This window comes from Malaclemys terrapin, chromosome 8 (assembly GCF_027887155.1).
Source record: "Malaclemys terrapin pileata isolate rMalTer1 chromosome 8, rMalTer1.hap1, whole genome shotgun sequence".
NCBI classification, from domain to species: domain Eukaryota; kingdom Metazoa; phylum Chordata; order Testudines; family Emydidae; genus Malaclemys; species Malaclemys terrapin.
Genome location: NC_071512.1, coordinates 36,793,969 through 37,360,696, shown reverse-complemented (window position 1 = coordinate 37,360,696; position 566,728 = coordinate 36,793,969). Strand labels below are relative to the sequence as shown.

The window sequence follows — 566,728 nt, the reverse complement described above, 5'->3', positions numbered from 1 at the left end:
GGGTACTCTACTGAGAAAAGAGTGCCTAGATCAGTTTTATACTGGTATAACTGTGTAAAATTTCAAACTCTAGATCTCAGAAACAAAAAGTTATTCTGTAGACAAGGCCTGTTATGGCTCAGGGCTCCCTGAGGCTCTGTCCCACCTCTGATCTCTGAGGACACCCCTTCTCGAGTCTCAGGGTTTGTGCCCACATCTCTCTTAAGGTGGAATCGTGACTCTCACTCTCAAACTGGGTATGGGGCACTAGCAGTTCTTACACTGCATGTCCAACTGGGTTTGGATACCTGCAGTTCTTCCTGCTGAGAGCTTATTACCAGGAGCTCATTCAGTGACCCAGAACAGCCTTTTTAAAGCCAAAAGTATTGTTTATTTAGCCCTGGGAACAAAGCAGTCAGTGAAAAGGATTAAAGCAACTAAAAAGTCTACACACCCATTTCATGCCTCTTGTCTAACCATCTTTGTGATGAGGACCCTGAGAGGTCTAGTTTTCCACACACACAGCAATCTCCAGGGGTGTCCTCCTGTCCTTGCATTCTGCTCAGTGTTTTGATCTGTGAGAGCAAGGCCTGGTAACCCCAGTGGAGGTGGGGGGTGGAATCAACCCAAATAAAGGCCTTGTCTACACTACACGATTAAATTGACCAATGTTAGGTCGACTTATAGCCACTGCAGTAATTACTGCAGTTTTTCATGTCTCCACTACTCTCCTTCTGCTAGTGGTGTGTGTCCTTAAGTCAGGGGGGCAGCATGGAGTGCTGACAGCACAAACTGGCTACCCAATGCTGAAAACTGAGGCTGTCAGCTCCGGGCAGAGTGAGAGTCCAGCTCCAGGCAGCCAGGCTATCAGCACCAAAGTTATGCACACAAGTATTTGTCTCCTACATATGTAATATCTAAAATGGTCATGGGGGCAACATCCAAAACCCATCACTAGAGACAAGTGGGGGAGGAGTGGAATAAGAATATACCTCTGCTCCATTGAAATTCATTAAATGAGAGGTTTTCCTACAGAAAGTGGCAGAAATATCAGAAAAAGAAGGCAAGGGGCTTTTCTAAGCCAAGTAAAGAAAACCAAGTAATGACAGACAAGGCTTTCCTAATCCATGACTAATGTAAGCTGCTTAGTTGTGTGTTAAGTTTTAGCTTTTATGTAGAAAAGATATATAAAAACTAAGTTTAAAGCACATTTCTACTCTGAAAGCAAAGTGTAAAAATACCATAGTAGGTTTCCTATGGACTCTGATACTACACTGGCAGGGAGAGAGAGGAGCATAGGGCACATATAGATTCATAGATTCATAGATTCTAGGACTGGAAGGGACCTCGAGAGGTCATCGAGTCCAGTCCCCTGCCCGCATGGCAGGACCAAATACTGCCTAGACCATCCCTAATAGACATTTATCTAACCTACTCTTAAATATCTCCAGAGACGGAGATTCCACAACCTCCCTAGGCAATTTGTTCCAGTGTTTAACCACCCTGACAGTTAGGAACTTTTTCCTAATGTCCAATCTAGACCTCCCTTGCTGCAGTTTAAACCCATTGTTTCTGGTTCTATCCTTAGAGGCTAAGGTGAACAAGTTCTCTCCCTCCTCCTTATGACACCCTTTTATATACCTGAAAACTGCTATCATGTCCCCTCTCAGTCTTCTCTTTTCCAAACTAAACAAACCCAATTCTTTCAGCCTTCCTTCATAGGTCATGTTCTCAAGACCTTTAATCATTCTTGTTGCTCTTCTTTGGACCCTTTCCAGTTTCTCCACATCTTTTTTAAAATGCGGCGCCCAGAACTGGACACAATACTCCAGCTGAGGCCTAACCAGAGCAGAGTAGAGCGGAAGAATGACTTCTCGTGTCTTGCTCACAACACACCTGTTAATGCATCCCAGAATCATGTTTGCTTTTTTTGCAACAGCATCACACTGTTGACTCATATTTAGCTTGTGGTCCACTATAACCCCTAGATCCCTTTCTGCCGTACTCCTTCCTAGACAGTCTTTTCCCATTCTGTATGTGTGAAATTGATTTTTCCTTCCTAAGTGGAGCACTTTGCATTTGTCTTTGTTAAACTTCATCCTGTTTAACTCAGACCATTTCTCCAATTTGTCCAGATCATTTTGAATTATGACCCTGTCCTCCAAAGTAGTTGCAATCCCTCCCAGTTTGGTATCATCTGCAAACTTAATAAGCGTACTTTCTATGCCAATATCTAAGTCGTTGATGAAGATATTGAACAGAGCCGGTCCCAAAACAGACCCCTGCGGTACCCCACTCGTTACGCCTTTCCAGCAGGATTGGGAACCATTAATAACAACTCTCTGAGTACGATTATCCAGCCAGTTATGCACCCACCTTATAGTAGCCCCATCTAATTTGTATTTGCCTAGTTTATCGATAAGAATATCATGCGAGACCGTATCAAATGCCTTACTAAAGTCTAGGTATACCACATCCACCGCTTCACCCTTATCCACAAGGCTCGTTATCCTATCAAAGAAAGCTATCAGATTGGTTTGACATGATTTGTTCTTCACAAATCCATGCTGGCTATTCCCTATCACCTTACCACCTTCCAAGTGTTGGCAGACGATTTCCTTAATTACTTGCTCCATTATCTTCCCTGGCACAGAAGTTAAACTAACTGGTCTGTAGTTACCTGGGTTGTTTTTATTTCCCTTTTTATAGATGGGCACTATATTTGCCCTTTTCCAGTCTTCTGGAATCTCTCCCGTCTCCCATGACTTTCCAAAGATAATAGCTAGAGGCTCAGATACCTCCTCTATTAGCTCCTTGAGTATTCTAGGATGCATTTCATCAGGCCCGGGTGACTTGCAGGCATCTAACTTTTCTAAGTGATGTTTAACTTGTTCTTTTTTTATTTTATCCGCTAAACCTACCCCCTTCCCATTAGCATTCACTATGTTAGGCATTCCTTCAGACTTCTCGGTGAAGACCGAAACAAAGAAGTCATTAAGCATCTCTGCCATTTCCAAGTTTCCTGTTACTGTTTCTCCCTCTTCACTAAGCAGTGGGCCTACCCTGTCTTTGGTCTTCCTCTTGCTTCTAATGTATTGATAAAAAGTCTTCTTGTTTCCTTTTATTCCCGTAGCTAGTTTGAGCTCATTTTGTGCCTTTGCCTTTCTAATCTTGCCCCTGCATTCCTGTGTTGTTTGCCTATATTCATCCTTTGTAATCTGTCCTAGTTTCCATTTTTTATATGACTCCTTTTTATTTTTTAGATCGTGCAAGATCTCGTGGTTAAGCCAAGGTGGTCTTTTGCCACATTTTCTATCTTTCCTAACCAGCGGAATAGCTTGCTTTTGGGCCCTTAATAGTGTCCCTTTGAAAAACTGCCAACTCTCCTCAGTTGTTTTTCCCCTCAGTCTTGATTCCCATGGGACCTTACCGATCAGCTCTCTGAGCTTCCCAAAATCTGCCTTCCTGAAATCCATTGTCTCTATTTTGCTGTTCTCCCTTCTACCCTTCCTTAGAATTGCAAAGTCTATGATTTCATGATCACTTTCACCCAGGCTGCCTTCTACTTTCACATTCTCAACGAGTTCCTCCCTATTTGTTAAAATCAAGTCTAGAACAGCTTCCCCCCTAGTAGCTTTTTCAACCTTCTGAAATAAAAAGTTGTCTCCAATGCAGTCCAAGAATTTGTTGGATAGTCTGTTCCCCGCTGTGTTATTTTCCCAACATATATCCGGATAGTTGAAGTCCCCCATCACCACCAAATCTTGGGCTTTGGATGATTTTGTTAGTTGCTTGAAAAAAGCCTCATCCACCTCTTCCACCTGGTTAGGTGGCCTGTAGTAGACGCCTAGCATGACATCTCCCTTGTTTTTTGCCCCTTTAAGCCTAACCCAGAGACTCTCAACACTTCCGTCTCCTATGTCCATCTCTACCTCAGTCCAAGTGTGTACATTTTTAATATATAAGGCAACACCTCCTCCCTTTTTCCCCTGTCTATCCTTCCTGAGCAAGCTGTACCCATCCACACCAACATTCCAATCATGTGTATTATCCCACCAAGTTTCAGTGATGCCAACAATGTCATAGTTGTATTTATTTATTAGCACTTCCAGTTCTTCCTGCTTATTCCCCATACTTCTCGCATTTGTATATAGGCATCTAAGATACTGGTTTGATCTTTCCTCCCAGTTTTTTCCTGACTCTCCTTTCTCTCTGCCAATATAGCCCACACTCCCTCTTGTTTCCGACTCATTTCCCCGGTCTCCATGTTCCCCACTTACCTGTGGGCTTTGCTCACCTGTCCCCGTCGAACCTAGTTTAAAGCCCTCCTCACTAGGTTAGCCAGTCTGTGTCCGAATAGGGTCTTCCCTCTCCTCGAAAGGTGAACGCCATCTCTGCCTAGCAGTCCTTCCTCGAATAGCAAATACTTAGATAAACTTGCTCCACTTACAAATAAGTAAGGCTAAGATTTTGTCATGGATATTTTTAGTAAAAGTCACGGAAAGGTCACAGGCAAAAAAGAAAAATTCACAGGAAGCCATGACCTGTCCCTGACTTTTACTAAAAATATACCTGAGAAAATGGGGATCTGTGGATCCCCCTCACTGCCTGAAGTGGGGCAGCTACACAGGGGCTAGGAGCCACCAGCAGCAGCTGGGGGCTGCGGGGTACTCCTGCCACCTGCAACTGCTCCCGCTGCCCATGGGGGCCAGGAGCTATGGGGTGCCCTTGCCTCCCACGGTGGCTGGGAGCAGTGGGGTTCCCCGCCACTGCTGGCAGCCAGGGGTCCTCTGCTGCCCACAGTGGCCAGAGCTTGGGGATTCCCCCACCACCCATGGGAGCTGGGGTTCCCCACTGCCCGCAACAGCTGCAGGGTACCCTGCCCCCTGCAGTGGCTTGGAGCTCTGGGGGCCACCAGAGGCAACGGTGGGACCCTGCAGCTCCCTGCCCATGCTGGCAGAGGAGGGCCCTGCAGCTCCAGATCTCCTTAGGCTGATGTCACTGGAAGTCACGGATCCTGTGACTTCTGCGACCTTCATGACTAAATTGTAGCCTTACAAATAAGCTACCAGCACCAATAACTCTGTAAGCCAGTTGTGTCCTTTGGAACCCATGCATCATAACTAAGAGGTGGCAGGGCCAAATCTTGCCTTCCTGGATACCCAAGGGCCCTGTTGTCTTCAGTGGGATTGTACAGATGTCAATGAGCAAAATGTGGTGGGTTTTTTTTTTTTTTAACCTAGAACTTAATTAGCAGTATTGTTGACAATGCACAAAGCTGAAAGAGGTTCCAGCTGGCTTTGTAGGGCTCACAAGAAAGAAACATGAATTTACTAAAATATAATGGTTTCCTCTGTGCTTAATTTGTAATGAAAAAGATGTCAGGGCTCAAACAATTGTTTTACATTCATAATTGATGCAGCAAGCCCAGAGGTGCTGGGGCTCTGAACTGCCAAACCTAGAGGTGCTGGGGTTCAGCCCTGACACAAATTAAGTTCTGGTTTCCCTATTGTAGGCCCTTTCCCATCTGTAAAGATGTCCTATGACATGTGTGGTAACTACTGCCTCTATGGGAACTGCAAAAGGCAGTAAAGCAACATGTTTTCATGGATGGGATGTGTTCTCTGTGCAACAAGGCCAAGGGCACTGACTCCAAGCAGGGTCCTTTTCCTACCTGTGTGGTGGGGGCTCCCCTTACTAGTAGGAAATTCCCAACTCTCACCCTTGACTTGGGGTGAGATGGGATCCTTCCTTCAGGCAGGTAGCAATTCACCCAGAATCGCTCGCACATTCAATAGCAAACACTCTGCTCGTCAGAGACACCTTTCGCTGTTGCTTGTTTTACCATCGCACGCAGTTGCCCCAGCTGTGCTAGGTGCTGTACAAACAGGACAGACAGTTCGAGGGCACGGGCTGAAGACGAAATCCCCTCGTGGCTCTTTGGCTCAGACGTAGGCACCCATGCTGGGTTGTCATGGGGACGGGAAGGGCCTTGATAATCAGTGTTGTGGCAGGGGAAGTTCCGGGGTCACGCTCTGTCCCAAAACCCCGCCCCGCGGAGCATCACGGGAGTCAGGACACTGCTCCGATCCCCTCCCCCTGTTACCCTCACGCAGAGGCAGCTGGAAGCGTTCTCCTTCCCGTTCTCCCTCGTTCCGGATGAGCCCCATTCCCGCCCCCTGAGCACAATCGATCTCTATGGGTCAGGCCGCTCCCTCAGCCCCATGAGCCTCTATGGTTCCATTTTGGGAGCCGAACTCCAAACCCTCCAGGGTCCGGCGCTCTCCGGCAGACCTACGCCTCGCTTCCCGGCGCTGACACTTAGTCTCCTCTTCTGATGACGCATCATACCAGGAAGTCCTCCAGGAGACTCCCTTGGCCCGGTAGGCGATGTACTTCCTTCCGGTAGGTTCCGTAGTCCTCCTGCTCCCTCCTTTAGCCTGGGCGCCGGAAGTCCTCCTCCTCTCATTTCCTGTTCGTTCCTCTTTCCGGGAGGAGGAGGAACCTTTCCCCGGAAGTCCTCCCGCTTCCCGGCGGCCGGCCTCTCTGGAGCCTAGCCCCTGGAAGTCCCGCCTCCATTCCCGGTTCTCTGGTGCCACCGACAGTTTTATGCTACAAACTGAGCCAGTCAGACTTTGCCGCTGTGCCGGTCCGGAGCGGCTTGTAGGGACTGAGCATGCTCAGTAACAGCGGCTCAAGTCGCTGCCCGACCCCTGGCTCTGCCCTGCCTTGGGGTGCCAGTCTGTTCCTGCTGGGAGGGGACAGACAGACTGTGCAGAGACCCAACTGAATGCACAGGAGAGGCAAACAGCTGGAGGCAGGAGAAGGGGGCTGAGGGGTTGGAGTTGTGGTGGGGCACTGCGAGACAGCGGCGGGGGGCCAATCATCAGGATCAGGCTGCGCAGAGGGTACCGAAGTTAACACAGATGGGGTGAGCATCTGCAGTGGCTGCACATAAGGGGGGGCAAGGGTTTTTTTGCCCTCCCTCGCAGGACGTAGATCTTAGCCCCGGCTTCCCAGGGCTGTGCTCTTAAAGGCAGAGTGCATCCCACTGCCTGGACAAGGCAGCACTTTCCTGTCCGATATAATGTACTGAGCTGGTAAAGGAGACTTGAGTCCGTTAAATATTTTACATACACCCCCACACACCCTCCAAATATTATAATTGTCAGTGTTTGGAAGAATCCCTTATTAGTTTATATGTCTGTATATAGCCTCATAGAACTGCAGTTAAGAAAATTTGTGAATGGCTAATTTCCTGAACTGCACTGGCTTTTTCTTGTAATCCACTGTAAATTATATACTTTTCAAAATGTTATTACTCTTAGCCCTTCCTCATTTATCTTCATGAACATTGTGCAAATGGATGTCACTGCTATTTAACTAATACTTTTAATAACTAACAATTTAAAATCCGAATAGTTGCTCAGCTTCAGCAGTCACATCTCATTGTATTTCTGGTATAGCACTTCCTGTTTGTATTGCAACATTAGTTTTTAATTCAAAATTTTTGTGGGTTTTTCATTTCTTCTTCTTGTCAATAGATATGGAGAACAACTATTCAGATTTTTTCATACCAGCCCTTCACATAGTCAAAGTTGATAACAAGTCCCCCCTCAGTCTTCTTTTCTCAAAACTAAATATGCCCCAGTTTTTTTAACCTTTCTTTATAGGTCAGGTTTTCTAAACATTTTATGATTTTTGTTGCTCTCCTCTGGACTCTCTCCAGTTTGTCCAAATCTATCCTAAAGTGTGACACCCAGAATTGGACACTCTGCTCCAGTTGAGGCCTCACCAATGCCAAGGAGAGCAGGACAGTTACTTCCCATGTCTTACATATGACACTCCTGTAAATACACCCCCAGAATATTAGGCTTTTTCACAGCTGCATTACATTGGTGACTCTCATTTAATTTGTGAACCACTATAACCCCCACAACCTTTTCAGCAGTATTACCACTGAGCCATTTCCTCCCCGCCCATGTTGTAGTTGTGCGTTTAATTTGTCCTTCCTAAAGAGAAGTGCAAAATACTTTACTTACTGAATTTCATCTTGTTGAATTCAGACCAATTCTCCAGTTTGTCAAGGGTCATTGTCATCAGGGCTGGCTTCTCCCCCACTCCAAAGCATGTGCTGCCATGTCTTTTGCAAGGAGGTTTATTTCCTTAACAGAGGTTAGCAAACAACACAAAAACAGTCTTAACTCATTCCTTAGCCTCAGGGCCCACCCCTCCCAGGAGCCTTTGGCACTCCTGCTCCTGACCATTTCCCAGTCTCAGTCAGCTCTGCTCCTTTCTTGGAGCTACAGCCCTAGGGCTGCTTCCCTGAGCCCCTTACCCCAGAAACCCCCACAGGAGCTAGCTCCACTCCAATGTGGCTTTCTCCCGCCAGGACAGAGCCTGTCTCAGTCCATCTCTTCCAGCTGCCCACTAGCATCCTGTCACACTGGCTGGAGTGACTCATGACCAAGAGTTCCAGCCTCTGGGCAAACTGTCAAAAAGCAGTGCAGATCCAACCAGTTTGGGGTATGTTCTATAAAAGAGTTCACTAACCCAGTAACAAATGTGAACTTCTGGGTCACTGTAACAATCTTACCATGGAGTCACAGACAGTCCCCTTGGATACTCCAATCTATCTTGCCATCCAGGTAAGCATACCTCTGTGATAGATGGGCCCTTACACCAAAGATCACAGCAATATTTTATTCAGGTTACTCCCAGTCCCAAAGGACCAGTCACTTACTCCAGGTCAGTTGTATCTCAGATCTCACACCAAAGACAATGCTTGTGGCCAATCCTATAATAAACTATCTAAAGATTATTAACTAGGAAAAGGAAATGAGTTATTTACAAGGTTAAAGCAGGTAAATGTATATGCACACAAATGAGTTTCTATCTTAAGTTTCAAAAAGTAATAGAAGCTGACACAATAAACAAGCTCTATATGTCCTTCAGGGCTAACCCAGGCCAAGCACTGGGGATCTTATGCTTAGTAATCTTTGCCCCTCAGAGTTCAAGCAGCATAAAATATACAGTTTCTCCTTGTTAGGACCTTTTATTCCTTCCCCCCTTCTGCTTTAAGTTGCAAGTTCAGCTGTTGGGAGGAATTCATTTGGATGTCTCCTCTTCACAAGGGTGAGAGAAGAGCAATCAGCAAAGTCTTTTGTCCTCTGATGTTCCACAGTAGTTTGTCTGGTATCGATGGACTTGTTTCTGTGTAACTTTGGATCTGTGATGTACCTTTATCCATCTCCTGTGCTTGAGTCTGATCAATGCACTGTAGCATTGCTCTGTGTCAAATAAAGATACCTGAATGACAAAGTCTTGAGTCAAACTCAGTTCTTGGAAAGCCGAGTACAAAGAGGTCATGGAGGGAATCCCAACATGTGTGACTCTAAACACACCCCTGTGTCTCTGGCCCAGCCTGCAATACTCCAGTGCCCCTGCTTTGAGTGGTTATGGAAGGAGTTATCTATATACCATACGCATCAGCTGAGCTGGTGGAGGCCACACCATTAGAGACTGAGGAGACTAAGACCTCCCCAGATCTGTGCTCTCTGTCTTCAGATGTGTTTTGTGTGTGTGTGTGTGTAGAGTGCACTACTGACATGGACTCAGAAGAGCCAGGATGGACTGGCAAGAGAAAGGGCCACCCACGCACACAGGGCTTGTCTTCAGTGACAGTTTTAGCCACCACTGTAGCAACAGTGATTTTTCGGCAACAGTGCAAACTCCTAGTGTAGAGTGGTGCAGGTTACTAAAAACCCAGGAGTAAACAGGGTCATAGTACCTGGATGGGGTAGTGTCAGGGGACTTGGGAGTCCCCACAGAGCTTTGTGTTTTAGAGTTAACCACACAGTATAAGTATGGAGCAGTTTGTACTTCTGATTCATAGTTTCAGGCTGTCTGCATATTCAGGCAGCATCAGTTACACTCAGATTGCTTTCTCATAGTGGGGACTTCAGTAGCACTAATCGTGGTTAAAATTAAGCACATGCATTAGTCTTTGTAGAATCCAGGTCATAGTAAAAAGACAAAACAAAACAGAGAGGTGGATTTAAAAAGGGGAGGATGACATGGTAACTAGTACAAATATTTTTTTTAATTTACACAAAATAGCTGTGTTACTAGCTTTTTAGCACAGAGGTTAAGAAAGTCATGATCACTGCTAGACATATCAGTTCCCAGCTATTTAAGTGTTACCAGGTAGCAGTATTCAATAGACATCATGTTAGAAGTGGGCCTGAGGGAGGGGTTTTAAGTCAGATACAATAGTACCTTTAGTGATTATTCAGAGGAGTAAGTTCAACACCCATAGGGTTACATGTGGCACAGTGGCAAAGTACTGAACTGTTTGTGGGAGAAGTGAAATAACTGGTGACAAAGATAATTCACTGTTGGCAAAGTAAAGATAGTGGTCATTGACATGAAGCCAATGCAGCAAAGCATCTAGCATGGGAGTCATAATGTGACCAGAATGAACGTGTGCTGTACAAGGAAGGAAACTGGCAGACAAATAAGGAAAATTAGTATGGAGAATTACACATTCACAATAATAACAGAAGTATTATAACTGCAGTCAGCCTAAGAGGTTTTAACCTAGCTAGGATCTTCAATTTTGAATATCTGTAATTAATATTTAGAAACACCATGTCAGCCAACTGTATAATATTGAAATAAGTACATGATGATTTTGTTAGGAACAACAGCAGCTAATATAAAAACAATTATAAAAATCAAGCCATGTTAAAAGTAAAAGTAACATTAACATGGTAGCTAATGAAAATACCAACTTGTTAATATGAAAGTCTGACTCTATACTGAACTCGACTTTAGAATTCAGTAGTTCCCTTAATATGTTATAATTGTAATAATAACAATAAAGAAATTGTAACAATTATTAACTTACAAAATCATCTGCACAACTAAACAAGCCAGGGAAGGAAGATGTAGTACAAACAAACTCACCATTCCCTCTCCCACAAGAGAGAGAAAAAAAAGTGTGGGTGAGAGAGAGTCACTTAGAGCAGTAAGAAGAAGAACAGGAGTACTTGTGGCACCTTAGAGACTAACAAATTTATTAGAGCATAAGCTTTCGTGGACTGGGCTGTAGTCCACGAAAGCTTATGCTCTAATAAATTTGTTAGTCTCTAAGGTGCCACAAGTACTCCTGTTCTTCTTTTTGCGGATACAGACTAACACGGCTGTTACTCTGAAACTTAGAGCAGTGATTCTCAACCAGGGGTCTTCCAGTGAGTACATCGATTAATCTAGATCAGAGGTTCCCGAAGTGGGCGATACCGCCCCCTGGGGGGCACTGGAACGATCCAGGGGGGCAGTAGTAGCCTCGGGTGCAAGTGGGGGGCGTTGAATAAAAATAAGGGGGCGGTGGAAGCATAAAGTAAGAAGAGAATATAAGAAAATTTTGAAAAACCATTCATACATGTTTCGTCTGTTGTGTAACAGAGTTAAAGTTGTAGTGATTATTTTATTTTCCAAATAAATTCACAAATTATAACCGATCAGGTGTCAAGTCCGCCAACAGCTCTTAACAAGCAAGTGTTGGCAGGCAAGCATGTCGCGCATTGTCGGGAAGTCCAGCAAGGAATATGTGCGTGTAATGACTTGTTTACAATACGATACTATAAATAGGCGACATGTATGAAATCTAATTTAGATTGTTTCTGAATTGTGTAAAAAGCAGTTAACAATAGTGCAATAAGTATTTAAAAATATTTATTCATATTCGATACCTTCAATCTTTACGGATTATGGATCACATACAAAGCAAATTGTATTATTGTTGTTTCAATAAAACAGCAATTTACACGTGAGTATTTTTATACATTTTCTTACATATCTACCGTACGTTTCTGTGTCTCTAGTGCTTACTAATAATAAAATCGTAGCAGGCTTGTGTCGGTACAGTACTATTTGAAGTGTACAGTCAATATATTTGTCATATTTTTTATTACAATATTAACGAAAACAGGGGAATGAAATCGTAAAAAAACTGTTAACTATTAACATTTATTTATATTTATCGAATCATCTGTATTAATTGGTAAATAAGGCATGTGTTAATAAGGAACAATTATTTAAATAAGGGCAAACTAAAGTAAAACTATTAACTGATTTTTAATTGCATATTGATTATTTTTTAAATTAATTATTTCTTGATAAATTTAGTTTGATATTTGACAATTCAATATCAAATACATATATCTAATGCTGAGCAAAGAACAAAACCCAGTTTATTAGTTTCATTAGTATTTTAGTTTGATTGTCTTTTGCCGTCTTATGCAAAAACCACTGTATACCTGATGTCGTGGGCGATATTCTAACAACACAACTATTGCAAAAAATGTTGGTTCCGGCGAGAGAAATTGCACTTTTTCAATTATATAAATTGTTATATATCTTGATAATTTTATACCCCATTATGATAAACACATAAATTTTATTTCTTTTACAGATAATATCATGGCTGAACCCAAGAAAAAATGTAGACAATATAGTATTGAATATTTGAACTATGGCTTTATTCAGTCGCCTACAAACAAAACATTACCAATGTGCCTGATTTGCCAAAAAGTTTTATCAAATGAAGCTATGAACCTTCAAGACTACAAGAACATTTGACAAAAGTTCATGCTGATAAGAAAGATAAGGATTTATCTTATTTTCAAGCATTTAAAGAAAAATTTTTGAGACAGCCGACATTGGCAAAACTCTTTTCAATAGCATCCAAATAAGATGACGATGGGTTGCGTGCTTCTTACAACATTTCGTTACTGATTGCTAAATCGGGAAAACCGCATACTATTGGTGTAGAACTAATTCTACCGGCTATAAGTGAGGTAATACGCACTATACTACACAAGCCAGCGTCTGATATTACCAAGAAAATTTCTTTGAGCAATAATACAGTGCAAAGAAGAATTGATGAAATGGCTCAAGATGTTGAAGACTCATTATGTGAGTATTTAAAAACATCCCAGTTCTCTATACAGCTTGATGAGTCAACTTTGCCAGGAAATGAAGCCTTACTTTTAGCATACATGCGATTCATAAAAGAAGAAAAAAATTGCCAAGAATTATTATTTGTTAAAAATTTGCAAACTGATACTAAAGGAGAATCGATATTTCATGCATTGGAAGAGTTTTTTTTAAAGAAAAAGAAATCCCCCCTGAGTAATATCTTGTCAGTTGCTACTGATGGTGCTCCAGCGATGATAGGGCGCTAGAGGGGTTTTCTTGCATATTTAAAAAAAGCGGTTCCGAATGTATTCGCTGTACACTGTGTCATTCATCGTGAACATTTAGTTGCCAAAAATCTGAGTGAACCCCTACATAGGTCATTGTATTATGTCATTAAAACAATCAACAAAACCAGAAGCAATTCACTGAATGACAGATTGTTTGGACAACTTTGTATTGAAAACGATGAAGAATTCAATCGCTTGCTGCTTCATACAGAAGTTCGTTGGCTATCAAAAGGTGCCTGTTTGGACTGGTTTTATAAACTCTTTGACTCAGTGCTAGAGTTCCTAGAAAACAAAGATGATGCTTTACGAGTCAACTTGATTGATTCCAAAAATGACATAGCTTATTTGACAGACTTATTTAATAAATTTAAACAAACAAATTTACAGCTCCAAGGCGATGAGCTGAATTTAATCAAAACAAAAACTTATTTCCGTGTTTGTGGCAAAACTTCTTCTGTACAAATGAAATTTAGGACAAGGAGAATTCAGCCAGTTTCCAAATTTATCAACAGTAGAAAAACATGATGAAGACTTGCTTACCTACTGTCAGCACTTGGAGGCTCTCCATTCTGACTTCAATCAACCATTTGAAGATATTCTTAAAATGAACATACCCGATTGGGTTTTGGACCCTTTTTCAAGTACAAACACAGAAGAATCTCCAAAATTACAAGAAGAACTGATAGAAGTAACAACAAATGAGGAATTTAAATTTAAATTCAAAGACAGCTACCAACAATTTTGGCTGCAAAAGCAGATACCTACACTTTATCCTGGATTATGGGCTATAGTACAAAAGTTTTTAATTGCATTTCCTTCGTCATATTTAGTGGAACGTGGGTTCAGTGCGGTCACAAATCTGTTAACTAAAAAAAGAAACCGACTGAAAATAGCTAATCGCGGTGATTTAAGAATGCTGCTGACAAAAATAGAGCCGAACATTAATAAATTGATAGCAGCGCACCAGGTTCATCCTTCTCATTAGGATTATTTTTAATGTTATTCGTCATTTTTATTTTAATATTATCCTTCGTTATCTTAATTTTCTGTGTGTAATGTGAATGTTACTATGGTTGATTTTAATAAATAATTTTATAATTTCAAGCTTCAAGGTGTCTTATTTACAACAACATCTTTCTTTACTATATTGTAGGACGTAGGTAGAAATATAGATACATAAAAGAACGCAAATTTGTGATTACATCTTTGTTTGTTCACTTAAAGAAGGTAGATTTCCAGGGGGGCGCTGAGAAATTTTTTTCTGAAAAGGGGGCGGTAGGCCAAATAAGTTTGGGAACCTCTGATCTAGATATTTGCCTAGTTTTGCAACAGGCTACATAAAAAGCACTAGTGAAGTCAGTACAAACTAAAATTTCATACAAACAATGACTTGTTTATACTGCTCTATATACTATACACTGAAACGTAAGCACAATATTTATATTCCAGTTAATTTATTTTAAAAGTATATGGTAAAAATTAGAAAGTAAGCAATTTGTCAGTAAGCGTGAGCTGTGGCACTTTTATGTCTGATTTTGTAAGCAAGTAGTTTTTCAGTGTGGTGAAACTTGGGGTAGGCAAGACAATCAGATTCCTGAAAGGGGTACAATAGTCTGGAAGGATTGAGAGCCACTGACTTAAAGGTGCAAAGACTATTTTTCAGACCTCTTGGACCCATCTCTGCGTAGCATCACGCAGATCACTCTGGAGTCTGGATCAGCAGTCTGGGTGAGGAGGTGTCAGGGATGTCAACCGAGCTTTTAATTGAGGCCTTGATGCAGCAAGGCACAAGACATGCGTAACTTTAACTACTGACTGTCTCGCTGTGCCTATAGCCGGGTCACACGCTGACCGGCGAGCATTCTCTGAGAACAGGGAAGGGCAAAGTGTGGGCAGCGGCCTCGGACGCTGCTACAACGCATGCCCAGCTCATCCGCGCATGCTCAGTGCAGTGAGGTTCCGGGGTGGGTGGGAGACGGGAGTGCGGCAGCCGGGCTGACGGGCGCTGCGGTGACCATGGCTGACAAGGCGGCGGAGCTGGGCGAGGCGCTGCGGCGCCAGGCGGACACGGTGCGGCGGCTGAAGCAAGAGAAGGCCAGTCCGGAAGAGGTGAGCCCGGCCCGTCCCCGCGGCTCCCTGTCCGGGCTGTAGCGCCCGCTCCGGCTCCCGCGCGCCTGTCCCAGGGGGTTTGGCTGGGGGCTCGGGCCTGCCGGGGCTGGGGAAGCAGGATGTCCGGGCCGGGAAAGGGCCAGGAAGCCCAGCTGCCTTCCCTGGGTGGTGCTGTTCATCTGCCGTCCTGTCTCTGTACCCAGGTGGCTGAGCAGGTGGCGAAGCTGCTGGAGCTGAAGGCGCAGTTGGGCACAGATGATGGGAAACACAAGTTTGTCCTCAAGACCCCAAAGGTAAGTCCCCAGCCCTGGACTCTGAGGCTGTGACAGGCAGCCCCTCTTCACTTCCCCTCTCCCTCTGGTGGTGGACAGCCTGCCTTGGTCCCCACAGTGCGTGGCTCAGATGCATCTGCCTGGAGGAATGAGCTGCAGCATAGTCTGGCCCAGGGCCAGTATGTTACCAGGGTGCAGGGCTTGAAGGCTCCAGCCACAGTTGTCTGACAAAGGCTCTGTGTGCGCTTACAAAGGTACCAAGTGGCATGGAAACCTGAGACCCAGGTGTGTAAACAGCCAGGACTGGAGCAGGACGGGAGGCCCAGGAAAGCATGCTTTCACTCTACTTTGTACAGCCACTGCAGGCTCTGCCAATGGAGTACCTGTCCATCTGAGAAACCTGCAGTTAAATAAATTCATCTTGAACCCCCTACCCAACCCCCATCTATTGTACCCTCCTCACTCCACCGAAGATGCCCATAAACACAGCTAGAGGAAGAAGTTAGCTTTGCAAGTTCTTAAAAGTTTCCACAAGTGGTGGCATCACTGGGAGTGTTAGTATAGACAGGCCTCTGACTCACTGCTAGCAGTGTAAGAACCATGTTGTCTAACCACTTTGTGAATGTGACACAATGGTAAAATCACTTACAATCTCTGGCACCTGATGTCTGGTGGAACTGTGCTGAGGGTGATGGCACTGGAACTTTAGGAGAAATCTCAATGTAGACAAGGTCTTGTGTATCTTCCTTCCTTTTACCTTATCTGTGGGTCATCTTCCATAAGAGCCTTGTGTGCATGATCTGTGTGGCCCCCAGGCCTTCACATGCTTCTCTTTAGAATATATGTCTTTCAATAGGACTATACACCTAAACAGTATTATGTAGCTAGATTAAGAACATATAAGAACATGAGAACGGCCGTACTGGGTCAGAGCAAAGGTCAATCTAGCCCAGTATCCTGTCTTCCAACAGTGGCCAATGCCAGGTGCCCCAGAGGGGGTGAACAGAACAGGTAATCATCAAGTGAGCCATTCACTGTCGCACATTCCCAGCTTCTGGCAAAACAGAGGCTAGGGACACCATCCCTGCCCATCCTGAGTAATAGTCATTGATGGACATATCCTCCATTAATTTATCTAGCTCTTTTTTGAACCCTGTTATAGTCTTGGCCTTCAAAATGAATGAAGGGCCAAAAGATCATAGACTTAGTGCATTAAAAAACAATTGTTTTAAAATCAGCCACAAGCTTATCTTCCTTATTCCATCACCCTGCTCTGGTTTTGTCTCCCATTCTCTTTTTCTCTAGTAGGATTCAAAAAAAGTGTGGCCATTCTCATGGGTAATGAGAATATCCACATGTTGCATCCAAAAACAACAACAAAAATACCCCCAAAATAACGTAGATTTAAATCCTCAAGCTTCAAGACATAAGCCAACCACAAACTGACTAGGATTAGGAAGAATGTCCTCTGTGGACAAGTTATTCCATACCATAGTTGTCCATTTTGGGGTTTCTTGCACCTTTTTAAGCACCAATTACTGACCTGATCTGGGAGAGTAATTCCTGTAATCCTTTGTGAGCTGTTTAGGGCAAAGTCCTGCTCTTTTGTTTATGTAGTGCCAAATACACTGGCACAATCCAAATAACTGTTCTCCCAGACAGAAGATCTGCAGGGGACAGTTTCTCTGGTGATCCAGATTGTATGGTGGCATGTTCTCATGGGCTGTCCCAAGTCAAAGCAGCTAGACTTCACTGAACAGCCTGGTAACTGCACTGGGAGGGGCACTTTCAAAGCTGCCGTTAGTGTACTCAGCCAGGTCTGTGAAACACCTGGCCACCAGCAACTCCCATCCGCAAACAGAACACAAAACTAAAAGCTTGTCTGCACACAGAACTTGCATCAGTTTAGAAACCCATCATTAGTTTAAACAGTGCAGCTTTGTGTGTATCCCAGCCCTACCTTCCCAGAAATCCCTCACTGTCTTGTCTGTTATGACCACACTTTACTATGCATTAAAGAGAAAGTGTCTCCACTGCTGATAAATAAATCATTTAACCCTATGCCTTCGAGATAGATGAATGTCCCAGACTTCAGGGCTTCTTCCTGGTAGTTAACAAAGCACAGGGTTTTATCCTGGTTTTCATAAACCCCAGAAGAGCTGGTGTAACTGACAGCAGACTGAGTGAGCACATGTGCACTGCAAGGGACACCCCATATGGCAGGTAATGCTGCCACCTTGCCCTGCATGGAGCCTGTATAGTCTCCCTAAATCAGTGGTTCTCAACCTTTTTGGGCTCAGGGCCCATTTGTAAATGTTTATGGCCTGTCACAACCCAGTAAATAGTCTGGGGGTGGAGGCCCTGGGGTGGTTCTGGTTGGATCCTGGGAGGGTTGGGTCCTGCCCGGCACTCTCCCCACAGTGGCAGTTCCTGCAGCTCCTGTGTTGTGGGGCTAGCTGGGCTTGGCTCTCTGCTCTGGGTGTTGCAAACTCCAAGGCTGCAGCACTGCTCAGGTTTGGCTCTGCTCCCTGACTGGACCAAATTTGGGTGAGTGGAGTTGTGACCTAGCTCATGGGATTGCCGTGCCACTCACTCAAATTTGGCCTACCCGGACTCCAGTTATTATGACAGCTGGGCCAAACCTGAGTGGCGCTGGGACCCCAGAGGCTGCAGTGCCTGGAGCAGGGAGGCAAACCCAGCCAGCCCCATGGGACAGGAGCCACAGGAGCTGCCACGTGACCCTTTGAAACACTCTGGCAACCCAATTTTCCGATCCATGGGTTGAAAAACCCTAGACCATGCTGCCTCTATCTATTGACTTGCTCCTTTTTGACCAGAGATCCATGCTGGCTGCTCAGCAGAGGAGCTGATAACTGAAGGCATCCGTCTCGAAGGGCACTTGTGGCCTTCCAAGCTCCATGAGCAGTTGCCTGGGCAACGGTGCCCATCTAGCTGTGAACTGATCTGGGGTCTTCCGAAAAATGAAGGGAACCCAAAGGCCAGCGCAGGGTGGCTGTGAGATGACCTTGACTAACCTGTGATCTTTAGGGCATAGTGGTAATAAGTAACCCTGGTGACCAGAGCTAGAAAACTTTTCTCTAAAATATTGCTCTTCCAGAGCAATCACAGCTGTGGACTTTAAACCTTGCGCCCCCTGCAAAAGCCAGCTCCACCCTCAAGTATGAGTACAGGCAGGGTGCAAGGATGTTATGTGGCATTTTCCCTGGAGCAGCCAGACCATTTATAGTGGTTGCCACATCTGGTGAAGGGACCAGGAAGCTAACAGCTCAGGTTCCCCAGCCTTGTAGCTGATGTTAGATATCTGCTTGATGAGGGATCTTGCTGGGACAGTAACTGACGGTTCTTAAAGTACAGTCCCTGGAATAGGGACTGTCATTTTCTTTGTCTTGTGGGGCCCTGAGCATCCCGAGGCTGGCCAAATAGGACATAGGTCAGTCAGTTTTAATCTGCTGTAGATGTTTTTCTCTTTAGAATTTTACAGAAGCTCAGGGATTCTGTCTGTTTCAGGTTCCTTTAAATATGTCCCCAATTTCAAAGGTAATAAGGTAGCTTCCATTAGCACTCAATTCAAGTAAATGAGGGAAGTTAGCATTGCTTAGAGCAGGGGTTCTCAAACTTCATTGCACCGCGACCCCCTTCTGACAACAAAAATTATTACACGACCCCAGGAGCGGGGACCAAAGCCTTAGGCCAGCTGCCCCAGGTGGCAGGGCCAAAGCCTGAGCCCTACCATCCTGGGCGGGGGAGCCAAAATCAAAGCCCAGGAGCTTCAGCCCAGGCAGGGAGCCTGTAACCTGAACCCTGCCACCCAGGCCTGAAGTCCTTGGGTTTTGGCTTCGGTCCCAGGCAGTGGGGCTCGGGCTTCAGCCCCAGGCCCCAACAAGTCTGAGCCAGCCCTGGCGACCCCGTTAAAATGGGGTCGCAACCCATTTTGGGATCCCGACCCACAGTTTGAGAACCGCTGGCTTAGAACTATGGTTTGCTCAAATAACAGTGATGAATGTGGTGTAAATGGCTGAATAGATCTGTAGGCTCAAAGGCTGTGCCACTGTACACATGGCACAATCTTCAGGCAGCCTCCTGCTTTTACAGAAGCAATGGCCTTGGCAGCAGCTGGAGCACTAGTGCAGAGTGTCTTTATCATTGTAAAAGCTGGCAGCTAGCCTACACTAGCACTGCTGCACGTCCTAGCCTCAGGGGTGCCACACTGGTGCTTGACCAATGGCAGGATAATTGCAAAAAATTGCTTGTGTGGCCAGGGCTAGAGACATCACAAGCAGTCACTAGAAACTTTTAATTAAAAAAAATTGAAATGTCTTTTTCTAGAGATTTTTGGTGTCAGGTGAGATGCAACGTCTGGGATGGCTAGCAGCACGGCATGCCACCTGCATACGTATCTGCCTTCTTCTAGAAGGGCCCATCCTTGTGGGCATGGGAGTTCAATCTTGGGCCTTGTCATTTTTTTGGCCTCTGCTGAGAACAGCAGCAAGGGGGTAATTAATGCCATTTGTGATAGTAGTGTGTGTGATGTGGACATCTGTCCACTAGGCAGAGACCCCTCAACTCATTCCACAAAGACCACTAAGCAACCTATTGATGGTAATGAATGTGGGCTGCATTTGAATCAATGACTAGTAGGTGAAAGGCTGGATAACCTGATCCCTTGATCCATCTTGCTCCTGTGCTCCAAATTTTAGCTAAAATAAAAAAGTAACTAGTAAGACTGCAAAAGTGGAAGAAAGTCTCTAGTTGTTTAAAATTTGAGACAATTCCCAGCTTCTCAAGATCTGGAAAAATGTTAGCAGTAAACATAACATTAAAAGCCAGTCTTCCTTTTCTGGCCCACAGAATCACACATTATTTAATATTGTGTGCCCCCTTTCTCTCCCTGATACCACATATGACTCTATCAGTAGAAGAGGCAAAGCCGGTAACTGCCATGTGAGAATAAGGTCTGAATTTATTAATAGTCAGTCATGGTGGTTTTTGGCTGTCTGGAGGGGATGATCAGAATGATTCAGTGATTCTAACAAAGAAGAAATGGAATGAGAAATCTCATCCCCTTCACATAGCAAAGGTGCACTCAGGAGACAAGTATCAGACCCTCTGGTCTTGCTGAAATGTCCAATTTCTCTGTCTAAAGGAATTCTTAGATTAAAACACCTATAAGCCTGATGCTTTACTCCTAAATTTCGAAAGCTCCTCTGTCGTCTCAGCCTTATCCTCTAGTTGGGTTATTTTACCAGACACTGACTCAGAAATATCTTCCTTTCTTTGGTGCCTCTCTAAACTGTGAGCTCCTTAAGGCAGGGACCTTGCCTTTATACGCGCCTATAAAGGGCCAAGCATGCTATTGGTCCTGTAGAAGTAATTGGATCCGTGCTGGATTCTCCACCTTCTGGCTCATGAAGTTTCCCTCTGTAATCTATGAACCTCTGGCTCCCATTAGCTGTGTGCTACCCAGCAGCTGTATAAGTAGCCAGGTCACTTCTGGACAGCATCTTATGGCTTTCACCTGCACTTAGAGATGGTCCAAGGATCTCTCATTCTTCTCTGGGCTGGAGCTTTTGCTTTTGGTTAATTCCCTTTCACCAGGTGTATTGATGCTGTTCCCATTGTGTATCCCTGTCTTTCTGGCTTTGTAAGTATTTTAGACACATGACACACCTAGTCCACCACTTCCTTCCTTTGTGCATGGAAGAAGCAGAATGTACCCATCCATGTTAATGTTCATCGAGGCAGAATCATTCTACCAGCTCAGGCCATGGTTCTGTGCTCTTCTCACCCACTTCCCTTTGATTTGGGGTCTCAGGGCACCCGGGACTACAACCCCAAGCAGATGGCCATCCGGGAGAAAGTCTTCGACATCATTATCAGCACCTTCAAGCGCCATGGAGCTGAAGTCATCGACACTCCTGTGTTTGAGCTGAAAGTGAGTGCAGGAGCTATGAGGTGACATCTGGGAGGGGGTGGCTGTGCTGGTTAAGGCACTGACCCGTGAGTTGGACATGATCCCCAGGCCTGTAGCTGTTTTCCCCTTGAAATCTTTGGGTGCATTTTAAAGTATGGTAGCTGCATTAGTCATAACTTGAAGGGCAGGCGCCCTGACTAAGGCCTCAGTGTGAGCAGCTCCCATGAAAAGTGAGAGCCTTCTGTAGTAAAACTGTGGTTTAAAGGTTGCACCCTTGGCTTATCATGTGGACATGTGGCATCTCCTTGCTTCCTCACTGAGCCTCTTGTTGCAGCTTTGTGCTCCTAGGCTTTGTCCCTTCTCACCTGAGATGTCATCTCTCTGTTTCATCTAGGAAACTCTGACGGGGAAGTATGGGGAGGACTCGAAGCTCATCTATGACCTGAAAGACCAGGGGGGAGAGCTGCTGTCTCTTCGCTATGACCTGACTGTATCCTGCCACAGTTCCTGCTCCTGGCATGCCGATTTCATCCTACACAGTACATTCACTGATGGGCAGTATCATGTGGAGGCCTCAAGAAGGAGATGGGGAGGGCAGTCTCTGCCTGGGTCTTTGATTCCAGGTCCTCAGTGGTGTGGCTGTCATGCAACAGGACCTAACGGGAAGAGCACAGGTCTGGGAATAGAGACCTGGGTTCTGTTCCTGGCTATGCCAGACTCGCTGTGACTCACTGTACTCAGCTGTTTTAACTGTTATTCTCCCCTTCATATAACACAAGAACCAGGGATCGCCCAATTAAATTAATAGGCAGCAGGTTTGAAACAAACATAAGGCAGTACGTCCTTACACAACGCACAGTCAATTTGTGGAACTCATTGCCATAGGATGTTATTAAGGCCAAAACTATGCTTGGGTTCAAAAAGGAATTAGATAAGTTCATGGAGGACAGGTCCATCAGTGCCTATTAGCCAAGATGGTCAGGGACACAATCCCATGCTCTGAGTGTCCTTAAACTTCTGACTACCAGAAGCTGGGACTGGATGATGGGGGATGGATCACTTGATAAATTGCCCTGTTCTGTTCATTCCCTCTGACGCATCTGCTGCTGCCCATTGTCGGAAGACAGGAGGCTGGGTTAGATGGACCATTGGTCTGACCCAGTATGGCCGTTCTTATGGGGGTTAATGAAGCTGTGATGCCTTCATGAAGCAGAATGTCTGATAGTAATAATTGCTGCAGGGCTGTCTCCTTTTCTTCCCTTTGGCTTCAGTGATTGAGGCGGTGAGCATGAGTGCCTCTTAGCTGTTACTCCTGGAGAAGGGTGTGTACCCTATTGAGCCAGGATAACAGGGGAGGGGTTAACCAGACTTCTGCCTGCAGAGTGATAACCAGGCTGGTTAGACACAATAGAAATGAGGCATAACACCCTTTGCTACTATATGCAGAGAAGTTGGGTGATCCTGTCCACACCAACCCCCTTTGGAAGGGCTGGGTGGCTCTTGTCCTAGATCTTCCGAGCCACAGGAGAGTCTTCTTACGTTCCACCCTTAACCCTTTGTGCTCAGGTGCCCTTTGCTCGTTATTTGGCAATGAACAAAATCACCAACATTAAGCGCTACCACATTGCCAAAGTTTACAGACGGGATAATCCGGCCATGACAAGGGGCCGCTACAGGGAGTTCTACCAGTGTGTGAGTACCGGCAGTCTGAGTGTTCTCCATGCTGTGGGGAGCTGTGTGTCTGGGCCAGGGTTCCCCAGGAACTCAGTCAAGGTGGACCTATATGTGTGACTACAGTGCTGGCTCAAAGCACAAGGAAGTGGACAGGGAGGAAGAGAACTCTATTTGTGTCTGGGGCCTGGGTGCCACATGGGGAGCTGGATATCTGGGGACCCTGGTTGCTGCTGGGCTCCCCCAGTTGTGTTACACTGCCCAGATTTTCACTGCCTGTGCTTGTGCCCCAGGATTTTGACATCGCCGGCCAGTTTGACCCCATGATTCCCGATGCTGAGTGTCTGAAGATTGTGCATGAGATCCTGAGCGGGCTGCAGATTGGAGACTTCCTCATTAAGGTAAAACCCAAGCCAGGTGCCAGTGCTGGTTTCTCTAGACGATGCTGTGAAGTGAAGAGCATTCTCCTTGCTTTCTGCTTGCTCCTGGTCTCAGTCCGGCAGCACCTGCAGCTTCTGTAATGCACAATGCAGATTGATCCAGAACCCCTAGTGTCTGTGGCATCTCCTCTCTATGCACTGTCTATGCTAGAGAAACTACCTGACACTGGCTGTCACCCAGCTACCACCATCTCAAGCTGCTCTTCAGAAGGGAGTTCTGGGGTGGACAGGGTCACCCAACTTCTTTGCCTGTTGTAGTAAAGGGTGTTATGCCTCATTTCTGTTACATGTCTAACGTGCTTTACTCCAGGAGGTGTAGAACTTGTCATGTTTTGGTGGGTGGAGTCAGACAGCAGCTCTCAAACCCAGCTCAGGCAGCAGGGCGACTGCTATGTTGGGCACCCAGTGCTAAAAAAAAAAAAAAAGGGTCCGGTAGTATTCGTCTCTTTCTTCAGGGCTTCTGATGCTCATGGTGAGGTCCTGCGTGTTGCACCTTGAGTCTGCAAGCTCCACACCTCCACCCTTGTACTGATGACCTTCATCCCTGCTCCCTTTTGAGAATCCATCACCTCCTCCAGGGAATCTGTCCCTGGGCTCAGCCCATGCTGTGCAACAAGAGATGAACTCCCGGCCCACGTGTGGCAGCACGCAGCACATACTGCTGTGCAGACACAGCCTCTCTTATAGTCTACCTTGAACAAATGGGGGCAATAGGACCTGAGAAAATTAGAGGTAGCTAGGTTGTTAGAAAGGGACCGGGTGCCCCGAGACAGCAATGGGAGTAGTGGTGTCGGGAGAACCTTGGAGGCAGCTAAGGCCCCCTGTGAGTTCATAGACCTAGCGAGACACTGCTGGGCTCTGTGGATCAGTTGGAGGGGTGGAAGCCAGCGCTGGCTGCAAACTTGTTGCTGGGATTTCCTAGTGGAATATCTGGTTATGATGGGGGCTATCTGTGTTGTTGGACCACCCCAGGGGGAGCTGCCAGGGACTGCCAGACTGGATCTGACCCAAGGTTCATCTAATCCAGTATCTTCTCTGACAGTGGCAGCAGCTGGTGCTTGTGAGGAAGGGGCAATTATGGAATAACCTGCCCACAGGGAAAGCTGCTTGCCCTGACCTTCATCAGTCAGTGTTTGGTTTATACCCTGACATAGGAGGATTTAGAATCCTCCAAAAATTTGTTACCTCCCTTGTGTAACTGCAGGTGTGCCCATTCTCCATATAACCATCTGATTGCTTAATTAATCCTGCTAAACTGTTGGCCTCCGTTACATCTTGTAGCAGTGAGTTCCACAGGTTAATTATGCATTGTGCAATTTAAAAATTCCTTGAGTTTTAGGTGTAATTGGATGTCCCGCTGTTCTGTATTCTGAGAGAAAGTGACTAGAAGTGCCCAATTTGCCTTCTCTCTATCCTTCATTAAAGATTAGTTCTCTGTCATGTACTCTTATATACAGAGCCGGTGCCTTGATAGTTAAAGTTAAGAACAGCTTTCTGTTTAAATGATGACTCTGTCAGAGGTGGGAAAACTGTGGCCTGCAGGCCACATCCGGCCCGCGGGACCCTCCTGCTCGGCCTTTGAGCTCCCGAGGAGCTCCTAGGGGAGGCTAGCCCCCAGTCCCTCCCCTGCTGTCCCCTCTCCCCTGCAGCCGCAGCTCGCCATGCTGCCAGCGCTCTGGGTGGCAGGGCTGCAAGCTCCTGCCAGGCAGTGCAGATGCAAGAGCCGCTGGCCTGCCCCGGTGCTCTAGACTGCGTGGCGGCGGGGCTGCCAGTCCTGGTGCTCTGAGTGGCATAGTAAGGGGGTGTGGAGCGGGGGGGTGGATAAGGGGTAGGGGATCCCGGGGGACAGGGAGCAGGGGGTGGTTGGATGGGGTGGAGGTTCTGGGGGGGCGGTATGGGGACCGGGAATGGGGGGGTTGAATAGGTGTGGGAGTCCCAGGGGCCTGTTAAGGGGCAGGGGTGTGAATAGGGGTTGGGGCAGTCGGGGGACAGGGAGGAGGAGGGGTCCCCAGGGGGCGGTTACGGGACAAGGAGCAGGGGGAGTTGGATGGGTCGGGAGTTCTGAGGGGGGCAGTCAGGGGGTGGAAAGTGGGAGGGGGTGGATAGGGGGCAGGGGCCAGGCTGTTTGGGGAGGCACAGCCTTCCCTACTCAGCCCTCCATACAGTTGCAGAACCCTGATGTGGCCCTCGGGCCAAAAAGTTTGCCCACCCCTGCTCTATGTGCTCTAAAGTCTACATAGTTATTTGGATATGCCTTGACATTTGGTGTGCCTCATGGGGTAGAGTTATTGGTCCAAATTTGGGATCATTTGATCAAGGAGTTCTGGAGATACAGCCCCTCCCCCCGCAAAAAAAACCCAGCTTTTCTCAAAATTGAGATATTTTAACAGCATTTTTTGTGCACAGATCTATGGATCAAACCTGGGCTCTGATCCTGTCACAGAGGTCCCTAATGCTGGACATCTGACCCAGCATGGAACCCACTGTCCCTTTGGGGGAGTGAAATTGAGAACAACATTTGTGAGCGAGCTTTTCAGTTAGACATATACCTAACTATTTCTAAGCCTCACAAAGTATATGGCAGGGGCACACACGATTGACAGCCACCAGGTGGTCTAGTGGTTAGAATAATGGACTTGGACTCAATAAACCAGGATTCTATTTTTGGTGCTGCCACAGGCTGCTCAGTGACCTTGCCCAAGTCGCAGCATTGCTCTGTTCCTCAGTGTCCCCATAGGGATAATGCTGTTTCCTTTCTTGGTAAAGTGCTTTGAGATCTGATGAAAAGTACTATGGGAGAGCATCTCAACTGCAAATCTATATGATAATTACAACTGCCCCATAATGAACGCTAACTCCTACCAACAACATTTTTCTGTTTAAAAAAAAAAAAATCCAAAACAAAACAGCAAATTCACTGACAGGAAATTTGGTTAAAGCAGAGTTAAGGTTGCTGAGTGACAGTTCGTGCTCAGCAAAATTCAAACTTGTGAAAACCATGAAATAGAGCGTTATGGTACATGCCCACACAACCATATCTCTGCCTTCTTGGAGCAGAGTGCCCATGTGCCATAACACATACTTGCCCTCTGCCTTTGCATTGTACTGAAAAGGAGATGCCTACGCTTGCCCCATACAGCTACACAGAAAGAACACTACAGCTGCTAAATTTTACACCCCCCTTCATTCTTAGGCACACAATGCCATACAGCTTTCTACTGTACTTCCCCTTACCCTTCATTAAACCCACAGACAAGGTTCATCTTACTTCTGCCTAACTGCTAATCCCTGTGGCAAGAAGACTCCCACATTTCAGTGTTACATTGCATGAGTATCCCCCAAGATAGAATTATACAATATCAAGGTTGGAAGGGACCTCAGGAGGCCATCTAGTCCAACCGCCTGCTCAAAGCAGGACCAATCCCCAGACAGATTTTTGCCCCCGCTCCCTAAGTGGCTCCCTCAAGGATTGAGCTCACAATCTTGGGTTTAGTAGGCCAATGCTCAAACCACTGAGCTATCCCTCTCCCCCAAATTAATGGAGATATCCTAGCTCCTTGAACTGGAAGGGACCTTGAAAGGTCATCGCGTCCAGCCCCCTGCCTTCACTAGCAGGACCAAGTACTGATTTTGCCCCAGATCCCCAAGTGGCCCCATCAAGGATTGAACTCCCAACCCTGGCTTTAGCAGGCCAATGCTCAAACCACTGAGCTATCCCCCCATACATGGAGATATACCTATCTCATAGACATGCACCTCTTTCCTTTGCACCCCCCCTCCACCCAAAAAATAGCTTCATATCTCAATCACAGGCTCTTCCAATCTGCTCCAGCTAATCCCTCCACCATTCAATGCAGTGACATCTAAGGCAGTGAAAGCAGCTGGAGTGCATGCAGCTAATTCCAAGGGGCTATTGCCAGCTACAGGGGGGCAGAATGAAGGAGGTCTGGGTATTTACCTTATCTCTGTATTTCCTGATTCTTTTCAGAAGTCTTAAGTTTTGCTGGAGTCAACATTTTGCAAGGCCACAGATACCATCCAGCAATCTTAACTCTGTGTTAATGAAACTTTTTGTCAGTGAATTAATCTCTGTTGTAGATTCATTCCAATTGTTTGAGTCTCTTCCCGTCTGGAAGACTTTACAGGCTTTGAATCTCTGCTCTCCCCTCTTTCTGCACCCCCACTCTTTGTGCTTTTTCTCCATTGAGAGAGGGTGACCAGAAGTGTCATTAGTATTCCAGGTGAGGGCATGCCATTGAGGCATTTAATGGACTGAATATTTCCAGTATTCCCTGTCCCATTCCTTTTGCATCTGTTTTCATTATTGGCCACTGCTGCTCGATTTTCATTGATGCTTAGGTTTTTCCCCCCATGAGTGGTGGTAGTTAGTTTGAAACCCAGCAGTGTCTGAGTAATTCAGATGATTTTCTCTGCTGTGCATTACCTTGCATTGGAATTCATTGAGCTTTGTCTGCTGTTGTGCCACCCACGCACCTACCTTAGCTCCTCAGACTTGGCTAACTGTAATAATTGTCACTTTGCCACCTTGCTGCTTGTTGATGTGTTCAGTAAACGCTGGTCCTCATACAGAAACTTGGGGCACCTGCTGTTAACCTTTGCCATGCTGAAAACTGAACATTTCCTCCTCCTCCTTTGTTTTCTGTCTTGCCCAGTTTCTGTTCCATGATGGGACTTTAATTCTCATCCGTGCCTCTCCTTCCTGAATAGTCTCCTGTGAGGCCCTTTGTCAGAGGCTTTTGAAAGTCCAGCTAAATTGTCATCCAGTTTTCACTTGTCCACTGTTTCGTAGCAGGAGCAGCTAAGCCCCTGGGACTTCTGGGAGCTGATGGTGGTAGGGGTAGCTGGCTAGGTGGGGTCGGGGTGGTAGCCAGCCCCTCTTCTCTACCCCCAAAGTCTCAGAGGAGTGGAGCTGAAGATTCTGTTGTAATTGGGATATTTCCATTGGGTTCCCATTGAGTGACTCTGCTTCCTTCCAGGTCAACGACCGGCGTATCCTCGATGGGATGTTTGCAGTTTGCGGGGTACCAGACAGCAAGTTTCGAATGATTTGCTCCACTGTGGACAAACTAGACAAGGTAAGGGCTGAGGTTTCCTGTTACAGCTGCTTTGTGGGTTTCACAGCCCTCCCAGTCAGCACAGACTGCTCAGACAGACTAAGGGCAGTGGAATCTGGTTAGAGAATGCTAGTAAACGTTGAATGATTTCATTTCTTCCCCCGTGTGTTGGACATTGGGGGTTCAGCACCTAGATAGTGTAACTAGGTCTCCACGAAACACCCTATTTCCTTTAACATCCCCAATGGGTCCTGAGCAAACTGATTTACAGTGCAAGTCACCCTAAATCCATGGGATTCTGCAGGTCTCTTAATTCACCGTCACAAGATTTAAAAGGATGAGCTGCTGGTTATTAACCTGGAGTAGTGAAGCTCCTGTGTGTCTGGAGCGCAGGGATCCCACCACCCCACTCCTGGTTGCCATCTGGAATCCATGCTGCATCGGAACGTTCAAAAGCTTTTTTCTAATTCAGTGTTTGTGGGGCCATCAACATCCACTGTTGTGCTGGGGATCTCATTACAGCCCAGCTGCTCTCCAGCACAGATCTGTAGTATAGATGGAACCTTGCTAAAGCCTTGGTATCTGGCATAGTGGCAGACTGCAGCAGGAGGAGTATAGAGGCCAGGATCCTGCAAGCCAGCCACACTTCAGATGACTGAGGACTGAGTTTTGTCAGGTAAATTTGCAAATGAATAGGATGTAGCGGCATTGTCCTGTCAATGGCTCTGTAAATATCACCCTGTGAGCAAGTGCTCTAGTGCTCAACAATGCTCCAGCCAGCATCAAAGCAGGAGACACACTGTCTGTGGAGGCTGGGCATTGCTAGCTGTAGTGTCTGTGGGAGGCTGGGGTCATATGCGGACTTGTCACTTCAAAGCCTCCCTTGCCCTAGCAACTTGTATGTCCTGTGAGGAAGGAAGGAGCTGCACTGTGGATGCTTAGGGAGATGGAGTAATGGTGAAACCATCTCCATGTTCCAATCAAATGAAAGTACAGAGGAAGGAAAGAGAAACCAGCCTGAAGAAGCTGTGAGCGCTGAGATTGGTACCCACAGTGTGTGGGATATGCACGTTTCTTGTGGTGGACAGGCTTATGCCAACCAGGCTGGCTAGTGTAGATGAGCTGTAATGGTCCAATTCTGTATTGTAGCCAGAGTTAAAGATAACAGCCCAGCACTCTGCACTGGTCAATAGCTTTGTTTCCAGGAGGAACAATAGCAGCAATTCTCACCTCCACTTTGGTTTGTGAAGATGAATGAGGTCAAAAAGTGAGTTGGCCTTCAGCTGCCTCTCTAGACAGTTTTCTTTGCTGCTGAGTCTTGACTGTAATTCCCAGGCAGACTTTACAAAGCTGGAGTTAAGGCTGTAAATGACTTTGCTCCTCTGTGCTAACTGAAGGGGGAAACCTTAAAAGAACGTTATAAGGAGTTGGAGCCAGAAACCAGACCACTGGAAAATCTGTAAACAGAGTTAAAGCCCAGGTAAGGAGCCAGGGTAAGGCAGCCTAGGGACACCGTGACAGAGGAGGGGCCCTGTGACCTCCTTGTGCTGTGGTTCCACACACACTTTGAGCCCTGATGGTGGGGGGCTCTCTCCCCTCCCAGAGAGGCACAGACATTAGCATAGGGTCCCCTTCTTCACTCTCCTCCCATAGAGCAGCAGGAGGGGCCCAGCCCTCTCCTAGAGGGGCAGCAATTACAGCAGGGAGCTTCCACAGTACTTAACCTGGTAGCTGACATGTAGTTGCTTGGGAGGGTGGATTGCACCCACTGTAATCTTCTCCCGCCATACACAGAGTCCTGTGCTGGGGTGGTGTTGACCATCCCTTACGCCATGCATTGGGTCTTGACGTTAATACCCAATTGAGATGCATAGGACAGTTCCCCCTCTAAGAGCTACTGTTTCAGACTCTCTGCAGACTCAGGCAGATATAGCTACACCAGTTACACTTTGTTTGTGTTTTTGAGCTTTCCTTTGCAAATACAGTAGAACCTCAGAGTTATGAACACCTCGGGAATGGAGGTTATTTGTAACTCTAATAAATTTGTTAGTCTCTAAGGTGCCACAAGTACTCCTGTTCTTCTTTTTGCGGATACAGACTAACACGGCTGTTACTCTGAAACCTGAACTGTGTGTAACTCTGAACAAAACATTATGGTTGTTCTTTCAAAGTTTACAGCTGAGCATTGACTTAATACAGGTTTGAAACTTTATTATGAAGAAGAAAAATGCTGCTTTCCCTTTATTTTTTTAGTAGTTTATGTTTAACACAGTACTGTACTGTATTTGCTTCTTTTTTGGGGGATGGAAGGTGTTGTCTCTGCTGCTTCCTGATTGTGTACTTCTGGTTCCAAATGAAGTGTGTGGTTGACTAGTCAGTTCATAACTCTGAGGTTCTACTGCATGAGGGCTAGGAACTTTTTTTACGAAAGCTGAGATTCTGATGTGCTCACCCGACTGTAGGAGCGGGGAACCCTTGTGCTGGGGCCTATAGTGTCTGTGCCTTAATCTGGCTCTGTCTCTACTCACAGCGCTGAGAGCCATCCTTGCAGCTGAGATGTCTGCTGTACTCGGGCGGCTCCAGGCACCAGCGCAGCAAGTGCATGCCTGGGGTGGCAAGCCGCGGGGGGCGGCCTGCCCGTCACTGCAAGGGCGGCAGTCAGGAGGCCTTCGGCGGCGTGCCTGCGGGAGGTGGTCCACTGGTCCCGCGGTTTCAGTGGCGGGTACGCTGAAGCCGCTGAACCGGCAGATCACCCGCAGAAATGCCGCTGAATCCACGTGACCACGGACCGCCCACAGGCATGCCGCCGAAGGCTGCCTGACTGCCATGCTTGGGGCAGCAAAAAACATACAGCCCGCCCCGGCTGTACTTCAGTTATCTTCCTATGTTTGAAAGTATTAACAGTGAGAGATTTATACACAGGGCCCACCCCTGCAAGCGCACTGCAAGCACTACCCTTGGCGTCACTGGGAGTTGCGCATCCCTACGTGGGCTAGCAAAGGGTGTCAGTAGGACACTTGGAAACTTGCTGGAACCTTTACTAATTCAGAGGAATTTGGGGGAGAAAAATTTACACAGCTGCTTTAGTGAAATCTCTCGGGACACACAGGAAAAGGCAGAGTGGTTAGTAAACTAACTATATTGAGTAGTTGTAAATAAAACAAAACCTGCAGCAGCTGGTCTTGTCTTTAGCAGCCCTCTGCTCTAGACCAGTGGTTTTCAAACATTTTAGGCTGCGTACCCCTTTCCAAATAATGTAGCCTACCATGTACCCCCATCTGAGATAGGGTCATAATATACCTATGACTAGATTGCAGAGTCTTCCTAAATAAAATGCGTTGTCTGCCATTACAGGATTTTTCTTACATATCCCCGACGAAAGCTCCTGTACCCCTAGGGGTACATGTACCCCAGTTTGAAAACCACTGCTCTAGAATGTACTTCTAACACTTGCATTCTTCTTCCTGTGGAGGCCTCCTTTAATGATTCTAACAACATTCAAGAAAGGCTACTAGCTGGATGCTTAGGTTTGAATGCTCAGCAGTGAAAGAGTTAATGCTAGCATTTTGCGGTTCATCATTAACTCCAAAATGCCAGATGTAGTTTGTCTCTCTCTGAGCATGTGGCGCTGCACCTGTGCTGCTGTAGTGTAGATGCTTCTTACTTCGATGGAAGGGATTTTTCCATGGCTGTAGTTAATCTCTCTCTCAGAGGTGGTAGCTAGGTTGTCAGAAGAATTCTTCCATCAACTTAGTTACATCTACACCAGGGTTTAGGTCAACCTAACTATATTGCTGAGGTCACACAATTTTTCACAGCCTTGAGCAATGTAGCTAGGACAATCTCATTTTTAAGTGGAAACAAGGCCTGAGCTATTTCAGGCTGCTGGCTGCATACTCAGGCCTCGTCTACACTAGGGGGAAAAGGTGTGGCTTCTACAATGAGATCATAACACACTGTAAACACTAGTGGAGAAAGGGCAAGGTGTAGTTTTACCTTGGTATAGCTAGTCATTTTGCCCTGTCTACACGAGGGTTTTTACAGTGTGTTAGTGATCTCCTTCTAAAAATGACACCTTTTTTCTTAGTGTAGACGTGGCCTGGAAGCCAGTATCTGCACTGGCAAACATGGGACCTGCAATTCGTAACCAGTGCAGCAGCAGAAGCTGTAGAGAGGACAGGTCCTGGGTGGGCTCAGATGTTTTTACTGCTGTGACCCTGGCCTGAGATCAAAACAAAAGCTTTGTTTGCTATGTCATCCCTGAGTTCTGTGATAGTTTGCTCCATGTTCTTGCTTGATGAATTCCATTAGAGCTGCTGTCCCAGGGATGGATTTACAAGATGATTTTAAGACAGGGTAAGGGGTAATGTTATCAGAGTAACAATGCCCTGAGGGGATGCATTGGTAAGTGGGTAGTGTGTGTTGGATATGCTCATTGGATATGCTGTGTAGTGTAGCACTCCCAAGAAATATAGTAGTTAGGAGGGGGGTGAATGGCCTGGTCTAGTGGGCTACTAAAATATGTAATTGGCTATTCATTTGTAAATGCTGGCACCCTGCATCATTATTCCACAGACAACTGAGTCACTAACAAAAGTAGCCAATCTGTCCTCCTCCATCGCTGCCTCTTTCTTTGTAGTGGTGTGATCCCAGGACCAGGAGCCCAGGTGCCCCGGCTAATCCCAGCTCTGAAGCTGACTCTAGCTGTGACTTTGGAAAAGCCACTTAACCACTATGTGCCTCAGTTTCCCCTCTGTTAAAAGAGGGGAGATAAATACTTACCGACCTTGGTGCTGTGGGGTAGGTTTGTCTGCGAAGTGTTCCCTGTTGTCATCTCTGCAGTATTTTTTTTCCCCTCTTATTTTCTCTTAGCCTTTTCTAGCTGTGTTCTCACTTTCTTTTCTTATAACGATTTTTACTGTATCTTCTTTTATACCTTGCCACACATTGTTCTGCTTCACATGAAATAAATTGACTAGATCCTGGAATTCTGAGGCATCAAGGTGCTTTAGAGTCTGATTTCCCAATTCCTCTTTGCTGCTCTATTTATATGAAGCAGAACAGTGGCAGACAGGGAGAGATGGTGATGAGTGCTCCACTGAGAACAACTCCCAGGAACAGTGGGTTCAGCCTGGGGAGCTGTGATTAACATTCTCATCTCCCCCTCCCCAGGCAACATGGGAAGATGTGAAGAGCGAGATGGTTGGAGAGAAGGGGCTCTCGCCAGAGGCTGCGGATCGCATCGGGGAATACGTTCAACTGCATGGTGAGTTCTGTGGAGCTGTGAGACCTGGTTCCCTGTCCAGCCTCACCAGGTCAGATGAGAGTCCATGTGGGTCACTTCACCAGCCACTCCAATTTCCTTGGTCTCTGCATGGGGAGGGTCAGGGTTCCCCAGAGGTTTAGCTGCTGTTGCCCAGGCCGAGCTGACATGCAGCCTGCACGTCACAGGTAGGATGCATGGTCGGTATCCCCTGGGAGGGAGATAGAGATGCATGAAGCTGGAGGAGTGAGCAGGTGGCTGTGAGCCAGGCTGAGTGGAGCGAGTCCATGGGAGCTTGACCACGTCACCCTCCCTGGTATATTTAAGTTGTGTGTCATTTCTGCAGGTGGGCTGGGTCTGATTGAGCAGCTGCTCCAGGACCCTAAGTTGTCCCAGAACAAGCTGGCCCGAGAGGGGCTGGGAGACATGAAGCTGCTGTTTGAGTACCTGACCCTGTTTGGCATCGCAGATAAGGTGAGTGGTGAAGGGACACTGACCAGGCCTGACTGGGTCATTTGTTGTGCCTGGTAATGGGATTCCCCTCCTGTCCCACAGATCGCCTTCGACCTGAGCCTGGCGCGGGGTCTGGATTATTACACTGGGGTGATCTACGAGGCCATCCTACTGCAGCCTCAGAACGCCCACAAGGAGGAGCCGGTCAGCGTGGGCAGTGTGGCTGGAGGCGGCCGCTACGACGGGCTGGTGGGGATGTTCGATCCCAAGGGGCGGAAGGTGCCCTGTGTGGGAGTCAGCATTGGAATCGAGCGGATCTTCTCCATCATGGAGCAGAAAGTGGAGGTGAGTGCCACCTGGCTACTCTTCCTCCTTTGATCCTAGGGAGGACAGACTGGCACCTGCCCTTCCTCCCTGCTGACACAGGGCTGATCAAAAGCTGCGGGGCTGGGGAGCATGCAGGCTCACAACCTGTGTTGGTCAGCCACTTAGTTGTCTAAGTCAGATTGCTGTGGCTCTACATGATTAACCAGTTTTAGGCAGGTAAATATGATCAGCACAGTAGTGACTGGGCAGTCTCTGTAACTCCATCTGGCAACAAAAGACCCAGGTTCAGATGCTGCTTTACCATCTAGGAAGATGGAAAACACAGCCCCCTGCCCCAAAGAGCTTACCGACCGAAAGATAAAGTGGTACAGCACAGGGTTGTCAGAGTGACAGCTACCACATGGAGTGTTCATGGGTTTTAATACACTGAGCAGGGAGGCAGGAGCTCATGTTCTAACTGGGGAAAGCAGTGTCTGTCATTGCAGAATTGTGAAGGTGCCTCATCCCATTGCTTTAGCGCTACCTCTGACCTCTGCTCTTGTTTCTTCCTCAGCTCCCCAGCCCCTTCCTGCTGGGCTGGAGGGACATCTGCTCCTGAGAACTTTTCTGCCAAGTCTTTTGTCAGGAGTTAAGCCACTAGCCTACTATTAGACTATTTTAATTTATCTCCACAGTCCCAGCAGGATTGGCACCAGCCCAGAGGCTGGATTTGACCCTTTTCCTCAGAACTTAATTTATTGTTCAAACACACAACTCACAAACTAACACAAACCAAGGCTTTTCATCCTAAGTGCCATCGCCCTGGGGGAGGTCCCTTGCCACAACAGCCGACCTGCTTCCTGTAGCTTCCCTCCTCCTCCTCTGAGCTCTTTCAGTCTGTATGGGAAGCAGCTGACCCTTCCCAGCTGGAGATGATCTTTCCCTCTCACAAGTCCAAATACCTGTTCTTAAAGGGGCTCTGCCTCATAACAGGGCTGCCTGGCCCTTAAAGGGACAGACCACCCAGTCTAAAGCAACCTGACTGCAAATCCCTTCCCTGCTCAATTGCTTATGTTTCAGTTTCTTGTGATTTCATGACCCCAGCTCTCTCATCAGCCATAGAGTTCCCCTGCAAATACAGACCAGACAAGATCTGATTTTCTCATGTTAAGAAAACAAATCTATTTAGGCCACCACCTCCTCTCCAGCTTGGGGCACAAGCCCAAAGCTTCTCCTTAACAGGTGAGCTTTACAGGGGGCTCTCAGGCAAAGTAGAGCCAGGAAAATGCCACTTTGAGTAACTGGCAGAAAGGGAAGAAGAGCATAAAGATGTCGAAGTTCCTGGCCTCCAATGGGGAAGAAGGGGGAGAGAGTGTGTTCGTTCGAGCTTGGCATTGCTTAACTTAGTGGTACCTGGCTCAGTCTGGGTCCCACCTTTCCTGCTGCTGCTATGGAGCTGGTCATGTTTTTTGTAAGGCTAGGTCAATGAGAGTACATCTGTTACTCTGGGAAGGTCTCTGGGGGGAAGCTTCCATGGAATTGCTCATCTCCAGCAGAAACTCCAACCCCGTGACACTGGAGTGGGGAAAGCTAGAAACTGCATTTTAAACCAAATTGGATCCCCAAGGATATAGAATGTAGAACTGTGGGGATTTGGCTTGTTGGGGTTCCCAGGGGCTCTTCCACTGTGTTGCTGCTGCTGGCTTGACCTTCCACTGTCTAAGCTACTGGCTTCCCAGTCCCCATTGAATCCATGCGTGCGAAGTGCTCTGTGTGAAGTGGTGGTGGGTCCTGATAGAAAGGGTCTGGGTGGGTGAGGAGTGTCTCAGCTCATGAGCGGCTGGGTGTTTCTATACGTCATCAACAACTCTCACAAGACTCTGTCCCTGCATCCAGGCTTCAGAAGAAAAGATCCGGACCACAGAGACGCAAGTGCTTGTAGCAGCTGCACAGAAGAAACTCCTTGAAGAGAGACTGAAGCTCATCTCTGAGCTGTGGGATTCTGGGATCAAGGTATGGCTGGGCAGAGTCTGAGTGAGGGAGAAGAAGGAAACTGGTTGGCTCCAGCCCTTCCATTCCCAGTGCTGGGCATGGACTAGAGCCATCCTCCTGTTCGTGTTACCCTAACCCCATAAGTGGAGAGGAGGGAGATGCTCTGGGGAGACATGCCACGTGAGCAGCAAGCCCTGCCTACTTGAATGTGACCTTGCTGCCTATTCTCTTCTATCCAGCCTCACCATTCCTACAGTTAGGCACTCACTCTGCTGTACATGAGGCAGGGCCAGAGCTGCCAATCGCTGGGAAGGGGGGTTGGCACCCCTTTAAGAAAAGCTGTACACGCTACATCCTGGTGGCAGTAGCAGCACATGGTTTCCAGACTTCCTGCTTTCCCTGTGTTGTGCAGCACTAGAAATCCTTTACACAAGCTCTCACTTGGCTCCAAGTTGGGAATATTGCTAACCTCTTCTACAGGGCAAAGGGCACTCTCTAGCATGGCATGCATCGGTTGCCCTTCTGATGCCAGCAGAGCTAAGAGAGCTATGTGCCTCATGCCACACCCCTGATGCCTTGCCTAGCTGGGGAATATTGCATCTTTTGCTCTCTAGCATCAACTGCCAGACCCACCATTGGAACTGGTAGGAGAGACTCCCTATGCTTCAGCAAAACAGTGCAGAGGAAAAGAGCTCCACCTGTGCCCATGGCACACTTTGCTAATGTTGGGTAAGCTGTTTCAGTTTTGGAAGCATTCTAATTGGGTTGCTCTTCAGAAGGGGGACCCTGCCCCCCTGCCTGGTCATTGAGAGATCTGGTCCTGCTGCCTCAAATGCAAACTAGATGGAGAAATCCAAGAACAGGAATGGCAAGTGGGTGCCTGGAGAAATCAGCAGGTATCAAATGTATTGCTGTACTGTGGGTCCCCTCTAGGCAGAGATGCTGTATAAGAAGAACCCCAAGCTGCTGAACCAGCTGCAGTATTGTGAAGACACAGGAATCCCTCTCGTTGCCATCGTAGGAGAGCAGGAGCTGAAGGATGGAGTTGTCAAGCTGCGAGTCGTAGCTACCAGGGAAGAGGTGAGGATGCCTTTGAATATAAGGGATGGGCTGAAGATAGACATTAACAGGCTTTGACTTGCCAAAGATGAAGTGGACCAAAGCCACCCCAGTACGTGGAAATGGATGTAGGAAGAGAAATTGAGGTGTCAGTAATCTCTCAGCCACATGAATGATTGTTGGGTACCATTGCTGAATTTCTCCTTTATACTCCAATAGTGGATATAATGCAGCTGTATTAGTATGGGGACCTTCCCATATTACTGCATCTCAGGAGGCCTTAGAATTAATATCAGCAGAAGATATCAAAGGAGCTAGGCACATTCATCTGACTTGAAGAGTCAGTGAGCTACACGAAGGCTGTTTGATGTGGCAGGTACTACGGAGGAGAAGGCTCGCCCACCGACAATGGCTAAACTGAGTGCGGGGACAGAGGGGAGGTAGATGCTAGATGAGGACAGGGAGGGGAGTGGAGATAAGGTCTGTGAATTGGTGACAATACTTTGCACATATAGGCTGGAGCAAGGCTACAGAGGGATGGTTCAGAAATAAGGGCAACTTTGAACTGGCTCCTACAGGCATGGAGAGCCTGTGAAGGTGTTGGATATGGTTGTGCTTCTTTGCATGAGAAGGTGGATAGCAGCATTCTCTGTGTGCTGGGCAACCGGGTCTTAAGGACGCCATAGAGAAAGGAGTTATTAAAAACTGTTTAGATTGGACCCTGTGCTAGAGATGAATCAAGCTGGAGAGCCACTTACCTAGGAGTTGTTTTGCAGAGAAGGGGTGTGTGTGTTAGAAACATTACTTCAAAAATGAACAGTTCTGAATACTTTGGCTTGATTTGTGGGAGGACAGCTAGGTGCTCTTTTGTCAGACAGGGCAGTGCGTGCGATTTGGGGTATTCTTGGATGGACTGGAGAAGAATGGTTCCAGGAGGAGGCTGGATTATAGGAGGGGAGTGGTTCTGTTAATTCATTTATTTGTTTTTCAGATTGATGTTCGCAGGGAAAACCTCACTGAGGAAATCAAGAGGCGAACGTGCCAGCCCTAGCCTTCCAGCCAGCCACATCAGCTAGTTTATTGGATTTCAACTGATACGGAGGAAGGGGAAGACTTGTAGAGATTTCCTCTCTAAATGCCAGAGTTCTTGCTCATGACATGTCAGTGGGGGCACAGGGGTCTTTGAAGCCGTATTTATTATTTTATCATGAAATTCCTTTTCCCAGAGGGAGCAGAGATGCTGCTTTGCCTTTTAAAGAACACTGTGCTCCTGGGCGTAGCCAGTGAGAGAGCTGGAGAGGATGTTTCCTGAGACACTTTGGAGAATGCCAGCTGTGTGTCTGTAATCATTACTGTTACTGGGCAGAGCTGTGGCGCCCTGGGCCATTGGCAGATACTGAGAATCTTGGTCACAGCTTCATGTTCCTTTCTGTTTGAATAAAGGTTCTGCACGGTGTCACTTCTCTGCCTGGAGGGGAAATGACCTCGTCTCAAAGTATAAAACATTCTAAGCAAGCTTAATAAATCTTCTGACAGTCCCACACCTGCCTCTTGTGTGACTGTCTTCTGGGATTGCAAGGATTTCAGGGCCTCTGTTACTCTTCCCCCCACACTCCCTCAGGACAAGTGCCGGGTGTTAAATGTCACTGCTGCTGCTGTTCCATTCTTTGAGTTCCAGGGACCTTTTAAAAAGTGCACTGGGGATGGTATTTTGCAGTGTGCAGTGAAAAGCCTTATCTGGAAACTCCCATTGGAAACTGTAACTATGCTGGTTCTGGTGGGACCCAACTGAGAGTGCCAATTCAGGACAAATTGCTTAAAACAGGGCAGTTACAGCCCAAGGCTGGGGTTTTTTCACCTCGAAGGCAAACCAAACCAGCCAGACTAAGAGGACTTTGGTTTCACCCCACTGGCTAACCACAAGTCACACAAGCAATTCCCTTTGACACTCGTTTCCCAGTATCACCACCAGTGCCACTCATTATGGGGACAAATGGTTATGAAAACCAATACCCCAGTAAAAGAAAAAAGGTTCTCCTGCTCCCCAAGGATCAAGCCACAGACCCAGGTCAATATACAAATCAGATCTTACCCACAAATCACGCTGTTGCCAATCCTTTAGAATCTAAAATCTAAAGGTTTATTCATAAAAGGAAAAAGATATACATGGGAGCTAGAATTGGTTAAATGGAATCAATTACATACAGTAATAGCAAAGTTCTTGGTTCAGGCTTGTAGCAGTGATAAAATAAACTGCAGGCTCAAATCAAGTCTCTGGAGCACATCCACAGCTGGGATGGGTCATTCAGTCCTTTGTGTAGAGCTTCCTTGTAGCAAAGTCCCTCCAGAGGTAAAAGGCAGGATTGAAGACCAGATGGAGAGGAGGCATCAGCCTTTTATAGTCTTTTCCTCTTTGTTCTTATTGTGGAAAATTACAGCCAAATGGAGTTTGGAGTCACATGGGCAAGTTCCTGCATACTTTGCTGAGTTACAAGGCATATCTGCCTTTTCTCAATGGGTCAGTTGTATAGCTGATAATCCTTAATGAGCCATCAAGCAGGAGCCGGAGCAGGGACATGCTGCTGCTTCTGGGAGCTGCTTGAAGTAGGTGCTGCTTGGAACCTGCAACCCTGAGCCTCTCCCCACGCTCTGACCCTGCCCTCCAAACCCCTCAATCCCAGCCCGGAGCACCCTCCTGCACCCCAAGCCTCTCATCCCCAGCCCTACCCAAGCCTGCACCCCCAGCTGGAGCCTGCACCCCCATCCCCACACCTCACTCCCTCACCCCAGCCCAGAGCCCCCTCCCACATCCAGAACTTATTTCTGGCCCCACACCCCCAACCAGAGCCCACACCCCCTCCCACCCCAACCCCAATTTTGTGAGCATTCATAGTCTGCCATACAATTTCTATTTTCAGATGTGGCCCTCGGGCCAAAATATTAGACCACCGCTGCTATAGCCTGTCTAAACTTTAGACATTTCCGCCCCGTGCATCCCTTCAGGCTTGTAGAATGTGAAATTGTTTATTTCTGAGACCATTCACCTAATCTCTGTCCAAATCCTCTCTCTCAAGATTATTCTGTAAAACAGCTACAATGTTTAGTCTTAACCACTCCCCTTCTTCTGTTTCAAATCCTAATGCTAATTACATGTTTTTGTCCAAGGCTGGAATTTTCAAATTTGTCCAAATCCCATCAAAATTTAGTGGAAGTTGGATACCTAATGATCTGGGCTTTTTGGAAATACCCCAGACTGATTAGAAAGTTGCATGCATTGAAATGTAACCTAAATCACTTTAAAACAAATGTTGCATCTTCAGTAGACTGTCATGATTGTATACTTAAAAGTAAAACTCAAAAGCCCAGATTTTGCTTAAATTAATGAGAAAGCAGCTCCTATTTTTCTTTAAAGGTAAGAGTGGTTACACTTAGCACATTTTTTAAATGTAGGAACTGGCAACTGCTTTCCAACTACCAAGAAAGAAAATTGCAGAGTTGCTACTTTCTCGTGCATTTAAATGGGTGCTGAATTATTAAAGTTATACTGTCAGGAAAACCTGAATTCTTACTAGAGTATCAGTATATGGGAGCTTTCACTGAGATAACTGGTAGTGTTACAGAGAAGGTGGGCTAAGGAATAAGGTTCCTAAGCAAATAGAACAGGATCCAACCCTGACATTTTTCTTTGTCACAAAACTTGCACTGACTTAAAAGAGCACCTCTGATTTAATACTTAACTTCAAGGTGCTACAACTGATCACTGCAGTTTTCCTTTAAAACTTCTGAACAAACCAAAGCTGTACTGTGTTGGGTTGGGTAGGGCTGGAAGAGGCTATATTAATTCTGGGAGAAAATAAATGAAGAAACTGTCTTCTCCATGAGCCACTTTCCCTGAAAAATCAGAAGTGGGTGGGTTTGACTGGCTCTGGGGCCTGCTTTCTTTTCTGGAGAAGCTGGTTGTGAGTAGGTAGTTGTAAGTTTCTGCAAAAAAAATGGTTGACTCCTACAGCAACTGCATCTGAAAGGACTGGGCTAGAGGGGGGGGGGGATGACACTTTGCTAGCCGTGTTCACACAGGGCAGTGCACAAACCGCCCCAGAACATGTTGCCTTTCTCTGACCCTGCTAGCAAATGCAAGGAGATTTCATTATCGTTAAGATAGCGCTGGCTCTTGAGCAGTCTCCATTCCTATTCAGTTCCCTTATGTTATTCTGCATCGTGCCAGCATCAAATCCTCAAGGTTCGGCAGTAGCTGGGCCTGTGGCTGCCAGGGCATTGGGCTAGTAGTTGGGGGTTTCTGCAGCCATTACTTCTCGTGGTTTTTCTCATTAGTGTGAGTGTCGGCACAATAAGGGAGCTAATGGGGAGGGAGGGTGGTTCTGTACATAACTATCCTTCAGTGCTCTGGAACAGGAAGAAGTGACAGGTGCTATCCGCCTCGCTGCTGCATGTGGGGGGGATCAGCTGGGGCTCCCGTCCCACCCCTTCCGTGGGGAAACTGCCCGCATGGCCCCTGCCCCCTTGCCTTGCCAGCAGCCCTGGCGCGGAAGCTGCGGGGAGCAGCGCCCCTCTCCGCAGGCCCCCAAGGGCTGTAACTTTGTAGCGATGCCCAGAGACGACAACTTCGCCTCAGCCGCTTCACCCTGGGTACCGGAGCGAAGCGCGCCGTCGGGGCCGAGACCGAGGCCAGCCCCACCCTGCAGCCCGGGGGCGGGGTGAGCCCAGCCAGCGCCCAATGAGCGAGCCCCGATCGCGGCCACTGGAAGCTTCCAGGCCTGGGGAGGGTATAAAGGGGCGGCGGGCCCCCCCGCTGCTGTGGGGGGTTTGGCTGTTGTAGCATGGAGGACGTGCTGGAGGCGCAGGTGAGCGCCCCGGGCCTCCCCTGCAGGGGCCCGTCTGGTTGCATGGTGGCGCGAGTGAAGGGGCCTGGGCTCTGGTGCCGAGCACGTTGTCCTGGGAGCTCTGGCCGCCTCTTGCTTCCCACCCGAGGGCAGGAGGAACCTCCAGCGTCCTCGGGCAGCGCAGCCTCTTTGGCTGTTGTGGCGCCTTCCGCCGGCACAGGGCTCCTGGAGCAGGGCTCAGCACTTCCCCGGCCCCAGGGGGCCCGTCCCGTCGGCAGGCAGCGGAGCGAGCTTCGCTGTGAGCATCTCCTCCGGTAGAGGGCAGGGCGGGGCTGCCGGGACCCTCCTGGCGCGGGGGGCGCAGGCTTGGAGGGATGTGCGGGGCTGTTGCCATCGCTGGTTTGGGGTAGTCGCTCGAGTGCTCCCGTGTGCTGCCCCTCTTGGCTCCGCAAACTGGCCCTGAGGATGGCGGGTGCCAGGTTCAGGGGCCCGGCGGAGCCTTGCAGCCAGTTTTGCTGCGGGTCTGGCCAAGGGGCCGAATTCCCTCCCTGGAGACTCCCCTAAACAGGCGCTTTGCGGAGAGGAGTCTGCCCCAGGGTCCGGGAGCGTTAATGAACTTGGATCCCCTCTGGGACCTCTTCTTTCTCTCCCCCCACCCGTGGGTCCCAAGAGGCTGGGGTGGCGCCCTTGTCAGCATGGAGGAGCCCGGAGGTTGTGTGCGCCCCGATGTGGGAATCCAGCGAGGCTGTGTTTGGTGATGCCCGTCCCCTGCGGAGGAGCAGGGGAGTAGGTGGAACTCCAGGAAGAGGTGGGGTGGGGCCTTGGGGGAAGGGTGGGGTTCTGGAAATCGGCGCCCGTGCTACTGATCCCTCAAAGGCTTGGAGCCTCCAAACAATCAGAGATAAATTAATGTAACTCTCCCCAGGATTTGGCTACAAATTTTGGTTTACATTATGTGTAAATGTCAGTCTGTTAAGGCTGCCTCGGCACGATCTGTTGTACGTTGATCGTTCTGGCACACCCACTGCCTGTTCTGGCTGACACCACTTTCCCCAACTGCTCAGCTACCACTCCGTTCAGCTGGCTGTTGTAGCCAGACCATGTTTCTCCTCAAGAGATGCAAGTTGCTTAGCTTTGGTGGCAGGGTGCTGCATTCCCAGATTAATGGGGAAAAACCATCTTCATAAGACACTCTTTTAGAGCCCCATAAAGACAACTCAAACTGGGGAGGAAGCCCATCTTTAAAAGGGGAGGGGGAAGGTGACTTAAAATCTTAACATGTATTATGGCCATCTCTACCTTTTCATGGCTGTGTTAAGCCCGTGAGGTGCCCTGGCAAGTTGGATTCTGTATGCAGGGAGCATTGTTGCTGGTTTAGAAAACTAGGGAGTTTAGGGCCAATCTCTTTCCTGCTGTCTACTCTCTACCTTCTGGAAGGATTGTTCCTGCTTTAGAAAAACAGTACAACTAAATATGTACTAGCTGTAGAAACTAAAGTTGAGGCTTGAGAGCAGTCTCTAAAATGCTTGCTTACATTGGAAAGCTGCCCTGTATTAATGTAAAGGGTGACTGCTAACCCAATCTAGTTAGACTAGTGCAGACCCCTTTGTGGCTGCACTTATTTTAATGCAATTTAAACTGACTTCTGATCACCTTAAGCTAAATCAAAACATGCTTGTTTTGAAACCAGAATAAGAGCCTATACACAGGGGTTTGCACCAGTTTAATTAAAGTGGGTTTAAAAAAAAAAACTTATTGATGCAATGGTCCCATGTAGGAAAGGTTTTAAGAACTCCTTGTTTTATGGTATCTCCATACCCAGGAAAGATGATGATGTCTCTTTGGGTGGGGTATGGGAGCTGCCACTTCACCAATATTTCTCCAGTCTGTTCACTCCAGCGGAGTTGCAATTTAAGTCTTATAAAATGCAGCTTCTAATTGGAGCGAATGAGTCTCACAGCAATATGGTATTCTCTCAGGACATACATCTGGAATAGGATGCCAATCTTAGCATCAGTCTGAGTTGGTGGCTGACTGCTTGCTACACCTTTTTATGTATTACTCTTTAGCTTTTCTCGAATACTGAGGTGTTTCTCTTGAAAACCTTCTGCAACCTGGGAGCTTCATAGGTCCTCATCACCATGGAGTGGGAGGGAGTGAGCTTATGAGCCTCCCTGCAACATGGGATATCTCCATTAATTTTTTGGGGGGGAGGGATAGCTCAGTGGTTTGAGCATTGGCCTGCTAAACCCAGGGTTGTGAGTTCAATCCTTGAGGGGGCCACTTGGGGATCTGGGGCAAAATCAGTACTTGGCCCTGCTAGTGAAGGCAGGGGGCTGGACTCTATGACCTTTCAAGGTCCCTTCCAGTTCTAGGAGATGGGATGGGATGGCTCCATTTAATCAGACTAGGTAGGTGAATCTTGACTGAGTAGAGCCACTGGAGGTCTCTGTGATGTAACGAGTCTTGTCACATGTTCTCTGACCCTAGAGAATAAGAAAGCACAGTCTAAAGTTTTACATACCACTTGATAGTTGTTTTTGGAGGAGGGTTGTAAATGGGTGTCCGTCTACTGGTGGGATGGGTCACTGCTAACTCCCTTCCTTTGAAGGCCTCAGGTGTGAGGTCAGAAATAACCACTGGGACCTTGGACAAAGGGTCTATCTGGTTCCTTGACAGATGTGGAGTGATGCTGTCAATCAGAACAATAAAACAGCCCTGTTGGCCTGGGTGAAGGAGACTGGCATCCAACTGGTGCAGGTCAATGGTCAGAGGAAGTATGGAGGCCCTCCCTCAGGTATGTAGACAGCTTTTTCAGTTGCTTTAGGCATAAAAATATAGTCCCTCTACTGGTTCCAAACTGCTGAGTCCATTCACTGCTCCGTAGCGAGTAGCAATGAATGGAAAACCTAGATAAGTTTCCTGATGAGGAAGTGTGGTGATTTGGGGGCATCTGTACAATGTAAGAATTTTCATTGATATTGTGAAGCTGTTGCTATGAAAACTAGTATCACAAGTGTGTGTGTGTGTGTGTGTGTATTCCACTTCTGCTGGCAAGAAATTGTCATGTCTCTGCCAGACCAGGGACAATGTTGGGCTATTCGAACTCAGTGACGACTTACCCAGAGTGTACTGTGGATGTGTCCCAATGTGCTTCAAACTCTTGCCAGTGCAAGTTACATAGGTAAAAAGCTGGTGAAGTTAGCATATCACTTGTGCACTTGTATACTTGGCTCCTTGCATTGGTGTTCTGCACGCTCACTAGGTGTGCCTAGAACGATATGCAGTGGGTAGGTATCCTGGTGTGTAACTCATTGTGTTCTGGCAGTGCATGGAGGAGCAGAAACAAGTTGCACAGGGGTGAGTGGAACTGTAGGGTCAAGTTCCTATCATGTAATTTTCTGCATCTCATAACCTCTCTACCCCATAATTTTTGCTCCTGTTTTGAAAGTCCTATGAACCCAGGCAGGGCTTGTCATTGTTGGCCATCTCTGATAAGAAGCATGGAGTCTGCGCAGCTCTGCACTATTATCATGAGCGTTGCAGGCACAGGATACACAATATTTTTGGAATTTGTAGAGCCACAAGAAGAGTGAGGGGTGTATTGGGGTGCTATGATGGAGCTCTCCATGGACTGCAAAAGGGGGCGGCAAGCCTGTGTTTGAACATGTAGGTCCATAAGAGTCTATAGGGATTTTTGCTGCTGGAGGAGCTCCATTATATCCTAATAAATCTGTCATCGTTTCCTGCTGGGACTCCTGGATCTTTCTCCTGTCCACTCTATCCTTCTCCATACAGTCTGCGGTATTCAACCTCCAGGCCTTCGTTCACAATCTGATACAGCTCTTGCTTGCAGGATCTTGCTCAGCATGTCATCTCAAGTCCTCCTCTTTCACCACCTTATCTGGCTCAGGTGTTCTGCATGTGTGAAGGGGGAACCCCTCAAGCCCATAACAGCTACAGGCAGAGGTGACGTCGGGGGTATACGGAGTCACATGCCCCATTTCTGCAAGCACCGAGCAGGGCCACTCCTAGACATTGTGGTGCCCTATGCCACCCCTCCACAGGGGTTGGCCCCAGGCCTCCGGGGGGGGGGGGGGGTGAGGGACTGCGCCCAAGGTCTTTGGGGGCAGGGGGGAAACCGCCCCCTAGCACAAACCAGCAGAGTGGGTTGGGGCTGGATCGTTCCACTTCCCGCTGCCCAGTGATTGCAGGACGGGCCTGACCCCGCGCTCACAACGTGGCGGGAAGTGGAGTGACCTGGCCTCAGCCTGCTCCCCAGGCTCCCAGACTTGGGGAGCAGGGAGGAACTACCCCCCCCAGAACTCACCAGTGGCATGGCTCGGAGCGGGCTGCGGCTGGGTTGCTCCACTTCCTGTTGCCAGTGAGTGCAGGGCACACCCAACCCCTGCTGCAGTCCCCCAGCATGTAGCTCAGGGAAAGGGGTGGGGGATTTGGGGAAGGGGTGGAGTGGGAGTGGGGGCAGCTTTCCTGGCCAGGGGATCGGGCTGGCCACTGGAGCAGCATGCAGCTGCATAGGGCAATGTGGTGCCCCAAATGTAGCTTGCGTGTGAGTAAGGATGGCTCTGGCGCCGAGCTGCGCTTGCTCTTCATGTCCTGCCAGTGGGTCAAGAGGGGTCTGTCCTGCTGCTGTGCCTCTCCTTGGCATGTTTCTGACTCACTCAGTCCCTCTCCCTGGCAGCTGGGCCCAGGCAGGGAGCAGAGGGGGCAGGATGGAGCCACTTTGCACGCTGGGTGAAGGTGGCTGCCTCTGTGCAGCGTGGCTGCTGCTTGGAAAAGCCCAGCTGTGGAGGCAGCAGCGGCCCAGGCCTGGCTGCTGGAGACAGGGGGCAAGCGAGTAAGAGGTGCCCCCCTGCAAGCTTATTTCCAGCTCAGCCCCTGTCCCTGGCAGCTGGGCCAAGGTGGAAGTGGAGGAGGTGGGCTGCTACTGCTTCCCCAGCCAGGCGCTTGCTCAGGCAGCCATTGCTCTGCAGCTACCCTGAGCAGCCACCCTCAGCCAGTGGGAGAAGCGGCTCGGTCTCAGCCCCTCTGCTCCCAGCCTGGGTCCAGCTGCTGGGGACAGAGGCTGAGTGAGCAGGAAATATGCCTGGGGAGAGGAGGGGGTGGAGAGGTGGGCAGTGGGAGAAGGACTGTGCCCCCCACCTGCAGGTAACTCTTGTGGGGAGTGTGGTGGCCCTGGACTGAGCTCAGAATTGGGGGCAGGGGGTGCAGGGGTTTGCTGGGGAAGATATTGGGCACTTCCTCTGCTCACCCAGAGTTTGGGGCATTGCCTGCAACCCTCCCTCTGCTGAGGTGTCCACAAGGTACAGGAGCTCTCGGAAGACACTGGTGCTGTGAGTTTCCCAAGGCAATGGGCCCAGCCCTCCAGGAGCTGGTGGGATTGGCTGTCCTGGCCCAGGGACATGGGGCTGCAAGGTTCCTCCCAGAGGTGACACATGGGATGGTTATGTCAATCCCCAACACCCCCCCACCCCCAGTATGAGCAGGTACAAGTCCTGTCTGGCTACAGATAAAACCAGATTGACTGTTTGCCTTCCTGGCTTGTGACATGCCTGACTCAGTTCCTTCGCTTTCACGTGGCACTGCTGCTGATCCCTGTCATTCTCATTGTCCTGTGCTACCTGCTCATAGGTGTCCCATGTTTCTACAGCTGGATTGGAGCTATGCCTGCACAGCCTCTTCTCGCCACAGGCACAGGAGTTCTAATATCTCCTGTCCACTCCAGGCTGGAGCCTACGACCAGCTGGGCAGCTGCACACAGCAATCTGCTAGGTGTGCTTGCCAAGATGGACAGTCAGGAAAAGGCATCTAAAAATTTTGTGAGACTTCAAAGGTGGGGGTGGCTTCTGGTCTCTGAGTCATGGGCAGTGGAGATGACAGTTGAATGTGTCAGGCACTGTGGGACAGCTGCTGGAGGACTGTTAGGGTCTACATAGGTAATGCAGGGTCTACACTCGCACTGTGACCCTCTGTATGTCAACCATGGCTCAGTGCTGCTCGGGGAGCTGATACTACTATGTTGGTGTAATGGAGACCTTGCATTGGTGGGAGACCAGTTTACACATACACGCACAACTAGGTTGATGCAAGGCAGCTTATATTGACTGAACTTTGTAATGTAGACCAGGCCTGGGTGTACTCCAGCTATGAGAAGATACGCCCACCTCTCTCTGAAGGGATGGGGGAATGGCAGGAGTTGAAAGTTGTCAAACACAGAACAAAGAGGAGGTGTTGGTGGGATGTACAAACTAGGAAAGGTCAGGCACAAATGTACAGGCAATATGTTGGGCAGGAGGGGGGGGAGGGTGTGGATCAACCAAGGACCGAGAAGGCAAGCTGGGCTGGAAGTCTCCATGCAGGAGAAGCAGTCCAGTGTGTAGAAGTCTGATGAGGCCAGGGACCCGGCTTAGCTACCTGAACAGAGTTGGTCTGCCAAGGGCAGGGTGAGCTAGTGAGGGGTATTGCAGTCAGGTTGTTTTCTAAATGATCTGTAATCTGAGGCATGGTATCCGCTACTGTTAGGTCAGCAAAGAGTCCTGTGGCACCTTATAGACTAACAGATGTATTGGAGCATGAGCTTTCATGGGTGAATACCCACTTCATCGGATGCATGTAGTTAGGTCGACGTTAGGCAGCTTACATCAACCTAATTATGTCAGTGTCTACACTGCAGCCTTGTCCCACCGATGTGAGTGCCCCACTACACCAATATAATTCCTCCACTGCCATGAGAGGTGTAGGGTTTATGTTGGTGTAGTTAGGGCGACAGTGTCTGTGTAGACACTGCATTCCGTACATAAGCTGTTGGCTCTTGTCAATTGACAAGAAAGCTGGGCAGCTAGAGCCCAACTGCCTCTTACTCCCCGGAGAGATGGGCAGCTGGACCCTACTCCCGGCCGAGAATGTTGGCTGTCTGGCTGTCTTGTCAATTTTATGGCTCTGGAGCCGGGAGCAGGCAGGGACAGGGAGGTGAGAAACCCCGGGTGGTTTGCCCCTGCTCCTGGCAAGGAATGGGGAGGCAATTGGGGCAGGGGGGGACCTCAGGCTCCTTCAGGGAGCTGCCAGCAAAATGGAGAGACTAGGGTCTCAGCTCCCCACACTGCCCCTTTTAGGTCAGTGGAAGCGCTTCTGGTGAGGATGTGCACCACCAACCCAAGGAGAGTAGTATAGACATGCACCACCACAGTAATTACTATGGTGGTTGTAAGCTGACCTAATAGAGGTTGGCTTAGGGTATGTCTACACTATAAACTGGAGTAATTTTCTCTATTAAAGATCAAGGATGTGTTAGACTTCTGTGCAAAGTCTGTATGTGTTAAGCATTCACACCTACCACCTGAGCCCTCAGAGGTACCGAAAAGACTCCTGCTTAGGGCCCTACCAAATTCACAAGCGTGAAATATGCACCACAGACCATGAAATCTGGTCTCCCCTGTAAAATCTGTCCATTGTAGGGGGGCGGGGGGCGTCACAGTATTGCCACCCTTACTTCTGTGCTGCCTTCAGAGCTGGGCGGCCAGAGAGCAGTGGCTTCTGGGCAGGCACCCAGCTCGGAAGGAAGCGCCACAGCCAGCAGTAGCGCAGAAGTGAGGTTGCCGTGGTATGAGGGGGATTGTTGCTTTTTGTGGGGGCAGGGCTGGTCTTACAGGTGGATTATATGGGCAACCGCCCAGGGTGATGTGGTTGGGGGGCACTGTGGTCACCCTGCTCCACACACAGCCAACCAAATGCCCCCTTAATCTCTGAACCCTGGCCCAGAGCTGGGGGGCCTCAGCTGGAGGCTTCTGTGAGGGGAGCAGGGTGGATTGCTTTAAATCGAGGCCTTTGAAGATCACTGATCCTCAAGTCACCAAGTGAGAGCCTCTGTTTAAATACTGATTTTAATTAACTTTTCCATTTGTGCTTGTTCTTTTCTAAAGAAAGGTGCTGTCTTATTGGTTGGTGTACCCATTAAAACATGTTGCTTTATGACTAAGTAGAGCCTTGACACTACATTAGTGCATCTTTTTGCTACATGTATTTAAGCAACTTTAGAGCTTTATATTTTCAGAATCTTAATTGTATGTTTTTTAGTATGTTAGAATGGTAACTGATATATGGCTTACTTACTAGATAATTAACTTTTTGCTCATGATTTGTGAAGCTCCATGAGGATGGTAACTGGAATTTAATTAAACACAACAGCATATACTTTTTTAAATAAAACACATTTAATACAGTACATGACCTATTGTGCCATATTTCTAAAGCAAAATTAGAATCAGGGGAAAACCATCTTTCCTCCTATAGAAAAGCAGCCTTTAATGCCAAGTTTTTGATAGCAGCTCATGGATTTAACTTATTTTATTTAAATGTTTTAAGCAATTATTTACTCAGATTTCATTATAAACAGGTTTACTTATAAAAAGTAAAATTTATAATTTAAACAAAGTAAAAAAAAAATTTTTTTTAACATTTTTATCACCCCTGGATGAGAGGGTTCCCCCTGTCCTCTCCCACTGAGCAGGACAGCCTTGCTTTTTACCCTTTTGGATCTGCTCTATCCTGTCCTGTGTGCAGAGCTGGTGTCCAAGGCACATTGCCTACCCAGGATCCTTCTGCAGATAAGGGATAAGCTGAGGCCTGGGGGCACAGCCTCTTGTCGAACTGAGTTTCAGGGAAGTGCGGTTGTTGGAGACTGGGTGTCTCTCACAATCTTACTGCTTGGCTTTTGTTGTGTATCTGCAGGCTGGATTGGGGAGCCCCCTCCATCCGGCTCAGAGGTATTCATTGGAAAACTCCCTCAGGACATCTATGAAAACAAACTAATTCCTCTCTTCCAAAGCGTGGGCAAGCTGTATGAGTTCCGCCTCATGATGACCTTCAGTGGGCTCAACCGTGGCTTTGCCTATGCCAAGTACAGCAATCGGCGCAGTGCGCAAATAGCTATTGCTGCTCTGAACAACTTTGAGGTGCAGAAGGGCTGCCCCATCATGGTTTGCAGGAGCACTGAGAAGTGTGAGCTGTGTGTGGATGGCCTGTCATCCTCGATGGAGCAGGGCCAGCTGCGGACACTGTTGCAGGAGGTGACCACGGGGGTCCTGAACATCTCCCTGTATCCCAGCCCCTCCCGGAAGGGGAGACAGCTCGCAGTGCTGAAATACAACTCCCACCGAGCCGCAGCCATGGCCAAGAAAACTCTAGTGGAAGGTACTCAACCTCTGTGGGGAGGAGCGGGCCAGGGCAAGAGGAGTCAGAATGGCAGGGGCGTTGCAGATCCCACAAGTGGCAGTGGCTTCTCTGGGCACTAGTCTGGGAGTAGTGGGTGCATGTATCTTTTGGTCTACTGACATCTCTTGTCCTGACAGGCTGGTATCGCCTTAAAATGGCAACATTGGTTGCCGTCTTGTCCCTTTCCATGTCCATTTGGATGTTGCTTTTGTTTGTGACCGTTGATTGCCCCAGCTATCCTGGGGTATAAATCACCAGGGCAGAAAGGAGAACTTGAAAATGACAGCAGAGCTGTCGCTTTTCCCTCAGGCTAGATGAGTTTGGGGGTGGGGTTTTCTCTAGGTTAGGCCTATAATCTGGTAACCTGTAGCCATTGTCAGTGTAAACCCAACCCAGAACTGCAGAGAATTATCAGTAGGGTCTCACTGTCTCGTATCCAATACCTTTGTGTGTGGAGGAATCTGTGTGCATTTTTACTCCCTCTTGCTTTCTTGCCTGTATCTTGCATTTACCATCCCCATTCTCAGCACCAGGAGCACCAATGCTCTGAAACTGAGACCTGCTTCCTCTTGTGCATAGGTAACTTGGGTCTGTATGAAGAGGAAATTGAAGTGGATTGGCTGAAAGTAGACATGAAGCAGAAACTCCGTGCCAACACAGAGAGAACCTTTCCAGAAAGCTTGCAGCCTGGTGGCTGCAAGAGTGGCAGTCCGAGCCAGACACCTCATGGTGCCGTGACATGCCCTTTGCCGCAGGCATTCTGCGTATTAGACTACCTGAACGCACTGTGTAAGAAGCAGCGGCTGGGAATCCCTGTGTTTCTGACTAAATGTGTACAAGCGAACCCTGACGGCTGGCTGCGGTTCTGGTATCAGGTGGTCATTCCAGGTTACCCATCCCCCTTCAGTGGGTTTATGTGGATCAAACCTGATAAGTCTGGCTTGAGTGGACATGACAAGGCCAAGAATGCCATAGCGCTGCAGCTGCTCAAAACTTTGGGTGAGTCCTTGCATGGCTCTGCAGACGTCTTGGGCTTTGTTCCCCTCCGCCTCAACAGCTAGGGTATTAAAAACCCAGTGTCTCAGTTATGGGGATGCTGTTGGACCAAATTCAGCCTGGTATCTTGACCCTTTTATGTAGGTTTAGGAAAGAACCATAGAAACATTTGCACATTCTTTCTAGTGGAATGTCAGGGGTTGATAGATGGTCCTCTTCTGCATGCCCAACCCAGCCATTGCAGCTTTGTCCTTATGCGTGAGACACTTCCGGTAGAGTTGGAGACCAGGCATGAATGGCCCAGAGTCTGGCTGAGGGGGAAATTCCGAACGAAAGTGGAATAAGCCAGTGAGGAGGAAGATAAAATTAAACCTTGAAATAATTTTAATCTTGGGAACATCTCCTTGCTTGAGGGATTTCCTGCCCTCCAGGTTAGGGGATGCTAGTATCTCCTGTTGCCTTTGGGATTGCAAGGGTGGGGAAGGGAGCAGGAATCAAAGGAATGTGAAACACCTCCTGCTGGAGGGTAGGTGAATTGCTACCCAGTGGAGTGACTCGGTTATGGGCTTCCTGTGCTAGCACTCCAGTGGCTGGCGTGTATTGATGAGAGCTGAAGTTGAAGGAGGAGCTGTGAGCTGCAGGAAAGGCTGGGTAAATGGTCTATTTGGGAAGGGGAGGAGTGGGCTGTCTCTCTGACTGTTCATCTCTCTGTTGTGTTGCATATGGCTCTAATTCTCTTTTCCTTCCCCAACAGGGTGCCCGGTGGTGTAGGCTGGATGTTTCCACAGAGCCATGTGCTGCCCCTCTGGGGCTTGGTGCATTGGCTTTGCGTTCCTGTGGGGAGGAGGGGTGGGACTGATGTGCTGACGTATTGTAAGCTGGTTTTACAGGACGTGGGCACTGAGCAGAGGCTGCTTCTGGTCCCTGTTCGTCTGTTTTTGTGTTTTCTCTCAGATGTTAGTTTGACACAGATTTGTTTTAGGTTTTTTTAAATGTTTTTGTTCTCTGCTCTGGTGTGCCCAGGTGGGTTAACCCAGTGAGATGGGGGAAGGTGGATGTCATGGGGATTCCCACATACCATTGTAGAAGGACAGGCTAAATTGGCCAGGCAATGAAGGACCCCATCTGCATAGGTCTTGGGGTCATAGAGGATGCATGCTGGGCAACTAGGTGAGTCTGACCAGGCTCAAAGATTTTTTCTTTTGTTCTATTTGGGTTTTATTTGTATTGAAATACACCTGCCAGTATGGTAGAGAGGGGGATGTACAGTGCTCTTTGGAGAGGGTCTGGGGAACTCCCTGTTATTAGACTGGGCAATTAATGACTGTCCCTGGCATATACAGCACAGTGCTATATTGATAGCAAGCCCTGCAGGTGCACTGAGCAAACTTCTGCTTCCCCCACCCCCATCTGGGGGGAAGGGCTGCTTTGTTTAAATTCCTGGGCCTAAATCTTGTTCTCTTGCCTTTTTGTTTGACTTATTCTGTTAAAGGTTGTTTACTTTGTTTTAAAAGCTTGGTTGAGTTTCTTATTGTGGCCTTGGCCAGTGAGGTCAGACAACTGTCCTGTGAAGCAAGGAAGAGCATGGGACTAGTTCTGGGTGGGAAATACCCCCTGCAGTGCTGCCTGTTCCACTGGCCTAGGCGCTGTTTGGAAGACTCCAATGTTCTTCATTGGAAGCATCCCTCCTGGGCTGAGTTGTGAGCAGAGGCCTTTCCTGAATCCTGCTAGTGCCTAAGTAGGGGAGGGTCATGGCTGCCATGCTGATGGGAGCTGTTTTTAATGAGGAAATGGTGACCACCTCTCTGAGGCACCAAGGTATTTATGAGCAAGGGACTGTAAGGAAATGGCATTTGGGGTTCTCTGGTCCCCAGTGGCATTGAATGTCCATGCCGCTGTGTATGAATGGTCATTCAGACTGACTGAAGGGAGGTTCTATTAAAGTAGCCTGAAAGGCAACTGCTGTGTCCTGTCTTCTCTGGAGTATGGTGCCAACAGCCTTTTGGGCCCCCCATATGTGGAATGGATCCTACCTCTGTCACCAGTGTTGGCTTGGGCTCAGGGAGAGGGGTCCTTCTCCACTGCTGGAATGCTGAGTCACCATCCTGCTGGAGCAGAAGGGCTGGTGGGCTTCCATGTCAGCAGCTACTCTTCCTTCCCCAAAGCCAGGCCAGTGAGGTCCTGTTCTAGAGTATCCTCTGGTCTAGCCTCTGGCTGCCTAGTCCCTGCCCCGAGCAGCATGAGCTCTGCTCTTCCCACTGCTTTATCTCCAGCACTGGCCTGTCCGCTCACATGGCGTTTGGGCCTTGAAAAGCTCAACCTCATCTCTCCATTAGCTAATGCCTGGGGCTGGCAGGGTTAGGGAGGAGCTGCTGGGGTGTAGGGAGAGTTGCTGGCAGGGGGCAGCCACTGCTGAAGGTAAAGTGGAAGCTTAAATGCTTCAGGGAGCAGTGGCAGGTGCTCAGCTTCACGCCCGGTACTGAGTGTCTCCAGAGTCTGTCTGCTGGTGAGCTGCCCTGGCCTTAAAGAACTTGGGGAGGGGTGGCAGAGGCTCTGCTCCTGAGCTGGAGCTTGCAGGATTTTTTAGAGGGTTTTGGGGGTGACTGCAAAGGCTCAGCTAGGAGTGAAGCACCTGCCTCATGGTGGTGGCTCACATCCTCTTGAGAAACCAACTGCCCCTTCCTTGGGAGTTCTGTCAGTTCAGGACAGCTGCACCTGTTTCCTCTCCTATGCTCCACTGTGGGCACCTACTTAAGTTCTCTGGCTTCCTGCTGTCATCTCATGGTGGTGGCAGAGACCAGTTTGTTCTCTCCCTCCTGGGGATGGGGGGTTCCATGCTGCAGTTCCCTGCCTGTACTGTGACATTCCCAGCAAGCCAAACTACATAAACTGGCCACTGTCTGTGCTTTGCTTCCTCTCCACTGCCTATGCCCAGAGTAACTGCCTGCAGTTACACCAAGCTGTTTTTAAGCAAGTACATTTATTCTTAATGTGAAACTTTTTGACAACACTAAAAAAAAACACCTCCATGCAAGGTACAGTGCTTCCTGGAGCTCATGCCCACTCCACCCTAGGCCCCTGTTAGCTGTTACAGATTCAGCATCCACAAATATCCCTTTCCCTCTGTTACTAGTTCATAGCTTTCTGATTCAGAACTAGAGCCCAGACTGGGTTGATTGGCCTTTTTATTGATTCAGCTCAGGCCCTTGATCTCCAGCTTCTGCTACAGGTAAGCAGCAGCCTAGCCTCAGGGCCTATGTCTGGCAGGCTTGGTTTTGTGTAAGGGAATTTGCATTAACCTCTCCAAAGTATTTCCCAGGAAACCCACTTCACATTTACGGATCCAACCTGTTCATTCTCATCTGCCACCTTGTTCAATCTAGTCCTTGAATCCCACAGCCTCACATCACATGTTCTGCTAGAGAGTACACCCTAGTCCCATAGTACAGGAACTCCCTTAATTCAATAAGAACAGGAGTACTTGTGGCACCTTAGAGACTAACAAATTTATTAGAGCATATGCATCTGAAGAAGTGGGCTGTAGTCCACGAAAGCTTATGCTCTAATAAATTTGTTAGTCTCTAAGGTGCCACAAGTACTCCTGTTCTTCTTTTTGCGGATACAGACTAACACGGCTGCTACTCTGAAACCTGTCATAATTCAATAAGGTTTCCCAAGGATCTGCTGGCGATTGCCCTCTGTCACATTTCCCCTCCCCTCTTTTGTCAAGCTCTTCTGCTGTTGAGACTAGGGGGTTCCCCCTCTTAGTGGTAAGGGGGTGGGCAAGGGATGTACACTGGCATCCTTTAGTGATAAAACAGCCCAGTTGGGACACCGTTTGGCTACTCCATACTGATGAATGTGCTGTCTATGGTATGGAAAGCCCTGTTGGAGGGCTTGGTGTAGGAGAGCCAGAGCAGAGTACTCGCCTCTCTGGACTCCCTCCCATCATCTCTGCCCTAGCTCCTTAGTGCCTTCCCATGAGGGTGACCTTTCCCCTATCCTTCCTAGCTGAGTGCTTTCTGGAATGGCTTGTAAACTCTCCATGCAAATAGCTCTTGCAGTTAAGGGACTGTGCTGTCTTTTGTGTGACTCGCTCCTGCAGGAGTGGTATTGCCTTGTCTCTGTCCCAACCTGTCAGGGTGGTCACAGCGGTCCTCTGCATGAACTGGTGCAGGTAAGTGTGTGGTGCCTTGGACCAGTTCTTTCAGAGCAACTCTTCAATATGTCTCCATGTCTAAGTGCTGTTAGGGCTTGAGATGATGGGAATCACTGGCTTGAATGAACCTGCTCTGGTTCTGTTTTCCACCCTACCATGTGCTTAAAATTCAATGTGTTGGCACCCAAAATCACTGGTCACTCCTGGAATTCCAGGCCTAACTTGACACCTTTTTTTAATGGGGCCTGACTTTGGACAGGCTGATACCAGGTAACCACACTGAGCCCTTGTACTGCCACCCACTTGTCTGTCACTGGTTTCTGGAAAGGGAGGGAGTAGAAACCCATCCTAGGCCTAGGGCAGGAGAGGAGAGAAAGGGCTGTGTCCAGGCCAGAGCAGCTTGGGACAGTGCGTAAGGCAAGCTGCAGCAGAGGACACACTGGTGGTTTTTCCCATAATGTACAAAGCCGAAGTTTCTCCCCTCCCCCTTGTCTTCTCTCTTCCCCCCTCCCCCCCACTCCCAGTATCAGGAAAGCTACAGCCAATGCAGGAGCAGTCAGCTATATAGTGGAAGGTTGGGCTATTTTGAGCCCTTATGTGAAGGGCCATGTATGTTGATTTAATGAAGTCAAGGGGTGGTTGTTATTTAAACTAAAGTGCTACCAGAAGGCAGTGTGGCATAGCTCCTGGGGCATGGAACTGGGATTTGGGAGTGGGATTCAAGTCCTCCTTCATCCACTGACTTGCTATGTGAGTGCATTACTTAATCTGTTTCTCCTCCCACCCTTTGTCCAGTTAGAGCGGGGTGGGCAAACTTTTTGACCCAAGGGCCACATCGGGGTTGTGCAACTGTATGGAGGGCCACATAAGGAAGACTGTGCCTTCCCAAACAGCCTAGTCACTGCCCCCATTCACCCCCTCCCACTTCCTGCCCCCTGACTGCACTCATCAGAACCCCTGACCCATCCAATCCCCCCTAGCACCTGTTCCCAGCTTGGGGCTGGGATGAAGTGGGGAATTTTTAATATTTTGTAGGACTATTGTGTGTGCCTCAGTTTCCCCTCTGCAATACATATTTAACTGGGAGGGGGGGAGATAGTTTACTCTTGGCAGAGAGTCAGGCTATGGCTACACTGCAGAGCTTACAACGGTGCAGCTGCACCTAGGCAGTGTTGCTAGCACAGACACTATGCTGCCAGGAGAGAGCTCTCCCATCAACTTAATTACTCCCACACACCTGAGCAGGGGTGGCTATGTTGGCAGGAGAAGCAATGTCCACACTGGTGCTTAGGTTAGTGTAACTAACATCCCTCCAGGGGCTGCTTAGGCCTGGTCTACACTATGGGATTAGGTTGAATTTAACTGTGTTACATCAATTTTAAAATAAATGTGTCCACATAACCAACCCCGTTCCTTCAACTTAAAGGGCTCTTAAAATTGACTTCTGTACTCCTCCCCTGAGGAGGGGATTAGCACTAAAATCAACCTTGCTGGGTCGAATTTGGGGTAGTGCAGATGCAAATCCATGGTAGTGGTCTCCGAGAGCTATCCCTGAGTGCTCCAATGTGGCTGCTGTGACAGCACTTTGAACTCGGATGCACTAGCCAGGTACATAGGAAAAGCTGTGGGAACTTTTGTTTAATTTCCTGTTTGGTCAGTGTGGTGAATTCAGCAGCACAGGTGACCATGCAGTCCCCCAGAATCAGAGGGTAGAATGTTTCTATGCTCCCCCTATCACTTCCATCCCTGAGCTTATCGCAGATTAGAAGGTGGAAAAAAATGCACTTGTGATGACATGTTTTCCAAGTTCATGCAGTCCTCCTGCACTGATAGGACACAGCTTAATGCATGGAAGCATTCAGTGGCAGAGGCCAGGAAAGAATTAAGTCCGCATGAAGAGCGGAGGCAGGACGTGATGCTGAGGAAAGCCAGTAAGAGCACAGACCCACGCTGCATCCACTGTATAACCACCTACCCTCCTCCCCATGTTCAAGAATGTGGGGGGGAGGCTCCGGGCACCCAGCCCCTCCACTCCAGAGGATGGCCCAAGCAACAGAAGGCTGTTATTCAAACAGTTTGATTTTTAGTGTGGCTATAATAAGCAATGTGGCTGTGTCCTTCTCTCCTCCCCCACCTCACCTGGGCTACCTTGTCTATCTCTTTTTTTTTATTTTATTTTATTAATAAAGAATGCATGGCTTCAAAACTATAGTTACTTTATTTCAAAGGGAGGAGGGTGGCTGGCTTACAGGGACTTAAAATCAACAAAAGGGGCGGGTTTGCTTCAAGGAGAAACACATACAACCATCACACCGTAGCCTAACCAGTCATGAAACTGGTTTTCAAAGCCTCTCTGATGCACACCGTGCCTTGCTGTGCTCTTCTAATGGCTCTGATGTCTGGCTGCTCAAAATTGGATGCCAGGTGATTTGCCTCAACCTCCCACCCTGCCATAAACGTCTCCCCCTTACTCTCACAGATATTATGGAGCACACAGCAAGCAGCAATAACAATGGGAATGTTGGTTGTGCTGAGGTCTGACCTAGCGAGCTTTTAAAGTGCGTGACAGTGAGCTGAGTGGGCTCCATGCTTGCCGGGATATGGCATCTGCATGGGTAACACAGGGAAAAAAGGCGCAAAAAGATTGACAGATGTTGCTTTCACAGAGGGAGGGGTGACTGACACCGTACCCAAAACCACCTGCGACAATGTTTTTGCCGCATTGGGTGCTTAACCCAAAATTCCAATGGGTGGCAGAGACTGCGGGAACTGTGGGATAACTACCCACTGTGCACCACTCCATAAGTCGATGCTACCTATGGTAGTAAGGATGCACTCTGCCGACTTAATGTGGACACACACAATTGACTGTATAAAATTGATTTCTAAAAATCAATGTCTATAAAATCAATTTAATTTTGTAGTGTAGACATACCCTTAGTCACACCCCTCAGTGACATAACTTATACCGACATAAACTGTAGTGTTCATAGCTTCAGAGATACAACCGTGATCAAGCCTGAGCTGCCTGGGGCCCTTTGCCCAGGGAGAGGCCCAGAAACAATAGCCACACCAATTGTCCATACACTTGGCACCTAGCAACAAAGGGTTGGGGATGGCCCACCCTCTACAGGAAGCCTGTGTGGTGTGACCAACTGGAGAACAAAGGACTGAGGAGAGCCAGGTGCACTTGTTAAGTGTGGGCTGCTGGAGGCAGGAGAGAAGCTTCTGGACTGGGACTAAAGAAGGGGTCAGAGGGCTCGGCACTAACCCACATGACCTATTCTGTAACTTTCTGTTCTCTGGTATCTAAGGGCATTCTATGCTGTGTTCCAGACATCTAATAAATCCTGCTGGCTAAGAGTCACTCCTGCAGTGGGGTGGGGTGCGTTGCTCCCTTTGGGTGTGCCAGTCTCCCTCAGGTGCTCAATCCAGGGGGACTCAGCAGGGAGCTCATGGCATGAAGCAGGGGAGCTGAAAGCTCTGAGGTTTGATCCTAGGAGACAGAGAAGTCAAGAGACCTCCCCTAGTGGGAGTGTGACCCAGAGGGGGCTGCCATACTGAAGGGGCTCTCTGAATGAACACTGGGCCTGTCGATCCGTCACAGGAGCCTCTGACTTTTACTGTAATAAAAACACGCCAGAGTTTAAAGTCTTGCTACACTCCCATCCCCTCTGAGGTTTAAGAGCACGTAGCAAGCTGTAGTCTCTCTGCAAGTGGTAGCATCTTTGTTGCTAATTTATAAAAAGCAAAGAGCTTTTTCCCAATAACTGGTCTATTGCTGCTGACTATTCCTTCTTTCCTTCCGCTTTGTTACTCTTAAGAGTGGTTCTCAAACTTCTTGTATTGGTGACCCCTTTCACACAGCAAGCCTCTGTGTAACCCCCTTATAAATTAAAAATGGGTTAATTTAACAGGGGCTTGGGGCTGTCAGCCTCACACAGGACCAGGCTTTGGGCTCTTAGCCCCACGGAGCTGATAGCTTGTGACCCCCATGTAACCACCTTCTGACCCCCTGAGGGCTCATGACCCCCAGTTTGAGAACCTCTGCTCTAAGAGCTGTCTTTACATAAAGGGGCAGGTGACTCCCCTGCTCACAACATTTTAATTGATCACTGCTAAAATGTTAAAAGCCCCAGCTGCATGTGCTGCTGTTTCCACACATAGGACCCCAAGTGAGGTATAGCAGGAGGGCAAGTTCCTCGCTCTTGCTGCCTATGTGCTTAGAGTTTAGCTGTCAGTGATTTCTGGGGTGCAGAGTAATCCCAGGTGCTGCACAATGGGTAAAATGTACTGACAAACTAGGTGCTTCTTCTGAAGAGTTCCCAGGCCCAAGGGGCTGCAATAAAGAGAAATGGTGAATGAACAAACTCTCAAACGCTCCAGGTCATAAGAACATAAGAATGGCCACACTGGGTCAGACCAAAGGTCCATCTAGCCCAGTGTCCTGTCTTCCAGCAGTGGCCAGTACCAGTTGCTCCAGAGGGAATGAACAGAACAGGTATCATCAAGGTCTTGTTGCAATGGGTGCTAAAGGGCAGGCTAACAGAAGATCAGTCAGTGAAGCAAGGCCACTGTGGTTGAGTCTGAAGTCACAAGGTGCTGAAAGCTGGATCTTTACAGGTATTTAGGTGCCTCATGGGATTTTTCAAAAGTGCCTAAGCTGCTGTGGTGCCTAAATATCTTTGACAGACTGACCCCAAATCCTCTCTCGTGGTTTCAAACTCTTGGGCCGATTAGCCAGCCACGGGGCTCTTCCCAAATGCCAGTGTGCCTGTCTCCTGCTGGGTGTTGGGGTGAGGCCTGGCTGTCTTTTGTGCTACAAGTGAGGGCAACGGCAGTAGGTTAAACAAACTGGTACAGCTTTGCCTGGAGTCACAGGGCTGCAAGGACACCATAAGCTCGGGGGAGCTGGCAGTCAGTTTGACCGCGATGGCTCAAAATAGCCACAGGGTGGCAGCTTACTACAAAACATTGAAACAAACCTTGGACCCATTGCATGCAGCAGGAGGAAGGAGAGGAAATAGCAGGGCATGCAGCTGGGTAAAAGCAAAACAATACAAGTGCCTGGAAAGAGTAGGCCTGGCAAGTAAGCACAGCTCCCCTCAGGAGGGTTTTTTTCCCCATAACTGTCAGGATGGCCGAGCGGTCTAAGGCGCTGCGTTCAGGTCGCAGTCTCCCCTGGAGGCGTGGGTTCGAATCCCACTTCTGACAAATGCACTTTTTATTAAATCCACTCCTAAAAGCAGCCGAGAAAGTGGTAAATATCTCGCATAAGCTGCTGTGCCTGTGATATTATATAGGGTGCAGCCTTTTTCTGTATTCCAGAGATGGGCAGCATCCCTCGCCTAATGGCAGGCTAGGAAAGCTCAACTGCACAGAGGAGAGTGAGGACGAGCTAGCCTTTGACCCCTCCCCCCAGCACAGCCACTGCTCACACTACCTAAATCAATCAGTGATGTTAAAGAGCAATTCACGCTCCTCAAGCCTCAGGAAAGGCAAATGCTGAGGCCTGAAGCTGTGTGACTATCATCATCATGGCTTGAAGCTAGGAAGCAGAGCCAGGTTCTGCCCCTCTGGCCAGTACAATGCTGCCAGGGTACCTGGAACAAATCCAAGGAAACCCTGGGAGTGCTGGCTCAGATGAGCTATTCTGCTCTGTGTGGCCACTAGGCGGCACTGGGCTGGGGAGAGAGGCTGGGTCTGATTCTAACCTTCTGAGTGAAGGCCATTCTCCCCTCACCCACCCACCCCCGTTAGTTCCATCAGAAGCTCCAGGCAGCAGAAAGCTGGAGCCAACACCATTCTGGGGCACTGGTGGGGTCTTCTTCATTCAGGCTCCTCTCTGAATCTCTGCCCCAGCAGGCCTCCTCTCTCATGCAGTGCAGACGACTGGAACAGGGGAGCTGATGCTCACAAGGCTGGCAAGGTGGGGGTAAGCCAAAGGAATTACAATGGGTGGGGGGTTGTTTTTTATATATCTCAGGCACAATGGTGGGCAAGGGCCTAGTGCTCAGAGATGGGAGCTTCAGCTCAGGTGCAATGGCTTCTGCTCGCTGCCCCTTGTGCTCCTCCAGCTCCTGGCCATGGCTGGGAACCCACCCCTCATTCCCTAGCAAAGTGTTGTTGGCAGTAGGGCTACGGTCCTAGGGAGCTGAAGGGGGGCTCAGCCCTCGTAAAACTGTATGGCTGGAGGGACATGGTTTGGACACTGCCATTTGAAAGCATTGGCCTTAAGCTCTGCCTTGGTTTCCCTCACTACAGCCTGAGGCTCACACTTTGCCTTTCAGAGTGCTTTGAGAGATGCCATGGAGGTGCTGCTGTCACACCCTAATTTATGAGAGGAGAAATCAAAGCCAATTAGAGGGACCAACAGGCAACTGACAGAGTGGGGCCAGTTCTCCAGCAGTTATGTGGAAGGAGACATGAATGCCAGCAGCCAACCAGGAGCCCAGCACATGGAAAGCAATGGCAGAACTGGCCTTGGCGGCACTAGTGTGCCTTTGCTGTTAGCTGCTCTGGGTCAGGCTAGTCATTGAGGTTGCCCAATAGAAAGCCTGGATTGACCTCCCAAAATGCACCATTTTTTTACAAGGTGTTACCAACCGGAGATGGCCCTGCCCCTTGTTCCTGTGAGTGTTTTCCAACCATGGGAGGCCATATGACAGGGGTGGACAAACTTTTTGGCCAGAGGGCCACATCTGGGTGGAGAAATTGCATGCATGGCCATGAATGTAGGGGTGGGGCAGGGGGTTAGGGTGCAGGAGGAATTGCGGGGTGTGTGGGGGGTGCAGTGTGCAGGAAGTGGCTCAGGGCAAGAGGTTGGGGCAGAGAAGGGGTGTGGGGTGTATGAGGGGGCTTAGGGGAGGGGTGCAGGGAGGAGTGCAGCAGGGGGCTCAGGGCAGAGGGTTGGGGCAGAGAAGGGGTGCAGGGTGTATGATGGGGCTTAAGGAAGGGGGTTGGGGTGCAGGAAGAGGTGTGGAGTGCAGGAGGGGGCTCAGGGCAGGGGGTTGGGGTGCGAGGTGAAGGAAGGATTCAGGGTGCGGGCTCCAGCCTGGCACCGCTTACTTGGAGTGGCTCCGGGGTCGCAGCGGCACGCACTGGGGCCAAGGCAGGCTCCCTGCCTGCCCTGGCCCCACGCCACTCCCAGAAGCAGCCAGCACCACATCCCTGCACCCCGTGGGGAAGGGGGTGGCAGAGGGCTCCGTGCGCTGCCCTCGCCCATAGGTACCTCCCCCCGCAGCTCCCATTGGCCGGAGCTGCAGGGGGAGGAACCCACAGGCGAGGGCAGCGCACAGAGCCCTCTGCTCCCCCTCCCCCAGGGGCCTCAGGGACATGGTGCTAGCCGCTTCCAGGAGCGGCGTGGGGCCTGCAGCGCCATGCAGGTGGCAATCTAACAGGCCGGATCCGGCCCGCGGGCCGTAGTTTGCCCACTCCTGCTATAGGACATTGCGAACCATGCCACTTCCCTGCCTGGTGCTGTCCACATGAGGACCACTGGCCTTCACCTTGCACAGCTGCCAAGCCAGCACGCTGCACCAGCACTAACCCTACCAAAGCAGGGGTTCCCAAACAGCATCTACCCCAGGCTGAGGGACCAGGCCCTTGCAGAGCAGTTTGGAAACTGCAGCATGAGAGACGAAGCCATAGAGGCCCTAGAACCCACCTGTCCCTTCCACCTAGAACAGAGCAGAGGCAGGAGTTCACAGCACACAACCCCCACAGTGCCCTAAAGGCAGCCAAATGTGTTTTATTATGAAAGTCTGGAATGAAACACTGTATGAATGTCCTGAGCAGGAACAAATACGGGGGACCAGTCTGCCCGCAGGCTCCATCCCCACCCCTGCCCAGCAGAGACGGTGGGGGATGGTACCATGTACTCACTGCAGAGAGACAAGCACATGGAAGGCAGGAGTTTAAAAGTTAAGTGAAGGACTTTGAGGTTCACAAATTATGTGAATGCAACAGTTAAACAGCTGCCCTAGAACCAGTTTTGCCATCCGCCAAGGCTTGGATGTTAGGCAGGACAGGCCCACCAGAGCTTTGGCTGGGTTGAGCCGGTTGCAGTGGGAGGGCCTGCCAGCAGGGTCAGCCCTGGAGCTACAGGATGGCACGCGGTCAGATGGGTCCCTGTGTGCAGCTATAATCTCAGCCCCAGGATTGGTCCATGTCACACCATGTGATCCCAGGCAGGGAATTTTCTTTAGGGGGAGCCAGCAGGTCCAGCTCGGTGAGGTGGTACAGAGAATCACTCTTAGATGCCTGGCTGGTGAGTCTTGCTCACATGCTCAGGTCTAACTAACTGCTAGGTCTGGAGTCAGGAAGGAATTTCCCCATGTCAGATTGTCTGGGGACTTGCGGGTGTGTGTTTCATCTTCCTTTGTAGCATGGATCCCCGGATCATCTGGCCATATTTTCACCTGATCAATTCCCTGCCGTTACAGGGGTCTCAGGCAGGTGGCATCTCAGTCTGTCCTGTTCTCTGCCTGTGGCACACAACAGTTGAGTCTCTTGAGGGCTAAAATACTTTAGTTTGACTAAAGCAACAGGGACATTTGGGTGAATATCATGGCCTGTAATGTACTGATCAGACTATCTGAGCTAATTGTCCCTTCTAGCCTTAAACTCTATGAATCAATGAGTATGTCCAAGGCATTCGCCCATGTAGGGAAACAAAGCTGAGGTCCTACATACCCTACACACTGGAACCATGTCAGAACTAGGTTCCCAGCTCCACCATATTTGAACGCACGAGGACTTACTGAGTTATAACAGGTTGGCACATGTTTGACTTCATATATGGCTCATGTCCACATCGACATGGCTAACTCACAGCTCCTAACTGCATGGGTGTTGTTGTGTTTATACTCTGTGCACAAGAATGCCTGTGGCATCTGCCTGTGTGTCCATGTAAGCAGGTTAGCCAGTCCTCCTTTCTCCCAGGTTGTGCACTGCACCTGGGAAATGGCTGCCCTGGCACCAGCTGCTCTGTGGAGTTACAGCCACCTTTTCCCAGCATGCACTGATACAAACATTGCCATGCAGCATGGACAAACCAGCAGAGCTGCCATTCCTGCCGGGAACTCGCTGCTGTGCGAGTGCCCCCAACAGGGTTAGCTGTAACCAGGCCAAGCGAATCAGAGCCTGGTTACCCAGAACGTGGTTCTCTCTGCTTCCCAGGCACAGCCAGAGCCTGCTCATGTTCTGAGTCCCGCTAGCAGCGCTCCAGCCTCATCTCCCTCTCTGTTGTAGAAACAAATTGTTTTCTGAGAACTGCGTTAACCAAACTGTGTTAGATTAGAGCTGGGCAATTTTTTTTTTGGACAAATAGTTTATTAGCAGTTTCTGTTGACCCAAAACTATTAAGAACATAAGAACAGCCATACTGGGTCAGACCAAAGGACCATCTAGCCCAGTATCCTGTCTTCCGACAGGGACCATTGCCAGGGACCCCAGAGGGAATGAACAGAACAGGTAATCATCGAGTGATCCATCCCCTGTCGCTCATTCCCAGCTTCTGGCAAACGGAGGCTAGGGACACCATCCCTGCCCATCCTAAGTAATAGCCATTGATGGACCTATCCTCCTCCATGAACTTATCTAGTTTTTTTTTTTTTAACCCTCTTATATTCACAGATTTCACATGAATTTGCCAGATAGTTTTAGCCTGTACATTTTTTGTTGTCCTGATTCACCAGGGGATTTAGGTGCCATTCACACCATAGGAGATGGTGGAGCTTGTACCCTTCCCCACACCATATAATCTCTAGCCCAGTGGCTAGCATGCTCCCCTGTAATGTGGGAGACCAAGGTTCAACTCCCTGCTCTGGACCGAGGCTATTTGTATGTGGATCTCTCCCAATCTCTCCTTTGAAGCTGTTCCACTTTGGGTAAAATGCCTGAATAGTCATTAGACCAGCATACGAATGTGAGAACGACTCTACAGCCCAATGGCCAGAGCACTCACTTGGGAGACTGAGGTTCCAGTCCCAGCCCTCTACTCCAAAGAATAATCACACAAAGCGGAACAGCTTCTGTAAGAGAGACTGAGAGCACTTCATGCCAATAACCTGGGGTTAGGGCAGGCACTTGGAAGGGCAGGCACCTGTGTTTAGAGCCCTAGCCCAAAGTGAGGATTCAGACCTCGGTCTCCCACATCCCAGCTGAGTGTCTATCCACTGGGCTAACATGGTTAAGGGTGGAAGGGACAGCAGCGCCTCCACTGGCCATTTTGTGACTCTAGGCATTTACAAATACTCAAAAAAACCCAACCCATTTTGTTCACCCTGAACCAGACTTTTTCAAATTACCAACAATTCTGCTGGGGCTAGCGAGGGAAGGCAGGCAGGCTGGGAAGTCGGAGGTCTAACGGCAGCTTGGTGTCAGAGGGGGAGGGGGAGGGAGAAGAGGAAGCAGAGGAGGGAAGGCAGGCGGCGGTGGGGCTCCTCCTAACCAGGTTTGGATGAAGGTCTGTGAGCACCGCAGCCTGCCCAGCTCAGAGGGTCCGTCTTCAAGGCCAGTACATCCTTCCTATAATCTCAACTGCATGAACTCCCTCTTGTATCCTAGACAATGGCACCTTCTCTTCCTCGCCTCCCCAGCAACTACACATAGCGAAGAGCTTGGCAAGGCTTCGTCCGTTCCCCAGATCCCCGGTGCTCAGCTCCTGCAGCACAAATGCCACGCAAAGGGATCTACTCCGGCGCCAGCCCAAATCAGTCCCTGTGCCACTTTCTGCCCATTTAAAAAGTGACACAGGTAAAAATAACCTCCCTGAACTCAGGGTCTGGCTCGCTGCTGCCTGAACTGTTCCCTTCCAGGCCGCTTAGAAGGGCAGGGCTATCCCCAGAGGGGCACAGGTCAGCCAGCCCCAGCCCCTCCACAAGAGGCTCTCATTATTCCTGGTGGTGAGAAGCCAGGAGGCCGCATTTCCTGTCTTGAGAGGGAACCTGGTGCCACAAGGCTGCCTTGGACATCTCAAGACTAGCAGAGAGCTGTCTTCACCACAGCAACAGCACTAGCTCACCTACAGCTGCGCTCTTCTTAGGGCAAGAAACCTAACTTCACAGGCTTCCAGCTCTCCCCTTCACACCTCCCCAGCCAAAGGCAGAAACTGCTCTTCTTAGGGGTAAATGGGCCCCATAGTTGCCCTCGTCTTTTGTACAGATGGGGCAGCCCCAGAGCATGAGGCCCCGCTTCTTGAGTTTCCAGATGCACACAGGGGCATAGGCAACCTGACCCGTTCACACAGGTCAGATGCACATGTGGAAAATCTCAGCTCCTGTCTGCAGGGCCACACTAGGTCCCTAGTCTGGGCTCTAGGGTGTCTCCCCGCCCCACTAAGCTGCTCTTTGGTAACACGGACAGCCTGGCACTAGCCAAAAGAGTGCTGGGAAAATCACTATCCTGAATGGAGGCCTGCAGTGGCTCTGCATGCGGGAATGGAAGCTGACACTGAAGGGGGGGTGCAACAGCCAGACACCTGGGCCCACTGCACTCCCCCTCCAATGGGGCTTCTCTCCCCACCACACGTCTCCCCCTCTCCCCACCCCACCTCAGTGACAACCAGCTCCACAGGTTGTCAACCTGAGTAAGGAATGTCAGGCCAGCCCCCATAGTCAGGAGAGCCAAGATGTCTGTTGTTTCTTTTGGGCGTTCCCCCAGCCTGTAGAGGCCAGAGGTGAAAGGCCTTGTGGTAACTTACTGGGTCACATCCCTGTCCCCAAGCCTTCTGACTGCAGTACAAAACTCCTGCCCCCAATCTCTGCCAATCCGCTCCCCCGTTTCCCAGGAGACCCACTAAGGAGACACATGCGGAAAACAGCGCGCACTCTCCTGGTCAGCAGATGCCATAGCAGCAGCAGTGTGGTTGTCAGTCACACACACACACTCACTGTTAGACTAGTATTTAGGGTTACCATATTTCCACAATCAAAAACGAGGACACTGGGGGGGGGGAGCCCCACTCTAGCCCTGCCCCCGTCCTGCCCCCATCCACTCCCTCCCACTTCCCACCCTGACTGCCCCCCTCAGAACCCCCAACCCTCCCCCGCTCCTTGTCCCCTGACTGGGAACCCTGCCACTAACTGCCCCCTAGGACTCCACCCCTATCTAAGCCTCCCTGCTTCTTGTCCCGACTGCCCCCTCCTGAGAACCCCCCACCCTAACTGCCCCCCTAGGACCCTACCTGTCCCGATTGCCCCAACCCTTATCCACACCCCCACCCCCAGACAGATCCCCGGGACTCCCATGCCCTATCCAACCGCTCCCCGCCCCCCTCACAGGACCCCCAGAACTCCCGACCCATCCAACCCTCTGCTCCCTGCCTGCCTCGACCTCTGTCCACACCCCTGCCCCAACAGCCCCCTCCCAGAACCCCTGACCAATCCAATCCCCCCTACTCTCTGTCCCTTGACTGCCCCATCCAGAAACCCCCTGCCCCTTCTCCAGCCCCCTGACCCCCTTACCCTGTCGCTCAGAACAGCATGTCGGGCTCCGCACGGAGCCGGACACGTGGCTGCGCTCCCCAGCGCAACACACAACCTGGTCCCTGCCCCCGCACAGTGCTGCCGGAGCGAGGCACTGGGCAGCAGGGAAGGGGGAGCAGGGGGGGAGGAGGAGCTGCTGAGGTCCGATGCGAACGGCCGGGCTGGCGATCTGAGAATGCAGGGAGGGAGGAGAGGGGAGTAGCTCTACATTGGCCAGGCTGGACTCCGGCAGCTGATCTGAAGTTGTGGGGGAAGGGCTCTGGCTGCCGCCCTGCAGCCCTGCTGCGCTCTGCATGGGGGAGAAATCCCGGACATTTGTAGCTATTTACAAATTCCCCCTGGATGCTATTTTTAACCCAAAAAGCCGGACATGTCCGGGAAAATCCGGACGAACGGTAACCCTACTAGTACTGCCAGAATGTTCTAACAGCAAACTCTGCTGGATTATCACTTACTCCCTGACCAGCTCGGGACAGAGGCTTCCTGATGGTTTATTCACATACAAATTCACAATGGGAATCAGTCACTCTCCTCAGATAGGCAGCACCTGGGCCCTGCACTGTGGGCTTGTCCAAGTTTCTTGTCTACATGAATCTTCTCAGCTTGGAGAGAAGCTGGTGCAACTGGCTGTTGTTTTTCTTGAAGACACCTTTAGAGGGAGGAGAAGTTGTGAGGGTAGCTGGGGAGAGCCTGGCCTGACAGAAATACAGCTGGCAGCAGTGCCCATATCGCCTGGGCCAGCAAAGGGGCTCTGAGCTCAGTACTTTGTAGCAAACTTCAAGAGGCCAGGGAGGAGGTCGGTGTGAAACACAGCTGGCAGCCGGGGGGATTCTTCTTCCCACTCCTCTCCCTGTCCCACATCTCGTTACAACAGGTGCCTAAGCAGCAGTTCTGAGAAAGTGGCTTTCAGCATCTCTGGTGACACAGGAGCAACGGGGAACCCTGTGCTGTGTCATCCCACAGGCAGTACCCAGAGCTCAGGCACCTGCTTTAGACCAGCACAGCCAGATGCTCTAGGGCCCTGGCCCAGTGCTCCATGCAGAGGGGCTGGAATTCACACTGTTCACTGCAGGGATTCTTTGGTGCACAAAGGAGTTTGGAGAGAGCTCCTGGACCACAGACCACCACATTCACCTCCAGGCTCCTGCCAACCAGCAGGAGTGGGGAAGGAATTCAGGGCTCAGCCCTGGTCCCATAAGGCACCCGGTGCTCATAAGAGCTCACAAGGGAGGGGCTGGGGCAGAGCGTGCCAAGGTATGTTGTTTCCTCCTGGAGAGAGAGAACTGGAGAAACTCCTTTCCCATCAGGACCGTTGCTTCTTTCCAAACAAAGCCTGGAGATCCCAGCTGGCAGGAGGCTCCAGCCCCTCTCCCCATACGACCTCCATCGGCCTTTAATGAGGAACACAGAGAGGGACGTTGCGCCTCGTCAGCTCAGCTGCACCAAGGGCCCTGCTAGCACTCTGGCCTGCAGGAACACTCCCAGATGAGCCAGTCCTCTATGGGAAAATGAGCTCGGCCTCCAGCTTCTTCCACAACACAGTGAGGATGCATCCTTCCCACGGCTGCAGAATCTGCTGGCTTCATAGTCCATGTCCCCACGGAGCTTTCTGGCCATGGAATCTCCCAGAGGCCACTGGGCTTCCGTCAGTCACTGTCATCACTGTCGCTCTCCTTCTCCTGCTCCTCCTTCGGTGCCTTTGCCTCCTCTCTCAGGTCAGCAAAGAAGTCCTCTCTGCCACCCAAGGCTTTGCTGCTCAGGGCCTTCAGCTGCCCACTCTTCTTCCTCTTCCGGTAATCATCCACCACCACGGAGCAGAGTGATGAGATGTCCCAGAACTTCACCTTCTGGTCGTGGCCACAGCTGGCCAGCAGCTGACCGGTGTGGGACTTGGCCAGCTGTTCAATGGGCTCCCCCAGGTGCTGTCCAACGCTGCCTATCACCCGATTAGGTAAGATATTCACCGCCCTGAGACAAGAACAGACGCTTGATTAATGGAGGGCCAGCTCCGCCGTAACTATGCGTGGTACTCTAGCCAACCCACCCACCAAGAGGAGGTGTTCTGGGACACTAAGAGATTAGAAGACTATAATACAGGGCCAACTGTCCAGTAACCTTGTATGCTACCCAATCACTACCCACCTACCAGATGCGGGTCCTCTGGGATGCTGAGAGCTTAGAAGAGGGAAAGTGCCAAGTGGTTTAAGCCCCAAATTCAGGGCTTAGTAAGTAAGTTCAATAGATCCATCTCCAAGGAGATAATTCCTGACAGTGAAGTGAGAAGTTAATGTAAACATCCCCTGGGAATCCAAATCCAGCAGCAACAGCCGCACGGTGCAGAACGCCAGAACCCAGGAAGGGAAATGCACTGGGAACAGTAGGAACAGCCCTGAACGCACAGCGAGGCCAGCCTGGGGTTTTGATTCCTTCCAGTTTAACTGCTTTCATGGCGTTAGCAGCACAGCTCCCAAGAGTTCCCACCAACAGCCCTTTCATGGAGGCACCCAGGGGGATCCAACCCAGTAGGCTGTCTGAAGTCCATCCCCCAGCATCAGGGCAGGAGATTCCCTTGCAGTACTTCTGCCAGGGCTTTGCTCTGTCTGCTTGTAATGGTGCCCTACTCATAGGGCTCCCACCTCTTCCCTTGGCATATTATTCCACAACTGCATTTGCCTTTGGCAAATACACCTCTACCCCGATATAACACCACCTGATATAACACAAATTCAGATATAACTCGGTAAAGCAGTGCTCCGGGGGGCGGGGCTGCGCACTCCAGCAGATCAAAGCAAGTTCGATATAACACAGTTTCACCTATAACATGGTAAGATTTTTTGGCTCCCGAGGACAGCGTTATATCGGGGTAGAGGTGTATCTCCTGATAGTCTGCCTACATTTTCCCTTTGCTCAATTCCACCCCAATACTCCTAACCCTTTGGCCCTTCTCCCCACACTCTCCCTGCTATTCACACCCTATAGATCCTCTAAGCAGAAGTTCATCACGTCCTCTCAGCCCTGCTCACAGAAGCAAGGCAGGTAGCCCCCTTTTCCCAGCCTCCCTGCTGGGAGCCAGCACTGGGTTCTCTAACCTGATGACTCCATCGATGGAACCTGTGCACAGGACGTTCTCCGTGACTGGGACCATGCAGTCGATAGACTCAGCCTTCACTGCAAAGCGGTCGCTAGTGGCACCAAAACCGTCCCAGTTGAAGAGATAAATGGTCCCCTCGCTAGAGCCGCACGCCACTTTCTTCCCCCTCTGGACAAGAAGTGAATGAGGCGGAGCTGAAAAAGCAGTAGCTCAGGACAGGACCCTCCCCTCCCCACACGGACTCTCTAGCAGGGAGTGCTTACGTCAGAGGCCGACAGCACAGGGAGTGTGACAGAATGGGCTCCTTTCCTCTTAGTCAAAGGAGTCCACATGTTTAACTCAGCAGGGTCCTTTGAGCTCATGGCTGAATATTAAACAGCACTGGAGCACCCACCACTGCCCACGTCTGGGACAGCTCAGTGCTGAGGCAGGGAAGCCTGGCTCTGTATGGCTGCCCCCACATGAAGGACAGTCACACAGGTGGCCCGTGAGCACCTACCTTCATCAGCACGACGGACGTCAGGTCTCCACTCTGAGGCTCTGAGAGCAGCTCAAAGCGCCGTCTCTTGATGTTGAAGACACCCATGGTTCCATCGCCGCTGTGGGAATCAAAGTGGTACATTGCACTCACTTAGACACGGGATTCCTCACTTCCTGTCCTAAACTGGCAAGTGTTAACTTTATACCCCCCCAGAGGTGGCTGCACACTTCAGAGAGAGGGTATAAGTGATCCCCCCCTTTGGGATTGTCCAGGATGAGAAGTACAACAAACTCCAATGATTACAAACGGTCTGGAGCCATGGTGATAATAGCACTTACCCCTTCCTTCAACGGTGAAGACAACTGTGCCATCTGCATTAGACAAGCAGAACCAACGAGGTACGAACAAACCTGCTCTCCCCCTAGGGGAGCTGCTCTCAGGCCCCCCGGAGCAGGCTTTGCTGCCTGATGTGCCCGCAGGCGCCCAGGCGCACATGGCTGAGGAGCCCAACGTCACCTGGTGGTGAGCAGGAGCTTCTTGTTCTCGTCTATGGCCATGCCGCTGATGTACTCCTCGTGCTGCTGCATCTCCATGATGGCTGTGCCTTTGCGGAGGTCCCACACCTTCAGCATCCCACCATCGTCCCCCGTGGCAAAGAGGTGCTCGTCTATCACCAGCAGGCTGTTGAGGGCTGAGCTGTGAAGACCCGTGCCCCAGTCACCAAGAACGTTGGGGACAGAGAGAACCCTTCTACATGAGGCAGCCCTATGAGATGCTCCATGCTGTGGCAGGGACCGGAGGCACCTCAGAGAGCCATCTGCCATTCAAAGGCCCTGCCAGGGAGGTCTGACTACATGGCAGCTCTAGCCATGGTACTGAGCACAGGTGGGATCTGGGGGAGGGGGGAGTTTGGCACCCCCAACATGCTGGGTGCTCCTAGGGTGAGGGAACATGGAAGGAGCCCATTTTCAGGCAGCAGAGAGCTCCCCAGGAGCTCTTGACCCTCTCAAGGGGGCCATCTGGAGAGGGCAGTACCTCCTATCAGCGTATGTGGGGGAGGAGGAAACCAGCTTCCTCCAGAGCTAGTTCCTGCAGCCCGACTCGGCCAGAGGGGTCGGTAGAGGGTGACCGGTGGCCACCCGCACGCAGCAGGCTGTCACTACAGTCCTGGCCCCATGGCCGGCTCCAGGGGGTTTGGTCATTTGGCCTGCTCTTTGCCCCAGCATCCCATCTGAGTCTTTGACAGCCCCACCAGGCAGGGCAGCCTTAGGGCAGATTTCCCTGCTCCCCATCCCACATATGGCCCAGCCAGCACCGAGCAGCACTCAGCGTCAGGGATGGACATGATGGGCAAGCATGAGTGCACGGGAGACCAGCTCTCTGCCAAGGGGAGCAGCCAGCTCTAGTGGAAGCGCTGAGCCAAAGGACACTCAGGGAGGAACCACTCTCCTGCTCTAGGGAGCTTAGGCAGCCAGTTCCCAGGAGGCCCTCGCTGGGCTGGGCAGGGCAGGGCTGCGTGGAGCCGGGAATCCCCTATAGACACATACCTGTGAGCCTTGGAGAAGCGTGTCACCAGTCGGCCCTCCTCCACGTTCAGAATGTGGATGGATTTATCCTTAGACACGGTGAAGAGCTCTGGGGACAAGACACACAGTATACATTCAACACCCCCAGCCCATCCAGCAACCAGAGCAGCAGGAGTGACACCGAGTTACCCAACTCCAGTACCCATGTCCTGTACTTATCCCTCACCAGCAGGATTCCGGCAGGATCGCTGTTACTCCTGGGCTCTGTGTCCATGAAGCCAGCCAGGATCCTAGCCCTGCCCTGGAGCAGCATAGCGCAGTGTGTTAGGGCACAGAAACATCGTGGCAGAATGGGACTTCTGAGCTACAGGGAGGAAACCCTTGGAAGTCTGGTGAGGGAGTAGAAAGGGCAGCATGGGAGAGTCTCAGCCTGGGAGCCCTGCCCCCGCCACACCTCTCGGATCTCTAGTCTCCACAGTACGGACTGACTGCATGGCTCTGAGCAGTCACTGTGCAACAGTCAAGCAGCCCCGGCCCTGCCTCTCCACACTCCCCCCCATGCATCCCAGTCTCTCTGGACCCCTCACTCCCAGGCACAGCTGATTGCAGGGAGATCTCATCCACAGGCTGGGAGCTCAGCACATTTCCTGAGCCAAGCACAGCTGGGCCTGCTCAGCAATTGGCTGAGAGACTTCTAAGCAAACTCCAGCAAATTCCTCACACTGCCGCATGGCTGAGACCCAGACAGGCTCAGCAGCCCCCCTTCCAGGGTGCAAGGAGAGGAGCTTCTTCCCGGAAGACAGAGAAAGGCATCCTCCTTGCTAGCTTGACCTCCACCCAGTGAGTCTGCACAGGTCGCTACAATGGTGTGAGAAAGTCAAAGGGAAGTGCACTCACTGTGTCCATCGTGGGAAAAGGACACTTCCCGGCAGGATTTCAGGTGATGTCCTGAGGACCAGAGCTCCCGGTTCCCACCCTCCAGGCAAGAGTACGAATACCTGAAACAAAAGCATGTGTGTTAAGGTGATGCCAGTGAGAAGCTGCTCCCTATCTTGCCCTTCCAGCTGAGGAGCACAGCTTTTCCGCGTGGAAGGACCATTCAGATCCAAGTTCAGGGGCTCCTGGTGCCTTGAATGGGGAGGTCTGTGTCCAGAGGGGGCTTTCATGGTGCAGGACTGGAGAAGGGGGAGGATGTGCCATGTCCAAATTGCTGGGGGACCACCAGCCCCCAGAGGTGGAAGGGAAACAGGAGTCAGAGGTCTGAGGAGCTGGATTCACATGGAAGAAAAAAGATCCCGGTGGAGCAGGAGCCCCAGCTGTGTGATGGGAAAGGAACAGGTTGCACCTCAGCATTGAGGGTCAGCTCCCATAAGTCCCCTTGCTTCCCAGTACTCACTATCAGGAACTGGAGACTCCCCATGGCTAGTAGGAGACCAATCTCCAAACCAGTGGGATTGTGAGGGACCGTGAACGTCTGGAACATACCGGGCAGGTTCCCTAGAAATCTAATCTAATGCCTTCCAAGTCAGGTCACTGGAGAGCCACCATTGCAGATGGGACAGATGGCAGCTGCAGTGAGAGGCAGAGACCTTGCGCTACACCTGTGTGAGTGCAAGACAGATTTATGGCACCGTCAAGTGATGAAATGGAGCAGTGCCAGCCAGGAACCTGTTCCCAGGCTAAGCCCTTGGCAGAGGAAGGATGATGTGTCCCCAGCTACAGCATCCCAAATGCCAATGCTCAGATATTGGAAGCAGCTTTGCCCAGCCCCAATCTTCCTCTGCAGAGATAAGTGGTTTTTTCAAGCCAACTTAGCCTTGGAGCATGGAAAAAATCACCTCTAAACACACATCACTCTCCACAGAAAGCCTCTCCCCAAACCCCAGGCTTCTCCCAGCACCGTCACCTCCAGCAGCTGAGCCTGGCTTCTATCGACAGTGGTGGGGTGGGGCTGAATGGGCCATGGGGTCACAGACCCCTACCCATAGTATACACCCCATAGGGGCCTCTCTCTCTCTCTCTGCCTCTTGGGCAGTGCTGACCCCGGGGATTTCCTTGCAGCTCCCTGGTTGCACTGCCTGTTGCTGATTATCTACACGGTGCTCTTCTCTCAGATAGATCCAACTCACACATAGACATCGCCGTCCACATCGCCAGCTGCAAGGATGTCCTGGCTGGGGTGGAAAGCAATGGTGTTGGCAGCAGCTTCAAAGGAGATGTCCTCTGGGGTTTCTCGGAGCCTGGGCTCCGGCTCCTCCTGCTCCGGATCTGCCTTTGTGGGGTAAAGAGACATGAGCTAGATGGTCAGCCAAGGCACCACCAGGACACTCAGTTCCACTCTCCCCCATGCGCACACAGGGGCTGCTAGCAGGGCTTAGGATTCCCCACTACTGAACCCTCCCCACATACATGGGGACACCAGTAGAGCCCCCACTGCCCATCCGACATGCACCCAAAGGGGGGAGCCGACCTGCATGTGCCCTGCATCTTCCTCCTCCTCCACAGCTGCCTCCAGCTCCTGAGACGTTCCCTGGGTGGAAGGAGAAAGAGATCATCAGATTTAAGTGAGGGAAGGTGCATCCTGGGGAGCAGGTCGCAAGCGCTGCCTCCAATCAGCTACAACCAAGGGAACACACTCAAGACAAATGGGCCCACTCCAGCCCCAGCAAGAAATGTCCCCTGGGGCCAGGACCCAGGAGATGCTACTATGACAAATATGACTATTTCCTGCTACAGCCTGGAAAAATCCCATTGAACTAAGTATCTTTTGAGTCCACTGTATCAAACATAAAGGTTATGTGTTATCGAGGATTGTATGTGACCTTGCTAGAGGGGAGATGGAACTTCCAAGGACCATACTGAATAATGAGCCCAGAATGAGCTTTTGGACAGACAGTGTCAAGTGGGGGAATCTCTAAGGGAGGAAAATGCAAATTCTCAACTCTAGTTATGCAAAAGCCCCCTAGAGCTATATCCTGAGGAGAGGATAATTGTCTACTGCTTATCTGTTTCCAAAATCTGAAGATCAAAGGCCCAGGCTGTACAAAGGACAGACTAACCTATTCACAGATATACTTGTTCTGGGCTGAAGCTGTTATGAATAAGGCCCTACCAAATTCACAGCCAAGAAAAAACATGTCACGGACCGGAAATCTGGTCTTTTGTGTGCTTTTACCTTATACTATACTTATTTCACGGGGGAGACCAATGGTTATCAAATTGGGGGTCCTGTCCCAAAAGGGAGTTGCAGGGGAGTTGTAAGGTTATTTTAGGGGGGGGGGGGGGGTTGTGGTATTGCCACCCTTACTTCTGCGCTGCCTTCAGAACTGGGCAGCCGGAGGCTAGCATCTGTTTGTTAGGCACCCAGTTCTGAAGGCAGCACTCCACCAGCAGCAGCGCAGAAGCAAGGGTGGCAATGCCAGACCATGCCACCCTTACTTCTGCGCTGCTGCCTGCAGAGCTGGGCAGCTGGAGAGTGGCTGCTGCTGACTGAGGGCCCAGCTTTGCAGACAGCAGCGCAGAAGTAAGGGTGGCAATATCATACCATGCCAGCAGCTGCCTCTCCAGCTGCCCAGCTCTGAAGGCAGCGCCGCCGCCAGCAGCAGCGCAGAAGTAAAGGTAGCAGTACTGCAACCCCCCCACACAATAACTTTGCGACTCCCCACAACTCCTTTTTGGGTCAGGACCCCTACAATTACAACACCGTGACATTTCAGATTTAAATAGCTGAAATAATGAAATTTACTATTTTTAAAATCCTTTGACCGTGAAATTGACCAAAATGGACCATTAATTTGGTAGGGCCCTAGTTATGAACTTGTAGCCACAGAAAAAACCCTTTGTGGACTTTGAAGGTCTGACTTCACCAGAGCCCTTGTTGGAGTGAGGGGGTGATCTCTGGAAAGCTTATTAGCATTCTTTGTTTTAATGTGTTTTCTCTATAATGCTTTCATCTTCAGAATAAATGTGTTTGCTTAGAAAAGAGTTGTGGGGTAACTTGTAACTGTGCACAATTACACAGTTTAAAGCCTCTGAAGAGGAAGAGCAAAGTACAGCCACTGGCCTGTCTAGGCTGCCTGGCTCACTGGGAATAACACAGGGTAGGTAGGGAACTGTGAAGCCAAGAAAAACCCCAGTCAGGAGGGAGAGAGACACGTGCCTCCACCCAGCAGAGAGGGAAAACAGGTGCAGTTGTCCTGAACTATGACAGCTGCTCCCCTCACAGCAGGTCAAAGAGAAGATAATATGTCCCTGGGTCCTCCATGGGGCACAAAGAGAAGGGCAGGGCTACTGGGCTCCATTGAGGAAGAAGAGTTGCTGCTAAGGACCCGCAGGGGATGGGAAAGGAACACCTACTGTTTATAAAAATGGAATCAGTTAACACAGCCCTTCTACTGCAGTGTGGACAGAGTCTTAGGCCTGGTCTACACAAAGAAATTGGACTAGTTTAACTAAATCTGTGTAAAAACCAGTTTAGTTAAATGAGTGCAAATCAATATAAGCGTGTCCATAAAGGGGTTTGCTGTGGTGTAACTGAATCACTTTAAAAACACCCCTTTGGTTAGACCAGTGCGAGTTCATGTGTAGACACAGTTGAAGAGGTGAATGTACTGAATCAAAAAAGTGCAGATAGACAACGCCAGCGAAAGCCAGATATGATTCAAGCAGGTCAGGGCCCCAGGAATAAGGGGGACAAACTAATTGCTGTAGAATCATGCTCAGGAATCTCAGCACTCCTTTTAGAAACAACACAAACAAGCCATCAAGTCAGTAGCACTGATGCCTGTGAAAAAAACTTTTCAAGTGCAACCCAAACATTAACACATAGGCAGGTCCACCCAGGCCTATAGGCAGCCTGTAACAAGAGTTCTCAGTAGCCCATTCATCTCAATGAGACATTAACTCTGGAGGCTAATGATATTTAAAAAAGCAACTCTAGTAACTACTACATAAGAATGGCCACATTGGGTCAGACCAAAGGGTCCATCTAGCTCAGTATCCTGTCTTCCCACAGTAGCCAATGCCAGGTGCTTCAGAGGGAATGAACTGAACAGGTAATCATCAAGTGATCCATCCCATCACCAGCTTCTGGCAAACATCCTGGCTAATAGCTATTGATGGACCTATGCTCCATGAACTTATCTAATTCTTTTTTTAACCCAGTTATAATCTTGGTCTTCGCAACATCATCTGGCAAGGAGTTCCACAGGTTGAATGTGCATTGTGTGAAGAAATACTTCCTATTGTTTGTTTTAAACTGCTGCTTATTAATTTCATTTGGTGACCCCTAGTTCTTGTGTTATGAGATGGCGTAAATAACACTTACTTATTTACTTTCTCCACATCAGTCGTGATTTTATAGACCTCTATCATATACCCCCTTAGTCATCTCTTTTCCAAACTGACAAATCCCAGTTTTTTAAATCTCTCCTCAGATGGAAGCTGTTCCATACCCCTAACCATTTTAACTCCTCTCCTGAGCGCGTTGGCAGGAACATCGAGCTAATCTGCTTGCCCATGAGTGCAGGGTGCAGTGACAAGCCTATCCTCGTGCTGGGAGGCAGGGAGCCGATGTCCAGGTTTGCTGAATCGGGTAATGAGGGATACAAACCTCCCTTCTCTGCTCCAAAGGGGGGGGGGAGAAAAGTTTCCTCCCGTTACTCTGCGCCAAAAGCCTCGAGCAGCCTCCTGTCCCCTGTCCCCCACCAGCAGCTTCTCTCTCTCTGATGCGGCTGCCGGTTCGGGTCATGAAAAGAAGGGACAGAGTGACCGGCTCTGATAGAATTGGCTCGTGCTTACCTCTCTGGGCGCCGCCATCTTGGCATGGATCGGTCCTGGCTGGGGAGTACTGGATGCGTTTCAGCCAGGCGCTTGCGGTAGGCGCTGGGTTGGCCTTTCCCCTTCCAGGACCCTATAACGTTCAATCTCTCGCTTTAGTTATTTGCATGGCCCCGCCCCCACTGAGAACTCTTAGAGCTCTCGGAGAGGAGGTCTTCTCGGACTAGCTTTAGCTCAGCGCCGCGGTTCCTTCGAGACGTCAATTCATTGAAAACCCAGCCGCTCCGGGGGTTCGAGACCCCCGGGCGCTGTCTGGCCTTTTGCCCCGCGGATCCGATTTTACTCCTGCGCGCGTGGACCGGACAGGGGCTCCGCGCTAATTTCTCTGGCCTTCACCCCTTCGTCCGCGCTCACTGCTCTCAGGCTTCAGCCCCGCAGGGTCTTCAGACTGAGCTTCCAGGGGAGGGGAGGGGAGGGGGATTTCGTGGGGCGCAGTGAAAAGCCTCGGCGGACACATCAGTCGGTAATAAAGACCCAGGGCCCCATAGCGCTATCCCAGCAGGGGGCCTCCTTCGCTCCACGCGCACTGGACAGCCTGGGAATGATCTTTTGAAGTAGAGGTAGAAGAAACAGCCCCCAGGTTTGCAGTAAGAAAGAGGCAAGTCTTAGCCAGGCCGGGCTCTGACTCCATGTGCCAAATCTCTCACACTGCCCAGCTCTGCCATGCCCTGGGAAACACACATGGCTTTGCTCCCTGCGTAGTTGTGCAGGATGGTATTTTCTCATAGTAAATAAGGCAGAGCAGTGGCACCAGAAGGCGGTTGAAACTGCCCTAGTACCCAGCGGGCCTGTGTCCTGGCCCAGGTGTCACAGTCATTTTAATTGCAAACTCAGATTTTTTAAACACAGGACATGGCTTGCTTAGAAAACTGATCCTTCCACTTGGAAAAATAGTTCCTAGACAAAGGCAGACAAACCCTAGGCAAAGGTTCTAAGCCCCATTTCTCCCTTCTTCTTTATGGGTCCCTGAACTTTTGGGACCCCTCCCCCAACCAAGAAGCTCAGCTACTCTTTGTGACCCAATATCCAAGAGTGCTATTGCTCTTCCTCCCATTGAACACGGTGGGTGCAGATAGTGTCTGTGTCCTAGCGATGAGCACCACTGGGGAGCTGGTGCATGAATGATTCCTTTATAAAGGTCCATCTAGTCACTCAGAATGTGGCTTTAGACCATCAATGTCTCCAGCCAGTGCTGTGTTGACTCTTTGGACACCATAGCGAAAGCAGCGTTTGTCTTGTGAGCCCGTCCCCAGGAGAAGATAAACCTCTGGCTCCAAACATGCTCTGTCTCCTTCTGTTTGAAAGGGGGTGATGCACTGTGATCCTCCACAGGAGGGAAAAAGGAAGCAGAAACTTCTCAAGCTTCCAACAGGCAGCCCCCCAGATCCCACCCATTCCAGCTGCAGCCCAACAGGAGTGACACACACAAAGAGCTGTTGCAATTTTATTGCATCAAAAAGGATTACAAATTTCGTGGTAATAGATAAAACAGAAAATGTCATATTGACTCTATATAAATCCATGGTACGCCCACATCTTGAATACTACATAAAGATGTGGTTGCCTCATCTCAAAAAAGATATATTGGAATTGGAAAAGGTTCAGAAAAGGGAACAAAATTTATTAGGGGTATGGAACAGCTTCCATAAAACTGTGATTTTTCATCTTGGAAAAGAGACGACTAATGGGGGATATGATTGTGGGCTATAAAATCATGACTGGTGTGGAGAAAGTAAATAAGGAAGTGTTATTTACTCCTTCTCATAACACAAGAGGGAGGGATGGGTCCAGTTTGGGGGAGGGGGCTCTGTTGTCTGGGGAATGGGGCGGGATGGGTCCAGTTTGGGACAGGGGGCGGGGGGCACCATCATCTGGGGAGGGGGCAGAATGGGCCAAGTTTGGGGGAGGGGGCCTTCGGCGCCGTTGTCTGGGGAGAGAGGGGTCCTGTTTGCGGGAGGAGCAGGTGGGGGGCACCATCGTCTGTGGAGGGAGGCGGGCCGGGTGCAGTTTTGAGGAGGGAATTGGGGTGCAGTAGTCTGGGGGGGTGGCTCCAGTTTGGGGGGAGGCAGGGGCACACTGTCATCTCGGCAACGGACAGGAACAACTTCAGTTTTGGGCGGGGAGCACTATCGTCTCGGGACGGGGGCAGGATGGTTCGGTCCAGTTTGGTGAAGGGGACCGGAGGGGCGCTGTCATTTGGGGAAGGGGACAGGACGGGTCCAGTTTGGGGCAGGGGGGCGCCATCATCGTCTGGGGAGGGGGGCGGTATGGGTCCAGTTTGGGGGAGAGTGAGGGGGACACCATAGTCTGGGGAGAGGGGTGTGATGAGTCCACTTTGGGGGAGGGGTGCCGTCGTTGTCTGGAAAGGAGGGCAGAAAGGGGCCAGTTTCAGGGACGGGGGGGCAGGACCGGTCCACTTTGGGGTGGGGAGGCATCGTTGTCCGGGGAGGGGGACGGGAAGGGTCCAGTTTGGGGCAGGGGGGCGTCGTTGTTGTCTGGGGAGGGGGATGGGACAGGTCTAGTTTGGAGGAGGGAGTGGGTGCACAGTCTTCTGAGGAGGCGGAAAGATGGGTCTAGTTTGGGGGAGGGGTGGGAGAAGGACAGGTCCAGTTTGCAGGAGGGGTAGGCAGGGCCCAATCATCTGGTGAGGGGGGGCGGGACATGTCCAGATTGAGGTTGGGGGCAAGGGGCACTGTCATCTGGGGAGGGGGTGGGATGGGTCCATTTTGTGGGAGGGCACGGGGGCGGCATCATCTGTGGAATGGAGCCAGACGGATCCAGTTTGGTGGAGAGGGCAGGGGCGCTGTCGTCTGGGGAGGAGGGCAGGAAGGTGTCACAGAGTCACCAGGCGATACTCTGGAACTACTCCATATGAGGCCAGTCAAGACTCTGGTGTAGCATGTCGGTAGGGTAAAAAGCTTACACAGCTTTGACCTTCCTGGATCTGACCTCGGAGCATTCAGCAACCCCTTCCACACCATGTGCTTCCCACAGCGAGTCCGCCTAGGCGGTGCTTCTGGGGAAGCCAGAGGGCCCTGCACCCCAATTCTGCAGTCAGACGTGACTCTCAGCCAGCATGAAATGGAAGGTTTATTAGTTGACAGGAACACAGTGTAGAACAGAACTTGTTAGCACAGAAATCAGTGACTTTCAGCCAAGTCCATCTTGGGAAGTCCTGGGTCAGAAGCCCTGGACTCCCCCTCTTCCAATCCCCCCAAGCAAACTTCCAGCTTCCAGCGACCTGACCTCAGACACCCCCATTGCCCTCCTCCTTGTCTTTGTCTTGCTTCCCTGGCAAAGAGTCAGCTGGTTGTCACCTGATTGCATCCCCCTCCTGGGTCTCAGGTTACAAAGGGCACCGGTCATAGCCTACATGCAGACATCTGGAACAGCCTCACAGGTCTCAGCCAAAGTCACACATCCCTATTCCCACCACCAAGGTATTGGTGCAGCACACAGGGAAACTGAGGAACACATTATTCATGCAAAACAATAAAACTCACATAGGCTCAACACTGCAGTAAGACTCACAACATAACAAGGATAAACCCCCACTTCGTCACAGAAGGTTCCATTTTGGGGAGGACGCGGGAGGCGCCATTGTCTGGGGAAGGGGGCAGAATTTGTCCAGTTTGGGGGCAGGGGTGGGACAGATCCAGTTTGGGGGAGGGCACCAGGGGCACTGTCTTCTGGGGAGGGGGGTGGGATGGGTCTAGTTGGGGTGGAGGGCGCCATCGTCTGGGGAGGGGAGCTGGACATATCCAGTTTGGGGCACGGGGCAGGTTGTCTGGGGAGGGGGGGAAGGACAGGTTGAGTTTGGGGCACACTATAGTCTGGGGAGAGGGGTGGGATGAGTCCACTTTGGGGGAGGGGGCGCTGTCGTCTGATGAGGGGGCGAGATGTGTCCAGTATGGTGTGGGGGGCGTGGTTGTCTAGGGAGGTGGGAGGGGCGGGTTCAGTTTGGGGGATTGGCAGGGGACGCCAATGTATGGGGAGGGGAGCGGGACAGGTCCAGTTGGGGGAGCGCCGTCGTCTGGGGAGGGGGGCAGGATTTGTCCATTTTGGAGGCCGGGATGCTGTCATCTGGGGAGGGGGGCAGGAAGGGTCCAGTTTGGGAGAGGGAGCAGGTGGTGCCGTCATTTGGGAAGGGGGCAGGATGGGTCCACTTTGGGGTGGGGGTCGTCATTGTCTGGGGAGGGGGATGAGACGGGTCCAGTTTGGCGAGGTGGGCGCCATCGTCATCTGGGGAGGGTCACTGAACGTGTCCTGATTGGAGTGGGGGAGCACTGTCATCTGGGGAGTGGGACAGGATAGGTCCAGTTTGGGGGTGGGGGAGCTGTCATCTGGGGAGGGAGTGGGCCGGGTCCAGTTTGTGGAGGCGTGGGGGTACCTTCGTCTGGGGCTGGATGAGGTACCAGTCCCATTCCAGTTTGTATTTGTCTTCACGTCACAACACCAAGTCCCTGGTGAAAAGCATCTCCATAGAGCTCCCCATATCTCCTGCATCAAGGGGTCCATTCCGATCACAGATAAGAATGGGTTCAATGATGACCCTTGGTGCAGACCTACCCGTACAGCGAATGACTCAGTGGAGTCACCGTTGCTTCTCCCTACTGTTGTGCTGCCCCATTTCACCATCTTTAGTGCGATCTGAGTCTCCATCATGGTGACAGGTCTTGTGAGGCTGTCGCTTGAGCCTACTTCCCTTACCAGCTTCTTCACAGTCTCTTCACTGAGCATTTTCTCATAAAACTACTGCCACCTCCTAGTGATTTCACCGTCCTCCACAAGCAGTCTTCCCTTTTCATCTCCTAAATGCTCTGTGCTTTTTCCCCTAATCTTGGCTAATCTGTGTATTCCTTTCCCCCTTTCCCTTGTTAACTAGTCCTGCATAAAAACCTTTAAATGCTTGACCTCTAGCTTCCACCCCTGCCCTTTCACCTTCTTCTTTCCCAGGTTGTTACCTCATCACTTTCCATCAGTCTTACTTTTTGCCATGGCTTAAGCCTCCTGTCCTCCTTCTTCTTCTTCTTCTTCCCTGCCTCCTGCCCATTGTTGGATGCTACATCTCCTTGCCATGAAATTTCCCTCCTTTCCTTTGGACAGAGGCAGCTTGTGCACTTCCTGTAATCTGTTTGGATATTTTCTCCCCAAACCTCCTTGGTATCATTGTGGTCATTGTCCAACCTCCGCAGAATCTCATCCTTATATCTTCGACTAACTTCGCTATCCGCAAACCTCCACCACTCTGTCCTTTGTTCCACAGCTTGTGTTTTGTCCTCCCGTAGAAAAATTCGGGGGGGTGTAGGGAATCACTGCATGCAAGACAGGTTTGGGAGCATGGGCAGCAGGTATAATAGGCAAGGGGAGGCATTGCCTCCCCTAGCATAGTCGTCCCTGCCGCCCGACACCTGAGCCGTGGTGCCCCCCCTCCCGCCTCTTCCCCTCCCTGCTCTGACCCTTCCCTGAGGCTCCTATGGCTTGCTGCTGCTGCCTGGGGTGAATCTTCCTCAATCCCAGCCCCTTCCCCTCTCAGAGGTCCCCGCAGCTGCCGGCTGCATCTCTCCTCACCCCCCCTCTCCACAGGGCACAGGGTGTGTGTGTGTGTGTGTGTGTGTGTGCGAGAGCGGGGAGTCAGTGGCTTTTCACACCCCTGAGCGAGTAAGTTGCCGTGCTGTAAAGTGCCAGTGTAGACAAGCCCCAGTGAAAAAGCCTTCTAGAAACCTAGTAGCAGAGATCACTGACACTTTAATGAGCCATTAAAGTGGTAATGAAGCTATTTAACAGGCATTTGCCAACACCCAGGAAGCCTTTGTCCATGTTCAGCTGCCTTTTATATTGTAGGAAAATGTGTTATTGGGGTTAAAAACAGTTTCCAAATGAGGACGCCTCAGTTAAGGGCATGTCTATACTGGCAAAGTTACAGCACAAGCAGTTACTGTGCCGCTCAGAGAGAGCTGAAGGAAAACTGCTGTTGTGTGTTCACACTGACAGCTGCCTGTGCAATAGCGTGTTCACACTTGCAGCACTATTCGGAGCGGTGCACTCTGGGAACCTATCCCACAGAGCACCTCTTTCTCTTTTGCTGCTAAGACTTGTGGGAGGGGGTCACTGGGCATCCTAGGTCCAGTCCCAATGCCCCGTGATGCATTGTTTCGCATCCCAGCAATCCCTGTGCTTCTGTCCGCATTTTGCGCCATCTTTCAATGGTTTGTGTACTGTGTGCTCTGCCTCTTTCAGGCTGCAGGAATGGATCCCAAACTGCTGACCAGTATGCTGCTCATTCTGACCAACACGTCACAAGTGGTAGTGGAGTTATTCCTTAAACTACAAAGGCAAGAGGAGTGTAACGTTGATCTCGCCACACATAGTAGCTACGACACAAGATTGCTTGTGGCATTCACGGAGGTGCTGACCACAGTGGAATGCCGCTTTTGGGCTCAGGAAACAAGCACTGAGTGGTGGAATCACATCGTGATGCACGTCTGGGCTGACAAGCAGTGGCTGCAGAACTTTCGCATGAGGAAAGCCACATTCATGGGACTGTGTGATGAGCTCGCCCCAGCCCTGCGGCACAAGGACACGAGAATGAGAGCTGCCCTGTCGTTGGAGAAGTGCATGGCGATTGCACTGTGAAAGGTGGCTACTCCAGACTGCTACCGATCGGTTGCTAACCAGTTCGGAGTGGGAAAGTCAACCGTTGGACTTGTGTTGATGGAAGCATGCAGGGCCATTAATCACATCCTGCTCTGAAAGACCGTGACTCTGGGTAACGTGCAGGACTTTGTGGATGGCTTTGCACAAATGGGCTTCCCTAACTGTGGAGGGGCGATAGATGGCACACATATTCCAATGCTGGCACCAGACCACCTAGCCACCGAGTACATTAATTGCAAGGGGTATTTCTCAATGGTTCTCCAGGCGCTTGTGGATCACTGTGGGCGTTTTACGGACATTAACACAGGCTGGTCTGGAAAGGTGCGGCTTCCACCTTGGCCCCTATGCAGCTCACCTGTGTGCAGCAATGGTCCCCGCCCTCCGCCGCCCCCCGTGACGGCACAGTGGCATGGGAAAGTGACCATTAATGGGGCAAGAAACAAAGCAGCTCTGTCAAAGAACCTGCAGCAGTGGATTGCCCAGTATCTCCGGGAGAGTTTCCTGGAGATCTCTGAGGGAGATTCCGTGAAGTGAGGGAGTCAATCAACAGCCTGTTCCGCCGCTCAGAATAGGCATGCAGTGGGAGACTAGCCTGCTTTCTGCAACCCTCCTCCCCCCAACAAATCGCTTCAGCAATTCCCAAAATCAGATCCACTTACCTGGGGCCTCCTTTTCTGTTTGCATTTCGCCAAGATCTGACTGCTGTAACTGGCTAGGCTCCTCCGGTGTAGAAAAGAGCTCCTGACTGCATGCATCTCTGTCCTCTGAGCCATCCTCTTCCTCTGGGTCCCCCTTCCCCTCTTCGTCCAAGATTGCCTCCTCCTGGCTTGGTTCACTCTCGACTGACACGCGAGCCAACGAAGTATCCACAAGGTCCTTCACTGTGGAGGTGGGGTCGCCACTGAGTATCACATCCAGCTCTTTGTAGAACCGGCAGCTCATGAGTGCAGCACTGAGTGGCAGTTTGCCTCCTGCGCCTTGTGGTAGGCATTCCATATCTCCTTCACTTTTACCCTACACTGGAGTGTGTCCCGGTAATGGCCCCTTTCTATCATGCACCGTGAAATCTGTCCGTAGGTATCATAATTCCTACGGCTGGAGTGCAGTTGGGACTGGACAGCCTCCTCTCCCCAAATGCTGATGAGGTCCAGCAGCTCGGCATTGCTCCAAGTGGGGGATCGCCTGGTGCATGGAGCAGGCATGGTCACCTGGAAAGCTGCACAGAGACCACTGAACGCATCACTGAGCAGACAGAAAGGAGACTTTAAAATTTGCAAAGGAATGTACAGGGTGGGGATGGTGGTTGGTCACCAGAGGGCAGGGCAGTAGAGTTCAAATCGAGGACCACAGAGGTGAGAACAGGCATTGTGGGACATCTCCCAGAGGCCAATCGCAGCGCTGTAATACCATGGTGTCTACACTGGCACCGCAGCACTGTAGCCCCAGCGCCTCTCCTCGGGGTGATTTTTTTAGAGCGCTACAACTGCGCAGTTTCTTCACACTAAGTGGCTTGGCAATGTGTAAACTTTGGGAGTTACAGCGCAGAAAGCTGCTTTACTGTGGAGCCGGACACGTGGCTGAGCTCCCCAGCGCAACACACAACCCGGTCCCTGCCCCTGCACAGTGCTGCCGGAGCGGGGCGCTGGGCTGCAGGGGAGGAGGAGCTGCCGAGGCCCGATGCAAACGGCCCGGCAGGCCGGCCGGCTCAGAATGCCGGGGGGAGGGAAGGGGGGGGCAGGAGGAGGAGCTCTACAGCTCCTGGGCAAGCTGCGGGGGAAGGGCTCTGGCTGCCAGAGCCCCATGCGAGCGGCTGAGTTTCCTGCAGCCCTCCCAGCCGCGCCTCGCTCTGCATGGGGGGGAAATCCCGGACATTTTTAGCGATTTACAAATTCCCCCCGGACGCTATTTTTAACACAAAAAGGAGGACATGTCCGGGTAAATCCGGACGAATGGTAACCCTAGCACAAGCATCAATTCACCCCTGGTGACAGTTCTCGCCTGCATCCTGGTGTATGTTGTGCAATGTGCAGCACCCCCCAGGAACAAGCAATTGTTTTGTAAGTAGCACTCTCTTGCCTTCAGCCTGCCCCAGGCACACTCCCCCACTATTCGGCAATTGCTCTGGGGGTGACTGAGCTTTCTGCTGCCAGGTGCTCTCTCATCAGGGTTCAGCTTCATAAACCAGGGCAGGGGGTGGGCCTGGCCACCCATACAACAGTGGTCACAGATATCCCATTGATAGCCATAACGTGAGGGGACAAAAGCCCCTTCTTGTCCAAACAGGTAAATGCCAGATCTCTGGAATGCTCTGGCACCATGCGCCTGGCCAGTGCATCCCATGCTGTGTCCATGAAGCCCCCTCTGTGGTTGACCAAAGGCTATGTAACAAGGGTGCAGTATCATTTCCAGATGCCATATTCCTGTGCCCCTTGTGCTAGGCAGACCATGGGAACAGGAGTGCCAGCAAAGGCCTCTACACCAAGGGTAGTCAATAGGTGGACCCGAGGCCAAATCCGGACTACCAGGTGCTTTTGAATGGACCCTGAAAACTTTCTACTTATTATCATTATTGTTATTATTTTTTAAAATTTTCTCTGGAGTGTGGACCTTGACTATACCTTGACCAAGAAATTTGGACCTTGACAAAAAATAATTGACTACCCATGCCCTACATGGCTCGGGAAGGCCATCTGCTCAAAGCCAGTATTTCAGGGCCCTTAGTAATCACCACCACCTAAGTTCCCCCTAAGTTGCGCAGCAGCGTGGCCACATAGCTCCCTTTTAAGCCCTGCACAGGGGCTCAGGGCTGCGACGGGGAGAGATCCCTCCCTGCCGGCCCCAGCGTGGACTTGCCACAGCCAGAGGAGAGGCGCCCGTTCCCATCAGCCCCAAACTTGCTGCGGCCAGGGGAGAGACGCCTCTCCCCGCCGGCCCCAACATGGACCTGCCCCAGACTTGCCGCGGCTGGGGGAGAGGAGCCCCTCCCTCAGCCCGGCCCAGGCCCACCAGAGCTGCTGCAACTGGGGAGAGGTGCCTCTACCCCCACCCCAAGCTTCCGCAGTGAGAGAGGGCTGGGGGAAGTCCTCTCTCCACACTGCAGCTGTGGGGCAGCCTGCACCCCCAAACCCCTCATCCCTGGCCCCACCCCAGAGCCCGGACCCCCAAATCCCTCATCCCCAGCTCCACCCTAGAGCCCACCCCAACCTTCTGCCGCCTCATGCACCTTGAACCCCCCACCCCCACCCCAGAGCATTCACCCCTAGCAGAGCTCACCCCCCGCACCCAACACTCTGCCCCAGCCCTGAGCCCCCTTCTGCACTCCAAACCCCTTATCCCCATCCCCACCCCAGAGACCGCATCCCCAGCCAGAGCCCTCATTTCCCTCCACCCCAACCCTCTGCCCCAACCCTGAGCCCGCTCCCAAACTCCAAACCCCTCGGCCCCACCCCCACCACATGAATTTTGTTGTGTCACACATCACTTCCATATTGGTGCACATAACAAAATTAATTCCATGGAAGTAAAAAATTAGAGGGAACAGTGGCCACCATCTGTGGGCAAACCACAGGAATAATCACCTGCCAAACCTCCATCACCACAACACTAATGCTTGGCTTGTCACCACCAAACTGACCACCCACCAACCTGCAGCAGTCTGGGGAAGTCAGCTTCCATATGGCAACATCAACCCATTTCTGGATTCGTATGGCCTCCCTGCATCCTGGGGCTCAAGGCTCGGGCAAGCTCCTCACATGGCTACTGTTTACTGACTTGGTGGGCTAAAAGCACTTCCACATACAGGCTGAGGACAGACAAGTTCTCCCACAATACATTACAAAACAGTTCAGAGAGTGGCTTGGTTTAAAAATTGCTGGTTATGGGGAATCGGCCACAATTGTTGGCTGTTAAAAATTTGTCCCTTATTTCCAGTCTGAATTTGTCTGGCTCTAAATTCCAAAGATTGGATCTTGTTGGACCTTTGCCTACTAGATTGAAGAGCCCATTATAAAATTGCTACTTTGAAGTAGGTACTTAGAAACTATGATCAAGTCACCCCTTAACCTTCTCTTTGCTAAGCTAAATAGACAAAGCTCCTTAAGTCACACTGTAAGGCAGGTTTTCCAATCCTTTCATCATTCTGGCAGCTCTTCTCTGAATCTCTCCAATGTTTCTACATGCTCTTGAACTGTGGGCACCAGAACTGGACACAGGATTCCAGCAGCAGTCACACCAGTGCCAAACACAGAGGTGAAATAACCTCTCTGCTCCTACTCAAGGTTCCCCTGTTTATACATTGGGGCCTGGTCTACACTAGGACTTTAATTCGGATTTATCAGCTTTAATTCGAATTTACCCTGCAACCGTCCACACAACGACGCTATTTATTTCGATGTAAAGGGCCCTTTAAATCGATTTCTGTACTCCACCCCAACGAGCGGAGTAGCGCCAAAATCGATTTTAACATTTCGAATTAGGGATAGTGTGGCCGCAATTCGATGGTATTGGCCTCCGGGAGCTATCCCACAGTGCATCATTGTGACCGCTCTGGACAGCAATCTAAACTCGGATGCACTGGCCAGGTAGACAGGAAAAGCCCCGCGAACATTTGAATTTCATTTCCTGTTTGCCCAGCGTGGAGAGCACAGGTAACCACAGATAGCTCATCAGCACAGGTAACCATGCAGGCTGATAATCGAAAAAGAGCACCAGCATGGACCGTGAGGGAGGTACTGGATCTGATCGCTGTATGGGGAGAGGATTCAGTGCTTGCAGAACTTCGTTCTAAAAGACGAAATGCAAAAACTTTTGAAAAAATTTCCAAGGGCATGATGGAGAGAGGCCACAATAGGGACTCTGAGCAGTGCCGCGTGAAAGTCAAGGAGCTCAGACAAGCCTATCAAAAAACAAAGGAGGCAAACGGTCGCTCCGGGTCAGAGCCGCGGACATGCCGCTTCTACGCCGAGCTGCATGCAATTCTAGGGGGGGCTGCCACCACTACCCCACCTGTGATCGTGGATTCTGGGTCGGGGATAGTCTCATCAGCGACGCCTGAGGATTCTGCCGTTGGGGGAGAGGAGGAGGATGAGGATGAGGATGAGCTTGCAGAGAGCACACAGCACTCCGTTCTCCCCAACAGCCAGGATCTTTTTCTCACCCTGACTGAAGTACCCTCCCAAGCCTCCCAAGCCAGTACCCAAGACTCTGACCCCATGGAAGGGACCTCAGGTGAGTTTACCTTTTAAAATATAAAACTTGTTTTAAAAGCAAACGGTTTTTAATGATTACTTTGCCCTGAGGACTTGGGATGCATTCACGGTCAGTTCAGCTACTGGAAAAGTCTGTTAACGTGTCTGGGGATGGAGCGGAAATCCTCCAGGGACATCTCCATGAAGCTCTCCTGGAGGTACTCCAAAAGCCTTGCCACAAGGTTTCTGGGCAGTGCATCCTTATTCCCTCCTCCATGGTAGGACACTTGACCACGCCATGCTTGCAGCAAGTAATCTGGTATCATTGCCTGACAAAGCCTGGCAGCGTATGGTCCCGGTGTTTGCTGGCATTCAAGCAACATCCGTTCTTTATCTTGCTGTGTAATCCTCAGGAGAGTGATATCACTCCTGGTAACCTGGTTGAAATACGGGAACTTAATTAAGGGGACAGAGGTGGCCGTTCCTACTGGGCTGTTTGCCTGTGGCGGAAAATAAATCCTTCCCTGCAGTTAGCCAAGCGCAGATGGGAAATTGGCCCTGAGTTTTTCGCGTTTGGCTAGCAGGGATCTTCCCTGTTACCAGCCACGCGGTGGGGGGAGGGGTACCGTGATCATCCCAGAGAATTCATGGCGGGAGGGGGGCGACGGCGGGGGGGTGGTGGTTAGTTTGGTGCCTGCAGGGATCTTCCCTGATACCAGCCACGCGGTGGGGGGAGGGGTACAGCGATCATCCCAGAGAATTCATGGCGAGGGGGGGGGGGTGGTTAGTTTGTTTTCTGCTGCTGCTGAATGTTAACAGAAAAACCGCAGCACTCTACAGGCTATGCCTGGTATGTGGGAAAGGAGGGCGCAGAAGCTGTAAAACAATGGCTTACCATGGCCGCATGCAAGCCGAATTCTGTTGCCCAGACCTGTGATCTCTAGCAGCAAAGCCACAGGCACTCAGCATTAAGAGGCAAAATGCGACCTTGCACAGAAATCACATGTGCTATGTAATGTGAATAGTGTTGGTCACCGTGAAAGAGTATAAGCATTGTTCTGCAAAATGTAGCTTTTTAAACAAGTCTCTCTTTTTTCCCCTCCCTACAGCAGCTGCAAATTCCTCAAGCCTCCCTCCTCCATCCCGAAGGTTATCACAGATAAGGCGTCATAAGAAGAGAATGCGAGACGAGATGTTTTCTGAAATTATGGAATCCAGCCGCAGTGACAGAGCTCATCTGAATGAGTGGAAGGAAACAGTTTCAAAGTATAGGAAAGAAGCCAGTGAACGTGAGGACAGGAGGGACCAACGTGAGGACATGAGGGACCAACGTGAGGAGAGGAGGGACCAACGTGAGGAGAGGAGAGACGCTCGAGATGAGAGGTGGCGGCAGGAAGACCAGAGGAGGCAGGATGCAACGCTGGGGCTGCTGCGTGAGCAAACAGACATGCTCCGGCGTCTGGTGGAGCTTCAGGAACGGCTGCTGGAAAACAGACTGCCGCTTCAGCCCCTGTTCCACCCTCCCCCCTCCCCATGTTCCGTATCCTCCTCACCCAGACGTGTAAGAACGCGGGGGGGGGAGGCTCCGTACAGCTTCCCATTCCACCCCAGTAGACAGCCCAAGCAAAAGGCTGTCATTTTTTTAACCTTTTCTTTGTGGCTTTTTCCTTCCCAGCAATCCTCCTCCCAAATACCACCCGGGTTCCCTCCCTCTTTTTCTAATCTATTAATAAAGAATAATTGATTTTAAATGATAATGACTTTATTTGGTTTGAAAGAAAGCTGGGGGAAGGGGGAGGGTGGGTTCCTTACAGAAAATCAGTCAATAAAGGGGGCGGGTTTTCATGAAGGATAAACAAACAGATATTTCACACTGTAGCCTGGCCAGTCATGAAACTGGTTTTTAAAGCTTCTCTGATGCACAGCGCTTCCTGGTGTGCTCTTCTAATCGCCCTGGTGTCTGGCTGCGCGTAATCAGCAGCCAGGCGATTTGCCTCAGCCTCCCACCCCGCCATAAAGGTCTCCCCCTTACTTTCACAGAGATTGTGGAGCACACAGCAAGCAGAAATAACAATGGGGAGATTTCTTTGGCTGAGGTCAGAGCGAGTCAATAATGATCGCCAGCGACCTTTTAAACGGCCAAATGCACATTCTACACTTGCTTAGCCTGTAGTTAAACAGCTCCTGACTCCTGTCCAGGCTGCCTGTGTACGGATTCATGAGCCATGGCATTAAGGGGTAGGCTGGGTCCCCAAGAATAACTATTGGCATCTCAACATCCCCAACGGTTATTTTCTGGTCCGGAAAGTAAGTCCCTTGCTGCAGCCCTTTAAACAGAGTAGTGTTCCTGAAGACGCGAGCGTCATGAACCCTTCCCGCCCAGCCCGTGTTGATGTTGGTGAAATGTCCCTTGTGATCCACAAGTGCTTGCAGCACCATTGAAAAGTACCCCTTGCGGTTTATGTACTTGGTGGCTTGGTGCTCCGGTGCCAAGATAGGGATATGGGTTCCGTCTATCGCCCCACCACAGTTAGGGAATCCCATTGCAGCAAAACCATCCACTATAGCCTGCACATTTCCCAGAGTCACTAACTTTCGTAGCAGCACCTGAGTGATTGCTTTGGCTACTTGCATCACAGCAGCCCCCACAGTAGATTTGCCCACTCCAAATTGATTCCCGACTGACCGGTAGCTGTCTGGCGTTGCAAGCTTCCACAGGGCTATCGCCACGCGCTTCTCAACTGTGAGGGCTGCTCTCATCTTGGTATTCTGGCGTTTCAGGGCAGGGGACAGCAAGTCACAAAGTTCCATGAAAGTGCCCTTACGCATGCGAAAGTTCCGCAGCCACTGGGAATCGTCCCAGACCTGCAACACTATGCGGTCCCACCAGTCTGTGCTTGTTTCCCTTGCCCAGAATCGGCGTTCCATGGATAGAATCTGCCCCATTAACAACATGATCTCCAAAGCACCGGGGCCCGTGGTTTCACAGAATTCTGTATCCGTGTCCGTGTCCATGTCCATGTCAATGTCCTCATCATGCTTGTCGCTGCGCTGCCGCCGCCGCTGCCTCCTCGCCTCGTTTTTCTGGTCCTGGCTGAGCATAAACTCCACGAGAACGCGCGAGGTGTTTACAATGTTCATGACTGCTGTCTTGAGCTCAGCGGGCTCCATGCTTGCCGTGGTATGGAGTCTGCAGTGTTCACCCACCCAGAAAAAAAGGCACGAAAATGGTTGTCTGCCGTCCGTTGCTTTCATGCAGGGAGGAGGGAGGGAGGAGGTGAGGCTGTACCCAGAACCACCTGCGACGATGTTTTTTGTCCCATCAGGCACTGGGATCTTAACCCACAATCCCAATGGGCGCGGGAGACTGCGGGAACTATGGGATAGCTATGGGATAGCTACCCACAGTGCAACGGTGCAGAAATCGACGCTAGCCCCGGTACTTGGACGCACACCACCGAATTAATGTGCTTAGTGTGGCCGCATACATTTCGACTTTATACAACCTGTTTTTCAAATCCGAATTATATAAATTCGGATTAATCCCGTAGTGTAGACATACCCTCAAAGATCACATAAGCCCCCCTGCTGGGATAGCGCTATGGGGCCCGGGGTCTTTACTACCGACTGATGTATCAGCCAGGGCTTTTCACTGCGCCCTACGAACTCCCCCCCCCGCTGGAAGCTCAGTCTGAAGGCCCTGCGGGGCTGGAGCCTGAGAGCAGTGAGCGCGGACGAAGGGGTGAAGGCCAGAGCAATTAGCGCTGAGCCCCTGTCCTGTCCGAGCGCGCAGGAGTAAAATCGGATCCGCGGGTCTCGAACCCCCGGAAGGGCTGGGTTTTCAATGAATTGAAGCCACGAAGGAACCGCTGAGCTAAAGCCGGCCCGGAAGCATTTTCTCTCCCAGAGCTCTAAGAGTTCTCAGTGGGGCGGGGCCATGCAAATAACTAAAGCGAGAGATTGAACGTTATAGGGTCCTGGAAGGGGAAAGGCCAACCCAGCGCCTACCGCAAGCGCCTGGCTATGACCGATCCGTACCAAGATGGCAGCGCCTAGAGAGGTGAGCACGAGCCAAATTAATGCAGATTGCCCAGACCGCTTCGAATGTGCGGAATCGGATTTTTATATAAGCCGCGGGCTCTTGGGCTTGTTTATTGAAGTCTCGCTTTACTTCGGGCTTTGGGGGTTGGGTGGGGGTGACGTCGGAGGTTTTCCTTATGCATCCGAAGAAGTGGGCTGTAGTCCACGAAAGCTTATGCTCTAATAAATTTGTTAGTCTCTAAGGTGCCACAAGTACTCCTGTTCTTCTTTTTGCGGATACAGACTAACACGGCTGTTACTCTGAAACTTCCTTATTATGCGCCTTGCAGGGCCCGGGCGGCTGAGGAGGCGGGGTCTGGACGCCAGGGCGATGCCGCTGTGCCCGGGAAGCTCAGTAGCAGACAGGCCTCCAGCCTCCTCGGAACCTGCATGGCGCAGAGAAAAGCCCCGCGCGGTGGGGGGAGGCGCGTGGCGTGTCCCGGTGTCTGCGGCTCTGAGCTCCCCGCAGTTACAAACAGCTGTGGGACGGTGAGGGGAGGGCTAGCGGTGCAGTCCCAGCCCAGGGTCCAAAGCCCCGTCCCCAGAGTGAGATGCTGCAGCAGGGAAATAGTGCGTGGAAGCCCTTCCTTGCAGGGTGGGTGGAGACCAGATGTTGCATGCAAGTCCCACTCCCCTACCCTGAGTGCCTTGTGTGGGTCGGGGGCCAGATGCTGCATGCGGGTCCCACTCCCCTACCTTTTTATTTCTAGTTCTACTCTTGCTGCATACAGCATTGTTACACATTACATTACTGCTAAAAAATATGGAATGTTTATAAACACCCCCACTCCCCTCTCTCTGAAATGGGTTGGTCTTGTTTTAAAAGGCAGTGCCATTTTTTTTGGGGGGGGGGGGGAGTGAGACTTGGCAACGCTCCCCTTCCCTTCTCCCGCTCCACTCCCGTCAGGACCCAAGCCCCGGCTGCAGCCCTATGCAACACTGGGCGGGCGGGACACATCCTTTTCCTCCCTGGCCCCTCTGCTCCCCCAGCTGCCTTGCGGTGCCCCCTCAATCCCTTGCTTTGCTCCTCTTCCTCCCCCATTCCTTGCCTCCCCTCACTGGGTCCCTCTGCTCCCTGGCACCATTTGGGGGGCACTTGCCCTCCCCATTTTCCTTCCACATTGTAATTTGGCAAACCGTACACCTATCTAAAATGTGAGGTTTGTGCCATCATGTTTATTTTGCCTCTTTTCCCAGCCTGTTCCTACAAATCCTGCAATCCACAACCACCTCCTTCACTTCAGCAGAAAGTTTCTTAGTTCACGGTGCCAGTTCTTACGTCGAAAGAGTCCTGTGTCTACACTGGAGGGTGGAAAAATTCCCTTTTCTGATGTGGTTTTCCCTTCTTTCTGGTAAGTATTTTTTAAAACTGCGTTTGTCATTATTTGGCCTCTTATTTTACTTCAATTACAAAAATCGTCCATTTAAGTTGCTTACAGCATAAATTCCGCCACTTCAGTATGCGCTAAAGCTCATGGACAGGCTCCAGGTAGAGTCTGCTTCATTTTATAATATAGTACCTTGTTTATTTGAACTACATCAAAGCGTAAAAGCAACTTCTCTGAACTCGTAATAATCTTGTGTTCTAATGTAGCTGAAGTTCTTACAAAGTTAATGCTTGTTGCCCTTACAGCCTGAAAACACACACATAATAATAGATCAGGGATTTTTAAAAAGTATTATTATAGTTTTTAACTAGTTTAGGGGATTATATTGTTGTTTTTATTACTTGGTACTGCCTGTTGAAATGTGTAATGCACATATATTCTCTAACTTTATTCTTTCCAAGTTCATTAAGGATTACAGTGCTATTATTTTAGGTTTTTGACTAGTCTGTGCATTTCATAATTTTTTCTCTCATGTTTACATTTAATTCTTTGATTAGTAAGTTCTAAAATGCCTGATCTGTCCTGGTTGGAGTAATTATTATAAATTATTACCATATTGTGCTTTGTCATTCATTGATTGTACCACTTTAAATAAATAATCGTATCCTTCTAGAATGTAAATTTAGCTTGTACTCACCTTAGCAGTGCCAGTTTCATGGGGGATGATGGTGAGGGTGAAGGAACTATGGAATATGGATGTGTCATTAACATTAGCTAAACATCAACAGAGGGTCCTGTGGCACCTTTAAGACTAACAGAAGTATTGGGAGCATAAGCTTTCGTGGGTAAGAACCTCACTTCTTCAGATGCAAGTCTGAAGAAGTGAGGTTCTTACCCACGAAAGCTTATGCTCCCAATACTTCTGTTAGTCTTAAAGGTGCCACAGGACCCTCTGTTGCTTTTTACAGATTCAGACTAACATAGCTACCCCTCTGATAATTAGCTAAACATACAACTTTCGACACTGTGCAGATGAAGGTCACTTATTTTCAAATTGTATTTTTAGTTATATGATTTTAATTATATATTCGTATGAAAATAAATGCAGTTCCAAATCTGATACTAATAGTAATGGAGTCAGATGTTAGTGAGTTACATACATGATTGTGATCGATAAGCATAATTTCCAAAATAATTAGAAAAATAAATTCCCATTCTTAATACAAGAAAAAAGTAATCATGTATATTAAAATTAAATACGTTTTTAGTGGAGTGAAAAACAATCGCCTAAATAGAGAAATGGCAGTAACACAAAGTGTTAGAGAGAGAGTCAGAGTTATTGCTTCAGTGTGTGATAGACTGATCCCTGAAGCATACCTCCATGCAGAGTTCCTTGTTGAATTCTGCTCATATACACAAATGTCTCTTCTCTTCTCTTTCTGGATTAACTAGTGTGTTGAGCAGACGATTGTCATGCTTTATACAGCTTTTCATTTCACTGACCATTTTTTTCTTTGGTATCTTCAGTTTCATTTTGCAGAATGATTTGTCTTCACCAATAACACTCTCTCTAACATCTGGTTCACTTGCACTACTATAAACCAAATCAGAATGGAAGTAGCAATAATTTCCAAACCTTCCATATAATTGGGGGGGGGGGGAAGAGATGGAGAAAAAAGTAAAACAAAAAACCAACCTGTTTTTATTTTTGCTTCATATTTTTTGCTTCATTAATTGCAAAAGTATTCACTGCCATATTGAAAGGCATTGCCTTTGAAAAATATTTAATATAATACAAATAAAGTAATAAAATAACATTGACACTATTCTTATTATATTTTGTTTTATGCATAAAAGTTGATTTTTTTCCAGAGTACAATGATACTTGTACCAGCACAGCAGCAAAATATTGTATCATTTTTAAAAAGAAAGGCCCCGACAACGAAAATTGTGACAATAAAGAACCATCCTTGAAAATGAACTGTGTAAATGCTTCCTCAAGTAACATTGTCTTGCAGTCAACACAGAAAAACAGACTGGATAATGATCCTTGTGCCAGTACAGTAACTCCTCGCTTGACGTTGTAGTTATGTTCCTGAAAAATGCGACTTTAAGCGAAACGATGTTAAGCGAATCCAATTTTCCCGTAAGAATTAATGTAAATGTGGGGGGTGAGTTAGGTTCCAGGGAAATTTTTTTCACCAGACAAAAAAGCTATATAGTGTATAGATATACAGATAGTATACGTTTTAAACACAATTTAATACTGTTCACAGCTATGATGATTGTGAAGCTTGATTGAAGTGGTGAAGTTAGAGGGTAGAAGAGGGAGGGATATTTCTAGGCAATGCCTTGCTGCGAAATGATGAACTAGCACTTGGCTGAGCCCGCAAGGGTTAACACATTGTTGTTACTGTAGCCTCTCATCAAGGCAGCATGAACAGGAGGGAGGGGAGACAGCATAGCAGACAGAGACAGACACACACCTTGTGTGTGGGGGGGGAGAGAGATGCACACTGCTCCTTTAAGTAAGCTGACCCACTCTTAAGTGCATTGTCTTTTTAAGTGGATCAGGAAGTTGAGACAGCAGCTGCTGCCCCAAGTGCTCTCTGTCTCTCTCCCTCCGTGTCCCCTCCCTGCTCTATATGGAGAAGGGGTAAGCGGGGTGGAGGAGCAGGGGGGAGGGGGACACCCTGACATTAGCCCCCTCCCTTCCTCCAGCAAGCAGGAGTCTCTGGGAGCAGCTCCAAGGCAGAGGGCAGGAGCAGCACATGGCAGTGGGATAAGGGACAGTTGAACTGCCGATTTATAGCCTGCTGGGCGGCTGCAGCACAAGGAACTTAGGGGAGCGGGGAGCTGATGGGGGGCTGCCGGTCCACCCTGGTTACAAGCCTCCACCAGCTAGCTGCAACGGGCTGCTCTTCTTGCAAGCAGTGGACAAAGCAGGCGGCTGCCAAATGACGTTATAAGGGAGCATTGCACAACTTTGAACGAGCATGTTCCCTAATTTATCAGCAATGTAACAATGAAACAACGTTAACCGGGACGACTAAGTGAGGAGTTACTGTATATCAGTGGCCACCAATTACACATTTAAGGATGGCCTATGTGCTCTGACATCACCAGTGGGGGCAGAATGTTTTGTTAAACAGATTTTACCTTAGGGTGACGAGATGTCCCGATTTTTGGGTCTTTTTCTTATATAGGCTCCTATTACTCCCCACCCCCTGTCCCGATTTTTCACATTTGCTGTCTGGTCACTCTAGTTTACCTGTTCATGACAGGAAAAACAACCTTTCTATGGCCATAGATATCCTGCTGCACAAAGAGGAACAACCAGTACAGCCTAAGATGGATACCCTTCTACAAATGGTTGACGTTTCAACTGTGGTTGGTTTTCTTTGTACCCCTCCATTGTAGAGGAGTCTGTTTTTTGCTTTCCATGCTGTCACTTTGCTTCTCAAACCACAGTTGGACCAGGAGAACAATTCAACAACAGAAGATTATTGAGTGTAGCTTTAAGAAACGGAAAGATTTTCATAGTTTGTTAAAACAACATTCACTCAGTTCCAGGCATCAAGCAGCTTTCATTTTGTGGTAAAACTACTTGACAATTAGGATCAGCAGTTTGAAAAGTGTCGCAGATCAATTTGTTTCCAGTCATCAGGCTGTCATAGCTGAAAATTGCCAGCATATTGAAACACTCTTACAGGTCTCCATGCTCTGTGCAAAACAGGGTATTGCTTTTTGGGGGCATGATGAAACACACAATTCTAGCAATAAAGAAAATTTCATTGGAATGCTTGAGCTGGTTGCTTCTGCTCAGCCCCAGCCTTTTGAATCAACTAAGAAGCAGGTATGGACACGATACCTCTCACCAGTACCAGAACGACTTGATACATTCTGCTGCAGCAGTCCTGAGAGAAAGCGCTGCTGAAGAGGTCAGACAAGCCAAGTATTTTTCTGTCCGTGTTGATGAAACTAAAGATGCATCAAGAAAAGAACAGCTGTGTCTCCTTTTACGCTGCCATTGAAAAGGAATCCTTCAGGAAAGATCTGTGGGTTGCTTCCACATGGAAAATCTAAATGCTGAATTTGTTTCAAAAAGGATTATTGAAGAGCTACAGCATTTGAAGCTTGATATTAATTACATCGTTGCCCAGTGCCCTGATGCAGCTTCTCTGCTGAGTGGGCATTTAACAGATGTACAAGCTCGCACTCAGGAAAGGATTACATATGCCATTTATGTGCACTGTCATGCTCACAGGCTTAATCTTGTCATTGCAGGCACATGTTCCAGCATCACCCAATGTCAGGAAGTCTTTGCGTTTGCTCAGGACCTGTACATCTTCTTTAGCAGTAGTTGCAGGCACCATGAACTGTTTGTTAAGGCACAGCAGGAGCTAGGCCAGAAGGTGCTTGAGCTAGGTAGATTATGTGAAACTCGCTCGTGCTGGTTTGACTCCCTCCAAAAACTGCATGCAAGATGGAAACATGGGAGCCATTTCAGTTCAGAGAGCTGATGGCCCAGCGGCTAGCACTGGCGAGGGTTTGATGGCAAGGCTAAAGTGCTATTCCTGTCTGTTGAGGCTCTTGGTTTCGAGAAGAATATTCAAAATCTTGAATAATATTTCAGAATTACAAAATGAAAACCTGAATTTATCTAATCCCATGAATTAGTAGCAATCAATGTTGCTGCTCTTCAAGAAATGAGAACATCTGAAAGCTAATGGAAGGAGCTATGTGATGAAGCTGAAATCATTGCCAAGGAATTTGAAATGGCTATTCCGGGTCAGGCAGTCGCAACTGCTGAGCACAGCAGTACAAAAACGGCAATAAGACCTAAAAAAAATAACTTCCAAGCTGGCCTTGTTTTTTGTTTTTAGTACACTGGGTCAGTCATCTCCACATGATGTTCCCAAGAGCACTCATGAATCTATAAAATCTGATTTTTACTATCCTGTTTTGGACAGTATTCTTGCAGAGCTCGATAGACGATGCACCTTCAACTCCAGTTTGCTTTCTGTACTAACTGTGTGTGACCCAAAGAGTGAAAATTTTCTTGCATATGAGAAACTGAAAATAATTGCAGATCACTATGGATCAACAGGCACCGATTTTTGACAGTCTGGATGCAGAAGTCGAAGTTGCTGAGAAGCACATTGCATAGGGTGACCAGACAGCAAGTGTGAAAAATCGGGACAGAGGGTGGGGGGTAATAGGCACCCATGTAAGAAAAAGCCCCAAATATCGGGACCGTCCCTATAAAATCGGGACATCTGGTCACCTTAACATTGCACCAAAAAATTGACTTCAATTTCTGAATTCTGGATGTTCTCAAGGACTTACCAAGGGCTTTCCAGTCTTTGCTGTCTATTGTAGATATTGTGTTGAGCCTTCTAGTGTCTGCAACATCAAAAGGAGAGGTATTTCTCTGTGCTCAGAGAGTAAAGAACTACTTAGGATCCACAGTGGGAGACAAGCGCTTAGATGACTTGGTAATTTTAGCCTGCGAACGTGAAGCTTCAGAACACCTGGATATCAACAAGGCCATTGACCATTTTGCCAAGATGAGAAGACGGCGTTATCTATTGTGTTAGCTCCTATCTGGAGTGTTTTGTTTTCAATAATTTATTTACCTGTAAAGAAATTAACTGTCTCATTCACCTCTTCACAAATTGGAATATAAGACATTTAAAAAACAACAATTGCAGGGGTAAACAGCTTTTATTTTTATTCATTTATCTCTACTAAAGAGAGTGTACAAAGTATCAAACTTGTTTCTGATATCTGTGTTAAAGCTCCAAAACTGATACCTCAGAGTGTGGGATTGGGAATATCTTGCTGTGTTATGTTCCTATTGCTCTAAATTTACATGTACATTTAAAATATGGTTATAACTGATTTTTGTTAATTCCCCCCCCCCCCCTTCTTTATATAGGAATTAGATACAGTGCTCCTGTCATTTAATTTCTAAGTTATCTGCAGGGAAAAAAAGCAACCCTAGCGTTTTCAGGTGCCTAAGTAGCCTCTGGAATCATGATTAAAGTTGCCCCCCCCACACACACACACACCTCTCACTGGGCCCCTCTGTCCCCAACCAGCAGAGTGGACCTTGTGGCACTGATCTTGACACCGTGGGGTCACTGTGCGTTGCCCGGCCTTCCTGGGGCTATAGAGCGACCCATCACTGACACGTGGCCGCATCAGAGACACTCTCAGGGAAGCTGGGGGTTTGGGTGCTGTGATGGGGTGCCCGGGGTGCAGCCTGGACTGTGGGACTGCTGAGCTCTCCAAAACCCACCAGCTTGGGGTATCCCCAACATTGTGATGCTGATGTCAAGCTACAAACCTGATAGGCATTGCACTTAACCAGACATCCACAGGCAAGGACCCACCCAACTGAGTTACATGAATGATTTCCTAGCCACTCATGAACCATCAATAGAAGGCTCCAGCCAGTTCCCTCCAGCTCCAGCCCTGCACCCCAGAATTGTTCCGTCTTGCACTGGTCAGAAGCCTGAGCAGTGTAAAATTAATTTCTTAGTTTGCTACTTCTTCATAGGAAAGTGGACATGCACCAGCCTTTGTAACCTGAGCAGATTTCTCAAGCACTTTAGACAAATTCACTGGTAAGGATAAAACATTAAAATAAGTTTAACTACAGAAAGATTGATTTATAAGTGATTATACTGGTAGGCATAAAGGTCAGACAGAGTTACCTTAAGAAAGGGGGAAGGGAAAAGATGATGTCATTGTCTCTCTCAAAAGATCTTTGTTCTGATGTGGGTTAGTCTGTCCCCACGGTGTACATACCTTCTCAGAGAAGTGTCTGGGATAATGGAATGGCGTTGGTGAGCCATTAATGCTGTCTGGCTATTGGTGGCCACTCCCTTGTTGTAACTGAAAGGTTGGTTGTGGGTGTGCCCAACCTCACAACATATTTCAGTAACACATCTAGCAATACTTCACATACAATGAGAGCACATACACTCCAGCAGCACATTAATGTTCAACAGATCAAGACTGTTAAAATCAGGGCTGTCAAAGTCCCGGCCTGAGAACCTCCCCACTGCAGCCTGCGGAGGAGAGACGCATGCAGACACACGGCCAGTCCCCACAGCTCCCATTGGCTGGAGGAGAGGGACAGAGATACCATCACTAGTTGCTGGTCAGAGTCAGCTGTGGAGACAGCATCATTAGTTGCCAGGCAGAGTCAGCCATGGAGGCAGCATCACTTTTTTCTATAATGAATATAAACAAGTCTAAATACCGAACACAATAATCTGATGCACACCTTACTGCAATCCTGAATGTTTCAACTGCTCAGTCACTGAGGCCAAACATCAACAAACTGACAGAACTGAAGCGTTGCCAGGTGTCTGGCAAACACTAAAAACTCTGACAGGCGAAGAATTGTATAAAGTTGTTTGACAATTTTATTATTTCTAAGAAATTTGAAATAAAAAATACAATATAAACATTTTCTTTTCTGAACACCATCTTCAGTAACATTATTGGCCTGGGGGGAGGATTTGAGGACTTGCACTGGCCCTAAGGTAAATTGAGTTTGAGACCCCTGATATGATACCTCACATGGCATACTTTGTACAAAACATAATTACAGTGGTGAATATGGGGGTTCCAGCATCGTACTTGGAGGTACAGAGTGTTACAGGTGCCCAGGAGGTGGAGTGAGGCTTGGTCATTTGCATGGCCCTACTCCCCCAGGGGTCTCCTATAGCTCTTTGGTATCTGGGGTCTTGGGTTGGCCCCAGCCCAGCAGTTCTATTGACAGCTCTGCTCTGGAATCCACACTTCTCCAGGGGTTTGAGCCTTGTGGATGCCACCCAGACTCTTACCCTTGCACACACAGCGAATTCCCCCTGCCAGCCCAGGGCTGGGCCCCAGCTGCACACAGGGGATTGCCCTCTAAGGTGGAGGCAGCACAAGGAAGGCTGAGCCTGTGGCAAAGGCAGGGGCATGAGCCCTACATGCTAGTACTTTAGCCCTAGCTCTGCCCCCCTGTTGCCCTCCACAAGTGATCACACATCAGGAGTCAAGCCCTAAAAATCACAATAGTACCTTAAAAATCATGAGCTACTAAAAATCATATTGGATTCTTATTTCCCTTTTCTTTATTGACTCTTTGGGGGTCTAATTTTCATGCTCTTTCCTCATCTTAAGGGCTAAAAGAAAGCTGAGAGTCTCATATAATCACTTGACTCCAGGAGCTGGGGCTCACAAAAACAACAAATACAACCAGACTCAATGAAATCATAAGAAGTCACATCAGTGGGTTCCCCCAGGACATTGGGCAAATCACTGAATGTTGAAATTTGGAAGACAAATTTTTGTGCCTTGATATCTCAGTGCTTCAGTTCTATTCCTTCCAGGTTCCAATCCTTCCCAGACTGGCTCTCATCTACCGCCTCCTTCACTTCAGATTCCAGAACTCTCAGGGATGAGTTCCTGGGCATACTCTGGCCTTGTAACCCTGTAAAAAGCCTTGGCTGTCCAGGCTTCTTAGCATTAACATTTCTTAACACATCAGTACTCTAGTTATGGCAGATGAGACTCTAGCGCTATCCCAGAAGATGGACAAGCTTCACTCTCCCCCTCCTTAGCTTAATGAGCTTTTGAAAGGCTGGGATGTTCTTTTGTAGTAGATTTAGAAACAGAACCCAGGTTTGTGATAAGAAAGAAGCAAGTCTTAGCTATATTGCTACACAGGCCCTCTGAAGGCATGTGCCCAATGTATGTGTGTGGTTGAGCAGTATGTCTGTAAAACAGACCTGATCCCACATACCCATTTTTACAAGGCCCTGGGAGCCACACAAATTAATTTAGTCTCATTAAATGAGGTAAGTGGAGCTAGAATGGTTGGCTCTGCCTTTCAAGCAGTGTTCTGCTACCCTACAGGGCTGTGTTCTGGCCCTGATTCCCAGGTGATGCTAGGCAAGTCACCAAAAGCTGAAGCTTTGGAGACAGATGCTAGTTTTTGCCATGCGTGCTTTGTGCTTCAGTTCCCCTCCTAGTGCTCCTAGACCAGCACTTCTTCACTCACTCAGTTTCGGACATCCCGGCCTGTCTGGGGCTTCAAGTCCATGGACACATCTGGCCATTTGTATGGGAGGGTGGGGACCTGGCAAGGGGTGCAACTTTTCCCCCCCAGAGGAGAGTGAAGACTGATGATTAAATAAGGGGCACCAAGGGCCTTTGCCAAAGATCAAACTCTCAGTGACTGGAGCCCAAACCCTCTTCAGTCCTAGGAAAGGGAGTGGGGTAGAGCAAGCACCCACAATCCAGCTATAGCCCAGGACCCAAACTCCCCCCAGCCCCTCCTCTGCCTCCTGGTGGGAAGATTTAGGGTGGTTTGCACTGACTCAGGACTGGCCTGAGATTAAGGAAAGCACTGGAGAGGGATGGGAGCAGATAAATCAACTGAGCACCAGAGAACTCAGGTGCAGTCTGATCTCTTCCAGGTACAAACTATGGGGTGGAGGCCCTGTGCCCACAGAGCCTCTCTCCTTCAGTGGAAGATTCAGCAATTTTCAAGGGTGCAAAAGTCTGCTAAATCCACAGCTGGAGGAAATGGAGAGCCGGTGAACCTAACAGCACTAACAACCCCCCTGGCTGGGATCTAGGGCATGGCACTAGGAGCACCAAAATTTAGTCTTCATTTGGATCTACACCTTGCTAGTGACAACCAACAGCACAGCAGCCCAGTATGCAGTGACCCCACTGAAAATAGTAGCAGAAGGCTGAGAACCACCCCATGGAAAGGGAAAGAGTTAGAAAACATGAACTACCCCCACCAAAAATGGGGTCTATCCCATTTTTGGTGGGGGTAGTTCATGTTTTCTAACTCTTTCCCAGGGAGTCCCTGAACTTTTAGGACCCTTCTCTTCCCTGGCAAGAAGCTCAGCTGCTTTTCATGACCCAGTAAGGGCAGCATTTCCCTTCCATTGAACACAGAGGGCACTGGGATTTTCTCTGTCCTAGTGATGGGCACCATGAAAAATGTTCAACTGACTGTTCAGAATGTAACTGTAGGCCACGGGTCAGCAACCTTTCAGAAGTGGTGTGCCAAGAATTCATTTATTCACTCTAATTTAAGGTTTCACATGCCAGTAATACATTAACATTTTAGAAGATCTCTTTCTATAAGTCTATAGTATATAACTAAACTATTGTATGTAAAATAAATAAGGTTTTAAAAATGTTTAAGAAGCTTCATTTAAAATTAAATTAAAATGCAGAGCTCCCCAGACCAGTGGCCAGGACCTGGGCAGTGAGTGCCACTGAAAATCAGCTCCAGTGCTGCTTTTGGCACACGTGCCACAGGTTGCCTACCCCTGCTGTAAGTGGCCCAGCCAGGCTAAGATTAAATACTACCACCACCACTGCATTGACTCTTTGGCCACCGTAGTGAAAGCAGCATTTGCCTTGAGAGCCAGCCCCCAGCAGGGGATGAGCCCCTCCAGCCATACTCTGCCTCCTTCTGTTTGAAAGGGGTGATGTACAGTGATTGTCCACAGGAGAGAGAAAAGGGAAGCAGAAGCCTTTCAAACATCCCACAGGCAGCCCCCCCACACACACACACATTCTATCCATTCCAGCTGCAACCCAACAGGCCAAGGCCAAAGTGACACACACAGAGTTAGCGCAATTTTATTGCATCGACAAGGATTACAAATCACATGACACAGCAGCAGAGACTCTGGAAGAAGGGGCACAGTCTAGATGCACAGCCACCTGCAGTCCAGGGGCCCCAGGCTCCTCTAGACAGAGGAGAGCTCTCCCCCAAAGTGCATATGTACCGCCCCATGCCTCAAGTCCTGTTCTTTCGTGAGAGCAGAGAGCAAAGCAGCTTTGTGCCAGAGCCTGCGCCAGGAATCAGAGCTGCAGAATTTGAATAGAAACGAAGTGTCCAGAAATCAAAGCCCCAAGGGCTCCAAGGATGAGAGACAGGAACTTGGCTGGGATGTCAGTACTTCGGTCTCTTCACCTCCACCCTGAAACCAGAGAAACATGAAACCAGCTGTCAGACATCAATCAGCATGTCAGTGCGGCCCTGGGACTCTAATCTGAGGCTTCCCCTCAACCTGTTTCCTTATGGAGAATGAACACTACCCATGTATTCCCATAAGGTGCACCAGTCTCGGAGAGCTCCCCCTACCGCCCAAGCACCTACTTCCAGAAGAATGGCCATACTGGGTCAGACCAAAGGTCCATCCATCCCAGTATCCTGTCTACTGACAGTGGTCAATGCCAGGTGCCCCAGAGGGAGTGAACCTAACAAGTAATCTCTCTCCTGCCATCCATCTCCACCTTCTGACAAACAGAGGCTAGGGACACCATTCCTTACCCACCCTAGCTAATAGCCATTAATGGACTTAACCTCCATGAATTTATCTAGTTCTCTTTTAAACCCTGTTATAGTCCTAGCCTTCACAACCTCCTCAGGAAAGGAGTTCCACAGACTGACCGTGCACTGTGTGAAGAACTACTTCCTTTTATTTGTTTTAAATCTGCTGCCCACTAATTTAATTTGGTGGCCCCTAGTTCTTATATTATGGGAACAAGTAAATAACTTTTTCTTATTCACTTTCTCCACACCACTCATGATTTTGTATACCTCTATCATATCCCGCCTTAGTCTCCTCTTTTCCAAGGTGAAAAGTCCTAGCCTCTTTAATCTCTCCTCACATGGCACCCGTTCCAAACCCCGAATCATTTCAGTTGCCCTTTTCTAAAACTTTTTCTGATGCCAGAATATCTTTTTTGAGATGAGGAGACCACACCTGTACCCAGTATTCAAGATGTGGGCATACCATGGATTTATATAACGGCAATAAGATATTCTCCGTCTTATTCTCGATCTCTTTTTTAATGATTCTTAACATCCTGTTTGCTTTTTTGATTACCACTGCACACTGCGTGGGGACATCTTCAGAGAACTATCCACGATGACTCCAAGATCTCTTTCCTGATTAGTTGTAGCTAAATTAGCTCCCATCATATTGTATGTATAGTTGGAGTTATTTTTTCCAATGTGCATTACTTTACATTTATCCACATTAAATTTCATTTGCCATTTTGTTGCCCAATCACTTAGTTTTGTGAGATCATTTTGAAGTTCTTCACAGTCTGCTTTGGTCTTAACTATCTTGAGCAGTTTAGTATCATCTGCAAACTTTGCCACCTCACTGTTTACCCCTTTCTCCAGATCATTTATGAATTAGTTGAATAGGATTGGTCCTAACACTAACCCTTGGGGAACACCACTAGTTACCCCTCTCCATTATGAAAATTTACCATTTATTCCTACCCTTTGTTCCCTGTGTTTTAACCAGTTCTCAATCCATGAAAAGATCTTCCCTCTTATCCCATGACAACTTAATTTATGTAAGAGCATTTGGTAAGGGATCTTGTCAAAGGCTTTCTGGAAATCTAAGTACACTATGTCCACTGGATCCCCCTTGTCCACATGTTTGTTGACCCCCTTCAAAGAACTCTTAATAGATTAGTAAGACATGATTTCCCTTTACAGAAACCATGTTGACTTTTGCCCAACAAGTTATGTTCTTCTATGCGTCTGACAATTTTATTCTTTTGTTTCAACTAATTTGCATGGTACTGACGTTAGACTTACTGGTCTGTAATTGCCGGGATCATCTTTACAGCCCTTTTTAAATATTGACATTACATTAGCTATCTTTCAGTCACTGGATACAGAAGTTGATTTAAAGGACAGGTTACAAACCATAGTTAATAGTTCCGCAATTTCACATTTGAGTTCTTTCAGAACTCTTGGGTAAATGCAGGGCCGGTGCAACCACTAGGTGGACTAGGCGGCCGCCTAAGGCACCAAGTGGTTGGGGGCGCCAAAAAGTTGTGCCCCAAACATTTTTTTTAAACAGCGGAGCACAAGGCTGCCGCTGCTCTCAGCCTCCTGGCACCAGAAGGGCTGCCTGCGGCATGGCCAGTCCCTCCCCCCGGGGGAGCAGCCGGCGGCTAAGCAGGGAAGGGGAGGGTCTAGAGCTAGCAGCTGCGCCTTCTTCCCCACGCCGTGGGCCGAGCCGGGCTCCCCGCCACCCCCGGGGCTCTCAGTGGCAGCGGCAGCAGGCTCGGGCACGGGGGGGCTGGCTGCCTGTGCCGCCGATGAGAGCTCTGTGGGTGGGGGAGGTCCCGTGGCGTGGGGAAGAAGGCGCAGCTGCGCTCTGTTCTTTGGGCGGAGAAACTGGGTGTCTACTCCGCCTGCAAGGTACCTAGCCTGGCTGCAGGGAGCCGCATGGGCCCGCGGAGTGCTGGGGGGTGGGCAGGTCCAGTCCCTGGCCTGGGGAATGGTGTATGTGGGAGCAACCTGGGCACCCCTCTCCCAGCCAGCGCCACCCCCTCCAACACCCACCGACCAGCTACCTTCTCCCCTGTGCACCCCCCGCCCCAACAACCCACCCTGTCCTGCCACTTTTGCCTCTGGGCAACCTCCACTCAGCAACACCCGCCCCCGTCCCCCCGCTAGCCAGCCATGGTCACCTTCACCCCTGCATCAACCTCAGGACCCCCCGCCCCCCCACCTCCCATCTGCCACTCCTCCCTTGTGCAAACCCCTCCGTGCCACCTTCACCCCCTTCAACCACCCTGGGCACAGACACTCCCACCTGCCAGCCCCTTGCAACAACCCCCTCCTGCCCACTTCTCCCTTGTGCAACTCCTTCCCTGCCACTGCACCCCCTGCAATGAGTCCCTTTTGCCTCTGTGCAATCTCTTCCCTGCCACTGCACCCCCACCACCTCCACCCCCTGCAACAATCCCATGCACCCCCCTCTCTGCCACCTTCACCCCCTGGAAGAGCCCCCATATGACCCCCCCTCTTTGCAGCCCCCTCTCCCCCGTGCCCCCTGCACTTTCTGAACATTTGGGCCCCTGTGGGGAACTTGGCCGTAGGAAGGTGGGGGCTGGACATCGGGGGGGGCGGGGTGCAAGGTGGAAGTTTTGCTTAGGGCGCAAAATATCCTTGCACCGGCCCTGGGTAAATGCCATCTGGTCCTGGTGACTTGTTACTGTTAAATTTATCAATTAATTCCAAAACCTCCCCTAGTGACACTTCAATCTGTGACAATTCCTCAGATTTGTCACCTACAAAGGACAGCTCGGGTTTGGCAATCTCCCTAACATCCTCAGCCGTGAAGACTGAAGCAAAGAATTCATTTAGTTTTTCCGCAATGACTTTATCGTCTTTAAGTGCTCCTTTTGTATCTCGATCGTCCAGGGGCCCCACTGGTTGTTTAGCAGGCTTCCTGCTTCTGATTACTTAAAAAACATTTTGTTATTACCTTTTGAGTTTTTGATTAGCTGTTCTTCAAACTCCTTTTTGGCATTTCTTATTAAATTTTTATACTTAATTTGGCAGTGTTTATGCTCCTTTCTATTTACCTCACTAGGATCCGACTTCCACTGTTTAAAAGATGCCTTTTTATCTCTCACTGCTTTTACATGGTTGTTAAGCCACGGTGGCTCTTTTTTTAGCTCTTTTACTGTGTTTTTTAATTTGGCAGGCATCCTGCCTTCCAAAGCAAGGCAGCACTACTGAAGAGACAGTGTGTGTCTTGCTTGGTTCTCAAAGGCAAATACAAGCCGGAGGACCGGAGCTTGCAATGCAGGGAATAGCAGTGTACTGAAGGGTGCTCTGGCTTTCATAAGCCCACATCAGAACTGTGAGCCCAAGCTGTCCTTCAGTTTAACCCTGGGGCAAACTTGAGCCCAAACACATCTTCTCTTTGGAGCTCCCCAAGGCTATATGAAGAGTGGAGGGACTTAGCAGTACAGCCCCTAAGAGAGCCCTTCACGCCAGGCTGGGTCAGGCATTAGAGATACGATGATGCCATAGAAGGATCTGGGGAGATAACCTCTCCTCCATTTCTGATCCTGCTAGCTCAGAGCCTCTCAGATTCCTAGGCCAGCTCAGCATGCTTGTGCTCAGGGCATTTAAGAAGAACATACCTCTGGGGGTGGAGGAGACAGCCCAGCCCAGGAGAGTAACAATTGAAAGATGGGGTCTTGACCCACGTCCCAGAGGACGTGTCCATGATGGCAGCTTTCTCCTGTGGGCTGTGGGGGGTAAGCCGTCTGGGAAAGTCCTCGTGGAGGGGGAGTGAGCTGCAAGGGAGAATTGGGCTGGGAAGGGTTGGAGAGTTTAATGCTATCAATTGGAATGGGTTTCTTCAGTACAGAGCCTAGCACTGGGGAGAGGCCTGTGGGACACCGTAATAAAATAGCTGGCTCCTTGGTTGTTAGTCTCTCAGAGATGAAGACTGTGGGGATCGCAGAGCCTCAGCCCCTCCTCCATCCAGTCCTGCTGTCCCCTGTGCTGGGGACAAAGGCTGGCAAGGCCCCAGTGCGGGCGCTGCAGCACTCTCCAGCAGCGAAGTCACATTAATGAAGAGGAGATTCCACTCACCCGTCAGCCTCCAACTTCTTCCTTTTCTCAATGATCTGCAGAGAAAGCACAAAGACCCATGTTGCAACATGAGAGCAACACAAGCTGCCCAGAGACCTATGGCAGGGGGCTCTTCCTACCCACAGTAAAAGATGAAGGCTCCATAGGGGAGGGAGCTGGTTTGCAGTTTCTTTGGCCTGGTAAGGGTGGAGCAAGAGCTAGGGCTTCCGAGCTACAAGATCCGCTCAGGGACAATTCTGTTCAACCAAACCAATTTGTACTGGTGGGAAGAGGGAGTGGGTGAGGCTAGAGGAATGAAGTCAGGTCCCCACTCCTGGACAACACCGGAGACAGCTCAACCAACCCCAGAACCCAAGGGATCCTTCCTCTGGGTGCTAACTGTTCAAGTCCTAGACAAACAGCACCCCCAGCAGAGAAACAGCTCTGTCCTGCCCCACACTCTCACCGCACTGATCTTCTTCCACTGCCGGTCCAGCTCGGCCTTGTCATTGGTCTCCTTGAAACGGCGTGTTTTACGGCCCTCTGACATCTTGATTCCATACTGGAAAGCCGCTCTGGGGTGAAGAGGTGAACAGAGGGGGGCTCAGGTGTGGAGGACAACTCAGCAGGTGGCTGCAGACCAGCCAGGCTGCCTGTATTACTGGGCCAGATTAGGGTTTCATCTCCACTGGGCCAGGTAGGAATCTCCTGAGGGGTACTGCCAAGGGACCATCCTCCCCAAGGGACCTAGGCAGCAGCTGTGCCCCATCACCCACTCTGCTCTCTCCACCCTGGTGGGGTCCCTTCCTCCTCACCCAACTTCTGGGGGAGCACCAGACTTACTTGGGCAGAGCCTCTTTGTTGTTCATGTACTCGCTGTACTCCTCCTGCGTGTCAAAGTCCCAACGGCCCAGAGGCCCCTTCTTGTTACCCTGCAGCAGGAGAAAGGGGCTTAGGTGCTCATCAAAGGAAGCTGGCTGATCCTCCCCATGCAGATCGCAGGCCCAGGGGAGACGAACAGGCTTGGGGATCTTATTCCAAACCAAGCCAGGCTCAAGCAGAGAGCAGTCTGATCTCCCCCACTTGGCGGGGACATATAGTTCTGGGAGCTCCTGGATACCATCTCTGAGAAGGTCATAGCTCCACATGGGAGATGCTTCCATGAGCGTGCCCAGAACTAGAGAGAGCTGGTACGAGATGCCAGTCACTGCATCCATGGGGTTTTCCTCTCCCCAGCTCTCAGAGGCAGCAGAAAGGCAAGTCTTTAGATGGATTCTCTAATTTATCTTTGCTTGCTGGCTAGTCCCTGCTCACCCACCTCCTTTGAAACAGGAAGTCCTGAAGGCAGACAGGATGCAAGGGCCTGGCTCCAGTCTTGGCCAGTGAGCAAAGCTAAGAGGAGTGAAAAGCCAGGGAACCAAGCAGCCACAATCCAACTAGAATCCCTCCCCCAGTCATTCATTGAGCACCAGATGGCAGGTAATTTTCACCCTCCTCTCCCCCATAGGAAACAGGCCAGAAAGATCCAGCTGCAGGGCAAAGAGAACAAGCACTTTCATCTATCTGAGAAACACAGTTATTTTGTGGAGCCAGGAGTCCATGTCCAGACCCACCCTGCACAGATTCTGTCCCAAGGCTCCTTTGAGCCTCTCTTTTACACCAGCCTCATGAGCTGGCTTTAAAAGCGTGCTGGGAATACCTGATCCATTTTGCTGTAGTCCACCTCTTCATCACTGTCTACAGCCATGTCGTCCATGCTGAAAGGGGAGGGGGAGAGTCAGCTGGGGCACTGGCTGAGACCCTGCAGCACACACAGTTCAACCAAAGGTACTCAAGTACTCTCTGTTCTGGCAATGCAGGACTCTATGTTCATCTGACTTTAGCTGGGCAGCTCCCTGGGCCAGATGACAGCATCTGCTCCCTCCAGCAAGCTGAGCGCTCACAGCCAGCCTGCAGGGTGCTCTCCAAGCAGGGCCAGGCAAGTGCCTCTCTGGGCTCCTCAGCTCTGACCAAACCCCCCAGCTGCCTGGGAAGCAGCTGCACAGTGACCCCCTGCCCCCAGTGAGCGGAGAGCCCTTACGTGGCGGGGTAGCACTCAGCGTAGCTGTTCGACATCCCAAAGAAATCGCCCAACTGCTTCTTATCTTCAGGCTTCTTTAATGTGTCACGTGTTAAAGAAAATCCAGCAAGGAGACAGTGTCAGACAGAAGCAGGGAAAGGGCATAGGAACTGGCTGCACAGGTGGAGCTAGTGTGGGGACTATGCAGGGCAAGGCACAGACCGGGTGGGCAATGGAGGAGGTTGAGATGGTCAGCGGAGCCCCTTCTCTGGTGGGATGCACCAGGCGATGGCTCAGGATTTGGACCCAACGTACCACAAGGGACACAGTATTCAGGTGGCTTTTCCCACCCAGCTCTCCTCTCCCAACAGCAAAGTGTGTGTGTGAGAGAGACCCCCTGTGGAAGGAGGGACATGCCGGGGGGAGAGGAGCCCTCCTGCAGCACAGATGCCCAGACACACCAGCAGGCTGCCAGCAAGAGAAGTTGATGTCTGAGCATAAAGGATATGATTCTGCTCCCTCCCAGCCAGCTGCTCCAGCGAACTTCTCATTGATGGATTTAATCAGCTCCTTGGCTGAGCCTGGCCCTGGGGGCAAGAGAAAAGCTGTTAGACTCCACTCTAACCAGGACACCAAGCTGGGGTACAGCTCCCCGTCTGCAACATACACAGGGCTGGCAGGAGACCTCTCATATGAGAGCAAGACATAACCCCCACATAGTCACCATGATCAAAGCCGCTTCTCAACAGCATCTGGGAGAGGCACTGCCCCCTTCTGGTAGCTAATGGAATAAAGTGCATGACCCAAAGATCATCCACCAGGGACAGGGCCTGGGGACTAATGGGGATGAGGAGACCCACATAGGAGGAAAGAAACCTGACCCAGAGTAAACAGCCTGTAGGGTAAAGGTCAGTCCAGGAAGGGCCTATCGAGTCCCTGGCCTTCCTGTTGAGACCTGCCAACTAGTGCCAGCGGGATGGGGCCCCTGTTCAACCAGGGGCTAAACCGAGACCCACCTGGCCAGCCATGACCCAGTGGGAATGAATTTCAGACACTGGCAGCCCCAAATGAATGCACACCAGTGCCCTAGGGTGAATGGCGCTTTATCCCATTTCCAATCCCCCGGAGCCAGATGGGCCCCACTATTTTACAGCAACATTAGAGGCTTCAGGAGCTAAAGCAGAACCCTATTGGCCTGGACTGGCAGTGCCAGGAGCTCTGCTTGCCATGCAGCCAGTAGGATTAGGAGGTCTCTGCTGCAGGCTGGATTCAGTCCCATCTGCCTCATGCCACACAAACACAGCAACTCACCTTTGTCAATATCCAGGGGCTGAAAAGGGAAGAAAAGAAGAGAATGTTACTATGGTGGGCCAGAAAACAACTGAAAATGACAGTGCTCCTGAACCCCGGGTCTGAGCGCCCAATCCTGCCTCCAAGCAGCACAAGAAATGCTGGTTTGAGCCTTCAGTGTGTGAGAGTAAAAAGCTCCTTCCGGTCCTGTTTTCCAAGGCAATTGCAGGAGGATAGAGGTGCCCAGCCTTCCCACCAATCAGCTGATCAGCAAGACTCTGCCCACCTCAGAGATCACTCTGGAGACATCGGAGGATGGTCACACACCGAAGGGCAAAAAGCTACAGGTGCAGCAGCAGTAACATCCCTCTCCAATTAGCACTCCGATCCCACTGTGAGCTTGTAGGGCAGTAGATGACCCAGCCACATTCCTGCCCCAAAGAGCAGGCAACCTCCTCCTAGGTGCTGAGGCAATTCAAAACTGCAGGGTCTGATTCTGAACTCAGATCCACCGGGGCTGACCAGAGTGCAGTCAGTATGGATTTCCCTCAGTGCATCACAGGTCAGAATACAACCCACACACTACTATAACTCTGAAAGAGCCTTACTACTGACCTGGAGCTAGCATCCCCCACCCCTCCCTCAGGAAGTCTCCATCACAGAACAGATTCTGGACAAGATGCTGGATCTGTTCGCGCGCGGCATGGGGAGATGGAGAGCAGGATACCCAGGGCTCCCTCTTCTCCTGGGAGGGTGTATTCTCATTGCAGCGTGAGGAGCCAACAGAAGATGCAGGTGTTGCTATGATTCTCCTATGCCATATCCCCATTTTGGAACAGAGAGGCGCAGTATAAAATCCCCTGTGCTTCGTGATAACCCCAGCCCATTTGAGGGGACCTTCTTTAACTCACCTCGTCATCAGCTTTGGGTTTCTCAAAATAGCTGTGTCTCTTCTTCTCCTCTTCCCGTTCCCGCTCTCTCTCTCGCTCCCGTTCCCGCTCTCTCTCTCTCTCTCGCTCCCTCTCCCGGTCTCGCTCTCTCTCCCGGTCTCGCTCCCTCTCCCGGTACCTCTCTCGCTCCTTCTCCCGTGGCACCTTCGCCGCGGATGGCACATAGTCACCAATATCTTCAAAGATACTGCAGGTGAAATGGACATTACAATTACCACTGGTGTTGCGGAAAAGGCCAACAGATCAGCCCCTCAGAGCTGGAGGCTAATCAGTAACAAGCAGCATGAATCCAGAGAAGACTACAGCATCGGAGAAGTCCCAGGCAGCTGCATCCCTATGCTCATCTAGCACACATTTTTCTCCACTGAAAACAAGAGCTTTCTGCTCTGCAGTTCCTGCTATCTGCACTGGCCTCCCTTTGTGCCCCAGGGAGGTGCAGACGCTCCGGCCATTTCAAGTTTCAACCAAAAACATCTCCTCTTCCTTGTCTGGGCCTCTTCATCTCTCTCCCTAAAGGAAATTGGGGGGGGGGGGGGAAGAGAGAGGGGAGGGAATCTCCATTCTAAAGCCCGGTGTAAAGAAGTAATGGGCCAAACAGAGCCCCTAGGCTCCCCCTAATTCCCCAAACGAACCCAACAGCTACCTCCAGAAGCACCAGGCAACTTCCTGATTCCCAAATCCCCTAGTGTGAGCAATCAAGAGAAAGCCCAGAGGACAGTCCCTCATCCCAGAGGAGATTACTTACTTCATATCAGCCTCAGGGGGTTTCTTCTCATCCAGCTTTCCTGCAGGCAGAAGGCAGCAGTCAGTTAAGTCAGCACACTTTTGTCCTGCTTTCTCTGCGTCCCGTGCCCTGCCCAACCAACTGAAATGCACACAAGAGGGGCTTGTGCAATCACCACAGAGCTTCTGAGCAGGGCTCCAAGATGCTCCCAGAGCTTCCCATACTAGCCTCCAGCAGGCCCCTGGCTATATATACTGTCCTTTGCAGGCAGAGCTGCCTCCAGACAGCTTTCCCTCCCCCTCCTGCATGGCTGGGGATGGGAAATAACCAGTTTCTCTTCAGCCTGAAAGGAGATGAAACCAAGAAAGGCACAGTGCAACCCCCATTTAGAGTCTGCACTTTTAGATTAGCCAAGATCTACCAGGATCCATCACTTCATTCCTAAAAACCCTGTCCCCCCAAATCCATCCCATCATGGGCCACAGGAGCCCCACCTCCTGATTCCATCCCATAAGGCGATGGAAATCCAGCCCTGCTCAGATACACACAGCTCCCTTCACTCCTTTGTAATTTCACTAAGATCAAGCCCCAGTTTGTGGCTGACCAAAGCCCAGCCAATAACTTTTCTAGCTACGACATTGCATCCCACCAGAGAAGGGGCTCTGCTGACCATCTCAGCCCCCTCCATTACCCACCCAGTCTGTGCCCTGCATATTCCCCACACTGGCTCTATCTGTGCAGCCAGTTCCTATGGCCCCTTCCTGCTTCTGTCAGACACTGTCTCCTTGATGTTTCCTCCCCTCAGGGCTACCTTTGTCCTTCTTCTTGAGCTTCTTGTTACGGGTCCCCTGCCTCAGGTAGGAGAGGATCTGAGTCAGCTTGCTGATGACAATGTCGTTTGTGGTCAGTGTGGTCTGTGCCTAGAAGAGAAAGCGCCGAGAGAAGGAATGATTCTCCAGAAAAAGAACCCCTGAGAATTGCAGCCCCTCCGTGAGGCAGGACTCTGAGCAGCTATGCTCCTGCTGAGCTAGAACCAGTGCTATCCGACAGTGCAGTAAGAAGACCAGGACGGCCTAGGCAGTTACCTCCATGGTGGGGCAGTCAGCTTTGCTCCGGATCAGGGTGGTTGGGATATCTGTGTCTGCATACTCGTCATCCAGATCGACTACGTAGGCCATCCGCCCCGGCAGGTACAGCTCATTCCGCTCATATGCCTTTGTCTTGAACAGTATGCGGTAGATGTTCCGACCTGGGGAAGAGAGGGAAGCGTAAAACAAAGTGGCTCAGGAGAAGAGGAAACCAAAATACCCAAACGTCTATTGACTGCCAGAGCTAAACTATCCCTGCGCTCAGAGGCTCCAGAATCTGACTCTCAGCCTCTCTCCTGAGAGCCCCAACCGATCTGCCAGCTCCTCACCAATCCACGGAGTCCTCCACAACTCCCCAACCAATTTGCTAGGTTTCCTCTCCACCAAACCCAGGGCATGATCCTCAGCCATGCACAAAGCCCCTTCCTATTCTATGCACAACCAGCGTAACACACCCAAGTGGCCACATGGACACATTCATACCCAAACGAGTCTTGAATTCTATTTTATTTTCAGGATCTTCATCTTTTCTGAAAAGAAAACAAAGTATTAGAAGAATGGCCGTTTCCATTCCTGCTCCAGCCCCTGTGGAGCTGGCTGCACTGTGCTCAAAGGAGGGCTCAGCCTTCTCGCACTCACTTGGTTTCCTTCTGGGGTTTCTCCATCAGCTCCTCCTCTTCCTTCTCTTTGCTGGCAATCTCAGCACGCACCTGATCAGAACGACAAGATAGACGGAAAGGGAAAACGCTGTCAAAATGCTACCCCTGCTACAGCTGCTCATTGTAACCAGAAGAGAGGCATCCAGCCCTTTTCCCTGGGCTCCAACACCTTCAGTGGAACCGCCAGTGCTTTGTCTCAGCCTCGCGCAGGACAACTCCAACCAAGAAACTGGCTCAACGGGTGCAGAGTAGAACTTGACCATGCTATTTCCCTGTGTGCTCCACTAGCTAGAGTGGAGCAAGGGATCGCAAGAGAGAATTCCTGGGTTCTAGTCCTGGTTCAGCCACTGCATCATTATGTAGACTTGAGTAATTTGTGACTTGGTTTCTCCATGTAAACTGGGGATAATATTTGTTTACTGCACTGAGGGGTGGAGGCAGGGCCGTCCCTAGGGAGGGGTGGGGTCCAGGACATTAGAAACTCAGCGCCTATCTCCCGGGGGGGTGCTCACCCCCGGCTCCGACCAGGCCCTGCCCCCACTCCACCCCTTCCCCCAAGGCTCCACCCCCACCCCGCCTCTTCCTGTTCTCACCCCTTCCTGCCCAACTTCTTCCTCGCCCAGTTCTGCCTCCTCCCCCAAGCACGCTGTCCCCTCACTCCTCTCCCACAGCACCTCCTGATGCTGCGAAACAGTTGATCCGCGGCAGGTGGTAGGCCCTGGGAGGGTGAGGGAGGTGCTGATTGGCAGAGCCCACCAGCAGGCAAGAGATGCTGGGGTTCTGATAGGGGGACTCCTCCTCTCCCCCCCCCCCACGCCCTCCTGCCCCTCACCCCCATTCGCCTCCTCATCCCACTTGCCTGCCTCCCCTCCCGTGGGGCCCCCCAAAGCAAGGGGCACAGGGCGTTTGCCCCAACTCGCCGTACCCAAGGGATGGCTCTGGGTGGAAGTCAATGGCTTAGCTCACAGAAAAGTACACTGCTACTCAGAAGGAAAACCCTATTGATGTATTATCTGCACTCACCTTCTGCAGCAGTGCAAAATCCAGACCCTTCACCAAGTGAGTGTGCTCCATGTCACCACCCAAGAACTTGGATTCCTGGATCAGCTGTCGCCTCTTCTCAGCCGCTGACTTATCCCTGTGCAATGAGAAGGGAGCATGTTACACAAGCTCTGCTGTGGGCTGGAGCTCCCTGACAATGCCTGGACACAGGCTAACTTACGCTTCTGCAGTGGGTCCCACTGCCCTGTAGTTGGCAGTCGTGCTAATAAGCTCCGTTTCCTCGTAGTCTTTGTTGACTCCATCTCTTCTCTCCTTGGCTCGATCCCTGTATTTCTCAGCCAGCTCCCTCTCTCGTTCAATCTCCTGCTGCCGCAGCTTTGCATAATAGCTGGGGGCAGAGAAAGGGAGAAACGTTTGAGCTACTGGATTAAAATACTGACCAGGCAACACCACCAGTCTGTTCCCATTCCCACAGCACTGCCCTGCGTAGGCCACTGCCTCCACTCCACCTCCGCTTCAATTCTCAGCCATGCTTTTAGCTGCTCTGCCTCAGCTAGCACAGCTCCCTTCTCCATGGTCCCCTAAAGTCTCAACTCTCCAGACTCCAGCATGTAGAAAATACTGCTGCCTTCCTTCAGCCATTAGCCCCATCCTCAGACACCTCCAGGGGCTCCCCATACATTTGAAGATGTTTGATTTAAAAAACCCTTAATGGACTTGCTGCAGACTCTCTTAGACCTTGTCTCTCTCTACTGCCCTTCTCACTCCTTCTGCTCATCTGGCACTGGCCTCATCTGTCCCTTTCCAGAATCTCTTCACTGTAGGTGCAATAGTTTTCTCCTCAGCAGCAACACTTGTCCAGGACCGTCTTCCTGTAATTCTCACCTCCAACAGTCCTATGTCCTCACATCTCAGTGGAAGACAAAACAACTTTTCTTCCTTACTTACCACTCTTCATATTTTTACCTCTACAGCATTTGGGGACACAGTTTGTATGGAAAATGGTAAACAAAATAACATTATAATATCAAGATATTGCTGAGGAACAGAGTAGCTTTAACAGTGAAGAACCCACTCTGCACAGTCAAACGGTGTAAATGCACCATAATGAGTTCAATACTTGAAAGAAAATGCTGAATGGGGCGAATACCCCCATATTGTCCTAACTCACACCCACAGAGGGCAGCCACGTCAGGTGCTCTCCCCTAACATCCTCCTAGGGGCAAGCTAAGCAATCTGTGGCACCATCCTACTGCTCCCCTGGTGCAATCACTTTGTTGGTTGTGAAAAGTGACAACCTCCCTATCAGAGTGCTTCTAACATCATTTGGTTCCTTTGCCATTAGTCCAGAGCCCACTGATATTCCAGGTCACTTAGGGTCCCTTTCTGCATTCTAAACAAAGGGCAGCAGCTGGCTGACAGGTGAAGATGGCTTCTGCTACAGCACATTCCCCATTTACCTCTTCTTCTTCCTCCTGCGAGCAGCTGGATCTTCATCTTCATTGTACTCCCGGGGCATCCTGGAGAGAACGGAAAAACCACAGTCATCACAAACAGCAGACACCCACAAAACAGGAACTGGAGGGACTAGAGGCGACAGTCACACAGGGACCTGGGCTTGAGAGGTCTAACACTTAGATGTCCAAAGCTAGGTATATGTGCAGCAGGGTAGTTAGATTTCTGCCCGACAGGACACCTAACTCAGTTGTACCAACAGGCAGGGAGAAAGTGAAAGGGCTCAACATGAGAACCAAAGACAAACGTTGGGGTTCCCATGCATGTTTTAACATGTCTATTGCATCCATGCTCTCATTCATGATGTTCTTGATTTTACTAGTTCCCCCCAATGCATATACAACATACAGAGCAAGTTAGTCAGTCAGTACTGGAGTGCAGGGAAGAGAGAGTAAGATGTATAATAACTGATTGAGACAGATGAGTTCACATTCGGTCAAAGAGCAGTGAAAGATTAATGAAATCTACTTACTCATGATGGCGAGATTTGGAGGGGGGCGCGGATGTTGGCGCAGCCCGCGGGGTCATAAGAAGCTTTCGGAAGTCTTCATTGGTCAGCTTGGACCTAGGAGGCGGAAGAATCATGTTTCGTTGTAACAATAATAATGAGACCATCACACACTCCTGCTGAGAGCAGTTTTGTCTTTATTTTTCCCTGCATGTGCTTGGCCACATTGTGACATTGCAGCCTGCACTGGATTGCCCCTATTCACCTGAATTTCACAATGTTCAAACTGGAAATAAGATGCACATTTTTAAACAGTGAGGATAACTTACCCAGTGATATGGTATGTTCTCCATCACTTGGAGTTTTAAATCAAGATTAGATGTCTTTCTAAAAGATATGCCCTAGTTCAGCTACAAGTGATTGGGCTTGGGCAAACTGGAGAAATCTATTATCTGCACTATGCAGCACATCACACTAGATGAGCATAATGGTCCCTTTCTGGCCTTGAGATCTATTAACTGGTGCCAAGAGATTGACTGCAGCACAGAAACAGTATCCAAATCCTTCCTCCCCACAGTACACCATATTGTGTCCACTACCTTTCCATTTGAAGGAAACAGAGAGCAAAAGCTTTTATACTCACTGATTGAAGGAGTGGGAATCATCCACCTCATGGCCATCTGGGGCCAGAGGGTTGGAGAACGGTTCACCTTGGAGAAGGAAAGAGAGAGCTGGTTAGAGCCTATCAATCTGTACACTGTGCTGCCAAGCCCAAACCTATACCAGCCCCTGCATCTTAGACGACAGACGACTCAAAATCAGATTTCAGTGAGCAGCGAACAGAAAATTAGATTTCACACACACACCCCTCCCAATAAAATAAGCTTATGCCACATACCTGTGTGACAGCTGCTCCCTTCACAGAGCACATCAATACACAACTGACATTTTTAGCCTAGTCATCTGATGAAGTGGGTTACAGCCCAGGAAAGCTTATGCCCAAATAAATATGTTAATCTCTAGGGTGCCATAAGGACTCCTTGTTGTTTTTGCTGATACAGACTAACAGCTACCCCTCTGAAACCTTAGCCTAGTCAGTTACTGAACAGTGCTCCGTTATGACCCTTTGATCCTTATAACCTGGCATCAGTTTAAGAGGAGTCGGAATACAAATGCTCTGGAATCACTCTCAGTCACTTTGAGGTGGGAAGGCACTTTTTATACAGGAATGTTATTTGTCGTTAGCGGTCTCACAGATGGTTACATTAGAGAATTCAGAACTACAAAAGGAGCATCCCTCATTGATAAATAGCATCATCTCTCACAAGGCAATGGAGAGAAGTTATGTTAAACAACAAAGTCCCAAAGGCCCACTGAAGGAGTAAAATTCTTGGGTTATGGGAAAAATACCCAGGATATTGACTTTTACCCAGCACCTAAAAAAACACCAAAGGAAAGCCAGCCCTATTTTGGAGTGAAGATTCTGTGATCCTCCAGCTAGCCCCAAAAGGAAATAAACGCAGGAGAAGCATTTGCCATTGTCTATCCTCTCCTTAACTGTGAGAGTATGTCTATAATAAAGCCGCTACAGCAGCACTGTACGACGCTGCAGCTGTGCCGCTGTAGGGTAGACGCTTCCTACATGGATGGAAGGGGTATCTCCATTGACATTGTGGCTACACTAGGGGTTAGATCCACCTAATGGTTGTGCTCAGGATGCAAAATTTTTCACAGCCCTAAGCACTGTAGATAGGTCGATCCCATTTTTAAGAATAATGTTTAATCCTGGGGAATACCTCATCGGTGGGCCCTGCGAGCACTACGGGAAGTGGGGAAGAGCTGTTTCAGTGCCTGCCCAATGCAAACACCCTGTAGCATCCGGACATTGACCCCTCAACACACACACGCTCGCCCCAGGTGGGCGCTCACAGGCGGCTCCACCGCCGGCCCGGCAGCACCACGAGTAGCTAGTTTTGAACAGCCTCTGAGTGACTTCCCTGCCGGGGCGAGAGCTCCGGGGCCGCGCTGGGGCAGGGAGGGGACCCTGCACTCCACAGAGCGGCGGGGGCCGCCCCAAGAGGGGAGGGCGGAGCCTGACAGTACCCCTCCCCCGGCTCTCGGGCCCAACACTCACTGTCTCGCTCCGGCATCTTCCCCGCACAACCGACGCCACCGCAGAACCAACCGAGACCCTCTACTTCCCACAATGCCCTGCGCGCGATCTATCCACAATGCCCCGCGCAGGGTGCAGAGCGGAACGGAACTGAAGCCCCGCCCCCAGTCTGCCCGCACAGCCGCCTACGGATTGGCTGATGAGGTTCGAAGCGTGTTTTGATTGGCTGAGTCCCGTATTATGCTTCGGGCCTCCCCTTCCTGCCGGCTATGGGATTGGCTAGGAAGGGGGCAGTACACTGGGGAGATGGCGGCGGCAGCGGCTGTGCGGAGTATCGGGAGCGGTCTGGGCCGGAGCCTCAAGGAGCTTCGGATCCACCTGTGTCAGCGCTCGCCGGGCAGCCAGGGCACCAGGTGCGGGCACCTCGGGAGGGCTGGGCGGGGGCCGAGATCCTTGGACGGGCAGCAGCGCCTCCCTCCCAATGGGACACTGGGGATCTCCTAGTTACCGTCACCATCGTCCTCGCGTCGGTATAGTGTGAAAAACGGCTCTTTGTCTTAATTTGCTGAGTATGCTTAGTAACGTCTGCTGAAGCCATTGCCCTTCACCCTGCCCTTACTTGGCCTCAGATTCTGCGGAGTGCTTTTTACAGGGGCAAATTGGAGGACGGGTGAGCAGAGGGTGAAAATTGACTGGTCGGGAGGTTCAAGCAGTTGGACGCAGGGGTAAGATAAGGGCTGAAGGGCAAAATGGGGGGGGGGAGCGGGGCAGAGGGGGTAACAGTTACTGGACTGAGACAGCAGTGTTTACAAAAATGGGGAGGGGGCAGAGGGCCTTTTTCATTTCCCCTCCCACAGGACAGTACATCTCAGCATAGGCTTCCCAGGGCTGGGTTCTTAAAGGCACAGGCATCCCAATGTCCAGCCACAGCAGCTCCTAACCTATTGAGGTGCTGCAGGAGATTTGATTTAGCGAAATATTTTACATATATCCCCAGAAAGAAGAATCCCTTATCAGTGTATCTGATTGCATAAAATCTCATAGCAATTCACAAATTTGTCTTATCTGCTGCTGGGATTCCCTGAATTACTCTTAGTGCTTCATCATTTACCTTTGTTATTGTGTAGATGCAGGTCATTGAGCTATTTAATTTATATTTTAATAATACTCATTGAAAATATGTATAAGTAAGTAATTGCTAGTAGTTTTAGCAACGACATCTGTGTTTCAGTCTCCCTGGACACTCAATAACAGACTTAAAAGTGGCTATTCCCCAACCAAAAAAACCCTTCAAAAATAGACTTAAATGAGAAACTGCAGAGTTGGAATTAATTTGCAAACTTGCCACCATCAAATTAGGCCTCAATAAAGACTGGGGTGGCTGGGTTACTACAAAAAGTAATTTTCCCTCTGTTGATACTCACACCTTCTTGTCAACTGTTGGGAATAGGCCACATCCACCCTGATTGAATTGGCCTCGTTAGCACAGACCCCCTACTTGGTAAGGCAACTCCCATCTTTTCATGTGCTGTATATTTATATCTGCCTACTGTATTTTTCAATCCATGCATCTGATGAAGTCGATTATAGCCCATGAAAGCTTATGCTCAAATAAATTTGTTAGTCTCTAAGGAGCCACAAGGACTCCTCTGTCTGTATCAGCAAAAACAACAACACGGCTACTCCTCTGAACCTGTGTTTCTAGTATTGCACTTGCTATGTTTTGCTAGCACAGTAAATGAAGCTGCAAAACAAATGATGTTTAAATGACCTCCTTTAATTAAGAGGTAATTAATACATATGTACACCAGGCAGGGTCGTTTGGAAGCCGAAGACTTTATGCTTCCATCCCACATCACTGTCAAGTTTTAGCAAATTGGGACAAGTCAGAAAGTAAGGACAACCTTACTTATCAGTAACTGCTATTGGTTAGAATTTGCTATCCCTGTTCCAGTAGCAGATTGTCAGATAGCAGTTTAATATCAGTAACTGCTATTGGTAGCAAATTAAGACTGATAGCAATTTTTCACACTACACTGGCAGGGAGCAGGACCCCAGTGTGCCTGGTGCTGCACTGCCCCCTCAAAGAGATGGGTCCCTGCCCCACAGATCTTATAGTCATAAACCAGGAGACACCAGGCGGATCGAGACAGACAGGGGAGCACATGGCAGCAGGGAGACAATGGGCAGCCACACGTCCAGTGAGATGTCTGGAGCCACCCTGAAAACCGGGACCTGGTCGTCCCTGATCAGCTGCAGTTGGGTTCTGCCTACATGACCATATTTCCCAAAGGGAAAACGGGACGCTGCATGGGGCTAGCCCGAGGGCTTCTGCCTTCTTCCATGGGGTTGACCCAAGCCCTGCCCCTCTTCCCCGCATGAGGCTGGCCTGAAATGCTTGCTCGAGCCCTGTCTGCCTCTCACCTGAGCCCTGCCTCCCCCAGTCCGCGGGCCTGGCATCCCTGCTCACCCTCCTCGGCTCTCCACTTTGACAAAATGTGCATTTGTCCCTTCTGCTCTTTCCAACTTGATCAGCTGGCAAGAGCAAATGGGACAAATGTCCACTTTTGCCAGAAAAGTTGGGACGGCCGGAACAGGGCTTAAAAAAGGGACTGTCACGTCCAAAACTGGACATATGGTCACCCCACACCGATACCCTGACAGGGAAGGTAATTGAGATGGTGAGGGTGGCAAAGACTGATTGGGCAGTATTTGTAATCTACAGGTTTCCTCTCGACCTTCAGTCTGCCTCAGTCTCGGCATTGCACAGAAACTCCCCATGGTGGTAAATCACTTCTCCCTGCCAATAATCAAAGACAGGACCCTAAATATGACTATATCAGACCAAGTGAGTGTTCTGGCCACTCCACAATCTCTCTTCTGGAGTGGCTAGTACTGGAGATTGCAGAGTGAGACGCAGGTACCCCAAAGCAGGCAGTTATGGAACAACCTGGCCATGGGGCAGTTTCCTCCTCCGAGGGCATTGCTGGTGAGTTGCAGTATAGTCACTGTGGGGATGACACAAGTTGAGTTTTTACATTTGACTTGTAATAGTACAGTTGTTCAGCTTTCCCAAAGGCTGGCTGAGTGAGCCAGAGTGGATGTCATATCTCAAATAAACTAATAGTGATTACTTGCTACTGCAAAGCATCACTTGATTGGATTTTACTGGAGAGATGGTTCTGGGCTGTGTGCAATTTGGACAGCACCCCTATGAATTGTGGGGGTGATGCATGCATAGATCAGGGGCCGGGGGTTGAGCTCTCACTCCCTAGACTTATTGACTCCTGCGTGTATTGTAAGGCCTATTTTTCTAGGCTTGTCCTTGGGGTAGGGATTATATCTAGGGAGCTGTTTTTTGACTCTCACTAGCTCAGCTAAGTGAGAGTAACTAGATTTTTTTTGTTGTTGTTAATGTGCCTAAAGCCTATAAACCTCCAAGACTCCTAATAACTGCAATAATAATGGCATGCTCACTTAGGACAGGGAGGGTGATGTCATGGAGATGGGTCTTGGTGTGAATGTAGGTGAGAGGCCTGTCTAGGTACCCTGGGTGGACACAGTGTCCTGTAGGTGCTCTGATAGTAATATGGGTCAGTGGTTAAAAGATGCTCCTGGACCGCATGGACTGATGTGTTTGTAAATGTTTAAATCTCAGCGAAAGGCTGTGTTGTTTTGAGTCTCCCCTTTCACAGCTTCCACCCTGCAAGAGGGAGGTAGGTACAAATTGCTTCTCTGAGCAATTTCCACACCTTCCTGCTTGAGTCCCACTGTATATGCCAGAGAGAATTCTCCAGGCACTGTTATGATAGGGGACTGTTCACTCAGGCTGAGCTCAAAGGGCAATACTGTTTGTGGCTTGATTCAAGTATAAAGTAGAATGGGGATCCTGTGTAAGAACACTACTAGTATTACTGTTGTTTTTTGACATGTCCTGTTTCTCTGTAACGCTTGTCCTACGCTTCACATAGCCCTGGTGAGATCCACAGGACTGCTGAGCTGTGCAAGAGGGAGCAGAGCTGGGGTGAAATTGGTGTACAGACAAGATGTTCATTACTGTACCCTTCCGTAGACTGTGGTCCTCTCTACTGCCTGCTTCCAGAGGCTGTGGATGCTTTGGAAGGGCCAGGTGCATATAACACTTCTGAGACCCCAGTAGAGAAAACTACTTATTTCTCTTTAGTTTGACGTAATTGTACTTGGAAATGACACAGAGCTTTAATTAGCTCTGTTTTTGACAGAGACTTCATTGAACAGCACTACGTGACTCTGAAGAAGGCAAACCCGGATTTCCCCATCCTGATTCGGGAGTGCTCTGATGTGCAGCCTAAGCTCTGGGCTCGATACGGTGAGTTGGGAAGGAGCCCTGGTCAATGTCATTAGCTCAGAGTTTGACAAGAACACTGGGGTCTGTATCAAACTAGAAATTCAGCAATAAACTGCTCACAATCCAGGAAAGAGAAGTGCAAATTACACATCAAGGAGGAGTTTCCATATGTGGAGAGATGAGGCTAGAACCTGCTTGGTTTGGGAAAGGGCAAAAAAAAAAAGAGGCACTGTACAAAATAAAGGCTAAAAACTGCCTAATGTCTGAGTCTGAACTCGTTAGGAAATTCAGAAAGCGGGGTACTTGCAGCGGTGCTCTGCCCTACCAGTTCAGCTGCTTAAACAGTGATTCTGAATGGTGTGTGTGTGTATGTGTCTATGCATCTGCACAGTGGGGCTAAGTGAACTTTGTGGTGTGAATCTTTAAAGGGATAGTCAATTTGAAAATTAGAAGTCCGCTTAAAACTTTGTACCTACTGTTGTTACCCCATCTAAAATTCCTGTAACAAAGCTGGATATTTTTTGCTAGGTTTCTATTTTTTTCCCCAGTTTTACTTATTTGTATAATCGGTTTCATTGTTTCCCTAGTCTATAGTAATTATCCCTAGCTAGACAGACCCTTATAAACACCAAGCGAACAGGAAAAACTTTCCACTTCTTAAAGGAATGTTCTAAAAAGCATTCAGGACATACTGTCTAAACAGGGCTCTATCAGAAAGTAAGTTTAAAAAAAAAGAGTAAATAAAATTGTGTGACCCTCTTAACACTAGAATGCTTTGTCTGATGCAGAAGTGTCTCTGTGAAGCCTTAAATGTAATGGTAGCCTGTGAAATGAACAGATTTTTCCTTTTAAAAAAAAGTGTTTAAATGAGTAAAATGTGCTGCACACTCACAATAGACAGACTTCTCCCCGTGTAGCTAAACTGGAAGAGTGGTCTGTCGCTTTAAATGCACAGAGTTGTTACGCAGACACAAACATGCTTGACTGCAGGCTGAATGCTTGCAACAGAAAATTCTTGCTTTGGGCTCACGCTATGGGCAGCAACCTGAACTCCGAAACCCAGCAAAGCGGGGAGAGTCTCCAAGCCCAGTCTCCAGCCTGAGTAAGAACTTCCTTGCTGCTATTTTTAGCCCTGTGGTGCAAACTTGAATCAGATGAGCCGGCTTTGAGACTAGCTGCCACAGGGTTTTGGATTTTGCTGTGTGGCTGTCCCCTTTGTAGCTATATTTGTAAAAAGCTAGTGAGGCTCACAACTACTTTCAAGCTAAAACTGACCCACTGAGGATTAGCCATGAACTCTGGTTGGAATTTTAAAAAAATAATTAGTGGTGGAATCAGAAGCAGACTTATTCTCTTACTAAACCATGAGAATGGGGGGATTCTGAAGACTACCACAGGAAATGTTGCTTTTCTGATTTGCGACATTTAGTTAGTGTGCAGAACTCTTATGATGGAGGCTCCTTGAGAACCGAGAAGAAGAGCTGCAGTGCCAAATGGCAGTCAGTGCAGTAACCAATCTTTTCAAACAGCTTTTCCCCAAGCCTTAGTCAGGACTCTGAGATGAACAGGCTGCAGCTAAAAATGAAAACACAAGTCTGCTCTGCCTTCAATACAAGTGTCCCTCACACCTTGGGGTAGTAGGCTGTCTCTTCCTTGCTTCTGGGGGCTAGCCAGTGAGACAATCTGCATAGCCATTCGTGGGGGTGGGGCTGACTTACAAGGAAACATGCAGAGTTCAGATGAGCAAAAACTAGAAGGGAGGGGAAAAAAATCTGCAAATGTTTGAGTATGAACACCAAGGAGGAAGAGGAGGGTTATAACTAAGAAACAGAAAGGGGAACAGTTAAGCCGAGTCTGGGGAAGGCTCTTTACAGAGAGGTTATGGGATAATCTAAAGGAAAGAGAAGAAGCCCCGTGCTATAGAACACTCGAGTTGGGTATCTGACCGGTCTAAAAATAACTGGTCAAATATTTTAGAGCCCTAATTTGTTAGTCTTACTCTTTTGTTACTGTTCTATGGTCTGCAATAGGCTTTGCCTTAGCCACTTATGCCTAACTACAAAAAACAATGTACTTAACTGAGTTATTTTAACTCAGATAAATGCAAAACACAATGAAATTAAGTTTAAAAAATGAAGGAATGGCTCCATCATGCAGTCACAAAAGTCAGCCGTCACCTACATCAGGTATTCCTGTTAGAATATTTGACCATGGTCAAATAATAAGGGGTCAGTTGATCAGCTTGTCAAAACCTACACTTATGAGACTGGCCAAGGCACTAGGGACTAAATCCAGCACTGCCTCTCCTGGGGGAAGGGAACAAGGTGTCCTCTTCATCTAATTTTTTCTCTCTCTCCCTCTCTCTCTCTCACCCCCCCCCCCCGCCCCCCAGAGTTCGGCAGAGAGAGTTGCGTGCCACTGAATAATCTCAATGTGGATCAAGTGGCCAAGGCCCTGGAGAACGTTGTTCACAGCAAAACATGAAGACAAAGAGAACTGAACCTGCATGTGCTGGAGGCCTTGCCTGAATGGGTTTAATGGAGAAGCTGTAATTGTAACTTATTAATCGCATATAAAAGCATGTCTGACAAAGTGCTTTGAGAGTCTGTTCTAAAAGAGATGCTAAGCTGGGAGGTAGCTCCTCATCCTCCCACATAGGGTGGGGGGCACTGAAGAGGGAGCAAATCCACTGAGGTACATTCACCTCTTGTCCAGGATTTAGCCACTTCCCTTCTACTCAGTTGAGACCTATCTCTGTTCCCTACCTGAGCAGTCATGTGAGCAGCTTGCTGTGCTGGAGGGAGGGTACCTTTATGGAGAAGGGTGAGCTAACCTCTGGCAGTCTATGGGCTTGTTATGGCTGCCATTCTCTAGGGAGCCATCCCATAGACTTTCCAGACATCTGGGGGGGCAGTAAAATCAGCTGGCACTGTCCTATTAGGGCTTGGCTTCACACTATGACAGCAGAGGGCACAATGTAAAAGTTTATTAAATTCCAAAATAACTTCTCAATGTACAAAGTCCATGGGATAGAATTAGTGCAAATGGGAAGGGAAGCAGGAGTGGATGCAGTGTGGTCTAGGAGGAGGGCAGTACAGCAGCTGAGGCACTGGCACAGGAGATCAGAGAGACTGCAGCTGGCTGGAGGTATGTCTCACTGAGTGCCCTCACTCGCTCCTGGAGTTGGGGGTTGTCCTGGTGCTGTTCTAGGGCCTGCAGTCCTGCTTGGCTGAGAAAGTCGTCAGCAGCCTGTTCCAGGACAGACAGCAGATTAGAGCTAGGCCCAGCCTAATGAAGGCAGCTGAGCAGCCCACATGGGATGAGTGGATCTAGTTCTCCATGGTCTCTATCATAGAACCCATCATGCCTGATTCTTGGGAAAGGGGCTGAAGGATTAATTTCTAATGCACCTCCTGCCCCAGGACCTACGTGAAATGCTCAGACTAATAGTTGACTTAACAGTTTCAGCTTATCCCCATTTTAGAACCCTGAGGTGATCAGTCCCTGCAGCTGTGGGTTGAGGCACAGCAAAGTTCCCATGGACTGTGCTCTTGCTGCTCTTTAGATACAGAGAGACCTTGAGGGAGCAGGGTTCCCCCTGGCACCTTTCCACAGCATAGCCTCTTAATTCCCCTGCTCAGGTTAGGTGGTAGCTGTTAGTTTACCACCGTAGTTCCCCAGCCATTGCACAATGCAGGGAAACTGGAGGCCTTAGCTGAGCCCTACCTCTGGCAGGTGCAGGAAGAGGAGATGTAGCAGCTCTAGACTCTGGCCCACCACCTGGGCATCGGAAAGAGCAAGGGTGCTGAGCAGCGAGGGCAGCACAGCCTTCTGGTGCAGCTGGTAGCAGTAGGCAGGGCCTTTCTCGGCAATGTTACACAGCACAGTCAGAGCCTAGAGAGGGAGCTGGCATGAGTATCCCAAGCTGCATGGCTCAGTAACTGACACCCACGGAAATGACGTTACTGAGGTTGGTCACAAGTTTTATATTGACTAGAACCAACCAGCTGTCACAGTCCTGTATGTCTCCCTGCCACAGGATGGTGCAGTCTGGGTAACCACCTCCTGGGAGGACATGGAAAGAAGCAGGAAATGCTGTCACCCCTCGAAGGAGACGGCCCTGCAGTACAGCAAACCTTCAAAGGTGGAGATTGGCATGCTAGAACCCCACTCCCCTGCTGTTGTCTGCATGGCTCTAGGGCAGGGCGAGATGAGCTTTCTGAGCAGGTGACAACCCTGCTGAGGCCATGTGGAGTCTACTTGTGCTTAGCATGGGGCTTGGTACACCTGCAGGCATTCCTGTGCCCACAATCACTCTGTGCTGGAGCTGCCTGCCAGGCTGGATTGCACAAAGGCCTGAGGGTTAGCTCCCTGCAGGCTTGGTGGGGAGCCATGGCAGTCTCCTGCCAGCAGAACACACTAGCGCAGGGCAATAGCTAGCTACTAGTTCAGGTTTTCTCTGTTTAAGCACAGGTTGATCCAGGCCTTTCCCTCACTGAGACTGCTGGAAAGGCAGAGTATGCAGCAGCTCCTGTTGGCGTTCAAGACGCTTTGAAAGTGCTTTCTTAAAAATCCCTTCACATGTACTACTTTTGAACTGACTGCCTCCAAGCCCGAGTACTGGCAGCACTAGATCCTGGCTGCTCCTTTTATCTGCACTGCATTAGGGTGCATTCCTCTTTCACTGCTTGGATTTTGAAGCATCTTTCAGTTGGTTTACACTAGCTTTCCTACTGGAGGAAGTTCAGTGGCTGATCTCAGCTGGACCAGTCCCCTTTAGAGCAAGAAGGCACTAGACTGTCTACTGGGATGGCTTGTTGTCCACTAGCATATTAGGAGACTAGAACCTGGGCAGGCAGCTCCCCTCATATTCTGCCAACTCCTCCCATGATGACACACAAGTTGGGATGGGGATGAGCATTTCAATGGGCTCCAAACCCTCTCAGGGCAGGATGCAGTCAGAGCCTCCATAAGCAGGCATGAATACAGAGTCTAATAAGGAATGGGGGAGGGGACTGTCTTTAAAAAGAAACAAATAGGACCAAGGTAAATTAACCAGGTGAGGCGTGGGTACTTATCTCACCTTCATCGTGGGCTGATAAAACCTCGGATATACATATGTACCTCCCACATACAGGGGCCAACCACAGGAGCACAATCCCTTCCAGTGGCTTTTACCTGTCACCAGAGGCCCAGAAAACTGACTGCTCTAAATAACACAATAACCCATATAGTGAGAGATTCCCTACCAGCAGGGTCACCATCCGGGAACAGGACAAGAGCTGCAGGAGGGCTGGGAGCAGGTCCATCGTGAGCACAGCAGAGCAGAAGATGGGCTCATCAGCTGGGAAGATCAGGAGACAAAGGTATTAAGGAAACCCAAACAGATTACTGAGAAAGGGCCTTCCAGACGAGGCACGCAGGAGCATGCACTGACTGAGGTAGAGAAGTGGAGGGTTTGCTGCTATATATAAGGAGAGACTCTACGTAAGAATGGCCATCTGGGGTCAGACCAATGATCCAGTTAGCCCAGTATCCTGTCTTCCAACAGTGGCCAATACCAGGTGTTTCAGAACAAATGAACAGAACAGGAAATTGAGTGCTCCATCTCCTGTCATCTGGTCCCAGCTTCTGGCAGTCAGAGGTTTAGGGACACCCAGAGCATGGGGTTGCATTCCTGACAATCCTGGCTAATAGCCATTGATGGACCTATCCTTCATGAATCTATCTAATTCCTTTTTGAGCCCCGTTATACTTTTGGCCTTCACAACATCCCCTAGCAATGAGTTCCACAGACTGACTGTGTGTTGTGTGAAGAAGTGCTTCCTTATGTTTGTTTTAAACCTGCTGCCTATTCATTTAATTGGGTGATCCCCAATTCTTGTGTGTTATAAAGGCATAAATAAATTGCCCTATTAACTTTCTCCACATCAGTCATGATTTTATAGACTTCTATCGTAGTCTCCTTACTCATCTCTTTTCTAAGCTCCTCATGTGGAAACTGTTCTATACCCCTAATCATTTCTGTTGCCATTCTCTGTACAGTTTCCAATTCTGGGGCAATCAGAACTGCACACAATATTCAAGGGGTGTGTATACATGAATTTATATAATGGCATGGTATTTTCTGTCTTCTTATCTATCCCCTTCCTAATGATTCCCTATTGTTAGAATTTTTGACTGCTGCTGCACACTGAGCTGATGTTTTCAGAGAACTATCCATGATGACTCCAAGATCTTTCTTGAGTGGTTAACCAGCTAATTTAGACCCCTCATTTTGTATGTGTAGTTGGGATTATTTTTTCCAGTGTGCATTACTTTGCACATATCAATACTGAATTTCATCTGCCATTTTTCCCCCCAGTCACCTCATTTTGTAAGATCCCTTTGTAACTCCTCACAGTCAGCTTTGGACTTAGCTATCTTGAGTAATTTTGTATCATTTTCAAACTTTGCCACCTCACTGTTTACCCCCATTTCTAGATCATTTATGAATATGTTGAATAGAACTGGTCCCAGTACAAATCCTTGGTGGAGCCTGCAGTTTATCTCTTTCCACTGTGAAAACTGACCATTTCTTCCTACCCTTTGTTTCCTATCTTTTAACCAGTTACTGATCCGTGAGAGGATCTTCCCTTTTATCCCATGACTGCTTACTTCGCCTAAGAGTCCATGGTGTGGGACCTTGTCAAAGGCTTTCTCAAAGTCCACCTGGATCACCCTTTTTCACATGCTTGTTGACTTCCTCAAAGAATTCTCATAGAGTGGTGAGGCATGATTTTCCTTTACAAAAACCATGTTATTATCATGTTCATCTATGTGTCTGATATGTGTGTGTGCTCATTGCACTAGGATGGGGGATGTTGTGAAAGTATCAATATCAGCACAGCTGGGCATGGAAGATTAGAGACAGTAAGAAATTTTAGCAGCTGCAATGGAATCCTCACTCTACATTGAAAGGGAGCGCCATGCTGTCTCATATCAAGCATACCACCCAGAACATGTCGGAGATGGATGAACTTCTGAGTGGCCAAGAAGAGGAACTCGAGAACATGGGAGCACTGGGATGATGAAGTGGGTACTAAGATTAACACCTGTGTTTTCTGTTCTGCCTATGGGTGTGTTATCTTGTGTCTCCCCAAATTAAAACTCTGGCATGCCCTTCCTGCATGAGTCTAGTCCTAGCCCAATGATGAGCTGTAGCAGCACCACAGGTTCTGTTTCAAGGTCTCTTTGGAGCTCTGTCCCTTCTCAGAGGTCATCTACTAAAAATGTGAGTCTCCCTGACTTTGATTTGAGGCAAGTCCCAGAAACCCCAGCCATTAGCTATGTTAGTCACTCTATTCCTGTAGCAAGTTCTAGGAGAATTCCCATTAGGTGCTATGCCCAGCCAGGGTGCATGGGAAAATCACCTGTGAGGTTGTTGAGAAGCCAGAGACACTCCTGCACTAGGAACGGGTGCTGCTGGAGGAAGTACTGCATGAAGAGAAACAAAGCCACCAAGAGGCGCTCATCCTGGATCTGCACTTTGCAGCCCTCTGTCTCATCCTCCGCAAGCAGGTTGCTGAGACACCGCAGCACGGGACAGATAAGCTGAAACGGTAAGAACAGCAGCATGGGGCATTCCCCCTCATGCACAGTAATGCTTCAGACAGCAGGGGTTTGGAGCATGGCACTGCTGATTAGCCAAGGCCCTCTACAGCCTCTACTTACCAACTCCAGGCCCTCAGTAGCTGCTTTTGACCTCACGGAAGCCAGTTCTAGCAAGAGCAGCACCAGGGTTGACACGATCCCCTGGGAGATTAACAGCGTGTTGTTCACATGGCTATGAAGGGAAAGGAACATTACAGGAACAGTGAATTTAAGGTGCGAACCCAAAACCAGCCACCACTCAGCCTGCTCATGTCCGTGCACCAGCTGGTTTGGCTGGAGCCTCAGCTAAAAGACTGGGGGTCGCGTTGTTTCACCCTCTCTCAAGTTGAAATTGACAGAAGGGGTTTTGCTCTGATTCTATAGAGCAGGTCCCCTGAGGGCAGCAGCTAACTGTGGAACATTTCAGCCTAAAAGGGGAATGTTTCAGAAAGGGAAAAGCATGTGGAAACAGAGGGTTATAGCTGTCTGGGGGTATCCACGCTTCACACTGCGCTTCCCTTTGCAAGATAGAATTCGCCAAGTGTGGCAAGCTGTCATGTGACAGTGCAACCCAAGATCACGGATTGCAGCGAGGAAAGCCAGGAGGAGGACGGGGCAAGAGCCTCATCTCAGACCAACCCCAGGCAACAGATTACAAAAGCAACAGCTCCAAGATTACATGCACCTGGTGGGCCTGGGCCATGAGGGCAGACAGGTGGAGGATAGGAAGCTCAAAGGAGAGGACCGCTTCATAGAGCTGCAGAATCACTGGGATAGGAACAGTCTCTAGTTCAATGACAATAACATGAGACTGGGTGTGCCATTGAGTACAAGGCCAGCAGGGACCACCAGACCATCTAGTCTAACCCTGAATACCACAGGCCATCCCCACACTGAACCCAGCAGCCGAAATTAGTCCCCAGGAGACTCTACTATTATGTGCCACAGGCAGAGAACAGGAGGGACTAAGGTGCACCAGTGCCCAAGGCCTCCACAATGGCAGGGAAATGATTAAGTGAGATATACCCAGAGAACGCTGGCAGGTGACCCACACCCCACACTGGGTGAAACCCTCCCAGGGTCGCTGCCAACCTGTCCTCAGCAATCCCACAAACTGAGGCCAATAATGGGGTTGAGAACTGATGGGTCCCAACCACAGTGGATAGAGCCATGCACACACAAGGGACAACCCCCCATGACACTCAGCTCTCCCTCCGAGGTCTCCCCAAAGGACTGAGAGAGGGTTACACAGAGTGAGGTAGCCTCTGACCTAAAGCAACTGGCTAAGGATACTAGGAGCAGCTCTTTCTGTTCCCAAACGCCGGGGGTCGGGATCCTGCCTTCTTCCATGGGTCTGGAAAGCCCCAGGCAGCTTTGGGGAGCTATACAGTAAGTACTAAATGCATTTACCTACACACAATGTAATGAAGACACCAAGCAAACTCCACGGCGACTCCCATTCCCAGCTCCAGGTTGGAGCTAACCAATTGAAGCATGTGCTGGGGGAGAACCGAGTCCAGAACCAAGCTGGGGCCAGAAAGGAGAGTTAAGAGAAACATGGATTTTAAAGAGGGATTAAGCAGGAGTACAAGCAACACTGCCATATGTGGGGCAAAAGCCCGGGCTGTCTGAGGGTAACTGTACCGCTCTCCCCAGAGCTGTTCGGGTTTAACACCCTCAGTGTGCTTCCAAAGCCCCAAAGGGGAGAGACTCCACCAACGGAGGACAGACCCAGAAAACATGCCCACCAAGGCAATGCTCAGAGAACTGGGCAGGTTCCATCAGGTGAGGGGAGATGTGAGATCTGTTGGTAAATATGTACCAGGATATTCCTGTTTGTCAACGAGGCCAGAACTCTAATAACATGAAAGGAGTCGGGGGTGTCAGTCCAGTTCCTGTGGGGGGCGGGGGTCAAGCATCTAGAATCCACAACCTCACAGCTGGCACTAATCAACCCCCTCATTAGCAGGCTCTGCAGAGAGGCCTTGGAGCCTCAACTCGCCTCATCCCTAGACACAGTCCTTCCCGGCCAATGCAGAGGAACCTCAGCAGGTTGTTGTGGGGGCGGCTTGCACTGATGCTGCCCATGCTAGAATACATGGGTAGATGGCCTCAGTCTCCAGGGCTGTCAAGCCAATTCCTTTCAGCAGCACTAAGATCAATAGGAAGAAGCATCCAGCGTATTTCTCTGTTGGCCCCCTTGGTTTCATGCAGACCCTTACGGTTACTGAAAGCTGATTAGCTGAGGGGTCAGGGAAAAGTGTCCTAATCTGTACAAAACCTCAGTGTCCTTGCCAGGGTTCTGCTCCACCATATTAACGTCACAGAGATAACGTGCCAGGAGGATGCTAACTGACCCTGGCATGCAAATGCCGTGCTCAGCCACGTGGCCTGTCCAGATGGAAGGTGAGGAAGTGATGCTTACGGTATGATCTTGGTGGGAGCTTCCCTGGCCTGCAGGAGCTGCGACAGGACGTAGCCCAGGCCTTCCAGCACTGCCACATGAGGGGACTGAAATCAAAGAGCACAAGGCTGAGCCACTAGAACAAACCCAAGTATCAGATTTCAGAGTAGCAGCCATGTTCGTCTGTATCCACAAAAAGAAGAACAGGAGTACTTGTGGCACCTTAGAGACTAACAAATTTATTAGAGCATAAGCTTTCGTGGACTACAGCCCACTTCTTCGGATGCATCCGAAGACTACAGCCCACTTCTTCGGTATGCATCCGAAGAAGTGGGCTGTAGTCCACGAAAGCTTATGCTCTAATAAATTTGTTAGTCTCTAAGGTGCCACAAGTACTCCTGTTCTTCTTTTTCCAAGTATCAGAGGGGTAGCCATGTTAGTCTGTATCCACAAAAACAACGAGGAGTCCTCGTTGGTTTTTTAGAACAAACCCATCAGGAGTCAGCAGTGAAAGGGGGAAGGATGGTGCCTACAAAATAACTCAATGTAAAGCAGAGAGGCTGAACTTGGTCTCGCAGCAGTTCCATGCAGAGGGAGCTAGTTTCAAATACGTACATGTGATGGCCAAGCCATTCCTCTGAGTCTCCAGGACCCCCAGAAAGCTCACAAGGCAGACATGCCTGTGATTGCTTGTGATTAAGAGACAGAGCGATCTAGCCAGGAAGAGCACAAAAACCATGTCAGCCACCATCAGAATGTTACCTCAGGAAATTAAAATTGTATATGGCAGTGCACACGGCGTATGCCCAGCTGCTCCCGCAACTGGGCTCAGCTCTCTGCAGAGTGCCCTCTGCACACGGCCTGCCCTGTGACAGGAAGCGATGCTGTGCCATTCATACAAGCTCTTAGTGACTACACTAAGCCACTAGTTCAAGAACGCAGGGAAATACCCCCTCCTGCTTGGCAAGGCTCGTAGGAAGAGCCGGAGATAGGCTAGCTGGGTCACTCACCTGGATACAGGATGCTAGGGCTGGAATAATGCCTTGAGGTAAAAGCTGCTTCCTCACTGCGTCACTCTCCACTGCCAAGTTCCCCAGCGTGTACAAACACAGCTCCTAAAACACAGATGTAGGGGACCACAGTTACGCTCCCTATGTGCCATAAGTGCCCTGCCAGTCCAACCAGATGAGAGTGCCCCCTACTGGCATTAGGGAGCTATTGCCACTAGAGAGCAACAAACAGCACCTTGAGATGCATGGATGCTGCACTAATGGCAAGAGAGATGTGATTTCCAGGACTAGCAGAGCCAGAGAATCTAATGCTAACTGAGTCGCTTTACCTAGCACAGCTTTCCCTGCTTGTGCAGGAGGCTCTTGGCTAGCTAGACATAGGCACACATATTTAGTCCATCTGAGGGTCATACTAGCAACAACAAGAACCCAAAGGACATACTTGCTGGAGCAAGGTGTAGCTAACCTCCTCTGCAATATAGGAACACAGGGATTGCCAGATGGGTCAGACTCAAGGTCCATTTAATCCAACCTCCTATCACTGACAGTACCCAGTGCCAGATGCTTCAGACTTGATGATTCAGAGGAAGGGGCAAATAGGGAGGTAGATGTGGGACAATCTGTCCCATATGAAGGTCTCACTTCAACCCACAATAGTTAGAGACTGAAGAGTTAGTGGGTTTTTTATCCCTTCCAAGACTTTGTTTGCATTAACTTTGGACATTCTTGTTAGCCATATGACTGTCCAAACCCTCTTTGAATCTTATTGGTTTCCTGGTCACAATGACATCCTGTGGCAGTGAGTTGCACAGTCTGATTACACACAGAGTGAAGAAGTATTTCCTTTCTCAGTTTGGAATTTGCCACCTTTAATTCAGTTTCACTAAGTGTCCCCTTGTTCTTGTGTTATGAGACAGGGAGAACAAAGTCCCCAATCTCCCTTCTTTAAACCATTCATTCTTTTATAGATTTTTATCTTGTTCCCTCTTATTTGTCTCCTCTCTAAAGTAACAATCACAGTCATTCCAATCTCTCTTCACAGGAGAGTTTTTCCAGCACATAAGCATTCTCATCGCCCTTCTCTGAGCTCCTCTTATTCTGCTACATACTTTTTGAAATGAGGGGCCAGTTCTGCATACAGTCTCCAGCTAAGGCCGTACCATTCATTTCTATAACGACAGATTATTTTCTGGATTATTCTCTATCCCACTCCTTCTACATTGTAACATCCTGCTTGCTTTTTGCACTGCAGCTACACATTCACTAGCTGTCTTCATTGCACTGTCTGTCCCTTTCCTGAGCTGCTGGTTAATTTAGACCCCTGTGAGATGTGTGAGTAGTATACATTTTCCCCTCCAAAATGCATTACTTTGCCTTTATCCGCACTGCTCTTCACCTGCCTTGTGTTGCCAATCACCTAGCTTGGTTAAGTCCCACACAGTTTTATCGGGACTTGACTAACCTCAATAGCTTTGTGTCACCTGCAAATTTTGCAACATCACTGTTCACCCCCCTTTCCAGTGCATTAATAAATATATTAAACCACATCAGACCTAACATGGAACCATGAGGCACTCGGCTGTCAATCTTTGCCATCATGAAAACTGACCATTTATTCCTACTCTTCATTTCCTGTCATTTAGCCCATTTTTGATCCACAACAATGCTTTGCCTTTTACCCCTGATTATTTAGCTTGTTTAGTAGCCTCTTATGAAGGGCTTTGTCAAAAGCCTTTTGAAAGTCTGAATACATTGTGTCAAGCAGTTCTCTTTTATCCTTTGTAGAGATGCATCCCACAAAGCCTACAGGGTCACTGTTCTACCTTCAGCCAGGAAGCCAGGCCATTGACGGGAGCATTAAGGGGCACCTGTAGTCTCCACAAGATGTAGCTCTGTCTGAAGAGGAGGGCAACTGCAGGGCTCTATTGGAGACCTTTGTGGGCGGCATCTGGCCAATGGGCTATATTTTGGCCACTCAATCTCAGAAGTCCAACCACTAATGAAAGTCCAGCAGATGCAAGAACAATGAAGAAACACAGGCCTGCATCTTACTGTGAATTCTACACTGTGTCCTGAGAGATAGGTCAGGAGATAGGAGGTTGCTGGCAAACACGCCTCAGCCACAGCAGGGTCACAGGAGTGTGAGAGTTCGTGCAGACAGCGAGCTGCCTCCATCTGTACGTTGGCCAAGCTGCTGGTGAAGAGCCCGATTAGGACCCGCATGCTGCCCTCCAACCTGTAAAAGCAAAATGGGACATTGTTTCTTTCTGCTGCCCCCCCTTCCCCAAAACACACACACACTCCTCCCACCCTGACCTCCCAGGGTTGGGAGGGCAAGTTGTCTCTCAGGAACCAGGCACTAAAAACCTGCCCAGTTCATGGGCTGGCCCAGCCATTCCTCAGACCACTTGACTTGAAAGGGCCAGGTTAATTCCTGCTCTCACAGCTCTGACTTCGCTGCAGTTACACAGGGCTGGATTTGGCCCAGTGTTTGGATATTGACTTTGTCCCACTTCTTTTACAATATTTCCTCTTTTTCCTCCCCCCCCCACCTTTCCTGTCTTTGAGCAGCCAAATTTGCTGCCTTCTGAAGTCATTTTGCCACCACTATGTGGCATGGCAGAGAGCCTAACAAAGCTGTCCCTGACCAGCCACAAGGGAACTGCAAAGCCGGACAGCTCTCCCTATAAGAACATGAGCAGAATGAAGTCTCAAGCAAACCACGCAGACAGGAGAGTACAGCACACAGCTCTCTCGAGCACAGTGAAGAGCCTTGTAGGAATCCTTTGCAATATATTTCCCTGATCAAAATCAGGTAGAGTCAAGTCCTGCAAGCTCTCAAGCCTCCTTTTGTCAGTCTAGAGCAGCTACATCCAGCTTTCCCCCAAAACCCTCTCTGTTCCAATGGGACTTTCCAAGCTCAGCCTCATCCGCAACCCAGCAGAGCACAAAGGCATTCAGGCCAGGCTGTCAAGGGCACTGGCCCACATAACATGAGCTCTTCTCTCAGTGGGAAAAGGAAGTGGTCACAGAAAAGAAAGGGATGGAGACATTTTCTAATGCAGATACCTGAGCCACACTCCCAACCATAGCAAAATTACCCACATCACAGAAATAGCCACACCGATCCCTGCTACAGAGGATATGTGGGCCCATCCCCATCTAAGGGTATGTCTACACTGGAAACTTCAAAGCGCTGCCGTGGGAACGCTCCCTGGGCAGCGCTTTGAAGTGCGAGTGTGGTCGCGTGCGAGCGCTGGGAGAGAGCTCTCCCACCACTCCTGGTAATCCACCTCCACAAGGGGATTAGCTCCCAGCACTCGGAGCCTGTCTACACTAGCACTTTAAAGCGCTCAGACTTGCTGCGCTCAGGGGGTGATTTTTCACCCCCCTGAGCCAGCAAGTTAGAGTGCTATAAAATGTAAGTGAAGACAAGCCCTAAGTGGATCCACAGCCATGTCCTTGCAATGGCCACTACCGGAGAGGCCCACTGCTAGCTGGAGCCTTTATGAACACAGACTAGCCATGCCTGGGGCTGGGCATAGCATGGAAGCACAGACTGGCTAACCTGACAAATTTCTGCTGCGTCTCTTTGTGCTGCAGTCCCTGTCGAAGGCGACTCAACAATTTCTTCCTCTCCTCTGTTCCCCTCTGGACATCCCTCAGCAGCTGCAAAATCTGGTGAAAAACAAACAGCTGAGTGGATGTCAAGCACAGCTCCAGGGTAAAAATCACAAGCCTAAAGGCATGATCACTTATGGTCATTCAAGATGCCATGGCACTTTTCCAAAGGGATTGATACTAACCCTGGCACCTAGGTGCTACAACTAAAGCTTATCTAGCAGTTTGTAAAACACTTTGGAATCCAACCAGCTGTATAAACGTAATATCATTATTAGTATTATTAACAAAGGCTAGGGCCAGTGAAAGACATTGCAGTGAATACCTAGAACCAGGGACAAATGGTATAAACCCTTCACCTCCTGCTCAGACAGAGGTTCTACTGCTATCTCCACTCCAGCCTGCCCATCTCCATTCACCAGGCTGTCTTCCCGCAGAAGTCTCTTACTGACCAACTGCTGCTGCCTCCGGGCCTTCCTCAGAGCTGCAAACAAACCAACCTCTGATTACTGACAACAACACAGCTTTCCAGCTCAAGACAAGTTTTCATCCCACCCAAAACACTGCTCTTTTTTGGGGTGAGGAGAAACTGCTGTTTGTCTCTTTCTGTGACTGTAAAATCACCTATGCTGTGTCTAGATGTTTTTCCCATAAATGATGGGAATTTATGGGAAAAACATCTAGACAATGGCATAGGTGATTTTACACAGATTTATTACAAATAAATAAATAAATAATCTGCACACAATGGAGTTTGGAGAGGTAGGTCTTACGTTGGCCATAGATTTGGGAGCTGCAAGTCAAAGCAAGAGGTGACGATGGCCTGGATGACGAGTTGAAGCAGAGGTGGAGCTGAGGCAGTGAAATACATGGAGAGTGTTATGGGGTAGTAAAAGGCCACTAGGCATAAGTGGGGAAAAAAAGTTTGGGGAAGATCTGAACCAAAAAGGAAAACAGAGGAGATGGAGGTGTGTTTGAAGATGCAGCAGAGGCATCTTCTGACTTTGAGACATGCAGGTGAAAGATGCTGAGATGAAGCCACCAGTTTACCTGATCAAGTCATGAGAGAATTCAATAAAGCTCTATGAGGAAATATAGCTGAGTATCATCAGTGTCAAAGTTGAGCTAGAGAAGGTAGACAAGGAAGCAGGAGAGGCACAAGAACTGAATCTTTTGGGACTGCGAAGAGAAGGAGTTGCTGCACCCACCAGAGACAGGGAGAGAGGGAGTAGTGTGATAATGTAGGAAGTGGAGCCATGACAGCTTCCATTCTATGGACAAATCAAAACCTAGCATAAAAGCGGGCTTTGTTGCACTATTCCCCGATAGGGTGACCAGATGTCCCGATTTTATAGGGACAGTCCTGATATTTGGGGCTTTGTCTTATATAGGCGCCTATTACCCCCCAGCCCCTGTCCTGATTTTTCACACTTGCTGTCTGGTCACCCTATTCCCCGAACAAGCCAATGAGAATCAATGACTCCACCAGCTGCAATATCAAGACGGTCTAGAATCCAGTAACAAACCACCTATGATTCCTAAGGGGGCAGGGGGGGAAATAAGGGAGAGGAGTAAGAGGACAAGACCCCACCCCAGACTCAATTATTGAAACAAATAGACTAGATCTTACCCTGAACGGACACCTCTTCCCCAAAGGCCCATCCCATCCCCACTTCCCAGTAGCATGGCTCAGATCACACCAGATTTGGCCCCTTTGCAGGGCTCAAGAGCTTTGTTCCAGACCCAAGCTTGCGGATCAGAGCAGTAGACCCAAGAGTGACAGGTTTCAGAGTGGTAGCTGTGTTAGTCTGTATCAGCAAAAAGAACGAGGAGTACTTGTGGCACCTTAGAGACTTGCTCAAATAAATTTGTTAGTCTCTAAGGTGCCACAAGTACTCCTCGTTCTTAGATCCAAGAGTGTCTCTGTGTCTCAGTCCTTGGCAGTGAGCTCAGTCCAGGGATCTGAACCCCCTTCCCAGAACTGGAGCAACTCCTCTCAGCCCAGATCCCCCTCCCAAGACCCCCCAGACACAAGGATCCAGAGCCAACTGCCCCAAACCGAGCCAGCTGCTCGGACCTCCAGAACCGCTCCCCCCAAGACTGGCTCCTGCAGGGCCCAGCCCGGTTCCCAAGGCCTCGGCCCGGCGGCTCTGTCGGGCCCGGACCTGACTCCTGCTCCCGCCGGCGGGCCCGCAGCTCCTCCAGGCCGCTGGCATCGGGCCGGTACCGGCAGCTCCTCCGGCTCCACATCCCGATCGCGGCCGAGGCGGCGGGTAGGAGCCGCCGCCGGCTCCAGCGGGGAAGATGGCGGCAGGGAACCGCGCACTTCCGGGAGCCGGGCCCGAGCCGCCACGGCGCTGCGTCTACGGGAGGCCCCGGTCTGAGCGTCCGCAGCAGGCCTAGGGTCTCGGGTTCTGTGGAGATTGGGGCGCGGGTGCTGGGGGGGCCCGGAAGAGTCGGGAAGGAGTCAGTGAGGGGGTAACTGGGGGTTCCGAGGAGACTGTGAGGGGGTCCCAGGGGCCTGGGGGAGGCTTGCATGTTTCAGTGAGGGGGTTCCCTAGAGGTCCCAGGTATCAGTGAGGGTAGTCCCCAGAAATTGGGGGACCCCAAATGTCAGTATGGGGGGGTCCCCGGGATGTTTTGGGGTCCTGTGTATCAGTGACGAGTCTCCAGGGAGTTGGGGGTCCCACGTGTGTTAGTGTTGGGGTTGGGTAACAGTAAGGGGGGATCCTGAGGGGTTGGCGGCCTTGGGTTTGTCCCTGGGGTGTATCAGTTGGGAACAACGGTATTTCAAGAGACGTCCTGTACCTGGATCCAAACATCCCCACGTCTCCTGTGCAACAAAGAGCCACTAAGAAGCAACTGGTCAGATACATTCTCTCTAGCAATAATCATGCTAACGATCTGACCTGTGAGCTAGACGGAGGATTTTTACTGTGGATAAACTACCTGGATGAGCAGGAGAGGCCCTTTAAACTATCCTTTGCTCTGTATTTCGATATAATTGTCCTTGTTTCCCTTGAAACACAGAAGGGGTTGTCAGGGGACAGGACCCCTGGACATGGTGGGTCCTGACTGTGTTGGTCAGGGGAGCCCTGGGAATGTAGATCAGGAGGCTTCACCAGAGAACACATTAGGGAATTGTGCTGCACTCCGCTTTCTGCTTTTTTCCCTGGGCTCCTTTGGTGAACTGCACAGTATGTGGCACTGCCTGTTAGCCAGGTGTTATTTGTGCCACTCCTTCCAAGAGTTTCTAGTCCAGATAGTGACTATGGGGCTGTATTACTGAGGGATTTGATTCATGCCTTGAAACTCTTTTCTCAAGTAAATTCACCAACACCGCTGGTGATCATGAGGGAAGGGCTCTAGCTGTTTGCTCTACGTTTATGGTTCTATGGCTATTTCATGTTATTTCTAACATTTGCCAGTAAATGTTCCCATCATGATTGTAGTATACACTTATGAGAGTCATTCAATTACATCAGTCTGGGATTTGTACCTCCACTTATGGCAGAGAGAGGCTACCCCTGCTGAATATGCTGTACTGCTGCTGAGTCCAAGAAGGTATCAATGTGAGATTTCTAAGGATAGATACAGCACTGGACCCAAGGTTTAAGAATCTGAAGTGCCTTCCAAAATCTGAGAGGGATGACGTGTGGAGCATGCTTTCAAAAGTCTTAAAAGAGCAACACTCCGATGTGGAAGCTATAGAACCCAAACCACCAAAAAAGAAAATCAACCTTCTGCTGGTGGCATCTGACTCAGATAATGAAAATAAAAATGCATCATTCCACACTAGTTTGGATTGTTATCGAGCAGAACTTATCATCAGCATGGACGAATGTCCTCTGGAATGGTGGCTGAAGCATCAAGGGACATCTGAATCTTTAGCGCATCTGGCATGTAAATATCTTTTGACGCTGGCTACAACAGTGCCATGAGAACACCTGTTCTCAGTTTCAGGTGACATTGTAAACAAGAAGCGGGCAACATTATCTCCTGCAAATGTAAACAAACTTGTTTGTCTGAGCGATTGGCTGAACAAGAAGTAGGACTGAGTGGACTTGCAGGCTCTAAAATTTTACATGGTTTTATTTTTGAATGCAGGTTTTTTTTTACATAATTCTACATTTGTAAGTTCAACTTTCATGATAAAGAGATTGCATTACAGTACTTGTATTAGGTGAATTGGAAAATACTATTTCCTTTGGTTTTTTTACAGTGCAAATACTTGTAATCAAAAATAAATATAAAGTGAGCACTGTACACTTCATATTCTGTATTGTAATTGAAATCAATATATTTGAAAATGTAGAAAACATCCACAAATATTTAAATGAATGGTATTCTATTATTGTTTAACGGTGCGATTAATGATGATTAATTTTTTTAATTGTGCGATTAATCGCGATAAAAAATTTTAATCGCTTGATAGCCCTAGTTTAAACTCTGCTAACAGTGCGATTAATGGCGATTAATTGCTTAGGTGGCGGGGGGGCTGGAAGCGCTGGGAGGGAAGGGGAGGAGCAGGGACTCAGCGCACTCGGGGGGGGGAGGGAGAAGGAGGCAAGGAGGGGGGAGCTTGGCTGCCGGTGGGTGCGGAGCATCCACTAATTTTTCCCCGTGGGTGCTCCAGCCCTGGTGCACCCATGGAGTCGGCGCCTATGCTCTTGAGTACATCACCAGGAAACCCTTACCCAGTCGAGGTAATTTAGGTCAAGCTGCAGTTTTGGTGGCCCCTATAATTCACCGCGGATGGCTCATGGTTAGTTGTCGATGCATATATGAGCCCCACTTGTCTCCCTGTTCCCCTTGGTAGAGTTTGCAGGGCTAGCACTTAGAAAAACTACCTATTTACATGCAACTGGAGCAGACTGGATCTGGAGTCAGACAAACCTAGAACCCTGCAATGCCATTTGGACAGAGGTACTTTTCAGAGCAGAAGCATGCTATAAGGAAATCAAAGCAAGATTTCCTTAGCTTTCTGGGCAGCGGAGCACAGGAAACCCAGTTCTCCCCCTTTCTGTGGGTTGGGCAGCCCACTGCTGGTCAAGACAGCATTCTGGGTGTGGAGGATTTGGGTAGGATTATGAAATGCCTTACACCCATTAAAAAGAAGAACAGGAGTACTTGTGGCACCTTAGAGACTAACAAATTTATTAGAGCATAAGCTTTCGTGGACTACAGCCCACCACGAAAGCTTATGCTCTAATAAATTTGTTAGTCTCTAAGGTGCCACAAGTACTCCTGTTCTTCTTTTTGCGGATACAGACTAACACGGCTGTTACTCTGAAACTTTACACCCATTAGTATTTCCCAACAGCATTTCTGTTTCGGGAAACAAACAGAATAGATTTGTGCAAAAGGAAGTAGCAACTGGGAAACTCTGTCTGACAGTGAGTACAGTGAGTGAAGAGTTTTGAGTGAAGGAGGATCCCATGCAGGAGAGTAAAGCTGCTGACAAGAGAAAACCACTGACATCTTAATCAAGGACGCCCCAAAAGCTAAAGGAATCGAGCTGCTTCCTTGGCAGGAAAATATTGCAGGTGAGTCTGTAATGCTGATGAAATGTGATCACTCCCCCAGTCATGCAGGGACACCTGAGAAATACACCTCTGCAAAACAAACAAAGCATTTTTTACCAGCTTTTAACTCTTTAACTGCTGGCACTTTTCGGACTGCCCATAGACAGTCCTGATCAGGGTCACTCAGTCACATAGAATAACCAGACCCTACAGTTTACACATTCCCAGTGTTGTATGGATATTACCGAATGATCCCTTACCATTCCCCGTGAGGTTGGTAATTGTTAGAACTCCAGTTTGAGATAGGGAAACTGAGGTATTGAGAGGTGAACTAACCTTCCCAAGGGTGCACAGTGAGCCACTGTCAGAGCTTTGAATAAAAGAAGGGAGTCACTGATCCCCAGTCCTGGGCTCTGACCACTAGACCATACTTTCTCTTGTGTGATTTGCCATTTCTAACATCTCCTCCTGCTGTGCCCATGGGTTTGCCAGGGCACTTATAGGAGGAGTTTCCCCAGCCTAGGATGTCGCAGCCTCCTCTGGTGCACAGGATTCAAATTGGCACTCGAGTGTTGAGAAGTCCTTCATGACTGGGTGGGACGAAGCAGCTCTCTTTGCTGGAGGGGACTGTTGAGGGGTGGGAGATGGGCAGATTCCCATCCAAATGGGGCTGCTGGCAGGGTGAGGAACAGCTCTGCCTGTGAAGAGAAACAGGCTTTGTCTGGGGTGAAATACCGACTCTCCTCCACTGGCTGCTACACGTTCACTGGGGCGAGGAGAATGAGGAATCACTGCTGGCACTTAAACCAGATCTAGGTAAGAATCCTTGTGAAGATACAATGTAACTAGAGACACCATGGAGCTGAGTATCTCCTCTGGCCTTTGGGCAAATCTGAAGCTGAGTTCAGGCCTGAACTTTATGGTTCAGACCCATCTCTGGACTTGGCTGTGACATCTCCTAAAACTTTGGGGGCCAGATCCTCAATTTAGCTCTGTTGGCTTCCAGATGAGACTGATGCTGGAAGCTCCATTGTAGCCAATGGATGTTTTGCCCTGGATTTGAATGGGACCAGGGTTTCACGTGGTGTCACGTCACTGACAGGTTGTGTGACTAGTAATAGAGGCCACCCACCTTCCTCCCAGTGCCTTGGAGATGAGCCTGAGCTAACAGCACTCACTGAACAAGCACTCCATTACTGGTAGAAGGAACTGGCTAAAACATACCCAGCACTGAGGCTTTCCAGTAGTGCCAGCAAGCAGCAGCTCAATCCCTGAGTCCAAGGCAGTAGCTCTCACCGAAGTCTGGACTCGCTCTCATCTAGCTCTCTTCCACCCTCATTCTCCTCAGAGGTTGCTGTGCAGGGGGAATGCCCACGTGCCCTTCTATTGGTGCCCCGTACTGGACTCAGGAACAATGTGCTGTGAATAATCCTAGCCTTGTTCTGGTGCTTGTATTGCATGGAGCAAAGGCTCTGGGGACCACCCCTTGCCTCCCATTGGCTTCACTGAATGTTGCTGCTTGCAGCCCCAGCTCTGTAACAGCAAAGGCCTGGGCTTTACTCTTGCTCTTCTGTTTTCTAGGCTATTCATCATGCACATCACTCAGCTGTTTGTGGTAATCCTGCTCATAGGATTGAAACTCTCTGAGGTAGTAGGTGACTGCTCCTTCAATAAGTCCCAAAGTCACTGCACCTGCTCTCTTTTGGATCTGGAAAATGGGGGAAACCTCTTTCAGTGCTTACCTGCCTTTGTCTTTGAGCTTCGAGGAGGAAACTTGGAGAAATATGTAGGTTTTGCATCAAGAACAGTAAATCAACAGGTGCTCGACATTCTGCAGACGCTGCAGGTGACCAAGATTGTCTTTGGAGATCTCCTAGTGCCGGAAGTTCTCTTGGCAGCCGTCATGAAGTTCACTTACAACATGCATATTACAGATATCGAGTTTGAAAGCTGCACTTTCCTTGGAAATGCCAGCTGGTTCCAGATGGACAGGTTGAATCTACCTGTCTCCTCATTACGCTTTCATAATGTGACCTCTGCCTCCCTGGCTGAGAGAGACAAAGACTTTGCCCACCTGAGTAGGTGGCTGGAGACCTTGCAGAATCTGACTGTGACACAGTCTCAGGTCACCTACATTCCATGCAGCATTGGCAAGGTTTTCAGAACCTTACGCTATCTGGATGTGTCGGAAAACTACCTCCAGGACCAGAGCATGAGGCCTTCGTTTTGCCAGGGGGCTTTCCCACAACTCCAAGTATTAAAACTCCATCGCAACAATCTGAGCTCCTTCTACACCATGTGTGAAATGCTGCACCAGCTGGAGAAGCTCGTCCACTTAGACCTGAGTCAGAATGACCTCCTGGCTATCCCCTCCTCCTCATGTCAGTGGCAGCCATCCCTCCGCATCCTCAACTTGTCCACCACAGGCTTAGATCACATCGCCCTGCCTCTGCCCCCCAATGTTGAAGTATTAGATGTGAGTTCCAATAACCTTCATGCTCTAGACCTTGCACTCCCCTTCCTGAAGAAACTCCACCTGTCCAATAACAGGCTGCATGCTGTCCCCTCAGCCAAAAACTATCCTGCTTTAGAAGTCCTCAGTCTAGATGGAAACCTGATCTCATACCTCCCAAGGGATGAGCTGCAGTCTCTGAGACACCTGCAGAGCCTAAGGGCAGGTCGGAATCTCTACAACTGTTCATGTGCGGGTGCCAGTGAGATCCAGGCCTTGGCGAGCATGGAGTCTTTGATGCCCGACTGGCCTCAGGACTACACATGTGAATCCCCATCTCATTACCAGGGCACCCTGGTGAAGAATGTGCCTGCTTCAGTGCTGCAGTGCAACAAGGCCATTGTGATAATTCCTGTCACTGTACTTCTTGTACTGAGCTGTTTGGCTGGGATCATTTGCTTTGCCAGACGTAAAACACGGTCTGGCTAAGCCAGCAGCTAGGCTTTGACCACAAAGGCTCTGTCCTTCACAAGGCAGGACAGGGGCTGTAGAACATCACTGCCTGCAAATGCATATGATCTTGATGACCAAGTTGCACTAAAGCACCGCTGCCTGAGGGGGCAGCCTATCCTGGGGCTGCCACCCAGCCTAATGGGCTAGGAAGAGCAGACATCTAGCCAGCTCCCCAGGACTAAATTGACAGAGACATCAAGTGCAGGCCGTTCCTTCAGGAGGGAACCCCTGAGCACTGCCCCTGCCCCTGCCCTCCCCCTGCTCTGTGGGGATCGTATGCTGGATGGTTGCAGACATCTGAGGTACCAGACAGGTTTTTGGCATCGCTTTAAAGCACAGGTGTGATCAGAAAAGTAACTGTTCCCCATTGATGTTATGGGGCTCCCCATTCATGCTGTCTCGCATATCCTGGAGCAGAGTGAACAAGCCAGAAAGAGGAGACCGAATTCTTTATTCAAGCAGACTCTCTAGCTTGTAACGTCCACAAGTTAGTTGAATTCCTCTGTCTCCCAGCTGCCTCCAGTGTTCTCAGGAGGAGAATGTACTCCCTTCTGCCCTATTCACTTGGGCCAGCTCTACACATAGACTGTGTCCAGATAGAAGTTACTAGATTACTTGGAGCGGGGGGGGGTTGTTTGTTTTTTTACCAATATAGTCATACTGGTACTGCTTCTAGTGTGGACACAGTTGTAGTAGGTATAAATGTGCTTATACTGATGTAGCTTATTCCCCAACCCAAACTGGACCAGCAAAAGCACCTTTATACCAGTATCACTGCATCCACTGTGGGGGTTGTGACGTTGCACTCTATATGATTTTATGAAAATATGCTAATGTAACTGGAATGTGCTTCATGCAAAAGGTCTCTTGTAAGGTATCATTACAAACAGGGCCGGCTCTAGGCACCAGCAAACCAAGCACGTGCTTGGGGCGGCACATTTTCAAGGGCGGCATTCTGGCCGTCTTTTTTTTTTTTTCCTTTTTTTGCTTCGGGCGGCAAAAGCCTAAAGCTGGCCCTGGCAGCAGCAGCGCGTCGCCCTGGGGCCGCTGCGGTTTGCGCCGCGGGGGAGCAGTGCCCGCACCTTGTGGCTGGGCCGGGCAGGCTCCTAGCTGGGGACACTTAGGCCGGGGGCCGTGTCACTGAGTGTGGGGGAGAACAGGCCCTGCACCCCCGGCTTCCTGAGATTCACCATGACTCTCAGCTAACCAGTTGAACAGAGGGTTTATTTAGACAACAGAAACACAGTCCAAAACAGGTCTTGCCGGTACCGACAACAGCCCCCTCCCCCTTTAGTTAGGTCCATCTCAACACACCCTTCGGCCCCCTCCTTTCTGGCCTTTTCCTGGCTCCTCCCCCAGCCTTTGTGTCCTTTGTCCAGTTTCCCAGGCAGCGGTGTCACCTGGCCTCCAACCCCCCTCCTGGGTTCTCAGGTTACATGCTCAGGTATGCTCCCTTCCCCAATGCAGGCAGCCCAAGCAAAACTCCCCTGCAACCTTCCCAGGTCAACACTCCCCACTTAGCATTCAAATAACACATCAAGAACATTCCCACTTCGTCACATGCCACCCCTCGGGGCACACGGAGCTGCCTGCAGATGCCGCAGGGCGGCCACTCCCCCAGCACCGCAGCTGGGGCTGGGCGAAGTGGCCCGAGCCGCCCAGGGACTGCGGCAGGGCGGCCAGAAGCAGCAGCAGGGCCAAAGAGGGTGGTGCGCTGCTGTGCGGGCTCGCGTCCCACTCTCCGGGGCTCCGCTCTCTCTGGGGCTACCCTGCCCTGGCTCCTCAGCCCCCTGCCAGGGTGGTCCCCCAGCTCTGCACTCCCGGGTCCCGGCCGGTCCTGGAGGCGGGAGCCCTGGCTGGAGGGACCCTGGGCTGAGGCGCGGCCTGGGAGCCCCACTGCTTATCCCGACCCTGCCAGTGCTGAACCGGCTGGAGGCGAGGGGGGAGTGGGCGGAGTCAGCACTGGTGGGGGGGAGCCCAGGGCTAGGGTGGCAGGGGGGTGCGGGTGGGGTGGGGGTGAGAGCCCAGGGGTGGGGTGGCAGCCAAATTTTTTTTTGCTTGGGGCATCAAAAAACCTAGAGCCAGCCCTGATTACAAAGCTTATAATCTACTGAGTGTGATCATCCTATTTGTATAAATGTACCACTCTTGTATCTGAAACAAAAATATGAAATATAACTCTGAGAGCCTATTGTAATTATGCAAAGTGTGGCCCATTAATGGTGGTTTGGAATCTTGATGACTCCCATTAACCAGGACAATTGACTGCATTTGGCTCTGTTTTACCTGTAAGTCTTCCTGTACACATGTGTGCTGGCAAGTGGGTAATGAAATCTTACAGTGACATGTGATCATGTCACCTGAACTGGAATCCATCTTTAGACTGGTGCTTTTCTATTTGGGGGGGGGGGGGCAGAGGGACAAAGGATTCCCACCTTATGCAAAAGATATATAAGTGAGTGGAACAGAGAAAATGGAGCAGCCATCATGAGGAATCCCCTAGCTACAACCTGAGCTGGAACAAGGGCTGTAGCAGGGGAAAGGATTGTGCCCAGACTAGGAAGGCATCCAGTCTGTGAAAGAAACGTATTGAAACATCTTGAGGGTGAGATCTTATCTGTATTCAGTTTTTTTACTGTATTAGACATAGACTTGCGTGTTTTATATTATTTTGCTTGGTAATTCACTTTGTTCCATCTGTTACTACTTGGAACCACTTAAATACTACTTTCTGTATTTAATAAAATCACTTTTTACTTATTAATTAACCCAGAGTATGTATTAATACCTGGGAGGGCTAAACAGCTGTGCATATCTCTCTATCAGTGTTATAGAGGGCGAACAATTTATGAGTTTACCCTGTGTAAGCTTTATACAGGATAAAACGGATTTATTTGGGTTTAGACCCCATTGGGAGTTGGGCATCTGAGTGTTAAAGACAAGAACACTTCTGTAAGCTGCTTTCAGTTAAGTCTGCAGCTTTGGGGCAAGTAATTCAGACCCTGGGTCTGTGTTGGAGCAGACAGGCATGTCTGGCTCAGCAAGACAGGGTGCTGGGGTCCCGAGCTGGCAGGGAAAGCAGGGGCAGAAGTAGTCTTGGCACATCAGTTGGCAGTTCCCAAGGGGATTTCTGTGATCCAACCCGTTGCAGGGGTTATACACATTCACTATGTTAGTATAGTTAAAGTGGTACAACTTGTGTGGGGACAAGGCCTTAGTGTTAGCTATAATAAAGAATGTAGATTCTGCTCTCAGGTACACTGACTTACTCCTCATTTTACACCCAAGTAATGAGAGCAGAATTTGGCCCAATGGACTCGCTTTAAAAGTCAAGCAATTATTTTTCCAACTCTCAGTGCACGGGTTATTTCATTGACTATTATGCCTTTCTTTTCGTGTACTGCCTCCAAGGCCTCTGCTGTCTACAGAGACAGGCAGCCATTAGTGTTTAGGTGCCTAACTCCCATAGAAATTGATGAAGCTAGGCATCTGGTACCGTGCAGGATCTGGGCTGGCACATACAGCTCAGGGCAGTGTGTCCTAGAGGGGGACAGGGACACACCCGGGGGGTGGAGGGCTCTCTCGTGGGACTTTACTTTGTACTTCCTTGTTATTGATTAACCTAAAATAAAAGCAGTCCAGACTGAAAGTGGATGGCTGCTCTCTGCATGTGGAAGAATGGAATCCAGCTGCACTGACTCCAAAAGCCCCCCTGTTCCTCTGCTTCTTACAGTGCCCCTGGGAGGGAAGAGTTTGCAGCTGAAATGGAGCTAGCAGTGTCACTGATAATGCACGAGACGGATAGACTTCTGCTCTCTCTCCCAAAGCTGCTGTGGCTCTTAGAGGGTAAATAACAGTGAGACTTGAGTGGCTGGGCCTGAGATGCCCAGGGAGCAGATCCGTGGAGTGGGAAGGTGCCAGTTTTACATAGTCCCTTTTTCCCATAGCCCCATTGTACATGAAGGTCACATGCCAAACCTAGCATTAATAATAAATGAGTGCTGGATTGAGGTTGTTTGCCTCTTACTGCTGCCATAGAAAACGGATTGTAATAACATCACTAGTGACTGCTTTAACTGGATTGACAGGCTCCAGTGTCTGAGTTGCTGCAGCATTCTCTGCTAAAAGCCTCACAATCATTGGGATACATTTCAGCAACATAAGAATGGCAGTACTGCGTCAGACAGCCCAGTAGCCTGTCTTTCGACCAGGGCCGGCTCTAGGTTTTTTGCTGCCCCAAACAAAAAAAAATTTTGGCTGCCCCCCTCCTCCCCCCGCCCACTGCACCCTCCTGCCGCCCCAGCCCTGGATCACTGGTAACTCGCTCCCAGGGCGGGTCATTCAGCAGGAATTTTGGATGTGCACAGAACACAGACAGGATTGGTTCCCATATGGTTACAGAACTGCAGTAAAGTGGAACAATTTTCAGCTTGTGTGACTGAAGGCTATCTGGATGCATATTATAAGACTGTCCTACATAAATGAGGAAAAGTTGAGGTGCCTTTATTATTCTTTTGTTCCATTCTTTGTTTCTATGGGGAATTTGCCAATGCAATATCACTGTCTTCCTTTTAAACAAATAAAACTAAAACTTAAAAAAAATATTAATAATAATAAAAAAGCAATGGCTGCTGAAAATAGCAATTCCAGTCCTAATAACCACTGGGAAGCATTTCTTGCTCAATTTATTCTACTTTTTCCTATAGCAAGTTACAGTGGATCAGTATATTTGATTTGGGAGAAATGAAGTAACAGCTGCCCAAATTGAGCTTGAGCACTCCTGAATTTTGAGAATGTTCAAATCTGGAAGGCAGGTGCTGGATTCCCTTTCTGAATATTAGCTATATCTGGAAAAAAAAAGTCAATTTCTGCTTCCATGGCTCAGAAGTGTAAATCCTCCTATGTGCCTGGTACTGTATCTAAAGCTGCCCAGTCTAGTAGAGCCTTCCCCTCCCTTACTTTTCATTTTAAATTCTAGTGGGATCCACGTACCTGCCTTGCTAGGCTTCAGATAGAGAGGTGCAATGTCCATTTAGTCCACCCAATTCTTTCTTTGGGGGAGAGCCCAGGGCTGGGGCGGCAGGAGGTGCGGGTGGGGGCCAGAGCTGGGGCGGCAGGGGGTGCGGGTGCAGGGGGGGAGAAGAGCCCAGGGCTGGGGTGGCAGGAGGTGCGGGTGGGGGGAGAGCCCAGGGCTGGGGCAGCAGGGGGTGCGGGTGGGGGCCAGGGCTGGGGTGGCAGGAGATGCGGGTGGGGGGAGAATCCAGGGCTGGGGCAGCAGGGGTGGTGCAGGTGGGGGCCAGAGCTGGGGCAGCAGGGGAGAGTCCAGGGCTGGGGCAACACAGGGGCGCGGGGGGAGCCCAGCGCTGAGGTGGGGGGGCAGCAAAAAAATCAGAGCTGGCTCTGTTCCTACCATTTACAGCAAGCTGCAGCATGAGGTTTCAGTTTTCTACACTGCTTCCCCCTCCCTTTCCTGTTGCTAGTGGCCAAGGGAATGGTGGGAAATGTAGTTCTTTCCCTGCTCCAGGGCTGGCTCTATAGGCAGGGAGCTAACCAAGGAACTACAGCTCCCAGGGCCACCTGTTGGTTCTCAGCTCTCATGCTGGATTCTTGCGCCCCTGCAAATTTGCCGTCCCAAGCACCTGCTTGCTTTGCTGGTGCCTAGAGCTGGCCCTGCTTCCAACAGTGGCCGATGCCACATGCTTCAGGGGGAATCAACAGAACAGGGCAATTTATTGAGTGATCCATCCTATGTCACTGAGTGCCAACCTCTGGCAGTCAGAGGTTTAAGGACACCCAGAACATTGGGGTTGCATCCCTGACCATCCTGGCTAATAGCCATTGATTGGCCTATCCTCCAGGAACTTATCTACTTGTTTTTTTAACTCAGTTATACTTTGATTGTTACGACTTCCCCTGTCAACCAGTTCCACCGGTTAACTGTGCGAAGACGTATTTCCTTATGTTTGTTTTAAACTTGCTGCCTATTAATTTAATTGGGTGACTCCTGGTTCTTGTGTTATGAGAAGGAGTAAATAACATTTCCTCATTCACATTCTCCACCAATCATGATTTTATAGACCTCTACTATATCTTCCTCCCCAGTTATCTCTTTTCTAAGATGAACAGTCCCAGTCTTTTTAATCTCTCCTCATATGGAAGCTGCTCTATACCCCTAAGCATTTTTGTTGCCCTTCTCTGTACTTTTTCCAATTTAATATATCTTTTTTGAGATGGGGTGACTAGAACTGCACACAGTATTCAAAGTGTGGGCATACCATGGATTTATATAGTGACATTATGATATTTTCTGTCTTATTATCTATCACTTTCCTAATGGTTCCTGTTAGCTTTTTTGACTACCACTGCACATTAAGCAGATGTTTTCAAGAACTAGCTACAATGACTCCAAGATTCATAGAATGCCAGGGTTGGAAGGGACCGAAGGAGGTCATCTAGTCTAATCCCCTTCTCAAAGCAGGATCAATCCCCAGACAGATTTTTGCCCCAGATCCCTAAATGGCCCCCTCAAGGTTTGAGCTCACAACCCTGGTTTTAGTAGGCCAGTGCTCAAACCACTGAGCTATCCCTCCTCGTTTCTTGAGTGATGACAGCTAGTTTAGACCCCATTGTTTTGTATGTATAGTTGGGATTATTTTTTCTAGTGTGCATTACTTTGCACTTAGTAACATTGAATTTCATCTGCCATTTTTTTACCCAGTCACTTTGTTTTATGAGATCCCTTTGTAACTCTTCACAGTCAGTTTTGGACTCAGCTGTGTTGAGTAATTTTGTATCATTTTCAAACTTTGCCACCTCACAGTTTACCCCTGTTTCCAGATCATTTATGAATATGTTGAACAGAATTGGTCCCCGTACAAATCCTTGGGGGAACCCCACTATTTATCACTCTCCATTGTGAAAACTGACAATTTATTCCTATCCTTTGTTTCCTGTCTTTTAACCAGTTACTGATCCATGAGACGACCTTCCCTCTTATCCCATGACTCCTTACTTTGGTGTGGGACCTTGACAAGGCTTTCTGAAAATCCAAATACACAATATCAGCTGGATCACCCATGTCTATGTTTGTTGACCCCCTTAAATAATTCTAATAGATTGGTGAGGCATGATTTCCCTTTACAAAAGCTGTATTGACTCTTCCCCAACATATTGTGTTCATCTATGTGTCGTATGATTCTGTTCATTATTAATCAGTAATTAATTGATATAAATCCATATCAATAATTGAATTATTCATTCAATCAGTTTGCCTGGTACTGAAGTTAGGCTTACCGGCCTGTAATTGCCAGGATTGCCTCTGTAGCCTTTTTTAAAAATGGGTGTTATGAGTGTTAGCTATCCTTCAATCATCTGGTACAGAGGCTGATTTAAGCAATAGGCTATATACTACTTGTAATAGTTCTCCAATTATATATTTCAATTCCTTCTTGGGACCATCTACTCCTAGTACTTCTTATTGTTTAATTTATCAATTTATTCCAAAACCTCCTCTATAGATACCTCAATCTGGGACAGTTCCTCAGATTTGTCATCTAAAAAGAATGGCTTAGGTATGGGACTCTCCCTCACATCCTCTGCAGTGAAGACCAATGCAGAGAATTCATTTAGCTTCTCTGCATAGCTATGTCTTCTTTGAGTGATCCTTTAGCACCTTAATCAGCCCCACTGATTGTTGGGCAGACTTTCTGTTTCTAATGTACTTTAAAAATTTGCTGTTAGTTTTTGTGTCTTTTGCTAGTTGCTTGTCACATCCTTTTTGTTTTTGTTTTGTTTTTTGGCCTGCCTAATTATAGTTTCACATGTGACTCGCCAGCGTTTATGTTCCTTTCTATTTTTCTCAGTAGGGTTTGACATCCAGTTTTTAAAGGATGCCTTTTTGTCTAACTGTCTCTTTTACTCTGCTCTTTAGCCATGATGGATCTTTTTGGCCCTCTTACTGTTTATTTAGGTGGCAGGGGATATATTTAGTCTGAGCCTCTATTATGGTGTTTTTAAATAATTTCCATGCAGCTTTTAAGGCATTTCACTCTTGTGACTGTTCCTTTTAATTTCCATTTAATTAGTTTCCTCATTTTTGTGTAGTTCTCCTTTTTGAAGTTAAAAGCTACTGTCATGGGTTTCTTTGATATTTCCCTCCCTACAAGGATGTTAAATTTAATTACATTATAGTCTCTAACACCAAGCAGTTCTTGGACCAGATCCTGTGCTCCATGTAGGATTAAATTAAGAATTGTCTCTCCCTTTGTGGGTTCCAGGACTAGCTGCTCCAAGAAGCAGTCATTAATGGTGTCTAGAAATGTTATCTCTGCATCCCATCCTGAGGTGACATCTACCAGGTCAATATGGGGATAGTTGAAATCCCCCATTATTATTGGGTATTCTGTTTTTGTAGCCTCTCTAATCTCCCTGAGCATTTCATAGTCACTATCACCATCCTGGTCAGGTGATCGGTAGTATATCCCTACTGCTATATTCTTATTATTGAAGCTTGGAATTTCTATCCATAGAGATGCTGTGGTACAGTTTGATTCATTTAAGATTTTTACTTTATTTGACTTTATGCTTTCTTCCACATACAGTGCCATTCCCCCAGCAGCATGACTACTCTATTTTTCCAGTAAGTTTTATGGTGTCCCATTGGTTATCATCATTCCACCAAGTTTCTGTCATGCCTATTATATCAATATCCTCATTTAATACCAGGCACTAAAGTTCACCCAGTTTAGTATTTAGACGCCTTGCATTTGTAAACAAGCACTTATAAAATTTATCAGTATTTAGTTGTCTGCCTTCCTGTGATGTAATTGAATGGGACTCCTTTTCATTTGACTGTTACTCTTCAGTTTCTTCCTGTACTTTATCTACTTCTATCCTCTCCTCATGACTAGGATATAGAGTATCCCCTTTAATAAACCCTCCTGTAAGAGATGTCTCTGTCCGAAATGTGTGCTCCTTCTCACTTGTCAGCTTCCTCCCAGCCCTTAATTTAAAAACATGCCAGCAATCTGGTTCCATTTTGGTTTAGGTGGAGCCCATCCTTCCTGTCTGAGCTCCTCCTTTCACAAAAGATTCCCCAGTTCCTAATAAACCTAAATTCCTCCTCCCAACACCATCATCTCATCCACCTATTGAGTTCCTCTCTGCAGTTCTGCTTGTCTAACTGACTCTAGATGTGGAACTGGAAGCATTTCAGAGAATGCTGCCGTGGAGGTCCTGGACTTTAATCTCTTACCTATCAGTCTGAATTTAGCCTCCAGGACCTCTCTCCTACCTTTCCCTATGTCACTGGTACCTACATGTACCCCAACCACCAGCTTCTCCCCAGCACTGCAAACAAGTTTATTTTGATGTCTCAAGAGGTCCACAACCTTCGCACCTGGCAGGCTTCTCCTGGTCATCTCCTGGGCACTATGCAGTTCTCCTAGTCATCACAAACCCAACTATCTATATTTCTAATAATTGAATCCCCCACTATTATTACCTGTCTCTTCCTAATAACAGGGGTTCCCTCCCAATTGAGTGGTATCCTCAGTGTGAGAGGATACCGTAACATCATCTAGAAGGAGGACACCATCTAGCATGTGGAATAAGGGAAATAAGCAGGAAGCACTCGAAATGCTAGTAAATAAACACAACTATGACATAGTTGGCATCATAGAGACCTGGTGGGATAATACACGACTGGAATATTGGTATAGAAGGGTACAGCTTGCTCAGGAAGGATTGGCAGGGAAAAAAGGGAGGAGGTGTTGCCTTATATATTAAAATGTATACACTTGGACTGAGATTGACATGATAACAGTTTTCAAGTATGTAAAAGGTACAAGGAGGAGGAAGAAAAATTGTTTTTCTTAACCTCTGAGGATAGGACAAGATGCAATGGGCTTAAATTGTAGCAAGGGAGGTTTAGGTTGAACATTAGGAAAAATTTCCTAACTGTCAGCATGGTTAAGCACTGGAATAAATTGCCTAGGGAGATTGTGGAATCTCCATCATTGGAGATTTTTAAGACCCCTAACCCTAACCCTAACCCTAACCCTAACCCTAAGGTTACACAAACACCTGTCAGGAATGGTCTAGATCAGGGCTTGGCAAACTTTTTGGGCCGAGGGCCACATCTGGGTGCGGAAATTGTATGCAGGGCCAGGGCAGGGGTTTGGGGTGCGTGAGGAAGTGTGGAGTGTGGGAGGGGTGCGGTGTGCAGGAAGGGGCTCAGGGCAAGGGATTGGGGCAGAGGACGGGTGCGTGGTGAGGGGGCTCAGGGAAGGGGGTTGGGGTGCATGAGGGGTGTGAGGTGCAGCAGGGAGCTCAGGGCAGGGGGTTGGGATGCAGGAGGGGTGCGGGGTGCAGCAGGGGGCTCAGGGCAGGGGGTTGGGATGCAGGAGGGGTGCGGGGTGTATGAGGGGGCTCAGGGCAACACATGGAGCCCTCTGCCACCCCGCCCGGGGGCTGCAGGGACCTGGTGCCGGCCGCTTCTGAGAGCGGCTTGGGGCCCACAGTGCCACAGGGGGCAATCCCGCAGGCCGGATCCAAAGCCTTGAGGGGCCAGATCCAGCCTGCGGGCCATAATTTGCCCACCCCTGGTCTAGATAATTAGTCCTGTCATGAGTGCAGGGGACTGGACTAGATGACCTCTCGAGGTCCCTTCCAGTCCTATGTCTGGTGATCATCTATTCTTTTAAAATGAAGTATTTCCTGCTCATTGATTTATTAATGCTCATTAGCATCTGTAGCCATGGGCCCTGCTCTGGGCTGTGCTCTGCTGTTACAGAGCCAAGTATTTGTGGTTTATTTTTGGTGTTATACTGAAGGGCACTCAAGTAAGGTCACGTGGTTGCTGTGAGACCCCAGGACACTCAGACAAGGGAGGTATGTGTTTCAGGGGGCTTTCCCAGGAGCAACAAACTAATGGAATGCAACTGATGCTATGATCCTTGGAGGAGCTGCTCAGGGTGTGCAGAGGGGATTTGCTAGAGCATAGTCTGTCTCTTGTTTAGATTGTAAACTCTTCCAGGCAAGACTATCTCTTTGGTACAGTTTGTACAGTGTCTAGCATGGTGGAGTGCTGATCCAGGGCTGGGGACCCAGGACACTCTAGTGAGGCAAATGAATAACAGTAAAAATAAAAAGGAGGGTAGGTCATTAATTAATGAGGTTTGGAGGCGACGAGGTTTCTCCAGAGACTTTCACATTTAAGCCATCAGTTTGAATCCAGCCCAGTTCGGTAGTGACCAGAAGTCATTGCATGGGGCCAGGGGAATGTGAAAGGAGTTGGGGGTGCCAATGGAGAGATGCCTGTTGTTACTGGCCCCCTGTTGGCTGTCATAGCAGGGGCCAAGCTCTGAAATGAGCTGTGAAGTCTGAAGTCCCCTCTCAGCCCTAGAAGTTGCCCCGCAGGGCTGGTTTGAGGCACCTCCGGGGGCCAGTGTGGGAGAAGATTGCTCTGCTGTTGCCCTATTGACGGTGCTGCAGCCATACAAGCAGATGACTTCAGCTGTCCGAGTGCTGCGGGGGAGGCATTGAAGGAACCGCCCTTGTGCCCGCACCCCCAGCTCTGCCCTTGAAGCTGGGGCGCTGCTCTCCCCAGCTCTGTCCACACCTGCTGCTTGTGCTCAACTGGCGCAGACCCCTCCCCCCACCTGCAGCCTACACCTACCTCTGCTCCCCTGAGGAGCATCAGGACAGGCTGGCCAGACAGATTAAAAATGCATGGTAACTTCATCTCCCTGTCCCCCCGCCCTTCTGTGGAAAAGATGCTCACCGGCTGGAAAGTGCAGTAGAGTGTTGGCTATGGACGCTGGGCAGGTGAGTGCTGCTGGGGTTAGCTGAGGGACCCAGAGTGGGGAGGTCTGGGAGAGGCGGCTCCCTCATTGCACATTGTCCTGTCTCTGTCCCTTTTGTCCAGCTTTGACACCTGATCTGTTGCTTCCAGCTCCTCTTGGGCTGGTGGTGAGCGGGAGCCAGGTGCTCTCTGGAACTGGCTGGTGCACTAGGAGCCAGGGAACTAGCTTCCCCCTGTGCTTCTCCTTCAGTTCCCTAGCAGTCTGCTCCTGGACGTGCTGGGCCTGGGGCAAAAGCCCTTACCTCTCTATGGTGTGCTTTCTTCCAGGCCAAGCAGGAGGCATGTGTGCGAGCAGCAGTGGGACTCCGACGCGCAGCAGGTATAGTGCCCTGTGCAGCCAGCAGCAGGGGGAGTCTAGGGCATGAGTGTCTACAATTCATCAGGCCCCTTTGTTTAGTCTTGTCAGGGGATTGGCTCCTGCGTGGGAGTGGGGAGTGGTCTGGGAAGCCGATGACTGGTTCAAATCCAGCCCAGCCTGGTAGGCCCAGTTAAGCACCTAACTGCCCTTGAAATCAACGGGAGAGAAGCAGGTAAATCTCTCTGTGGAGCTGGACCCAAAAGCCAAGCCCATCCGCTGCTGCTGTGAAAGGAGCTGGGGTCTGTGTCCAGCTGGCATGGCCAGGCCCCCATGGTGACAATGGCAATAAGGCAGCTAGGCTAGGCACGAAGAGCAGCCACAGGGAGATGCAGAGTTAGCTGGAGCGGGACATGATGAAGGGGGCACAGGGGGAGGAAGGAGATGGGCCTGGGGAGAAGTGGGCGAGCTGGCTCTGGGGGGCACTGCAGAATGAGGACACAACATCCCTTTGCTCTCTGAGCCACTGGTGCCTAAAGTGGAGCGAGAGTGGAGGCAGCAGGGTACTCGGGAGGCTGCACCCCACCTCTCCTCAGCCTGGGGCTCGGAGTGAAGGGCTGGCCAGGCTCAGGCTCCATGGGGGAGGTGCAGGAAGCTCAGGCCAGAACTTGGAAGCAGTTTTGTCAGTTCACAGCAAAGGGGAACTGCTGACAGGAGCGTCTGGTCCCCCAGCGCAACAGGAACCCGGGGACGGTTACACCCAGCATGCTGCAGCCAGCCGGGATCTCATTTCCTTTAGCAGCCAGTGTTCAGGCCTCTCCTCTGTGCCTGAGCCAGCAGCAAAGCCAGCTCATGTCTACTCTGTGACGTGCAGTCTATATGGTTTTATAAAAACATGATAATAAGTGAATATAATGTAACTGGGATAGTTTTATAAAAATTTGATAAGTGACTATAATGCAAATGGGATATGCTTTGTGCAAAAGGTCTCTTGTAAGGTATCATTACAAAGCTCATAATCTACTGAGTGTGATCATCCTATTTGTAGAAATGTACCACTCTTGTATCTAAAACTAGAAGTATAAAACATAACTCTGAGGGCCTATTGTAATTATGTAAAGTGTGGGCCATTAATGATGGTTTGGAATCTTGATGACTCCCATTAACAGGACCATTGTCTGCAGATGGCTGTATTTACCTGTGAGTCTTCCTGTATATGTGTGTGCTGGCAAGTGAGTAATAAAGTCTTGCAGTGACATTTTAATAATAATGGAGATATCCCATCTCCTAGAACTGGAAGGGACCTTGAAAGGTCATTGAGTCCAGCCCCCTGCCTTCACTAGCAGGACCAAGTACTGATTTTGCCCCAGATTCCCAAGTGGCCCCCTCAAGGATTGAACTCACAAGCCTGGGTTTAGCAGGCCAATGCTCAAACCACTGAGCTATCCCTCCCCCCCCATGTGATTATGTCACCTGAACTGGAATCCATCTTTAACCTGGTGCTTTTCCGGGGGAGGGGAGGGGGTGGAAACCCAGAGGGACAAAGGGTTCCCGCCTTATGCAAAAGATATATAAAGGGGTGGAAGAGAACAGAGAGGAGAAGAGAAGCCATTATGAAGAATCCCCTAGCTATCATAGGGTTACCATACGTCCGGATTTTCCCGGACATGTCCAGCTTTTTGGGCTCCAAATCCCCGTCCGGGGGGAAATCCCAAAAAGCCGGACATGTCCGGGAAAATCGGACATGCGGGGCCGGGCCGGGCCGGGGGCTCGGGGGCTCGGCCGGCGGTGCCGGGCCGGGCTGGAGGCTCGGGGGACGGGCTGGGGACCGGCGGTGCCGGGGGGCGGGGGTGGGCCGCGCCTCCTCCGCCCTCCCTCCCCCCTTACCTGCTTCAGGCTTCCCGCGACTCAAATGTTCGCGGGAAGCAGGGAGGGGGCGGAGACTTTGGGGAGGGGGCGGAATTGGGGACGGGCTGGGGCGGGGCTGGGGCCCCATGGAGTGTCCTCCTTTCGGAGGCACTAAATATGGTAACCCTAAGCTATCACCTGAGCTGGAACAAGAGCTGTACCCGGGGAAAGAATTGTGCCCAGGCCTGGTAGGTGTCCAGTCTGAGAAAAACTTACTGAAGCATCTCTGAGGGTGAGATTATCTGTATTCAGTTTGATTAGGCATAGATTTGCGCATTTTATTTTATTTTGCTTGGTGACTTACTTTGTTCTGTCTGTTACTACTTGGAACCACTTAAATCCTACTGTCTGTATTTAATAAAATCACTTTTTATTTAGTAATTTACTCAGCGTATGTATTAATACCTGAGGGAGCAAACAACTGTGCATATCTTTCTATCAGTGTTATAGAGGGCGAACAATTTATGAGTTTGCCCTGCATAAGCTTTATGCAGGGTAAAACGGATTTATCTGGGTTTAGACCCCATTGGGAGTTGGACATCTGAGTGCTAAAGACAAGCACACTACTGTGAGCTGTTTTCAGGTAAACCTGCAGCTTTGGGACAGGAGATTCAGACCCTGGATCTGTGTCTGGAGCCAGACGGGAGTGTCTGGCTCAGCAAGACAGGGTGCTGGAGTCCTGAGCTGGCAGGGAAAACAGAAGCAGAGGTAGTCTTTGCACATTGGGTGGCAGCTCCCAAGGGGATTTCTGTGATCCAACCCGTCACATACACCATTGCAGGAAACCAGCTGGGCAGGGCCAGCAGCAGCAGGGCTCAGTGACCTTCCTCACCCCAGCCCGAGGAGAGGATGAGCTGAGATTAAACCCAAAGAGCTGCAGCTCCCCAGCGGGGACCAGGAGGAGGCCGATGCTCCCTGCGAAGGGGAATTGGGAAGGGGATGGAGGGCAGCCTGGGCTCAACAGGTGAAAGACCCATGGGCACATGTGCGCCAAAGTCCCGGTGCCTGGGGAATGGCAGGTTGGGTCAGGTCACTCTGCTCTCGCTCCTGTTTCCTGGCTCATTCCCATCTGGTGTGTGGCTTCATGTCCCTGCTGTCTAGGCCTTCCATGTGTGCCACAGGTGATGCTGCCAGGCCCAGGAGATCCAGTCTGCAGGTATTGTGTGGGGTGGCACATCCCAGTCCTCACTGCAGCTGGTTCCAGGGGAGTGGCCCCTGTGGACCAACTGGAGCGGATCAGGCCCCAGGGAGCAGGGTCTCCCATAGTTTATTTCTTGATCACATCCCTGATCCTGTGTTCGTGCCCCTGGCCCCCCGGACTGTGTGTAAATGGCCCTGAGCTGTCCCTTCACTTGGCGTTTCAGGCTCGGGGAAGCAGGAGAGTTTCCGGGTCGTGAATGAAGACTCCAGCCGGCTGATTTTCGTAGATAAGGCAGACAAGGACATTCAGGTAGGATTGGGTGGTGTCCGGGGCAGGGTACTCGCCCCAAGCTGGAGTGAGGAGGGAAGGTGGGGATGCTCTTGTGATGCCTGTGTCAGGAGTATGGCTGTATGCAGGGGCAGTGTTGGGCTGGTCCCTCCAGCCAGGCACAGGATGAAGCAACAGAGGCCTCACCTCAAGCAGCAAGAGTCATCCCACAGGGCACACCTGCTGTCTTACAAATCAGCCTTTGGGACTTGAGGGAATCCTGACCCATTGGGGTGGGGGGTGGGGGCTGAGTCCCAGGACTCTCTCATGGCCTGGCTTGGTGCAGCTCTCAGCCCCTCCCATGTAGCCCTCTCACTTAGCTCCCCTCGGACAGGGTCCGTCTCACCCGCAGCCCCACAGGAACAAAGGGCAGCAGGTTCCTGCCTGCTCAGTCCCTGCCCTGGCAGGTAAGAATTGTGCCATGGTCCCAGCTGTGGAACTGCTTCCCGCGGTGCAGTGCAACGCTGCCAACCCCTGGAGCTTGGCCGCTACAATTCCTCCTGCACCCGGCCCGGGGAGATGAAATACAGCCCAGAGGTCCCTGTGGGATGGGAGAGCTCCGGGCTTGGAGGTGCTGGGGCTGGGTGAGAGGCAGGAAGGGCTAAGCGCTAACCCAGCTGCTGTGTCTTTCCAGGAGGGCTGCTTCACGTTCGACGGCATCTTTAGTCTGGACACGGGACAGGTACGGTGGGTTCTGCATGTCTGTGCTGGGAAGGGGAAAGGCCTGGGGCCTGCACCCCTCTCCTTAGACTCAGGGGCAGGCAGCACCCAGAGGCTGATCCAGGAGCCAGACTGAGCCCTAGACTCCCCAAGCCCTGAGAACTGTTCCATGTCTCTCACCAGAGCTCGGCCGTGTCCCCTGGGATTATCCTGGCCCCCCAAACACGGGCGGCAAGGAATGGCTGCTAAGGTGCTTGTCACGACCCCCCTGATCAGCCTAAGGCCTCTGAGGGAACCTTGAGATCCAGGGATAATGTGGAGCTTGGTCCAGTGCACTTGGAAATAGCCCAAGCAGCAGGGGTTCCCCTCTCCTTGGGACTAATCCCGAGCCCAGTCCCTGTGGGCATTTCACCATTGCTCCTGCCCCCACAGCGATGCTCTGTCCTTGGCATTCCCACTCTTACTCAAGCTGCACAGGGGTCTCCTATCCCTCTCCCCTGCTCCCAGCAGATGCCCCCTTTGGGGTCCCAGGCCTCCTTCAGGGGCTGTGCCATTCCTGGTCTGCTTCTCCAGGGCCCGACTGACCCAGGGCTTGGGGTGCTGAAAGCGTCCCAGCCCAGCTGGTAAATGGCCTGTAGTTTTGCTTGGCTGGGCACATTTCAATGGGGTCTCTACCTCTCCCCACCAGCCCCAGCCCCAAAGCCCTCAGCAGGGGCCAGCACCAGCAGTAGGGGTGGGGAAAGGAGGCTGTGGGGCTGCCTGCACTAGGAAGGCTGGGGGTCGGGGGGCCCCGAGGTCAGTGCTTGGAGCAGAGCACCCTGTCCTGTGTTCGAGATCTGCCGCAGCTCCCCTGGGGTTGCTGTGTTCTGGGTTGCTCCCCTTGGATCTCTCTGCAGGACGAGGTGTTCTCGGAGCTGGTGAGACCCCTGCTGGCCATGGTGCCCCTTGGCTACAGCGTGTCCCTGCTGCTGTGGGAGGCCCATCAGGCCGGGACCAAGCTGCAGCCTCAGGGTACTGGGCAGCACCACAGCATCATCCAACAGGTGAGTGCAGTGGGCTGGACAGCCCAGAGGTTATTGCTGGGTCCTGTCTCCTTCTCACCAGGCTGGTTTAACCCTTTGGATGCTCTGGGCTGGGATGACCCACTCCACCCACTGGCATGAACCTTCCAACCCTTGTAGGCTGCCTGGGGCTTGGCACTGAACTGGGCAAACAGGAATATACATATGTGTGCTGGGTGTGGTGTCCCGGGTCAGAGGGCAGCCAGGGGCACCATTTAGGTAGTTTGGCAGGGCAGATCTGGGCATCAGAGCAAGGCAGGAAGAGACGTTCTCCCCCTCCCCCTCTGGCTGCCCCAGTGGTTCCCTACTCCATGGAGGTGGTAGCAGTTCTGATGCGGAGAGAAAGCCGGTGAGAGGGGCAGAAAGTGTGGGGTATGGGGAGGAGGTTCTATCATGGGGAAGGCACCGTCCCTGCTCCCCGCTTCCCAGGCCTGGAACTGTGCTGGCTCTGCAGTGCTCTGGCCACTGCTGCCTGGAAGCCGCTCAGCACCATTGCCTTCCCATTTCCTATCGCGTGGCAGACAGATGGAGGCAGTGGCATAGCCAGCACCAGCTTCCCCCGGCAGAGCAGAGTGACTGGGTAGCTCAGCCAGCCCGTGGCTCCCACAGAGTCACAGCAGGGGAAGGTGGCAGGGGGTGCTGGAGCCAGACAGGCGCCTGCAGCTCATGCATCATCCAAGAGAGAGGGAGAGAAAATGGGTCAGCGACTGGGAGAGGCAGTGAATGCGTGTCAGTGGGACCCTGGGACATGCCTGGCCTCCCATTGCCAGACCAATGGGGGTTGTTGCTACATGAGGCACTTCTCAATCTACTAACACTCTGTCACCTCCTAGCACAATGTCTGGCCTCCCGCCTAGCTCAGCATGTCTCGGTCCCCCATAGCATCAGCTCCACATGAGGATAAGAACCTATTAAAGCTGTTAACTGGAGGAGCTGCTCCTTTAGCTCGAACTGTAGTGGCTCATGTTTCTAGCTCTGATGGGTCAAACCCTGCTAACAACCCAAGCGAGGGGATTGGTGTGGGTAATTTGGGTGTAATCAAACGGCAGCGAATAACCACAACGAAGGCTCCCGAAATAGACTGACATTTACATTTTACCATTCACAAAAATCCAAGGGCTTCCAGGTCCTAAGGGACTCCTAGCCACCACTAAATTTCCCCCGCACTCCCACTGAAATCTGAACAGCCATTGGATACAGCGTCCCGGGGGTCAATTGGCAGCCAGGGATCCATTGGCTATGGCATCCCAGGGGTGGGGGAGACAGCCCGGGGAGGCTGCTGCTCACGTGGCAGGGGGTGGCCCTGAGCTCTCAGCTCACCCAAAAAGCCCAATCCCGCCATTCCATGAACAGATGCGACAGACCCTGAAATTGAGGGGAGCTCCCCCAGCTATCTGAAAGCAGGACAGATCCCAGCTTCAGAAGAAGCCCCCAGGCCACAAATTCTAGGGAGCTGGTGAGCAAAGCACAGGCCTCTGAGCAGTTCCACCCCCTCTCCAGGTGATAGAAACCTTCTTCCAGGAGCCCAAGCTCCCAGGGGATGGCAGGGACCATCTGCAAACGGTCAGCTTTGTCCAGGTAAGATGGAGTGCGGGAGATCCATCGCTAGTGGGCTGGCGTGTGCCCCAGGCTGGTGTGTGCCTCAGGCTGGCTGCCCATCCTCCAGCCTGGGCCATTGGGGAATGATTTTATAACTCTCATTAGAGCAGTATCTCCCATTGCCCGTGGTGGGGCCCTGGGGCTGCAATCTGTGCTGCCCGCTGGCTGGACTCTCACACCCTCTGGGCACTCTTTGCCATCACCTTCCCAGCTGGGGCACCTGTGAGTCCTGCCAGTCTGCAGGGCAGCCCCCCTCCCCCAATGCCTGAGTGTGAGCCCCAAATTGGGGGATGGGCGGAGCGGGGCAAATGTACTACAGGATCATGGGATTGCTGAGTGTGGGGAAGCTGGGATGTCCCTGGGGGCTCCTGCTCTGAGCAGCAGCTGGGGTGGCTTTTCCTTCCCTCTCTTTTCCCTCTGTTACCCATATGGCTCTGCCTTCCACTGCCCACCCTCACTGCCTGTGGGTAGCTTCCCCAACGGGGTGGATTGCCCCCTGCTCTGCCCCACCCCTGCTGCTGTCAGTGAGACCTGTGCAGAGTGGGTGGGTGGGTGTGAGAGGCTGGAGCAGAATGGAAACAGTGTACACCTCATTTAAACTCACTTGGCATGGGTGTCAATGACCCCAACAAGGCCAGGATCAGGCCCTGTGTCTCTGAACAGCCTAACAAGTAACAAAACACACTGCGTGCAGAGTCTGCTCCTGTCAGTGGGCCCCACTGGTATAAAGAGGCTGGAAATTGGCTGGGAAAACCCCCAACATGAGGGGGATGCTGTGGTGCCATAGGGCTGGCAGATGGGCATCGAGGGGGTGGGGCCGGATTCCCTTTTGCTCCACCCATTCTTGGGTGCTGGGAAGTCCCATGGGCCTGAGCCAGAGTCAGCTGGGGCAGAGCCTGCTCCCAGCAGCTCCAGAGCAAACCTCCACTGCCCAGGCAGCACCAAGCTCACCCTGGCCTCAGCCCACAGGTGGAGTCTGCGGGTTTTGCTGCTGCCCTCAGTAGGTTCTGAACCCCAATCTGTGGGTGCGGGTGGCAGCCTGGTGCATAGGAACCATCCCCTGCCTGGCCCTCCTGGGTCTGAATGCCCCCTGCCGATGCTGCCTCAAGACAGGTTTGTGCCTTGAATTTAAACATCAGAAAGAGGAAACAAAGGAAAAGAAGCAAAGGAATGGAGGGGTGCAACCTGCTGTGCCCTGGAGCCAGCACCTGAGGCTGGGCCATGCCTCCGGATGGGGCTGTGGAGTGGTTAGCTCTTTGGGTTTGCAATAATACTGTTATCCCTGCTACACCCTGGACAACCAGCTGCCTAACAACCTTCCCTTCAGAACAGTTGGCATGGATCCCTGGTACATCAATACCAAAGAACCATGACAAATGTTTCCATTCAGAGAGGCCCCCGGGAATGTTCCTTTATGAAAAGGAGAGTGGGCAGGCTGCTTCTGTATTAACTTCCTCCCCCATCTCCTGGAGGAAGGAACTATGACATTGATCCTGCCATCGGATCCGTGCAGGTGAACCCTGGCCCTGCCTCTGTGCAGAGTCCTAGTTCTGCAATCGGATCTGCGTGGGCAGCACAGTCCAAGGCCGGGAGCTCAGACAGACAGCTGATTAACTGCCCATCATTCCCTGCCATAATGGAAGGGAGGCGGCTTCTGGTGTTTTCCCATGGGAAGCAATCTCATTTCCCACACTCACAGCCAGCAGAAGGGGAGAAATCCAGGACAGGCAGGATGGAACCATATTTTATCAACCAAGGCTCACAGCGAAAACATAGCAGGGTCTCCTTGATGTTAGAGCGGGGGCAGTTTTACCAAGGTTGTTCTAATGAAAGAGAAGTGTAGCCAGGACTTCTGATAACAATACAGACCCCCACCACCCTCCAAGGGCCTGATCCAAAGTCCTGTGAATTACTAAATTCAATGGGGATGTGGGTCAGGCCCCAGATGGGTCCAGCTCTTCCGCTATCCCCCTGGCCACCCCACATTATTGGGATGCCACAGGTTTTCAGTGCACCTGCTGGAGACACATGCAGTCCCCAGCCACAGTCCCACCCAGTTACACACACACACCCCAGCAGTGCTGCCCCCGGACCCTCAGTGACATTGTGACACTGGGCAGGAGCCAAGCTTTCCATTGCTGACCAAACTCTAGTTCCCGTCAATTTCCTTTCACATCACTGCATGTGCCCCATGGAGAGCCAGCCCGCCGGGAATGGGGAGGCTCCCAGTTCAGCTGCTTTATAGCTCACCACGTATAGTCTGACATAGGGTTACCATACGTCCAGATTTTCTCGGACATGTCCGGCTTTTTGGGCCTCAAATTCCCATCCGGGAGGAAATCCCAAAAAGCGGACATGTCCGGGAAAATAGGGAGGGAGGGACCAGCAGTGCTCGGCCGGGGGCCGGAGCTGCTGGGGCCGGCAGTGCTCGGCTGGAGCCGCCGGGGCCGGCGGTCTGGGGCTGGGGCTGGGGTTGCAGGGCCAGAGCCGGCGGTGCGGGACCGGGGCCCGGCAGTGCTCAGCCGGGGGCGGCGGTGCGGGGCCCGGAGCCGGCGGTGTTCGCCCCGGGGGTCGGGCTGGGGTCGGCGGTGCGGGGCCGGGGTGCTCGGCTCGGGCCGGAGCCGGCGGTGCGGGGGCCGGGGTCGGCTGTGTTCGGCTGGGGGCCGGGCTGGGGCCGGCCAGGGGTGCTGGGCCGGGGCCGGGCCAGGGGTGCTTGGCCGGGGGCCGGCGGTGCGGGGCCGGGTGGTGCTCAGCCGGGGGCTGGGCCGGGGCCGGGGTTGGGGTCGGGGGCCGGCGGTGCAGGGCCTGAGCCAAGTCGGGCAGGAGACGCCGGAGCCAGAGCCGCGCCTCCTTGCACCCCCCCCCGCCCCAGCTTGCCTGCTGCTTCGGGCTTCCCGCTAATCAAATGTTTGCGGGAAGCAGGGGAGGGGAAGGGGCAGGGGGCGAAGCGTCCAGGGGCAGGGGCGAGGCCGGGACCCATGGAGTGTCCTCTTTTTGGACACTTAAAATATGGTAACCCTAGTCAGTCAAGGGTGAGATCCCTGGTCATAGAGCCGGTCCAAGGCCTCTGCACCAGCTCACTGAGCCATGTGGCTGGCTCCCTGCATCAGGGGAACGTCACCGATCAGGACACCGGGTTTCCTATATGGAGCTAGACCATCGCAGGCATTCCTCATTGTTAAAACAGCCCCATGGCTCAGGAGCCCTGTGTGAAACCACCCAGCCCACGGTGTGTTCTCCCAGCCCCCCCTTGGGCTCCTGCCCCCTCTCATTGGGCACTCCCTACCCAGACAGCCCAGTGCCAGCGCTGCTCCATGCCCAGGGTGGCCCCTGCTCAGTACTAATGCTGCTTGTTACAGCTTTGTGCAGATGGAAATGCCCGGGACCTGCTCAGCCCCAGAAATCAAGCCCTGCACGTGCTGGATGTCCCCCCGCTGGGTCTGTACGTACCTGAGCCCTCATTCCTGCTCCTCCCAGGGCATTAGCAAGAGGCTTCCAGTCCCCAGCACCAAGCTGGGCAATAGAGGGGCTAAGGCCACAGTGTGGGGATGGTTTCAGTGACATCTCTGAAAGCTACACGCTGCCCTTGGCCAGAGCACGTGGAGCTTGGGCTTGGGGTACCATGGCAGAACTGTGGGTGTGTGGTCAGGACTAGAATAGGGAATAGTGCTCAGGACTGAGCATTGGAGGTGGGAGGGCAGGACCAGGAGAGCAGGGTATGGAGCAGGCCAGGACTGGGCACCTTTGGCAGAGCAGTTAAGAGCCCAAGACTGGACAGGGGTGGGGGGACTGTGGCTCAGAATTGGGATGCACTGCAGAGCTGGGGGTGGGAGCACAGGACAGCAGGGGGTGCACTGCAAAGCTGGAGATGGAAGTGCAGGAAAGTAGGGGTGCACTGCAGAGCTGGAAGGAACCCCACCCAGCACGCAGCCACTGTCCCTTCCTCACCCAGGGACTTTGAATCCTTCTGTTTCTAAAGCACTTTATTTACTCAGGGACAAGCCTGCAGCTGGATAGAAGCCAGTGGAGAGGGGATGGGCTGGGGGCTGGCTGGAAGAGGCCCATTCCCAGCTGCTGGCAGCAGAGGGGACATGCCACGACTGTGCAGCCAGGGGCAGCTGCTTGGTAGGGCCAGCATTGTGCTGCTCTGCACTCACTCCCATTGATGGTGCCACCCAGCAAAGCCCGGCTCTGGGCAGACAGAAAGCAGCTTGGCTGGTGGCCTCTGGAGAGAGGTATGGGGAGGCCTCCCGCTCCAGTACTACTGAGGCACTAAGGCTGCAGTGGGAGGAGGCTGGGCTCCATCCCCCAGTTGCCTGGGGCTGAGGGACAAGGTGCCCCAAAGGCCACTGAGCAGCTGCTCTGCTCTGGGAATGGCGCCCAAGCCTGGGGGCATGTGAGGGGGTTCCCCCTCCTTAGCCAGGGCAAAGGATGGGAGGAAAGGCCTGGGTGATGAGCTGCAAGAGGGAAGAGCATCTCTGATGTTGGAGAATGTGTTGACTCCACAAGCCTGTGGCCCCAAGCTCTGCTCATCACGTGGTCTGGTAGGACCCAGGGTGATTCCAGCCAGGGGAAGACCTGGGAACCCCCCCGACAGCCTCTCAGTCTGCACAGGGACTGCCCCACCCCTGGGCTGGGGTGAGAGCTGATCCTGTGGGCCGGGGTTGGGGGTGATGGAGCTAGTCTCTCCAGAGCATGGGCCAAAGGAGGAGGGGGACGGGAGGAGATCCAGAGGGTTTGGTTGCTCTGCCCCATGCGGGGCTTGTGCTGGTTCCCCCCCTGTGCTCTTTCACCCGGAGCCTCTTACTCCTGGCTCTCTGTTTCTAGGATGGTGGAAGAGGCAAGTGAAATTGTGGTGTCCAACTCTACAGCTGCCTACAGCTTCTATGTGAGGGGGCTGGAGGACAGTCCAGCACTGTCCCAAGGGTGTTCGCAGCAGTCCCAGGTGGAGCGGCAAGGAGCCACGTAAGGGTTAAGGCTAGGGGAGGGCACCCCAGGGTGTGTGTACTGGTCGGGGGAGTGGCTCTGGGACTGCTACTGCAACTGTACATCTTCTGTAAGGGACCCTACATGCTCCTTGGCCATCTCCCATCCACTTCCCAAGCAGGCCTGGCCCTGTTTATCTGGGTGAATTCCCAGAGCACAGGTGGGTTGGCTGGCTGCCATCTTTGAGAGCTCAGAGCCAGATCCCAAGGGCTCCCCAGCCAGAGCTTGAGGGGCTGTGTGTGCAGAAGAAGGGGACTGGAAATGGGACCAAAGGGGCTTTCCCAAAGCCCAGGAAGGGGAGAAGGTAGAGAAGCTGCTGGCAAGATCTGAGCACTAGCCCTCTGGCCCCTGGGAGCTGGATTCGGCCCTGGGGCAGTAGATCCTGCACCCCCCTGGACAGAGAAGCTCCAAGGCATCTCCATCGGAAGCAGCCACAAGCCATGCAGTGTCTTCATGCTGAGCTCCCCAGATGTGTACCTAGAGGGGAAATTGTGGTAACTTGCTCAAGTGCTGTCACAGCAGCAGGACTGACTCAGCTAGGTCCTGCTGCGTCAGCAGCTGAGCCACAACCCGACACCCTGGGAGCATGCCAGGGAAGGGGCTGTTCCGCTTGTCACGGCCCATTGCCCCCTGGTTCCTGGGAAGGTGAGCAGCTGCCTCCCGTGCATGCCCTCACCCTCCTGCCTTCCCCAGGTGTGGCAGCCTGTTCACCCTCACCATGGAGCAGGAGCTGGAGGGCTGCAGGCGCCAACGCTCGGCTGTCAGGATTTTGGAGTTCCCCCGAGGGGCCGGGCCCTGTGTGGAGCCGTACGTACAGGGGGGACATGCAGCTCCAAGCTGCATCTCCAGGGCACCAGCCCATGGCTTGTCCATGGTCAATGGGATCCTGTGGAACTCACTGCTGCAGGATAATGAGACCAATAGTTCCATACGTTTGAAAAGAGGCTCAGGCTGATATATGATCATCAGCAGCAATGGCACCCAAGGCTTGCAGTCCCCCTGCTTCACTTTTATTTATGTGCATGGCCATAGCACTCAAAATCCCTGGCCAGGATCAGGACCTCATTGTGCCATGTGCTGTATAGAGCCTGCCTGGTCACTAGCTGGGGGCAGGAAGGGATTCCGCCATGGGACCATGGTGCCCAAACAGCCAAGCGTTTCACCCACCTTTCCTCAGCAGCACCTAGCACTGGAGACAGGCGCCCAGGCTGGGTGGGACTGGGCCAGGTGCTGGGCCCTTGGCCTTATACTTTGATTCCCACCTTAATTAATAATAATAATGATTATAATGGTGTGCTGTTGTCTCCGTGCCTTCCCACCTGTGGGGCTCTCATTCCCAGTGTCCTGTCTCTCTGCAGTCTCTCACCCCTGCTCCAAGCTCTGGCTCCCAGTGAGCTCCCGGACAATGCAGGATTCCTCCCCTGGATTCTCAAGCGGATGCTAGAAGGAAACAACCTCACGTTCCTGCTGCTGTGTTTGACCCTGCCAGGTACTTGCCCCACTACTGCCCATCATACCCACTCCGCCCCAGGGCAGGGATTGGTGTCTGGGGTCCATGCACCAGTGCTGAGTCTGCCCCCTGCTGGGCAGACCCTGGAACACCCACGTTCAGTTAGCAGAATCGCCCCATCTGCCAGCCAGACTCCCCGAGGACACAGCCAGGACATGCCTGCAGCTGGAGGTACAGCCCAGTCCAGATGCAGCAGATTTACAGCGATCACCTGGCTCTGGGTGGAGCCAGAAGGAGCCATGCTGGCCTGTTCTGTGATCCTACAGCTAGAGGCCAGTCAGGAAGGAGAGAAGGGCATGGGATTAATGCTCCCCATCCCCTTGCACTGCTCTGGACAGAGGGGCCACCGCCTAGTGCTGCACTGCGTGGGGTGGGGCTAACCCCTGGCCGTAGGGCTGCTCTGAGTGGAGGGGATTAGTGCCAGCGGCTCCAAAGGCAAATGTGTTCGTCTGACTCTGCCATGAACTGAAAGATGCCCAGGGGTTTGCCTGGGTTGCTTCCTTTCTACCTCCCTCCACAGGCCTCCCTGTGTCTCTGCACTGCCCTTCCTGCACTCATCTAACTCTGGCTTTGGGGGCCCCATCATGCAGCCCCATCCCTGTGGGTGCGAGAGTCTTCTCCTCTGCAGCAGACTCCCTGCAGCTCTGAGTTCATCTCAGCCCTTGGTAGGACAGAAGCACTGCCCCCAATGACTGTCCCCCTTTCACTGTAATGTAGTAGCTGCAGAGGCCATCCAGGCAGCGAGGGTGAAAGACGCTCTGCAAAGTAAAGGCAGAGAGTTTGCTTCAGGGCTTCCCGTCGATCTGCTCGCCGGGCACCTGTCTGTGCCACGGCAGCTCGTCTCTGCCTTCTCGGGTGCACCTGACATCTTATCATGCCGGGTCCTGAGTGCGGGGAACTTTTGCATTCACATGCAGCAACCACAGAGCCCCCTCCCCCAACATCTGAGAGTCCTGTCCCGTGTTGGTCCCTGGGCCCCATTTCTTGGTGATCCCAGATAGATTCCCCAGTCTTTGGCCTGTGATCTCTCCGATCTTTTTCCTGGAAGTTGGCCATGGTCTGACATTCCCACTGGGAGGGCAGGAAGGTTCCCTGCTGCTCAGAGCATGGTGCCAGCTTGTTAGCTGGGAGCCAGTGTCGGAAAGACTCCACAGAGTTCGCACCTGCTATTGCCTCCAGTCCCTGCATGGCCAACCTGGGCAGAGTGACTTCATGTTGGTCTGCAGGGATTGTTGCTGTAATTCAGCCCTCAGGCATGGCTAACTGGACTGATTATTCCAGCAAATTCCCCTCCCACCCATCCTCCCACTGCCCTCTTTCCTGTCTCCCTGGCCTCTGCTCCCTGTAGTCTCTAAGTGTATGACATTGACTCCTGCTCCAGCAGCCCTCATGGCTGAATACTCTCTGGTCTTGTAGATGCCTCTGGAGAAGAGATCCTGTCAGCCCTTTCGCTGGCTGAGCAGGTGAGGGGACTGGCCAAGAAGGTCTCACCAACCCACTGGGATCCTGCTAAAGCAGCTTGGAGGCAGAGGGCAGAGATCCGAGAGCTGAGGGCCCAGCTCCTCTCCAGCAGCAGCCGCACAGTGCAGGAAAGTGTGATCAGCCAGCTGAGGAGAGTGCTGAGGGAACTGCAGGTGGGAGAAGCAGACACACTGCACATCTAACTGTACACTGCTGGGACACTCGTGCCCGAGCTGGCTAGCCCAGAGCTGTGCGCCATTTTTCACAACACAACCAATGATTTAGATAATGGGATAGAGAGTACACTTATAAAGTTTGTGGACTATACCAAACTGGGAGGGGTTGCAAGTGCTTTGGAGGATAGGATTAAACTTCAAAATAATCTGGACAAACTGGAGAAATGATCTGAAGTAAATAGGATGAAATTCAATAAGGACAAATGCAAAGTACTCCACTTAGGAACAATCAGCTGCACACACAAAATGGGAAATGATTGCCTAGGAAGGAGTACTGTGGAAAGGGATCTGGGGGTCACAGTGGATCACAAGCTAAATATGAGTCAACAGTGTAACGCTGTTGCAAAAAAAGTGAACATCATTCTGGGATGTATTGGCAGGAGTGATGTAAGCAAGACAGGAGAAGTAATTCTTCCGCTCTACTCTGCACTGATTAGACCCCAACTGGAGTATTGTGTCCAGTTCTGGGCACCACATTTCAGGAAAGATGTGGACAAATTGGAGAAAGTCCAAAAGAGAACAACAAAAATGATTAAAGGTCCAGAAAACATGACCTATGTGGGAAGATTGAAAAAATTGGGTTTGTTTAGTCTGGAAAAGAGAAGACTGAGAGGGGCCATAACAGTTTTCCAGTACATAAAAGGTTGTTACAAGGAGGGAGAACAACTGTTCTCCTTAACTTCTGAGGATAGGGCAAGAAGCAATGGTCTTAAAATAAAGAAGCAAGGGAGGTTTAGGTTGGATATTAGGAAAAACATCCTAACTGTCTGGGTGGTTAAGCACTGGAATAAACTGCCTAGGGAGGCTGTGGAATCTCTGTCATTGGAGGTTTTAAAGAGCAGGTTAAACACCAGTGCTTCAGCAGGGGCACCAGCTCGCAATGCATTCTGGGATGGAGGAACATCACCCATCCAGACAGCAACATAATAATGTTCTCATCTACCTTCTGGGAAGACAGCCTTGTGCCAGGCCAGGGGTGTGGGACTCTGGGCTGTCTAGGTTACTAGGTTCTAGGGTTGGATACAGCGTAGGTAGATGCACCATTCTGCTGGTAGCACAGTGTATGCCTAGCTATGTGTGTGTGCCACATGGCTGTATGCATGCACAGTGCTGGATGCAGATGGGTTGGCATGGGTTACGTGGCTGTAACACTCTGGGCCTAAGTCTGAACAGAAATAAAGTTCTTGTCTTGTAAACTTGAGTGTAAGTGTCCCCAGGTGTCCCTTGCATCTCCTCAGGGCAGAAGGAGTTAGCCAGAGACTGGGGAGAGTTTGTCTCCTGGAAGGGGTTAGGATCTCCAATGCTCCAGGGCTGTGCAGTCAGCAGATGCCGGAGGTGCTGTGGATGATGGGCTTACCTAGGACTTGGCTTGCTGCCCCCCATGGACAGCATGGTCCCTGTGGTGGTGACACACAGCACAATGAGGTCTCCCGGGCCTGTTTTCCAGGTGCTGAAGAACCAGAGCTGGGAGAAAAAGAAAGAGATGTCGGAGGCATTTGAAGGAAGTGGGAGCTGTCATCTTGAAGCCAAGGTGAATCCGGGATTCCAGCTGCTCATCACTGCCCTCCAGATGCAGAGCAATGGCACAGGGACGTGACACAGGACAAGGAACATCCTCTCTCCCTAGCAGCAGAGTCGTAGGAGCAGGCATAAGTGATACAGATAAAGTCAGAACCCATCCCCAAGCCAAGCAGAGAGCTAGCTTGTACAGTAACTGTGCAGCTCCCTGCTGGGCCAGCTCCAGGTCTCATCCCAGCACTTTATGCATCATCTTCAGAATCTGGGCCACACAGTCAGGGAAAGCCCACACTCAGCACTGCGTCAGAGGTTGGACAGCTGGGGCCCTGCACAGCTGGCCAGCTGCTGGCTGGGATGAGCTTGAGATGGCTGTGCTTCATCGCTGCGGGGGACTGAGGATGGGGGCTGGGAAGCAGAGTCTGTGTGGGAGAGGCTGCAAGTGAGGGGGAATGCTCTGTCAGAGGTCCCCAGTGTTACAGCGGATCCTGGCCCCATTTAGCTTTAACAGGGCCCTGTCTGATGTGTCCCACACTACAGGGTCGAATCCCATTGTGGCTGGGCAGGGACGATCAGCTTACAAACCAGGTGCTGACAGATATGCTGAGAAGCCAAGAGTTCCTGGACAGAGGCAACTCTAAGCCAGATGGAGACGTCCCAGGTGTGGGAGCAATTTCAGGACTGGGTCTGTCCTTGCCTAACCTGGAGGTGCATTGGCTGCTAACATGATCTGAGGGCTCAGATAACTTGTTAAATACCCAGAGAATGACCCCTCCTTGAGGTCAGCCTCACCCCACACCAGCTGAGAGGGCACCAGCGAGGCTGGGTGCAGTCCAGCTTGCTGTTAAGGGGACCTACAGTGGAGAAACTTCTGGGTCTGGACCTCCTTAGGGGAGGAAGGGGGGCTGGGAGAGGGGCTTGTGTGGCTGTGTTGGGGGTTCTGCTTCTTTTTCCCCAGCATCCCCTCCCCTGCAGATCCCCCTCCCTCTTTTCCTGCAGGGTTTGTTCCCCTCTGTAATGACAAAGGAGGCGAAGCTGCCACAAGTAGCCCCGGGTGGTTTGGCCGAATCCCCCCGAGCATGGGAGCAGTGACAGAGGAGAAGCCTTTGCAAAGTGGAGCCAGCAGAACACAGGAACCAACCTGCACTGCTAGTGCGGTGAGTGCGATGCACTGGGGCTAGAAGAGAGGCCCACGGACACCACAAGGCAGCCTGGAGTAGAAGGTCTCCCTGTCTGCACAGATTTGATTTCCCTAGACGTGACTTACGTCATGGTCACAAGGCTGGCTGCAGCTCCCTCTTGAGCCTTCCCCTCTCCTGGGGTGGGATCCTGTAATTCTCCTACTCTCAGGATAGGCCCTGGGCTACAACAGCCAACAGGTAACAACTGCAGGTCCAACTGGGTTCAGGCACCTGCAGTTCTTCCCTCCAGGAGGCTGTGGCCAGGGGCACACGGGAATCAGACAGCCTGCTTTAAACCAAACATTATTGATTTTAACAGCAGGAACAAAGTGTTAGAGAAAAAGGATTTTAAAACGACAGGCAGCCTACACATGTCTCTCACTGAAAGCCCTCCCATCCCAATGATCACTGAGCAAGCTGAACTCCTGTGTGGGTCCTGGGTGTCAGTCTGGCCCCCTAAACAGCTCCCCTACACCCTCCCCTCTCTTGAGAGCAGGGAGGGAGGGGGCTTTTCAAACATGCCACAGTCCTTTAGATCTTCTGGCTCCAACACCTTTTCCCATCCTGTCATTGTCTCTTCACAGCCCACAAGTGTTTGTGGAGAAATGGTTTATCTGGAGCCATTCTTCTTCCTGACTGATGTCAGCCCCACTACTATTCTCTGTTACAGACTGGATTTCATCCAGCAGGAACTCAAAGTGCTTCACAAACAATACATATACCATTGCTGCAATGCAGCCACCTCTGGGGTGGAATGTGGCAGGTATCTATTTGCACACAGCAACGCTACACAACAATTTAGACACAAGGGGTTCAATTTTCCTCTCACTTACCCCAGTGTTAGACTTTTGATTTCCATGGTGTTACTTTTGACTTACCCCATTCTATATGAGAGGAGACTCAGGCCCTGCAAAGCGAAAAGGACCAACGTAGCCAAAGGAACTATCAGGAGATTTCGGGGAGGTGGCGTTTAATCACCCAAGCAAGATCAGGCCCCAACAGAAGGACTCCCACCACAGAGTTCATGCATCATGCAAAAGCCCCAATACTGTGTAGTTCTAATGAGCTGGAGCCTGTCCAGGCTGCAGGCATAGCCAGCCTGGCTTCCTGCTCAACCCTCAGCCAGACTGCCAGGAGCCCCAGCTGGGCACAGAATTGCGGACTGTTCTCTGTCTGACTTGGAAGGGAACCGACCCCCCCCTGCTGTTCTGCCTGGATTGACCTTTCCAAGAGATCTGCTCTCACTACATTTCACATAGTCCAGCCTCTGCTGCCACGAGGGCTCTCAGTGCACTGCATCTCCTGCCCAGCCGGCACTACCATACTGGGCTGGGACACTGTGATCTTCCAGCTGGGCCCAGCCACTCCAGCTGGGAGAAGCTACACACAGAGCCAGTACTCTTACACCTGCTGGGAGAGGCAGGGATTGCAGTAACTCTGAGAGCCTTTCCCCCCAGGTCCCTACAGCACCTCCTGCTCAGAGAAATTGGGCTGCAGCCCTCCTACAGGCAGTGAGTTCACACCATTTCATGCAGGCAGGGAGCTGAGCTCTCCCCCACAGATGGTGCATTATTGTACTGGGGGGAGCCCCAGAGCAGTGTGGCTCCCCACAGGGCGGCTGAGAGCTGGAGGGGAATGGAGAAGCCTTGGGAAATCTCTGCTCCATGACCGGAGAACAGAGGGGACCGACTGAGCAGTCAAGGAGGGAATGGGGTCGGGGGTGAAACCTGGTGAGTCAGAACTTGTTCCTCAGCCCTGTGCCCAGCTGAGCTTCCTGCCTCAGCCCAGGCTGGTAATGGTGCGAGCTCCTGGAGGCTGTGCCTTGAAGAGGTATAAAGGGCTCAGAGTGTCCTGCCTGTGCTGCATCCATCCCACATCATGTCTGCCCTGTGCTATGCACGGTCCACCCCATGCTGCACATGTGCAGGAGGTGAAGAGGACCATAGCAGTCCCGTACCCTATACTGCAGCCCTCTGCCCTCCCTCAGCCACCCTGCACCCCCCTGTCCTCAATTCAGGAAACCCCCGGGGTGTTTCACTGGGGAGGACATGCAGGCTTGTCCCCACTCCTCTTTCTTCCCTGCTTTGTCTCTCCCTGGTGTTAGGACAAGGCCCCTCTGGCACAACACTCGGTGCAACCCCCCAGTGCTCCCAAGCATGCAAATGCCAATGCAGAGGGATCCCAAGCTGCCTGCCTGGCTCCCTCTCTGCACCCCAGCGCTGCAGCTGGGAATGGCCTGCGTAAGAGAGTCACTTCCTGGGTGCCTTCTCGTGTCTGCTCTCTGCCAGGTGGGGAGCTGGGCCTCTCAGCAGCACCCGGCTCTGGAGCTGCAGTTTGCCATGGCCAAGGCCAGGAGGCAGTGTCTGCGGGAGCAGCACCAGCGGCTCATCCAGCAGGAACTGCTGAAGCTGGAGGAGGAGCTAGCAGGCAACCAGGAGGTGAGTGGGGAATAGGGTTACCATATTTCCACAATCAAAAAAGAGGACACTGGGGGGGGGGGGAGGAGTCCCACTCTAGCCCCGCCCCTGCCCTGCCCCATCCACTCCCTCCCACTTCCCACCCCCTGACTGCCCCCCTCAGAACTCCCAACTCCCCTCCACTCCTTGTCCCCTGACTGCCCCCTCCTGGGACCCCTGCCACTAACTGCCCCCTAGGATCCCACCCCCTATCTAAGCCTCCCTGCTTCTTGTCCCCTGACTGCCCCCACCTGAGAACCCCCCACGCTCACTATCCCCATAGGACCCTACGTGTCCCCTGACTGCCCTGACCCTTATCCACACCCCCACCCCATATTCACACCCCTGCCCCCAGACAGACCCCCTGGACTCCCACGCCCTATCCAACTGCTCCCCGCCCCTTGACAGGACCCCCAGAACTCCCGACCCATCCAACCCCCTCTGCTCCCTGCCTGCCTCGACCCCTCTCCACCCCCTGCCCCCCTGACAGTCCCCCCAGAACCTCCGACCCATCCAACCCCTCCCCCCGTCCCCTGACCAGGGCCGGCTTTAGTAAGAGCCCAGGAATCGGGCTGTGCTCCGGCCGGGGTCGTGGGGCTTGGGCTGGGCCGGAGGTGCTCGGCCGGAGCAGGGCCGCCGCCCTGGGGAGCAAGTCGGGCCGGGGTTGGTGCGCTTGGCCAGACCTGGGGCCGGCGTCCCGGGGCCGGAGCTGAGCCGGGCCGGAGCTGCTGGGGCCAGGGCCGCAGCTGCTTGGCCGGCGCCACTCGGCCGGAACTGGGGCTGCCACCCTGGGGCCCGAGCTGGGCCAGAGCCGCCGGGGCCAGGGGTGCTCGGACGGTGCACCAGGGCCTGAGCTGAGCCGGAGCCGCTCGGCTGGGGCCGGACTGGGCTCCGCCACGCCTCGCCTCCCCGGAGCCCTCCTCCCCGCGTCGCCCTCCCCAGCTTACCTGCTGCTGCCTGCCTGCTTGTTTTCAGACTTCCCGTGAACATCTGATTCGCGGGAAGCAGGGGAGGGGGAGGAGAAGGGGGGCGGAGCGGTCAGGGGAGGTGAAAGACAGCTGCGGGACCGGGCAGCGTGCTAAGGCTGCAGGGGACGGTGGGAGCCGGGAAGGGGCTTTGGCTGCCCAGGGACGCTTGGCCGCCACTTTTCAATCTATAAATAGCCGACCAGGGGGAAATCCCGGACATTTTTAGATTTTTAGAAATCCCCCCCGGATGGTTATTTATAGACCGAAAAGCCGGACATATCCGGGGAAATCCAGACGTATGGTAGCCCTAGTGGGGAATAGACCCTCACCTGGTACCCGGGGCTGAGAGCAGAACACAGGGTGATGAGGCAATAAGGGGGCCCAAAAGCAATGGTCCCGGATGGCAAGCTGGGGGCAGGTGTCCATGGCAAGGCCTAGAGCTGCAGCCAGCCAAGGCCAGGATGCAGGGCCGGAGCAGAGTGAGGAAAATGGGCACTTTGCAGTGACATCGGAAGGCACACTCCAAGGCTGCAGGCACAGGGAGGCTCTGCCCACTGGGGGCTGCTCACCACAGAAAGGTGGAGCAGCTGAGGACAGGGATCCCTAGGGTAGGGTAATGCTGCCCCAGTCTGCAGTATCTTATATGGGTTCTCCCACTGCACATCAAGCCCTATCTGAGAGGCTGTGGTTGCAGTGACCCCAGAGATGGTTCCAGCCCTTGCTCATGCCCCCAGCTCTAGCGGTATCTTTGGGGGCAACCTCCTGCCAGCTCTGAGACAAGGAAACTGCGAGACAAAACCCACAGGCTCCTCGCCCCTGAGGCAGGAAGAAGGCACCTGGGGGACGGCTGGGCCTATGGCACTGGGAGCCAATTGGGGCTTTAGGCATGATGGGATGAGTCACTGGGGAGGGCAGACTGGGCAAAGGGGACCTTGCAGTGCTTCTGGGAAGGATGGAATTCGGGCAAGGGGGAACTGCCCTTGAGGTTTGGACCATCCCGTCTTGTCCCAACAGGCAGCTGAAAGCCATGCTAGTCCGGGTGAGCCACTGAGCTGGTTTACAACTGCCCAGACCCTCCCTGTCCCGCTCCCTCAGGCCCAGTTCAAACTGGATGGCAACGGTGACTCTTGGGGCACAGGGCAGTGCCCTCCATTCCTGAGCGGGCAGGACGGGACTCAGGAAGATACCAGAGCAGGGAAGGCACCTTCCCCATGGCTGCTCTGTGAGGAGAGGTCCAGTCCCAGGTGCTATGCATGCCAAGATGGATGGCCAGGCAGCAGGACAGCCCCTTCTTAGCTCTCCGTGTGAGCCCAGCTAGCAAAGCCAGCTCTGACTGAGCCTGATGGTTTGGGCAGGGCCCCCATCCCTTCTGCTGGGACAAGGGTGACTCCCCACAGCCTGCCTGAAAGCTCTCGCTCCCAGCTCCCTCCTGCCCAGCGGGACGTGTGGTGCTGGCCCAAGGAGAAGGCGGTGCTGGCCCTGCAGCTGGAAGCACTGCAGAAGGAATGGGCCGAGGCAGAGAAGGACCTGGAGGCACTGTACCAGCAGCACAGACTGGAAGCGGAGGCTCAGAAACAACATGTGCTACAGGTCACCAGGGGCTAAGCTGCCGTTCTCCATGCGTCCGGTAATAAGGGGGTTGGGGAGGGATCAAGGCATGGCCCAGAACAGCCCAGTGGAAGCCAGTCACCCCCCTGGCTGTTTGAGGCTCCATGGACAATGAGTTGGTTGACCTGTTTCCCAATGGACAGACGTTCCCATCACAGAATCAGTTGGCACCAGCTGCCCTTTTGTTGGCAGGCTCAGCAGAGCACACCAAGGACTGAGGGGTGATGGAGCTCCACTGCATAGCCCCTCATGGTCAGGGTTGAGGTAAGGGGATGGGAGCAATGGGGGGCTGCTGGCCCCCTTTCTCCTACAGCACTGCGTTCCCTCTCTGCAGGGCGATCTCGCCTGGCTCTGGGATGTACCTTGACAGCCTCTTGCAGCCCGCTGAGGAAGCTGATAAGCTAGATAGGTGCCTGCGGGCCTTCCCCACAGGAGGCTCAGGAGCCAGCGTTTGTGCTCCGAGGAGCTGTCATTGCTAATAAATTCCCCGGCTTACAGTTCTGTGAGAGCGAGATGGGCAGGAAGAGAGAAGCTGCAGTGCCAGAGCAGGATAAGGCGGCTGGCAGTGCTGCCCGGCAGGGGGAACAGGGGGTGCTTCCTGTGACACTTGCTCGTCTGAAGAAGGGCGGCATCTTCCCCCTCTTGGTGCTACTCCCTACAGCACAAAAGCGACAGGGAAGGACACAGGCAAAGCCTCCCCCAGTCACTGAGCCTGCCCTGAGGAGTAGGAGAAACTCTCTGCCCTGCCCAGTTGGGTTAGTCCCCTGCCCTGGCTGAGCCATTGTGACACCCACCCACTGGCCAAGCTGGGCTACTGAATGCTACTCTGAATTGGAACAGGAAGAAGTTTGCAACCCCAGATCCCACCCCCAGCCCCACATAAGCCACAGCTCTGGCCTGGCACAGCTCTCTTGTTGACCTTTACTGGTTTCTGGTTGAGAGGAAGGGCTGAGGCACTGCATGGTAAAAGGACCCACTGGTCTCTGCAGGTGTTTCGGGCCTATCGGGGTCTCTCAGAGGAGCAGACGCATGCGCTGGATCGACGGTACCGGAAGCTGCTGCAGGAGGCCCTCCAGGACGCCATCTCCCTGTCTGCTCAGAACCAGCAGCTCCAGGCACACAGCCAGCTGGGCTGCACTGATCGCGCCACGCAGACAGACCCACACTCCTGAGCAGTGAGCTGGGCCGTGCCAGAGCGCTCTGCCCCCACCCTGGGGGAGTGAACACTGGAGGGTGGGGAGCGGAGGGGGAGGAGGGCAATGCCTGCCAATCATTCCAGGGAAGAGGTGCAATTTGGGTAACCCCTGGGCCAGCCTTTCTTACAGTGCCAGGCAGGTGTTCTGGTGTTTTAGCAGGTCTCTGAGCAGCTGGGGAGCTCTTTACCTACACCTGCTGAATTGGGGAGCTGTCTGTGTGCAATGGCAGACTGGCCCTGGGAGGTTATGGGGGAATGAGCAGGCAATGTGTGAGCACATGGCTAGCTCAATACAGCACCTTCCCCTCCCCCCCACTCCCAACAGGGCTGGGAGAGAGCAGAGCTTCAGCAAACGGAGGTGTATAAAGCTACAACTCCCATCAGCTTCTAGGCCCTCAGTGGGAAGTGCGGTGTGACCCTGGTCCCAGCTCCTTTCCACAGCAATGGGACAAAGTGTAACAGGGGCTTGGAGCCCAGTGTAGAACTTGGCAGCTGCTCTCAACTGCTAGGGATAAGATACAGCTGAGGTCCAGCTTCACATGCCCAAAAATCACTCACAGCAGTGGAAACAGCTGCACAAGTGAGCAAGGAACCTGGCCTTGGCTCCCGTCCAAGGGCTGGCAGGAGCTGTTAACACACACACTGCAGTGTTCAGAGTCCAGCCACAGGCCTGTTCCTCCGGACCTGAGGAATGTCTCCCTGCAGCAGGGGCCAGAGGTTGAGGCCAATATGCCCCCACGGGACCTGGCATTAGGCATCTGAGGGAGGGGCTGACATGCAGGACTATTAAGCCCCCAGTTCCTGCAGCCTTTCATCAGAGCAGGGGCCCCAGCACTGCCACATACCCAGCCACCCCAGGAAGTGTCCCAATCAGGAGTTAAGGGACTAGCTGAAGGCTCCCAAAGTAGACCATTTAGGCCACCACACTCTACCCCCCCCCCCCCCCCGCGCCCCCATGTGTGAGAACTAGCCCCCTTACCCTCGCTGATCCTGATGCATGTGCAGCCCACCTGGCCTAGGCCTTGAGAGCAGCCATCCATCCTGTTCATTTAAGATGCTGCAAAAGGTGCACCCACTCCACTGGAACAGGCCTAGCCTGAGCATTCACCACATTTCCTGCTGGCCTGGGCCAAGCTCCAGGCAGGAGCCCCCGTTACAGCCTGGAGAAAGCTGCTGTCTACATGGCAGCCTGAGTGGGTTGACGCCTCGGCGACCCCAGGGCTCTGCCCCAGTCAGGTCCCAGCCACACTATCGCTTTTAACTGCAGTGTAAATGAATCCCCCAGCTCATCCCAGGGGAATGGGCAACCTGATCACAGCCTTTACAGACAGCAGCTTACGCTCAGCCCCTTTCCTCAGCAGGACTTACTGCACCTTCCTTATGCATCCTGGCAGCCTGCACCTATGGTGCCAACAGCAAGTGGGGCCTTCTCCCCAGAAAGGTTTGGGAGGTGACAGTCTTTTACCCATGGGGCAGGGTGCCTAACAAACATATGGGTGGCTTGTTTTTCTTGCTGGTTTACTCCCCCTTCGGATTCAGCCAACAAGTAGGAAGAGGCACACAGTTCACTGCGTACTGCAGGGGACCCCAGTAAGAGCATGAGCAGGCAGATACAGCATTTGGGAGCAGTTCCATGGGCAGTCACAGTAAATGCACCCAGACAGGGCTCTGCCAAGCTGTCCAGAGCAAGGGTTCTTTCTGCACCCCTGGGGAAAGGCTGAACAAAGCCCCAGGTGCCTCTTTCCAAGGGGCTGGGGCTGTCAGCAATGTGGGGAACTGTGCTCCCATGGGGCTGGCAAGCACTGCTGAAATACTATGGGAAATGAACTGCATGAGACAACTGGACCAGGAACCCAGCACAGGTTTCTCATTCCCTCAGGCTGCTGCCAGCTGAAATAAACCAATGAGACTCTCAATAAACAGTGTATTCAAAGGTTCCAATAGGATGCTGTGCTCCACTGAGGAAGGGCCCTTCGCTCCAATCCAGAGACACATTAAAATGAGGTCAGACTAGGGGCTGGGCATTGGCCTGTTTGGTCCGACCAGTCTCCCTGCCAGCAAGAGGATAGGAATGAGACAGTCACAAGGGCTGGGAAAATGCAGGTTTTAATACTACAGCCAGCGCCAGGGTAGGCGTTGCTGTTTGACGCACTGGAGGTGACAGGAATTGAACCTTGTCAAACTTAAGTTGGGTTTGTATCTGGATTTGTACCAACATTTATACAGGCTAAACAGTCACTATGCTCTCAAAAACGCACACTGCTGCAGGCGTCAGCTGACAAGCAAGGCAACAGCCCCATGCAGCTACACTGCTCCCATGAGGACTCCAGGTCAAGTGGCAATCAGAGGCCTGTAGCAGGAATGGCTGCCCCCTGCCCTGTCCCAGCCTGGCAGTGGCACAGTGGGAAATGGACAACTCAATTCATGAGATGAGGCACAGCTTCCCTGAGGTAGGGAGTTTGGGCTGCCCAGCACAGGATCTGCCCAACAGCATGCTGGGAAGCACAACACTCCAGGGCAGACTGAGCTGGAGCTGGCAGGGGTGTGGAATGTAGTCAGACCCCTTCTCAGGAAGCAGCAGATGCATGTGGTGGCTTCTGCATGTTGAAGGGCAGGTGCACTGGAGAGGAAAGCATGGGCAGCGGAAAGGTGTAGGGGGGAAAGCCCAAAGCTCCAGCCCTGCCTCTCAGAGTGCACTTTTATTGCATTTCTAGGCTAGGGAGGAAGCATTAGCCCCTGTTCAGACACCCTACTCTGGAGACAGCTGAACCCCTTGCCCAGTACACGCAGACCCCTTGCTGAGGTTTGGTACCGGGAATAGCAGAGCAAAAAGCTCTCCCCTGCCAAGCCAACTGCTTGGGCTCTTGCACTGGCTGGCTGGCACAAAGCAGGGAGCTGCCTTCCTCCCACCCTGTCAGTCATTTGTAAACGGTTTAGTCATTTATGGAGAAACCAAGGGCTTGGCAAGGACAATTTTCAAGAGGGCAGATCTCCACCACCAGGCTGACAACTGGCCTGCCTGAGCAAACCCCAAAAACAGACTGGAACCAGGGCCGTCCAGAGGATTCAGGGGGCCTGGGGCAAAGCAATTTTGGGGGCCCCTTACATTAAAAAAAGTTGCAATACTGTAGACTACTATATTCTCCTGGGGGCCCCTGTGGGGCCTGGGGCAAATTGCCCCACTTGCTGCCCCCCCCCTCCCCGGTGGCCCTGACTGGACCATGGAGACTGAACAGAGATGGGGTCCCTCAAGGTGGGCCACTGGCACATGTAGGGGAAGCTGGGACTGCCAGGCCTGGAACTGTTCTGTGGCTAAACAGAGGGATCAGGCTGCAGGGTTGCCAAACCAGACCCTGCCCGAGCACGGCCATTAGCCCAGTCTTCAATTCTGGGCATCTTAATGATTCCAACCATTTTATTTTGGAAGTTTCCTTTTCCTCTTTCCCAATCAACAGGGAACTCTTCTGGCCTTCAAGCCACCACCCCAGCTCCTGCCGTGCATCATAGCTGACAGCTCAGCTAACACTCAACAGTAGCTGCTTTCATGGTGAAGATACAGATCTATGCTTCAATCCAAAGGGCAAGAGAAGTTAGCTGTGGGCATTAGGTACCTGGCAAACAGGCAGATGCTAGCAACAGATTCACCTGATGGGTTCCAGCTGGGGCCTAGGTGACCAGGGCTAAGCTCTGCAAAGGTATTTAGGCACCTAGCTCCCAGTGGAATCAATGGGAGTTAGGTGCCTTTGAGGATCTGGGCCCAGGAGTCTACTACACGTTAAGAGCCAGATTTTGAGAAACGGGTGTGCCAGCGTGTGTGCATAAGGCATGTTAGTGATAACCATGCACACACAGGCCCCCAGCTGAACAGCAGCTCGTCATGTTACGGGAACTTTCCAGGGAGATGGTTACACGTATCGTTTCCACTGACAGAAGAGTCAACAGCTCTTTGATGCTTTGTTACAGAGATGAGAGCAGCAGGTAGGAAGGGGTCTGGGAAATACACTCGCCATACGTTGCTTGAGAACAAGGCTCTGCCTTGGAATCAATGTGCAGCTCACTGCACAGGATGTGCACAAAACTGGGACTATCCCCCTTCCAAAAGGCACTTTGAATTTGTAACAGCTGGATCAGGGCTCAGAGTGTTGTGGAGGCACCAGGCACAGCCAGAGAGAGAAGGAAGCAGCTCACATCACACAAGTGGTCCCTGAATGAGATGGAAATGGTGCTGCTCAGCTGTAACGAGAGTCCCTCAGAGCCCTCCAAGAAAGGGCCTGAGGACAGGAGCTTAGGCAAAAAGGGAAAATGGGGGATGGTCACAGAGGACACCATTAAACTGCTGTTACTGTCACTGGCTTAGTCTTCACAAGGAAGCCCTCTCACCCTTCCCCCAAAAGGGATACATTGTCTGCAGGATCAGGCCCACCAATAGGGGCTGCTGAGTCCCTGTATGCGGAATACAGAGCCCATGCAATATATCCCCTCCCACTTCTTCGTGCTGCACAATAGTGCAATTCCTTACAGTGCACGTGCTAGCTACAGGCAAGGTCTGCTTGTGATAGCCAGTAGCTTTCAGCTGCAGTCCTACTGCCTCACACATGCTTGTCCCCGACCTCAGGTGACGGGTTCTGAAGGGAAACTGCCTTCTAAGAGGGCAGTCAGGCCAGACTAATGCATTTGTTACAGAAAAATGAGAAAAAAAAAAAAAGCAACAAGCAGTTACCACCCCAACATAATAGCCCAGAACATGCCAGCTATAGCCTCAAAACCAGATGTCTCCCACAGAGCTGCAAGGTGGAGTCTATTTGACTCCATAATACAAGTGAACTGCCAAGCCAATCAGCAAGACCGCGAGGAAGAAAAAGGCAGTGAGCTGCAGGCTGAAGAGCAGCATGGATAGAAGGGCATTAACAAGCACGGAGCAGGAGATAACGAAGAGCCTGGTGATGTTACTGCTGTGCTTCATGACCACAGACATTATCAAGCCATTCAGGGCCTGGCCGACCACGATTACCAGCACCCAGAAAGAAAAGCCATCCAGGAATCCAGCCCCATTGCTGCTCAAGAGATGGGCAATCAAGTTCAGCAGGACTCCAAAGAAGTAAAGAAACAGGTTCTGGAGAGTAAGTGGCAGATCTTGGGTTTTCAGGATGACTTCAGTATAGACAGCAGACAGGCCTGATATCAGGCAGTACACGGAGATGAGCAGCAAGCCAATCAGGGTGACGTGTAACTGCATCTCAGAGGAGCTGGAGGAGTGCTGCAGGTCCTGGAGGCCTCCATAGGTGTAGCTCGCCCCAGCAGCTGTTAGCAGGAAGAGGGCCAGCCACTTGTGCAGAGAGAGTCTTTGGTGCAGGAACATGCTGTACAGGAGAGCAGTACTGCCAATCTTCAGGTTACTCAGGACCTGGTAGGTGCTAGGATCCATGAACAGCTGCATGTGAACCACCAGGTTATTGTTGGCAGCATAGAGTAGCGCAGATAGGGCAAAGGGGGCAGCATGGCGCCATGACAGGGAGACTCCCAGCTGCCTCCGGTCCCAGATCAGCAGGGAAATGAAGGAGATCACCAGCTTGGTCAGTTCAGTAAGAACCACAACTGATGAGGCGCTGAATGGGATCTTTCCATCCACTTTACAAAGAGTCAGAAGAGGTGCATGAGAGCCATAGATAGCAACAGACGTGACTAGCATCAGTGCCCACAGCACTCTCTTGAGCCCCCTGGTGGGAGTGCTGAGCAGTGAACCAGCAGCACTACCATTTGCAATAATTATTCCCATGAGGCAGTGGATTCCAGCAAAGGGTAAAGGATAGCACCTAGTCCTTTCACGGTCAGAGCCTCAGTAGAGGCAAGAACATTCCAGGATGTAGATGGGTTTCTAAAAATCAAGTCACTGCCTTGGAAAGAGAGACAACAAATGCCATATATTTAAAGACAGTCTAATTAGGAAGACACTGAACTATTCATTATGTGCTCAATGCAAGAAGAGGAACATGTTTGCTCTTTATCAGGGAAAAAAATTGAGGTCTCCCTAGAAATCAGACAAAGCACATTTCCTGGGCAAGGCAATCGATATGTGAAGGGGTGTAATAATAGCATTTGAGATGATCTGACACAGCCGCCCTTCCAGTCTACTGGGGGGAAATGCAGGGTAAGAAATTACAGTGAGAAAGGCAGTTGTCAACATTCAGATTTTGAAGCTCGCAAGCACTGGACAGCTGAAAGCAGCGGTTGCTACCTTCAGGGTATTCTGATTAATAATATTTTGTAATCAGACCTGCTGATGTTTCACACTGATCTGGTATTACACATGTTTTACAATGGGCCAGAATGACATATGTAGCTACAGTCCTGGGAGCCCCTTAAGATCATGTCAAAGATGTCTAACAAGAGAAGAGCTGTTTCTGGAGTGCATTGTTGTCCAAAAGGATTCTCCTCTAGTCTGGTCCTTTCCTCAGCGAGCTGACATAGTCTCGGATTGTCTTTTCAACATTGGGAACTGCATAGGCCTGAGCTGCATATATTCCAGTGCAGGTCCCAAACACAAATCCTAGGACTGCAGAAGATCGGAGTTTGGCTACAATGTAACCTGCCAGAAACCCTTTGAGAAATGGAGATGCCAGCAAAGAACCATCCTGCAGAGAAAAAGGAGAGAAGGGGATGAAATAGTCTCTTGGACAAAAGTGTACCCTAATGCATAAAACTTAGATGGAACATGTCATCTTCTTCCACTGATTACACAAACCTGGCAACAGTGGTCTAGGGAAATGTTATCACCACAGAAGAAATAAATATAACCTCAGTATTTTGCCAAGAAAGCAAGTGAAACCAAGCATTCAACTTGGTTGGAGATACAACTAGTGTGCACTCCAAGTGGAACAGGATACATTCATTCTACTGGAAGATCACAGAACAGCACAACTTCTTGGGAGATTAATCTAGGGCTAAAGTGTTAAAGAACTTCAGCTTTACCTGGCCCACTCCAGCCTGCACCTCGTCTTCCACTCGCTGCTGTAAGTTTTCCAACTGAGACTTCAAAAAAGCAAGATCCTTCAGCTTTGGTCTTGAGTCCTACACAATTAAAACAAATACTCAATGTTGCATACTGCTTGCAAACATGCAATTCAGTAACTTCATGACAAAGAGTCAAATTCCTTTTGTTCAGGGAACTACTATTCTGGCATAGCATTTAAGCCATGCTGCAGAGGGAACAGGAAGTGACTAGACCAGGGGTCAGCAGCCTTTGGCACGCAGCTTGCCAGGGTAAGCCCGGCGGGCTGGGCCGGTTTGTTTACGGGCCGCATCCGCAGGTTCAGCCGATCATGGCTCCCACTAGCCATGTTTCGCCGCTCCAGGCCAATGGGGGCGGTGGAAAGCGGCTGCCAGCACATCCCTTGGCCCACGTCATTTCCTGCAACCCCCATTGGCCTGAAGCAGCGAACCGCAGCCAGTGGGAGCCACGATCAACCGAACTTGCAGACATGGCAGGTAAACAAAGCGACCCAGCCCGCGAGCCCTGTGCCAAAGGTTGCCGATCCCAGTACTAGACTGATGTAACAGACTGCACTAATGTTGACAAAGTCACATTTTAAGTAGATCTATCTCAGGGGTCGGCAACCTCTGGCACGCGGCTTGCCAGGGTAAGCACCCTGGCGGGCCAGGCCAGTTTGTTTACCTGCCGCGTCGGCAGGTTCAGCCGATCGCGGCTCCCACTGGCTGTAGTTCGCCGCTCCAGGCCAATGGGGGCTGCGGGAAGCTGCGGCCAGCACATCCCTCGGGAGCCGTGTGCCAGAGGTTGCCGACCCCGATCTATCTTTTAAACTAAAGGTAGGAGGCTAAGGCTTCCCAGGCCTGTACAGAAGGGAATTAAGACTGCCTAAAAATATCCCATGGTTACTGAAGTTTAGTTCAGTCATTTCAATTCTGAAGGGGCTTAACCAATGTCAAAAGCCCATTATTTTCAACTTCAGACATTCTACAATCATATGCCTAATGAAATCTACAAAAGTGTTCAATTTCAAGCCTCCAGCTGTGCAATTTTGAGAAAAGATGGTAAGGCTTGATCTGTGTCACCTACCTTCATAGGGTGTATGCACTACAGGTCAGGCCACCGGTAAAACCAGAAATCCCTGCAATCGTGTCACTCTGCGGAAAGCGCATTACAAAATGCAGCGCCAGAAAGGCTCCGTGGTTGGGAGAGCCAGAGAGAGGCCGGTTAACGCCGCACCAAGGCGGTAGTGGGAAGCTAGGAAGTATCTAGCCCAACAGTGGAGTTACCCCACTTACAGGTCGCAGCAGGCTCAGGTAACCGCTTGGGAGACACAGATAAGTAGTTACCGAGCATTACCTTCGCTGTTACGGCCACTGGGGCAGCGGAGCCCAGCCACCGAGCACGCTCAGCACTGGCCGGCTGCCGGAACGGTTCCTCGGCCTGATGCTCCCTCGCCGTTCGCAGCCCAGGCCGAACACGCGGCCGGAGCCGGGGGCAGGGGACGCGGCGGCTCGGGGCTCTCCAAGCCGGAGGCTTTATGGCACCGGCAGCTTTCTCCGCCCCCCGGAGAACTCGGGCCCAGCGGGGGAAGAGCTGCCGGGGCCGGGCAGGCAGCGGGGCCCGGGTCACAACAGCGAGCCCTTGGCTCCCACCGACCCCCAGGTGGCGGGACCAGCACCACTGCCTACGAGTCGGGCCAGGCTGTGAGCCGGGCACGATACAGCCCAGCCTCCCAGCGCCTCTCTCACCTTATCATCCGCCATCTTCAGGGCCGGCCCTCTATTCGCACATGCGCAGTCCACACAGCATCCCCAGCCCGGACGCTATATAGCCTAATCATGCATATTGAAAGGCGTATTGGGCACAATGCGTCACGTGACGCTGCCAGCTCAAGGGAAAGGAACAAAGGCAAAGTAGTCGCCATCTTGAAACAGGGCGGAAACGCTTCCTGTCCCAGCCGGAAACCATAGACCAGAGCCGCTACCCCGCCCCCAAGCCGCAGCGTGACGGGTGGCACGTGGGCACCAGAGGCTGCGTGGGGAGGTTCCGGCCTGCACGTCCCTCGCACCCGCTACGTCACGGGCTCCGCCTTACGTCACCGACCCGCACTCGCCCCGTCACCTGCTGCCAGCATCATTCCCCTCCATGCCTGTCCCCTCCCGGGCCGTGGGCGGAGCCCTGTAGAGTCCTGTGTCTCCTGCCTGCCTAATACTGTAGCTCGTTTCTTTGGGGACGAGGGGAGTCCGTGTTAGTTTGGTTTACTCACGTGTCGGGGGAGGGTCCGATGTGGGGTGAAGAGCACGCAGGCACTGCCATTACGGGTGGGTTTGTCATTGCATACATTATGTTTTGTTTTATTTCTAATTTCATATTTGCAAAAAAACACAGGGTTCTACACATAGGTAATCCATGTTCACATGCCCTACATGCCCCCTTTCCTTATTCGCATGCATTTGGATACCAACCTGCACATGGAACGTGCCCTACTTGCACACGCACAACAATGTGCACGCAAAACATACCTTCTTGTAGTGGATGGGTCACTACAAGAACTAAAATTAATTAATGGAGATATCCCATCTCCTAGAACTGGAAGGGACCTTGAAAGGTCATCGAGTCCAGCCCCCTGCCTTCACTAGCAGGACCAAGTACTGATTTTCTTTCTAAAAGAAACTGTTACTCACACCTTCTTGTTTACTGTTTGAAATGAATCACCCTTATTACCACTACAAAAGTGATTTTTCATCCTGTTGATAATAGCCCACTTTAATTGAATTCTCTCGACCCCCCACTTGGTAAGGCAACTCCCATCTTTTCATGTACTGCTATATATACCTTCCTACTGTATTTTCCACTCCATGCATCTGATGAAATGGGTTTTAGCCCACGAAAGCTTATGCACAAATAAATTTGTTAGTCTATAGAAGGTGCCACAAGTACTCCTCGTTTTTTTTAGGTTCTCACAGATATCCCCCGCACACATGGGCACCTCAAGTTCTCACAAATACTGCACGGGCACACCCACACCCTAACCCATCAGTATCCCACATTCACATAGCCTGTGTCCACATGAATACTTCAAATACACAGCCACTGGGCACGCACACATAGGCCATGTAAAAATTATATCACACATTCCCAGAAATACTACACGTGTATATTGGGCTCACCATGCACACAGATACCAGATTGTTCACATTAACATGGCAACCTGCCCAGTATGCAAGGATAAACCATAGGCACACTGACAGCTGCAGAGTGGACATAGTGATCCCATGTGCTTATGGCTACCAGCATGCTCACAGATATCCCCCAGGTAGATCTTCTAAGCACCTTACTAACACTGACCAGTTAATTCAGTTGATATCCAATCTAATCTGGGGCCATTTTAATGCACCTCTCACTGCAATATGCCTTTGATAATCCCACCCTAAGGGTTTCCAGACCTTCAGATAACATTAGAAAGGCAGTGTAATCCAATGGCTAAAGCAGGACACTGAGGGTCAGTAGTTTTGGGTTCTGTTCAGAGTTTGCTTCTGACTGACTGTGTGACCTTGTTTTGTGCCTCTCAACTTCACTTTGCCCAGCTGTAAAATGGGGATAAAGCTGTTTCCTTCTGGGAAGCCAAATTCATAAAATGTTTGAGAACCACATTGAGACCTTCAACTTTATAACGACAAGGCAACCTCATTTATCCCTGCTGGAATGTGGTTGGAAGTTGAAACGAGACAAATTCTGACTGAAAATAAGGTATAAAATGTTGACAGTGAGGGTAATTAACCATTGGAACAATTTACCAAGAGTCATGGGGGATTCTCCATCAGTGACAAATTTCAAATCATGATTGGATGATTTTCTAAATGATCTGCTCTAGGAATTATTTGGGGACAGTTCTCTGGCCTGTGTTACACAGGAGGTCAGACTAGATGATCACAATGGTTCCTTCTGGCCTTGGAATCTAAGGTCAGTATGAAACACCAGACAGCTCTCTAGCACAGGCATTTCATAAATGCTGAATAAGTCCTCTGCCTGTCTCTAGCACCTTCTAGCTGAGAATCTCCAAGCACTTTACCAGCACTGAGCAATTAAGCCTCCCAACAGATGTGTAAACCAAGGAAACAGAGTAGGAAGTGATTTATTGTCGGTGGCAGCACTGCTTGGAACAGAGCCCTGATCTCCTGACTCCTTGCCCTCTGGTTTACCTACAAGCCCATGTTTCCTCTTAGTGGGGTTGGGAATGGGATGTCTCTTTAGAGTTAGCTAGACAGAGAGGCCCTTCTAAGGTCAGGAGCCCTCTTCAATGTGAGGCAGAGTTGGGGGGAGTGTGTTGAATGAGGAGGGACTGTGTGATGGTCAAAGCCAGCCTTGAACTTTGTCCCCCAGGGCACAGGAAGGAGCTGCCTCTTTAGCTTGTGTCTGAGTGGAACCCTTTATATTTCATTTAAATACCAAGTGTTCCTCTCCCAAGAACCCCAATCCCTGTACCTACCACCGTAGAGCGAGTTCTGCTCCTTGGGGGAGGTGTTTCTAGCATGGAAAGCTAGAGACAACAGCAGTTTGCTCACAATAATCCTTCCGCCTACAGCTTTGTGTGGGAAGCTACTCGGCACCCCCTCTCCCAAATGCCCTACGGCAGAGATGGGTGGCTGAATCTGGTCTCACTGGAGAAAGAAGCTGCTCTCAACATTGTCTCCATAGACCACTCGGGTTTCCTGGCCCTGCTGGGAAAGGGGCGTCGGGTCCCATTACAGATACTAGGGTGGTGGGTGTGGGAGCCAGTGGGAACCTTAGGATCTCCTTGGACCCAGATCTCTGCTGAACAGAGCTGGCCAGCTGCTCCCTTCCCGGAAGGCGGAGCCAGGGCTCCGCGGAGGGCCGGACAGCGCCCCAGCCCCTCCTGCCAGGCCTCTGCCTCCCCACTGCAGTGGCCCTGGATGGAAACTGCGCGGAGTGGCCGCCTTTGGCCAGCTCCCTGGCCACAGCCGCGGCCTGTCCCTGCACTTGAGCCCCTCGGCCCGCACCCCATATTCCCACTCGCCTGGCCTCCGGCACGCCACGGACCCACTGCCCCTCCCCTCTGCCCCTCCCCGTGCACCTCCCCTCCAGCCCCCTCCCCCGGCCCCGCCTCCCCTGCCCAGCCCCTCCCCGCGCTCCAGCCCGCCGCTGGTCCTGCAGCCGCCGCTCGCCGCGTCCTGTCCCGTCCCCTGGCGCCCGGCTCGCCGAGGCCATGCTGGGCAAGGACTACATGCTGGCCATCATCCTGGTCAACTGCGACGGTGAGAGCCGGGGGGCCGTGCCCGGGTAGGGCGGGGGCCGGCCGGGCAAGGGGCCGTGCCCGGGGAAGGGAGGGGGCCGTGGCCGGGCAGAGAGAGAGCCGTGCCCCTGCGCTGTGCCGAGGAGGGGCAGAGCGCCAGCCCGTCACCCTGGGCCGGGCGCTGGGGGCGTGGGTCCCTGGCTCGCTGCAGACCTGTTGCTGGTCTGTTGCTGGTCACCGGGCTGACACCTGGTGGGGTGACGGTCTGCAAAGGGCTCTCTGCACGGAGGAGCGAGCGGCCCATGGGCCCCCGGCTGCTTCTTGCTGTCCTGTGTTCTTCCCCCCATGCATGGGGCGCTTCTGCCTCCTCCCGGGTCCTTCCCGCAGGCTGGCTGGGTCAGTCCGGGCCATGCCTCGGGCAGCTCTCCATGGTGCTGAACGCGGACATGGGCTTGGCTTGGCCTCTCATTTGCCACTACAACAATCTCTTGCTCGTTAGTTGGGAGGGCTGCGCTGAAGACTGGGAAACCTGGGCCCAGCCTCAGATCCGCAGCCCTGCCAGCACCAGGAACAGCAGCCCGGATAATCCCTTCCCCTCATTTTACTCAACTTTCCTGATGCGGAACGTGTGTGGAGTAAAAAGCAAATCTGGGAGGGCTGAGTGGCTCCGGGGAGGGGAAAGCCAATCTGCAGCTGTTCACTGCAAATAGAACAGGTTCCAAATCACCCCCCCGGGGGGGGGAACTGGCTGGAGGAGGATGGGAGTCAGGTGAAAGTCCTTTATCTTAGTCCATCCCCAGGTACCATCCCACCTGCTGGCTGATTGGCTGGCATGAAATAAGCTGAGTGTCTCAGTTCAAGTGCCCACATCACACCTGTTTTCCTTGTTGGAAGTGGAAGCAGAGAGGCCACTGGGCCCCAGACACTGGAGCCTCTTCTTCCTATGTGTGCCACTGCCCGTGCTGTTGACAAGCAGAGGCCAATGGCCCCTGGCATAGCATCCTGGCACCTTTCTCCACCACCAGGTTCCTGGTGAAGTCAGGAATGCCCTGTAGCTTTTATCCTCACTTTGTTTCTTTGGGAAGTGCACAGAGTCTGAGTGAGGCAAGGCATGAGAGCTCATGCTCCTTGCAGAGGAATTTCTCTGATGATTATGGGCACATCCACACCCCAGTTTACCTGCATCCCACCAGGGCTACTGGGCTGCCCTGAGCAAATCCAGGGCCCTTGCATATGCACTTGCTCTTTTGAAAAACAAGACCCACTTGTCCTGAGGCCCCTACTCTGGGATTTCCTGCAGCTGGGCAGCTTTGGCCATTCAGTGATGCTGTTACCACCTATTATTGGTAACAGCCTTGCTGAATCAGGAAAGTGCCTCTTTAAAAGGTTAGCATCGCTAAAGAATTCCAAATGACCCTAAGTTGTTACCCCCTGGTGGCCATCTGGTGGCCTTCGTGAAATGAGTTTGGTGGGTTTCAGCCCATTTCCCAGCTAGCAGGTGTCCAAATCACCAAAACCATTGCCAGTCTCAGCCCTGTAGACCCCGCTCCTTTGCACTTGAGAGTCATGGCTGAGGCACGTTGGGCTGCGAAGGGGTGGGGGCAGTGCTCAGGTTGTGTCAGAATGCTCCAGAACACCATTCTGGGAGATAGAACAGTGTTATAGTACTTCTGCCAGTCCCAGGCCGCCTGCTCCTTTCTCTCACTGGCTGCAGAGTGCCTTCTGAGAGGCAGGTGCTGGGCCCTGGTGGTGGGCTCTTGGAGAGGTGTCAGTGTAGAAAGAGTTGGAGACACTGCAGCCAGGACCAGGCAGGGGAGCGTGGGGGCCCAGAGCTACCAGGAGCCTAGGGCGGAGCTAGAGCTGGGCAATGTGGGGAGCTGGGCAGTGGGATTGCCTGGGCAGCAGAGCCCCCCACAGGGAGCTGGGCACAGGTAGGGGGGAGGTGGGCACAGGATGGGCTCCACAGGAAGTCATCCCCTGCTCCCCTGGGCATCCTCCAGCTCTCTCACTGCCCTTATCTTCCTCCCAGCTCCCTCCACTTCCCCTCTGCTACCTGCTTGGCACTTATTTTCTAGGACTCCAGCACTGGGTGGAGGTGGGGGAAAACTGGCACTGCCACTGCCTGGACTGCACCTGATCTGTGGCTACAGAGACGAATCACCCTCCAGGGAATGTCAGGGCATCTCTTGCCAGCCTGCCAGCCACACCAAATGTGTGATGCTGTATAAGCAAATTTGGTTTGTATTAAAGATAATTTGTTGCTAAAGCAACCACTCCCACATCATTTCCCAAAGCATCCTGCCCAGCTGCTCCCTTTGCCCCACCAGAGATCAGGAAGATTTCAGCTGCTTCTTCCCAATATGCAGCCATTTAACACCTGAAGGAAAGTTATCTTCATCTCTCCCAGCCTCACATGCATCCTGGCCCCTGAGAACTGAGCAGTGGAGAGGAGAAGCTGGAGCTGGGGGAGGCTGTGCGGAACTGTAGTCCGTTCTGACCAGATTAATCTCCATGCTGAAAGCCTGTCGTCCCTTGATTAAATTCCCAGAGTTGGCATGGGTTTGATAGCAGTTTAGTGTCTTTGGGATCAATGTTATTATCCTGCCATGTAATTCTGGGCTGGGATTTCTGTCGCAGAGTCATTGGCTGGAGGGTAGAATCAATGACAAGTATGGTGTATACCCACCAACACAGAAAGACCAGGGTCCCCTAATACAGAAAAGGGGGCAGCATCAGGGCATGGTAAATGTGCTAGTGCCATTGATGGAAAGCGTCTCCCAGGGCCTGATCCTGTGGGATGCTGAGTGCTCCCAACTCACCTTGAAGTTCCAATGAGAGGTGAAAGCATGCCACGTCCCCAGAATTGGGCCCCAACTGCAGAAGGTGAAGGCCTGTGCAGGGATGAAGATCCACAGTGCAGCTCAGCTGGCTAGGCTGCAGGGTGCCTCCTCTCCACTCGGTCTCAGGAGTCGGTGTGTCGGCACTCATTCCCAGTTCTGCCAGAGCCTGGTGCTGTGTGGGAGGCAGGAGGCTTGGGGCAGTTGGGAGGGGCTGTCTGAGATTAGGCTCCGGGCACAGTCTCTCTATGCATTCAATGAAAGACAGGAAAAGGCTTGTATTCAAAATACGTCTCTTGCGGAGCCAGTGTCAAGATTCCTGTCACGGGGGCCTCTACTCAGAGGGGGCACCTCCTCCTGGGTGGTCTAGGCATTAGCTCTTCCAGCCTGAGGCCCTCTTCTTGTGGTTCCTCAGCCTGCCGTCTCACACTCTCACACTGTGGCCCTTCTCTTGTTCCTCGGGAGCTGCTGCGCCTCATCTTCGGGGCCTAGCCGTTTGACCAAGGCTAGGTCTACACTACCCGCCTGAATCGGCGGGTAGAAATCGACCTCTCGGGGATCGATTGGGACGCGACAATCGATCCCCTAATCGATGCTCTTACTCCACTAGCGGAGGTGGGAGTAAGCGCCGTCGATGGGAAGCCGCAGAGGTCGATTTTGCCGCCGTCCCTACAGCAGCGGGGTAAGTCGGCTGCGATACGTCGAATTCAGCTACGCTATTCACGTAGCTGAATTTGCGTATCTTAAATCGACTCCCCCCTGTAGTGTAGATGTAGCCCAAGTAACAGTGCTCCTCCCCTTCCAGAGTACTGTCAACATCTTCCACACTGTCCCAAGCAGTGCTTAACCCCACTGCCCTCTGTGAGTAGAGCAAATGGTTCTGGACAGTCTTCAAGTTCACAGCCTAGATTGTGCCACTCGCTCAGGGGAACTCAGGCCCGCTCCCTACACTGGGACCCTACTAGAGACTCTATCTCCAGCAGCAGAGCTCTGTACTAGCACAAACCTTCCTGCCTCTCCCCTGGAGTGCTTCCTACCTTGCCTATCCCAGCCTCGTGTTCTCCACCCTTCTAACCAAACCCCAATCTCCTGGGTTGCTAGACAACACAAACCCTTCCTCTTGGGTCCAAATTCCTTTCTCCCCCTTGTCTCAGGGAGAGTGACTGCCAGTGACTCCCTGCAGCCTCCTTTCTGCTCCCAGCTCCCTGGCTTTCTAGAAGCCCCGTCTCTTCCTGCACCAGTGAGCTTCCCTCAGTTGGGGCTTTCCCATCAGCCTAAATGGCCCCTACTTTGCAGCCCCTCTGGTCCACGTTATCCGCTTCTGGGAAAGCATGGGGCTCACTCCATCCCCTCCAGGCCAGCTGCCTCTGGGCACTGGGGTGCAGAACACGGACCCCCAGTCTGTCAGAAGTGAGGCTAGCTCCCTGGGGGTGGGCACCAAGCAGTGTACACCCTCTGCAAACAACCCAACCAATGAGATCTCTGGGAGAACGTGGCTGAGAGTCCAGGGTGGGGAGGAACCTTGATGTGATGCTGTGGCCCAGGAAGCTGGTCTGACCACAGCTGCCTGGGGTCAGGACAGCAGCTGGCCCTTTAGAGGGGGCTTCTCTGCTGCATGAAGGGGTGTGGGTTGTGTCATTCCTGCTCATTGGTAGTTGGCAAAGCCGCCCTGCCAGCGGGCTTGTTTCGTAAACTGCTGTTCCCACTTTGGAACCTGCCTTCTTGCTGAGATCCGCAGCAGGATGCTGACGTCGCAGTGTTGGCAGCTTTCCCCAGGTGTGTGTGTGTGGGGGGGCTGGCGAGTACCGCACTGCTGAACCTTTGGGACGGCCCCACCCCTCAGCAAGGAGAGGGAGGCTCCCCGTCGCCTGGTATTTTAGACAAGCTGAGGGGCAAGGACACAAACTCATTCACCCTTCCCTTCTGCAGGGCACCTGGCGGGTCATTGCGCCTGACCTCCTGGGAGTAGGTCATCCAGGGAGCCAATTTGAGTGCTAGGCTAGGAGAGGCATGTGCAGTTGAGGAGGGCAAAGCCCAACGGGGTGTGGCTGTGCGGGAATGAAAAGGAAAATTTAGGCTGAGTCTCAGGGACCAATTTCCTGACAGTGCAGCAGGAGGGGCGGGGGTGGAGGGGCTGGGAGCTCCATTGCTTGAGCAATTAGGATCAGACGGGATGTAACAATGCCTGGGGAATGCACCCTTGGGAGAGCTGCCCTGGCCCTAGTGGGGAACCTGCTTCTGTTCGGAGGATTAGGTTTCAGGTCAACAGGCCTTAATTTCAACTCCACACCAACAGTTTCCTCCCCCAGCTCCTCTTAGCACTTGCTCGGCCAGGTACTGCAGATCTGGGGCCTGGCCTAAAGCCCACTGACATCAGGGGAGCCGTGACTACAAAGGGCCATTAGTGCTTTTGCCTTTCCCTCCAGCCCCCTGATCATTTTGTGGCCCTTCTTGGTTCCCTCCAATTTGCCTCTGTCTTCGTGGCACAGTGGAGCTCGGCCTCAGTGCCATATTCCCAGCACAGTGTTGCAAGTGCCGTGTTGAGAGAGGCATGGTGTCCTCTCTGCTTGGATAAGGCACAAACTTTCTCTGGTTCAGACCCCAATGGCCTTGTGTCTTCCTCATATGTTTCACCCCTTTCAGAGCAATGCCAGGTCCTCAACCCCTCCTGGGGATAGATAGACGCAGTGTAGCCCTTGGGCCCCTGGCAGGTTGTGGGCCATGCTTGGGCACCGTCCGGGCACTGTCCTGACCTCCTGAGCAAAGGGCTTTGGCAGTGACAGAGGCTGTGTGGCTGGCAGTGGATGTGATGGTTCCAGTGGTAGGAAGGAGCTGGGCCGCAGCTGGCTGCTTTGCTGCAGGCTCTATGCTGGGGCATTAATCTTTCTGTGTGGAGGGTGCAGGCGGCTTCTACCAGCAGCTGGCTGAGCCGGCCCGACTGATGACGGGATCTGATTAAGTAAAGTGTGGCTTGCAGCTGCCTGGGCGGGTTGTGTTGCCGGGGAGAGCAGAGGCACGGGGTATGCTAGAGCCTGGTGATGGATTATTCACCTTCTGTTCTGCCCATGTTGGGCATCTCAACAAGATAATAATGCAGCAGGGGCATGCTGACCTTTGGCTATTTTTAGCTGTATTCCCGGGGACGGATACAGTTACAGATACTGCACCTTTGATTCCTGCAAGGAAGAGCCAGGCTGCAGGTTCTGATTCGTGTCCATTCTGAGGAGGGGCAGGGACTGAGCTATTCCCCTGCTTCTGAAGTGGGGAAGGTGGCATTCTGGGCCTCCAAGATCCTCAATGATTTCCCTTTTACTTTCCTTCCTCCTTTTCCCCCACACAAAGCATCAGCTGGTGTGGTGCACATTAGACCCCCTCACTCCTGCCCCTGCGGAGGCTGTGTGTAGCCACACCACCATGACCAGTGAGCTCAACACATCTCAGAAGCAGAACAGCACTGGGCCTGGTCAGTAATTGGTGAGGGATTGAGAGAAAGGCAGAGGCAGGTGTTACGGGACATGGTGTTATTGCTTAGCAGGGGCCAGTCTTCCCTCCGAGTCCGAGTGCCCCAGGGTGGCGCGAGGGGATGCCATGCAGCTGGGGCATGCAGTCCCTGTAGATTGTTTGCACTGTGTTTTGTGATCTGAAATGTAACGGCTGGAGATGAAAGGCTGTCTGTGACCTTCCCCTCTGGTGTTATCTGGACCGGTGGTCTGCTAGGTCACTCCAATCCTTGACTCTGGGAGCCAGCCTGACCCTGCTCTGCTGTGAGAACTCTATTCCTGGGATGTTCATACACAGCTTCTGGCATGTAAGCTGCTCCCAACTATACCTCTACCCTGATATAACACGACCCGATATAACACACATTCGGATATAACGCGGTAAAGCAGCGCTCCAGGGGGGTGGGGCTGTGCGCTCCGGCAGATCAAAGCAAGTTCGATATAACACGGTTTCACCTATAACGCAGTAAGATTTTTTGGCTCCTGAGGACAGCGTTATATCGGGGTAGAGGTGTACTTTCAAGTGAATGACACTAGCCAATATCTCTGGTCCCAGACACAACCCTAGGAACTCGGTCTTGCAGTGTCGGGTTATGCCCACTGGATGCTGCAAGCTTATATGAGTTTGTCAATTTAACAAAGAATTTGATATGTGCCAGGCTTGTTATCCCAAGGGGAGCCTCTGCCATGCTTCAAACCAAACGCACTGCTTCAGGTAGAATAAACAAACACATTTATTAACTATAAAGATAGATTTTAAGTGATCTTAACACTTTCAATGTCCTTACAAACTTAGATGCTTCTCACCACAGGCTGGCTGGTTGCTCTTCAGTCAGGCTCTCCCCTTTGATTAGCACTTCAGTCGTTTGGTGGTGGTGGTGTCTGTAGATGTAGGTGGAAGAGAGAGGAAGAACATGGCAAATGTCTCTCCCTTTTATTATGTTCTTTCCTCCCCCTTGGCTTTGCCCCCCTCTTCAGAGTCAGGTGAGCATTACTCTCTCCAAGCAAGGTTGAGCAATTCCACTGGTGTGGCCTCATGCAGATGAGTCATTGCATTGTAGCTTCCTTGCTGGACAATGGTTGTTGATGGGTTGTTTGACACCCTGCCCGGGCATTTGTTACTTTCCTTGCTGTTTCCTCTGGGGAGCTAATATCTGGCTCATTCCCCCAACTTACAGCACATTTTAGTGACAACCATACTACACAATTCTCATAACTTCATATGCATTAATGATATACATATATGGATAGAGAAATGACTTTCAGCAGATCATAATCTTTCCCCTGATACATATAAAGCATGCCTTGTAAGGTAAGATCATGATTATTTGAAAATGAGGAATATGGGGGTTACAGTACACTCCCCCAAGGTATGGAATGTCACACCATCCCGCCTGAGCCTTGACTGCAGCACATTGTGCTCCTGCCACGCTATGCCAGTCTTGCCTTGGTGGCATTGGGTTTGTAATGCATCTCTCCCTGTGTGTGCCTGAGCTCTCTGTCTGGGCCGTCCTGGGGATTGATGCTCCAGGGCTAGCATTGCTCCTTGCACTGTAAATGGAGGCTTTGGAGAGTGCCTTTGACTCAGATCCTGTGTGCCTGAGTTGGCCATTGGCAGAGGAGATGCTGAACCTCCTGTGCTGGGGAACGTGCCAGCTCCAGGGAATGAATTAGCTTTGGCTCCATCTAATTAGTGGTGCATTTGCTCTGAGTATGTCTCTGGGGACAACCAGCTCCAGCCCTTCGCCTGTGCAGCCCCTGCCTCGGGGCCCCAAGTGCGGGGTGTGCGGCAACGGCATTAACTCTCTGCTATTCACTCTCAGGCTGGGGTTTGGGGCCTACATCTCCCAGCTGCAGGTGGCTTTGGCAGCCTGGGTTCCTTTGCTTTGGGAGGATCTTCAGGGCTGCTGGGCTGAGCCAAATCTCTGGTCCCTCCTTGGAGGAGGAGCTCAGACTGTCTGGGAAGCCCCACCAGAGCTGTGTGATCCAATTCTGTTGAAGAGACTGTTGATATAAATTAGGGTTACCATACGTCCGGATTTTCCCGGACATGTCCGGCTTTTGGGGGCTCAAATCCCCGTCCGGGGGGAAATCCCCAAAAGCCGGGCATGTCCGGGAAAATCGGGAGGGCTGGGTGGTGCTCGGCCGGGGCCGGCCGTGCGGGGCCGGGGGCATGGTGCCGGGCCGGGAACCAGGGGCGCAGTGCAGGGCTGGGCGCGGTGCCGGACGGGGAGCCGGGGGCGCGGTGCCGGGCCGGGGTCCGGGCTGGGAGCCGGGTCGGCCGGGCCGGCGGGGAGCCGGGCCGGCCGGGCCCGCGGGGAGCCGGGCCGGCGGGGAGCCGGGTCGGCCGGGCCCGCGGGGAGCCGGGTCGGCGGGGAGCCGGGCCCGCGGGGAGCCGGGTCGGCCGGGCCGGCGGGGAGCCGGGCCGGCGGGGAGCCGGGTCGGCCGGGCCCGCGGGGGGCCGGGCCGGCGGGGAGCCGGGCCGGCCGGGTCGGCGGGGAGCCGGGCCCGCGGGGAGCCGGGTCGGCCGGGCCCGCGGGGGGCCGGGCCCGCGGGGAGCCGGGTCGGCCGGGCCCGCGGGGAGCCGGGGGCCGGCAGTGCTGGGCGGGCCGGGGGTGGTGGGCCGGGGCCGCCACCCCAGGGCCCGAGCCGACCCAGGCTGGAGCCGCCGGGGGGGCTAGCCTGGGCTGCGCCTCCTCCCCCCCACTCCCCCCTTACCTGCTTCAGGCTTCCCGCGAATCAAATGTTCGCGGGAAGCAGGGGAGGGGGCGGAGACTTTGGGGAGGGGGCGGGGTTGGGGAGGGGGTATGGGCGGGGCTGGGGGCGGGGCCGGGGGCCGTGGAGTGTCCTCCATTTGGAGGTACAGAATATGGTAACCCTATATAAATAATCCGGATTGGCTAATGCAGCATTAGGGGTAGAGATTGCAACCTGCAAAACCTTCCAGGAATCAGTCACTTGGCTACAGAGAGTGAGGTACTAGAGATGGCAACTTAACCCCACCTGTATGTGCCAGAACATCATGCTGAATTTCCTGGCTTTTGAGTGTCTCCAGCCACAGCCTTTCTGCTGTCTTGATGCCACTGAATTCCTTTAGCTGTTTGCTTGACATTAAAACACATGATCAGTCACCCACTGTAATAGCCACACATACTCATTGCAGAAGCGCGTGTGGGCTAGTGGATAGAGCAGGGATGGTTGCAAGTCAGGACTCCTGGGTTTAGGGTGACCAGACAGCAAGTGTGAAAAATCGGGACGGGGGTGGGGGGTAATAGGAGTCTATATAAGAAAAAGCCCCAAATATCGTGACTGTCCCTATAAAATCGGGACATCTGGTCACCCTACCTGGGTTCTATGGTTTATTTGCTCTGTGATCTTGAGCATCTTGCTGTCTCCCCATCTGTAAAATGGGACAGATGCTCACCCCATTCCCAGGAGAGTTGTGAGCCTGGCCCAGAGTTGTAAAAGTACTTTGAGATCCTCGTGGTCAGGGATGTTATTACAGTCCCTAATCCCATCACTGCACTGAACAAAATGACCCCCAGCATTGTACAGAGATTCTGATGGGCCCGTGCTTCTGTATCTGGAGGATCCTGCCTGCCTGTGAATCAATTCAGTGACGGAGCTATGGAATCCTCATTCATTCAGATAACCGCACTAATCCCTGCAGCGACTGCAGCTGGTGTGTGTGTATTTCTGGCAGGCTGCGCTTGCTGTGTCCTTACTTTGCTAAGCTAGCTAGTGTCCTGTGCACATGCAGCACCGCTTGGTAACTGAGGTTCCAGATGAGAAGCAGGAGCCAGTCTATGTGCAAGGATGTTCCCTGATGGTTTTTTCACCTATTTGAATTTCCTTTGTCTTCCCTTCCTGCTTGATGACCCTGTTTACTGCTTACATGCAAATTAAGCAGAGCGCACATTCCTTTGTTTAGGACAGCTGTTTGCCAGCTTCCATTTGCGCAGGGCTGTGTGGTTTGGAACGTGTGTTAATAGCACCATTCAGGGAAATCTTATAACTTCTCATATAATATTGCCACACATATTTTACCAGGACAATACTGACCAGCAAATGATGAGTTTTCAAAGGATACCTTACCAGGCATATTTTGTACAAAGATTATTCCAATAGTGAGTAGGCTGGAAATATGGGGGTGTATTCCCTCACAACTCCCCTGGGCTTGGGCTGGCTCATTGGGGTTGAAGTCAGGAAGTATGTTTTCCTCTCCTGTTTGGACGCCTCTGGAGCGGCAGGGTGGCTTGTCCTCTAGGCCCAGCCTCTGAGACCCTCTTGCTCACTGGGTTTCAGAGCCTGGGCTCCAGACCAAGCCCAAATGTCTACATTGCTATTTTAGCTCTGCAGCGTGAGCACCATAAGCTCAAAGCAGTTTACCTGGGCTCTGAGGCCTGGTCTACACTATGGGGTTAGTTCGAATTTAGCCGCGTTAGGTTGATTTAAAAATGACCGCGTCCACACAACCAACCCTGTTCATTCGACCTAAAGGGCTCTTAAAATCGACTTATGTACTCCTTCCCGGCGAGAGGAGTAGCGCTAAAATTGACCTTACTGGGTCGAATTTGGAGTAGTGTGGACGCAAATCGATGGTATTGGCCTCCAGGAGCTATCCCAGGGTGCTCCATTGTGACCGCTCTGGACAGGATTTTTTATTTAGTTTTAGTTGGGAATTGGTCCTGCTTTGAGCAGGGGGTTGGACTAGAAGACCTCCTGAGGTTCCTTCCAACCCTGATATTCTATGATTCTATGATTCTATGAACTCCGACGCACTAGCCAGGTACACAGGAAAAGCCCCAGGAATTTTTGAATTTCATATCCTGTTTGGTCAGCGTGGCAAGCTCAGGAGTGCTCAGCAGCACAGGTGACCATGCAGTCCCAGAATCGCAAATGAGCTCCATCATGGACCGAAAGAGAGACACTGGATCTGATCGCTGTATGAGGAGGAGAATCTATGCAGGAGAATCCAAAAGAGGAAATGCAAATATATTTGCCAAAATCTCACAGGAAATGTTGGACAGAGGCTACACCAGGGACACACAGCAGTGCTGCATGAAAGTTATGGAGCCCAGGCAAGCCTACCAAAAGACAGAGGAGGCAAAAGATCACTCCGAGTCAGAGCCCCACACATGCCACTTCTATGAACAGCTGCAAGCCATTCTAGGGGGGGACCCTACCACTATCCCAGCACCAGGGCCTCCCAGAGGATTCAGGGGGCCTGGGGCAAAGCAATTTCGGGGACCCCTTCCATAAAAAAAATTGCAATACTATACAATACTATATTCTCGTCGGGGCCCCTGCGGGCCCTAAGGCAAATTGCCCCACTTGCTTCCCCTCCCCCCCCGCCCCACGGGCAGCCCTGGGAAAAATAAACCTTACGCATCTCGGCACAAACCCAGTTTTGAGAAAACTTCTTTACAAGGTATCACTGGTTCTCAGCATCAGCTAGTGCTAAAAGGCACTAAAGCTCATTAAAAGGATTGGACAAATATTTTTCCATCAAAACTTTTTTTGGATCGAAAACTAGGGGTTTTTAAAAAGCAGAAAAAATCATGGACAATGTCTCCTTTCCTTCAAACTTTGTTGTGTTTTTTTTAATTGAAAAGCTGAAATTAGTCTGCCAAAACCTGAATATGGTTTGGGGTTTCAGAAGTGTGTGACCAAATATTTGCTGCTTGTTGTGTTTGATTGTTTAAAGAAACAATAAAAAAAAATTCTGCTTAAAAAAAATCCAAAACTTTTGAACCACCTCAGCTTGTGACCAAACGCCTGAGCCCATCCAGTCAGAGATTTTTCCAGGTTTCTGATACTCTGCTGGCTTCCTTGACTCATATCTGTCTCCATAACTTTGGGTTCATTTAGGTTAGAACGTAAGAACATAAGAATGGCCATACTGGGCCATACAAAGATCCATCCAGCCCAGTATCCTGTCTACCGACAATGGCCAATGCCAAGTACCCCAGAGGGAGTGAGTAATGATCAAGTGATCTCTCTCCTGCCATCCATCTCCACCCTCTGACAAACAGAGGCTAGGGACACCATTTCTTACCCATCCTGGCTAATAGCCATTAATGGACTTAACCTCCATGCATTTATCTGTTTCCTAGAGACTGGCTCCATGGGGTCCCTCACAAACTGGAGACGGTTACTGTGGGTTTGTCTTTAGTATAGCTATGTACATACTCCATGAACTGAGCATTTGAGCTTGTTCCAGAATCTGGGATGAGCCTATGTTGTGAAAACTGAAATGCTCAAAATAGCACATGCATGTGAAAGGACACAGGGTGCTAAAATTAAATTAACCCAGGGGGTCTCAAACTGGGAGTCAGGACCCCTCAGGGGGTCATGAGGTTATTACTGAGGGTCACGAGCTGCCAGCCTCCACTTCAAACCCCGCTTTGCCTCCAGCATTTATAATAGTGTTAAATATATAAAAAAGTATTTTAATTTATAAGGGGGGGGGTCGCACTCAGAGATTTGCTATGTGAAAGGGGTCACCAGTACAAAAGTTTGAGAACCTCTGAATTAACCCCTCTGAAGCCTCGGGGAATGTACGGGGGGGGGGGGGGGAGGGGGTCTCCCTTTGTAGGGTTGGGAAGGAGGTAGGTGGTGTAGGATATTGCTCTTCTCATGTGATCCCTCCCCCAGTGGCTAATTTTAAATTAAGCTACCCTCCCCTGACATGAATCTCCCTATGGCACTGAAATTAAATATAGACTATAATTTGGCATTTGAGAAGTGAAAGGGACGGCAGCCATAATGGAAAAGCTAGCAGCTTGGCTCTTCTGCAAGCCTCAAACTGCTGAATGAGCTTTAGGGTAGGGAAGGCTGTGCCTCCCAAACAGCCTGTCCCTGCCCCCTATCTGACTCCCACACACTTCCTGCCCCCCGACTGCCCGCCCCCCTCAGAATCCCCGACCCATCCTGCTCCTTGTCCCCTCACCGTCTCCCAAAGACCCCCCAACCACCACACTGGGACCCCACCCCTGCTCCCAGTCCCCTGACTGCTCCGACCCCTATCCACCCCCCCGCCGAGTCCTGACAGACCCCCAGAATGCCCACGATCCAACCCCCCCGTTCCCTGTCCCCTGACCGCCCCCCCAACCTCTGCTCTCTCCCTGCCCCTTATCTAATCCCCTGGCCCCTTATCCCTGGCTCCCCTCTCACCTGGAGCCTCAGCGCGCCACATCCAGGAGCATCCCTGGACAGCGCTGCAGCGTGGCTCTGGCGGGGCCTGAGCTCCTCCCGGCTCAGAGCTGCGTGGTAAGGGGGTGGGGCTGCGAGCTCCGGGCCGAGTGGTGGGAGCTCAGGCCCCACTGGAGCTCGCAGCCCCACCCCCTTACCACGCGGTTCTGAGCGGGGAGGAGCTCAGGCCCCACCAGAGTCAGGGATGCTCCTGGATGTGCTGAGGCTCCGGGAGAGGGGCCGGGGTCGGGCCGGGGCCAGGGAGGGAGCCTCAGCCATTCTCGTGCCCAACTTGCCCCCCTCCCGGGCGGCCCTGCCCACCACTGTCCGTGGACACCTGCAAGGGGGGAGTCTCATGGCACACGGAGGAGGATTTTGCGGATGAGGAAGAGGAGGAGGAGGAGAATGCGCAGCAGGCAAGTGGTGAATCCGTTCTCCCCAGCAGCCAGGAACTTTTCATCACCCTGTAGCCAATACCCTCCCAAGATGGGATCCCTGACCCTGAAGCCGGAGAAGGCACCTCTGGTGAGTGCACATTTGTAACTACAGTACAGGGTTTAAAAGCAATAGTGTTCATGGTCACCTGGTTGAAATAGGGGAATTTTTGTAAGGGAACAGTAAAAGGACCCCGTTCATGCTGGGCTGTTTGCGCTTGGCTAAAAGGGATTATCCCGGAGAATAGTCACGCGGTGGGGAGAGGGGAGAAGGGATCATCTCAGAGAATAGCCACGCAGTGGGATGGGGGTAGGTGTGTGCTGCACATCTACCCGAATACTGCAGGCTCTCCTTTTAAATGTGAAACCCAACCCATTGCTTGCTCTGGGACAGGGGGGCACTGCCGTTTGAAAACATTCCCACATGTTATGAAGGCGTAAGAAGTCAACCCAATTTTACTCTCCCTTTTTATCTCCCCCTAGGTGCAAATGTTTCTACGCTCCCCCTATCATCTCCATCTCTGTGGCTATCGCAGATTAGAAGGCGGAAAAAACGCACTCGCGATACATGTTTTCTGAGCTGATGCAGTCCTCCCACACTGATAGGGCACAGCTCAATGCATGGAGGCATTCAGTGGCAGAGGCCAGGAAAGAATTGAGTGAGCATGAAGAGCGGAGGCAGGACGTGATGTTGAGGCTAATGGGGGAGCAAACAGACATGCTGAAATGTCTGTTGGGGGAGAAAACGGACATGATGAAGCATGTGTTGGAGTTGCAGGAAAGCCAACAAGAGCACAGATCCCCGCTGCATCCAATGTATAACCACCTCCCCTCCTCCCCATGTTCCATAGCCCCCTCACCCAGATGCCCAAGAACGTGGGCACCCAGCCACTCCACTCCAGAGGATGGCCCAAGCAACTGAAGGCTGTCATTCAAGCAATTTGATTTGTAGTGAGACTACAATAAATAATGTGGCCTTGTCCTTCCCTCCTCCCCCACCCCACCTGGGCTACCTTGTCCATGATCTAGTTTTTTTTTTAATTATTAAAGAAAGAATGCATGGTTTCAAAACAATAGCTACTTTATTTTGAAGGGGGGAGAGTAGTTGGCTTACAGGGAATTAAAATCAACAAAGGGGGTGGGTTTGCATCAAGGAGAAACACACACAACTGTCACACCGAAGCCTGGCCAGTCATGAAACTGGTTTCTCTGATGCACAGTGCACCTGGCTGTGCTCTTCTAATCGCCCTGGTGTCTGGCTGCTCATAATCGAATGCCAGGTGATTTGCCTCAACATCCCACCCCGCCATAAACGTCTCCCCCTTACTCTCACAGATATTATGGAGCACAAAGCTAGCAGCAATAACAATGGGAATGTTGGTTGCGCTGAGGTCTGACCTACTCAGCAAACAGTGCCAGTGAGCTTTTAAACGTCCAAAGGCACATTCTACCACCATTCTGCACTTGCTCAGCCTATAGTTAAACTGCTCCTTACTGCTGTCCAGGCTGCCTGTGTAAGGCTTCATGAGCCATGGGAGCAAGGGGTAGGCTGGGTCCCCAAGGATAACTATTGGCATTTCAACATCCCCACGGTAATTTTCTGGTCTGGGAAGTAAGTCCTTTCTTGCAGCTGCTCGAACAGCCCAGAGTTCCTAAAGATGCAAGCGTCATGCATCTTTCCCGACCATCCCACATTGATGTCGGTGAAACGTCCCTTGTGATCCACCAGTGCTTGCAACACCATTGAGAAGTACCCCTTGTGGTTTATGTACTGGTTGGCAAGGTGGTCCGGTGCCAAGATGGGAATATGCGTTCCATCTATCGCCCCACCACAGTTAGGGAACCCCATTGCGGTAAATGACCTGCACATTTCCCAGAGTCACTACCCTTGATAACAGAATGTCAGCGATTGCATTGGCTACTTGGATCACAGCAGCCCCCACAGTAGACTTGCCCAAACTGATTCCCGACTCACCAATAGCAGTCAGGCATTGCAAGCTTCCACAGGGCTATCGCCACTCACTTCTCAACTGTCAGGGCAGCTCTCATCTTGGTATTCATGCGCTTCAGGGTGGGGGAAAGCAACTCACAGCGTTCCAGGAAAGTGGCCTTACACATGTGAAAGTTTCGCAGCCACCGTGAATCATCCCATACCTGCAACACTATGCGGTCCCACCAGTCTGTGCTTGTTTGCCTGGCCCAGAATTGGCGTTCCACTGTATCAACCAGCCCAGTGCCGCCATGATGTCCCAATTGCCACAGCCCGTGCTTTCAGGAACGTATGTGTCCATGTCCTCATCAAAATCCTCCTCGTGCAGCCCGGTGCTGCATATACTCAAGGATAAGCGCAGATTTCTGACAACTTGGAGAAATTTGCTATTGAGACTGAGCTCATTTACAAGAGCAGGAGAGCAGAGTTGTAGCGGAAGCTGTGGATGATGATGGTTAGCAGTCCTACTGCACCATCTGCTGATAGCAGCACCCAGGACACAACAGCAGCGGTGACCGTGAGCTTTGCTGAGCGGGCTCCATGCTTGCCGTGGTATGGCGTCTGCACGGGAAAAAGGCGCGAAACAACTGTCTGACATTGCTTTTCCGGAGGGAGGGGCGACTGACGACATGTACCCAAAACCACCCGCGACAATGTTTTTGCCCCATCAGGCATTGAGAGCTTAACCCTGAATTCCAATGGGCGGCAGAGACTGCGGGAACTGTGGGATAGCCACCCACAGTGCACCGCTCCGTAAGTTGATGCTAGCCATGGTAGTGAGGACGCACTCCGCTGACTTAATGCTCTTAGTGTGGACATACACAATCAACTATAAAATTGATTTCTAAAAATCGACTTCTATAAAATTGACCTAATTTCGTTGTGTAGACATACCCTGACACTCACTGCCATGGAGTTTTTTTTGCTGTGCAGACATACCCCCAGGCTCCCTGCCAATTCCAGAGGGGTTAGTCCGGCCCTTTCTCCTTCTGGGGATAAGAAGTCCAGCACTGTGCACTTCCTTTGGACGAGAGCTCAGAACCCAGGGTTCTGTGTGCTGCAGAGATAAAGGTACTTCTCAAAAGAATGAGAATTTGCTGTTGTGTGCCGTTAGGTGCCACCCTCCACCCCAGAGCTGGCTGCATTTCAGTGGGGCTGCGCGGATAGTGTGTGCAAAGTGCTTTGGGATGTAAGTTGCTGGAAGAATGTAAATGAAGATGAGCAGCTGTTACAGCGAGAGTTGGATGGAGCTCCTGAGGGAGGGGCTCCAAGCGCAGTTAGCATTTCAGAATGTGATCCTGCAAGTCCTCTGTGTTCAGAGCCACTAGGGACTTTGGTGCATGGGGGCGCTTCAGCCCTGGGCCTCCCACTCAAGCTCACCCCTTTGCGACGTGAATTTTTCCATCTAAGTATGAACCAATGGACTTCATACAAGGAGGCTCAGGAGTGACCCTCCTGCCTCATGCTCTCCCCACTCTCTGGGAGCATGCCAGCTCCACCACAACCGTGGGGCTTCCCCCATCACAGCTGGATCAGGGCTCAGCCCTGGCTGAAATTCACCAGGACAAGACTGTAGATTCTAGACTGTAGAAAGAAGAAGTGAACTGGATTGGTGCCATGGAGCCAAGAAACAAAATTACCTCGACTCTCCCTGCATACTCAGCCCTGTGTGTGTGTGTGTGTGTTTTGGATACACAGATGATGCACCCACAAGACATGCACATGAAAGCTTGTCTCTCTCACCCAGAAATTGGTCCAATAAAAGCTATTACCTCACCCTCCTTGTCTCTCTAATACCCTGGGACTCACACGGCTACACCAACACAGCATAAGACACGCACATAGCAGTTAATGTGACACCACATCTATATAAAGCAAACAAGGTGCAGCACCACTCAACTACCTCATGCCCTTGTCCCCCATTTCTCTTTCCACTCTGTTTTGTCAGCTTATCCCCCTACATAGACTGTCAGCTTTTCAGAGCAGGGACTGTGTCCTTTTGATTTGTTCACTTGGTGCCTTATTAATAATGCACAGCTGTTTGTCTTCTAGAGACAGCACCCTTCCCTCTGAGTTCCTACTGAACTGGTACCTCAGACTGGCTCTAGGGGTGCTGTGCTGCTGGAGGTGCTGCATTCCAGCGTGGTGTCCTGACTCAACACGGGGGCTAGACTTGATGACCTCTTCAGGTCCTTTCCAGTCCTGCATTTCTGTGACCGAGGACAGGTCCTGATTGCTTGAGTCATAGTGATCCTGCAGCAGGAGCGCCTTACCCGGTCTGGCTCCATGCTAACTGCTGCTGCCTCAGTTCCTGGGTGCAATTGCTTGGCCGCATTCAGCGCCGCAGGAGAGGTGCTGGCCTGGCTCCCCAACAGATATGGGACTCACGGTCTTGTCCAGAGTCTCTTTCCAGGCACAGGTTTCAGAGTACCAGCCGTGTTAGTCTGTATCAGCAAAAAGAACAGGAGTACTTGAATGCAGTTATTCACACTGGAATTTGGCCAGGACACCGAGGCAAACACTCCAGCTCTTTAAGGGCCTGGGGCCAGCCAGCCCTGTTCACTTTATCAGCCCCAGCTTGAAGGGGTCAGGTGTGTTCTATAAGAAAGGGGGGTTAGCTCAGCTGGAGGAGGGAGAGGGGCTCCTGCAGTAGCCCCTGGAGCCGGAGGGAGAGAGAGGCAAAGGGGGAAAAGCCCTGGGTGGGTGGAGGAACTGCTGTTGGGTTTAATGTCTGCCCAAGTTTTACATTTGGAGACTAAAACTGTGTCTGGAAAAAGAACAGGAGTACTTGTGGCACTTTAGAGACTAACAAATTTATTTGAGCATAAGCTTTCGTGGACTAAAACCCACTTCATCGGATGCCTGCAGTGGAAAATACACTGCACGCATCCAATGAAGTGGGTTTTAGCCCACGAAAGCTTATGTTCAAATAAATTTGTTAGTCTCTAAGGTACCACAAGTACTCCTGTTCTTTTTCCAGACACAGTTTTAGTCTCCAAATGTAAAACTTGGGCAGACATTAAACCCAACAGCAGTTCCTCCACCCACCCAGGGCTTTTCCCCCTTTGCCTCTCTCTCCCTCCGGCTCCAGGGGCTACTGCAGGAGCCCCTCTCCCTCCTCCAGCTGAGCTAACCCCCCTTTCTTATAGAACACACCTGACCCCTTCAAGCTGGGGCTGATAAAGTGAACAGGGCTGGCTGGCCCCAGGCCCTTAAAGAGCTGGAGTGTTTGCCTCGGTGTCCTGGCCAAATTCCAGTGTGAATAACTGCATTCTGGCAAGGTTCCCAGCTGAATGCGCTGTAATATCTTTCCGGTCCTAAACCATCTTGTAGGGTTGCTGGTAAACAATTGCTGTGTCCCACCCCAGAGGTGGCTGCATTTCAGCCATGGGTAAAGGGACTGTGCAGTATCTGTAAAGTGCATTGGGATCCTTTAGGATGAAAGTTGCTCCACAAACCCTGACCCCAGCTGTCTGATGCTTTCTGTGTTCCTAGATAACCTGTGGAGTGACCAGAATCTGGAGACAGAGCCTGACCTTCCCCCAGGATGGAGGAAAATTCACGACTCCTCAGGGACCTACTACTGGCATGTGCCCACGGGCACCACGCAGTGGCAACGGCCTTCGTGCACTTCTGGCCTGGGAGGGAGCCTGGCGGCTAGTGGAGAAGCTGCATTGCAGGAAATGGTACAGAATGCCAGGAGAAGGTCGGCTTTAGTCTTAGCACTGCCAGTTCCATGTGGGAGGAATGAGATTAGATCAGTCACCTCTCATCACCCTGGGAGGGGAGATGGCCAGGGCTAAGCAGGGCTGTGTCAACAGGGGGGCTTGCACCCACCAGGAACACTCATCTGCACACAAGCCTCATGTGCTCTCTGTTGGCCTTCTCACGAGTCTCTTCTCCTGTCTCTGCTCAGGATCTACCAGCAGCCGCAGTAAAGCTCGCATCCGAGGTGAGATCCGTCCCCAGTCCAGTGGCATCGTTGCCCAGAAGGTAGGCCTCGCCGCACAGGTTACCTTGCCAAAGCATGCCTGGTTAGGACAAACCCCAGGGGAGAGAAGTCACTGGCACCTTGTCATGTTCGCCTCCCTGGGTTAATCCATATTGCCAGGGCCGGCGCTTCCACTAGGCGACCCTAGGCAGTCGCCTAGGGTGGCAGGATTTCGTGAGCAGCAATTCAGTGGCGGGGGTCCTTCTGCTCCGCATCTTCGGGGCGCTTCGGTGGCGGGTCCTTCACTCACTCCAGAACCCCCGCCGAAGCACCCCAAAGACGTGGAGCAGAAGGATCCCCGCCGCCGAATGCTCTGAGAAGGAGCGCTGCCACCTAGGGCAGCAAAAACCCTGGCACCGCTCCTACCTGTTGCTAGGGTTTGACTTAGCCCAGCTTTCATCCCAAGTGATGGGTCCTGCTCCTTCTCCGGGGAGACAATTCCACAGCCATGGGTGCCTCACGATCAGGAAGCCATTTCCTGACAATCAAACTATATTTTCCTCTTAATTTCATCCCATTCCTCTTAGTTCCATGCTCAATCCTCCTCTAAGGAACCTCCTTCTCCCCGGGCTGCATGGTGTCAGCTATCTGTCCCCACATAGTCACTGCTGAGCACCTGGCATGCAGGGAACCCCTTCCCCTAAGCCACTCCCTCCGGCCTCCTCAGCACTCATGAGTCTCCTCTCTAAACTTCCCAGTTTGTCCCTGGCTGTTTGGCCATGTGATGAATTAAACCATTCTGACCTCCTGCTCCAGCTCTGAAGAGTGGGACTTGCCCTCCCTGCTCTGGGAGGCAATGCCTTTGAGTGGGCAGCCCCCAAATCCACTGACTTAATTTGCAGCCATGTGCCAGTAAATCTACACATGGAGAAACTCTCTTACTGTCAACATCTGGCTAGGCAGCTAACTAAGGGGAATCAAACCCTCATGCTTCAGGGCCATGGCCAGCAGGTCAGGAGGGTACCCCCCTCCTCACCTGAGTAGCATTGCACATTGGGCCAGGTGCCTCGTGGGGTGTATCTTGTTTATCACTTCCTCAGAAGAGTCAGGGACCAGCCACTGCAGGCAGCAGGATGCTGTGCTAGGTGGGTTGGCATGGCTTGATCTGTTAGGGCAAATGCCGCATCCCTACTTGGCACGCTGGAGAATGCTGGGATTATCCTTGCTTTATCATGTGCCCTTCACAATGGTAAATGGGGGCATGTCATACTGTTTGGAACAGGAGCAGCCAACATCTTCCCAAGCCAGACAGTGTCTCAGGAGAGAGAGAACTCGCCCTGATCCCAGGGGTGGGGCTGGGCACAGAGCTTGGGGGAGGGAGAGAGGAGAGGGTTCACCCTGATCCCAGGGGCAATGGGGCCAAAAGCTTGTGTTGTCTCTGCATTGGATCATGAAGTGGGGTCCATGTCACAGCAGAGGAGTGGATTCCGGAGACCAGGGTTGGGGTGCTGCGGGCACATGCTTACACCTCTTCTGGGAGAGCCCTGTTTGTTGGTGCTGCCCATGGGAGAAAAGGGCTGGTTCTCTTTGCTGTGGGATCATACGGACTGATGGGGAAATGGGAAGGAGGGGTCCTGTGACTAGACCGCCCAGGTCCCAACTCGTGGCTGTTTGGTGGCCTGTGTGGAAGCAGCTGATGGGCCTGGGTCCAGTTCCTAGTGGGGCAGGGTTCTATCAAGAAACCCCACCCCAGTGAGCACCCACCAGGCCAGGCCAGGGCGAGTTAGCAATGCCTTCCAGCCCTAGGCAGGGTCAGACATGGTGCCCTTGCTGCTCTGGGTAGAGGCAGAGGCCCCCAGCCTGCTGGGCTCCTGCTGCTGCTCCCTGCCATGCCCTGCTCATTGCCATGGCTAATGCCGTGCCTTCCTTTACAGGACCTTCATGCCCTGGCATGGGGAGGAGTTCCCTCCTGGCGTCACAGAGCCTGGCTCCAAGGTACTGTCACCGAGGGGCCATTTGGTGCAGGCTCTGGAAGGGAGTTAGTGTGTGGGAGGGGGCTCAGGACTGGGACAGGGGGTTGGGCTGATCTAGTGGAGGGGTTTGGGCCCTGGGGGCTGTTGGTGTGTCTGGGCTGCTCCTGTCCAGTGGCCATGGGCAGCCTCCTGAGGCGCATTTCAGTACCCGGCATGCTCTCATGACTCCCTTGCTGGCTGTGAGTGAGCCCTGGGAACAGACAGAGAGTGGGTGGAGCCCTGAATTCTCACCCATATGCTCTGCTGGCTTCATAGAATCATAGGACTGGAGAGGGACTTCGAGAGATCATCTAGTCCATTCCCCTGCACCCAGCGGAACCTCCAGAGGCACAGGATGGTGCTGGTAGCTGGGCTAGCTGGGGCATTGGGCCCAGTTGATTGATGTTCAGAGTCCTGGGAGGCTGGCATGGCGGTGCCCCCATAGGGTTGGCTTGGCAGAAGCTGTTTATACTGTGTCGATTAGCCCTCTGCCCAGACTGGGTTTCTATATTGGCCTTGGCTCTGTCAGGCTCAATGAGGCTGAGGGGAGCTAGTCGGGGGTCTGGGCTGTTGCTGAGTGTGACCCCCATGTGTCTCCCCCTTCAGTGCTTCGTTGTGCGCTCCCTGGGCTGGGTGGAGATCCCGGAGGAGGACCTAGCCCCGGGCAAGAGCAGCATCGCGGTGAATAACTGCATTCAGCAGCTCTCGCAGAGCAAGTGTGAGAGTCGGGACCCCGCGGGTAGCTGGGGTGAGGTGAGTCCCTTTCCTGACATGAGGGTGCCACTGGGTGCCACGGATGCCTGGGAGGAGCGCAGATCTGCTCACAAGAGTCAGGACGCTGGCCCCAGAATCTTGGCTTCCATCAAGCCTGGCTAGTGACTCTCCATGGGGATCTCCTGCCGTCTCCGTAGCAGCCGCAACTCTGCCCGATTCAGGGTCACTGGGCAGAGGGTGAGAGTCACTTCCCATGTGCCCCCAGCCTGCCCCTCCATCCTGATCCCAGACGCAGGCACTGCCCTCCCCAAACAATGCATCCTGGGGGTGCCCTCAAAGCTCCTGGTGGGGGAGAGGGTGTCCCATCCCCAAATGCCTCTGGCCACCCCTCTGGCATGGGTGGGAGGGGGAGCTGGGCAGCCTGGGGAGGGGAAGGGGAGGCCTGTGCCCTGAGTGCCCCTGCTCTCTCCTTGCAGGGCCAGAACATGGTGATGATTCTGAAGAAGGACACAATGAGCTTGCTGGACCCTCTGGATCATAGCCTGATCCACTGCCAGCCCATCATCAACATCCGTGTCTGGGGGGTGGGCTGCAACAATGGCAGGTGAGTGGCCGAGGAGTTGGGGGGCTGCTGGAGCTTGCTCTGGGGGAGCCCTTGCCACCCTGGTACAGCAGGCGCACTCCCTGGCATGTGGGCAGGACTGCCCCAGGTCCTGTAATCCAGCTTCCAGGGACATTTCAAACTGCTCTGTGATCCCTTAGGGTCTGGTGCCAGGACATGGTGTCACCCCGGCAATGGGGCATCGCTGCACATAGCACAACGCCGGGCATTGCAGCCCCGGGCTGGCATGGCACCCTTGCACTGTACCTGCTGGGACACAGAGCATTGCTTGGTACTGCTGCTGGTTCTCTGCAGTGGGCCTTTCCTCCCCTCCCAGCAGGGAAGTGCTGGTGAGGGGTGCATTGAGATGCATGTCCCGGCTCGTTGCTGCCACACAGGAATCAGTGCATTAACTGCTGTCTCCTTTCCTCTCTCCACACGCTGCCACGCTGGCTGCAGGGACAGGTAATGTAGCACGGCTTCCATGGGCGGGGCCGACGCCCCACCCCCATCCTCCTGCTCACCCCACTCTCCTCTCCTTGCAGGGATTTTGCTTTCGTGGCCAGCGACAAGGACACATGCATGCTGAAGTGCCATGTCTTCCACTGCAACGTGCCTGCCAAAGCCATCGCCAAGGCCCTGCACGAGATGTGCTCCAAGGTGTGCTCCCAGGGACATGCTGTCCAGCATGTCTGGGCCTGTCCCAGCCTAGCTCCCTCAGCCCTGCTGAGCTGTTGCCAGGGAGTCCTGAGCCCACATGCCCCTTCACTCCTTTAGATCAGACTTCTCCTGGGCTAGCAGCTAGGTTCCCCTCCAATTGGCAGGTGTCTCAGAACCGGACATGTTCCAGGCCTCTGGCTGTTGGGAGGCCTTCCAGAGCAGCATCCATGCTTGGGAACAGCATGAGGCAGGACCAACAGGAATCGCTCCCTGATCCAACGGGAACCGTCCAGCCTGGCCCTGAGGAGCGGAGACCATGGCAAGGGCACTGATGAGCACTGTGGGTGAAGCGCAGGGCTGGGAGTCAGTAAGGTCTGAGTGCCAATTCCTGCTCTGCCACAGACTTGCTGTGTAGCCTCAGACAGGTCATTGCCCCACTGTGTGCCTCAGTTTCCCCACCTGATCATAGAATCATAGAATATTAGGGTTGGAAGAGACCTCAGGAGGAGATCTAGTACAATCCCCTGCTCAAAGCAGGACCAACACCAACTAAATCATCCCAGCCAGGGCTTAGTCAAGCCGGGCCTTAAAAACCTGTAAGGATGGAGATTCCACCACCTCCCTAGGTAACGCATTCCAGTGCTTCACCACCCTCCTAGTGAAATATTGTTTCCTAATATCCAACCTAGACCTGCCCCACTGCAACTTGTGACCATTGCTTCTTGTTCTGTCATCTGCCACCACTGAGAACATCCTCGTTCCATCCTCTTTGGCACCCCTCCCTTCAGGTAGTTGAAGGCTGCTATCAAATCCTCCCTCACTCTTCTGTTATGCAAACTAAATAACCCCAGTTCCCTCAGCCTCTCCTCGTAAGTCATGTGCCCCAGCCCCATAATCATTTCCATTGCCCTCCTCTGGACTCTCTCCAATTTGTTCATATCCCTTCTGCAGTGGGGGGACCAAAACTGGACACAATACTCCAGGTGTGGCCTCACCAGTGCCGAATAGAGGGGAATAATCACTTCCCTCGATCTGCTGGCAATGCTCCTACTAACACAGCCCAATATGCCTTTGGCCTTCTTGGCAACAAGGGCACACTGCTGACTCATATCCAGCTTCTTGTCCACTGTAATCCCCAGGTCCTTTTCTGCAGAGCTATTGCTTAGCCAGTCAATCCCCAACCTGTAGCAGTGCATGGGATTCTTCCTTCCTAAGTGCAGGACTCTGCACTTGTCCTTGTTGAATCTCATCAGGTTTCTTTTGGCCCAATCCTCTAATTTGTCTAGGTCACTCTGGACCCTATCCCTACCCTCCAGTGTATCTACCTTTCCCCCCAGCTTAGTGTCATCTGCGAACTTGCTGAGGGTGCAATCCATCCCATCATCCAGATCATTAATAAAGATGTTGAACAAAACCGTCCCCAGGACTGAACGCTGGGGCACTCTGCTTGATACCAGCTGCCAACTAGACATTGAGCTGTTGATCACTACCAGTTGAACCCGACAATCTAGCCAGATTTCTATCCACCTTATAGTCCATTCATCCAATCCATACTTTTTTAACTTGCTGGCGAGAATACTGTGGGAGACTGTAGCAAAAGCTTTGCTAAAGTCAAGATATATCACATCCACCGCTTTCCCCATATCCACAGAACCAGTTATCTCATCGTAGAAGGCAATCAGGTTGGTCAGGCATGACTTGCCCTGGGTGAAACCATTTTGACTGTTCCTGATCACCTTCCTCTCCTCCAAGTGCTTCAAAATGGATTCCTTGAGGACCTGCTCCATGATTTTGCTGGGGACTGAAGTGAGGCTGTAGTTCCCAGGTTTTCTTTCTTACCTTTTTTAAATATGGGCACTATATTTGCCTTTTCCCAATCGTCCGGGACCTCCCCCGATCATCATTAATTTTCAAAGATAATGGCTCTTGGCTCTGCAATCACATCAGCCAACTTCCTCAGCACCCTTGGATGCATTAGATCCGGACCCACGGACTTGTGCATGTCCAACTTTTCTAAATAGTCCTTAACCTGTTCTTTCACCACTGAGGGCTGCTCACCTCCTCCCCATACTGTGTTGCCCAGTGCAGCAGTCTAGGAACTGACCTTTTCTGTGAAGACCGAGGCAAAAAAAGCATTGACTTCTTCAGCTTTTTCCACATCATCTGTCACTATGTTGCCTCCCCCATTCAGTAAGAGTCCCAAACTTTCCCTGACCTTCTTGTTGTTGCTAACATACCTGTAGAAACCCTTCTTGTTACGCTTCACATCCCTGCTAGCTGCAACTCCAGTTGTGCCTTGGCCTTCCTGATTACACCCCTGCATGCTCGAGCAATATTTTTATACTCCTCCCTAGTCATCTGTCCAAATTTCCACTTCTTGTAAGCTTCTTTTTTGAGTTTAATCTCACCGAAGATTTCCCTGTTAAGCCAAGCTGATCAACTGTCATGTTTGCTATTCTTTCTGCACATCGGGATGGTTAGTTCCTGTGCCCTCAATAAGGCTTCTTTAAAATACAGCCAGCTCTCCTGGTCTCCTTTCCCCCTCATAAACAACAAGCAGTCCGGTGGCACCTTAAAGACTAACAGATTTATTTGGGCATAAGCTTTCGTGGGTAAAAAACCTCACTTCTTCAGATGCATGGAGTGAAAATTACAGATGCAGGCATTATATAATGACATATGAAGAAACAGGAGTTACCTCACAAGTGGAGAACCAGTGTTGACAGGCCAATTCGATCAGGGTGGATGTAATCCACTCCCAATAATAGATGAGGAGGTATCAATTCCAGGGGAAGCAAAGCTGCTTTTGTAATGAGCCAGCCACTCCCAGTCCCTATTCAAACCTAAATTAATGGTGTTAAATTTGCAAATGAATTTTAGTTCTGCTATTTCCCCCTCATATCACCCTCCCAGGGGATCCTGCCCATCAGTTCCCTAAGGGAGTCAAAGTCTGCTTTTCTGAAGTCCAGGGTCTGTATTTTGCTACTCTCCTTTCTTCCTTTTGTCAGGATTCTGAACTCAACCATCTCATGGTCCCTGCTGCCTAGGTTGCCACCCACTTCTACTTCCCCTACCAATTCTTCCCTGTTTGTAAGCAGCAGGTCAAGAAGAGCACGGCCCCTAGTCGGTTCCTCCAGCACTTGTACCAGGAAGTTGTCTCCAACACTCTCCAAAAACTTCCTGGATTGTCTGTGCATTGCTGTATTGCTCTCCCAGCAGATGTCAGGGTGATTGAAGTCCCCCATTAGAACCAGGGCCTGTGATCTGGAAACTTCAGTTAGTTGTCCGAAGAAAGCCTCGTCTACCTCATCCTTCTGATCCGGTGGTCTATAGCATATGCCCACCACGACATTATCCTTGTTGCTCTCACCTCTAAACTTAACCCAAAGATTCTCAACAGGATTTTCTCCAGTTTCATACTGGAGCTCTGAGCAATCATACCGCTCTCTTACATACAATGCAACTCCTCCACCTTTCCTCCCATACCTGTCCTTCCTGAACAGTTTATACCCATCCATGACAGTGTTCCAGTCATGTGAACTGCCACACCACGTTTCTGTTATTCCAATCACATCATAGTTCCTTGATTGTGTCAGGACTTCCAATCCTTCCTGCTTGTTTCCCAGGCTTCTTGCATTCGTGTACATGCACCTAAGATAACTAGCCGACTGCCCTACTTTCTCAGTATGAATCAGGAGGCTTCCTGTCTTGTTTCCTCCTCCTTGTGTTTCCTCCCGATATCCCACTTCCCCACTTACCTTTGGGTTTAGGTCACCATCCCCTGGCGAACCTAGTTTAAAGCCCTCCTCACTAGGTTAGCAAGCCTGCCTGCGAAGATGCTCTTCCCTCTCTTGGTTAGGTGGGTCCCATCTCTTCCTAGCAATCCTTCTTCCTGGAACAACATTCCATGGTTGAAGAATCCAAAGCCCTCTCTCCGACACCATCTGCGTAACCACGCATTCACCTCCACAATTCAACGGTCCCTACCTGATGATACAGCTCTCCCTCCCTGAGCTGTACAAGTGCTAATGAGAGTAATAGCTAGCTCCTATATAGCGTGTCTCAAAGGGAAGATGGGGAAACTAAGTCACAGAGACTTGCCCAAGGTCACCAGCAGATCTAGGACTAACATCTAGGTCTCCTGAGTCCCAGGCTAGGGCCCTAGCCACCAGGCCATAGACAGCCACACTCATTTTCCCTGGTACTATCCTGCTACCCAGCAGGGGTGTTTTTACCTGACCACCAGGGCCTGAGCCCCACCAGCCGGGATCTGAGAGCAGAGGCCTGTGGGAAGTCTCTGTGCGATGGTGTTTCTCTGTGCTGTGCAGATTATGGCCGAGCGGGCAGTGGTCAGCAACAGCCTCACTCGATCCATCACGCTGCAGCCCATCTTGCCAGACAACTTACCGCTGCAAGGTACTCCAGGGCATTTCTTTCACCCCTCTGCCACCTGCACATGCCTCCCATGCCACCTGGGGGCACGAGTGCCAGGCGAGACCCCATCACCTGCACTCTGCCCACTGATCATCTCCCCCATGCCTACTGCCAGCATCGCCACCCCCTGCGCACTCTGCACAACTCCCATTTTAAAACCTCCGCTAAAGACTTTGCCCACAAATGGTCCTTCCTTTCCCCTAATGCAAGCATCTGCATGAGTGACAGGGTTAAGATCTGATACTTCCTGGTCCACCAACGGGGCGGCAAGTTCTATGGGCCCGTGGTGCCTGGCTCCAGCACTGGTCTCTCCCTCAGCCCCGCCTTCCATCCCTGGGCACCCTCCCCCACCCCCGCATCCTCCCGGGCCATTTAAAACAGCCCGGGCCCCCCCCCCTCACCACCAGCAGCGCAGCGGAGCTGAGCGGCTTCCTGCCTGCTCACTCCAGGTGGCTGCCGGCCCCTCCCTGCGGCCCCTAGGCAGGATGGGTCAGTGTGCCACCCCAAGAGCCCCTGCAGCCAATGGGAAGCTGCAGGGGCAGTGTCTGGGGGTAGCAGTGCGCAGAGATCCCCAGCCTGCCCTGCCTAGGAGCCCCAGGTAAGCGCTGCACACCCCACCTCCTCCCAGAGTCTGCACCCCCACCCCTTTCCCTCACTCCCCTCCTGCCCCCAAACTTCCAGAGCCTGCACCCCCTCTCTCTGCACCCCCCCATCCCCAAACTCTCTCCCAGAGCCTGAACCCCCACCCCAGATCCTGCACCCAAACGCCGTCCCAGAGCCTGCTCCCCTCACCCCCTCCTGCACCCCCAGCCCCTGCCCCAGCTTGCACCCAGCACTCAAACTCTGTCTCAGAGCCTGTACCCCCACCCTCTTTCCACACACACCCTCCTGTCCCCAAACTCCCTCCCAGAGACTACACCCCCACCCCAGAGTCTGCACTCAAACTCTGTCCCAGAGCCTGCACCCCTCACCCCCTCCTGCACACCCACCCCCTGCCCTAGCCTGGAGCCTGCACCCAAACTCCCTCCCAGAGCCTACACCCCACCCTCCTCACTCCCTCCAAGAGCCTGCACCCAAACTCCCTCCCAGAGCCTGCACCTCTCACCCCTCTTGCACCCCCACCCCTTGCCCCAGCCCAGAGCCTACACCCAAACTCCATCCTAAAGCCTGCACCCCTCACCCCCCACCCCCTCCTGCTCTCTGACCCCGTGCCCCAGCCCGGATCCTGCACCCAGCACCCAAACTCCATCCCAGAACCTGCACCCCAGACCCCCTCCCCCACCCAAACTCCCTCCCAGAGCCCAACCTCTCACCCCCTCCTGCACCCCAATACCCTACCTCAGCCCAGAGCCTGCACCCCAGACCTCCTCCCCCAACCCAAACTCCCTCCCAGAGCCTTAGGCAGGTGGGGGGCAGAGTTTGGGGGGGGGGTTCTGGGTGTTCTGGGCACCACCAAAATTTCTACAAACCTGCTGCCCCTGCCACCAAGGATAGAAACCCTTACCTTGTCCCATGGGACAGCTGGGAACTCCCTGCCCATGGGTACAGGGTGCTCCTTTCTAGCCCTGAAAAGGGCTGAGATATCAGCTCTCAAACTGATGTCCCCTCCCCCCCCGATTTATAAATAGGAGCTTTGGGCTGTATGCCAGAGGATGGGGCTCGCTCTTTCTCTCCCACCTAGGCCTGCCCCATTGTACCCATGGCAGCCTGTTTTCATAAGCGGAGTGGGGGGGGGGGGGGAGACCTAGCACAACACAACCTTTCCTTGAAAGAAAGGCCTAAGGTGTGCCCTGGGCTGTGCTCGGAGCCTGTGGGGCTGGGCTCAAAGCAAGGGAGCTCCTAGAACGTCTTCAAGAGAAGGAAACAACCCCACATGCACAGAACCAATCCCAGGGCGGTGGAGGGCTGTACCCCAGCAGAATGGCTCGCCTCCTGCTCTCTCTGTCCTGTAAGCCCCAAAGCCAAGCGACTGGTGCTAGGTGGGGAAATCTACGTCACCTGTGCCTAAGGCTAGGTCTACACTACCCGCCTGAATCGGCGGGTAGAAATCGACCTCTCGGGGATCGATTTATCGCGTCCCGTTGGGACGCGACAATCGATCCCCAAATCAGAGCTCTTACTCCACCAGCGGAGGTGGGAGTAAGCGCCGCCGACAGAAAGCTGCAGAAGTCGATTTTGCCGCCGTCCTCACAGCGGGGTAAGTCGGCTGCGATACGTCGAATTCAGCTACGCTATTCACGTAGCTGAATTTGCGTATCTTAAATCGACTCCCCCCTGTAGTGTAGATGTACCCTAAGACACCAACAAGCATCCTGTAGCAGGGCAGCCCTCAGGTTGGCCTTTGCAAGTAGGTGCTTGGGGCAGCCAACGGAGAGGGGCGGCACATCCGGCTCTTTGGCAGCAATGCGGCGGTGGGTCCCTCACTCCCTCTTGGAGCGAAGGACCAGCCGCCGAATTGCCGCCGAAGACTGAAGCGGCGGCGGTAGAGCTGCCACAGATTGCGATCGCGGCTTTTTTTCTTTTTCCTTTTTGCTGCTTGGGGCGGCAAAAACCCTAGAGCTGGCCCTGCCTGGGGGTAATACAATGAAGCTCCCACCCCTTGGTAAAGAGGTGGGCTTTGTTCAAGGTGGTGAGAAGCTGGAGGAGACCTTGCTCTGGCTTGCTCTTGTCTCTGGCAGTTGATGTTCTGGACGCCGTGAGGCAGTCTATCCAGAAGTACGAAGCCCTGTATATTGGCAGCTTACCGGTGCCCAAAGCCATGGGTGAGTAGCCCTGGGGGGAAGCTCTTGCTACAGTCCCTATGCCTTTACATCATATGGGCCGCTGTGTACTGAAAGAGAACTGGCGGGGGGGAGGGGATGCTGCACCAACTGAACCGTGTCGGTGGCCGAACGGCCACTGGCCTCAATGGGAGCAGAGTTAAGCCAGCACCAAGAGCTCCTGAAAAGCCCAGCCAGGCTGGGTGAGGTGGGGTGCGGGCTCTGGGAGGGAGTTAGGGTGCAGGAGGGGGTTCTGACCTGGGGCAGGAGGTTGGGGTGCAGGAGGGGATGCAGACTCTGGGAGACAGTTAGGGTGTGGGAGGGGGCTCAGGGCTGGGGGTTGGGGTGTGGGCTAAAGGAGGGAGTTAGGGAGCAGAAGGAGGTTCTGACCTGGGGCAGGAGGTTGGGGTGCAGGAGGGGATTTAAGGTGCTGGCTCCAGCTGGGCGGCGCTTACCTCAGGCGGCTCCCAGAAGTGGCCGGCATGTCCCTCCTCTGGCTCTTAGGTGGAGAGGCCAGGGGGCTCTGTGTGCTGCCCCCGTGGCTGCCTCTGTGCTTAGAAGCTGGACATGCCCGCCACTTCTGGGAGCTGTGTGGAGCCAGGGCAGGCAGGGAGCCTGCCTTAGCCCCACTGTGCCGCTAACCAGATTTTTAACAGCCTGATCAGCGGTGCTGACCAGAGCCACCAGGGTCCCTTTTTGACTGGGCGTTCTGGTCAAAAAATGGATGCCTGGCAACCCTGGAGGGTTTTTTCTTGGGGGGGCGGGGAGAGCACTGAGGCCTGGCTATGCTGTTGGCCGCCCTGGTGTTGGGACACTGAGGCCTGGCTGTGCTGTGGGATGGCCTGGGGTGTGGCACCAAAGAATTCATATTGCGAAGCACTGAGAGCTGGTCTGGGGCACTGCTGCTGCCTATATGCCTTGTTGTGTTGCTTCCTGCCCCTGGTCCCCAGGGAGTCTCCCCACTCAGTGTCTCCACTGGCTTCTGCACCAGTGACACTGCCCTGTAACCATGGAACTTGCAATCTCTGCAGGATTCGCTGGCATCCCCTGCCAGTCTCTAGCAGGTGCTGCCCATGCCTCACCCTAGCTGAAGAGGCTGCTTGTGCACCCCTCCCTTCACCCGTCTGGCTGGATAAAGCTGCCTGTAGCCCCCTATCTCTCCCCACCCCACTTGACACTGGCAGCGCAGAGCACTCCTACTCTTGCATTTCCCTCTGGGCAGCACAGACCTGCTGAGTCCTGTAGGCTGATGGCTTCAGAGGAGCCTGATGGGTGAGTGGTACCTGGCCTCATTGTGCCAGGAGCGGAGGGCGTGGTCCATCCCCTCTGCTCATCTCCCCAGGGATGGACATACTGAACGAGGCCATTGAGACCATGATGAGCAGCCAAGGCCGTGAGCAGTGGACCCCCTCCCTTGTCAGTGTGTCAGACTCGGTGATGACGGTGCACCAGGCAGAGGTAACATTCCACATGCTTGGCCTTCTGGGGGCTCTACCACAGGGCACAACTACCCCTCTCCTGCTGCTGAGGGATGCCCACTGAGTGGCTGCCTCTGGAATACAGGGTGTTCACTCATTGAAGCTCCCATGCATCCAGTGGAACGGGCTCTAGGGTGGGTTTGTGGATTTCTTACTGCAGCCCCCACTGCCCTGGAGCCCACCCGGTTACACTCCTCTGGCAAATGCAATCAGAGAACAGGTCCTACTGACCTTGTAGCCAATGCCCTCTCACCTGCCCTCGGCCTGTGGTTCCAAGCCACTCGCTCTTTAATGTCGCTAGGCAATGCCAGCAGTGCTCAGGGCTGGCTGAAAGGAGTTCAGCGCTGCCAGCTCGTGGGCTCTGAGGTTTGTCTGGTACTCCACATAGCTGCCATCAATTGTCCTGAAGGGACAGTGAGCACAGGTCTTGGGCAACGAGAGGAGCTCAATGCTGCTGGGGCCCACTCAGCAGCAGGCACAGTGAAGTGCTGGGAGGAGTGTTGCCAACTTGAGCAGTAAATAGGTCAGCTGGACTGGACTCCTGCTGGAGGTTGCAAGGACACATAGGGTGTAGGCACCAGGAGGAAGAGGAATGATGTAGGAGGCTCTGAGAGAAAATAAGGTGAAATGACGCCAAGGGAACGTTAGCTGATGGTGGGAGAAGGCTCATTATCCATCAGGCCATGGAGTCGCTTCCCTGTGTACAAGCTGGAAGCGCCATTGCTTGGGAGCCCTGGGGACAGTAGGGGACAAAGTCGTAGGCCCAGGGGGTGGCCTAGTTGGGACATGCTAGGTCTTTTCTACTATGGTTCTTTAGATCCCTCTCATGTACACTGAGGTAACCCTGAGGCAGGATCGTTTCCTCTCTGCCTGAGTCTAGTGACTGCTCTCATGTGTGTTCCTTTGAGGCTGGTGAGGAAGACGCCCACATCTTTGAGTGCCAGGTCCGCTACGTGACCTTCATCGGTGTTGGGAAGAACGCTCACACGTTTGCTCTCATCGTAGACATGGGGCAGCAGCATTTCCAGTGCATGGCCTTCTGGTGTGAGCCGGATGCCGGCACCATCTCAGAGGCTGTGCAGGCTGCATGCATGGTGAGTGTGCTCCACCCCGCCCCCAGGGGAACTCTCTGCGGTGAAAGGTGCTGGACTGAGAGCCCTATAGACCGACGCCTTCCATCTAGCCCCAGAGAGGGGCTGCATGGGCAGCTCTCTCTCAGCCCTGCCCTGTAGGGGGGTCCATGATCCAGTCAGTCCTTGCTCTCTACTGAGACCTATAGACTGGGACAGCTCTGAACCCACCTGGTCTTTGGGCTGTTTCACCTCTGAACCATCCCCATGAGGGGCTCTGTCTCACCTTGGCAGGGGGCTGGGCTCTGGGCTAACAAGGCCCCTAGGTCTCTAGAGGTGCGGGTATCACTGACAGACTGTAGCTCTTAACAAGCACGTGGTGCTTTCAAAAAGCTGCACAGCATGTGGGCCCCGCCAGTACATGTCTGCAGCAGGGTCCAGGCAGGGTGGGAGACACGCTGCTTTCTTCCCTCACATGGGGCCATGTCCTCTGGAGACAAACCTGGTTCCCTGTCAGGGAACTCACCTTGGTGTTTGGAGGGGATCAACTCGCTCAGCTGCCCCCTCAGACCCTGAGGCCGGGGAGACACCTGGATGCTTCGGGGCCAAACAACGGGCCCCCTCCCAGCCGGGCTTTGGCCACCCAAGGGAGCACCCACAGTCCCTGTAGAAAACAGTATTTATAGGTCAGGGGTGGGGCATAGTCTGGGGGGTTAGTTTGGGGACAGATGGAGGTGGGGCAGAGTCTGGAGGGGTTAGTGTGGGGGTAGATGGGGGAGGGGTTTTCATTTTTCACATCTGACACAGATGTCTGAAAAAAAAAAAAAGATCTGTTAGCGTTGGAAAAAGTATAGAGAAGGGCAACAAAAATGACGAGGGGTATGGAACAGCTTCCATATGAGGAGAGATTAAAAAGAGTGGGCCTGTTCAACTTGGATAAGAGATGATTAATGGAAGATATGACAGAGGTCTATAGAATCATGAATGGTGTGGAGACAGTAACTAGGAAACTGTTATTTACCCCTTCATATAACACAAGAACTAGGGGTTAGCCAATGAAATTAATAGGCAGCAGGTTTAAAACAAACAAAAGGAAATACTTCTTCACACAATGCACAATCAACCTGTGGAACTCGTTGCCAGATGTTGTGAAGGCCAAAATTATAACTGGCTTCAAAAAACAATTAGATAAGTTCCTGGAGAATAGGTCCATCAATGGCTATTAGCCAAGACAATCAGGGAGGCAACCCCATGCTTGGGGTGACCCTAAACCTCCAACTGCCAGAAACTGGGACTGGATGACAGGGGATGGATCACTGAATAATTGCCGTGGTCTGTTGATCCCCTCTGGAGCACCTGGCATTGGCCTCTGTCAGAAAACAGGATATTGGGCCAGATGGCCCATTGGTCTGACCCAGTATGGCTGTTCTTATGTAAACTCCACCCCCCCCAACGGATTCATTCCATACCTTGACACCTGTCTCAAAGCACCCCTGGAACTCGCTGCCTTTCCTTGGGTTCCCACTGCCTCGGTGTTTCCTGTGTCCACTCTACATCAGTGGCCTGGGGAGTACAAGGAGAGGGGCTGCTCCCAGGGAAAACCCTTTTAAGCTGAGGCGCTCTGGACATCTAGAGAGAAGGTGCCATCAGCATCTCACAAACCACTCTCCACAAGCACCTATAGGAAATGGGCTAAAGACAGGGCAGATTTGGGTGACTTGGAGCTGGGGGGAGCAGGGTGGGAGAGGACTCTGGGGGGTGTGGGGGTTTAGTGGTCAGAGTAGGAGGAACTGAAGATGCCCTTTTGCTGGTATCATCCGGCTGGAGAGTCTGCTGAGAAGTATGATGCACACATGAAATGCAGAGCCAATTTGTACGCATGGGAAGGGGGCGGTTCCAGTAGTTAGAGGAAGGAACAGAGACAGGGTTCTTTGGTTCCATTCCCAGCGCTAGGAGAGAGTGGAGTCTAGCAGTTATATGAAGGGGCAGACTGAGTCAGAACTCCTGGGTTCTATCTTTAGCTCTGCCAGCTGCCTTTGAACAACAACCTAATCGCTCTGTGACTCAGTGTACCCACCGTGCAGGGATGACGACGACCCTTTTCTGCTTGCTGGGTTCTTGTTGAGGCAGAGCGCTCTTTGTGGTCCAGTCTCTGTGACACTCTGACCCGCTGCTCCCGTTCCATCACAGGTTCAGTACCAGAAGTGTCTGGTGGCCTCCACCTCACGGCTGAGGCCGAAGGGCAGTTCACGCTTGGTGCTTAAGATGAAGAGGACAGCATCTGTGGACTCCCCAGGGTGCCCGTTCCCTTCCACGGGCCACTCCCTGCAGAAAAATGGCAGCGGCGCCAGCACTCGGAAGCGGGGGGTTTTCTCGTTCTTGGAAGCGTTCCGGCAGAAGCATTCCATGCTGCACACCCCATAGGGCGCAGCTGGGGGGGAGGGGGGAGGCAAGGCAGCAGGCTCCTTGGCTGGCTTGTGTAAATAGAGTAACCAGATCTGTTGGCTCTCCCTGCAGCTAAGGCCCGACAGACCCAAAGAGCGAGTCCATTCCTCACAGGGAAAGCCCCGGCTGGCCACAGAACCCAATAGTCCTTTGCTTTGTAGATAACCCCCTGGGGAGGGAGGTGGGTGTGGGGGGCTTTGGGGAATAGCAATGACCCAGCACATGTATCGTTCCAAGCAGGAAATGTTTCTTAATATCCGGAGCAGCCAGCAGCGAACATGACACGCAGGCCGAAGGCAACCACATTCTGCCCTTGCTGGGGGTCCGGGTTGGGCAGATGTTCCAGTGAGGGCACAGCTCCTTGGGATTCACTTTGGAATGGGAGCTCAATTTGATTGTAGCTGAAGGCCATGGGTGCTGCTGCCACCACAGCAAGAAGGGTTGGTGTATCGCCAGGACCCATAGAGCCAACAGAGGGATTCTCCTCCTCAGCCCTGGCTCTTCCAATGAACCCCTTTGATTTTCTGACAGCAATATGGAGGGCAGACACAGGCCATGGGCCTGTGTCTACTGGCTGCAGATACGAGGAAAAGCCTTTTGCAGGCAACTGACTAACCATCCCCCCCCGCCACGCTCTGAAAGAATGATCTGCTCCCTTTCCCACTTCATTCAATAGCTGGTAACATGGTGCTGGGAATGGTAGGAGGCCTGTGGGAAGGGAGGGCTCTATTTTGCCCTCCTGCTGTGAATTGTTTTAATTCTAAACAAATTCTTGCCTCCTTTGCTCTTAAAAATATCAGTGGCAGCAGCCCAGGTGCTTAGACACAATCCTACCAAAACAAACCAGTGAGCACTGCTTAGTGATCACATGCAAACCCACAGCAACAAACTGGTGCACACAGCCCCAATAACTAAGTGTATGTAGCACCAGCGCTCACGGAACACCAGCACATGCGGCCCAGCACATGGGAGCAGCCCTTCCGTAACAAGCCCATGCCCAGGTACCGATACCCTGGTGCCCAAGGCCTGGCACTGATACACCAGTGCTCCAGTGAAGGACAACTCTCATTTTAAAGGTAGGAAAAGAAAATCAGTGTTGGGCTTCTAGTGGGTTGTTATGACCTGGTGTGAATTCCTACTTCTCCAGGGGTAGCCCATGTATGAATTCCCACCAAGCCTAGTGGGTACCTGGCTCAGCCATGTCCAGAGCGGGCCAGTTGGGGCTGTAATTGTTAGGTATAGTATGGACCAGCTGTCCTTCCAGCTGCAAGCCAGTCACACATTACCTGCTGGTTCCTTAAAGGGATTGTTCTCTTGCCCAGTTTGGAAATCACCTTAATCTGTCTTCACGCCCATATTTCTTTACACTTGCCTGTCAGTTCCCCGGGGGAGCCCCCATACGATAGACTAAAGTCTACCTCAGTAACACTTTCTATATGATCATTTGTGCAAATAAAACACTAACATGCAGCAAGCACGAGTCAGACCCATCTTTGCTTTATCCCCTTCCTGCTGAGGATTGGATTGGGGTCAGAACAAACTGTAAGGGATGGGGGGAGGGGAAAGGAACTTTTCTGCTACACAGACGTAGGAAGATAGGAACCACCAGACTGGATCAGATCCATGGTCCATCTAGTCCAGTAGCCTGTCTCTGGCAGTGGCTGGGGGCTAGGCCATGGTAGGGCTCAGAGCTCCTCCGGGCAGCCAGGGCTTGAGGCTCCTCCGACTTGTCGTGGTTTGGGGTGGTGGGCCGAGGGTGGCTCAGGTGGGTGGGCTGGGGGTGGCTCAGCCGGGGCTCCGGCTGTGGTGGGGGATTCAGAGCTCCTCTGGTACCAGTGGGCAAGGGAGTGGGAGGGGAGGAGCGGAAGGGGCAGGGTAGGGGTGGGGCCTCAGATGGAAGGGGCAGGACAGGAGGCTTCAGGGCCACCCAGAGGATTCAGGGGGCCTGGGGCAAAGCAATTTCGGGGGCCCCTTCCATAAAAAAGTTGCAATACTATAGAATACTATATTCTCGTGTCAAGTATCAGAGGGGTAGCCGTGTTAGTCTGAATCTGTAAAAAGCAAGAGGGTCCTGTGGCACCTTTGAGACTAACAGAAGTATTGGGAGCATAAGCTTTCGTGGGTAAGAACCTCACTTCTTCAGATGCAAGTCTTGCATCTGAAGAAGTGAGGTTCTTACCCACCAAAGCTTATGCTCCCAATACTTCTGTTAGTCTCAAAGGTGCCACAGGACCCTCTGTTACTTTTTATATATTCTCGTGGGGGCCCCTGTGGGGCCTGGGGCAAATTGCCCACTTGCCCCCCTGGGAGACCCTAGGGGGTTTGCCTCCCCAAATGGGGTTCATGTGCCATCCATGGTAGGCAGATGGAGGATAATCTGCCCCCCACCAGATGGATGGGATTGAAATACAAACCTTCAGTGTCAGAGGCTGTGAATCAGTCCTTCATTGGACACCCTCTGCTGCTGAACTGGTGCCTGAGACTCTCTACATGCCTCATCCCTCAAGCAGACTTCTTGGGAAAAATGACACGGGTGAAATCCTGGCTCCACGGAAGTCAATGGTAAATCTCTGATTGCTGCAGTGGGGCCAGAACTGCCAAGCTAAACCACTTACAAATTCCCTGTCTAATCATGGCTCCAAGCTTGCGACACTGCGCTGGTGCCAAGTATGCAGGGCCAGCACTTGGGAAGGAGACCACCAAGAAACAGCTAGTGCTGTAGGGGGTAGTCTTGGTAACTCAACAGGGGGTGCTCTTCCATAACACCCCAGCATGGTGATAGGGTGTGGGGGGTACTGGACTGCTGTAAAAGTCATCTTTCAAAACAGACTAAATACTAAGGTTCTGACTAGTTGAGTCATCAAAAATCCCATGGCACTTTTGGTAAGATCACTGTCATTTGTATTGTCATCCACAGACAGAGGACCAGGGCCCTTTGTGCTAGACACTGTACATACACACAATAGGAGACAGTCGCTGCCCTGCTAGCTGGATGCACCGACTTGCCATCTGGTATCAGCGTTTAGTGCTGATCACAGGCATTCCTAGGGGCTAACCATTCTCAGCTAACCGTTTATGACAGTCCGGAGGACAGACAAATGGCTGGTGGAGGCTGGCATAATTGGCAAAGACACAACAGCAAACAGGGAAGGTTAAGTAGTGAACAAGGGAGAAGGGAGAGCAGGAGGAGGGGCTTATACAAGGACATGATCAGGTAAGCACAAGGAGCTGGGGACAAGCCCTTGGTAGCAGTGCTGCAAATGGAGCGAGAGGTTGACCCAGATGTCAGAAAGGCCCGAGAGGAGGCAGGTGCAGTTGTCAAGATGGAAGATAAGGGTCTGGGTGCAGAAAGAGAACTGGTTGGCTTTTGTAAGAACTGTGGTGGAAAATAGGGCAAGATCTGGCAGCAGGCTCAGGCTGGCTGGCTGGCTGAGGCAAGGGGGACCCAAGGTTACAGGTTCGAGTGCCAGGGAGGCTGGTGGCACTGTCAAGGTGATGGAGCAGAAGGGGGTTTTTAGCAGGGAGGATAAGTATAGAATCATAGAATATCAGGGTTGGAAGGGACCTCAGGAGGTCATCTAGTCCAACCCCCTGCTCAAAGCAGGACCAATCCCCAACTAAATCATCCCAGCCAGGGCTTTGTCAAGCCTGACCTTAAAAACCTCTAAGGAAGGAGATTCCACCACCTCCCTAGATAACCCATTCCAGTACAGTATAAGTAGTTCAGTTTTGACCTCCTTCATCTGGTTGATGGTGAGACACCCAGGCAGAGAAGTGGGGCGGGAATCGGGAAAAAGGGCGGCAGGATAAATAGGAGACAGAAGGAGGCAGGTTTGCGAGTCATCAACACAGAGATGGCTGCTGAAGCCAGATGAGGCTGGCCAACGACAGGGTGCAGTGGATACCCGTGGGACAGCGAGCGCAGCCTGGGGATAGCAGGGCCCCCGGACAGGGCGGCAGTGAGCCCGTCCCTGGAGCAGTGGGGCCCGGGACAGCCGGGCCGGGGATCACTCTTGCGGGGATCTGGCTGAAGGGCCCGGAGTGGCCGGCTCCGCAGCGGGCCCTGCAGGGGCGGGGTGCGCTACCCACGTGACGCGGGGCAGTGGAGTAAAGCCCCGGCTCTGGAGTGACCCCCGGTGGCCGAGGCAGCACCCGAGCTCCGCGCCGCTCGGGGCCCGGCTGGCGACTTTGGCGGGGCCCGGCCGCGATCGCGGCTTCCCGAGCCCCCGCGCCGATCGCAGGGCCGCTCCGGGCCCGGCAGGAAGCTCCGCCCAGCGCGGCTCAGCCACCGCCTCCACGTCCCGGTCCGGGGGCGGGGGCGGGGGCGGGCACTGAGCACCCCCAGGCCACGCCCCAATTCGGAAGGGGCGGGGTCTCATGCGCGGCCGTGACGTGGCGATGGCGGAACGCTACGTGAAACCGGGTGAGGGGGCCGGGCCGGCCAGCGGGGACGTTCCACGACCGCGCCAGCCCTGGGCACTCGTCCTGAGGCGTGGGGGAGGGGGCAGTCCTGCGCCCACGCTTGTCATGGGACTGCTGGGCGAGGGGAAGCCCTGGGGTTGGCCAGTATGTAGTGCCAGTAATTGGTGCCGTTTGTGTCTCCCCAGGGAACAAGGAGCGCGGCTGGAACGATCCCCCCCAGTTTTCCTATGGGCTGCAGATCCAGTGTGGAGGCCCGAAGCGCCACCACCTCGCACGCAGGGTTCCCGGCCCGGCCGATGGAGCCCCCCAAGGTTAGAATTGCCCCATACATTGCCTTGCAGCCGGTGGGCCCATGCTGGGGGTGGCAGAGCCCACCAGGGAGGCTGAGTTAAGCCCAGTCTCTGGCTCAAAGCCCCCTTCAGAGGGCTGTCTGTGGAGGAGGATTTCCCCCTTCTGTGCCCCCTAAGCACCTGTGAGGGGAATCGGTGCTAGCCTGCCCCTCCTTTGAGGCCTCAGGGCTAAGGCTCTTGGGCTGGTCACTGTCTCATGCTTTGCTGTAGCTCCTGTGGGACCTTCCTATCCAGGGTCATGCAGGTGTTACACTGACAGACCCGGGTCGTCAGCGGGCAGGATGAAACTGGGGACTTCTGGAGCTTAGTGCATGAGCCTCTGCAGCAGGGGTGGGCAAACTTTTTGGCCCGAGGGCCACATCTGGGTATGGAGATTGTATGGCAGGCCATGAATGCTCATGAAGTTGAGGTGCAGGAGGGGGTGAAGACTCTGGCTGGGGGTGTGGGCTCTGGGGTGGGGCCAGAAATGAAGAGTTCAGGATGTGGGAGGGGGCTCCAGGCTGGGGCAGGGGTTGAGGTGTGTGTGTGGGGCTCTGGCTGTGAATGCAGGCACTTGTGTGGGGCTGGGGATGAGGGGTTTGGGGTGCAGGAGGGTGCTCTGGGCTGGGATCAAGGGATTTGGAGGGCAGGAGGGGGGATCAGGGCAGGAGGTTGGGGCCTGGGAGGGGGGCAGAAGTGCAGGCTCTAGGCAGCGCTTACCTTAAGCAGCTCTCAGAAACAGTGGCCTGTCCCCCCTCCAGCTCCTACATGGAGGCATGACCAGGTGGCTCTGCATGCTGCCCCGTCCATAGGCACCACCCCTGTGGCTCCCATTGGCTGCAGTTCCTGGCCAATGGGAGCTGTGAGGGCAGCATGCGGAGTCCCCTGGCTGCCCCTAAACGTAGGAGCTGGAGGTAGGACATGCCGCTGCTTCCGGGAGCCGCGGCATGTGCCCCCGGAGCAGCCCCCAACCCCACTTACTGGCTGGAGTGCAGGAGTGGGGCAAGCCCCAGACCCCGCTCCCTAGCAGGAGTTCAAGAGCCGGATTAAATTGGCTGGAGTGCCAGATGTGGCCCACGGGCTGTAGTTTGCTCACCCCTGCTCTAAAGCATGAGCTAAAAGCCAACTGGTTGTTAGCTAAGGCTGTAGAGCAGACTCATTTTATCTCTCTCTTTAAGTGGTCTTGGTGCCACTAGATGGGACAGAACACCACACCCAGAAGGTGTATGGGTTACACAGAGACCAACCAACACCTGAGGGAGGCTTTGGAGAAAACAAACAATCCTTTGTGCCCTAGATTTTCTTTCAACCCAGCTGCCAGTCATGTTACTCTTCTGAACGAAGCAGCATGAGCCAGTGGTTACGGCTTGAGTCCCAGTCCTGTGCCTTAGGGTCTAGCCTGGTCTTACTTGTGTGTGGTGTGACTACTTCCCCCAGCTTCCCGCCTATCCACTCGGGATAATGAGAGGTGGCTGCAGCATAGTTCATTTGCTTTGAGAGCTGCAGACAGTGCTACTGATGTGGGTGGGTAATTCCTCCTCCTAAGAAGGGCTGCCTCAGTAGATCTCACTGCCCAAATCCAGCGGGAGGCCCGACCCCAGCCTGGGTGCTCATTACCTCCTTTCCCCTCAGGCTAACAGGCAGCCCCCTAGCTTTGCTGGGTGATTTCGCATTTGCAGGTGATTTCCGTCAGGTCAGTTCTGCTCATGTCCTCCCAGTGAGGGACAGATTCACTGTGTACCCAGCACTGCTTTCCTCTTCCACCCCAGGGACAGGGTGGGGGAAGCGGGAGCTTTATGCTGCCCTGCCCTCATCTGCAGAGAAGGGAGGTGCTCACTGGGATGTGACCACCTGTTCCTCAGGAGCTGGGCTGAGACCCCAACCCATGTCATGCAGGTCCCTGCTGACCTGGCCAAATCTCAGCTGGGGCCCTCAAGCTGACAGGTCCATTCCCAGTGCCCTGAGGCACCCAGCCCCTAGGTACAGCCAGTAGTACAGACAGTGGAAGGAGCTCTTCAGAACTGCAGCTCTGGAGATGTCTGCACTGTAGGGAATAACCCATGGCACTGAGTCTGAGCCCGGGTCAACTGACTCAGGCTCATGGCGTGAGAGGCTAACAACAGCAGTGTAGACATTCCTGCTTGGGCTAGAGCCTCTGTGCTGTTATTAGCCCCACACTGACACGGGCTCTGAGACTTGCTGCTGTGAGGTTTTCTTTGTAGTGTAGCTAACTAGGCTAGCTTGGCTTGTGCTGGGCACAGCGAGTCCAGTGCTCTGCTCTGAATGCTTTTCACATCAGGACGCCAGAGCTTGGAGCACAGCCCCTTTGCTGAGCAGGTGGGACTTTGGGTGGGTTGGACTGGACTATTACAGTGGCTGTTGACTGCATAATGTTTGTATTTTCAGCCCCGACTCCAGCGAATTCTGCTCCTCCCGCGGTGCCAGCAGCCTTAGCCTCAAAACCTGTGGGGCCCCCCCCTCTTGCTGTGGTCAGCCCTGCTCTGAGGCCAGATGCCGCAAAGCAGGTTGCGAGCCTGGCTGAGGAGGAGTGCGAGGTGAAGGTAGACGATGTTCTAGCCCCTCTGAATGAGACTCTAAGCATGTGCAGGAACATCGTGCAGGTGAGGATTGCTGCTGCGCCTGGTGGCATTGCTGGTGACCCCTCTTTCCATAAAAACAATGAGGCACCTTAAAAACTAACAGATTTATTTGGGCATAAGCTTTCGTGGGTAAAAACCTCACTTCTTCAGATGCATGGAGTGAAAATTACAGATACAGGCATAAATATATATTGGCACATGAAGAGAATGGCGTTACCTTACAAGTGGAGAACCAATGTTGAAGGCCAGTTCAGGCAGGGTGGATGTGGTTCACTCCCAATAATTGATGAGGAGGTGTCAATACCAAGAGAGGGAAAATTGCTTTTGTAGTGAACCAGCCACTCCCTGTCCCTATTCAAGCCCAATTTGATGGTGTTAAGTTTGCAAATTAATTGTAGCTCTGCAGTTTCCTCTTTCCACAGGCTCGGATGTCGAGCCCTGTACCCTACTCTCCCAGCTGCTGATCATCCCCCTCAGGGTGTGTGCAGCCAAGGAAGGGCCCATTGAACGGGGTGGGGGTGTTCTCTGTGGCATTACAGGGGCCCACCACAGCCGAGCCATTCCCAAGTTGTCCCTCTGCACCCTGCTGCCTGAGAGGAGGATTTGAGGGCTCAGCTTGCTGGATGCAGATGGCTCTGACAGGGTCCTTTTCCCAGAGCTACCCCTCTTCCCTACCATAGCGCTAGTGGGGAGGTCCAGCTCCAGCCCTTATGGTGGCAGCTCTTCACTAAGGTTCCTCTCTGGACTTCCAGAAACAGGTTTGTGATGACATCAGCAGACGCCTCGCTGTGTTTCGGGAGCTGTGGCTCCAGGGAAAGCTGTCTGCCCCTGTGAGGAAGAGGATGAATATCCTGGTGCAGGGTGAGCAGGGGCAAAGGGGCATCAGGAAGCTGTGACCCAATCTAGGGAAGGGGCCAACTTTGCATCTCCCAGGGGTTCTGCACTGCGGCCTGCATGCATTCCCTTCCTGGCTCCCCATCTCCTCTCAGCACTCAGGAGGTGCCGCTCCCATGTCCCTCACCTGTCACCGTGAGGCCCATTTCTGCCCTGTCATGTCCCTGTGTCTGACTGTAGTGCTCCCATGCCTGTGGTATCTAGGCACAACTCTTCTTCCAGCTGGAATCCCAGTGGGTCCAGCTGCTTTGGGGTGTGGATGGAGCTCATGCTCAGCTCAGAGCCTTTTTTACTCCCCACATCTACCAGAGAGGCTTGTGGGCCACTAACAGGGGCTGCTCTCTCCTTGTCTCCCAGAGCTCCAGCGGCAGCACTGGGACGTGGCTGATGAAATCCATCGCTCGCTCATGGTGGACCATGTCAATGAAGTCAGTCAGTGGATGGTGGGAATCAAACGGTTAATTGCTGAAGCAAGGAACTTGCCTCCTGGAGACTTGGTTGCAAATGATGAGCAGGGAGCTGGAGCTCAGCCAGCCGAAGAGGCCCTGTGAGCCATGGCAAAGCTGGGGGACCTGAACTGCCCCCAGGTCCCACTGTGCCCCCCCAGAGGTGGTGAAGTGCCCCCCCAGAGGTGGTGGAGCTCTTGGCCACTGGGAGCATTTCTCATTGCTGTAGTGGGAAAATAGCAAGACTCCTCCATCCCTGAGGAGTTTCTGGGTTCTCCCATGTCTCCCTGTCCTGCCTCTGAGTGTCCGATTCAGGATCAGCTCTGCACCAAGGAGAGGCTTTCTTACCATCAATAGATCTTGGGGCAACTTGCTACATATAATGATACTGAATAAAAATTAGTGATCTTCCAGTGTCCCAAGCCTGTGTGTGAGCCCAGCACTAGCCCTCATCTGGAACCTGCTGTGAGCAGGCTCCAGGGCAGAACAAGACAGGGGGAAGAGAGCTGCAGCTGGTGTGGATATGTGGCAGACAGTGCTATTCTTTCCCAGGCCTGTCAGACATGGGGATGGTGGAGGCCTGGGCTGTAATGACAGATCAGTCAGATGCTGGGCCTGGAGATCAGCGCTCAGCCCTTCCCATGCCCAGAAGAGAAGCTGCAGATAGAGCTGGGTGCTGTTTTTTGGCCCAAGATTGTTTGATCAAAAATGCAGATTTTGTCAACTCAAACAAAACAACTGGAGGTGACAGATTCCCTCCAGCAGCCCAGTAGTTAGGGCAGAGCTGGGATGTGGGAGACTCAGGTTCAAATCCCTGCTCTGGAAAAGACCCAAAATGGCCTTCTTCAATTCACAGCAAATTCTGAAGTGGCAGTATGGGTTCAACCCAAACCCAGTGTTTTTGAACCAGGGGTGCACGGACACTTGCCCAGTCCTGGTTGCGGTACACTTCCCCAGGCGCCTGTCACCATAGTGCCCAGGGGAGGTGCGGAAAGGTTGGGGCAGGCCTGGCCCTATTTCCCCTTTAGAACATAAGAACAGCCATACTGGGTCCACCAATGTCCAGTATCCTGTCTTCTGACAGTGGCCAACACCAGGTGCTCCACAGAGAATGAACAGAACAGGGCACTTATCAAGTGATCCATCCCGTTGTCCACTCCCAGGATCTGGCAGTCAGAGGTCTAGGGACTCTCACACAGGGGTTGCATCCCTGACCATCCTGGCTAATAGCCATTAATGGCCCTATCCTCCAGGAAGTTAGCAAATTCTTTTTTGAACCCAGTTATATGTTTGGCCTTCGTAGCATCCCCTGGCAACAAGTGCCACAGGTTGACTGTGTGTTGTGCAAAGAAATACTTCATTTTAAACCTGCTGCCTAGTAATTTCATTGGATGAGTTCTTGTGTTATGTGATGGGGTAAACAACACTTCCTTAGTCACTTTCTCCACACCTGTCATCATTTGATGGACCTCTATCATACCCCCCTTAGTCATCTCTTTTCTAAGCTGAAATGTCCCAATCTCACTAATCTTGCCTCATACAAAAGCTGTTCCATACCCCTAATCATTTTGTTGCCCTTCTCTGTACCTTTTCCAATTCTAATATATCCTTTTTAAGATGGGGTAACCAGACCTGCGCACACTATTCAAGATGTGGGCATATTATGGATTTATATAGTGGCATTATATGTTCTTATTATCTATCCTTTTTCTAACGGCTCCTAACAATCTTAGCTTTTTTGACTGCCGCTGCACATTGGGTGGATGTTTTCAGAGAACTATTCACAATGACTCCAAGATCTCTTTCTTGAATGGAAACAGCTAATCTAGACCAGTGGTTTTCAAACTGCAGGTAGTGACCCAGTACTGGATCGCGGAATGGAAGACACTGGGTCACAGCAGCTCTGGTCCCGTCAGTGGTGCTGCCCGGCTAAGGCAGGCTAGTTCCTACCTGTTCTGACACCGCGCTGTGCCCCAGAAGCAGTCAGCAGTAGGTCCGGCTCCTAGGTGGGGGGGCCAGGGGGTTCTATGTACTGCCCCCCACCCCAAGCACTGGCTCTGCACTTCCATTGGATGGGAACAGACCAATGGGGGGGGGGGAAGGGGAGTGCCTGCGGGCAAGAGCCACATGGAGCTGATTGTGCATCTCTGCCTAGGAGCTGGACCTGCTGCTGACCGCTTCTGGGGCACAGCGTGGTCCATAGTTCCGGACTAGGCAGGAAACCTGCCTTAGCACCCCCACTATGCTGCTGACTGGGAGCCGCCTGAAGTAACCCTGCACCCCAATCCCCTGCCCCAGCACTGACCCCGCCCAAACCTGGAGCCCCTTTCTGCACCCCAAACCCCTCATCCTTGGCCCCACCCCAGAGCCCTCACCCCCTCCCACACCCCAGCCCTGAGCTCCCCCAAACCCAGAGCTCCCTCCTGCACTCCAAACCCCTCATCCCCAGAGCCTGCACCCCCAGCCCCACCCTGCAGCCCTGACTCCTGCACTCCAACCCTCTGCTCCAGTCCCAAACCCCTCATTCCCAGCTCTGTTGGGTCACAGGCATCAACAATTTTCTTCAACTGGGTCGCCAGAAAAAAAAGTTTGAAAACCACTGATCTAGACCCAATCATTTTATATGTATAGTTGGGATTATGTTTTCCAAAGTACGTTACTTTCCATTTATCAACATTTAAATTTCATCTGCCACTTTGTTGCCCTGTCACCCAGTTTTGTGAGATCCCTTTGTAGCTCTTTGCAGTCTGCCTGGGACTTAATGTTCTTTCGAAGTAAGGTGCGTTTCCATGCGTTGCAATTGCAGCATGTTCTCCAGCGTTTCCCTCTTCCCAGCCCCACACTCCGCAGGACTAGTCCTGTCTCAGCCAGTCAACATGCCTTCCCTAGAAACCCGCCCCTCACTGACCGGCTCATGCTTTTATCCTCTGGGGTTCAAAACCAGCCAGCATTTCCCCAGTCACTATCAAGCACCTGCCACCTTTCCTCACTGTAGCTCTTCTTCCTCCTCTTGTACCTGAATCCGCCGTTGGGCTCAATTGCTGCTGCTCCCAGTCGGCGCAGTGCAGCAAGTGTGTGTGTATAAAAAAATCAAAGCACCAGGCTTGGATCCTGTCACAGCAGCAGGAGAATGTATCCAGCTCTGCAGGGGCCGGGTGGCTGCTTGCCCTATGGGTGCAGTAGAGTGAGCAGCACAATGAGCTGCTGCCTGCAGCATCACCCCAGTGTCTGCCATCAGCTAGCCCTTCCCTCCCAGCCCACAAGGAGTCTAGGCCAGGCCCTGCCTCAGTGCCCAACCAGCTCTGAGTTTGGGAAGGCAGATTTGCTGTTTCAGCTGGCAAAATGCAGCTCCCGCACATTGTCAGTCCCCTCCAGGAGATGACCTAGCACTGCCCTCTTGTGGACATTAAGGGACATGCGTCGGCAAGGCTGCCACATCAACAGCAACCAGTGCTAAGGAATCCAGCTGGTTTCTCTGGGCACGGAGAGAATCTCACTCCAAACACCTGCTCAATCCCTCCCTGTCCTGGCCCAGGCTGTGGGGCAGGAAGAGCCCCCCCAAGCCTCTGTGTAACACAGTCACTGCAGCTCAGCAAGGGCATGAGGGGAGAGAGGATAACAACTCCTTTGCATTCTAAAGGGGGCAGTGAGACAATGGCATGGACTGGCCAGAGGCATCAAAACTCCCAGCCAGGAGCAGCGCTGGCTCAGGCATGAAGCCCAGGTATTCACTCCTCAGCCCCTCACACCTCCTGGAACCCAGGTGGCCAGACAGATCCGCAGCTGGCATCATTGAGGAGTACACTGCGACTCCCAGTACTGGAGTGCAGTGAGTTTTGCAGGAGAGATCTTCCAGCAGCTGAAGGCTTGGCCCTGAGCTCCAGCAGGTACAGAGGGATAATAGGAGATTTGGGGTGAGCTAAGACAGTCAGGCTACAGGTTGTTCCCTCCCACCCAGGACCGAGTGCCACAGGCACAGACAGGGTTTGCTGGCAGCTCCTGGAGCTCATTGAGTCCTGGAGCACTTGCTCCAACAGTGGATTCTGGCACCAGCCTGTGCTCACGGCTAGCAGCTCCCAGCTGGTGGGCCAGTGCAGGTTTGCAATTGCTGCTGCAGCTGTCGAAGGAGACACAGGAGAAAGCCTCTTCTTCCTGTCCTATCCTCAGTGAGCACCAGGGTCTCTGGGCACACAGCTCATGGAGCTCATATTGCACCCTCCCAGGGCAGCTGTCATGACAGCCAGTGTGTCCCGCCCAGCCCCAGTGCTACAACCACTTCTGGAACAGCTGAAAGCCATGGGAGACAATTGGGGCTGCTCAGCCATCACCCCCCACCCCAGGGAGGACACGTCTGACCCTGGCCTGGGGGGTTCTCCAACAGCTGATTACGCTGAAGAGCCTGGTTCTGTGCTAAGCTACAAATAAGCAGGAGCCTGGAGTCAGTCTCCTCCTGATTGACCTAAAGCCAAGGAAAGCCCCCCTGCCCCGAGCACCATCCAGTTCCCTGACTGCTGGGAACCCAGGCACCCTTCCCCTGGGACCCCTCAGCCAGTTCTAACCAAATGCTCAGATCACCAGCATCTCTCACTCCCCTGGAGGCGAGGGAGGGCCAGTGACACCCGAACACTAGCCCCCTTGCTCCAGTTACAAGGGAAAGGGCCACGGGACAGAGGCTTTGCCCATGGACTTGGCAGGCTCTTGCCACGCCCCAGCCATGGGCTGCGGGTTGGGAGCAAAGCACAGAAGACTCGCAGGGCAGAAGGGGGTACAGGTTGTTTATTGCACAGCCTCAGAGTGAGCCCATGGTGTAGCCACTAGACACGCTCAGCGCAGTGAGCCCAGCCAGGCACCACGGGGCTGGGGGGAGAGCAGCCGCTCATGCCAGCCCCCAAACCCTGGTTTCATTTCAGTAAAAAGAACCGAGAACAAATGCAACTGCAGAGAAACAGCGTTAAAACAGCACCAGATCCACAGGCTGCAGCTGCACCAGGGCCTTGCTCACCTCTGGGTCTTCAGCGAGGGAAGGGAGGCAGGAGCCCCAGGAAAGCAGCTCGCCGCCAGCCGGCCGCGTTGCTGGGAGATCAGATATCCATGGCAAACTGATCGTCATCTGGGTAGGGGAAAGAAACGAGGGCTGCGTTAGAAGGACGGCGCGTGGCGAGGGGGCTCTGCAGGGATCACTGTGGGGATAAGATGCTGTTAACCAGAAAAGCACCTACTGCCAGTACCACAGCACGATCAGGCAGATCAGAGCGAAGACCCTTCTCCCCTGGCTGAGTTCCTGGGTCACGGCGCTGCACAGCTGACCTTCGCTGGCCTCTGGATGGGGCCTCCCATTTCCCCTCCCCCCCAGCCTGTTCCAGCTGCGAGCAATGGACGAGTCCCAGGGCCGCCATTGCTGCGGTCTGAATTGACAGTGTGATGGGGCAACTCAAGGGGAGCTGAGCAGAGCCCCAGAGAGAGCAGCAGTGACTCCCTGGGGAAGGAGGGGTGGAGCAGAGACAGCAGCAGGCAAAGGCCCTGCCTGCTAATTTGCAGTTCCCCTCCCATCCACAAGGGGCACTCAATGCAGATGGTCACCCACCCAATTGGAGCAGACTTCCTGAGGGGAGTAAACTACGGGTCCAGCCCTGCCATGCAGCCACAGGAGGCAGCCGTGGCCCTGGAACCAGCACCCACTGAGCTCAGCTGCAGTCCCAAGAGGGAGAGGCTGGTGGCTCCATGTACCCAGGGCCGGTCTCCATCCCCTGGCACGGGGAACAAGCAGAGGACAGCAGGCGAGGGCTTGGCCTCCTCACTGCCCCGCAGACAGGACATGGACCAGCAGCCACCATCCAGCCAGAGGCAGATGGAACCAGACAAGCTCTCCCCATCCCAGTGCTGGAAGTGGGTGCTGCTCTTCCAGGGCGGGAGCTGCATTACCCCCCTGCTCCCTCCACTTCAAGTCCTGCTTCAGGTACCTTGAAACAGGTAGGACAAAGTCACTTGTGATGTACCGGGGGAGCCCCAAAGGGGGCAGCCCTTCTGCTCTGGGCTCTCGGGCCCCAAGGGCTGCAGCAGGAACAAAGGTGACGGGCGGTGTTCTGGGACCAGGGGTTGGGCATGTGCATCTTACCTGGGACCTCTTCCTCAGTCTCATTTTGTTCCTTAAGATCCTCCAGCTTGGACAGCGCCGCGTGCGGGGGAGAGGTGATGCCAGGGATGTGAGGAAGGTAGCAGGGGGGGGTCCTGGCAACGGGCGAGTTCTTACACTCCAGCAGGAATTTACGGTCATAGATTATCCTGGTACCTGTCAAACCCAGCAGGAAAATCAGCCCCCGGCACTCAGGTGCCCTCTTCCAAGAGACCCACCCACCCCTGTCTGCCCCGTAGGGAGCTCAGGAGTCTGACAATCCCTCTCCAAGCCCAGAGCAGGCAAGATCAAGCCCAGGCTTGTGCCAGCATCTCCTGTGTTGCCGAGCCATGTGAAGGGGTAAATAACACTTCCCTGAATGGGGAGGTGCTGCCAGGGATCCCTTCCTCCCAGCTGGCAACACCAGCCTGCAGCTCACCCAGCCATGTGACCCTTCAGCCGCCAACTGCTGACACCCAGCCACTCCCCCCTCCAGTAATCCAGCCTAGCATCAGGTGGCAGGAAGAATGCTCCAGGTAACACAGGCTCTGCAAGGGGGAGGGAACAACAGAGCAGCGACTGGTGGGGCGAGCCCAGAAATCCCTGCACTGCTGAGCACAGGTGGCAGCCTTGGGAGCAGAGCAAACATATCATGTAACCCAGCGCAGGCAGCTCCGAGCAGCTGACCTCGACCTCGGTGCCAGCACCTGCCGCGGCTCCCCACACTCCCTAGATAAGACTTATCGTGAGCCAGCGCCAGCAGGATGGGCTCGCGCAGTTTAACTGAAACGCACCCTGCCTGTGGATAAAGGCATGCAGCCCAGCGGGCCAAGGGCAGCACCAGGCACAAGAAGAAGTGTGGACAGCTTTCTAAAAATAGAGACATGCCGGTGAGGCTAGCCGGGTCGCTTTCACCTCCTGCAAGAGGTCAGAGTCCCGGAGAGCCCCAAGGCAGGCAGTGCAACAGCAGGGCAGAAGTCTGCCTTGCCCCCAGACACCCACACCTGGCAGAGTGCCCCTTGCAATGGGCACAGCCCAGCTCCTACCCACACCCTGCCCAGGCCTTGTCTGAAGATTTTGTACTGCTGCTCATCAAGCTGGTACCTGAGCGTCTCCCATGACAGAGCAGCAACAGCTCTCAGGTACTCAGGAACGTTCCTTAGTAGCTCCACACATAGACAAAGCCTGGGAGAATCAGGAAAGCCTGGAAGCAAGGATGCTCTGGCCTATTTGAGGAGCTGGGCCATGCAGAGCGCAGCAGAGTGCCAAATGCTTTTGATCAGTGATTCTCAACCTATTTACCATTGTGGGCTGCACATGTGGCTCACAATGTGTTATGGGGGATGCATCCAATACTACCTACATGACCCTGAGGAGGTCATATGGGCTGCAGCTGTGTGCTGACTGGGCCACAGGTTACTCTAGATCATCTCTGTCCAAACTCACACTTCCAACTTTGAATTTAAATCCCTCGTGCTGCCTCTACCCCAAGTTTTCCTTAAACTCTCCCCGGGGTCCTAGCTCTATTGGCAGGGCTAATGCAGACAGAACACTAGTGTTTTAACCACTGCATCAGCTAACCCTGCTCAGAGCAGGGCTTGATAACAGCCATCAAGCTGCTGGCAGCCACCCAGGCCCTAAAGCTTCCACTGCTACAACAACAGAGGGAGTAGCAGGAAGAAGTCCCACAGGACATAGCCCTAGCATCTGAGCAGTGCAAGTAACAGACCCTGCTTTGGAAAAGTGTCCACGGTAATACTACAAATGTAACAGCCTAGGAGGCAACAGGGGAACCCTTCTGTTTCTCAGGGCCAGGGGCTCCCGGGGGGCCTGCACAGCTGCAGGGATGTGGCCCAGAGAGTTTTCATAAAGCCTTTGTTTGGTGTTTCTCCTCGCAGGCTCTTGTGCACTCACGTGGCATCGGTGCAGGATTTGCAACTCCCAAGCAGGGAGCAACAGATCAGCCGGCGACCCAGCCCAGCACTTCCACTGCCCTTGTTATTATGACGTGTATTGTGGGAGCTCCACAGCCCCCCTGGGCCTTGGCCGCTCCATGCAGCTGGTCAAGGAATCGGGCAATATTGGATAAAACACCGTGCAGAGCCTGCTGCCTCCTCGGCACCTCTTCCTCCCTAGCATGAACCATGCATGCCGCTCGGGGGAGGGGGGGGGGGGAATCCTTTGGGTACCAGGGGAAAACCGAGATCCCGTCCAGGCGAAGGCGAAACCCGACCAAACCCTCCCGGGGCCTAACCAGCCAAGGGCAGTTCCAGCTCGAAGAGGCTTTTCGGACACGGGGGGCATGTGAATAAGCTTGTGTCGCCCCCATCCGCTCCGGGGGCCCCACTGAGCTCAGCCCCACCTCGGTGCACCCCAGGTGCGGCAGGGCGAATCCCCCCCGTTACAGAACCGGGTCTGAGTCGCTGGACTGCGCGCCCCCCAAACCGGAGGGGCTCGGGGCAGGGGCCGGAGCTCGGGGCCGCCCCACGTGCCCTCCCGCGGGAAGGGGAGGCACCGGACCCTCTGCCCGGGAACCCGGCGGGACACAGGAGGCCGCTCCCCGGGGATCCAGGAAGGCCCAGGCCACCTCCGCGTGGGAGAGCCAGGGTTGCAGCCGCAGCAGGGGGCGCTGGGCAGAGGTTCATACTGGACCGGCTGCAGGCAGAGTCCGGGGGCTGGGGTCGCCCTGAGCCCAGGGGCTGCTCGGGAAGCGGAGCCTGCTGGGGCCCGGCCTTACCCCCTGGGGTGGTGGAGTAGAGGGTCCCGCCAGGGGTGCAGCTGTAGCCGTCCGGGGAGCCCGGGTCTCGACCGCCCGGAATGGGGCAGGAGCTTGTGGTACTCGTAGCAGCCATGGAGCCCGATCGGTATCCGCGGGGTACAGCAACACGTGCAGGCCCGGGGCGGGGCGAGGCGAGACGAGAGGTCCTTCCCTCCCTGAGGCAGGCGGGGCTTGTCCCAGCGTGGGGCGGGGTCGGGTCCGGGCGTGTGTGTCCTTCCCCCTGACAGGCCAGCACAGGGCGGGGCGCTGGGTCTGGCCGGGCTCTGACCCGGGATCCCCGGTGCGTTAGAAAAGAGCCGAACACCGCAAGCTGCACAGGAATCAGCCCAGGAGATGGAACTCAAACCCTAGACTCAAGCGCCAGCCTCTCCTTCTCGTACCTGCTGGGCTCCCCGCAGGGAGTGATAAGGTCCCTCCCTTTCCCGAACCACAGAAACCGGCTTGTGCTTAGTAGACCCTGGAAACAGGGAAACCTATTTGAACACGTTTCTGCAAAGCAGCAGCGGGCATGAGGCTGCCCGCTCCTGGCGGCGTGGGGGCAGGGCACCAAAGAGCCTTGGGGTCAGGACAAGACATATCTGTTACTGCCTACAAACCTCTCTCCAGAGGAATCAAGAAGCTAGGGATCGATGAAACTTAAGGAAATATTTCGACCTAGGCCCTGGATCCCTGTGAGCCCCAGTAAAAAAAAACAAACCTCTCCATGGGGCAGGGCTCCATCCCAGCTCAGCAGGGGAAACGTGTTTGCCACATTCTCCTCCACAAAACCGATTTAAGTTCCTTCCAGGGGCAAATAAAGACGTCCACACACAGCAGAGTCAGTGACAGTTCAACCACCAGGGCCTAGCTGTCTGCTTTGGGAGGAAGACCAAGGATTCAGAAATTGAGAGTTCTCAGGGGAAGTAGGCAGTGGTTCGGGAATAAGACAGCAGTGGCTCCTGGGGACAGCAAAGCTTTGATTGAAGTGGGTCTAGTTTAGGTTTAATCCATCCTGGCCCACCCACAAATATGTCAAATTAATGTGTTGAAATCTTGAAAATCACAAGGGCTTCATTTCTCTTTGCAGTCTAGGGTTTGCAGGGCCCTGTACAAAGTGCCAGCATGCAAACCCTCAGGCAGCCTTGTGCAATCCCCACAGCAGAACGAGGGTGTGCCTAGGAAACTGGCAGCCAAGCAGGCTGGGATGAGCGTTTTTTGAGTTTTGGCAGTTTAGAGTGCTTGTTCCTCCCTACCCGTGTGTTGTGGCAAAAGTTGGGCATCTCAGGCTAGGCACTTCAAGGGCTGCTGTTTTCCCATGGCCAACAGCATTCCAGCACTCCCAGTTCAGAAATAACATTTCAAGCTCCACTGAAGTAAATGGAAGTTTTGTCATTGACATCAATGGAGAGCTGGTATTTCACCCTCAGAATGCAGACATTTCTGACCCATCTTCCTCTTCCTGTGCTCTACAATCAGGGATGGATCTTCCACCTGTAAGAATGGCTGGTCTGTCTCCTGGGTCTGGGGGCAGGCGGTCTTAGGCAAAGAAAAGCAGTAGGCCTCAGTTCTCAATCCCTGTACATTCTACCATGCTGCCCACATGGGTGTTGCTATATTGAACATCAGTATAACTACAGCTAGCCCATAGGCTGCTTTCCTATGGCACTTTTTTGGGGGGGAGCCTCCCCAAGAGCAATCAGATTTCACAACTTGGGTCTTCTTATAGATTCTCCCACTATTAAACATTGTCCCACTGCCTTGAGTTTTTATTTTACAAATAAATAAAAATAGCAAAGTGAGCGTAGCTATTAAATCTGTTCTATATACCACCACATGTTCATAGGACACCAAGTTTTTTGATTTTCTCCATTACTGGTATCTTTTGCATTGTGGGCCTGATGCAGACTTCAAGAGCATTAGAATGACCACAAACTGAGACACCATGAAAGATCTCTACTTCAGGGCAACTCCATGACCATCACATTTTATTGACTTCCACTAGTTGCCAGTCAAAACAACTTGCTTCCCAACGTTTTGTAGGAGATGTTAATAGTCACATTTGCTAAGAATTTGAAAAGTATAGGTAACTCTACAAATCTGAGTTTTGTTTCACACATTCCTCACTGAATAACTCCATAATCCTGTTTTGTAGTTTTTCACACCTTCCCCCGCACGCCCCAGCTTATGCAACATCCAACTTCAAACTGTAAGCTCTTCAGAGCAAAGCTTCTTTACTTGTTTCCGGAAGCATCTAGAGTGCTTTTGGAAGCTCCAATATTCAGGAAGTATTAATGCAACATTAATACAAATTTTTACCCTGTGCAAAAAATTCTGGAACCTGATATAGCATATTTTAGTTGGGTTAATGTGCTCTTGTAAACAGAACATCTGCTCTGCTGTAGAGGGGGTAAATTGTTAGGGTAAGAAATAGCACCTACAATGAAATGTGTTCTTGTGTAGGGACATTTATGTTCCATTCTTAAATATTAGTAGAATACCTCAGTTAAGTTCAAAAGATTACTGAGATCTGATCACTTACTAGTTCTTGGATACTATTTGAGCACTTTATGTTTTCAAAAACATTTAAAAAGTGACTGGGCAGAAATATGCCACCACATAGGAGTGAACTCTTAGGATTCAGTGATGATCTGCCGCCTTCTGGTTGCTGCATCCTCAGGCTTTTCCTGGAAAAACTATTGCTGCATATAGGGAATTGGCAGGATGGGTGGAAAGATGGGGGAAGTCTGTCTATATTGAGACTTTGGCCTTTGAGACTGTAAGAAAGTGGTCCATGACACAGGGTACCCATTTGTGTAGTGTAGTTACTGGCTCGAGAAGTGGATCAGATCTTCACATTATAATTAGTGTCTCATTACTGAGCAAGAGTAAAGTATGATTTTAAGGCTAAAGTGTGACATTTCCAACCAGGGGGAAATGCACCATTTGCATGCAGAGTGAATGTAGGTTTTAATATGGTATTCAAAGGAGCTTGCAAAACCTGTTCTGACTCACAGAAATGTGATGATAAACTCTGATCACATTTAAAGGGACACAAATAATTTAAGATCAAATATTGGCCAATGTTATGATTGGTGGTGAAATATTCTCTAGTTTCCAGATATCTGTTTTTAGAAATCTGCCAGTCACCAAGATATGTAATTAGATCAGTGGCTTTCAACCTGTGGCCGTGGACCCCTGGAGGTCCACAGATTATGTTTAAGGGGTCCGTGAAAGGTGGTTGTTACCACAGAACAGTGGTTTTCAACCTGTGGTCTGCAGATCCCTGGGGGTCCACAGACTATGTCTAAGATGTTTAAAGAGGTCTGCACTTCCATTTTAAGTTGTTTAGGGGTCTGCAAATGACAACCACTGTGTTAGATGAAGAGACCCTTTGGTATGCAGGAGATACTCAAGTGTTCTGTGTTCTCCTACTGTCGTCTTTGGCTATTAGGATGTCACTCTAAAGCATATTCCCAGACCCAGAGCTGTACCAGATTATCAGAGTTGACACACCAGTAAAAAATTCAAACAATTAATACAGGAGAGCCACACTGGCTTGCATGATATTAAAAATGCAAAGATATGAATGTTCACCAACCAGAAAAAGACAAAGCTAAGAGGGAGCAAAAGTATTTTCAAAGTTTTGAGAGGCGGTTTCAAATGACAGTGATCCTCCCCTTACCATCCTGCTTGAGTAGCTGACTGAATCACTAAAGCAGTACACAAAGTAACTGTAGACATCCTGATAGCAAGATGTGGCCCTCCACCAAAATCCACACCACAACCTATAAATACTGTTCGTCTTTTTATTGAATATTCAGGTAAATATTTCACATTAATACAGGCTACATAAAGTGGAGCCACTATACGACATGAAATTTACTCAACTTTTTTCCTTTTAAGTATGTAAACAATTATACATGTATTTACCACCGTAAAAGGTTGAAATCATGTAATCATCTAGTTCTCTGCTGCATACAAGTAGCATTCAGTAGTGTTTAGCCAAAAGCACTAGGTTCATCTGATTTTAAGTTCAAAATGGCTAAACTAACTGGAGAACAGAATCAGTTGAATAGGTAAATCAATTTGTTCTTACACAATGGGCAATCAAATTTTCATTGTACAGCCCAGAGAAAAAAAATTGCTTAGTTAGGCACATTAAAAAAATCCCCAGGGTTCTTCCAAGGTCATAGGTTTCCCAACAAGGCTAAAAAGGATAGACCCTCTTAAATTAGTTGACGTATTTGAGATGCATATTTCCAATGTGAGGTGCCCAGGTGCCAGGCCAAATCTGCAGTGGGGAGAAAAAAATAGTTAAGAAATATAGAATATTAAGAATATGCCCAAGTGCAAAATTCTATAATGGATACAGTTCCAAACTCAGACTTATTGTGGCCCAATTTTTTAAACCTGTGTCTCTAAAGTTAGACTCCAAAATAGGAGTGGTCAGATTTTCAGAGGGGCTATAGCTGTCTTCAGCGATGACCAGGTTTTTTGCATAAGCAGTAACTGGAAACGTAGAACCTGTCAGTGTGTATTTATTCATCTTGTTCATAGCAAGGTGCAGAGCACTGCTGAGAATCAGGCCACTTATTTATGAGGTAGACAAGGCTTTCTTCGGACAACTAACTAAAGTTTACAGATCACAGGCCCTGGTACTAATGGGGGACTTAAATCAGCCTGACATCTGCAGGGAGAGCAATACAGCAATGCACAGACAATCCAGGATGTTTTTGGAGAGTGTTGGGGACTACTTTCTGGTACAAGTGCTGGAGGAACTGACTAGGGGCCGTGCTCTTCTTGATCTACTGCTTACAAACAGGAAAGGATTGGTAGGGGAAGAAGTAGTGGGTGGCAACCTAGGCAGCAGGGACCATGAGATGGTTGAGGTCAGGATCTTCAAAAAAGGAAGAAAGGAGTAGCAGCAAAATACAGACCCTGGACTTCAGAAAAGCAGACTTTGATTCCCTTAGGGAACTGATGGGCAGGATCCCCTGGGAAGCTAATATGAGGGGACAAGGAGCCCAGGAGAGCTGGCTGTATTTTAAAGAAGCCTTATGGAGGGTGCAGGAACAAACCATCCCCAAGTGCAGAAAGAATAGCAAACATGGCAGTTGACTAGCTTGGCTTAACAGTGAAATCTTCGGTGAGCTTAAACTCAAAAAGGAAGCTTACAAGAAGTGGAAATTTGGACAGCTGTCTAAGGAGGAGTATAAAAATATTGCTAGAGCATGCAGGGGTGTAATCAGGAAGGCCAAGGCACAACTGGAGTTGCAGCTAGCAGGGATGTGAAGGATAACAAGAAGGGTTTCTACAGGTATGTTAGCAACAAGAAGGTGGTCAGGGAAAGTGTGGACCCTTACTGAATGGGGGAGGCAACATAGTGACAGAGGACGTGGAAAAAGCTGAAGTACTCAATGCTTTTTTTTGCCTCAGTCTTCACAGAGAAAGTCAGCTCCCAGACTGCTGCACTGGGCAGCACAGTATGGGGAGAAGGTGAGCAACCCTCAGTGGTGAAAGAACAGGTTAAGGACTATTTAGAAAAGCTGGACGTGCACCAGTCCATGGGTCCGGATCTAATGCATCCAAGGGTACTGAGGGAGTTGGCTGATGTGATTGCAGAGCCATTGGCCATTATCTTTGAAAATTCGTGGCAATCGGGGGAGGTCCTGGACGATTGGAAAAAAGGCAAATACAGTGCCCGTATTTTAAAAAGGGAAGAAAGAGAACCCGGGGAACTACAGACTGGTCAGCCTCACTTCAGTCCCCAGCAAAATCATGGAGAAGGTCCTCAAGGAATCCATTTTGAAGCACTTGGCGGAGAGGAAGGTGATCAGGAACAGCCAACATGGATTCACCCAGGGCAAGTCATGCCTGACCAACCTGATTGCCTTTTATGATGAGATAACTGGTTCTGTGGATATGGGGAAAGCGGTGGATGTGATATATCTTGTCTTTAGCAAAGCTTTTGATATGGTTTCCCACAGTATTCTTGCCAGCAAGTTAAAAAAGTATGGATTTGATGGATGGACTATAAGGTGGATAGAAAGCTGGCTAGATTGTCAGGCTCAATGGGTAGTGATCAATAGCTCGCCGTCTAGTTGGCAGCCGGTATCAGGTGGAGTGCCCCAGCGGTTGGTCCTGGGGCTGGTTTTGTTCAACATCTTTATTAATGATCTGGATGATGGATTGCACCCTCAGCAAGTTCGCAGATGACACTAAGCTGGGGGGAGAGGTAGATACACTGGAGGGTAGGGATATGGTCCAGAGTGACCTTGACAAATTGGAGGATTGGGCCAAAAGAAATCTGATGCGGTTCAACAAGGACAAGTGCAGAGTCCTGCACGTAGGAAGGAAGAATCCCATGCACCGCTACAGGCTGGGGACTGACTGGCTGAGCAGTAGTTCTGCAGAAAAAGACCTGGGGATTCAGTGGTCGAGAAGCTGGATAGGAGTCAGCAGTGTGCCCTCGTTGCCAAGAAGGCCAATGGCATATTAGGCTGTATTAGTAGGAGCATTGCCAGCAGATCGAGGGAAGTCATTATTCCTCTATATTCAACACTGGTGAGGCCACACCTGGAATATTGCGTCCAGTTTTGGTCCCCTCAATACTGAAGGAATGTGGACAAACTGGAAAGAGTCCAGCGTAGGGCAACAAAAATGATTAGGGGGCTGGGGCACATGACTTACGAGGAGAGGCTGGGGGAACTGGGGTTATTTAGTCTGCATAAGAGAAGAGTGAGGGAGGATTTGATAGCAGCCTTCAACTACCTGAAGGGGGGTTCCAAAGAGAATGGAACTCAGCTGTTTTCAGTGGTGACAGATGACAGAACAAGAAGCAATGGTCTCAAGCTGCAGTGGGGGAGGTCTAGGTTGGATATTAGGAAACATTATTTCACTAGGAAGGTAGTGAAACACTGGAATGGGTTACCTAAGGAGGTGGTGGAATTTAAGGCCCACATTGACAAAGCCTTGACTGGGATGATTTAGTTGGTGTTGGTCCTGCTTTGAGCAGGCGATTGGACTAGATGATCTTCTGAGGTCTCTTCCAACCCTAATATTCTATGATTCAATGACCCTAACTTCATGTACTCAGGTTTGGAAGTTTTGGCCTGTAAACTGATCTTTAAAGCCCAGTGCCGATATATCGGAAAGACATTCTCAAAAAAAAAAAATTATGTAAACAGGCTCTCAGAATTTAAATACATGACAGCTGATAAAATCTTTTTTTCCTCTACTAAGCACAAAAATATCAATTGAGAAACCTGATAGAACGTATCATTTTAAACTATGAGAAAGATACAAACGAATTTACCTGCTGAGCATCAGTACATTCTGTTGAATTTTGGACAACCTTTATCATAGGATTCCAAGCTGGATCTGGAGTATGAAGTCCATTAAAGAGAGGCCCTCCTGGGCCGTCAGCTAGCTGAGGATGAGAAGGTATTAGAGCGCCTCCATACATGGAAATCGGTAGACCCTAAAATAGCAGAAAGGACAATCACTGACAGTGTAGTGGTTACAGACAACAACCCTAGTACATCACATACGGAGTAGCATCTGTCATCTCAAAGAATCCCAGAGCGTTTTACAGAACTTATCGGCAGAGATCACTTCATCCATCACTGAAATAAGAAAGAGGGGCCACTGTGCATCACCAGTGCTACTAAGCAGTGTTGTGAGGAGAGATGAGAATACCATACCCAATTCCAGGGACAATTCAGAGTAAAGCAGAAGGCAATTGATTTTATTAGCGTTGGAATTTTGCAAGGCTCCCCATTCCAATGTACTGCACAGTATGAATAAAAATGCATTACCCAAAATGTTCAAACTTCATTCAAATACTTATGCAACATTAAAGTTGCTCTTACAATCATCTTGGCATTCTGTGAGAAAAATGGGAACATGTGGTGGTCTAAGCATCAAGTTTGGAATGCTCAGACTCCTTGGAACCAGAGGTTCAAATCCCAGCAGAACTAATTCAGCCCTTCATCTTCCTGAGATACCCATATTAAGTACCATCATAGTCTGAATGTGGTTCTTTTAAGATGAGTCTGCAAAGCCAGACATTGTGTCTGTCTGTTCTACATGGATTTCATGTCACAATGTACTTGGGAAGTGCTCTCCTCTCCCATCAATATACCACTTATCTTAACTGAGCTGCAGTGATGCTGTGTGTATAGTTTGAAAGCATAGTGGTATCCCTGAAGATGGAAGGTACTATACAATATTTTAATGGCCAACTGGAATAATGACCTTTGAGTTCATAAAAGGCGTAGTAGCTTTCTTTATAGAGCCTTACTTCCGTGGCTTCCAACATGTGACACAGACAGTTTTCATAAACATCTCCCTACACAGGACAGAAGGGAATACAGAGCTCTTTTGATACCTCCCTCCCTCAAATTTCTGTCATCTCATTACATACGATATGAAAAATCTTCGTCTTGCATTAAAATGACCATATCTCACGAAAAATAAAGACTGCAACAAAGTACTTTCTCCAGATGTAACTGTAGCAATGTTCTGAGAAGACTCCAGACTATGCACACGATCCTAGATATTCCTCAAATTCTTAAACTGAATTATGTCAGGACTGTATTCTGTTTTTACCTTGTGCTAGTTTCTGATGTTAATGCCTTCTTTATGTACACAATTCAATATTCTCCTAACCTCCTGCCACATGTTCTGAAGAAAATTACATGATATTCACATGCCTAATTTACATCTGTAACTCGTGCCAGAAGCATTAAATATTAACCAGCCTGAAGAAGCGACCTAGTTCCATGTAGGAAGGAAGGAATCTAACACAGCAGGGGAGAATGGAAAAGTGGAGGGTGTCACCAAGCAAGTCCATGTATAAGGCCTGGGATATTAGCAACTAGAAATAATTTTTAGTTTCAGTTATAATGTGCCCTCAGTTTGACTAGTGTGTCTCACATGCCCAAGAGTGTTGGGCATGTGAGACACGAAGGAGGGCTGCATGAATCCTCGTATCTGCTAGAGCAGAGGTCCTCAAACAGTGGTCCACGAGTTCCATTCAGGTGGTCCGTGGATAGTTCCCTCTAAGGTGCGCGCCTGGACAGCTGCCCATGAGAGAATGAAGGGCCACCGGGGACTGCTGCGGCGGGGGAGAGGCCCCTCTCCTTCCCAGCCCCAGCTTGGGGGTTGCTGCGGCGAGGGAGACCCCCCTCTCCTGCCCAGCCCCAGCTTGGGGGCTGCTGCAGCAGGGGAGAGAGGGCACATCTATTGCATTAGAAAGGTAAGACTACCGATATTAAAATATGAGTTGTGTGCTGTTATTTGTAGAACAAAAAAAACATTAATTACACTGCTCTACAGCCAAAATGCTTCTGAAATAAATGTAGTCAAACTTTATTAATTCTGGGTCACTGAGAACGAAAATGATGCTTAAAATTGTTGATTGACTCTAGTTTTCAAGGTATGCTATTGGGTCAGTATATACGACCCTTGACTTGGGAATGGCGGAGGATAAGTGAGTTATAAAGGGAAGGGATCTCAATTTAAACCAGAAATGACTAAAATACATCTTTGACTGGATCTATGAATAAATCTATGACTGGGTTTGGACAGTACTTGCTTTTTAGGCAAAACAATGAATGATGCAATCAGAAGCTGGTATTGCATCATACATGATATGAATTGCATCATGTTATTCCTGGAAGTCATGGATGATGCAATCATAACGAAGCTTACATCACGCTGCTGAACAAATTGCCCTATATCAGCTCTAGAAATCATACAGTGTCGTGCTCTCTTATTTGTCAGTATTTGTTTTTGCAAAGGGACACATTTCTGTTTAGCCAAAGTGAGCAGAGATGCCTCGTACTTGTGTGAACAGTGCAGATAACTTCTGCTATGTTTGTGGTGAAGTGACTTTTGCATCACAAAAGCGCATTATAACCACTATGGTTAAGAAAGCCTATCACCTTTATTTTGGCTGCAAAATTGGAGATCAGGACAAGAGGTGGGCCCCACACATATGCTGCAACACTTGTGCAACAAATCTTCGCCAGTGGTTGAACAGGAAAAGGAAATCTATGCCTTTTGCAGTGCCAATGATTTGGAGAGAGCCAACAGATCATACCAGCAATTGTTACTTCTGCATGGTGCCTCCAGTTGGGAAAGGTGTGTCAAAGAAGAAAAAGTGGACTGTGCATTATCCAAAGATTCCATCTGCTATACGCTCAGTACCCCACGGAGAAGGACTGCCGGTTCCTGATGCACCAGAATCATTCTCACTTGAGTCAGACGAGGAAGAGGAAGAGGATGAAACTTCTGGTCCTGAACCATCAATGTGACAGGACCCACATTTTCTCCCATCCTCCTCCTCTGAACCACACCTCATAACACAAGGTGAACTGAATGACCTTGTCAGGGATTTGGAACTACCCAAGAGTAAGGCAGAGCTGTTGGGCTCCAGACTACAGCAATGGAATCTCCTGGTAGGTGATGTTAGGGTTTCCATGTTCCGTGACCGTCAAAAGGATCTTGTCCCATTCTTCTTCATGGAAGGTGATCTTGTAGCCTGCAACAACATCGATGGTGTGATGGCAGCCCTCAACATCGTTCACGATCCAGATGAGTGGAGACTGTTCATTGATTCATCGAAGACTAGTCTTAAAGCTGTTTTACTGCATAATGGCAATGTTTTGCCATCAATTCCAGTTGGTCATGCAGTCCATATGAAGGAAACCTATGACAACATGAAACAACTTTTGAGGTGCATAAACTATGACCAACATCAGTGGCAGCTTTGTGGCGATTTGAAGGTTGTTGCTCTCTTGCTTGGTCTGCAGACTGGATACACAAAGTACTGCTGTTTTCTCTGCGAATGGGATAGTCGTGCAAGAGATTCCCACTACATCAAGAAAGACTGGCCACTCCGACAGTCATTGGAGCCTGGGAGGAAAAGTGTTCAGCATCCACCACTTGTTGAATCAATGAAGATTTTGTTACCACCCTTACACATCAAGCTGGGTCTGATGAAGAACTTTGTCAAGGCCATTGACAAAACGCAAGCAGCTTTCAAGTACCTCCGTGGAAAATTTCCAAGGTTAAGTGAAGCTAAGATAAAGGAAGGTGTCTTTGTTGGTCCTCAGATTCATGAACTTCTTCGAGATGATGCATTTGACCATGCACTGCGTGGCAAGGAAAAGACGGCATGGAAAGCCTTCCAGTTAGTGGCAATAAATTTTCTCGGAAACAACAAGGCAGACAACTACAGGTTGTTGGTGGAAAACCTCCTCAAGGCATACAAAAGCCTTGGTTGCAACATGTCACTAAAGATACATTTTTTGCACTCTCATCTAGATTTTTTTCCACTGAACTGCAAAGCAGTGAGCGACGAGCACAGCGAGCGATTTCACCAGAACATTGCAACAATGGAGAAATGCTATCAGGGCAAATGAAGCCCATCAATGCTTGCAGACTATTGCTGGACAGTGACAAGAGATGCTCCATTTAATGAATACAAGAGACAAGCCAAGAAGCGCCGAGTAGACACTGAATAGGACTGAACTATGTACATAATAGTTTTTTGCCTTTTGTTTCATAATACATTTTATTTATATAACCCTTTTGCTGATTTTTAAAGTGTTACATAAACAGGACAGGTGAAATATTATCGTGTAAAGCAACCATAAACACATGAAAAGACCTAGGTTTACAATTTATGATTAAAATGCTATCTACACAATATACATAGACATAAAATGTAAAAACTTAAATATCTTAGAAACAGTAGCCAATCAGTTGTTTTAATTGTCATATTTGAATTCAGCACATCAAAATACATAATACATATTTTATCTCTGAAGCAGACGACTTCTCAAAAATTGTAGACCAGTGTTATTATTAAGGTTTTTTAAATATAGTGCTTTTATCCAAAGTGCTTTAGAATAGTTAGCATATGGTACAAACATTTGGAAAGATCATTAAGTGGTCCACCAAGATCCCCAGCAATTTTCAAGTGGTCCATAAACATAAAAGTTTGAGAACCACTGTGCTAGAGCAAGGGTGTCCAACCTATGGCCCGTGGGCCATACACGGCCCACCAGAGCATTTCATAAAGCCTGCAGCCTGCTTTAACACAATATACTAATGGCCAATTTATTAGAATTTTGTCATCATGTTTAGATCACTTTAGTTTACACAAGGGTGTAAACAGACAATGCTGTACATAGAAACAACCTATCTAAATACATACAAAACAAGCTGAACTTAAAATATAAATCAATACAGGTTACTTTACATCTTATTAAAATATGTACAATCTGTTTGGCCCACACAAGGTTGTGCTTATGTGTATGTGGCCCTCCTGTGTAATAAGAATGGGAACTACTGCGCTATAGAACATTCAGAGTTAAACAAATCTGAATGGACCAATGGCCTTGGCAAAGTTGCCCCACCTTGTTCCCGAGAAAGGGCTTTTAATGAAGTCTCTCTGGACAGCTCATTTCTGGAAATGCACTGTCAGACAAGTCATCTGCAGCCAGGCAAAACAACCCAACTGCTTATAACAAATTCAACTTTCAAATATAACTTACTTTAGAAAAATCCACAAAGCTATTTGGCATAGGTTGGTGGAAAATGTTTGAGGGAGCCACGATTCCAGAATCATCTCTCTCCATTGGCTGATGCTGGGAAAATGTGCCTGGGTCTGATAATTGTTGATGCATTGGATGATTCCCCATTATAGGCTGAGACCAACCTGACAAGCCTTCTGGAAAGGAAGAGATTAAAAGTGGATGGTTATAATCAATCGAGAACACTCTGGAATAAATCCATCAGCTGCACAGACCATCTCCACACATGTTAAGGATCTCAGAAATAAGCACAACAATGCTGCAAAAACAAACTGGGGCATTGCTCTGAACAAATCACTTTTCAGACCTCCCCAAAACTCACTTGTATTCTACCTTCAGACCCCAATGACCTGTTATTAACAAAATATGCACACACGTCTCCTATCCTCAGCTTCATGGCTCTGCCTACATGGCCCTCTCACAAAGGCTGTAGAAAGTACTGCCCATGTGAGGCCCCACTGCATGCAGACATTTTCTTCCCTTCCCATCACCCACTGAGTTAGGCACTTTAGCACATTCCATATCCATGGTAATGTAAGGTGAGAGGCTCCACAGAGTCACGCTTAGGGCAGGAGCTGGTAGGAGGTGAAAGGCAGAGAACTTTCTGAAGACTGAAGTGGGAGAAGATGGTGAAATCTGGAGACATGGGACTGGGCCTGATATCAATTTTCTTTCATTCTCCTATATTCCTGTACCAAATACCAAACGAATATTTCAGATGTCCCAAACACTGGGCTAAACTTTAATAGAACTGTGATCTATGAATACTGCCAATTTGTATGACAAGTTTATAACTTTAGTCTGAAAAACAGCCATGAGGAGACCCCAAGGTTAATGGGATAATGTCAGACCAAATTTGGACCAAAATTTAAGCCTCATTTAAAAAAATCCTAGCTTTACAAAATTTAAGACCATTAAAATTGTCATTTTATTTTGCTACATATACAATCCTTAAAATTCCTAATGAAAACAATCTGCAGCTCAAACAGTGTGCTTTGTGATTATCCGTAAGAACTTGAAAATGGAACTACCAAAAACTGAATATAAACCTTCAGCTATTTAGAAGTCTCTCTCTTTTTTTTTTTTTTTTTTTTTTTTTTTTTTTAAAGTAATTGCTGTTTTTGGAACAGAACTTATTTCATATTATTCAAGAGGAGTTATGGAGGAGAAAAGTGTAAAAATTAAGGACCAACAGCACTCAATCTGAATGCCCCAGTTTTTATTTGCTTGTCATAACTATAACCTCATTTTTAAAAATAGTTTGAGTGACAAGCTACTAATTAATGAAATGCAACCACAGCTTTCAGACCGAGTTTTAAATTTGGAGACCAAATTTTGAGGAAAAGGTAAAGTAATTTTAGAATGAGAACAAATAATGCATTTCTGTTCAACAGATTTAACAGTATAGAAGATTTCAATCACTCTTTCAGAGATTATCTATTTACTGTGTACCTTTGCAGGATCTAAATCAGGTGAAAAATTCTATATTATGAGAGAAAATTGCAATGGTTCTAGCAAAACAGATTTGGCCTGAAGAAAATCAGAGTCAGTCATTACCCAATGAGGGACATTTTGGCAAAGCCCACCCTATTTCGATCAAGAAATTCTTTAGAATCTTATGGGTGGATTACAGATTATTTCAGGATCAATCATGAAAAACTTGGTCTGTCAGCTACAACATCAGAGGTATTTATCTATTAAAATCCTGCAGAGTAGCTGAATAAATTAACAGAAAAGCAATCATGAAACAAAACCTAAAGAAATACCTCTGTTCTTCCGAGACTTGATCCCATCCCAGGTGGGATATTGAGGCTGTATTAACAGCCCATCTGTAAAGAAGAGTACGTTTCTGGATTTGTACCCACATAAAGTGTTGCAAAACAATCACTTCTTTTGCCCTACCCTTCCTTTCTAATTGTGGTCCTTATAGGTCAGTTCCTCAGTGAATGAAGAAGAACTTAAAAGACTTCCCCAATACATTCCCTTAAAGGATCAGAATATGCACGTTTCTGAACTCTTCTCTCTCTATCCCTGCCAGCTCTCCGTTTGTGACATCCCCTTGATATTCTTTTAGTTTCTGCCTTTAAAGTAATCTTACGTGCAGTTGATAAAGTATATTTTGCTCTCTGGTTTCGAAGGGAAGATTTTTACATATGACTACCATGTATTACTCTATTATTTCAAATTTGATCCTTGAAAAGCATAAGTTTGGCATTTTGTTTTCCCCCCCGATTAGTTCTCAGAATGTAGTAGTGTTCACCCTAAAATCTGAGGTTTGATTTTTTTAAAACAGAAAGCTTTCATACACAATAAGTGACTGACTTACCTGATACACTGTTAACTCCAAATGACCAGATACCACTATGTCCAACAGGAGCCGTAAAGTTAGTTCCTAAGGGAGTAGGAGTGACAGAACCTCCCTGCCGAATTCTAGCAAGCCTTTCCGTCCCAATAGGAGGTGGTACCTTTCGATCTTGACTTGTGCTACCTGCTTTTGGCTGGCCCAAGCTGGAAGGTGCAGAAGAAGCTGAAAGGGGTGAAGATGATCCCGATGAAACTGATGGAATAGGAGATTCACCTGGTGACAAAATATTTCTCTTGCTTTATTATACATGGAACACTTAAGTGATGTTAAATACCACAATTTTCCCTCTAAACTGCCAATCCGTATTCTGTAATGCAGATTATGAAAGTGTAAAAGTTTACTGATTTATAATATTTTGGGGCTAGTGAGAAAACTGAGTTATTTTGGCAGAATAGTCATTCCACTGATTGCTGTTTGGCCCACTGGAAAGGTTCTTCACCAGTGATTTTGTATCTTAAATTAATTGGATAAATGGTTCCAACCACAGGGTAATCTGACATTTTCTAGATCTTCTTGTAAATATTTTAGATTTACTAGACAAGGACAAGAAAACTGGAAGACTGTATGAAGAGATCTGCAAATCTTGGCCTAAATTTTCCAGGCACTCAACTGGCCTTGTTTTCAGAGGTGCTGAGCATTCCCAACTCCCAGTGAGATATAGGCTCAGGGTGCGATTTTCCAAAAACGCTCAAATGACTTGGAAGTGTAAGTTCCATTGACTTTCAGTGGGACTTCTCACAGGTGTTTCTGAAAACCCCACCCTTTGTTTTGGCACCCAAATTTATTTTGGCTTTTGTACTCGGAGTTGTCATCACTAAGATTCTGAATTGCAAAGATCCAAACTTCTCATGTGGCCACTCTCTCTCTCAGATTTGTTCCATAAAAGTCCTCACTGTCATTTCAGACAATTAAAAAATTTCAGTGAATTTTAAGATATATAAAATATTAATTGTAGAAGTCTCATTTTTAAAACCTTTAAAATAAAGCATAATTCAATCTGAGAAAGTCACACCAATTTCATCTGAAGCAGTTTTACACTATAAGAAAGCTCCCCGCGTTGTGATCATACAAAAAATTAAGCTTCTCTTCACAGAGTTTAAGGGTAAATCTACATTGCAAAATCAAACAAAAACACACACACAAAACCGTGCAGCAGTGAGCCTCAGAGCCTCTGTCAACTGAATTGGGCTCGGGTTACGGGGCTAAAAATCGCAGCGTAGACATTCTTGCTCAGGCTGGAGCCTGGCCTCTTAACCCCACTCTCCCCTTGCTGCTTTTCAGAGACAAGATCCAGCCTGAGCCAGAATGTTTATATTGTTACTTTCAGCCCCATGGTACAAGCTGGAGTCAGTTCACCTGGGCTCTGAAACTTGCTACTGCAGGTCTTTTTTTTTTTTTTTTTTTTTTGCAGTGTAGACATACCCCTAAGCCTCCTGAAGCTGTCACGCGATAGGTAATACTAATGGAACCTCTGGCATTTCACATAAGCTATCCATAAAATTTTTTGTGATGCCATTTCACACATTTCCCACCTTTACTGAGGCTAAAAGCAATTACCAATAATAGTTTCTAAAGCCACTGGTTGCTTTCCCCTCAAAGTTGCAAATCAACTAGTAGCTAAAGACAATAACTAAAACACTGAAAATGTATAGATAGTTAAGACAGACCCATGAAATTCCTACATGAATTTGTAGCGCTCGTCCAAGGATGTGGTGAAAAATGCTGTCTGTTAAAGCTGGGAGTCCCAACAGGTGCTGGCCCTTGAAGATAAACCCGTTGTATGTTTGCTGAAAAACCTGTCAGAGGAGCTGAAGAGGCAGCTGAAGAGCCGTTGGATGGATCTAGAGAGGGTAAGCCTGAAATAAATGTAAAACTTATGAAATATACCTATTTGGAAAAATAATTCACAACACCATGAAGATTCACTGCTCCAAATACATTTTAAACTTAGTGTCCAGTCACCCTTTTCCTGGGTATTTACAGGAATTGTTTTTTCCTGGATTTTTTTTTGCAGGTTACAGGCTAAGGGAGAATTACATACGGGTATATGTTTTTCCATCTTGCTCTTTGTCAGCCTACAGCTGTTATCACACAAAGCTCTACCTCAGGGTACTCTATTTTTTTTGTCAAGGACCAAATTTCTTAGTCAAGGTATAGCCAACGTCCAGACTCCAGAGCGAAAAAAAAGACAAATAAAAAGATTTGGGGTCTGTTCAAAAGTGTCTGGTGGTCCAGATTTGGCCCGGCTATTGACTATCCCTGCTCTACCGTCACCTACCATGAGATATGAAGGCAAACCCAAGACAGGCTTACCACAGAAGTAAACCCCAACTTACTCCTCAGTCTAGAATTCTCCAGAGCTAACCAAGAATTACAATTTAAGTTAAAAACAATAAAAATATTTGATGTGAGACAGACAGAAAATGATCCATTAGTACCAGGGCAGTAATTATTAATATATTTCTTGCCCATCCTACAGCTGGGTCCATAAGTAGAGCACACACAGTATTCCGTGCTCCAAAAAGTGGTGTTAGACTGATATTTGCGTAGTGTGATGGTTGGAAGCAGTTTCTCAGCACAAGGCTGCATTCCAAATAGGAGCAAAACTGAGTCTCCTTTAAAACAACGGGCATGGGGAGTTGAATTTTCTTATCAAGCCAAGGCCTCGCCACCAAAATACCTTAAAGACCTTTATCATAGCTTGGTAATAAACAAATATGATAATAAATACAGGGAATCAGAGAGATTGTTTTTTTGTTGTTGGTTTCTGGAGCCTGTGGGAATCACAGCTGCCATTAGAGAAGGGGGCTGACACAACTGTTGAGGGGCTCAAGGTAATAACCACAACTAGGACGAACTAAGGCCCTTTATGGAAGGACAGGGACAAAAATACCTAGTTATGGTAGTCAGAAAGGGGGTGGTGGTTGTTGTATAGGAGGGGTCATGCACTACATTTTCTTTCTTGTCCCTCTGACTTACCAGCCTCTTGGAAACATTCCTGGTTACCCTATTTCACCCTAGTTGGAACAGAAAAAAAATCCAACCAACCCAGAATTTCTGGTGTGTTGCTTTCAAAATGTTAGGTCCTGCTGCTGAATTTCTGCTTCTAGCATCAAGGCTTGCCTGCCATGCTTCACCTAAGCCTGGAGAACCAAGTAGCCAGGGACTACTGGCTTGGGAGATTCTGCAAATCCAGCTCCTGCTGCTGAAGCACTGCAAACAAACAGATTAAGTCTGCCTGCCATAATATCATACAGTGAGGGAGTCAGTGCATTATTGTGCAGCTGGGCTGTGTGCAGGAACCCCTTTCATCTACACTGGTCTGGAGGTATATATTGTCACCTGCATGGCCCCACAATATGCCAACATTTTTATGGCTGATCTGGAACCACGCTTCCTCAGCTCTCATCCACTCACGCCCCTTCTCTACCTATGCTATATTGATGACATCATCATCATCTGAACCCATGGGAAGGAGACTCTGGAAGAATTCCACCACGATTTCAATAGCTTCCACCCCACCATCAACCGCAGCCTGGACCAATCTACACGGGAGGTCCACTTCCTAGACGCCACGGTAAAAGTAAGTGACGGTCATGTTAACACCACCCTACACCAAAAACCCACCAACTGCTATGCCTGCCTTCATGCCTCCAGCTTCCATCCCGGCCACACCATACAATCCATCGTCTACAGCCAAGCGCTGAGGTATAACCGCATTTGCTCCAACACCTACAAGATCTTCACCAAGCATTCTCAAAACTACAATACCCGCATGAGGAAATAAGAAAACAAATCAACAGAGCCAGACGTGTACCCAAAAGCCTCCTGCTGCAAGACAAGCCCAAGAAAGAAACCAACAGAATGCCACTGGCCATCACCTGCAGTCCTCAGCTAAGACCTCTCCAACACATCATCAGTGATCTACAACCCATCCTGGACAACGATCCCTCACTTTCACAGGCCTTGGGAGGCAGGCCAGACCTCGCCCACAGACAACCCACCAACCTTAAGCATATTCTCACCAGCAACCACACACCGCACCACAGTAACTCTAACTCAGGAACCAATCCATGCAACAAACCTTGATTCCAACTCTGCCCACATATTTACACCAGTGACACCATCACAGGACCTAACCAGATCAGCCACAAAATCACCGGTTCATCCACTTGCACATCCCACTAATTTAATCATAGAATATCAGGGTTGGAAAGGACCTCAGGAGGTCATCTAGTCCAACCCCCTGCTCAAAGCAGAACCAACCCCCAGACAGATTTTTGCCCCAGATCCTTAGATGGCCCCCTCAAGGATTGAACTCACAACCCTGAGTTTAGCAGGTCAATGCTCAAACCACTGAGCTGTCCCGCCCCCCATCATATGCCAGCAATGCCCCTCTGCTATGTACATTGGCCAAACTGGAAAATCCCTACATAAAAGGATAAATGGACACAAGTCAAATATTAGGAATGGCAATATACAAAAACCTGTAGGAGAACACTTCAACCTCCCTGGATACACAATAGCAGATTTAAAGGTAGCCATCTTGCAACAAAAAAACTTCAGAACCAGACTCCAAAGACAAACTGCTGAACTTCAGTTCATTTGCAAATTTGACACCATCAGCTCAGGATTAAACAAAGACTGAATGGCTAGCCAACTACAGAAGCAGTTTCTCCTCCCTTGGTGTTCACACCTCAATGGCTAGAAGAGGGCCTCATCCTCCCTGATTGAACTAACCTTGTTATCTCTAGACTGATTCTTGCCTGCATATTTATACCTGCCTCTGGAAATTTTCACCACATGCATCTGACAAAGTGGGTATTCACCCATGAAAGCTTATGCTCCAATACTTCTCAGTCTATAAGGTGCCACAGGACTCTTTGTCGCATGATAAAAGATGCCACCCTCTATTAATACTTTGCCCCTGCAATAGTAGAGGAAAGAAGAACCATCTAATACCAATAAGGGCTGCTGTGGGCGACACACTAAGCAGCACATGAACTGGTTTTAGTCACCAACTTCCCACTTATGTATTTTGCTTGATTACTGCATCATACTTTGGAGGAATAGTAACATGCTTAAATTAGTGCCAAATTATGCCATTTCAAATGTGTTTCTCTGGCTGATTAGACAAGTTTGCATAATGAGGATCAGCAGCATGAGACTGTGTCCTGATGCTACATGAAAACTATGCTCAAAGTACAGTTTCTCAAGGCTCCAAGATACTTCTGTGTAGACTGTTTGCCAACTGCCAGGGTTAACTTAACCTGGATCATTGCTACTCCAGATCTCATGGAAGACCCTCAAAATCAGATTCACATTGTGAGGGCACCTGTTGTGTGTGGTTTCAAGGAATTGTGATGGTGTTACAGCTCAAGGTAGGCCAGTTTACTGTAATGCATTTTAATCTAGCACAGACAGACTTGGTCCTCTAAAACGTAGAAGCAGCATAACTAGTGACTGAAATGGATTCCTTCTGGTTTTGTCTGGAGTCTTCTAAAAGGAGCATGCAAGTCTGTCTCCAATTCTGCTAACTGCCAGGACTAGCAGACATGAAAAGTGAAGGCAGGACAAAAAAAGACAGTTTTCCTGAATGGACCTAGAGCCATAACCCATGTCAGGGAACCACAAATATCTGGTAGGAAAGTGGGCAAATTGGGAATCTCTGCTTTCAATCTTAATTTTTGGTATCAGTGGACGGGGAGAAAAGTCCTCAAATTCTGCTTACAACATGAAGGTGCTTGTCAAAACTCCTACTTTAAGACTCAAACAAGTGAGGAACTTAGCTGGGCTTTCTGCTGCAAACCAACTTATAAAAATGAACTCCAAGAGACTAAGTTTGTGGAAATCCAAGTATTCCTCACTGTACCCCAAAGGTACAAAAGAACTCAAGTGAAAAAGAAACTTGGAGAACAAACCATTGCTCAATGTTACAGGTGCAATGTCATATTTAGCAGCCATTTTGATAAAGCTCACCTTACTGGTACAATATATGAAGATACTGTATACTGGCCCACCAGCAAGGATTGCCAGACTGTCTAAAGCCCAGGGCTGCTGCACTCCACAGCACAGTATTGTAAGTCAATAACAAATGGGACTTTTTAACTTCACAGAACTATGAGAAACCTGTAATTCAAGTATATGCCACCAGCCAAACAAGCTCCAATTTTGATAGACAGAAGAACACTCTTTCCTGTGTGCTAACCTGTCCTTCAGCCTGAGGTAAGCACCCAAGAAGTACACCCCCACTTCATCGCAGGATAGATAAAACTGGATTTTTAATTAAAAATAAGCCTATTTAAAATTTGAAATTATGACAACCTATGCTAAGGCCTAAATTTACTCTAATCTATTAAAATAATTTAAATTAAATAAAAAAAGTTAAACAGTATCTATTTACTGCCAAAATTTTAAAGAAAGTCAAACCACTGAACTGGTGGACGCCACTGGCTAAACAACTGGAATGAGAGTTTGCTGAAATGCTAAACCAGCTTCTGTCAGTACTCGCCTCTTCTGCAGGTACAGAGAAAATATTGTCTTCATTTCAGTTCAATGATTAGTTCACTCAAAGTTAAAAACCAATAGAAAATTGAAAAAAAGGAGTAGGAAAGCTTGTTTTTCAGTCTATGAATAAAAACTAGATGTAAGGATAAGATCTACTAGTTTTAAAATCCTGAAGGACATAATGCAAGAAACAATCAGTTCAATTAACTAAATGCAGATACTTCCTTTGTTTAATAAATCTTAGTTTTAAATACAAAATGTGTTGATAAAATGAGTTATTTTTGCATTTAGTTGAATTTGAATTCCCATCCAAACAGAACAAACCACAAATAAAAAAAAAATCTAGTAAACAAGAAATGCATTATTCACCATTTTCTAATGTAGTAAAGATCAAGAATCTGAATAAATGCAAATTAAGCTATGTAACTGCTTAAATAAACATGTACAGATGTGTATCCTGGTTTTCAAAATGCATATTTAGTGTAAAGGCTGTATTTAGTTGCAACTGAAAACATCTTGGGGCTTGTCTTCACGTACTTTAGTAAAGACACTACTATGCCAATGGGAAAGCTTCTCCTGTCAGCGTAGTTAATCCACCTCCTCGAGAGGTGCTGTGCGATACAGCATTGTCTACATGGGTGGTTAGGTTGGTATAATTACATCGCTCAGGGGTGTGCATTTTTCACATCCTGGAGCAACACAGTTATACCGATATAGGTCTGTAGCCTAGACCTGGCCTTAATGGTTATCACCAATGAGAATAAACCTTTCTTTAGGAAAATAAAAAAAATACAAATGCGAAACATGTGAAGGAGTTTCATTTTCCTTTACAAGCATAATTGCTTTCAGAGCCATTCTAGGTATATAATCCATGGGATTTGAGTGATTTGACAGACTATTTGCCACATCTTCCTGAACAATGGGTGGATGTCAACTTTGACCATCCATGAGAAAAGGAGGAGCTACTAAAAAGGCAGAGTTTCTGGAGTCCATTGGAGCAGGACTTGACTGTTCTACTATTAGAGGATTGGATGAATGAGGTCAGACTACTCTAGCTATCGCAGTTCTAGCTGCATTTGGTTCTATTTGTTGTACTGGGAGCATAGAGCTCATACGCAGCCTAACTGCTCGTGCTCTTCAGAATGCAGCTAACTAGTTAAAATTTAAATATTTAAAACTCTTTGAGACACCCTGGCAAACATTTTCTGACTTTTGATGTTAGACACCTAAAGAGAAGTCACCTGGTTTCAGAAGTGCTGAGCACCCATAGTCCCATTTGAACTCAATGGGAATGTATCACTTGTGAAAATCTATTCACTTATTTAGGTGCCTAACTTCAGTATCCAAGTTTGGAAATTTTGGCCCAAAGTTTTAAAAGGGTTTGTGGGATGGTGCTGGGTGAAAGACTTGAAGAAAATTAACTTAGGAAAGCTGGGAAGTGAGGCTCTCTAGACACCTGTCTTCAAAATACAGTCTAATCTTCTGACATATAAACAAATCTGAAGAGCAATGAGGTGAAGGTAACATCCTCTATGTGTCTAGTAGGTAAATGTCAGGGAAAAGGAAGGAGGACTGTCAAGCATTCAGTCCCTTACTAAGTCCCATATGATGATAATGTTAAGTGAGCAAGTTCAAAACACCAAGAGGACAGGGTTCCAACAAGATTCCCATCTCCTACTACGCTTGGTCTAGCACCATGACAATTCATCCTTCTTCCGGATGGAATCAATATTAAGACACCTGTGGGTGGAGTTTCAACAAGTGCCACAAGACCCTTACCTTCCTAAAAGAGCCAATGGTGGTTGCTTCTGCAGCATTACCAGTACCTGACAGGTCAGAGTTAGGAAAGAGAACTGGATGTGTATAATTTTAAATAGCTTTTGAAATCAAGTTCAGCTCTCAGGTTGGAATTCTATGCGTATTACCTTGTAAAATATTTCTGGAACAATTTGAGAATAGGGTCAAAGACTAATGGCAGGATTGTCTCTATGCCAGAGTAGAAACTTTGTGGACTTACCTACAGGGCTGGTAGAAACTCTCTGGGAAGGTGGCCTGAATCCAGGAGCCTTGGAGTTATCAGGATGAACATTTTCTATGTGTCCAAGCACAGAGTTACTCAGAAAAGTAGACTGAACAGTGAAAGATGGGTCTGCTGCTGCTCGTGTGGATAGTGGACAGTCTCCCCATCCTTGGTTGGCTGGCACCTGGTTACTATCAAAAAGACTACTAAAGTGATTGAAAAGCGTTGCTGGCCCAAACGTAGGAGGCAATGATTTGTTTGCTGGGTTAATGTGCATCTGAGAACCGTTCATAACATTCATGGCTGATGAAAGCTGCATTGCAGCAGGTGGACCTTGAGATGGCGTTAAAGGAACTGGATTTGTAACAAAAATAGACTGATGATCTTGATGTAGGTTTGCATTTGGTACCACTGAATAGAAAGAACCTCTAGGCTGCATTCTGTGAGAAACTCGAGGTGCTGGTACAGCTAACTGAGGTAAATTACTGTTGTCCTGATTATCTGCAGCAATTGATCTGGGTGAAGCTAAACTTAATGGAGTGGGTTCTGAGCTAGAGGAAAAAGGCATGGACACAGAAGAACTTATATCTGACATGCTGGTTGGCAGTATCTCATCTTGGACGTTATTTAGAGGTGCAGGGCTGCTAGATGGGCGAGTTTCTAGGACTCCTGGATTGCTGCTAGCGGATATATTGCAACTACTTGCAACCGAAGATGGTGCACACGTGTTTCCAGTAGGTTGGTCTGGTGTTGACACCTTCTCTTTGGGTGCTGAGATAGCTGAGAAAGAGTCCGTTTTAAGTGCAGAATGCTGTGTTTGTGGAACATTAGAGGGCAGAAATGCTGTGGGAACTTGCCCATTGTTTGCAGGTGCAGAGGAAGCAGAAGGCAGAGTGCTACAGGTGCTTGTCACAGTTGAGATTGCTGTTGCCACCGCACTTGTTTTCGGAACACAGGCGAACAACTGCTTTCTGACTGATGAGGGAGTCCGACTACTTGTTGCACAGAGCGGTTGGGTGGAAGCAACTACAGAAGAGACAGTAATAGGACAGCTAGCAGTAGCTAATCCAGTAGACTCTGTCTGTAAAATATTCCCATTCTGGTTACCTACACGACTTGAACTATTATGCTTTGGAGAGCTGTTTGTGCTGCTAGGATTAACTGGTCTCACTGGGAATGGTCCCCAAGTGTTCGGCGAAGGTGAAAAAGTTCCTCCAAACTGGGCCATAGGTAAGCGAGGGTGCCGAATCTGTTGCATAGTTTGGGCAGCCAGCAAAGCAAAATGAGGGTGGGAATAAGCTAAGGGCAGAGACACTGGAAAAGAAGACCGCACATTTGCTGGAACATTCTTGTTTAATTTGTTAGTGGGCTGGAAAGTAGAAAGGGTCGATGACTGCGATGTGACAAGAGGTGGTGCTCCGAGCGGAAAGGAGTTTTTGTTGGAAGCAGCTGCGGTACTGACTCCAGATGAAAAGTTTGCATGAATTGATTTGGTGTTTGGAGCAGGTGTTCTTATATGAGTTTTAGGAATTAAGTCTTCCAGTTCCTTGGCGGGATCTTGAATAAGGGCACTGATAAGTTGCACTGCATACCTTGTCGATTCTGTACCGCCCCTGAAATTAAAAACAAGTATTAATCTTCTCTCAGGAATGGAATTCTCACTTTGTTGCAACACTTCTTGAACTAAACAATTTCTTTTGGCTATATTAGTGCAGTACTTGATGGAACAGTCAAGAAGTTTTATTTCTTGATATTTGCTTTTTTTATGGTTTAACTTTGTATAAGTATCAGATTTTCAGCATGTCCCGCTGTCAGAAATGAATGCGCTATACACTAGTGCCAAAGAGCCAATATGTCCTACCTTAAAGATAAGCAGACTGTGTAAGAAAAATCTTGTACCGACTCAATTTACAATTATTTTGTTTCCATGTATCGTACCTTATTGTGATCATTCTCTCTCCATTCTTATCTTTTTGTTTGTCCACATCAATATGAGCACCAGTGACATCTTGAATTGCAGTGATGTTGCACCCACCTCTTCCCATTATTCTAGATACGACAGAAGCTGGGACAGATAATTTCTTAGACCTATATCACAAAGATTGCAAATTTGTGAAGTCAGTTTGGAGACATTTAAAAAGTGCCAAAATCTCTTTTGTTTGGCAACTGAACATCAATATTTTTACATTTCAGGGCAGCAAGTGGTTTTCTGCTTGAATTCACCCTTTGGAGCCTCTCTAAAACTTCCCCACTGAAATTACTTGTTACCCTGAGCACTTCTGAAGTTTCTTCAGAACACTTATTCAACCAAGTATATCACATCATATAGATGCACATTATACAATATACATGCTGTTTTGGACATATAGTTCATCTTTTGTCCTAACCTGTGTATTTTAAAAAAGTAAGCGAGATGAAATCCTAAGTGACTCTCCTACTTTACATTTGAATTAGCATCAAACATCTTTGGATCACAGGGATTAGCCACTGGATACAAGTTGCTTCTACTGGTATATAGCTAGACTGATAAATTTTTCCAACATATTCACACTGATAATCTTTGAAATACCACCTGCTTGAGCAAGACTTAAAAATCCGGGTCTTGATCTAACATCCCGGTAGAATTAATATCTCCTAGACCTCAAGTGAGAAACCACAAACGCTCTGGAAAATTGCCAGTGACCCTACGCAATGGTTTATAGCAAGCAGGCGAACTGTGCAATTCAAGGGTCCAAAGGGATGCTGGAAGCCACTATGAAGGCAGCACAGATTTTCAGAAGCATATTTATTTTTAGGCCATGACACTGCAACCCAAACACTTGATAGACTTATTAAATGAACTGCTAGGATTTTCAAATTCATATGGCATTGGTGGATCAGTGCAGGCATATGGCAATGGGAAGCCTTAGAACACCATGCTTGCATTCCAGACCCCAGCCAAGGTCCCTTTAGGCCACTCTTGCTCCCCGACTTCAAAGGCTGGACCTCTCAAACCCATACATGGCTTTCAAGCTTAACAGTGGCATATTGCAGTTTGTGAACTGTACAGTTAGAGGGAATTCCAAGGGGTTTCAGGAAGCACTGTGATGAAGGTTCAAGAATCTGAACAGAATATAGACTGTACATCTCTATGTTGCTACCAGCTTCACCTACGTTTTAAATTTAGTCATTTAACATTTTAGATTACTAACAAAGAAATTATGCTGGAAATGTATTTCAGTTAATAAACATGTGTAATGTAAAATGGATAGTTTTTACACTTACCATCTGAAAATATTAACATTCTAATTGTCTTATCTTTTTAAGTTACCTGTCCCCTGCCCTCCACAAAATTCACACTATCTCCTCAATCAATGCTCTTAGAATACACACTGTGCCTTCACCCCCGCATTTCTCACGTTCCAATCTTCTCCCCTTTGGATCTGCATTAGTATAATGACTTTTCTCTATTGGAGCTCCCAATCTGCCCCTCTCCATGACCAAGCTCTCTTCCTCATATAGCTTTCAAGAGCCTTCCACATGATTCACAGGGACCCTAGTTGCATTCCAGTCTCCTTTACCCTCCTCAATCCACTCCCCAAAGTGAAACCATAGCCATCCTCCCCCACCACCCACTGAGGAATTGCTTCCTCATATGAACTCTAAATAGCACCCAGAACCCCACTCCTCACCCACCCTCTAATGCCTCCCTCCCCACCCACCCACCAAGCTCATTGTTTTTCAGTTTGAAAAAAATGCCCCAAACATTACCTTTTTGCTCCTGAACAGCAGCGCCCTCCTCTCTGCAGCTGAAATTGCTCAATTGGTGTTGGCTGCAGAGTGTTGCTAGGGGGAGGGTCTTTCAAAACTCTGCCTACTTGCCTGTCAAGGGTAGAAGGGATGTTTTCATTGGTTATTTCTTTGATAGACATCCCTTCTACCCAATAGGGTGCTTTGAGGGAGTGGGAGTTAGGACAGTTCTTGGTCTTGGAACTGGGATAGGCTTTAGGAGCAATAAACATGTGCAACACCTAATTACTTTGAAAAGGACACATGGGTTGTTAAAAGGCTCTTAGACTACACATGCATGCTCTGTTATTCAGGGCAGGGCACAGCAAATTCTGGCCCAGGGTAGACATTTTGTGAGCACTTTCCTTACTAAACAAATCTTGAGTTCTTAGGGTTATCAAAATCCACCATTTTAGGAAGAAATTTCTAGAACCCCAGCAGCTCTGACAGAACAGAAACATGATTCCAAACACAGTAAAAGTAAAGCAAATGACTAAACTAGGAGACTCAAGAGACCTGTCTGGAGAGGTGTAGCAGCTTCAGGATCAATAGCGGGGTCTGTGTGCAGCCCTGGTAAAGGCAGCTATCTGCTTTTTAACAGTTTCATGCCTACACGACTCACCAAGTTTGGGGAAAGGGAGAAATCTATGGCTCTATTTATCATGCACACCCCATAACAGGGAGCAATATTTATGAATATACACAATCACCAAAGTAGGGGGAAATTGCACATTTTAATTGGTATGAACCGATGAGCTAAAAGGTCAGAGTTTAACATCTTAGATTTGAATTGCATAGATTTTTCGTTTGTTAAAAAAAGAGTTTCCCCAAAACTCACACTTCAAGTCCTCTCTAAAACAGTGTTCCATGCACACAAGCTAAAAGATGCTCTAAAAAGGACATTTAGTCAAAATCCTGCATTTCAGAATGTGAGATGCTGAGTCAGGGTTAAATGCAAAAACTTAGGATTTGTGTTTTCAGGCTTATCTCACTTCAACAAAGTGAGGGAAAAAAAGGTAGAAAATTTAAATAATTTCCAGCTACATATAGACAGAATGAATGACTAAAATATGGCCACAAGCCACCCAATGTAACAAAATTATTTATATTTTCAAGGAAGAGGAAGAGGCTGCCATTTCAGAAGCAGAAGCTCTTCAACTATATAACCATGCTCCTAAGTCTATTTTAGGGTCATGAATGAGTTGGAGCAGAAACAGCAGCCAGAATGTGGGTCAGAGCAGAATGAGCACCATGTCTCAGTCAGTCGTCCACCTCCCTGTGTATCTTCATTGACACCCACCAATCTTTGAGGGATCCCATGTGAAACTGAAACGTGACAGAGCTTTTGCTGGTGTATTCCTTCATTACCAATGGAGTCTTGGCCTATTCCTCCCCACTTAAAGAAGAGCCAGAACAAACTCCCCCTCCCCCAAGGTGTTTTCTTCTGATTAGTGTCAGGCCCTGGGAAGGATCCCACGCCTACTGTAAAATACTGATGCCATGTTTGGCTTTTCAAATTGTAATTACCACCCATAATGATTGTAATTTGTTTGCAAAGCACTGCTAGCACAAAGGAAGAAGGGCTTTTATAAATCATGACAGTCAGGCTAACGCTGCTGAATGTTCTGTGTAAGTACGCAGTTTAGAAATCAAAAGATCTATACATAATTTGAAAACACTGAATTAAAACCGATTACCTTCTAACCACTTCTTTCCAGCCTTCTTCTCTTTTCTGACCTCTTTTTGGACTAGTGAGGTTCAGCTTTATGTTTGGAGAGGTCAGAGGCAGGGACACAGATTTATAACTTGCCGATAATGAATTTGGATTAGCGTCACCTTCAAGTCTGGGAACAGAGATGTATTGATTACAGACTAAAAAATAAAAGTAGTTAAAGTACTTGCAGAGCATAAATTTGAGAGGTTAGACAAAACTATTAGTTAAAACAGTTCTCAATTTTTTTTTTCATTCTCAATGCCCCTATTTAGACTACAGCTTCTGCAATATGGGTGCCAGTCAATGCCAATTAGTGTATTTTGTGTGGTTAATATGTTCACAAGAACTGGACTGAGCCTCCAACTTATTTCACACAGGCTTCTGAGCAGCCATTGGATTGTTTTGACTTTCAGTCATGTACAACTAGTCCAGAATCAAAACTAAAAGCAGAATTCTTGGATCCCAGCATCACAAGGTGAGGAGCTTGATCAGATTCTAGAAAATCTAAGCAACAGTAGACAGATTCACAATGGCATAGACCAAGCAGCAGTCATGAGAGGGCAGGATAGAGAAACTGAAGACTCACCTTGTTTGTATTTTTGAAGCTGAGGTGCTGGTCTTTTCTTCCTGAGAAGGGAGCAGTAATGAGGCATATCCCCTATCACCAGGGGAGTTTGTATCCATAGTGAAGTTCAACTCCTGGCTTTTACTTCCACTGCTACTCTCGCTATTGCAATCTGTGCTATCCAGGTTATCAGAATCGCTATTCCCACCTGCACCACCACCTCTTGGCTCTCCGTTTATTTTATTTTTATCTGCTTTTTGCTGTGCTAGAGATATATGCTGGTCTGGCAAAATTATCTGCACATTTTGAGGAGTGTCCTTTGTTTTGTTCTTCTTATTTTTTCTATTCGTGCTAGGGGTTGTTACCACATTGGCTCTCTTCTTCCCGAAAACATTTGTGAAAGTAGCTGATGTTGCAGAGATTCCAATTGTGGTTGTAGTGGTTGCGCTCGGAGGCTCTATAGGAACTTCTTGCTCCACTGGAGGAAAAAAAAAAAAAAAGTCTATACAACATAAAACACATTTAATATAAAAAAAGTCTCACTTGTTAAGGAAATTACAATTAAAGTTACATTTCTGTCAGCTGTCACTAGAGTAATGAATTCAGCCATTCTAGTGATTTAAAAAAATCCTAGATTTGGTGTGTGGTTGAAGGGATGCAATGGTAACAGAACTTGTTTCACTGGGAACAATGACAGTTGCATGGGAAACTAATGCAGAGCAGGAGCTCTGAAACACTGCAGTGACACAAAAGGCCAGACAAGTAAACTCAGCAAGAGTTTTCATTTCTTCAAGGATGAAATATTTCACCCTCCCGGAGGGGAAATTAGACATTTTAAAAAACTAAATCAAGTCAGTTTTAAAAAGATCATTTCTGCTCAAATCTTTCATTGTTAGCACAGAACAAGCACAGTTCATTATCTGCACTAAAATTCCAAAGTAAGTTATTTAGGGTACAAAACAATGCTTAGGAAACCTGAAAGTTTAAAAGCTATAGTTCCATGATTTTTGCTTTGTACACCAACACTACTCCTGCCATAGTGACCACTGTGCACAGAACCAATTGATATAGTCAGCCTGCCTTTAAGACTTTCTCAAAAATACAAAATTTGAGACGTGTGCACGCACTACACATACAAAAGCTCCATTCTATCACTAGTACAGATGTGCATTTTCATAGTGGAAAGCATTTAACAATGGCAGACTATACTTTACTCCTGAGAGAATTCTGTGTCAAAAAATAAAAATTCTGCGCACAGTATTTTAAAATTCTGCAAATTTTATTGGTCAGTAAATACATGTGGAGGCTCCGGCATGGCAGTGGGGAGCACATGCTGCTGCTGCATGGCGGTGGGAGATCACCCTGCAGCCACCCACCTGGGGACACAAACTTGGTGGTGAGGTTGCTCCTGATGCTGACAACACAAGGCCTGGGCCAGCTCCAGAAACACCCTGTGGCCCTGCCCCTCTGTGTCAGGTGCATGAAGTGTGGGCAAGTAGGCTCAGCCCAGCAGGATCCAAGTGTGGAGTGGCTCCAGGTGTGGGGTAAGAGGGTTTTGTGTGGGGAAATGTGGGTGCAGGTGGCTCACGGCAGGAGTCAATGCAGGGGGGGGGGGGGGGGGAGATTTGGATGCATATGGGCTCGTTGGGGGGTTCAGGTGAAGGTGGTTGGGGCTCGGTGGGGGGGGTCTGGGTGAAGGCATTGGGGCTCTGTATGCAGAGGTTGAGGCTCAGAAGGATGGGGCGTCTGGGTGTGTGTGTGGGGGTCTGGGTGCTGGGGAAGTGGGACTCGTTGGGGGAGGACCAGGTATAAAGGGGTGGGGCTTGGGTGCAGCTAGTTGGGTTTCAGTGGGTGTCTCTAGGTGAAGGGGGCTCATCGGGGGGGCCTCTGGATGCAGAAGCTGAAACTCAGTGGGGGGGCCCAAATGCACAGGGGAGCAGCTGCCCACACAGTGACCCCTGCAGCTGAGGAATGATAGGGGCAGGAAGGGGGGGAGGGGCGGAACTTCCTGCAGCTGGGGCAGGTTTCTGGAGGTGGGTCTGACTCGGCCATAAGCCTGGCCCTGGCCACTTCTTGCAGAGGAAGAGCAAGTCCCATCCTCCCCTGCCTCCAGCCCAGCCAGGATTAGCAGCTGAGTCCAGAGCAGTGTAGGAGCCACCAGGGCATTCCCAACCCCCGCCGGCTTCTCCAAGTGACTGAAACATGCCTGCACTGCTGCGGAGGAGTACCTGACTGCTCTTGGGCCTCCCTTTGCTTTCCCATCAGAAAGTCATTTTTCTGCGGGGAAGCAAAGAAATCTGCAGGGGACATGAATTCTGCACATGTGCGGTAGTGCAGAATTTTCCCAAGAGTAATACTTTCTTAAACATTTTAAAAGTTTATTTTTTACACTGAGTTCTTGCAGATATGTAGGAAGAATATTCAGAGTGAATAAACCTACTGTCCAACTGCTCCTCCTTTCCAGTATGAAGAAAACGATGGCAACTAAAATAATCTTTTCACCAAGAAGGATTTAGAAACATTTATACAATCCAACAAGTGCTTTCCCCCCATAGAATAGTAAAAACATTAGATGTTCTTCACCTTCATCATCATTCTCCTCTTCATCATCATCTTCTTGCAGCTCTAAAGTTTCCTTAGGTTTGTTTTCCTCATCTTCCTCTTGTTTTCTTTTTTGCTCCTCTTTCTTCTTCTTTCTCTTTTCCTTTCTCTTTTCTCTCTTAGCTGCAAGAGCCTGTTTTCTGCTCTCTTCTCTTGACTATGGGAAAAGCGTTAATATTTAGTTCTACCTTGCATTAATACCAAAGATTAATATTCTCTTATGCTTACAAATTCAGGGCTTCAAAGGAAAAAAATGTCTGAGGGGTAGATAATCAAGAAAAATTCCGTTATGACCTGAATCATTATGCAGAAAGCCATGATAATGACAGCAGAATGAACAGAAATTAAATAGAAGTAGTAGTGGACTAGATGGAATTGCAGTTTTCATGAGACTTATCAAGGAAAGAAAGAAAGAAATCAGTCAGCAAACTGCATGCAACCAGAATGTAGAGATGTGTGTTAAAACAATTTAGTATATATTTTAATGGGATATCACTGTAATCTTGCATAATCTCAGACTAAATTACAAAAATGTGTTGAAAAACCTGAGCTAGTGAAAGAATTTCTGGAGCAACCTTAACATCTTTCACTCAGAAGGCTCACAGAGTACTTTATGTGCTACATATAGCTATCATGTTATCAGTTGCTGAAATACAGTTACTTCTTGGGTACAATGAGGCAGTCAGTTAGTACCAACAACACTAAACTGTAGGTTAGCAGATGAAGTGAAAAATAACTAACTGAAATTTAATGCGACACAGAAGGAGGCTAATTAGTCAACATGGAATTTGGTAAAACTTCTCTCTTGTGAAAAATATTATGGTGAGTTAATTATTGTAAAGAGTCAAAAGCTCCACTTTAGATCTCCTGCAAAAAAAAAAAAAAAAAAAAAAAAAAAAAAAAAAAAAAAGGTGCCTTCAGCAGTACAGCACCCAATAATGCTATTCTGGGCACTGCAGCATTATCAAACTGAGGACTGTTACTTATTGAGTCAGTCACTGATTGTACTACTTGCAGCACACCTGGGGATGGGAGTAACTCCTTCAAAGTCTCATGTCCAACTGGCCATGCTGAATCTGTTTAACTGATCTGACAGCTCAAAGGTCTGCTTCAAGATAAGTCATAGAACAAGCTGATATTGTTTTGTATATATTAACAGTTTTAACTGAAGACATATTTTCCTCATGCTTTCACATTCTGCATCCAAATAAAGTACAGAGTAATGCAAAATGCTGGCAAACAGCTTAATTAACCAAAAAAGTAACAAGCCTAAAATTTCCTAAAAGGAACTAGGTTGCACATTGCAGCCCCAAGAGACACTACTATTCAAATAGAGGTGAGCTTGTGCACTTAGGGCACATGCATCTTCTACAATGGAGATGCATACAGGCAATGAATGAAGAATAGAGTATTTCATCATCTTACTCCAGCTGCAGCCAGGCAGAGATGCCAAATCCACTGAATTGTGACATCTAAATAAGGCACTTCAATTTTGGTTTTTAATTTTTTTGTTAATTTAATGGGAATTTATCAGTGTATAGTCAACATTTTTTAGAAACGGTGATAATCGTAAAAACCAGAAACAAAGGGCAACAGTGGCATGGGGGATTCCTGGTACTTACAGCATGCAGCAGGTGGAGGTACTCACTGAAATAGGAGCTGAAGAAGCCTTCCAGCTCCCTGCCCTTCTCACTCCCCCACTGTGCAGAGGAAGCGGATGAGCCACATTGAAGAGCTGGGGGTCAAGAGGAGAGTGGAAGACTGCACCCTGTGAATACTGACCCCCCCCCCGCCAGCCAGAGCCCCTCCTGAGTTCAGTCCTGGAGCAGTGCTGAAGAAGGGGGCTCTGTCTGGCAGGGGGGGGGGGTGGCAGCATTCAGGGTGTGCAGCCTTCTGCTCCCTGCAGGCCTGCTGCCATAGCGGTCAAGTGGTCTTGGCTGCCATGCCCCCTGGTCTTTGCCTGAAAAATTCTCGGGTTCCAAAAAAGCCAAAGTTGGGTGAAAAACAAAACAGTACAACCAAAGCAGTTTCTATAAGCCACCTTTTGGGTTAATTATCTATGTACTTACATATCCCCAAATCCACCTTTTATATTTAAAAGCAGCATTAATTTATATTTTGTAACAGTTACAAATTTGAAGTAGGGAAAACCTGTAAGCTTACACACATCTGAAAGAAAGAGTTGCTATATGCAGATGCACTGGCCAAGAACTAACCTAAAATGACAGATTTCGCCACTCACCTTTTCCAGGTCAAGCTCCTTCAGCAGGATACTGGCGTTCTTATTTGCTTCTGCAGCTTGCTGGTCTTTAGCCTTCACAATTGTCTCCACACACTGGTGACACTTCTTCAATAGTTCCTGAAGAATAAGAGTTATTTTATTAAAGCAATCCTGAAAATCTGAAGTTAATTATTGCAGCTTGCTCTTAAAGTGTATGATTGGCTCACTGGTACTACTAAACATACAACTACTCCAATATGCTAAGATACAGAGTGCTAACATTTGTGAAGTAGCTTTTTTAGAGATAGTTTTGCAATAAAGGAAGCACATTATTCCTCCCAGTTTGGATAGTTTCATGAACATTTCAAAAGTTCCTCTAATAGGTATGAAGTCTTTTTAAAATTAGAAATAAATGTGTTAAGTTGGTCCCCATTCTTTCATTACTTTAGTATTTAAAAAAAACTGTCCTAAAAAAACAAGAATAAAATTGAATTCAAGAGGTTTTGCTGTTGGCCTTTCCCCTTAATACTCTACTGTTCTGAAGTAGAAGGAAGAATAACTAAGTTACATATGACTCACTTTGATAGAGTGACAGAATAGTTGGCTGTAACCTAACTTTTGAAACTTTTTCATTTTTCTATAGCTAGATTTGTTAACATTATTTTAATCTGATTTAAGAGAAAAAAAGCGATGAATCCATGAGGGAAAGATTTAAATAAGTTGTTGTATAAGAACTGAAATAATTTTATATTTTATTCTTGTTACATTTATATATGTATTTTAAAATTCCACAAAGAAATTTTTTAGCTCCAGAATTTTAAGGGTCAAACATAGGCATTTCATGTATGCTCAGAAAGAAGTATCTGGTGGTGCTCTGGGCAAGGCAAAGGCCACATAAATAGTGGGAAGAGAAAGTTTCACATAGTAGTAACAAAGTTCAATTATCCATTCAGTCTTTAAATGGCCTTGGATCTACCATTTGGGCACCAAAGTTTTAATAGGAGATAACACGTTATTAACATTCAAAATGTGTGTTTTTAATTGTATATACTTGTTAAGACCTCGGTACGGTTACCTACGTATTTTTTAATATCCTTAATGCACTAAGTCTACTCTCAAAAAGTCAGTTAAACTCACCTTGTCAGTTATAGTTGCTATATATCGCATGCACTCGATGTCTGAAGGAAACTGGTTAACTTCTTTCACTAGGTACTGAACTACTTTCACATGACCCTGTAAAATAAAATAAATAAAATAAAATTCTAGTGTCCTGTAAATACAAAAGTGAGTGGATGACAATTTTAGCTGACATGATAGTTATAAAGCTAACATCTGAAATGGTAATTTAAAATAAAATGTTGCCAAGTACCAAAACATCTATTAGTGTTTGTAAAGTACTGACAATGAGCTTAGTGGTGTACAAAACAGTAGCAAAGATAGTCCCTTCCCCAAATAGCGTCCCATCTAAAAGATAAAGGAGAAGACATGTTGGGAGAGATTTTTTTAAAATTAATTTAATAAGCTCAATTATTGTCAGCATTGGGGATGTGTCTGTCAAACTATGTACTCCGTATTGCGTCAGGGGCTCTACTTTGTGTTGTAGCCTCGTTTGTGGATTAATAAATAATATCACTTAACTCTTATAACACACTTCTCATTAGTAGATCTCAAAGCACTTTACAAAGGAGGCAGGCACGCTTAGCCCCATTTTATGGATGGGGAAACTGCAGCACTCCATTGAACTGACTTGCCCAGGTCAATGCCTGAGTGAAAATAGAATTGCGGTCTCCTGAGTCCCAGTTCAGTGTTCTGCCCACCAAGTCACACTGCCTCCAATTTGTAAAAGGGGCTTAACACCTAAAGGAAAGATTATGCTTGAGAAGCTATGACAGAGCAATCCAGGGCCAGCAACATTGACTGACTCTCCCATACTGGAACAATGGGTTTTTCCACTAACAGGGCCTCTGACTTTGAATCTGTGTCTACAGAGAAGCTGATGGGGAGGGGGCTGGAGCCTGGAACTCCCCTATCTGAAGCAAATGGGGAAAAAGGGGGACATAGGTGGTGACTCCGTGGGTGCTCCGGGAGCTGGAGCACTCATGGGGGAAAAAAAGCCCCGCTATCAGCTCCCCATCACACACCTCCGTCCCCAGCGCCCCTGCCCACCGGCAGGCCCTGTGAATCAGCACCTCCCCAATTCCTCCCCACGCTTCCCGCCCGCCCCAATCATCTGTTTTGTAGCAAGCAGGAGGCTGGGGGGGGGAGAAGGAGCGGGGAGGAGCGAGGATGCTGCACTCAGGGGAGAGGGTGGAACTGGGTAGGAAGAAGTGGGGCAGAGGTGGAGCAGGGGCAGGAAGAGGCGGGGGTGGGGTCTTGGGGAAAGGGGTGGAGTGGGGCCGGGGCCTGGGGCAGAGCGGGGGGTTGAGCATCCCTGGCACTTTGGAAAGTCAGCATATAGAAAAAGAAGTGTGTTTCTCTGAGTCAAAGGGGTGACCACCACCACCACCACATCCAAAACCACCTGGCTAAGGAGGAGGGAAGGTATGCCTAGCCTATGATGCTTACTGAATCCAGGACTCTCAGATAGGGTGAGATCAGCCCTAGGGCAACTGCATTCAGGATTGTGTGTTAGATGTGAAAGACTTGCAACTCTCTACTGTGCTGTATTAGGAGTAAATTATCTGTGCTTAAGAAATTCCTTTGCTAAGCTTGTGTTCCTCCTTGCTTTCCTGCCATGTTGTCCCGGAAGAGTTTAACAAGAAACCCGAGCTCCCATAACCAGGTGGACTCTGGGGTAACATGTCTAAGCTACTAGTCGCTTGGGAGGGCTGTGGCACTGCTACCATGGTCTAAGGCAGTTGGAATGCAGGGTCCCACTGCTCAAGAAGCATGTTGGACACAGAGTCTGCATTGGGAAGTGTGCCTGTGATCCAGAGCTAGCAAGTGACCAGCCACTATCCAGATCCAGAAAATGCACAAGTGGATCCAGCAATTGGGTCAGTTTAAAACAGACTGGTGTTCATCCAGACAGAGGGCGAGGGCAGGTTGTTGACACTAACATCTGTGGTGGACTTGAAAGGAGGAGAGGATGGTTGGCCGGAGACTTGTGATGGTGAAATGGTTTCATGCCAAGATCACTCACCCACTGACAGTAGCAAAATTAAGTATGCTCTGATGAATACACAAAACTGAAGCAGATCACCCTCAAAAGTCAGATGTGTTGAGCCATATTTTAGCCCTTTTTTGAAACAGCAACTTAAACTCTGCAGAATATACTTATCTTAAAAACGTGTTGTATTCCTGACACTTTCAAGACTACCCATTTCAATTTAAAACTGTTTTTGAAAGTATTCAGTGCTGAAACAAGACATAAAAGTTTGCCTTATTAACTTACCTTACGAAATGCTGACATAAGAGGTGTAATTTTCCGGTTATCTGCTGCATCCACATCAGCTCCTGCCTGCACAAGTAACTGCACTACGTCAAAGTGACCACCATTAGCTGCCAACCAGAGTGGCGTGTTTCCTTTCTTGTTACGAACATCAATATGTGCTCCCCTAAAAAAGACAAACGTAAGTCACAGGGCACACATGGCTGACATATAGAAAAGGTTACTAAAAAAATATGGATGTTCAAACTGTACTTAAGTTCGTATTTTCCATCACTGACAAACCTTCAGTGATGAGTTGGAAAACTGTAAAAACACTTATGCTGGGAAATCCTTTGCTATTTAAGTTATATCATAAACTGAAAAGGAGACTTAAATGTCTGGAGTAAAACAGAGCTATGGACATCTCTCTCCCATCTACATTAATCTCTAAATTACAGATAAGAATTATTTAAACACAGAATTTAAGCTCTATTCCTCATCTCTGTGAGTCTGTCCACAGAGGGACTCCATGACAGAACAAGTATGTTACTGATGAAATAAGAAATAACCCACCGATTAATCAGGAGCTCACAGAATTTGTAATGGCCTTTGTCTGCTGCAATTGTTAAAGCTGTATCTCTCGAGGAAGGCACAGGTGGAGCATTGACATCTGCTCCTTTATCAAGGAGAACTCTTCCAACCTCTGCATACCCTCCTGAAGCAGCTTCCATCAAAGGGGTGAGACCAGTCTGTTTGAAAAAACAAACAAGTTATAAAATATGCAATTGATGCAAAATATAGTCTGGGTGTGCCTTTAAGGGTTTCAGCACTTAAAAACCAGGCTTCTTATTTATGGATTTAGGCGTCTAACTCCAGGCAAACTTTTAAAAATCTTGGCCTTAGGCTTTACAGTAGACCAGACAAATGGATGACAAAATCCCATCAGATGTTAATCCCAATAGTTTACAATTAACAAAAGTATCCCTTAAAATTGAGGGAAATATAGGTCCAAATGTAAACCATGAGATTTCAGCACAGAAGGGGGTCAAACAAGTGGCTCCACGCCACCTTTGGATTCCCTTAGGCACTGGGGCTGTCCTGATACCAGTCGAGTCCCCAGCTCAGAATGTTCTAATTTAGACCAGTTGCCAACATCCCCAAGTGGCCATTGTAGAAGCTGGGCACAAGAGAACACTGGCCACACACCCCTTCCTCAGTCACATTTCCAGCACAAGCAGCTGGGAAAGGGGGCACAGAAGATACTAAAGCTGCAGCTCTAGGGTTTACCAAAAATTCCCCTATGCTAGTGAAATACAAGTGTCAGTCTATGCTGACTTTTGGACTGCTTTGTGACAGGAATGAGGCATAAAACTGTTCCAGTGTACCAAAGAATGGGGCCCATAGAATGTCAGAGAAACAGGAACTCTCAGTATTTAAACCATGGGTTCTATATTAACACCACAGTTTTCACCTAAAAGAGATAAAGGCTTAACCTAAACCATTTTTGTTGAGTGCACATAATAGCAAGCAGTATCTGTGCATCATTGTCAAAACTTACGCACTATTAAGTTCCTTTTCTGCTTTATGGACTCTACCCATGTGTTTTGTTAATGAACATTAGTCATGTTAACCTTGAAATTTATGATCTCATGATCTTTAAAGACCAAAAGTAGTCAGGACCTATTTTGCTTCCCATTCAGAAAGTATGAATTAGCTGTTTTGGAAAAAGTAGATGAATGCCACTCGTAAGTAATCACATTTGTTTTTCACATGTAATGCTTATTTCACAGTATATGAAAAAAGTCTGACATTCTGACAGAAGCTGGAACATGGAGTGGTTATTATCTTTAGCACATTAGCTTTTGCTTATAAATGTTTTTAATTTGCTGATTTGCAGGGTAAGAATAATGAGGTTTTGGTAAACTGTTATGCTTTACAGTTCCTTGTGAGTGGTAGAGATTTCTTAAAGAACTTTTTGAGATGCTTTGAACAAGAGTGATCAAATATATGGCCATCAATCCTATGGGGTTGCTTTTAAATCAGTGAAGTCGACATAGGCAAATAGGCTCAAAGATTTATATTAACAGAGAAACTTCAAGGAAGCTGACAAATCAAAGAGATCCTCTTGCCCGAAATAAATCTGAAGAGAAAGCTCGTCTGCTTGCTTACCTTAGCCCTATGTTCAACATTGGCCTTCCTATCCAATAGGAGACTGACCACCTCTGCTCGGCCCTGGAAACAGGCCAGGGTGAGGGCTGTATTTCTATTGGTCTCAATTTGCGCGTTAATATCAGAACCCATATCAAGCAACAGTTTCACTGCAGGTACATGGCCATTCATAGCAGCCAACATCAGAGGAGAAATGCCTAGCTTACTCCCAGTCCTAAAGAGAGAGAAAATAATTAACTACAGATCACAGAACTAGATGAATCTGGATGAATCCTCTGGGAACCCAAGTACATTTCAACATTTTATAGTAAAGTATATACATACTGACCTAAAATATCAGTAATTCAAAACAGATTATTGAAAACCAGCAGGATATAGGATATTTGCAGTTTAAAATCTACTAAGAGAACGTGTTCTCTTTCAGAAGAAATAGGTTTTGCTAAAGTATATATCTGTACTAATTCTAAGCTATTTAAATAATAAAAAGATAACTGGGCCTGCATCTAAATCAGACAGACATACGTCTACACAAGTCTACACTTCAACCTATTTTGAGGATACAAAATGGGTTAACTTTCCTACAATACGCGAACACAGACTGGTTAACAGACAACAAAGCCATGTGTTTTAGTTCTTCCTTTTATGGGCCCCAGAGCAACTGAAACGTAAAGCTTCAAAAGAACATGTGCTCCACTGTGAGCTTTGGCTGGTTCCTCTATTTAGTTCAACTGGAAACAAAGTCCTGGAGTGCTAGATCCCAATATGGAGAAAAGGAGTAGGTACACAGGGTCATATGCCGCACTAATACAGGCACAAGAGCAACCTAAACACTGAGGGAATTTTTTTTTTTTTTTGGTGGCAGGAGATCACCTATAGCAGCTTCTCTAAATGTATCCAGTCAGAAAAAACATAACATTTCAACAGTGCAAACTTAGCAGGGAGATTTGGAAGCACTCCAAGCTCCAATTTACGTATTGATATAAAACCACAGTGGAACATCTGTCCCATACTGCAGTTTGTCTATGACATGGAGAGTATGTTACCTTGAATTAATTTCTGCTCCAGCATTAAGCAGAATCTTAATGATGTTGACGTATCCCCCAGATGCAGCAAGGCTTAGTGGTGTATAGTCAGACACGTTCCTATGCTCTTTATTTGCTCCCCGGGCCAGCAGCAAGTCAACTACCTGAAATGTACAGCATGAAAAAAAGTGCGAAAGGAATACTGGGCCTTAATTTTCTGCTACTTTCTGGATAATGGCTAACACACATTCAAAGCTTTAAGTGTATTACCAGTTTCCATGGGCAGCAGGCAGGCTAGAGTGTGACGAGGTTCCTCTGTAGGATCTTTAATTTTACTTATGCACTGTATAGAGCCAGCAGTTAATCCTATTCATAAGACAGTCTGTGTGGGTTGTGCCAATGCAGCACTTTTCCTCCAAAAGGATTACTTTACCTAACTGAGGTTACAAGCCTTTAAGGGAATCTCTTTCTCTGAATGGAGGTCTGAGATTTAGGACATATCCTGTTCTTAGGAAGTCTGATATAGTTGAAATTTGTGAGGGTTTCCCTTGTTGTGCCTCCCACAACTTGAATGAAAAAGTGAACCCTAAGCCAATTTTGCTTACGTTTGTGTTGCACAATCTTTCCAACAAAAAGTATAAGGATGCCCAAAATCATGATGGAAGTTAAGGGAGGTGAGGGAATGGAGGAGGAAGGGCATTTCTCCCACTCACGCCTCCCCTTTACAAATCTCCTCATTTTCTTGCCAATTACTACATCTATCATCTCCTGCAATCATGGCATTTTTCATGTGCGCATTTGTGCTACTATAGTTTCCCGTGTTTTCTTCCAAGTTTCTCTGCCTTTGACATCATAAGCATGTAAGACTAAACATCTTAGAAGCAAAAGTGAAAAGCTCAATTTAAAAGTAGTTTAAGAAGTAGTTCTACCTTCTGTGAGTCAGGTCTACATTGCATCTACTTACAAGTCAAAATGGAAATATCTGCTAGTCTAGTGTTAGTGTTCTGGAAGGCTGTGTATGTGTAAGACAATTTTAGTTTCTGGTCCTGATCTCTCTGAGTTGGAGTACTGCAAAGAATGCCCCTTCACTTACTATGCAGTGAAGATAGGACCGACTGGGTACCCTGAATTGCTTAATAGCCACCTTCCTCCCCCATCCAATTGAGGATTTTCACAGACGATATTACGAAAATTGGATAGAAGAATGGCTCCAATCTGTAGTGAAGGGCTGCAATGGTGGGGCTGTATAAACAAGGCAAAGTTAATTCCCTTGTCTTCTCCTGGGACAAGAGAGCTACCAATTCCTGAAGTTTAAAGACTTTTTTTTGTAAAATGACAATGTTAATTTAAGGGTAAAGAACAAGAAATGAATGCAGTAATTTACACACCAACTCAAAACCTATAGAAGAAATAGGAAGCAAGGTATTTGTACCTCTTGGCGTCCACCAGAGCATGCCAGTGAAAGTGGAGTGTCCTTTGTGCGCTCTGACTGTGCTTCTATATCTCCACCTTTGTCTAAAAGAATTTCCACTACACCAACATGTCCAGCAGTTGCAGCCAGAATAAGCGGTGTAAAACCTAATCCAAAAAGAATCACAATTAGAAGCAGCTCTGAAAAACTCAAAATTAATAGCAAGCCAGAAAGTATGTACTAATAGATTAATTCAACAAATACCTGAGTCAAATATCAGAATGATCATCCATAGATAGGGCCCTACCAAATTCGTGGCCATGAAAAACATGTCGCAGACCATGAAAACTGGTCTTTTGTGTGCTTTTACCTTATACTATAGAGATTTCATGGGGGGAGACCAGCGTTTCTGAAATTGGGTGTCCTGACCCAAAAGGGAGTTGCATGGGGGTCTCAAGATTATTTTAGGGGGTCACGGTATTGCCACTCTTACTTCTGTGCTGTCACCTTCAGAGCTGGGTGTCTGGAGTGTGGTGGCTGCTGGCTAAGGGCCCAGCTCTACAGGCAGCAACGCAGAAGTATGGGTGGCAATACCATACCGTGCCATCCTTACTTCTGCGCTGCTGCTGGTGGCAGCTCTGCCTTCAGAGCTCTGCTCCCAGCCATCAGCCACCGTTTTTCAGCTGCCCAGCACCGCCGCCAGCAGCAGGGGCACAGACGTAAGTGTAGCAATACTGCAACCCTTCCACAACTCCTTTTTGGGTCAGGAGCCCTACAATTACAACACCGTGAAATTTCAGATTTAAATAGCTGAAATAATGAAATTTACAATTTTAAAAAATCCTACAACCATGACATTGACCAAAATGGACCATGAATTTGGTAGGGCCCTATCCACAGACAAGAAGATTAATTCCAAATGTATCCCAATAGAATCTTAGGGTACCGTATTATAGCACATTGCCAACTCTGCTATTATTGAGGTTGAGAAGAGCTTAGTTTGAAGGCTGACTCTTCTAAGAGCTCTAAAATCCACATTCTTATTCCAATTGTCTTAAAACTTGCTGTGCCTCATGGGGATGGTGGGCACTGCTAGTGGCCCAAATTTGGGATCTTTTAATTAAGGGGTTCCTCAGATACAGCCCCCACGAAAGACATTTCACAGTCAACAGATTCTTATAACTTTAGAGCATGACACCCACTGCCGCTTTTGGGGGAGCAATACTGAAAAATGTTATTAAAGGAAGAGTTTGGCTCCCTATAACAGTATATGTTAAAAACATTCATGAGCCAAAGAAATTGAAATGCACATATGCAGCAAGCCTCAACAAGAGGGTTTGCAGCCAGCACACTGTCACAGAAATTTGGTGGTTCAAGGAGATGTGCTATATCACAATCTTAGCTACCCTCACACACTGTAAATTCAAACCCTTCCCTTGGCTGAAAGCTGAGAATGATCTGTGGCACACTGCTACTAACCATCTCTGTTAAGAGGTTGGTTTTTGTTTTTTACTTTTGGGAAATTTGCACCTTCTAATTTGTACAGCTAATTTAGAAGGAGCTTTAACTATTTGCTGAAAGATAATACATTTACACATGCTCTATGCAGATACCCAATAATGGCTGCTCGGCATGTTGCTGCTTTTCCACACTGGGTATTAGCATAGCTGCACACCAGCACTGATTAATCAATTAGAATTGATTAACCAGAGGGAAGATGAAAGACAGTTAGTATTATGTAATCATGTTTCCTGAACAAAGGACCTGTGTGTGCTTATAATCAAGGCACAAGTTCCTGATAAACAGCTTACTAACATGAGGCACTCATAATATTGTTAGATGCTTGTAACTTTTTTTCAGTGCACAGCTAGGGAAATATGGAACAGTGGGGTCAGAGCAGTGAAGGAAAATGGGTTTGTGGGAGCAATGCTGGTGGTGTGGGGGCTGGGAGAGTGTAGGAAGGGGCATAAATTAGGATGGGTTGTAGGGGAAGGGAGAAGATTTGTGGCAGAGAAAGGGGAGGGGGACTGTTAATCCTATATTCTCCTCTCCTGTGCGTGTGCACAAGGATCTGGGGGCCCCAATCCTTCTCAGAGGGTTTGAATGGCTCTGCAAGAGCCCCAACATGAGAGCTGGGATCTGGAGAGACTGAGCTGCTCTCCCAACTACCCTATGTTCGCGCACCAGGATTTGAGGACGCTCTGCCCTTTGGGGAGGATGGGGTCTGAGCCCCATTCCCACACACACACACCTGTGTGAACTGATATCTAGAGAAGCCCTGCCCCTCTGGGTGGGGAACTGAGAGTAGGCACGCTCGAAGCATGCAGTACTGGGACCAGGGTGAGGAGCTGAGAATGGGCATGCTTGGTGCACAGCACAGGCTCACAAGCACAGATGTGGGGATTGGAGGGGGAGGGAGGGAGGGAATGAGAACACCCACTGAGATGAAGGGAGCACTCAACCCCATTTTAACATAAACTTTGAGCTCAAATTGTAGGGTTTTTTTTTTTGTAGCTTACCCTTCTTGTCTCTGTGTTCAATATTGGCACCTCGTGCTATCAATACAGACACAAGCTCTTCATGACCTCCTGCACATGCAAGGGTCAGTGCAGTGTCGTGATTACTCTCCGTCTTCATGGTGGGGAGAAAAAGAAGTTGACATTTGTAAATGGGAAGTGTTTTAGCACAGAACACAATCAACTTTTTAAAAACACATTACTGCTAGACTGACATTTTATTTTAAATTTTAAAACAAGTCAGTGTAAAGCAGATAAATCTGTAGCCAAATTACTTACATGTGCATCAATATCAACCGAAGGATACATGGGGAGCACAGACTGAGAGCCAACACTGCTTGGTGTCTGTGTACAGGGCTCAGGTGTAGGGGATTCCGTAGTGTGTGAGGAACTAGTGGAGCCAGTGGGCACTCTGCTATTCACAGCTGAAAAACAACATTAACATTGTTATTCCACTCTTGAGAATTGAGCACTTTAAATGGAAAAAAATACTGTACTATAGAATCTTAATACTATAAGAATGCATTTTCTAAAAAACGTTTAGCTTTAAATGTCTCTGAAAAAAAACTATGCTATTTAATGTAGTTTGTAGAATATAATGCAAGTGTCACGTCCAAACTCTGTTTGGGTCAGAAAGCTTATTTTAATCTGCAAATGATTTCTCTGCATACAACCATGAAGATAATAAATTATCTAATATTGTAACCTCAGCAGTGACAGTTCAATGTTCATTCTAGGCAGACAATAGTAAAGGATTTATGATAAAAGCATAATCTAAAAGTTAGGAAACAAGGAATATATCAGAACTCAGAACTATTTCATATAAAGTGTAGTAAGCGCTGTCAATAATTTTCTAGGTAAGACAACTAAAGCAAGAAGAGTAAAAGTGAGTTCCAGAAATAATTCTGGCTACAACAAATTAACAGAGGGAAAAATAGGAAGATGGCAGTCAACAAGACAGGCACATAGATGAGTTAAGAATTTCCTTTCCCTAAAATTGTGTGTTGTGACGCAGCTTTTCACAACAGAGCTGCAAAATTCCATCTCCACTTAAAGACTGTTAGTTTAAACACATACAAATAGTGAGATTTTATTTTCTAAGTTTTCCACAATTTGAATTGAGGTTTGTAACTAAGAATTAGCTATATTTACATACAGTGCGAAAATTAAAAGACTAGGAACAACTAGCAGAAAGGACAGAAACACCATGATGAGTATTTTCTAGGGTCAGAGCTCTGTCTTAGCCTCACAGAACACTGATAGATGCTATTTTTGAAGGAAAGATCCAAAAAAATTAGAAGGGCTCTGACATAAATCAGATGGGGAAAGCTCCCTACTGACCTTGTTTCTAGTTAAAAAATTTCAATACCCTTTATTATAATATAAAAGGTAAGATCTAGAGAATAAAAAAAACTGGTATGAAAACCACATCTGGACATCAAAATTTGCATCTCATGGCACTACCAGATTTCTGTATTGTACGCTAATTACTCTGGCCAGTTAGAGAAACAATTGATTTGTTCTAACCAGCAAGAGTGTAAAATTAACCCAAAACATGTAATGTTTTATAGTATTTCTGGAGCAAGCAATAATAATGAGAGAGGTTCATGATGAGTTCAAGTGGGGAATAAGCAGCAGAAATTTTTTTTTCCCCAGTGCCAATATTCTCTGTAGTAATGGTAGACAGAAGAGAAACAAAAACGTGATAAGAATGGTTTCTAAACAGAAACTTCAGCAGTTTTACCATGAACTGTTATTCACAAATGGAAAGGATTTAAAAATTAAACCACTGAATGAAAATAGAGTATCAATTAATGATGCAGGATAAAAGTTAAATTACTGGAAAGATCTTAGTAAGATCAGAAACAGTAGGAAATGAGAATACATTCTGATGTTTGGTTATAGGTATATGAAATACAAATGATATATTCACAAGTGGAGCAGATTTTAGAAGAACCCAAACTGAGAGTTCTTAAAGCCAGGGTAACTTGTTTAAAAAAATAAAAATCAAGCCTTTGAGATGGAAGTTTTCAGTTACAGTCCCAAAGGCAGTTTAGTGTTAGGACTCACATTTTAGTGCACAAGTCAAAGGTGAGCAATGAAGTTTAGTTACAGTATAAATGCAGCAGTGTATTATACCTGGACTCAAGTGGAGTTCACTTCGCCTCAAAAGCAAAGCACCTTGTGAACACACCAGGTTTGTATTATGAGTTTCCAGATACAAAGGTCTTATGCTTCATCTACGTAATTTGCATTAATACAGTGGTTCTCAAACTTTTGTACTAGTGATCCCTTTCACATAGCAAGCCTCTGAGTGCGACCCCCCTTATAAATTAAAAACACTTTTTTTTAATATTTAACACTATTATAAATGCTGGAGGCAAAGTGGGCTTTGGGGTGGAGACTAACAGCTTGCGACCCCCCCCCATGTAATAACCTCATGACCCCCTCAGGGGTCCCGACCCCCAGTTTGAGAACCCCTGCATTAATACTTACCTACCTCAGCAGGGTGTTAAGCAGTATTTTACATTAATGAATTCTCTACATCGGGGTAGGCAACCTATGCACTCACACTGCCCGGGTCCTGGCCACCGGTCTGGGGGGCTCTGTATTTTAATTTAATTTTAAATGAAACTTCTTAAACATTTTAAAAACCTTATTTACTTTACATACAATAGTTTAGTTATAAATTATAGACTTATACAAAGAGACCTTCTAAAAACTTAAATGTATTACTGGCACACAAAACCTTAAATTAGAGTGAATAAATGAAGACTCGGCACACCACTTATGAAAGGCTGCCGACCCCTGCTCTACATGTTCAAAGCACTATTAAGTGCTAAAGTTAAGTGGATTTAAAAAGATTTTCCAAAATACTAAACAGTAAGACACTAAATCATCCAGCTAAGGACTGATTTTTCCCTAATATAAGCTAATAGCATCCTTCTGAAGAGGTATTTTAGAACTTTTTTTTTTTTTTTTGGGGGGGGGGGGGGGAGAAAAAAGGAAAAAGCACAGAGGAATGTACTTCAGACATTTAATTTGTTTTTAAGACTCCTGAGTAATAGATTACATTTAACCTTAATTTAAATCCACCAAAATCTAAAAATCAAATGACCAGGACTGAATCTCTTCAGAGGACAAAAGCTGTTAAACTCTGTGCATTAATGGAAACTCTGTATACTGGTTCCAAGTCAACTCTAACCACCAAGATTGTAACAGTATCTGATATAATTGATTTCCTCCCCAATAACTGCTAAAAGGCAACTACTATTTGCAAAATTTTAGATTCCTGTAACTTTTTGGATGCCTGTTGTGATGCCCCATTTGTTGGCTGGTTGCCAAACCGGATATTTGACCAATAAGAACTGTTAATATAATATGACTCTTTCAAGAATAACCTCTCTATGAAGATTGTATCCTGAAGATGATGTAGTTCACTGAATAGCAAACATATGTTAATAGCAATTAGTAGGCTTGTTAAGGCCAAATTTTATATTCAATTACAGGTTTTAAAGAAGGACCATCATACCACAAGTATTTCTCAACACATCTTAACAAAATATTTTGTATGGGACCAGATTTAACTAAGCTAGTATGGATATTACACCCAGAGTCAAATATGTTCAGTGTTGTAGACATTACCATAGAAAAGCAGGTCAGCTATTGGTCTCACTTGCAGAGCATGGAAACTCATTCTCAAAGATTGGCCATACCATACCTGGCTTCCAAATCAGGATTTTGCAGGAATGAGAGAGCAGTTCACCATTTTCTTTTTAAAGTCCAAAATCAATTGAACTAAAAGGAACACTTGCTTAAGGAAGAAGTGAGGTTTTTACTCACGAAAGCTTATGCCCAAATAAATCTGTTAGTCTTTAAGGTGCCACCAGACTCTTTGTTGTTTTTGTAGATACAGACTAACACGGCTACCCCCTGATACTTGCTTAAGGAGTCATTTATGTCCCTTATTAGACTTCCCAAGAATTATTTTAGCAATTTGCTACAGAAAGTTCAAGGCAATTTTCAAATGACTAAATCCTAGTGTGGTTCTAACCTATGGTATTAGATAAACTACAGTGTTCCAGAGGAATAGCGATATGAACATGTAGCACTATATCCATTTTGGCTATCACTTGTGGCCCAGCTTTGCAGTTAAGGTATTAAGATAATATGTAAAGGAGCAGCACACTGTACAAAAATTAAAAAGATGATGTGAATCTTAAACTACATTGCTATGGCAAAAGATAATGGGATTAGAGGCAAAAGATCAAGTGGAATTCTGCAAAACAGATGCTCAGATGGGATAAAACAGATTTAGTGGCATCTTTTTAAAAAAATAAATAAATACAACTATAAGCTAAGGGAAATCTTTGCTACACTGAGGAACAAGAGCAGAAGGAAAAATTCTTCCGTTCTTGGTGGCATTTCCTAAGCAGAAAAGAGTCAGTTTTCTGGATAACTTCTAACCCAGTTTATAACCTCACAAAAATGTATATTTTCAACATACTCTTGAAGAATGCAAAAATCACTTCAACTACACAGCACCACTGAAGTACATCAACCTCCAAAATGGGAGGGCAACAAACTCAGTGGAGCACAGAATATTGAACAGCGGGGGGAAGGGAGATTTTGTTCAAGGACACTGGGGCAAACTCCTAGCATTACAAAAAGTAGCCCTGGTATCTTTAGTCCCTGATGAATGGAACAGGAAACTTGAAAGAGCTCTATACTGATGCACTTTAGTAAACTTGTCTGGTACTGAACCATGAGAGTAAGGGTCACCCCCCAAAAAATCTGTTTTAACAGATCTTTAACAGGCCTCTGAGAAAATGTGCATGATTCAGTTGGAGTAGGTATTATGTTCCATTATGAAATGGAAAGTTACAGGGTGCTGGGCAATAGCACAAACACACAAACTCATAGTGACATGGAAGCCAAGTTTGCTGCTTTACTTTCAAAACAGACATATAGGAACACGATTTACTTTAGAGGATTAGATACACTTCTATCATTTCATTAGGAGGTATATAGATTAACTAAATATAGTGATCTATATATAATTAAAAATAATTAAGAGTTTCACCTCATGCAATTTAGGCTTTATATAATACTTATTTTGTGACTGCACTGATTTTAGATCCTTCCCTACAAAACATACTGATAATACTTTTATAGAATATAGGTTGAACCTCTCTGGTTCGGTACTCTCGGGATCTGACTGGTGCCAAACCAGAGAATTTGCCGAAGCACGGGAGGTCAATATTGTAGTGATTGGGTTTCTCTTTATTTTTATCTCGCCAAGGCGAATAAGCGGAACAACGCTTGCAATGCCGTCTAGTCAAGGCTTACTGGCTCTCTTCATAACAAAGTGTTAGTGTTGTTACACAATTTTTCTGTATTGGCACAAGGAAATAAGTAGATAAAGCATAAAACACAAAATAAAATCATGCCGGACCACAGATGTTGCCGGACCAGAGAGTGCCAGATTAGAGAGGTTCAACTTGTACTGTTATTTACAACATATTCAATAAGCTTGCTGCCTGAATAAGTCTGAAGTTTAAATGACATTTCTGATTGTAGGGCTTCATTTAGATATTCGTAAGTTTATGAAGGCCCAAAACTTTTACAAAATGTATTTTCTTTAATCTTCACTAATAAATTGTAGTAAACAATCCTACACAGCATTAAAGATATTACTGGTATTTTTTAATTTGGGAAAAGCAATTACAGGGAATCAGACTAGGAACAACTGGTGTGATGATCTTGAACAAAATGCCAGGTTCATAGCTCCTTTTAATGCTTAAAACGTACTAAGGCACAGAGAGATTGTGGCTGATCTGACAGTTGTAGTATGAAGGTAAAATTAGACTCCAACTGCTATACTTATGAACTACTAAATATACCTCATATTACTGTAATAAAGATAGTTGGCAATAAGATCGGTATCTATAGACAATATGACTAATAATGTAGATCCATTGTATTTGTTTTTTTTCCCCATGAATGTAAATTTGTAGTATTTCAGTATTGTCTAGTCTCTTTTATAAGAACTTTCCCTGGAATTAAAAAACCCCCACATTATTTTAAAATCCTATTATAAGCAATCAACCACCACATTGTGACCTATTAATCTTTTAAAACGAATGACAGTCTGTCTACTAGGTTCAGATTGAACCACATTTAACCAGTGTTATTTTAAACAGGAGTGTGTTTTGTATACAATTGTTACTTTTCACATTATGCTTCAACATTTCCCACTTTGGATTACACCGGTGACCAGCATTATTCCAAATGGTTATGTATTTCATAATGCAGTAGCCTAGAAGTCATCTTTAACAATGATTCAAGAAATAAAAATTAACACGTCAATTTTGTGGAATCATTTCACAAGCATGGATTTCAGAGCCAAAAAAAAAGATTGCAGAGTTACTGCACAAGCATTCAGTAAACTGAAAGTTTACATTTATAAATTCAGATTCAGTCCACCAATCAAATCTCTCTAGGGAAAGAATTCCAGACAGAAGCAAGGTGCAAAAAGTCTGTATTTTGAATGAAAAGGGTGACTGACCAGCACAAACTGACAGAGCAATATTAGTATATTGGATAATACACAGAAACTAGCAACGAATGGATGCATCATTGTCCCAAGGAAGTCAACAAAAAGCTTTGAACTTAATGTGGCTAATTGAGAAACCTACCCATGTATGCATGCAATATGAACTACAAAGAAAACCCAAATTACATAGCATGTAACCTCTTGTATACCAAATTTGTACTGCAGTGGAGTAATGTACAATGAAATCTGAAAATTGTGTCAACCTATGTTCACATATCAAGTCTCAGAAGATGCAATAAGCACTAATTCTTAATATTTTACAGTTCTTCAGTGTGTAGTAGTTTAATTCACCTTTATAAAATCCAATTAAACCCTGCAAGAATCAGTGAAAGGATTCAGAATTAGATGTGTGCTTTCTATAAAGCTATTAAAAAAATTCAGTTTATACTTTATGATTAAGGATAATGCAACTGCATTCATTCTGAGTTTATGAATTAATCTTAACTTTCCAAATTCTGCTTAATTACTACAGCACAGATGGTATGCAAGATCACAGAATTCATTAAGGTGAATACACAGAGTGGGTAGCTTTAACTATTAAATTTGTAATCAGGGAAATTTAGACCTCCAACTCCAAGTTACAACTCAAAACCTCCCCTAACACCAGCTGCCCTATGAATCTCAGTAGTTCCTCCCTTTAGGTGCCACAAGTACTCCTGTTCCATTTAGTTGATGCACTAAACTACCAGGCTGGCCAATAATGATAAGAATTACAATGACATGTAATAACTAAATTACTCAATGAAGACACTCCTTGGAGAGAGGAAGAGATTCAAGGAAGTTCATGCTACAATACTTAGGCCTTGTCTAAACAGGACCTTTGAGAAGTTTGCCACTGTTGCACTGGTGACAGTGGAAGCATTAGTGTAATCAGGGCACCAGTCGCTGCCAGTATTTTTACTAGTGTGTCAACTAGACCTGCTTTGAGTTGGGTTACCATACAGAGTGGTAAAAATGTTGAAGCCCTTTCTACACTAATGCTTTCACAGTTGCTATCATTGGTGCAGTTCTACAAGGGGTAGTGTAATCATGGGAGATTTCCCCAAGACACTTTTTTTTTTTTTAAAGAGGCTTTCAAGAAACACTGAACTTGGTAGCAATTGCCATTACACATAAACATCTGTTAATGTGGTTTATGTATACAAGACTTCTTGATTTCCATATTTTCTACTGCAAAACAACTTCCATATAAAACAGCACCGTAATCTGATCTTCAAACTTGCCAGGGTGCGGTGTTCAAGAGCACCTTGAATATGGATAAAATGTGAAATTAGGGTGAACACATGTTTTAAAATGCTTTGCAGATTTTTAAATAAATGCATGTAACTTCATGTTAAGATGTGAGCCCATGACTTTGAGGGTTTAATCTACTAAAAGATGTGTCACAATATTGATTCTTGATAACTAGAGCAAAGTAACTAAAATCTCTCCTGATCATCTTCAGGAAGTTTAACTTACATTTATGAAAATCAGGAGAAAATACATGTTTGTGGAGCAACAATAATTTCAGTTACTACCAGTAGCAACAACATATGTAGCTGGGATTTCTAAAGTCCACTCATGGTTGTATTATTGGAAATATATTATTAAGATACAGTACATAGTTGTGGCACTTTACTAAATTTAACTAGCACTAACAATATCTAAAGAAATACAAGTAAAAACTTCACTTGTATAGAAAAAATGTTCATTAAGAAAAATTCTTAATTGGTTAGACTGTAGTAAATCAGTTTTATGATAATAAGTAGGATATGCATGGTCACTTTGTTAAATACTGCACATTCTGAACATAATGACAGGGTTTTCAGTTAGACATAAAATATCCATTAGGTCTTTGTCATATAAATAAGTTGAGGTTTTTAAATAGTAAACATTTCGTATGTTTCATATTTCACTTTCAAGCTAACTAAATTTAGGAAATGTAAGTACAAAACTCACTATTAAAAGACTACACTATTTATGGTATAACTTTTTGAAATTTAGTTACATTTTATGTAAGATACACAAAATAACGTTGATATAAAACCAGCTAGATTCCATTCTATTACTGAGTTGATCACTGCAAGTCCTCCTTTTGCTACTGCAGTTACATTATATATAAATAAAGACCATATAGCTAGTGATTTAAAATGTGACTACTAGCAATTTAAATGCACATTGTATGATCCATTTAGAGATTTGTGGTAGACATACATACAGAACATGTTATAGCAATAATATCCAACCCCAAAATTCAGCTCTTGTAAATCACATATATTAAACGCAAGATTTTCCTCACTGTACTCTGAAGTTTCGAAATAGATTTTCAGTACGAACATTTAAGAATAATCCAGGTTTTCTCCTGTTAAAAAGTAAATTAACTCCTCTCTAATGCTCTGCAGAAACATGACTTGGGGTAACAAGGGACGACAAAAATGTCAGAAAGCAGGACCTACATTCCTCTCTCCCTCACATACTAGAGAGTTTCTTTGAATGAAGTTATACATCACCATCTGGAGGAAGTTGATCTTGTAACACTTATCACAACTATCCCACAGTATCCAATAGGGCTTGAGGGAAGACTGCAAAATTGCTGTCCATCCCGATACATGTACTCAGCTTCGGCAAGTTACTAGTTTGGAGGTTCCTGTGAGACTTAGCAAAAAGTCTTATTTGACATTTCTGAAAAGCTTGAGATGAAATTAAGAGGATAGGACAGTGACTAACTGAAGAGGAAAAGAGACAGGAGAATAAAGACTAAGGGACAGACGAAAGTAGTTGAGAAGAGGTGAGAGAGATGCTGGATAAAAAAACCAAACAAACTAAAAGCAGGACAGTCAGGACTGACCTGCCCATGAATACAATTGTGGCTACACATTTAGATCTTTCACACCTCCACCAAAAAACAGAAATCTCAGCTAGATACCTGAAGCGAACTCCACAAAGATGATACCTCTTTCCAGAATGTGGCTAGCAAGTGTAACCTTATGTGGGGGAAACCTTGATTCATCTCTACTTGTATCTTCATACACTTATTGGCAAGGCCAGGAATGTTTTGATTTTTGCTTTTCATCCAGACAGCCAATGTAGCATATTGATCCTGTCGGTCCACCACCATTTGATCCCTTATAGCGTGCCACATTTTAAATTTTGTAAAACAGTAATCATATTACTTTAACAACTGATGTTTAGAATTTATTCTGAAAACATGAGTCAATTTTATAAATAAGCACTAAAGGGACAGATGGTCTTGCATCTATATTTAGAGTCTAGACTGTGTTTAAACTGTATCAATGCTTCCAGCAGAAAGGATAGTGGTACATTTGTCAGTACAAGTGACAAAAAATGTTTTCATACTTCATCGGAGACAACTGCCACACTGAGTAAATCCACGTAGGGTTATATGCAAAATTCTATAGAAGACTTAAACAAAACTAGTCATTTTCAGGTTTCCTAATGGCAACTTCTAATTGCTCACAACAAGATTTCCTTAAAGTATCATAAAAAAGATGAGGCCACAGGGGCTGCTATAATAGGTCTCCAATAAAAGGAAGTCTAGCACTTTCTTCAGCAATTTGGCAAAACAGATAGGGAAAAAAACTCATGTTAGAATTTGGAAGTGTCTAAAGATTAATAGCACTAATAAGAAATTAAATATTCTTAAGAAAGTATTCCCAAATTGGAAAACCGCAAGATGTCTTTTTGGAGGGGAGGAGAGAAAGGGAAATTGAGCACACAAGTTAATGCAAAAATATGTATATTTCTTAACCCACCTGCTATTAGGTCATCAAGAGTGTCGGTAAGCGTCTGTGCTGGAGTGGCAACCATTAATCCGTCTGGTTCTTGAACTAACAGCCCCTGCCCATGTCCAGCAATGTGCTGCTGCTGTCCTACATTTTGCTGATTACCTAATACTTTCTGAAGGTCAAGAGAATCTGTCCCATTATAACCTAAGTTACTGGAAAAATTACATTGCGGTGTTGACAATGCCTGGATAGGGACAAACTCTATTTGTTCAGCAGGTGGTGAAGACTGTTGTTCATCATCTTTAGACAAGATTGTGTCAACCTGAGGTAACTCTGAAAAGTTTTCCTCTGGTAGACCCTCATCTCCTTCCACTTCTGGGAAGACACCTGTGTGTGGGCACTGCTGCTGCAGGGGAAGTGGTGTCTCTGTCTGACCTTTGGTCTCCAAATATTCTTTGGTAAACTGCTGCTGTGTTTTCATCTGCAACTGCCTTTCCACCTTCTGCAGCTCCTTCAATATTTTCTTCTTCTTCTGTACTTGTTCTTCTCTGTTCTTTTTAAGTTCTTCAATCTTATCTTTATTCAAAGGTTCACCTTGAATTAATTCCAATGATTTAAGTTGTGCTTTTTCAATAGCACTAATTCTTTGTCCAAGTTCATTCAGCTTGCCTTCAGTCTCTTCTACTATGCATTCCAAAGGCTGGTATGGGTGAAAAGGTGGCAGTAGGTCCTGATCTGCTACCTGCAGGGAACTTGACTTCTGCTTGGATGTACCTAAGCACATGAAAAATGTTTGAAAAAATGCCATGCTGAAGTTGCCATCCCACACCTCCCCTCTCTCCCAACCCCAAACTTTGCAACTAAAACTGCACATCTGTCAAACCATATTAAGATGAACTAGATTTTTAAAGCCTACACTCCATATTAGGTAGCTGGCACAAGCCAAATATAACTGGAATTTTAAATGCTGACCCTAATTGTCCCTTGTAATACAGCTATTTTAAGCTTAAAATGCCCTCTCATACTCATGACAATGGACATCACGGAAATCAAATCAGAGGATGCAGAACATGGCTGTTTTAGTAATTTACTGACTGAATGGTTTGAGTAAATTTGCTCTAATAAGAAAAAAATTAGCAAAATAAACCCAGCAACAGGACAAACCCTTTTACACAGACCTAACTTTCAAAAGCGAAGTTAAAAAACAAGGCTGCCCATACTGAAGGGAAACAAACTTTACAATGCATGGGTATTTCATTTCTAGACCAGATGCCCCAAAATGGTATAGTATTCCTCCCTTTGGTTCAAATATCAGAATCCTGGCAATGTAAACATAAAAAACCAAAACCAAATCACCTGCACTTATTTTTAATTAAGTATGGACATTTATTTGTAAGAATATGGAAAGAAGAAAAATTAACCTATTTCTTGCTTGATCTTCTCCAGGGAGAGACCACCACAGGTGCAGCTCTGGTCAATGTTAAGAATTTAAAAATCCCTCTTCAAAACCAATCTAGCAAGAAATAAATACCCCTCCCCCTTATCCACACCTCCGTGTGTGCTTACAAGCAATCACAGCCCTCAAGAAGGCAAGCCTCAGTTTGAGAAACAGCAAAAACTGTACACTGATACCTGATAGTTCCAACTGAGCAGGCTCACAAGAATAAATCTACTAAGTGTTTAGATACCAAATGTAATGTTAATATGAAAAAATTAAAAGGGGAGAAAAGCTTTTAGCTTACTTTATCAGACACCAATTTTCATAGTAATAGTAATTTAATATATTGAAAAAATAAAATAGTTGTTTTAATTAAAGAGCTAATACTTGAAAAATTACACACAGGCTAACCCTAATTCTCCATCAAAAGTTGGAGTTTAAAAAATAATAGGAGTACTTGTGGCACCTTAGAGACTAAGATTTATTAGAGCATAAGCTTTCGTGGACTACAGCCCACTTCTTCGGATGCATCCGAAGAAGTGGGCTGTAGTCCACGAAAGCTTATGCTCTAATAAATCTGTTAGTCTCTAAGGTGCCACAAGTACTCCTGTTCTTTTTGCGGATACAGACTAACACGGCTGCTACTCTGAAACCTAAAAAATAATACAAATTATAGTTTTAGCCATGGTTATTGAAGAATCAAATTACCCGGATCAGAATATAGTTGAAGAAAAACTCAGCTTCACTATACAAATCATAGCTGCATAAAGATATCGAATCATTTTAAGAAAACCAGCTGAATTGCTCAGTCATCTAGATTTCATGATGAATACATGTATTTAACATCAATTGTTTTAAGCAAGGCACTTTACCAAATCCAAGGAGAAGTTTTACCTGACATTAAAGCAGAAAGCAAGATATTAAGGTGAAAATCAAAAGCAAGCAAAATTCAGAATTAATAATGCTGATCCACACAGAAATGTATTAAAAGGCTGTACAAAAGAAAAAAACATTCAGCACTCTTTTCTGTATTTCTCTTGCTTCTGGAAGCATCAGGCTGAATCCTCACCTGCCACCTTTTAGCTTCCCCTGATCCTTGGCTGGAACTGCCCCAGATGCAACTTTGAGCAGCCTAAGGATTGCTCCATATTACTCTGGCTGCTAGAGTCCTATTAGGCACCACCATATGGGGCAAATCATATATAATGCCTAATAGGACTCTAGCAGCCAGAGCAATATGGAGCAATCCTTATTGAGTGTAAATCATATATAGTGCAGTCTAGGCTCCTGCTTAGCAGAACTTCAGTACCTACATGCTTTCCCCAGTAGTTCATCTTTGCCTGCCTGTAGTTTCAAACAGTATAGTTTTTTTTTTTTTAAATATAACTAGCTTGCCTGTACAATAAATTTTACAATATCAAAAGGGATTCAAATAATGAATATATATGGCGTATTTACAGGGTTTTTTTCCTTTGTTCTTCTTTGAAGAACTTATTGAGGAAAAAAGATAGACATTTTTCTTTTTCAACGAAGAAGATTCCCAGTCAAAGTAGAATTACAGGTCAAATGAAGGGCAAAAATTAAAAAAAGTGTTCAAACCCTGGGCTTCACAAGGTCAACCCAGCTACATCACTCAGGAGTGTGAAAAATCAACACTCCTGGGCAATGTAGTTAAGCCAACTTAACCCCCCTATGTAGACAGTGATAGGTCAATGGAAGAATTCTTCCATCAATGAAGCTACTGCCTCTTGGGAAGTGGATTACCTATGCCAACTGGAGAACCCCTCCCATTGGCACAGTTAGTGTCTACACTGAAGTGTTAAAGCGGCGCATCTGTAGAGTCTGAAGTGTAAACAAACCCAAACTCTGTGTGCTCAGTGCCTCCACTAGCCTGACTCTTTGGGAATGGAAATAAATTTTACCCAACTTGAAAAATAAAATATTTCCTCATTTGAAATTTTCAATGTTTCCTGACTTCTTGGATATACCCCGGCATGCATCATTCTCAGATAGCACAAATCCCAGTAAGCCTCCTACTATCTGTGATGTTCCACCCATCCTAGGGTTTTGTACTATTACCATCATATTTGAGTGCTTTCCAAATAAAATTGATAGCAATAGCAAATTCCTAGCCCCAACGTTCTACTCTGTTATATTCACTGAATCAGAAGTACCAAGAGAAATTCAATGAAGTGGAAAATCTTATAAAGAGTTAGAAAAAACTTAATTTGGGTTGGTTAGTGGGGACACTTAGCACAGAAATGCGTTTAACTCAGTTTTTGGTTTTGCACTGCAGTATACCTTTAAGATTGTACAGAAGGATCAATTAATTTTAAAATATTCTTAAACTTTGGTACCTTTAAGTTTTCTAGCTATACTAACCCAGAAGTTATATTTATGGTCACTGAAGATATATTTAAAGTTATTTCTTGTATTGTGATTAAAATACATACAGGAATAAGGAAAGAAAATATCAAATTTGTTGTCAGTCATCAACTTTGTCAAATTAAGATGTTACTCTGATGAAGGTTTAATAAATCTAGCCCCACAAGAATCTTTTTCCTTGAAGTCTCTTGCTGAGAAACTAAAGGTATTAGATGCTGAGCTGCCTCCTCATAATTCCCAAGATTATTTTATTGTCCTCTCTGGATTTTTCTAGAAAGGGGGCTCAGACAGCCTCTCCCCGATAGCTAATGCTATCCCCTCAGGAAAGTGAAGTTGCAGTTTAACAAAACCAGATCATAAAATCTGGAAACAGTTAAGGTTAACATCAATATTAACTTTATCCGCCTACTCGTGGAGAAAACAAGCCTCACATGAAAAGATTCTAAAAATACATGGATTCTAACAGCATTAGTATAGTCTTGTACAAAGACCTGACCCTTCTGGTTTATATCAGGTATAGGAGGCTCTTAGGCCCATCCTGCAATGTGTATAGAGTCCTTTAAATCTGCGCAAAGAGAATACGGGAAAAACTGATCTGTGGCCTGAATCCAGAGCATCCAGTCTCTAACCATTATAGGGAAGATGAATCCAGCTCACAGTATGCTGTTGGACAGATCTGGGCATTGTATTGTGGACAATATGTGGAGGGTAATGAGATACATATTTTCCATCAGCAATTATGAGAGCATGGAGGTGTTTAGTCACCAGTCTCTAATTAGTGGGCGGGTTCAGTTTTCAGGATATTACAAAACTTCCTCCAGGACAGTAAAGATCAGTGCCTGTAATCTTGTCAATGATAGGAGGGGGGTAAGAGGGAAGAATGAAAATTAGTGTTTGAACCTTAAGCTTGTTTATCAAGACTGAAAATTTACATTGTAAATCAAAATAGTGTTCGTTAGTAACTATAATCTTCAAATATTTAAAAATTAGTATCTAAAATTTGTTTTTCTGGGATAATCTAAAATTCACTTCACACTTTAAGAGACCTAACTGCAAAGTTCTACAAACTGTATCAGTTGAGCACAGCCATAAGTGTTTGCTCCTAACAGCAGAGCCCAAATGGTCAAAGTTATGATGGATTTCATGGTTCCCAGAATGAAGTTCTACAGGAGGCCACATTCAGTTATACTTGTGACAATGCCATTATTTAAGACTCGGATATCAAATGTAACATTAACACTACAGCATCAAATGAAAGAAAAAGAGATGGACTGAGGGAGGAAGTCTTCATTCAAAGAAATCACATTTGAAATAAGCAGATTTTCAGATCTCCTTGGTATATAACTAAACCCATTGCACCTACCCATATAGTAGATGCCTAAAATCAAGGCAATGTTACACACTTTGACTCCTGAAATACAGATTCAACAGGGCTTAAACCTCAAATACCAGGCAATCTAAAATTAAGACAAGCCTTTAAAATTTTCTTTTCCTTTTTAAGATTAATTTTTAACAGACATCAGTGGACATCTGACACCTTGGTACAAAGAGTAATAAAAATTCAATTGGTTAATGTCAATTTATTTGGGAAGCTTTAACGTGCAGATTCGTATGACGGGTTGCTGAACAAGAGTGGTTACAATTTTGAACACACACTATGTATGCTAATTCATGGCTGTAAAAACAAAACCCAAGTAATAATTGTGCAATAGTTTATTCATATCACAAAGAACCACTTAAGTACTCAAAGTGCCTTATTTAAGTTGCATTAATGTGTTGTATTGTTTAATTATTTGAATAAAATCATTAGAATTTTAAAGGTTAGTTAGCACAGTCACTATAATTGGGGTAATTTGTTTGCATGATCCCTTACTTGTAAATTTTATTCCCATATTATAAAAACTTATGTTTATATTGCTATTTTTTTAGTTTTACAATATCAGTCATTGTAAGTTATTTTAAAAATATGCATACTAAGAACAGCTGTAATCTGATAAGTGTCCACACTTGTGCATCTGAGATCTGACTTTATAGTCAGACTATGATGCAATATAGATAGTAACACAAGACTGACTTTAGTACTACCAATATAATTTGTAAAGTCAGCACTGCAACATCTGCTGCAAAGAGAAAGTTGGGAAAATTTTAAAAAATCTCATCTCCCCAGCAACTGTTTTCGGTTGCTCTTTACAAGACTTGTTTAGCATGGAACTAAGGTTCAGGGCCACTGAAATCTCAATTGTTGCTAGACAAAAATGTCAATGACTATTAGGTAATCTCAAGTGACATGGGAGAAAGTTGCTCAGTCTACATGCTCAAATAGTAAGAAAGTGGAAGTAAGAAAAGCAACAGAAGAATAAATATTTAAAAAAAGGATGCCTAACTATTTGCTAGTTTCTTTTTTGCAACTGGTAACATCATTTGCTCTACACTACTTAGACCTTTCCTCACTATGGTTTTCTCCAGGACCCAGTCCTACCCCACATCCCACTCTTGAACCTATTCTTCGAGAATTCAACTTTGATTACCACTTGTATGCAAAGGATACAAAAGTCATTGCTTCAGCCCTTGCCTTAACTTTTACCTGCTTCAAATCCCAGATCTTATGTTATTTCCCCCAAACTCAATATATCCCAAACTGGAATTCAAACTGATAGAGTACTCCTTACCAACTCTTTATTTCCTTTATTTAAATCTTATTTACTCATAAGTAACCTGTTTGGTTTTACCCCCAGATCTCCCAGGTATATAAATCTACCTTACAACTCCAAAGTATTGAACACAATACCTTGACTGTTCTGAAACTCATTTATATCCCTCTCTCCTCTCATTTAGCTTGCAATTCTTTTACAGATTTCCTACAGCTCAACACTCCAAACATAAATTGGTGCAAAACATGGATGCTGTCTTCACAGACTTGATTTCCATCAAGAAATTCAGGACAATCTTCCATCCCTATTGTTTCATACCTGACTAATGGCAAATTCCTGAAATTCTGACTTTTGATCTGTATGCCATTCCCTACATTGAGCCGTGGTCTACACTACAAACTTCACTTTGAGTGACAAAGTTATACCGACCTAACTTCTGTTATAGACAGCACTATGTGGACAGGAGAGCTTCTCTCATTGATATAGCTACTGCCTCTCACGAGGTGGAGTACCTATGCTGTCAGGAGAAGCTCTCCGGTCAACGTAGGTAGCATCTTCAGTAAGCGCTACAGCAGCGTTGTGTGTTGTAAGTGTAGATAAGCCCAGAGAAATCAATTTGTCTCCTTTTACAATGGATGATAGATCTCTCCCCATGCTGCTGTTTCAAAGTCCAAGCTCTAGAACCATCTCCATTTTTTGAGAGAGATTTTTGGAATATTAATGACATCTCTAAGATTTGTATTTTTTGCTTACCTAAATAGCAGCCTAGTGTTTTACAGAAATAGCAGGGACCCTGGTAACATCTGTAAGTTTGAGCACGGTAATATTTACCCCAAAGAAACATCTGACACAGTAAGATTGAAATTTTAGTTGGTCAAAAAAATGCTTTAGAGTGTAATGCTTTACTCTTCACCATTGTGTCACAAACATCTTTGATCCAGATACCCAGTTTAAAAACCACTGCTCTAGAACAAGAATTTTTGCCTTAGTGCTAAAAGGCTGGGTTTCTATTATCTGTCTAACTTTATAAAGATCAGTCATTTTAGAGGGATAGCCTGGGATTGAAGTGTAATTTCTAGCTAATCTGTTCATATTCCAGATCAGCTCTCAACTTGGCAGCCTTGTGCAACATCACTTTGCCCTTAAGCAAGTCAGAAGTTAGAAGACCAACTGCTGAGTTTCAAAAGATTCTGGGATTTTGTTTCCACCCATCCAATTAACAGCAGTTAAAGACAGATTTCCAAAAACTCTAGCTAGTTTTCTACTGACTTACTGAAATCATTGCATAAATCAGAACTCAACCCAGCATGAATGACAAAATACCCTCTAAGAAATATTTCCTCACTGGATCAAATACCTACTGGACAATGTTTGCATTTATACACTGTCAATCCCTGTACCATCTAGATGCTCAATATTAACTAGAACATAATTACAGAAGGATAAAGAGTCAGATTCAGTCCATTTCTCAGCATGACCAGACTTCAGAGGGCATAAAACCATAGTTTATTATTTTAAAAATTTATTTAATGGCTTCTTCACAGAATAGCCTCTGATATCCGTCCTCTGATTTTGCAAGATTTAAAAATCTAGTCTGATTCAAAGTCTCCAAGGTTTAGGGTTGGATTTTCAAATGCACTCAGCACTTGCCGGACTCTGTGCCCATTGACTTCAGTGATAAAACTCTCACTGACTTAAAAGGAAACAGAGGGAGGCCAAAACGGAGCACTTATGAAAATCCCACATAATGCTGAGGTTCAGTTTATTAAGGAACTCAGCTCAAAGTCATGGTGATAATGGAATTGGACCAATTACACTTGTGTCAAAATATACAGTACAGATTACTTAGCTACATGGACACCTTTGGCAAATTTTCAGAAATATAGTGAAGAGAAAAATGGTTAAGAGCCTACACAATTTTTCCACATAGAGCTCCTAACTAATACACTACTCTCACCTATATCCTTGATCCCTTACCACAGAGGGAGACAAAACTGTCAAACATTTTATCCCAGTTAGTTGTGTATTTTGATGGGCTTATCTTTCACTCTTAATTGTTACGCCAGTGAGACCCCCACAGAATGCATACTAGTAATTTACCAATTACACAAATGTAATAGAATTGACTACAGAATTTAAATTACAATGTAGTTTTGCTTATAAATATATAAAAAAACTTGTCAGTCTCCTTCTTCATTTCTTTACTCTGATTATTTTCCTAAATTAATTCTTTTATTTATAAACCTGGAATCTATAAACTATAGGTTCTACTCTGTACATTAGTAACAAGTATGTGTTTACACTTTTGGCAACGAAAGATTAGCTGGACACAAAAAAATAGATATTTTCTTAACTCACTTTTAAAGTGTTAAAGCTGAATAATTCTGATCAACATGTATTTAAAGCCAAATGGAAGGTAATTTAAGGTGGCAGTCATACAATATTTTGCCTACCAAATATATTACTTCTCCGGATGCCTATGTGAACTAAACAGGCTAGACCCCTGCCAACTTGTTTTAATACGTGAGGACTCTGGATCTATGACTAGTATGCACACAGTGGACGGGACAAGGGTGAATATCTAGCTTATATGTGGTTGGTGGGGTCTCAAACAAAAAGGCAATTGAGCTAAGAATAGTGGTATTTCTAGCATCTATGGAGTGCAAATAAAAGTGTAAGTTGTTGCCTCTGTTGGTATTAAGAATTGGGATGAATGATGATGGAATATATGTAAAATGTAAGTTGTCAAAATGGTGGTCTCAACTACACTGGGATTGTGGATGGATTAGATAGATCTCTGTGCAATGTAAAAGAGGAGATACTAGTGTAACTCCACTGCAATAGGAGAATAAATCAGAGGAGATTCTGGCTGGGAAGGCCTGCATACAGGGTTGGATGGTTAGCACAGTATGAGGATAAGAGGCTTATAAAGAACTCTTGATGATTTTACAGTGCGTGGATGTGAAGCTGTCTCCGGGAAAGAAAAGCAGATAGTGGTCAAAGTATAGATATATATGTAGCTTCAGCTCAATTTCTTGACTTTCAAAAAAGTAGTATCTGCTAGTGGCATGTAGCTTCAGGAAGAGAGAATATACATTGCTATAGCTGTTTGTAGCATTCCTCTAATTTAATACAGAAACGTTGGTGGAAGACTACTTGTCTTATACAGCATTCTGCTGTCCCCCTCCTATTCTCACTGATCAAGAGCATATGAGAATCCAGTGAAAGTTGCTAAACCATTTCCCATCTCAAAAAACAATAGGATAGTGATAAAACACTGATAAGTCTGGATATTCTCAGTTTAATATTAATATTGACAAACTTAATTTGTAACTGCAATAATTCCAAACTACATATTTATAAAGTGGAACTTTTACTTAGCAAAAGCCTACATAGTTGCCAATTCAAATTCAAAAATAGAATTTAATTTCAAATTTATTAATAACTTTAAAAAAATGTTTAGTACTAGAGTGAATTGAAATATTTTCATTTTTTTTAAAGCTAAGAAATTTGCTTTTCCAAGAACTACATGTACATATTCTTGGTGTATCGTTTAAAAAAAAATCATAATTTACATTTTTAAATTAAAATTTGAAAATCTATAAAGGGTGACATTCATGGACTATATTCCATGGAAAATTAACTTAGCATATTTTTGTTCTATGAATAATATTTAAAGTACAAAAGAGAATTTAAAGGTCCCTTTCTCAAACATTAGGTTGCATTTATAAATTAACTAACAGACTAATGATCAAATTGACAGCTTTGTATCTTTTTCTAAATTTTGCTAGGATTTTTTTTGAACTATAGCATCCTCTGACAGCTTTTTATAAAGTGGCAATAATTTAACATTAAATTAACTTTTTTGCAAGTGGGAAGAGGAAATTACCTTTGTTTTAAAAAGTGTGCACGTAAAATAACGAAAGGAGGCTTAGGTGCATATATTGTGAGGTTGAAAATTACATCTGCTGGGGATGGACAGCTGGTGCAGACTATACGACAGTACATGTATAATGAGACTAATAGGTTACATTTGCAGGGGAATGAATGGAAAGTTTTCTGGGCTAAAACAGAATATCTAGTAGACTTAATCCTGACACTGTGTCAGGAAAACAGTTGTTTACTAAAAGGTACTAAATAAACTACTGTTAAAGACTATTAAAAGATCCCCCATTAGGTCAGCCTGGCCAAATTTTATCTGCCTCCTTACTGCAGGACAGTATTTTTTGATGAGGGAAGAAACTAGTTATTTTTTCCATCAAAGTCAGAATTAGAGTCAATAGTTTATCAGCCAGATAAACATTCATGACAATTTTGCAAGACTAGTCCAGAGGGCAGCATAGCAAGTTACTACAATTCTGCATCATCACCACATGCATAGCCTGCCATTCATTGTGTAACAGATCCATGACCACCTAGGATTTCACAGTCATCACTGCACCATACACCATGGCCAGTGATGACTTAAGATGATACATGGTTACAGTGTGGGTCCTTCAACTCCAGATGTACAGTCCCCACCACTGTAGCTAAAGGAAAACCTCCTCTGGTTGTGTCAGTATTGCTTATTACCACTATGCAGTTCTCATTCCATACGGTTGAGGACAGTGGCAGACATCAACCAATGTACTACAGCTCACAGAAACTCTTGTACTTCAACATTTGAAATGGCTCCTTTGCACCAGGAATTAAAAATTGCAGTTCAAGTTTTATGTGGGTAAATTAGATGAGTAATAGACACCCAAAGAGACTAAAAGTAGTAATATGTAATTTTTCCCAAATTCTTTGATTTCTAATGCTTTCTTCAAACTAAGTAAAAATGATTGTCTTTCAGCCCAATACCACCTATAAAAATTCAGTCCCAAATATTTCCTCTTCAAAACTTAAAAGGGATGAAAATAGGGCTTATAACTAATTTTTGACCGTAACCTTAATTAGTTCTCAAAAAATTGATCTAAATATTTCTAATGCACCTATCACCATATCTATTTAAAGCTATAGCAGGTACTCCTCTGAAGATTGTGGACCCTTCCTTTTCACTCCACTAGATTATTCTTTACATTCTTGCTCATCAAGTTTCTACCCTGACATGGAAAATGTTCAGATAAGTATGCTATTTCCTTTTTGCCAGTTCTCACTTTTTTTCACCTGTGTTAATTTTCTCCTAATTATTGCTGTTACAATTTGATATTTGTCAAAATAATTTAATTATACAATGGTTACTACATGCTAAACCTTACTCTTCTCCTACATCTCTAACCTGGTAATCTGCCATTGAGACCTAAATCAAACTGCTTTTTAACTCTTACTCCTAGTAAGAGTCCACTTCAAGCCTAAAAGACAGTGAATAATTTGATTTCACTAGTTCAATATTTAATTTACTAACTCCTCATTATGAAAAGTGTTGCTATTATATTTGCTGCAAAAGTTTAATACATTGATTCTAAAAAATGCGTAGACCTGGAGTTAGTAGATATACAAATGAGAAAAACCACACCCCTCTCATTTTGAAGTAGCTGGTTTAGAGTTTGTGTAAACCTTGTTAGAGACCTAGTCAAAGCTTTTTGGATAAAAATGTATTTTCCTATTGCGAGTGAATGTTGTGACCTAAAAGCTTGACTTGATTTTTCTTCACAGGAATAATGAGTATGCCTCTGATTGTACCCTTTACTACAAATGCACTGCCTGCCCCCCAGCAAAAGAATCCACACACACAAAAAATGTAAATGTAACATTAACGTTACATATCTGTCAAAAGTTAGGAAGTTAAATGTTATAGATTAATACACAACTCTTACTCTACCCTGCTATACAAGAGCTAAATACTGTATATATGCAGGATAGCCTATTTATATGACCACATACCACTTAACACAAAATATTTTTTTCTACAACCTTAAATACACCTAAGAGGTTACACATGCTATGTTCATTTTAAAGTATATTTTCTCCTCAAAGATATTATGTACTTTAGTTTAATCAGAACCTATGAAGTATTTCTCTAAAAATTGCAGGTTTTCTTTTAGGGACCAATACACTTCTGAACAGCAATCCCAGCAACATGCTGCTGCTGCTCAGAGAAATACTTGAGATGCATTGACAATATGCTTCTCCTCCCCCGCCTCCCACCATGTTTTGTATGAGCATAACTAATTTTTATTTTCTCATGTGATCTATACTCAAATTGCATCCAAATTTCGTTTATAAAGGTTGTGCAGAGAAGTGAAGCCTATATAGTACTGCTCTGAATCAGTATATTATCAATGTATTTAATTTCTCAGATAATTAAAATGAAACCAAACTCTCCATCAGATGCAAAAATGTGTTTCCATATGCCAGTTAAGAGGATTGGTGATGTTTTTAGAGAAATATTTATCACTGAAGTACCACTGATCATTAATACTTAATTTAGCTGTAAATTTATCTATGCCAGTATATACTTATAGACTCAGACATCGTAAATAGTAAGGATAATGCCTCCTAGCTATTATACTGTGCTTTTCATCATCAGATCTTAAAGTGCTTTACAAAGGAGGTCCCTATTTTACAGATGGTGAAACTGAGTCACAGAGAGGGGACATGACTTGCCCAAAGTCACCCAACATGCCAGTGGCAAAGCTGGGAAGAAAACCCAGGTCTCCTGAAGCCCAGTCTGGTCTCAATCCACTAGGCCAGATCTGCTATACATATGTCTAAAGTAGTAGGAAAAAAACACTATGATAAGTTGTATTTGAGAAATAATGTTATATAAAGATAATCAATACATATCACATTTGCACAGAATGGAGAATTAGGGTGGCATATTCAATCTTAGTTTTTACATTTTTATTCTAGTCAAGTTTCATGTGTTGTATCTGTCATTGGGGTACTGAGCTCCTTCTTACACTCAAAAATTAAACAAGACTAATGCCTAGTCAATATGATTCCCATCTACTGCAACTTTAGCATTCCTATTTTGATATTTTAAAATCCTTTCCCAAACTCCCCCTACCTCCCCAAAAAAATAACTCTAGAGCTATTAGGCCTGAAGAACCTCCATCTGGAGCTCTCCACAAGAGATGCTTTTCTCTCACTGAACTAGCTTAACAGAAACAAAGATCTCAATGCAGAATCCATTTCCAAAAGGATGACCCATGAAATTTGCCATTTAGCTATTGAAAATACCATTTTCTTGGTGAAAATGAGTTTAGAGTTGCTTATGATGAAAACCCTGACATAACCGTAACTTAAACTGGGCATTATCAGGAATCTCCTACAAGTAGCTTTGCAGTTAATTGTTTTGGCAATACATAACTCATGTCACTAGTTTAAACAGAAAATGGGCTGATGCAATGAGTATATGGAGAAGAATTACAACTAATTTAGAATGATCAGTGTACAGTAGTCTTTGTTAAGTCGCACCCACACTAATAAACTGTTCAAATGGAAATTCAATAATTGATCATTTTCTTCAAGTAATTTTTTCAATAAGCGTGATCAGTAACCAATGTTAATGTTCTATACTACACAATGAAATAATAAATATGAATTACACATTACAGAGAACGTTATGCTCCCGGTAGAACTACACCTGTATTACAAGTGTTTAAGGATTGATGAAGTGAGGACTGACCTATACATTAGTTTTAGAAGTACTATAATAAAGCTTCCCTCAATCCTGCAAGATGCTAAAACAAGATACTTTCAAGTGGCCACATACTGACCTTTCTGTACTCCCAAGAGTGGAGGAGAATTCTCTTGAGGAGCTCTATCAGGTTCCTGGGGAGGTACAACCATGGCAAGTGCATGCATTGGTACACGTGGAACCTAAAAAATCAACTCAGAAAGAACTTGTCTCAGTTTTAGTTTTCAATGGATAAGAGTTTCATAAATTAATCCAGAAGCACATCTGTTTGCACCACATTCCCTTCCACTCAGCCTCTAACTGTGCACTGCATGTTATCCCTTAACATACCAACTTCCAAAAGTAACGTTTCATCTTTAATATACTAACTGCAAAGTTACCATACTCTTTCCCCTCTTCTACCTCCAAAGTGGTTAAGTAACTGCATTTACTTGTTCTTGTCCTATCCAATATTTCATACCCAGAAAGATGGGAAATAAACTGCCTCATGAGTTGGGGAGTCCCAAGGATTTTGAGAAGTATAAAGGCCCCAGTAGCCCCAAAAAAGGTTAGGAAATTAGGCACACAGATAGCTTGTATCCAGTACAAGCCCACAGATCAGAATTTCATTAGTTACCTCCTTTTCAAATCATATGCAGGAAAGGGGGCATGTGAAAAACAGTAAGGAACTGATGCATCCGAAGAAGTGAGGTTTTTACTCACGAAAGCTTATGCCCAAATAAATCTGTTAGTCTTTAAGGTGCCACCAGACTCCTTGTTGTTTTAGTAAGGAACTGCTACACAATATTTCCAATTGGAGTTGTAATTCTTCACTTGTTGGTCCAAAGTAGTACTTTACTGGCCTATTAGATCCTGCCAAACACTGTTGGGAATTTTTTTTTTTTAAATAGAAGCTATCAAATTTTATAAAGTGACCACCTCCACTTAATATGAGAGTCATTACTGAGGGCAGACATTGCTCAGTGAAACTTCATCATACAGTGTACTTGTATATGTAGTAACCAGTGCAGTCACAGCACTTGGGTGGCTTTCTTCAAATAAAAACTCTTGCCTTTTAAACTACTTCATGTTAGCTTGCCAGTTTTTGGAAGTACTGAGAACACAGTATTAGCCTAGACATTATATATGCAGTTTTTTAAACTCTGAATATAACTACATTTTATCTGCATCTTTTATTTTCCTAACTGTATTCTATCAACTAATTCTTGGTTCTCTTTGTAGACTGGGGTTTTCCAAAGATTCTTAGGGAGTTTGGTGGCCAACTCCCACTGAAAATCTAGTTCCCTTGGGCCACTTTGAAAATCCCAGGTACATGAAATAAGCTGCCTTTCACTTCACACAAGATACCAATACTTAAGGAAAACAAGCATCAGTGTTTCCAGTGTATTATCACGTGGCTTTAGGAGTGCTGAGGCAAGAGGGTAAAGGCTGAGTAACTTCAATCAAGTGCAACAGTTGCTTAGAAATGCTGTATCTGGACTGGCTTATTAGGGAACAGAAATTATTAAAAGTAAGATGGACAATATACATGTGTATTTTTCAGGAACTCCTAGGTAAACAAAGCTTCATTCGTGCCCCCCTTCGATAAGCGTTTCTAAATATGTAACGTAGAAAAATCAATGTCACTGATCTTTATTTTACTTCAACTAAACTTTGTTTGCATTTATTAAATGTTAAAAGAAAAAATTACTAGAAAGTTTTATTTTCTGTTGTGGAAATGTATGTTTAATTATACTTTTATATCTTACCTGAGACTGATCCTGAGAAGGTGGTGTGAGCTGAGACATGTCTGCAGTAGGAACTGAGAGAACATTGTTTGGGTAATCCAGTAAGTAAGAAACAACATTTGTATGTCCACCCTTGGCAGCTTCAATGAGCATCGTTGAGCCATCCTGGGGTGAGAGTTTGGAGACAGAAAATGCAACAGTAAGGGGAGTTCTTTTAGCCTCTGTGATATATAAAAAAGAAGAGATTTTTTCTGTGAAATTAAGTTTAAAATTGTCCAGCCTTGCCTTTTAATCAAAGTCAACTCTGCAGTATTTTAGTTTCAAGTAATGTATAAGGATAAGCAATTATGAGAGGTGAGTATATTAGAATCACAATGAGTAATTTAAATTGAATACCTTAAGTCGATGAGTAGGGTCTGCACCATGAGCCAGGAGGAGCTCAACAACCGCAAGGTGGCCCCCCGCACATGCCAATGACACCACTGTGTGGTCATTATTAGCAGTAGCCCTATTAACATTGGCACCTATGAAGAAAACAGCTTATGCAGAATTAGCAGGAATTTCTTCATGTTTAAATTCTAAACAACAAACCTGGTGTATTTTCTGACTTTGAGTGTGTATCTATTATAGAATTTCAGATCTAGGATGCAAGTTAATTACAATAAAAAAATTAGAACGAGGATAACATAATGGCAAAGACATTTCAGAAGTAAAAATAGGATAATTTCTTAGATAAACTGAGTTTGCATCTAGATTCCTAATCCTTTCATAAAAAGATGTACAGTCATACTGCAGTGCAAGTAAGCTAGCGTGACCAGATGTCCTGATTTTATAGGGACAGTCCCAATATTTGGGGCTCTCTTTTATATAGGCTCCTATTACCCCTCACCCACTGTCCCGATTTTTCACATTTGCTGTCTGGTCACCCTAAAGTGAGCAAAGGGAGGATATTCACACACTTCTAACAGTTATTTTAAGATTTATTTTTATATTCCAAGGAAGAATCACAATCCTTTCATAGTAAGGGGCTATTTATTTATTTTTTAAACCAGGAGTACTCCCGGGCAAGAGTTGACTGCAAAACATTTTTAGAATAAAATGCTAGAAATACTATCTAACCATGTACTGACTGACATTTTTGCCTTACTAATCTGCACAATTTGGTGGAAAGTATTTTCGATGAAGTATTTCTGTACTCAAAAGTGAGCAATCACCTGTATAATGTGCGTTAACTGAAATTAAAATCATCTCGCCACAAATGAGCACTTACCACATAACCCGTAAACCTAATACATGACATAAGGAAAATTTCTATTCTAGTAGGAATTAAAGCCATAACACAAAAATTTAATAGAACTGTTAAGTGACATTTCAGACACTGAAGTTGGTACTAATATTTTACCTTTGCTAATAAGAAACTGTACAGTGCATAAATGACCAGCTCTTGCAGCCTTCATTAGCGGTGTCCTTCCACCTTCAGATTCATGCTCCTGTTATAAAAAAGTGCATTAAAAAAATGTTATAAATATTGGCAAAACATATCAACCAAGAGTCTTAGTGGCTGAAATTTTCAGCTTAGGGATTTAGACTGCTCTATTAATTTTAATGAATATTCGGTATAAATCCCCACCAGTGTATTTTCAGCTAATTTTTCGAAAAGGTCCCAATGAATCTACTTGGTTAGTGAATTACATTGGAAAAGGTCACTAAGACCACATCACCACCCTCACAATTTCATAGATTTCAATGGAAAGTTTCCTGACTTCTAGCTTCGTTCAGTTTCATTACCTCCAAACAAATCATTTGCATCAAATTTTCTCCAATACACTCTGTTCAAAAAGCTGCCATTTCTCAGCAAAAGAACATTGAGAACACAATCATATGGTGATACAAGAATGGAGAAATCTGTTAGCTAAGCCACCATATGGAGAATAGCCAACATCTGAATCTTCTGAATTGTAATATGTTGAAATTGGATTCTTACCACCCACAAATCAGACAAAAATCAATTATATGCAACAAAAATGGCATCAAATAGCCTTATGAGCCATAATGAGAGGGTAACTGGTCTCTGAAAAGAAGAATTAGAGAACATGGAGTTGCAAAGACGACAGAGGAACAATCTGAAGGTCAATGGTGAGACATTCTCTTCAGAGCCATCAGACACTGTCTCCGAAAACTGAAGTTTAACATGAGCAGACCAAGTTAAAGCATGAGTGATATGAAAGATTTTGGAAAAGACACTGTAGATACTCAGAAAACTGACAAGAGAAGTGAATGTGGAAGTTAGTAATCAACCCTTTCTACCCTTGAGATAATACAAGCCAGTGGGAAAAGAACCAGCCAGTTACACAGGAATGACTGACACCACAAAGAGTGCTATCAAGTGAAGGGGACCCATCCCACACCGCAAGGGGATTAAGTGTCCTGTCCATGAGTGTGTGTACATGTGCCCTTCAAAATAAAACTCAGTAATGTGTTAGGAATTTTATTTAAATAGATTATAGGGAAATAATCTCTAATTCACTGTTTAACTTCATTATTCTCTGAATATCTGATAGCGGAGATGATTAAAAACAGAAGTACCTCCCCTTTCTTGTTCTATTTACTGAGATTGAGAAGGCTTAATGCTGAATTTATGACAGTTGAATCCAACCCCGCCTATTTCCTTCAATTGACCGAAAATCCTGTACATCCCCATTGCTAGGTTGCAGGTGTCTAGTGAAAGTTAACCATTTGGTTATGCTTTTGAGAAGGGGAATCTTTAGTGATGGCAAATCCAAACCTGTTGAGAAGTTTAGTGGTCCAAATCAGTCAAGTGCTATTATGAAGAGTCTAAAAAACTGAGCTTGTCTCCTCTCACCACTTGAAAAAGGGCAGAAGCAGTCTGGCACAGATTTTTCTTATGAGACAATAGTTTTATTGTACATTGCTTTAAGATGCGTTTGTTCTCTGTGTGCTGCGTCTTGATCCTCTAATTTATTTTGCATGACACTATTGCTACATACATATAATCCATGTGCAATACTATACAGCAAGAGAGGAAGCCGTAGAGATTTGATTCTAAAGTCAGAAAACACCTGAACTCCCTCCGACTACCAGAGTCAATTTATAAACAGATTTACTCAGTCCTTTATTATTTAGACAGAGACACTGAGTTCCACGGAGTTTATTGTGGAAGGCTCTTTTCTATGAGACCTTAACACACAAAGTAATGCATGCTCTGCATGCATATGCAAGGACCAATAGTATATTCTTTAAGATTTGGGGTTTGCCCTGGTGCTTTGGCCTCAATTTTTCCCTCCTCCAACTGTTATGCAATTAGCAGCTGCCCCTCCATTCCACATGCAGAACTCATTTGATTTGTACTGTGTGAAGATATTTTAAAAAACACTTTGGGATGCTGAAGATATTTTAAAAAGCACTTTGGGATGCAATGCACTATTTATTAAAATACACAAAACTTCAATATATGAGCAGAAACCGTGTTGTCCAAACTCAATTCCTGACGCAAGGTTTCAAAATCCCCATACTATGAAAATCAAAGAACTCAGAAATAAATAAGTTGGAGTTGGAAAATTCCAGTTAACCCAAGACAGTGCAAGTTTGCGTCCTGTAGTATATTCAAGTGTCTTGTTTCGTTTAAGATGGTTAGCAACAGACGATTGGTACTTTGCTTGGGAGTCTAAGAGATCTCACTGCTGGGGAAACTTCTTGATGTCCATGCTAAGTTGTCCTTTACTTAAATTTCATGCAATTATTCTATATGTACTGGTTTGATTAATCCCCACTTCCTCAAGCAATCAAATCCTGATCCTCCTTAGTGTTTACAAACTTCAAATACTTGCAGCACCAAACACACACACACCTTCCATCTGGCCAAACTACTCATTTTATCTATTGTATTTCTTCAGTAGTCACTCCTTACTCATTTCGGTTGCTCTTCCCATTTAACTCCACTTTGACAACATCTTTTCTATCAGAAAACCCAACACTGCATGCACCATTTTATTTTTTAACTTAATTTAATGCAGTTATAAGATGCCAGCCATCAGTAGAAACGTCAGCCCTCTATTTAGCCATAGCAAAGGTATAGCAGCAGCAGAAGCATTGCCCACATAGTCCCCAATATATGGGTCAAGCCAGAACAGAGAATGGTCACCTCCAGGGGAGAGAAGGCAGTCTACATTCTATGCCCATTCAGTCCCTAGTCTTCCCTCTGAGACTGCCAAATGTGTGTCTGATTGCTGTGGTTTGTGATAGACACCCATCCAGAAATGGAAGAGCTCTGTGTAGCTCAAAAGTTTGTCTCTCACTAACAGAAGTTGGTCCAATAAAAGATATTACCTCATGCACCATGATTCACTAATATCCTGGCACCAACACGGCTACAACGCTGCATTCTATTTGGAGTAATAGACATGGGCTATCAGGGAGCTTACATAATCTATAACAGTTTCAATAACAATAGCCTGTTTATTTTGATACAAGGCTTTAAATATTGAAGCCCTTAACTACCTAAAGAATGAATCCTAACTTCAAAGGGAGGTGAATTTGAGTAGGTTACAAATACCTATCAGATAGCAGCTCCAATATGTAATTACTCCCCCTGGACAAATCCATACTTTGGTGAGTAAAGAGAAAGAGGGATGCAATCATAAGTGTCTTATTGGAATCTTAAGCAACATACAATGGAGTAAAACAAATGGGTAAAATCAAAAAAATATCCTACTGGAAAAGCAAAACGGGTATTTTTTTTAAATGAGAAAAGTAATAAGAATTCAAACAGAACAAAATAGAGTGACAAGATACAGAGCATGATGAGGCTAGGGTTCTCACATGTGCTAGAAATAACTGACCTACATTAGTTTTATCCCACAAAACTAGCTCAAAGGATGTAAAAAAGCCCTCAGGAAATTGATTACAGCACAAAGCATTTAAAATAGCATTTCCATCTTGATGTGTCCCAGTGATGAATACAAGACAAAGTAATGCCAAAGATGACACTCCTTAAGAGAATCTTCTCAGAAAGGTGTTGCAGAATTGCCAATGCAGCATCTAGACAGTGGGCCAAACCTTAAAAGGCAGCGCACATTGATGCTTGATAAATCTGCAGTGAGACTCCTGTAGCTGGATTTACAGATTTCAAACTGCAACACTGGCTTTCATTACCAATGTCTATTAACACAACAGGCTTTAACATGGCCAGACAAAAATAAAGAGAAATTATGAGTTATTTTTCTGTAGATTCTCAACCTACTTTTGTCAAGAGAAGTTATACAACTGAATTAGTCAGAAAATCCATCTTATATAATTCATTTTAATATTAATGGAGCAAGGAGCCATGGGGATAGAAATGACTGTAGATGAAAATATTAACCCAAGACAGAAGCCAGATAGAATCTCTGGAAGGAATTTTGGGTGCACATTCAAAAATCACCTCATTTCTTTATAATCTGTCGTAGAAAGGATCAGTAATGAGCAGCTGAAACACATAGCTTCTACAAGTAAAGCTACTGCCACAGACAGTCTCTGAAAAATGCAAGGTCCTAAGAAACAATTTAGAACAGGGCAGGAATGTGTTTTTTTTTTTTTAAATCAGCCCATTGCTCCACTATGGGCTGGGACGTGAAGTATTATCAAACCATTTTACTGGTGACTGAGCTGTCATTTTGTACTTTATAAAAGCCAACATAGCATTTTATGTGAACTCTATAGGAAGTGATCTACTGACCAATAAAACCTTGTCTACACCAGATACTACTTAGAGTTATCTAGACATAGGTTGAGAAACTGTGGTGTATTATCAGTAAACTCCAAGGACTTGGCAACAATAGGCCAAATATTTATTATTGTTGCTGATATCACCCTTATCCTTGATACTTCATCCTCAGTTTCTTAGGCTGTTATAAGAGAGGTTTTATATCAAGTGTCTAACAGGGCCAATATAAATTCCAAACCAAGACTTTGTGATTTCAATAATTTGGTAAAATAATTTTGTTGGCCTTCTGAAAAAGATATCCTTGACTAGCCAATCATTAAATTAATGAAACATCCACATTTAGACTGTAGCTATGTTATAAGAGATTACAACACCAGAAGAGTCAATGTGATAAACTAGTCTGATCTCCCATGTAATAAAGCCTGTGACTTCCTTGAATTAATTCCTGTTTGAACTAGAACATTTATTTTAGAAAAACATCCAATCTTAATTCAAAAATTGCCTGGTAAATTACCTTCACTTAAAAATTTGTACACTGATTTAAACTTTCAGCCATTGAATCTTATTATATCTTTGCTAGACTGAAGAGGTCATTAACAAATTTTTGTTCCTCATGTAGGTACTTATAGACTGATCAAGTCACCCTTCTCTTTATTATGCTAAATAGACCATAGTCCATCACTATATGATATTCACTTGGCTCTTACTTGAACTCTCTCCAATTTAATTATTCCTGGATAAATATGAAACAAATATTCTCTCAAGAGCTCTAATGGACTTCTGTGTTCAAACTTCAAAGAGATATCCATCATTAGACATATAACTACATAACATGTTCGTTACAAGATTTGGATTTTATTCTGGATCTGATAAGGAATGGAACCAGATATCTCTTAAATTCTTTTGTAACAAGACCCTTTGATTTATGAGGGTTCTAATTACCCTGAAAATGCTAAAAACTCAAGTCCTCTGAGGGCAAATATTTTACTGCACTGTTCTGAAGAATTTCTAAGTAAAACTATTTTGAACATTTTCTTGTCCTTCCTCCCCTACTGAAAATTTGGAGTGAGTTTTTTTTTATTAATTTTGTTCCCCTTTTTATAATATTCTCAAGACTAAACTCTGATCACAAGACTCAAAGTTATAAAAAAGTTAGTAACATGTCCTCTACAGACAAATTTCATGAGGTGGATACAAAACACAGATTAAAACCCAAATGGATTTCTGGTTAAGAGAACTGAAGACTATGAGACCCTATAGAGATATGGTGATTTATTTGTAAAGAGTTTATTGTAGCCACTATTTGTGAAAAGCTGATTTAATAAAATGACCCTTTCCTATACAGGGAGGGAGTAGGGTAGTAATTAAGAAAGAAAGGGATTAGAAAACAAGCCAAAGGACTGCAGAGAAAGAAACCAAAAAAGTAGAGCAATGATGGAGATTTAATATGCTACATAGCAAGTCTTTGCACCTCTGATGAAATCTAGATGCCGTAAGCCATGCTTGCTGTGAACATCTATTTTTGAGGTTTTAGCTTACAAGCATCAAAGGCCAACCTCACCTGATGCTTGGCCGTCTCTATGCCCTCCAAAATAGTCTTCTTTAAGTCCTCCTGCTTGTCCTGCGGAAGGAAAAAGAAGAACTCACGGATCTTATTCTATAAATAAAATTAATACTTGGCCGTGAAGACCTGGTGATTACAATTTCAGTTGGTCAGCATCACCAGCTGAATTAGCCTGAGGAGGACAAAACTAGTCTTTAAACCAAGTAATGCAATTCTTCACCATCATAGCCTCAACCTAAGCCACCCAAACTCATGTGGCTAGTGGAAGTTACACACGATATCCACTGATGCAAATTACCAGATGCTTTCTTAGTCACACCCAGTCACCACATATTCTGCACCATTGGAATAAGTACAGACTGACCTAGCACAGGCAAAAATATGACTGCAATAATTCAGTTTCAGTGTTTTGGGCGCACTCTTATAGTTCTTTTGTTACAGAGACAACATGAACATTCTTACTAATAACCTTGGATCCTCTATCGTCTTCTCCAGATAGTCTAGAACCAGCACCAAAAAAACCACGATTACTTTTCAGTCCCTCACACTGAAAGCATCACATTAATCTCCCTCACTGTATAATGCAAAGCCCTACTTACAACCTACACAATGTTAGCAAGAACTCAGGTTGACATATATACAAAGGTTTAGTGTGCAGTGTGATGTTTAAGGAAAACATAAGGTTGATATTAAGGATTTACTTTATGGTGTGAGGGAAATTAATGTGTAGTATGTTTTCTTATCAATTGGAAGCAAAAAGAATTTCCCTGTGATGGTGCAGAACCTGTCAGTGAAAACCTGTGTAAGCACTAGGGTATGATTAAGAGGTGTCCCTTAGCCACTCAACCCAGACCCTAAAGGGTAAGGAAATGCCAAGCTATCAGTTAACCAACCCTACTCCCTTTTAAAACATAGTGTTTATAGAATTTCCTAGGTTTTTAAATGCAAGCATACCATGGTTTGGAGGAAGCGTGAGCGTTTGAGATGAAAAGGAAGGATGGATGTTATGCTACTTGCAGGTCTCTCTTTACCCACCCTCCTGAACTCCACCACAGAAGTGCCCACATTCCAGGGGATCCTCCCTAATGCTGCACCTGCCAACCACAGTTCTACAGAACAGTGTAGTCTCTGCTGAAGGCGCAGAACTACACTGGCTACAGAGACCACAGCAATGCAGCTTATATCTTCTCCCCAGAAATCTTGGCTGCTGTTCCCTAACTCTCCTTACTAAATCATAAAGAATATGGGCCAGCATCTTCCCTGAGGGCAACCTATGACTTCAGTCCCATTGGAAATGAGAGTCAAGAGGCTGACTCTCAAATGTACTGCATTTCAGCTAAATCAAGATCTCAGTTTAGGAGGAGAAGAGATCTCCAACAAAATGCACTTTTGGCTTAGTGGAAGGTAAACTGAGTTAGGAGCCAGGAGATAAAAATCTCATTTGCCACTCACTATTGTTTGTATTTCTGTGATTTTCAGTCCTTAATTTTGAACCAGCAGGCCTCATATCCATACTCATACTCTCAGGAAATAAACAATCAAGCTGTGACACTGAGTACCTTTCCCAGACTTGAAGGAACAGCTTTGCGTAAAGTCAGAAGCTTGCCTCTCACACCAACAGAAACTGGTACAATAAAAGATTATCTCACCCACCTTGTCTTGCTAATATCCTGGGACGAACATGGCTACAATACTGCAAGCAACAATGGAGAATATTCAATTCTGCCATTTGAAAGGGAAACTCCACAACATGGAAAAAAAAGGAAGCAAAACAGTTACTTCCTGAGCAAATGCAAGAAACAAAACATCTCCAGAGGACTCACCATCTATAACCCTCTAACCACTACATACAACTCCAAATATGCCGAGCAGCTCTGTAGGAGGACTCAAAAAAATTGAGGAACCATCTCCTGCAACTCTCATACTCCGTAAGAGACCACCTCAAACAAGAAATCATCACATACTCCCACACAGAGATGGGGGGAGGAGGGACGAAATCAGGAAACCTACCTGGAGATCATGCAAGAAACCAAAAACAGCTATTACAAAAATCTGATGACAGCCATCCAACACAAAAGCAAAGTGGAACCAACTGCAACAACTTCACAAACCACAGACCACCACCTCTGGGAGAAACCACGGCACCAGGACCCATCACACGGACATCCCATGACAACCCAACATCAATTTATTAAGACTACCTGTAACCAGAGCCGAAATAACTGTACTCTCCAAGGGACCGAACTTCTTCCCCATCACAGAACCTATCATACTACACCTCTACCCCGATATAACGTGAATTCGGATAGAACGCGGTAAAACAGCGCTCTGGGGGATGAAAGCAAGTTAGATATAACGTGGTTCCCCTATAACACGGCAAGATTTTTTGGCTCCCGAGGACAGCGTTATATCAGGGTAAAGATGCAATATGTGGAGAACTAGAATTCTTTCACTGATTCCACCTCAAAGAATTCTTTCACAACAATATCACCCAGAACTACCACCTCCCCACCAACAGTCATAAGAAAAAAGAATAATCTGACAACACCCCACCACAGACAAAATCACACACTTGATTACACTGATTGATTAAAATCCCTAAACATCACATCCACCATACACTCCCACCACCACTGCCAAGAAAACAGCTATATAATCTCTGAAATCCACCACCAGATAGCAATTAAATCAGCAGACAATGGGGATCCCATCACAGTCCTCAACTGTGATGACTATGTTAACAAAGCCTACAACTCTTTGACACCACCTACTATAAAGAGCTCAGAGACAACCCAGGAATCTAAGGATATCATCAAATCCTTCCTTGCTCAACTCCAAGAGAAACTCTAACAACCTTGTCCCCCACAAACTTTCTATATGTTTCCCAAGATACACAAACATGGGAATCCAGGAGACCCATCATAACTAACCTTGGCGCTCTTAATGAAGCAATATTAGGACTCATAGAAACCATTCTCAAGCTACTGATCACATAAAGGGTCAGCGTCCTCCAGCACACAACCAGTTTCCTCCAGAAACTCTAAACATTAACAACCTCCCTCAGAACACCATCCTTGCCACTATGGATGTCACCTCCCTATATACAAACATCTCTCTCAGTGATGGCACTGCTGCCTGCCTTGAATATCTACAAGACAATCGACAACACTCACATATCCATCTCAAACATTGCCAAACTCATCCATTTCATCCTCACCTATATCAATTTTATATTCAACATCTTATCCAAACAATGAGAACAGCCATGGGTACCACAATGGCTCCCCAGCATGCCAACCTCTCTTCATGGGCTACCTTGAGGAAGAATTCCTGGACAAATGCACCACAAAACCAATGCTATACCTGAAATACATCAATTATGTTTTTATCTTCTGGACAGATGAGCTAAACTTCCTTATAGATTTTCACCACAACTCCAACCACCACTACCCATCCATTCATTCAGCTCTCTCGAGAGCACTCCCATATCAGCATCAAACTTCCTGGACACCACGATCAGCTTCAACAATGGAACTTTAGAGACAGCTATGTACAAAAAAACCACAGATCACCACACTTACTTTCACAGATCCAGTAGCCACACCGAACACACCAAGAAATCAGTTTTATGCAGCCAAACACTCTGATACCATGGAATATGCACCAAGGAGAAAGTCCAGGATACACAGCTTACCACGCTTAAAACACTAGGACATTTCACCAGAGAAGTAGATTGCAGCATGGAACAGGCCACTCAAATACCTCAGATTACCTGCTTCAATATGGAAAAGCCCTCCAACCACAGCCCCCTAGTTGTCACCTATCACCCCACACTGGAACCCAGAGGGTGTATCATTAAGTAATTACAACCCATACTTGACACGGACCACATATTGGAAAATCTTTCTCAAGCCACCTCTTTTGGCCTTCAAATAAGCCCCCCAACTCCTCCAGCTTCATCAGAAGCAGCAGCAAGTTCCCCAAAAACCAAGCCATACCAACTCAAAGCAGCACCAAATCCTGTTGTCACAGATGCAAAATCCGCAGAAGTATCTCTCCTGCTACGATGACCAAAATCCTGCCACAACACAGCTTACAAGGTCCATGAGTCCTACACATACCTATCACAACATGTGGTGTACTTCACCCAATGCACTAAGGGTACATATCTATGCTGGAATGAAAGACCTGTGGCAAGGCCACAGTTGGCCTGGGTGAGCTATCTCAGGCTCGCGGGGCTAAAAACTGCTGTGCAGACATTTGGGCTTGGCCTAGAGCCCAGGCCCTGGAGCCCTCCCTGCTTGTGGGGTCCCAGAGCCTGGTCACCTACACAGCAATTTTACAACTCCGCAAGCCCAAGTCAGCTGACATGGGCCAGCCATAGGTGTTTACTTGCTGTGCAGATGTACTCTTTATTCCCCAATAACAATTATGTGGGTGAAACAGGACAATCACCATGAACTCTCAAAAAAATAATAAAAGACAATTACATCATATTACCTGTGGGAGAATACTTTTCACAAAGCGATCACTCCTTATCTGACCTCTCAATCCTCAGCCTCAAAGGAACCCTGCACACCTTCAAAATACGAGCCTGGAAGCTTGCTATAGACTAAAAATCATGGACTTACAGACACTGGATTTGTGGCTTATTACAACAATCTGTAACCCATTAACCCCTCTTTTTGTCCTATAACTGCAGAGGTTTCAACTGGCCACTTAACCTGTATTGGAAGAGACTATTTGAGGTGAACTACTTATGCTAAATAGTCTGTTCCACCTTGTATTTTGCTGACACTGACTACCTTTCCCAGATGTGAAGAGCTGTGTGTAAGCTTGAAAGCTAGTCTTTCACCAATAGAAATTTGTCCATAAAAGGTAGTACTCCACCCACCTTGTTTCTCAAGTATCACACAGGTAATTTTACGAATAAGATAATATAGGTTGCCAAAGGTCACTTTTAGCAGCATCAGGCACAGAACCCAATCTCATCCATAGAATTTTTCACGGGTCACATTTTGATGGCTTGTGTCACATTTAAAAATTGAGAGAAGTATGATTGTTTTAACAAAATAGTGGCTATGTTCCATGAGGACATGCAGACACACTGCTGCTCAGAATAAAATCTGCCAAATCTAAGTGCTTAGCTAGGCCATCTATAACCACTACTTTAACCATTAGATCCCACTCCTCTCCCAGAGGTGAAAATAAAATCCAGGAGTCCTGATTTCCAGCATTCTATTACTTCTGAGCTAATAACTGTGAAACCCACTGGGAAAGTGGGTATCATTCCCTTTCCAGTGGCTGATATAAACAGAGAATAGCTATTACTGTATCTCAAGTGGTAGAGGTCTCAACTAGTGATCTGAAAGTCCAGAGCTCAAACTCTGCTGAGGATACATGTGGGTTGGTTGCAAGTGACAAAAACAGGAACTAAGTTTTCTTTTTAAAAATATTGACTCAGCAAGAAAATATCTTTACTGATGGCGTAACACTCAGCACATAACAGATATTACACATTTTGGTCATTTGTCACATTGCGTTTGCTTATCACACATTTAACTGGCAAATGTGTGGTCTGATCATTTTAGTGAAACGGTTGTGGCTTTAGTAACGTAAATAGCTAGACCTTTAATCATTTTTGTTGCTCTCCTCTGGACTTTCTCCAATTTGTCCACATCTTTCCTGTAATGTGGCACCCCACTCCCCCCCCCCAAGACCTGGACACACTACTCCAGTTGAGGCCTAATCAGCGCGGAGTATTGTTTACAATACTCCTGCTAATACATCCCAGACTCATGTTTGCTTTCCCCCCCCACAACAGTGTTACACTGTTGATTCATATTTAGCCTGTGGTCCACTATGACCCCCAGATCCTTTTCTGCAGTACTCCTTCCTAATCAGTCATTTCTCATTTTGTACGAGTGCGACTGATTGTTCCTTTCTAAGTGGAGTACTTTGCATTTGTCCTTATTGAATGTCATCCTATTTACTTCAGACCATTTCTTCAAATCATTTTGTATTTTAATCCTATCTGCCAAAGCACTTGCAACCCCTCCAGCTTAGTATCATCCTCAAACTTTATAAGTGTACTCTCTATGCCATTATCTAAATCATTTATGAAGATATTGAACACAACCGGACCCACACTGATCCCTGCAAGACCCTGCTCGTTATGCCCTTCCAGCATGACTGAACCACTGATAACTACTCTCTGGGAACCGTTTTCCAACCAGTTTTGCACCCACCTTATAGTAGCTCAAAACTGCTCTAGATAGTTAAGACCAAAGCAGACTGTGAAGAACTTCAAAAAGATCTCACAAAACTAAGTCATTGGGAAACAAAATGGCAAATGAAATTTAATGTGAATAAATGTAAAGTAATGTACATTGGAAAAAATAACCCCAATTATACATACAATATGATGGGGACTAATTTAACTACAACTAATCAGGAAAGAGACCTTGGAGTCATCGTGGATAGTTCTCTGAAGATGTCCACGCAGTGTGCAGCGGCAGTCAAAAAAGCAAACAGGATGTTAGGAATCATTCAAAAAGGGAAAGAGAATAAGACGGAGACTATCTTATTGCCCTTATATATATATACATGGTACGCCCACATCTTGAATACTGCATACAAATGTGGCCTCCTCATCTCTAAAAAGATATACTGGCATTAGAAAAGGATCAGAGAAGGGAAACTAAAATGATTAGGGGTTTGGAACAGGTCCCATATGAGGAGAGATTAAAGAGGCTAGGACTTTTCAGCTTGAAAAAGAGGACACTAAGGGGGGGATATGAGAGAGGTTTATAAAATCATGAGTGGTGTAGAGAAAGTGAATAAGGAAAAGTTATTTATTTGTTCCCATAATATAAGAACTAAGGGCCACCAAATGAAATTAATGGGCAGCAGGTTTAAAACAAATAAAAGGAAGTTCTTCTTCATACAGCGCACAGTCAACCTCTGGAACTCCTTGCCTGAGGAGGTTGTGAAGGCTAGGACTATAACAGGGTTTAAAAGAGAACTAGATAAATTCATGGAGGTTAAGTCCATTAATGGCTATTAGCCAGGTTGGATAAGGAATGGTGTCCCTAGTCTCTGTTTGTCAGAGGGTGGAGAGGGATGGCAGGAGAGAGATCACTTCTTATGTTGCATTTCCCTAGTTTGTTTAGGAGACTTGTGAGACAGTATCAAAAGCTTTACTAAAGTCAAGATATACCACATCTAACACTATCCTCATATCCACAAGGCTTGTTATCCTGTCAAAGAAAGCTATCAGGGTGGTCTGACACGATTTCTTAACAAATCCACGCTGTTATTTATCACATTATCTTCTCGATGTTTGCAAACTGATTACTTAATTATTTGCTCCATTATCTTTCCTGGTACTGAAGTTAAGCTGACTGGTCTGTAATTTCCCAGGTTGTCCTTGTTTCCCTTTTTATAGATGGGCATTATATTTGCCCTTTTCCAGCCTTCTGGAATCTCTCCCATCTTCCATGATTTTTCAAATATAATCACTAATGGCTCAGCTATCTCCTCAGTCAGCTCGAGTATTCTAGCATGCATTTCATCGGGCCCTGGTGACTTGGAGACTTCTAACTTGTTTAAGTAATTTTTAACTTGTTCTTCCTCTATTTTAGCCTCTGATCCTACCTCATTTTCCCTGGCATTTACTATGTTAGACGTCCAATCACCACCAATCTTCTTGGTGAAAACAAACAAAAGTCATTAAGCACCTCTGCCATTTCCATATTTTCTATTATTGTCCCTGCCCCCTCACCCCGCATTGAGTAACAAGCCTACCCAGTCTTTGGTCTTTTGCTTCTAATGTATTTGTAGAATGTTTTCTTGTTACCCTTTGTCTCTAGCTAGTTAGATCTCGTTTTGTGCCTTGGCCGTTCTAATTTTGTCCCTACAAATTTATTTGTTTATATTCATCCTTTGTAATTTGACCTAGTTTCCACTTTTTGTAGGACTCGCTCTTGATTTTTAGATCACTGAAGATCTCCTGGGTAAGCTAGGGCAGTATCTTGCCAGACTTCCCATCTTTCCTAAGTAATGGGATAATTTGCTCTTGTGCCCTTAATGATGTCTCTCTGAAAAACTGCGTACTGTCTTCAATTGTTTTTCCCCTTAGACTTGCTTCCCATGGGATCTTACCTACCAACTCCCTGAGTTTGCTAAAGTCTGTCTTCTTGAAATCCACTGTCTATTTTGCTGTTCTCCCTCCTACCACTCCTTAAAATCATGAACTCTCATGATCACTTTCACCCAAGCTGCCTTCCACTTTCAAATTCTCAACCAGTTCCTCCCTATTTGTCAAAATCAAATCTAGAACAGCCTCTCCCCTAATAGGTTTCTCCATCTTCAGAAATAAAAAATTGTCTCCAATACTTTCCAAGAACTTGTTGGATAATCTGTGCCCTGCTGTGTTATTTTCCCCAACAGATGTCTGAGTAGTTGAAGTCTACCATCACCACCAAGTCCTGTGCTTTGGATGATTTTGTTAGCTGTTTAAAGAAAGCCTCATCCACCTCTTCTTCCTGGTTAGGTGGTCTGCAGTAGACCCCCTACCATGACACCACCCTTGTTTTTACTCCTTTTAACCTTACCCAGAGACTTTCCACAAGGCGGTCTCCTATTTCCATCTCAAACTCAGTCCAAGTCTATACATTTTTTATATATAAGGCAACACCTCCTCCCTTCCTTCCCCTGCCTGTCCATCCTGAGCAAGCTGTACCCTTCTATACCAGTATTCCAGTCATGTGTATTATTCCTCTAAGTCTGTGATGCCAACTATGTCATAGTTGTGTTTACTTACTAGCATTTTGAGTTCTTCCTGCTTATTCCCCATACTTCTTGCATTAGAATACAGACATCTGAGATACGGATTTGATTCCCCACCCCCAGTTCGGTCTTCTCTCCTTTATCCCTACTATAAGAGCACATGCTCTCCCCATATTCTGACCATATTTGCTGATTGGATGTGGATAGAAATTTTGTATCCGCACAGGGCTCTAGAATGCAGGCCACGTGCCTGAGACCAGAAATTTGTAGCAAGTAGCATACAGTGGTCCATGCATGCGCTGTTGCCCTCCTTGTGCTCCAAAAAGAGGGCATAAAGGGTGGTATGGACCAATACCTCTCCAGTTTTCTTACCATGAATCAAATAGGATCCAAACCAGAGGGGAAGGAGAGTGGGTAGAAGAATACAAATAAGAACCACACATCTCAAAGAACCTCAAGTTGTGGGTAAGGAACCTCCATTTCTTCAGTGCTGGTCCCTAAAAAAAAAGAAAAATCCTGGCCTGCCTATGAAAACTGAGGTGGTCTGAAACTAAATTTTCTTTCTAAAAGAACAGTGCTTTTGTAATTCACTAGTGCAGTATCACAGCAATGACTTTAAGTTTACCTTTTTTAAACAAATGTAATTTTAAAACTGCTGTTTCAAGCGTGGGCTTCAATAAGCAACTAAGTGGTTGTTTAAGCAGCTTAATAAGGACACTGAAGACTGGTAGACTCAAGTTATTGTAATGATACTCTTTACATACCTTTCAATATTGTTTTTCTACAAATAAGTCAATGTAAGTAGCTCCCACAATCAGTGTGGCTGTGTTGTAGTGAGAGAAATTAAGAAATTCAATTTCAAAGTTTCAACAGGTTACTATAAATAAAGTTCAGAAACTGAGTGAAGTTCAGGCTTCCAATCCCCTGAGCTACTTGTAAATTAGTGAAAGAGCTATAGGCAGTGGGAGAGGGAGAAAGCTAACACCTTAAACCTATTGAAGAAATGCAAGGAAAGTAATAAGCAGTGCTGATGGACTCCAAAGACAGCCCCAGCCTAGAAGGTTGGAGACTGAAAAAGGTTCAAGGGTGGAAGATCCACAAGAATGCTTTAGCGCTCCTCAGAAGGACTATTAAAAGCAAACCATAATTAAGTTTTGAACACAACTTAAAAAAATTAATTGTTAGATCCCTGAAGCTGGCAGGTACACTGAAACAGGAATTTTAAGCCTCCAGATGACTGGCAGCAGCAATCATCAATAACCCCAAAACAGCAACCTAACTTACTATTTAATGGACATACTATGCAGAACACAACAAAACACAACCCAGGAGTAACATGGGAAAACCATGGAAGTGGCCTAAAAGGCCAACAGACATTTACTAGGATGTGGAAGCAGGGATGTGGTATAAAATTCCATTATACTCTGCCCTTTGGGAAGGCATTTGTTGCACATTTAGTCTAAATTTGGAAGGCTGTTCTGTAGAAAGAATACCAAAATGATAGACAGTGTCCAAAGATCAATAAGAAGAAAAAAAAAACAATATAAATGGGCAGCAGCAGTTAATGCCCATGAAGTTTAAAACGCAGAGAGAAGTAGTCCCAAAAATTTCTAATCCAGTACTGGAAACTCAGGATTCTGGGACATGAATGAAGAATAAGACTGGTAGAACTAAAAGACTAGACAAAAATTATACCTTGCAGAGTAATGAGCCCCATGGTGCATTTTGCCAAGGGCAAGAGAGTGAACTCTTACAAAATCCAAGAATTAGTTAAGTATTTAACTAATGGATGCATTAATATTCCTCTTAAAGTAACTAGGACAGATGTTGCAGGCTTTCAATCCTCCTTTTGACTAGTACCACCAATGTATACATATCTTAACACTTGTAAAGCATTCTTCTTGCTTTATATTAAGCACATAACTTTTTTTCTGCAAGAAAGGTAAAAGTAAATGCTAAGTTTGCAGTTAAAATATTTTCATGCACAAGATACACATGAAAAGTCTTACTAAATCAGCACCAGCTTGAAGCAATACGTCTGCAACATCAGTATGTCCGTTTTCACAGGCATAGGTCAAAGCTGTGTCTCCTGTTGCTGTTGTAGCATGGACATTCGCTCCTATAAAAGCAACATAAGTTGTACTGGTTACTGTAGACGTCCTCTCACCCAAATATTTTATCTGAGTGAATCCACTAACAATTCAACCTAAATAAAAGCAACAGATCTTCCTTCCATGGCAACTGAAGCCATGTTCTACTTACTGCCAACAGCACCGGGCCTAATAGGGAAAAAGACCTGAGAGACAGAAGTAGAATCAGGAATTTGTGGCAAAGGAAGGTTGTGGCACATCTGACAGCAGTTAAAGTGCTGAACAAAACTGTTCAACTCACTCACTGCAGTGCTGATTGGCAGCAGCATTTCCCCCCCCACAGTGCTGAAGATTTCAGCTCGTAAATCCATGTCTGAATTCAGGCTTTGTTTCTTTTCTGAAGTCTTGTTCAACAACCTAGAGTAGGGGATAGCAAACTATGGCCCAGGAGCTGCATCTGGCCCTTCAGACATTTTAATCCAGCCCTTGAGCTCCCGCCGGGGAGCAGGGTCAGGGGTTTGCCCCGCTCCAGCCGGGGAGCGGGGTTGGGGGCTTGACCCGCTCCGTGCATGCCATGGCTCCACGCGGTTCCCGGAAGCAGTGTCATGTCCCCCCTCTGGCTCCTACGTGTAGGGGCAGCCAGGGAGCTCTGAACACTGCCCCCAACCCAAGTGCCACCCCCGCAGCTTGACTGGGAACTGCGACAAAAGGGAGATGCAGGTGCAGCACCTGCGGACGGGGCAGCGCGCAGAGCCTCCACATAGGAGCCGGAGGGGGAACATGCCGCTGCTTCCGGGAGTTGCTTGAAGTAAGTGCCGCCTGGAGCCTGCACTCCAACCCCCTCTTGTGCCCCAACCCCCTCCCCAAAACCTGATCCCCCTCCCACCCTCCGAACTCATCGGTCCCAGCCTAGACCACCCTCTTGCACCCCACACCCCTCATCTCCAGCCCCACCCCAGAGCCCACACCCCCAGCCGGATCCCCCTCCCACACCCTGAACTCCTTATTTCTGGCCCCACTGCAGAGCCTGCACCCCCCAGTTGGAGCCCTCACCCCCTCCTGCACCCCAACCCCCAATTTTGTGAGCATTCATGGCCCACCATACAATTTCCATACCCAGATGTGGCCCTCAGGCCAAAAAGTTTGCCCACTCCTGACCTAGAGTCTATTAACCTATGCACATTATCCCCAAACCCAGTTACTACGACACTTTCCTGCAGCGTGGGAGACCCATGCTCAAATCTTTTCTCCACATCTGGCAGAGGGAAGAATTGAACCACAGTTTCCCACATCCCAAGAGAGTACCCAAACTACTGGACTAAAGGTTTTAAGAGGTCTTGTTCCACCCCCTAGGATTTTTTTTTTTTTTTAAATTTACTCATTTGTTTTTGTCAAAATGCTCAAAATAAAAACAGGTGTTTGGGTTTTTTTTAGTCTGATCAAACTGAAATGTTTTGTCAGTTTGATCAAAAGCTATTCAGCAAACACAAATTCACAAATAGTTACAGGTTGACTAAAACCGCATTTTTCACAGAATAAATTATTTGCCAAAAAACCACTCAGCTCTAGTCAGTAGTGTACCAAAGCAGTAGTACTGTTAATGTTATTTGTTAGAGTGCAAGCTTAATGACGACTGAGTACATATTTAGTTTTTGGCATCTATTGGATGGAAGCAAAAGCCTCCTGGATGGTTGGTCTGCATAACTGATACTGTTCAATTTAGGCAATATAAAGATGGAAAGGAACGCAGAATGTCTTTTCTCTTAAGTTGTTTCCATTCTTTTAAGGTTTTGGTAAGATGGAGTGTGCCCTGCTGCAACTTTAATTGCCAGTAAGTGGAGTTATTTCCTGATTTACACCTTTTTTTTTTTTTTTTTTTTTTTTTTTTTTAAGGCTAGCATTTTTTTAAGCTAAATCTCCTATAAATCAACCTGTGTCATTTATATCAACATACCTGCTGCCAATAAATATTTCACCAATTCAAGGTGTCCCTCCTGAGCAGCTTCCATTAAAGGTGTAGAGCAACCAAGTTCTATATCAGCTCCTGCCTTAATAAGGAAATCAGCTACTTCAGAAAATCCTCCACAGCATGCCAGAGTAAGAGCTGTTTCTTGCGTTTCTTCTGTCTGTGCATTTATATTTGCTCCTAGGGAACAAATTATCTGTTAATTTGTCTGGCCAGACAAGTAAATCATATAGGCACTCATCTTCCCGCTTTGCCCCTATCCGGTAGCCCTTAGCAAGAGATCACTGTAGGATAGTTCTATGTTCTTCCTATACAGCAACTGTCAAGTCACAACCACATGCTAAATACTGAGCCATTACACACAAACTAGCGAGGTCAGTACTTAACTATTCAGAATAAAAAAAGACTATCAAAGAATATGTAATTTGAATAACTACTAAAAAGATTTAATTTACAGTACAGTAATTTATAAGATGAAGTTGTTTTCTTACCCTGTGCCAGTAACAGTGCTACCATCTCCTCATGCCCTTCACGTGCAGCTTCCATCAGTGGAGTATAACCTTCATCATTAACTTCTTCAAGATTTGCTCCCCTTTCTATCAGTAGTGCGGCTAGTTCCACATGCCCACCACAAGCAGCTAGTGTAAGTGGAGATTCAAATGAATCCGCAGGCATATTGACTTGAGCACCACTATCTAGAAGCAAACGAGCTACTTCCACATGTCCATCCTAAGAGCAAAGTAAAAGTTAAAAAGAAATGAAATCAGAAACATCCTAATTTAACAGGGACACAATTGTTACAAATGCTATCATGCAAGTCCATTTTCAGACCCTGGTAAGATCTACTTTCAAGAAGATTTCTGAAAATTAAAACAGTGTGTTTATCCTACTTAGAAAAAGAAAAGATTTTTTTCAAACTAAAAACCTCATACAACATTAATAATGGCAACACTTTTGCATAATAATCTGAAAACTACTATATTTCACCTCCAATCAACTAGAAATTGTGTAATTTAGAAATAAAAAGTCAGATCCTTTATTTTATATTATAAGAGCTCTGGGGCAAGGACCACACCTTTTGGGCACTATGATAATATGGCTAGTAAATAATAATCCAATACACAATTATCAGACAGAGTTTAGTATGGTGAGTAATCCCACCAAAATCAGTAATGACTACTCCCAATAGTAAGCAATTAATCCAGTAAAAAATTAGCTTTTCCGTGATTGGTTTATCACCAGTATGGACAAATAACTAGCAGCTTCCATACCAAGGAAGAAAAGTAACTATGGAGAAGTTAAAATGTGTTACAACAAAGAGGCAAGAGGGGAGAAACTGGTCTCCTTTCCTTCATTCTCCCAAACAGCTGTTGGGATGAGCAGACCTCTTCACAAAGGCAGAAGACCTAGGGTTGTCATAGAAGAACCTGAGAACTCACCAACTGAAGGCTATGTCAGCCAATATATGTAAATACACTTGGTAACATCTCAAAAATGTAACTGGGCTCAGGTGGTGGCCTGGAAGAACTTGTCCACCAAAGATTTTTTTATGCCCTGACTGGGGTGTGGCTTGGATAGAAAGCTCAAAGCTTCTCTGAGCAGGGGAGGCCAGCAAATGAGTACTAGCATTGGACAAAATCTGACTGAGCAAGACCTGGATGTTTTCTGACTTTGCAAGACCTTTAGAACAGGGACCAGCATTTGAGGAATGGTTTGGAAAAGGTAGGCCTTGAGTATTTGGCAAAGGGTCCACAGAATGCCAATGGACCTGGAGTCTGGCCTTAGGGTTGGGGAGCAAGATATCCTAGTTAAGGTGGAAGACTGAGATTACAATGGGAAGATAGCTGTGGCACACTTAGAGAACTTCTTTTTGGGGAGGGATAACTCAGTGGTTTGAGCATTGGCCTGCTAAACCCAGGGTTGTGAGCTCAATCCTTGAGAGGGCCACTTAGGGATTTGGGGCAAAATCAGTACTTGGTCCTGCTAGTGAAGGCAGGGGGCTGGACTCAATGACCTTTCGGGGTCCCTTCCAGTTCTATGAGATAGGTATATCTCCATTTATTTATGGAAAATGAGGCATGGGGGTTTCAAGATGGGACTGTGAGCTCCTACAGAGTCTCTAACAAAGTTGAAGGCACAGGAAACAGTGGAATAATGAAAGTAGGTTCAAATGCATCTGAGCAGAGGATACTTTTTACTTGACTTGGCTCCAGCAAACAGTGAGACTTACAGGGGCCTACGGTAAGAGACTACTTTAGGGAATCTGATTATGAGAAGGGAACCCCAGTCAGAACTCTCCTATAGAGCAGGACGTTTGTCTCCACTAGCTAAAGTTCCTTTGGCTGACAAATGGTGTCAGCAACGAGTGTATCTGAAATCAGTCCTGAGTGTTGGTTACACTTACTATTAAACAGCAATTGTGTTTGACGCTGTTTCAGGAACTACAGCTTACAACGTTCAACTCAGTTTATCACTGGCTACACTTGCAGTTGAACAGTATTCAAGCACTGGGAAACAGGTGCAGCTATTTCCAATACTTGTTGACAGCAACAAGCCTTTTTGCTCATATCGACAAGGCATCTGGATACTAGCAGAGAACACATTCTCAAATCATTATGGAAGAACTCCAGATGGAGATAATAATGGATCTCCAGGCTACGATCCCATGGAAACTAAGAGAGACTTCACCCCATAGAAAACAAAGATAGTACCCTTCTTTCAGTAACAAAAGAGGACCCAGTTGGTAATCCATATCTTAGAACTGAGGGAGCTTTCATAAGCAAGGGCCTGAGACTGAGGCAAATTTGGTCAGGATAAAGGATAAGTCTTTGGAACAGCTGAAGACCTATGAACTAGACCCATCTCAGATGCTCTACACTTACATGAATCAGCAACGAAGTTCCCTCTACGCTGCATGGCTGCGCAGCAGGCTATTAAGGGCTGTGTATCGGGGAGAGGTGTTTCTCCCCCAGCCAAGCTGACACGCAGCGGGCAGGAGGTGCCTCTCCCCCGGCCCTGGACTGCTGTGGTGAGAGGGATCTGGGGGGAGTCCTCTCCCCGCCGCAGCCCTGGGGCAGCCTTCACCCCAAACCCCTCATCCCTGGCCCCACCCCAGAGCCTGCATCCCTAGCCAGAGCCCTCATCCCCCACACCTTCTCTGCCCTAGTCCTGAACCCCCCCCCACCTCCACACCCCAAATTCCTCATCCCCAGCCCAGCACCCACACCCCTAGCCAGAGCCTCACCCCCCGGCAGCCCAAATCTCTACCCCACCCTGAGCCTCCTCCCACACTCCAAATCCCTCAGCCTCACCCTCGCCACACATCACCTCCAAATTGGTGCACATAAAATTCATTCCGCACATGGATGTAAAAAAATTACAGGGAACACCAATCGGCAGGCATCAATCTTATTTCACTTTCTGCAGACCCTGTTATCAGTAAGAGGCGAGGAAAAGGTGTCAACTCCCTTCCCCACTAATGACAGAGAATGCATGCCGTATTCAGGCCTTGAGGTCCAAGTATATAGGTTACAGTATCTGGGAAAGTTGTAGCTCAAGGGAAAGAGGTCCAATGAGCGAGGCTGAGAACAAGTGACTACTTTTTTGAAGACCAACTAGTGGCGGGACCATTTTCTTGAAAGAAAATACTTTCCGCTCATCCAGACTGACGGATGTCTGCATGCGCAGGGCACTGAGGGAAATTAGTTTTCTCTCCACCTGGTGGACGAGAACATTGGATTTTGTCTGGAAGGAATGCTCTCAGCTTGAGCTTGATGATTCAGCTAAGCCAATACAGTTGTGTGGGTTTCACCTGATCAGGACATAACAGACAGCGGATCTCAAGGGCCTCAAAAGCCAACCTGATGGATTCCTGCTTGTGAAGGAACACTCAGGTTTGTTTGAGTTTGTAGTTCACGAATGATTTCCTCACTGAGGAAGTTAAGCCTGCTTCTCCTTAGGGGAGAAGCAGACCTTTGATAACTCCTTCAAGGTACAGTGTAAACGGCTGGGTGCGCTTAAAAGTAAGGACAAAGAGAAAAAGCTAGTAGGTGATCTCACCTCCCCAAGGATGGCTCTACATTGCTCTCTGGGCCAAGGTGGAGGTGTCCAAGACACTGACCTCAAGAGGGTGTAATCTTGGCCATATATTTGAAGGCATTAACACCAATGATGCGCATAGAGCGGTTCCTGTCTACCACAAATTACAGCATGAAGCGAACGCTTTGTCTGGTTAGATCTCAATGAGCCACTGTATGGCTGTTCTAGAGGGGTAGAAGGCATAGATCTGTGCACCAGCAGTTTGAATTATTGTATAGCACACCCCCTCCCCCCTTCTTCTACCTTCCTTCTGGGAGGCAGAGTCCCAGTGGTTAGAAGGGAAGAGAATGAGTCCCATTTTGTGATAGCCAGAGGTCATGGAAGTCAGGATCCAGGCTGAAGAGCCCAAGGAGGTTCTTTGGTAGATACTCCTGGGGGAATTCTGCACCAAAAAATTAAAAATTCTGAGCACATTTCCAAATTCTGCAAAATTCTGCATATTTTGTCAAAACAACACAATATAATCACACCAGTTTCAATTATTTTTGGTCATTTATTTCAAAATACCTGTCAGCAAGTATGTCTGTAACAATACAGACGACAAAAAAGATTCAGGAAATGTTTTTTGACAAATAGATTCCTTACTAGGCATATTAATAAAGAATTCTGAGTAATAATTCATTTAAACTATAATACTGAACCATATTTCCTGCACCCCTCAGAAGCAGTGCAAAGACTTTGGGGAATCAGAGGTAACAGAAGAGCTGAGGGAGAGGGAAGTAATTGCTGGGAAGGAGCTTGGGTGTGAACTTGGAGAGTTATGTATGGTTGGGAAAGTATGGAACATTGGGGGGGGGGCAGGGAGGGATTGTTAGGGAGCTTCACTCATGCAGACCCTGGCTGACCCCTAGCCTCTCCCATTCAGTCCGGCACATCTGCCCATCCCTATGTGTCCCTGCACCCTGTGTCCATATGTGTCCCTCCACCCCCAGTCCCTCAGACCCCTGAGGCTCTATACCCCCTCCCCCATGTATGTCTGTGCCCCCACTCAGCCATCCCCCACGCCCGGCCCCATGTGGCCATGCACCCTCTCCCCCATCCCCCTGTGGCCCTGCGCCTCCACTTCCATTCAGCCCCTGCCCCAGTCTGCCCTCCCACACTAGCCCTTATGAGCCCGTCTATGACTCCCCAGCAACCCCATGCTGTCTGCCTCCTGTTATCAGTAAGAGGCAAGGAAAAGGTGTCAACTCCCTTCCCCACTAATGACAAAGAATGCCCAAAAGGCACAGTGAAGAAGGAAGGCGCTCTCTCTTCCCTAGCTGGCCAGGAGCTGCTGCTCTGTTCTACTGCCATAGCGCCCTCTGGGTGAGCAAAAGGCGGAACTGCAGCAACTTTCCAGCAGAAGTTTTTCTCTGTGCAAAAAGTTAAAAATATGCGCAGCTCATTAATTATGCACACACAGTGGCACAGAATTCTCCCAGGAGTGGGTAGGGAGGACACTGAATCAGATGAGGACATGATCCACTTCATGCAATATTTGCTATACAGCAGTGGACAGGAAGAATCAATATTGAGGTTCAGCCCTAGAAGAAAATAAGGCGCTTCACCTCATTTGGATTTCTGCTCCTCCAGAGAGATTAAGGTTTTTGTTAGATAGGAGATCAATTAACTTCACTGTTCCAAAATGGCCCTAAGGGTTTTTGGAGGAACAAGAAAGTGAAAGGACACAGTGAGCAAGTCAATCAAATTCTAGCTCACCCTTTTCAGAAGACACCGTACAGGAGGAAGGAAAGGATATAGGATGATGTTCCTCTCCACCTCTAAAAGTAGGAAAGGGTCCAAGTAGTGTGCTTGCTGTGGACATAGAGCTTTGAGTAAGCTTTCTTGGAAGGAAGGTGTAACAAAGTGGGAATTTTTAAAAATATTTTTACAATGCATGTGTGTGCCTCAGTTTCCTCCTACACCTTGCATGGTTACCCAGTGGGGGGGGGAAAGGATTAAGTCTGCTCAAGGCAGAACATGAGACATAGGTGTCTCACCTAGCTGTCCGCACCATTAAACAACAAGCTTAAAGTGATCCAAATCAACAGAGGATTCATGAAGACAGACACCTCAATGACTGAACAATTCACACCTATCAGCAGGAAACCCTGGCCAGTTGAGATTGAGAACAAAGAGGAAAAGGTGTCAGGTGATGCAGAGAAGGACAACTCTTTGGAGGGACTCAGGAGCTCACCTGGGTGGACAAAGGGACAAGAGATGGAGTTGAGCGGGAGTCAATCTCAGCTTGACTGGCTCATCATGGCACTGGTTTGACTGGGATGGAGTATGGCTAAGCTTCTGCCTCTCGCTGATGACATAAGGACTTTCAGATTCTGTATGTCATGTGACTAACAAATTGTTATCTTGTTTTGAAAAGGCTGCCTGTGTCACTGTAAATACTGAGAGCAGTATGCCCTGAAGGGGTACAGTACAAGCTTCCAGCAAGTCTGGCATGGCATGGATTCACTGGAAGTAGTCACGGAGAGAGACAGGGATTGCTGATGCCAAAGGCCCAATCTTGGAGGCCACAGGTCTGTCCATGGAACTGTGAGGGTCCTTGGGGCCTGGCACATTAAAGCGATCACTCCCAGGAGACTGGCAGGGGCATAGGCTAGACCTTGTGACTCCGTGACAGAAGGCAAAAGGTAATTTGTTAGTGAGACCAGGGAGGCTGCAAAGGCCTGATCCATCCAGGCTTTTGGGCTCCTGGATTAATGGAATCCCTTGTGGTGACAGAATAGGGAAAGACTTACCTTCAGCATAATGTCTCATAAGATCATAGTTGAGTCTAGGCCCTCCTAGAAGTTTCTTTAAAGGGGTTTTCAGGAAAAGGGGGAAACTTGGGAAGTTGTGGATATCCAAAGACTACGAAGGGCCGTGGAAGCAGAGCATTCACCAGGTTCAGAATTGCTCCTACTGTTGCTTGGATCTGGTGGCTGCAGCTTCATGTAAGACCACAGTGGAAATAAGGCCAGAACTGGCAGAATGGGCCTACTGCCAAATACAAATGAAGGGCACAGAAGGGGCATTATTAGCACTTCCTAGATATTAGAAAGAAGTTTCCTTTGTCCTCTTCTGTTTTATGTTAGAGCCAGAGCTTCAACGATGCCTGGAAAGAGGTCTCAGCAGAGGCAAGAGAACTGAGGAAGCTTGTCTGCACACCAGAAGAAACTAAATGCAAAACCCCTGTATTTGGATTTGCTAGCACTTGTCTGACAGATGAGGACACATCCATTTATCAAAACTTGTGGCAGTCAGACCGTAAAATAAAAATGTCAAGTTTGGTTTAGCAATATCCTGATATTTAAATATGGACCAATATTTCCATTCTTATATTCCTTTTGTGAATCTTCTCCATCAGCCAGTTGTCAGTCTGGCACCCTATCTTACCAGATGATGACTAAGGCTGAGATTCTGTCATGGATTCCGTGACTTCTGCAGTGGCCGGTGCAGTTGGCAAGCAGCTCAGGAAGTCCCTGGGCCAGTTGCACTGGCTGCTGCTGGAGCAGTCTCGGGCCACCGCACCCAGCAGGAGAAGTTTGGGTGTGGGAGGTGGCTCAGGGCTGGGCGGCGCTTACCTGGGGGGAGAGGGGGGCATCCCTGGAAGCAGCAACATGTCCCTCCCTAAACTCCTAGCTCCACATGCTGCCTCCGCCCGCAGCTCCCATTGGCCGCAGTTCCCGGCAAATGGGAGCTGCAGAGCTGGCAGCGCACAAAGCTAGGAGCTGAGGATGGGACATATCGCCGCTTCTGAGAAGTCAGGTAGGGAGCCTGCCAGCCCCGCTAATCCCCCCACCAGCGCCAGCGGGGGTCCCAGGCAGCCCCCCGATCCCCGAGCACCCGCAGCACTCCCAAGATTTAATCAGGGGCATAGCACAAGTCGTGGACAGGTCACGGGCCGTGAATTTTTGTTTACTGCCTGTGACCTGTCCATGACTTTTACTAAAAATACCTGTGACTAAAACGTACCCTTAATGAGAACACTGCATCCTGAAAACCAACCTGCAGTGATTCTCTCTAAAGAGGTCCCGATTTTGTGCGTGCGTGTTTGTGTTTGGGGGTAGGAGGGCGCGCTGTACCCTCCTTTCTCCGCAGGAGTCACAACAGCCCCTATCCAAAGCAGAAAGTGACTTATCAAGGGTGGTGGGTGGCTCACATATGGGGCAGCTCTATCACTGAAGGAGCCCATGGCAGCTTGGAGTGAACCAGGGCTCCTCATGGAAATGGTCAGAAAAGGAAAGTGGGTAGAGAAGCTGGCTGTTGTGGGGCTGGACTGCACTCCCCACCCCCCACCCTTGATCACTCCGTGGATTAAAAAAAAAATCTTATTAACCAAAAAAGGCTTGCTTTGTTCTACCAACCCCCTTTACTCCTTTCTCATCCCCAAACAAAATTGATTCACTAAATGCTATTTACCATGCAGGCCTCCATTAGGGCTGTGTGCATCTCATCTGTTTTATGTTCTTGATCAGCTCCAGCTTCAAGCAGAAAACGAACCATATCTAAATGGCCTTCAAACACAAAACAAAACAATGTTACAAACATTAAGAAAGGGTTTAGTCAAAATATCATAATTTAGGTTTTTGTAGTTTGCCTTTACAAGCCTATCCAATTATAATTTCTAAGTACACTGCTATTGTGGCAAAACACAAGATGGACATTCAACTTATAACAGTGGTCTTACCTGGAAGATTTTATCTTCTGGCTATGCAAAGTTGATAGATTGATTTTTCTCCTTTCAGCATTTTTTTTTTTTTTTTTTTGGCCAATCTAGAAGGTAAGAAACCTTCCAGAGAAGAACAGTATGAAGTTATAAACTTAGCTTGAAGTTTTTACTACAATAACTTTCACAGGAATATTTTTATGTACTGTCTAAAAAGATCAGATGCTGTATTGTAAAAGCTTCAATCTAAAAAACAGAGTTGCCACAACCGTTCTTAAAAGCTTTGTTCAACCTTACTCAAATTAGTTTTATTTCACTTTCATCTATGGAGCTTTAACATTTTTCTTCAATGCAAAAACAAGTTTATTTAGGTAATTTGCTGATGGATTTTATCCTCTCAGCATGCAGGCAAGGAATGTTTTCCCTATGTTACAGAAGGGGAGTAGAAGACATAGGGTAGGTTAAGTGATTTCCCAAGAAGATCATACAGGAAGTCTGTGGTTGACCTGGGAATGAACACCCAGCCCAGAGTCCTATTATATCATTCTTTCCTACACGAGTTTTACTTAATTACAAGAAGTGCTAAGGATATTATCCTTTTTAGGTATCAAAAGTCTATTCCAGGGCTAAAAGTTCTTTATCATGCAGCATTTCATACTGTTGCAATCTACCATTTAAAAAACCCTGGTATCTGAATTTAAGTTCTTATTCAATCTGTCCAACTACCATCAATATTGTTCGTTACCCCAGACACAAAAATGTAGGGGGATATACTTAAGACACCACAACAGCACCTCCACAGTTAAGAAAAAGAGTTTCTAAGAGATACCAGCACCCACTCCTCCCAACTGTAAGAGGAAAAGCAGCTGAAATTTTTGCCTGAAGTGTATTATGATTTTTCTTAGGTGAGAGGAAAATGTTTTGGAAAGTATGTCCTATCATCCTAATACAGAGTTATGGAACTCGTAACTTTGAAAACTGGCAGATTTACCTTTGATAAATCTAATTTCATAAAAGATTCTCAAATATAGATGGTTAAAATTTTTAGTTTAATTAAATCCTCAATGGTGCACATAAAAACTCTTAAAATTCAGTTTGGGGGGGAAATTTTGGAGTTTAATACAAACATTTCAACTTTCAGGAGTTGCATGAAGGTCTCTGCTAAGATAATGACTGAGACCTTAAGTTTAATTTTTATTAAGTGTCTGTGAAACTTGCAAACTGAATAAAAGAAATTGTTGGAATGGAAAATTAAGTCCAACATTTTAAAAAAGTCAGTACAACTTATTTAGGTGCCTGAACTTCCGAAGTGCTGTACTCATCCCACTTAAGCCAACGGGAGTTGCTGGATATTGGGCAGTATGAAAATCAGGCTGCTTATTTAGGAGCTTAAATATGGACAATCTCAATTTATACACTGTTTCTGAAAGACCTGGCCTGAGAGTTACCCCCGTAATATCACTGTTAGCTCACATAGCCATTTCTCCCAAAAAGCTTTCAACTTTTAATAAAGTCTCTAATTTTACTTTTCCCTTGACAGAATTTTTATATCACCCAATGTATTAAAAAAGTTAAGTAGACTTGGACTTCAGAAAAAGTAAAAACTATTGGATCCCACTTATGGCATGCATGTGCCTCATGTGCACGAGACCCATATCTTTTGACCAGCAACATCCATTCAGGCTGTGCCTGTGCTTGTGCACCTTCCTGCATCCGAGGGCACATTGGGAAGAATGGTCCCGATCAACTCTCAGTTCCTTTGATAATTCAGAATCCCAGCTAAGTTGGACTCCAAATGGGGCTGGGATAGAGGGTAGGTCATGAGATCCACATGCACAAAACATTTAGAAGATCCACAGTTACAACAACATAAGTAATCATGCTCTTTGAGTCTTTGTCCATGTAGATCTCACTTGTGATGATTCACTAGCAACTCCATGAGCACTATAATAGGGTCCATGAAGTCCTATCTATGTTTATCTAAATTAGGATTGAAGAATAGCTCTCTCAAATTTGGCATCTGATCTAGAGGCCAAATCCAGGGTATAACATATTGTAAAAGTATAAACTAAACTCCATGTAGCTGCTCTGCAGATTTCAGTAAGGAATATCATTAAGCAACCTGAAAGGACTGCTTGAGCTCCAGCTGAGTGTGCCCTGATTCCTGAAAGGAGGGGTAGACTTGATAACTGGTAGGATACTTTAATGCACGAGGTAACCAACCTGCATATCTGAGAAGAGATGGGTTGGCCCTTGTGACCCAAGAACCTCTTCGTGCCAACTGGCAGAGGGCATAGAGTTTTACAGGGATCCCCTGGGTCAAGCATATGCATATTAAATTTACCAAAACATGGCTCTTGGTAGAGATCTCACATGCCAGTAGCCCACTAGTCAGCATTATCATTTTGAAATCCATGTATAGGTAACGTTTAACGACTTAAATATTTCTTCTGAAAATTAAGTTCTTAACGTATGAGAGTTAAGGCAGGTCACCTAAAGGTGATAAACCTGCTCCTGTCAGGTCAGAGGGAAGAGATGTGTATCTCTCTCTCTGGCTAGTCATACGTATACTGTCCACTTCCCAGCGGAAGCCTATTTGCATTACTGAAGCTAATGGAGACTGAGAAATCACATGAGAGCAAAACTGCAGGAAAACAAAAAGTGCCAGGGGTATCTTGTTTACAAGCAAAGAGCCTGTCTTATGAAAGGAGGGTCTAAGCCAACCTGGCTGGAAAATGCTGCAAAGACTTGAGTGAGCTAAACTTCATTAGACAGAAAACTATCTTGTTAATCATGTCTAGGTTCCAGAACAGGGGTTCTCAAACTGGGGGTTGGGACCCCTCAGGGGGGGTCACAAGGTTATTACATGGGGGGTTGCGAGCTGTCAGCCTCCACCCCAAACCCCACTTTGCCTCCAGCATTCATAATGGTGTTAAATATGTTAAAATTGTTTTTAATTTATAAAGGGGGGGATCGCACACAGAGGCTTGCTATGTGAAAGGGGTCACCACTACAAAAGTTTGAGAACCACTGTTCTAGAATGTGTGTTCTATTTTACATGTAATCATTTGTTTCTAAAACTGCCACTTGCTGCTTCTCAATTCTCTATACTTTGTTAAATAAGCTTTTACTTGTTTTCACTATAAACATATCTAAGTGCTAGGTCTTAAATGGTGCGGTCATCCAAGGTCTAACTGGTAAGTTGTTGTGACTGTTCCTTTGGGAGCAGTGAATCTGAAATTCTGAGAGTGTCCGGTCAATGAGGTTGATGGATACTTCAGAGATACTCAGGGGGCTTGGAGCATGGCTATCACTAACCTGCAGAGGAAAAGTGGAGCCTGCGTGGATTAAGAGGGGAGTGCTTATGTTGCCTGTGCTACTAGCTGACAATTAGTAGCTGACAATTAGTAGCACAGGCATGGCTTCCTCACACAAAGGGGAAGTGGTAGCAAGATGCCTCAAAACCCTGGGAAGCGTAACAGCCCTAAACTGTTTTTCCAAGTGCCATGAACAAACAGGTGATTTTCTAAATAGCTTTGTTCTATCTAGGTAATCAAGAAGGGCTTGGGAAACATCTAAGGTGTGCAGTTTGGCTTCCCCGAGTTTGAGTGAGGTTTGAGGAAGAAAGCTAGGAAACAGATGGTTCGGTTTAAGTGAAAGTCAGACACCTCACATTTTTCGAATAAATTTTATCCCTGTGGAATACCATACGAGGAGTATATGCCATGGACCTCACAAGCCCACCTGGCTGAGATGATAGCTACCAGAAAGGCTGTTTTAAGGGCGAGATGGTGGAGGGAGCACTTAGATAAGCATGCAAAAGGGGCTTCAAGACCCATCAGAACTACATTAAGGTCCCATGGTGGGGTAGGCTCCCGAATGCAGGGAATAGGCCGAACCAGTCCTTTTAGAAATTTTGAAACAGTGGAATGAGAGAACTGTTATATGTTTGAATGGGAGAGTGACATTCTGAAACAGCAGCTACATGAACCTCGATAGTGCTGATCGTGAGACCTGATAGCTTGAGCTGGAGGACAACCCAATGTTGGGGATAGAAAATTTCAATGGATTGAGACCTTATTAGAAATCACAGATGGACATCTCTTCCACTTTGATGTGTGGACTGATTTTGTAGAGGGTTTCCTGTTCTGTATTAGGATTTCTGTGGAACAATCCTTGTCTGATGCATTCAACTAGCCAACTTCCAAGCAGTCCGATATAGAGATATGGGTACCGGGTGGAAAATTAGTCCCCTACAATGGCTGTTGCGGACAGATGCAGCAGAAATTTGAGTCAATACTGTCTTGCCTAATAAGGGACTGTATCCATCACTATGGCCACATCCTGCCTGATGTTCCTTATGACTCTTGGCATCAGGGGAACAGAAGACAATGCATAAAGACATTGAAACCAAAGAATGAGGAAAGCATCATGGAGGGACACTGGCCTGGTACTTGCTCCGGGCCAGAAGAGAGGGCAATTGTAATTTTTGTTGATGGAAAATCAGAGCACATCATCTTGTCTGTTGAGGAGGTGGTGTCTGTCAGGATCGGTACTGTGATTCCTTTCAGAAGTGGTACAAATTCGCTGCAGATTAGACAAATTGCCTTGAGTTTCAGCACTTTAATATGCAGTGAGGACTCTTAACTAGATCAGAAATGAGTCTGTAGCTTGTTTAGATTCCTCTCCACTAGCCACAGAGGCTTATGTAGTGTGTTGCTGTGGGAGGAGGGGTTCAGAATGATACCACTTTGCACACAATCTCTGGATTTGCCACTAGTCCAGGGAAGATAAAACGGGATTTGGGATCTTGAGATAAGTATCCATATAGTGTTAGGTAAGCTCGTAAACCAATCTGAGGCATCCTTGGAGAGGGCACAAGTGAAGTCTGGCAAGAGGTGTCACACTTAAGTGGACAACATCATGTGGCCTACGTTTCTCGCGGTTATTACAGATCAGGGATGCTATGGGCTGAAACCTGTTCAGAGAGAGTTACGATTTCATCAGCTTGGAATATAAAAGTTCCTTATAAATTCTATGGACTGAGTAGACGTGACAGATGACTACTTTTATTTCACCTCAAGTCCTGGAGAGTGCAACAGGTTGAGGTCTCTGGACAGGCCATTGGATAATTCCTGGAGGATTTCCCTCTCAGAAGCCAGTTACCCAAGTAGAGGTAAACATGCATTCCTTATGTTAGATGTGCTGTCACCACTGCCAGACATTTTATGAATACTTTTAGGGCTAGACAGGCCTTGTACTAACAGAGGTCATATCCTACTGTGATCCGAAGATATTTTCTGAGGACCAGGTGAATAGCTATGTGACAGTAAGCATCCTGAAGGCCAAGAGCCACAAGCCAATCCTGAGCTTCTACAGACAGAATGATGGAAGCTTCCCTCACCATTCTGAATTTAAATGACTAAAATTCAAGTGTATGAATTTCTTGAATCACCTAGGTTGCGTCCCCCTCTTCCGGAAATAAGAAAATAGCAAGAATAGAAACTTTGAATTCCTGGGTTACTACTTCTAATGGCTTCTTCCTTCAGTTGTTTCTCATGAGATGGGTCCCCCAAACAGGGACATAGAAGACAGATCAGCTGGGGTCAAGGACTGAAATTGTAATCTCAAACACCCATTGGTCTGAAGTAATCCCAGTCTATGCCTGAGAAAAATGGGAAAAGTGGCAACCAAAAATGGAGATGAGAAAAAGGAAGCTGTGGTGGAACTGGTACATGACTCTTGACTTGAAAGTCAGACTTGTTGATTGGATGATGATGCAGGGTGGGTGGGTAGGTAGCAGAAGAGGAGGGGGCTGTCTGGTGGGTGAATTGAGACTAAGGGCATGTCTTCACTAGCAATGTTATTAACTAACTAAAACGATTAATATATATATATATATATATATATATGAATGAATGAATGAAAATGATGTACCTTCTCTTGCACTACAATATACAGAGTATTTTCTGTTGTCCCTAGCAACTCCTAAAGGACTTGTAGTCTTCAATAAGTGGTATAGGGTAGGAGGTTTCCAGTGGATATTGTGGCAAGTCACCTTCTTCCATTTCCTCAATGTACTCTCTTCCTTCCTGTTTTTCTTGATCTCTGAGGGTCTGCTTCCCTAACTGGGCTAGTAGGTATTCTGACCAGGAAATAAAATCTGGTGTGCTCAAAAGAGACATGAGGAGAATAAGTCCGTAGATGTCTCGTTGGAGAAGACCATGGAGCCCAGGAGGCCCAAGGTGGTGGACCAAAGGGACAGGTTTTGAGTCTTAAGGTGATGTCTGCCAGAGTAATACTGGATACTTCAGAGAGGTATGTCTGGATATTCTGCAGGGAGAAAATCTCATGGTGGGCCCTAAATTGAATCTCTGTGTCAGAGGGTGGGATGTATATTTATTGGGAATACCATGAATCTGTACATTTTATAAACTCCTTAAATCACAAATCCAGATACAGAAATGGAAATGTTTACAAGGTCTTCAAGCTCCATGACCATCACCAGAGAATCCACACAATCCTTATTTGGCTGTATCTGACTTCATAATGGACTCTGAATGCAAGTGGTCTCTCACTAATTATTACAATCCAAGAATTTAAATGTGTACTGACATTTGGTAGAATTTAGGTTCTGTGAACCATGGAGTTCCTTTTCATTCAAGAAACTTACATACTCTATAGGAGAGTAATAAAATTATTAAATTCAGTCTTCATCTGCCACATCTCCCAGCAAGTAAAAAGGAACTTAACAGCAAATGTTTCCTGAATCTCCTAGAGTTTGAATTAATAGCTCAGCTGCACCCATTTTGTTTTTTAAATACATATACATGTACAAAAAAGAAAGATTTTACTTGACTTTTTGGAAAGTTTAGGAAAATACTTATAAAAGAAAAACAGTGTTAAAACAGAAAAATACTTGAGAAGTTAGAGTTTAAAAACAGACTAAATCATTCCTAAAACCAAACTTCGTAGAATTCTGGTTGGAAACTTTAAAACAAAGCATTTTAAGAAAGCTAAATGTCTGCAAGTCAGGAAATTGAGTTTAAGTTCTACAACCAGCCTTACTTTTGAACATGTAACCTCATCCACTGTCTATCAGTAAAGCCACAAGTCTCCTTAATCCCAATTATTTCCCCCTATACTTAGATTTTCAACGTGAGCCAGGACACTCCATCTACTGACCTGCAAACCAACACGTGTTAGTAGGAGAACCTAATCACCTCCAAATCCATATTCCTGCTATGCTCCAGAGATATCTTACTTCCACGCTTAACATAGTATCAAATAAGCAACACCCTTCCATGATTTGCCATATAATCCAAATCGAAGACATCCACCCACTATACCAACCTCATTAAGACTCCACCATTACAGATAAGCATTATTACATATTTTACCACATATTGGCTCCAGATGCCTAAGTATCACATTCACAACTGGGGTGCTAGTACATTCTCTATAAAGGAGAGACAGACAGCGTGTGTATAGAACACCATCATTTGCAACAAGATTCAGAATTTAGAAAGATGCAGTTTTTGTTGCAATAGAGATGGCCACAACAAAACATACAGTTGTTCTTATGCTGTATCAATGTCATTGGATGGAGGGTAGGTGGGGTATGTTGAATACGAGAAAGTTGCAAAAGGGGGAGGGACTGCTCAGTGGTTTGAACATTGGCCTGCTAAACCCAGGGTTGAGAGTTCAATCCTTGAGGGGGCCATTTAGGGATCTGGGGCAAAAATCTGTCTGGGGATTGGTCCTACTACTAGATGACCTCCTGAGGTTCCTTCCAACCCTGATATTCTAGGATTCTATCTCCAGATTTCCTGACTTTCACATTTAAGCTTACTTTAAACTCCAGAATTCTAATTAGGCTCCTGATGGTATTTTTTGAACCTTGACAAAAATTGTCTGGGAATTTTAGTTAGATTCCAAGCACAAAATCTAACAATGTCATGTGTGTAATACAAGGAACCTTAAAAAAATAGAAAAGGTGAAAGTCACCTAAAGTTTCTTCACAAATGAAGATTTAAATACCATACCTTTATAGCATGCTAATGTAAGTGCACTTTCTTTGAACTCATTGGAATGAGTGTTGATTCCTGCACCATATTCCAGAAGTACTCTTGCAACTTCAACATGACCTGCACTGGCTGCTTCCATTAAGGGGGTATGTCCATTTTCATTATGATCTTCTATATTAGCACCTGCTTTCAATAGCACTTTCACTATGTCAACAAATCCCCCAGCGCAGGCATAAGTGAGTGCTGTGTTCCCTAGGAGAAGATAAAAAGAACATACAGTAAGTAACCTCTTCCTCTTTCCCCTAATCCCAACTGTAAATAAATGAAACCAAAACCTATTTTAAACATATAGAATTTTAATCTACCTAAGTATTTATACCATAAATCAACCTAGCAGACTTTTGCATTTCTCTCACTTATGATTTCAGGTGAGGTAGAAGATTCAGAAACAGATTAACAATAAGACATAACTATTTTACTGAAACATTGCCCTAGTTCTAAGACTCCTTTTATCAGCCTAAACCTTTTACTGGCCTATGTTATTGTCTCTAGAAGACCTAGAGACACTCAACACCCTTTTATCTTTCATCTCATTCAAATACTATCATTCCTGCTTTGTTTGGCCTCTGCCTTCAGTAAACTATATGCTGGTAATCTCTCTCAGCCAATACAGTCAAGTTCTGACAACTGGCTCACACTTCCCTCAGCATTTTTCACCACATGCCTAGTATTTATGTAAATGATCTAACCGTTCATTATTTTTTTCTGTCTTTGCCCCTAACCCATCATATTCTTCCTGTATAGAATGTGTTAATAAGAAAGCTTCCTATATTTCTGGATGCCCTTGGTATTCCTGCATCACTTGGTTTCAAAAACTGGCCACATTTTGTCTATTAGCAGTATCTCTCAGTTACTGCCTAGATGAAGTTTAGCTTATTTTTAATACTACTCTTTCACCTTCCCTAACCTCCCCAAATTCAACGTTTCTGAAATACCTTCAACAGAGGTATGGGTTAAGCCCTAGTTTACTTGCTCAAACTCATTATTTCTACCAGTGACTTATAGTATCCTTGAAAATTTCTGGGTTTCATTTTCAGGAAAGCATCTCAAGCACCTGGAGTCCATTTCAGCAGACTACAGATTCAACTTCTGATCTTCAAAAACAGCTCATTTTCCCTCTTCAGAACTCTTGCACCAGACAAGCAAATCACAGATATAAATGCCTCTCTCTAATTATGGCATAAATTACACAAGGGGCCACCGAATCACCTACTACTACTTCCTTCCTCTAGACCACTAGTTCTCAACCAGTGGTACACAATATGGCTGGGGATATACAGAGGTCTTACAGGGGGGGCACATCATCTCATCTAGACATTTGCCTAGTTTTACAACAGGCTACAGAAAAAACACTAGTGAAGTCAATACTAACTAAAATTTCATACAATGACTTGTTTATACTACTCTGTATACTATACAATGAAATGGAAGTACAATATTTATAAAATAAATCAATTGGAATATAATTATATGGTAAAAATGAGAAAGTAAGCAATTTTTTAGTAAGAAAGTGTGCTGTGACACTTTTGTATTTTTATGTCTGATTTTGCAAGCAAGCACCTTTTAAATGAAGTGAAACTTGGGGTACACAGGACAAATCAGACTCCTGAAAGTGGTACAGTAGTCTGGAAAGGTTGAGAGCCACTGCTCTAGACCAGTGATACTCAGACCTCAGTAGTTCAGGAGCCAAATTAGCTATCAACATTACCCAAAAGAGTCATAGTAGCGTGAATTCATTGTTTCATTTGCTACAATGACCGATGAAGTATTATTATTTTATCTGCTACAATTGGTTAACAACATAGTAAAAGCATCCTGATTGGTTAATAATTAAATCAGAATGTTTTAATATCATGTGCTTCAAAGAGCCACTTGCGACTCAAAGCTTCAGTCTGAGTATCACTGTTCTAGACAGCAGCAACTCCTTCCTTCAGTTCTGCAGGCTTTACACTCCAGATCTGCAATAACTATATGCCTGAAGCTTATTTGAAATTGGCTTTATTCTATTTATCCTGTAATACAATGTTTACCACCCTTGTCAGTCTTCCATCAAATGAATTACATGTTAAGTGAATGGTGTTGTAGCAAATTAAGTCGGTTAATTCTCTATCATGAAAAATAGTGTGTTTTGCATTTCAAAAGTAGTTTAATGGTTTCCTATCATATTAACAAAAAACAAGAAACATTATAAAGCTTCCCAAACTACCCTAAACTGACACAAAAAGCAAGAACTTCTTCCAGAAAAAAGTATTTGGGATCACTACACAGGTTTTTTGCTATGGACAAGAAATGAACAATGCACTACACTACACAAACTTTTAGTTTCCAGAAACAGTATTTGATCAGTTTTCAAAATTGATCATTTTTTCACCCAGCCAAATTAAAGAGCCGTAAGTATCTAAAGGTAAAAATAAAAATCTGAGTCTATATCTCAAAGTCATCTTATGAAACCCTATTTCACTTTAAGCTTGCTAACAGGGATCTAAATAAAACTACATTTAAAAAGGGAAAGTGTTTGAACTACACCAAGTTTGAACAAAGGGTTAAACTGAAATTTGGGTTAAAAAATATCACATAAGAACTAAACAGTTCAATTAAAAAGAACGGTTACTTACCTTCTGTAACTGTTGTTCTTCGAGTGATTGTTCACGTCCATTACACATTAGGTGATTCCCAAGCTTACCATTGGAGGTGGGTAGGAGTCAAGGTACAACTGACTGTAGCACAGCCCGACCGACCATCGCGTCCTCTCTGGTCTGATGATGGATCGCGTAGTGGGCTGTGAACGTATGTACGGACGACCAGGTGGCTGCCTTACAGATCTCCTGGAGAGGGACCTGCGCCAAGAAGGCCGTTGAGGACGCTTGGGCTCTAGTCGAGTGGGCCCGGATCTCCGGGGCCGGAACATTGGCGAGCTCATAACAAGTGCGTATACAATGCACAATCCATGCCGACAAGCGCTGTGTCGAGATAGGCAAGCCTTTCATACGTTCCGCAATAGCAATGAACAGCTGGGGTGTTCTGCGGAACGGCCTGGTCCGTTCCAGGTAAAATGCCAACGCCCTTCGGACATCCAGGGTATGTAGGCTGCGGTGGTGAGGGTCCGTATGGGGTTTAGGAAAAAACACCGGTAGGCAAATGTCCTGCCCCATGTGAAACTGTGATACCACCTTTGGGAGGAATTTGGGGTGCGGCCTCAGTTGCACCTTATCCTTATGGAACACTGTATAGGGTGGTTCCGAAGAGAGGGCTCTCAATTCCGATACCCTTCTGGCCGATGTGATGGCCACGAGAAACGCCACCTTCCACGAGAGGTGCGTGAGGGAGCAAGTGGCTAGGGGCTCAAAGGGGGGACTCATGAGTCTTGTTAGGACTAGGTTCAGACTCCACGCCGGGACAGGCGGGCGCGAGTAGGGAAACACCCTTTCCAGCCCCTTGAGGAATCGGGCCACTGTGGGGTTGGAGAACACTGACACTCCCAACTCTCCCGGATGGAAGGCCGAGATAGCGGCTAAGTGAACTCTAATTGAGGCGGGCGCAAGCCCTTGATTCTTGAGGTGCAGTAGGTAGTCCAGGATCGACGGAACTGAGGCTTGTAAAGACTGTATGCGTTGAGGCTCACACCAGTGGGAGAACCTTCTCCATTTTGCCAGGTAGGTCGCTCTTGTAGAGGGCTTCCTACTATTAAGGAGGATTTGCTGAACTTGGTGAGAGCACCTGTGTTCTGCATCATTCAGCCAGAGAGATACCATGCCGTGAGATGTAGCGAAGACAGGTTCGGGTGGAGTAGGCGACCTTTGTCTTGCGTGACTAGGTCGCGATGGAGGGGGAGGGTGATTGGATCGGCTATGGACAGTTCCAGCAGGGACGTGAACCAATGCTGGCGTGGCCAGGCCGGGGCGATAAGTATGATCGTCGCCCTGTCCCTGCGGGTCTTGAGGAGAACCTTGTGTATGAGTGGGAACGGAGGGAAGGCATATCTCAGGCTCCCTCCCCATGGGATCATGAAAGCATCTGCTAATGATCCCCGGTTGAGGTTCTGGAACGAGCAGAACTGAGGGCATTGGCTGTTGTCCCTGGTGGTGAATAGATCCACCCGGGGAAAGCCCCACCTCCGGAAGATCGAATGCAGGACGTCTCGCCTCAACGTCCATTCGTGCATTCGGAAGGATCGGCTGAGGCGGTCTGCTAAGCCGTTTTGAATCCCCGGAAGATACGTCGCGATGAGGTGTATCGCATGGGCTATACAGAAGTTCCATAATTGGAGTGCCTCGTGACAGAGGGGAGAAGACCGTGACCCGCCCTGCTTGTTTATATAGAACATGGCGGTAGTGTTGTCCGTCAGGACTGCCACGCTGTGACCTTTTAAGGTGGCGCGGAAGGTCTGACAGGCGAGGCGAACCGCTCTTAGCTCCTTCAGATTGATGTGAAGCAGCTTGTCTTCTCTGGACCACAGCCCTTGGGTCCGCAGTTCCCCCAGGTGCGCCCCCCAACCCAGGTCCGATGCATCTGTTACCAACGTCAGAGTGGGCTGTGGGGCAGCGAAGGGGATCCCTTCACATACCTGTTGGCAATCGAGCCACCAGCGTAGCGAGCCGAGCACCTGGTTTGGGATCGTGACTACTTGATCCAATGGGTCTCTGTTGGGGCGATGCGTGTGGGCGAACCACAACTGTAAAGGCCGGAGCCTCAGGCAGGCATGTCTGACCACGTGTGTGCAAGCTGCCATATGCCCCATAAGCTGCATGCAACACCTTGCCGTTGTCGTGGGGAACTTTTGGACCGAGCTTACGGCTCTGTGAATTGACATGAACCGTGCCTCTGGTAGGCTCGCTTGTGCGGTTACCGAGTCCAGGGTTGCACCTATGAAGTCCAGCCTCTGTGTGGGGACTAACGTGGACTTGGGCACATTGACCCGGAGGCCGAGCTTGTCGAACGTCTGCAAGGCCAGCGTCACGTGAGATCGGACCTCGGCCTCCGACCTGCCCGCGAGTAGCCAATCGTCCAGGTACGGAAACACACGCATCCTTCTCTTTCGAAGGAAGGCTGCTACCACACACATGCATTTCGTGAACACTCGTGGTGCTGACGCCAGGCCGAAGGGCAGGACCGTAAATTGGAAATGGCGCTGGTCGACAAAGAAGCGCAGGAATCGCCTGTGAGCCGGATTGATTGTGATGTGAAAATAGGCATCTTTCATATCGAGGGCAGCATACCAATCCCCCGGATCCAGGGATGGGATAATAGTTCCCAGGGAGACCATACGGAAGCGAGCTTTGATCAGAAACTTGTTTAGATCGCGCAGGTCCAAAATAGGACGGAGGCCTCCTTTTGCCTTGGGGATCAGGAAGTATCTGGAGTAGAATCCTTTTCCCCTCAGGTCTGTTGGGACCTCTTCTACTGCTCCAGCAGCGAGAAGGGTCTGAACCTCCTGCGTGAGAAGTTGCTCTTGAGAAGGGTCCCTGAAGAGGGACGGGGAAGGGGGATGGCAGGGAGGGGGCGAGGAAAACTGGAGGGTATAGCCCGCCTTCACTGTGCACAGGACCCATTGGTCCGATGTTATGCGCGACCATGCCCGGTAGAAATGGGACAGGCGGTCTTTGAAAAACAGAGGAGGATCCGGTATGGAGTATGGTACGCTGTCCTCGGGCGTAGCTTCAAAAGCCTGGTTTATTCCCTGGCTGTGGCTTGCCCTGGCCGTGACTCTGGCCCTGGTTAGGCGTATTGTTACGTCTCCGCCTGTTATCCCTGCCTCAACGGCGGTACGGCTTGTGTCGGGGGCGAGGGTGGTATTGCCTTCGCGGCGGCTGGGGTTTAAAGGGCTTACGCTGCGTTACCGGAGTGTGCATACCCAACGACTTAAGGGTCGCTCGTGAGTCCTTAAGGCTATGTAGCCTGGTGTCCGTCTGGTCGGAAAACAAGCCCGAACCTTCAAACGGGAGGTCCTGCAGCGTGGTCTGCACCTCTGGCGGGAGACCTGAAGCCTGCAACCACGCCGAACGCCTCATCACGACTCCCGACGCAATTGTTCTAGCCGCAGCGTCGGCTGAGTCTAGTGCGGCCTGTAATGAGGTCTTGGCCACTGCCATTCCCTCATCCACCAGGGCCGTGAACTCCTGATGCACATCAGGTGGGAGGGAGTCCTTAAACTTGGCAACTGATGCCCAAGAGTTAAAATTGTGTCTGTTTAGAATCGCCTGCTGATTGGCGATCGTCAGTTGAAGGCCCCCAGATTAATAGACTTTCCTCCCGAATAAGTCCAATCTCTTAGCTTCCTTGCCCTTGGGGGCAGGAGCTTGCTGGCCATGCTGCTCCTTTTCGTTGACCACTGAGACCACCAGCGAACAGGGGGACGGATGTAGAAAGAGGAAGTCAAACCCTCTAGATGTGGCGAAGTATTTCCTCTCCACGCCTTTTGCAGTTGGCGTACTGGAGGCCGGTGTTTGCCACACCGTCTTATAGTTGGACTGTACTGTCCGTATAATCGGGAGAGCGACTCTGGAGGGGCCCTCTGGGCTCAGGATATCGACCATGGGGTCGTCCTGCTCTACAGTCTCCTCCGCTTGCAATCCCAGATTGAGGGCTACCCGGCGAAGCAGGTCTTGGTGTGCCCGATGGTCAATCGGGGGAGGGCCGGACACCAGTGTGCCCGCTACCGCCTCGTCCGGCGAGGAGGAAGAGGTCGGGGCCTTCTGCCCATCCTCATTGTCCTGCAATCCAGCATCAGCCAATTGTTCCTCTGCGGCCTGACCCGCAGCGTGGGATTGGGACGGCACCGTACTCTGTGCCGAGTCCACTCCTTCCCGCTCCGGTGGTCTAGAGACCGTTGCCTCCCTATACGATGGCGGATGGTGCCGCGGGGAGCGGGATCGGTACCCGGATGGCCCGGATCTCGAGGCCCTCGATGGGGGCCCTTGCTGGTGGTAGGCCCAGGGTGTCCAGAATGGCCATTGGCTCGGTTGGCCCCATTGGGACTGACCGTAGTCCCTGCTGGCCTGTGACCTATGGGCATACCCGCCGTACCGGTCCGAGTCAGTCCCCGAGACCACAGACGGTGACCTGGAAGGCCACGGTGGAGCCGTAGGATGGTGCCGGTCCGGTTTTGGGGAGTAGCGCCTCCGCGACCAGGACCTGGAATAGCGCCTCGCCGACCTGGAACGGTACCGGTGATCGCGGGACCGGGAACGGCTACAGCTGGTCAGCCTTGGGTAACGAACTGCCGACGCTTCGCGGTGCCGACTCGTGCTCGGTTGCTGAGTCTGTGCCGACCGCTTGCTGAAGCCCGACTGCTGCGGTGCTTCCTGCGCCGAGGGCAACCGGGAGTCCACCGAGGCGGAGCTCGACCGGGACCGGTTCCTGGAGCGGTGCCGAGACGGCGACTGTGATGGGTGCACCATCGCCGGCTTGCCTCTGCGCGGCAGCATCGGCGGGGCGCCCTCAGCGCGTGCCAGGGCCTCAATGGACAAAGCAATGAGGTCCTTAGCTGCCTCAAACGTGTCCGGAGTGGAGGGCTGTTCCACGGGCTTCTCCAGCCCTTCATTCTCGCTCGACGTGCCCATCCCGGGGCTCGACGGGCCTTTCGGCGCCGGAGCCACTACTGGGGTCCGTGTTGGGGCCGTATCGGCCTTAGGGGCACTCGAGGTCTTTACCGGTGCCGCCTTCTTGTGCGGGAGCGTCCTCGGGCCTTAGGTTGGCCCTTCGCTTTCGCTGGCGAAGACGATCGGCGTCGTGTATTTCCCCGCTGGGTCGGTGCCGCGGGCTTCGGGTGACCCGCCGGCGCCGGTTCCCGCACCGATGCCGGGGCGCTCCGCACGGAGGCAGACGGTGCCGTCGAAGTGGAGGGCTGTAACGCCGTCTCCATTGCGGCACGTGGCACAAGCCTTGAAGCCTTGGGCGTGTGGCATACCCCGCCGCCCAGGGCCGGTGCCGGGGCTGAACAAACAACCCCGGCAGGAACTTTAAGTACCCTACTAGATAACACTAATGACTATTGCTAAGGGACACTCTCAGACAAGAGACAGAGTTGTTCCAACGCCGCCACGGACGGTAAGAAGGAACTGGAGGGGTCGGGTCGGCAGGGATATATATACCCTGGAGCGGGGCGCCGCTCTGGCGGGAAGGAGGGGGCCCCGCCGGGAGCCGCTAAGGGAAAAAGTTTCCAACGTCCGTGCACGCGGCGCGCGTACACCTAATGTGTAATGGACATGAACAATCACTCGAAGAAGAATTTCTTTCTTGATATATGGAGGAAATGGTTGGCTGTATTTTTGCAAGGGTTTCCCCTTAACATAAATCTTAAGGAAACTGCAGTTCTGGTAAGTAATAGTTACTGAATTATTATATTAAAATATCTTAGGCTTAATTTGTTCCAATTTGTTTCACTGGTGACCCTATTTCATAGGGGTCTTCAGTGGATAAAATGCTTTTGCATTAGAATTAACATCAAGGACTAAGGAAGAGCCATCTGGTTTCACTCAGGTGTTCAGTTTCAGCTGAACAATTATGGCTCCTGTTTGGTGCCCTATAACAGTTCTGATTGTTTTACCCTTTGAATTGAAGTAATTTGTACTGTATTTTCTATTAAACGAAAGCACCACATACTTAAAAAAAATCAAATAGTTCAAAACATGCAAGTAAGAGGCTGGGACTGATCGGTACGTGCTAATCTTGTTAATTCATCCAGTTGCTGTTCCATACTTACCTGTTGAAGACTGGGCATTGACATCGGCACAATGAACAAGTAGCAGTTTTACAATGTCTACATAGCCTCCACTGGCAGCTGCCATTAGTGGAGTTATGTCTCCTTTATTCCCTCGATCTTCAACATTTGCATGCATCGCTAGTAGCACCTGAACAAACAAACAGAAGTTCACTTAGATGAGTTTTAACAATTATGTTTTGCTCCTTTAATTATGAGGGGACTCAGGGTATGTCTACACTACAAACCTAAGTCGACCTACAGCCACTGCAGTAATTACTGCGCTAGTACATGCCTACACTACCCTCCTTGGGTTGGTGGTGCACGTCCTCAGCAAGAATGTTTCCATTGACCTAAGAGGGGCAGTGTGGGGATCTGACAGCCTGGTCTGGCAGCTCCCTGCCAGAAGTCTGGCTGGCTACCCTGCAGGCTTCTGGGTGCCCAGTGGGCTCTCTCAGCCTCCACTCCCAAAAGGGAGACAGATACCCTTGTCAATTTCACAGCCCACTGCGCCCTGAAATACACAAAAGACTGCCTGGCTCCTGGCAGGTGGCTCTCAGCTGAGACTGAGATCCAAAGTCACTCCAGGCTTCTCACCCTAGCTCCCAGCTGGGATCATGGTCCGAAGCCCCCCCAGCTTCTCCAGGGGAGCAGGGACATTCTTGTCAATGTTATGGCTCCTGGCATGAAATTGACAAGAGAGCAGATAGACACTGCATAGCCCTAACTACACTGACATAAGCCTTACGCCTCTCGTGGAGGTGGAGTTATTATGTCAGTGTAGTAGGGCACTCCTGTCGACTCTGGTACTCCACCAGGGTGAGAGGCGCAGGCGGAGTCGACGGGAGAGCGTCAGCCGTTGACTTACCACAGAAGACACCGCGGTAAGTAGATCTAAGTACGTTGACTTCAGCTACACTATTCACGTAGCTGAAGTTGCATAACTTAGATCGATCCCTCCCCCCATGTAGACCAGGCCTTAGAATGACTATTTGGCAGCACAGCTTAATATTGTCTGGAGTGATGTGCCTGGAAGTTAGAGGCCGATCATTTGAATACATACAAGATGTAATTTTCAAACAAGATCATTTATGTTGTAGCATGTCTTATTTGTTACCACCTCCTCTTTAGACTGAGGTCTTGTAAAAAGCATATTTAGTGGAAAACTGTCTGAAAGGCTGTTGAGCATGCAATAAAGTGAACTGCACTATATTTTACTTCACATTCCTTTTAGAGTACAAAATCCATTCTAATCAAAAGAAATAAAATGTTTGGCTTTCGAAGAGTTTCAGGCATATAGCACTCTTTATTTAAAGTCTCAGTCATAAGTGACTGCATATTTTCTACTTACTTGTGCTAATTCATAATACCCAGCTGAACAGGCCAAGCAAAGAAGACTCTCCCCTTCTTCTGTATGTTCATTTACACTCCTTCCTTCATCCAGCAGCTTCCGGACAGCATTCACATCCCCATCGGAGCATGCTTCTGCCAAACTGCGACTGGAAAATTATTTATCATACAATGAACACACAGGAATAATTCTACAGCAGACAGGTAGTGAGCTTTCTGATAAACAACCGTAAAGTCAAGGTATATAGCAAAAGACTTGCTTAATTGACATGCTAGTTTGCTGTTTAGCACTTTGAAAGTGTCTTCCAGAAAGTGATATAGAAAGGCAAAGTGCTTTTCAAAACAAACAACAGCTCAACACCTCTGTGTAGGAGCTATTATTCCCTTTCACAGATGGACTAATAGGAATTTGCTTCGATTTTGAAATAAGTGGCTAGCCACTGACAGCTGCATTGGTGCAAATCCCAGGTCCAGACAAGGGAAGCTATAATATGCACCAATGTAGCTCATCCCAGTTTCAAGCAGAGAATCTCCACTAGTGCAAGTTGCAGCTTTCCTGTGTACACTTGAGGTTTGTACTGGGGCAGTTTTGACAGCAGCTAGCCATTGATTGCAAGAATGGGGCAAATTCCCAGTATAGACAATGCTTACGTGACCTGCCTAAGGTCACATTGAATACTGTTGCAGAACTAGGAATAAACTAGATCTCCCAACTGCCAGTCCTCTGCTTTATCCATAAGACTTTTTTCTATTCCTACTGCCTGAACTATTTTATTGGAAGGAAATAAAGTAAATAATGTTCAGACAAAAAACATTCATATGACAAATTATCCTTAGTTATTTGATTTTTTTGGACTGCCAAAATTTTAACTATACCTTTAAAAAATACCAAAGAAACTCAAGCCACTGAAGTTTGCAGCCTATCTAGAATAGTAAATTATTAAAATATGCCTATTGGATGGATTCATTATTTTATTTAGTTTTAACATTCCATCATACTGGAATACCTCAACTAAGGGCTTGGCTACACTGGCAATTAACAGCGCTACAACTTTCTTGCTCAGGGGTGTGAAAAAACACCCCTGAGCGCAGCAAGTTGCAGCACTGTGAAGTGCCAGTGTAGACAGTACTCCAGGGCTGGGAGCAATGCCCCTCATGGAGGTGTTTTTTTAGAGCGCCGGGACCACACAAGGCACGTTAAAGCGCTGCCACGGCAGGGCTTTAGCATTGACAGTGTAGACTAGCCCTAACACTGTAAGGAAGGGAGGTGGGTGGATATTCTGTAGCTCCTTCTCATTCAAGAACCCCAAATCCGACAAAAAAGAAGGAAGTCTAGAGAAGTCAATGTACCTCTTACATTCCAAAGTGAAAACGCACCAGTGTAGCAGCATAAAATATATTGGAAACTGACTGACGTGCCAATTCAAGAAGGATAAAAAGGGCAAAGGTCCTTACGCAGTATTGCTATTCTCTAACTATCAAGCCGTCATGACCAATGCCCCCAGCTCTTGTCACCATAAAAGACCTCAAGGCTCAGGAAATACTTAGCCATTACCTTAAGCAACAGTTTTAAGGACCAATGGGAGCTTCAGAGGCAGTGCTCGGGGCTGGGGCAGCGCATGGTGCCCCCTTGGCCGCGCCGCTTCCGGTGAGCCTGATAGGCAGCCTGCCAGCCCCACCAAACCGCCCCACACCCCAGAGCACCCCCCAGGCTGCCCCCAAGCACCCAGAATTTAGTCAGGATACAGTACAAGTCATGGAGAGGTCATGGACTGTGATTTTTTGTTTACTACCCATGACCTGTCCATGACTTTTACTAAAAATACCCATGCCTAAAACGTAGCCTTAGTCATGATTACCAACATATAACTGTAGGATCAACTCCAGCAGAACAATCAGAGTGATGTGTTCCTGACAGTGCATCTTATAAGACATGGAAATTTGCCTTCAAAGCGAGGACTGGTTGGCACAGTCAAAAGAGAAATTGGGCCCATTTATTTTCTCTGACACGTACACAAGCTGACTCAAGAGCCTCTCCTCTATCGCCCTCAGTGTACAGACTTGGATAGGAAGAAAAAGTTAACTTGTTAATTCAGGAATATATATGAGTTTCAATTTCCAACAAAGTACCAAAGAATTCCAATTATTAAACTATTCTTTGAATCCCTATAAATAATTCTCACTTGAGATACACACACTTCTCAGACAATGAAAATGTTAGTAGTTGCCAGATAAGGACCCTTGGAGCCGGGCTGATAAGGAGGTGGAAATCATTTGCCAGACTGAGCTTTTTGTGATTCCCTTCAGTGACTACAGCAGACATTTAAATATAGGATTAACAATGTAATGGGACAGTAATTGACATAATGGATCAGACTCTTGGTCCACCTAGTCGGTATCCTGTCTCCAACAAAAACCGGCATCAGATACTGCAGAAGGTGGTGCAAGAAATCTCAGAGTAGGCAGATTTGGCATAATCTATCCATCCGAAAGGTTTTATCCCAATCCTTAATATTTAGAGTGGCTTCAGCCTTAAGCCTGAAGTTTTATATCCTTTCCAAAATATTTTTTGCATTAATTCAAACAACTCTGGATGTTCTTGTTATCCAAATAAATATCCAATCCCTCTCAAAATTCTGTGAAGTTTTGTCTCTGACTTCCTGTGGCAGTGAGTTCCACAATCTAGTTACATGTCTAACACTGTTGCAAAAAAAGCGAACATCATTCTGTGATGTATAAGCAGGAGTGTTGTAAGCAAGACATGAGAAGTAATTCTTCTGTTCTACTCTATACTGATTAGGCCTCAGCTAGGGAGTAGTGTGTCCAGTTCTGGGCGCCACATTTCAGGAAATATGGGGACAAATTGGAGGAAGTCCAGAGAAGAGCAACAAAAATTATTAAAGGTTTAGAAAACATGACCTATGAGGGAAAATTGAAAAAACTGTGTTTGTTTAGTCTGGAAAAGAGAAGATTCAGAGGGGACATAACAGTTTTCAAGTACATAAAAGGTTGTTACAAGGAGTAGGGAGAAGAATTGTTCTTAACCTCTGAGGGTAGGAAAAGCAGCAATGGGCTTAAATTGCAGCAAGGGAGGTTTAGGCTGGACATTAGAAAAAAGCTTCCCAACTGGAATAAATTACCTAGGCAGGTTGTGGAATATCCATCATTGGAGATTTTTAAGTGCAGAAGACTGAACTAGACCTCTCAAGGTCACTTCTAGTCCTATGAGTCTATGATGAGTGAAAAAGTATTTCCTTTTCTCAATTTTGAATTTATCACCTGCCTCTCAATTTCACTGAATACTCCCCTTGCTCTTGTGTTATGAGACAAGGAGAGTAGAAGTTTCCCATCTATCTTTTCTAGACCATTCATTAGTTTAATCTTTTTACACATCTTCATCTCCCTTCTAAGGAGAAAATCTCCCTCCCCCCAAAAACCAAATCTCTTCCTACAAGCGTTTTTCCATGCCCTTAATCACTCATCATCCTTTTCTGAACCCGCTAGAACTCTGCAATACCCTTTTTGAGATAGGGTGTATTACTGCAGACGGAGGTCATACCATTTGATTTTTTTTTTCATTTAGAGAAATACTCTAAAATACAACACTGTATAGATCCAATCATTTTATTATCCTAATCAAAGTAAATATTTTATACAAAGAATTGGCTGTATATATTGTGTACATGGCTGTGTATTCAAGCCAACCTATTAAGGAATCAAACTGAAGCTGAATCTGCTCATAGCAACGACTATGAAAAACAGAAGTTACAAAGCAATATGAATGATTATGGACATTAAACTTGCTTCTAGTTGACACAAAGAATAGATCTTCTCCAAACTCTTCTTCCTGTTTGTTATCTGCTCAAGTATTGCCCACTCCCTATGCTATTCTCAAGACTAAATGATTATGTATATTATTTTAATTATATAATTTAAAAAATTCACATAATCAACTCAGTGAGCTAAATACACAAATTAGTCTATGGCTTGTGTTATATAAGGTCAAACCAGATGATCATAATTAGCCCTTCTGGCCTTAAACATCTACAAAATATAAAAATGCTCTTGCAATACACTACCCCATTCCTTCCCCCAGATCCCCATGTATGTTATTTGTCTAACAAATGATAAACTGAGGGGAAAGGGCCTTGTCTTATGTTTGAAAAGAGCCAGGCACATCTATGATGCTGTAATTAAAAACGTCATAATTTATAGATGCTAAAGGAATAGCATTTGTGATTTAATTAAGTTTTATGTACATTTCTAAATTCCTTGAAGAACTGTTCTCCATGAACAGTACCTCAAATCTTACACACAGTTCTGCAGTATGTACAACACAGTATTTCAACAATTATTCAAGTTTCCTCCAGGCCCACATACAGTACCACTTTAATGTTAAATATCTGAGGGGAAGCTGACAGACATCTTGCCCCTTAACTTTCAAAAGCTGAAAGTAGAAGATACTGAGGCTTCAGCAGCTTAAAGTGACACTTCTCTTTCCTGCTGAAGGAGTGATGTGAAAGCATGCTTCCTTGGGACTTAAGACAATCACTTGATTCTGGGGCATTAGGGCAGCCATATTCTCCTGATTAATCAAGTTGACAGATGTTTCATGGACAAGTATTAGGAAATTTAGTTTTTCCTCCAAAACCTTAGAGCAACAGCCTCTGGCAGATGACTATCCTATGAGGACTACCCCAGACAATGAGCTATCTAACCTTTAGTTTCATAAAAAGACAACCCTCGAAGTTGCTCCGGCAGTAGTTATGGCAAAAAAACTAGCATCTCTGGGTACGTCTATACTGCAATTAGAAACCAGTGGGAGGCCCATGCCAGCTGACTAGGGCTCACGCCAACGGGCTATTTAATTGTGATGTAGATATTTGAGGTCAGGCTGGAGCCCAGGTTCCAGGAACCTGCAAGGTGGGAGGATCCCAGAGCTTGGGCTGCAGCCCCTTAGCCCAGACCCGGCCACTTGCAGGTGTCTAATTGCAGTGTAGACATACCCTCTGTGGGAATGGTGAGGCTGGCTTTCCATTATAAGCAAGCTTTTGTTTAAGAAGTTTTTTGTACAGGAGAGACTGACATCACACACCAAATGGGAAGAAGGGCAACTTTCTCAAAATGTTAAGAGAAGGAAGCAACCGAGGGTCCTGTGGCACCTTTGAGACTAACAGAAGTACTGGGAGCATAAGCTTTCGTGGGTCAGAACCTCACTTCTTCAGATGCAAGAGTCTTACATCTGAAGAAGTGAGGTTCTGACCCACGAAAGCTTATGCTCCCAGTACTTCTGTTAGTCTCAAAGGTGCCACAGGACCCTCTGTTGCTTTTTACAGATTCAGACTAACACGGCTACCCCTCTGATACTTGAAGAGAAGGAAGGATGCTACAATGCACTATTACACTGTCCTTGCTACAGTCCCTAGCTAACAGCTTGAGGTAAGGTATGCAATGCCCTGAGATTTGAGAACATGGCTGCTGCTACTACTAGCAAGGGATTTATGTGACCGAGAGGTGGGAACTGCAAAAGTAATTAAATCCAAAAAAATCATTTTCAAATCTACAATTTAGATACCATAATTTAAATTATATGAAAATGTAAGCTTTTACATACTTGTCCACTTGTCCTGCATTGTGATTGTTCTCTGCTCTCATCCGTGTCAATGCAGCAGCAGCTTCATCCAACGCACAGCTGACAGACGAAGTCAGTCTTCGGAGCACCTCAGGATCTGCGAAGGCTTTACCATCGGCAGTGGACAATTTACCAATTCCTTCAGTGTTTGTTCGTTCATCAATCAGGTTAGTATGAAAGTCACACAAAAAAATGCAAAGACACTATTTTAAAATTTCAGTCACATGCACTATTAGTAAAAAAAGTCATCTGCAAACATGCTCGAAAATCAAATATAATTAAAAATAACTTTTTTATAATCTGAAATTTTAATTATAGCATAGCAGCAGCAAAGCTATGTTTATTTGCAGTTCTATTATATGCCCCAATTTCAAGCTTATACCTTTTGAAAAAACTCTTGGAGTGGAGAACAAGCAGGGGAAACAAGTCTAAAAGTGAATGTCTGGGAAGCTTTGATGTAATGCCATTTGGCTTCTTTAAGATTATCTGAATTTGAAGAACATTTTTCCACTCCAATTTTTCAGATGCCTCCCCCTCCCCACGTTCCCCACAACTTAGGAAGTAAAAAACATAAGTTTCCTGAGGATTTAGTTATCAACAAGGATAAGTGCTTTTAACAAGCTTGAAAAAAGTTTAAACTATTTGTTTGATCTTCAAGTAGCTTAATGTACTGAAGCTCAGAAAACCAGATAAAACCAAAATAAAGTATCTTACTCCACAATGTAGTAAAACGGTGATATTTTGAATGACCGTGTATAGTAAGATTTTTAACCTCAGTAAATTTTTTAATCGGTTTCTTTAAAAAAATAATGAAGCTTAGTACCAGTTGTGTAGTTGACCTTTATGACACAAACTGATGCACTTCTGAATCTACAGACTAGCATACAAAAGAAAGGGAAACTTACCTCATTAATCTCAATGCCACTCAAATGCCAACAATGAAAACTTTTTCACTGCTGATACCACTGTGTGGTACAACTATAGAAGCTTATCCCGCATAGCTAGTTGTACCAAAGGACATACTCAGAGGTAAGGCCCCATCTATTCGACAAATGTAAACATTCTGGCACAACTGTACTTGCAGCATAGACTTAAATTAAGTACAAACATGCAACTAGTCAAGTGTTTGGTAACATACAAAATACAATAGTTCACAGCAGTGGTTCCCAAACTGTCAGTCATGACCCACAGGATGGCCCTGAAAGAGTACCAGGAAGGTCATGAGACAAGGGAAAAAAAGATGCAAGAAAGCTTCTAAACAAACAGCCACCAGGGCAGTGCCATCTGCTGTTGGAGCATTAGGGTATGTCTACACAGCATTTTGGACCGAACCTCCCAGCCTAGACCCAGAGACTCAGCCTAGTGGAGCTCATGCTAGTCTCCCTTCTTGTATAGCTCTATAGACAGCAGTTTGAAGTTGTGGGTCTCGTGGGGGTTCAGGCTCTGATCCTAGGAAAGAGGGTGGGCTTCAGTGCCTGAATCGGCTGACCCAAGCTAGGAAGCTGGCTCCAAAATGCTGCACAGATCATACCCATAAAGCGCTCTCACACCCACAGCTCCAGCCAGCCAGGAAAGCTAGGAAGTGCCATCTGCTGCCAGAACAATACACTCACAGCAGCAGCAGCATGCCTTCCTATGGCCAGCAGCAGGTCGCAAGCTCCATGTGGAGGATGCAAAAGCAATGCAGGAAGAATGGGAAAGGGAGGGAGACTGGTGGAATCCCTTTCTTCCAGCACATGGGGCAGCAGGCCAACTAAAAGGATCTAGTGGGCTTGATGTGGCCCTCAGTTCCCAACCCTTTTTTTGGTTTAGTGTTCGAGGGCCCCCAGGAGACAGAGGCCCTGTGTAAGTCACATTGGTTAATCCACCCAAAATTTTCAAAGTAAACTGTTAAGATGGAGTGTTCTTTTATGCAAAGCCAACCTGACAACTAAGGTATCAGGAGGGTCATGTGAACAGAGGTGAGTTTAAAGGGGGTCAACAGCATGAGCAATTTGGGAACCACTGGTTTACACATTACTGGAAACTAACACACTGATTCAATGGTAGCAAATGTAGGTCATCTTTAATAAGCTAAGCAACAGTGTGTCTTGACTAGCTATTTAATCACAGATGTAACCAGGGCCACACCAGAAAGATAAAACCCCTGTGAAAGTGATTCTGGACAACACATTTCAGAAATCTTAACGTCTGCCTGATTCTTTTGAAATTCAACTATGTTTTCTATTTTTCCCAGCTCGTAACCCTGAGTCTAGCATTAGTAACCATGCTTTAAAAGTAGTTTCAAGCATCATTCAAAGAATCCCAAATTAGAGACATAAGAAACCTATTACAGCATCCAATTCACCTCCTCACCAGTACAGGGATCTATGGTTATAAACCTTAGAGCCTTACCAAATTTCTTCAAACTGGAAAAAATTTAGGATGGCTTATGCTTGACCAAGGGCCAAATATATAATCTGATCACATTGAACTGACTTGCACAGCTCGATACTTTCTGCAATCTGGTCCTATGCTGCTATTGCAACTTCGAATACTCAAGGCTGTATAGATCCAAGTCCATTGTCTTATTATGAAGCTCCAGAATCCTTGTTAGATTTGAATATTGTCATTATGGATATAGGTAGGGGTGTATAAAGCAACAAGTCTATCCAGTCCAGACACAGGAGTGAGCAACTACAGCCACATTCATCAACAGACAAGCCTAGACTTCGAGGGAAAGAAGAGCTTCCTAATCAGCTATCAGGTCCTTTATCCAATATGGGAAATTTCAATGCCTGCAGGATATAGGGGGACACTCTCTCACCGCTTCCAGATATTAAAATCCATCCCTTTACTAACTGCATTGCTTCTTTGAGAAGGAGCAGCTCTGCGTTACCCAGAAAATCAGCTTGCCCTGTATTTAGTTGGGGGTCATTCCCACCCCCATGATTCACTAGATAATCAGAAAATGGGCTTTCCCACTGCAGATATAACATGGGGCTTCTCAAAACATTCTCTATGAGGACACCCATCTCCTTATTAGAGTTTATTATGGCAGAGCTGTTGTAATTTCCTAGTTAAAGCTGGGTTCGAATACAAATTCAAAATAGGAGTTCAACCTTGGTATTTTGTATGAAAAATAGTACATCACGTTTTCATCATAATTTCAAAGTCATGCTTGAATTTTCAAAGAAATCTGTTGATTAATCTAAATTTATGAGTTTAATAGTTAACAATTGGCCTTAAAGTTCACGTTCTGAGTTTCACAGTGCTTCCGGCTCCTCCAGCTTAAAAATCTAAAAGAAAGTCTAATTTGTACATAGTAAGAGTTTAGGGGTCCATCTGGGGTTATCATCAGAGTGTTTAGGAGTCCCATTAATAGAAGACCTTGGGCCCAGCACTGTGCAAACAGAATAAAAAGACAATCTCTGCCCCAAAGAGCTTACAATCTAGACAGAACACAAGAGGCAACAGATGGATACAGATCGACCAATAGATCACTACAAGCAAACAATGAGAATATTGGTCAGCATGATTGGCAGTGGTCTCAGCCCACCAACAGTCTTACAGTTAAGTTTTTTGTAGGCATCATAGCATAATAGTTTTAAGGAAGGATTTGAATAAGAACAATGAAGTGGCTCTGCAGACTTTTTCCTAAGCATGAGAGGACAGCAGAGGAAAAAGCACAAAGTTGCCTCTCTGATCATTTAACAAGTGAATGATAGAGGATGGCATCATGGGCCAAATCAGAGGCAGGAATCAATCTTTCAATGCTGAATAAGAGAGAGGTAGGGTGGACCATGAAGGGCCTTGAAAGTGAAGGCAAATAGCTTATGTTTGATATAAAGAGGAAGCCAGTGGAATGATGCAAACAGGGATAACATGGTCAAGGTGACAGATTAGAAAATGATTTTTGCTGCAGCATTCTGAATGTACATATATTAATTGTTTATTAACAAAATTAAAAATTGTATTAGCCTTACTTCTCAGAACTGAACCCTATATTCCACTGTTAGTAGACAAAACATTGTATGTATTACTTCTATTCTCCAATGCAGTATGCAGAAAGCTGGCTTCCCCCCCGCCAAGATTACAATACTTCATTTTCTTATATGTCCACAGTAATTCCTACTTCCAAAACTGGCAGCTAACATGGTGCACAGGAAACAGATTTTGCTAGTCCAGAGGCATTCGTGTTGGATAAAAGGCCTGGCTTACATTACAAACTTAGGTCAAATTAAGCCGCATTAAGTTGATCTAATAATGTATGTCTACACTATCGAGTCGCTTCCACCGACTTAAGAGGCCTCTAAAGTCAACTTCTGTACTTCATCTACACGAGAGGCGCAGCCCTTGATTCGACATCCATGGGTCTACTGTAGACACTGCTTTGTGTAACTCGAACACATTGGCCTCCAAGAGGTGTCCCACAGTGCTCCGCTGTGACTGCTCTGGAGAGCACTTCAACTCCACTGCACGTCAGCCAGGTACACAGAAAACAGCCACTCCCCTGTTAAAGCCCCGGGAACTTTTGAATTTTCATTTCCTGTTTGATCAGCATGGAGAGCTCGCCAGCTCAAGGACACAAACGCGCTCCAGCATGGAGTACACAGAAGGTGGTGGATCTTAATTCTGTGTGGGGAGAAGAGTCTGTGCAGGCAGAGCTCCAATCCAGCAGAAGAAATGCTGACATCTATGCCAAGATCATGTAGGGTATGGGGGGGAGGGGGGAAGGAGGAGAGAAAGGCTACATAGGGAAATTCAGCAGTGCTGCATGAAAATGAAGGAGCTTCAGCAAGCATACCAGAAGACAAGGGAGGTGGTCATTCTGGTTCTGCCCCACAGACATGCGTGAGGAGCCGCGTGCGATTCTCAGCAGCGACCCCACCACTACCTCAAAACGCTCCATAGATACCTCCCAGGGCCCCAGGCAACCTCAAGCTGTAATGAGGAGGACACTGTTGATGACGAGGAGGAGAACGAGAACGTGAGACAGGCGAGCAGAGGATCTATTCTCCCAACAGCCAAGAACTGTTTTTAACCCGGGAGCCCATCCTTTTACCAGACCAGTTGGTGGTGGTGCATGATGCCAGGGAAGGCACCTCTGGTGAGTACACATTTCCAATCAAATTGTAGGGGTTATATGCTATTTTTTATATTTAATCTGAACAAAAAAAAATTAGGTGTAATGGGTATCTGTGGCCACTCCAGCTATGCACAGGGTGCTCTCTGAAAAAGAATGTTTATGTGCGCGGGGATGGACCATGAATCCTCCATGGAGATCTCTAGGAAGCTTTCATGGAGGTACTCTGCAATCCTTTGCAGAAGGTTTGCGGGAAGGGCTGCCTTATTTCATCCACCATGATAGAACACTTTCCTGCATCACTCCAGTATTAATTCTGCTGGCATCATTGCAACACACAGCATTGCAGCATAAGGACCAAGTCAGTACCCAGATGCTTGCAGCATCTGCTTCCTTGCCACCTCTGTTACCCTCAGGAGAGTGATATTGCATAGGGTCACTTGGGGAAATGGGGGAAGTTTTCAGTGCTAGCCCTTAAACCTCAAACAATTCACAAAACAATCCACCCTGTTTGGTGAAATCTGGGTTACACAACCATGCTTTCCTAAATGTGCCATGGTTGTGGTTGGAAGGGATCACCATGTATTGCAAGCAGCATAAAAAAGGGCTGCTTCCTGTTTGTCTCCCTTCCCCCCTAACCCTCCCGCTTTTGTAAAAATACCTAACTATTTGGGGGGGCTTTATACTGGTGCCTGTCCTCAAGCACCATCCAGGTTGCTAGGGGAAAGGGGGCTTTTCTCAAGTTCCAACCTGTGATTCCAACGATGTCTTCACAAAAGCAGCAGCACAAGACCTCTCGCCCATGCCTCATGGCCTTAATCACCACGGTTGGAGCAGCAAACTGACTCTTGCAATAGCCAGTGATTGTGATTACTTTGTGGCTTGCAGTGAAGTGTATTGAGGGGTGTTCTTTTTAATAAAAAAATTAACCTTGCACCAGAAAGAATGTATGCACTGTCAATGCTACCCTTGTGCTTTACATTCCTTTCAGCTGAAACCTTGTCTGTCTGTGCATCCTCCACATCGGGACAGAGACTTTCCCAGATTAGAAGACGGAAAGAGACGACTCGGGAGGACATAGTCAATGAGTTAATGTGCGCCTCCGAGAGGGATAAGAGAGAGCTCAGAGCATGGAAGATTACACTGTCGGAGAACCTGGACATGTTCAGGGAGGACAGGTGAGCATGCAGGGAACAAGAGTGTGCCACGCAGGAAGAAATGCTGCGGATTATGAAGGAGCCAGACATGTTGAGGTGTCTGGTTGAGATTCAAGAAAGGAAGCTGGATGCTAGAGTCCCTCTGCAGCCTGTGCTGAATCTACTGCCATCATCAACCAGTTCTACATCCTCCTCCTGCAAACATCCTATGAGGCAGGGGGAGGGTTCAATATCCCTTACACTCAACACCAGGGGAGTGCAAAAGGACCAGAAGGTACCCATTCCCACACCTTTGATTGTTATTGCAGTACATCTATAAGAAAACTTGCCTTGTCTCTCCCCACCCCCCACCCCACCTCCACCCACCCAGTGTTATCAGCCCTTTTGCCCCAGGTTATCTTACTTTTCTTTGCTATCTGTGTATTTATTTGCATAATAAAACAATGGATTTAGGAGAAAAAGCTCTTTATTCATGCCACACACACGGTGGTTGGTGGGGGTGGAGTTTACAGGGGAGAAAATGCAATGAAGGGAACAGTTTGGTAAGGAACAACACAGATAAGTGTCACATTACTCAGGCTCATTGCTGAAACTAGTTTTCAAAGCCTCACAGAGACGCAGAGCCCCTTGATGTGCTCTTCTTATTGCCCTGGTGTCTGGCTGTTCAAAATGGCTGCCAGGCAATCTGCCTCAACCCCCTACACTCCTGGAAACTTTTCTCCTTTTGTTTCACAGATATTATGGAGCAGAAAGCAGGCAGCAATAACAATGGGGATATTGCTTTCACTGAGGTCTAACCTAGTAAGCAAACACCACCAGCGACCCTTTAAATGTCCAAAGGCACATTCTGCACTTGCTCAGACTATGGCTGAACAGGCTGCCAGTATATGGCTTCATGAGCCATGGGAGCAAAGGGTAGGCTGGGTCTCCCAGGATCACAATTGGCATTTCAACATCACTAATGGTTATTTTGTAGTCTGGAAAAAAAAATCCCTGCTTGCAGTTTTCTGAACAGACTTGTGTTCCTAAAGATGCATGTGTCATGCACCTTTCCCGATCATCCTACATTGATGTCGGTGAAACGGCCCCGGCACTTGCAACACCATTGAGAAGTACCCCTTTCAGTTTATGTACTCTTTGGCAAGGTGGTCCGGTGCCAAGATAGGGATATGTGTTCCGCTATCACTCCACTGCAGTTAGGGAACCCCATCGCAGCAAAACCATCCACTATATCCTGCACATTGCCCAGAGTCACTACCCTTCTTGGCAGAAGTCTGTTAATGGCCCTGCAAACTTGGATCACAACAAATCCCATGGTAGATTTACCCACTCTAAAAACTGATGCCCCACTGACCAGTAGTAGTCTGCCATTGCAAGTTTCCACAGAGCTATCACTACTTGCTTCTCCACTGTCAGAACAGCTCTCATTTTAGTACAGTAAACTCCTCACTTAACATTGTCCCGGTTAATGTTGTTTTGTTGCTACGTTGCTGATCAATTAGGGAACATGCTCATTTAAAGTTGTGCAATGCTCCCTTATAACGTCGTTTGGCAGTTGCCTGCTTTGTCGACTGCTTGCAGGAGTCCTTCGAAGAGCAGCCCCTCCTTGTGGGGATTAGAACCGGGGGGGCAGTAGCCCCCCCCCCCAACATCAGCTCCCCTAAATTCCCTGTAAGGTATGTGGCTCGGCAGCTACCCAGCAGCAGTTCAGGTGGCCCTCCCCCCATTGCCATGCTGCTCCTGCCCTGCCCTCTGCCTTCGAGCTGCTTGCTTGCTGGGGGAGAGGAGTGCTGATATCAGGACGTCCCTCTGTTCCTGCCCCGCCCTCCTCACTCCCCTCCCACAAAGCAGAGGAAAGGGACAGGGCTCCAGGACAGAATGGAGGGAGCTTACTGGAAGCTGTTGCTTAGTCTGAACTGGCTGATCTGCTTAAAAGGGCAACGTACTTGAAGTGGGGTCAGCATACTTAAGGGGGCAATGCATGTCTCGCTCTCTCATGCATGCACCCCCCAGCACTTTGGAAAGTCAGCACCTGTGCAGCCATGCATGTGCTGTCAGGAGGAGGGAGTGGTGCGCTCCAGCTGGATAGCATGGGCTCATCATCATGTTCAGTTTTTGCAGGAAAGTGTTTGCAGCTACTGCCCAGCATCTATTGTTTCCCCTCCCTCCTGCCTCAGTCCATGCTGCCTTGTAGACTGTGAAGCTACATTAACAACAGCGTATTAAACCTTGAGGGTTCAGCTGAGTGCTAGTTCATCATTTAGCAGGAAGGGATTCCCCAGGAAATATTCCACCACCTCAACCAAGCTTCACAAACATCACTGTTGTATATAATATGAAACTGTTTGTTTAAAATTCTGTAAAACTTATACTGTATATGTATATAATGTCTTTTGTCTGGCAAAAAAAATTCCCTGGAACCTAACCCCCGCATTCAGGTTAATTCTTATGGGGAAATTGGATTCACTTAACATCGCTTCCCATAAAGTTGCATTTTTCAGGAACATAACTACAACATTAAGTGACGAGTTACTGTATTGCTGAGCTTCAGGGCTAGGGAAAGCTCTTCACACAGTTCTGGGAAAGTGGCCTTATGCATTCGAAAGTTCTGCAGCCACTCCTCATCATCCCATAGCTGCATAATGCAGTCCCACGAATCAGTGCTTGGTTCCCAGACCCAAAAATGGTGCTCAACCATGTCAAGGTGATGCATGACTGTTGCCAGCTACTGCGATTTGCTCTGCTTTATGTCTTCCAGCAGGGCTGCCTGCGTGACATCACATTGTTCTATACAGCGGTTCCTGTATCCTCTGTGTAAATTCTGCAGGATAAGGTATGAGGTGTTTGTAACGAACACAACAGTGTACATGCTGAGCGGGGTCCACACGGGTAACCCAGGCTTATGAAAAAAGGTGCAAAAAAGGCTTGGTTTGTTTGCCATTGATTTAAGGGAGGGCAGAAGGGAGGCTAGTGTATCATGCAAGGCTAACACCATGTTCCCATAACCACCCACACCAATGTTTTGGTCCCACAAGGCATTGCAAGCCCAACCCAAAATTCCACTCAGTTACATGAACTATGGGATAGCTACCCACAGTGTAGTGCTTCGTGCATCGATGCAGGCCCTGCTAGTGAGGATGCACTCCGCCGACACAATGAGCGTAGTGTGGACACTCAAGATCGACTTGCTTAACTCAGAGGCTCGATGTCGACTTACATAAAGTTGACTTAACTTTGTAGTGCAGACATGGTCAAAGAAGGTGATTTTTGACACAGAAATGCCTTTTGAAAACCAGGATTTTCATGAAAATTTTTCAAAGCACTAGCTTCCCAAAGTATTTCATTATCCAGAACTGTGCAGCAAAGGGAAGGGTATAAAAGGAGAAGAGCAATCTTGTCCATTTGTGATGGGATGGGAAATTTGCAGAAGTGCAAGGAGACTAGCATCGCTAATGGGGCAGAGTTAATTGTGGTGTAGTCTCTAGTATGGTGTTTGTCTGGATGGAGGAAAAGATATTAAGACGACCTAAATTTTCATTTCCTCAACACACCATACTATTCGTGTGTATGAATATTTATTCATAACAATGAATTTTAAAACAGTGGGCCAAATTCAGCAAACCTGGCTCAGCTAGTCAAAATGATTACACTAGCCTAAAGGCAGACTACATTCTGACAACTTTTTTCTTCTGTGACTAATTGTCTGCATGCTTCATATGACTGTAAATTTTTAAAAATGAAAATCAAGTACAAAAATTAAGATTTAAAATAATGAAAGACTAAGATGGATGGGCATGTGATTTGATGACAATTTTCTCTTTTTAGTGGTAAACTACAGCACTCAAGCTCAGGAGGTGTCCATGTGATGTTTACATTGACATGCTACCTATTTTGTATGACTAAGCTCACCAAGCAGTGTTCCCCCCACTCCCACAGTATATTAGCTATAACAGAACCATTAATAAGTCAGGTTTACCCACTGTCACCACACAGCCATTTCTCAAAAAGCACAATGAGGAAACAGCTGATAAATCTGACTTTTTAAATGGCAACTCCTTTCTGTCTGTAGACAATTAGATCCTCACCCCCACCCCAATTCTCTGTTACTTTAGGACAGTTTCTATAGCACAAGCTTCCTAATCTATAGTGACAGGTCCTCTTCCACTTCAAGTTTGTATACTTGGGGGGATTACCTTCCAATTTACAACATAAGCTTCCCAACACTAAATATATTTAGTTTTTTTTCAAGCTTCTTTTCTAGTTTCTGCTTCCACTAATTCTCTAACACCTTGCAGACTCCTTATCTTTGATACCCATTTCTGTAGTTTCTTCAGAATTCTTTGATATCCTTCCTGTAATATATACTGAGTTTTGCTCAATACCCTAGACGTGGTCTTATTCTCTATGAACAGGACTATGATCTCCTGACATGCTTTATACCTGTATACACTCCAGGATTGTCTACTTTCCTAACTGTTAAAAATCTGTTAGTCTAAAACTGGGTCACACCTCCCCCAACTCCTTGTCCTGATATTGTAATCTGCAACTATTTTTCAACCTTATCTTTAAAGTTTTACATAGTCTAGAAATTAAATACATACAACATACTTGTCCCCACGTTTCCAACCCCACTCAGTTTTTCCAAGTTCTTTTGAATCCTGCCTCCCTTTTGTTTGGGACAAATTCTCCAAAGCTAGTCATGTGCATGCCTGTACAGTAGCTGCATACGCCATCTGCCTGGTAGTATGAACAAGACGGGAGCCTAACGCAATCCTCGCATTATCTTCTTAATTCACTCTTGTGACATCTAACCAGTAACCATATATTTAACACTGGTAATATATCAAGTTGTATTATAGCTGCTAACTTTAAATTGATATTTCACAAAATGCTATATCAAAAGTTTTCTTGAAGATAAAGTAAATTATTTCTTCTGCTTTCACAATTCTATCATCACTACTTCTTCGAAGAAATTGGGTTTTAGTATAAACTAACCAAAACTGTACTCTGCTAGTAAGCTGCTGATCCCTGATGAGTAATTCCTAGACCTTGCCCCATATGATGATCAGATTTTCACATCTTATTTCCCAGGTCCAACCTTACATCAAGTTTTAAAGTGTCATGTTAGCGTCTCTTTTGTTGCCAAGTAATTAGATTTCCAGAGAATTATCAAAACTGGAAAGAAAACCCCCAATAGCAGTGGTTTATACTCTAAGCCCCGGTTTACACTGGTGGGTGGGTGAGAGAGAGAGAGAGAGAATTTAAGTTACGCAACTTCAGCTACGTGAATAACATAGCGGAGGTTGACGTACTTAGATCTACTCACCGCGGCGTCTTGACTGCTACCGCTCCCACATCGACTCTGCCTGCACCTCTCATGGCAATGAAGTACAGGAGTCAACGGAAGAGCACCTGGGGGTCGATTTATCACGTTTAGACTAAACGTGATAAACCGACCCCCACTGGATCGATCGCTGCCTGCCGATCCGGCGGGTAATATAGACATACCCTTAGAATGCTTCTGCTTCATCGTGAAACCTGGTACGTTTAAAGTTGCATTGGTTTATTTTTTACCTGTTCTGGTGTTACTCTTCATTACATTAATCTTTCATCTTCTGCCCACAGGCAACTCCTGTTTCTAGCATGCGCCTTAATTATTGGTGAGCTAGAAAATAGTTTCCTAGTAATATCTGCCTTATCTCTTACTACATGCCTCACTATCCCTCAGGAGACCTGCACTGTTTTCCCTTCTGTTCCCTATACACCAGATTTGAAAGGTTTAGAATTCTCTCCATTAATTTTTGCTTTTTCAATTATTCTTACAATTGCAGGATTTGTGAGGTAAGATCAGACCATTAGTCTACCTAGTCCTGCGGACAGCCATGACCTATACTTGATGCTTCAAAGTAGCAGCTGTCAAACTGTCCATTGATCACTACAGATATGCAGGTTATTTGCCGGTGGTCTGCAGAGATCTGGCTAGTCACATGATGCTGGTTCTTGTTTCTAGCAGCTAAGTCGTATTGCCAGTGCACTTAGTTGTTTCCCAGTGTTACCTTCCAATATAAGAAATGACAATAATTGCAGAGAACTTTCAAAGTGTAAACCAGTGGAGTTGTTTTCTTCTTAAATCTGCACATAGACATCTTTAATGCTACATTCTTGATAATTTCATACTGCTTCTCTTTGGCAAAACGGTCAAACAAGACTTTCTCTGATATTACTCAAGAACCTTGTGGGTAACAGTGTAACTCAAGAATCATATCTATGCTGGTGCCTAGCAAAGTTATGAACAGCAGAAGAGGCAGGCGTCAGAGATATTTAAGAGGTGGCCACAAAAAATTGGTGACAGGGAGCATAGATTTCTTTCCTCTGTTCCTCACAGTAGCCAGGAGGCATGAAGGAAGAGATAGATAGTGCTCCTCTTCCCTTTCAGCAGCTAAAGGGGTGTGTGCAGAGCATTAAATTTACTTTCAGGCAGAGATAGATAACAAGAGATTGAGTACTGTAAGTTGAAGGACTGCACCGTGGTACAAAATATCCATCCCCATCCCAGACAGTTAGAGGCGGTCATCTCAACAAAATTTTGCAAATTCTACCTGCATCTTTTGTATTTAATTTTGGCTTGTAGAAATCTAAAGATATTTACACCCTCCCACCAAATTTAGGTGAGATGCTGTGCAGAGATGTGTTAACAATGATGATTTTAAATTTTTTTCTCATTACCCACACAGGACTGTCATCTCATATTCTTTTCTAGTAGGTCCATGTGTAGCAAGCTCCAAGTGATAGTCTTGCTGCAGCACAAGACAAAACCAAACACCTGGAATAGCTACTCATAGAACAATCTTCCACTGCACTATAGTGCAGGAAAGAGCGACACTGACACAAATAGGATAAAGCAAATGTGCCAGCCCCAGTTGCAGAGGGCTTTGGAACAACCAAGAAAGAAGTAGGGCTTCAAGCAATTACTACCCTCAGACTCCTCCTCCGTTGCTACACAATTCACAACTTCCACTACGCAGGTGTTATGAGACCAGTATTGAGACTCTTTCTCCAGTACAGGGGTGGCCAACCTGAGCCTGAGAAGGAGCCAGAATTTACCAATGTACATTGCCAAAGAGACACAGTAATAAGTCAGCAGCCTCCCCATCAGCTCCCCCCGTCCCTCCCCCCCGGCTCACAGCACCTCCTGCCCACCGGCAGCCCCGCTGATCAGCGCCTCCCCCTCCCTCTCTGCACCTCCCGATCAATTGTTTCGTGGTGTGCAGGAGGCTCGGGGGGAGAGGGAGGAGTGAGGGCACAGCAGGCTCAGGGGAGGGGGCGGGAAGGGGTGGAGTGGGGCCAGGGCCTGTGGCAGAGCCAGGGGTTGAACAGTGAGCACCCCCCGACACTTTGGAAAGTTGGCACCTGTAGCTCCAGCCCCAGAGTTGGTACCTATATAAGGAGCCGCATATTAACTTCTGAAGAGCCACAGGTTGGCCACCCCTGCTCCAGTATCTCCCATCTTCCATTCTTTGCTCTGCTATGTCAACTATTTCTTATTTCTGGGAAGCCTGGACTCAGATCACTTCAAACCAGGAGGTCCAGAAAATTTCTCAAGGGTTATTCTATCCAGTTCCAGTCCCTTCTTCCCCATCCCTTTTCAGGGACACCTCTCACAAAATACTGTTAAAACAGGAAGTTGACTCCTCTCTCCAACCTGAAGCAGAGTAAAAGGTGCCTTTAGAATTCAGGGGGCATGGGTTTTAGTTCCATTATTTTCTTATCTCAAAGAAGAAAGGGAGTTGGTGTCCCATTCTGACCTTCTACATCTCAACAAATTTATAAATTGTTTCAAAGTCAGGATGGTGACTCAGGCCTCCATAATTCCTTCATTAGAGCCTCAAGATTGATATATAGTTCTTGACCTCCAAAATGTCTATCTTCACATATCCATACATCCAGCTCACAGGATATACCTCAGATTCCTAGTAGGAGCATCACACGACCAGAACAGGGTCCTGGCCTTTGGCCTTTCCACAACACCAAGGATATTTACCAAATGCTTGGCAGTTGTGGCAGCTCAACAAAAGAGACAAGGAATCCAGGTCTACCCCATCTCAATGACTACCCCATCTCAAAAGTTGATCCGAGGAAGGTAACCCCCACAGATGACCAATTCAGTTCAAAACAGCTCTTTGCCACACTGGGCCTGAAAATCAGAGAAGTCCACAGCTGCTCTCTCCGCGCACAGAGTTCATAGAAGCAGAGTTAACTTTGACTGACCTGGAATCTATCTTCCACAAGAAAGATTTTGTATTATAGTGAAATTCAGACAAAACAACTTCAAGCTCATCCAAAGACATCAATGCAAACATGCCTCAGGCTTTTGTGGGACACAATCTCATGCACCTATGTGACAATTTGTCAGACTTCACCTATGCTCCATATCACTGTAGTTGAAGTCAGTGTATCTAACACGCACATACCACAAACATGATGGTAGTGTCCCACAAGAAGTCCTCCTACTCATTAAAGTGCTGGAAAGACCCTATTGAAGTATGCAGTGGAGTACCCTTCTCTGCACTTCTACCTACAGAAAGACTCTGGTAATGGAGGTCTCCACTCAAGGATGGGAGCCCACCTATGTCTTTAAAACTCAGGACCTATGGTCTTGTCAGAAAGCTCAGCCATCCACACACATTCTAGAAATCAAAGCCATCCACCTGGACTCACTGCCCTTTCATTTTAGTCAAGTGTTCTTGTATTATGGGACAAGATAAAAGATGAGCTACTGATCTGTTCCCCAACTTTCATGATGTTAGAAACATCCCAGTCCCTCTTATTTTTTCTCCTTTCCAAGAAAAATTAGTCTTGGCCATCTCTAGATCTATAGAGTCATAGACTTGAAGGTCAGAAGGGACCATTATGATCATCTAGTCTGAACTCCTGCACAAGACAGAATCTCACCCACCCACTCCTGCAACAACCCCCTAACCTGAGCCACTGAAGTCCTCAAATCATGATTTAAAGACTTCAAGGTGCAGAGAATCCTCCAGCAAGTGACCTCTGCCCCATGTTGCAGAGGAAGGCGAAAAACCCCCAGGGCCTCTGCCAATCTGCCCTGGAAGAAAATTCCTTCCCAACCCCAAATATGGCGATCAGCTAAACCCTGAGCACGTGGGCAAGACTCACCAGCCAGACACCCAGGAAAGAATACTCTGCAGTAACTCAGAACCCACCACATCTAACATCCCATCACAGGCCTTTGGACATATTTACCGCTAATAGTCAAAGATCAATTAATGGCCAAAATTAGGCTACCCCATACCATCCCCTCCATAAACTTATCAAGCTTAGTCTTGAAGCTAGATATGTCTTTTGCCCCCACTGCTCCTCTTGGAAGGCTGTTCCAGAACTTCACTCTTCTGATGGTTAGAAACCTTCGTCTAATTTCATGTCTAAACTTCCTGATGGCCATATACCTATGCAAGTCCCATAATACTCCTAACCAAATTCAGTGCCTTGACTCTCTCAGCACTTTCTTCCTGTAGAAGGGATTGAAGCAAAGATGCATTAAAGGGCAGAAAAATTCTACTGGCATCATAGTGTACAACACTCAACCTGCTTCTGGAAAATCGTCCAGTTTTAACTACTGCCATACAACAGAAGGACATTGTCTGAGTAGGTGACATCATCATCTTTGGCTTTCCCCAGAGGGCTCTGCATTTACAGTTCATCAGCATATGACCAGTTTTTATTTTGCTAGTTTACGCTTCCAACAAGTCAGAGAATTATGGAAAAAGTCCTATTTTAATTCATTTGTAAGATTTCTCTAATTCCTTAAAAGGTTATTTCATTTCCACCCATAAAAGCTCCCCTTTGTTGTTTTCTGCACTTATGGCAAGAATTGATCGAACACTTTTTATAGTCCAAGTTAGTGACAACCAATGTCACCTTTATTTTATTTAGGTTTTCCACTCAGAAGGCAGGATTTTCCATTCACAAGCCAGGCTGGTTTGATCATAGCAGGTGAAGCTACAATATACTCAACTATACCATGTCCCTAAAATAGAAGTAAAGCTCTTCAATCTAATTCACAGCATCTCCTTTGGCTCCTTTTCTGTGGACTGGAAATTTGCTGACGGAGTAATGCTGCTTTTAAGGATGTATTACATATGCTAATCACTATCTCCATTATTTCACACTCTATTTCTTCAGAACTTGTGGACAGTACAGCCAATTTACTGCACTTGAGTTTTTCAAGTGGCCCCATGACTTCAATCAGTTAAGGCAACACTGATTGCCCTTGGAAGAAGAATTCCCAATGCCCACCCAAAATCATCTTCCAAGATCAAGACTTTTACAGAAAAACTACGACTCAGAGCCTAGAAGGCTCTAAGTCACATGCAAGTATACCAGCTTCCAATGTAATGAATGTGTTTCTCAATCTCTATTTGCTCAATACAGTGAACTCTGAAACAGAAGCCAAGAGTTATACCTAGTATTCCAACATAGGGAAAGCTGGTTAGACTGATTGTGTGTGGAACAAACAAAACAATCCTATGAAAACTTTCTGAAGTAATTCATACGTTTTTATTGTCTATACCAGCTGGGGATGAAGACTGAGGCAACAAGAATACAATTACCCTTTAAAGGAGACAGAAGTACTTTCCCCAAGTATGCTGCATACTAAAGACAGCAGCAGCCTCTCCTAGTAGTAACAGTGGGCTACAAAAGCCAGTAGTGGATCCAACAGAAATCTAAGGCAATATAGACCTAAATTATCTGAAGTGATAACCTGTCCTGTTTTTAGGAGAAGGTTTGGTTTGTTTTTACACCCCTTCAATGTCTGGCAGATTTTCCTTGTTCCTAAGGGCTCTGGGTTTAAAAATGTGGAACCTAGAACTGAACAGGTTTAGCAAGAAATTATTTTCATTGTTTTACCTCTGTTCCAAAGTAATGATATAAGCCTTTTTTAACTGAAAGTAGAACTAGTTTTGGAAAAAAAAGTGAAATGCTACCTTCTTTCAACCAGCTGTCGTTCCAGCCCTGTGGAACACTATGGTTCCCTATGACTAAGGCTACAATTTTGTCATGGAAGTCACGGAATCCATGACTGCCAAAGACCTCTGTGACTTCAGCCCTGGCGGCTGGGAGCTGCAGGGTCCTGCCTCCTCTTGCAGCAGCACGGAGCTGTAAGGTAGCCCTGCCACCGTGCCGGACTGGGGGGGGGGGGGAGAACCAGACTCCCCAGTGGCCACCATGGGGCGGGGGAACCCTGGCAGCTCCCCAGCTGCTGCCACAGGGCAAGGGGACCCTGGCAGCTCCCCACTGCAGTGGGATTCCCACAGCTCCCCAATGCTGGGGAGGGGGCAGTGGTACCCTGCAGCTCCCCTCTGCCAGTGGAGGCAGGGGGACCCTAGAGCTCTGAGTCCCCATGAGTGGTGGGAGCCCCAGAGCTCCCAGCCACCCCACAGCTGCCCAGTCCCTTCCGATTTTATCATGGATATTTTTAGTAAAAAAGTCAAGGACAGGTCACGGGCGTCCGTGAATTTTTCTTTATTATCCGAGACCTGTCTGTGACTTTTACTAAAAATATCCAAGACAAAATCTTAGCCTTACCTATGACTGAATTTGTTGGGTTTCTTAAAGATTATTTTTTAAAAAAAATTCTAGGAAATTACATTCAGAGAACATTTTAAAATGTTAAAGGTTGCAAAGGAGGAGGGAGAAAACTTGTTCACCTTAGCCTCTAAGGATAGAACAAGAAGCAATGGACTTAACTGCAGCAAGGGAGATTTAGGCTGGACATCAGGAAAAAGTTCCTAACTATCAGGGTGGTTAAACACTGGAATAAATTGCCTAGGGAGGTTGTGGAATCTCCATCTCTGGAGATATTTAAGAGTAAGTTAGATAAATGTCTATCAGGGATGGTCTAGACAGTATTTGGTCCTGCCATGAGGGCAGGGGACTGGACTCGATGACCTCTCGAGGTCCCTTCCGGTCCTAGAATCTATGACTCTATAAAGTCAAAACACGTAAATTAAAAATATCAGAATTTAAGTTGCCTGGGTAATCTTAGTTCACTTTCGTGTATACACATTATGACACACTCTTTAATTACGTGATCACATCCTCCCCCATCCCCAGGGACTCATGTTTCATTCACTGCATAGTAATTACCCATTCAGTGAATAGGTTTATCCCAAGTATTTCCTTTTATCCTTCTGAGCATGTGGCCATTACTTATTTCTTCACATGACCTAAACCCTGCACTGGCTACAGAATCATTAATTTTCTCAGGGGCTTTCTAATGCCGCTCATCACAGCAGTATCTGAATGTTTCACAAACATTAATTAATTCATCTTCATGACACTCTTTTAGGTGGTATTCCTATTTTACAAATGGGAAATTGAGGCAGAGATTACAACCAAGATTTACATGTTTCAACTAATTTTGGGTACCCAACCTGTGAAAAAGAAAATCAGGCCATAGGCATCCTCCCCCCACACTTTTAAAAAATTTTTTAAGAGAGTAATTAGCGTTTTATAGTTCAAAGCATAGCTTCCATTGACTTCATTTGTAGTTGTGAGTACTCAGCACTTCTGCAAATAAGGCCCCAGATGTCTTCAAACAGGCACCCAGAAAATGAGGAACACACTACAGCTATCTGAAATTTTTGGGTTTAGGTGATTTGCTTAGCATTGCAAAGGACCTCTCTTGCAAACTCAGGGATAGAATACAGTTCTCCATGAGGGTTACATTCAACTTCTTTAACCACATGACCATCCATTCTCTCCTTCCAGTCCTCTGCCTTGTTAACTATTCCCCCTTCCAACTTGTGCAACAAATGAAACAGGTCTTTCACTACACAACCCTGATTCATTCTGTGAGTATCTTGCATCTTCTCACTGAATTAGCCAGGGTTCTATAGAGAAATTAGTAAGCAGTCATGTAATTAAAGACTATCGCAACGCATATGCAAAAAAGGGCCAAATTAAGATTGCACAGAACACTTTAATTTTGGCATTTAACTTTGGAGTGCTTGACTTTGCAACATTAACATTCATTTGTGTTTTATATGCAATTTTCATTTTAAATTTCTTAGCAAAAAGCAGAAGCCTCGTCATACTTGTCTCTGCATTCTTGCATGGCATCTTCTACAATATTTTAAGTTTTCTTTTCAGAATCAATAACTAGTGTTAATTAGGAATATTTTCCCTTTGAATGGATGCTTGAATTACCCACTACCGTGTCATTCTTCATGTGCCAACCATCACCTTGTATTAATTTCAACACTGAATCTTATTCTGAATTTTTCCTGTATTAAAGTTTTAAAAATACACTTCTACCCCAATATAACACTGTCCTCGGAAGCCAAAAAACTCTTAACACGTTATCGGTGAAACCGCGTTATATCAAACTTGCTTTGATCTGCAGGAGTGTGCAGTCCCACCCCCCCGGAGCACTGCTTTACCATGTTATATACGAATTCGTGTTATATCGGGTCACGTTATATCAGGGTAGAGGTGTATGTCTGAAGGAATGCACCTATGGTCAAGTGCTTCAATCATTTCTTTAAACTGCTCATTTCCTCCTAATTAAGGAAATGTTAGCATAAAAAAAGTTGTTACTTTACCAAATTCAGTTCTTTGCCTTCCAGTTTTTATGGTCAATCTAACTGAATTTAGCCACTTTTTGGACATCAAAGACAGATTCAGTCAGGATTAAGTCTAACGTTGTAACACCAAGTCCCTATCATTGTGGCCATGTTTTGATGAATCTCTCTCACTTGCAGGATTGTCTGACAGAAAAGCAGGTTGTTTCATACAATGGCACATCTGATCCCCAATCTGAAGTAACCAATGTTCTGGACTTTGAGATGAACATGAATTTTTATTTAGCTACTTAAATAAAATTTAATGCTGACAGGAGTTGAAAGTTCTATTTATTATTTCAGTCCATTCATTCTAGTCTCTTCCCTATTCCTTCACTGCTAGGAATGTTGAGTTAGATAAGTTTAACAAATTCATACACTTATCACTCACCTGCAGTACCGATGAGCAACTTTCACATTTATTACAGTTAGAATGGAAAATCACCCTTTAACAAATTCAGCAAAGCGCTAACTAGAAGCTTCTAGCACCATTGTGCCGCCCTCCACCCCCAGTCATAACTTTAAATCCCACTATAGGCAGATGTTGGGTAATATGCTTCCATTACGATTGAATCCTAATCCCTTGTAGTTAGAGAATGGCTTAAGCCCTGAAATATGTTTTTTCTCTGTCCAAATATTCTTTGCTAGCATTAACTATTATAATACTGGATATCTGTTATCCATAAGTATCAAATCCCTATTTCAATCTTACTAAGCACTTGGCCTCAATAGCATCCTATGGCAATGAGTTCCACAGTCTGTATTAAAAAGAAATACTTTTTTCATCTATCAGCTTTGATCGCTTTATCTGAGAGTTTTTGTGGGCTCCTAATTAGTCTTGAGCCATATCTTTTTTTGAGATGGGGCGAGCAGTGCTTCACACAATATTCACAATTATGCTGCACCACTGATTTATGGCATATTATTTCCTGTACTGTTCTCCATCCGGGGGAAGAAAGATGGCCAAGTGGGATGTGGGAGATCCAGGTTCAATTCCCTGCTGTACCACAGACTTTGTGTGAGCTTGAGCAGGTCACAGCCTTTGTGCCTCAGTTCCCCATCTGTAAAATGGAGATAATGCTTCCCTGCCTCACTGCAGTCCCAGAGAGGAGATAGGCACCACCAGGATAAAAGCACACTGAAACGTGTCAGAATGAGGTACATGCAACCAAGTCAGTCACAGCCACAGCCACACACACAATAGCAGATGTAAAGGTAGCCATCCTACAGCAAAAAAACGTCAGGACCAGACTTCAAAGAGAAACCGCTGAGCTTCAGTTCATTTGCAAGTTTGGCACCATCAGCTCAGGATTAAACAAAGACTGTGAATGGCTAGCCAACTACAAAAGCAGTTTCTCCTCCCTTGGTGTTCACACCTCAACTGCTAGAAGAGGGCCTCATCCTCCCTGACTGAACTAACCTCATTATCTCTAGACCGATTCTTGCCTGCATATTTATACCTGCCTCTGGAAATTTCCATCACATGTGTCCGATGAAGTGGGTATTCACCCACGAAAGCTTATGCTCCAATACATCTGTTAGTTTATAAGGTGCCACAGGACTCTTACTTTTTACAGATCCAGAGTAACACAGCTACCCCTCTGATACTATTCTCCATTCTGTTACTCAAACATCTTAATTTCTTGTTTATGCAATATGTACCTGTGGTCAAAAACAAAAGTACTGAGGTATATCAGCTCAGGAAAGGAACCTAGGCATTACTATAGTTAATTTAGAATCCTGTAAAGGTGTATGGATAGTACAAATTTTTCCCTCCAAAATGCATTGCTTTGTAATTATCCACATTAAACTTCACCAGCCAACGTGCTGTCCAATCACTTAGTTTGGTTATGTCCCCTAACTAACCTAAATAACCTCCAAAGAACCTAGCCTACTGCCAAGAGAAAGGTAGCACAAATTACTGTATCTAGTTGATCACAGTTGATTTCTTGTGGAAAACTAGACTTTAACCTTGTTCAACATAAATTATGCCAATCTTTCCCAAGCACATTCATTTTATGTAAACTTTTATATAAGTTAATATGAATACATCTATATATTATTCCTACAGTACATACAATTCTTTCATTCAGCTGAAATTTGTTTTGGAACAGAATTTTTGTAGACTTTTCCTGCCTTTTTAGTGAACACCTCATGATGGTTTTGTGGATGAATGCTCATATCATACCCTGGCATTGTTGAAGCCATCGCCTCTCCTCCCTCTTCTCTTCTGTATTTTTACTTTCTAATTTTTTTTTTTTTTTTTTTTGCTCTTTGCAGCCGCCTCTCCATTTGCCTCACCAAAAGGCTACATGCTGCTTTGGCTGAGGGAGCCAAGTTGCTTGAGAGATGAATGCTGCTGAAGCAAAGGAAAGAATTTGTATTTATGTATGACCTGCCCATGTTAGTGCATAGAGGCTACTGCAGCAGTAAGGACAGGAGAGACAAGAATTTCAAGAAGCCAGGGGTTCCTTTAACCAACCCAATGTGCATATCTACAGTGGACATGCAGGGAGCACATAGCTGTCTCCACCAATATGGTCTCTTTAGTTAGCTCCTCCTGTAGAGGAAGTTGCAGCTAGGCCAAATGCCATATTATTTAAAAAGCTGAGAGTATGGAAACAAAAACTTGCCATAATCACAATTCAAATTGCAATTTATCAATTGGCCACATTGCTTTTAACTTGAAGAGTAAACACTACAATATACAGTGATGGTCAAATAGGGTTACCATATTTAAAAAATAAAAAAAGAGGACACTCCACAGGGCCCTGGCCCCGCCCCTTTCTCACCCCCGCCCCAACTCAGCCCATTCCTCGCCCATTCCCCAAAGTCCCCACCCTAACTCCCCCTCCTCCCTCCCAGCCACGCGAAAAGGGCTGCCCAAGTGCTACCGGCTTCAAGGTTTGCCGGGCAGCCCCCAGATCCTGCGCCCCCGGTTGGCGCTTCCCCAGCACAGCTGGAGCCCGGGAGGGGAAGTGCCCAGCCAGGGGCGCGGGGTCTGGAGGCTGCCCGGCAAACCCGTGAAGCCGGTAGCGCTCGGGCTTCGGGCAGCCCCTATGCCTCCGGACCCTACGCCCCCGGCTGGGCACTTTCCCTCCCGGGCTCCAGCTGCTCTGCTCCTCCCGACTCTTCGGCTCTGTTTAAGAGCCAAGCTGCCCGAGCCAGCGCTACTGGCTTCAGGCAGCCCCCTTGCCTCCAGATCCTGCTCCGCCGGAACAGAGCAGCTGGAGCCCAGGAAGGGAAGTGCCCGGCCGGCGGCTCAGGGTCCGGAGGCAAGGGGGCTGCCCGAAGCCGGTAGCACGGGCTCAGGCAGCTTGGCTTTTAAATAGAGCCGAAGAGACGGGAGGATCAGAGCAGCTGGAGCCCAGGAGGGGAAGTGCCCGGCCGGGGGCACAGGGTCTGGAAGCTGCCCGGCAAACCATGAAGCCGGTAGCGCTCGGGCTTCAGGCAGCCCCTATGCCTCCGGACCCTGTGCCCATGGCCGGCCACTTCCCCTCCCAGGCTCCAGCTGCTCTGCTCCTCCCCTGACTCTTCGGCTCTGTTTAAGAGCCAAGCTGCCCGAGCCAGCGCTACTGGCTTAGGGCAGCCCCCGTGCCTCTGGACCCCAGCGACCGGAGCAGAGCAGCTGGAGCCTGGGAAGGGAAGTGCCCGGCCAGCGGCTTGGGGGCCGGAGGCAAGGGGGGCTGCCCGAAGCCTGTAGCGCTGGCTCGGGCAGCTTGGCTCTTAAACAGAGCCGAATAGTCAGGGGAGGAGCACAGCAGCTGCGGAAGAGGAAATGCCCGGCCGGTATTTTTCCCGGACATGTTCGGCTTTTTGGCAATTCCCCCCGGGACGGGGGTTTGATTGCCAAAAAGCCGGACATGTCCGGGAAAAACCGGACGTATGGTAACCCTAGCTCAAACCACTGCTCACATACTGTCCTCTGGTATTCTTAACATACAGCCTAAAGAGCGTTCAGCACTACAAGAAAATGTTAATGTCATCACCAGCAAAGCAGATGAGTTTTAGTGCAACAGTCAAGAGAGCAGCCACTAAATGTTGTGCTTGGGCCAAATATATCTAAAGTTCTCATCCAATGAGATTTTTGGGAAGTACACTGAATCAAGTAAACATTGGTTCCAAAATTAGCATTATCTGCCCCCACACTTCTGAAGAACTATCCCAAAGCCAGGCAAAAATAACTCTGAGCCCCAAATTACAAACATACTCCATGTCCCCTGCCCTGAAAGTTTATGTACCACCCAACACCCAAGTTGTTAGCGGTCACCTTTCATCTCACAGCATCCCAGCTGGACAGCACAACAGCTCAACTAAAAATGCCTTTTTTTGGAATGGAATGCTGCAATACAAGAAGCAGCAAGATGAAAAGCTGAGGAAGCAGACAGATGGAATTGCTTCCTCTGTCCTAGAGTTTTATTTTTAAACTACATCCCTCAGGACACTTGGTGTAGGCTTTCAGCTCACCATGCCTTAGTTTTTGGGAGGACATGGGAAAAAAGAAGGTGAAATCCAGTCACCTAGGATCTGTCGTACAAAGGTTCCCATGGAAGAGTTTTTCAAAGGAGAGGACCACACGACAGCAACAAACCCGGGCACAGACTTTAATTTGATTTGAGGTGGGGGAAGGTGTAAAGTGGCTTCTGTTTTGTTAGGAATTAACAGTGAAAGCAAGAGACAAGCCTAGTCCGTGTCCCCCCCCCCCCCCCAAAAAAAAAAAAAAAACTATTACAGTTCTTATCCAGCATTCCCTGTTGATGTGAAACAAAGTGAGGCAACATGATTACTCAGCAAGAAATTGCACTAGCCCTGGGACAATTGCAACCCAGAAACTCATACAAACACAAGAATGGCCATACTGGGTCATACCAATGGACAATCTAGCCCAGTATCCTGTCATCCCACAGTAGTCGGAATGAGATGCTTCAGAAGGAATGAACAGAACAGGGTAATTTCTCAAGGGACCATCCAGTCCCAGTTTCTGGCAGTCAGAGCCTTAGGGACACCCAGACCACGGAGTTGTGTCTCTGATTATCTTGGCTAATAGCCATTGATGGACCTATACTCCATGAACTTATCCAATTCTTTTTTAACCCAGTTATAGTTTTGATCTTCACAACATCCCTTGGCTAAGGAGTTCCAGAGGTCGACTGCCTTGTATGAAGAAATACTTCCTTATGCTTCTTTTAAATCTGCTGCCTATTAATTTCATTGGGTGGCACCCAATTTTTGTGTTATGCAAAGGGGTAAATAACACTTCCTTATTCACTTTCTCCAATCATTCATGATTTTATAAACTTGTAACATATCCCTTGTCATTTCCTTTTCCAAACTGAACAGTCCCAGTGCTTGTAATCTCTCCACATATGGAAGCTGTTCCATACGCCTTATTTTTGTTTCCCTTCTCTGTATTTTTCCCAATGCTAATAGATCTTTTTTGAGATGGGGTGACCAGAACTGCATGCAATACTCAAGGTGTGGGCATACCATGAATTTGTATAGTGGCATTATATTTTTGTCTTATTATCCATCCCTATAATGGTTCCCAACACTGTTAGCTTTTTTGACTGCCATTGCACATTGAGCAGATGTTTTCAGATCCACAATGATTCCAAGATCTCTAAGTGATAACAGCTAATCTAGAACCCATCATTTTGTACATATAGTTGGGATTATGGTTTTCCAGTGTGCATTACTTTGCATTTATTAACACTGAATTTCATTTGCCATTTTGTTGCCCAGTCTCCCAGTTTTGAGAAATCCCTTTATGACTGTTTGCAATCAGCTTTGGACTTCACTATCTTGAGCAATTTTGTAGCATCTGCAAACTTCGCCATCTCACTATTTACCACCTTTTCCAGATAATTTATGAGTATGTTGAACAACACTTGCTCCAATACAGATCCTTAGGAGACCCCACTATTTACTTCTTTCCATTGTGAAAATTGATAATTTATTCCTACCCTTTGTATCCTGTCTTTTAACTAGTTATTGATCCAGGAGAAGACCTTCCCTCTTATCCCACGACTGCTTTATTTGCTTAACAGCCTTTGGTGAGGGACCTTGTCAAAGGCTTTCTGAAAGTCTAAATTCACTGTATTCACTGGATCACCCATGCCCATGCTTGACTCCCTTGAAAAATTCTAAGAGATTGGTGAGGCATGACTTCCCTTTACAAAAGCAGTGTTGACTCTTCCCCAATGTAGAGTGTTAATCTATGCATCTGATAATTCTGTTCTTTACTACAGTTTCAACCAATTTGCCTGGTACTGAAGTTAGCCTTACTGGCTTGTAATTGCCAAGATCGCTTCTGGAGTCTTCTTTAAAAAATTGGCATTACATTACTTATCATCCAGTCATCTGGTAAAGAGGTTGATTTAAATGTTAGATTACATACCACTTTTAGTAGTTCTGCAATTTCATATCTGAATTTTCAGAACTCTTGGGTGAATACCATCTGGTCCTGGTAACTTATTACTGTTTAATTTATCAATTTGTTTCAAAAACCACTGTACTTGACACCTCAATCTGGGACAGTTCCTCAGGTCTGTTACCTACACAGAATGGCTCAGGTCTGGGAATCTCCCTCACATCTTCTGCAGTGAAGAACAATGCAAAGAATTAATTTCAGGTTCTCCGCAATGACCCTGTCTTCCTTGAGTGCTCCTTTAGAAACTCAATCATCCAATGGCCCCACTGGCTTCCTGCTTCTGATGTACTTAAAACAAATTTTGCTGATAGTTTGTCTTACATAAGAACGGTCATACTGGGTAGGACCAAAGGTCCATTTAGCGCAGTATTTTCTCTTCCGACAGCTGCCAATGCCAGGTGCTTCAGAGGAAATGAATAGAACAGGTAATCGTCACGTGATCCATTCCATTGCCCATTCCCAGTTTCTTGCAAACAGAGGCGAGGGACACCATCCTTGCCCATCCTGGCTAATACCCGTTGATGGACCTATCTTCCATGAATTTATCTAGTTCTTTTTTGAGCCCTGTTATAGTCTTGGCCTTCAGAACCTTCTCTGGCAAAGAGTTCCACAAGTTGATTGTGTATTGTGTGAAGAAATACTTTCTTTTGTTTTAAACCTGCTGCCTATTAATTTCATTTTGGTTATCCCTAGTTCTTGCATTATGAGGAGTAAATAACACTTGCTTATTTACTTTTGCCACATCATGATTTAAATAAATCTCTACTATATCCCCCCTTAGTTGTCTCTTCCAAGCTGAAAAGTCCCAGTCTTATTAATCTCTCTTCATAGGTAAGACTCACACATTAAGAATCAAAATCACTCAAACTCAAAGATCAGACTAAAGGATTTTAAGGGCCAGATTAAGAGTGCAGATTGGAACTCAGGCCTCATTCATGGGGGTCTGAGACAACGTGCTGCTTTGACATACATCATGGGATGAGTTCTATTGGGTAACTGTCTTAACAAGCCTCTGAGAAAACCACTCCATACCCCTAATCATTTTTGTTCCCCTTTCTGAACCTTTTCCAATTCCAATACATCTTTTTTGAGATCGGGTGACCACATCTACATGCAGTATTCAAGAAGTGGGCGTACCATGGATTTATATAGAGGTAATATATTTTCTGTCTTATTATAGAATATCAGGGTTGGAAGGGACCTCAGGAGGTCATCTAGTCCACCCCCTGCTCAAAGCAGGACCAATCCCCAACTAAATCATCCCAGCCAGGGTTTTGTCAAGCCTGACGGTAAAAACCTCTAAGGAAGGAGATTCCACCACCTCCCTAGGTAACCCATTCCAGTGCTTCACCACCCTCTTCGGGAAAAAGTTTTTCCTAATATCCAACCTAAACCTCCCCCACTGCAACATTACTCCTTGTTCTGTCATCTGCCACCACTGAGAACAGTCTAGATCAGTGGTTCCCAAACTTTAACAACCTGTGAACCCCCTTCACTAAAATGTCAAGTCTCACGAACCCCCTCCTAAAAATGAATATATCCAGGGATTTTCTCCTTTACCCGAGTATAAATTATAAAAGTAGTGATCTTGGAAATATAAAATTTGTTTTTATGGCATGCTTATTACACACTATTTATTATTAATTATTCATCATTACAGTATTTTATTACATTATGAAAACGGCAACACTCTTCCAAGATCTCCCTTTCCTTTCGTAGCTTGTATCACTTTGAATAAGCCTGTTATAAGACAAGGCTCCTATGTTTCATCAAGGAGTATCAGATTTGAAACCGCATGAAGGTATTTAAGAAGACAACTTGAAGAGTTCCTCCTACACAAGCATTCAGGTCTTGAGCAGTTCAGGCAAACAATGCATGTTACAACAAAGCTTAAACTTAGTTTTTAAAATTATTATGAAGAACACTAGCTGCCTATTTAATTTTAAAAACAGCAAAAAATATCCACTTCCCTTTCCATTTCTTATAAGAAGTCTTGAAGTTAAATCTCAGTGTGATAGATATGCTTGCTTTGATCTGCTTAGCTCTTGGAAGTCCAGGGGCTCTGGGCTGCTGGCCATATGGGGTCCCTATGCACAGCTCTGTCTGCCATTAGGGATTTTTTTCCCCGCAAGAACCCCCTGTAACATTTCGTGAACCCCCAGGGGTTCACAAACCCCAGTTTGGGAACCACTGGTCTAGATCCATCCTCTTAGGTGAGGGACCTTGAGGTAGTTGAAAGCAGCTATCAAATCCCTCCTCATTCTTCTCTTATGCAGATTAAACAATCCCAGTTCCCTCAGCCTCGCCTCATAAGTCATGTGTTCCAGCCCCCTAATTTTTTTGTTGCCCTCCACTGGACTCTTTCCAATTTATCCACATCCTTCTTGTACTGTGGGGCCCAAAACTGGACACAGTACTCCAGATGAGGCCTCACCAATGTCAAATAGAGGGGGAATGATCACGTCCCTCAATCTGCTGGCAATGCCCCATCTTATACAGCCCAAAATGCCGTTAGCCTTCTTGGCAACAAGGGCACACTGTTGACTCATAGCCAGCTTCTCGTCCACTGTAACTCCTAGGTCCTTTTCTGCAGAATTTCTGCCTAGCCATTCAGTCCCTAGTCTGTAGCAGTGCATGGCATTCTTCCATCCAACAGGACTTTGCACTTGTCCTTGTTGAACCTCATCAGGTTTCTTTTGGCCCAATCCTCTAATTTGTCTAATTATCTATCCCTTTCTAAATGATTACCAACACTGTTAGCTTTTTTGACTGCTGCTGCACATTGAGTGGATGTTTTCAGAGAATTATCCACAATGACTCCAAGATCTCTTTCTTGCCTGGTAACAGTTAATTTAGACCCCATCATTTTATATGTATAGTTGGGATTATGTTTTCCAATGTGCATTACTTTGCATTTATCAACATTGAATTTCATCTGCCATTTTGTTGTCCAGTCACACAGTTGTGAGACCCCTTTGTAATGTTTGTGTCTTTTGCTAGTTGCTCTAATTCTTTTTTAGCCTACCTAATTATATACTTTTACACTTAACTTGCCAGAGTTTATGTTCATATGTTCATAGTAGGATCTGACTTCCAATTTTTAAAATGTCTCTCTCTAACCACCTCTTTTACATTGTTTAGCCAAGGTTGCTTTTTATGGTCCTCTTTTTTTTAAAACTCAGGTATACATTTAATTTGAGCCTCTATTATGTTGTTTTTTAAGTTTTCATGCAGCTTGCAGTCCTTTCACTCTTGTGACTGTTTTTTAATTCCTATTTAACTAGCCTCCTCCTTTTTATGAAGTTCCGCCTTTTGAAGATAAATGCTACTGTAGTGGATTTCTTTGGTATTTCCCCCCTTCAAAGATGTTAAATTGAATTGCATTAGAGTTACTATTACTGAGCAGTTCAGCTACATTCACCTCTTGGACCAGTTCCTGTGCGCCACTTAGGACTAAATGCCTCTCCTTTGTAGGTTTCAGGACTAGCTGCTCCAAGAAGCAGTCATTAATGGTATCTCGAATTTTTACCTCTGCATTCCGTCCTGAGGTGACATATACCCAGCCAATATGGGTATAGTTGAAATCCCCCATTATTATTGGGTTTTGTGTAGCCTCTCTAATCTCCCTGGAGCATTTCACAATCACCATCCTGGTCAGGAGTATATTCCTACTGCTATACTCTTATTATTCAAGCATGGAATTTCTATCCATAGAGATTCTATGATGAGGTTTGATACATTTAAGATTTTTACTATATTTGACTATGCCTTCTTTCACATATAGTGTCACTCTTCCACCAGTGTGACCTACTCTATCATTCCTATATATGCTGTACTCTGCTATTACTGTGCCCCATTGATTATCATCCTTCCACCAAGTTTCTGTGATGCCTTTTATTGCAATATCCTCATTTAATACCAAGCACTCAGATGGGTGAAACTCCTTGCACTTGTGTACAAACACTGAGAGCCCTGTGTGGATACAAAATTTATATCCACGGAGCTGCAGGGCTCTACCAGGAAGGGCAGCGATGAAAGCAGCAGCACATTGGGCTGCTGCTCACAGGAACCAGCGCCCAGGCCAGGCAGCTCCTTTGGCGTAGCTGTACTGGCCCCAGCCCTGCCCACTGGCACGGGCACCAGGCTCACCAGCAGCTGTCTCTGGTCATGTTAATGTGTGCAAGGGGCTTGCACGCTCCCAAACCGGAGATGCACACCACTGCATTAAAGGGAAGCGTTCAAGCTGCTTGCATACACTAGCTGCCGGTGAGTCTGGTGCTGACTCCTCCAAGTGGAGGCCCGACATGAATTAGCCCTGCCACCTTATCAAGGATCCTAAAGGATTAGGAATCAAAAGGATGGCAGGCTAGAGCCTTGTAAGGAAGCCCTCAGCCTTGCCTAGCAGACGCCTAAACTCCACAGATAGTTACCCCGAACAAAACACACCATCGATTAAGTAGGCACACAAACTCAATCTATAATCTTTGGGACCCACATGTCAAACAAGAGACGGTTCCTGCAGTACAGGCACTAAGCTTTTACAGGTTTCACAGCCTGTAATGTACAATTTACACTTGAATATGAAAAGGAAAAGTGTTTCTGTACCTAAAGTTTACTATGGAACATAGCATAAAAGTCTAATGTAGCAAACCAGTTCTGACTAGTGCAATGACATATCTTGCAGGAAATGAGACTTACTTTTACAAGCCAAGTAACTGTAATAATTTATCCTAGCCAGCTACAAGTCGAGAGGCTTAGATCATAACTTAAGAAGATTTAGCAGGAAAACCCATTCAGCCCAAATTTTAGTTTTAAATTTTAAAGCATGTTCTGATAAACTTTTTCATATGTATCCAACACATTTAAGGTAGTTTTACTTAACTATTAAAAACAAATTTAAAATGCTTTTTTGTGCATTTTTAAAGTTCCAATTTCCATCCAAATGCATCTTGACACATCATGAGTGAAAAACTGATGCATTTGTTTTATTAGATAGTCAATTTTTACCTTAAGTACAGACCAAATCGCAATAAATATATGTTAAACTATATAATCAGTTAAATAATTATGAATAGATATATTATATCCTCCTGGTTATTAAAAAGAACCAAATTTAGTGTAAAAGCTGCATTTAGTTGCAAATCAGCATGTTTGAATGGTTACCAACTAACAGGAATCAACTTCTCTTTAGGAAAACAAGTACAAATGCAAAGCTAGATTAAAGTCAAGTTTACCTGCCTTTGCTGATATACATTAAAATTAATTAAATATTAAAATTGGGTGTTTACATCACTTTGATTTAAACAGTGCACTCTAGAGCAAGCTAAAATAACAGAAATCTAGTATTCCGATATCTCCAAGTTTTTTAGTTCATTTTAAGCTCTGTAAAAATTAAATATCAAGATAGGACATTTGGTCCATGTAACCTATTAATAATTGGGTAAAAACTGTCAGTGTGGGTGCTCATTTCAACTGGGAATACCTGCAGCTTTCTGCAAAATGCATTGCATGTTGCTGCAAAAATATTCAGAAAAGTGATCTCCACTTGTGTCCCTGGATGGCTGGTTGTGTGCTGTTAATCAGCTGCCGCTTCCACCCCCCAGAGACGGTTGCATTTTAATAGTAAATGAAATTATTCCCATGTATGTTCATAAACTGTTTACGGATGGATGGTGCTCTGTAGTCTTTTTTCAAGCTGATGTCCATTAGTCTCATTAATGTACATTAACTTTTAAATTTGCAGAAGTTTTACTTATGTAACAGAGTAATCAGTTTCCCTAGACGTGTAATAAAACAGCTATATTGAACATCTGTTTGGATGGCTAATATAATGAATAAAAATTAACATGTATTTTCAGACGCCAGAGAACAAGATATGTATGTAGAAGATACTTTTCCCTTCAAATTAAAGTTGGATGGCTAAACATCTTCAAGTGTACTGAGGAGTAAAAGTATGAACTAGTTACTAGTATGCCACTGTTCATATAAACTTTTTATAATAAAAGGGAAAAAAATCTTGTTCTTTCAACTCCCAGTTTCTCAACTTTGACTGAACTCATCATTGAACTGAAGTAAAAATATTCTCTGTATCTGCAGAAGAGACTACTAATGTCAAAAGCTAGTTTAGCTCTTCACAAATTCTGGCCAATGACTTCCACCAGTTCAGTGTTTTGGCTCTCTCTCAAACGTTGGAAGCAAACATGTGCAGCTTGAACATTTTTAAAACTATTTTAATATAGTAAATGTAGGCCCCTATAGGTTATAGTTTCAAATTTAGTTTAAAAATACATTTTAAAAAAAAGTCCAATTTTTTTTATTCTTAATTTTTTATCTAGCCTGGCTTGTATTGAACTAGTAAAATAATCTGGTATTTCATTTCAATATCAATTTAGAAAGTGTGGTTTTATATATAACCAGGCATACAGCCTGGCGAACAGCAGAGGCTAACAGCGGGAGTTTGCCTGGGAGCTGTCCAAGAGGAGGTACGCTAAGTGCTGCATTAGGGGGGCTGTGTTGGTGAGTATCTGAGTGCCTGCTGCTGGGACAGTTGGTCAGTTTGACCGTGTGCTTGATTGCTTCCTTGTTTGTTTGAAAAGTGTGAATTGGGAGTGCTTTGTTCCAGTGGGCCTTGAGTGGGCCTGACTGGTATATAAGGGCAGTCAGCAGCGAACCAGCTGAGCGGCGAACAGCAGAGGCTAACAGCGGGAGTTTGCCTGGGAGCTCGCTTGGGGAGAGTGCACCGAGGCTTTCATCTGCAGGTTTCTCTGAGTAGTTCCTGCAACAGTTGAGGAAGCTCTTAAGAGGACGGTGATATGGAAGGTGAGCGATCAGCTGTTGTAACCTGCACAGGTTGTGCCATGTTTGTCTTTCTTCCACAGGACAGAAGCGACTTTGTCTGTACAAAGTGCAAGCTGGTCTCCATATTGGAAGAGAAGGTTCGAGGGCTGGAGAAACGAGTATCGACTCTGCGTTGCATAAGGGAAAATGAAGATTTCCTGGACAGACGTCAGGAGATGCTTCTACGGCCGCAATGTTCTGAAGATTCAGAGCAGGCACAGCAGGGACAGAAGGATTGTGAGGAGGTTTGGCAGCATGTGACCTCCAGAAGGAGAAAGAGGAGCGTCCATGCACCAGCAATGGAAATACAGGTGAGCAATCGTTTCCATGTTCTCTCTACAGGTACTAATGCGGAGAGTGGACTAGATGACCCATCTGAGGGAAGGGAGCAGAAGGAGACTCCACCGATTGGAAGGCAAAAGATGCACTGTCCTAGGGATGGGGGTTCCACGACCACCACTCCCAAGAGGAGGAGGAGGGTGGTGGTGGTCGGGGACTCCCTCCTCAGGGGGACTGAGTCATCTATCTGCCGCCCCGACCGGGAAAACCGAGAGGTCTGCTGCTTGCCAGGAGCTAGGATACACGACGTGACGGAGAGACTGCCGAGACTCATAAAGCCCTCGGATCGCTACCCCTTCCTGCTTCTCCACGTGGGCACCAATGATACTGCCAAGAATGACCTTGAGCGGATCACTGCAGACTACGTGGCTCTGGGAAGAAGGATAAAGGAGTTTGAGGCGCAAGTGGTATTCTCGTCCATCCTCCCTGTGCAAGGAAAAGGCCGGGGTAGAGACCGTCGAATCGTGGAAGTCAACGAATGGCTACGCAGGTGGTGTCGGAGAGAAGGCTTTGGATTCTTCGACCATGGGATGGTGTTCCAAGAAGAAGGAGTGCTAGGCAGAGACGGGCTCCACCTAACGAAGAGAGGGAAGAGCATCTTCGCCAGCAGGCTGGCTAACCTAGTGAGGAGGGCTTTAAACTAGGTTCACCGGGGGAAGGAGACCAAAGCCCTGAGGTAAGTGGGGAAATGGGATCCTGGAAGGAAGCACAAGCAGGAGAGCGCAAGAGGGGAGGACTCCTGTCTCATGCTGAGAAAGAGGGACGATTATTGAGTTATCTTAAGTGCCTATACACAAATGCAAGAAGCCTGGGAAACAAGCAGGGAGAACTGGAAGTCCTGGCACAGTCAGGGAACTATGATGTGATTGGAATAACAGAGACTTGGTGGGATAACTCACATGACTGGAGTACTGTCATGGATGGATATAAACTGTTCAGGAAGGACAGGCAGGGCAGAAAAGGTGGGGGAGTTGCGTTGTATGTAAGAGAGGAGTATGACTGCTCAGAGCTCCGGTATGAAACTGCAGAAAAACCTGAGAGTCTCTGGATAAAGTTGAGAAGTGTGAGCAACAAGGGTGATGTCGTGGTTGGAGTCTGCTATAGACCACCAGACCAGGGGGATGAGGTGGACGAGGCTTTCTTCTGGCAACTAGCAGAAGTTGCTAGATCGCAGGCCCTGGTTCTCATGGGAGACTTTAATCACCCTGATATCTGCTTGGAGAGCAATACAGCGGTGCACAGGCAATCCAGGAAATTTTTGGATAGTGTAGGGGACAATTTCCTGGTGCAAGTGCTGGAGGAACCAACTAGGGGCAAAGCTTTTCTTGACCTGCTACTCACAAACAGAGAAGAACTAGTAGGGGAAGCAAAAGTGGATGGGAACCTGGGAGGCAGTGACCATGAGATGGTCGAGTTCAGGATCCTGACACAAGGAAGAAAGGAGAGCAGCAGAATACGGACCCTGGACTTCAGAAAAGCAGACTTTGACTCCCTCAGGGAACAGATGGGCAGGATCCCCTGGGAGAATAACATGAAGGGCAAAGGGGTCCAGAAGAGCTGGCTGTATTTTAAAGAATCCTTATTGAGGTTGCAGGAACAAACCATCCCGATGTGTAGAAAGAATAGTAAATATGGCAGGCGACCAGCTTGGCTAAACAGTGAAATCCTTGCTGATCTTAAACGCAAAAAAGAAGCTTACAAGAAGTGGAAGATTGGACAAATGACCAGGGAGGAGTATAAAAATATTGCTCAGGCGTGCAGGAGTGAAATCAGGAAGGCCAAATCACACTTGGAGTTGCAGTTAGCAAGAGATGTTAAGAGTAACAAGAAGGGTTTCTTCAGGTATGTTAGCAACAAGAAGAAAATCAAGGAAAGTGTGGGCCCCTTACTGAATGAGGGAGGCAACCTAGTGACCGAGGATGTGGAAAAAGCTAATGTACTCAATGATTTTTTTGCCTCTGTCTTCATGAACAAGGTCAGCTCCCAGACTGCTGCACTGGGCAGTACAGCATGGGGAGAAGGTGACCAACCCTCTGTGGAGAAAGAAGTGGTTCGGGACTATTTAGAAAAACTGGACATGCACAAGTCCATGGGACCGGATGCGCTGCATCCGAGGGTGCTAAAGGAGTTGGCGGGTGAGATTGCAGAGCCATTAGCCATTATTTTTGAAAACTCATGGCGATCGGGGGAGGTCCCAGATGACTGGAAAAAGGCTAATGTAGTGCCCATCTTTAAAAAAGGGAAAAAGGAGGATCCGGGGAACTACAGGCCAGTCAGCCTCACCTCAGTCCCTGGAAAAATCATGGAGCAGGTCCTCAAGGAATCAATTATGAAACATTTAGAGGAGAGGAAAGTGATCAGGAACAGTCAGCATGGATTCACGAAGGGGAAGTCGTGCCTGACTAACCTAATTGCCTTCTATGATGAGATAACTGGCTCTGTGGATGAGGGGAAAGCAGTGGATGTGTTATTCCTTGACTTTAGCAAAGCTTTTGATACGGTCTCCCACAGTATTCTTGCCGCCAAGTTAAAGATGTATGGGCTGGATGAATGGACTGTAAGGTGGATAGAAAGCTGGCTAGATCGTCGGGCTCAACGGGTAGTGATCAATGGCTCCATGTCTAGTTGGCAGCCGGTTTCAAGCGGAGTGCCCCAAGGGTCGGTCCTGGGGCCGGTTTTGTTTAATATCTTTATTAATGATCTGGAGGATGGTGTGGACTGCACTCTCAGCAAGTTTGCAGATGACACTAAACTAGGAGGCGTGGTAGATACACTAGAGGGTAGGGATCGGATTCAGAGGGACCTAGACAAATTAGAAGATTGGGCCAAAAAAAACCTGATGAGGTTCAACAAGGACAAGTGCAGAGTCCTGCACTTAGGACGGAAGAATCCCATGCACTGCTACAGACTAGGGACCGAATGGCTAGGTAGCAGTTCTGCAGAAAAGGACCTAGGGGTCACAGTGGACGAGAAGCTGGATATGAGTCAACAATGTGCTCTTGTTGCCAAGAAGGCTAACGGTATTTTGGGCTGTATAAGTAGGGGCATTGCCAGCAGATCGAGGGACGTGATTGTTCCCCTTTATTCGACATTGGTGAGGCCTCATCTGGAATACTGTGTCCAGTTTTGGGCCCCACACTACAAGAAGGATGTGGAAAAATTGGAAAGAGTCCAGCGGAGGGCAACAAAAATGATTAGGGGTCTGGAGCACATGACTTATGAGGAGAGGCTGAGGGAACTGGGATTGTTTAGTCTCCAGAAGAGAAGAATGAGGGGGGATTTGATAGCAGCCTTCAACTACCTGAAGGGGGGTTCCAAAGAGGATGGAGCTCGGCTGTTCTCAGTGGTGGCAGACGACAGAACAAGGAGCAATGGTCTCAAGTTGCAGTGGGGGAGGTCCAGGTTGGATATCAGGAAAAACTATTTCACTAGGAGGGTGGTGAAACACTGGAATGCGTTACCTAGGGAGGTGGTGGAGTCTCCTTCCTTGGAGGTTTTTAAGGCCCGGCTTGACAAAGCCCTGGCTGGGATGATTTAGCTGGAAATTGGTCCTGCTTTGAGCAGGGGGTTGGACTAGATGACCTCTTGAGGTCCCTTCCAACTCTGATATTCTATGATTCTATGATACACAGAATGATCAAAATTTTATATTTAGGTACTTTAAATGGTTCTCAAGAGCATTGCCGTATCTCAGTTTCATTGCCTTTTGTGCTCAAACAAATCTAGAAATCAAACTGCTGCATTAAAGACACTGTCAAGAGAAAGAAGAATTTGCATGGAGTTTCATCTGTTAGGATGGCTACTCTCAGTCAAGTATTAATGTAACTGAATTTCCTTTGGTCCAGTTATACCCAAAAATTAGTAATGTTAAAATAAAACTGACGTTAAGATGCCAACATATATTCAATCATGAGTTTTTAATGTAGTGAACCCAAAGAGTTTAAGAAAAGTAACAGTGCAATCTTGTTATTCCTGTCTTAAGTAGGAGAACTTGTCACGATACCCAACCTAGATAGTCTGTTACTGATATGCACAATGTGCCCTTGTTTCCAAAATAACTAACAATGTTGCATCTTATAACACTTCTAGCCACACCCAGAGCAGGTGGCTGTCAATTCAGGCTATAAACTAGAACTGCCTGTTTGACTACTGTAGACTAAATTTTTGATTCTAGTTATTGCCATCACCCTTCGCTATTAAGTTCAAAATGTTTGAACAAAGTCAAAGCGGAGTGATTTAAATCAGCTCTTTCTTCATTTAAATCAGTTTTTTAAAGCCACCTAATTTGTACTACTATAATTTTAGATTAAAGTTTATAACGAACAATATTCTAATACTTTTTAAAAACTGACTTATTTCATTGCTACTCCTGATAACAAAATGTGTTTTTGACTAAAGTATTTTTGTAAAGACCAAATAAACATTATGACTATTTTGTGGTGACGATGTTAATCACTTTGTATTTATCATATTAAACTAAAGTTATTTCATTGTTAACAGTGGAAAGTTCAGTTTCTAATATTAAAGTACAAACTTGTGAATGTTTTCTATACATAACCACACAACTTTTGTGTTGTTCTGACAAAGGATGCTAGGCCCTTTGACTTCTCTTGACTAGATGAACATTTAGCATGAAACGTCAGTAGGAAAAAACCTTATGTATATTCTGAAATTCTTCTAACAATTAGGAAAAACAAAAAAGATATTGACTTTAGCCATTTAAGACTATACATCAAGATGTCTTAATAAAATAAAAATTTGCATTTTACTTTAAGATCATGATTATTTTTCACCTTGGCCAGAGAGCATCAACTCTTTTAATCTTTGCTCTAATTTTGCCTTAAAATAAATTAGAAAAACTGAATGTGCACAGGTGCTGGGAAGAGGGGGACTGGGAGAGATCCAGTATAAGATGCAAATTACACGATTGTCTGAAAACATCTTGTCCAGAAAGTGGTTCTTGTCCAGATGGTAAAAACATGTAATGGTTCACAGGACTTCATAATTATCTCACCCTATTACCCACCATTGTGCTTGGTGTTTTACCATTTAGATAATGGAAAAGCTGTGTTAGAAACTACTGCAACTTGAAATGGGGTAGAGCTATTGATCTTTTTCTTTTCACTTCATGATGCTGCCATTGAGGCTACTATCTGAACTGATCCTGACATATCATGCACTCAAGTCAAAAACCAAAACAAAGAATTTCTTCTATAGCTACCTGCTACTGTACAGCACAAACACTTACAGGGCAAACAAGTGAAGCAAATAAAATACATTCTATGGAAAAGGTATTTGGCTCCAGAGCAACAGTTACCAGAATTTTAGCTTTTTGTCTCCAAAATGAAGCAAAGATCTTAACATATTTTTTCTCCCCATATTTAACTAAGCCCTGTTTCACATATAAGTATTGTTTCTAAGACAGAAGTAACAATTTACCCCTTACTGGCAGATTCCGCAACTCTCTTGTGTAAGTTACAGCAACCATTTATTTAACAAGCGTACATTAAGTCTTCCCCATCAAAGTAGCTGCTCTAAGGCTTTGCAGAGAATGCTTTGAGCTCCAAAGTAACACTGTCCTAGTAAAGCAAGTTTTAACCTTGAAGGAATATTGTGTTTTTCCATAAAAGGATTTTCTAACTAATTTTTTCTTAATAACCAAATCTAGAAGAAATACAGATATAAAAGTGAGCATCCAAATGCTCAAGGTATTGTCAATGAAAGATGTATCAGCGTTCCTGCAACTGTGTGCCAGAATGTGTCCCTTCAAGAGAGATCTGAACAGAAACAGTGTTAACCTTATCAAGTCAATCTTAAAGTTATACCTGATGCATATTTACAATGGATTTGTTATTAGACATCAAGAAATATACATGTTCTGGCCGATATGGTTATTCTAAAACAGTGGTCACCAACCCATGGATTGTGATCAACTGGTAGATCCTGGAGCCTCTGCCAGGCAATCTCTGGGCCGAAACAAGCCACTTCCGATCCTGACCGAATAGTCCTGAGTCCCTCCGAGCTCACTTAAGTGCCACTCCAGGTGTATCAGTCGAGGAGCCAAGCTCGATCGAGCGCAGTGGGGCTCAGGCATGCTGCCTGCCTTCCGTGGCCCCACACCACTCTCAGAAGCAGATGGCATATCTTTGCGGCCCCTGGGGAGCCAGGGGGGTCTCAGTGCACTGCCCGCGCCAATGGGAGCTGTGGGGATGGTGCTGGGGGCAGGGGTATCGCACAGCCGCCTCCCCCCTCCCCCCCCCCCCCCGGGGCCGCAGAGACATGCCAGCAGCCAGACACCTCTGGGAGCAGCATGATGCCACAACAGGTGGGCAGCCTGCCTGAGCCCCACTGCATCGCTGACCAAGAGCCGTCTGTGGTAAGCGCCTCATAGCCAGAGCCTGCACGTCGCACCCCCTCATACACCCCAACACTCTGCCCCAGCCAAGAGCCCCCTCCTGCACCCAAACTCCCTCCCAGAGCTTGCACCCCTCACTTCTGCACCCCAACCGCCTACCCCAGGCTCAATCAATACACACTCCACAGTTGAGAATATTACTGATTTGTGACAATCCCTAAAGGATTTTGGATCTATAAACCACAAATGACACCACTAAAAAAGTAAAACTCATGAAATGTCCAGTGGATGATTCTATGCGATTAGGTGCAACGTGACCATATGACCCCTGCACCCAAACTCCTTCCCAGAGCTTGCACCCCTCATTCCTGCACCCCAACCCTCTGCCCCAGCCCGGTGAAAATGAGTGAGGGTAGGGGAGAGCGAGTGATGGAGGGAGGGGGGAAAAGGAGTGAAGGGGGTGGGACCTCGGGGAAGGGGCAGGGTAGATCCTGGGTTGATCTTAAATTCAAAAAGTGATCTTGTGCGTACAAAGGTTGGAGATCATGGTTCTAAAACTTCAGAAAGTTCTGAAGTCCACTCAATATATCACGTCTAGATTGGGTAAATTTAGAGATTGAAATGTATTCTTGCAAAGAAGCATTTTGATTGGAAAACTATAGACAATCTGAGGGCTGCAAAGCATGATCTCATTGTCCAAGTTAAGAGTCACTACTAGGGCCTGGTCCACACTAACCCCCCCACTTCAAACTAAGATACTCAACTTCAGCTACGTGAATAATGTAGCTGAAGTCGAAGTACCTTAGTTCGAACTTACCGCGGGTCCAGACACAGCAGGCAGGCTCCCCCGTCGACTCCGCGTACTCCTCTCACGGAGCAGGAGTACCAGCATCGACGGCAAGCACTTCCGGGATCAATTTATCGCATCTAGACAAGACGCGATAAATCGAACCCAGAAGATCGATTGCTTACTGCGGACCCGGAGGTAAGTATAGACCTACCGTAGGACTGACTTTTTCCTCAGCCCAATGACCTTTATTATGTGCACAGAGAAAAGGGTGGGGGAGGGAAAAGTATATACACCATAATAAGAAGTTCCATTTTACAGAGATTGGAACTACTTCTCCTAAACCTTCTCCAGTACCTACTACACAAAGATTCTGAGGGGCAAAAAGGTTTGAGAATACTCAATACACCTCTACCTCGATATAACGCTGTCCTCGGGAGCCAAAAAATCTTATCGCGTTATAGGTGAAACTGCGTTATATCAAACTTGCTTTGATCCGCCGGAGTGCGCAGCCCTGCCCCCCCGGGAGCACTGCTTTACCGCATTATATCAGAATTCGTGTTATATCGGGTCGCGTTATATCAGGTGGAGGTGTATTAACGGCAGGCAGACCATTAACACTGAACATTCACCTACTTCTTTGCCCCTCAGAATCTTTCTGTAGTAGATACTAAAGAAGGTTTAGGACAAATGGTTCCATTCCCTATAAACAATGACCAATCCAATCATTTCCACACTGAGCCAATTCACAATTACTTAGCCTAGGAGTGCTTTGTTCTAGACCTAGGTCTACACTACACACCTTTTAGCGACACAGCCGTGCCATTAAAAGGTGCGCCATGTAGCTGCTCTTTGTTGGCAGAAGAGCACTCTCCCACTGACAAAATAAATCCATCCCCAATGAGAGGCGATAGCTTTGTCAGTAAAACTTTTGTCGTTCCCCGGAGGGCAGGAGTAGGGTGATCAGATGAGAGGAAGAAAATATCAGGACACCGGTGTTTTAATTCTTATACAAGTTGATTACCATCTGATGTCAGGGAGCAAATAAAACAGGACTATAAATAAAGCGCTGGTCATGCTGTGCTGTGCCTCTCTGGAAAGCAGATGAGTAGTTGCCAGGAGAACAGTTTTCTGTTTATTTACAGCATCTGCAAAAGCATTGGTGTTTTTAAAAAAAAGGGGAGGGGAGGGGTTTGAAAACCCTAACATAATAGGTTATTGGGACCGCTGAAAGTTTATATTTGTTCATTCTTCCAGAAAAAAAAATCATCCCCATAACTGACTACTATTAGAGGAGGACAAGGACTCAGTCTTGTAGAAACAAGGTCTGAGTTAAGTTTAACTAAAATGAAGACAAAATTCTCTTTATTAACTGGAATTAAAAGAAAAAATAGAGTTGCTTGTACTTTAAAAAAACAATTTTAAATGTAATTGCACAGTTAGCCAATGGCACAGAGTTATACTGTGCTTACAAATAGCTACTAAACACTTTTACAGAATGGAGAAAAGCAATGAGATTTATATTCTGTAGACAGTGTTTGCCTAAGGAGTTTGTTAGCTTTAACAATTCAGTACAAGATATCCTAGAAACAGAGTAAATATTGCTATACCTTAAAATGAAGAGAGATGAACGACATCTTCAGATTTCAAATAAAAAGTATGCTGAGAAAAGCAGATTCCTTACAGAAGTAGATGACTGAAGTCGGTTTTAAGAAAGTTATCATAGCTAAGTTTCACATTTCAGGTTGTGGGGTTGGTTTTTTGGGAGGGGTGGGGTGTTTTTCAAAAGTCGGAAGCTTTAGGACTACTCTAACATCTCAACACCTTAACTTTGCTGGATTACAAGAAAAGAGCATAGCATTACAGGAACTAGTACAGCTCAAATTTACTTCTGTGTATTACATAAATTCTACCAGTTTACGGTTACAGGAGAAATTTTAAATTCTCTTCGAAGGAGAAGCTTAGTGAAAGGGGCTCCCATAAAAAAAAAAAAAAAAAAAAAGGTAGACTTTGGAACAGAAGCACTTTCCAAATATTGATGTTAATTTGACTTACGCCAGAAAAGGCCTATCAGATTAGAAACCTATAGCATTTAATCATGCAGAAACCTGTAAACTACTTAAGTTTATGATAGTATGCTTACAAAAATAAAAGATTAATGATACTACATGCAAGAGACTTCAGATAGTCTCTGATACAATAAAGCAAACATTTTTAAATATCACATACCATATATTCCTTCCCACTCTGAATCTTTAGACAGTGAAGAGAGAGAATGAACAAGTCACTATAATAGATCAGTATCTCCAAAGGCAAAAGTATTCAAGGTACAACCAACAAAAATAGTAGAGTATCTTAATTGTACAGCTCCAGTATCCAAAACAGGACTATAATTAGAATTAGGCCTGCCAGATTTTTATTGATAGGTACTGTTTCATTATTTAGTTGCTTCAAAATATATACTTATTTTAATTCAAACTACTCCCTCACAGAACACAGGAGTACTGTATCACAGAACAAGTTGTTAAAAAGGTATTTTTGTAAATTAGTTTAAGCAGATTTCAGAGTCATTCTTGCAAAGAAGACATGAATTTCTAAATTGCCAGGAAGAGCTACTACACACTTCTGCACACTGCCAATTTTGTATTTTAAGTTGCAGTTTGACCAAACTTCAGTGTGGAATTATACTACCACCTAAAGCTCAATAAAAGTATTTCTGCTGTACTGAATTCCCCCCCGCCCATCATGCCATGGATTTAAAATTTGTAAAATAAATTTGGATAGGGGTGCTAGATGAAGATGGATTTTTTGCACGAGTGTGTAATACCAAGCAAAAATATGACCTTGGAAACATTGCCAAGGAGTGATGCACTTGTCCAATTACTAAGTCAATTCTCCATCAGTTAGGACATGTTCCAATCTCTGTTCATGTTACTGCTAATATCCCTTTCATTTTAAGTATGTGCATTGAGTAAACTGGAACACATACATACATTGTGAATTTAAATTCAAGTCATTTTCTGATAGAATTTATTGTGAGCAACATCCTAGATCCTTACCCCTAATCATTAACATCTACTTTCATTCATCACTTATGGATGAAATTTTCAATTGCCGTGTCTTTTGTTCTTTCAGCACAATTTTGCATCAAGTCATTAAAATAAATGAAAGCAGAAACTACAGCCTTGCAAACAACTGAAATGTCATGGGCATTTGAGAGAGTTTGGATAATCAAGGAATCAGTCCCTAGAGATCTCACCTAGTAATTCCCACCTACTTTGACCACCACTTTCAATGGAATGCTGCTTCAACTCAATTAGGGCCTGGTTTTCAGAAGTGCTGAGCATCTATAACTTCAGTTTTAATCAGTGAAATCTAAAGGTACTCATCACCTTTGAAAACTCAGGTTCTTGGGCAATATACTATCAAATTTATCTTGCCATGATTAATACCCAGTGGCTGGCCAACTGATCACTTTCTCCAAAATATTTACTGAATTCTGGACTGCAAGTCTTCTCCTGGTCAAGAACATTACTGACCTCAAACCAGCCTGCTGACTACGCTATCTCCGACCTCCCCAAATCCCAGCAGGTTAGGTTGATCTGATAGGATATTTTTGTAAAACGAAGTTGATCGCTATTTGCAACCACTAAATATTTTCAATCCATTCTTTCAATTTGACCTTAGACAGAAATAAAACTAGCATGTTTGATTCATGCTTCCATCTATTCATTTAAAAGATGGAACAACATGGGGCATTCTGTGCCCTCCCTACCCACCAAAATATAGCCAGCCCAGGTGACATAACTGTGTTCTTCATTCCCACCAAGACTTAAACACCATCAGGCATTGATTGCCCAGCCAGCTATTGAATTCAGACAGGATTAATAGACAACTAGCATTAAAAAAGAGATTGGTGTTCTACCACTGCTGATTACTTCAACACAGGTAATATGATCACCATATTGCAGATCTGCCAAGAGCTCTAGAAGCTACAGAGTTCCCCTTACCTGTTTTTACAGATTCCCATATACCCTGTTTTGCACAGCTTTCTCCTCTGATTGATTACAGATCTCTCTGTTGCCCATTTGAATTCTAATCTGGATTCATCACAAACTTGTATGTCAGCAGACAAAGAACCTGTCCTTAGTTGAACAGATTCTTTGTTCCCCCTCAAACAAAATGTCTAAGTTTCCCCACTAACCTTCTTACAAGAGAGGCTCTAGTCTCTTCCTACAAGGACATGGCATAGATGGGATTTCTGAGGAAGTCAACCATGAAGTCCTGCTGGTCACCTTACAAATAAGGTTCCAACATAATTTTACACAAGCTTGGCTTCACACTGTTTAGTACCTACAGTACATGCATGAATACTACTGGATTACCAGTGATGGTTAAAAGGTTATCAGCCAAGGAGATCATACATTATGTTGGCAACATACCACTCAGTTCTGTTTCCTTGAATATAAACAGCTATGTAGATCAATAGGATCCCATTCCATCACTTGCCTGTGTAAGTCCTCAGCAAGAATTCAGGGGTCTGAGGTAGTAGAGGTGAACTGATTCCTTATACCCATTTACTCCTGCATTTGTTCAATGCTTGATTGTCAGCACATACTTTTTACAAGTTTATTTTGAGGAAGCAAGCAATTTTTGGGCAGATCTGTCATTTAGACCACACGCACAGAAGATTTCCCAAGCTGGATAACAGTTTTCAGCAACTTTCTGCATATAGTTTCTCACACGAGACAAACGGATAAAACAAACTCTTAAAACAATTTAAGAATTAACTTCTTGAAATGTTTCCAAATTACAGAATTTGTACACTGTAAATGTGGTTTTGATTACATATTCCCATTTAGGATTTGCCCCAGTCCTACTTTCAAACCTAATTTATAATCACAATTTTTTACTCTAGCCTTGTCTTGTGTAACAAATCTTTCAATTAAGACTTTCCGTCTACAGGATCCTAAAGTGCTTTATGAACTTTACAAAGTTGATTATAGATACATAGTTTCCTACCTAATGAAGTACAGTAGAATGTAGCAGTTTAACAAGACTGAATCTAGGTCTTCTCCTGGCACCCATCCTAAAATTCTGCATAAGGAATGCAGTAATTAATTGTACCTATTAACATATGGTACTTCAATGGTTTATTCCTTTTAATTAGGGTCCCCATGTAAAGATTTTAAGTTCACAGAATGTTCTATGGAATTTGGCATTTTGCAAAACTGCAGTAGAACTCCATGTTTTGGGTGCAGAATCTGCCATTTGGTTGCAACCAGGTGCCCCAGCATTTTGCTCACATTGCTCCCCAAAGACCTTGGTACCTCCTCTTTCTGTGCTGCTTTCACCACAAGGAGGCCTACATTACATAAGCAACACATACACTTAGCCTGCTGCCCCATAAAGGGGGAGGCAGAAAATGAGAACAGCTCTCCTGAATTGTCACCACCCTGCGCGGGAAAACAGAAGTCAAGAATAAGCTGAACAACTGCGGGCACTAGACAGAGCTCTGTCCCACCCAGACTGAAGTATGATGGATTAAGGCAATATGGATTCAGATATATAGCCCTAACAACTACATCACAGCCCTACCATGCTCCTCCTCCCACCCCAAGCTAGGTGCCTAGTGGAAAGGGGCTCCCTCCCTCCCACCCTCCAGCAGCTGTTACTATCCCTACAAAGACCCTAAATATCCAGCCTTATTGGAGTTCCATAAAAGATATTACTGCACCTCCATAGAGGAAACCACAATTATGAAAAAACAACAAGCTAATTAAATTAATATTGCAGAGGAACGGAAGATTTACTGCTGCAGAATTTGACTCCATTATGTTTAAAGTATTCAGGGCCTTGATTTTAATGTAAAATGTGCATCTGGATCCCCAAGTGTCTTTCCCTTTTAAGTTTCAGAGTAGCAGCCGTGTTAGTCTGTATCCGCAAAAAGAAGAACAGGAGTACTTGTGGCACCTTAGAGACTAACAAATTTATTAGAGCATAATAATATTAGGTCCACGAAAGCTTATGCTCTAATAAATTTGTTAGTCTCTAAGGTGCCACAAGTACTCCTGTTCTTCTTTTTCCCTTTTAAGGTTTTTTTTTGGGGGGGGGGTTTAAACTTCAAAACTGTTCTTGATGTGCTATTAATAGTCTTCTAAAGTGAAGGAAAACCACTGAAAGACTTCTCTGGTTTAGGATTACTTCCCAGCACCAGAACCTGATCATTAGTAAAGTAAGCCTTGTTTCTTAAAACTTTTCAAAGCATGAGATAATAAGACAATTTGTATTTGGTCCTAACGAAGCAGAAAGTGGAAGTTATCTGGTTTAACAGCCTTAAGGTTTTAAAAGCAGTTTTTTGGGATGTGATCCAATCATTTAAGTACTATTTAACAAAAATATTGTGGAAAATGCTTGTTAACTCTGATTAAACAAGTTAATTTGAATGACCTCAGACCTCTGCCTGGAGGGGTGAGGGTGGGGAGAAAGTCAGCCATGCTTTGAGAGGAGTAAATAAAAGGTATGTTTTTTTACATAGCAAAGAGGAATGCTCTTGCACTGGAAATTTTATTTAAGGTTTCCATAGCACTCAGAATCCAAAAACACAACATTTTCAACTAAAGCTTCTAGGAACTGTGCTCCCATCCACTTAGGAAAGGTGAGCGAAGTAAAACAGTGAAAGACTCCTGAAAAATAAATCTTTAAAAAAACAAAAAAAAAAAACAAAAAAAAACCAACACACAACATTCCAGATATATGTACAAGATTCTGAAACATTAACAGATACTTTTAATTCAACTCAGACCCACCAACCAGCATAGATGGGATCCACTTGTCACTCAAATAGGAATGGGAGCATTTACTTAGGCATTCTTAGAGGATGCAACGACCAAACAGAGTAACTGAAAGAGTAATCACCCGACTAAACATCTCTAGCATTTGAATCATTAGCCTTTCAAAAGGACAAGTCATCAGGACATAGGTCCCAGAGTCAATAATGAACATGCCCATGTTAAGTCCTGAGAGCATCCATGGATTTGGGAGGCAAACTAGTTCTGCAAACCACACTCAACAAGACAAATCCAGGAATACAACTACAGACTTATCAGTGCATATCTTCCTCACTATTTTGCGGTACATAGTGGAAAAAGGACAGGAGAGATTAACGAACTCCAGACACTACCAGTAAGCTAACATACCTGATCATTCCCCTTGACTCTCCAAATAGCTGCTTATGAAGCTGTTATCACAAACAGGTCTACAGCAGGTAGAACCTACATGAACAAGAACTACAACACTGAAGGCCCACTACACAGGAAAGGTACATCATTTCAGGAACAGTTGAACTGTTTGTGCCTGCACTGGTTCAATGTTCCATGCTGTCCAATCTACACAGTGCAAGGCCTTGAAATACAGTAACTCCTCGCTTAACGTTGTAGTTATGTTCCTGAAAAATGTGACTAAGCGAAACGATGTTAAGCGAATCCAATTTCCCCATAAGAATTAATGTAAATGGGGGGGAGGGGGTTAGGTTCCAGGGAAATTTTTTTCACCAGACAAAAAACTATATATTATACATAGTATAAGTTTTAAACAAACAATTTAATCCTGTTCACAGCTATGATGATTGTGAAGTTTGGTTGAGGTGGTGAAGTTAGAGGGTGGAAGAGGGAGGGATATTCCCCAGGGAATGCCTTGCTGCTAAATGATGAACTAACACTCGGCTGAGCCCTCAAGGGTTAACACATTGTTGTTAATGTAGCCTCTCTCACAAGGCAGCACGAACACGAGGGAGGGGACACAGCATAGCAGACAGACACACACACCTTGTGTGGGGGGAGGGGAGGGGAAGAGAGATGCACACTGCCCCTGTAAGTAAGCTGACCCACTCTTAAGTGTGTTGTCTTTTTAAGTGGATCAGGAAGTTGAGAGCAGCTGGTGCCCCAAGCTCTCTCTGTCCATGTCCCCTCCCTGCTCTATATGAAGGAGTAAGCGGGGTGCAGGAGCAGGGGGAGGGGGACACCTGACATTACCCCCCCTTCCCTCCCACACAGCAAGCAGGAGTCTCTGGGAGCAGCTCCAAGGCAGAGGGCAGGAGCAGCACATGGCAGTGGGGGGGGGGAGACAGCTGAACTGCCGACAATTGATAGCCTGCTGGGCGGCTGCAGCACAGGGAACTTGGGGGAGCTGATAGGGAGGCTGCCAGTCCACCCTGGTTACAAGACCCCACCAGCTAACTGCAACGGGCTTCTCTTTCTGCAAGCAATGGACAAAAACAGGTGGCTGCCAAACGACGTTAGAAGGGAGCATTGCACGACTTTAAATGAGCATGTTCCCTAATTGATCAGCAATGTAACAACGTTAACTGGGATGACTTTAAGTGAGGAGTTACTGTAGACTGGTAATGCCAGCAGAAAGCATTTTCCTCCTCCAGGGTTTAAGGAAGAAAACAAAGCAATACACCACTAGGCAGTACTGTTTAAAATCCATGATGGACATATGGTTTGGAAGCCTCCTGTGAAGGTAGAAAGATTTGGTATTTTTATCTAAACCCGCCAGAGAAATGTGAACCCAAGTAGGAATGTGTGTGGAACGTCACCAGCAGTGCTAGTTCCTTTCAGCACCCTTCAAATTAAGCTTTTTACCATCAAGCTACCACACTCAATATTTCCTTTAGTTTATCCTAATGATATTTTGCTTTTTCAATATAGATTCAAATACCGAGTAGTACTTATCTGAAAAAGTTTCACAAAATAATTTAGTACTTCTAGCATCTTACATCTTCAAAAAGGTGAAGACAGAACTAACCTTCACAATAGTACTGTGAGGTGGTGTGTATGTATACACTATTCTCAATTTTAGATGAGGAAAAAGTGTTTAACCTGCTCAAGGCCACAGTACAAGTTAGTGAGAACCAGGAACAGAAGCCATATCTTGGTCCCACGCTAAATCCAGTATGTTACGTTATGTCTGATGATTATCCTCTGCTTTGGTACAAAGCTCAAGTTGCTGCAATCAACCAAATTTTAATTTTCATACCTAGATTTACAGGGTAATATTTATGCAGAATATTCAAATTAAAGTTCTTGACTGGACACGCTTAAAAATACATACTATTATATATTTTTCCAAAGCTACTTAGTCTACGTACTACTAGAAGATTTTTCACCCAAGCACTAAACTGAAGAAATATGATAGATTTCCCCATAGGTTATGTACTATGCTTATTGGTTCCCCCCAGTGATTTCTCCAGTCCAGTTTTAAGTTTGCTAAGTGATGGAATTGCCACTTCATTAGACAACAGAATAATACTGAAGTCTGTATGAAAGTGTTTCCTTATATTTAGCCTAGTTTTCCTCTGTTTAATGCCATCTCTTTATGTCTTGTCCCTTTAAACTACCACTTTTACCATTTATTTTAGTTTTATGCTGTTATTAATCACCATAGCATCTCAGCATCTTCCACTTAAAATCAATATCAACAGCAAAGTTCCTAGTGGACTTCATGGAGTCCAACACTTCTCCCTTTATAGGTTAAGCTCTGCTTGGGGTAGGGGAAAATAAGAATGGCGTTCAGATTGCAAGCGTCACAGCGGAAAGACTCAAAGCTTTGCAATGTCTCGTAAAGTGGGTTAGGCCCTAAATTCACCTGATCTCCTCTGCAATACTGTTCCCTAGGCCTGATCCCCCTGACAGAGAATGCTGTGTCTCCAGCTCTAATAGCCTCCTTTCTGGGCTCAATGATGTGCTTCTCCCAGAGGAGCGCAGCTTTCTCAGTGGCTCATAGATCAAAATTTAGTCTGTGATGTAGCTGGTGTCTAATCCACTAATTGCTTAGAAAATTAGGACCAACTCCTTAATTTTGGCATTGGAAGTAGACTAGGAGCCAGTGGATTAATCTGAACGTAGGCCTGATATGCTCATGGCAGCCTGAACCAAGAAGAAATAATTCCAGAATAATTCTCCCTTCTTAGTGATCACATCTTTCAAATACTTTGATTATTTCCTTTTGTCTCTTCCCTACCCTTCAGCTAAGAACTACCTATTACAGTTGTCCAACCCTTCCCTTCATAAGACTCTGTTTTAAGTTGCTTAAAACTTTGCCATAACTAGCCATTCAGGCTGAACTTTTTCATGCCAGGTGTCTATGTCAGACTAAGTTTTTTTTTTAAGTTTTAGCCAAAACATGTCAGCCACTTGAGAACAAGGTTAAGGAAAATACGCTGATTTGTTTATTCTAGTAACCTTTTCTTTGAGAAGCTATAGGGTCTCCATGGTTTAGAGTGGGGACTTGAAATTTGGCAGGGAAGTGGCCCTTGTGTCAGGGATGTGCTTTGCTGTTCCTGCGATACGGCCAAAATTCAGCAAGACTTTGTAAAATTTCAGTGTGCACATATTCAGAGATTTAATTTAGCATCTAAAAGTATCAGAAGATTCCATCCTCACTGAGCATGATCCTGCCTTTTACAGCTCCTAGTGTGGACCAAACTGTGCATACGCCATCCCCACAGAGTGGCTGTACATACTCCATACTCTCTGGGCTGGAGTATGTACAGCCACTCTGTGGGGATGGCATATGCTAAGGCCAAACTTTTCCAGTAATTATGCCCTGGGGCCAGCTCAGCACCAGAACTTATAGCAGGGAAGGAATTTGTCTCCCTGTGCTCTCAATGACACACCTGCTAGTGTGGAGCAGCCCGTCTCAAATGCATATAGGACAACTGTGGGAGCAGGGGAGTAATTAGAAAACAAGGAAACTGGGATTGAAGCTGAGAGAGAAAAACTGACCATCGTGTATTGGGACTGGATGAATAAGGGGACTGGAAGCTTGAGGGGCAGGGAATGAGGTAAAGACTGGGACTAGAAAAAGCACAAAGATCAAATGGGCAGCTGGAAGAAGGGTCTGTCTGGACAAGGAGATAGATCTATCTGCCCTGGTTGCCAGTCTGATAAGGAGCTGGGGTCTCAGGAAGAGAACTGGGACCAGAAGCCAGGAAGGCACATCACAATATATACACTCAAGGGGGCCAAATTAAGTTGCACAAGCATTTCCTAAGTTCTGATGTCTGATGGCTTGTTAAAAGCTACATAAGAAGAGCATGAAGATTGCAAAGTGAAAAACAGACATTCAGGGCCGGCTCCAGGAACCAATGCAGGAAGCAGGTGCTTGGGGCGGCACGTCCGGGTCTTCGGCGGTGGGTCCCTCAGTCCCTCTTGAGGGGAATGACCGGCTGCCGAATTGCCGCCGAAGAATGAAGCGGCACGGTAGAGCTGCCACCAATCGCGGCTTTATCTTTTTTTTTCCTCTTAGCCACTTGGGGCGGCAAAAAAGCTGGAGCCGGCCCTGCACACATGGCATCCTACTGATTCCCTACTGATGAACCATGTAGTGATGAACACTCAGAGCCACTAGGCAGACCACTGACACTTGAACTAGTGGAGTATCTGATAGCAACAATACACTGTCATCCACTCCAGCACTGGAGGGGAGGAGACATTTTGCAAGTGGGTTTCACAGATATTGACTGACAACAGAGGAAGGGTGACACTAGAACCTGGAATACAATTCAAAGTTCCCGAGAGAGTATTCTCTAGTGGTCTGAGCCTTCTCTTATTCCTCCCGAACATGTCCCCTGCCCCGCTCCTCTCTCTTCCCCACCTCTGGCTCCTCATTCCACACCCACTCTCCTTGTCTACCCACTCTGCACTGGAAGGTACCTCAAGAGGTCATTAGTCCACTCCCCTGCACTCATGGCAGGACTAAGTATTATCTAGACTAGACCATCCCTGACAGAGGTTTGTCTAACGTGCTCTTAAAAATCTCCAATGATTGAGATTCCACAACCTCCCTAGGCAATTTATTCCAGTGCTTAACCACCCTGACAGTTGGGAAGTTTTTCCTAATGTCCAACCTAACCTCCCTTGCTGCAGTTTAAGCCCACTGCTTCTTGTCCTATCCTCAGAAGGCAAAAACAATAATTTTTCTTCCTCCTCCATGTAACAACCTTTTATGTACTTGAAAACTTATGTCCGCTCTCAGTCTTCTCTTTTCCAGACTAAATTTTTTTCAACCTTCCCTCATTGGTCAAGTTTCTAGACTTCAGGCCTCTCATCCAAGTCACAGTCTCCTTGCACAGTCAGTCCAAGTTTCCATTACAGCTGCTCATTGGATTGGTCACACCACCCACCCTAAACTCCTAGTCCCAAACTCATTGTCCAACCAGTCTGAATCATCTCCACACACACATCCCCACAATCTCCTAATCCTAGTTTCTCTTTCCATCCCCGCCTGCCACCCCACTTCCAGTCCCCACCTGGATCTGTGTTACAATATACTCCTTCCTCTCACCCAATACCCTGGTCTGGCTTTTGCTCGCTCGGCAAAAAAGAGTCAGATGGCTTCCTCCTACACCTGCGTGAGTGCCAGCACTGGGGTCACTAAGAGAACAACAGAGCTCTCAATTCCAGTAACCAGCCCCACATGGACCCAGAACAGCTTCAACCCTGTAGCCATGGGATGGAACATGCTCAGTCACTCCATGGAATGGCACATACACAGTCTGGTCAACATTAGGAACTGAGAGCTGGAGCAAGCACAGTGAGAACAATTCTCAGATTTTAGCTGCCATGAATTCTTGGAGCATGTGCAAAGAGTTCTCACAGGCTTATAAATTGGCCAAATTTGGGGAGATTTTCATGGAACAGCAAAAGAACATCACTGACACAAAGGCCATCTCCCTGCCAAATTTCAAGTCCCTGCTCTTAAGTATAGGAGTGGCTGAAGCGTCTCAAAGAAAAGATCAGACTTTTTAAATTGGCAATTCAATGTATTTTACCTTAGCCCCTTTCCCCAAAACTTCTCTGTGAGGCAGACACCTGGCATGGAAATTTTCAACCCAAACTATTGAAGTTTAGCAAAGTTTTAAGCAACTGAAAACAGGGTCTTATGGGAAGTGTCAAGCACCCTTAACAGCGATCCTACCAGCCCTGCCTATAATTTAGTTCTTCTAATCTTGTTATAAGTCACTTTTACACCGTGATTATTTTGTTGCTCCTCAGTGAACTGTATGGAACTGTGTAGTCCCCAGAAATGAACAGTGCTTCCAGATGAAGTGTCCCTGCCTGGGGGAGTACAAAACAGAATATTTTACTTATGACTTCACACTGCCTTTAGCTGTCAAGCTATATCCTTCTTTTAGTGTGAAGTATTCTAGGGTTTGTTTTAGAAATTATACATTCCCCAATTAAGAGGAGATAAATTTCAAGTAAGAATCATGACTCATTCTTTCCCACTATGGGTCAGGTGACTTAGCCCCTCCCCCCATTGCAGCAACATCTTGAAACCTGATCTGGCTTTTCAGAAGATAGCATTTGTCTACCTAAGGAAAGCAGTTTCTAATAAAGGAAGAGTTATCTTAAGTCTTCTACAGTTTCTCACACTGCTTCAGATCCCCTACCCAACTTTCATTTTTTCCACTTACCATTCCTCTTTCAAAGAGCTCTAACCATGCTTCTTCCAAGCATTATCAGAAATAAACAAGAGGGAGCACTGGTTGACCAGAACTACTTTTAAAGGTGAAGCTGGGTTTTAAAAAATGTGTTAATTAAAAAAAGTGTTAGCTGACATTACCATTTTTTAATCTTGACAGGGCCACTAACTTGTTCTTATGTTTAATCCTGTGAAAAAACTTTGGATGCTACAAGTACAGGTGCAAACACAAAGCTTATGAAACAAGAAGCTTCATACAACCAGTCGTTCAGACCCCCCTTCCCACTCCAAATACACACCCAGAGCAACAGGCTTCAGAATCGATACAGCACACTAGTAACAGTCTCTTCTCTTCTAACCCTCCTCTGACAAAAAGGGGCAACTCAAATGGGTCAAATATTTCAATTCCCGTGAGAGAGCCTTGGGACATTCTCTTCCACAGAGGCCAAGGGTTTGTCCATGAGACAGTTGTACCAGTTTTAAGTTAAATGTGTTTAAGCGCTATTTTAGTTGAACTAGTGCAAAACCATGTGTAGATACTCTGATCCTGTTTAAGTATGGCTTAGTTTGGTTTATCTTAAGTCAGTAAAGAATAGAACTAAGCTAAGCTAAAAGAAACTACTCTTAACTGAATAAAATACCTATACAAGGTTTTGTACTACTAATTAAATTGGTTTAAAAAAAAACGTCACCTTTAAACTGATGTAACTGCGTGGATAAATCTTAATGCCCCTTTTGGATATATTTATACTGGAATAAAAAGGTGTGTGCTGTTTTAAAAATATGTTAGCAAACATTTTAAAAAACAGTCTATAAACAAGGCAAGGTGTATTTTAGCACATTACGGTAGTTAGTCACGGTATATCTTAGGCTTGCCTCAACCATCTAGCTTGTGTTGAAGTGTTTAAAATGTACCTTGTCCCAAGTAAACTAAAATTTTAATATGTCAAAATGTGTTAGCTATCATTTAAACACCCACCCCCCACCCCTACTTTAACCCAGTCTAGACATACCCTCTGAAGGAGATAGTAAGGGACTGTTCTCTTCTTCCACAAGGCCAGGAGGGTCAGTCCCTAGGAGATGGCTCACGGGAATTCATGCTTATCTACAGATCTGGTGTTTCTGCTGCCTCATGCCCCTTTCTCTGACTCTCTTTTCACTCGTAACCCATTCTTCTCCTGGCAGCAGTTAATAATGCTGCCACCAATTCCTTGATGGGACAGCATGGAAAGCTGTCCCAGGGTTTGGACAGGGAGCTAGAAAAGAAAGTGGGTCATCATAGGTTTGGGCATTCCACTGTGAAATTGAATTTTGAGATTATGCACAATTTGGAAATACTGCCTAAAGCCTGAATGAATGACAGCCTTCCCCCAAATACATAGCATATTTTGGGTGGGAGGCTGCTTATGCTCTTAAAACAGGAAAGCACGAAGTCATTGTCCTACCCAATTCTAAAATATTTTAAACTGAAGTTTGCCTTTACAAAAATTCAATTTGACCAGAAACCTACCAGTTTCAGCAAGTGTCTGTAAGTAACACTAACCACCACCAGGGTTTCTTGAAAGGGATAGGTTTTCTTTGCATTGTTAACATTGTATACTTTCTGCATTTCTTAGCTTGCCATTTTCACTTTCTGGGTTTCGTGCACTGATACAATGCTGCAAATATTTGATTGCAAACACTAGAAGGTAACATTTAAATCCAATCAGTAATTGTTTTCATTGAAGTTCAACAATGTAGGGGAGGTATTTCTAGTAAGAATTTGATTTTATTTTTCAGGCTCTAAAACATAGATTTTTGTCATACCTCATGGTGACAAACGTAACTAAAAATGAGAACATTTTGATTACATAAAGCTAGCACCAGGAAGTCTCTTCTAATATAGAGGATAAACTATTTTGCATAGAGGTCAAAGACTGATTCAAGTGACTACAGATGTATTTGACAGCCAAAGCAGAGCACCAACATTTCACCTGTAAGTTTATTGAAATAATGAGTTCAGGATTACATATCACTACTCTATGAGGGAAGGGGGAAATGGCAGTTTAGCAAACCAGTTTCCTTTCCTTGCTCCTTTAACCCTCATCCATAAAATTACTTTTACTCTTAGCCTGGTTAATGACAAATGCCATTTACTTCACTTTATGGTTTCTTACATTATAAATGAAGTAATACTGACCCAGAAAGCCTCTTAAATGAGAAACTATGAACTGTCACTTTTCTCAGACTCTCCACCATCAAAACACATTTTAAACCTGGTCAATGTTTCATGTGACCAAAAAACAAATGATTGAACTTGTGAAGGTAAAGCTTCCAGTTACAAGAAAATACTATACAAACATAGTACCTGCTGCTTCTAGCAAGGCTTCTAATCTTGCTTGTGTTTCTGGATCCACAGTTCTTAAATCGGTGCCTTCTGCAGCACTTGATAAGAATAACTCAGATGTTGTTTTAAGCACTGGGTTATCCAGGTCTTCTTGGTCCAAAATAAATGACTCAACCTGTTTTGAAGTTAGAAAAATAAAAACCATGAAACGCCAAACTACAAAAATACTATAACTTCATTATTTTCTTAAAAGAAATATTACAGCATTTTATTTTAAACAGTTTTCCTATCAAGCTTTTTTGTTAGAAAATGAAATAGTACTAGAACTACACCATCAAGCATAAGATTATGGAATTTAAAATGTTTTGAAAGGATTCTCTAGGTTAAAGGATTAATAAAGGAATAGAAATTTTCACCTCTAAATCACCTGATCAAATCTGTCCCAGATCAACAGTGGTGTTTATAAACTGAGTTTGTTGTCTCAGTTGAGCTCCTGAAATGGAGAGACGTCCTCATCAAAATCCACACTTAGGCCTTTTGTGCACCGAGAGTTTTGCAGGTATTAGCTATACCAGTATAGCTAAACCTGGCAAAATCCTCATAGTGTGGATGTAGTTGTAACTGTGCTCTGAAATGATAAGCTATACTGGTCTAAATGGCACCCTCCCTAGGGCTTATACCTGCATAGCTCTGTTTGTTAGGGGTGTCAGATATATTACACCTTTAACAAACACAGCTACACTTATATAACAAGTGTAGGTCAGGCTTTATATCCCTGTTGTGGGCTACCTTGGAGAGGCAGAGGATTAGACAAGATGAAGACTGCTATCCTACCACTCTATGTGTCTGTGGTTCTTAACCCACAGGCCACTTGCACCTCAATCAGCACACAGATGTGGCCCATGTGACATCCTCAGAGCCATGCAGGTAGAGAGAGAGAGAGAGTATGTAATATATATATATATTTTAATAGTGGATGCGGCCCACATAATACATAGGGGGCTGCATATGCAGCCCACAATGGTGAACAGGTTGAGAACCACAGCTATAGGTGATCTCTAGATAAGATCTGAGGGTTCTCCATTAAGGTCAAGGAGAGCTTTACAATGAAATATGGCCTTTATATAGTAGCAACTTAATTATCAGTTGGTATATTCCTACTAAGCGATGTTGAACAGATGCTCACCTTAAACACAATTGCTATCTCGGCCCTCTTTTACCTATTCTCTTTTCTCTTCCTTCTAACTCTCCCAATTCCCACTCCCCCATTCCACCCTTCTAAAATGATAAGCAGTTAGATAGTTACTGCTTACATTTAAAGTGTCATCATTGAGGGTTTGTGTTAATAGGCCAGTGAGAGTCATGAGGATGGGGAAGTTCATTATTCAAAACCATTGGTTCAGACTGTCTGCAGACTCAGTAACAATCATACAAAACAGAGTTTAACTGTAGGTCACAAAGGCTAGAATTTATTTATTTAAACAAAACTTTAGATTCCACAGAATTTGATGTGCCATTCAGGCCATAATTAGATTGGATGGATAAAATGTTTGACATCACTAGACTTGACATCTTCTGTTAAATACATTTTCCAGAAAAGCAACATGTTTGCTGTATGTTAGCACAAGTACTTTTAAGCGGTATGGTGTGCTACTCTTAGTGTCAATGGCAGCCATCTGGTGTCTGTTCAAATAAAGACTAAACAGTTTGTCACCACAAGAATTTTAAGAAGCGACACTTCTGGTTAAGCAAAAATACAGACCATACGCATATTATGATTAATACAGTTATGTTACTAATATTGAGGAAATATGCTACTGTGAGCAAGAGAGTTGAGAGGTTAAGGAATAACAGCTTAGCAACTACATCAACGTGAATGAAGTACACAAGCCATTTATGACTCATCAAAATATATTCCTACACTAAGATTTTTCTGCTGCTCAACTCCAATTCCACGTTATGTTCACTTAAGGACTAGAATAAACAGGTTCCTGTTAGCCTCAGAGAATCTTCTTCACACTTATGAAATATACTCCTGTTTAGTGTATCATTATTTTTGTTCATTATAAAACATATTCCTTGGACAGGTGACTTAGCTAAATCAGAGCTTCGGCCTGAATTAAGATTCATAATTGTTAAACTATCTCCGTAACTTGTAGGAAGAATGCCATCCTACATGCATAACAAGTGGCTGCACAATAAAACCAATATATTTAACTTCAACTATATCCAAGAAGTTATGCACAGTATACTGATATTATTTCTTTAATTACAGACCAACTGATCTCCCTTTTGAAGATATACTAAACAAGATGAATGTTTTAGCTATCACTGAAGTGACCCTGTGCAAAATGCCATGCATACTCAGCAAATCTTGAAAAGGACTTATTTTTTGGCAAGTTTGCCCAACCATAACAGATAGGCTGACAATGTTTTGGGCAAAGATAGGGAGGTCAATCTAACTATAAATTATTACAATCTATTCCATGGATTCTGCTCCATTAAAATTTTGCTTCATGTGACTTCATTTTTGGCCCTCTCATAACACATGACCTGGAGGCAAAGGACAATTTCCTCCTTGACTATTGCCAGCAGACCAAACTCAAGGTTTGTCTACACTACAAAATTAAGTCGACATACAGACACCAAAGTCATTAAGGCAGTGGTTCATGCCCACACTTGCTCCTTCTGTTGATGGTGCATGTCCTCACCAGGAGCGCTTCAACCAACTGAAGTGGGACATTGTGGGGCACTGACAGCTGAAGACTGGCAGCCCTGGAGCGGACAGCCTCAGCTGTAGGCTCAGGGCTCACAGCTGGCCTACCCTCAGCTGTCTCATGGGCACAGGCTCACAGCTGTGAGCCCCCCACCCCAACAGCAAGAGCTGAGAGCCCTCATGGGGCTTAATTTCACAGTAGGGAGCCTACCAGCAGTGAAATTGACATTCTTGTCAGTTTCTTAGCTGCTATTTCACATTTCAGATCTGACTCCAGCTGTCAGCCTGTGGGTCTCACAGCTGGAACCCCCTCAATCCCCACCCTAGGTACTCACAGCCAGGAGTTTGAGAGGAAACGTGAAATACACCTCTACCCTGATATAACAGTGTCCTCGGGAGCCAAAAAAAAAAAATCTTACAGTGTTATAGGTGAAACCATGTTATATCGAACTTCCTTTGATCCGCCAGAGTGCACAGTCCCACCCCTCCAGAGCACTGCTTTACTACATTATATCGGGTCACGTTCTATCGGGGTAGAGGTGTAATAGCAGCTATTAAACTGACAAGAAAGTCAGTTGCACTGGTGGTAGGCTCTCTGCTGTGAATCAAGCCCCACACAGGCTCACAGCTGAGGCTGGCAGCCCCTGGGCAAAGGGCGGGGGGAGCTCCCAGTGAGGGATGAAGGGGAGAGCCCAAGAGGCAGCAACGGGGGGAGGTGCACCTCACAGCCCATGAGCCTGCACCCTGCTGACAGTTCAGGCTGTCAGCGCCAGGACTAGGGGTGAGGGAGGGCTCCATCCAACTTACTGTTTAAGTAACAGTGTCTACACAGACACTGCATCACTCTAACTACATCGACATAGGCATTACACCTCTCATGGAGGTGGAGTTATGATGTCGGTGCAGCGGGCCACTTACTTTGGCAGAAGCAGCATTGTAGTATAGAAACTGACATAATTAGGTCAATGTAAGCTGTTTTCTATAGACCTAACTCTGTAGTGTAGACCAAGCCCCATTCCTATTTGCAAAGACAAGGGCCAGCAACAGCACACCTCCCTGCTTTGATCAATGGCACAATACTTGTTCTTTGCTAATAGTTTAAAGCTCACAGTTTTCCCTCTCCATATAGAAAGCACATTTTAGCGATGTGATCCTGTTCTGAATTGAAATCATTTCCTTCAGTTAAAATTCTTAACTGAAGTTATATTCACATAAGCCTAAATATATGTTTTAGACAAGAAAGAAGAGATTTAATATTGCTAAAATTTCTCTTTTTGCCCAGAATCCTTTTGTACCCCATCTCCTTTGAGCTTGTCTTTAGGTTAAACTTACTTGTAAAAACTATCAGAAGATAGTCACATTTAAAGTTTCAAAATGATATCTTATTGCATGTACTTGCTGTCACTTTAAAAATGTGCTGCCCACTAGTTCTGTATCATAGTGCAACATGGGAGCTGGTTGTCACACAATTTAAGATGACAAAAGCAACTTCCTAGATCACTGTGTTAGTTTGAAATTGAACACAATTCAGTGCCTATTCTAACAAGTTTAAAAAAAACATATCTATATTAAAGAGAGCTGAACAAAGAAGTTGCTGCCATAATGTAAAATTTCACACCCTAGGCATTTACAAATTTGCTTCTCTTGTGGCAGCAAGATACTCCCTTCCCCTGCACACACCTCCCCGCCCCCCCGGCCCCAGCATAGCCGTAAGTATGAAAATACTAAATATACAAACTAATTAAAAGTGGCTAAGCCAGGATTGCCAGGGACTTTTTTTTGTTTTTAAGACAAGTTTTGCAAGATTTTACCATCAAAGAGAGACTCAAAATTGGCTATCTGACATTGTTTCTCAAACATTAGGGACACAGCTATTAGAGTGAACAAAGATTCTCTATCCCTACAGCTGTTGGAAGAAAAACTAAATTAGCAGGATTATATTAACTCAAACTAGAAATGTCTATTCATTTAAATATTAAGCATATGTGCTTTTGTAATTTTTAAATAAAAATTAAGTTGTGCAAGCTAGGTTCAGCCCTCAAGCCCCTGAAAAGTTACTAATATGGCACTTGCAGAATTTGGGCTCTTTGATTTAACCCAATCAGAAGTGTAGTGAAATGACAGAGCAACCAGTCACTGTGCTATTTTTGGACTTCTTTGAGCAGCTAATAGGCATCTTATTTGGTAGCTGATTAGATATGAATGTGAAAGTGTTGATTTAAGACATAGCTGCTCAATAAAAATGCAACACCCATTGTAAATGTTCAGCAATTCCCAGGCATCAAGAACTCAGATGATGTGGCAAGTACTACTACTACTGGACAACAAGCAACTGGACACGAGGACATGAGCAGGGACACTTAACACTGGCACACTTAACTGCATCGTTGTAGCTCACGGAACTTGCTGAAGTCCTGCCAAAGGACTGCAGCAGCCACAGAGAGGTTTACAGATCCAATTACAAAAGAGATCATCTCTTATAGCAGATGCGTTCACAAATATCTGACACAACTATATAGGTATTCATAGATCAATACCAAGCCCGGGTTTATTTCAGGTCAGGGGGGTGAGATACTGAATAAACATCACCGGCTTTAAACCTCTCCAAGACAGCTTTGCAAGAGCAACACTAGTTGTTTAAAAAAAAAAAAAAAAAAAAAAAGGAGGGGGAGCAATAAATAAGGCTATGAGTTTGTCACAGAGATCATGGATTCCGTGACTTTCTGTGACCTCCGTGACTTCAGCAGTGACCGGTGTGCCTGGCTCAGGGGCAGCTCAGGCAGCCCCTGTGCCAATCGCACCAGCTGCTGCTGGTGCAATCTCAGGCCACCGCACCACCTCCCTCAGCAGCAACAGAGTTTGGGTGTGGGAGGGGGCAGAGGACAAGGTGAGGTGGACTCTGGGCAGCGCTTACCTGCAGGGCTCCTTGGAAGTGGTGACACCCCCCTTACTCAGCTGCTAGCACCCCAGGTAAGCGCTGCCCAGGCCCCATCTCACACTGTCCCATGCCCCCTCCCACACCCAAACTCTGCTGGTGCTGGGGGAGGAGTGGGGGGAAGAGGCACGGAGCCAGGTAGGAAGCCTACTGGCCCCGCCACCCGCACCCCCCCAGCACCCAGGCTGCCCTCCTCCAGTACCCACGGGGCCTCCGAACAGCCCTCCGCCAAGTTTTAGTGATGGGTATTTTTAGTAAAAGTCACGGACAGGTCATGGGCCATGATTTTTTGTTTACTGCCCATGACCTGTTCGTGACTTTTACTAAAAATACCCATCACTAAAACATAGCCTTAGCAATATACTAAGGGACAGAAACAAAATCAGACTAAAGCCAGGTCTACACTAAACTTTTGCTGGTATACTTATGTTGGTTGAGGGCGGGTCAGATTTCCCCCCCCACTCACATATACCATTTCCATACCAGCAAAAGCCCTTATATAGATGCAGTTATACTAGCAAAAGAGTCTTTTACCAACATAGCTTATTTTGCTCAGGGAAGCAGTCTACACTATACCAACAAATGCACTCTTAGCTGTACCGGCCAACTTTGGTTAGATTAGACTAAGATAGAGACAAGGGAGAGAGAACACTGATTCCTAGAATCAGCACTTTTTATACACACACACACACACACACACACACACACACACATATACACATATATAAAAATCATACTTAGCAAAACAAACAAAAAGGAATTCAGAAGTGGCAAAAGAATATGTGCCCTTGTGTTGGAAAGCGAAAGCTGCAATATTACTATTTCTTTAGGTGAGTGTCTTCCAGATGCACCCCAAAAAACTGAACTTTTAGTGGCAGGGACCATTTTAATATCATGTGTTTGTACAGCACCAAGCACAATGGGATCCTGGGCAATGACTGAAACCTCCTAGTCAGCACCACAAGATTATTTTCAATCTTGGCTATCCTGCAAGTAAAACTGAAGTATACATGAGATCATCACCATACAATTTGAATTATTCAGTTTTCATAAAGAATCATACAAGGTGTGCAAAGCCTGTGTTAAGCCCACTGGATAGCAACTAATTTTTATTCTGTTCAGAAGTCTTCTCTATGATAGTTTAAGTTAACAAGTTTCTTTTTTAACCACTATTTTTAAAACAGTGTTGCTAATATCAGTAAGTTACCATCACTAGTATTTCTGCTCTAGATAGGATTGGTAAATGAAAGTGGGTAGTTATGGAGTGGCTGCTGTGACTGTGGAAATGAACTGGACATGGGGTTCATGAGTTATGGCACCCTAAATACAGAGGCTCACAGTTCTAAAGTCTTAATTTTGCCACTTTGTAGCAAAAGAGAAACGAGACAAAAATGCACTGGATTAATCTAGTTAAGATCCAGTGTTCAAAACCAAAATGTGATTAAACGCCTAAACAATTTTTAAATTATGTTTAAGTATTAATGTCAGAATGACATACCAACTCTAACAAATCAGGACTTCACATTATTGAGGATCTAATTTTCTATTTATAAGTTTCTAGCCCTGAGACAGACCTCAAAATGGAGAATATACAGGAAGAACTGGAAGTACATAAGATAAATTATGACTTAACTGGCACCACAGAGACTTGGTAGGATAAGTCATGACTAGAATATTGGTATAGAAGAGTAGCTTGTTCAGGAAGGACAGGCAGGAAAAAAGGTGTTGCATTATACATCAAGAATATATACACTTGTTCTGAGGTAAGGAGGAGGTGAGAGGTAGAACAGTTGAAAATCTCTGGGCAAAGATAATGGGGGGAAATAGGGCTGACATCATGGTACGTGTCTACTATGAACCGCCAAATCAGGAAGAAGGCATTCTAGAATAAATAAATATCCAATACAAGACCTGATAGTAAAGGGAAACTTTAACTAGCCAGACAGCTGTTGTGGTAAAGTAATATGGTAAAACACAAGATTTCCAGTAAGTTCTTGGAATCTATTAGAGACAACTTTTTGGTTCAGAAAGTGGAGCAAGGACAGCCATTTTAGACTTCAGTCTGACCAACATGGAGGAATTGATAGTGAATCTGCAGATGGAAGGCACATTGGGTGAAAATTATCATGAAATGATGATTTCATGATTCTAAGGAAAGAAAGGAGAGAGCAAAACAATGAACTTCAAAAAAACACAGGCTTTAACAAACTCGGGACTGGTAAGCAAGGTCCAAATGGAAGAAAATTAAGGGCTAAAGTAGTCCAGGGGAGCTGGTAATTTCTCACAGGGGCAATGTTAAAGGCATAACTACAAGCTATCCTGATTTGATGGAAAGATCAGAAGAATAGTAAGAGGCCAGTATGGCTCCATCAGGAGCTCTTTAATGACCTGAAAAATTGAAAAGGAATCCTAAAAAAGTGGAAACATGGACGAATTGTTAAGGAGGAGTACAAGAGAATAGCACAAGCATGTGGGGACAAAATCAGAAAGGCTAAAGCACAAAATGAGTTACACCTAGTAAGGGACACTAAATATAGGTTATTTAAATGCATTAGGAGCAAGAGAAAGATGAAGGAATGTGTAGGTCCTCTACTTAGTGGGGAAAGAACTAATAACTGATGACATCAGCAAGGCAAGATGCTTCCATCATCACTTAAGATGTTAATGGTGACCAGATATTTAACACAATTAATATTAAACAAGGGGGAAGGAATGCAAGCCAAAATAGGGAACACGGGTTAAAGAATATTTAGATAAGTCAGATAATAAATGTATTAAAGTTGACAGGGCCTGATGAAATTCATCCTAGAGTACTTAAGGACCTAGCTGAAGCAATCTCTGAACCATCAGCAACTATTTTCAAGAAATCATGTAGGCAGGTGAGGTCCCAGAGGACTGGTGAAGGGCCAACATAGTAACTATCTTTAAAAAGGGTAACAAAGAGGACCCAGGAAACAAGAGGCCAACCAGCATAAATTAAATACCTGGAAAGATGCAGGAACAAATTATTAAGCAATCAATTTGTAAGTAACGCCAGCAAGGATTTGTCAAGAACAAACCGTGTCTAACCAACTTAATTTTCTTCTTTGACAGGGTTACTGCCCTAGACGATGGGGGAATGCAGTAGTCATAATATATCTTGATTTTGACAGTACCACATGACATTTTCATAAGCAAACTATGGAAATGTGGTTTAGATGTAATTATTGTAAAGTAGGTGTACAACTGGCTGAAAGAGACACAAACTCAAAGAGTAGTTATCCATGGTTTGCTGTCAAACGAGGAGGATTTATCTAGTAGGGACCTGCAGGGCTCAGTCTTGGGTCCAGTTCTATTCAATATTTTCATTAATAACTTGGATAATAGAGTGAGGAGCATGCTTATAAAATCTCTGGATGACATCAAACAGGGAGAGGTTTGCACCTGGCAGGACAGGCTTTGAATTTATAATGTCCTTGACAAATTGGAGAATTGGTCTGAAATCAACAAGATGAAATTCAAGAAAACTGCAGAGAACTTCACTTAAGAAGGAAAATCAAATGCACAACTACAAAATGGGGAATAACTAGCTTGGTGGTGGTACCGCTGAAAAGGATCTGTGGGTTACACTGGATCACAAACTGAATATGAGTCAACAATGTGATGCAGTTATGAAAAAGACTAATACCTTTCCTGGGTGTATTAACAAGAGTGTTGTTTTACACATGAGAGGTAACTGTCCTGCTCAGCTCAGAACTGATGAGGCCTCAGCTGGAGTTCTGCATCAAACTCTGGGCTCCACATTTTAGAAACATGTGGACAAACTGGAGAGAGTCCAGAGGAGAGCAACAAAAATGAAAAAAGGTTTAGAAAACCTGACCTATGAGGACAGGTTAAAAAACTGGGCACGTTTAGTCGAGAGAAGAAAACGGAGGGGGAGCCTGATAACAGTCTTCAAATATGTTAAGGGTTGTTATAAAGAGGACAGTGATCAACTGGAAGTAGGACTAGGAGGACAGTAATCAGCTTAATCTGCAGCAAGGAAATTATAGGCTAGATGTTAGGAAAAAACCCCTCACGATAAAAAAAGATAGGGATTCTACAACCTCTCTTAGAACTTATCACTGGAGGCTTTTAAGAACAGGTTGGACAAATACTTGTCAGGGATCAGTCTACCTTTACCTTGTCCTGACTCAGAGCAGGGGGCTGGACTTGACTTATTAAGGTCCCTTGCAGCCCTTCATTTTTATGATTCTATGCAAACCAATCACTACTAGAAAGGTTTTTCACTGGCAAAAAAAGTCTTCCACCAAAAATTTTATTTACTGTTTGTAAATTTTAAAAATAAACCTGTTTGTAATTTTAAAAAGATAGTAATCACAGAATAATTTAACAGTTTTTGCCAGATCATCATTTTATCACGTTTACTAGGTTTATGTATTTAGGCTATGTCTACACTAGAGACCTTATAGTGGAACAGCTGTACCACTGCAGATGCATCGCTGTAAGGTCTCCTGTGTAGCTGCTCTCCCATCAGCATAATTAAACTGTCCCCAATGAACGGCAGTAGCTATGTCAGAAGGATAGCATCTCCCAACAACATAGCGCTGTCCACACCAGCGCTTCTGTCGGTATAACTTATATTAGCTAGGGGTGTGTTTTTTCCCCCATATACCCCTGATCGACAAAAGTTTTACTGACAAAAGTGCTTGTGTAGACATGTCCCATCTCCACGCGAAGGCTAATACTTCCCTGCTCTGCCCCACCTCTCTCATCTTATGACCACAAGAGGTGCATACAAGCACAGATACATGGGGGGAGCATAGACCTTGGGGGCCACCTACAGTTCCAGTAGAGTAACAGATTTTCCAAATCACTGTACATCTTAAGAGGTTCATTAGCGCCATTGCTTTACACACACACACAAACTCCTGCTGAAAGTCTTGGGGAGTAGGACCCTACCCTCATTGCAAGCCTAAAAACAATCATTGTACTTGCATGTACATTGCCTCTAGAAGCTTTAAAAAGGGTTGTTAGGATCCTTAATCTACAACACCCACCAGAAGCCCAGTTTAAGCTCCCAGTAAGCATAAATAAGGTTATCAGGCCCCTCCGTAAGACTGGAGGGATTGCTGGAAGGCCAACAATCCAACTGTAGTTTGTTGAGGACAGAGACTCCAGAGGTTGGTTTTGGTGGAGGGAGCTGGTTAGCTTCCCCTCCCCCTTACCCCCTCTACCCATCTGTTGAGCATATAAGGTGCCCAGGAAAAGATCCTTCCTCCTGCACACCTCTTAAGTTGTGCATGAAAGGAGCTATTCTCTGTCAGATCTCAGGAACCAGAGTGGACCTCTACTGCTGAATACCTTAAGCAGTCAGCAAGCATAAGGAGAATGTCCAGGTGAATCTGAGGTTGCAGACATACCATTTTTGAGTGAAAATTACCTCAGTATTAAACGTTTTACCACCTCAGAAAATTCAGAGCTAAGGTTGCACTCGTACAAAAAGCACCACACACAACTTCACAATCTTAACTCTGCCCCAATAGACAAAAAAGCCAAACTGCATACTTTTGAAGAGATTTTTCTCCCCTTAAGAGACCAGCATTCCATGACATTAAGCGGTCATCAGGAAGTGAAAAAACAAGACTGTAGGAACCAGGCTGTAGTATGTTTACTTCAAAATGCCGTCTATTGTAAATTCATTTTGTAGATCATACAAAATACTAGATTTATAGCGTGTCACTGGGCACATAAGAAAAACTACTTCCCAAATGCAAAGCAGACATGTGCTGTGCTCTGAAGTCTGAAATTCAAGTACTAGGTATCCTTAGTTAACATTACTTAACACTTACATATTTTCTTAAGATGGCTTTTAGTAACGCAAGGTATTTACAAAACACTCTGCCTTATATTTTCAGAAGTGATCAGCAATTATGAGTGCCCAACCTGCAATACCTCATCAAAGCATCTCATGCTGGACACACAAAATCACCAGTCACTTCTCAAAAGTCAGGCCAATGTTTGCATATGCAAATACATACCTATGTGATACGTCAAGACAGAAATGCAGTATGGGAACATTCCTCCATGATGAAAGTTAGACATCCAGAGTCCTAGGCTTTGAATTTTCTTAAGCTAGTATTAACAAATCAATGTCAAGTAACTTATGGGCAAACATTCTGGGGGGGGGGGGGGGGGGAAGAAGAGTTGGACAGGTGGTCCATATAAAACACATCAGCAGATTTCTCTCAGATATTCAACTGAACTTTCCTATACCAAAATACATATTTAAAATGAAGCAATACCTCTGAATAGTTTCATGAATACTGGAAACTCTACCAGGGCAGAGCTAAGGATGAAGCCATTATTGGAGTAGGACCATGTGATTAGTGGAAGTTCAACCACAAAAGAAATTAAACTAACATTCTTGACAGGCAAAAAATTCAAAATATAGGAAATGTGCCAGTAATCTTGTAGTTTTGTCATGGTTAAATAAGGATAGCAGAAAAACAGAACAAGTGAAGAACCTCCTTTGAATTGCCTATTAAAAAGCTACAAGATTGTTAGATATTTCAGTCACTACTTTAGGAGTTATAAAATAAAAACAAGACTGCAGCCAGGACTGATTAGTAGACAGGTAGGTTGAGGTAGTTTTAGTTTCAAATGGTTCTTTGCAGTTATCAGCAAGGGACTCACCATATATACAGAGTTGGTTCCAACTGCCATCTGCTCTATTCTCAAAGCATATTCATAATACATGAAACCTAGTGGGAGTTAAGTGTACACATCAAGGGGAGAACAGACTAGTCTTGTACCTAAGGAAGGCCTTAAACAGACAGATGACTAGGCCTTAGTGTCTAAGGAAAACAGTTATATTTATTAAGCATATGTGTTCAAGTATATTTCAGCACACACTAATCAATTTACTAATCAGTTGATCCATTTTTTCATTATTTAATAACTGCTTCAAAAGGTTTCCCTGCAGCTCATTTATTCCCACCCCTCAGATCTTGCACCAAAGTCAATTTCTGATGTCATCTATTTCCATGGAAACAACCCTGTATTTGACATCACTGTTTTCAAGGAAATAACCAACATAAGAAATGTAATATGACTTTACTCCAAGATGAGACAGAAACAGTGTAGCCAGGCTCTAGTTCAAGTATTTCAACACAATAAATTAAAAACAAAAATATCAAAGACAAACCTCAAATTACCAGAAGCAGCATAAAACCACGTTTTGTTTAAAACTAATGGACTTCCTTGGGTTTGCCTTTTACGCTCTACTGGGGGAAGTTGCTTATACCACCAGCAACCCTAGGAGGGAAAACCATCTACTGTACATATTTCAGGTTGAATCTTCACAAAACGCACAAGTTAAGGGATAACTCCCCAATCCTGGTTGTGAAAGATTCCATTCTCCTTCCTAACAAGGTATGCTTGTGCGTTGAGGCTGGGGGAGCTGTCACCTCCTTTCTACTTCACTACAGGAGGAATGTTCACATTACCCTTGTCAAACTCAAAGGAGGAAAACATAGGAAAACTGACCACATGTCTGGTGGATTGGGAGTCCATAGTTTATTCAGTCTTTATTTACTACTCTGCCCCAAATTGGTCTTCTTTATACTAGGGAAATTGCTCACTTTAAAAACATAACGAATACATTTTACAAGTACATTTTTTTCTCAGTCTAGAAAAAAAAATCATTGAGAGGGCTGCTTTGATCAGCTACCACCACCTGGGCTCAAGTAGAGTAAACAATTATTTGTAAAAGTGGTCTTTTTCAAGCAAGGCCCAATGTGAAAGGTTCTATTTATGAGCCGTCAAGCAGTTTAGGCCCCAAAATGTGATTTCCATATAATTGTGCCAGTTTTAAAAGAGTCGTCAGTTCTAGATAACTTTTAGAAAACTTGACAATACAAAAAAGAAGAGGGCTTAAAAATGCAAGAACGGAACAGATGAGCACGCCATCTAGCAATTCAGCAAGCTGATCCCCACCCCACCTATATGCTTCAGGCACACCAGAGAGCCTCAATATTTAAAAGTGACTACTCCCACATAAGATAAAACTCACAGGCTCTCCTGTAGGAAAAGTAACTGCTATGCCCTTCAACTGCCAGCAGAATAGAGAAAAAGCAGCCCCCTGAAAGAAGTTAAGAGAGTGTTCCACATTCAAGTCACCTACTACATAGAAGTATATAGCTTGGTGGAGACCATGCTGAGCTTTTCCAAATCTTGTGCCATTTTTAGTAAAACTTTTCAAACCTAGCACATCCAAGTTTACATGCATGTTCTGCCACTGCAGAGCCAGCAAATGAAACATAGGGTAAACCTTAAGAGTTATCCTAACAAAAGTCTATTCCAGTGAACAAAGCAACCCCAATACAATTCCCGTGCTACATTCTGCTCCGTCGGAAACTCAAGATTAAAATACAAGTGGTAAATAATGTGCTGTTTTTAACCATGAACAGCTTGAATATCTACTTAAGGGATGGCCTCTCTCCCTGTGCTCTACTGTCATGTTTGCAATTAGCAGTATGGTCTGGAGTCCCCTTCATTTAAGACTGGGGCCTAGTGGTAGACCTCTCTCTTTGTGATGCACTCACCTCAAAAAGCTGATCTCCTTCTCTCTTTGGTCTGAAACAGGCCAGATTTGTTAGCCTTCCAGGCACACTAACATTTATCATTTTACTAAGGTTTCTGGGTAAGGAGGATATTGATGGGGAGAATAGGTTTCATCAGGGAGTTTTGATTTCTGTAGTTAAGAAGTGAATTGTTGAGGGGTTGTGTTTTATTGGAAGCAATTGGGGAGGAGTAACTTATGGGCCCAGTGGAAACTCTGGGACCATGACATGTTAAAGTCACAAGCACATATTCTGTATATTTTTGTGCATTTAAACAAATATTTAAAGTAAAGTGTCTTCTATTTTCAAACAGACAAAAGGATTTTTGGAGTAGGGCCAGCAAATGGATCTAAAAGAAGTGTTACATAGTCAAGTGAGGATCAGAGTTTTGGGCTCTTCTGACCAGCAAAGACTGCAACAATTAACCATCTATCATCACCTGTCTCAAAAGCTAAATTGGATGGCTCTGAAAGGAGTCCCTAAATTTTTATTTAGTTACACCAGACCTGCTAGTCAGAATTATGGGATATTGTGAAACAAGGCCTTGTGGAGGAAGGATTTAAAAAGGAGGAATGTTTATAAAGTTTCTACCAGCCAAAAGTGGAATGGGAGAGAAGAAGAAAAAGTTCTCATCTTATCACAGAACTACTGAAAAATAATGAGACCATTCATATGAATTTGTTTCTTCACAACATGATTGCACGGTATTAACACATACTATATCCAGGAACATGACTCTTCTAGCTACATTTTGATAGATATAGTGCAAAAAAACCTGAATTTATACAAACAACAAGTAGTTAGGAAAAATGTTAAGTCTCCAATTTATATTAAAGCTGATTATTAGAGGTTATAGAGGGAAAAAGGAAATGAAAAACAGCCTGGTCTGTTTTAATCCCCAAAATTTCAAAGACCCCACAGTTCCTCCAAAATTAGGCTTCAACAAAAAAACCCTTTACCTTCATGACCACAAATGGACTGGTTTAACAATGAAAAGAAACAATCCCAGGGATGAGTTACTATCTATTGATGGAACAGGTTTTTGCTTAAACTGTGACGCCCCCTCCATCACCCGATAACACCCATTTACCTCAAACTTAGAGATAGTTAGACAAGGGGGGTGAGGTATTATTTTTTATTGGACCAACTTCTGCTAGTGAGAGACACAAGCTTTCAAGCTTACACAGAGGTAGTGTAGTTTTAAAAGCTGGTTTACAAATAAGTGTATTAATGAGAATAATCAAACAAGAGAGTCCAACTGTTCTTATAATTTAGACTATCACAGGAGTTGAAAATCATACTGTGTCAATGGAAAGGTTTCAAACAGGAGGTCTTTAACTCTCGGAAAACTGATGCATTTGATAATACATAAATATGATTTTTGTAGATTTCCCATATTTACAAAGGAACTTGATTAGTATAGCTCATTAATTCCTAAATTTTTATTTAGTTACACTATCCTCATTCCGCAAATGGGTACTTCTATTAGTAAGACAAGATAAAAATCACAGGAAATAAGAGGACTTTGGGTGATATTTGAAGCAATGTTATCACTTCTGAAAATATAGATGTTCATATTAGGACAATCAGAACTTACTCCCCAGGACACAGTATTTTTGACTTCAGCTGATACCACTGAGAGCTACCAGGGAGTCCTCATAACAGATGCAAGTAAATGTAATTTCTGTTTCAGGTGAAAACTTTGGAGGGGGAATGGGTTCAGGAGGGGTTCTTTTTGGGTCAGAAGAAAGGCTTGAGTGTAAACTGGATAAAAGAAATCAAGATAGAGTGATTTAATTCACGATTTAATTTAAATTCCTAATTTAAATCATTAGTTCTAATCATGTTTTAGACTTGCACTTTGAGTTTTGCTTTAGGAAAGTATCTATTCTCATTGGTTGGTATAGCATTCAGACATGTTCATTTGCAACTAAATATAGTTTTTACACTAAATTTGATACTTTTTGCTAACCAGGAAAATGTGTGTAAATATAGTATAAACAATTATATAGCCTAATATACATTTAATTCACATTCTTAATTTTTAATTATTGTAGGTTAAGAAATTTCCTGCACTATTTTCTATTTACTAGTTAATATTACCCATGCGTCAAGCTGCCTTTATATATAAACTGGAAACAATTAAAAATGTATAAGAACCACAACTTAAAACAGTTTCTAATAAACTACCTTAAATAAACTGGATACTCAAAAAAAAGGTTTATTAAAATATGTTTTGCATTTCAAACTGATATATTGAACAAAGGAAGTGTTATTTATAGTCAGTGTGCTGACAGACTGAAAAATCTGTCCCATGGTGACCAGAAACAAAAGTCTTTTTTTTAGATGCTTCAAGATGCAGGTAAGTGCTTACTGGGATTTTCAAATGTGCGCGGGCATATAATCTGCTTTGGCACTTCTGAAAATCTCACTAGGCATCTATTTGCATCTGTAGGTGACTAAATACCTTTGGAAGTCTGTCCCCGCGTTCTTCAAAGTACTTACATAGTTGCGAAAATGTAAATACCAGTATTTGCTCTGTTATAAAGACTGAAAATAGATAATGCACTGTATGACATTGTTACACTTGAGTTGATAAAGCTTGAGTTGGCCTCAAAAAATTACAGATGTTTGCTCCCTGATTTATATATAATTAAAACAGCAGCACCCTTTAGCTCACTAAAGTTTTTAAGAGGACTCACTGATGAAGTTTTATTTAAATGTTAATAGATTATATTAGGTTTAGGCCTTAACATGGGTTGTCATTTCAGATTTAATTTTAAAGGGTTTATTTAAGAAGACATTTGTATTTAAATAAAAATGCAATTTAAATTTAAAAAAAACTGATCAAAAATCCCATTTCATTTTTTTAAATAATTTATCTTTATCCACCCAGCAAGAAAGCCTTATGTATTGAGGATATGGGGTGCCTACCACAGGGACTCTAAAGGTACGTTGTATCCGATTTGTAATTATGGTTCATGTATATATACCCAGAGGCTTATGGAATAGATAAATTTTATATATATAATTCTGCTGTCAGGCCACCCACTCTGAAAAAGGGATGCAAATGGACTAAATGACATTCTATAGCGGGGTGAACTTTAATTTCCTTTGAAAAATCAGGACTACATAACTATGAACACAAGAGGCCTGTATAACTTTCATATGACTGCAGTCAGATGCTACTCTGAGCCCCAAGATTCTCAAGTATCTTTATCATTACAGATGACCCCAGACTTGCTTTTTCATTTTATATTAGGTCAGTGAGGCACACAATATTGCAAATACTTCAACTATCGTAGTCCTTTACTCCAATCTAGTACTTCTATTTCTGCAGCCCAATTTTGGTGAAAGGTAAAAGATTTACATATTGATAGCCCTGGACCCAGTAGTCTTCTATAGCCAAAGGACAGGTAGCCTAAACTCCACACACACATGCCGCTGCCAACGTCCTCCTACTTAACCTATAGGGATCACAGCTAATATCAAGAAGATAGTTTAATATCCATGCCTATTCACTCCATCAGCACCGATTGCCAGAGCCTCAATAGAATCCAGCTTCACAGTGATGGCAGTTCACTCAGAACTAGATTAACTAATTTAAAATAGGCCACAGCAGCTTGCAATCACAAACCCAGGCCACATTTAAGGTAACGTGAATCTTTTGACCTTCACTACTGTTACCAAACCCATGGGCAATCTGTGGGGATTCCAAAATAAAACATGATGGGGGCAACCGCCTTTGGTGGCAATATCTTCTGTAAGTACAGGAGAATTACTGAGTCCCTCTTAATTTTTTCAGAAATAGTAGACAAAATATGATTCCCATGGATCATGCTTGAATCATCTGTAATTGTTGACCAATTTGCATTTGATGTATTTTTACTGGTGATCACAGGTGTCAGGTTCCTGAATCTCCTCTCTCTCACCTTATTAGCCTCTCCATAGTTCATCTGCACCACTAGTTTCAGAAGTATTTTCCCTTTGAACTCAAACAGACAAAGGTGTTCATAAGGGGCATATCAGCTGGCATGGACCAGCCATGAGTGTCTAACTGCAGTGGAGACATACCCAAGGTTTCCTAATCTTTCCCCATATGTACAGTTTCTTGGCCTGTGCTGACTCAAAGCTAATTCATTCTCATTGTTCTCCTTCCTCAGTTTTTTTGATTTCTGATGCCCATCTCCTCTGCCTCCATCCTCAGAATAATCCTTTAGAACAACTGAGACAAAGATATTGCTCAAAAATTATATCCACTTACTGTATATACTCGTTCATAAGCTGCATATTTTTGGTAAAAAAAGACACATGAAAGAGCAGGCGTCGGCTTATAAACACGTCTACACCAAAATTTGATGATTTTAAACTCTATGGAATCATTGAATTGAATATCTAATACATTGTCATTGTTTACCTGGAGCGTCTGCAGGCATGGAGCCCTCAGCTCCCTGTGGCTGCGGTTCGCCGTTCCCAGCCACTAGGAGCTGCGGGAATTGGCGCGTCACTTCCCGCAGCTCCCATTGGCTGGGAACAGCAAACCGCGGCCACAGGGAGCTGATGGGCTCCGTGCCTGTGAACGCTTCAGGTAAACAAAACATCCAGGCCCACTAGAGCTTACCCTAATGGGCCAGGAGCCAAAGTTTGCCAACCCCTGAAATATAGGGTTGGATTATGAAAGGGTCATGCAGTTTTTGCTATTTTTACCTAACCATCTTGGGGGGTCGGCTTATAAATGAACAGACTAATGAACGAGTATATATGGTACTGTTTCTACTTTAGAGACTTCCTGATCCCCACCCCAGCTGTTTTTTTCCCCATTAAGTGTCTCATAGGATGCAGAATAATGCAGGAAATAGGGAAATGGACTGAGAGTCAGGAGGTCTGGGTTCTATTCCCAGCTCTGCCACTGACGGGCTGTGTGACTGTGGGCAAATCACTGCCCCCTGTGCCTCAGTTTCCTCATCTGCAATGTGAGGATAATATTTCCCTTTTAAAGCACTTTCAAATCTCAGATAAGAAATGCTATAAATATTATTTATCTTGCCTCTGTGAAATTTTATTCATTTTTGAATCCTGTATTTGTTTTACACTTCTGTTGTATTTTATTTTCTGCACCTCCATGATGATTTTATTTGGTTATTTTCTCCATCTGCCATTGACTAATCCTAGTCCAGTTATTTTACCATATTAAAAATCACATCAATGCAATATATTAAGAATACTGCACATGCACATACACTTGTTACTGATGTCATTTCAGCATGGTTTCTTTTTTAGAACTATAGAAGCCAACTGCAGAAAAAGCCCAGATTAAGGGAACATTGCAAACCTTCATTTTATGTATAGTATAATTCCAGCTATCTGAAAATCCTAGTTACCCGAAGCCAGTGTCCCCTCCCCTCCACATAACCCTATGTCACTTACAGAACACTTCCATTTATCCAAAACTTTTGGATGTCATCCAAGCCATTTGGATAAACAGAAGCATATTACACCTCTACCCCGATATAACGCTTTCCTCGGGAGCCAAAAAATCTTTCCGCCTTATAGGTGAAACCACGTTATATCGAATTTGCTTTGATCCGCCGGAGCGCGCAGCCCCCCCCCCCCCCCCCCCCCGGAGTGCAGCTTTACCGCATTATATCCAAATTCATGTTCTATCAGGTTGCATTATATCGGGGTAGAGGTGTATTTATTTTTAAATCTCCCTTCAAGTGCTCCCTAATTCCAAGCATTGGTAGTACCTCAAAGCATACACCCAAGTCAGCGACTCGTGACTTGAGACCACAGTTCAGACACTTGCTAAGTTTTCAAAGCTGTCTAATTCAAGAGCTGCAGTTTTCCATCCCAAGATCTTACAGTTGCTTCTTTGGGACAGAGGACAACAGCAGCAGGTGCCTCTAATATTCTGCCACAGAGAACAAGGCTAAAAGACAGCTCCTCTTGAATTGTGTCAATCTTGTTCCATAACAACCTAGCAGGGAATCAGTCAAGACTCATCCTTCTCGGTCATGTTTCCTCATACAGTCACCTCTGCCCAATACTGAGCACAGGTAATGAGCACATTCAGGATCAAACTCAGGGAGAAACACCAAGACAACTTAAATACATGCGTAGATTGGAAGCCTCTGAATATTTATTTGGCAGCACCTTTTAAAAAGTTTTAAACAAGAAAGTTGTTCTTGGAGAAAGATCTTATTTCCTATACTCCAGCCTCGAGCAAGTCTTTGTACAAAGTCCCTAATCTTTTTTGCCCTCAATGGTTTATAATGAATCTACAGACTAGAATCAGAGGGGTAGCCGTGTTAGTCTGAATCTGTAAAAAGCAACAGAGGGTCCTGTGGCACCTTTTACTAAAGTACTACTTTGCCATTATATAGCCTCATTCACCAGAGGATCTCAACAAGGGTGCTTCACAGACACTAATTAGACATCCACATCTCTTGAGACAGAGAAGTAGGTAACTAAAGGTACATCGCAAATTAATGTATGATTGTAGCATGGGTATGCCTACCCATGCTAGCTTTAATCTAGCTAGTGGGGATAATATTAGTGAATACATAGCGACATGGACTTCAGCATGGGTTACCCATCCCAGGACAAACCTGCCAATGACCCTAATCATGTACGCTGGTTGCTGGCCCACACTGAAAACCCTACCACTGCATCTTCATATTATTGTTACCCACACTAGAGTAAAGTTGGTGCAGGTATGCCTACCCATGCTACAGTCATCCCTTAATCTGCATCGTAGACATACCCAAAAAGGATAAAGCAACAAAGAGTCCTGTGACACCTTATAGACTAACACCTGTTAGTCTATAAGGTGCCACAGGACTCTTTGTTGCTTTTTACAGATGCAGACTAACACAGTTACCCCTCTGATACTTGACACCAAAAAGGATAAATTTCCAAAGCAGAATCTTTACCAGTATGATGGCATCAATATCAGAATAAAGATACTCTTTCAGAATCTCTGTAGGTATGTTTTAGATCTTTCTTGATTTCATATTTAGCTGACAGATTCTCAGAGCGGTTCTCACTTAGACCTGTGTTTTGTAAACACTGCTGTAAAACAGATATACACTAACATGTGAAGGAACAGAGATAGACGGCTTGATACATGCTAGATACCAAAAGAGAAGCAATTTTTTTTTTCCTTAGCTAGTGCGTGGAGGGGATTCAAATATTTTACAAATAACCCCAAACCCCACTGGAATATATTTCAGTTTGAATATTTACAAGAACATGGATATTTATGGGCTGTAACCTCAAATAGAGGCCATGTTGACACACAGAAGTTCCACCAGTTTAATTTAGAATTTAAAAACAGCTTAGTCCTGGTGTGGACACTTAAACTGACATATCAATTCAGCTTAATTTAGAAAGCTGTAAGAAGTGTGCCTGCACACTTTACACAAGTTTACCTAAATCAATTGGACTAAAAATATGTATTTTTATTAAATTAGTACAACTTTCTTAGTCAGACAAGGCCTAATAGTTCAGAATTCACCAGGTCTGGGGGTGAGTGGACAGCTGCATAATGGAGTGCCTAGACACCAGGATAAGTGCTGGGCCCCTCCTTCCATCCCTTCAGGTGAAATTGTAAAGTAGAGAAGTTCAAGCATCAATCCACTCCAGGCATCCAATTCTGGTGTGTGTATGTGGGGCGGGGGGGTTAGCATTATGTTAATTGTACCTTTTCCCTCTTGCAAAGCTGTGCAGAGGTTGGGGAGCTGCAACACATGAGCTTTGGACACTAGGAACCATCTGTTTAGGTGGAGGCAGTAGTAGTGAGTAGAACCTCAAAACTCTCCCCTTCAATTAGATGACATGGGAAACTGAAGTAATTCCCTCACCATAGCACCAGTGGGTGGTGATGGTGGATGAAAACTTAGACTTGTTTTCCCTCCCTAGACCAGATGGAGCAGCGTTCACTGAGTGTTTAGAACCCCCACAGACCCCATATAGGACGTTGATGGGTATACACCCACACACACACACACCCCTTCAGGTTATACACGTGTTTGGGAGATTAGAGAGTGGAATTCCTTCCATTCTTCTCTAGGGAGAGAAACCCCTCCTCTCATCACAAGACTAAGTGCTTGGAACCCCTATACCTCCTCCTCCTGAGTCTGGGGTAGCAATAAGTGAGTGCTGGGAACCTCAGACACTCCTTAAGACCGAGCACAGAATAGGTTCAGTGTGGCCAGGTACTGGAAGCCACCACCCTCCTACACTATATGAGAGAAAGGCTGAATACTAAACCCCTCCCCCACCCAGACCATCAGTCTGATGAAACAAAACTGGGTGCTGGAACCCCATCTCCCCGAGACTGGGTGCAGATATGGTGCTAAAATCACCCCCTCCCAGCCGGGGGGGGGGGGCTGAGCGGCTGAGACTCTCCTCCCAGACTGGCTATGACGAGGAGAATGTGGGGGTGCTGAGCCCCACAGATTAGGGGCACAATGGAGGAGTTTGGGTGCGGGGCCCCGCCCCCATTCCGCGGGCACAGGGCTGGTACTGGGACAGTCCCCCGCTCACGATTGGAGGCACATAGCGAGACGAGCGGTTGGATGCTGGGAGGCCCCCGCTCCTGGGTGCACAGGAGGCTGAACACTGGGACCCCAGGGCTCGCTGTTGGGTTCTGGGGCCCGTTTTACTGAGCACAGAAGGTCAGGCCCCAGGTCGCCGCTGCCGCTGCGAGCCGGCCTAGGCCGGTCAGGAAGCGGCTGAGCGCGGAGAAACCGGGCTCGGCCATCGGTCTCTCACCTCGGACACCTCGTCCTCATCGCTGCCGGAACCGCCGCCGCCGCCCCCACTCCTCAGCACGGCGGCCGCCAGCTTGAAGTCGAGGGCGGCCTCTCCAGCGTCGGGCGCTCCGGGGCCTCCTGGCCCGCCGGGCCCAGCCTCCCCGAAGAGGCGCACGGCCCTCAGCCCCAACGGGGCGGGCCCGGCCGCGGCGGGGGCCTCGGCAGTGGGGGGAGCACGGGGAGTGACCGAGTCTATCTCCTCGTCGCCGACAGGGGCGGCGGTGCCGTCTGTGAGCATCGCGCTGATCCGGGGCCGCCGCTGCTCTCACAGCCCAGCCGTCTCCGTCCCCTCACAGCACCAGCAGCAGCAGCGCCACTAACTTCTCACAACCAAACGGGACTAGAAGCGCTGCACCGCCTACCCACCCGCTTTTGCCACTCTCATTGGCCATGTTCGGTCTGAGCCTCAGCTCCATTGGACAAAACCCCCGCCACTCATCTTCTCGTCACGCGCTCCCATCATGCTGCTTTGAGAGCACACGCCGAGGCGGTTTGTACTCGGTGCCCCGCCCCGTTCTCTTTCGGTCTCTTCCTGAATTTGCGGAAATCTGACTGGGCATCCGGCATGTCAGTCAAGCCCCTCCCGGGACAGCTGGAGACTGATTGGATAAAATATCCGTCGGTCAACTTTAATTCGAGATTTCCGGACTCCGATTGCTCAGATAGTGCATCAGTCATACCTCACAGCTCTTGGCTCCGAATGATTGGCTTGTCTCCCAATCCGTCACACACTCCCCTTTGACTCCTTCTGAAGGTCTCACTCAGTTAGACCAGGCTCCGCCCCCTGCTATGATTGGAAGATAGCCATGACTGTCAATGATAAGTACCGTGCCCTCCTTTCCCAGCCACCTGCCCCAGCCTACCCTGCAGAGGAGATATAACTGGATGAATACGGTGTCAATCACTCAGTCCGCAATTCCGTCTGCTTTCCTTCCCCACCCCCACGCTGAGTCCAAGGATGGCCGCTGCTGACACCCGCATGGGCCCCTCCCCAACTCTGCGAGTCCCGCCCACCGGGATGCTCACTCCCTTGCCTTGGCCCTAGATGTGGCCGTGTTCTCCTCCTCACGTGCCCCCCCGTGCGATCTCCGCAGGGCGCCCGGGCCCTCTCGCGCGCGGTGCCTGCCCTGCCACAGCGAGCTCGGCCCCTTCGCGCCCCAGCTGTTTTCGCAGCGCCCATGCGGCAGGGGCGCTCAGTCCGCCGGACGCTAGGCGGTTGGTGGGGGCCTATTCAGCGGGGGAAGTTGCCCAAAGACCTACTGCAGCCGGGATCTCTGGGACCCAGAACCAGTCCGGCACTGGGAGCTGGCACATGCGGGAAGCGGAGCTGCCCCGGGGCCGGGAACCAAGCTCTGCGCGCATAATAGCCATTGTTGCCCTCTAGTTACTTGGGGTTTAACCTGCTCTGCCGGGGCGGGGGAGGTGCCCAGCTGTAAGAAATGGCTGGCGTGCCACCTGGCTTCTCCTTCCCCTGCAAAATGCCTGGGTGTTTTCTGCTTCAGTGCCAGCTGTGGCCCTTACTGGTTCATCTCAGTGTGACATTCACTCTGAAACCTAACAATGACCCTGTACCCAGCAGCAACCTTATTTTCTGTTTTGTTAGTGATCACTGGGGGCGCAGGGACATCCATTCAGTATGCTTTTCCATTGTTGGAGGTTGGGTGAGAATCTCTTTTATTGGACCAACTTTTCCATTGTTGTTGGACATACCGGTGAGTACTGGGAGGCAATGGAAACAATTGTGCTCTCTCTATATCCATCTAAGGTGACCAGATGTCCCGATTTTATTGGGACAGTCCAGATTTTTGGCTCCTATTACCCCTCACCCTCGTCCCGACTTTTCACACTTGCTGTCTGGTCACTGTATATCCATCAGTTTAAAAACCAGGCTGCCCTTTCATCCAGGCCTCAGTGCCTGTTCTCTGACTGGATTTCCCACTCTGATGGAGGTAGGGTGACCAGATGTCCTGATTTTACAGGGACAGTCCCGATTTTTGGATCTTTTTCTTATATAGGTTCCTATTACCCCCCACCCCCATCCCGATTTTTCACATTTGCTGTCTGGTCACCCTAGATGGAGGGGACAGAAATGCGTTGGGGCAGGGCTTTCCCCTAGCCCAGAAGTTGGAGAGAAAGGATGAAAGAAATGACAGGCATTTGAGTTTACTTCCTCCGAGGAAACATATTTGCCATCAGTTCTACTTTAGCAGGATCTCATCCAAATTTCTGTCCTTGGTCCTACTATTGTCTTGTTCTTCCCTAGGGATTCTGATAGGTTGGAGCCATTCTTGTCCCTCCTGTTCTCATTGCCTGCTGCCAGTTTGTTTGCTGCGTGGGTCTCCCTGCTGCAGCATAGTGGTGAGAAGTAGCAGGATAGTCATCCAAACAACCCTAGCCAGCAGGAACCATCCCATCCAGTGATGAGGGGGAAGGAGATGAGAAGGCTGAGGAGGAGGGGCAGAAGGAAAACTCATGTCTACCATAGATCACAGGAGCCTGCAGAAATAAGGGTTGAAGAGAGGAGTTCCCTAGTGGTTGGCGCACAGCTGTGCCCCCAAAAGGTTGGGCTACATCAGGTTGCAGTTTGGTCACTGTCAAAAGGCTGAGTTCCTGCCGAGGACACAACTGTCATTTGTTTTTCTTTGTATAAGAGACTAAATAATTGGATTTACTGTCAACTGGCCCTGGCAGAAAAGGAACTTGTTTAAAAAGGACACACTCTGGTTAAAAGCCACCTGTTATGAATACAGTATATCTGTATTCACCTGTGCTACTAACAACACCTTTGGTGACCAAAACAGTGATTTTACAAATCTCATGTACTTTTTACTGCTCAGGCCATTTAATCACCTGTTAAAAATGCAATCACCTTAGACAACAGCAAATAGATAAATCAGGTTCGCTTTTAATTCTAGTCAGTTTCCCTTTGGTTCAAATCCCTAAACACTATGCAGTTGTATTTGGAGAGCAAGCACTGCAGGAAATCTTGAAAAAGAGCGAGAAAAAACTATGACAACACATTGCCACATCCATGACATTTCCCAATGTGGGATTTTGTAAAATCTCTTTTCCAAAACCCAAATGTTTCAGCTTATGCTACTTTAAGGCTATTCCAGCCTTGCAACGTAGTGACATTCTGCCTCTTGCAGGCACAGGCAATGGGCTGGGCAGCTAGAGACATCTGCAGGAACTCAACCAGCATTCCTCACAGGGACCCTGGACACGCATGTCAGAGTAACAGTTCCATCACCATAAGAGAGAGCACAGGCTGCTCCATTCTGCACCTAGACAGCGCTGCAGGGTGTGTAATGGCACAACAAGGACAGCAGCCTTTCATGGAGGGAGAGGAGGTGACATTTGAGGAATGTAATGTTGGTGAAAGGTGCCAGCAGTATAGCCCTGGAGACTCTCCTCTCTGCATCCAAAGAGCAGCACAGGGATATCCCATACCAGTGTGCCCCAACCCTGTGACTTGGAGGGACTTCCTTGCAGAGCTGGCCCTATGTTTTGTCAGGCTTTGTGTGATAACACGTGACAGCTACATTTCGCCCCTTGCCAAACTATGGCCATGTCCCACATCTCCATGTGGCACCAGAGGGGACTGATTTCAACCAAAGTGATTTAAATCAGCAGGCAGGAAACCTTGATTTAAATCTATTGTAATCATGTTTTTCATTTGTATTTTTAGTTACTTTCCTAAGGAAACATTCATTCTCATTAGTTGGTAACCATTAAAGAAGGTTGACTTTCAACTAAATACAGCCTCGCCACTAAATTTGGTGCTTCTTTTTGCTAAACAGGAAGACACGCTATATCTATAACCATTTATTTATGCAAGTATATAATTTAACATACATTCAGATTCTTACTTTTTAAATGTATTATTTTAGAAAATGGTGAACAGTACATTTCTTATTTACTGGATGATTTTTTTTTTACTTGTGCTTTGTGTCAAGCTTTATTTGAATGAAAATTCAAATTAAATTAAAATGCACAAAACAGCATTTATTATTAAAATAAAAGTACCTTACAAGTGCAGGATGCCTGAGGAAAAAAAGCATATCAAAATTTAAAACCTTTTAAAATGTGGTGTTGCAGCCGTGGCTGGTCCAAGGATATGAGAGGGACTGGGTGGGTGAGGTGACGTCTTTTATTGGACCAACTGCTGGTGGTGGAAGGTACAAGCTTTCAAGCTATACAGGACACTGGTTTCCTTCCCCAGATCTAAAGAAGAAATCTGTGAAGCTCAAAAGTGCATCTGCCACCAACAGAAGTTGGTCCAATAAAGGATATTATCTCAACTACCTTGTCAGTAGACAGAAGGTGGAGCCACAGTGCCATGCTCCTAGCTAGGCTGGAAGTGGGGGAAGGGGTTAGTTCATGTGACATCTACCACAAATATCTCACTATAAAGGGGAATCAGGGATGGTTCTTTGGCTGCCAGGGTGGGTTTGCATGCATGAAGCAGGGCCCTGTGCAGACACCACAGCTGCTGTTGCTTCTACTGGCAAAAAGAGAGTCCTAACAAGAGCAGAGGTTTCTTCTGTGCACCTGCCCCTGGAAGCCTCTTATCATGGCCCATGCGCTGAGGTACTGGAGTGCAGGGAACTTTGCTGGCCCACCCCTTCCCCATATGGCTGAGCTGTTCCCCCTGTCTGCACCATGGCTGGAGCTAGGAAGAATACAGGAGAGATTCCCTATTGTGGGGCACTTGGCAAGTCAGTTCCTGCATACAACTGGGCATTGACCCATAGGAAAGCACTAGATCTATCTGGGCCAATACACTGTCTACACAGAGGATTCCCCCTGTGCAGTGCCAGAAGCATCCTGGCCAACAATGCAGCACTGTGCAGAGTCACAGTCCAGGTTTTCCCATGATTGTCTCTTTTTTAAGTAGTTGTCCTGGGAAATCTGTGAGACAGCTCAGTACACGTTGCCAGCTGTCCAGATCTAGGGGCGCAGGATCATCCTGGATGTCGCATTCCTCCCTCAGGCCACCCCTGACAGCATCCAGCAACCCCAGCTCCTCTCCCAGCCATGGATCCTTGGCACAGAAGAGAGGCATTTGTCTCTCCTAAACATAAACTACAGGCAGATGCCACTAAGCTGTTGGCTAATCCCTTGGGAAACATAATAGCTGAGATGATGGGGCAAACACCAGCTTGCACAATCAGAGAGGCTTGACAATGGACTAGAGCTGAGGCTGCTTCTGGGCCCTGCCACATCCAGCTACTGTGTCTGAACTTAATAATCCTTAGACTACCGAACCTCAAACTATGCAGCTGCATCCAGCTCACCAGACACTGCTCTCAGGATCTGATTAGAGCCATGCAGTAGTAGGCCCAGCATGTGCGACATATTGCTGCATGGGGCTTGTCATGCCGTGTAAATAGACAGTGACGTGGAGTCCTGATAACTCTGGTCTACAATTTTTGAGAAGTCGTCTGCTTCAGAGATAAAATGTGCTATTTATTATGTATTTTAATGTGCTGAATTCAACTATGACAATTAAAACAACTGATTGGCTACTGTTTCTAAGATATTTAAGTTTTTACATTTTATGTCTATGTATATTGTGTAGATAGTAGAGTTTTAATCATAAATTGTAAACCTAGGTCTTTTCATGTGTTTATGGTTGCTTTACATGATAATATTTCACCTGTCCTGTTTATGTAACACTTTAAAAATCAGCAAAAGGGTTATATAAATAAAATGTATTATGAAACAAAAGGCAAAAAACTATTATGTACATAGTTTAGTCCTATTCAGTGTCTACTCGGCGCTTCTTGGCTTGTCTTTTGTATTCATTAAATGGAGCATCTCTTGTCACTGTCCAGCAATAGTCTGCAAGCACTGATGGGCTCCATTTGCCCTGATAGCGTTTTTCCATTGTTGCAATGTCCTGGTGAAATCGCTCGCCGTGCTCATCGCTCACTGCTCCGCAGTTCGGTGGAAAAAAATCTAGATGAGAGTGCAAAAAATGTATCTTTAGTGACACATTGCAACCAAGGCTTTTGTATGCCTTGAGGAGGTTTTCCACCAACAACCTGTAGTTGTCTGCCTTGTTGTTTCCGAGAAAATTTATTGCCACTAACTGGAAGGCTTTCCATGCCGTCTTTTCCTTGCCACGCAGTGCATGGTCAAATGCATCATCTCGAAGAAGTTCACGAATCTGAGGACCAACAACGACACCTTCCTTTATCTTAGCTTCACTTAACCTTGGAAATTTTCCACGGAGGTACTTGAAAGCTGCTTGTGTTTTGTCAATGGCTTTGACAAAGTTCTTCATCAGACCCAGCTTGATGTGTAAGGGTGATAACAAAATCTTCCTTGATTCAACAAGTGGTGGATGCTGAACACTTTTCCTCGCAAGCTCCAATGCCTATCGGAGTGGCCAATCTTTCTTGATGTAGTGGGAATCTCTTGCATGACTATCCCATTCGCAAAGAAAACAGCAGTACTTTGTGTATCCAGTGTGCAGACCAAGCAAGAGAGCAACAACCTTCAAATCGCCACAAAGCTGCCACTGATGTTGGTCATAGTTTATGCACCTCAAAAGTTGTTTCATGTTGTCATAGGTTTCCTTCATATGGACTGCATGACCAACTGAAATTGATGGCAAAACATTCCCATTATGCAGTAAAACAGCTTTAAGACTCGTCTTCGATGAATCAATGAACAGTCTCCACTCATCTGGATCGTGAACGACGTTGAGGGCTGCCATCACACCATCGATGTTGTTGCAGGCTACAAGATCACCTTCCATGAAGAAAAATGGGACAAGATCCTTTTGACGGTCACAGAACATGGAAACCCTAACGTCACCTGCCAGGAGATTCCACTGCTGTAGTCTGGAGCCCAACAGCTCTGCCTTACTCTTGGGTAGTTCCAAATCCCTGACAAGGTCATTCAGTTCACCTTGTGTTATGAGATGTGGTTCAGAGGAGGAGGATGGGAGAAAATGTGGGTCCTGTGACATTGATGGTTCAGGACCAGAAGTTTCATCCTCTTCCTCGTCTGACTCAAGTGAGAATGATTCTGGTGCATCAGGAACCGGCAGTCCTTCTCCGTGGGGTACTGGGCGTATAGCTGATGGAATCTTTGGATAATGCACAGTCCACTTTTTCTTCTTTGACACACCTTTCCCAACTGGAGGCACCATGCAAAAGTAACAATTGCTGGTATGATCTGTTGGCGCTCTCCAAATCATTGGCACTGCAAAAGGCATAGATTTCCTTTTCCTGTTCAACTACTGGTGAAGATTTGTTGCACAAGTGTTGCAGCATATGTGTGGGGTCCATCTCTTGTTCTGATCTCCAATTTTGCAGCCAAAATAAAGGTGATAGGCTTTCTTAACCATAGTGGTTATACCGCGCTTTTGTGATGCAAAAGTCACTTCACCACAAACATAGCAGAAGTTATCTGCACTGTTCACACGAGTACGAGGCATCTCTGCTCACTTTGGCTAAACAGAAATGTGTCACTTTGCAAAATCAAACACTGACAAATAAGAGAGCACAACACCGTATGATTTCTAGAGCTGATATAGGGCAATTTGTGCAGCAGAGAGATGTAAGCTTCGTTATGATTGCATCATCCATGACTTCTAGGAATAACATGATGCAAGTCATATCGTGTATGATGCAATACCAGCTTCAGATTGCATCATTCATTGTTTTGCCTAAAAAGCAAGTACTGTCCAAACCCAGTCATAGATTTATTCATAGATCCAGTCAAAGATGTATTTTAGTCATTTCTGGTTTAAATTGAGATCCCTTCCCTTTATAACTCACTTATCCTCCGCCATTCCCAAGTCAAGGGTCGTATATACTGACCCAATAGCATATCTTGAAAACTAGAGCCAATCAACAATTTTGAGCATAATTTTCGTTCTCAGTGACCCAGAATTAGTAAAGTTTGACTACATGTATTTCAGAAGCATTTTGGCTGTAGAGCAGTGAACACAAACCCCATGATGCAGCATCAGGGTGCCCTGGACTGATTATTTTGTGAGATGCCCAGAAGCCACAGGAACAGAATTTATAATAATGATACAGGTGGTAATAATGATGAGTCTTTCTCCAGTGCCATTTGGTAATGAACTGGCTACTTTGCAGCTCATAACTCCTGGCACACCTGTGTAGGCTCAACCCCTGCCCCCCGGAGCAGGGGACCAGTTTGGAAAGCTCCTCTAAGCAGAGCAGATACTATCAGCAGGGATCAGAGCAGGAGAGACAAGGACCCTACACAGAGAGCAATTACATTGAAAACCTGCCCTTGTGCATGTGAAATGAATAGTTCATGTGACTAATTCAGACTGCTGCACTGAGTTCACCACATGCCGTCAGACAGTGCCATGCCTATAAAAGTGGAGATACACCACAGCATTCACCTGGAGGGCAGGCTCCATGAGCTGCCACCTTACTATTGATACAGGAACTGCCAGCAGAGCCCAGTCCAGGAGCAAGTGCCATACTCAGGAGATTGTTTGAGGGCTGGGATCCTCCTCACAAGTTTGTCACCAAAGGGTAGCAAGGTGCTTCTGGCTAGAGGACTATTTTGAGATGGATAATGTGTGTGTTGGAATTTATCCATGGTGTGGCTTCCTAGGGCCCTTACTTTCAGCTGGAAGAAAGAGAAAAACTTGAACTTCAGAGGTGTGAGGCAGCCAATCCTGGAGAAAGGCTGACTAGAGTGAAGAAATGGGGTGGATTTGGGGGTAATTAGCAGGTGTTGGGGCACTTTGAGGGGTCTGGCGCTTGGGACCTTTATGGCTGGATTTTGTTAGTGAATTTCTCATAATGACACTGAGGCTAATGAGTCTGTGCTAGTGAAAACATTTGCTAATCCTAGGAAGTAGAGTACAATGGAGCTAATGGCACACAGCTACTGCATGCTATTCCAATGACACTGAGGTTGGTTTAACTGAGACTCACAACAGAGACTTGAGCCAAGTTAGTAAATGAGCTGCCACCTTACTATTGATACAAGGCCTGGGTGGGTGGAGAATCCAGAGGAGTGTCCCAGCACTACCTAGCACTGGAACCTTACTCTGTACACCTGTCTGCAAGGCAGTGTCAGCGCTAGGCATAATCAGACTAAGCCATTGCTTAGGGCCCTGAGCAGCTCAAGGGGGCTCCCATTTGCTTTTATAGTATGTGATGTGTGTGGGTTAGAGCCCCCAATGGGGTAGCACCGCCTCTGCTACAGGGAAATTGATGGTATGATTAAAGCATAGAACTGGGACTCAGGCCAGGTCTGTTCTGATCTAAGCTGTGCCACAGACTCAGTGTGTGGCCTTGGGAAGGTTACTTAACCTCCAAGAATGAGGACAATGCTCCTTTACAGTGGTGGGTTTTTTTTGTGGCATGCTTTGTGAGCCTTGAACAGAAAGTGCTCTTTAAACGCACAGTGTTCTTTTGTACACACCCAGTGCCTCTAGCATTGTTGCATGTACCATGTGCTGTGTAATGACAGGAGACGACTCAGTGTTTCTCACACTAAACCATCTCTATATTAAGAAATGCTTTACAGAGGTGCTGCAACTGCAACTAGCATTCAAGCCATGTGCTCACAGACTGATTTCCTGCTGCCTCCTCCAAACATTTCCCTCCTCTAACCTGTGCTCCATCCTTCAGGTTCCAGGCAGGTTGCTACAACCATCACCTACAAAAGTTCACTTGAATAAGGGCCCTGTTTAGGGGGACTTTATAGTTTAGGCTTTGTCCACACCCAAACTTGCACTAATCTAGTTAAAATGGTGCAAACCCCTATATGAACACTCTTGAAATGGTTGAAAATCAGCTTATCTGCATATCTGTGCAAGTTTATGTGTAGACAGCCACAAACATCTCTGACGTTTCTGCTGAAGCAAACCAACAGTGAGTATGTGGATGCCTTTTTATCTCGGCAGGAACTAGAGAATGCTATAGTTTCACATCTCTATCCCCTCTATTCATTGTTGTATTGATTTAAGTCTCTCCCTGTTTCTATTGCAATACTGGTAAATGGCAGAAGATTTTGGTGGCTCCTAAATCACCATAGAGGCCAATCAAAGGCCATATAATGCTATAACATTAGATGTTTCTCTATGTTATCCCAGAATATCCTTTAAAAGACAAACTCAAGGCCCAACCTTGCAAGTCCTTCCCCATACAAACTGTCCTTACTCACATGAGCATTTCAGTCATGTCAAAGGCACTGCTTACATGAGTAAGATTAGTCACTTGAGTAAGGAATTGTAGTGTCATACGTGGCTTGTGGTACAAATGATACAGAGTAGTCACTTCACCCATGACTGAAATGCAGCTACTTCTGTGGTGGGACTCATCAGCTGTTTCACGACACAGAGCAACACCACATAACAATTTAGGTTGGGAAGTGAAGAATATTATATCCAATTGAAACTACTATGGGGGATAGCTGGGGAGGGAGGGGGGTTAAGGCAGGTGGAATGTTATTTATCAGAGTTGGAATTTGGCCTGACTCTATTCACTAGTTATTTGAAAAGTACCTCAGCAGTTTTGATCCCTGCAATTTTCAATCTCAGCCTGATGGATGAAGCATCACAGCTCCTGGGCTCAAATACTTGTCAGGTTGTTTTTGTTCAAATTTCTATTAACTTGTAACTTTCCTTCCTCTGTCATTATTACAAACTAATTATTAACAATTTTCTCTGTATAAAAATAGCCATGATCCTGCACATTTCATGTGTCAGGAATCCAAGCCAGACAAAGAACAGTTCAACCATGCAGATGTGATTTCCGTAGAGAGAGCTGGTGAGAATTCACTTAGCCAAACTCAGCAAGGAAGCAGAGGTAAAATGAGCCCTTCAGACTCTTCTGGGATTTTAGTTTTATTCTCCCCTTCCAGGTGTGGGAATCTTGCCCCAAGAACATTCCATAGATGCCATTCATATTACATATCCTCCAGTGCATGCCTCCATGCTGCCTGGGTGATGACTGATACAAGTCCCCCACTGGCCACCCAGCTAGCTACTAGCATAATTCCACTATTGGGTGCCATCTGAAGACAAGCAAACTCCCCCTGTTGGGTGCCCTGCATGATTTCTCATCTCCTGGCCACCAGCAGAGGAGCAAGCCCTGACCAGGAATGAATGGTGACTGCACTGCTCCCCATTTCTGCAAAGATGCTCCACGATCCAGAGAAGGTGGCAGCCACTGGCTACCTGTTCAGTGAGTAGTGCAGCTCACCTCATGAGTGGGGCATGGAGCGGGGGCACATGTCCCCATACTGGCTGGTATGATCGCTACCCCCTGCCTCCCAAACATCCACATATTACCACCCTGCTCTACTATTGCCTGACCTGGATGTGCTTCTGAAACCAGGAAAACGTAAACCAAGGGCAGGAGAGTCACAACTACACATGCAGTGCGAGGGGCAAAATGATACATCAGCTCCAAGGCAAACACGCTGAACAGTATACTACTGCCTGCAGAGGACTGCCTGCAGAGAGCAGTACGAGGAACAATAGCGATCCTGCAGCATAACATGACTGCACTTCCCCAGAGGCAGGAGAGCAGCTTTATTTTTTGCTGTGTATTATTAGCATTTCACACATATCTTTTTGTAATCTGGTACCTACCTAACAGGCCTCACCTAACAAAGGGCTACTCACAAAAGCCACGTCTGCCTACAGAAGCTGGGCCAGGGGTCTCTGAGAGCACTCGACCTGGGGTCTCTGACTACCAGAGGGATGCAGACAGTGTATTTATTTTGTATTTTAAAATGCTTATAACCATGGGGCCAGAGTCTGCTGTCAGTTACACCGCAGAAATCAGGAGCAACTCCACTGGATAGGGTTACCATATCTGAACTTTCAAAAAAGAGGAGACTCCATTGGGGGGGGAGGAGGGTAGCCCCACCCCCTAGCCACTCCCTCCCACTTCCCGCCCCCTGACAGCCCCCCCAGAACCACTGACCCATCTAACCCCCCCTGCTCCCTGTCCCTGACTGCCCCCCTTCTCCAACTCCCTGGCCCCCTTACTGTGCCGCTCGGCTTAGAGCAGGTGTCTGGCTCCGCTCCCCAAGGAGCGCCCCACCCCACCCCACCCCGCCCGAGCGCTGCCGAGCAGCGTGCTGAGGCTGTGGAGGAGGAGGGAAGCGGGGGAGGGGCTCTGGCCGCCGCTGCCAGCCCCGCCGCCGCCGCGTTTCCTCACAGGCGCACAGGCCTGCCCCCCAGTGCTGCCGGGCGGCGTGCTAAGGCTGCAGGGGATGGGGGGAGCCGGGAAGGGGCTTTGGTTGCCGAGGCCCCAATGCGAGCGGTGCTCGGCCGCCCTGTCAGCCACTTTTCAGTCAATAAATAGCCGACCGGGGGGAAATCCCGGACATTTTAAGTTTTTTAGAAATCCCCCCCGGACAGCTATTTAAAGAGCGAAAAGCTGGACATGTTCGGGGAAACCCAGACGTATGGTAGCCCTACCACTGGAGTACCACCAACACGAAACTGAGGAAAGTAATACTAGGCCCAAGGCCTAATATTGCACCACTGAGATCAATGGCAGTTTTTCCACTGACATCAGTAATCACAGGATGAAGATTTAAGTGCTTTCCTATCTGACAGTAAACACATCTGTGGCGCTGGGCGAGTATGGTGCTAATACCATGAGAAAGAAACAACCAATGCAAAGCAAACTATAAAGACAGCATGAACCCAACTGGGAGCCTGATCAACTTCTGCTTTTGGGGCCCGCCCAATGCCTCCCTGGGGTCTTGTTTGTGCTGCTCCTGTGGTGCAAAGGAGACTTAAAGCTGCCATAAGGCAGCCTAGGGTAGGGAAACCTCAGATGGCATAGGACTGGTTACACCAGCCCTTCTTGACCCCACAGATGTAGAGGATCTTTTGGGGTAGGCTGGGGCATGTCAGGGGGGAGAAGGAAGCAATTCCAGTTTATGTGGCAGCCCGGGGGGACCTTTATGTGCCAAAATGAGTCAGTGCAGCCTCAGGATTGCTCTAACTTGTGCTGCAGCCTGGTATGGATCCTCCAGGTGAGGAGATCATAGAGGGAGCATAAAAGACTGATGCACCATCCCTTTCTTGGGAGGCGCTGAGCATGGCTCTGGTGCACCAGGGAATCTTCCCAATTTTGGCTTGGCAAATGGCTCAGTGTTCATAAACTAGCTCTTCCTCACAGCATTTTTAAAACCTGGGATGGGGATAATTTGCTTTGGCTGGCTAGAGCTAAAACCCTTTTAACACTCAGACATACAGAGAGAAATAAAGATAAATATGTCTCTAAGAAACATGCTGGAGAGGGTGGGGGAGAGCGTAGAATAAAAGGTACTTTCCTCTGGATTTGATGGAACATCCCAGTGCACAGGCATGCTGGGCATGGATTTAAAACCCCATCATGGTTGTAGCAAAGATGACGCCACTTGGTCATGCTCTGGGGGCCCCGGGTATAAAGACTGCACCATAGAAAATCACTCACACCCCCTGAGATCAAGATTCAGGCTGGCAGGACCAGATTAAGGCATAGTCTCTGTAGGGTTCACGGAGAGCCCCAATCCCTAGAGTCATAGAACAGGAGCAGCCAGCTCCTGAGCACCCCCTCCACAGCCAGACTGTTTTGCCCCTTCAGGGCCCTTTAAATTCACAGGTCAAAGGTAGCTCAAACAATCCCCAAAAGGGGGCCCACTTATTGAGTCCTCAGGTGTGTATTAGCTCCCTAGGCCCAAGCCCTGCTAGCCTCTCTTCCAATAGCCCAAAAGAGCACAGAGGCTTGGAAAATAGAACACAAACTCTCCCAGCCGTTACCCAAGTTTCACATGGGCACAGCCCCGCCTCCCTGACGGTCAGTCTGTCTGCTTCCCAGCACCTCTTCCCTGGAGTTTGCCCTTCTCAGACAGTGCTCTCTCCCTGCCAACTCAGGGCCCTGCAGTATCTGTAGGCTTGGCTGCACTTTACTCTCTTCGCTGCACCTTCCTGTTCCTTTTGTACTGGAAGCCCCATATTCCTCTCAGGTGGGGCTCGTCCTGGAATCAGGGCTGACTTAGCCCCAGGCTCTCCAGCCCTTGGGGCAATGCACCCCATTCCAGGTCACAGGAGGACAGCAGGATAACAGCTTTCTTTAAATCATAAACATAGCCCATCTGGGTATGAAGAAATGCTTGAAAATATGACTAGAGTGTCATGGAAGCAGCAATATCTACCTGAGTTGCAGTGAGGCTGAAATACCAGCTCTGGGAGGTGTGACTTACCCCATTCCTCCTCCTGTGGAGTACTAAGCTCTGAAACCTGCTCTGGAGGCCCTGCCAACACCAGCTCAGCAGAGGACACTCTGTGGTGTGGACCCTCATTGTTGGGTGGTGTCAGGAGGGAAACCCTCCTCTTCCCAGAATCCTCTGCTTGGGTGGGTGGGGGCTGAGTCCTCCCCCCTCCAGGATGGACCCAAGTCTGCCTGAAGATAGGATGTGGGGAGTCACATCCTGCTGAAATAGTGGGGACCTATTTTGACAGCTCTAGTGTGGATGGCCTCTGTCGTGACCACCCTAATTAGGGGTAGGGCCACTGTGCACAGGCATGGCTACGGCACACATGTGTCGCCAGGAGGGTGCCCCTGAGAGGGTGTCCCTAGCTCCTGGGCTTGCTTTAGTGTGGCTCTGTAAGCTGCCAACATTTTGGAAGAGACGGGCAGGGCCGGCTCCAGGGTTTGGGCCATCCCAAGCAGCCAAAAAAATAAAAAAAAAAAGCCGCGATCGCGATCTGCGGCAGCAATTCGGCGGAAGGTCCTTCGCTCCGAGCAGGAGTGAGGGACCGTCCGCCGAATTGCCGCTGAATAGCTGGACCTGCCGCCCCTCTCCGGAGTGGCCGCCCCAAGCACCTGCTTGCCAAGCTGGTGCCTGGAGCTGGCCCTGGAGACGGAAGCCCCCTGGCCATATGCCATTGTTTGGACAGTCTGGGGTCTTCTGCTAATGGAAAAGCTGATGGATGGTCGGAGCCAGGTGAGGGAAGTTCCATACAGTGCGGACCACCATGTCTAGACTATGAAGAGGGCAAGCCAGAGGAAACAAATTAACCTGGGAAATGGAGGGATTTTCTTTTGCTGTAAAACATTTACAGCCTTTGAGCTGCATTCTAGTAGTAATACATGGGGAAAACGACGGCTGCTAACCATCAGCTCCTGTGTCAGCTCCTACTTTAAAGATCCTGACGGTGCTGTAATCTGACCTGAAAAGCTAAATTTTTTTGATACAGTTTTTTTCTGGTATCTGTTTGAAATTCACAAAATACAAAGCAAAAGCATCATCCCAAGAAATCGGACATGATCTACCCACAATGCAACACTGTCTCATATTACTTTCAGTGGCCCAATATAGATCTCCAGGTACTGAAACCTATCTCAGGTGTAGACTAAAGTGAAGAAGTCTCATTCTCTAGGAGCTGAGGACGAATTAAAACCTAGTGGCCAACACATGACAGTTGTCCTTACAAATAATTAGGAAACCTGGAACTCCGGCAAAGGGAAATCAAAATACAGACTCTAATTTGAACACAGATATTTACAGTCTCCCCAGATAAGTCTTGAGTGATGGCAGCTTTCAAAGAGCGCTGGTGTTATTAATCAGCAAAACTCACTAGCCCATTGCCTAGTACATCCAGCTCAGGAATCTGGCCAGCGGAATCTCCCTGCTTAAAGAAGGAGCAGAATGGAATCACTATGGTACTAGAACGCCAAGTGGGCCCAGCCCTGCCTGTGCTACAGGCAACTTTTCTCCCCAGGTGGGGAGAACAAGGAGGGTCAGGGGACCCAATCAAGCCAGGACGAGACTTGGGGAGAGAAGATGCCACAGATGGCTGTTGGCAGATGCCTGCAGACACTGTAGAGTTGTAAGGAAGTTCCTGGGGAAGGCTGAAGGCAGGAGAGCAGCATGGTGGAGTTAGAAAGCTCCTATAGGGGTCCCTGCTGGGAAACCAGACCACATCCTAGGCAAGAAGCCGAAGAAGACAGACCCTTTGGATGGAGAGGCTGGGCCCAGTTGGAAACATTGTGTTCATTGTGGACTTGTAGGGGAGACACACGATCGAGTTCTGTTCATAGAAGACGTCAGTTCCCCTCTGTGTGGCAACAGTAGAGGGCAAATCAAAGGGACCAAGGAGAAGAACAGCCCAAGCCCTGGAAGGACAAATTAGGAGGGCCGGGTGTGGCCTTTAGGGCCACTGGAGAGTGTGTGAATGATTATATAAATTAGACTCCACCCAAACAGGGGAATTTTGTTTTAAATACTGTGGAGTTTACTGAGGGGGCCTGACAAGGGGAAACCGAGGCAGGGATCATAGAGCCAACTCCAGCCACAAGGGGGAACTCAGGAGGCAGCCACCCTGCTACAACAAGGAATCATTGTGGCAGGTCACAGTTAAAAATTTTTGCTCCTTCTTCCTTCTCATGCCAGTGTACGGATGGCTCTGATATCTATGCCCACTATGCTGGGCTTCCATCATGTGAGAAGTGGTCTGCACCACTCCGGGCTGGGGGTGCTGCTGCTTCCCACAATACAAAGAGATTTGTGCAGAGCTGTTATGAAACCATTTTCTTCTGAACCCATGCACCATGGATCCCAAGGACAGAGCCCAGCATGATATTACACTGGACAGGGGTACCACCCTTAGTGGCATGGGCAGTCACAATGATAAGGTGCCAGCTTAAAAGCTGCAACTACTTGGCATAAAATGGAGGAAACTGTAGCATTCTCCACCTTTAATACAGAAATGCAACCCATGGAGACTACAGGTCCCAGCATGCCATGTTCCGTTTCAACGCAGTAGCTTTGCTGGGACCTGTACTCCGCATGGCCTGCCCACCCATATTGTCATGGCGCACGGTGTAGAATTCTATGGCCAGCTGTGATGGAATGTGTCTGCACTGAGCCCCAGCTTGATGCGGTGTAGCAATAACTCCCTGCGAGGCCTGCTCCTGGGGATTCCCATGGGGTGTGCCTGGGTGCTGTTTAGAGCTTGTGATGGGGTATACCGACCCCATGCTGGTCAATGGGGGGTTAACGAGTTAATGTGGGCTCTGGTAGCCCCACCTTGACACACCTGTGAGACAAGTCAGCAGTGGAGGCAGGAGCTAACAAGGGAGAATATCTGACCCAGCTCAGTGGAGGGTAGACCAGGGAGGAGAGCAGACCTTTACCTCTGGAGGCAGGAGCTCCTTGGATGACTGCTGCCTGCTGCTAGCTCATCTTGAGAGGGGACTATTCCTCTATATTTCCCTGGGAACTCAGTTTAGGACCACAGCCTGATGGACTCCCCGAAGGAACAGCCTTAACCCGACTGTGGGATTATTCCTTTGTTTTAATTCCCCTTTTGTTCTGACAACCCGGGAAGGGGCAGGAGTCCTACCCAGGACCCAGTCAGAGGGTGGAGTCTCTTAGGACTGGAAGTGGAGTGGGAAAACCACTCAGACTTTGCAGAGCAGTGGCCTGGCTGAGTGCTGGGGATCCTGCCCAGAGCCTAAAGGGCGTCCTGGGGAAGGAATTCTGGTGACAAGCTGAACATGTCCTAGGGAGAGATTTTCACAAGTTGCAGTAAAGTGTGAGTCCAGCCGCCTCCTTTTAGTCAAATACGCTCCCTCTGAGAAATCTGGAGCGCTCTGACAGTGGAGATGCGGCAGAACCGCAGAGCGGGCTGGGGTGGCTTTATTTCTTGCTCTGTAGGAGAACAGCGGCGTTTGGTGAGACTCTGACAGTGGAAAGATTGTTACTGGTATTAACAGTTCTTCCCAACTATGCAGAATCCAACAAGTAGGGAAATGAACCAGTTTCAAAAAGTCTCTGGTTTCATTTCAATTGCATGATTCTAGAGTGCGCACAAGCAGGAGATCCAGTTACTAGAGGAATTGCAGCACTTTAATAAATAGGACAATAGTTACATACATTGTTGGTTTTGTTAAGCTACTCAGTGGCAGACAGGAGTTAGGTGACAGTGTCCAGAGAGACAAGGTGGATGGGGAAAGAGACAAGCTTGTGAGCTTATACAGAGCTCTTCTTCAAGTCTTCTGTTGTCTCTTTCACCAAAGAAAGTTGGTCCAATAAAAGCTGTTACCTCACCCAGCTTGTCTCTAATATCCTGGGACCAACATGGCTATAACAACACTGCAAACAACTCATGGTATCCAGTCAGGGACTATGCAGCAAAGGTATTTGGTAATGTCATCACATCCAGCACAGCAGGTTATGTGAGGGGGAGAGAGACTGCCTTGTCCATTTTGTTCCAGAATTTTAAGCTTAAAAACACTTGTTCCCTTCATTGCATCTTCCCTTTAAACCGTCCATGCACCAGCCATGCTCAGTTCCTGGGTTGTCGATGGAGCTCTGGAGATCAACCTCTTCCCAGAAATGCAAATTGTCTGCTTCCCACATGCATGAGACCATCAGAAAACACTCCCTGCTCAACACAGAAGTCATGTAGGGAGAAGAAAATCACATAAGACTATTGGCAAGGGACATTGATGCCTTTGATCCAGTCACCGTGCGGAGCTCCAGCTGACACTAGAGCAGACTGTGTTTCCTTGGTATCTGTTAGATGAACCAAGAATTGTCAGCTGTCTAGTTCTGCTGCTCTGTTCCATTTACAAAACAGAACCCCCCGCACAATGGACAGACATTTGGAGACAAGAATTCTCATCCCCATCCCTTGCTCAGTTCCCACCAATTGCTGATCCTGCCTCACTTAGGACACTCCCCAGCACCCCCAGCAGCCGGGTGAGGGGAGCCTGGCCAGGCTCCACCTGGGAGTCACACATCCCGCTTTCCTTCACTGAAGGCCAGCAGCTGTCACATGGCAGAGTCCTTTGAAAATGTTGGCAAGGCCTTCAGAAAGCTTCACCAAACCTGCCCTCCCATGCAGCTGCCTTTAGGAAAGCTGTGTGTGCTCTGCTCCTTCGGTCTGGCCTTCCAGAACAAGCTGCTCCTCCTCTGACACTTTTAGAAATCCCACTACTGCAGTGTGGGCCTCCTTCCAGCGCTCTGGAACGTGCCCTGCCTTGCCCTGCCTGTGTGATCCTGTGTCAGCCGCTGTGATTAGGGGAGTGTTCAAAGACATTTAACTTTTGGTACTGTAGCTATGAATTCCTTGTTTGCTCCTGATCGACCCAGTTCACCTGCTGAAGTGCACCTGCCCGGCTGCCTAATGGTGCAGGTGCACCTGAGGGAGGTCCGCTGCCATGTGCTGCATGGTCTGGGCCTGTCTGGAAGAACAGCCTTGCCATGCTGCAGTTGCACAGAGAAGTGCAAGTGCCAGGATGCTGCCAAATGAACTAGGTGTGTCTGCATCCACCATGCAATGCAGCCAGTGTTTTGCAAGATGCACCGGTTATGTCAGCAGGGCTGCATGCTTCCTGCTGCTGAACGTACCATGTACACAGCATGAACCACACCCACTGGGATGCTGTTGCAGCCACCAAATGGAACACAACACTCGGGGTACAGTCACCTGCCATGCTAACAAGTGATCTGGCTACACCTGGCTCACTGCACTGCCTAGGGGCACTCACCTCCTGCGCTGCCAAATGCCTCAGGTGAAGTTGGCAGAAGGCGCACCCCAGCTCAGCTGTGGCACGCCCTGGTTGTGCTGGGTGGGATAAGCAGGCCCTAGGTGTCTAAGGGAGAACCCAGAGGACAGATCCTATTGTGTGTTGTGAGGATGTGAAGTGTTCCATGTGGCAGCAGGACCAGCCCCAGCCCTGCAGGGTGTGGAGGTAGTTGTGAGCTAAGGCAGGTAAGGTACTCTCTGTCAGGAGTGACCCATCCTGCTCCTGCAGACTTCCCGGGGCCTGATGTTCTGAGGTGCTAAGCGCCCGCTACTCCCCAGGAGGCTGCAGGTGGTCATGCTCCTTATGACTACACATAGGGACAGGAGCAGCACAGCTAGCTCACCACTGGCCAGATAGGTGCATCACGTGAGTTACTGTCCCTCACCTTTTGCCTTGTCCCATCCACGAGGCTGGATTCCTCTAATTCACAGAGATGTTGATTTCTGGTCCTTTTTCCTGGTACATGAATTCAGACTGTAGGAAAGAAGCAGAGGCCAAGGCAGGCGTTACTGGCTTGTCCACTGACCGTGGAGCGTCATTCAAACACTACACTTCCAGTGGCAGAGAGATGCATTCTTCACTCAGAATCATGCTGTCTGCCTAAATGAGCTTCTCTATTGCAACCTGTCGCTTAGCCTCGCTCAGACAGGCTACAACAGTGTTTACTGTGGCTTTGGTGGTGAGTCCTCCCTATGGCATAAGTATGACTAACTCACTCTAGAGCATGGCACATGTGGCTAGGGCAGGGATCAGAGAGTCCTGGGTTCTAGTCCTACCTGAACTATCCACCAGAGCTGGGTGAAATACTTTGACCAATGTTTTTTTTTCAGTGAACAATGCAGATGTGGGGACCCTGCCCCATTTTGTGAATCCATGTCGATTTCACCAAATTGTTTTGGTTAAAAAAACCCAAACAAACAAAAAACATTAGAAAAAAATCAAACCATTTTGATTTTTCAAGTGGAAACGACTTTCTGTTTCAAGATTTCCTTTAACTTTATTATTAAAAAAATTAAACATAAAAAATGCTCAAAATCTAAATGAAATATTTGATTCAACCCAAAACAACTTCTTTCTGAAAGGTAAAAATAATTGTTTTTGGTTTGACCTGAAACTAGTTTTCTCCCTGATTACGTTTTTTGGGAATCGCTGGCAAGTGGAAAAATCCATTACCTGTCCAGCCCTAGCACGGCGTGGCTTTCGGAGGTCACTCAGCCTCAAAAGTGGCCTCTGGTCTTGGGTGCCCGCTTTCAGCCACCTAGGGCCTGATCTTCTCAGAAGTGGTGCACTCTGCGGCTCCCACTGACTGCGGCTGCAATTGTGTGTGCTCTGCACATCTGAGGAGGTGGCCCTGGCATCTCAAGATAGATGCCCAGAAATTGAGGTTCCCAAGAGGAGAGGCCGCTTTTGAAAATGTTGGACTTATCGTCTTTGTGCCTCATTTCCCCTCTCTGTGATATGGGACTTAGACCTAACTCAGAGGGCTGCCTGGAGGCTTCATAAAGCAAAGCACTCGGAGTGCCTCGGCTGACGGATACTGTTGTATTCCTGATGGCAGTCTCCTCCACCACCCCTCGAGCAGCCAGGAACACCTCAGAATCTTAGGACAGAATCACAGAAATGTAGGGCTGGGAGGGACCTTGAGAGGCCGTCAAATCCAGCCACTGAGTTGTGGCAGCACCAAATAAACCTAGACCAGCCCTGACAGGTGTTTGTCCATCCTGTTTTTAAAAGCTTCCAATGATGGAAACTCCACAACCTCCCTTGGAAGCCTGTTCCAGATCTTAACTATCATAAGAGTTAGAAAGTTTTTCCTAATATCTAACCTGAATTTCCCTTGCTGCCGATTAAGCCCTTTGCTTCTTGTCCTACCTTCAGTGGACATGGAGAACCATTGATCAATGTCTTCTTTAGAACAATCCTTAAAATGTTTGAAGACTATCATCAGGTCCCCCCTCAGTTTTCTTTTCTCAAGATGAAACATGTCCAGCTTTTTTAACCTTTCCTCACAAGTCAGGTTTTCTAAACCTTGTCTCATTTTTGTTGCTCTCCTCTGGAGTCTCTCCAATTTGTCCACATCTCTCCTAAAGTGTGATGCCCAGAACTGGACACAGTACTCCAGCTGAGGCCTCACCAGCGCCGAGTAGACCAGGACAGTTACCTCTCGTGCCTTACACATAACACTCCTGATGTGATTTTAGCCTTTTTCACAACTGCATCATTTTGTTGACTCACATTGAGTTTGTGATCCACTGTAACCCCCAGATTCTTTTTAGCAGTACTACCACCTAGCCAGTTATTCCCCATTTTGTGGTTGTGCATTTGATTTTCCTTCCTAAGCAAAGTACTTTGCAGTTATCTTTACTGAATTTCATCTTGTTGATTTCAGACCAATTCTCCAATTTGTCCAGGTGGTTTTGAATTCTAATCCTGTCCCGCAAAGTGCATGCAACCCCTCCTAGTTTGGTGTCATCCACCAGTGTTATAGCATATTCTCCACTCTATTATGCAAGTCATTAATGAAAATACTGACTAGTAGTGGACCCAGGACTGAGCCCTGTGAGACTCCACTAGATACACCTTCCCAGTTTGACAGCAAGCCACTGATAGCTGCTCTTTGACTACATCTTTCAACCAGTTGTGCACTCACTTACTAGTAATTCCATCTAGATCACATTTCCCTGGTTTGATTGTGTGAATGTCCTGTGGGACTGCATCCAAAGCCTTTCAGAGCTATGAGGAGAGTACTGGCGCCTGGTGCATTGCCAGATCTGGCGCTAGCACGCTAAATAATTTACTGCTTCATCAGGCATTTGTAGCAGGTCTGTGCTGGCCACTTTGCTACTGTCTGTCATATCCCCTGCGATGAGAAAGGCCTGGCTGCTTGTTCCTATGGTAACTCCAGCCCCAGAAAGGGCCTGGGAGACGGGGAAAGGAAGCAGCTCCGGAGAAGCCCTTCCCGAAGTCCCCCTGTATTGCTGGCTGTGAGTGGAATCCTCGTGGCAATATTTGTGTCTGTCTGACCCAGAGCAAAGCCCCACCGTGCACAGCCTGCCTTTCCAATAGAAAATGAAGCTCCAAAGAGCTGCCAGCATCTGCTGCTCCTGACAGAGGTGAGCTGTGGGGCGCCAAGGTTGGAATGGGACCAAGGCAGCCTCTTGGGCACTGTCGCTCATGGGGGAGCTACAGTCTCCATCCAAAGTTCCTCCCACTCTTCAGACGCTCTGTGCTGGAGCCCTCATTAGCCATACATTAGGATCACTCCTCTCCAAGGAGCCCCGGTGAGGAAGGAGCATCTCCTCCCTCTCTTCCCCCCACACTGTTGCTGTCTCCTCAGCAAGTCTGTTCACTCAGCCTGCCTTGCTGGGCCCGATGGAGGCCCCTGTGACAGGCGATCAGCTCTCTCTGCCTGGGCTGAGACCAAAGGGGCAACGTGCCCATGATGGCGCTTCTCTAGCAGGTGAGAGAGGCCAGTCCCCACTCACAGCGAGGGGAACGCCTCCCCACCCTGTGTGTCTGTGTAACGACATTTGGGGCAAACGGCTCTTTCCTGCCCCACTTACATCCTCGCTGTCGCTCTCCTCCTTCTCCTGGCTCCTCTGCAGCTTTTCTTCTTCCTCCTTCCTGTCTTTTTCTGGCATGATGTCATCCAGCCAGCTGAGGTCCTGCCAGGAGAAGATGCATTCCATAGCCTTCCGGATCCCCACCAGTGCCAGGAGCTGGGGCCAAACCAAAGGCTCAAGTAAGCATCATGCAAAGGATGGGCACAATTAGTGACCCACAGGGAGTGTAGTCACAGCATGGGAGTGGGAGTCAGGACTCCTGAGTTCTATTCTGACTTTACCATTTACTTGCTGTGAGCCCTAGGGCAAGACCCAGTGTTGCTCAGTGCCTAAGTTCTCCCATCTGTAATATGGGGATAATATATTGCAGGGGTGCAAGGCTAAATTAGTATTTAAGTGGGGGATTTTTTGAGGTCCTTGGATGCAAGCTGCTATATAGGTGCAAAGTATTATTACTGAAGTGGCTCACATCCCCATCCAGTGTAGGATTGAGTCTTATGTCAGTTCACCCCAGGTCCCCATTTGAGAACCTATCCCATTATTGCAATCAGTGAAGTCAGTGGCAACACTTCCACTGCCTTCAGTAGGAGCAGGAGCAGGCCCTCGATGCCTCCAGCAATGGAGATTCCATCCTTCAGGTCTGAAGCTTTCCAAACCAGGCCTGTTTACCACCTTCAGACAGCAGAGACATCCCAGCAGCCCTCAGCTGCCATATGAGAACATATAGCCAGCGGGGCCTCGGTCTCAGAGCTGGCAAGGCATTGACAGTTAGTATTGCAATCTTGGACTGCACAGGAACCATTGTAGAGCACGGGGTGGCCCAATCCAATCAATAGAGAGGCCTCTGAGTTCCTGCAGCAGCTGGAGTTTCCAGATGCTCATCAAGGGCAGTTCTACACATAGGGCATCTGGGAAGCCAAGACACAGTGTAGGTCTCTCACACCCTTGGGTAGAGAGTGGGAGCTGATCCCTTCAGCAGCCCATTCTCTCGAGCAAGCCTGGAGGGCCTTGTCTAATGGGAATCGTGAGCACTTCATAGGAGGGGAGAGGGAGGAAGCCCAAGAGACAGGAGCTAGGGTTGTCCGAGGCCTGGGACTTGGCTGTTTCTGGGCCATACCAAAGTGGGACCAGGGTGGGAGATGCAGATCAACAAGTGCTCCCCTTCTACGTAAGGAGAAAGCCACCCAGCCTAGCAGGGCACAGTGAGCCTGTCACTGCCCGGATATGAGGACCTCCTACCATCACTGGGAAAATAATGGCAGCTACAGTTGACTTGAGGATCCACAGCGCAGCCAGGCAGAGCATCTGAATGAGGGTGAATAGGTGCACTCGGCGCAGGGGGACGTGGCGAAGGTACATGAAATCAGGCTGGTGTTTGGCAGGCATCAGAAGGAGCTGGATTCTGTCCATGAACTGAAATGGAACAAGGGCAAACAGGTCACAAGATGCCAAGTGGGTGAGCCCCTGACCCAGCAATGAGACAGGACACTCAGGTTCCCAGGATATATTCTACACTCATCTCGGGGATTTATTTCTGGTAAGGAGAGTCCGAGACCCTGAGGTCTGCAGATTGCAATCTGCCAGGCTTTGCTTTTCACATTCCAAACCCCAACCCCAACCCCAACCCCAACTTCCCGCTAAGGATTCTGGGTAAAGTAGTCCCACAGACATTTCCTATACTAAGAGGGAACACTTTAGGAAAATTCTGCTATGCTGATTTACATGTCATAAACCCCACTGAAATCCTACAGCAAGCTCAGATTGGAAACCTGCCTGGGGAAAATCTTTCCAACGACATGCGGTGCTGCCAGCCCTAACTTGGGTCATGATTTCAAGCTTCTCTGCAAGGAAGAGGGGTTGATTTTTTTTTAATGAAAACAGATTCTCTCTTAATTACATGCCTCCAGGAGTTGGGGCTTTACGAAAAACACCAACTATCACAAGGCTTGCAATAAAATCACAAGAGCTGGCAACACTGGACATACTGCAGTCTTCAGCTCCTGGCAGTCTAGTAGGAGTTCCATCCAACAGTCAGAAGCACACATCACAGGACAAAATTCGTCTTCTTCTTCTCTCTCTCTCTCTCTCTCTCTCTCTCAATTTCACTCACTTGCAGCAGCTCTGATTTACTTTCAGCTCTGCATGTGTGTGTGTGTGTGTGAGAGAATGAGAGAGAGAGAGAGAGAGAGAGAGACAGAAACACAGAGGCAGGCTCTCCTGAACCACAGAGCTAGCCAAAGGGGCGAAATGGGATTGTGCCTGGAGGGTTTTATCACAAAGGAAAAAGGACTCCCACTATTTATATTTCCATTAGAAATCGAGGTCTTATCAATCATGTTGTTCTGGGAAGGCGCCATGGCTGCCTGGAGAACTGGTAGGGTTCTGAAGTCACAGAGAGCGTGGAGGTGAACCCGGAGTGATCAAGAGAGGAAGGGATTTTTATTCAGACTGTTTACACTCTACTTTTGCTTGTTTTTGTTAACACTTGACTCAAACCCTTAGGCGAGAAGCTCGCTCTCTCTCTCTTTAAGAGTCTGAACACTATGCCCTTTCCGTGAATGGCTGAGAAAGCTCCAAGGCCACAGCACTGAGCTATCCAAGGAGTCCTCCAGCAAAACCAGGAAAGACAGGAGATAATATCCCAGATGCTTTTCAGGTAATATTTAAAAAAAAGCAAAACTAAACTAAAAATCCCCTCCCGCCAAAACCCTTATCCTTCCCCCTGCCGCTTCTCTGAGGCCTTATTATTCATCACAATGATGCAGAGAAGGGCTCAAACCTGACTTGTCTCATCCTTCACCAGTCACCTCTAACCATACCATCTCCCAGAGCTGTCTCCTGTTATTTCAGCCCTCAGTTCAGTGAGCACAGAGGGGTTAATCATTACAGCAACTGCCCCCTTGGGCTAAGAGCAAAATGAAAAGACCCTGGAGACAGAGTCCCAGCTAAAAGCAAAGCGCCCTGGCACCAGCTCCTCCATGCTGACACTGTTTCTAGAGTGCTTGTGCTGGCAGCTTCTCGGTTCCAGCACAGCCCCTCCAGCGCGGTAGCACTGAGACCAGGCACTCGGATCAGTTAAATGCTGGCTGGGCCAAAGCTCTCTTTAGAGTTGGGACAGACAAACGAGGGCTAGGACAGGCCATTTGTAAAGGACTCTCTAAAGACCTTTCTCCAATAGCTTTGCTGTAACATACGAGCCCTCGACAGACCCACCGCTAATAGGGAATACCTGATGGGCAGGGGGGCAGAACAGTTTTATTGGCATGAGACCGGGATGCTGAAATCACAAGTGAGTTAGGCAGGTCATGCCAAACCAGAGCCAATAAACCCTTTCTACCACCCCCATCCCGCCATGGACTCTGCATCTGCCACATGTGCTACAGATCAGCTATTTTCAGAGTGTTTTAGAGAGGATGTGTTTATTTTATTTGTACAGTGAATCCATGGATCCAACAGTGGGAGCTGGCTGCCTACAAACAAGGGGAATGTTAGACGCATCTAAACCTGGCCTAAAATAGCTTTTCTGTAAATATTGTGATTTCAAGGACTAATATCTCAGACCCTTCCATGCTGTGTCCCCCATTAGAAAGCTGGGAACCTCCCCTTTCCAATCAGATAAACCTCCAGCTTCTAGCACTAACAGTTTGCAGAATGCCAGGCTTCCAACCTGGCACAGGTTTGGGATGGATATTTCCCATCCCATGTCTCAAGGTGGGGTCATTTTGTGGGGAAATGCCCCATTTAGGGAAAGAAAGAGATTTCTGGGGAAGGACATTTTTCTACAGAAACAAACAAACAAACAAAAAAAACCCATAGCAGTTTGAACTTGTCCAGAGGGTTGGAATATTGGCAATAGGGCAGTTGAGGCATTCAAAGGTGTAATATAAATGTAATTTATTACATGGTTCTTTTAATATCTCCTTTCCTCTATCTAAGTGATAAAATCTATCCATCCATCCCCATTCACACCCCTCTATCCATCTTAGTGGTGATGCCTATCCATGATAAATGGCAGCATCTTGGGACACGTTTCTTTAGCATACACCTTTGAGTGCCTTGCCTGCACTCTGCTCCCTAATCAAGCTCTATGGGACTCTTCTAATGTGCCCGGCGCAGCTCCAACCAGCCTCCTTTTGTCCAGGGCCGGCTCCAGGGTTTTGGCCGCCCCAAGCAGCCAAAAAAAAAAAAAAAAAAAAGCTGCGATCGCAATCATGATCTGCGGCAGCAATTCGGCGGAAGGTCCTTCGCTCCGAGCAGGAGTGAGGGACCGTCCGCCGAATTGCCGCCGAATAGCTGGACCTGCTGCCCCTCTCCGGAGTGGCCGCCCCAAGCACCTGCTTGCCAAGCTGGTGCCTGGAGCCGGCCCTGCTTTTGTCAACCTGCCCCAGAAATTTTCCCTCCTCTCCCTCCAAATGTGGAATTTCCCCCTTGAAATCACACCACCCTAGTGCCCAGGAAAGGCAAATGCCAGCCCTGCACCAGGAACAGCTTTTCTATGCTTATGTAAGTCCCAGCTTTGTGCTCTGTTACTGTGTAGCACAGGGCTAGAAATGAGAGCTCAGTAGCACTAGGGAATGGGGCCCAGCCCCTCTTCTTGACCTGACAGGCCCTGAGATGCCAAACATTTTGGGTGACATTGTGACATTTTGTATTCCAGGTCATTGGGCCCTGAACAGTAGGAGTCACGAACTCACAGTAACTAAGGAGACGTCTACGCTGCAAAACAAAAAAACAAAAACCCGCAGCAGCAAGTCTCAGAACCTGGCTCAATTGACCCAGGCTCATGGGGCTCTTGCTATGGGGCTACAGATAGCAGTGAAGATGTTTCTCACGCAGGCTGGCGACATGGCTCTCAGATCCACACCCTTTTCTGGGTCTCAGAACTCGGGCTCCAGCCCAAACATCTAACACGTCTATTTTTAGCCCCGCAGCGTGTGTCCAAGTCAGCTGACCCAGGCTCCAGGGCCGGCTCCAGGCACCAGGCAACCAAGCACATGCTTGGGGCGGCACCTGGTAAAGGGCAGCTAATCTTGGGGTGGTGGGGGGCAGCGTGGTGCGGCATTCCGCGGAGGAGGGGCGCTCCGGCGGCGCGGCGCTCAGCGGGGGGGTGGCACGGGGCATGGCACTCAGGGAGGGTTCTGGCAGCTCGGCGATCAGCGAGGGGGCGGCGCAGGGGCGCGGCGCTCAGGAAGGGGGGGGTTCCGGCGGCGTTCGGCGGGGCGGCGCTTTTTTTGCTGCTTGGGGCAGCAAAAAAGTTAGAGCCGGCCCTGCCAGGCTCTGAGACTTGCTGCCGTGGGATTTTTTTTTTTTTTGCTGTGTAGACATACCCCAAAACACCCACCTTTATTGGTGAGAAGACACAGAAAATCGTCCCAATAAATGTGTGTGTTTAAATTCTCTACAATAGGTTTTCTGTAACAGATGGGAAACCTAGACAATACACGGGGTGGTGTGATAGGGGGTCTATCACCATTTGTTTGGCATGACCTGCACAATATATTTGTGATGTCACCCTCTTCCCTCCCCTCCAAACATTAACAAGTTTATAAATAAGCCCCCATGCCACAACATATGGCTAGAGCCAGAACTGAGCAAAAATGTTACATCCCTTGAATTCAACCCACATATTGAGAACATTGAGAAACTGGTGCAGACATGTTAAGGTGATTGACCTCCATGGATCTGTACTCACCTGGATACTGTTAAGAGCAGCCACGCCCATGTACAGAAAGACACCATATAGCACAGGCATAGGGATATACTGGAGAAATCAAGTGAGAAGCATCAGCATGGTCAGATGTAGCTTTCCTTACAAAAACTTATGGAATTGAATCATCTTCCATAAGATCAGTCTTCAAGTATGGCTGGCCCATTTGGTTGTTTCATTTCAGACACAGCAGCTTAGTTTTACGGTTATTGCTTAAGTTATAAAGAATTGAAACTTTGGATATATTCCTATGCAGCACACTTGGTTAAGATAGCATTATGGTGGTAAAGACAGATTAGCTACTGCAGAAAACAACTTGCTAGAAAGTTGTGGGTATCAAAATCCAAATATTTGAAAACCAGGAAATTCTGCTGTAAGAGAATGTTTTCAAAGCACAAATATTTGAAAGTCAGGAAATTCTGAATAAAGGTTCCACAAACACTCTTAACTCTGCCCCCAAACCCCATTATACCCTGAATTGTCCATCTGATGACAAATCATCGGTAGTATCACTAAGGTTTTGTTGTATTTTGTGGGTATGTCTCCTCAGGCTGGAATTTACACCTCCTGTTCCAAGGGGAGAAATACTGTAGTGGAACAGTATAGAGTGGAGAGTGTATGGGGACTGTATGAGGAGGGTAAAATGTGACCACTCTGTGGTCTCTCGATGAGCACAGGAATGGGGATGGTGGAGGGAGGTCTTTGGCCTGCATATGGAAAATAGGAGGTGAAGCTGGCACAGGAGGGAGTGAATTGGAGGAGGAGCTGTGGCTGGAAGATGATGGGGGTGTGCAGGTCATCCATTACAATATCGGATGGTGAATGGTATTTTCTTGGGCTTAGATGAGTGAAAATTAACTGAGAAGGACTATCAGAATTTGTGATGCATCCATCGCTGTGGGCTCTGTGCTGATAGTCCAACCTTTTCCCACTTCTGTAATAATGACGTAAACCAAAAATGCTTTATTACCTTGAGAACCGGGGCCAAAAAAACCGACACTCCGGTGAGGATAAAGACCACCAGGCCAGTCAGTCTCTGCTCCCTGCAGAAAACACTCCTGCTGTTAGACACTTTGTATTTCATGTTTGAACCACAGCTCTTCTTACCCGGCCCAATCTATGGCCAGAGATACAGAGTAGAACAGCCAGTGCACTGCTCCAACACCGTAAGAAGATGCCCCAGCTGCAAGTAGCCCTGCCCGTAGTATCCCCTAAGCCTCTGCTAATGCTCCATTTCCGCTTTGCCTCTAGGGCTAACCTGAATGTGAACAAAGCAAGGAACTGCACACAGGTGCTCCAAATGGAGCTGCAGGCATCAGCTGAGAAGGGCTTGTGCAGAAGCCCCTGTTCTGCTTTGCTATTCTTCTCTGAACCAGGTGCTATGAAGCACCAGCCTTCACTTCTTTACCTCAGAGTCAAACCAGGCATAGCAAAAGGAGAAGTGATGTCAGAGTCAAGGAAAAAACGTCTGCCATCGCCCTAGACTTTTCCCTGTCGTTGGCTCCTGCAGCACAGTGACAACGGACTGTTCAGGAATTGTATGGGGTTACAAGCACCCTATACAATGGCCTCATTGCATGGATAGCTGTGCCTTAGCATGGTGTGAAAACCGGTAATAAAAAATCCATGCATACTTAGTACTTGCTGTTGTAGCACAGTATGTAGCTCTGCCCAGTGAGTAGAGAGCATCTACAGATCTTTCTAGTCAACACGAAACTCCTAGTTGACTGTCTACTTCAGGGGTCGCCAACCTTTCAGAAGTGGTGTGCCAAGTCTTCATTTATTCACTCTAATTTAAGGTTTCATGTGCCAGTCATACATTTTAACATTTTTAGAAAGTTTCTTTCTATAAGTCTATAATATATAACTAAACTATTGTTGTATGTAAAGTAAATAATGTTTTAAAAATGTTTAAGAAGCTTCATTTAAAATTCAATTAAAATGCAGAGCTCCCTGGACCGGTGGCCAGGACCCGGGCAGTGTGAGTGCCACTGAAAATCAGCTTGTGTGCCACCTTTGGCACGTGTGCCATAGGTTGCCTACCCCTGGTCTACTTAGACAGACAGATGGATCTGATTGTGTGCCCATCCATTCATTGGTTTTCTATACATCAGCCATACGTCTGTTCCAAAATCCCAACCTCCAGCAGTGGCTGGTACCTGGTGCTTTAGAGGAATGCAAAATTCCCCTGTAATGCAGCTGGCCAACTGTGCAGTGAGGAGCTGGGGAAGGGGAGCTTCTTTCTTCACTCCCGTAGCACCCTGCACTCCGAAGCATGGAGTCAGGTTAGCTGGGAAGACAATTCCCAGAGCACTTCCAGCACCAGATCATCAGCAGGACACATTTTCCCTTTGTTGTTTAGTGATTTCTACCAGTAATATTCACCACAGAGCTCACCACGACTCAGCACTGGAATTCCAGGGTCAGCCTGGCCCTTGGAGAGCACGCCAGCTGGAATTGTCAAGGTGGTTTTGCTTAATGGGAGGGGGGCACAATACCTGATTCCCAGGAACTTGGGCTGCTCTCCTGGTGCAGAAGTTGTACTCTCCTTTTTCAGGCTGTCCATGTGGGCCAGGGAGATGACGGTGGCAGACACATACCAGGGGAGACCCGTCACAGATGTGAGGATCATCAGAAGGGAAACGCAGAATAAATCCAGGTGAAAACCTGCCCCTTTCTGGAATGAGAGACACATCAGTGCTCAGCGAGACATCAGCCTGCAGGGAATGGGGAATCAAGGGTTACATCTTGTTTCCAATGGATTCTACTGGCTGTAGCAGGAGCTCTGTGCATGTAGCCAAGGGTCCCTGCAGGGGAGTTGGGCTCTGTGGAGGCACCTGAGCTGACAGACCCTAGCTAGAGGCTGGGGGTAGGACATTCTCAGTGAAGAACCCTTGACTCTGGGATTTGCTTCATCCCTTGGGCTAACACAGCCATATCTTATCTTCAGCTCACACGGCCAGGCCTATCTACAGGCTTTTAACTATGGGATGGTCATATGGGAAGGGTTTCATTTTTGCTTGTGGAAATTGCTGGGAGTCAGGTGCCCTGGGTTTTGCAAATCCCACTAGACACCTATCCACATCTTTAGGTGCCTAAATACCTTTAAAAATCTGGCCCCTCAAGCATCACCAACCAATTAGGCAATCAGCTTGCTGTCTAGTGGACAATGATCCTTTGATAGATATTTGGGAAAAAAATGTTAATAACCTACAGGGAAATAATTAAACAATCTCCCCCTGCCCTTCCCCCTCACCCCCTCCCCCCCCGAAGCCAACTGTCTCTCAGTAATTCAATGAAAACAGAAGAAAAATGTGTACAGTTAGGATCCTGTTAGTTCCTGATTGGCTCAAGGTGTAGGATGAGATCCAATCTCTGATCCAATCAGAATGCATGTGTACCCTACATTCCAGTGACCAGTGTCTCTACACAACAAGGTAGCTGCTATTAACGCTGTCTGTTGGGACTATTCATGGATGGTCTATTTCTCTCCACGGTTTTTGGTTCTTTTTTGTTTCTGTTCATTGGTCTGTCTGAAAACTACAAGGGCTTATAAATAAAAATACTAGCATTGTACAGTGATGAACATAGTCACTGCAAAGACTTGAGCTGATAGAGTCTAATTATGTACCTAGTCCTCTTTCTGGTTAGCCTGTCATTTGTAATCAAATCCCAATATAACACAAATGTATTCATTCTTCAGTAGGATTGGCTGTGGAACAATCATCCATAAAGCATGGATTGTTCATAAACCGTTCACCTCCTCTGCTCTAGTCACTATATTAGTGGCGTGGGGTTGGTTGCTTAAGTCACATTTTGTCCCTGATCCTGGCTGGATGTACTGAACAGGGGGATAATGAATCACATATAATGTGCTCTCCACTACAAATTTACAGACAAAAAATCATTCATGCTAAAATTTGGGATTTTGGAACATTTTCACAGCTACCCAGCAGCAGCCCAACTCCTCGAGGATAAAGAATAATTACACACCTTGTGGTAACTGTGCTTCTTTGGGATGTTTTGTCTGCCGTCCTATCTCGAAGCCACGCTGAGGGCCATCATGTTTAATGAAAGTGCGGGGGTATGACTCTGCGTGGCTACCTTGAAGATCTCAAGTATGGGGATGTTGCTGAAATTCACAGAAGAGGCAGCCTAAGTTCTGGTGAATGAGCTTTGATACCCAGAGGAATATCCCCTTGATCATGTGAGAGCAGACTGAATTGCACTGGGTGATCCATGTAGACATTCTCTTGAAGAAATGGCTTCAGAAGCACAGCAGGGGAGGCAGGACAAAGCCCTTTGGCCTATCTAGGCAATTTAGCAAAGCCCTTGAGACATCCAAGATCTGAAGTTTTTTCTCTCCGAGGAAGCAGCGGGGCTTGGGGCGAGGGAGGGAAAATGAATAGACTGAGTTAACTCAAAGTCCAAGCCATCTTTGGGAATAAACTTGGGATGAGGGCTCACCACTACTGTATCTCTGTGGAATGTGTGGAAGGAGGGTGGGCGAGGAGAGTTCAGGGCTCACATGCTGATGTTATGGCCATCTTGAGAGTATGGTGGTGTAGAGAGCTTTCAGAAAAAAGTTCAAATATGGGGCTCCATGAGACCAGACAGGACAATATGGAGATCCCAGGTAGGTTGGAGCTCCCTGATTGGTGGATAAGTGTGAAGCAATCCTTTTAAAAACCTAGAAACAGCAGGATGGGAGAATACTGGGCCTGACTAGAAGAGAGGATGGCATGGCAAAATCAGTGCAAAATGAACCTTTGTTGAACTGAATGAGAGTCCAGAGAATTTCAGGTGCAGGACGTAATCAAAGATCTTGGGAACAGGGGCCTCCAATGCATCAAGGTTGTGCTGGGCTGCCCAAATTGAAAGCCTTCTCCACTTCGAGGAGCAGGTTTTCCTTGTGGAGGGCTTCCTGCTGTGCAGTAGGACTTCTCATACCTGTAGGGAACAGTCAGTAGCACTTCACCAACCAGCATCTGGGCCATCAGGTGTAATGAGTTTGGGTCTGGGTGAAGAATTTGATCTCAGCTCTGTGATATGTCTGGATGGTCTGGAAGTGCCATCAGAGGCGAGATATCAGCCATATCTGCCTCGGCCAATCAGGATTGGTGTATCTGCATCCTGACTGATTTTCTCTTTCCCCCTGGGTATCAGAGGGCGGGGTCGAAATGCATACATGAGACCTGGATTCAGTGTCTTGCACACAGCCTGGGCTCATGTACTCTGGAGCAAAAGACTGGACACATCATGTTTTCTGTGGTGGAATTTCCCCACTGGTGAAATCTCAGTCTGAGGATGGTGCTCTTCAGAGACCATGATTGTCTCAGCAGACAATCTGTCCCCAGTTTGCTGTTGGCTGCTGGGAGATAAGAGCAATTGAAGTAATCCTAGGAAGTCAATGCCAAGTCCATAGTTTGAATGCCTCTTGTCACAGGGGTGAGGAATGGGCAACTCCCCTCTTGTTTAGATAATATATTGCAAATGTGCTGTCTGTTGGGTTCTGTGTGCTGGAATTTCTTAAGGCTGGCAGGTACGCTTTGCAGGTTAACCTGATTGTCCTGTGTTCCAAGAGGTTTATATGCAGTCTGATCTCTTGCTGGGATCACATTCCCTGTATTTGGAGATGGTTCCAGTGAGCACCCTACCCTGTTCCCAATGTGATCTCTGATCAGTGTCTTGGGAGGAGGAGAGGTGGAGTAGGGTACTCTTCTCCACACATTCTGTGAGTCTGTCCATCATCCTAGTGATGGCAGGATATGAGCTGGGATCATGACATGCATGTCCATTTGATGTCTTATAGGGATACACTGACCTCAGCCAGTCCTGTAACGGGGATAGGTGAAGTTGGGCTAGTGGTGTCACATGTGCAAAATGACATGTGGCCTAAAAGTTTGAGACAGCTTCTCAATGTAACTGACGGAGGTATCTTGTTGTTGGATATTGTCTGTATAGACTGAAATCTTTCTTCTGGAAGATATGCCTTTGCCAATTTGAGTTGATGAGAGCGCCTATGAACTCTATCCTCTGTGAAGGGTTGAGCGATTACTTTTTGTAGTTTACTATCAGGTCCAACTCCCTGAACAGGTCACAATCTATGTTTAGGGCTGTGATAACATTCTGATGAGACCTGCCTTTGATCAGCCAATCATCTAGATATGGATAGACAAGAATGCCTTGTCTCCTTACATCTGCGGCCACCACAACCATGCATTTTGTGAAGACTCTCACTGTTAACGACATGGTATTGATAGTGGTTGTGCCCTACTGTGAAATGTGACCTTTTTATGGGCCAGATGGATCCCGATACAGAAATTTGCATCCTGGAGTTTGAGAACCACAAACCAGTCTTGAGCCTGTAAAAAGCCTGTAAGCAGGTGATTTCCTTCGAGAGAACCTGGGTTCCTTTCTTGGAAAATAATCAGCAGGTTGTTATTGGAAGTATGTGGGTACTCTCTGTCTGGTCTGAGATTAGAATCTGAAGGGCTTCCACCTCAAGGTGGGAGTATAGACACTGGTGCTGGCTTTAGGAGTCACAGCCTGGCTGATAGGGGCACTGATGACGCAAATTTTGAAGTGAAAGGGCATGACTTGGAGCTGGATGTTCGTTCTGCTGGGTCCAAAGTGCCCCTCCTAGACTGCTCCAGTAGAAAAGGTTTTAGTCTCATGTCTCCTGGGTATTTCTCCTTCTTGGCAAGAAGGACCGGCAGATAGAGCCACGGTCAGGCATGGTGTGTGTGTAGCGGGGGGACTCTCACCTAAACAAAATAAACAGCAGTTCTGCCTGGCAGGGCCAGGAATGGGACCATCCCAGGACTGGCAGGCTTTGAGTCTGCCATATGAGCTAGTAGTGGTGGGGGGCCAAAACAATAATAGGGGTTAAAAAAAACCCAAAAGTTCGAGGAAGAAAAGAATGTCATTCTAAGGGAATGAACCCTAAGTCACTGCACGACAAGTGAGCATGAAGGGGCAGCAGGTTTGGTTCCATCTTGCTGCAATGGGCTGTAAGCAGGAAATGAAGGATGGTGACGGTATTCTGTCAGCTGGCAGGGGATGGGAGCACATGCACAGCACAGGTGCACCCCAACAGCCACTGCTATCCAGACTCCAGGGTCACATCCATGAAGTACATGCACAGTCTAGAACGGAATCCACATGGAGACATCTCCAAAGAACAAACACTATACTCTGACCCGGGAATCACAGGGAACTGAGCTCAGTACTTTTTTCTGCCAAGTTATTCCCGAAGCCATTTCTGCTGCCATTCATCTGGCTCTAGGGGGTGAGTCTAGCCTGCGCCATGGCCTCTGGAGGCTTCCTGCCGAATGCAGCAGGGCTTGTTTACTAAGGCCTGCTTGCACCTTGTTCTGGCACTGGCAGCTCATTTCCCTTCTCTTCCCCAAAGCTAAGCTGGCCGTTTCTATCCAGCCTTCAGAAGCAGGCAGGGAAGTCAGACTAACACAACAGCTGCTGCAGGGGTTTGCTCCAGGGAGGAAGGAGACTGGGTATCTTCCTGCTGGTAACTCTTCGGAGATGCCTTCGGAGGGCAGCTGATATGCATCAGGGAGGTGAACAAGCACAGCAAGAGCAATCGGATAAGTCACAATCCCAGCTCCGCCGAGCAAAACCAGGTGCGTTCCCAGGCCCAGTGAACCTGTTTGTCTTAGCACAAGGTCTGATGATTGGAGAAGGCTTCATCCTTGGCTCTGAGTTTGTGCCTGTGCGAGCAGGTTAGGGAAAACCTCAGTACACCTCATGAGAAAAACAAGTGCCAGCAGGGCCCAGCCCTGGGTAAGGCGCCCTGATGGCCAGAGGCCAAGCAACACAGCAGTGTCAGAGAGAAAGCTGGCACTCTCTCAACCAGACAGGTTCCTGCTAGTACGTTCAGCTGGGACGTCAGTGCCTGTGGCAAATGATGCCACAGGATGCTAGGGACAGACAGGCAGCTGAGACAGGGAGACTAGGGGAGGAACACAAAGAAAAGGTCCCTTGCTGGCATTGTCTGAAGGGAGGCAGTGTGACCTAGTGTTTAGATCAGGACACTGGGAGGCAGGAAACTGGGCATTTAGTCCTGACTGATTCACTGTGTAACTCTGGGCAAATGACTAGTCTCTCTGGGGCTCACTTTTCCCAGCTGTAAAATGGAGCTGACAACGCTGACTGGCATTGGAGAAGCGGGCTGAGATCCTAGCATGAAAGGCTCTGGGGAAGAAGCCCTTGTTTCCCTGGGTGATGGGAGGAGCTGGCCCTTGCTTTGCCAGGGGTCCCAGGGCTCAGAGGGACATCATGAGGAGAGCACTGTGTTTAGAGGCCTCTGTGGATTTAGGGGCTTTGTCGTGGCCCAAGCTAAGGGCTCGATCTTGGGAAGTGCTGAGTGCCCTCATCTCCCAGTGACTTCAGGGCCAACTGAGGGTACTCAGCACCTTGCCAGAGGCTCTCAGCTCCTCAAAGGATCAGTCCCTGAGTGGCTGAGAGCCTCCACCAGGCAATTAGCAGGGAGAATTCCTGGCTCCCTGCCTTCTGACAAGGGGAGGGGGCAGAAAGCGTCCCCCCCAGTGCATTGATTTTGCATAATACCTTTGTTTTCAAATGTCACCATGTCCCCAAATGCAGGGACAGGCATGCAGGGCCCAGCACTCCCCAAGGAGAGCCCTTCACCAGCCCACAGACAGCCCACAGTTTGGATTTGGTTTTGCATTAGTCCAGACTCTTCATGCTGATAGAAATTGGGCTGGGGAACAGCTGCAACATGCCCCTCCCCAGCTCTGCAGGCACGCATCCCCCTTCTCAGGCCTGGCTCGCTGAGGCAGAACTCCATTCAGAGACAGACCTCACTGTGCCCATCACTACACAATACCAGCAAGCTGCATCTCCTGTTAACATGGAGACCTGGCATTATCAGCCTTTCCTGTCTGATCTGCTTTAACCCAGGGGAGGTGACCCCGTGATAATCCAGCCCTTCACACAGCATTGGACACCAATGCTTGGGAGACTAGCCTAGAGCAGGGGCCCTGCACCCAATGCCTCCCCAGCCCTGCCCTCCATGCATTAGGGCAAGATTCCAGATCAGAGCCTGCAGGGAGCCCCACCTAGGGTGTCTGGTTTTTGACCGGAATGCCTGGTTGAAAAGGGATCCTGGCGGCTCCAGACAGCACCACTGACCAGGCCGTTAAAAGTCCAGTTGGTACGGGGCTGGCAGGCTCCCTACTCGGCTCCATGCAGCTCCCCGGAAGTGGTGACATGTCCCTTGGCTCCTAGGCATGGGACAGCCATGGGGGCTCCATGTGCTGCCCCTGCCACGCCCAAGCACCGACTCTGTAGTTCCCATTAGCCGAGAACAGCGGCCAATGGGAGCTGTGGGAGCAGCACCTCCAGGCAGAGGCAGTGCGCAGAGCCATCTGGCTATGCCTCCGCATAGGAGCCGAGGGACATGTCATCGCTTCTGGGGAGCCACCCGAGGTGAGCGCTGCCCGGAGCCTTCACCCTGAAACGCCTCCCATACCCCAACCACCTGCCCCAGCTTGGAGCCCCACCTGCACCCCAAACCCCTCATTCCTCACTCCACCCCAGAGCCCGCACCCCCAGCCGGAGCTCTCACTCCCTCCTGCACCCCAGCCCCCTGCCCCAGCCTAGATCCTCCTCTCAAACCCTGAACCCCTCATTTCTCGCCCCACCCCAGAGCCCGCGCCCCCAGCCCAGAGTCCATATCCCCTCCCACACCGCAACCCCCTGCCTCAGCCCGGAGCCCCTTCCCACACTCTGAAGCCCTTGACCCCCCCCCCAGCCCGGAGCCCCCTTGTGCACCCGAAACCCCTCATCCGCGGCCCCACCTCAGAGCCCGCACTCCCAGCCAACACCCTTACCCCTTCCTGGACCCCAACCTCCTGCACCAGTCCGGTGAAAATGAGCAAGTGAGGATGGGGGAGAGCGAGCGACAGGGAAGGGGGATGGTGTGAGTGGGACACCAAGCCTCGGAGAAGGAGCTAGAAAAGGGTCAGAGCCTTGGGGCAGGGGTGGGGAAGGGGGCAGGGCAAGGGTGTTTGGGTTTGTGCAATTAGAAAGTTGGCAATCCGAGCCCCGCCCCTCAGAGCCCCTAGAACAGATGGGATTTAACCTACCGGCTGCCAATTTCTGGGCAGACACGACTGTTTCCCTGGAGCCCTGGGATTAAGGAAACCCGCGAGGTGTTGAACAGGGCACAAGCCTATGTGATTCCCTCTAATACAGCTCATCCTCCCATCCCCAGGTCGGCCTTCCCCGCACCGCCAGCCTCCTGCCAGGCTCGGGCCGGCCTGCCCCGCACTGCCAGCCTCCTGCCATGCCCGAGCTGGCCTGCCCCATACTGCCAGCCTCCTGCCATGCCCGGGCTGGCCTGCCTTGCACTGCCAGCCTCCCGCCATGCCTGGGCTGGCCTGCACTGCACTGCCAGCCTCCCACGCCAAGCTGCCCCACCCCACCAGCCTCCTGCCATCCCCGGGCTTGCCTGTCCCCATCACCAGCCTCCTGCCATGCCCAAATCCCCAGCACTGCCAATCTCCTGCCATGCCCAGGCCAGCCTGCCCTGCACCACCAGCCACCCACCATCCCCGGGCCAGTCTGCCCTGCACTGCCAGCCTTCCACCATCCCCAGGTTGGCCTGCCCCACACTGCCAGCCTCCCGTCATGCCTTAGCCATCCTGCCCCGCACTGCCAGCCTCCCACTATACCTAGATCCCCAGCACCTCCAGCCTCCCACCATCCCTGGGCCTGTCTGCCCTGCACTGCCAGCCTCCCACTATACCCAGATCCACACCGCCAGCCTCCTGCCATGCCCCGGATGGCCTGACCCACACTGACCTGGAGCCTGTATTCTTTGCGGTTGAGGATGACGGCAGTGATTTGCTGGTCCATGAAGATGAGGATGATGACCAGAACAGCAGGCACTGCGGAGACCAGGCAAACCCACCAGGGGTTCACTCCCAATGGAAACACGACCCAGCCTCGCTGGGAGTTTGTGGGCTGCATGGGGAGTGCAAGAGGTCAGATTGTACATTACAGGGCTAGCATCCTGCACTGCACTTATTAATGGGCAAAGAGCACTTTGGGCAACAGCCCATTGGGGTGGGCTGGGCAGGTCAGACCACTGGTCCAGACGGTTCTCCACTAGGTCGTCAGCAATGGCCAACAAAAGATGCTTCAGAGTAAAGGAAACCCTCCCTCCCCTCCCCCTGGCAATTGTACAATTTTGCACCTGGGGGAAAATGCTTCTCCTGACTAACTGGAATGGTGATCTGTGCTCTGCACCATGGCAGTAGCCAGGCCCCAAGAGGCAGTAAGCAAGTCCCAAGCTGAATGCTTGTGAACAGCCCCATCTGCGCTCGCTCCTGGCCATGCTCTAGCTGATTAACATTAACCAACAGCCACTGTTCCCTGTTGTTGTGCAAGGGCATCAGTCCTGCCCCACGAGGTGGGGCCAGTCCTCTGCAGTCACCTGCTCCTGTTGCACGGCACATGAGGAGGGATCCAGGCCATGGTCTCATATTGGTACCAACCCAACATTCAGAAATCGTGAATCAGACCCACAAAAATTGATTTAAAATCATAAGATTTTTAGAAAATATTAAAAACGGGGGTCTTTTTCTTTGCCTGCTGGATTTAAAACCTTTGAGTCACATTTTCAAGCTTTTCTCTACCACCACGAGGGCTAGCAACACTTATTTTTTTAAATTAAAGCTGGGATTATCCTGTATTCACATGACACCAGGAGCTGAGGTTTGAAGAAAAATACTAAATTTGCAATTGTGAGTCCTGGTAACACTAGTTTCATGGCAGCCTTTGTGGGCCTGGTTTTCACATCCCCATGGGCTGTCCGTCTAGTGAAGATGTCTGTCTGGCCATGTGTTCAGGCAAATCCAGATCCATGCAGGTGCCTGCGTCAGTACACATACAAATCAGGCACAAATTTGTGCACACATTTCTACATGTCTCCCTGGGGTCTGAAAACCAGGCCCAGTAGGGCAAATGCAATAGAGCCCTATATCCATGGTAAGAAGGTAGGTATGGAGAATCTAGAAAAAGATGATGAATGCGAAAAGACCCAGTGCTTTAAAAATATGCAGGTAGAAAGAGCAGCTGGGACAGTGGTTAGAGAAGGAGTGTGGGAGATATCTCCCGTTCTCCATTCCCAGCTCTTCCACTGACAAAATATGATCTTAGGCAAATCGTATAATTCCACAGTGAAAGCATCTCTAAAATGGGCATAATAGGACCTTGTGGCTTCAGGGGTGCTGCATGTGGTTTAATTAAGAAATACCCTTTGAGAGCTATGGAGGGAAGCTGCCAGGGGCCCTAATCATTACAGATGTCCTAATACACCCTGGCCTTCAGCCAAAACATGTCATAGCAGCCATCCTGCTCAGGCCAGGGTGCCTTGCCCTAACCCTCTCAGGCCTGGCATTTCCCCCACATTTGCCAGGTGGCACTTTGTCTCCAGCTTGGAGAACGGGCAAGTGGCTCCCTCATTAACCTGATGCACAATCCGCCTGACAGGGAGCTATGGGCCGCCATGGAGCCTGCACACTAGCTCTGCAGCCTCTGCTAATTCCTTTCCACACCCAGGCCTGGAGGGAGAGGGAACCCAAGCCCAGACTTGAGCTGGTGTCTCCTGCTTTGCTGCGTGCTGTGGCATCATTTGCATGATTACATGACTGTTTAGTTTGGGTCCAGTTGCTAAGCTGAGGTTATTTATAGATCAAGGGATTGGCTGGAGCTTCCCCCTCCTTCACAAGAACAGCTCCGAAAGGAAGTCACCCTGCAGAGCTGGGCGGGGAGGGCAGTGTCAAGATAAGGGGCTATAAAATCCCACAGTTCCGGAGTTTTCTGCAGATCCCTCTTGGCCCTGCAATTACAGAGAGTGCTGAAAGGGAAAGAGCTGGATGGAAAACCCAGGGGCCAGATTGATCTCGGGTGTCAGCCTGGAGGACTCAGCAGAGTTACTCCAGGGAGGAAGGTGGCCCAATGTGGGGAAAATTCTCCCTGCTCCACAGCATTGCACATTCTGTATTTGTTCCGTACCCCCAGCTCTCAGGAGCCGACTTGAATGTGGGGGAATGCACGAGGTGGGATGCAGCCCCGCACATTCCCATCTGCACGGTTGGGATGGAGGGCTGGAGAGCTGAGGGGTTACGGAGCCCCACGGCTCTGGCTTGCACAAAGAGGTTTGAACAACCAGTGGGGGACTGAGGAGTGGGTCTGCGTGTCACCTTTAGGGGCAGCATGAAGAAGCAGGCCTGGAAAGAGAAGGGTTGCCACAGACTGGCCAGGCGAGGGAAGGAGGGGAAGGGAGAGGTCATAGAAAGCCATTATCATCTGGTGGCCTGTGAGTTAGATGGACTTTTCAGTGCCGTTGTAAGTGGAGAGCTCTCCGTGTCATGACACCACCACTGCAGCTTTTCCTGATTGCCCCCTGGCTGGACTAGCTCAGCAGGCCCAGGATCGGGCAGGTATGGGGCATGCTGGCACCTGGAGGATGCTTGCCCTGCCATTGCCCATTTGTTCCATGGCTAACATAATGAGGTCAGTTCCCAGGGCTGTCAATCTGGCCCCTATTCCTGCATCGCCCAGGTGTAGCTGATGCTGTGACTCAGAAGGTGTGACAGATTTATGTTACCAATTTGCCCGGGGCGTCAGGTGACAAAGGGGGCATTGAGTTCGCAGCCAGGAAAGGTACGGTCTCTCCAAGGGAAGTTCTCAGGTGCCATTTCTTGTTCTCTTCCTTTCTTTGTGACCTCTGTGATGGGCTGGACAATTCTGGAGAGGGTTTCTGGCCTCAGAGCATGGGGCCCTGGGACGGTGGATCCCTTACTACCTACACTCCCAGTCTGCGAGATACCCGTCTGAACCGACCATCTGGAAGGGGAGCTCAAGCAAAGGTCTCCCCTTCCTTTGGAGCTCCTCCTTATGCTCTGAGGGCTGCCTTGGATTCCCAGGCAGTTTGCAAGCTCTGCAGAGGAGTCTCAACAAGCTGTCCAGCCCTGTCGGCATGTTGGCTCCTGAGCTCCAGCTGCTGAGCAGGTTCAAGGGCTCCTTGGTCCTGCTCTAATTCTAGTGCTGAAGGAGATGAGTCAAGACCGTGGGGTAGAGGGAATTAGATGGGCAGGCCTTATAGCAGCAGGTCCCCCAGGGGCCCATCCAAACCCTGGAGCAGAGGGGGCAGGTCCAGAGCAGCACTGAACTGGGCAGCATGGAATCCCTCCCCTTTTTTTTTTTACAGTGAATGGAGTGGTGCCCTAGATCCACAGAGTGGGGCCAGCAGCTCGGCTGGCATCACACTCACCACCACCTGCAGTCTTGCTAGGGGCCCCACTCTCCATGGCCCATGCAGGATTCTCTGCTGAGGCTGCCGGCAAGGGGGGCTGCTCATGCCAGTTGCAATGGAGGAGTTTGTAGGGTGGATGGCTCACTAGATGCTGGACTGAGGGACTCAGCTCATGTCAGGATCAGATCACCATGATCAGAGGATAACAGCTTCCAGCTTCTCCAATTCCAGCTGGGTGCGAAGCTGTGAGGCAGTATGAAGGGGAACGCCTTGTATTTCATTACCCGTCACCTGAGCCCAGGGCTGGCCCAAGGCTGGGGGCCCATTGTAACAATGCCTGGAGACCAGAGATGAGAGATTTGGAGTGTGGCTCTGACTGGCAGGCAGGGTTACGAGTGAGGGGTGACATGGGACCCCAGGCAGCTGCATCACTCATCTTTGCCTGTGGGCACCAGTGCCTGAGCCATCCAGTCTCCAGACAACATGAGCCCTGCAGCACTTCCAGCGCCTGGGGTTGAGCAGCGGCAGGAATGATGTGTCCTTTGCAGCAAGAACAGGTCAACCCAAAGCGAAGTAGGACTAATTAACTGCTCACTGGGTCTATGGACAGACTACTGAGCAGCTTTGCTGGGCACATACCTGTGGATCCCCAGCGTCAGCCTTGGGGCTGTGATCCAGGCAGGGCCGGCGCAACCCATTAGGCGACCTAGGCGGTCGCCTAGGGCACTGTGATTTTGGCGGCGGGACCTTCCGCCGCCTCTGTGGGGGGGGCGGCATTTCGGGGCGGGACCTTCCGCCACCTAGGGCGGCGGAAAAGCTAGCGGCGCTCCTGGAATATGCTCTCCAGTTCTGGCCCAGAGAGAAACGTGGAGGGCTCCTCACAGGAGTAAGGGCTCGCAAATCTCGCCCACCCGAGGGATGAAAGGCAACATCATGGGAACCCAAGGGCTGCATCTGATCTGCGTGGAGCAGAGCAGAGTGCAGCCATCCCCACTGTCAATGTGGGGGGTGAGGCCTTTAGAAAATGCAGTTCCCAGTTTGCAATGCAGGCTGGCCACTGGGACCTGGATGTCCCGTTGCATGCTGGGACCTGCCATCCGCTACACCCCTGAACTGGCAGTAAAGATGCACACAGACAGCCCTGTCTACATGGGCTCTGCAAAAAGCCTCTATACCTGATGCATAGTTTGCATCAGAATCTAACGTGGGTGCCCCATGCACAGTTCCTTCCCCCCAAATCCATTATCACTGCCTATATACGTCATCCCAGCTCCCCACATTCCATCGCTTCTTCCCAAGCATCCGTGAGCCCCACTTCCCAGCAATTTCTCTGTTTTCCCCCACTCATTACCCAGTCAGTTCTCACCTTGAACTCACTGGGGACGATGAGCTTGGGGGTCTCTAGCCCCAGAATGGCATCAATCCCGCAGAAGATGAGGATGGCCAGGATGATGGAGAAGTCGCTCACTAGCTTCCTCAGCTAAGGGAGCAAAGAAAGCCATTGGGAGGGAGTTATCAGACACCCCCAGGTAGGGCGATCAGACCTCTCAATATTACAGGGACTGTCCTGCTGGTAGGGTCTTTGTCTTATATATACAACTACAGCCCTCCATCCCCAGGGAAAAAGGTTTGTCCCACTTGCTATCTGGGACCCGGTCTGGGCCATGCTGTGCTTTATGCATGCTTAGTTGTTGTGTGCTCGGGGTGGGGTGGGGCGGGACGGGGCGGGGGAATCTGCACATCCCAGAGATACCCCTGGCCCTGTCCTCCAGAAACACTCCACAGTGAAAAGCAAGAGACATCACACAATGAAGCTAGCACTTACTCATGCTCTCATAAGAGATCTTGGTAACCCCCTGCACTGGGATGGAGGGAATGCGGGAGATGAGGTAATAAGTGTTTTGAATGTCCCCTGCTGCTAGTTCTAATGGCACTTTAGAGACTAACATAAATTTGTTAGTCTCTAAGGTGCCACAAGGACTCCTGTTTTTTTTTTTTTTTGCTGATACAGACTAACATGGCTACCCCTGAAACCTAGTTCTAATGATAGTACTTGGCAGCGTAGGACAGACTGCTGGGCTATGACCCTGCAGAAGGCTCACTAGGAAGCTGGGGGAGGTTATTTATGGAGAGTGTGGAATAAAGTCTGGTGGATCGTGAGTAGCAAGGCCCAGGCTCTCTGCCTTTCCTTATAAAGCCAGTCTCCCACGTGTGCCCAGTATAGCCCACCACCAGGGGAAGCCGCTAGCTTTGATTAAGGGCGAATAATTCTGGTGGATGCACTAAATTGCTCTTGGACAGGATGAAGGTGAAGCTGAGGCCCCAACCCCAAAGAGGAACCCAGGAAGGTTAAATAGCACTTCTTTCTTGTCTGGTGGGAGCTGGGAAGCCCAGTGTTACTGAGGCGGGCTCCCCAACTGTTCTTTGGGGTGGTATTGACCCCACTCAGAATTGGAGCCCTGAGTTCTATTCCCAGTCCCCCGCTGTGGGCTTGGCTGACATTTTCAAAAGGGGCCACTGATTTTGGGTGCTTCCTTTGCTAGGTGTCCTGCCTGAAACCACCAGCAGTGTCCTGTTGGGCGCCCGCAGGCAGTAAGCACATTTGGGAATGTTGGCCTCAGTCTCTCTGAGCCTCAGTTTCCCAGTCTGTAAAATGGGGATAATGCCGCTTACCCCCTTGGTGCCACCACTCTGAGACCTATTGGGGGAGGCCCTGTATGTGTGTTGAGGTGAGATACACGTGACCAGGAGAGAGCACAGCACTCAGCAGGTCACCAGTGCCGCCTCTGTGAGCTGCAGGGTGTCGGACGTTGCTAGGCTGAGCAACACTTGGAGATTTTTATAACTTTCTAAAGCAATGCTCCTGATTTTCAAGGTTATTTCTGGGGCTCTCCTGCCATGGCTGGCTGGTAGCAGCTGTATTGCATGTGCTGAGATGCTTACACTCAGCAGGGGGAGCAGGAGCTCTCTGCACAAAGCCATCTAAATGTACAGAGCCTTGCACAGGAAGAGACAGCTGCACCCTCCTCACAATGCCCTCGGTGCTTGCAGAGCAGGGGAGGGGATGAGAAACACTCACGGCTGTGGGGAAATAGCGGCTGGTTTTAAAGCTCTTGAGCGTCATGGAGCAGAGGAACGTCCCCAAGAAGAGGATGAAGGCCATGAAGGTGATGTCAGGCATGTAGTTACAGCTGTTCCCCACCAGGTGGCCTCCCACTCGCAAACACTCTGTCCGAGTCAGCAGGGACCAGTTTGCAGCCTCCAGACCCCGCTGCTGTGGGGATAGAGGGAGACATTTCAGAGGCAGAGGAGAGCCAGCCGGCTGGACAAGAAGAAAACCCCACAGGCCAAAGAGAAGGGATCAGAGGAGTCCATGCAAGGAACAGGGTCCCCCATGCAGAGCCCCTAGGTAAAAGGCCTGGCCCAGCACCATCACTTTACTGCCTAGTCGCTGAGACAGTCTGGTCCTGGGAGGATCCAATGATGCCAGCAGTGCCCCAGGAGCACAGGGAGCCCCGCCCCAGAACAAGCCTGCCAGGACCTCAGCATCCCCTCGCTCACCCCAGCGGCTGGAGAGAATGGTCCTTACCATCCCAGCGCTGCCAGGGGGTGGGAGCAGCATCTCAGTCAGCATGGAGACGTTGCCTGCAAGAGATGAACTATCAGACATTTCTCTCCCCGTCCCCAAACCATGGCGCCCAGCCAGCATCTTCCTGAGTGTTCGCAGGGGATCTCAGAAGGCTCCGGCCTGGGGCTGGTGTGAGACAGTGGAGCTGGTCCCCAGTCATTAGTGCAGGGGATGGGGGCGTGGACTGTGCTGGATGTCAGCTATCAGCAAGGCTCCTCCCCCTGGGCCGAGGGCTAGCGGGCTGTGGTCGGATCAGCAGGCTTCGTCTCCTAGGGATGGTGCTAACTGAGACTCAGCCGCATGGGCAGCACATATAAGAGGCCAGGGGAGGCTAAGCCATGTGGGGGGAAATGCTGCGGATGTGGCATGGGTCACCCCTCTCAAGGCATGCCGGCCTGCCACCACCTTTGGAGTGCCCGAAGCGAAGCTCCATAGAAGTGGTGGCCACCGGTGCCCGGACCGTGGCCCCGCCCATGCTCTGCTCCGCCTCTTCCCCTGAGGCTCCCCTTCACCGCTTGCTCTTCTGCCCCCTCATCTCCTGTCGCTTGCCTAAGGCAGGAAAAGGTGATGGGGGCATGGCCCCATGGCCTGCCCTGTTCCAGGAAGGAGGTGGAGTGGAGCGAGTATAGAATGGGGGACCTTGGGGGAGGTGGCAGAGAAGAGTGAGCAGCAGGCAGGTGAGGTCTTGAGGGAAGAGGCAGAGAGAAGTGAGCGGCGGAGCCTCGGGGAAGGAGGCGGAGAGGAGCAAGCAGCGGGTGGGGCCTCAGGGGAAGAGGCCGAGCGGGGGCAGGGCCACAGGGGCCAGGCACTGGTGTCCCCCGACTTCTAGGGAGCTTCTGGCACTCGCGTGTGAGCCTCCCCAAACAGAAGACTCTCACGCCGCTATACTAGGCATGCTAGGCACAGAAGCGGCCAAAGCAGGGGCCATGCATCCCTCTAGACCCAGAACTGTCCCTGGGAGGACCCCCCCACAGACACACATGCTCGTATGGCACTAGAGCAGTGGTTTTCAAACTTTTTCTTCTGGCGACCCAGTTGAAGAAAATTGTTGATGCCCGTGACCCAATCAAGCTGGGGATGAGGGGTTTGGGGTGTGGGAGGGGCTCAGGGCTGGGGCAGAGGATTGGGATGCAGGGGTGAGGGCTGTGGGGTGGGGCCAGGGCTGGGGGTTCAGGTTCTGGGGTGGGGCTGGGGATGAGGGATTTGGGGTGCAGGAAGGGGCTCCGGGTTTGGGGGGCTCAGGGCTGGCACAGGGGATTGGGGCATGGGCTCACCCGCCCTCACCCTTTTCTTTCCATTTAGCTCATCCCGCCTACGGAAACCCACAAAATGTATATTGGCACTAACAGGATGTTTGCCTCTATTACCTCGGTCCCCCTGTTGGTGTGTTCTACCCCTTCCTGGCTTTTGGGAGCTGTTGGGGGGCATCTGCCCCCGGGGATTGTGCTAGAACAGTGCTTCCCAAACTGTGCCCCACAGAACATTGCTTGTGGCCTGCATGTACAGCACATGGAGCTGTCTCCATCTTCTCGTTTCCAGTGGCTTCTCTTGGTGTCCCCTGATTGGAGGTGGGGCTGGTAGTAGCACTGCCTAGAGGTAAGGTTGCCTGACACTTCCTGTTATAAGACCTGGTTTTCAGCTGCTCTAAAGTCGGGCTTTAACGGATCAGGCTGAAATGTTTCATGCCAGGCACCTGCCTCAGGCTGACGATTGTTGGAAGGGTTCAGCTAAAATGCTCCAGCCATATCTGAGAACGAAGTCGGGGGAAACGCTTTTTTTTGCCCATATTAAAAATTCTTCAAACTGTTTCCTTGAGAAGCTCTCTGCTTTGGAGCAGGGACTTGAAATGTGGCAGGGAGGGTCGCCCTGGTGTCAGAAACGTGTGTGTTTTACCAGCCACCCAAAGTTAGCCAAGTTCTGTAAGTCTTGGGAAAATCACAGTTCACACACGCTCAGGAGAGGTTTCCTAGAGTCTGGTACCCAAATTCTCAAAGGATTCCAACTGCACTGAGCATGCTCCATCCCCACTCAGTTCATATGTGCTGACCAGATTGCACATGCTCTGTCCCCCGAGAGCGACTGAACATGTAATGCTGTCTCTCCTGTGTGCTTGGTGCGCCTCCTGCTGGAGTACAGATGAGAAGAAACCTGCCTGACTTGAATGCGGAGGAGCAGAGTGGAGGAAGGAGGGATAAGAGTAGAGGAGGGACAGGGAAGAGTCAAGAGCCAGATCTCAGAAGTGAGCCCAACTCAAATAACTAAAAGAACAATAAATTAACCAGGGAAAAGGTTACAAATCAAAAGCAGCTCCAAGTTTCTAATCAGAACCTTCCCACTAGCAGATTCTCACCACAGTGAAATCCAGAAATCAAAGCAGAGCCGTACAAAACTTGCAGCTCGCTGATCCCAAACTGGGAGAAGACAGTAGGAGACCCCACGTGCAGTGGAAACCCAGAGATGATTGATTGTGCAACCAACCTGACAGAGGAGAGACTGAAAATTAGAGATATTTCTGCCCCACACCTCCTGATTGCGAAGCCTGTCAGAGTGGCTGCCTCACACCATCCACTAGCAAAGGACTTTCATCGAGATGTGGAGGAGGTAAAAAACTGCCTGACTATGGGACTAAGCGAAGAGGCATGGAGAACATCCCCGCTGCGCACCATGAGGTCTTCCATTCAGCACAAAGCCCAGCTGTGAAGAGGGCGATGCAGTCAGTGCTGCGCCAGAGTGGAAGAGGAGGCTGGCCTGTCTTCCCAGGAGACGCTCAGTAGCTCAGCGCAGTGGGAGCAAAGTAGCTGGGTGCCCAGGCTCATGTCACAGACGCACCCAAGGGCAAGGAAATCCCTGCATCCAGAGACCATGAGAATTTGTCCCGTTGCTGAGAGCTACAATGGTGGAGCTGGGCTCTTCCCGGATCCTGAGATTTCCCTGGGGCTGGCATGTGGCCATGTGGGGTCTGGGTTATTCTATAGCTCGACTGAGAAGCCGGACAAACAATAGAGTGAAGGGTTATGAAGAAAATAGCCGTGATCTCTCCCCGCTCTGGTTCGGGGGAGAAGAGGGTTTGAGTCTTTGGGAGTTTGCTGTCAGACAGGTCCTGCTACGAGTGTTTCTAGGAGTTTGGCTGGGAAGAGATGGTGCAGGGAGAGCAGGGGGTCTCATAGAATTGGGGTTGAGGAGTTGGGGAATGGACTGAGACTGCTAGTGTTTTGCTGAGCCCCTGCCTCTCACGAACACAGCGGACAATTCTCCTCTCCCGCCTTGGAACAGGAACATCCACCCTGCAGAGAGCTGTGTTCTCCCCCAAAGAGCTGGCAGGCCGAAACCGGGGAGCATGGAGGGGATGGACCCAAAGGAAGTCCGAGTCCATGGGAGACACTGGGCAGATCAATGCAACAGGGAGAGAGAAATTAGCAGTAGCAGAAAACAAGCCCAGCACAGTTCTGATCGGAGTCAGGATCTATCACTGAATTGACTCCCCCTCACACTCCCTGCTCTCAGTGCACGGGAGACTACCACTGGACTGGGGGGAGGGGCTGGAGTTCAGTGTTTCCATGAGGGTCCCCGCGGGGGACAGACAACTTTGCTCTCTGGCTGAGTTCACACCCAGGCTGAGATGCCTCCTGCATGCAGATGGGACCCTGGCATTGGGGCCTGTAACACTTTAGTTACTGATATGGACTCTCCCCCTTAACTCTGTCTGAGCACCCAACCTTGTATCTGGGGCCTAAAAATACAGCAGGATGTGACTCATGACAATGCAGCATGGCTCTCTGTCACCCTCTAGTGGTGAGGCCATGTAAGTGCTGCAGGAGCATCCTCACAAGTACAGTCCTCATATCCCTTTCCATGTGGACATGTGCTGTCAGTTTGCTACACAGACATTATATAGCAGGGAGGTGTCAATGGGACAATTGCTCCAGTCACATATGGGCCACAGTGAAGGTCTCGCCCTCTAGGGACCTTGTTATTCTTGGCAGGGCTGGATACACAAAGAGGGCGGCTCTGTTAATGAGGGGATGCCCTGTACTACTATCACCTTTCTGGTAATAACCTGACTCCCAGAGGATAGGGGTTTTCAGGAGTTAATCAAGAGCCCTGAGGGGCTGACTGACCCATCACTAGAGTCACAGTTGCTGGAAAGCAGGTTCATCCAAACTATTTGGTGATTCCCTGGCCCTGGCTCCTACAGTCTCCGAACTCAGGACTGGTTCACACCAGAACAAGAGCCATATTCTTCGGGGAATTCTCTGCAATCAGTATTTCACCCAACTCAGTTTAACCCATGTCAAGGTGTGGGTCTGCTCTGGAAAGTGACAGTCCCATGTGTACTGAGCCTCACTGAAACCACATCCCATTTACTGAGTTCACACGTAAAGAGATTCTGTCCCTAACTGAGAGCCCTGCACACTCCTCCTGGGATCGGAGAGTCAAGCTGGGTTTCGTCCTTCTCATACACCATTGTCAGTTGTAAAAATCCTGCAGGCCAGATTCTGCCCCCCGTTATGTGCTGCCGTACAGACCTACCCTCAGGGACATTTGGGCAGCCCCTTTGCCGCTGCTGGCATTGGGCAGACGTCTGAGAGCCAAAGGTAGCATGGTACTCAGATACCAACCAGCTCTGCGGATGCTGCACCAGTCAGCACACAGCCCAGCTCCCTCCCCTGCAATGGTGCTGGCCCGAAGGGTGAACGAGTAAGAAGTTGTACTGTTTGCCACTGCGTGGGGAAGGCGTGACTGCTATGCCCAGGGAGCAGTTCTGTTCGATCAGAGGGGGCCATCTGGCATTTTCTTCCATTGATATGACTGTTGATTCTCTCCATGCTTTGCTCTCGTCCACCCTTGACTCTTTTGCCCCCATCTCCCTTCACAAAGTCCCAGCCCTCCAAGCATCTCTGGCCGAAATTTCGGAACCAGGCTGACTTCCTCCAATACAGATTTGTTCTCTCCTCCTCCAGTTCTGCCGCCTTCCCAGCCAAATGCCTCCACTTCTCCACCCTGACTGACTCCCACTCCACAATCCCAGCCGCCTTTGACTCCTTCCTCAAACCCTCTCCCCATCCTGCCTCCACTTCTCTCTCTGCACACACTCACTCACTTCTTTAAAGGCTGACACTGACAAAATACCTTCCCCTCCCATCTGTAAGATCTGGCCTTTCCTATCCACCCACACAGCTAAATCTCTCACCCAGGCTCTAATCATCTTGAGTTTTGATTACTGCAACACAGGGGTGATGAAAGCTCCCTAAAAGTGGCCCCTCCCTCCCACACCATCCCTTCCCCTGCCCTCACACTGCCCCTTCTCCTTGAGGTCCCACTCTCACGCCAGCTCTTCCTCCTGAGGCCTTGCCCCCATGCTGCCCATTCCCCCCCCCGCCCCGAGTCCCTGCCCCACCCCTTCCCCCAAGGCCCTGCCCCCACTTGTTCCTCTCTGCCCCCTTCCCCCAATCGCTCACCCCTATGGCCGGTAAAAAATGAGGGGGCTTGGTCCCCTCCCCCCCATTCCAGCACCCCTGCTGCAACACCCTTTTCTCTGGCTTTGACTGATGCATCCTTACCCTGCTCCTATTTGTTCAAAGCACTGCTGCAAAAATCATTTTTACTTTGACCATATCACCCTCCAATTTGCATCTCTCTGCTGGCTCCCCTTTCTCCTCCACAGCCAATAGAAGATGCTAATCTTTACTTTTGAGTCCCTTCCTGGCCTATTCCCACATTCCGGCTCATCTCTCATACATCACTGAGATGCTGACCCCCATCTCTGATCGGCCCAGGCTGCCAAGCTTCATTGCTCACTGGTTACATTTTCAAACAAGCCCCTTGGTGCTTTTTCTTCTGCTGCCCCTCATGCTTGGGAGGTGCTCCCCATAAACATCTGCAAAGCCACCTCACTGTCCACCTGCAAATGCCTCTTTACATCTCTCCGTTGCTGTACTGCCTGCACAAGGCTTAACAACAGGAAGTCGGCTGGTGTACAGAGACCACCCAGCCTATCATGCTGACAGTATTGTCTCGTTGTTTCCTTATGCTCCCTGTCAGTCTGAATTCTGCCTGTTGTCTCTTGTCTCAGCCTGTCAGCTCTTTGTGGCAGGGACTGTCTTTTTGTCCTGTGTCTGTACAGCACCTAGCGCCTGGTCTGTGCCTGTGGCTCCTAGGTGCTTCACAATACGAATAATAACACCAGTTCCTTTTCAGAGGGGACAAGCACTGCTGAACTGCTGTTTTCTAAGACCCATTCCAATACACAGAGCTCTGCCCCAGCACTACTGACAGAAACATGCAGCCACCCAGGCAAACGGAGATGCAGGGACCCTCCCAACTGGAGGCAACCCACTCCTACCTGTGCCAGACGAGTTACAGATGCAGCCGTAGAGGGTGACGTCATTGATCTTGTAATCCCAGTTGACGGGGAAGCTGTCCGCCAAGCTCAGCATCTTCTTCACGGCGTCATAGATGAATATGAAGCTGATGAGGGCACAGAAGCCTTCCTCGGTGAAGCGGGTAAAATACTGCACCAGGTAACTTGCTTCGGTGGCCACCAAAATCAGTCCGAAAAAGGCCACCCAGAGGCCAATCCAGAAGCGGAACTCCAAGTAATCCAGGCTGTAGTCTCTGGAGAAGGGATGGGCCCAAAGTGTTTCAATGAATCAGTCAAACACAAGACATGATACTTAACTCTAATCGCTAAGGCTATGATTTAGTCACGGGTATTTTTAGTAAAAGTCATGGACAAGTCACGGGCAACATAGAAAAATTCACGGCCCCTGACCTGTCCATGACTTATACTAAAAATACCTGTGATTAAATCTTGGCGGGAGAGGGGGCGCTGGGAGGCATGAGTGGGCTGCTGTCGGGGGGGAGCGTATGGGGGAGCCGCTGCTGGGGGGACACCCAGGGCCAGTGGCACCAGCTGCTGGGGGCTGTGGACTGTGGATGCTCTGACTAGCTAGCCAGGGACCACTGCCAGGGCCAGCAGACCACAGCTGCTCCGGCCAGGGATTGCAGCTGCTCCACCCAGCCAGCTGCCTGGAGACCACCAGCCGGGGCTGTGGACCGCGGCTGTTCTGGCTGGCCTCCTGGGGACTGCTGCCAGGGCCAGTGGAGTGTGGCTGCTCCAGCCACCCCGGGACCACTGCCGGGGGCCACTAGAGCAGCAGCTGGTGTGGCTGTCCCCAGGGCCATTCCAGCAGCAGCGCATGTGGCTATCTTGGGGACTACCTGAGCAGCTGGCACCGGAGCCAGCTGCGTGGGCAGCCCTGGGGTCAGCTACACTGGCCCTTGCAGAAGTCACAGAGGTCGTGGAAAGCCATGGAATCCGTGACTTCCACGACCTCCGTGACAGATACAGAGCCCTACTAATCGCTAATAGCAGCATGCTCTGCCTGTCTTTAGTGCCACCTGTCCAATGACCTCAGCGTGCTGGATGGAGCACACAGAATCACAAAAACGCAGGGCTAGAAAGGACCTCGAGAGGTCATCAAGTCCAGCCCCTGTGCTGAGGCGAGACCAAGGAAACCTCGACCAGCCCTCACAGATGTTTATCCAACCTGCTCTTAAAATCCTTCAGTGATGGGGATTCCACAACCTCACTTGGAAGCCTGTTCCAGAGCTTAACTACCCTTAGAGTTAGAAATTTTTTCCTAGTGTCTGAACTAAATCTGCCTTGCTCCAAATTAAGTCTATTACTTCTTGTCTGACCTTAAGTGGAATGGTGAACAATTGATCACATCCTCTTTAGAACAGCCCTTAACAGATTTGTAGATTGTTATCAGGGCCCCCCCAACATGGGCAGCAGATATAATAAGCCAGGGGAGTCCAGGATCCCCTGGGAATTGTTCCTGCTTTGAGCAGGGGGTTGAACTAGATGACCTCCTGAGGTCCCTTCCAACCCTGATATTCTATGATTCTCCCCTGGTGCTGCAGCGGCCGCTGGACCCCCGGTTGTGGGGTTTTGGGGGGAAGTTTTTGATTTATTATGCCCCATGCAGGTTCTGGGGCAGCTGAGGAGGCAGTATGTGCTATTCAGCTTCTTGGGTTCATCAGTAATCTCTCTGGACTCTGGACTGAGTAGCAAATACCACCTCCTCAGCTGCCCCAGAACCTGCATGGGGCATAGCAAAACCTTCTTCTGGACCAGAGACACTTTTCCCAGGCAGCTTGAGGTCTGGGGAGGGGAGGTGCAGCTCAGCTGCCGCTGGCCTGGGACTCCTCTAGGCAGGTGGGGGTGGGGCCTTGGGGCTTTGGCCAGTCCGGGGCTCCTCTAGCCAAGGGGGGTGGCACTCAGGGCTCCTTTGGGCGGGGGGGAGCTCGGGGCTCCTCCAGGTGTGGGCAGGGCCAGCTCCAGGCACCAGCTTCTCAAGCAGGTGCTTGGGGCGGCCGCTACGGAGAGGGGCGGCAGGTCCAGGTATTCGGCGGCAATTCGGCGGACAGTCCCTCACTCCGCCTGGGAGTGAAGGACCTCCCGCCGAATTGCCGCAGCAGATCGCGATCGCGGCTTTTTTTAGATCGCGATCGCGGCTTTTTTTTTTTTTTTTTTTGGTTTTGGCTGCTTGGGGCAGTCAAAACCCTGGAGCCGGCCCTGCGTGTGGGGGAGCAGGAGGTATGGGGCTCTGGCTGCAGGGGGGGGCGAGCAGAAAGGGCAGAGCCAGAGCTAGCCTCCCTGAAGGGGGGGCTCCACCCACCGCCCATGCCCCCCAGTCTTCTTTTCTCCAAACTAAACATGCCTAGTTTTTTAACCTTTCCTCACAGGTCAGGCTTTCTAAACCTTTTGCCATTATTGTTGTTCTCCTCTAGAGTCTCTCCAGTTTGTCCCCATCTTCCCCAAGGTATGGCATCCAGAGTTGGCCACCGTACCCCAGCTGAGGCCCCCCGCCCCCCCAGTGCTGAATAGAGTGGGACAATTACCTCCCACGTCTTACATCTGACACTCTGCTAGTACCTCATGACAGCCTGCCAGGCAGCTGAGCATCATTAGCCCCCTTCTACACATTGGGAAACAGGGCCTAGAGAAGCAAACACTAACAGACATGCCCAAGGTGATACTGTGCATTAGTAGCAAGATTGGGAATTGATCCGAGCTCTCCCCACTCCCAGGCTGTGTTTGAGTCTCCAGAGCTATTTCTAATGCCATGGCCATCGCACAGAGATATGGAGCACAATTCTGAGGTCAGTGGTGGCTGAGCCAAGCTCAGCACATCTGGGGAATCACCGATGAACTGCTGGCTCCAGCTCTCTGCTCTAGGCCTGGCCGTGAATCCCTGCAGGAATCATTTCCTTTGCATGATGTTGGAACTGGGCCATGCCGGGGTCTGAGATATGAAGCCCTGAAGCTCTTCACTGAGAGACTGACCCAGTGGCTGAGGCCGGGGGTGAGGGCTGGTCTTGCTGGGAGGCTGAAAACAAGGGGATTCCCTGCAGGGGTGTCAGGGCCGAATGGGGGATTAGCTCTTTTCCAGAGTCACAGCAGAAGCCCTCCCTGTCCCCTAGCACAGCAGTATCCCCAGTGGCCCAACAGATCCCTTAGGAAACCAGCCAGGCTAGGGTGTTAAACACCTGGGATTAGTCAGTATCCAAAGAGCTGCAAGTCTCATTTGAAGCGGTTCAGGAAGCTCACTGGACGCAGTTACCCATTCAGGACAAGGGGGGACACTTTGAGATAGGCCTTTACTCACTTGCTAAAGGAGAAGAGGAGCCGTTCGAAGACTAGGACAGGGCCAGTGCTACTCAGGATGGTGAGCGGCTGGCCAGCAAAGAGGCAGAAGACAGCTCCAGCAATAGCGGTGCCCAGGAAACTCTCCAGCACTCCCTGAAACACAGGGAGAAACCCAGTGAAGCATGAGCAGTTCAGAAAGACACAAGGTTAGGAGTTCTGTGAGAGGAGACAGGTGTAACTTTACTGGGAGTTGCCAGGTGGCGCTGTTACACACAGTGCTAGTTTTGTTTGTCTGAATCAGTGAGCAGCTGGCACCTGTAGAAATGCTTGCTGTCAGGTGTGGTGCAATTCTCTTTAGAGTCTCAGCACATCTTCAGTAACTTCAGCTCTGCCTAAGGAAATAGGATTGGGTGGTTCCCAGTCCTCTACTCAGACTGGTGGACCACATCTCAAAATAGAGGCACCATCAGGAACTCAAGTGCTCTGAGATCTCCAAATGAAAAGCTCTAGCTAAATGCTATGTATTGGCATTACTGTACCCCAACTGCCCTGTTTCCTCTGCTCTGTTATTAATATGGCAGCTGGCACCTGGTTTACTTATGATTCACTCAGCACTGGACACAGTGCAAGACACAATGTCCATCAGAGCAAGAAAGACAATGATGTTGCTACAGAGGGGATGACACATCACCGTGGCACAGGAAAAGGGGCATCACACCGGAGGCTAGCACAGACCTGCATGTTATCGGTAGCATCTCCCAGCATGCCACCAAAAGTAATTGCATTGGTAACAGTCGCCAGGTAGATATAGAGAATAGCCGAAAAGCACTGGATGTTCAGGGCGTCATAGAAGTCACTCCAGTACCAAGGGGCCTTCCTCCGGATGTCCTTTACCAGCCCTCCAAATAACCTGCAGACCAACATGGAAACAAGGAGATTCACGACAGAGAGCAGGAATCCTCCACACCAATCACTCTATATTGTACGAACAAGATCCTCTGCTTAGCCAAGGCTGACCTGAGAGAGCTCTGCAGGAAAAATCCTAGAACAGAGCTATTTTCTCTCCGGAAGCAACAGGTTCAAGGAAGCTACCAAACCCCTAGTGACTGGCCCACTTGAGGGCCTATTTTAAAGCAGACATTGACTCCTTTTGATGTATTGACCAGAGAGAAATGTCAGAGATGGGCTAAGCCTGAGCCCCCCTGAGTCCCAGGGTCAGGTCTGAGTCTGCAGCTGTACCAGGCAGATGTGAACACTGAGTCCCAGCCCCCAACACCCTGGAATCTGGGAGGTTCAGATTCAGATCCAGATTTTGAAATGCCAAGTTCTGGACTGTTCAGTTTGCACCAGTTCTGGTGCGCACCAGATCTCAAGGTTGGAGACAGAAATTGGAACCAGGGGTTTGGTTCAGGCCTATCTCTATTGACCAGTGGTCAGTATTTACCTTGGGGACTACAAGAAAATCTTGGCAAACCCTGTCAGTGCTATTTCTTTCTTATTTGTAACCGAGTTGCTCTTCGAAACCCCCATCAGAACCAGGTCCCATTGTGCAAGACGCTGTATGAACGTGAGGTTGGTCCCTGCCCTACAGAACTTAGAGGCTCGTTTACTGAAATGAAGTCAGGAGATACCTGGCTCCATATCTTCTGAATATCCCCAGGAACTGAATCCTGGTCTTTTATTTGCCTGTCTGGAGCATCCCCAAGATGAGACATTGGCTAGGAATGTAATCTGGGTCTCTGATGTGCTGCTAGGAGACCCCAGGGTCCGGAAAACAAGAGATCAGGGCCAGAAACCCAACTCAGGCGTCTCCTGAGGCTCTCCAGAGCCCTCAGTGGCTACCAATCTGGCAGTGAGAAACCAGGTCCAGGAATGAACCTGTGTCTACTGTGTGCCAGCGCAGAGCACTAACTACGGGGCCTCCAGCTCCGAGCCAAACTGAGCCCTGGTGTAAGCGGGCACTAGTCCACTGACTCAGGAGAACTGCACCTACTTATGCCAGGGCTGACTCTAGCTGGCTTCTTTAAGGCAAATGTCTGTAGCCTCCCCAGGTGGACACTTACCTTCCTGTTCTCTGCAGCTCCTCGCTGACAGGCTGGTGCCCATGGGTATGTCTGTCATCAGCTGCAGACACGTTTCCGTTGCAGTGAGATTTCCATTCCCGGAGGTGCATGGAGATCCTAATACAACAAGAGAAACTCAAGTGGGCGGGTGTCAGGCCAGAACCATCCTCATTAACAAAACCCAACCTAGTTCCTCGGGAAATTTTTGGTATTGAAATCTCAACCCTACTGCTCTCTGGGAGTCTCAGTACAGCTGATGCTGCCCCTTCCATCCCCAGAGGCAGATGCATCTCAGCGGTCCAGATACACTGGAGAGGAAATACACAGAAATGGGAGGTAGAAGCGGGATACTAGTTTTATCATTGAGTGGAGTGAAGGGTCTAGAGGCCAGGTGGTGGCCATGCAGAGCACTTAAGTTTTAAACCACGACTTGAAATAATTTGCAGCGATGCAGAGAGCCTTTCCTGCTAGAACACCCTGCCGCTCCAGCTGGGCAGCGAGAGAATCCTGCAGAGCTTAGCCACGGGGATGGGAGACAGGGACTGAGGGGCGGGGGGCACCTCAGTTAACTGGGTCCCACCCCATTCAGGGCTGGAAAGATGGTGAACTGACCTCGAATTGACTCCACCTGGGTGACCTGCATTGGTCACCGTGGGAGCTCTCCCTGACACATGAGCCAATGCAGAACATGGTGTGTCAGTGCCATGTGCTGCTAGTGACCTGCCCCACTGGAAGGTGTGTTTCACCTGCACAAGGTGAAGGTTAGCCCCATGGAGAGTGCATTGGAGGAATCACACGTGCAGGCGACACAGGGCAGGCCACTTGTGAGGGCCATAATGTCCTGCCCAACTTTGGATGGGCAAAGGCACTTAGAGTCATTGCTGCTGTCTGAGGCTACCAGAGCATGCCCCAATGGCGAGGACTGCATTGGCAAAGGGTGGACATTCACCCCAACAGATGGTGCAGGCAGAGCCCCTACATGAATCTCCCTGAGGCTGCCAGACCTCACATCCACTCTCTGGACTGCCCTTCAGTCAGTTTTCTCCCTTGTCAGCCCTGTCACCTTGGATCCCTTGGGGAAGCTAAGGTTACATCTACACTGCACACCACATGCAGCAGCATGTAGGGCATGTGTAGCTACACACTGCAGGGAACAGCTCAGCAGCTGGTGCCACTGCCGAAGTCTTTCCCCACTGACTCTCCCTGCCGATGGCTTTTACCCTATGCTAGAGCCTTTCACTGCAGTGGGGAAAGGCTCTGACAGCTCCCGGGGGCGCGGAAAGGCTATGGCAGTGGGGAGGCAGCTGCGGGACACTACACTGTCAGTGTGAAGCTCCCGGTCTCTGATTGCTGCCGCTCCTAATGCTCTGCATAGCGTCAGCAGAGCTGGGGCTGAATCTGAATGCCGTGCACCGGGGAAGGGAGGGGGAATTTCAGAGCCAGAGCTCAGCTTTGTGTCTCGGGCCCAGCTCTGCTCTTTAGTAAAAGAGCCCCAGAAAGCTGCTGGGTTCTCCCCCTCTGGTACCTCTTGTGAGAAGAGGGCAGGCACTTTGGCGGAGGGATTCGGATGGTCGGGTCCCATTTGCCTGGAGGCAGCACAGTCAGCTCATCCAGAAACTCATCAATCCCTGCAATGAGGTCTTCTCTGTCCTGAGCGTGACAGGCAACTCGCTGGAAGAGCTGGAGGGAAACGCAGTTACATTATCCAGTGAATCCCTGTGCACGACCACTGGCTGAGATGAACGCTAAATGCTGCATCCTGGCACAGGGAGCTGCTAGGACTGATTACAGGTTTCTGCTAATGCTAGATGGGGTAAGGACCCTTCCCACCCTATGTGCCCTGTGTGCTAAGCCAGCCTCCCTGCACTGGGATTTTCAAATGGAGCTTCCAAAGGAACCTGAGCGAGTTCCAAGCCCAACTCCCATTGCATTTCTCTGGGATTCAGACTCCTAACTCCCTCTGAAAAGTCTCTGAAAAGCACAGCCCTAATATCATCGCCATCTAATCCTTGGGAAGGGCGAAGGAGAACAGTGGGCTGATTCAGTGCTGACCCATTTCTCCATCCTTCCAGCTTGGGATCTACAGAAGAGGATCAGAAGGTTGGCAGTGGGGTGAGAACGAGTTCTCATTGGCTTTGCCTGTGAAGACTGGCCCCCCGGCTTTCCCCAGAGATAGTGCCAACGTCTAATACTGATACTCCATACAGTCACTAGATCTCTCACCCGCAGCACTGTCTCCGACCCATGGGCTCACCTCGTCCGTCAGTACTGTAGCCACGGCCCTTCCAATCTCATGATAGGCTTTCACTTTGGCTCTGGGGCCCAGGAGGATAAAAAGAAACCTAGGGAGAGCACAGAAACAGTGAGAAATGCCCCCACTTCTGGAGTGAGCTCTCCTAGGGCCAGGGCCCAGCGTGTCTGAGGGCCAAGGACACACCACTTCTCTGAATTGGCTGAAAGAGGTCGGTCACCCAGGGACAGAGAGGGGCTGTGGTACAGCTGGTATCGGAAGGCTTGGAGAGATTGGGGTAAACGTGTTGCCCTTTGCCTCAGCCTTACCATGACCTTTCAAACGTGCCCCGCCCCCATCTCAGTCACTTCATGATAAAACTCCTGGTGAAGTTGCCGGCAACAGCTGGCTGTTGACTTCCAGCGCTGCAGGCTTTTGCAAATCACGCTCAGCAGATGTGAGGTAAAGAGGCCCTAGAGTGAGGCACCGAGATTCGACACTGTTGAGCATGGTGGGTTTGTCACTAGATCAGTCTCTTCGTCTAGGCGTTTACACTGCACCCGTCTCCATACTGTCTCCGTGCCAAGATCCCCCACCTGGCACATCCTGCAGCCCACATCCCCTTTTAGCAGGCAGGGCCCCTCTGCTGACTGCATGCAGTCAGGCTCTTCATCACAGCAGTTGGGAGGTGGCACAGAGCAAGTGTCTGTCCTGGGAGAGCATGTAGATGGCTGGGAGATCCCAGAATCCAGGCGGCAGGATGGCTTGTCGTGTGCTGGTGCCAAAGCCCCTGCAGTGTGGGGCTCGGCTGTGATAAAGCAGCAGAAATTCTGCTAAATCAGGGTCTACCCATTCCCAGCTCCCGCAGTGCCGCCAGCCGGCTTCCCAGGAGCCCTTTCCATGGTGTCTCCTGCCGCAGCCCAGAGACCAGCTGACAAGTGCAGTCTGAGACGTAGAGTCTTAGACTCATGCTGGGGAACCCCCATCAGAACCCAGCTGATCCACCTCCTTGAGGGCCAGTGCAGGGTTATTCCCCACTGTCTACAGTCCAGGGCTTTGCCCATCAGAGATGAAGACGCCTCCCCGCAGGTCTCCACTAGCCCACTTCCCAAGGACAAGTGGAGAACTGTTCCCTACACTGTGACAAAATACAGGCTGATAGGAGCTCCCAGCAGTTCTGGGTCAGCGTTGTAGGTGAGGCTCGCAGCTCATCTGAACAGCAAATATCTGATTATCATCGGGAGAGCGTCCCAACCTTGTCCATGTGCTATTGGCATGGAACATTCTATATGCATCCGAAGAAGTGGGCTGTAGTCCACGAAAGCTTATGCTCTAATAAATTTGTTAGTCTCTAAGGTGCCACAAGTACTCCTGTTCTTCTTTTTGCGGATACAGACTAACACGGCTGTTACTCTGAAACAGTGGACTATGAATGTGTGACACTGACACCAGAGCAGCTGTCCCCAGGCAGATCCTTCATTCGGACTAGCCATTCGCAGTGAGATGGACACAGAATTGGGATGAAGGGGTGTTTGCTTTGCTTTTATTTTCTTGGATTAGCAGGGGGCAGGCACTGTGATGGCAGAAATGCCACTAAGCACTTATGCCCAGGTTTCCCTGAGTTAGTCACTTCTCAGGACCACAGACCCAGTGCTTGCAGGGTCCCAGGTAGGGAAACAAGTCAGCACCGAGGAGAACTCTGAGAACCCAACCAATGTATCTCGTACCAAGTTATACCTAACAGATCAGCAGCTGCTGCTCTCTGAGCATCTTTGCAGTGACTGGCTGAGAGGCTACAACTGGTAGTAGCATCTGCAAGGAGCTCTGACCCTGGGAAATTCAGGGGAGGATTGATGCATGGTTTCTGGGGAACTCCTAAGCACTTAGCAGGGGCGGCTCCAGGCACTAGCGCAGCAAGTGCGTGCCTGGGATGGCAAGCCGCAGGGGGCAGCCTGCCGGTCGCTGTGAGGGCGGCAGTCAGGCAGCCTTCGGTGGCACGCCTGCGGGAGGTCCACCGGTCCTGCGGCTTCGGCGACAATTCGGCGGTGGGCACGCCAAAGGCGCGGGACCGGCAGATCACCCGCAGACATGCCGCTTGGGGCGGCAAAAAACATAGAGCCGACCCTGGCACTTAGCTAGCAAAGTCTCATCCCATATCACCAACCCTCAGCCTCACTTCTGTGCTCCCAACCATGGAAGTGACTATGTGATGCTGGAAGGAATTGATGAGACAGGAAAAGGAAGAAGAGGCTCCAGTGCAGTGATCTCTGGTGATGGTTACCTGCTGGGGAATGCAACCTCCGTCAAGGTCCCGAGTCCCACGGCCTCCTGCAGTCGGATGAAGGCAATAAATGGCTTCTCTAAGAAGTCCACTTCACCCACAAGAATGTTGGACACTTCAGCCTCGGCTGGGATCTTCTTCTGGAATTGGTTTTTTAGCTGAAATGAAACAGAGCCTCAGTCCAGGATGGGCCGAGCACGCATTAGTCCCAGATTGCTATTCAGTGGTCAAGGTCTATTTAAGTGTAACCCCTTTGGGGTTTAGAGAGCATGGCCCTTTAAATCTTTTTCCTAAGGGGGAGGGGGAGAGTAAGAAAAAAGGAGGGAAACTCCAGGGGGCAGCGGAGAGGCGGAGGCAGCCTGCAGGCCTGGAAAAGTGAAGCAGCAGAGAACCTGCCTGAAGCCTGGGAAGGACAGGGCGGCTGATCAGGAACACCCCAGGACAGGAGGAGCACTGTGCCAGGGAGGAATTGCCCGAGAAGGACAGTCCGGAGCAGGACCCAGTATCATTGCTGCCCAGAGCTGCATGGGGCTGTGAGTACTGGGGCTTGTGACTCTGCATTGGGGACAAGGAGGGAGGTTGCTAGCTAGTTAAGTGGGGAGGTGGTCACTCTGTGTGGCTTTGCAGAGAGCAGCAGGAGAGGGCACCGGAGGGGTTTGTTGGGGGAAAGTTCACTGGCGCCGAAGACGACCAGGAGCACCCAAGACTCACCACTGGACTGGAACTTTGCTCAGGACTCCTGAACTCTGTGTGCAGACACATTGCTCAGTGTCTGCCCTTCCAGACTGTGCTACCACTGGGCCTGTGGGGCCTTGGCTTGGATGCAGCCCTGTCTTACTGCTCCCCCTATATTTCCCCTTGTTGCTTTTCTCCTCTCATCCCTCTGTAAATAAATATTTCCCTTGTTATATCCACTGTACTTTTTCCTGTGGGTGTGTGTGTTCCCCTGGGGTGGAAGGGATTTCTCCTGCTGCATTCCTGTGCACGCCTTCTCTTGGCCAGAGCTGCCTGCAGAGCAGACACCATCTTGGCCACGAGGGCGCTAAAGTTACATAAGGACATTCAGTGCTGGTGGAAGGTGTCTGACTGAGTCCTGAAGGCTGAACTATTTCAGGGGAGAAGGGAAGCATGATGCATCCAAACCACAACTCCTCTGAGGCCCTGTGGCATCACCTCCAAAGCAACATATTTCAGCTTGCAGTTTTTCACCAAAAAGTCATAATTTTCCATCCAGCTCTACTAACGACCCTGTGTTCTCTGCCCAGAGCTGGCCTGCCATACCTGCTCCTTGAGGGGTGCTTCTGAAATCTCAGCTCCTGGATCCGACTGGTTACGAGCTTTGTCTGCAATGCAAAGAGAGACACACTAAAATCAGGAGCTGTGGAGGGACGTATAATGCTGCTTTGCATGGCTTTAACGTCAAAGCCAGTGTGCACCCATTGGTTAGAACTGCTCCCATAAGTGCTCTCTAGCAGGAGGAAATCCACAGACATTGACATTTACTTTTCAATCAGCAAGTGCACTTATTGCTCGTAGAGATGAAGAAGTAACAGCGCCTGCTTCGTTCTGGCACTGGCCAGGAAGTGGTGGGTAACGGACCCTTTTGTGGATTTGCCAGTGGACCTGAATCCTGACCTGTTGTGCTCCCCGGAACTGCTGACCTGGCCCCCCCAATTCAGCTCTGCTTTTGCACCTCACCCCCTGCTATTCTATTCCTAGAAACCCCACTCTGCTCCACAGTACCCCAACCCCTTATGCTAGTTCTGGGCCTCTACCAGGCTCTGCTAATGCACCTCCCCGCCTGCTATTCCAGGCCTAGAAACATCACCTAGCTCTGCATCCCCTCCCTGGCTTTTCCACCAGGGGCCCTTCCTTGGCTCTGCAAATGCCTTGGCCTTACCTTCAGCCTCCCGTGCTCTTCCAGGCCTGAGCCTCCCAAAGAGAAGGCTGCCAGCCAGGGGCGGCTCTAGCTTTTTTGCCGCCCCAAGCACGGCAGGCAGGCTTCCTTTGGCGGCATGCCTGTGGGAGGTCTCCGGTCCCGCGGATTCAGCGGCATGCCTGCGGGAGGTCTGCCAGTCCTGCGGCTTCGGCGTACTTGCCGCCAAATTGCTGCCAAATCCGCGGGACTGGCGGACCTCCCGCAGGCAAGCTTGGAGTGCTGGTGCCTGGAGCTGCCGCTGCTGCCAGCCGGGCACTCTGGCTTGTGCTAGGTTGTGCTGTGGATCTGGGACATCCTCAGACAGCCTTGAACAAGTCCCTGGGAGTCGCTGTTTGGGGGCCTGTCCTCAGGCAGAGAGGTGCTACCTGCATCTCTCCTCGTCCCTCTTCAGAAGATTCATGCTGGACGATATTAACCCAGGTGTTTTACAAGCCCAGGGTCCTGTCAGATTGCAGCCTGGAGCTAGGGACTGCGTGATCTAGCTACACAGGGAAAAGGGAAAGTGAGGGTAGGGTGACCAGACATCCCGATTTTATCAGGACTGTCCCAATATTTACTTGTTTGTCCTGCGTCCTGACCGATGTTCGGTCGGGACACGAATTGTCCCGATATTTTGCCTCCCGGCGCACAGGTGGAGGGGGCTCGTGCCCCCCCCCGCCCCAACTCTGCCCCGGCACCGTTCCGACTCCACCTCCTCCCTCCCCCATTGGATCCCTCCCCACATTCCTGCCCTTGCCCCGCCCCCAGGCCCGCTCCCTCGCTGCCCCATTGGATCCCTCCCCAAATCCCTGTCCTGGCCCCGCCTCTTCCCCAAGCACGCCGCATTCCTCCTCCTCACCCCTCCCTCCCAGGCTTGCGCTAATCAGCTGTATGGCGGTGCAAGCACTGGAGGGATGGGGGAGAAGCAGGACGTGGCACCCAGCTCAGGGGAGGTGGAGGCAGAGCGGAGGTGAGGTGGTGGGGGCGGGTGGGGCGTGGAGCTGCCGGTGGGTGCTCAGCCCCCACCAATTTTTCCTATGCTCCGGCGACTCTTTTTTTTTTGCTTTTTGCTTTTTCCTCCGCTGCCAGCTCTTGGTTTTGTTTTTTTTTCTCCGCCGCCACCCCCACCCCCACCTCCCCGCATCCCGATATTTCACATCTCTCATCTGGTCACCCTAAGTGAGGGTGATAGCCCAGACAACACTCACCCCTGCAGCAGGCTGCACCGAGCTCAGCCACTCTCCTCCGCTGGGACTTGGTGGTGTGGTGCTGGGGGGTGCGGAGCAGCACAGACATGAGCTTCTTTCTCACCTCCGGCCTCAGGTTATGAGCATCGATCTGCGTGGCAATCACCTTCTCTTGAACACAAAATGAAAGCATCAAAGCATTGCTAGCTTCAGCCACACGCAGACTGCGTCTACACTCTGGAGCCTGGACTAGCACAGCGATGTCACCGGCACAGCCCCGGAGCACAGGCGCAGCCCATGCTGACAGAAGGGGTTTTCCGTCGGTGCCGAGACGTCATCGCCTTGAAGCACAGTAGCTACATCGCAGGAAGCAGGCTTTCATCGCCATAGCGGGGTCTGCACTGGGGGCTAGGTGAGCACAGCAGTGTCAGGCAGCTCCCCCTCTGAACAATAATCCTCAATGCTTGGCCTGGCCTGTCTACTGAAATGGAAAACTCTTTGGAGCAGGGCCTGTTCCTTACAATGTGCAATGGGGCTCGGATCTCCGGTGCTGCTGCAGTGCAAATCCAAATAAAGCCCACCAGGGATGCACCTTGCTAGCAGGTGTCAGTGCTTTCATTAAAGGCGCTCCCAGGAGCCCGACCTGTGGCCAGGGAAGGGTGTGGCCCAGGGAGGCGACCTTCCCACATTATCCACCTACCCACTATTTGCTTCAAACTGTGAGCATCTAAATCCAGCAGGACCGTCCCTTTCTTGATGCATGTCCTTAGCTCAAATAGACTGTGTAAGGAAAGGGCTGTGATGTGGGGTTTGCTCCATCGCTCTCCTCCATCTTCCACCTTCTCCTCAAATTTAATCCACCTGTGAAAAGAGAAAGCCAGAAGGCCGTCAGCGGAGCTCGAAGGGTTGAGCCAGATGCATCTGCACACAAGCACAGCAGGATTCCCAGAGCGGGAGTGCGTGGCTCTGTCGGGGTAGGGTGCAGGAAGAAGATGAGCTGTCAGCTACGGGGTCCCATTCACACAACTCACACGCGGGAAATGACCAAAGAGATTATTCTGCAGGACCAATTGAAGCAGCCATCAGAGCCCCGAGAGGCCAGCACGGAGGGGCAGGGCACCAAGTCATCAGAGGCTGAGTCACACACAGGTCTTTCTTGGGGGCGGGATGGCTCGGGGGTCGATAATGGCAGAGCCTCAGGAGGGAAGCCAAGGACTGGCTGGGCCATGGGCACTGAACTAGCCTCATACCAAAAGGGAAGTGCCTCCAGATCAGAGCAGAGATGCTGCTTGTACTATGGACAGAGCAGAGCTGACTCCAGGGCTGTTAGCCAGGCACCTCTCCACAGCGCTGAACTTAGCTTTTCTCTTGTAAACACAGGTGTTATCTGTCCCTTCTTCAGCAGGACAGGACGGCACAGTGCCCTCTAAGTGCCCTTTGGGGGAGTCCCAGCATGCCTGCTGGGAACGCCACGCAATGCCCACGCATGCTGCCAGATTCCAAACATTCAAACTCCGACAGCACACAGAGGCTTCCTTTGTATTAAGGCCAATCTGGAAAGCTGCTCTGACAAATGCCGGCTTAGGCTGCAAAATGAGTACAGCGTGACAGTGATCTGCAGAGGGAACAGTGCCAAGTCATTCCCCTGAAGTCACAGGCCCTGACCTCCCTGGCTAATGCACAGTGCAGGGGGCCCTGGAGACGGTGTATCCAGCAGAGGAAAGCCCCGAGCTGTTCTGAGAGCCTGGCCCAGCCCGGGACTCAGGTATAAGGTCAACTTCTCCAGATGAGTGTAGCAGTATCAGCCAGGCTTTGGGGATCCTCTCGTTGGTTTTTGAATGTAGAAAAACCTGCAGCCCCATAACCTCTGGAGCCTGTGTTCCAGGCTGAGGAGGATCAGTCCAGCAGCAGCAGTTTCGTACCCTCAGGAAAGAGACCCCCCCCACTCTTGGGGCATTGGTCCAAGTTTACCAGACTAAGGCCCAGATTCAGAGATGAGTCTCCGATGGGGCAACGTACCCCTTCCCCCACCCCCTCAATAAGTACATGACTCCAGTTCAGCCTCCTTCAGACATCCCCCAGATACTCACAGATCCCCTCTGAACTTGGCCCCTGGAAGTTAAGGGATCCATGCTGGTGACAATCCAGGAGTTCAGTTATCTCTGCACTGATGACTTGCAGATCTGTCCCTCTGCCATTAAATTGTCTCCTTCCCTCCACCCACCTCAGCCTGTGGCTCTGACATCTCCTCCTGGATGTCTGGTCATCACCTGAACTGAGCTCCTTCCCTTCCCTCCCCTCCCAAACACACTCCTTCCCTCCTTCTCTGTCCCTGCCAGTCTCACCCCCCCACGCCTCCCAGTCACTCCGGCCCACAATCTCAGGGCTATTTGCGACTCCTTCCTTTCCTTGCCCCACTCATCAGGGCCATTTCCAAATCCTGCCGCTTCTTCCTCCTCCGCATCAAAGCCAGATTTCTCCTTCCCATCCTCACTGCAGCATCCTTCCGGCTGGTCTCCCACGCATCACCCCTTTCAATCCGCACAACATGCTGACACTAAACTCCTCTTCCTGGCCTGTCAGTCTGATGGCGTAACTGCCCTTTTCAGGAACTGTCTTAGCACCTGACCATTGCATTGTTTCCAGCGAGGGATGACAGACACGGGCATGTACCAGTGACAGCCTAGTTGGTAGTAAAGCGTCTGTCAGACCCATTTGTTTAAATGAGCCATCTCCCCCTAACAACAGCAAAAAAAGGAAATGTGCCCTTTGCAGCTCATTATATGTCCCCCGTGCGTTTTGTTCTGCAGAATATTTTACTTTTTCCTTGGCTACCGCCACCCCTGAACAATAGCTGATCGCACCACCCTCAGTGTTATTCACCCACTTGGCATTTTTTGCGTCACCACAAAAACACTCATGCCAGTGGGCTTCAGGCTTAGCTTGCATGTGACACACCAGCATGATCCCATCAGTGGCTTTTCGAAACTGGGACCCAGAGAATGACCCAAACCACACAGACAAAGGTTGCTCAATGGATTTGAAAGGCAACAAATATAAAGTGAAGGCAGAAAGGGAAAGAGAAGGCAATACATTGCTCGACAATGTACAAACTCCAGAATTGCTGCCTCTCAACAGGGCTGGGGCAAGTGGCCTTTTCAGTTTCAAATAAGTTGAGTCATTTGAAACTGTGTTGGTGGAGGCCCTGTGAGGAACAACCTGCATATTGGTCCTCAGACGACGGACTAGATGGAATCTAACATCTCTGATTTCAAGCTAGGATACCCAGGAGTAATCCTCATGTGTCAGGGTGGAAGCATATTTCCAGCTGGGGCCAGGAAGAATTCTCCCCTCCCCGCAGTGAGATAGTATTTCGCCACTAGGAGCATCATGGCTATTTTAGATCTTTTTCTGTAACCCCCTGCATTGATCTCCATGAGCAGCAGCAGACTAGACTTCCTGGGGCATTGCTCTGCTCTGCTTTGGCAAGCCGTATGTTCCTATATTGGACTGGTGGTCTGCAAAGTGCTGGCCTGTCCCCAGCCCACGAAGGACACACGCCCACAGCCAGAGTCTCTTTCCAGGCAGCTTTATTTCCCAACATAGGCAAAGCACCAACATGGTTCCTCAGCCCGCCCTGGGCTACAGCTCCCTTCACCTCTCTCAGTCCCTCCTGCTCCAGGGCCTCCTGCAGGCCTCTTTCTTGCTCTTTTCCCTGAGCACTGCCTCCCTTTCTACAGCAGGTTTCCAATGCCTCCCCTCCCACCAAAGACCTTCCTCCTCCTCCTGCTGCTGCTGCCCCTTCCTCCCTGACAGCCTGGGGCTGCCACTCTCCCTCAGCCACCCATGATTAATGGACAGGGCAGGTTGGCCTCGTCCCCTTAAAGGGGCAGACCACCCCGTTACATGGTCTCCAATGCGCCTCTCTCTGGGCTAGCTCTTGCACCAGAGTGCTTACCTGGCTGTCTGCTTCCACTGCAGGCCGTCAGGGGTGCTGAACAGCTCATTGAGCTGTATGAACAGCACCGGGCAGCTTGCTTCCTTTCCCTCCTCCTTCTGCAGCAGGAAGCCAACTCGCCCAGCAGCTGAGGAGACGCTGGAGGTGAAGATGCTTCGGCCAACTGCCTGGCAGATAACCACGGAGTTTCTGCTCTGGGGCCCATCTGGGCCTACCGGGTTGGTGCTGCTCTGAGCCTCCGGAACAGCATCTGCCTCCACGTAAGCGAGAACATCCTCATTCACCTGCACTTTCATTGTGTCAGGTTCCTGCTGCCTCAAATGCCGCTGGCCGTCCCTGGACAACTCCCTTGCCAGCGCCCTGGGTTCCCTCCAAGCCCCAGGCTGAGCCGTAACTCAGGCGATTCTAGGCATTTTGCCTTTATAAAAGCCCTGAACCTGTTTAGGCCGGACACAGCCCAACACCTGGGAGCCCAGCCCCAAACAGTTTTATCAAAATAAGGAGGCCAGTTTTGCAAGCACCAGCCCCAGCTTGCTCCTGCCGCCCCATGCTGCCTGCAAAACACTTGTTTACCATCGTACCGTATTGGAAACATCAGCCTGCTCCGGACGTGCTGCAGTCTGAGCTGCGGGGGTCAGGGCGTCGACAGCCTGACATGGGGGAGAGGTTAGGACCCTGAAGGAGTTAGGCTCAGCAGAGGTCTCCAATTACCCAGAATCCCCTGAACCAAACCCTGTTGGGAATGAAACTCCTAACATAGCCCTCTCCCCAACTTATTTTGTCTCCCTTCTCTTACCTCTACCCTTCCTTCTTTCCTTCCTTCCAGTCCCTTCGCTAGTCCGCATCACCTACTAGGTGCAGGGCTGGCACTCTCTGCAGTCAGGGCTGGCACTCCCTGAGCAGCTAGCCCCCGGCTGGAGGAGAGGTCACAGCAGAGGACAGGCAGCCTGCCGCAGCCCCAGTATCGGGGACCTGTTTGAAATCCATTTCCGGCCACCCTGTGGAGCCCAAACTATGACCTATGGGCAGCAATGCCACCCGCTTTTGGCCCTTAGTGCTGAGAACCTGGCCAGTGCCTGGCTCTCTGCTGGCATTGCTGTTCATTTGTCTATTGTCCTCTAATGTTCGGTGACCGCGGCAGGGAGCTCACCATCCAAAACCCATCACCAGCGTCACACGCTGGAGACACAGGCACTAAGCGGCAGCTTTACCGTCTCCTCCCTCTTCCTATGCTCCCCAGTCAATACACATAGACCCTGCCTTTGTGACCCCCCCCCCCCCCCCCCGCAGCTGGCTTTTTAACCCCCACGGGAGAGGCCAAAGCACAGCTCCCCACAGAGGTCACCCTGCTCTGCCCCCCATCTTCAGACTCAGTCAGAGGCCATAGAGCAGCTAGGGCGATTCCCTTCTCGGACAGAACAGGAGTACTTGTGGCACCTTAGAGACTAACAAATTTATTAGAGCATAAGCTTTCGTGAGCTACAGTCCACTTCTAAGCCGAGTTCCTGCCTCCACCCTGATCCCTTTGCCTGTCTGCTGCAGTGCTGTCCACCCCACCACCCTTCAGCTGGGTTGGGGGGTCAGACTGTAAACTCGTCAGGGCAAGGACTGTGCTGACTGCTGTGTTTGCAAGGTGCTTAGATCTGGGGGCCGCTACAGCAGACCTAATAATAGTGATACTTAGAGTTCAGGTGAACTGGAGAACAGTGAAGCCGGCAGAGACAGACAGATCCTGGCCCCTGGGCTGGCTGCTAGGTGCCACTCTGGAGACAGCTCTAAGGATTCCTCTGGTCTGGGAAGCTCCGTGGGTAGCACAGGGCTGCTGTACTGGATCCTGTACTACGTCCCTCATGGCCCATGGCTGTAGCCCACGAAAGCTTATGCTCTAATAAATTTGTTAGTCTCTAAGGTGCCACAAGTACTCCTGTTCTTTTTGCAGATACGGACTAACACAGCTGCTACTCTGAAACTTCTCGGACAGAGGGACTCCAGGCCAGTGGACCATGTGGTGTGTGTGAGGGGGATGATCGGGACCCCCCATGGGGTGCTGGAATTCCCTGCAATGCTCTGGTTGCCCTCTCCCCCTTTTTATCTGGCGTTGCTGTAACCCACACCTAGAGACCCCCCAACTATGTGCTATGTGATAGTTATTTGTGTGATGTGGGCAGCTCCATGGTAGTAACTGGCATGAAACCCACAACCCATTTCACACAGGCCACCCCCTCACCTGCTAATGCTTTCCAGTCGCTACCATCCTGAGATGGATCCCAAGAGCTGAAAGGATCCATATCCTTATATCTGTCCCCTGAGCCATCTAGCTGCCAACCCTCCCAACCACCCCCAGTTTAGTTTGTGAAAGGCAGGGGAGGGTGTTTTCCATGCACAAAGCGCAGGTGTTCACTTCCTCTGTGAATGGCTTTTATTTGAAATTAAGGAAAATCAGCCCAAACGCCCAGGCTCCCTGAGAGAGCCCAGTGTGCGACTCCTCTGTGACATGCTGCATCAGGTGTGCCTAACAAAGTGACTGCTGCTCCAGGGGCCAGGCGAATTCTTGGCATTTAAAGGTGCAATGCAGAGAAAACAAAATGACAACAGTTCCGAAGCTACCCGCGTTGCACAGACTTCAGTCCTAGTCTATCAAGGATTTACTGCTGACCGGTACTTAATTTGTAATGAAAGAGTGGCCGGGGCTCAAGCAATTTTTTTATTTTCATAACTGACCTGGCGAGCCCAGAGGTGCCGGGGCTCAGCCTTGGCAAGCCCTGGCACAAATTAAGCACTGTTGATGACAATGCCAAAGTGGCCATTCCAGGATCACATTTGACACTGATTAAGCCCAGCAGCTTCCCAGAAGCACCCAGAGAAGACGCCTGATTTCCAGGGACTGCGCAGGGCAGCAGCAGTAACTGGAGAGGGCATATTTCCGAGCAAAAGAAAACGGAACCATGGAGGAAGCCAGAGGCTTGCCAGGATGGAGAGCTGTCAACTCATGGCTGCGACTGTGCTGAAACCGTCCTTGCTCTTTGCTAGTGAATGCTGATGCAAACACCTGAGCAGCATTACGAAATGCTACATCAGTTACCAAAGCTCAGGTGGAGATGCCAAGCATGTGAGCAGGGCTGTGCACAGTAAACACGAGGAGGCCGGCATGCACTAGATCCTGCTGGTGCAACTTGGGGCATGTCGGCCTCTGCTATTGTGACAAAGCAGGAGAGTGGCTTTCAGGGCATTGTGAAATAGCGATGGGTCCCTACACCTGGCATGCACATCAGTGCTGATACTCCATAGATCTGTGCCTAGCATTGTGAACTCCTGCCTGGTAGACTGCTCCTACACAACTGCCATTCTGCCAAGCCCTAGCACAAATTAAGCACTGTCCACATTCCACAGTGGATTAGAAGCACAATTGAATGGGACACTGGTACAAGCCAGGACTCAGTCTGGGCATCTGGCCCAGTTACCCAAAGAGCTCAGGAATCTGTGATCTAGCAGCCTTGTCCGACTCGGAGAGAGGGACCCCAAGGCCGAGATCAGAAACAGGCCTCTCCATGCTCACATCTAACCTAATCTTCAAAACCCTCGTGAAATTAACAAGCCGAGTTCCTGCCTCCAACCTGATCCCTTTGCCTGTCTGCTGCAGTGCTGTCCAGGGCCGGCTCTAGGATTTTTGCCGCCCAAAGCAAAAACAATTTTGGCCGCCCCCCCCCCCCTTATTTAATTACCCCAGCCCCGGCCCCGCCTCAACTCCGCCCCTTCCCCAAATCCCCAGCCCTGCCTCCTCCCCCCAGGCTCTCAAGCCTAGGAGGGAGGGGGAGAAGCCACGCCGTGGCCACTCGGAGTCTCCCCCTCCCTCCCAGGTTTGAGAGCCTGGGAGGGAGGGGGAGACCCTGAGCCGCCGCGGCGCGCGAAACAGCTGATTCGCGCACCGCTGCTCCCCCTCCCTCCCAGGTTTGAGAGCCTGGGAGGGAGGGCGAGTAGCGGCGCGCAAATCAGCTGTTTCGCGCGCCGTGGCAGCAGCAGCAAAGGTGAGCTAGGGCGGCCGGGGCACATTTTTAGGGGCGGCATTCTGGCGCCGGCCATGCCGCCCCTAAAAATGTGCCGCCCCAAGCACCAGCTTGTTTTGGTGGTGCCTAGAGCTGGCCCTGGTGCTGTCCACCCCACCACCCTTCAGCTGGGTTGCGGGGTCAGACTGTAAACTCGTCAGGGCAAGGACTGTGCTGACTGCAGTGTTTGCAAGGTGCTTAGATCTGGGGGCCACTACAGCAGACCTAATAATAATGATACTTAGCGTTCAGGTGAACTGGAGAACAGTGAAGCCGGCAGAGACAGACAGATCCTGGCCCCTGGGCTGGCTGCTAGGTGCCACTCTGGAGACAGCTCTAAGGATTCCTCTGGTCTGGGAAGCTCTGTGGGTAGCGCAGGGCTGCTGTACTGGATCCTGTACTACGTCCCTCATGGCCCATGGCATGTCTGCAGGGGCATGTCTAGGGGGAAGGAGTCAGGGGCCGGTGCTCTAGCAATGCCTGGCTGCTGGAATGGCTCTTAGCAGCCCTGGGCAGCTGGTGCAAAGTTGAATGACCCAGAGGCTGCTCTGTGTTTATGCTTGGAGCTGGGCAGAGAGCCCCACCTTGTAAAACAGCACCAAGTGCTGCTCGGGCCCACCCTAGGAGCTGGGCTATCAGATGGGATGTGCAGAGCGTATTCAGAGCGGCTTTCCGAGGGGACGGGGTGCTGGGAGAATTTCACAATTGAAACAATGACCTCAACCAGCTTTGGGCAGGAACATGCTGGAGCCAGTGCAACCTCTGTATTAATGTTACACCGCGGGGCTGAGCTTTAGACACGTAGCATCCCACATATGCCCGGCTTTACCTCTGGGATGTTCAGTTATGAAGGGATCTGTGAAGCTACCTGGCTGTGTAGGTGCCTATATGTACATGGACCCCTCTTCCCACCCCCACCACATTTGTGCCCCCACATGTGGTCAATACGCCTGCAAACAGGCCCAGATCATGGCCCTCACTATGCAATCAGGCACCAAAGGTTTGGCCCATAGAGCTAAATACTTTGGGCAAGACGTAGGCTAACATCAGGCAAAGACATACAACACCTCCATAAAGTCTGCTGAGCGCTCACCGCTCCCAAGCTGGCAGTGGGAGATGCAAAGTGCTCAGCATCTCTGAGAGCCAGACCCCATATTTCAGAACCTCCCTGGGGATTTAGGTGCTCAGCTTTAAGCCCCCACTAAGGAAAAGCTTGGCCAAGACCTTTAGGGCCTCTACTGACAAACATACAAGGATCATGGTGGGATACTGCACAGATCAACGACCCCAGGCTTAATGCAAGGCATGTACAAATTGCAATGTGCTCCCAGCAAGGTGAGGAAACGAGCCTTGCACTTGGTCCTGGGGGACTAAGTTACATTTCCCCCAGTCCTGGTCACTGAGCAGCAGGTAAACACTTGCTTTGGGCTCCCTATTGCAGCAGGACTCCTGCCAGCCCAAGAGCTTTAGTCATCACCAACCCACTGTCCCCGCTCCTGGTTGTGTGTAAACACTGGGTAGCTGCCACTTCCTTGTTTGTGGAAACAAGCCTGAGAGACGTGGCTGCTCCCCACTTAGTCTGTGGCACGTGAGGCTGAAATGCTCAAGGAGAGCTGGCGAAATGGGGCAGCTTCTGCTCCCAGGAAACATGCCCCCTTAAGTGTGTTTTGAGTTAACACCTATTTGATCAATACCAGAAGGCAACCCTTTCCCACCTCTCCCTGCCAATGCCCCATCTTCCGCATTCTTACCCTTCACAGCCACCAATCGGCGATCCCTTCTCCATTGGCCTGGAACACTGTGGACAATCCACAGATCCCGTTTCTAGGTGCCCATATTACAACCACCACCATCACAACTGGCACCGACTGGCCTCCTTGTTGAGCTGAGACGCCAGAGCAGGTCACAAACAATGAAAGACCCTCTCATCCCTAGTGTTGGTCCAGCCAGATCAAGGAGCTGCTCTACAGCCAGGGCATGTGGAGAAAGCTGCAGCTGCCACTGCCCATGTTGGCCCTGCCTCTGCCCATGTTGGCCCAGCCCCATCCATTCATCAGGGCTGTTGATCCAAGACACCGCAGCAGCACTAAACTCACATGAATATCTGCACAGAGACCCCAGAGCTCAGGTATGGATCAGGTCTGTCCCATGTCTATGGGCTGTCCATGAGAAATGCAGAACATCATGCATCTTGCAGGGCCTATGACCCCCAGCTAGCGAGGTCACTCTCTCCTGGCTCTCGGGATTGCCCTGCCTGTGCTCTTTGATGTCATGGAGTCATAGGCCAGAAGGGACCCCCAGATTTCCCCTGTAAAACCTCCTTTCTCCCCCAACAGAGGGAAACTGAATGAGCGAGAAAGGGAAAGAGAGAGAGGAGACGGGGAAAGTCCTCAGGGCTTTCTCTGCCTGCTGGGTCCCTACCACCCTGGCGGTCCCTGGCAGCTGGAGCTCCACTTGACCAAGTTATCAGCCAGGCTGGAGGCACCCTGCCAAGCTGCATTGTCATTCATCAGCTTGCCAGCGGCTCCCCCGTGGCAGAAATGCCAAGAGCTGCAGGCTCCCACACCGGCCGGGCTCCTGGGTGCAGGGAAGCAGCAGCCCACACAGTCGTACTGCCTGGAGCTGGCGTGAATGTTACATGCAGGCTCATGTGTCACCCTCGGGGGGATGTGGAGAGGCCCTGGCTCTCCAGGGCCAGCAGGAACAGTCTCTACCGTGGTAGCTGTGCATAGCACAACACTGGCGCTCAGGAGACCAGGCTGGCTTTAGGAGGAGATGGCCGTGTTGTTACAACACACTCACTCACTCAGACATAACAAGCTTCCCTGAGCATTTTGCTACAATTTTCTCCAAGATAACAAGCTACCTCCTTGTATACAGTGCAAATACTGCAACACGCCCCCAGCACATGAGCAAACACGGGCTGTTTGTACTGTAACCAGCCAGTCTAAATGGGCAGGGTGCAGCCAGTGGCCTGGAAGATCATGTGGGGTGTCATGTTTCATTTGGAGAACAAGGGGTGGGGGTATAGGATACTGTAACTCCAGAGCAGCAGCATTGCTATATCAGCACCTCTTTGCAAAGCCCAAAACTTTGCTTGAAAGAAATCTGGGGGACATGAAAGCTGTCACTCAGCTAGGAAGAAGCAGGGAGACGAGGCCAGGGCTGTGCGAGCGCCTGTCCCAGTGTAAAGCACTGGTTCCCTGGTTCTCCCACTTGTGGGAAGGGACTAGAGCAAATTTCTAATCCTCACAATGAGCCGTTCATTCAGTACAAGGGCGAGAGATCCCAGGTTAAGGGATCAGCACATTGCTCAGCAATTGGGCAGCTGCAAAATAATCAAAAGCAAGTTCCCAGGGGAAGTCTCATTAGAGTGACTTCCCATCTCACCCATCCATGCACCTCCCAGGCCAGGCAGGCTTGCTGCCTACACTCAATCTGTTCTTCTAGCTTTTGGCCAACGAAGGGCATGTCTGCTCTGGAACTGGATGGTCAGTAGTCTAGACGAGGGTGAACATGGTAAATGGAGTTTAATCACTTCTCCCTAGGAGACTACAGAATTTACCCACTTTTTACCACTGCATCTGTACACAGGTGTAGTGTCCAGGTTGGGCAGACATGCTGCACTAGCTCTGAGTGAGTGAGCATGCCAAAAAAAGTGTAGCCGTGCCTGCAAAAGCAGCAGGAGGTACTAGCTACCCGGATATGTCTACACTGCAATGTAAGCCCAGGCTCAGCCCCCTTCTATCTACACACAAGTCACTCAGGCTTGGACCTAGAGGCCTAGGACATTGCAGGGGAGGAGGCTTTGAGCTTGAGTCAAGCTGGGCCCCAGGGCTCAAGACCTATTGCTTTACAGTGTAGACGCAGCCTCCCATGTCCACCAAAAGCATCCCATGCTCCCATGGGTCAGCTTCCTTTGTCCTCTCTATCCCCAGAGGCACCAGTCCAACTCCAGGGTAACAGACGCAACCCCTCTTGTTGTAGCTCGGCAGGTCAGCACTTAACCCTTCCATTGGTTTCTGACCTCTGAGCTGCGAACACGCCTTCAAGAACCTTCTTTGCTTGCTGTGAAGACCGAGCAGAAGAAGCCCTTTGCAGAGGGCCCTACTTTGTGGTCACGGGAGCACAGCCAGATTTTGTTAGATCTCTGGTGCGAGGCCAGCAGCACAAGGGACTTTGGTAAGAGCACCAGGAATGACCACGCATACCAGCAAATAGCAGAGAAGCTGGCAGTGCTGGAAATTTACTGGACTGGGTGACAAGTGCAGGGAGCAGATTAAGTAGCTCAAGAGCAAATACTGGCAAACCAGGGACCAGAACCGCATCTCAAGCAACTCACCAACATCATGCCTGTTTTCTGAGGGTGCTAGGCACTGTGCCCAGCCTGGAGCTAGTGGTGGTGCATGATGACCTGGCCAGCCCGGATAGTGCCCTGTTAGCCCCAGACCAGCATGAGACTGATGGGAGCCAGCAGCAGGTGCAGAGAGAGGCAGGCAAAGTGATTGTTCCTGAAACCGGTTCCAGAGGAGGCATTGCTGCAGCAGCACATCCTGGGGCCATACTCGGAGGAGCTGTTTAAGGGACACCCTACCCCTAACTCCGCCCCCACCCCAAGGAACAGCCAGCCATGGAACCAGCAGCAGACACAGAAGCCACCCCAGAGCCTGGTAAGTTTCTGGCTCTATGTTAGTGTTTATTACTATAGGAATGGGAGGGATTTCCACTCTGGGAACCAATGCGAAAGTTATTGCAAGCCCCAGCAAGCACCATGTATCTGCTACTGGCAGATTGTGCGCCAGAGTCTTGGTGTCCCTCCACCCCCACCATGTGGAATTCAAAATGGCGACCTGGAAATGTAAACAATAAAAAAGTCTTGAAACGACATATTTTACCAGAAAGTGCAGATTTCTGCTACAGCCATTCCTGTTTCCTAAAAATAACCACCTTACATTGCCATGCGTGTCAGTACGCTGCTGGGTAACCACTCACCGGGGTCATGAGCCACCTGGAAACAGAGAACAGCAATGGAAATACATGTTTATAAAAAAAGCTTTTTATTATGTCAGTAAAGTTTGTTGCTGTCACTGCATGACATCACATACTGTGTATTTCAGATAAGAAAGGTGACAGGGACAACTGGGACTTAGTATGCAAACACTATTCCTCAGTGTGGTCATCTATAGCAATCACTTCCATCACTGCTTTGCATCAATCCATACTGCAAATCAACCGCCCCTCTGCCCCACTTGATAACCGGTCAGGTCATTCATAGTACATTGCATGGCAATCCCCAAGCCCTGAACGCCCCCCAAGCAATCAGCCTCCCCCCCACTCCCCAAGCACATCCATAAAGGTACTATTCTCCCTCTTCCATTGGGCCAGGCAAGTCCATAGTGTGGGAGCACAGAGCATCCCTGACTTCTGTTCCCCAGGTCCAGCTGTGGTTGGAGCACTTTCTGGCTGAGTGTTCTGACTCAGTTTCCCCTTGCTGTCATACGCCCATTCAGGGGGAAATGGCTCAGCCCTGGCTTCACAAAGTTTGTGAAGAGCACAGCAAGCCACTGTGATGCGGACAGTATTGGGATGACACTGGCATCCAAATGGGTCTGTAAACATCACCAACAGGATTTCAATCTGCCAAAAGCATATTCAGCAACCATTCTACACCTGCTGAGAGTGTAACTACACCGTCTTTTGCCAGGGCCTCTAAGATCAGGGTATGGTTTCACAAGCCAAGGCAAAAGGGGGCATGCGGGGTCCCCAAAATTACAGTGGGAATAGTAACTCCATTTAGGACATTGTCATTTGGTGGGACTAGTGGCCCAGCCTGCCCACGAATGTAGACTCCTGACCAGTGGAAAACCCCGGCATCATGAACTTTCACAGTGCAGCCCATGTTGACATTCATAAATCACCCTCTGTGGTACACGTGGACCTGCATAGCAGTGGAGTAGTGCCTTTTGTGGTTTATGGACTCAGGCTCCTTGAAGAGGGCAAACTGTGGGCACAGGAGTCCCATCAATAGCTCCGGTGCAGTTTGAAAACGTCATTCTGTCAAAAAACAAATTGATAAATTAAACAATGAAACAGCAATAAGTCACCAGGAGCAGATAATATTCACTCACGAGTTCTGAAGGAACTCAGATATGAAATTGCAGAACAATTAACTGTGGTATGTAACCTATCACTCAAATCAACCTCTGTACCAGATGACTGAAGAATAGCTAATGTGACACCAATTTTTTAAAAAGGCTTCAGAGGCGATCCTGGCAATTACAGGCCAATAAGCCTAACTTCAGTACCAGACAAATTGGTTGGAACATTAGTAAAGAACAGAATTATCAGACACAAAGATGAACATGCTTTGTAGGGAAAGAGTCAACACAACTTTTATAAAAGGAAATCATGCCTCACCAAGTATTAGAATTCTTTGAGGTGGTCAGCAAACATATGGACAAGGGAGATCCAGCTGATATAGTAGTGTACTTGGACTTTCAGAAAGACTCTGACAAGGTCCCTCACTATAGGCTCTTAAGCAAAGTAACCTGTTATGGGATAAGAGGAAAGGTTCTCTCATCGATCAGTTACTGGTTAAAAGACAGGAAAAAAGGTAGGAATAAATTACCACTTTTCACAATGGAGAGAGAGAAATAGTGGTGTCCACCAGTGATCTGTACTGGGATCAGTGCTATTCAACACATTCATAAATATTCTGGAAAAAGAGGTAATAGTGCGGTGGCAAAATTTGCAGACAATACAAAATTACAGAGGATAGTTAGGTCCAAAGCAGACTGCGAGGAGTTGCAAAGGGAGTCTCACAAAACTGGGAGACAGAGCAACACAATGGCAGATGAAATTCGGTGTTGATAAATGCAAATCAATGAACATTGGAAAACATAATCCCAAATATACATATGAAGCGATGGGATCTAAATTCATGGTTACCACTCAATAGAGAGATCTTGGAGTCACTGTAGATAGTTCTCTGAAAACATCTGCTCATTGTGCAGCAGCAGTCAAAAAAGCTAACAATGTTAGGAACCATTAGGAAAGGGACAGATAATAAGACAGAAAATATCATAATGCTACTATATAAATCCATAGTACAGCTAAACCTTGAATACTGTATGAAGATCTGGTTGCCCCATCTCAAAAAAGACATATTAAAAATGGAAAAGGTACAGAGATGGGCAACAAAAATGACTAAGGGTATGGAACAGCTTCCATATGAGGAGAGATTAAAAAGACTGGGACTTTTCAGCTTGGAAAAGAGATGACTAAGTAGGGATATGATAGAGGTCTATAAAATCAGGAATGGTGTGGAGAAAATGAATAAGAATAATTGATACCAGGGGATGTTGTGAAGGCCAAATGTAAAACTGGGTTAAAAAAAAGGATTAGATAAGTTCATGGAGGATAAAATTCATCAATGCTATTAGCTAAGATGGTCAGGGATGTAACCCCATGCTTTGGGTGTCCCTTAGCCTCTGGCTGCCAGATGCTGGGAGTGGACGACAGGGGATGGATCACTGTCTTCTTCTGTTCATTTCCTCTGAAGCATCTGGCACTGGCCACTCTCAGAAGAGAAGATCCTGGGCTAGATGGGGGAGGGATAGCTCAGTGGTTTGAGCATTGGCCTGCTAAACCCAGGGTTGTGAGTTCAATCCTTGAGGGGGCCACTTGGGAATCTGGGGCAAAATCAGTACTTGGTCCTGCTAGTGAAGGCAGGGGGCTGGACTTGATGACCTTTCAAGGTCCCTTCCAGTTCTAGGAGATGGGATATCTCCATTATAAAAAAAAAAATTGGTCTGACCCAGTATGGCTGTTCTTATGTGAAGCCAGCAATTACTTCAGGAATATGTTTGATGCCCACCATCTTGGGGTAAACCACACCCTGACTGCCTCCGAAACCTCTGCCACCACTTTACCTACAGTCAACTTTCCAACACAAGACTGACTAGCAACAGACCTGTAACAGTGTATGGCCAGACTGTTACAGCAATCTGCTTCTCGACCGGTATGGCTGCCTTCATGCGTGTCTGTGTACTGGAGGGGCTGGGCAAGCAGCTCCCAAAGCCCCAGAAATGTAGCTTTCTTCATGAGAATTTCTGGATTTACTGTGGTCATCCCAGGTCTGCAAGAGAATGTGGTCCCACCAGTCTGTGCTTGTGGCCCTGCTCCAGAAGTGTCAGTTTACATAGGGGGCATCTGCTGCTATATTGAGTGTCATAAGCAGCATCAGCCAGTTCCAGTCTGCCAAAGCAATAGAGTCCCTGCTTGACTCAGCCTCCAACCCCTCCATCCCTGTGGGGTCCTGGGACTCTGGGTCTGAGACTTGGGTTAAGCATGATTTGTGTGTAGATGGAAGGAGGGTTAGACTTGTGCCTGAGTAAAAGCACTGTAGTGTAGACATATAATGTGTGGATGCCAGAGCCCAGGTTAGAAAATGTTTAACCTAGAGTTGACAATCAGTGTAAGCCTTGGATTCTCTAACCTAGGGTGGGCTGATTCACATCCCAGTACCCCTAGGCTTACATTGCAGTGTAGATATACTCCCTCAGTGCAATCCCGTCTGAGACCCTAGGTATGACCTCGGCAGCTGACCCATTGTGCTGCCACAGTGATGGAATTTTTTTAAAAATCAAAGCTAGCTGTTGTATGTCAGCCCAAGTTGGAATTTACCCCCTGCCCCTTCCCAGTGAAGACACATCCCTACTGGTAAATGACTCCTGGAGCAGGGCTTCCAGTGGCTCCAATGAGGGAATGGTCCATAGTTAAGGCTACGTCATGGAGGTCACGGAAGTCACCATTGACCTCCGTGACATTTTCTGCCTGGGGGCTGGAGCTCCCAGCCAGCCCCGCCCCCGCAGCTCCCAGCCCCCACCCTGGTGGGGGGGACCCTGCAGCTGCCCAGCCATGGGAGGGAGCTGGTGGACCCTGCAGCTGTGGAGAGTCCCTGCCACCCACTGTGGCTGGGCAGTTGCAAGGAGTCCGTGTTGCCTGCTGGTTGGGCAGCTGACAACCCTGCAGCTGCCTAGCTGCCAGGGGGCGGGAGACACCCCACAGCTGCCCAGCCGCCGCATGGGGTGGGAGACACCTCACAGCTGCCCAGCCGCCGCATGGGGTGGGAGACACCTCACAGCTGCCCAGCCGCCACAGGGGGTGGGGGACGCTAAGCAGCTGCCCAGCCACGGCACGTGGGGGAGACCTCCCTGCAGCTGCCCAGCCATGGTGGCCAGCTGGCAGATCTTACAGCTGCCCAGCCATGGCGGGCAAGGGGAACCCCCCCTGCAGCTGCCCAGTTGGCAGGCAGCGGGGACTCCCTGTGGGACCCTGCAGCTGCCCAACCGTGGCCAGTGGCTGGGGGACCCTGCAGCTCCCAGCTGCCCCGGAGGGGACCCCGTAGCAGCCTAGCTCCATGGGCAGGGGGACCCCGGAGCTCCCACGCAATGCAGCAGTGGGGGACCCAGGAGCCCCAGCAGCACTGGGTGCTGAATCCACCTACCACTTTTGTCAGGGACATTTTTAGTGAAAGTCAGGGACGGGTCACAGGTTTCCGTGAATTTTTGTTTATTGCCCACGCCAGGGCCTGCTCAGCTAGACCATGCTGCCTCCTCTTGCACCTCTACCTAGAGCCCCTTGGCCTACCCTGGGCAGTGCCTCTCCCTAGGACCTGCGCTCTGCCAGGAGCTGGCACGAGCTCTCCTACCCCCCACACTCAAGGTTCTTTGTGTCCATATTCTCCTTTATTCTGGTTTGTTACAAGTATCATGGGAGCACCTGTGAGCCCCAAGCATGGACCAGGGCTCTGTGTTGTTTTGGGGCTTGTCTCTTAAGTGCCGCCAGTTTGTCTGTCCCTTTGTGGTGCTGCAATGCCCACAACTGCTCTTGGTATCCCACTACTGGGCTCTCCACTGCTCCGGGACAGGGTGGTTCTGGCTCTGCAGTCCCAGGCCTTGCAGATGCTTTGTGGCTTCCCCCAGCATATCATGCTGCAGATTTGTGTCCCAGTGGTGCGTAGCTGTTGCTCCTAGTCCTGCTTTTACCTAGCCACTTTGCTCGCTGGGCCTTTCCAGGGATTTGACTTGGCAGCTGGGATAGATAAATGGCCCAAACACCATCTCTCCTCTGCTACCAGCGCTGCAGAGATGGGTGACAGCGGTGGGGAGAGTGCACATAAGGAAGGTGACACAGGTGATCTGAGGCTGGCACAAGCCACGAGGCAGCAGGACTGGCAAGTGACGGGGCTTCGCTGGACTTTACCTGCCCGAGTCAGTGACAGAGAGCTGTGACAGGCCGATCATTGCAGCTGTAGCCAGACTGTAATTCTCCATCTTGCCACAGGAGGGAGCCTCTCCACAACACTGCACCCAAAGGAACTCCTTTTATGAGTATGTCCCAAAGGAACAGGTGCTTTGCATTGCAATGGCTCAGGCCTTTTCAGTCTGAGGATTGCTCAGTAAGAGAGGGGACCTATCATGGGCCATGTCCCCTCCTCCCTAACGCCCCTCTCCCCCCAGCAGCCTCTGGCCTGCCCACGACCTCCCCTGGGTCTATCATTAGGGTTGATCGATTATTGAATAGTGCTTACTGGGGATTCTGATCCACACAGCCCCCCTCCCCCCCCCCCGCACCCCAGACTACTAGGAATTGGAGGGAATCTTCCTCTGGGTGTGCAATACATTATGGGATTTGATCTCTCCCTGGCTGTCACTTGGCCATTCCTCGTGTATCTGGTCCTCAGACAGGTTTGGGGAGATTTTACACTATAAACCCATCCAATTATGTTCACATATTGCTCTCCTGTTTTACACTTCATCCTTTTTTCCCTTCAATCAGCGCATTCCTTGGACCTCCCTGTCCAGCTCCTCCTACTGCTGCACCACTGGCAGGCATCTGAAAAAGGGAGTTTGCATTTACTTTCTGCTGCCTCAACTATGGGGAACTGGGCATCCAAATCTCCTAGATGGCTTTGCAAACCACAGCCATACTCAATGCTTGTGTTTGCTGTCTGATAAAACGGCTTTACTAAGGAGTGTGCTTCTAGTGGGCTATTGGCACTGCTCATGTATGGGTATGTGCTGTGAGCTAAGTGGAATTTCTGAGTCAGTATTCATTCTTTCAGCCCTTCACAGAGTTGCATAAGAAAACTGAATGGAATTTCATTTTTAATGTGTAGGTGCATGCAGAATATGATGGGGCAGGGAGGGTTGAAAGGGACAAATCTCTCCCTGAAGGAGCCCTGCCTCATTCTAAATGACTCATAAAAGTATGTGTGAGGATAAGTATAAATATTAAACAGCTGCTTCGTTCACTGTGCTCAGTCCATTCTGTGCACTGAATGAGGCAGGGGGCCTGTGTAGAAGTAATATGGCATCAGGGAATTAATAATGGCATTGTAACACATACACACAAGGAGGGAGAGATCAAGGGAGGCCAGCTGCCAGACTGGCTGGATCTTTAACTTGCTGTCTTTACAATTTACTTTGTGCATGTGACAGCACATTGTGTATGGTCAGTTTCACAGGTTTCCTTGCAGGATCCCTTAGTTAGTCAGTTTCCCCAGTTGTTTGTGTAGGGTCTTTCACAAAGTAACCCGAGGGAAACACAGTTCAAAATACAGAAAAAATGTATCTGCAAAAGCACAGTAATTGTCATAGGGATTCAGGGAACCCATTTTTATCACTCTGAAACACCCTGTTAGCAGGTGTGGATCCTGTTCTGAGCCATCCTCAGGAAGCCATCTGCAGAGCATTACAGCTTTATTGAACCTGCTCTTTCCATATACATCTGTGTACAGAAATGGCTCTTTGATACAGCACTTCTGTAACAGATCCTGCTGGGAAAGGGTTAAGGAGAGACATTTCCCCGCCCAATATCAGGGTGCGGGGAATGGCTGTGAAGGAGAAGGTCTAGTGTTGGGGATGAGAAGTCCTGAGCCAAGAGGCTAGAGCTGCAGCTATCATGGATTGTTAAGGTCTGTGCTAAGAAAGCCAAAGCCCAGGAAGGGGGTGACTTTTGCACTGCGTGGGGTTTGCTTCAGAGCCAGCTTGGGAGGCGTCTGCTCTGACGAGACCTTGGGAGCTAGAGGGGCTGGTGAAGCCCATCTGCATGAGTGAGTCGCGTACTTGGTAGCTTGTACAGGCCAAGGTCATTGCACACACCAGGGGCTCCCTGCATTCCTCCGTCCCCCCACAAGCTACCTGTGCACCACCCTCCCATCCCCCTCTATTGCAGAGACTCGCTGCAACTCCATCCAATATCCCCGGCCAGAGGGTCTGTATGCGCCCCATTTCCCCTCCTCCTATACCAGGATCCCCCTATTCTCCCCCATGCCAGGGCTGTGTGCCCCTAATCCTCCCTCCCTCATTCCTTCCTTCCCCCCCATACCAGGTCAACCAATCTCCCTCCCCGCCATGATCCCCTCCACCCATTCTGGCATCCCCTGTCCCCCACCCCCACCCATGGCAAAGGCTTTAGCTGCTCTCCATTATCTCTGGGCCTTTCCCCATCTCCCTCCTGCCAGGGGCTGCATGAGCCCCTATTCTCCCCATCCCCCAGTGCCAGGCTTCCCCAATATGCCCCCAACCCCCCCACACACACCAGAGGGAAATGAATGGGCTCATGAGGTGGGTGATGGAGCACCAGAAAGAGGCTGCAGCCTAAGAGGAACCACAGTTCCCAGGGCTTGTTACCCTGGCAACAGTGCCAGGCTTCCAGGGAGCATCAGACCTGCTCTGGCCCCGGGCACTGGAGGGCGACCCTCTGGGCTACACGGCACCTTTGGCAAGTGGCCACAGCTGCCCAGTGAGAGGAGGCACCCAGGGCTGACTGACCCCGCTCCTTTTGAACAGCTGAGGACACTGCCACTGACGAAGGCACTCCACGCTGCCACCCTGGGGCAGTACTGGACACCAGAGTCAAAATCCTGGCAGCAGCTGGGACAGGAGCTCTGTTCCCTGGGCACCTGCGCCCAATGACTGCCTGCTCAGAAAACACAGCACCTCAGTTCTGCCTCTGGGCTACAAGGAGAACTGATGGGCTGCGCGGCATGAGCCACCCTGAGCTGCTCAATCCTCCTGCACTGTGAAAATGGTGGCAGCCCCTCCCTCTCACCCATCCCCTACCCAATCATTTCTCTCAGCTCCTGAGGGGAGGGGCAGAGAGCACTCTGCTGCCCGGAGTAGCTCCAATTGGCTGTTCTTTCCCAGGAGGGGGGGAAGTGGAAAAAAACAGCCAGTCAGAACTTCGGGGCATGGCTGGAAATAACTCCTGGTGGCTGCCTCCAGCAGAGACCAACACTGAGTTGAGCTGGGAACGATGACAACAGCAGAGATACCAGGGAGGCAAAAGCTGATTACTGGAGCAGAGACGTGATTTCTGTTCTGGCTTTAAAACTCTCGGGTTGCTGTTGGGTTCTGTTAATTCAAACACCCTTGGAACACTTGGGAGGGAAGATGTCTTTGTTAAAGATTCAGCCCCCCAAATCTCACAGTCCACCTTTGAGCCCACTAATGAGCCTGGCACCAACACCAGAGAAGACAAGACTTACCATTCCTGATATTTCTAAGATTAAAAAAAAAAAAAAAAAGAAAGAACCACCAACTTTAAACCTTATCCTTTATAAAAAAGCAGAATATGGCACCATCTAAATTATTTTATCCTTGACCTGCCAGGTGTGTGACCCACAGAGATTCCATGCCCCAGAATACAATGCTTTCTTTACTCAGTGACCATAGCAAACCGGTGCCTAAACATGTGTGAGGAGCGGAGCCAATAGTTCTCACACAGAGACCAGAATTTTCATAGGTTCTGGGGAGCAGAGCAGGCAAAACACTCCCAGCCAATCAAATGGCCAGCTTCCTATGTGCCTTAACTCTCTCCCTCGCTATGTCATGTGCCAGGTAAGGCAGCCCAAACACGCCTCCCGCACAGCCCCACCTGTCAAATATGTCACACGCTTCTCTGGGATATCAGTGGAACGTGGCAGCAAACCACTGGGGAAAAGGATCCTCTGCGGAAGCAGTTACATAACCTGGGAAATAAACAGTGCAGCCTCTTCTGGGCAACCCCGGTTGAACTGGAAGCCAGTGCGGAGCCGTGGGAATTGGAGTGTTATGATAAAATCGTTTTGTCTGTGCAATAGCTCCTGGCTGCCAAAGTCTGTAAGGACTAATGAGGGTTGGCGGAGCCGGAAGGAACAGCCCTCAACAAACAAATAATTACAATGGTCATGTCTGGGCAAGAAACTGGGTGTGAACGGGAGTTGCCAGATCTGGCCGTGTTCCTTAGAGACAACAACAGCAACCACAGGGTTTGTAATCACACTGTTAATGGACCTCTCTGCATCGAAACTGACAGCTAGATTTTGGGGCCTGGGAATTCCACTCAGCAGGAGGAACAATCCGAGGGGGCCAGGTGATGACTCAGAACAATGCAAAGCATCTCTGCTTTCCCAACGCTTAGCCTCAGCAGTGTTTAATAACAAGTCACCTAGGATGGGATCTAGGCCAAATACAGGTTGAGCCAAGGTACCAGCATCCATGGCACAGGCAGACAGAGCTAGGGGTCATTCACAGAAACACAACGAACCTGAACATGTGTGTGGCAGAGTGAAACCAACAAAAAGGGGGTGCCTGGGAATGGAAGGAGCCAGCTGGACTCAGACTGATGAACATGAGGTGTTGGCGATGATGTGGATAGCCCTGTGTAAGAGGTTCTTCATCTAGGCATTGAGCTGGGTACAGGTGTTTGATCCCTTGGCAAGAAGAATGGCCACCATTTCTCCATATGGTGCCAGTTGCTTCTCTCACTCCTAGATTTGCCACTTGCCCCAATTTTTAGGACCTGAAATATTTTCAGGACTGATACAAACATCCCAATGTCCTGACGTGCTGAGTTGGTGCCACAGAGTGAGGCTTTAGATGCAGCAATCCTACTCCTCAGGTCAGATCAAATGGCTCTGGGGAAGACGTACTCCTTAGCATCATGGACATGGGACCTCAGAAACAAATGCTCGTTGGAGTCCTGTCCCTTGTTTTCAAGCGGCGTAACAAGTGACTCGGTGACTTTACATGAGCAAAGTGCCAACTGCAGAGAAACCCTAAGGCAGGGGGAGACCCAGGGCCCAGGGAAGAACTCTCTGCTGCAGGAGAATCACCATTAACAATATTTTGTACTTCGCTAGCATCTTTTCATGCAAAGATCTTAGAGCACTTTACTACTTTATTGGTACTAACAATTTAAGCCTCATAATGGTCTTTTGAGAAAGCTAAGGGATTGATTTAATGAATGCATTAATTTACTTTCCCCACCAGTGAAATGCAGCACCCTCTTGGGTAGAGCACTGCAGCTGTCTAACAGCACACAGAAATAATATACAACAGGAAATGAAGAACACCGAGATCCTGATGCTCCATTGCCCCACCCCTTGTGGAGTCATTTGCATTGGTAGAAAGCGAGTGCAAAGAGGGTACAAAATCCATTCTGATTTGGTAACTCTTTGCACCAATGTAATGACTGCACCTAGCCCAGGGCAGTGGATTGTCATGCTCAGTATTAACTGAAGCTGCAGGGAGAATTTTAGGTCAACAGAATGTCTCAGTAACTGAGCTGGAATTTGGCCAGCCTGGCAGAGTTAATGCCACTACTCTCCTGAAAGGAGCAAAGGCATTTGTCTATGTACTTATACTATGCCTATTACCTGAGCATCTGAGCACCTAGATGCTAAGAGCCAGAGTAAGGTAGTAATTTTTGTGATCACCAGATCAGCAAATGGTGCTATGGGCATTCCCCTCCCTGGCTGGCTCTAAACCTCTTCTTAGAGGACACCCTAGATTTAGCACTTCTTGGTTTGTCTCAGATAACAACCTAGCTACCTCTAGAAGCTGTCTGGGAGACTCGGTCCTGAGTCAGAGCTCAGATCCAGTGGCACTGTCCTTCCCTCATCCTCCAACCCCCAGCATGCAAATGCTAGCCTAGCCAAACCCATGGGACCAGCACTGACTGGAGCTGGGCTCGCTCGGCCTGGTGAAGCATGGATCTCTGGCACAGCACCAGCTCCAAAGAGCAGGCGAGGAATGTGGAGAAAAGCACCCAGCAGGGTGGACCCTGAGATTTTTTGTAACCTCCCCCAGTCCCTGAGAAGACAATAGCAGGAGAGGCCCTGCTCCTTACAGGAAGTACAAATCCCAAGGGGAAGAGAGAGCAGCTGGGTACCCCACACTGGGAAGGAAAGGTGGAAGGAGTGGCTGCCATCAGCACACATAAGAACGGCCATGCTGGGTCAGACCAATGGTCCATCTAGCCTAGTATCCTGTCTTCCGACAGTGGTCAATGCCAGGTGCCCCAGAGGGAATGAAGAGAACAGACAATCATTGAGTGATCCATCCCCTGTTGCCCAGTCCCAGTAGTCAGAGGTTTAGTGACACCCAGAGCATGGAGTTGCATCCGTGACCATCTTGGCTAATAGCCATTGATAGACGTATTCCCTATGAACTTGCCCAATTCTTTTCTGAACCCAGTTTTATTTTTGGCCTTCACTACATCCCCTGGCAACAAGTTCCACATATTGACTGTGTGTTGTGTGAAGAAGTATTTCCTTATGTTTGTTTTAAACCTGCCACCTGCCTCATTGGGTGCCACCTGGTTCTTGTGTTATGTGAAGGAGTAAATGACACTTCCTTATTCACTTTCTCCAACCAGTCATGATTTTATAGACCTCTATCATACCCTCCTTTAATCATCTCTTTTCTAGGCTGAATAGTGCCAGTCTTTTTAATGTCTCCTCATATGGAAGCTGTTTCATACTCTAATCACTTTTGTTGCCCCTCTCTCTATCTTTTCCAATTCCAGTATATCTTTTTTGAAACGAGGCAACCAGAACTGCATGCAGTATTCAAGGTGTGAGTGTACTATGGATTTATATAGTGATGTTATGATATTTTATGTCTTATTATCTATCCCTTTCCTAATGGTTCCTAACATTCTGTTAGCTTTTTAGACTGTCGCTGCACATTGAGCGGATGGTTTCATAGAACTATCCACAATGACTCCAAGATCTCTTTCTTGAGTGGTAACAGCTAATTTAGATCCAATCATTTTGTATGTATAGTTGGGATTATGTTTCCCAATGTGCTTTACTTCGCATTTATCAACACTATTTCATCTGCCATTTTGTTGCCCTGTCACCCAGTTTTGTGAGATTCCCTTTGTAGCTCCTTACAGTCTGCTTTGGACCTATCTTCCATAATTTTGTAACGTCTGCAAATTTTGCCACCTCATTGTTTACCCTTTTTTCAAAATCATGTATGAATATGTTGAACAGCACCGGTGCCTATATAGATCACTGGTGGACACCACTATTTACCTCTCTCCCATTATGAAAACTGACCATTTATTCCAAACATTTGTTTCCTGACTTCTAACAAGTTACTGATCCATGAGAGGACCTTCCCTCTTATCCCATGAATGCTTACTTTGCTTAAGAGCCTATGATGGGGAACCTTGTCAAAGGCTTTCTGAAAGTCCAAGTACACTATATCCATTGGCTCATCCTTGTCCACATATTTCAGAGTAGCAGCCCTGTTAGTCTGTATCCGCAAAAAGAAGAACAGGAGTACTTGTGGCACCTTAGAGACTAACAGATTTATTAGAGCATAAGCTTTCGTGGACTACAGCCCACTTCTTCGGATGCATATAGAATGGAACATATATTGAGGAGATATATATACACACATACAGAGAGCATAAACAGGTGGGAGTTGTCTTACCATCTCTGAGAGGCCACAGCGTGTTGAGGCATGATTTCCCTTTACAAAAACTGAGTTGACTTTTTTCCCAATGTAGAGTGTTCATATATGTGTCTGATAATTCTGTTCTTTACTATAGTTTCAACCAATTTGCCTGGTACTGAAGTTAGGCTTACCAGCCTGTAATTGCTATTATCGCTTCTGGTGCCTTGTTTTAAATTTGGTGTCACATTAGCTATCCTCCATCCAGTCATCTGGTACATTACCACAGTTAGTATTTCAGCAGTTTTATATTTGAGTTATTTCAGAATACCAGCTGGTCCTGGTGACCAATCACTATTCATCAATTTGTTCCAAAACCTCCTCTATTGACACCTCAATCTGTGACAGTTCCTCTGATTTGTCACCAAAAAAGAATGGCTCAGGTGTGAGAATCTCCCTCATATCCTCTGCAGTGAAGACCCATGCAAAGAATTAATTTTGTTTCTCTGCAATGACATTTTCTTGAGTACTTGTGGCACCTTAGAGACTAACAAATTTATTAGAGCATAAGCTTTGTTAGTCTCTAAGGTGCCACAAGTACTCCTGTTCTTTTTGCGGATACAGACTAACACGGCTGCTACTCTGAAACCTGTCATTTTCTTGAGTGTTCCTTTAGCACCCTGATCTCCAGTGGCCCCACTGCTTGTTTAGCAGGCTTCCTGCTTCTGAAGCACTTAAAAAGTTTTTTTGCGGTGAGTTTTTGAGTCTTTTACTAGTTGCTCTTCAAATTATTTTTGGCATGCCTGATTATACTTTTACAGTTGACTTGCAGATTGCCCCCACCTCCAAGAAACCTGGCTGTCTCACCCCCAAAGTTAAGGGGACCTGAGTCACCCAGCACCAGCTTGACAGAGGGAATCCCCCTCCCACACAGTCCCCAGAGCACTCACGCCACCCCCCGCCCTCAGCGGGCGTGGCATACACACCAGCATGGCCCCACCCTCCAGCCTCTACCCCTGGTGCTGGCACAGACTGGGGCGGGAGAGAGAGAGGGGGCTCCTGCTGAGAGCTGGGCACGTGTGCGCCGGGGAGGTCGGGCAGAGCAAGGCGCCTGGCAGCGCGCTGTCCGTGCCGAGGGAGCCCAGCGGTGTCTAACGCGAGGCGGCACAGCTCGGCGGGGTGCCGTGGGAGCTAGCGGGGCGATCGCAGAGCCCAGCCCAGAGCGCTGCGGGCACGGCCAGCGGGTGGAAGCGGCCAGTGCGGGAGCCACGCGCCGGACAGAGAGCGACATGAAGCGGCTGCTCGTGGCTGTCAGCGTCCTTCTGACTGCAGGTGAGGGGCTGGGCGAGCGGCACGCGGCGCCGTCCCGCAGGGGAGCGCGAGCGGCGGCTGCGGGCAAAGTTTGTTCCTTGCCCTTCCCCCGAATGGCCCGTGCTTTGGCACCGCAGCAGAACGCGCCGCGGCCGAGCCCGCCGGGCAGCCGGGAGCTCTCTGCCCACGCGCCCAGTGTCCAGGTGCTGGAGGCCGCGCTTGCATAATGGGCCGGGGCCGGGCTCCCTCTGGCGGGGGAGCCCCTCGCCTTGGCCTCCCTCCAGGAGCCCCCTCCCTAGCCGGCAGGGCCCTGCTGTGCCCGGGAGCCGTTCCGAGCCCCCCGCCTGGCTCTGCGGCCGGTGCTCTGCCGGGGCGCGGAGCTTCATTCATCCGGGGGGCGACCCGGCCCGGGGCTGTGATTATAAATACGGTACCCGGCCCCGGGGCTGCCGTATGGAGAGCGTCCGGCAAGTGCGGTGTGGTGCGGTGCCCGGCGCTGTCCTCTCAGGAACGCCGCTCTCTGTCCCACAGGGTGTTCCGTGGCAGCGCCCGGAGAGGGGCTGGAAGTGCTGCGGGGCCCGGGCTTCCACGAGGCGAGCGGCGGCCGGTCCATCGCGCGGCTGCTCCGGAGCGGGCTGGAGGAGGAGCGCGACCCGGACGGCGGCGGGATCTCGTCGGGGGATTATTTCCTGGAGCTCCCGAGAGGTGCGTGTGTGCGGGGCTCGCCGGGCGCGGGGGACGGGCAGCGGCAGGTGGCCTCCCTTGAGGAGGCAGCCCGCGGGTCCCGATCCGGCAGTCCGCGGGTCCTAATCCGGGGCTGACCAGAGGCTGGGTGCTCGGATCCAGGGTGAGAGGTTCGAGCCCAGCTCAGGAACAAACGCAGCGGGCTGCTGAAGGGAAATTGATTTAACTCCGGCAGCGCTGAGATCTCCTGGGTAAGGGAGGAAGTGACCCCGGTACCAGGGGACCCTTTCCCCACTCGGGAGTGTCACAGGTTGCATCTTCTGTGTGATACCATGGCGGAGAGGGGGAAGGAGAGGGAGTGAGTCAGATGCAGCAATATACATAAGCAGGTGCTTAACTTTAAGCATGGCCCATTGGCTTCCAGGGAGCCTGCTTAAAGCTAACCACATGCTTTGCTGAGCTGGCATGGCTTGGGACGGGAGATTATTCCTGGGGCTGCTGGTGGGGTGAGGAGCATGGTGTGATTGGCTAGGCTGGGTGGATAGGGAGAAACTTTTGTAACTAGAGCGGGGTTGACTCTGGGGAGTTTCTCTTGGGCACTGAAAGGCAAGGAGTGTCCCTGGGAGAGGCCAGGAGTGGGGTAAGCCCCAGAGCTGAGGGGGCAGTTCTGTTGTTGATTGATGTGTGCAGAGCCCTGACAGCAGGAATTCAATGAGGGAGAGGAAGCCAGGCCAGAATGTTCCCACGGAAATTCCTGCCTTATTTGCTTTGTGTCGGTTCAGTTGTTTTTAGTATTTCCTTGTCTGTGCTCTTTGCCTTTTCTGTTACCCTGGAGTCCCCAGTCCCCTGCCGAGACCCAGTGCTGCATTCCCTGTAACACCCATATCCCCAGTACTGCATCCCTGTTATCCCTAGTCCCTGGGGACTCTTCCCAGGTCCAGCACGCAGTTCTTTGTCACATGCAGTCATTCATGGCATGTTTAATGCACAGCCCTCTCCAAAGCAGGAGGAGAGGGAGAGACTGTAGCTAAGGGGTCCTGTAACTGTTCAGTTGTTGAAGTAATGCCCTCTCTTGTGGGAAAGTCCTATAGAACAGAATAGAGTCATAGATTCCTAGGCTAGAAGGGACCATTACGATCAGCCACAGGCCAGAGAACTGCTCCAAAATAATGCCTAGAGCAGATCTTTTAGGAAAACGTCCAGTCTAGATTAGTGAGGGCACTGAGAGGGCTCTGTGGAAATGGCTTTAAAACCCCACGTCATTCAATAGAGATGGAGATCATTCCATAGGTGTTTTGCACCTCTATGTAGAAATCTATAAAAGATATGGGATTCCCTATTCGCTTCTATAGGATGGTCCCCAAAAGCCTACAGAAAGGTTGAGGACTCTGTATTACATCATCTGGGACGCTCCCCTATGTGGATCCATCCAGTTGAGATTGCATGCCATCCCAATCTGGAGTGGTCACCACCCGTGAGTCACACCCTACCGCCCACACATTGCTACTCCTCATACCAACCAGGGGTTAGTCACTGAGCTGGGGGCATCTGAGTCCACCTTCACCCTGCTGTGCCTGTCCATTTATGTCTGGTTTCTCTAACATTCTTTGGGAGAAGTGCCTGTCCCATTGAAAACAGCAGGAGTGTGGGCGTTAGCTTGGTCGTGACCAGGATTTGACACAGGAACAAATTCAGACCTGGCGTTACCAGTGTAACTCCACTGACATCACTCAGATTGCACACACGCACACCGTCTGCCTGTTATGCTCTGTGGCTTTTCCTCATTTTTGTTTCCTCTCTAGGCTTGTCATGGTTCCTCTCCATCTGTGATTGTGTGCCCATCAGCTTTGCAAAACGAGGCTGATCTATTGCACCACGGGGTGGAGTCTGGGGAGACTCATCCTCTCTCCCTGTCTGTCCTCACCACAAACCTTTCCTCACTCTCCTCCTTTCCTGTCTCTGCCCACGACTAGCTGTCACAGTTCTCCACACCTCACACCCACGCTCCTTGGGCCACCCTCTCCTCTTCATTTCTCCACATCTTTCTGCTCCTCTTGGGGTGGGTGCATTTCTTCTTTCTGAATGCCAGCACTGAGCAGTTGGAAGGCCAAGAGGTGTCTCGCTCTAGTGTGGGTAAGCTGACAGGCCTCTGATGTGTCAGGTTTGAGAAGAGGATCAGTTGGGAGTGGGACGCTTAGCTGTGACCCTAGTACTTCGGGGAGTGGTAGTCACCTGTTCTTGCCTCCTCCACACTCTCTAGGGCAGCGCTTCTCAGTCGGGGTGGGTCATGGAGAGCAGTCAGAGTGATTGCAAGGGTGAAATTTTATTAAAGTCTAAAGCAGAGAAGATCTGGCTGCCCCTCACACCCTTGCCCTCCGGGGTCAGTGTTCTCTGTCAGCCTCTCGAAGTACACGCACAAATTAATCACGTAGGTTGATCATTGCTACCCTTGCTTTGGAAAGTAAGTGGATTGTGAAAATATTTGATGAAGGGTGGCCAGCGTGGATGGGTTGAGACACACTGCTCAAAGAGGCCCTCAGTTTTTCTCTGGCCTCGGAGCCCCTCCCTCAAACCCCATCACTCCTGATGCCTCTAGCTGTTGTGTCAGCCGTACCCAGCGGAAGGGAGACGTCCCTGAGCTATCTTGAGGCACTGATCAGTCTGGAACATGCTCTCTGCATGCAGGGGTCTGAGCCATCATTTTCTGCTCTTGGCTTACCACACCCTTCCTACTTCTTGTGCCTGTGAGCCAGCCGCAGATCCCGGCTGGCCAGAGTGGAACGACAGGCCTGTGAGATGGCTTCGCTCAAATGACTGTCCTCCACCTGCAGAGTTCCCTTGATCTCTGATCTGCGGACAAGAGGATAGAGCAGGGGTGGGCAAACTTTTTGGCCCAAGGGCCACATCAGGGTGCAAAACTGTATGGAGGGTCGGATAGGGAAGGCAGTGCCTCCCCAAACAGCCTGGTCCCCGCCCCCATCCGCCCCCTCCCATTTCCTGCTCCCTGGCTGCCCCCCTCAGAACTCCACACCCATCCAACCCCCCCCCCCACTCCTTATCTCCTGACTGCCCCCTCCCAGGACTCCTGCCCCTAACCGCCCCCCCGGGACCCCACCTGCTATCTAACTCCCCCTGTTCCCCATCCCCTGACCGTCCCCCCCAGAACCTCTGCCCCATCCAACCGCCCCCTGTCCCCTGACTGCCCCCTGAGATCTCCTGCCCCTTATCCAACCCCCCGGCCCTATGGCTGCAGGGGAGGGGGAACAGCAGAGGAGGGGCCCGGGGCTAGCTTCCTGGGCCAAGAGCTCGGGGGCTGGGCATGACCGTCCCGGGGGCCGGATGTGGCCCGTGAGACGAAGTTTGCCCACCTCTGGAATAGAGGCACAAGGGCCTGGGAGGCAAGCAGGGAGAAGTGAAAGCACCACAGTGCAGTTCCGAGCGTCCTTCCCCTTTCCCTGCGATAGCAACCCTCTGCCCTGCGGGTCACAGTGCCTGCGGCAGGGAAATAAGCCAGCAGGGCTCCCATCGGACACACGCAGTTCCTGTGCATTTTGTTGTCTCTGTGGTTCTTCGTGAAGTGAGAACTTGCAAAGCTCCTGCAATACCCTGAGTGGCTCCTTCTTCTATTTCTCTGGCCCTGGTGGAGTCTGAGCCTGCCGGTACTGCCAGGCCCCCCACACTGTGTGGTACTTGGAGGCCAGATTCTGCTGCCCACCACGGGGTGCTGGAGAATTCAGGCCTTACTCCAAGTGAGGAGGGTATTGGACCCTAGCCCTTAATCACAGAAATGTGGGGCTGGTAGGGACCTCGACAGGTCGTCTAGCCCAGCCCTTGTGCTGAGTCAGCACCAAGGAAACCTAGACCATCCTGACCAGTGTTTGCCCAGTCTGTTCTTAAAAACCTCCAGCAATGGGGATTCCACAACGTCCCTTGGTAACTGCTCCAGAGCTTCACTATCCTTAGAATTAGAAAACTGAGGCCTCACCAGTGCCGAGTAGAGTGGGACAGTTCCCTCCCTTTTCTTACATACGACATGCCTGTTAATACACTCCAAAATGATGTTAGTCTTTTGTGCAACTGCATCACACTGTTGACTCATGGTTGCTACATGTCCGGTGTTATCTGGGGCTGTCCCAGTTTCAATGAGGAATACCACTTCCTCCAGGCCTGGTGTGTGTGTGTGTGTGTGGGCAGGGGGCAATACAGTAGCTTATAACATGTCGGTTTTCAAGGCTTGAAAGTTGACATCATGTTGCAGCGTGATGTTTGGATGCAGAGTGGTAATGGCACAAGGTGATGATTCCTTAGCTGTGTCACTGACACCACCATAGAGTGTAAGGTCTGGTCTATACTACCCGCCTGAATCGGCGGGTAGAAATCGACCTCTCGGGGATCGATTTATCGCGTCCTGTCGGGACGCGACAATCGATCCCCGAATCGGCGCTCTAACTCCACCAGCAGAGGTGGTAGTAAGCGCCGCCGACAAAAAGCGGCAGAAGTCGATTTTGCCGCCGTCCTCACAACGGGGTAAGTCGGCTGCAATATGTCGAATTCAGCTACGCTATTCACGTAGCTGAATTTGCGTATCTTAAATCGACTCCCCGCTGTAGTGTAGATGTACCCTAAGAGTTCTTCAGGTTTCCCAAAATTCCCATCTTCTTGTTCCTGAGCCAATGAGGCATGCTGTAGTGCTGTATGCTCCCACCGAAGTCCCTCAGAATTCATGGTGCTCAGCACCTGGTAGGGTCAAGCTGTTTGCCTGGAGACTGAGAATAGCCAGGATGGCCTGGTGCTTTGGCTGTCATCAGAGTAATTTCTAAGCACAGCTGGGGGAGGCATAGTTTGACTTTAAAAATTGTTTCCACTGAAATTCAAAAATGACAGATTTCATGGAACTGTGTCTGTTTACATCAGCTTGTTTTCAGAAAACCTAAATTTGGGGCCTGAACTGACCTGCCAGTGCTCTGTAATACTGCATGTGTCCTGTGTGCAAGCCATCATTGTAACCACAGGAAAATCAGCCTGATTAGGACTATGAATAGCCTCTTACAAAAGATCAGACTGATCAGAGAAATAAAGGGTAGATAAAGACTCAATTCTTAATCTTCTGTGGTCAGTAGAAACCAGCGTATATAATAGTAACACGTGAGGTATGTACTGTCCTGTTTTTCTCTCTGAATCTGCACTAACTTGTTCCCTTCTTTCCTTTAGCATCTCTATGAATCAGAAATGCTCTGATATTTGTTGAAATCTGCAAAAATGGTGAAACCTCTGGCTGTGGGCAGATAGTCTGTCAGTGATGCTAGAGCTGAGGCAGATGCCTGACAAAATGCTGTGCTGGATACAGTTGAGTTGACTTGTGTTCTTTTAAAATTGTCTTCCAGTGGCCTCCTTGTCCAAGCCAGAAGGTCTGGTTACTCCAAAAAAAGAAGGGAATGGGAAGAAAAGGAGGAAGGGCAAAGGCAAGGGGAAGAAGAGAGACCCATGTCTGCGAAAGTACAAGGACTTCTGTATTCATGGAGAATGCAAATACATCAGTGAACTGAAAGCTCCATCCTGCATGTAAGTTATTGGCATATCTCTGACCTAGGGGAACCTTAGTCATTGTTCCTTGAATTCTCTAAACCACACACAGGAAATGTGTAGGAGATATTTTTAGTGCATACTCTTAGAGCCCTGCGCAGATACAAAATTTGGATCCACATCCAATCCGTGATCTGCAAACATGGTGAACAATACGTCCGCGGATTTGCAGGGCTCCACATACTCTCACTCTGTGAGGATTCTCTTCTGTTTCACATGCTGCTTGGGTTTTTGCATCGCTTTGGCACCCTGTGATCAACCCTGTACTCTGTTGGGTCTTGTTTAAGGCACAGGTCCAGATGTGTGTCCCTCTATCACACACATTAGCCTTCCATTAAATTCCCCAGTGGTCTGAATTCAGGGATGCCACGTGAATCTCTGTGGGCCCTGAGTGAGCATGGAGTTAAGCCTTCAGGAAGTCAGTATGACACAACTTCCCTTTGTGGCGTGTTTGTCTATTGCAGGGCACTTGGTAGCCCTTTCCAGTCACACTTTCAGAAGTGGGCACTCACTTTAGGAATCCAGACTCAGGTGCCTGTAGCCTATGTTTCAGGAGTGCTGGATCCCCCCAACTCCAGCTGAGGTCAGTAGGAGCTGGGATGTTCTGCATGATGCATCTCTGAAGATCACGCCCTGGGAGCAGGGGGCTGAGCTATCCTGAAAATCTAACCATAGATGTCTCAAGCTGGGCACCCAGCAACAGAGGCACCTGAATTCAGTGTCCGCTCTTGAACATGGCTTTTCCTATCTTCATGGGCCCATCTAATTAATGTGTCCCATGGTGTATTATGCAGGTAGCAGCTCTGGTGATGGCTGGGGAGGGGGTAGAGGAAGAGTCACAGAGAACGGGGAAGCTGGAAGGATCCACTTGGCCCTGGGAGATTCTGACATTGGCAGAGTGACGGAGTATTCTTTCCACACCAAGAACCTACTCTTGAATAATGTCTTCAAAGGACAAAACTGAAAAATGCTTTCGTTCAGCATCAGGCATACGCACTGGCTACTGTCACGCAGTCTAGCAGCGAGACCCGCTAGGCCAGGGGTGGGCAAACTTTTTGGCCCGAGGGCCACATCTGAGTATGGAAATTGTATGGCGGGCCATGAATGCTCACAGCATTGGGGTTGGGGTGCAGGAAGGGGTGAGGGCTCCGGGGTGGGGCCAGAAATTAGGAGTTATGGGTGCAGGAGGGTGCTCTGGGCTGGGACTGAGGGGTTCGGAGGGCAGGAGGGGGATAAGGGCTGGGGCAGGGGGTTGGGGCATGGGAGAGGGATCAGGGGTGCGGGCTCTAGGCGGCGCTTACCTCAAGCAGCTCCCGGAAGCAGCGGCATGTCTCCCCTCTGGCTCCTATGCGGACCTGTGGCCAGGCGGCTTTGTGTGCTGCTCTGTCCGCACGTGCTGCCCCTGCAGCTCCCATTGGCTGCAGTTCCTGGCCAATGGGAGCTGCGGGGGCGGCACTTGAGGCGGGGGCAGCATGGGGAGCCCCCTAGCTGCCTCTATGCGTAGGAGCCGGAGGGAGGACATGCGGCTGCTTCTGGGAGCTGCGGCACGTGCGCACGGAGCGGTCCCTGACCCCACTGCCTGGCTGGAGCGCAGGAGCGAGGCAAGCCTCAGACCCCGCTCCCCAGCGGGAGCTCGAGGGCCGGATTAAATCAGCTGGTGGGCCAGATGTGGCCCATGGGCCGTAGTTTGCCCACCTTGCACTAGGCCATGGAATACTTTCTCAAAGGGAAACAGTGGAAGCTGAAAACAAAAGCCCTGGAGAACACACTGTAGGGAAGGTTTTTACAGTGACCAGCGGAAGATGGGGCGAGACGTGACTGGGTTCTTCCATCTCTGATTCTCTTGGTTAAGCTGATGTATTTGTTGTGAGTGCTGCAAGCAAGTTCTCCCTATGCATTAGAGTTTATGATCACTTCGGCTTGTCTGCCACTGTCTCACCATGGAGATGAGGTAGATGGTCTTCTCCAGCACAGAGGTCTCTTTCTGAGGAGCTCCCTTCAAGGCCTCCTTGTCCTAGACCATCTAGTGCAGGGCTCTGCTCTTATTCTGCAGCAGTTTGGGGCTTGGGGGCTGGAAAGGGAAAGTAAATCTCTTCATCCACCTCTTCAAATGTGACAGCCCTGTCTGTTGCACCAGTGCAGTAGTGCAAGCAGAAGGAGAATTTGGTGTTCAGACTCTCTCTGTCCCAGCTCCAAGCAGCCAGGGTTGGAGACAACAGCTTTGAGGGCACTGTGCATGGCAGCCTGCCAGGAACATGTTGAAGCTTCTCCATTATGAGCCATTCCTCTGTTTACTCCCATGTTAGAGCTGCTTCCCTGAGCTGAACTACTGCTGTTAATTAATCATTCTCTGCCTCTCCTGGGTGCCTTCCTCTGAGGAGCTCAAAACTCTTTCAGACATGGATGGACTCCCTCTGCTATCACCGTCAGGAAGTAGGGAAGTATCAGTCACCCATGCCCACTGCACAGGCGGGGAAGCTAAAGCTGGCGAGAGTTTGTTGCAATGTGGACACTGGCCTGAATCTCGCAGCTCATTTCTTGTCAGACTTCACAGAACACTGATCTTGTGGTGCTCTGTAACCCATCCCCTGAGCTACCACTGCCTGTCCACAGAACTTGCTGAAGATCGCAGAGCTCTGGCTCGCGTCTTGTGCAGCCTTCTGGCATTGGAAACGTGGGGCAGCGTGGTGTTGCGGAGATCAGCGAGTGCTGCCCTGGGAGCCTCTGAGCGTTCTCTGCCCTGAAGCTGCAGCTGAGGGAATTCCTAACACAGCCTGAGCAGCCGTCTCCTGAAACATGATGCTCGCAGCAGCCGCCAGCACAGAGCAGTATTTGCTGTCAGGGTCCTAAGCAGCTCACTATCTGGGCTGCTGCAAAGGTCGATGACACCTCTTGCAGGAGAGCAGCAGGTGCTTGGAGGACGGACTCTCTGGACAGTCAGGCACTCGACTGAACTCCTGAGGGATCTTGCTGGGGACGCTCTTCCTTAACCAGTGCTTCCTGCGGGGACAAGGCCTTAGGGCAGCGATGGAAGATGATGTCTGGAGGACAAGGGCCAGGGCTGGATTAAGGCTCACCCATCCAGACCTCAGCAGGAGGCAGACTCCACTGTTCAGAAGGCCACATTCCCACAAGCTAGTTTCCCTAGTAGCATTCTTCTGCCTCAGTTCCCCCATCCCTGATGAGAGCAGAGGCTCCGAGGTGGCTAACTAAGGCCACTGCTCTTGCCTTTAACAAGATCTAAAGGAGTCTGAGGTTCTCAGCTGCAGTGGCTGAGTAGCCACCCGCTGAGAAAGCTGAGGGTTTGTGAGATTCCAGCCTTGCTCTGCTCAGCCAGCATCTTTGGCGGATCCAGGGCTGCTGCTTTGAGTTTCATTGCGACCTTTGCCTGCTGTGGTTGTTGGGAGAACATGTGGATGTAGCACACTATGGTGTTAGCTGAGGGCACTGGCAGCACTTTGTTCTGGAGAGGGCTCGGGGTTTCCTGGAGACCTTCTGGCCCTTCAGCTCCTATGGTTCTTTGCTTTTGGTGTAATGTGAATATTGGAGGCTGAAGATGACATTGATACATGGCATGTGCTGGATTTAATGGCGCTCGGTCTAAACATGGGACACTTGATCTTGATGTCTGGCATGTGTCCACATGTTTGACAAGAAGCTCATCCCTCTGATTGGGCCTTGGCAAGGGTCCAGAGCTATGGGGGGGCATGTATATTAGGCTGTTTACGTGATTCTCCTTTGACTAACTGCAAGGGGCGTTTGGGTAATTAGCCTCCTGGCTCTGATGCAGATTTTATTTCTGTTCCATGAATAATTACCTGGCCAGAGGAGAGATTGGTGGCTCATGGGTCACGAGTGTTGGTTTGCTCCCGTTTGAGAAGTGCGTCTGTGGGAAATATCCCCAGAGGAGGCATTCAAACTTCTTTCATCTCCATTACCAAGCGTGAGGTCAGACCTGTCCTTGGCTTTCTTAAATGGGATTTCCAGGCTCTGAAAATGGGAGCTGAAGAGGTTTGTCCCAGTGCTGAGCTCTAAGTCCCTGACATGCTAATAGAATTCAAGGATCTCTGTGCAGTGGACGATACTTAGTTGAGCTCATATTTTAACGGTCTCCTCTCAGCCTATATCTAACGGGAGCTGGGATGACTCAAGCGTGCCCCAATGACAAAACTCTGATCCTGATGGTCAGGGTGGAGTGATGCCCCTGCTCCCACCCCTTCAGCCTGCCTCCTCACTAATCTCACCCCCTCTTACCTGCTTCTGAGCGCTGGAAGGCATATGACAGGATCTGGAGGGTTTAGGTGACCTAGTATGGTTCAGGGCAGACAAACAGAACTGGCTGGAGCTGGGAGCCCATCATGCACGGGGCAGCTATTCTGACACTTTTTTTATTTTGCATAGCACTGAATGATTTCAGTGTTCTACTCACCCATGAAATGCGGCCAGCTCTGGGGAGGAGCAAGGTAGTTAAAGGGAGCACAGCACGCTGCACGCCAGCAGGGCACTTTGGAGCAAGGTCCCTGAAAATGTCGTGGGATCGCTAATGTCTCCACAGACCCTTAGATTCAAAAGTCTTATGGGGAAGACCTCCATATGACCAGCTGAATGGAGTCCAATATATTCAGGCTGAAGGCTTGAATCCATCCTGCTGGGGATCCAGGCGGTCTAGGAAACCCCATCCTGATGCTTGGGCCAGTACCCACTCTGGTTCACTGTGGGAAATCCCAGCCCAGTGCCCAGCAGCAATGCCAAAGGGTTGGGCAGAGTGCTGGGCTGTACTGGATGTGGGGAGGACAGTAGAGAGCAATAGGTGATACTTGGACCTGTCAGGGACACTGTCCCTGGGAGGAGATGACTGCCCTGGAGCAGGTGCAGCTAAGGTCAGCAATGGCGATGCTGGGCCTGAAGGATCAACGCACTGAGCGAAGGTTCGGGGCTTGGGCCTTGTCTCACTGGCGAGGAGGAGGCCGTGCTGTGTCCTGAGAGCTAGGAGAGGGTCGGAGATGTTCCGTGACGCTTGGGTGGAAGGGGCTGGAGAACAGTTCCGATGATGATTAATACCCAGGGCAAAACTTTGCTCCTAGAGTGTCCCGTTGCTACTGTCTTTTAAACTGTCTTTCCTCCCCCCTCACAAACTAGATGCCAGCCAGGGTACCATGGCGAGCGGTGCCATGGCCTCACTCTCCCCGTGGAAAACCCCTTCACCAGTTATGACCACACCACAGCATTGGCCGTCGTAGCAGTGGTGCTGTCCTCTCTGTGTCTCATCATCATCGCTGCATTGCTGATGCTCAGGTGATGGGGAATGGGCTGCCACGTGCTGGTCACAAGACCTACCCCGCAATTTGGGGGTGGGAGGGAGGGAGGGAGGCTACCTGTGGTCGCACTGCATGGGATACACCCGCCTGCTCTTAAACCCAGAGCCCTGACCCCAACCTGGGTAAACTGCCCCCACTGACACCACTGCTGGTATTCCCTGGGGCTCAAGCCCTCTGTGTATGGGAGCAGGGGTCTCCCTGGTTCAGTGGCCGATGGCATTTATAGCCTTGGACCACCTTGCTGTCCAGTTTCTCTGTCCTTCTTGTCTTGGGGTTTTTTTTTATGCTCACCATGGGCTGGGTTTGTTCCCAGCTCTGCCCTGGCTTCTGTAGGGGAAGATCCAGCAATCTCAAACAGCTGGGGGAGAAGCGGGCTGATGGGAAGCAGTTGCTTTCTTTCTCCAGACATCAGAGATATCCAGCCTCCTGCGTCTCGCCCCAAGGGAGGCACCGAGATGGAAGATGTGGCATTGCATCATATGGCCAAGATGAGAACAGTGACAGCCCCAGGCGGCTCCTGTTGCGGCGGGTGGGTTCATGACCCTGACCAGAGCAGCAGTGGCACGCTGGTGAATGTCTGTCTGCTTGTGTTTGCAGGTGTCACAAAAGAGGAGTTTATGATGTAGAAAACGAAGAGAAAATTAAGTTGGGCATCACCGGAAACCACTGATGGCATCGGGGGGCCTGCAAGGTAACCCTCCAGCATGGGCATTGTGGCATGGCAGGGGCAGCTTCCATCTGCAAGACTGCACATGGCCCTGTTGGGCAGCGACAGGTGCAGCTAGTGGGCATCAGGGCTGGCTCCAGGCACCAGCTTCTCAAGCAGGTGCTTGGGGCGGCCACTCCGGAGAGGGGCGGCACGTCCAGGTATTTGGTGGCAATTCGGCTGACAGACCCTCACTCCACCTGGGAGCAAAGGACCTCCTGCCGAATTGCCGCCGCAGATCGCGATCGCGGCTTTTTGTTTTGGTTTGTTTTGTTTTGGCTGCTTGGGGCGGCCAAACCCCTGGAGCCGGCCCTGGTGGGCATGGAGCTTGATGGGTTCTGCAGACGTTCTGTCATACCGGGCCAGTTCTGTTCTCTCGTGCAGTCTGACAATGACTAATGTGTCCTTCTCGGATTGAGACTCGGAGCTCAATAGCCTGTGCCTATTACCAGAGCGCCGATAGGGAACAAACCCCATTTCTCTGATTCAGCCCCCAGAGGAGCAAATCCATGACTTTGCAGTGGGTCTCCCGGCCCTGCCGTTAGCCTGAAGTGAATGGATCACTTTGTACCCATCTCTGGCTTCCCGGCCAAGCCCAATTCTGAATCACCCTGCTGGTTTCCAAAGGCCAACATTGCCTTGCTCCCCCAGTCCCTCTCTATACTCCTCTGTGCTTCCTCCTTTCCAACCCACTCTACTGCTCCGATACCCTGCTCACAGGGTCCCCCACCCACTCCCTCTGCTCTGCCTCTCTGATCTCGGAGCCACATAACTCCCTCGCTCACTCCTCTGGTCATGGCCTCCCCTCTCCATAATTGGAGGTTGTTTCTTCACTTGTTCCTCTCTGTCTATCTGGGATTCCCTTCCTATGACCCACTGAGTCATCTCCCTTCTTTAAATCTTGCCTTTAAAAAGCCCTTCCTTTTCGCTCCCAAGTGTCCTTACCTTATTACTGTATCATTCTTCCATACTCCCTTCCTCAGCCACTGGTGTAGTGGTATTCTTCCAGTGTTGCACTGGCAATCAAAGGCTGTTTCACCCCACAGGCAGCTGTGCTTCAGTGGTGGGCAGGCACTGGGAAGGGGAAATGCCCCCTCCGCTAGTCCGAATGCTGATATCACACATGCTTCCAGGTTTTTAAATTAGGAAAATGTCATGTCTCCCGGGTGGGTGAATTAATATGTGGAAGGGATTACTAATTAGTGGGTGTCATTCCAGGGGAGACTTTATCAAAAAGGTAAATATAGGTTGTTCGGTCTGATGGCACAACTCACACGGAATCAGTGGGAGCTGTGGGTGATCAGTACCTGTGGAGATGAGCCATATTATTAATACCAATCTGCATCCCTGATCCTGTAAGGTCTGAGAGGCTGCATTGAAGTCAGTGGGAGCTCAGAGTACTCCACATCCAGATGGATGGGACACTGACTCTGGCTTTGATTCAGGAAAGCATTCACACATGTGCTTGAGTTCTTTTGACCTAGGCATGTTCCTAAGTTTCATGTACGAGCTTAAGTGTTTTCCTGAATCAACGCGTCAGTGCGGGGTGTTCTTTGAGGATTGGCACCCACCGCAAAGCACATCACCTTGCACAAGGCACAAGCGGTGATGTGAAATAACCCAATCTTGTGTTGTGTTTCAGGATTGAGCAGTGAAGCGATTCTACCTCCACCAAGAAGCCAGTCATAGCAACTTAAGACTCTGTTTATTGGACCTATTGAAAAACCAATGGGAGTGGAAGGGGAGTATCTGTTTTTGGGGGTTGTGTCAGGGAATGACTTCACTGAAACACACATCTCAATGAGCCAACCTGATCTGCTGGAATGAAAGAAGGTGGCAGGAGAGGTGACTTCCTACTTGATGGTTTCCAATAAGCAATGGAATTCCTTGAGGAGTCTCAGCTGAAGGGCTTCTGCTGAGGATGGAAAGCTGGACCTTCGCTTTAGTGCTTTGCTAGGGACTGAAGAGTAACTAAAACCAAACCTGAATTTGGATCCTTCAAACGCACGCTGAGGAACTAACTGTGAAAGACTTCAACTCCGCGGAGACTGACTTTGCGGCTTTATTAGATGGGGGCAGGGGAGGGAAACTATTTAACAAGATATTTTTCATGTTAAATTATATATTTATTTTAGATATACTGTACATAGTATTTATTTAGGGTCTGATCCTGTAGTCTGGAAATCAATGGGAGCTTTACCATGAGTTCAGACAGCAGGATTGGCCCTCACTTTTTAATGTGCAACATAATGGTCTAATAATTAACACTTTGTTACAAATGCTTACATATTATTTAATGATGACTGGAAAAGGAATATTTCATGTGGCACTATAAGGGGAAAAATATGGACAGCATGAGCCAAAAACCAGATTTCAATACTTCTGCATGTCCCCTTCTCCCTTCTTGCTGAGAAACAGCAGGCGAGGGGAATCATATGTATGGGGGCAAACTCAGACCTGCTGTAAGTGAGTGCAGCTCCACTGAATCTGACCTATACTGTCCAAACATTTCTATTATTCAAAACTTGACTGGTGCTTACTCCAGCCTCTGCAATTGAAAAAAGGGGAGGGTTGATTCAAAATCCAAAGCCTAGGCCAAACACCAAAGGTGCAGGAGACAAACATGGGGGGAACTATCTCAAGATAGGTTCTACGTGGTCTTTAGGACCCCAAGGAAGTCTTATGGGCTCTCTTCCCTCATGGAGATTCTTGCGTTAGAACAAGTTTGAGTTCGTGTGTGTGTCAAATTTCAGAGGCTGCAGTGAGCGACCTCATGTTGTTACATCCAGTGCTTCCAGAACAGGTTCAGATGTTACAATCAAAATAAAAATAACCCAGACTCACTTGTCTCCTGTTCATTGAGCCCTATGCTGGAAAGCCTCCTGAAAGCAAGGTGATGTATAGACAGTAGCAGGGAGTGTCAAAGCAGAGAGAGCTGGCTGTTTTTCCATGGGAAATCGGCTTTTCTCTAGCCTGTGTGGCTGCACTACACAAGGGCTCATTTTCAGACTGGAGTGCCTAAGTCTGCCCACCCATTTCCAGATTTGGGGTCTCATCTTGGCACTAAGCAGTATTTGTCTTTCTGTTTTCTAGTCCTGGAAAATATAGTGCCAATCTATAAAAGACAACTAGGGGAAATTATAGACCAGTCAGCTTAACTTCAGTACCTGGAAAGATAATGGAGCAAATAATGAAGCAATCAATTTGCAAACACTTAGATGATAATAAGGTGATAAGTAACAATCAGCATGGATTTGTCAAGAACAAATCATGTCAAACCAACTTAATAGCTTTCTTTGACAGGATAACAAGACTTGTGGATAGAGGGAAGAGGTAGATGTGGTATATCTTGACTTTAGTAAGGCTTTTGATACTGTCTTGCATGACCTTATAAACAAGCGAGGGAAATCCAACCTAGATGGAGCTACTATAAGGTGGGTACATAACTGGTTGGAAAACCGTTTCCAGAAAGTAGTTATCAGTGGTTCACAGTCAAACTGGAAGGGCATATCAAGGGTACTGCAGAAATCAGTTCTGGGTCAAGTTCTGTTCAATATCTCCATCAATGATTAGATAATGGCATAGAGAGTATACTTAAAGTTTATAGACGATACCAAGCTGGGAGGGGTTACAAGTGCTTTGGAGGATAGGATTTAAATTCAAAATGATATGGACAAACTGGAGAAATGGTCTGAAGTAAATAGGATGAAATTCAATAAGGACAAATGCAAAGTACTCCACTTAAGAAATGACAATGAATGGCACACACACAAAGTGGGAAATTACTGACTAGGAAAGAGTACTGCAG

The 566,728-nt window shown here is 48.1% G+C and overlaps 15 protein-coding genes, 2 long non-coding RNA genes and 1 other non-coding gene across 35 annotated transcripts; 10 read left to right on the top strand and 8 right to left on the bottom strand.

Annotated features, from left to right (window-relative positions):
- The first annotated feature begins 5,789 nt into the window (after positions 1–5,789).
- LOC128842079 (uncharacterized) lies at positions 5,790–14,351 on the top strand. The gene is made up of 2 exons (XR_008445935.1): positions 5,790–6,384; positions 12,455–14,351. It is a non-coding gene; the product is annotated as an uncharacterized LOC128842079 (long non-coding RNA).
- Positions 14,352–15,246: 895 nt separating this feature from the next.
- Positions 15,247–39,360, top strand: HARS1 (histidyl-tRNA synthetase 1). The gene is made up of 13 exons (XM_054037928.1): positions 15,247–15,356; positions 15,560–15,649; positions 21,462–21,581; positions 21,955–22,050; positions 23,127–23,252; positions 23,525–23,632; positions 28,669–28,767; positions 33,919–34,012; positions 34,356–34,483; positions 34,565–34,807; positions 36,665–36,781; positions 37,694–37,840; positions 38,811–39,360. The coding sequence occupies exons 1-13, from the start codon at positions 15,264–15,266 to the stop codon at positions 38,868–38,870; spliced, it is 1,521 nt and encodes a 506-aa protein (XP_053893903.1). The 5' UTR covers positions 15,247–15,263; the 3' UTR covers positions 38,871–39,360.
- A 3,297-nt stretch (positions 39,361–42,657) lies between these two features.
- On the top strand, positions 42,658–54,882 carry DND1 (DND microRNA-mediated repression inhibitor 1). The gene is made up of 5 exons (XM_054038133.1): positions 42,658–42,681; positions 45,340–45,457; positions 51,409–51,870; positions 52,471–52,890; positions 53,642–54,882. The coding sequence occupies exons 1-5, from the start codon at positions 42,658–42,660 to the stop codon at positions 53,656–53,658; spliced, it is 1,041 nt and encodes a 346-aa protein (XP_053894108.1). The 3' UTR covers positions 53,659–54,882.
- A 7,295-nt stretch (positions 54,883–62,177) lies between these two features.
- Positions 62,178–62,260, top strand: TRNAL-CAG (transfer RNA leucine (anticodon CAG)). Its single transcript has one exon. It is a non-coding gene; the product is annotated as a tRNA-Leu (tRNA).
- Positions 62,261–70,009: 7,749 nt separating this feature from the next.
- WDR55 (WD repeat domain 55) lies at positions 70,010–80,464 on the bottom strand. Its single transcript, XM_054037618.1, has 9 exons — positions 80,432–80,464; positions 77,103–77,162; positions 76,762–76,904; positions 75,530–75,630; positions 74,654–74,741; positions 73,623–73,802; positions 73,125–73,224; positions 72,624–72,793; positions 70,010–71,502 (listed from the first exon to the last, which is right to left on the bottom strand). Exons 1-9 carry the CDS (start codon positions 80,447–80,449, stop codon positions 71,181–71,183), a joined length of 1,182 nt encoding a protein of 393 aa, XP_053893593.1. The 5' UTR covers positions 80,450–80,464; the 3' UTR covers positions 70,010–71,180.
- A 16,279-nt stretch (positions 80,465–96,743) lies between these two features.
- Positions 96,744–105,172, top strand: LOC128842537 (uncharacterized). The gene is made up of 3 exons (XR_008446016.1): positions 96,744–96,988; positions 97,591–97,745; positions 101,006–105,172. It is a non-coding gene; the product is annotated as an uncharacterized LOC128842537 (long non-coding RNA).
- Positions 105,173–108,379: 3,207 nt separating this feature from the next.
- Positions 108,380–125,136, bottom strand: IK (IK cytokine). Its single transcript, XM_054036649.1, has 20 exons — positions 125,036–125,136; positions 123,545–123,611; positions 122,926–123,018; positions 122,399–122,458; positions 121,159–121,326; positions 120,960–121,074; positions 119,917–119,987; positions 119,761–119,807; positions 119,275–119,438; positions 119,001–119,109; positions 118,211–118,250; positions 117,427–117,652; positions 116,537–116,555; positions 115,735–115,812; positions 115,247–115,328; positions 114,866–114,923; positions 114,010–114,098; positions 113,633–113,741; positions 113,188–113,222; positions 108,380–108,739 (listed from the first exon to the last, which is right to left on the bottom strand). The coding sequence occupies exons 1-20, from the start codon at positions 125,049–125,051 to the stop codon at positions 108,712–108,714; spliced, it is 1,674 nt and encodes a 557-aa protein (XP_053892624.1). The 5' UTR covers positions 125,052–125,136; the 3' UTR covers positions 108,380–108,711.
- A 167-nt stretch (positions 125,137–125,303) lies between these two features.
- Positions 125,304–131,936, top strand: NDUFA2 (NADH:ubiquinone oxidoreductase subunit A2). The gene is made up of 3 exons (XM_054036653.1): positions 125,304–125,427; positions 129,256–129,362; positions 131,734–131,936. The coding sequence occupies exons 1-3, from the start codon at positions 125,321–125,323 to the stop codon at positions 131,823–131,825; spliced, it is 306 nt and encodes a 101-aa protein (XP_053892628.1). The 5' UTR covers positions 125,304–125,320; the 3' UTR covers positions 131,826–131,936.
- A 376-nt stretch (positions 131,937–132,312) lies between these two features.
- On the bottom strand, positions 132,313–146,420 carry TMCO6 (transmembrane and coiled-coil domains 6). 3 transcript variants are annotated; one of them, XM_054036650.1, is made up of 12 exons: positions 146,086–146,420; positions 144,368–144,492; positions 143,956–144,065; positions 142,440–142,623; positions 140,388–140,492; positions 139,399–139,484; positions 138,384–138,500; positions 137,055–137,166; positions 136,754–136,934; positions 134,591–134,685; positions 133,068–133,235; positions 132,313–132,590 (listed from the first exon to the last, which is right to left on the bottom strand). In XM_054036650.1, the coding sequence occupies exons 1-12, from the start codon at positions 146,222–146,224 to the stop codon at positions 132,420–132,422; spliced, it is 1,593 nt and encodes a 530-aa protein (XP_053892625.1). In that variant the 5' UTR covers positions 146,225–146,420; the 3' UTR covers positions 132,313–132,419. The 3 variants fall into 3 exon arrangements, with proteins under 3 accessions (XP_053892625.1, XP_053892626.1, XP_053892627.1); XM_054036651.1 differs by having other exon boundaries at positions 146,174–146,418; XM_054036652.1 differs by lacking the exon at positions 144,368–144,492 and having other exon boundaries at positions 146,174–146,417.
- Positions 146,421–151,124: 4,704 nt separating this feature from the next.
- On the top strand, positions 151,125–152,760 carry LOC128842544 (toll-like receptor 2). The gene is made up of 2 exons (XM_054038635.1): positions 151,125–152,009; positions 152,061–152,760. Exons 1-2 carry the CDS (start codon positions 151,125–151,127, stop codon positions 152,472–152,474), a joined length of 1,299 nt encoding a protein of 432 aa, XP_053894610.1. The 3' UTR covers positions 152,475–152,760.
- Positions 152,761–190,558: 37,798 nt separating this feature from the next.
- LOC128841999 (probable UDP-sugar transporter protein SLC35A4) lies at positions 190,559–194,259 on the bottom strand. Its single transcript, XM_054037610.1, has one exon. The coding sequence runs from the start codon at positions 194,242–194,244 to the stop codon at positions 193,267–193,269; it is 978 nt and encodes a 325-aa protein (XP_053893585.1). The 5' UTR covers positions 194,245–194,259; the 3' UTR covers positions 190,559–193,266.
- Positions 194,260–194,363: 104 nt separating this feature from the next.
- On the bottom strand, positions 194,364–197,307 carry SLC35A4 (solute carrier family 35 member A4). Of its 2 annotated transcripts, none has more exons than XM_054037611.1 (3): positions 197,205–197,307; positions 195,438–195,536; positions 194,364–195,100 (listed from the first exon to the last, which is right to left on the bottom strand). In XM_054037611.1, the coding sequence occupies exons 1-3, from the start codon at positions 197,217–197,219 to the stop codon at positions 194,903–194,905; spliced, it is 312 nt and encodes a 103-aa protein (XP_053893586.1). In that variant the 5' UTR covers positions 197,220–197,307; the 3' UTR covers positions 194,364–194,902. The 2 variants fall into 2 exon arrangements, with proteins under 2 accessions (XP_053893586.1, XP_053893587.1); XM_054037612.1 differs by lacking the exon at positions 197,205–197,307 and adding an exon at positions 196,543–196,563.
- Positions 197,308–200,621: 3,314 nt separating this feature from the next.
- On the top strand, positions 200,622–238,237 carry APBB3 (amyloid beta precursor protein binding family B member 3). The gene is made up of 13 exons (XM_054037833.1): positions 200,622–200,732; positions 220,161–220,351; positions 220,582–220,658; positions 222,531–222,591; positions 223,215–223,361; positions 223,799–223,926; positions 224,383–224,388; positions 224,469–224,583; positions 228,912–228,999; positions 231,696–231,779; positions 233,119–233,234; positions 234,163–234,348; positions 236,515–238,237. The coding sequence occupies exons 1-13, from the start codon at positions 200,684–200,686 to the stop codon at positions 236,746–236,748; spliced, it is 1,482 nt and encodes a 493-aa protein (XP_053893808.1). The 5' UTR covers positions 200,622–200,683; the 3' UTR covers positions 236,749–238,237.
- A 2,854-nt stretch (positions 238,238–241,091) lies between these two features.
- Positions 241,092–245,623, top strand: SRA1 (steroid receptor RNA activator 1). The gene is made up of 5 exons (XM_054038611.1): positions 241,092–241,192; positions 241,377–241,502; positions 243,927–244,141; positions 244,873–244,981; positions 245,372–245,623. Exons 1-5 carry the CDS (start codon positions 241,147–241,149, stop codon positions 245,563–245,565), a joined length of 690 nt encoding a protein of 229 aa, XP_053894586.1. The 5' UTR covers positions 241,092–241,146; the 3' UTR covers positions 245,566–245,623.
- A 4,595-nt stretch (positions 245,624–250,218) lies between these two features.
- Positions 250,219–254,494, bottom strand: EIF4EBP3 (eukaryotic translation initiation factor 4E binding protein 3). The gene is made up of 3 exons (XM_054038723.1): positions 254,310–254,494; positions 251,576–251,749; positions 250,219–250,570 (listed from the first exon to the last, which is right to left on the bottom strand). Exons 1-3 carry the CDS (start codon positions 254,422–254,424, stop codon positions 250,542–250,544), a joined length of 318 nt encoding a protein of 105 aa, XP_053894698.1. The 5' UTR covers positions 254,425–254,494; the 3' UTR covers positions 250,219–250,541.
- Positions 254,495–258,122: 3,628 nt separating this feature from the next.
- On the bottom strand, positions 258,123–457,796 carry ANKHD1 (ankyrin repeat and KH domain containing 1). 14 transcript variants are annotated; one of them, XM_054038708.1, is made up of 37 exons: positions 457,449–457,792; positions 434,441–434,594; positions 377,975–378,131; positions 372,362–372,509; positions 371,014–371,161; positions 362,271–362,504; positions 353,979–354,073; positions 345,974–346,211; positions 345,471–345,662; positions 343,436–343,545; positions 332,634–332,693; positions 326,753–326,840; positions 325,747–325,874; positions 325,372–325,515; positions 323,703–323,805; positions 309,553–310,299; positions 299,464–299,609; positions 299,188–299,299; positions 296,690–296,835; positions 295,279–295,421; positions 294,236–294,449; positions 292,640–292,815; positions 292,091–292,253; positions 289,834–289,929; positions 288,718–288,834; positions 286,458–286,632; positions 283,896–284,352; positions 283,293–283,439; positions 281,578–281,688; positions 279,766–279,915; positions 277,825–279,440; positions 270,968–271,156; positions 269,262–269,513; positions 268,702–268,764; positions 266,897–267,072; positions 261,646–261,810; positions 258,123–258,621 (listed from the first exon to the last, which is right to left on the bottom strand). In XM_054038708.1, exons 1-37 carry the CDS (start codon positions 457,725–457,727, stop codon positions 258,562–258,564), a joined length of 7,899 nt encoding a protein of 2,632 aa, XP_053894683.1. In that variant the 5' UTR covers positions 457,728–457,792; the 3' UTR covers positions 258,123–258,561. The 14 variants fall into 14 exon arrangements, with proteins under 14 accessions (XP_053894683.1, XP_053894686.1, XP_053894689.1 ...); XM_054038711.1 differs by having other exon boundaries at positions 269,262–269,462; XM_054038714.1 differs by having other exon boundaries at positions 269,262–269,462; positions 270,983–271,156.
- Positions 457,797–475,342: 17,546 nt separating this feature from the next.
- Positions 475,343–527,910, bottom strand: SLC4A9 (solute carrier family 4 member 9). Of its 2 annotated transcripts, none has more exons than XM_054038567.1 (22): positions 527,541–527,910; positions 524,283–524,443; positions 523,604–523,753; positions 521,759–521,820; positions 520,478–520,635; positions 518,221–518,308; positions 517,492–517,646; positions 515,967–516,083; positions 514,639–514,813; positions 513,923–514,056; positions 510,592–510,863; positions 504,210–504,265; positions 503,700–503,894; positions 501,987–502,100; positions 497,161–497,322; positions 488,814–488,992; positions 487,286–487,358; positions 486,301–486,369; positions 481,848–482,021; positions 480,609–480,764; positions 477,431–477,519; positions 475,343–476,029 (listed from the first exon to the last, which is right to left on the bottom strand). In XM_054038567.1, exons 1-21 carry the CDS (start codon positions 527,834–527,836, stop codon positions 477,466–477,468), a joined length of 3,000 nt encoding a protein of 999 aa, XP_053894542.1. In that variant the 5' UTR covers positions 527,837–527,910; the 3' UTR covers positions 475,343–476,029; positions 477,431–477,465. The 2 variants fall into 2 exon arrangements, with proteins under 2 accessions (XP_053894542.1, XP_053894541.1); XM_054038566.1 differs by having other exon boundaries at positions 475,343–475,898.
- Positions 527,911–549,946: 22,036 nt separating this feature from the next.
- On the top strand, positions 549,947–565,763 carry HBEGF (heparin binding EGF like growth factor). The gene is made up of 6 exons (XM_054038694.1): positions 549,947–550,650; positions 551,161–551,334; positions 556,698–556,875; positions 562,036–562,191; positions 562,812–562,905; positions 564,563–565,763. Exons 1-5 carry the CDS (start codon positions 550,608–550,610, stop codon positions 562,882–562,884), a joined length of 624 nt encoding a protein of 207 aa, XP_053894669.1. The 5' UTR covers positions 549,947–550,607; the 3' UTR covers positions 562,885–562,905; positions 564,563–565,763.
- Positions 565,764–566,728: the final 965 nt, after the last annotated feature.

Bases quoted from the DNA above. Each gene is read 5' to 3' on its own strand.
- HARS1 (XM_054037928.1), top strand. From the start codon at position 15,264: ATGGCTGACAAGGCGGCGGAGCTGGGCGAGGCGCTGCGGCGCCAGGCG. The intron at 22,051-23,126 runs GTATCCTGCCAC...CTTTGTGCTCAG, and splicing joins CTCTTCGCTATGACCTGACT to GTGCCCTTTGCTCGTTATTT. The intron at 23,633-28,668 runs GTAAAACCCAAG...GCTTCCTTCCAG, and splicing joins TTGGAGACTTCCTCATTAAG to GTCAACGACCGGCGTATCCT.
- EIF4EBP3 (XM_054038723.1), bottom strand. From the start codon at position 254,424: ATGGCTGCTACGAGTACCACAAGCTCCTGCCCCATTCCGGGCGGTCGA. The intron at 251,750-254,309 runs GTAAGGCCGGGC...TGGGTTTGACAG, and splicing joins CTACTCCACCACCCCAGGGG to GTACCAGGATAATCTATGAC. The intron at 250,571-251,575 runs GTAAGATGCACA...TCCCCTACCCAG, and splicing joins GACTGAGGAAGAGGTCCCAG to ATGACGATCAGTTTGCCATG.
- SRA1 (XM_054038611.1), top strand. From the start codon at position 241,147: ATGCGCGGCCGTGACGTGGCGATGGCGGAACGCTACGTGAAACCGG. The intron at 241,503-243,926 runs GTTAGAATTGCC...TTGTATTTTCAG, and splicing joins GGCCGATGGAGCCCCCCAAG to CCCCGACTCCAGCGAATTCT. The intron at 244,982-245,371 runs GTGAGCAGGGGC...CTTGTCTCCCAG, and splicing joins GATGAATATCCTGGTGCAGG to AGCTCCAGCGGCAGCACTGG.
- DND1 (XM_054038133.1), top strand. From the start codon at position 42,658: ATGGAGGACGTGCTGGAGGCGCAG. The intron at 45,458-51,408 runs GTATGTAGACAG...GTGTATCTGCAG, and splicing joins GTATGGAGGCCCTCCCTCAG to GCTGGATTGGGGAGCCCCCT. The intron at 51,871-52,470 runs GTACTCAACCTC...TCTTGTGCATAG, and splicing joins CAAGAAAACTCTAGTGGAAG to GTAACTTGGGTCTGTATGAA.
- LOC128841999 (XM_054037610.1), bottom strand. From the start codon at position 194,244: ATGGGAATAATTATTGCAAATGGTAGTGCTGCTGGTTCACTGCTCAGC.
- HBEGF (XM_054038694.1), top strand. From the start codon at position 550,608: ATGAAGCGGCTGCTCGTGGCTGTCAGCGTCCTTCTGACTGCAG. The intron at 551,335-556,697 runs GTGCGTGTGTGC...ATTGTCTTCCAG, and splicing joins TTTCCTGGAGCTCCCGAGAG to TGGCCTCCTTGTCCAAGCCA. The intron at 562,192-562,811 runs GTGATGGGGAAT...TTGTGTTTGCAG, and splicing joins GCTGCATTGCTGATGCTCAG to GTGTCACAAAAGAGGAGTTT.
- IK (XM_054036649.1), bottom strand. The intron at 121,075-121,158 runs GTAAGTTAGCCT...CTCATTGCACAG, and splicing joins GTGGGACCCACTGCAGAAGC to GGATAAGTCAGCGGCTGAGA. The intron at 119,110-119,274 runs GTAACTGCCTAG...TTTCTCTTCTAG, and splicing joins CTGACTGCCCCACCATGGAG to GCACAGACCACACTGACCAC.
- WDR55 (XM_054037618.1), bottom strand. The intron at 75,631-76,761 runs GTGAGTTGGATC...CTTTTGTTTCAG, and splicing joins GTGGACGGCGATGTCTATGT to GTATTCGTACTCTTGCCTGG. The intron at 71,503-72,623 runs GTTAGAGAACCC...TTCTTGTCTCAG, and splicing joins TCCATCGATGGAGTCATCAG to GGCGGTGAATATCTTACCTA.
- NDUFA2 (XM_054036653.1), top strand. From the start codon at position 125,321: ATGGCGGCGGCAGCGGCTGTGCGGAGTATCGGGAGCGGTCTGGGCCGG. The intron at 125,428-129,255 runs GTGCGGGCACCT...TGTTTTTGACAG, and splicing joins CCGGGCAGCCAGGGCACCAG to AGACTTCATTGAACAGCACT. The intron at 129,363-131,733 runs GTGAGTTGGGAA...CCCGCCCCCCAG, and splicing joins TAAGCTCTGGGCTCGATACG to AGTTCGGCAGAGAGAGTTGC.
- APBB3 (XM_054037833.1), top strand. From the start codon at position 200,684: ATGCTGGGCAAGGACTACATGCTGGCCATCATCCTGGTCAACTGCGAC. The intron at 200,733-220,160 runs GTGAGAGCCGGG...CTGTGTTCCTAG, and splicing joins CATCCTGGTCAACTGCGACG to ATAACCTGTGGAGTGACCAG. The intron at 224,584-228,911 runs GTGTGCTCCCAG...TGTGCTGTGCAG, and splicing joins TGCACGAGATGTGCTCCAAG to ATTATGGCCGAGCGGGCAGT.
- SLC35A4 (XM_054037611.1), bottom strand. The intron at 195,101-195,437 runs GTAAAGCTGAAG...TTTTCTCTGCAG, and splicing joins TGCAGGCTGGAGTGGGCCAG to GATGGTTCTTTGCTGGCATC.
- LOC128842544 (XM_054038635.1), top strand. From the start codon at position 151,125: ATGCACATCACTCAGCTGTTTGTGGTAATCCTGCTCATAGGATTGAAA. The intron at 152,010-152,060 runs GTGAGTTCCAAT...CCCTTCCTGAAG, and splicing joins CCAATGTTGAAGTATTAGAT to AAACTCCACCTGTCCAATAA.
- SLC4A9 (XM_054038567.1), bottom strand. From the start codon at position 527,836: ATGAAAGTGCAGGTGAATGAGGATGTTCTCGCTTACGTGGAGGCAGAT. The intron at 518,309-520,477 runs GTAACCATCACC...TGCTCTCCCTAG, and splicing joins GAGGTTGCATTCCCCAGCAG to GTTTCTTTTTATCCTCCTGG. The intron at 480,765-481,847 runs GTAGGAGGTCCT...GTTTGGCCCCAG, and splicing joins CCATTATTTTCCCAGTGATG to CTCCTGGCACTGGTGGGGAT.
- ANKHD1 (XM_054038708.1), bottom strand. From the start codon at position 457,727: ATGCTCACAGACGGCACCGCCGCCCCTGTCGGCGACGAGGAGATAGAC. The intron at 325,875-326,752 runs GTAAAATATTAG...TTTTCTTCATAG, and splicing joins ACAGTTTCTTATTAGCAAAG to GTGCCAATGTTAATAGGGCT. The intron at 288,835-289,833 runs GTGAGTTTAACT...CTTATTCTTCAG, and splicing joins TAGCAACTATAACTGACAAG to GAACTATTGAAGAAGTGTCA.
- TMCO6 (XM_054036650.1), bottom strand. From the start codon at position 146,224: ATGCCAGCGGCCTGGAGGAGCTGCGGGCCCGCCGGCGGGAGCAGGAGT. The intron at 144,493-146,085 runs GTCCGAGCAGCT...GTTTGTTTGCAG, and splicing joins TGGGGGGAGCGGTTCTGGAG to CTCTGAGGAAGGCCCGGAGG. The intron at 142,624-143,955 runs GTTAGCCAGTCT...TTGCTTTTACAG, and splicing joins ACGCAGCAGAAATTTGTCAG to GTTGGAGGGCAGCATGCGGG.